Source organism: Camarhynchus parvulus, chromosome 1A (genome assembly GCF_901933205.1).
Source record: "Camarhynchus parvulus chromosome 1A, STF_HiC, whole genome shotgun sequence".
NCBI lineage: Eukaryota > Metazoa > Chordata > Aves > Passeriformes > Thraupidae > Camarhynchus > Camarhynchus parvulus.
This window is the reverse complement of record NC_044586.1, coordinates 43,565,772-44,032,368: the sequence shown is the minus strand read 5'-3', so window position 1 is coordinate 44,032,368 and position 466,597 is coordinate 43,565,772. Positions and strand designations below refer to the sequence as shown.

At 35.4% G+C, this 466,597-nt stretch overlaps 2 protein-coding genes across 2 annotated transcripts; one reads left to right on the top strand and one right to left on the bottom strand.

Annotated features, from left to right (window-relative positions):
* Positions 1-18,030: 18,030 nt before the first annotated feature.
* IMMP2L (inner mitochondrial membrane peptidase subunit 2) lies at positions 18,031-426,428 on the top strand. Its single transcript, XM_030960426.1, has 6 exons — positions 18,031-18,061; positions 27,159-27,296; positions 34,232-34,335; positions 286,094-286,159; positions 332,053-332,155; positions 424,930-426,428. The coding sequence occupies exons 2-6, from the start codon at positions 27,162-27,164 to the stop codon at positions 425,047-425,049; spliced, it is 528 nt and encodes a 175-aa protein (XP_030816286.1). The 5' UTR covers positions 18,031-18,061; positions 27,159-27,161; the 3' UTR covers positions 425,050-426,428.
* Positions 180,511-212,986, bottom strand: LRRN3 (leucine rich repeat neuronal 3). The gene is made up of 2 exons (XM_030960425.1): positions 212,400-212,986; positions 180,511-183,478 (listed from the first exon to the last, which is right to left on the bottom strand). The coding sequence occupies exon 2, from the start codon at positions 183,127-183,129 to the stop codon at positions 181,003-181,005; it is 2,127 nt and encodes a 708-aa protein (XP_030816285.1). The 5' UTR covers positions 183,130-183,478; positions 212,400-212,986; the 3' UTR covers positions 180,511-181,002.
* Positions 426,429-466,597: the final 40,169 nt, after the last annotated feature.

Below are 466,597 nucleotides of genomic sequence, written 5' to 3'. Positions count from 1 at the left end.
GGGCAAACTTACCTAGGTTAGAACTTGTGTTATGGACACAGTTCAGATCTCCTCTTTAATTGACTGATATTCATGCCAGGAAGACTGTTAGAAGAAGGGAAAAGAAGGTCAACAGTTGGGGAGCGGGGGGGAAGTGCAAATAAAACTTGGGCAAAACCTTTGATGGCCTGACAATTATCCAAATGTGTTTTGACTCAGCCAGGAGATGTGGTGGGAGAAACTGAAATGTTACCTGAAACTGAGGCACCGAGTACATTTGTTTAGGCTATTTTGTAGTGTGATGCTATACCAGCTTAACTACTGGTTGAGCTGAAGGGAGTGGAAGGGAAGCTGGAAGTCCTGACAAAACAGAGGGTGTTTCTATTTTACAAAGGCCTTTCAGTGGGGGTTTTTCTCTTTTGATGTGGGTAACCAGAGGATAGAGAAGACTAACTGTCATGAGTTGCAAAGGCAGAGTTTCTAAATAGCAAAGACCTACAAAATATTCAAATATTTCTCTGCTAAAGAGTTACTTTCTTAACTCATGGTGCATAACTGATGCAGTGCATTTTGCATTTAACATCTCAGTACTTTAGCAAGCAAATTAATGTCAAAATTTCATAGTAAATCACTTCTTTGATAGCTCATAAGCTGCTGAAATTTTGGTTAAATATTTAAATGTTTTACATCATTGATTTGCTATGGGAACTACATCCACTTCTGTATTCCAATTTTACTTCTGGAAAATTCTGCAGAAGAACTCTCTGCATTACATTCTTGCTTATTTGTGAGAGACTACTATCGCTGCTGGTTTTTGTTGACCTCACTGACTTCCCTTGAAGTGTTTCCTCTTGCTTTTCAAAAGAAAGACCATCAGCAAGGAGCTACTTCTGACTTTCCTGTGGGGAGTATTTCAAAAGCACAGCCTGAATGGGATGCAGCACAGCAACTGTTCCCAGGGGGGACTTATAAGCAAGGGCTTTGGGAACAAAAGCTGAGGGGGAAGTTTACCCATAAAGCTATTCTCGAAGGAGTTTGTGTTCACAGGTAGAGCAATAGCTCAAGGACAGGGACTAAACTAATTTACTAAAATCAGGAGGTGGGATTTAGGTAATGTCTGACAGGCTCTGCTAAAGGGGGAGGCTCAGTCCCAGCATGTCATATAAATGGGAATCCTTTGCCTTGTTTCCTGATCTTTTCATGGAGAAAGTAATGCCAGGTAGACAGGCAAGGTGGGGGGAAGGTGTAAGTTTTATTTTAGGTTGCTGAGCATGGGGAAGGGCAGGGAACAAATACTGAATCTACACTTTAAGCCCAAGTTGATTTGAGAGACCATTCCTCTGGGTCTTTGGGCCACATTACATTCAAGGGATGTAACATGCAATGATTTGCCCTTATACTCTCAATATACCTTGGAGAGGCAGCTGTCCATCTGAACTCCCATGCCAGTCTCTTTTTGCCTTGTATTGTAAGAAGAGGGCTTGCTGCAGGTGTGCTGGAGCAGAGTCTGATGTGGCCTGATCTCTGTGCTTCTTTTTGAGATATTCAGTTCACCTTTGTGGAGTACCACAAGTGCTGTGGTAAATCCAAGGATATGATACAACACCCAGTAGAATTAATCTGAAGATTCATTCCAAGGTTTTAGAAATGGCATGTGTCCAAGAAGAGTTGGGTGAAAGCAGCTGGAATCTAATGAATTTGGTCTCATCTGAAAAAAAAAACTTTCTAACATGAGCACAAAACACTTTACAAGGAACAAAACATATCAATAGACTCAACTTTTTTTGAGCTAGTGTATTAGGAGTTGAAGCAACAAAATATTACTGTGGTGTGCTCTTCTCAGGCCATTAAGTTCAGCAAGGGAAGGTTGTGCACACTGGACAGAGGCTTTTTATGTTGCCAAGGAGAGTTTTCCTCCATCTACAGTTCCCCCTCCAAGCTCTGTCTCAGAACTAAAGCACATCTTGTCAATCCCCCTGAAGCTATAATTCAGTGGACTTTTTATAGCTGGAAAACCTGAGCTGCATGATGATAAGCAAGCAAAATCAAAGCGAGTCATAACCTGCTACTTTGAACATGCAGACAGGGGCTACAGGGGAGCAAGCAGGGAGAAAAAAAGAGAGAAAATTGGTTTTCAGGCCTTAAAGATCAATTTTGACTTCTGGAATCTTTGCTGCATTTTGAGAAGTACTGTATTTTCACCGCATGCTTTACTGGGTTTTTCCCTCTGTGTGAGATAATGCTGGGAAATGGTTTTCTCTGGTGTTTGTGTAGATTTGAATTATGATATTTGTCTTGTACTCAAAGAAAATGGTTTTCAGGCTTTTGATTGTTTTTCTTCAGTCCTGTGACAGGGTAGGACAGCAGAAAAAGACAAGACTGGTCAGTGCACCCCCATGGGTGGTCATGGACAAGGGGCAATTGCTTCCCTCTGAAAAAGAGTAGGTTTAGATTACATGTCAGGAAGAAATTCTTTACTGTGAGGGTGCTGAGGCACTGGAACAGGTTGCTCTGAGAATTTGTGGATGCCCCATCCTTGAAGTGTTCAAGGCCAGGTTGGATGGGGCTTAGAGAAACGTGATCTAGCGGAAGGTGTCCCTGCCCACAGCATGGGACGGAGATTGTAACAAGGCAATTACAGTCCCTTCCAACCCAGGCCATTCTATGGTTCCATGTTCAGAGAAGAACATCTATATTCTCGAGGTAGTTCTTGAACTCATACCTTCAAAGACTAAAATTCACTGTGGGCCCTTCACACCTATGCACAAGGGCAAAAAATGGGTGCGTTCCATCTTGCTGTGGGAAGTGTGCTTCTGTATGTGCCTCAGGCATGGTGAGGCATGGGCATGGATGGGCACCATGGAATGCCGCCCTCTCTTTGGTGTCCGTATTGCTGCAGCAGTGAAGTACTTGTGGTGCATTGATACCATAACTAGCTGTCACAGTATGGCACACAATTGTCTTACCTGCAACAGCTGCAGCAGTGTAAAGTACACAGAAACAATCAAAATGTCGAATTGAAAGACAAAATTGCTATTTATCATTCTCACCAACTCTACACTTATTTATCTTGATAACTGGGAAACTTGGGGGATTTTGCAAATTCTCTCAGTGAGCCTTTTCTGGTTCAGTGCTATTTTTACTGAAGATAACACCAGCCCATCTTGCAAGTGAAGCTTTCAGCAGTTGTGCTACATGAAACCAGGCACAGCATGAATGACAAATCCTCAACACTGTGTGGGCTCATCAGAAAGATTTGTATTCCATGCTGAGCTGAAGGAGAGGGAGTGACCTGGGAGACTCTGAGCAGGCACTAAACCATGGAAGCAGCAGCAGAAATGACAGCAGATGGCAGGGTCAGCTCATTAACTGCATTTATCTAATGGGAGATTTCCCATATATTGTCAAGCAACAATAAAAAAAAAATTGTCAGAAATTCCACCTGGTCATAATTGATCATCGTTAATAAATCAGTTCCAGAACAGGCTGCCAAAATCTCAGCTGTGATTGCATAACTGAAACTAATCAGCAAATGATAATTGCTGAGGTGAGTTGCTTTGGTTGGGTGACAAAAGGAACCAAAGCTGTGGCTGCTGGCAAAATGGAAAGCTGATCTGTGAAGATATGCTGGGCTGACAAAACATCTGGCGAGTTTGCTGTTTCGGTCGAGCTCTGTGCTGTAAAACACAGGATTGTAACACTTTGTTCTAGAAACACTGATTATACATAAATGAATAAATATTGCAGCTATATTAACACAAATTTACCCTGCAAAGCACAGGTTTATTCCTGATTTCTACCTTGGTCTCTACAAAAAAAAAAAAGTCAAGAGACAGGAGTCTACCTGAACTAGAGAAAAAACTTCATTTAAACCATATTATGAATTTATTGTTGACATAATGCTGACAAGTTCCAAATTATAACTTAACTTCTTATGTAGTTATCCATGAAGCACTCCTAAAGGGAGGCTCAGGGTGGGGCCAGGTCCCAACACGAGCAGGTGGGCGCCACTGGAAGTCTGATGATCGCTCCAAGGATGCTGTGCTGGACTTCCAGGGCAATTCCTCAGCTACTCTGTCTTGTCCCCTTGGAAGACCAGCCCCCTCACCCCCCTATGCCATCGGAACGGTTGACACCTGCTACTGTGCCAGAGGCCAAAATGGACTTTCTGTTCTGCTGCTCCACCAGTCAACCGGCAGCACACAGCGCAGTATGAACATGCTTTAAAACACGTCTCGTCCAGTTTGTCTCAGTACCTTCAGGTACCAGCGCCACCGCCTCAGCCAGGTCAGCGCATCCTGCCTTGGCCCTTCTCACTGAGCTCCGAGGCGCCGGTGGCGGCAGTACAGGGCTGCCCTGAAGGCGCCGGGGGCGGCAGTACAGGGCTGCCCTGAAGGGCTGCTGCCGCCGGGCTGTTGCTTCCTGCTGAAGAGCCACCCCGACTCCCTGCTGCAGCATGTGCCCTGACACGGCCTGCTGGGCGCGGCCCGCAGCAGGAAGCACCCGGCGGGCTGCTGGACCCCGGCTGCGGATGTGCACGAGGGCAAGGACCAGGGCCTCAGGACCAGGGCAAAGGGAAATAATGAGGGCAGGCGGTCGGCACAAGGCAGACAAGGTCGCCTCGCACAGTGGCGGCGGTCTGGATCCTCCGAGAGGGCGGCAGGGACGCGCAGTGCTGCCAGCGTGGGACGCGCTGCGGCTTCCCAGCGGGCTGGGCAGCTCTGAGCGCCGGCTCCGGGCACCCACAGAACCTGCGGCGCCGCAACGGCCGGCGGCACGCGCGGGGAGTCAACGGGGGCGTCACACATGGCACAGCCCGGCACAAGCACAGGCACAGGTACATGTAGGCAGACAGTTTGTGGTGATTGGGAGTGGGGCTGCAGCCAAGCCTCATCCCCAATGGGCTACAGCTGTGCAGGACAGGTGAACAGCGTAAGGTAATGAGACACGCAGTGCCGAGGTGCACTGACCAATCACCAAAGGGAACAGAGGGCACACAGGTGTGAGATATGTAAGATGAAGGGTATAAAAGGTTGGACTGAAGAGCAATAAAGAAGCTTGAAGCCTCCTGGTGTGGTATGGTGTTGTTCTGTATGGGGATGCTTAAAGCTTTCTGATCTTGTATGGCGGTGTTCTGTGTATCGTGGCCGTCTCAACTGCGTTATATGTTGTGGCACATGCTGCAAAGGCACTGGCACGGCGCGGCCCAAGCGCGGGTGCCCGGGAAGGAGGCGGCCCGCGGCTTGTGCGGCTCGCCTCGGGCTGCCCCGGGGCACGGCCCGGGCTGCTCCGGCCGGGCCGGAGGCTGCGACAGGCGCTCGGGCAGCTCCCGCCTCACCGCTCTGGGTTCTTTCCTCAGCGAATGGCCAGGGTGCCTCTGGGCACCGCACTACCCAGCAGGCTAATTTTGCCTGCCTCTCCATCTTTCTTTTGAGGAGCTAGTTTAGAAGTGGTGCCTTGAAATGTGTGTGTGTTTTCAGTCAGGCAGGATCTTATGGGCAAGAAAGCATCATGCAGTGCTGTCATTGTATAATGTGTTTAGCAGCACTAAAAGTAATTTACTTAACAATGGCAGAAAATGACAGTTTTTTAATCCCGCTGCTGAATCCTCAGCCTGGCTCCAAATCAGTCAATAGCACTTAACAAAGGGTATTGCTGCGGGTGTTTTTATGTTTATCTGGAGCAGACAAACTGCTGTGGCTCCTTCTTGGGTGTTCTGTACGTGTCTTGTACTCTCTGGCTGTAGAGCAACTTATTGACGAGGTCATACAGCAGTCAGGGGGAGACTGAGCACTCTGCCTCACCTGCTTTGCCTGCATTTCACTATGTGCTATTAAATGATGCTTCAGGACAGCACAATGCAAGGAAAAGGGCAGGCTCCCACCTTAAGCATATTTCCAGCTGGAAATCATGGCATAGTAGAGTCAGAAAATAGGTAAATAAACAACATTTCAGAAATATTGACTCCACAGCAGAAGCTGCTCTTGGGCAAACAGGTTATTGAGTACATTGTTGTATGAGTTCTTGGCACCAAAACACAAATATTGCAGATAATACTCAGGTCAAAAAGATGTAGAGTTCTTCAAAAGGGATATGATTTTGGACAAATGAATTGTAAAGGGACTCTTTTCTATTTTTTTTTCTAAATATGTTCAGAATAAATAGAAGACTGGTGGTGGATAATGAAGGTATTAAGAGGATATGTCAAAGAATAGATGGTGATGAATTTAATGACCTTGTACAATTATTTAATCAAAAAAAAATTTTAAGTTATGTTTTCCAGGACTTGTGTTCTCACCTTTTGCTTTGGTTTATCTCTTCAGACTAAAGAATGTTTTAAATACAGTGGTTTATTAATAAGAGGAGTTTTGGGTAGGCTTGTGCATTATGCAATTGGGTATACCCACTAAGTTCTGTGTATAATTGGAATTTTTCATAGAATGGGAACAAAATATTTAAACTTCAAGACTAAAATATTTTTGCTTTAGGCAGATTACAACCAACATAATTTTATTTAAGCTCCTTCCTGCAAGATTAATGTATCTAACAAGAGTATGAAAAAAGTGTATGTGATCGGGTAAATACTTGGGGTGAAAGTGAAAGCTCTGTAAACCATCTACAACCAGATAGTTCAGAGGCAATCATCTTCAATAGACTAATCTTGAAATGCAGGGATGTGGTAGAGAATTGAAGCATAAAATTGCAATTACTACATAGCTGTGTTGTACTTCTGTAATGGGTTTTGAAGTCAAGTGATGCTACATATTAGAATTTTAAAAACACGTGCTAATATACAGCATACAATTAGAAAAAAAAGCAAAATAAAGGAATTCACATTCTTTCTAAGCTGTCAAAAATAAACAAGATCAATGTGGCATGTAATAACCTACACACTTCTCACGTGTTTGGAAAAACCCTATCAAATATAAAATCTTAAGTAAATTGAAAAATTTAAAAGCACAATTAGTGTACTAAATTAATCAAATTCAATAATTTACAACTGAATATTACACACAACATTACTGGAAAAACATGTTTTATGACACTGAATGAATATCAGAGTAGCTTTGTGAAAGCAAAAGTTTGGATTCATCTGGATTCTGTTGCACAGATTTCAGAGTACTTATTTCCAGTTTGGAAGAACCAAATAAAAAGTCTTTTACCTTTTCAGTCCCAAATTGAGAAAACTTACATTCCCATGCAATGCAATGGAACACAAAAACACACCCCTAAAGTTTCCAATCTATATATTCTAATGCCTAAAAGACCAACCTTCTAGAATTATTACCTTTAATGTATATTTTGCCCTCATACACAGAATTTTCCCTAGCAGAGCTGCTCCCTTATATTTTAGTCTCCCAATTGCAGTTGTAATGGGGCTCAGTGCATATGATTTACAGTCTTATCCAGAAAATACAGGAATTTTATTCTGATATTCAATCTTAGTTCATGCCATGATCTCTGTGCATCGTATGAAAATGTGTTTCAACCTGACACAAAACAAGTGGATGTATTGTCTCACTTTTCAACCAAGATGTATAAAGATGCTTTACCATCATCATACTAACTGCACAAAATATTCATAGTTCTTTGATAATCTGTAGTGGTATTTATGGAAGATATGTTTTTCTAGGCTTTTGACTTTGTAGTGTTTGCAAATTATTTTAAGCCGCAAGACATGCACTATCCTTTTCAAGAATAAATATTTTACTGTATGTTATAAGCTTGAAAGTTCACATTTAATGTTTCAGAGGTTGGTATTTCCCCCTTCTTAAAATCTAGGTCTCAGGCATCTGTAAAATTACGCATTCCTTATGCAAACTACCTCTTTAGAAGAAATAGTTCATGCTGTGGCTTAGATACAAAACTGGGGTCAGTTATCTCGATCTGATTTTTAAAAAGAGGTTTGACAGGCAGATTCAGTGCAGTTACTTGTATTTACAGCACTGCACTTTAGAACAGAACAGTCTAACCTGGAGAGAGCTATTGAATTTACCTTATTATGCACACTATATTGAATGTAATACATTCGAAGGGATATATGTATTCTACTAGCACCTGGTATATGTAGTCATTGAAAGTTTTCAAATAAGAAATCCAAAAGTACAAGGCCTGACCTCACTCTTCTTTGCTGATACTTAAAAGTCTGTTTGAATGTATACCTTTGCATTTAGCATTCTCTAGGTTTTCAAACTTCTGTGGCCAAGGTGTGTTGCTGTCAGCACTATGCAAGTAGCTTAGCATTTAGCTCAAATTCAGGCCTGCAGTGCTCAACCTAATAGTTCCCATCGCATTCCTCCTAGAAGGGAGATACCAACCAAACATGACCAGGAGAGGCAGTACCTCCTCTTTCACACAGCATTCCCATGATTAAAGCACTCAGCAGGTCAGGGGTACATCCATATGCAGTTTCCAGGAAAATCTTTGAACATTGTTGAGACTGTCATAATGTCGTTAAGGTTGTGGAGACCATATGACAAGTTGGGGAAAACCTGCAGTAATAGTCCCTTCCCAAATTTTATGTTAAATATTATGCACTGTTAATTATGTTGAGGTTAGTAGGCATGAATTAATGTTATATGTAATATACTTTAAATGTAGCAAACATTAGTTGGTGAGCCTGGGACACAGATTTCCAGTTAAACCCATATGAATATCAAACCAAACAGAATGAAGATGTGCATTTGTTCTTCCTTGTCATGTCTTGTTTTGTCTCAGTTGTTCTATGTGTGCTGTGCTAGTTGCTCTCATTGGAAAAAACACTGCTGCACTCTGTCATCTACAGCTTCCCCAGCACATGGAAATGCTCTCCTTAACAGGTTCCCAGCACAGGGTAAAGCACCCCTTGTACAGCTCTCCCTGTTTAGGTGACACAATCAGCAGTTTGCCGTATTGTCAAACACAGCATAATTCAATTCGTGTGTTTCTGGGGGGAACAGAACACTGTGATTACATACCTGCCTGCATTCTGCCTAGATAATTTCATTCTTCATTTAAAAGTTGCCTGCTGAAGCAGAGTCAGAGAGCAGCTCTCACAACTTGTGTATCTCCCTGGGTGAACATTTCAGTGAATTAGACATCGCCTGTATCACCACCAGCAGTAAAGTACCACAGCACACAGCTCATTAAAAGAGCTCATACAAGTGCCTGTCCTCGGTGCAGGATTTGGCACAACACTTGGGACTCTTTCACCTGAGTGCACTGAGGCACACAAGCCTTACTAATGGTGCTGCTCCAACCACAGCTGTCCTGCAGCTTTAGTATTGGCTGAGGAAACCAAGCAGCTCCGAGTGCCCATCCTGAGGACCAGCTGCCCCTGGGTGCATCCATCAGGCCAATGCATTCCTGTGGCTAGGAAGGAGACAAGGCAAAAACATAAAGTAGCTGGTACTACAGCTAGCCCTAGGTATATAAACCCAGAGTATATTACAGTATTTGTTTCCCTGCAAGGGATTTATATCCTTTTATTGACAGGTTTACTGACAATTCACCTGGCCACAGCAGAGCATATTTTCTCAGTTTTCTAGCATGCTAATCAGTAGACACTATATTCAGATGATAATCTTTTAATGTTGAAGTTCCAAATTATTTTTTGCTAAGCCTTAGAAGTTTCAATGTGTATGAACTTTAATGGACATCTGAGATGACTTTTTTGCAAAAGAAAATGGGCCCGGTAAGCTTACTTGTGAATGTACAAATATAAGCAAATTAAAAACATGACTTTTTTAAGGGGATTCTATCACTGAGATCCATTTTAATGAGCGACTCAAACACCTGTGCTGCAATGCCTTCAGGCAAGAGGATATATGCATACATGTAACTGAAGTCAGGGAAAAGCTTTAGAATGATTTCCATTGCTTTCCCTAATTACTACCATTAAATTTCATATTTTTATCTCCTGATGAGGCTGTTTTTTGTGAGTTTCAGCTTTAGTGGTTAATGCAGGAATGCCAAGATTAAGGCCTGAAAAATGAGTCTCTAAAATGTTTTAAAATTATCAAGTATGCAATGAAAAAGGCACCTTTTCTCATTGAAAGAAAAATCTTAGGTCTCAAGTAAGTGGCTCCAAGGTCAACTGATGGGAACTGAAATGCACTACAGTAAAAAATGGCTACATTAGATTTGACTAATTTATGTGCCCCTGAAAACTACAGTGTGTTTTACTGGTGTGACCAGCAGACAAACAGTGACAAGTGAGGCAAAGCCTCTGTCATGTCTTCTTTGCCTGTTGCTGTCCTGTAGCTTAGGTGGGGCTAGCACAAAGGAGTTTGTCCAGGGTACAGAAGTCCAGCAGAATGGACAGACCAAGATGTGTTGTGTGGACAGAAGTGGTCAGACAGATGAATGGCTGGGTAAATTTCACCCAGAAATTTTACTGGTAAAAATATGTGTGTGTGTGTCTGTGTAGAGATACTGAAAGAATAGGTGGTAAGAAGCAACCCAGTCCCACTCAGTCATATAATTGTTGTTATTTCAGGTGTCCTCATACAAACTCATTAACCGTCTGACTGTTTTACAAAGGAGATCCCTAATAACTCAAAATTTCTATCCAAAAAACATGAATATGACTCAGAGGTATGAAATTAAGCTATACAGCAGAGAATTGTCTCCTACAAAGTACCACAGCTAAACTTTATGCCAACTTGATCAGGTTTTGGAAATTACTCATTTTGTCTTCAACCCTTGAGGTCCAGCAGGAAATTTTAGAATAGGCATTGAGCACTCTGAAAGAATAAGGACCTGTTTAAATTACAGTATTAAGTTACCATTTTCTTTTACATCTTAGCAACAGCAGTCAATATCTCTCTTGTACATTGAATCAATCTGGGATGTATGGATTAACCCTAGAAACTCCTGAGCTTCAGAAAGAAACCAAAGATTTGAGCAAGGAAACTAGGATCAAAATCCCTTTCCCTGCAGACTTCACTAACTACATTGGTGTTACACTAAATGCTGCTATTTTCAAGCAAGTTAGATGTTTTGACAATTTTGATTCTTTGGGATAAGTATAAATCATGCTCTGGTAATTCATATCAGATTTAAAAGCCTTGTCCGTTCAGTGCTCTGATTTAGGTATGTGCAAGTGTAGCTTGCAGAAAAGGAGGATTTCACAAAGAACTTGCAGGTCAAATGAGGAATTATCCACAAGGTTATACAACAGCTGAGCAGCAGTATTTGGACAATAGCTCTGGATTTAAGTGTCTCAATTCTGCATCTGATGCCTTAGTCGTTTATTGGCTCTAATTTCATGTTTGGAAGGAATCTTTCCCATGGGAGATTTCAAAAGGACTGCAGCTAGTTGTTCTTTGGAGATTCTGGATTCAGATGGTGCTTATGTAATTTAGAAAACATTTTAACTCAGCCCAGGCTATACTATTAGAAGTAAAAATTGTTTTAGCAAACAAGATGTGCTCAGAACATGGTGGCCTAACAATCTACAGTAAGGTCCTCAAAATACATACTAAATAGAGGGAAATGGAGATGCCAATTGCCCCTAGCAGTGACACCCACTATTCTCCTGTAACATTGTGTCGCATACTTGTTTTAAATATATTAGAAAAGAATGTATTGTACTTTCTAAAGTAACAATAGATGGGGAAAAAAATTGAACAAAATTATGTGTAGCGTTACTACAGAAAACCTTTTGAGAACGATTTGATGGTGCCGCTAGGAATTAATGGTGCTGACTAGGAACTAATTACAGCTGCCCCTCCGGCCTTGGGTTTGCTCGCAGGGAGGTTCTGCTTACCTGGCTCTCGTGCAGAAAACAAAGATACCACACAATCTGCTGCTGACAGGGTGGGGGAAGGGGGTGAGTTGGAAACAAGAGACAGAAAGTGTTGCCATACTCTTCAAAGTGCTGCGCTTGGGGTATGTGTCCATTCAGTAATTGCACAGGAGTTCGGTCACAGCAGGATTTTGTGATTACACGTTTCTGCCGATTATAAAGGACTCTTTGTTTTTGCCATTTGTCTTTCATATTCATCCACACTTTGTATTATGTTTCTGCTTGCTTGTCTCCTACCAATTCCTCCAGAGTATTATTTGCCATTTCAATACACTCCGCCATGCATGCCTCAGTTTAATTTTTTCATGCCTCTGCTCTTTCAGTTGTTTCTGGCTTGGTAGCTCTCAGCCTGCTCCCCTACTTCTAATTCAGCTCCCACTCACTGAAAACCTCTCATGCTGATTGTACTTAATACGCTATAATTAAGTGTGGGGTTTTTCAGAGAGGTTTTCAGAGGTACATGCATAAGGGGATGGACTTTTCATGGTGCAAGCTATTTATTATGCTTGTTAGACACAATGTTAAAATAAAAGTGGCTACAAACACTCCAGGGTAGACACCTTTGACAAAGAGTAGACAATGGGGGGCCTTTGTGAGACCCCAGCAACGAAACTGTCTTAAAATGTCTCTCTCCCTACTGCTTGGTTGAAAGGTGGGTTGCCCCACACAATTATTATTCTCTCTGGTTAAAAGTTAATAGGTAGGGAAGGACTGAGTAATAAACAAGATACAGTTCATGAATTGTCTAGGTCTTCAAAACCAGCATATTATTAAGCAACAAGTTGAGAGTGGTTAGAAAGTTAGAAAAAAAGTACTTCTTTAACCTGGTTGTGTCAGGGACAGCAATGCTGTGTCCATATGGCACTTACTGTGTTTTTGATTTAGTCTTCCCTGGACACTAATGTTTACTGGAATTTGAGGAATTCCAAATGGTTTCACAAATCACTTCTTACTCTGATGAAACAAAGAATAATACAAAGGGTAAAAATGCCTTCACATCCTGCTCTCATCAGAGTATTATGGGAAACATGTAAATAAAGAAAACAAATCAGCACCTCATTCACCCTTCATCAACTGCCTAATGACTTGCAACCAGTTAATTACATACCTTTAAAGTGCACGTACAGGAGAAGAAAAAAATGCTTCTGTAATGAGAAATGACAGCACAGAAATACTCACTCAATACAGACCCAATATAGGTAAATTTAAGCCTTTAAATCTGACAACACTGAAAGAATGTACTGCATGTAATAGCAAGCTAAATGTTGTCTGCTTTATGCTAAGCATTTAATAATCATTAATCTACAATGATTGCTCTACATTTGGATTTTGCTACTGACCTTTGTGAACTCTGCACGTAAAAGCAAGATAAGGATTTACACATTACATAGGAGGATTGAATGCTAAATTGGTTAAATATGTTGAAGAGTATAAAGCAATAAGTAATATTAGGATGAGTTACTTTCACATTTCTAAATACTTAGGACCCGTGTAGACCAGTAGCTCAGGCTCAGTAAATACATTATTGCTATGGCTAGCAGCAGAACATGGACTTTATACTGATTTTGCAAATTTTCTGGACTTGTCAGGCTTTGTTGAGCTTGCTTTAGCATTCCTGCGACAAAGTGTTTTACTTTGCTTACCTATAACAACAATCTTATAATGATCAGGAGGGAGTTCTCTAATGTACTGATTTCTACACTGGTGACCAGTGCTAGGCAGAAGGACGGGAGGAAATGGAATGAATCTGGATAAGGGGAAGTTCAGAATGGACATAAGGAAAAGGTTCTTCACAGAAAGGCTGGTCAGTCACTGGAACAGGCTCTCCAGGGAAGTGGTCACAGCCACAAACCTGCCAATGTTCAAGGGCATCTAAACAACTTAGCCACATGCTTTAGGTAGTCCTATGGGGTCTGGGGAGCTGGACTCAAAGATTTTTATGATTCTCTTTCAAATGGAGATATTCTATGTTTCTGTGTTTTACTTTTTGGTAATTTATGTAATCTTGGGATACAATCATAACACATAGTGGTAATAACCACTATAAGTGGTAATAAGTGGTAATTAGCAGTTGGTAAAATTAAGTGTTTATGCCCTTATCATAATAATGCAATGCAGGGGACTACAGTGTTGGAATGACAGGAGTGAGAGGAGGCGCAAGATGACACTGGAAACTTCAGGGTTGTAAACAAGTCAGTGTTGGTCAGCTAAAAATACACTGACTTGGAAGGTTGGGAAAAGCCAGTTGCAGGGGTAACAAAGCAAACAAACAACTCCCATCACACCGAACCAAACCATCTAAAGACCTGTGGAAAACACCAGGGAGGTGAATGTTAGGAATTGTTACAAGAACTTTGGCTGTCTATAATAGACATGGGGTTTTTTCCTTGTAATAGCATTGTTTTTTTTTTTTTTTTTTTTTGTAATTATTAAATCTGACCTGAAAAATCTTTAATGAGCCTGTCAAGAATTTACCTATGTTGACAACAGACTCTTGACTTTGCAAATCATGTTTGTTTTCTTCTTTCCTAAGCAAAAATATGACTGTAATAACTGTTCCTCAAGGAATACAAGATGATTAGCTTGACTATCGTAAGTTATTGATATAACATTGATATATTTTCTGGCCTTCAAAGATTATGCTATTTTCACTGACCTGTGATAGCATTTCAAAAATAAATTTCTTGTATTTTAATTCTTCTCTTTTTCCCTAATGTAGAGGTCACTAGAGACCTCTTTAGTTCTCTGTCTTGCCTAACTAAGCAAAATCTACTTTATTCTGACCAGACTGTGTTTCAGTGTGTATGAGGCATAACATGAATAATATGTGATGGTCAAAGGTAGCAGGAGTTAGGTTCCCAGTCATGTAATGAAATGGAGATGTGCAATAATACAATACTGAAGATGCTGCAATCATTTTTTTTCCAGTACAATAGCAAGTTTAAGATTTATTGCCCTCTTTTGTGCTACACCATTGATTGCTACCCTCGGGCCATAAGTTCTTCAAGCCGCAGCTGGACTATATGAAGTGTTCGTCTGCAATATCCATTAAGCAATCAGACTGTTTGATCCTGTGCCCTTTTTTCACTGCACCATTCCTGTGCTCTGAGGCAGCTGGATCTGGCCCAGTATTTTCCTCCAAAATGCACTCCCTCAGAGCAGTACACTCAACACCACTCAAACATTCATTCCTTTACTATATGGAGGAAGATAAAAATGCCTTAAATACTCTACACGTAGTTGTATTTGCAAATGTAAGGACTTTAACTCAAAGCAGGTCTTGAATATCTCCGATTGATTTTCTGTACTCTTAAAATGCAAAATGAAATTAACCTGGAGGAAACAGAAGTAAGTGTGCGTTTAGCTTAAAGCTTGCTGTTTGAGAGTCTGTTGAGAGTCTTTTAAAAGTATATTGTAGTGCAAAAGTTTTGTGTATTGCCAAGAATGTTTTAGTGGTACTCTCAACTGAAAAGTAATTAAAGAGGTGGGTAAAAAGGGCTCATTTTTTCTTTATTTCAGTCACAGATTCATCAAAGCATAGAAGCAGCAAAACATTTTCAGTACCTCCTTGTTAAGAGTTGAAAGCAAAAAACCATGCCATTTACTTTTGGGTACCAATGCAGTTGTCGTAGAATACTTATTAAAAAAAAGAAAAATAAAATGGTGCAAACATTGGTAATGCATCATTTGCAGCTCATAGTTTCAGTATCAGCTTTGATAAATTTCACTTTATCCACAACTAAATAAAGAGTAAGAATGGGCATTTCCTGCTAGTTGATTAGCACACACCTGATTTCAAAATGAAGAGAACTTATAAGCCATGATTTGATTTTGAGAGGTTTATAGCAAAAATCTTTAATCTGAAAAGAGTTTCAGCTCAGGAGTTTTAGAGCAAATTATTTCATACTGTCAGCTTCAAGTGCATGGAAACACTGAGGCACATTCCTGTAAGGCGTTTCTCTTACGTTACAATTGAAAAGACAATATTGTGTTTTGCAGCAATATTTGTAAACAATTAGTGAAGGTTTCACAGTAAAATATTTACATGAAATGGAGATGGTCGACAGCAGTGGCCAAATACTCTATTGATTTCTACATAGTGCACTGATAACCTACCTGTAGAATCTTAAAGACAGCAAAATATTCAAATATGTTAAAGAATGCATTAAATAAAAGTTAACCAACAACAAAATTAGTAAGACTTATTTGATTGTAAAGGTAATGCTTATTTAAAAGTGTGTCAAAGGAAAACAAAAAGTGAGATAGGGTAACAATTACTGGTTTTCCCTGCGTAGCATATATGGTGGCATCAAGTGATATATATCAGATCATGTATTTCAAAAACCAAAATCACACCAAAGCTAATTATGTTTCTTGCATAAAAATGTTTTAAGCATGTTCTGGTTTAAAAGACAGGTGTCTGCAAAGGAAGGCGGGAATCTCCCTGGAATGGAAAACATGACCCTCTCCCAGTCCCTGTGGCACTCCACACATTGGCTCTGGACCCTCAAATGGCCGGGAAACAGGGAGAAGGCGAGCAGGCGTGTGGTGTAGAGACAGCGGTGAACAGGAGTCTCGGAGCCTAACGCACAGGGGTCCAGCAGGAGGCACTCCCAGTCCTGGGTTTTGGCACCACACTGCTGGCCCTGAGCTCCCGAGTGGCAGGGAAGCAGGCAAGCAAACCGCAAACCGGCAGGCCCTGGTTGCAGTGCTGAACGAAAAAAAAACCAACAAAAAACCCCACAGGGCAACAGGATCTCAGGTCAAATCCACTCGCTATGCTGTGTGGATGCTGCCCTTATCCCTCATTGGAAGGAAGGACCAGCTCCAGCTCCAACCCCTGCAGGATCCCGGGTCCCCCTTCACCCATCATGACATCCCCCAAGCTGTGGCAGAGAAGGGGGCGAGGAGGAGGTAAGGGGGAAGGCAGTTAGGGCAGTGACAATTCCGGGCACAAAATGACTGTGGGATAACCCCATCACCATGAGCCACCCCCCACCCCAGCCCCACAAAACAAAGCATTAAAAGCAGTAAGCATTGCTGAAAGGTTCGGATTTTATAAGATGCTGGGCATGGCGTGTTCAGAATAGTGTGCAACAAGAAATTTTATAGACTATGTGTACATAATTCATGTACCTTGTACTAAAAGTGGTCTTAAAGTGTGCCTTCCAATTCAATTTACTAATAAGTACTCTACTGCAGTGTCTTCTAAGATAGTCGACTCCTATATCAACAACTGTGGAAATATTTTATCTCTGTAGAAAGACACAATCAGATTACAGGGAATATGCATTCCTACTTTCATAGCTCAGCCTCGAAGTCAAGATAATTCAATTATGGACAATTTTATATTTGAGCTTAAAAATAACATTTTAGCAAGAAATTGCAAATATCTGCCTGCACAGACACAGGCAGAGGTGTCATCTTACATTGGTTTCCAACAATGGCCTGACTAGGAGAAGTATCTCCCAGCATCTAGTTAGGAACGCCCTGAGCCAGAGGTAGTTTCTATGTGTGTGATAATCTGTAATGGATTTTCCCTCCATGAACTTGCCCACTGACTCTTGAAGGTACATGAGCTATGTGAAAAAACCTTCTTCAGACTATACGGGCATCCACACTTGTTACAGCAACTGATAAAAACAACTAATCACTGAATGAAAGCACAAGCCCTAGTGTATCCATCTGCACCAGCCAGGAAAATGCAGCCACCCTCCATGAAGCCAGTACAATGCAACCAGCTCTATATGCACCAGATGTGGCTGACATCGGTGCTGATCACATCTGGTGTGCTCTAGAGGAAGTCATCGGCTGAACAAAAATCCTGCACTTTTGTGTGGGTTACACTGTATGCAAGGTACAGAACAGCTTTGTATTGCAATATTAAGAAATCCCAATACTACTTATGAATATCCAAAGAGATTTATTGTTGTCCGATTGCCAAAAAATGGCCACAAAAGTATATCCTTGTGTATATGAATAGCTATCCTCACTGAAGGAAAACAGCCACTGCAATGCAGCATCCTCCCTCAATTTTTTGGGGACTCAAACTGTAACTACAGGGGCTGAAAAAGGATCAGGCCGAGTACTTTATTCCGTGCAGGGTACTTTATTCCTTGCCCTGTGTGCGGCACAAGGCGAGCCCGTCAGGCCGCCCGGCCGCGCGGCGCAGCGCCGGCAGCCGCGGCCCCTCAGGCGGCCCGGGGCGGCCGTTCCGGGAGCACCGCGGGCCCCGCGTCCGCGCGTCACGTGACGCGGCCGGCTGCGGCCCGCCCCCACGGAACGGAGCAAAGGGTAAGCGGCGGGAGCGGCCGGGAGCCGGGCGGAGCCACGGGAGCCGGGCGGGCTCGGAGAGCTAGGGCGGGGAAGGGGCCGGGGAGCCCGCTGGTGGAGGAGGGAGCGGGGACGGGCGTGAGCAGAGGGGGCTCAGGGTGCGGTGGCGGGGACAGGCAGGCGCCGCGCGGCGGGCCCGGCCGCGAGCTCGCGCCCGCAGCCGGTGCTGCCCCTGCCCCGCCCCTGCTCCTACCCCGCCCCCGGCCGGCGCCTCCTCCGGGGCGGGCCCCGCGGGGCCGGCGGAAGCGCCGCTCGCTGATGGCGGCCGCGGCTGCCTGTCCGCCGCCAGTCGCGTGTGCGATCCCTCCCTTCTTCGCCCCTCAGATTACCGGGATAGCTATTTCCCGTGGGAAGGGGCTGGATTAAACAGAACCGGCCGAGTCAATAGCGAGAAGCACCGCTGCTCTGTGCGCCCTCCGCCTGGCAGAGGCGGTGCGGCAGGCGGCCGTGCCCTGCTGCCGGTGGAAGGCGGTGTGCTTGGGCGGGGGAATGGGCTTGGAAGCGGCTCCGGGGTTCGGCTGCCGTTCCTTGGGATCATGTCTGCAACTGGGACTTGTGCTGTGCACGGCGCTTGGCCCTGGACTAAATGCAGCTCTTTCTTAACGTATTTTTCTGCTTTATTAAACTTCTGTCACATCTTGTATTTGTCCTATGAGGACTACTGTTAATGGCTGTTCTCCGGCAGCCTGGTGGAGTGGCTTTCCCGCTACCCTACAGCCTGGACATCTGAGAAAACTTTTTTTGTTTTGTTTTGGTTTTTTTTTTTGCTTGTTTGCTTATAATGATAAATCTTGTCCTAAAGTGGCTGCTTTCCACGTCTGGTGCTTGTCCTGCAATCTGTTCTTAGTTAAATGCTTCTGTGTATGAAGGCTGCAATGCTTTTTTAAAGGCAAATTTTCTTGGAAATTGGCAAAAACCTTAGATAGAAAAAGTGCAGCTGAACAACAAGTAGACTCTAACCTGGTAAAGTCTTTTAATTAGCCAGTGTTCCATTACAGAAGTTTTACTTTTTTTTTTTTATTACCATTCTGGTTCCATTGAACTGGAATTCATTGAGCACAGCAAGATACCAGAATAGGCAAAGCTGCCTTACATATCCCTCTAAATAACTTTCTTGTACCACTACACTGGGGGTTTTATTTTCTTTTTCTCCCCTAAAAGCAGATGCCACACATACTTGTTCACTGTTCATCTAGGAAGAAAATCAAAATTGTCAACAAAATATACTAGGAAGACAGAACCTCTTGCGGATTTTCAGATTAAATGAAATAATTCCTCTAGAAAACTTCAGAATTAGACTTGCTTTTTCCAATATGCAGCTTTGTAACTGAATACATATGCATTTTGTAAAAAAAACTTAACACTTTTAACTATGTATTTGGAAGATTTTCAGGAGTCTTTCATTTTATTTACTTTAAAAATTACAGGTTCTTTTATTTAACTTGTATGTTGTTACCAAAATAAATTTTCTCCTGGAACTGGTGGTAAATAACTATACACATGGTATAAGTAGTGGGTGATATCTAGATCCCTGAAAATAGTATTTTAAGCATGCTAGCAATAATTTGAAGATTCAAATGGTTTCATGGTCACAGCTGTAATTTTATGGTGAGATCTTTATAAGATGACTAGGGTGCCAGGGATTTCATCTGTTTCTGGAAATCCATATACTTATGCTTGCTAAGCTGTTTTGCTTATTCTTGGGACCTGACAAACTTACAAGGCAGTTGAAGTTATCATGAATCCCAGACTCAGAATCAATGTGGTGGGGAATGTTGGAGTACGCTAGGTCTGCTCTTAACAACTCCCACAGTGACCTCTAGAGTTCAAGGATAAAACATGAGTTGTTAAAATAAAGGCAATTATTTTTGAAGGCATAATTTTCTGTATTAGTTTATACATTTAGTTTGTTGCTATTCCCCAGACAGTAGATGGTAAGTAGTTGGTTCATTAGGTTTTATTGCTGGCTTTCATGGGAATGTTCTGTCGAGGAGTCAGTCCCAATTTCCCTGCTTTGAACAAGGATACACAAAGCTGCTTTTACAGTAGTTGTGGGAGAAGTAGTTATTTTTGTGAAGTATGATGAAAATGGAAAATATCTTTCAAATAGTAAAAGAATTTTCTGTTCTTTCTCTTGGCATCATTTTTTCATACCATAATAAATATTATTTTCAGTCATTATTCTGTCCTCGTATACTCAGTGTATACTGGCATGCTTTAAAGATTCATAGCTGAGACTCTTGTTTCTTCTATTAATTTGTTTTTGTATTCATTTGACTTTCTGTTAGGCTAGAAGAACCTTCCTTGTTCCATATGAAACTTCTTAATCCAAAAGCAAAATCTTTTAGAAGAATTTGCTTCTGATGATATTAATGCTTGAAGCTGAGTGCTGTTATTCTTACTTTTAGGCTGTTTATTGAATGTTATCTGAATACTTGAAGTTATATATTTCGGTGAAAAATGAATATTTCCTCTTTTTTGTTGTCTTTGTTTTTGCCTAAATTTGTTTCTGGATAACCACAACTAACATCACAGTTCAATGGTGCTTGAAAGAATCCAGAGAGTTGACTAGATGAATGCACAAATTCATTGAAATTCAAAGGTTATGCTATTGTTTACTGTAAATATAATTTACAAATTCAGTAAGTTTCAAAGCAACTCCTCATTTATGCGGTCTACTTGAGAGCAAAACATAGCAGCAGCTGGTAGTTATTTGCAAAGGACACTTTAATTTTAACAATTAACTTTGGTTGCAGGCATTGAATCCTTAGGCTGAAAGCAACACAGAACTTCCAGTTGTAAGAAGGTGAACATGTGTTATGTTGCTCTCTTAAGTGAGTTCCAAAAATTAATGTAATTTAGTACTTTCCTTTATCTACAGTATATAGTAATGATCTTTAGTTTCTTTGAAGGTGCAGGAACATGAATAAACCCAAATATTGTAACTTATATGTTAGAGGGACTGGTACTCTGCCAGTCGCCTGTGTGCTAGTACTTGGAAGATATTTCATTACATCTGAAGTTTTAAGTGCTGGGAAAAAATCTGATTTGTAACAATTACTAATGTTTTTAATTGCAATTTCTATCCTTGATGCTTGTGTGTATAAAATGGAATCCTGAATAACTTGTCAGAGCTAAGGGATGGCTGATTACTTGCCATCCTAAGCTAGTTGTTAATTTGATAGCTGAGAGTAACTTTGATCGACAGCTGTGTTTTCTTCTAGTTTTGCTTATATTTGAACAGTAAAATGTTCTGTTTGGAAGTACAAGATTGTCCATTAGAGTAAAATCTGTGTACTTGAAACACAAAATTAATTTCTAAGAATAAGCAATATGAATTTCTTTCCAGTTACAACCAACACATCAACTAAGCCTTTGTGTATGACACAGATCCCAGTGATGGAATATAGTAATATTATATTAAAAGAAAAATCAGTTCCACATTAGACTGATTTTTTTCCCCCAGCAATAATTCTGTGACTGATTATGTTAATGATTGTTGTAGTTTAAGCTTTTCTATTTGGTTTGTGAGCTAAAAGCTCATTATGGTTGATCTGGTTTTGTCTGCTTCTGGGAACTTCGCTGTATGTTACAGCACTGAGAAGACTAGAAAAATGGATTTTTATTATTGTTTTTCTTTACTGTGATGTACTGGAAAAAATTCTAAATATTTCATAGGCTGGGAGCTATTACATGGAAATTGTAATTGCTTGAATTCAATCAAAGGCATAAGAAAATGGTACAGAATGGAGTTGAAACTAACAAAATCTGCTGCTTTGTATTTGCAACAAACAAAACATCTGGGTGTCAGAACAAAAAGACTAACTTAGAGAAAAGAAAAAAGAACAGCAGAGCATACGTGTGCTGCAGATTAGGTTATGATTTTCTTCTTCAGTAACACAACAGTTGTTTCCATGACCTGAGATATTTCCAAACTCAAAATAGAGGGGTGTTCTTTCATGTCTGGGTGCTAGGGGAGAGAGAGTAATATGATGAAGGAATAGGATGAGTAAAACCTGTGCAGAATATAAACACATTAATTGAATAGACATGTTACCATGATAGTGGAATAATACCAGGATAGAGTTGGCTTTATTGAAGGATAAATGAGAGCTTCTTCTGGAACTAGATAGGATTTTTATAGGAAAACTTAAATGCACTGATCTATATTGATTATTCTAACTGAAAACTTATGGGCTAGTCTATTTTGATTCTTCTGTGGCATTCATCACCATCATGTCCAAGCCTGCACTTGATAAATAAATATGAGTTAAATCAGCCTACTAAAAGCTCTGCATATTTGTACCCTTACAGTAATCACTATAGTATAAAAAATTACCGAAATATAAAACTAAAATTGGAAATTAGGCTCAGGCTGCATGGCAGTAATTAGCTCTGGCCTTGTATCATGAAAGATTGTAGAAAAAGAGTGTGTTAAAAAGATCACACAAATTCTTATACTGAGCGGTATCCTGTTAATCATGGTTATTAAGCCAGGTATAACCTCATCTTCAAATTAGACCAGTCTTAAAAGCTTTTGTCCTCAGTTTTATGTTTTATAGGACACAATAAAATTTGGCTTATTCATGTGTAATGGACTTTTTTGTTATGAAAGTCTTCTTTATTTTCAAACCATATATCCTGAATTCTGTGTGGTGCAATTGATTTATTTAAAAATGCATATTTTGATTGACAGAGAAGTTGGTTGTTTCAATGGATTCTTGAACTATATATCATATAGTTACTAATTCCTAAACAAGATCAAATAGGTAATTTCACACTAATGTAGCAGTCTTGGTGGGGTAGTTGTTTTGCATATAGGTTGTAATTCCCTCCTTCCTGTTCCCTCACGTCTTCTTGTAGAAGCACATCAGGGGCCATTCTATTTCCTTTGCGGATGACTGCTAATGCCTTGTTTTTACAGCTATTTTTCCTATTGTACTTCTGTGGGTAATTTTTAAGTACCTAGGTTTGCAAATATATTGTAACCTGGGGCTTTCTGAATTACTTGATGATTTTCTGCAGGCTATTTGATAAACAGTGTCTTCTAATGTGCAGGCAAGTGTAAGAAAAAATAAACATTTTATACATAGAGAGCTATCTAAATAGCATCTCTGCTCCATATGTTGTAGTACCCATGAGGGGCTCATTATAATCCCTGGACCTTTTGTGCACCAAATACTTCAGTCTGGATAATGCTGTGCTCCATCTGCCTTAATCTCTGAGCTGCACAATGTGAAATTCTTAATGCTTTGACCTGCTATATGCTAGCATTTTTGATCTTGGATTTTTCTTGTCCGTGTTTCCATTTCAAACAAGTTTTCAAGATTGTTCGTTTGAAGTTTGTCAGTTCTACTGAGTTATTCTGTGGGGTTTTTTTTCCCTAAACCAAGTGTAACTTAGAGGTGCTGAAAAGTATATGCATCTCTAAAGTATTTTATTCTGGTTTTTTTTGTATTTGGTTATGTTATTTCTTTTTTTCCCCCCACATCTTTTAAGTGTTGTGATTTGTTGATCTTATTCAAGGCGTCAAATTGGTCAGAGGTACAGAAATATGTGTTAGGGAAATTATTTTTTTCAGCAAACAATACTTGGCTTGCCTCACTGACATGCATTTAAACCTGTCATCGTAAACCTGACACTGCACTGTATTTCAGAATTTCACTCCAGAAATATGATGCTTTTAAAATCTATAGATGTTTTAGAAATCTCTAAGAGCAGAATATTATCTTCAGGAATGATGACTATCTTATGTTTTCTTTATAAAAAAAACTCCAACCAGAATTTTTTTCTTTTAAGGGTCGTTTTTGTGTCTACTCTTTACTGCCCTAAATTCTCTCTTGTGAGTGCAGTAAATGCTTATCATTACTTTTCCCCCTTCTTTTCTCCTACGACCATCAAAGTTTAAGAAAAAACAACACTGAACATTTTATCCAGCAGTATTTATCAGTTGAATTTATCCATTCCCATGTCCAGTTACTGGTAGAAGGTAATGCTGCAAAATGCCTTTCTGCTGCCCTTCCCCTGTGGCAGTGCAAGACAATTTGAAGCCCCTTGTGTGGAAAGAGTGAGGGGAAACTTCCCATTTACTGGCAGTTGGGTGGTGAACTATTTTGTCAACAGTTGCACGGGAACTCTGCATGTGCATTTACTTATTTGTGCTTTTTAGAGGGGAAAGTTTATGAAGCAGACCTGGCAAAAATGTGGGCACTGTTAAGTTAGGTACTGATGTGTAGTAACTTAGCTATGTGTTGAAAATGTTTTGCTGTATGAAAGGACTTAAGGTTATAGATGGATTGTTTTTAAATAGTTCTTCTCAAATTGTTTGAAATGTGTGTGCAAGTGTTTGCTGTCTTTTGGGAAGAAAGGCTTCTGCTGAGTGGCTCAGTTTGTGTTATGGGGAAAAACTGTCCTTTGCTGTGGGAGGTGGGGAACCAGGAAAAGTTCAGAATGTAGCTCATCGTTATGAATGAAGGGCTCCTCATTTTGGTTTACAGGGAGGATGAAACGAGTGGTTTGATCTCTTACCAAGAGGAGAGGGGAGGAGAGGAAAAAATTCAGGACAAGTAGAGAAGTCCTTGAGCACATAAGTTGTTGGTTTTGGTGGCTTTGCAAATTGATTGCTTGTAGGGGTGCTGCTGGTGCTTTTCCCCTCATGTTTTTTTATATTGTGCCATGTAATGCTGCATGTGTTCAAACCCACAAAAGTAAGACTTTAATTCCCAGTGTTGTCCACAGCTGCTTAATACTGCTGGTGTTGCCTTGTCCAAGTGGTGTACTGAGAAAGAAGCATTTTGTCTTAGCAGTTTTAACCTGACTGCTAGATTCTCTGTCACTATTAATTAGCTTGTAGTTCTAGGAAGCATATGGTTGGTCTCCTGTGGATTGTCTGACCAATTACTTCTCTTCAGATTCTGAATTTTTCTGTAGATACTAGCATGGGGCTTCTGCAGGAAGTTTATGACAATATCTGTCCATGGATTCAGTAGAAAGGATGAGATGAATATTCATGTTTCATTATTAATGAAAAAGATGTTTGAGGAATTTTAAGAGAAGTAAAGTTGTTTGATTTCTGAATTTTTAAAAACTATTCTTAAATCAGCGATATTGTGATACATGTGTCAGACAATGTTTTCCTGCTCAAGTTACTCTAGAGAACATGGTGAATATATTTGTGTGTAAGGTCTCAAAATGGGGTTTTGTGTCTGGCATTGCTATTAGAGTAGAGGAGGTCTGAGATGCCAGACCTCATAGCAGAGAAGTAGAGTTCCAGCCACAAAACTCAAGATGCAAAATTCAAAGTAAATAGATTGAGAGAAGAGTATTAAGTGTAGGCAATAATGTAGTCAAAAGGTCGACAAAACCCTGATTTTTAGAGATTTTATTTTTAGCTGGCATATTTTCCAAAGGTAAAGCTTTACTGGTTGAGGCAATAGTTTCTTTTGGTGGATTGAGTCTAATAACCAGTTCTTAAATGATAAGCTGAGAGTAATCCTTATAGCTTTTGTCTTGAAATGTTGAGGTTTTTGTTCTGTTTCACAGCTTATTTCAAATTATTTGTAAAAGTGGTTGATGCAAATTGAAAATGTTTTCATGAAATGTTCAGAAAGAAAATGCCTGAATTATAAGCAGTGTGAAAATTTAAACTTTGAGCAAGTCACAGATGATGAAATATTTCCTCTTAAAAAAAATAAAATTAAAACTTTTTGAAGGTGAATGTCAGAAGTAATAGTCTCAGAAGACAGATCTTGTCATTGCAAAGCTGTTAATATCTATAAAGAATTCTAGTGACAAATATGCAGATGGCTTACTTTGTAGAACTGAATTTTCTCTTCTAAGTTTTATGGTTTTTTGGAATGAAGAAGCTCTGTCTGTGACAGAAATACTACCTTCAGTACTATTTCATCAGAGTGATATTAGTTTATATTCTGCATGCAAATAGTTAATCACTTCCATGTTTCTGAAAATGCAACAAAGAAGAAGGATTATAGTGTGAAATTTTAAGTACTTTGTAAGAGGATTGAATGAAACTGCATATATTTACACTTTTCATTATTTTAATTGAAAAATAACTCTATATTCTTGGATATAAACACAAGCTGATCTACCAGGGATTCATTAGGTGGAAGCACCAGTTTAAAAGGGAGTTGCCAATAGGTGAAAGACAGCATTTTTTATACTAAAACTGCAGTTGTGTAAATTGGGCTTGGGTCTATGCAGCAGTGCCTGGATATTCAGCTTGTTTTTCAGAGGTATGACTAATACAAACAAACAGCTGGTGTTTCAGTGCACTTTGTAGGTATTTTCAAAGCATGTTCAGGGCTAAATAAAAGAGATGAGAGATAGTATAATACATGGAGTTGGAGTGGAATCATCCCATGTGTCATTACGTAGCTGCCTAGTCTGCCAGCATGCTTTTAACTTTGTGACGGATGATGAACAAGCAGTCATCATGTTATGGTGTGTCCCTATGATATGTGTGACAATTTGAATTGATTTTATGTTTGCAGTACCACCAGTGTGGAAATAATGCATTTATGCATTTTCATTTGTGAAAATATTTAATACAGAAAAGGTGATGTGTTGCAAATAGCTTTCCTTTGCTTAACACAATCCGCCTTTGGGGGTGAAAAATTAATAAATACCAGTGTGTGCAGAGAAAATTATTTGCAATGCTTCTTTCTTCCAAAATGCATTATTAAATTATGTCTGCTTGCATCACTTTGCTTGTTGCTTACCTGCACCTTCAACAATTTTTATCAAGTACTTCTGCTAGCACAGGATCGCAAGAAATGTTCAAATTAGCTAAAGGGTAAATGTGAAGTATCAAGCTCTGTTCTGTAGAATAGACATTTAAAATCTGATTAAGATTTCTGGTTTGTTGGTTTGGGGTTTTTTCCATTCTCATGTGCACATTCGTTTTTTTTTCACTCTGAATATTGTGAACCTCTAACAGATAATAAATTTATTCTTAATTATTCTGTGTTAAATTGCAACATGTTGATGTTACTTCAATTTTTTTCTATAACGACCTTTTTCTTTCCTTCATGTTTTTCAGACTATGGCACAGGCTCAGGGTTTGGGGAGGAGATACATTAAAGCCTTTTTTAAAGGTTTCTTTGTTGCCGTTCCTGTAACTGTGACTTTTCTGGATAGAGTTGCCTGTGTCGCAAGGGTGGAAGGAGCATCAATGCAGGTATTGGTGGAAATATCTTTTGTATTTCAGGAAATTAAAAGGTTGCTCTCCACTGATAATAGCAAGGTGAAAAAAATCTTCTTCTCAATTGTTATTAAATGACGTTCTGGTATAGAATAGTTTAATTTCTATTTTGTTAAATATTTTATGATGTGAAAGAAAAGATTTTGATAGCAAAACTTCCCAAAATTCTGTGTCAGTAAAAAGAAAATATATGGAGAAATAGTGATAGATTGTTTTGATACCTTCATAGACATTTAGAAATATTTGGAGCAATATATTTTGTCGCTTGGGATTGAATTGATGACTCACAAAGAGACTTTATTAATTTTTAGTAGTGACATTATAGTAACTGTATGGTAAAACTGTTTCTTGCTATTCTTGTTCTTACTATTGAACACATATGGCACAATTGCAGGGAAGAATACTGAAAGTGGCATGAAGCTACTGTCATTGCTTCTGTTTATCAGGAAATAGTCATTAGTTCACTGTTTTTACTTTGGTTATATTGAATGCTTATACAGCATAAGCAAGTAAATATAAATAGAATGTGTAACATTTAGGTGATAAAGAAATACTCATGAATACTATTTTTTTCACCATTTATTTGGTCTTGAAAAAGCTATATTTTAACGTAGATAGAAAATTTCCACGTTGTTACTTTGCATTTTAAATCATATGCACTGCACTTTGGTGTGCATCACCGCTGATAACAATGATGTATTTTGTTCCAATGTTGCAACATTCCAATTAGTAGAGAGTAAGGATTTGATTTTTGGATGTCAAGCTCTCTTTTCTGATTGTCTTAATAAGCTCAGTACCTTGAAGAGAGATTTCACAGCAATCAAGACCAGCTGCTGGCATTTGAATTATGCAGAATTTACACATGGGCTAGAAAACTTAGGCTTGATCCTGCACTTGGCTGATTTATGTTTAATATTCTAAAAAGCATGTGGTGGGGAGGAGAGAATGGCAAGGTGGCATTGTGTCTTTTGTGGCAGTCTGTAATCTGATGTTTAAACTCTGTCCAGAAACCCCAACAGGCAGCTCTCATATCTAGAACAGGGATGAAAATAAAATCGTGTTACTCCAGTAATTCTACAATCCAAGGCCAAAAGCTAGGTGTAGCATAAGTTATTATTGCCCTTTTCACAGATGTTTTTCTGAATATCATTGACGACCAGTGAAAGTGAGGACAATCTGAGGGCTTGCAGTTGCAGAGCCAGACATTTGCACTAAAAAGGAGAGGAAGGGAAAACTGTGAAAAAAACCTGTTTCATTGTCTTTTTGCTATCTTCAGACAGGAGGACTTCAAATATATAGTACAGCATCTGGAGAAGTACAAAATTAGCCAGATGACTACGACTCCTCTGTTTTCCATCTTCCCATTTTTTGCCTCTGTTGCAGGTGTAGAGCCACATGGAATGTTTTAAGATGCAGATTCATGTTGGATTTTCTGGTTTTGGCTTTCTGCCTTTGTTTGTTTCTGTTTTTTGGGTTTTTTTTTTCTATTAGTGGGCGTGACCTGAGCATTTAAATATTTAATTTTTTTTTTAGCACACCACATTGCCATTTATTGTTTGATCTTTTTCTGCCTCTGATGTAGTGTTCTGTTTGATATCCATTATTGTGCAATAGTTTTGCTTCAGTAGCTGGAAAGAAATTTCTTAGATTTCCCTCTCCACAAGTCTGTTGTGCTTCTGGTTAGTACCTCAGTTTTATGTTTTCTTTGAAGTCAGTCCCAAGTGTTTCAGAGTGCTCTGGTATTGTTTTGGAGTGTTGCTTTGCTACTCACTTGAAGAGCACATAGTTGACTATGGTTTATCCATGGAAGATTTGAAGAACACTACAGTCATTTGCTTAGATTTATTCAACCTGACAAAGGGAAAGCAAAATATATTCGCTGGATTATTAAAATTGAAGCTTTTCCCTTGCTGTATCTGTTAACTAAACATTGCCTCTGTTGACTGAAAAATGGATAGCTTGAAAGCTGACATTTATAATTTTACTGACACTTCAGTGTCTGTAAAACTCTCTGGTTGTATTCTGAAACAGAACTGAAATAGAGGTTTGTTTTAAACTTCTATGGATATGGCCATTTTTCAGATTGAAAAAAAATCCTAGTGCTTTTAATAAGATACTAATTTCCTTGCCAAGATTTATTAGGCATCTAAGCAAGTCTGACAGGGACACAATTATAAGGAATATATCTCTCTCTCTAAGAGTAGCTTGAGGGAGTACTGGTCTTGTTGCAATTCTGTCTGTTAACTGTGTTCTTTGGAGAGTGATCTATGTCAAACATATCTTAAAGCCATAGGTATGAGAAAGACTGAGGTTCAGTCAGTTTGAAGTCAGATTGTATCCTTCAATCACATGCTTCCAGTGGTAGCTTATTGTCTCAATTTGATACCATGGTAAGATTCTCAAGAATCTGTTTGTAATAGACCTCTAAAATGTCTAGCTGGCTTTGTATACTCATGATTCTGGCTCCTGATGAGCCTGAAATTAAAAGTTTTGACAAGAAGCAAGAAATAAATTTCTCTGTGTCATGCTTGTTCTCCTACTCTTGTTCTCTGCTGTGTGCTTTCTCTCCCCCTACACTTTCTCCTTTTGTTCAGTACTATGAAGCAGCCTTACTGCTGCTTCATAGTACTGATAATGGGAACACTTTTTGACACCCTGGCAAGCATATGAATACAGCGTCTAATGAAAATTAAAATTTTCTGACCCAACCAATTAAGAAAGACTTCATGCATTCCATTGTCTCCAGCTGATTTTGTATTTTTCAGTGCTTTCAGCCACCTGTCATAATTTCACTTGTGCTGAATTCGGTGTATATGTGTATTAACTCTAACCTATAGGGAATAAGTGTGAGCTATTGCAGTTTATAATTTTAACAGTTTTAATAGTTTCATTACCTTCTCTTTTATTTCCAAATTTACTGGGTTTTTTAATCATCACATGAGGTAGTTTTGTTGCTTAGGATTTTAGATTGATATGCTCATCTAGCATTCTATTAATAGTGTGTTTCTAGTGAGTTTGTAATCTGTTTACAATATTAAATGTAAGTGAAAAAAATAACTGGTAGTAAGATTTCTTAATTGACTGTTGTGAATTTTTTTTGTGTGACTTCTTGTAGTGTCTTTAAAATGTTTGTTGTCATATGGACACCTTGATATTGATTTATGTTATTTTTTATTGAGTTTCATTGCTTGTACAATATTACAGACTCTTCATACATAAAGATGTGGAAAAGGAACCCCTCATGGATATATAAATTTGTAAACTCACTAAATCAAATGGACTGTTTTAAAGTGGGATAGAAAATGACAGCGTATGTGCAGCTTTATATGCAAGTTCTATTGCAAACAGTTCAACACCAAGGATTATATGAAGTGGCCTGAGCAGTGATCTCTGATGAAGCACTCATGTTTCTGCAGCAAACATTATTGAATGTTCTATTCCATTATGCATAATAGCAGTTGTAATTATTCTGTGGCAGGTTCTCCTAACTTTATTATTAGGATTACTGTACCTAAGACTGTAAGCTCATGTGAATATTCTTTGTGTTCCCCAAGCTTCAAGCAAATAAGTTGTGACCTTCACTAGCAGCATAACAACTATCAAGTTAATCATTATTTATAGCAAAAGGGCATGTTTTTACCCTCCTACTAATGGAACCTCATGTCCTATGAGGCTTCATCATATGGCTGGGGATCTCAATTTGCATGCTTTTAGCATTAGATTAGTTAGTAATTGGAAAGAGTAATGTTTGGTGGCTTCTGCACCACAGTTTAAATTAAGATCTGTGTGCCTTATTTGTAGCAGGCTTTTATGCCAAAAGCTTGAGCAAAGAAGTTATAATGCTTCAGACTAGAAGGAAGAAACCTCTGTGTCATTTTGTTTCTTATGAAAAGTCCTTGTGACTCTATTTGTTGACTCCTTTTGCAGAAGCTGTATTTTGATTTTCCTAGACCTGAAACCTCACTAGTAGTTAAAATATCATGAGAAATAAGTTGTATTGTTTCTATACATGTTTGTTGTGGAATCTCAGTTAGTTACAGTAAAGAATATAGAGTGGAGAAATTATTTACAATAGAGGGGCTTGCTGAAGGATTTATCCTTTTATTTTTTTAATAGACAATAGTGATGATGTAAATGAGTAGTTGTCTCCTAGTTTTCCTTCACTTTCTTCTAACAAAATAGTGCTATTGTCTGCACATTTGTCAGGTTTTTTTTTGTGAGAGAGAAGAAAAAGCCTATACTGTCGTATTTTTCTCAAACACCATTCTAATGTATGAGTTGAATATCTACTCTGTATGTTGAAATGAGGTCAGGTATTGTTAAAAATGCATTTAGAGTGCTTTAAGTTAAAAAAAGCTTATGCAATATCCAAATGTATTTGAATTCTAAGGTGTTGTCTTTGTTTAAATGCATAAAAAATAGGAGTCAACTGGGATAGTGCAACTAGGGCAATACTGTAACTACCTGGTGTATTTCTCTGTAAGATGTAGTTGATGTAAGTTTATGTGATACAAAAAGTGTGTGAGCACTTATTTAGATATATTCTAGATATCAGCTGTGAGATACATTATCTTTTGGAACAATGGTTTTAAGGTTTCTATTAAAGGTTTCATCCTCCTCTTTTGGCCTTTTAAGGCAGATACCTTTGAGTACTAAGGAGTTTACTTTGTGAGGATATGTCATATGTATGATTCCTGCTTTGTAAGATTGGGCTCTGCCTTATACTTAGTAGGGTTGAAAGATTCTGGCCCCTATGTACCTGCATTTGGCAAAGTGAGTATGACTGAATTGTTTGTGAGTTTGTATGTAAGTCACTTGTATGTAAATATTTGATCCTTTGGTGGAAAATGCTGTAAAGGTGATAATTCTGGAACTCTTGATTAAAAACTACTAATAAAATAACGGCTAATTAGGTCCTGGTTTTCATTTATCTGGTTCTTGCAGTGCATTGAGTCTAGTAAATAAAACAGCAATGAGTATTAATATATTTATAGCTTAGGCTCAGACCATATCTCTATGGATATTAAAGTGATCTGCTTTGATCCCCTGATTTACCTTACTGGAAATTTTTCTGTAGCCCAAAATGTAACTAGCCTTGTTTGTTGTTTAACTAAACATATGATGTCATATCCCTCCCCCTCTCCCTACCATGCTATTCTTTTGACCTAGCTTATTGCTTACTGTTCGTGTGAATTACACCTACTGAGGTCCCTACCACATGACTTCCTCTTGCACCTTGAAAAACTAATTTTTCACAAATCCCATTTGAAGCATGTCTTTGTGAACCAATCTATTTAGCAATGATAAATGAAGAGACTGTAATAAAGAGAAATTGTGTTTGAAGTTAAAAATAAATACTAAATAACCATTTTATTTGAGAGCAGTTTACGATGGAATGAAATTTGACACTGTGTAATTACTAGGGTTGAGAAGAGTTAATTGCAGTCCTCCTGTTGGTTTGCTCACCAAAGGTACCATCAGTTTGGAGAGGGGAATATAGCAGTAAAAGTCCAGTGGTTTATGTGGTGCTTCAAGTTAAAGTGTAAATGCCTTTTCTACAACAACAGCAACAATAACAAAATTTTTAGCTAATATTGCAATTACCATACAAAGGAGGGGTAGCTTAGTTTCAACACTATGCGCTTTATGGCATATATCACCTAACTCTAATTAGTGATTATCTCTTGGCCAACTTGGGAGATACTGTAATTTTTTTTGAAGACCCTGAAAATGCTTTCTGAGAAATAAATTATTAGAAAACTTCAGTCTGGAATACTCTTAAATAATTTCTGTATAGTAAAAGGAGTCTTTGTTTTAAAGTAAGCCTTGCAAAAATAAAGGGTTTCTTCCTCTGCCCTTTTCCAAGAGTTAACAGAGTATTGTGATGGGCTTCTTCCTCTGCCCTTTCTCAAGAGTTAACTCAGAGGCAGCATTGATTAGGTACCCTGGTTTTGTATCATATCACACAAAATAATTTTGGGGGATTTGATGTGCCTCCTAATTATGCATTAATTACTTGGTTATTTTGATTCATGCCCTTTTGTGTCCTGTTATGGAAGGCCCACATTTGTTGCTAGTGTCCGTGTGTGCTGTAGGTATAGTGCTTGTTTTTCCCCTTTGCAAAGGATGCTGAAATTAGTATTGTTACAAGTCCATATTTCATTTTTAGTGCATTATGCTTTTATAAATAGTAAGATGCCTGCAAAAGGCTTGGGTTTTTTTTTCCCTTGGGAATTAGTGTACTTGGTTCTCCTTTGATTTTAATATTAAATGATAAGGAGTAACAGCAATCCCTTCTTTTCATCAGGTTTGCTGTATGTAGGAGCATAGAATATAAGAAAATAAAGGTAGTATAGAAAGTAATCTTACCCCTAAGGAGTTGCAGCTGGGTTAATTATTAAAGATTAGGAGCAGACCTGGCTATAACAGGCCACAGATGTTGCCAATAAGAAGAAGAGTGTTATAAAAGAGTGGATTGGTTGGTTGAGGGGACCTGGAGGCAGTTGGCTGCTGTAAGAAGAAGGAAGAGTCAGTGCTTAGAGGAGCTACTTATGAGAAACGTCAAGGAGGCGTGAAACTCTTGCAATAAGGAAAACAATAATATGGAACCTTTGCAATATAATGACAAAATAAGTATGTATCCTGTGCAATCTGATTTGCATGCAGTAGTGCGTTGAAAGATGTGAACTAGAGTTTGTCATAAATTAATGATTTTTAACATGTCATTTAATAAAGAAGTGTATTTCAAATGTATTTTCTGTAATACAACAGATTCTTGCCCTCTTACAGTAAGTGGGTATGTTTTTTACCAATTTTAATGGGTTTCACCTATTGATGGAAAGATAATTAGGGGGAAAATTGAAAAAGAAAATGTAAATCTAAATGTAGATGTTTTTCTCCCCTTCTCTCAGCCTTCTTTGAATCCTGGGGGAAGACAAGCATCTGATGTAGTACTCTTGAACCACTGGAGCATTAGAAATTACGATGTACAACGTGGGGACATTGTGTCGCTGGTGTAAGTAATTTTGCATATATTTCAATACATGCTTATGTAGATGTTGAACTATTGGTGTTTTGTCTACAATAATGTAGGTATATACACGAGCAAGGAGCCTAACATTTTAAATAATGCATTATTGTTGTTTCTTTTGTCTGTTTTCAAAACTCAGATGTTCAAAAAATGCATTACCAGGTTTTTACTTGAAAGGAATGCAATGCAAGGTATTGTGTGATACAGTGTGTATGTGTACCAAAACTGCCAAGAGCAAAGAGTTGTGAGACGGAACATAAACATAAAACATTATATGGCCTAAAGGAGTATAGTCTTGAGTTGCTTGGCTATGTACTTATGAGAAAAATTTTCTTTATTGACTAGTACTGTATGGTTTTCTTCCTGGTGAAGTATGTCTACTGAATAAAATTTTAGATAAGACCTCAAGGATTCAACCACCTCCATAAGGACCAATGGAGCAAAATATAGAATTCCAAAATTGGGAGGTCTATGTATCAAGCCGAAAGGTGGCAGTGTTTCACTGTTCAAAATACTCAAGACTAACAGAGGACAGAAACTCCATTTCAGCCTTAATATAATAAAGAAATAGAATGTCAAAGTGCTCATAACTGGTGCAGGGTTATAATGCATACTCATATTATATGCTTGGGGAGTTTAAGCTTAAGGTTTTAGTTTTGTAAGTGAAATGCACAATATGTAAATTGTAACAAAAATGTCTTTGGAAGCCATATTATCTAACTGCCTTTTTGTCATATATCTTTTCTAATTGTCCCTTTTTTTGCTTTCCTCTTCACTGTAGTGGTAATTTGTAAGACAGTTTTCTTTTTGCTAGACACTTAAAATTTGCGCTGTGATCTGTCTCATTTTCTGTCATGTAAAATTTTCTGTAAATAGTCTAGCTACAAATATGAATTTATTCATATTTGCTAGAGATAATATTGCAAAAGGGCTTCAATTTCAGGTGACTTAATGGATGCTGTAAAATGTGATTCTGCCTGCGTGTGCATCCCTCTGCCCAAGTCATGCTGTGGTGATTGTTTAAAAGAATCTGTATAACTGATTAGTAATTAATAGACTGAACAGAAAATGAGCACATTGTCTGATCAGAAAACAAAATTAATAGTTTCATTCTTGTTATACTCCTTGAATATTTGTGATTCTGTCTGAGCCATCTGTATTGGTTATTTTCACTTTGCTGTATGTTTGAGCGGCATAACTAGTAGAGATATATAGTATAACTATATATAACAGTAGAGATATATAGTATAACTATGTATCTCTACTGTGGAGATTTTTGTATGTTTGGAAACTTTTCCCTAATCTTGGTGGAGTTTATGTAGACTCACATAGAAGAAGTTGTATTTATGCACTGTATGGAAGCTTTTCTTAGTCTTTGGGAAGCCCACTGGATAATCAGGTCAGAGTATTCCCAAAGGATTTTAAGATCACTACAAAGGAAGTTAAACAGTGTAAAGATAATTTTGGATAGTTTTAATATAAAATATCATTCAATGTTTACATTTGCAGTAACAACTTTTAAGTACCTCATGATACAGGTTTGTTAGAAGCAGTTTTAGCCTGCTTCCTTATTGTATTGTTAAGTTTTTAATTGTGTGGTAAAGTCTTGCAGGATATAGTATCTGGATGTGATTTTGTACCTGTCAGTTTTTGAGAATTTTGCTGTACAATGCTTCTATTGTGTAAACGGGTTAATACTTTTATCTTTTTCATTTTGATTGTTTACTTATGATTTCTATAACTCACATATATGTGTGAATTTTACTTACTGGTCCTCAGATCCTGATTTAGGTAAGGCATGAACAGGGAAGGTGGATGTCCTATCAGATGCTCCTTTACAGATCCTCTCAGAAATTCAGTTGAGAAAGTATTGTTGTGACTGAGATAGGCAAATGGATATGTAAACCTTTGTTTTGTATCCTTGTTGGCTGCTTTACACTTGTCCACTGTCTCCTCTTTGCCAAGTTGTAGTAGAAGATATTTTAGAGGTTCTGGAAGGGTGGTCATTTGTAGAACAAGAGTGGAGGTAAAATATTATTTCATGGCAGCATGACCAGGGCCATTCAAACTCATCTCTTTGCTCCAAGTTTTGGCTGTTGGCCTTCTACTTACAGTGGACTTTGCTAGCTGGGATCTCAACAATCCCTTTAGGAATGGTGGTAGAAACTGTAGCCATCCAGAATGACATGGTATCTCCGATGCTATGAAGAGAGCAAAGAGGTGAGTCAGTCTTGGTGGTCCTGGATGCCCCGGAAGAGAATCAGTGAGCCTGTGGTCATGATTCTCATACTGCTTGCAGATCCGAAAGCTCTTCCTCTATTGTCCGATCTAGTTCTTGATACACATATATATATATATATACACATATATACATTTGTTTTATGACTTTGATTACAAATGAGCACCCAAGTACTCAAGTACATGGTGATATTTACACCTAGTAAAGGTACTGAATGAAGACTGCATGTGTCTCTGTCATCTTGGTCTCTTTATCTGATGTAGATGAACCATTCATCTCAATCATAGCTGTCAAATTAGCCACTGTATGCACACATGTTCATTTACCTTGCTTTAGACAAAATATTTAAAACAGCATTAATCTTTAAAAATATTAAATTAGAGTCAGGTAAAACCAATGGAAATAATAAGTTGTTAACAAAAAATTATTTCTTTAATTGCAGTATAGTATTTTACAGATAGTTATATCTTACCTCAACCTTTAGAATATTTTTTCCCTTTAGTTTGAACTCATTTTTATTGATACCAGAATTAGGAGAGCTCAATGTTACATGCTGTAACTTTTGAACTCTCAATTTTAAGTTGATTCAGAACTAAGCAAAATGTTATCATCCTTAACTTGATCACTTGCTGGATGCCTAATTTAGGTACTGCTGGATTACTGGGACTTAATACATTGAAAATCAAAACAGGAATAATTTTTAAATAAATGAAGTAATTTCAGTTATTCTGTGTTTCAGAATACTGCCTGTCCATCTCTTAAATGGATTTAGAAAAATAAAAAAAATGTGTATTTTTAGTTTGTAAAATGCATTTATCTGTCTTCAAAGAAGAAAAAGTCATGTAGCACATGATGTCATCATTCAAAGACGAATACTTGTCTTTGCCAGGCAGACCTTGATTTTTTCAGTAACTTTTGTGTTGAAACAGGCATCTACTTTGTAAGAGCTTAGCTGAGGTAGATCTCAACAGTTGTGTAGAACTTTATTAGGTATTGCAGAATGAGTTATAAGTTATGTAGTGTTCTCTCAGCTGGTTTCACTCTGTAAAGTTTGAGTGCCAGCAGCATTGTAGCTGGAGCTGTGTCACAGTGGGGGGTGTACAGCTCGTGCAGTTCCCTGGGAATACATGCTGCAGCTGCACTTCCCAGCACTTATAGAAATAGTGCTCTTCTACTGCAGATTAAGGGATATTTTTGCCAATGTTACCTGTATGTAATTTGTTTTTTACTGTGTGCAAATGCAGGCATTGCTATAAAAAGTTGTTGCCAAAGGGTGATTTCTAGATCTAGATTTCATTTTGGTTGCCTTTACGGAAACCCTCCCATCCTGATTGTACAATCATACCGTCTTTTTATTCCAAAATTCTAGTCTTAATGTAGAAAAAAGTTGGTGCTTAAATTTTCAAATGATGAAAAGTTAAAGTTGTAAATATTCACAGACGCTAATTTTAACCTTGAGGTCAAAAATTAGAGGTTAATTTCAAAGTTGTGCTATGTCTGTAATAGAGAGAACACCTTCTGCAATGTTTGAGAGCAGGAACTTACGTGCTGGATAGGTTGCCAGGTGTCCCTCTATTGCTAATTTAGAGTGTGTTCTTATGTGTCAAATAAAAATAGCTATGCTAAATTAATCTGAGGGAGAAGAAAAGGTAACCATGCTGTTTGTTCTGTACGTCCTGAATGATAACATGCTTTTAAAGGCATGAACTATAATAGCTAAATGGGCAGTATGTTTAAAAACATATTTTTAAAGGTCAGCTATAAAAGTAAGGAAATAGTGTTGTACATTTTGTCAGCTTTTTTTGAGTTCTCATATAGGAGCATAATTGCTTTAAATAAAAACCCAACTTTCTACGTAGAAAATTCCTTGACATTAAATAAAAACCCCAAGTCATACTTGTTGTCTCCTATACTTCTTGTCCTTATGAGGGATATTAAGTGGCTTCCGTCACTTCTTCGTCTGAGTCTAAGATTATACTCAGACCTTTTGGTTAACTCCTTTATTTTGGGTAAACTGCTAAGCATTTATGTGGTCTTGATCTTTGAAAAATCCAGTGCAGATCATCATTCTGGAGGAAGAATCAAAGTACTGCATTTAAGGTTGTTTCTGCCGCTGTGACCCTCACTGGCATCTGTTCAGAAATGAGAACTGGAAAAGATAATTGCAGTGATGATTTTATGTAATGGTTCAACAAGTTTCAGCCTATACATGCAAATCTGAATAATGCAATTTTTGAAGGAATATAATCTTGTTTAGTTGATGAAAACAAAGGAGTTCTTAAATGGTGCAAACTGAATATATGCTGTTCATAGAAGATCACTAATTGGAATTTCATTATTGAGACTAGCTTAGTAAAATAAATATCAGTAAGAAGGTACTTACTGAAGGAAATGCCTTGAATTTGAATTAGTTGTTATTATGAAAATATTTTCTACTAAATTCTGATAGATATAATGTGAATGGATATCTAATGGTTCTTGCATTATGTTTAAGAAAGCTTCTTTCTGGCTAAAATACTGGACAAACTTTTATGAATACCTCTGCTTGGCCTTCTTAAGTCTTCCAATTTCTGTTCTATTTTTGTTTGTACTTAGGTCTCTGTACCAAGTCATCTGTCTTCTGGCAGGTAAGACTGCAAAGGAGGTTGTGCTGACACAGAAGTGAAATAATCACTTTAGTTTCTGTGCCTCAGTGACCTCAGAAAATCTTTTTCTATTCTTTTCTTTTAGCTGGGAAAAAAACAAACAAAACCTCTCGTGTCTTTTCTTGATAAAAATCAAATATACTTTACTTTTATTATCTGTGTTATGATCTATTCTTAGTGTGGGTATCATACTATATATGTGTGTTAATGCTGTTGGTGGAAGAAAGCCTTGTGTCTTCTATTTATAAAGTAAAATCCTTTTTCTAAGGAAACTTTTCAGATACTGTACATGATCCTTGGTTGTATTGAGAAGTGCTCAGGAGGGGTTTAATAGGCAGTGATTGCATTACTGTGCAAAATGAGCAGTTGTGGAGGAAAGAAGCTGTTGCAGTTAAAGTTAGGATTGTTACACTTAAAGCCTATGGATATGACTGGGAAGTTGACGAGACCTGATTGCAAGAATCACTGCTGGAAAGAGCCTGGCTAGACTCTTTAGGCCAAAAAGTCACATAAATGAATTATGTTATAGCTTACAGTGATTAAATTGAAAGTTGGAGATTTAAAAATAGCAATATTTATTTTTAAAAAGGGGAAGTTAAATGGCTTTTGCTGTTTGTGAAAGAGGTGTCAATTGATTGAGAAGACTACTTGTAGTATTGTAAGTGGTGCTGTGCAAACTTCATATTCTGGCTGATTTTGATTTTACTGGCCTTTTTATTGAATTAAGTACTGCGCTGTTGAATTAAGATACAAATTGTGGTTGCTGAATATCTATTAGAGTATGTATTAGAATGCTACATTGGAAGTTTACTAAATCCACTTCATTGATTACCGAGTTGGTTTAGGTTTTGGGCTTGGTTTGTTTGTTTAGTTTGTTTTAGGTTTTCCTGCATATAATATAGTCTTTGTGTTTAATTTAAAATGCAGCATTCAGAGACTTGACAAAAATAATTAAAGTCAGATGCACAGTCTGTGGTATTGTCTTGGTTTGAAAAAGACAGTTGTCTGCTAAGGAAGGCAGGAGCTTCCCCTGAAATGGAAACTGTAAACCCTCTCCCTCCGAATTGTTAGAATTTTGAAATTAAGGGAGCTTTCAGGCAAAGATATGAGAGCAGGAGTAACAGCTTTTTATTAGGGAAGAAAATTAAAAAAAAACCAAAACAGTGCAGTAATACAAAACAACACTATCAAGTTCAGAATATGACCTAACACCCTGTGGGTCAGGGTGTTAGTAACAGTCTGATTAAAATGGGGCTGCAGTCCTCCTGGAGTGGCAGGTGTGGTTCTGTTGAGGCAGTGATCCTGTAGAAGAGTGTAGTCTTCCTCTAAAGATCCAGTGGTGGTGTAGATGGGCCTGGTCTTTCCGTGGGAATCCAGTGGAGAAGATAGCTGCTCCTCTGGGAATCCACTGGAAAAGGCTGGCTGTGGTCTTTCAAATCTCTGTTTATATCCAATTAGGAATGCTTAGCTCCTCCCTCTGGGTGGAGCATCTCACAATGGGATAATGTAATTTTATGAGTCATGCAGCAAGACTTAATGGCCCATTAACAGAAGGTATCTCCCCAGGTGGAGGATTGGTTGTGGAAGAGATAAAGAAAGCGGCCCTCTTAATAGAAGATAACTGACCCGTCAGATAGGAATAGAATACACACACCTATATTCAACCTCAAATATTTTGACAGGTATTTTGTTGAATTTACTTCTGAGGTAAATAGTATAAAATTTTTTTAAGACCCATTGTAGTGAAAGTGAAGGGATATTACAGTCTTGCCCACCTCAGAAGAAAAATACTTAAAAATACGGATCTGTAGATAATCCTGTGTAGAACAGCTTTAATTTTGATGCTCCTGAATTGGTACTGTACATACTGGTAAGTATATTGACTTATCTGTCGATATACTTACCAGTACGTACAGTATCTGTTTACACTGGAAGAACTGTGAGTTGAAGTAAGTGTTGCAACTCAGCTAGATTAGGATATAAATAATAAAAGCAGGTTAGTTTGTAGTTACACACAAATATATGTCTGATTCTTTGGCAAGTGAGAAAGATGTGAGAAAAAATGGTTGTGATCTTCAAATTCTAGGATGATCAGGTGTTAACAGTTAATTGTTACATAAGAAGGCCCTATGTTCTGCTGTTGGAGGAGTGTTAACAATAATTTTCAATCTCAAAATTAACTGATTTATTAATCTAATTTAATTAATTTTACTTCACCTTTTAGTGATCAGGCAAATGAAGAAGAAGAAAAAACCTATTTTACCAAATGGCATAATTTTTACCTTTTCACTAAAAATTTTAAAAAGTGGAACAGTATAGAATAATTTTTTAAACTCTTTTAGATGATGAGCAGTCACAGTATGTTGGAGGTCTTGGGTCTCAGTGGACAGCTGCTTGGAATGTTGCAGAAATTGCAGTGGTGATATGGTTGGCTGGAAATCTGTCTCTGATTCCGTAACTCTGCCTTGCAGTAGGATGTCTGACTCTCCTGTGAAGGTCATGTTGAGCAAAAGGAGCTTGAAGCCTGCCTAGGTTTAGAAAAATGTCACTTTTACCTTTTGAAATAGCTATAATTTAGATGCTAGGAATATGTTTTGCTGCAGCAGAATCTGCTTCCATGTATGTACAGAAAGGTACCAGTATATGTTTCCTAAATGTTTTTTCCTTGAACCTTAAGAAACTTTGACAACTCTTATAGAAAGATATTTGATACCCTTTTTCTCTGTACATTTCCAACTGCTGCAAAGTACTTGGTGGTTATTTATGACTGGCTTTGCTTGTAGGTACTTGGAACTAGGAAAGGTTTTACAAGCCTGTGAAATAAGCTACGCAATCTCATTGTTGGAAGTGGCAGGCAATATGATTGTTCAGCAACTAATCTGAAATTCCAGTGCTCATTCTCTGCAGGGTATTCAGATTAGACACCTCCTTCTTATGTAAATTCAGACTGAAAATCTGTGATGATATAGGATAAAAAATTAATGGATATTCATATGGTTTTTCTAGCACTTTAGATCAAGTGTATTTTTGATTATGATAAATATAGATGGACCGTAATTTTAAAATATATGCTCTGAATACATACTCTGTTTAATCTGATGATCAGATACCTTGACGCTTTAGAGGATTGTTAAACTGAGACTTTGTTGAAAGTAATTTCCTTCCCTTGAAAGTGAAGCCAATGTGCTGACTGATTCCTAGAGAAGAGAACAAATCAAAGTACTTATTGTTAGGTTCCACTGCACTTATGAAATGCTGAGTGCTGAATTCATGAGACGCTAGATTCAGTTTTATATAAACTCACTCTTTTAAGTGTTTACCTTTCATATTTTTTTATGTGAATTGTGAACAGTACACATTTTGGACCTAAAGATGCTGTGTCACCTATTGTGAAGAAGTTGTTGTATACCTATGAGGAGACGGAGTAATGTATTTTATTTTTTTCCCTAGAATAACTCTGGAAATCAGCTTACTCTCTCTTTTCCATACAAAACCATTATCTTTCAAAGAGATCCAGTTCCTTGGCATCGAGGCTTTCATATTCCAATGCTAAGTTCTGCTATCTGCCGTAGTATGAAAGCTATAACGGAGAAATATGTGTAGGATGTTACAGTATGATTCAGCAGTTCTTGAATCCTAGAATACAGTAATTTTTCTTAAGATATAAAACCTGATTATTTATATTATAAGTTCTGGAGGTAAGCAATTAACCAAATGAAATTGGTTCTATATATGCAAAAAGATACCTGAATACATTTTATCCTTTTTTTTTTTTTTTTTTTTGGCAGTTAGCCTATTTTCATTTTGTGTACAGTTTGGGAAATACTGAGGTGATATTTTGTTTTACAGGATATTTCAAACATTGTGTTCTTGGACAAATTATGGCCACATCTGACTTGGAATCTTTCAGTAATAACTTCCCTTAAGCCAATTTAGTCAGTTGTATTATGAGCAACCATAAATATTAACTACAGAATATTTCTTCTAGGAATCTTTCAATTAACTACACATATGCTGACAAAGTGAATTTTGCTTACACATGAAAAATATTTATTTCCTATCTAATTGGTGAAGTTGGAAGAAAAACCATGGGTCTTGACTTGTGCTGAGTATATTATGGACATGAATATTTTTGCATGTAATAAGCAGTCTTGGCCTTGTTTTCTGTTTTTTCAACCTGTTAGCCAAGGTAAAGGCAAGGGAATGGCAAATTATCAGGTTTAAAATGATAATTAACCTTATAATCACTGTATTTTCTAGGGAAATTATATTGATGAAAGTAACATTAGTTTTTTATGTGCAATCAGCTGTTCCTGAAAAGTGGAATTGAACAGCATTTAGCTTTAAAAATAAGCATGTGTATTTGTATTTGGGACTTACCATTATTGCCAACTGTCTATCTGATGATCAGCTACAGAGAAGTCCTTCTCAGAGATGCACGGTAGAAGGACATGACAGGGGCCATAATTGCAGCAAGGGGCATTCTGACTATACATATGGGGGGGGAAAAAAAAGGATTAGGATCACCTTATAGCCAGAGAGGCTATGAAGCCTCCAGCCTTAATTGAAACTGGACTAGCAGAAACCCAAGCATCCTCATCTGCCTTTCCAGTTGCAACTGTTTTGGCCATAAGCTGAAGTAGATAACTTCTAGAGGTCCTTTCCAATCTGAATGATTCTGTTTGTTTACATCAAATGGAATTTCAGCAATGGAACTTTTAAAATGTGAGCCATAATAGCTATACACTATCAAGGTTTACATTACTAATTCATGTTTACAATAAGCATTATGATGTTTAAAATTTGTTTTATAGCATGGAAGTGGAGTTTCTAAAACCCTTTTTTTCTGTGTATGTGGTTGTGATATTTGTCTTAAAACTGCTTCTACAAGATCCAGCCATGCATTGAAAACCTGTTTTGTTAATAGCTGAACCATACAGAGAATGGTCAGATTGCATTTAGGTTTTGTACCTAGATTGTAAATCCTCTGAAGGAGAAACAATGAGTAGGTTCAGGCAGGTGTGTGTGGTGCAGCAATCAGTGGGGTGGGTGGGAGGCTGTAAGAAGACGTCCAAAAACTGGGACATGTTTGACATACTATAGTAAAGGGAAATGGTTTGACAATATATGAGGGCAGTGGTTCCCAGGTGGGAAGTGGAGCCTGCTAAAGTACAGAAGCAGTTGTTTGCTCACTTGTTAAATTTTCAATGAAGTCTTACTGGATTCAATCATAAAGGACTGAAAATCAGAGAAAAATGTGTCAGTAATAAAGTATAAAAGGCACCTAAAATGAAGGCAAAAAAATTCATTTGCTAGAACACTGGAAGCGAAGACAGGGGTTACCTACAAATTTTCATGTCATGTCTGTAATTTAATGACTTTATGTAGGAAGAATTGACAAAAATCTTTTTCATTTATTTCATAAATAGAACTTAAATTGATTTGATCTTGACCTGTGTCTTCTGCCAATATGTAGAAGAACACTCTAGCCAGCCTATTCTCTTGCCACTCAGCTCTGATTTTCCCTGCTATTTTAGGTATCTTTTTTACTGCTACCTTTGTGAAATGTAAATAATTAGTATATAAAGAAAATTTTGGACTAGGGAGGGGAAAAGGTATGAGTAAAAACTTAAAATTATTGCTCTCATAAACTCTTCATCCATAATGTCATTTAGAGTTTCAGTAATTAAAAATGTCTATCTTAAGGCAAAAAAGAGATAGCTAGTGAGCATATTTCTTGTGCTATGTGTTGTTTTATATGTTTGCTTTAAGGTATAAATTAGTGGCATTCTCAGAACAATAACTTTGATGTTTCCAGAACTAGGGCAACTGTAATGACAGAAGTGTGGTCTTGCCATATAAAAAGGAAGTATGTTGTCAGCAAGCAAAGGATAATAGCATCCTGTACACCCAGAAGGCCTGCTGTGATGTTTGCGTCTGCATAAGATCCCCTTCGCCCTCAGAACAGGCTATTTTTAAACTGGTGCTGAGTTTGACCTTAGTAAAGAAATACTGTTGTAAGATTTTTAAATGCGTGTTCATGAACAGTGTGTCCCTCAGTCATATAGGGATGCTGATGATAGTATTTTTTTCACAAAAAACTTGTTTTAGTTTCTACTTTACTTGAGTTCAAAGGCTTACCTGTTTAACATTACCGGGGAAAACCTGATTACAAATTATTTTCTGTATCCTTAATTAATATAGCTTACCTGAATCCATAGACAGAATTAGAGATTTAAATTCATTGTTCCATGCAGCTTATGATGAGGTCGTGTCACATTTCTGATTAAAATAGAAATAGCTTCCATAGACTGTGTTGTTAACTACATTTTCCTCACTGTGAGTGGTGATGTCATTGTAATTCTTGTGAAGAATATTAATTGTTCCAGGTCAATACTACTACTGCTTCATAGAAACAGCATGCGTACCTTGATAACTGAAGGAGAGTGTTGATATAGTTGACGTACATTTATTGCAACATCCTATAAATACATTGAAATGTCAGGAAATTTTGAGAACACTCTTTCGTGGGCCTTCTGAGACCCTTATGTTATTGCATGATATCTAGAGACAGGTTTTAAAACTGACAGTGATAGGAAAGTGCAATATTGGAGTGATTACTTATTGGGAGAAATTTATGATGTGAGGACGTGTTAACTAACATTAAGTTAAACCTGACTTAGCAAAACAAAGGCCTTAACGTGTCTGAACCCAAATTTAGCAGAAGAAAGTAATCTTAATGTCTGAAACTGTTTCTAGATGCTTCTTAGTTTTTATAATTGAAACAGGTAAGCATGTTCATATAGAATATTTTCTCCTCTTTATTTCCCTCTTTGCCTATCCTTTTTGAGAAATTATCTCAATGATTATCGTTGAGAGAGTTTTGAGTAGCTGGCCTTCCAATTTTGCTTTTTTCAGTTCTCTTTTATAATCCTGTGGCCATTTTTGGTGTTGAAAAGACTGCAGAGTTTGTGAGTACATAAAGTAGGTTGGGATTTATAAGTATTTACATTAAGTCTGTAAGACTGAAGCTTTGGAGCCTTTGTCTCCCACTCTTCTAAAGTCTGTCGCTGTTTTTTCAGCTAATTCTAAATGACACTTTTCTCCTTTAAAATACTTTAAAGTGTTTTTGTGCATGTTTGTTATGTATGTTTTAATCAGTTATGTATGTTTTAATCAGCTATAATTACCTGTGGTTTGTGAACAGATATAACATACTATAACTCTAATAGATGTGTGATTGAATTGATACATTTGAAAATACTTTGAAAAGATTGCAAAGACTCTTAGCAGTTGTATTTCACATTTCAATGGTGTAACTATATGTGAGACAGCTCAGCAAGGTTTTCTAGTTCAGGAGATTTGCTAATGCAGCAGCAGTTAACCACCAAGGGAAATTTAGATTTGAAGGGACTCTTCATGTCCTGATTTGTAAAAGCCCTCCTGGGCTATTCTAGAAATTTCTGCTAGCAACTACATTTAGCTCTTCTGTGTGGCTTGTTTCAATTCCTGCGTGCAGCTGTATATACTATTTGCTAAAGCTCATGAGGTGTGACATGGCAGCAACAAGTACATTCTCTAGGTGGCTGCAGCAGGGCTGGCAAATGTGTCGGCTCCTGGTATACAGAGAACATGAACAGAGCATTACTTCAGGCTAGAAGTAATCAATCTTGGTATATCTAATCTACCAGTTATACTCCTGCTTTATAATATATTAATAGTAATATGACTGATACTGGAATGGGCTGAGTAAAGGTTTTATTATTTTGCTGTTTTTTTCTTTGTCTCATACTTGCAGTTGATAACATGAACAAATAAAACACATCAATATTGCTTTTATCGTGAGCTTCATCTACAGGAAGCTAAAAGTTGTACAACATTTAATGATATCTCATGAAGAACCCTTTTGAACACAACAGGGTTATGATGGCTGTATTCATATATTGCTGATTGGTCTCCCATGTGTTTTCTAAGAATAAACTGATTTGGAGATTGTTATGGAAATTTCATCCAAGTACAAAAGGTGAGCTAACAGACTCGTATGACTAGCTGATATTCAAAATGATCTTTGACTTAGGAAGAAAATAAACCACACTCAGAATTTGAGAACTATTATAGCAAAAATTTCAACAAATATGGTGAGATTATATTTTTTAAAAGTATCTCTGATGAACAAACTGGCAAATAAGGGTCTTGTATAATAATTCAGTAATTATTATTATGTGTATGTAATACTTGTAGAACAATTTCATATTACATGATTGATTTGGGAAGTATCCTGACGCACAGAGGTCAGATTATGAACCAGCTGGCATGCAGTAACAGAATGATGGCAGCATATTATTCACACACCCTGCAAGAGTTCTTAAGTGTGTATGTTCTTTATGAAAATCAGTAACTTTTCCTTTCCCCCAGTGACCTGGAACAAAAGAAATGGTTGGTGCTGCTGGGAGCCCAGCATCTGAAAGGATTTGTAATTCCTTAGGGTGAATGCTGTTCATATTGCCTGTGAGAAGAGAGACTGTAATCCCTATTTTGCTCTTGCAAGTCCAGAATATATTGATAACTTTTTCTTCTTAGGATCCAAATCTAATATATATTTTAAAACAGTTCAGAAAATCAGAAGACTTAGAGCAAAAGGGAAAATTTTAAATTGATACGTTTTACACCTTATTAAAAAATCAAATATATAATATTGTATTTACATTCTTCTAATATATTAATTATGGATGTGTTTATGGTCTGTATTAATGTTTTCGATCCTAGAGTGACAACAATTTTGAAAACAAAATCCATGTTCATCAGTTTGTATGGAGTGTATATGCAGCAGCTGAAGGTCCTCTCCCTAGAATGGTATTCCTCTAGTTGGATATGAGAATAATTCACTGTCTTTGTCATGTGTATGATATATCCATGTAGGGATTTGTTCTATTTAGGACCTATTAAAAAAAACCCCAAAAAAATCATTCTGACCTGTTTATTCCTGCCCATGGCAAAATGGATGGTCATGTTGGACTTATGTGACCTTTTAAGGTCTCCTTCAACCCAACCCATTGCATAGGCAATAAGATCCCTTCCTGAAGTTGTTTTCTTGCTCGTTTTGGGTTGTTATATTCAGGTTCATGCTAATAAGGTGAAAGGAATTTTTACCACTTCAGCCAATGTAACTGGGATTTATATGGAAGTTATATGCTAAAGAAACACATGTTGAGGTTTGTCTTCAGGGGTTTTGATGCTTAGATTGTTTTCTGTATCTGAGGTTATGCCCAAGCCATAGATGATGTGCTACTGAAAAATGAACAGTTTTGCATCCTCCACTTAATTTGGGATGTCAGTCATGCCTCTTTCAACCAGTTGTAATAAATACGTTCAGAGACATCAGAGAGCAAACAAGGAAGCTGAGAACAGGCCTGTGATGATGGAAAAGTTATATGATTGACACTGTTCTTTTGTTGATCCTAGCTGCACTTTGGTGGAGTGTCTATTCAGTAGCAATTCTAGAGAGAAGATTGTGACAACTTTATTTTACTTCTTGTTTGTTTTGCTTTATCATTGCAGACTTCCTTAAACAGATTACAACAGACTAGTTCATCTGTTAAGGTTTGGCCAGTGAGCAAGCCTGTTTCCATCCTTCAGAGCATCTTATGTCTTGTTTGTGTTTCAGAAGTTTCTAATGATGGCTTAAGGATGAAGCCTCTAACTTATTATTTTATTCTTATTTATATTCTGTCATGCCTAGGATGCTGATTTTGGACAAAAGCATCATTATTCAAGAAACTCTACATAGGTTTCTTTGTTGCCTCAAGGGGGTTTTCTGCATTAAACCTATTCCAATTATCTCTATTGTTATAATAGTTAGATATCATAAATCAAGCCTACTCACCAGAATTTCTCTCTAGTCAGTGGAGAAAAATGAGCACTTACAGAAATGAGTTTTTATCAATTATCCTTAGACATTTTATGTTAAATGATGGGCCAAATTAGCATAAAAACATATTTCAATGTAATTTTTCCACTTTTGTCCCTAATCTAGGTGATCAAATAGTAATTAAATTATTTTAGTATATTTCGCCATATAGTTTAAGGATTATTTACATGCAATTTACTACTGCCCAGAAAAAGTATTTTTCATGTTATATCTTAAATTCCAGGGTGACATTTTCTACTTTTCACTGTACCTGTTTGGACTCTCCTTTATGGAGACTGTGATAGCTGACCAACAAGGGTCTTCAGTTTTACCGTTAAACTGAACAGTCAACAGTTTTTTGTCCTCTTGAGATTAAGCATCTGTTAAATGAGCTATACGTGCAGGTAACTAAATAATATTGGGGAGCTTCCATACTGTTCTTGTGTTTACAATATTATTTTGTTTTTCTCTTCCTTCCTCTCTGTCTCTTAAACCACACAGAAGAAATAAGGTCCTAATTCAATGAATGACCCCTTGGATCACAGATGCTGACAAAATGAAGCCTGAACATTTTCAATTGGCTGGCTGCTGTTATCCTAACAGAGCCCATTAAAGTCACACAAGAGAGCATAACTTATTATGTAGTGAAACTGTGACTTTTTCATGGTTTCTTTATAAATGTGACAAAATTTATGGATGGCATTAGTGATACTAAGTTGACAGAATTAAAACCACTGTTTGTGGACACAGTTCAGTAACTTGATTTAATTAGATTCTCACAGCATTGATCTAAGAGGATTTTCAGGCAGTATTTTATGATGAGGGTTTGAAAGAGAATTCTGAAGCTCTCACAAAAGTGAAGAATTAAAAGCCATATTTTCATTTAAATACATACATGTTTAGCTAATTTACTTAATTAGACTCTTGCACTTTGAAAAAGTGGACAGTGTTTAGTACAGGGGCTTCAGCCACTGTCCAGCCTGAAAATTCATCTTAAGCTAATGATTTACTGCACTGAGATTGGTTCAGGTGGATAGAGCATGATGCTGACAACACCAAGGTTGTGGATTTGATCCCTGTGTGGGCCACTCACTTGATGATCCTTGTGGATCCCTTCCAACTCAGAACATTCTGTGATTCTGTAAATATAAGGCTACTTACTGTAACTCTCTGATGAAGAAAACATATACTTCACAATCTCTTTTCAAAACTGGCAAAAGAAGGTGTGAATTGTTGGTTGGATTCCCTACCTGTGTGCCCTTCCCTATGTAGTTCAACAGCATTGAGAGACATTGGATATGTTTCTTTCTATTAACTAGTACCTGAATCGCTATAGCATCTTTTTAAACAAATTCAAGGACAGTTGAAACTGCAGTATAAACTGCTAAATATTACTTCCTCTACAACTTCCTGTTGCAACAAACAGCAAAAATTATCAGGTATTTTTTTGTTCTTCATTTGTTCTTCATCCAGGGAATGTCACAAATCCATACATCTGATTACTAATTTCACATACTAATTTCAGATTTAGCTGAAGATTGTGCCAGTATTACAACTCTTAGTTGCTCTTTCTGTAAAATTCAGGATGGGTTGGATGGGAGTCTGAACACAGTCTTCAGAATGTTGTTTATAAATGAAGAATCTCTTTAGATTGTATTTGTCAAAAATAAGAAATACTAATTTATGTGAAAACTGTGTATTTCTTGCTCATATTTCACCTTCCTTTGCATCAATATTGTAAAATAATGAAAAATATTCAAAGATGATCTCTGTTTCAGTACTTTATGTACTGTAGGAAGGTGTCCATAGACCAGGTGTTGAGTCCTGACATTAACTTTGTGTCTTCCATTATTAATATTATTACCTCAAAGCTAGTATTAAATTTGTATGTTAGTGATGTCAAAATGCATATGAAGAAGTATTTCTGGAACAGGAAAATGAATGCCATCACAATTTTTCTGTATATCCATGACTATTTAGTCATGGCAATCTTAAAATGACATATGTTTATTTAACTTTTAGTTACTTTACTTCTGCCATGTTTTTCATAGTGCTAACTTGTATCAATGAAATTCACTTGGATTGTGAAATTTGAGGCAATATAAGAAAGCAGGGAAAGGGTTCACATAACTCCAAAATTAAACTTCACTTCTGTATTATAGTGAGAAATATGCCTGTAGACAAATGCATTGCCTAGATGTAGGTATTTTTCATAATTTCAAATTCTGCTGTGAAACATGAAAGTTTACTATGAAATCTTCACAAAATATTTTTTCCAAAATGACAGAACAAAATCCAAGAAGAACTACACCTGTGCTTTTTAAAAAAAAAATTAAATTTCTCATACGAAGGATTTGTAGGCTAATACTTTTATTTGTTGTTTAGAAAAATGCTGCTTTGATACCTTTCTGATGTCTGTTAAATTTAGTGGAAGCAGTAATGGCTCTGGGAGAAGACCAAGGTCTATTGAAGAAAATGATGGTTTTTAAAGTGAAGTAAATTTGGTTTTGTATTTTTTATTGCACAGTGGATTTCTCTTTTTACAGATACTGGTTTAACTTTAGAAATTCTCAGCCTCTCAAATATTTTCCTTTTACTGAAAAAAGAGTGTCATGACAATAGTTAAGGCTGCTGAACAAGAGGAACAAAGATTTTGTTTTGCTAAATATACCCAACTGGCCAACGCTGATGTACTCACTTCATTGCTTTCTAGTTCAGTTGTAAAAACAACTCAACTTCCTTCTTTGAAAGGATTATTCTAGGGAACATTTGCTTTACAAAGAATAAAATATATTTGGTGTTACTACATTTGACAGAAAACACGCACAATTCTTATCCTGTATTTACTATGAAGGGATGTTCTTTCTTTATTACGAGGATTCAGAGATTATTTTCTTAGTGGTATAAAAACCTATTTCTTAAGGAATGTCATGGTACATTTTAGAAATACTTTCTTTTTATAGTGCTCTTCATACTAAAATAAGTAATAGAATCTCTAAGGCATAATGGAAGGTGTATGGGAAGAACTGCTACAGCAGTGAAAACCAGTGAAGTTTGAGGGGATTATATAGTAAAACAAGGCTAATTTAAGAAAACAGGGCTCTAATATTGCTGAATGTTTTTACTTTCATGCATTTTACAGAACGTTGATGTAGACAATAAAAGGGCACATTCATCAAAATACTTAATTTAATTTAAACATTCCCCCCCACCCCCCCACTCCTCAACTCAGTTTAAGCATACTCAGATTAAGTACTCAGATTTCACATGTTAGTAAGGAAAAGAACCTGTAGGACATGTAAAATTTATGAGGAGTCTTGAGATTTCATTCATTACATTGACAATATGCACAGCTTCTTTTCAAAATGGATTGGACCAAAAGAAGGTGAACAGATGTGGTTGAAAGGCTTCTTCCCGTAGTGTATGCTGAATTATGTGAGTTACTTCTGCTTATATGTTACCCCAGAGGACTGCTTAATGTGCTTGGTTATACAGGGCAGCAAATTTTTAGCTGCGGGCTGGTATCCATATTGAACCATAAATTTATAGTAGATCTATTGCTTTCTGGGCAGACCAGTCATACTCAGATGGAATTAAAGGCAGTAATTGATTTCCTGCTAAATAAGACTCATATCAGGTTAAAATATAAAAAATTAGAACTATCGTCTCTATATGAAGGAAATATATATTGTAAATATTGTTTATAGATATGAAAACCTTTTTATAATTATAAATTTGCATATAGATCTGTAAAGATACCTTCTGAATGGAAAGCAGTACCTATAATTTTTTTACTATTTGAGTTTTGATTGACAAAAATTTTTCTGCCAAGAAATATTTTGCTGCTGTGACTACATCTTTATGCCAACGATATACCATACCAACAGAATGTATTTTAGCTTGTTTTTAGCTTGTGTTAAGTATACCAAGGTGAATATTGCATGAGTTAGGGGTTTCATCTGCTCATATGTACCATAACAAAAACTGCTTTATAGAAAAAAAAAATTAACAGTGATTGCTTATCAGCTGTGTTATCAGCATTATGAAATTTAGAATGAGGCTCATTCACTGAGATGCAGAGCAAAATCTTTTATTAACTGAAGCTGTCTTTTTCTGATCAGCAATTAAGCTGCCAAGTAAGTCTGCTTAATTTCACTTCCATCCTGTGAAAATCAGCTGCTGTTTTCATGATACTGATATAACAAGTAAGGAGGAAAGAAATTACCTCATTGACTTAATAAGTAAAACTTTGTTGTGTTATTTCAACTTAATTTATATTTGGAATTGCATACTGCTTCAGAATGTAAAAAACATCAGTCTCCCTTTCCCCCTTCTCTCTCTCTCTGTGTACTCTTTTTCTCTCTTTTCTTTTTACTTTCTCTGCCTTGTTTTTTCAGCGAAGAATGTGCTGTGTAAAGTTGAATCAAATTGGATTGTTTCTCATCAGAGAGACATTTATCCTGGAGGATTTCAGCCCACATTTTCCCTTTACTGTAAACTTTTCCAATTGACATGAAGTAATCTGTATCCTTTGTGAGGATAAAGGAAAAGTTTTCTTTAAATATTATTTCGCCATTGGAGTATGATTTTGGGTTGAAGCTGCTTTGCTATCTAAAAGAAAAACTTCATCTATCTAGTTTTTCTTTTCCAGGTGAGTTCTTTATTTAATTAATTTGTTGTTGTATACACGTATGGCTGCAATTACATATTAAATATGAAGCAAAAGAAGCAGTGTCCATATTACAGTGCTTTGGCTACTTGGTTAAATGCCCATTGTTTTTCTAGCAAATGCTAAAAAACATGTTCCATAATTTGGGCTTTTTGAGGAAGAATTTCCTTCATTATAGCTTTTAAAATTATTTCAGTTGTCCCATTTTTCCTAGCCAGTGTTTTGTTCCTATGGGCAGATAAATAGTTTTGTCTTTGGCACTTGAAATTTAGGAGGAGGAACCTTCCTCTTGTCTCTACTGGTTTCTTTTCTAAAGCCTTGATCCTGGTACCCTGACTGCTCCTTGTGCTAACTTGAGCTTGATCGGCAAGAAGGAGGGGCTGTGTCTGTGCAGCTTTGACTCATTGCTCGGACCTTTCTCAGCGCTCGTATTTCCCAGAGCAAGACTGTGCATTGGGGATGATGCCTTGAGAAGGCTGACCTAGAGCAGAGGCTAGGCAGAGTTAAAGAATAAAGTAGGTATTTATTAAAAGGCCTCAATGGATACACCTTGGGCAATACAAGAGCCCAGCCAAGGCCACACCCCAGGTGAACCCAAAATGGTCACAAAATGGATGATTGGTCATGGGGTCTCTCACTTTTATAAGTTCTGGGACATTTGCATATTGGAGTTAACTGTCCAATTATAGCTTCAGGTTATGAAGTTCCATCCTCCTTGTCTTTCTCTCTTCAATTCACTCTTGTTTATGCTCTTGGACCTGAAATTTGGATCAGTTGTCCTTGGACCCTAGCTAGAGAAGGAATTGTTTTGTGTAGCTACTCTGTGAAGAGAGCCTACCAACACTTAATCCGACGCTCAGAACTACACACTAAAACACAGCAGAAACTGAAAAATATAAAATCTAAAATTTAAGGCATCAGAGGCAGCCCAGCCTGGATTAAATGGGATGGACAATGGAAGAAGCAGTTGTAATTTCTACTCGTACTCACATTCTATGCATTGATTAAAATACTTACAACATTACTCCTCTGGAAAGAGAAGACAGAATTTTTCTGAAGTGCTTCTCTTAGCATTCAACTCATCTTGATACAATTCATTCCAATTTACCCTTCTTTTCTTGAGCTGGATATAGTAGAGGGTATAATACTATTTTTGAGAAAACATATTTTAGAAATAGTGTCACTATACTGTTGATATTTAAATACAGTTTTCTACTTCTATATTTTTCAGTATTTTTATTAAACAAGATGTAAAACTTTCAGATTTCTAAGAACTTGTATTACTACTGTTGATCCATGACAGTTTAAAAAGAAAAGAAAAAGCTTGTCTAGTTTTGGTTTTGCCACCTTAGTTTGGAGTCATCTAAGACTTAAAATTGTTTACTCTAAGCTCTGAATTTTAGTTGTCTTCTATATCAAGCTTTGAGTCTAGTAATTTTTTAAAGCATTTTCCAGAAATTACATTTGTCTAAGATTGTCTAAATTCAACTCTGAATTCACAAAGCTTTCTCATTTTGAAGAGATACCACTTTCCAGGTTGGATCTTGTAAGTGTGGCCTCTAAACAGGCTTGCAGTGCTATGTCTGCTGCTTTTTAAACGCACCGTACGTCTGTCTGCTTGCTAGATGTGACTTTTTTCATTTTACTCTGAGTTGGCAGGTCTTGGCTGCATTGCCTGCACTTGTATGTTGTTTAGCAAATACTGTGCATGGCCCTACATCCCATATGCTTGTCTTATACTATTTCTAGTAGTATTTATTTTGTGAGAGTTTTCCTAAATTTTTACTTTGGGGACAGAATAAAATAAAAAAATTAAAGAATACAAAGCAAGTATATTTGTTTTTTTGTTTGTTTGGTTTTTCCCCATCCTTTCTTTTGGGCATTTTATTTTTGTCCTAAGGGATTTCTGCAGCCTTCCATATCGCATACAACTCTTCCCCAAGTGTGAAGTCAGAGCTTTTGTTAGTTGTGTCTTGCCCTCCTCGTACCTTCTATAGGTACTTCATTTTAAATAGTTCAGATGTAAACTATTATGCTTTCATAACAAAACTCTGGTTCTTGTCTGCATCATTTAACTTTTGAGAGCAGCTTCATAAGCAGGATTTTTAAGTTAAAAATTGAAACTTTTTCCTTAAGTTTTGAGTAGGGACTACTCTGCTTCTATCTTCATGTGACTATATTTTGTTTTCTTTGTAAAAGTTTAATATATTGAATATTCTATTATTTGAGTGTATGGTTATCTCATTCTTGCTTAGAATATGCTCTGTTTTCATATACAATGATACCTAATTTAACTCTCTGTTATTGATAAACCAAACTCATGTGCACAGTATAACATGCTTCCTGAAACAATGGGAATAAATTAAAAAAAGCTGTTTCTAAAGACAGCTTGTACTTACTACAGCAAACTGTGGAAAATTATATGCAGCCCTGTGCGGGGTTCATTTACACAAGCCATTCAGTGAACTGCTGCTCTGACATTTCACTGACATGTGAAGAAGAGGGGGTGCTGATATAATTAGATATTAAGCCTTTTTAGATGGGGCCTTCTGCCCCAAAGTCCTGCTTATGGTTGCAAATTTTCTTTATAGTGACTAAAAATTATCTGTGCAAGCACATATAAGACCTACCATGATATAGTTTTCAGAAGACTTGCAAAATTTCCACAAGCTCTGAATGTCTCACCAGGTCAATAATGTAGCTGGCTGGGCATATACTGCCAAAAATTTTTATTCCTTTTTCTTTTCTATTTTAAATATTAACCACACTGCGTGCAGATCCCTTTCATATATTCAGTTTTTCCTTTCTCCTTTATTACAAACATTCACCAGAAGACACCAAGTTAGAAGAAGCAATTCAAGAATATTTTTGTTTGCCTTTATAAAGCTTTGGCTCTCTAAATGAATTCAGAACTTCCCACGTTGCCTACTGACAAATATTATACATAAGAAACTCATATTATTGTAGGTCACTGAATTAATTTTTAAAATGCCAATTGACATGATTCCCTTAGGGACTTGTAAGTTGCTGCTATATATTATGTTCCCACACAAATGTGGAAATTCAGAGTTTTAGAAGGGAAAGCATTTGTAGTACAGAAACAGCTTAACATGAATCACGTAGTGCTTTTTCTAACACTTAAGTTCTAATAAATGGAAATAGACAGACTTTCTAGAGATTTTTCCTTTTCATTGTATGTTTAGCTTTCCAGAAAATATTGAGATTGGTGTCCTTTCTTCTGGCACCAAACTTCACAACCTCACTGTATTTTGCATAACCAAAAATGGGAGTTATAATTGCAAATAATGGTTACAGCTGGGTTCCGTCCATAGTGATACCAAATGCTGGAAGTGAAATAACCAAAGAAAGATTAGCTAGCCAGAGCTATTTGACTGATGAGTCATTTTTGATTGAAAAAGATCTTAGAGATGGTACTAGTATTTGTTGTATCTTGCTGATGTATGTGTGTTCTGGTTTTGTCAAATGGTAGAAAATAGAATGCTGTAGAGAGATGGTAATGAACCAATAAAAAGTCTATTCACTTAAATATAACATTGCTCAGTAGCAGTGCTACACTAAATGGCTTGCCAGCTAGTTTGGTGTTTCCCTTGTGCACTGAAATTTATAAACATAGTAATTTTGATTTTGTAGAAGTCTGAAATGTGATATTCAGTATATGCCAGTGAAAGCAGGATTGCTACCTTTGGCCCATCTTCCATTACATAAACTCCCAAACACAATCTTGACAATGTGAAAATTAAAAATTGTTTGGGACTAGTGCAAATTGACCAGAACTTCCAAATCACTTCTATAAAAATGCTATAAGTTTCTACAAGCACAGTTGTATGCTAGCATATATTTCTCATCTTTTCAACATGAAAAATTTTTTCCTTTGTTTGCTTTTCTGTTTACAGTAGGACTTTTTTTCCCTTTGAAATAACAGTAATTGTGAACTTCTGAAATTTGTCAGTGATAATTTTGAACCATGACTCTTGAATTGGGAATCCTCACCTTAATCATAGGAAAAGCACTAAGAAAACATTTCATCTACTTTGAACTGGCTAGAATAAAATGCTGGGTAGTACATGGTATAGAATATATTTTTTGGCAATGGGAAGAAAGGCTTGATGGGTAATTTTCCAGTTTATGTCTCTTGTATAATTGTGTCCTTGAATAAGTAGAATTCTTTTTGGTATTGTCCACTGAGCATGAACAGATATGTTAACAGGTATATTAACAGATGTATTAATGTGCCTTTGATTTGAGTTTTACATTGTGTAAAAGAGATAATTCAATATTTTAAAATAATTTTTTGGCTTCATAGCTTTCATTTTCATGCCAAGATTTAATGGCACCACAGCATGCCAAGATACAATAAACTACTTTATGCTGATCTTTAGAAAATGCTTTGGATTATTTTTTTGGGTTACATGGCTAATAAAGGGTTAAAAAGTAACACCAGTGGAAGGAAGAAGAGGCAGGAGGAAAATGCTTTTTTTGTATTGTTAAGAGAGAACAGTGAATTTACATGAGAATTTTATCAGCATTCTAAGTGATATGCCTACTCTGAGTGAATTCCCCACAGATGCATTTTTTTGGACTGGCTTCTTTATTCTATCTTTCTTCTTTTGAGATACTAGCTTAAAAGGATGTATCTGCCTTTTATGTCCAGAAAATGAAGCCTTGAGACTTACTTGCCATATATTTCAGACAGCCTGTCTAGTTGTTGGAAGTAAAGAGCAATTTTGCAAATAGGTTTGGCTTGTACCAGGGGTGAGGTCAAAGCAAAGAATTAGGGAGGGCAGCCACTTCTTTGGCCATCGTTTTTACTATAGTTAGTGGAAATTACTCAAAATCTTCTGAGCTTGTCTGCCTGTGTATAAGAAATATCTATAAAAAGTGTCCAGTTTTTTACAAGCGCACATGTCTTTATATCTTCACTAAACAGGGAGACACAGATCATAGGATCACATCCCTAATCAATAGGGTAATTGAGGTTGTGACGTCTGGGGGTTCAATCTCTTACTCAAGCAGAGCCAGCTATGATGTCAGACCAGATTCTGCTAGGCTTTATCCAGTTGAGTCTTGAAGGCTTTCAAACACAGAGACTGTATAACCTCTCTGGCAGCTCTGTGCAGTACTCCATTTATTGCTGGCTCCCAGGCAGTGAGCCATCCGTGAGCCGCTATCCTTTCAGCCTGATAATACAGCCTTTTTATTTTTCATGTTTGATTTCCCATCCATGTTCTGCAGTGTCCTGACACAGATACAAGAATATCGTGAGGGACAGTGTTCCTTGTGAGAATCAAGAAAAATTGTGTGATCATGATCAACTTTCATTTTCTTTTTCAAAGTTAGAAAAAAATCAGTTAATATTATTGTAGTAAGATTTGCAGGTATAATACAATAGCTGAACATATTTTGTAGTGTAATTAATTTAGCTCTCCTGTGTATATTACTAAGTTCCAAGTCATTAACCTGAACTCAGTTAAGTCAAATAGAGAAAAACTGCTGCTTTGACTCAGATACTTGTGTTTGTTAATTTTTTTCTTTTCTTTATAGATCTTTGCTTAAATTTTCAACTCTTAGCTGAAGATTTTTATAAGGAATTTTTTACAAAATTGATGCTTGCAGATGATCTGGCAAAAAGCCAAACTGAAAAATATGTTTATTTAAAATGCGATTTAGATCAAGACAGAAGACTTGAAAGACTAGTAATGGGTGCATAATGCAATAGTGTGGTGTCATTTGTTTTTCTAAATTGATAACAGTTATCTATTCTACTTAAAAGCTATTAATCAGTATCTATATGGATCTTTGCTGTTTTTGATGTATGTAGAACACGGGACTCTCTACATAAATTTGACTAATTAGTGGCATGGGGTTTTTTCCCAGCATGTCAGAAAGACAGAATCAAATGATTGCATTAGGATGCAATTGCATGATTCTTCAAAAGCTTTTTTTTTTTAAGTTTTAGTTTTGTGGTTTTCTTCTTTTCTTTTCCCCTTCAGATGGAACTACTGTAGGAGGTAGCATGATTTCATGGCTTGATTCATTTTGTTCTTTTTGGAAGAAATGCTGAGGACTACATTAAGAAGTGTAGAAATCATCTTGTGTAATATTATGAAGTCTGAAGCCTGACATTTTTAAGTATGAGGTTGATCAGCAAAATCTAGAAAAGAGTAATTCTGTTGGATGTAGCCTGGAATTTTATGCATTACCTAGTGCTTCACAAAAAAAAAAAAAAAAATCATGGTTTGCCAATCTAAGTGAAAAATTATTATTACTTGAAGTCAGTGGAGTGTCAGCTCTTACATTATTACATGGTACCAGGAGTTCTCAGGCTAGGGCATGCTAGTGACAAGTATTGGGAAATTACATCCTTATTATGAAAAAGAGCCTGGTGTTTTCTTACTTGAGATTTCAGCATCATGAGGATGACCTAGGGCTTCTCTCTGTTTTGGTAAATTATGGAAGTTGCCACTTGGTACATTTTGTCTCTTTTTTTTGTTATAGAAGTGACACCAGAGGGGTGTCAGAATGACACCAGAATGACTGTTTTGGGCAAGAACATCAAAATGAAAATGCTAAATGATAAATTATTCTAGGGTGTAGTTAGCATGTGTTATCATGGGCCTAGAAGATAACCTGACAATTTGGGTCTTGAAGTAACTTTTGATTGTGTATATCATATACAAAGAGAACTATCTCCCATGGAAGTGTCCCCATGCTGGATCAGGGGAGAAGTGGGAGGAGTCCTCTCCCAGTGGCAGAGACATGTGATGAACTGACCACAACCCCCTTCCCCATCCTCTTGTGCCACTGGGGAGGAGGTGATAGGGAAAATCAGGAGTGAAGTTGAACACAGGAAGAAGGGAGGGGTGGGGTAAAAATGTGTTTTTAAGTTTTGGGTTTATTTCTCATTATCCTGCTCCGATTGTATTAGTAGTAAATTAAATTTATTTTCCCCAAATTCAGTTTATTTTGCTTGTGGCAGCAAGTGGTGAGTGATCTCTCCCTGTCCTTATCCCAGCCCACAAACCTTTCATTCTATTTTCTCTCCCTTTCCAGCCAAGGAGGGGAATGACAGAGTGGCTTTGGTAGGCAGCTGGTGTTCAGCCAGGGTCAACCCACCACAGGTGTATTATAAGGAGTCTCATCAGTACAAAGTTTCGTCCTTTTTTGAAGAATGTCATACCTGACAGATTGGGTTAAAGGCTATTGTGTCTCAGTTTTGCAAACTTGTCAGTGACTGAGTTCACTTTCTTTCCTCCTGTGCTTCCTTCTTCACTTCTAGAAATTATTAAAATAATGTTTTATCACCATTATTTTAATGGCTGAAGGGAGATCTTATTTCCAGATTTGATTATGATCATTAAAACCATAATGCTTCTCTCTTATGCTCCTTAATACTGACATATATATTGTTAAAATATTTAGTAGCTATTGAAGATAAATTGTTACAAAAGATCACCTACTGATGCAATTAATTGGGTATTTTCCATTTTTGCTTTGTAACAAACAGGAAATGTAACATTTTGACATGCCTTTTGAAACACCTGCTTTTGTGTATTAAATTTTATATAAAAGTAATTTCTTTGCTGGGCTTTGCATTTCTGCCTTTGTTCTTTGGATTCTGTCCTCTGACCAAGGCATCCTAAAAGTAGTCACTATTCTGCTCATTATAACAGGCTTAATTCCTTTTATTGTCTTTCCATACTTATGTTTAAAAAATGCAGGCAAACATCTGTTTGCAATGATAATAATGGCAACTCTTCTGTCAATATGTTGAAGAAGAGTTAAAGAAATTACATTTCAGTAAACTCAAATTTAGAAAAGGGGGGAAAAGCTTATTTGAAGAATGTTTCACTCTTATTTTTGTAACAGGATTCTTATTTAATTCTTTGACATCTAATCCTGTCATAGAATCATATAATGCTTTGGGTTGAAGAGACCTTGAAGATAATTTACTCCAACCTCCCTGTCATAAGCTGGGAACCTTCCGCTAAACCAGGTTGCTCAGACCTCCATCCAACCTGACCTTGAGCAGGGATGGAGCAACTGCATCTCTGGACACCCCGTTCAAGTGCTTCATCACCCTCACAGTAAAGAATTTCTTCCTAAAATCCAATCGAAACCTCCCCTCTTTCAGTGTAAAACCACTTTCTCTTGTCCCCTCTAAAAAGTACCTCCCCACTTTTTTTGCAGGTCCCCTTTAGTTACTGGAAGGTTGCTCAAAGGTCTCCCCCAGAGCCTTCTCTTCTCCAGGTAGAACAACCACAACTCTCTCAGCTTGTCTTCATCAGAGAGATGCTTCAGCCTTCTGATTGTTTTCCCAACCCTCTTATGCAGGTCCTTGTCTCTCTTGTGCTGGGAGCCCCAGAGCTGGAAGCAATGCTTCAGGTGGGGTCTCACCAGAGTGGAGTAGAGGGCTAGAGTTACCTCCCCTGTCCTGCTGGCCATGATGCTTTTGATGCAGCCCAGGATACAGTCAGCTTTCTGGGCTGCCAGTGCCAATTCCTAGCTATAATTCAGTATTACATGCACCACCACCTTCAAGTCCTTCTCTGCCTGACTTTTTGCCATCCAGTCATTGCCCAACCTCTATTCACGTTTGGGATTTCCCCAACCCAGCTGCAGGACCTTGCACATGGCTTTGTTGAGTTTCACAAGGCTTGTACATCATTAAGTGGGAGCTCACAAAAATACTTTGGTTGCAGCCTGACACACAGTTACTCCTTGGCTGCAAAGATACATCAGAAAGAAAGGCACTAACTTTTCTAATAATGTCTGTCATTCTTATAATGTATTTATTAAGCATTGTATTCATTGCATGAACAACAAACCCTTTCACAGTTTAAAGCAATTTGAATTAGTATTTTGTATGGCGAGGAAATTTATCTGACTTTTCAGAAGATTTTAATATTTTCTCTGATTTGTCCAAGTCTTTGCTGTTTATACATTTTAGCCTGAAATTACTGTTTGTGATGTGCTATGTAATTTTGTCAGTGGGGAATACGAAGTCTGCATTTTATGTCAATATGCATCCTTAAATCACTTCAATCCCTTGAGTTCTGCATGAAAGATCAAGTGTTAGGCTTGCTGAGTTTTGTTGATACCTGCTTTCATTCAGATTTCTAAGCACATAGGGTTTTGCAGTGTGACTGTTTCAGGTTCTCTATGTGAAACATTTCTTCTGGGTGCTGAACATTTGGAGTGGAATCCTTGGCAGCACATCCAAAATTTGCTCCCATTTTACTTAAAAAGAAACAGAAGAATGGCTAAATATAAATATCTTACATGAGGAGAAAGCAATTTGCTATAACTCTCACTTTCTCCCATTTCTCTCTTCTGTATTCAGCCATGATTAAGGAACCATACCTCATTCTTGATATGGTGTAACCGTGGCTTAGGTTTCTGAGGAGACTTCTATATCAATAAAACTGAGATAATGTCTACAGAGTAGAATGATGCAAGTTAAGGAGGGCAAAATAAGAGATCTGGATTTTGTTGTTGAGATGGAAATAAGCAATAACACCAGTTAGAAAACAGCAACATGAAAAATCATACAAACCTAAAACAAAAAATTGATTGTTTCCACATACCAGTGAAAGATGGCTGTCACCCTGGTTTTTTAAGATTTTCTAAGCCTTCTGATGTTGACATTCTTGTAGTGAACTTTCTCACACACTTCCGGTACATAACTCATTGTTTTGCATTCCTTTCTATTCTTAGCTAGCCTTCTGAGGAAACCTTTCCTTCGATTCTTTAGTATAGTCTTAATGTAACATATATCATAGAATAATAAATCAAACCTTCTGAAGATGGAGTCAACATTCTCGTCTCTTCCCTCATCCAAGAACCCTTGTGACCACTGTCACAGATGGCCCTTTACAATGTGAATGATAACACTTAAGACTCTCTGTGTCTTGACTGGATGGTGACAATACTAATGCTTACTTGCCTAAAAATTGAAGGTCTATTTTGTGGGCATTAGGCAATAAATAGTTATACATATCATATCTATCGTTCAATAAATGCTGTCTGTTAATGGTATTCTAAGTTTTATTCTATTTTCAGTGACATTTTGCATATAGCTAATGATACTTTAAAAAAGTGACTCAAAGGAGGAGGGCTGCAAATCTTGTTAAAGAATTAAAATGAGTTTTTCTTCAAAATCTGAAACTCTTTTGCAGCCAGTATTGTATGCATCTGAGCTGACAGGGGAGTTTGTGTTCATACAAGCTTTCAATAAATCATTCTGTCAGTTTTTAAAATTTAATAAATTAGAGTTGTATCATTTACCATGCTTTTTTTTTTCTCCTAGTGGTAATTTGCTATCTATTACTGTGTAATGTATGTTGTTCTACTTTAGTCCCCATATTGAAAACTGCTTTATTAGCCATTTTGTAAGCAATAGTGTACATTACAGTGAAATTGAGTCATAATATTACTGCATTATCATGGTAATGTGATCATATTCTTTCTACAGTAGGAGATAGACATAAATCTGTCAATAGCAAAACCTAAAAAATAAAAATAAAAATCCACACCATTGTATTGATGTGTTTTTTAAGATCTCAGGTCTATCAACCATCTAGCCTGCATATATTGAACTTATCATTGCTGCAGCAATGAAGAAATCAATTCTGTAGTTTTGCACATAAGTGTCGTAAAAATCAGATCTAGGATGTCATTGTGGTCATTTAGAAAGAATTGATTTATTATTTACATTGACGTTAAAAATATGTGAATGTAAAAACCAGTTGAAGTTATGAAGATAATTTGGAACTCCACAAAGCCTTGTGGACATGGTCCAGGACAACTGGGAGTAGCTTGCCCTGCTTGAGTAAGGTTGTTGTGTCAGATAGCCTTCAGATGTCCCTTACAAACATTCTGATTCTGTGAAAATGAAATGTAGACAAAACCAAGGTGCCTCCTATCATTACAAATGGAGAATTGATTTACTTTTTTGTCATCTTTGTGCATGTTTTAGTAAGGATGTGGTAAACTCATACTATGTAACATTGCTAGACTGAAGAGATTTTGGAGGAACAAAAGGAAAAACCATTTGTTTGTTTTTTAAAAAAAGCATTTTGAAGCAAGACAGAAACCCTGAGTTTAAGTGTCAAGGAAATAAAGAGGATGGGGAAGAAACATAGAATTCTTGATGTAAAGAGTAAATTAGACAAGGTTTTGCCAGGAATAAATCAAATATTATTGATTACACCTCAGTGCAAAAAGACTCAACTGTATCATCTCCCTCTTTTTCAGACTTGATTTCAACTCCTTGCCTTGCTCTTCTATACAAAAGAAGTGCATTATTAAGATCAAAACTGATTTCTGACAATAGAGCCTTAAATGTTGCTCTTGTTAATAATGATAATAGTTCCCCTAAGTCAATGTGGAGATTAGCAGCAGGGCACAAGTGCATGTTGGTCGCTGCATTATAGGTTTCTGTCACTGCTGATATCTAGTATCAGTACATCTGTACTTTGTTTCTATGCTACTGATATGACATGCATTCTTTTACCACTGTCACTACTAATATGGAGCAGGGTGTCTCATAAAAGTCATTGTGGCTGTATTTTCTTACTGAATCCTCCAAAACATTCTACTTCCCAGTCCATCTTTATTTTCCAGACAGAAACATATATTGCTTAAAAAAAGTGATTTAATGATTTAATAAAAGTAGTGATGCTAATTACACAGCAACAGTTTTCTTTCATTACAGTTTTCTTTTGTTTTCCATCTTTAGTCTTAAATTTATTATTGCCAAAAGTTTCTATCTTTTGATCACAGACTTGAGAGGAGGCAAGAAAAAGCAGTACTTGTGAGTTCAGTAGGCATAGCAGAACATAAGTTTATTACTATCTTTTCTTGCTATGTTTGCCTGATAAATATCAGGTTTAAATAAAACTTTTGTATTTGCTATTTTGGTTTGAACAGATTAGTTTCATTTTAAAAGGCCTGAATATACTTATTATGATTTTTATTCTAAGTACATTTGATAAGGAAAAAGCTTCTAATGTATGGAAACACAAACAGGTGGTTAAACCAACGTTGAAATCTGTTTTCCTTGCATTTACTTCAGAATCAAAGTTTTGGGTTTTTACAACCTGAGTTGTTTCAGTTCCCAAGAAAATTTACTGTGCTGGTACTAGCCCGCCACACAATCCAAACCCAAGGGATGATATTTGTGTGCAGGTCTAGAAATGTGGGTTTTTTCCCAGCACATACTGTGCTGTATATATTTCTTAGAATACTCAGTATTTGCTGTGAACTGCACTTCTGATTCTCATTTAAATAAGATTGTAAGCCATGAATGCATAGAATAAGCACTAATATCTAGCAGAATTCTTTTGTATCTCAGCAACCATACTTAGCTATGAAGTTTTTAAATATTCAACTAATATGTTTAATAAATAATTTCTCAGCTTTCTCATAGTTGCATTCTAGGCAAACCTTATAATAGTGGAATTTTGCCAGCGTAGCAGTGCTGGGTCATTGTAGAAGAGCAGCAAACCAGCTAAAGGTGCTGCGCCGACACTTTGAGTCTGAATTCTGCTCTGCTGACAGCAAATACCCTTTTATGGCTTAGTCTTTTGTCATTCTGCAGAGGTGATGTAACTATACTATCAGAAATGATCCTGTGGCCATGTCATGGGTGGATTATGTCTTATTTAAATGTATTGGTCTCAAAATGAGATTTTTAATAGAGCACAGTCGCTTAGACTTCCTTTATAATTAACTGGGCAAGCAGGCACCCCAAGAGAGCTGTATATCCCATTTTAAAGGACATCTGATATAGATGGAATGAATTGTCTTCTTTTCATGCTTGTCTGTTTGGATGAATTGGATAGAGGATCTGGGTGATTAGACTAGACAAACCTATGTTTTCAGATTGGTGAAGTTAAGCATGATGAATTTGACATGTAGAATGCCATACCAGCAGACAAACTTGCAGTGAATAATTGTGAGTCATTCTGATGGATAATAATTCCACCAGGAATAATTTTTTTAAACAAAGTAATAAATTCAGTTATTAGTTAGAAAATAGGAGTGTAGGCAGTTGTATGCAAAGTCCACATAGACAGTTACACAGAAAATAGATTAGGCATTTCAGAAAAAATCATGAAAGTGCAAGAATGACATATTAACTTGAAGGGACTTGTTGATTTATTTCATAATAAGGTACACAAGGAAGGAACATTTGAATTGCTGGTGTGTAGTAAAGAAAAAACAAGCATCTCTCCTGGATCATAGCTTCTAGTCATTATTAGAACAGTAACTTTAAGTAGGCTTGACTGTTTGTAGGAATAATGTAACTATGTAGAATGCAAGTAATTAAATCTAATGAGGGATTATTAGTGGGAGAATAGAATCAGAACTGCTTTAAGCCCTCATTTAATTTTAATGAGAAGGGATGAAAATTTAAGAGTGCAGATGACCTCATCTCGCAATATTACAACATGACCTTTTAGTCTGTTGTGATCAATTTTATTGTGCATTATATTTGAGCATTATATTTGTGCTATATACCAGTTTACAAACAACTGTAATAGTGTACAGTTCATACAGGTTTTGTGTTACCTTTTAATGATTAAGTATTTAGTCTGCTTAGTACAAGATGATTGGGTTAACAGGTTGGCAAAAATTTCTGTTTCAGAACAATCTTCAGTTGGTTTTGTTGATACATTGGTTTGAGTTTCATGCAATGGGTCGGGTCTGTTCAATCTGTGGAACATATATAGGATAGATAAATGAGGTAAAGGAGCAGAGTGAGATGATTTTTTTTCTTGCCTTATTTCAAGCTTATATTATCATCCTAAAATATAGAAATTTTTGGACTGGAGGGGACTTGAAAGATTACCTCGTTCCGACCCCACTGCAATAGGCAAGGCCACCTTCCACTAGATCAGGTTGCTCAATGCTCCATTCAGCGTGACCTTGAATACTCCCAGGGATGTTTTTTTATAGCTATTGATATTTTACTTCCTTATGCAAGAAGATGAAGAAATTATAGAATACATGCATTTCTGTTAAAGTTGATCCATTAATAATTTTGTTACATTAATAGTCAATTCCTTGGTATCTGTAGGCTTTACAAACCAAATAAATCCAAATAATATAATAATAAAAATAGGAAAAATGAAACAAGAGTGCAGAGGTTCACTGTTGTGCTGACTCTAGTTTCTGTCAATATTTCTGTTTTCATTCATATTTGTATTTTAAGCATTCTACTTCTACTGCAGTATTGATTTCTTTTGCCTGCTGGAATGGCTTAATATCTTTGTAGAGGTCTATAAGAAGATAGGTTTCTGCCTTGTGTTACTGCAAATGAGTAAGATGGGAAGTTATGCAAGGGAAAGGAGAAGCAGATGGTCAATAAAAATGGAGGGTGAGAAAGCATGGTAAAAAGGGGAAGAAAGAATAATGAAGCTGTATGAGAATAGAACCTGTATTGATGGTAAAAGGCAATGACTACAGCCTTCCCATTACACATATTGTTTCTTAGTGATAAATTGTGAGTAAGCCACATGCAGATTTCTATTAAGGTTTTCATTGCTTACTGCAATGATTTTTTAAGTTGTATGTAGAGAAGACTTGGTAATAAGTTCATAAGGCTATGCCTTGGCTGTATACAAAGGAATATTAAACAGATAGGAGGAAAGTATACATGAGTCTCTAGATTTGTTATACACGTATACTTTTCAAAAACATTATTTGAATGAGAAATGTGAAAATAGGTTAATAAAATTTTATGCCCTGGAAATTCTTAGCTTACCCTTTCAGGTACCTACTCATTTCTCTATTTTCACCTACTCATCAGGTATAGGACACCTCAAATTATTTCATGGAATAGTAATTTTTTTCTGCAGAGTGTCCCACACTTAGAAAATTTTTCAGTGACACATCTTATGTGGGCTTGAAATTTGAGCAGATGACACCTGTCATGTCTTTCCTTATGTTTTACTAAACGTACTGTCTTCTTTTGTGTTTCACTACTATTTTCTTATGTTGGTCCCACTGTACACAGTGGGGTGAGACACAGATTTAGGGTCAGACATCCTGCATGTTTTGACTGCTTCCTGCTTCATTTTTTCAGACAGTTTCAGAAAAAACAGCATAAAGAACAGAATACTCTGCAGGTGACATTCATTTTCAGTCTTTGACTCTATTTGGAGTCTTAAAACTTGAAAATTGTCTACAGCTATTTTTGTATTTTGTTTTCATGGTCTGTATTCTTGTTTCTTGAGTTTAAATTTATAAAACCTTTTCACTCACCTCTCAATTTCATGTGCTTTGTTGCCTAAGATCTGTATTTCTCTAGCTCATCTATTCATATAGTGTCGGGGGGAGTTTGGTTTAGATATCAGGAAACCCAGAGGGTGGTTGGGCACTGGAACAGACTCCCCAGGGAAGTGGTGGCAGCACCAGCCTGACAGGGTTCAAGAAGCGTTGGGACGATGCCCTCAGGTACATTGGTGTGGTTGTTGTGGCTGTCCTGTGCAGGGCCAGGAGTTAAACTTTGATGATCCTTGGGGGTCCCTTCCAACTCAGGATTATTCTATTAATATCAGGCTGCATCTTCCAAACATTTTGATATTTTCAAAGGTGAGGCTTGCCTTTGTGAGTTTACTCCTCCCTTTCTTTCAAGAATGTATAAATACCTGTACCTATGCCTCATTTAAGAGGGGCTTGGGGATGAGTTCTTGGTCTTGCTCAGATTTTTTTCACTTCCTTATTAGTTAAATAGTTTGCCTGTTGGCTTGTCTGTGTCAGAAGGCTATAAGCATTAATATCTGCATTAATTTTGACCCTAATTGCCAAAGCTGTTTAAATTTTCTGTTGTCTTCTATTAACTTTAAGAGAAATTTCATACAGCCTTCTTGGCAGTTGACCCAGTACTTTGAATATTGTCAATATTAAACTTTCATATTGGGTGAAAAGCCTAAAGATAGTTTCCTCCATCTGGGAGGAAATAAGTCTGAAGTAAGACAGAGTTAGCAAAAATAAGGCTAGGAGTTAGCAAAACAGTTTGCTTATTTTCTTTAAAGTAGTAAATGTATTAATAGAGCAAGATATCTTGGAAGATATTTTTAGCGCATAATTTCTTCATGAGAAAACAAACATGGGCTTAAGCGAAATGATGCAGGAGCTTTCTGAGCTGAATATATGACAAAGATATATTACAAGATACGTTACAGTCATTTCATACCTTTACATTGGCAACATCATTTTAATGTGACACAAGGTTAAGGTGGTAATTGAATTAATGGTACAGGAGTATGCGGAAGAAATGCAGGTAGGTTTTTTGGAAGACTGGGTATAAAAAAGCCTACTTAGGCAAAGTGGAGTACATATAGGTAGAAGTGGCTTACCTTCATGTAAAGCTTTCCTCAAATGTGGGTTGTTTTTTTTTAGTTTTAACATAGTCATCTGCTTCACTATGAGACGAATGTCAGCTTCTATAATTGCATGTGTTTATTTCTTTATATTCAGAATGTTTGTTCCTGCAATATTGTTAATTGTATCTGCTGGTAAAATAAAATTGTTGGGCATGTTGCTTCTGGAACTGGTCTCTAGGCTTCTCTAATTTCCATGGTGAGTTGATTTAATCATTCAGATAAATTCACTGAAGTGGCTGTTATACAATGACAGTGACAATGAGACTCAAGAGAACTAATTAAAGTGAGGAAAATCAGGCTTTTCTGGTAGCAATCCATCTTTTACATCATAGAAAATTCCTAGACTTACTTCAAAGAAACCATCAAGTATCTTTCTATTAAGAATTTTATCTCAGAGTTACTACTGTTGCTGGCAGTCATTTGTAGTTTAAGCAAAACCTGGTTTTGTTCTGTAATTAAAGATTAGAATTCTATTGAGAGCTTGATGGTTACGTTTATGTGCCCACTTGGGGATATCTAGGATATCAGTTGTTTAAAGTCCTGTAATGTACAGCAGAGGTCTAGTTAAAACCATCAGTAGAGGCTAGAAAGCAAATGGATGCTTACATGTTAACAGCTGAAAATGGCTTTCTGAGCTCAGCTGAAGTGTCCTAGTCCTTCTCTCAAAAATGCCCGTGCCAAATATCATTATTCTTTTGTTGAAAAGTCATGTCGTATGTAATTGAATTAGTCTTTGAGAGAGAATGTTGAACCTTCTACTTGTATTAGAGTACTGCCAAAGTAGCTAACTTAAATGTATTCTGACAGCTTTGTTTCAAGAGGGATTGTTTGAGTTTGCTGTAACACTTCCCATTTATGCAGCTGTAATTCAAAATGACCGGACAACAAGTTGAAGGGAGTTACTTAATCAAACAATTTTCATTTATATCAATAATGCTCAAGAGCAACAAAAGGAATATTACTTCAGAATGTGAAGTGCAAAGGAATGGGAATTATATCAAATGTAAGGACTGTTGAGTGATGGGAAAAATATGTATTTCTAATATTTTGTGTATCTTTGTGTACTAAACATGGTTCCAGGGTTGACCAGGATTTTAATTTCAGTGAGAGAGCTCATAGTAAATTCTTGACTTTTTTTATTTTTGCTTTCACATGTTGAGGGTGGAGAAAACTACATAGCCTTCAGTTTTCTCGCTTTATCTGCAAGGCCTCCACGCCATTTTTGAAAGTTATGCATTTACAACATCAATAAAACCAGCTTTCTTACTTTGCAGTGTTCCAAGTATTTTTGTGTATAAATATGGGTATAATGGTTTTTTCAATCCAAAACTATCTACAGCATCTTTTTTTCAGTTAAAATCCCCTAAAATTCATCCACGTGCCTTCAAATAATTTTTATGCAGAATAATTTTTTTTTCTGTTTCAAGAACTTACATTTATGTAGAAAGTGGTGAGTGAAGCAGGAGCTGCTAGCACATGATGCACTGTCATCCCATACCTGTGTAAGTCTACTAACAAAATGTTTTGGTGTAGTTGATTTGATATAGTTGGATTTCTTGCTTGAGATTTTTTGATATTAATTACAAGAAATGCAATGGATTATCTTTAAGAAAACATTGTTCATTCTCTCTCTGTGATTAACTTGGATTAGTAGCTAATCTTTCTTCTGGAGAATACATCCTGCAGTTTAGACATGGTTCACGTGACTCAGTAGCTAAAAATTTCCACCTCGATTTATGTCGCCAGTTGAGTTTTTTGAAAGTTTTTCCTTTAAAAACATCAGCTCACTGTATTTCCCAATTAGAAACTCTTTCCTCTTTGAGTTTTTATAATTTACAGGGTATTAAATAACAAATGATAAGCTGTAAAAATTCATTTTCCCCTACTATTAATAGAGAAGTGAGAAGTACACTAACAAAATACATACAGAATTGTTTATGTTTTTAGTAATGTATTAATTTCAGGAAGGTTAGAAACTCTATCTCTGATATTTTGAACCTTACTATCTTATAGATTTTTTTCCCAGCTGATGTATTTATTTTGCTGTGTTATCATCAATTTATAAGAAAAAAATTGATCTTTTTTAATGTATTTCTTGCAATGTAATGTCAAGGTTTCTGCTCTCACTGTACTTTTTGCTTTAGACTTACTGAATTTCATTTCAACTTTTGTATCATGTTGCATTCAGTTTTTGAAACTTCTCTTGTCAGAAAACCTGCTCTTTTTTTTTTGCAACAGTTTTTTTGTCTTTTTATTGTCTTTTGTGAAGATAAAATTATTTTAATTTTTTTTTTTTACATTCATGAACTCAAGAGCTGATACACTTAGCTCTCTTCCTCTTGGTTCATGACTAATCACTCTGTCTCATGGCCGGTAACAATAACTATAATTTCCTAGTGCCCATGGTGATTCCTTGGGAAGGAGATGATATTTTACGTGGTTTTTACTGTTGTGGGTAGTACTCATTTTCATTATGAATATTTCTGCTCTCTGTGCCACCATTACAGGAAAGGAAAAGGTGAAGTTATTATCTTGCTTAAACACATATGGAAAAATAGGAATTGAAGAATAAAGTTATCTGGTGAAAAAAAGGAGACAGGGTATGTTTTTTGTATAATCTGTGTGTGCAAGAAGGGGCCAAAAATTTCATGAGTTTAATCTCTCTCAAAAAATATTTGGTTAGAGTTCCCTGAATGAAACTGTTGATGATGAGCATAACAATACTAACTTAAGCTTTCATTTCTTTTATTTATTATAAAAACTTATGATAGACTATGTAACTTTATCAGGATATATATTTTTGAGACATATATCAAAACATTTAAACAATCAGCACTGAAATAAAACTAAGAATTTATTAAGTTTCAAAATAGGACCAAGTGATGAAAGCATCTACAGTAATAATCAAATGGGATTCATCTGAGATTTCTCATGCTTTTTTCCTGGAATGCCTGGTACTAATCACCCTGTGAGAAGGGATTAGAGCTAGGCATGGCACAGATACTTAAATGGTGGCTACAAGATTCTCTTCACATGAAAAGTACAAGTCTTTGTACATTTAAGGTACGCATTTACACTAAATTAATTTTAACAGAACTGTTGCTATTCAGAAATGTGACTTTGTAAGCTGTATTTATGGTCATTCCTAATTTAGTGGAATAGTCAGAACTCTAAATTTTATTTAGCACTATGTGTTTGTTTTGCTCCTCACAATAGCTCAAGGGTAAGCTAAAAGAAAAGACATAATTCATCTTGGTGGCAAACACTTGGTGGGACTTGATTATGCAAATTGATTTAAATTATTGTAGTGCCAGTGTACAAATAAGCCTCTGGTACTAAACTGTTTAACTCTCTCACAGATAAAATGTATTTTAAAAACATGTTTTGAGAAAATGGGCTTAAATAGATAAGCTGTTTTTTTGTGTTGTTCTATCTGAAGGGAAGGCATTTTAATGTTCTAATGTTTCAATTAAACATGGTTAGAAGCTACACAAATGATCAAGTTTTTAATGGCTCTTATGGTCACCACAATTCAATGGATGACTGAATTTTACTGTCAATTATGGACAGATAGTTCTGTATTGTTTACTGGGAATTTATGCTTCATGCTGTGTCAGTTTTTGCTGAAATAAATGAAGAATTCCCTAAAAATACTATAAACAAACGGCAGAGCTTCTTTAAAGGAAATTCCCCAAGTAGTCTCTGTGCCAGACAGTTAAAAATCAGTCTGTTTTGCCAGAAATTAGTTTTTCAGAGAGTTTAACCACTTTAGTAATTTTCAGTGAGATATCAAGGTAATATATGCTAAGTCTTAGAATGTATTCATTTTCTAATGTGTTTTTGCATTATTTAAAGAAATTGAGGATGTGCTATACTTTGGTTTGTTTTCTATTTCTGTTATTTTCTAGGTAGACATCTTGCCCTTTAAGGCCTGTTATTTGACCCCTTACTTTAATGCAGAAAACTTGAAAATAGGTTTCTCAAATGTGTATCATATTATCTCAAGGTTCTATGCCAGGATACAGTTAATTTAGCTCTCTTCTTCAAAAGGTATCTCTTCATATTAGTGTGCTTGACAATACATGTTAGCTGAGTTTGCAGTAGCAATTCAAACCTGAACTTTACAGAATACATTATGTTTCTAGTCCTCTCCATTTAAACTTGTCATAGCTCAGTTATAGAATGTCATCAGAATGTACAGAATTATGGATTACTCTCTAAACGTACCTAAGAACAAAAATTTTTTTGCAGTAGTCACAATTACTGTTGTGACAGTTTTTTATTTTGGGGTGGTTGGTTGTTGGCTGGTTGGTGGTGGTTTTTTTGTTTGGTTTTTGTTTGTTTATTTGTTTTGTTTTGTTTCTTATTGCTACAGAATTGTTAATTGATTCTTTATCAAAAAGCTATACTAGGTGTTTGAAAAATAAATCAATAGCAAACGGAAAGAACTAATAGGAACCTTAGGTGAAGCTCAGAGTGCATAGATACTGTATTAGCTCAGGGTAATAGGAGGCAGAACAAAGTCCTTAGAGGCTCTCCCAGGATAATAATCTGCTGCAGATTTTGAAGATTCATTTATACACATGACTGAGGGATAGCTCCAGGAATGGAATATTTATTAAGGGTATGGGAGATTCATTAGGATTAAGAGAAGTAGCTTTTTTCAAAAGAACTTATATGGGATATGCTGACCTGAAAATATAGAAACAAGAAACAGGACAAATGAGTGATAGAACCACTCATTCCGTTATAGAAATTCCATAGAATTACATTCCATTCTAGCATGTGCAATTAATCCTTTTATATAAATTTTGGTCTTCTGTGGTTCTGCTTAATATCCTGAAGTGTTAGCCGTTTTTTGAGTACTCTGGAGATTTGTTAACAAGTCAGAAATTACCCATGATTGGCATTTCTCCTCAGATGAAAGTTAAAGGTCTCATTCGATATGACAATTCTGGTTGAACCAAAATCTCATAAAAGCCTTAGAGGGTTGGCTAAAAGCAGTTCAGAAGGGCAAATTTAACCATCAGCTTGAAGCAATAGCTCACCATTAGTCAGAAAACAAGTAAACAGCATTTTAATGTGTGTTCTTTAGTCTGTAAACAAGCTGCAAATTTTTTGTGGCTCTAAAACACAGTCTTGGGTGACAGAGAGAGTGAGCGGGTGAAATGGTCCATATCTGAATTTCAGTTGTCTTGTTCCATGGAAATAGTTAAAACAATTTTGTACTGAATGCTTAGGAGAGAGCCAGGACATAGCTTTATACAGACTGACATCTACAATTGACAAGAGGAGTAACAAGGAACAGGCACACACCTATCAGAACTGCCATTTTATCTAACAAAACGTTTTGTTATCTACAAACTCAGTTAATACGCCTACAAAAAGAATATTTCCATCCTCAACTACTATGAGTTATCCTTCATCTGTTTACTATAGTCATGCTGATATATTTGTATATGTTTTCAAAAGTTTTCAGTCTGCCACGTTTAAATGAAGTTATCTGGCCTTGACCAAGGCAGGACTCTTCTGTCTCTTGCCAGTGACTCAGGTGGGCTGTGAACATTACTCCAAGACCAGAGATTCATTTACTTTCTTACAAAACGCAGTCTTAGCAGGACTTGTTCTCATCTATTCCTGCTGAAAGACTTAATTTTCTTATTTATGATCCTCTTACCTATATTTAATTGTAACTTTATAGCCATAAAGTGAATTTCATGCTTAATTTACTTTTTTTTTCTCTAAAGAAAATAAAAATTTTAGAATAGTCAACATATATTGTTTTGCTTTATACATAGCTAGTGGTCTACAATGCATACCTGTTAGACACACAGTGTAACACTTCCTTCTTGGTACTGTTTTAGTCTGTAGCTAATATTAAGTATAGTTAAAGATGCATGGATAAAAATACACTTTTGCATTATTTTCTGTGTGTTATCTCACACATTCTGTATCTTGCCACTGTATTAAATTTGCTCATTAAGAACCAATGTCCTGTAAATCCCAGGAGGCAAATTTAATGTTATCCATAGCATGGGGTGTATTCAAACATTTGTTTATTGCAGAGCAGTGGACCACAGAATATGCTTCTGATGTCCAAATATAAAATGATCCTCACTAGGCTGAAACATGCTGCAGTCTGAACTTGACTTTAAATGAACTGCAACCAAAATCGGTCTCATCAGTGCTTTCTTTTTATGCCTGTGTACACAAATTATTTATGTTATGGTTACAATTACTGTCAGCTGTGCCAAGGAGGTGATTAAATTCTGAGTATTCCTTAATTTTTGCATTTATTTTGATCAACTATTGAAAAATAGAACTGCTTCAGATTTTATTTTCCAATGGAAACTGCTAATTTTATGTCAAGTTAATGCTAAATAAAGCTGTTAATTCTTGCAATTAAAATCCTCACTCATTACATGAAACTTGCTGTTGAGAATATACAGAAACACCATCAGTAAATAACTTTTCTTGTTTCACTGGTTGTTAGATTTAAGACAGAGAAAGTATTCCATCCTCTGAGATTGAAGATGAAGTCAAGTGTGACAAAACATCAGTGTGATGAAGCACTAGACTTGGTTTATATTTTACACTAAACGGAATTCTAGGAAAACAACACCAAGCTACAAATTTCATTGAGATAAAAAATAGTTGGAGGCTGGGGAAATATGGGGTCAAGGGAGAAGGAAGCATGATACAGGCTTTTCCTGTCTTAAACACTTCTAAAGGCAGGTCTTTTTCTAACTGGTGTCCGAGATGAGATGCAAAGACAGATGAGATTTTGATCAAGTTCAGCATGACTGTCCTTAGGTTTAAAGTATTTAGGAGAAAAAAGATTGTTTGAAGAATGATACCTTCCTTGTTTTACTTATTTGCAAAAAAAAAAAAAGGTCTTATTTTGTGTATTTTAAAGATTCTGGACAACAGATGCACTAAAACACTTACATTCCAGGCAGGAAAATCTCTTATCTAATCTTGTGTTTAGGCAGTGTGTCCTTGTACAACTTGTCTGTAGAATAGAGTTTTTACTTCTAATCAGGTATTGGGGAGAAGAAAAAAGTATTATTGCCACTATTCAGTTCGTTACAGCATGGCAAGGCAAGGGGTTCAATGGGGTGCCCTTGTTCCAGTGGGTAATTCCTGTCAGAGGAAATGCAAATGAAAAGGGTCAGAAAATGGCTTGTATTCACTTCCTGATTTGAAATGTAAATGTACTGCTGAAAATCTACCGCTGGAGACAGGAATCAAACAGCTTTATGAAGTGCAGGCTAACAACACAAAGTATCTTTTGAGAGACTGATTTGTACACTGGAAATGCTGTTTGAGAACAACAGGCAAATGCAGTTTGTCTTCTCTGGAACTGTATGACATGGTGAGTCAGCTGAAAAGGAATCTACAAACTTGTAAAGAAGTGCAAAATTTAAGGTTAAATATCATCTGTTATCTTAATCTTTTTTTTTTCTGTATTAGAAATATAAAAGTAGTGTTTTAAATCCACACCTGTTCTCTGTCACACCCATTTGAAAGCATTCTCCATCTCCTGGAATGGAGTTGGAGAAGTTGGAAATTAGTTAATTCAGTGAATAGGGATTTTACCACCTGGGAGTTCAGGCTCTCTGCAAAGAGGGATTGAGCAAAATAGTTCCCATGGAAAGCCTGAAAGGAGAACTAAACTAAAATTTTAAATAAAATATAAAATCTTTGGTCTTTTGCTGTAAACATACCTTAACCTTATAGGTTTTAAAATTAATAGCGGAGTTGTCCAGAGATATTCTAATAGCTCTTTAAAATGTAGTCTTATTAATACAATGCAGTAACATAGAAGATGTTCAGCACAACAAAATTCAACCTGAAGGTTTTGTACCAAGTTATATGATTTATATGTAATCTATCCAGCATCATCAATATCTGTGTACTTCTTTGAAAGGAATATACACTATATGCTGTTTTAAAAGGTCAGCCAAAAAGGGACAAGAAAATAAAGATGAATATTGTGAATGTGGATACATGAGCCATTAGTCATTCTGACTGATAGAAACAGTGAAAAGATATTGTAATCTATAAATATAATTTAATTATTTAATATCTTTCAATTTTGTTATGGTACCCCTGTACTGTAGTCATATTTATAATAACACTGACTAAAAGTTCTGACTACAAGTTCTTATCATCCTCACTCCTTCTTCTTAGGTTGGTGAGCATGTATTGATTTGGGATTTGCCTTTCAAGGAGCTGACAGTGATTATGATCTTTTGTCTTTCCATCCTATGCCCCTTCTCTGATTCCTTAGGATGTACTCACTATCTCTTGTCTCCTTACCTGGGTCATTCAACCCTGTTCTTTACTTTTCTGTAGATTTTTGGTTTATCTACAGTACACTGTTCCCCCTTTTAGCTTGTTCTTTTAGCTTGTTTTTCTAATTGGCATGTGCTATGAAGATGTGTGTGGAGGGCCTTTAAGGCTGATTAATGTAATTTTCACTAGTATATCCATTTATATAGCCCTTTTGTAATTCCTTTTTGTGATTTCCTTCCCCTCCCCTGTATTCCCATTTATTCTGCAGTCATATCAGTATTAACATTTCTATTACAAATCTCTGCTGTTCTGTGTTTTCCTAGGTGTGGGTTTAGTTTAACTCTTTTTATACCACTGTACCTGTAGAACAGCAAGGATACTAAAATTTAGGAAATGACATTGCAGTTGGTGGTGAATGGCTCAGCTGTTAATATAAGTGAAATGCTCCCATAGTGGGTCAATCAATGTGATATTTTCTCTAAGGCAAATATTTGGGTCATTGGCACCTGTAAAATCAATGAAATTATGAAGAAAAAAAGATAAGAGAAAATATTCCTATCTCCCAAAAAAGGTGTGTAATATAATGGCGTATCAATTTTGGAATGGTACTAAAACAGTCCTATTTTTTTATCTGTAACAAACTTCCTTTTGATCCTTGATGAAGCTTTGGGTCTTGATTAGGATGGAAAGATATACTGAATCTCTGAATGTTTTTCCTTTTTTGCTTTTTCCCCCATTTCTGCCAGTGTATGAAACTAGTCCTCCACGATACATAAGACTGTTGAAAAGAGAAAATTTGTTTGGTTGTGAATTGCTCCAGGAGCTGATAGGCTCATCCAGGGATTCCTGAATGGAATGGATCTCAAAACTGTGCCCTTCTCTTGGTGGGTGTTGAATGTGTCCTTGCAGGAATAGCTGTGCTTTGAAGCACTGATTCATCATAGTCTCATACAGCTGGCTGCGTTGCTGGCAATACAGAAACAACTGGTTAGGACAGAAAGCAAGGCACGTGTTCTTTACTTGGAGGTCTTTGGCTTTTCTGTTTGAAGGTACAAACACAGGCATGTGCTTAATCAGTGTAAAAGCTTTTCAGCCTGACAGATGGGACGTGGAAAGGAGGAGTATGCCTTTTCAGTTACATTTTCATCTTTTAGACAAAACTAAGTTGGTTTCAATTTGGAACAGCAGTTTGCTGCTAATTTTTTTCTAAGATAATACTCTGATTGATTATTATTTTCTTTTGTAAAAGATACCATAGACTACTGAAAGTATCAAACTTCTCTGCATTAGCAGATCTATTTTAATAGTAAGCGTATTATATACTTGTCATTATATTTCTTAATTTGAAATAGAGGCAAGAAGTAGAAGAAAATTAGAATGGTGTTTTCAACTGGATTGAGCAGACTGCCTGAGGAAAAGTCTGAATGAAAAAGTGCATTCTGTGACTTGAACTTCAGCAGAGGGATGATGTTTTTCTCCAATTTCCACTCCACTAGTTGAATTGTGTCCACAAAGAGCAACATTTTGTTGTTGTTGTTGTTCAGCTTCTAATCTTCAATTGCCTATCATCATATCCTGGATTCTGTTTGCTGACCTACCTACAACCACTTAACACACTGTTAACTGATAACCTTGAAAACAGTTGCATGGGTACAGGGGACATAAGCAATTCTTTGTTACTGAACTGTGACAAAGTAGATCTGTTTAAGGGAAACTCTTGAATTGGTGATTCTGAGTGCAGGAAGTTTTGATTTTGAATTTGAGGACCAATTACTGCATGAGCTGCTACCACTTTTAAACTTCAAAGTATATCCAAGAAAAAAATTACTCAATATCATCCCTATAAAGCACAGAATTGAGAGGCTATGATAGAACCTCTGAATCAGTTTTTTGAAGCAGTAGTGTTATTTTCTTTCATAATTGACCCATGTGTAGCATTACATAAAGCTCAATATGCAATAAGAAGTATTATATATATATTTGTGAATATATAGCACATAATTATTCAGCTGTGAGGAAAAAAGCATTTTAAAATAGTTTTTTGTCTGTTTTTTCATCATGGTCATTGCCTGCTAAGAATGGATAAGGGTGGCAAATCTTCATAACTTCAAAGCTTTTACTTGACCAATCCCAGAAGATGTCTTTCAGCTTGGAAACTATAAGATTCCTTGTATTAATCTCACAAATTTATACCACAGGGTTTTTTTTAATATCTTAGTGTTAATATATCTCAAAAATTCACTGTTATATTTTAGAAAATATTGAATAGATAATATGAAGTGGTTGTGTATATTTCTTGCAATTCATATTTTCCGTAAAAAAAGTAATACAAAACTTTTGCAATTACATCATAGTAATAATTATTTGTTGAATTGTAAAATTCTTCTTTCAATATGCTCAGTTTCCAGAAAATACCAGCAATTCTAGAATTTTTTTTTTTGCATAACTTATCAATTTGTCCTTTCTGGTAATAAAGTGAACTAAAAATATGGCTCTTTAGATGTTTCTGGAGTTAGGTATTTGCTTCATATAATCAATTGGTTCACAATCAAGGATATGCATCAGTGAAGACAAGCACATAATGAAGATAACGAATGGCTTTGAAGGCTTCCCAATCCTAATATGAAATAATTAATTAAATTAACCCAAATATAGGAAGCTCTGGCAGTTATTAAAAGGCTTGTAAATCTGAGCAGACTTCAGTATACTGATGGCCTCAAGGGGCCTGCAATTTTGTATGACATATTACAGATGCTTTCAGATTTTTTACAGAAGGTTTGGATATACAATTCAGCAGTTCAGCTGCTATCAATCAAATATATTGATGCATGTTTGAAGAAAATATTTTTCCTTCAACTTCCAGCCGCAAGGAGGCTTTGTGAAGAAAGTCTACCCCATTGGTGGAATTGTATTAACAGATTTTTAGCAAAATATAACTGGGGAGAGAGAACATGTAATGAAGCTTTACTGAAACTATGAGTCCAAAGGACTCCTTATATATTGAGCTGTGTACACTGATGAGACATTCTTTTTGAAAGAGAGGTAAAATAAAAAATAAGAATCTATGGACATAGATCACTCTAGAAGCTGTGGTGCCTAACACAATATTTGAGAAAGGATCTGGAATGAAGCTGGAGAAGTAGAATTAGGAATTTCTCACTGGACGGTGTAGGGAGCAGCAAATGATATAAGGTCATGATGTGAAGTGATGAGATGGAACTATGCAAGTTGATCTGACCTGACCGGTGTTTATGCTGGTTTGTAAACTACTGTTTTAAATTACTTTGAAAAATTCACTATTTTGATGATTCCTTAGTTACCTAGGCATGCTGTTTCAAACCTTACTTCTTGCTACAAATATGGGCTTTTTTGTTATTTTCTTGTCTATTTTACACTGATGCCATTTCAGCCCATTGCCTTTAATCCTGACTACAGTAGACACAAAGAACTGTTTATTGCCTTCCTCTTTACAGTTCCTTTGTGTTTATTTGAAGACTTCAAGAGTTTAAGTCTTCACTTCAATAATCTTGTTTTATTGTACAAAATCAGCTGACTATATTTTTCCTGTAGACCTTTATATTTTTCCTGTATTTTTAGACTGCTGTTTGTACTTTCTGCTCTTCTTTGTCTTCTGGGTCCTCTGCAGTTTGTAAAATTTTTCCAGAATGTTAGCATCCTAAATAGGACAGAATATTTTACCTTAGAATAGTACTTGCTAGTGCTGAATGCAATACAAAAATTACTTAATGCATTATAGAATTATTGAATGATTTGGCTGTTGGAAGGGACATGAAAGATAAACTACTTTCCAGAGTTTAAATGAGAGTGGTACCTTCATTCTAACAAGCATGACACAATGTCTAACAAGACGGCTACAGCGTAGTATATTCTGGAGAGGTTTCTTCACTTCTTTGTTTGATTGTCAGTATCTTCCTTGACATTTCACATGGTTTACCCCTTTATTTAGGATGTCTGTCACTTCTGTACGCAACTAGATCCCAGGATCTTGTTTTTCCCCAGCGTGTCTCAAAATATCCCTGTTTAGAGATCAAATATACTTCTTTTTAAAAACTATATTGCAGTGCTGACTCATGTTCAGTTCATAGACCTCTTTGCCACGAATACCTTTTACCCATTGCAGAGAGGAAAAATACCTCTTTTCAAATGGAAGGTGGCAGTTCTAATCTCTGATGGTAGGCACCCACTCCTTTATAAATGGAATTTCACATATGTGCAATAACATAATGAAGAAGAGATACAGATATCAAAGTAAGTATGATACTTTCAGAGAGTATGGTCTGAAAGAAACAAAGACGTTAACATATTTCTTACAATGTAAATTCTGTGTTTCCAGACATTATTAGGAGCACAAGTTAAATCATTGTTATCTTATTTAGCAAGTCTTGCCAGAGACAGTCAATATTAAAATAATAAGTTTGTCTTAGTTGATGTATTAGAGGCAATGATATTCTGATCATAAAAGATGAGGTCCATTGTGACTTGCTCTGGACAGGTAGACATGTTATCATGGCTCCTGTAATGCTCAATGGGTAGAAAACACTATCTTCATGGCTTAGTTCACCACCCTGTAAGATTATTAAGTAAAACTTCATTAATAATTTCAAAGGTATTTATCTTTTTCTTCACTGACTGAAGAGAAGATTTAGATCTCTGGCATAAACCATGTGTCAACTTCAAATGCTTAAGGTCAGTTGATGTAAATCCCCATGTGGTTTAGAAATAGTCATCTACAAAATATCCATGAAGCCAGAGTAACTATAGTATAAACATTTATATTGTGATGAAGTTCATATTAATTTTTTTGTAAGAGAGACTATGCATTTTTATATATATAGTAATGTTAAATGCAAAGAGATTTTCTAAATATTTTTGTTTACTGATACCATTAAAATGTGAACTTCCAAAGAATATGCATTTTTATATATGCATGTTTGAGGATAATTTCAGTATCATCTCTGCATATTTGGGAAACATTCTGACCATGAATGTTTTGAGTATTTGTTCACAAAATTCTCCACAACTAAAGAATATTATTATATCCAGTTTTAGACTTGCATTAGCTGATACTAATTTTTTCAGAAATTCATTGTGGTAAACAAGTTATTATGATGGATTTGAAATAAACTGTTCTTCAGATATGTTTCTAACAATTAAAACAGCAGTCAGTTTCATAAAAGAAAATTTCAGATAGGCTAATTCTGCAGCCAATGCATGTTCATTCTAGAGAACTTCTTACACATGATGAGGAAGGAAAGAGAAATAGGAACTTGTACTCAAGGGAACTTATGAGGAGGTGATACTTATTTACTATTGCTCCTACCATGATATCTTTTATCTTCAGCTGCTTTGCTTGCCAGTAAGGAGTGATAATGAAGGCTGTTTTAAGTTCTTACTGCATACCTTGAAAAGTGTGAGGATAAAAGATTGCAGATAGAACTAGTACATTAGTCCTTTTGTAAATGCACTCTGCTTATCATCTTATGAGCATAATGAAATGGAAATCAGAGAAAATTAAATAAGTCATAGCTAAATATTTACTAGACCCAAGATGTGAATCAGTATGTTTTAGAGTTCTATTTCTGGCCAACATACCAAATCCTTCCTGTGGTTCTGTTTAAAATGTCACCTGGGTTATAATTTTGACTAGATTTGTGCTGCCTCATAAGCAGGACATGAAACAAATTGTGCATGTCAAATTAGTAGAAAAAAATATGGGTTTCTTTTATTTAAAAAGGAGGCTGGAAATATAATGTGCCGTATTGCCATAGGTAACTAAGGAATTTTGTACCTTCTGGCTTCCTTTTATAATAATCTCTATTTCAATATTTGTAACACATTGGGTAATTTCTAAACTTCTTTCTGCTATCTAGTTGAGATATAGCCTGCCCTACCACTTGAAACACCTCTGAATCTGTCAGGCAGGATCAGTGGCTATATTTTTGCTCACCATTGTATTTCATTGTGGAGAGTTCATCTTGGATAAATATAGACGTAAAGCAAGTTGGAAAGGTATGTTGAAGTTGCGTATGAGACAGATGTGGGAATTTGTTGCCGTAATTTCTCCACTGTTTAATGATAAGCAGTTACACACATCACTTCCCAAGCTATATATCTTGTTCTGGCCATTCAGTATTGTATACAAGTCAACCCCCCCAGACATTAATTCTGTCCAAAATCGAAATATTACCTGATCCAAGAAGCAATGTACTTCTAATTTATCTGTATCGATTCAAGTCACAGGTCATAGATACATGCAGTATTGCTTGTAGTTTTATTTGGGTTTTTTGTTTGCTTAGCATTTTAGGGATGGCTGGGGGTTGGGAAGATTTTGCCTTGTCCTCGAAGCCTTGAGTTTTGAATTACTTTTGAGACATGTAAATGCTTCAGCAATTTTGCTGCTTGAGAAATGAGGCTCAATCTGGGACTTCAACATGTCAGAAAAACCATGAGGTATTGCTTTCTGATTAGTATTTTAGGTTAATTATCTAGTCAGCAGTGTAAGGCGTAAAAATGTGCATTGTGATTAAACTCCATTTCGGTAGAATATTTCAGATATATTTTTTAAAAGGCCAGGGGAGCCTGTCAACAAAAAACGGAGAATAGAATATATTCCATTATGTTCAAGTCTGTATTGAGACCTTTGCACAACTTAGATTCAGACAATGACTGAAGCATTATAATGTGCATTTAAATTGCAATCTTTAGATACCCTTTGTTAAGTGAAATTAGCTTTGCCTCTTTCATATACGGTGCATGCGAAGAAGGGCCAGGATTGAGATATGAAGTTCTAGCAGGATAGTTAGGGCAGGAATTTAAATGAGTCAGTACTGGCGTAAGCCTTTAATTCCTGGGAATTCAGGTATCTAGTCTAAAACAACAAGGCAGTATCTGTGTCTTCTCAAAATCCTAAAATTCAGCCTCAGATTTTTTTAAGAGTCTATCTTTCCAAAATGGAAGAAGAATGGGTAAAGAGGGAGTGAAGTAGTACATATTTTCTTTTTCAGTAGCGGCCCCTGCCCTGGGGCTCACCTTTTCCCTGCCAGAGGAAATTTGTCACCCAGGACCACACCATGGCTGTGCTAACATAGGGTATGCTGAGGTGAAGGTTTCTTTTCTTCAGCAAACTTTAGCAATGGAATTTTATGCACTGAGTCAACTGAGATGGGCTGCTGGGCTTTGAGAACCTCAGAAATGTTTAAATATTGTATTTTAAATTATTGAGGTGCCTGGTCTTCTGTGTTTGTACTTGAATTTTTTCCCCCTCTAAGTACACAAGGAAACGTGAAATTACAGGCATATAAATTGCTGTTAGTTTAAAAACAATTGCATTTTTATATTGTTCCATTTTTATTTTCTTAGAAGTAATTAGTGTATTACCTTTAATCTGTAGATTTTAGAACCTTAGTACTTGAACTAATTTTTCAGATCTGTATACTTAGAGTGAACATCTACCATTACAAATGCTTTGTTGGAGTCAAGTCCCATGTCTTCTGTTCTGAGAACTGGTAATATGTCAAAAACTAAAGCTTGAAAACCTTAATAGATTTGTGTCAGCTGTCAGGTTATGCAAATCAGCCTATTATCACTGAAATAATGGAGCTGTACTGATTCATACAAGCTGTAGATTTGGTTTATTGCTTCCAGGTGTATCAAGGATATTATAAATTGTGTTCACAAATGCTCACTTCCTCTTGTCCAAATTGTTCAAGCACTAGGTAGTGTTCTTTGAACTATATTCCTGAGTATGAATTTCCTTTTTAATTTGCTGAATGTTTTCTTTAAATTACATTTAGAGTCAGAAAGTCACAGGCAGAATATTTTAAGTTACACTGTTAAGATCACCACTAGCTAGAAAAGGTTAGTGCTGCCACTGATTAGAGCAAAAGAGATCCTTTTGTCATCTTGGTTCAAGAAAACTAAGTTCTGTCTCAAGAACATTTCATGATATGATAGTTTCTTGAAAATTATATTTTCTTAATTTGCTTTCTCTTGCTTTATCCGGGAGTTACCACAAAGAGGTGATAATGTAAAATATTATGAAAAAATTTTCTATTACTAACAATTAAAGAAATTGTCCTGTAGTTTCTTCAAAACTTGTTTTTACTTTTTTCCCTATTAGAAATAAGAATATTTTCCTAATAAATATAACATAGTAGGGAAGAAATAAATATTAAAATATTTTATAATATTTTAAATACAATATTTTCAACAGAAGAAATTTTATTTTAGGTATAGCTCGGTTTAGATACATTTGTGTTGATATAGCTAAAGGAAGTGACTGAGCAATGAGAAATTCCAACAGTTTTTGTCTTTGGGTGTATTGAAACGTAATTGAAATAGCTACTCCTTTCACTTGGTCTATATTCAGATGATGAAGAAAATGCATTTAAGACTGATATATTATCTTGCTTTGATTCTTGTTGAAAACTGCATGGATTTTCTATTTAAATATTTTATTTCCTGAGAAAAATTACTTTTTTAATCTTCATACTTAGAAAGGCATTGTAGAGCTTTGTTTGAAACTACCCATTATCTCTTAATGTGGTAATGCCATATATAATTAATCAAATCCATTAAAATTGTTCTTTAATTTGTAGACCACCTAAAAAAAAACAAGCCACATTCAAATTGTATGGTCCCTGATAGAAATTTAAAAAAACCTGTACTCTTAACTAGTAGTCTTCAATAATGTATAAAATATGGTTAGAAAGTCTTAGGGAAATCAGCCTTTTTTTAAATGGCAACTTTAAATACTGCTGCTGGAAGAATGTTTCTTTTGGAAAAGCAAATTGGTTTTTTTACTCAGTAAGTATATTGTGACTAAGTAATAAATGTTGCTGGATTTCATTATTCAGCATTCCTCTAATGGTTAAAAGCAGAATTTCAGATAAATATTTTTATATTCTGCAAAATATCTGGAACATCAGGATCATTGTTATCACAGTCTTGGATAGATTCTGGTATTGTAATCTCTGTCAAGAAACTTTTTTGACATATGAAAACAGCTACTGATTATTTACAGAGAAGAAAAGGGCTGTGTGAAGGCTGTGTGAGGTACTATGCTGGGTGTAATTTCAAGAGAACGAGTAGGGAATTGTTGGAGAAGGATGGAGCCTTAGCTGCCCTTTTCAGCTGTGAGACTCTGCTGCAGCTCAGGATGATGTGATGCTTCCAGAAGTTACAGTATATAACATATGCCTCCTCTGTGCTGACTTTGGTGGACTCCAGGCTTAAACATAATTAGAAAATTACCTTGCATCTATTCTGTAAATTTGTAATGGGAAGACCCAAACAACTTGGAAATCATGTGGTAGAGATCTCTTACATGAAAACCAGACAGTTTAGTAAGCTTGGTTTTTAATTGGTTCTGTCCTTGTAAACTATCGAATGAAAATTAATAATGTAAAAAACCCTTGCTTGCTTGCATAATGCAATAAATATAGTGTGAGTTTAATACCCCTATGCAAAACTACAAACATTATTAACAAGCTAATCTCAGTAGTTTTTTATCATACTTGCTTACTAAGAGCTTGGCTTGCTGACTTAATGAAAGCAAGTACGGAAACCAGTAACAGATCACATTTCTAAAAAGCAGTTCTCCTTCTAACTGAACCACTATAAGAATTGCTTATATGCCTCTATACTGTGTAATTTACATACATATGTAAATTATAGCTAATAATTGCATAACTCTCAGTATACTTCCTGTGCTTGTTAAATGCTGGTTAACATAATTTTTATACTGCTGTACCCATAAAGTTTCAGCACGTTTAAAATTAAATTTGCAAATGCATAAAAGGACACTGCTTGAATATTTTATAGTGTAAACCGCTGTTAAAACATTATTATGCTTAGTTTGAAAACATTCCAAATCTAATATTTAACTTACCACAAAAGTAATTGCTTTTGTTGCTGCAGTAAGAGGCATGCATGCTTTTCCTTAAATTAAACTAGTAGATAATTATCTTAATTTTATGTGCAGCATAGAATAATTTTTCTGCTGTAGACAAAAGAACATTGTAATCAGGTTTCTTGAAGCTCTACATGGTTTGGTTTATTTATCTCTGTTAACATGAGCACTTGAAAGTCTTTATGTTAGCAACAAATACTTCAATACACTCATAGCATTGTAATTGTGATTTTTTTAAAGAATAAAAGCTTTACAGATTTTATAAGGAGATGGTAATATCCTAGAATTATTGCAATAATTGGAAAAAATGCCTCCTTTTGACCATGTGAGCCTCTTAAAATCTGTAATAGCAGGAGAGGTCTCAAAGAACAACTGGAAATTTTTATGAGTTTAACCTGTTCACTTCCCTGCATCATTTGAAAGAAAAAAAAAAATAGTGGACACCTGTGGAGTGGGGACAGAGGAAGGAGAAAGGATGTTATCCAGAGAAGACACAGTAGAGTCATTAAATCCTTTCAGGCACTGAGTCAGAGATTAATATGGAGCTTTTTGTTAGGGATGAGTAAGAATTATAGAGCATTAGAATCCTAATGTTCTCTGTTGTGTTGCTTAGCATCCTTTGAAGTTTATGTTTTAGCTCTCAGAATCATCTGGGTTTTATGAGTTTCCCTCAGAGTCAGAACTGAGGCGTTTAGAGGACTTGGGGAAGACTTGATGGATTTCTCTAGAGTGTTGGGTTTATTTAGTTAAGGGTCTGAGATTGCTGAGCAGGGCATTGTGAGAGAATGATACACAATGGATGTTAGTGGTGTCTGAGGGCTTTCTGTATAATATAGCTTTCTAGGGGTGTTTCAAGAAGCATTTGCTTTATAATGATGTATGTGATACTTTGCATGCTTTTCATGTATAGTAGTTTGTATGCTTTCTGTTTTATGTTGAGCAGAGTGGCTAATAATAGGATACTGCTGGAGGTGTATTAGAAATGCATTTTGATGTAGAAATAGTGATTATGAAATTTTATCATAGTAATTTAAGGGAGTCCAGAAGATAAGAATGTTATCTGTGTATTTTACATTAATAGTAAAATTGTGCTGCATTTAGTGTTTCATTTGTAACTTGCCATGCTGTAGATCAGTCAGTATTGGCAGATAATGTAGCTGTGAGTGAAAATGGAATCAATTTGTGTTTAGGCAGGAAATCTGAGTATTAGACTTCTTCTTACTGAAGGCAGACAGTGATTTGTGTTTTGAACTGGCCAAGGTGGTGGTGGCTGTGGAAGAAATCTATTGCGTTTCCCAGAAAATTAAACTCCTGAACAGCTGGAGGCTAGATGGTTTTTCTAAATTCCACTGATTCTTCAGAGAGAGTATTCTTTAGCCTGTAGTATGCATGTGGTAGGATTTTCTTCCATTTGTTTTCTTTAATTTGCTTGGTCTGTGAGTGACAGAACAGATTGTACATTATTTTTAGGAGGTGGTGAGGATGGGGTTTGCTGTCATTGAAAATATTTTGAAGCAGGATGCAGAGTGTCTGTTAAGGCCTGGTACCAGCTGGGGTTAATTGATCATTACTGTGACTTGTGGTATAATATCACATATTTCTTTTGACTTTAACAGAAGAATGAATGATGAAGTCATGAGCAAAACCAGCCATCGCTACAACTTTTCTCCCACTGAAAAAAAAATCTATAAAGTCCTCGGCTGTGGTTCTTAAATCATCAGAGAAAATATAAGCTTAGAAGAAGAGGGATCAAATATGAAGATGGACTTGTGTATCTGAAAGATTAGTTGTTCATCTCATAACATTATAAGATTCCAGCTGAGAGGGAAAGAAAGTGTGAGACTGAGCAAACTAAGTAATTTATGAGATGGATTTTATTTTCTTTCCTCATCCCTTTTCTTTCTGAGAAGAAGGATAGCTTCTGAATTACATTTCAGAAAATTATAGAGGGAGCTTTTACAAGCTGCGATACTTTAAATGAAAAGTATGTACTGATTACTGAGAGCAAAATTGGCTGGTGACTACAGAATGAATACTTGTAAGGGTTCTTGAGAAAGAGCTGACATTAAACATACTTTTACTTTCTTGTGAAATAACTCCACTTGGTGAAGCCTGTGCCTAGGTATCCCTGGTAGGTCAATTTTGGAGACATAAGACAGCTAGCTGTGGGAGCAAGTCTTTGGATGCCACTTTCCAGAGGTAAAGCATCTTAGAGTCACAGCAGTCAATACGCATCATGATTGCTCCTCTGTAATGACTTCCGATATCTGCGCTCTTAACTCTGACTGCTATTGACTATCAGTAGTTAGAGTGTAGAGCTAATGAACTGCTTGCCAGTGCTGTGAAAAGTCAAATGCTCAGGCAATGCTTGGGGAAGGTTTAGCAGATTTTTATGTTCGAGTTATCATTTTAGCTGTGTTTTGACTGAGATGGGGATGCATGTGGTTATTTCTTTTTCAATAGAAAAAGAAAGAAGCGAATTTTCAGCCTATGCAGAATCATGCAATGCTTACAGAATTTCAGAGGTGGCAGATTTACAAGAACCACGACGTGTGGGTCTTTACACAGATTTCTGCAGTGACAAATAGAATTTTTCTGAGGGACAGCAATACCATCATTATTCCTTTCAGTATTTGAAGAGTTGAATCATTCCCCTTTTCTGACCTATAAAGTCTGTTGTTCTCTTTGTGGATAGGAGGAAAGGAGTGTTTAACTTGACATAGTAAAAAAGGAAATGTTTCTCTCAAAGGCCTGAATTTAGGATGAGGTGTCCGATATGTAGGTTGAGTGCTGTTGAGGAATGTGTGTCTCCTGACAATTGTTACGATATTTTCCAAGACTTAGGGTAGAAAAATTATAGTTACAGACATGAACAGAAAGTTTCAATCTCAGAACAACTGGAGGATATGATTCTAACATTACAGTTACTCGGGGGAAAAGAACAGAGTTATGTATTACATTCCTTTAATGCCAAGGTTTAGGCAAAACAGAACCTCCTACAGTAGTTTTTACTTTTTATAACTGACTCCTTAATGCAGGTCTGTGGGCATGTAATGGTTGCTTAATTTATGTGTTTATTTAATATTAGGAAAAATACAGCAATTTTTAAAGTCTCTGCATGAAACCTATAGCTTCCTAAATAGCAAGTAGTTGGAAACGTTTTAGGAGGCAAAATAAGAGATGATGTTTTAACTATAAAATGTATCTCTTGAAAAAGAATAAAAAGAAAAAAGATTCCTTTAGTTGGTCAGTGCAAAGAAACCTATGGAAATGCTATCTTCATGTAAGTGATATAAATAAATGAACTGTAGCCATTCCATCTAAGAGACACTTATTTCTGTACATGCTTCTTTGGGTCATATCTTTACTTGCTTCTTTGCTAGTCAGATAAACTAATTTCAAGATTCTGATTTACAAAATCATACCAATTCACAAAGTATAATTACCCAGTACTCAGTTATAAGTAAAATAACAGGGACAACAAAATCTCTTGCAAAATGATACTGAAATCCTAGTGGTGCATGAGCATGTTCACTGCAATGTGACATTGAATCAGTGACCTTGGAGCAGACAGGTGTTCTGGTAGTCAGCAGAGCTGTAGGGGATGCTGACAGGTGGCTCTGACAAGTGTGAAAGATTCGTTGCTGGTTGGGAATATATTCTTCATTGTGTCATGTTTAAACAAATCTGATACCAAATTGTCTCTTTCCCTGCTCCCAGATCCCCATTTCAAAGCAGTTTTCTTCATTCAAATAGTTGATGATACATAAAAACTCATTTTTTTTATAGATACATGTATGTATGAAAAAGACTGAAATGTGTAGGACTAAAACTGCGCCATAGACACTCCTAGATAAATTCTTTGTTTTTATGCCTTTGTAAAAAACATTTAAGCCATAGTAATGAAACAATCCTGTTGCTTAACAAAATTGGATTTTGCAAAATAATGAACCTGGTAGTGCATCCCACAAGCAAATAGGTCATATCAAAACCTTTAGAATCACAGTGGGGCAAACCCCCACTTTACAATGCTGTCAATAATTGAAAATAAAACCTTTTAATCATAATAATATTTTTTAACCTTTGTATTTTTGTCCTTTTAAAATTAATTCTTCACAACTGAGTAAATGTTTTGTTCTATCTTTTCTGTTGTATTTCCTCTATTCTTCAGAAAGCATGTTAACATGTTATTTTCAGTATTTTCTTGAGAAGCATTTTGATAGTATCATGTTATTTGGATACCTTTTTTACATCTAGAAAACTAGAGGATATTAAGGCCAAGGTTATGCAAAGTATTTGCTATCTCTGCATCCAGATATTAGTTAAAGTGCTGAATGGTAAGGAATTTATTATTTCTTTTTTTTGCTGCTATTTTCCAAAACTCAGTATTGAAGCTTTAACCTTCAAGCTGGCCTATGTATTGATAAACCTTCCTGTTCAGAATTGCATGTGATTTATTCTGTGCCTTTTTCTTCAGCTTGAGTTCTATGCATCATTAAGCCCTTATATTAACAAGAAGATTTGCATTTGTTTCAACAAAATAATTATGAGCAATATTTACTTCACTAAGAACTCCAAAAACTTTCTCTGTTCCCTCTTCCAGTAATTTGTTTTCATTGCTGTCCGTAAATGTTTTAAAATGTTTTAAATATCTAAGTGCCTTCTCTTTTTTTTGGCACTATAGGTTATATATCTTCTCACAGGCAAAATGCCTGGTATGTAATATATAAATTAAACTCCAAGCCATTCATGTACATTACTGCTCTGCAAGTATTATTTAATGCACAAAATACTTTTAAAGCAAAATTCAATAAATGTGGAATTTTCCATGGAGTGGCAGTTGAAAACCTCATAAATTTAGATTACACAGTCATGTCAGTGAATTTAAATTAATGAAATGGATTCCCACACAAGTACTACAGTAATTTACATATTAATTTCTGCTAATTTTTTGTGGCTGTAAAAGACTTGTACTAGTCACATTCTATAAAATACAACAGATTGTGAAACAACAAACAGTGAGCAGTTGGGCATGATTTATCTGTTGTTCCATTGGATCTTCATTTTCCCAGGAAAATGCTCTGTCTACATTATTAATGTCTGACAATTTTCTTGTATTCATGCCCTGAAGCAGAATATGCCTGTTAATTTTGTGTAACAGCTGCTTTCCTAACAAATAGTATTTGTTTTTCTTATTATGACAATACTAATAAATAGAAAATAAAGCTAGCTTTCCGGAGTTGGGCACTAAATGTGAAACACAGTTCTGTGTGTACATATGCTTATTTTAGGTTACAGAGATGTTAATATGTTCTTCACTGGATTTTTTGTATGTTTTCATTCTATACCATCATCCCTACTTTGAAGTTGAATGTTTCCTTTTTCTCTTTTTTAATTGTCCTACAAATGTGGGCAAAGTACATGCTGTTGCAGAAAGTCCTAGCAAGGTGCTTCTCTCCAGAAAACTGCCTCTGCCAGGGCAGTTGAAGTAACCTTCTCCAGAACTCAGGTTTTCTTATCACAAGGTTTTCTTGTATTTATTGTCTTAGCCTGTCCTCTGATTAAGTGGAGTGTAGAGCAGGATACATTGGGGTGAAGGGAATACTGGTTTTGGAAGTTCTAGCACTTCACTAACTGTCTGGTGGGTAAAGTCACATACAAGGTCTCTAGAAAATCTCAAAAACTTCTACTAGATCGAAAAGCTAACACTTGACATTAATTTAAATGGTATCTAAATATTAGGTAACTTTGAAATCAATCTGTCATTCCTTATATTATTAACATTACATAACTAGTCAAAGATATAATGAAATGTATTCCTAGATTCTAGAAAATAAATGTCCTGCTTGAATAGAGTTGTGAGCTTTTGTGGGAGAAACATTGCGTGAAATGTCTGAAGTTGACAGGATAAGTAGGGATAGTGAGAATATATTTTGAATCAGTATTTTTAAGGAAGAGCCTACAATGCCTGTATCTCTCTACAATGCCTCTATCTCTGAATACAAACTATCATGCTCTTTTCCTTTCTTTTCTTCCTTTTAATTTTGGCAATAAATGTCTCCCTGTGGAATCTCAGAAGACTTAATTTTTCTTTTTACTACATATAATTTGCATTACTCTGTGCCTTATTTTATCATTGACTTTGACTTTAGAACTTCAAAAAAGAAATATCAGATAATTTTCATATCTAGATCAAAATAAAAGTAAATGAAAAGCTAGACTTTTTGCAAGTTTTTAGGCAAGGGAGTGTGTTAGAAAAACTTAGGTGTAACTACATAATAATGTTGTAATACTGATACAAACAAAAATGGTGTCCTGAAGTTACCTAATGCAATGCTTCAGGACATGTTTTATGGAAAAAGGATATCTAGGTATGGTCTACTCCAGCCACTACCTTTGATAATTATTTACAGGTCTTACCAATTCCTGGCTATGCAGACTCATGGTCTCAGCTTCAGGTAGGTGTTTGCAGTGCCAGTCCATACTTATTTGAGTGGGATGGTTGTTAGCTGATTGTTGTGCCTTTACTAGCTCCAATTGTTTACGTGCCTAAGCATTGTTAGCAGTTTCCAAGCTAAATGAAACCTTGGTTCAGTGCCACCTGTATGTTCAGATGTAAATTAGACAAATTTTAGGTGATAAAGCATTTCCAAGTTACTTTTTTCTTTCTGCGCAGATAAAATTAAACAAGATGGCTTTCCCCAAATTTTTCTGGCTACTTTGATTTAATTATAATGAATTTTTGTCCTAGTTTCATATCTCAGTCTCTGCCTGGCCATGTGTTTTTCACTTAGGCCTGTCCCATGGCAGGTAATATGCATCTCTAAATGCTGCTGCATCCTCTTCAGTACAGCTGTTATGGATTGAGTGAGAGCTTTAGACAAGCCCTGCCTTAGGCTCAGATTTTTGGCAGCAGCTTTATGCAGCTGACATGCACCTAAGTTGGTCTGGCTTGCAGGTTCTCAAGAATAGCAGATCAGGTCTATTTCAAAATGAGTCTATTGAATAGACAGGAAATTAAACAGAGCTACTTGCTACACAGGATAAAACAAAAGAACTACTAGTAGATTGCATAAAACAGTGCATGACATAAAAGCACCTATTTTATAACTAGCAAAGAAATGGTATAGATTAGGAGTCAATCTTACCACCAAATTGATGATGAATTCACAGTCATTTCACTCAACCCTCGAGAGAGTAACTATGAAAGTTGGTGTCCCAGCTTTGGGGAAAAGACCCCACACATTTTCAGGGAATGTGCAGAAGACTTCTGCTTTATGAAAGTTTGGTGTAGCTTTTATAGTTTGTAAAGTGAAGTGTCTGTCAGTCAGAAATTCCAGCTTATCTTCCTACAGCCTCCCTTTTGAGGCAAAGTGTTTATTGTCAGCTGGGAATGTCACCTCCATGGTGCCAAAATAACTCACTGCCAGGCAAGCTGTCCTGATGGAGTTATTTCACCAATTAGCAAATTCATATGAGGGGGAAGATGCCCTGAGCTATTTCACCAGTTATTAGGCAGTACAGATAAGTCGTCCTGTGACAGGGGAACGTCCTGCTACATTAACATGTGGTCATACAACTCTGATCCTGATGCCTACATTTCTTTGGTTTTGGAAATGAAGGAGCAGAAGCTCTTTATATATTCCTATGTATTTTTACCAGAGTGGAAAGTTTCTGGAGTATCTTCTGAATGCTTAGAATGATTCACTGCTAGGAAGAGTGGCAAAGGGAACAGAAAGTGAAATCCTGTGACAATACACCTACAAATGCCTTTCCTTCAGCATGCTTGTTTTCAGGGTGTGCTAGATTTGCAGTGTTCTGATGACTGTAGCATCTTCACATGGCTGTAATCTTATAATAGTATTTGAATTATTGCAGCATTTGTAAAAAGAGATTATTTAAGAATTGTTATATACGGAGCTATTTGAAATGGTCTTTGAAAATAGCCATAATGACTAGGGAAAATAAGATACAATTTGGAGTATGTACTTGTGTATTTTCCTTTGCACTACACGTAGCACATAGCTTGGATTTTAATTTTTTTCTTTCCAAGTATGCTTTTTTACTTTTGTCATTTCAAAATTTTTTCATGTACATACAGAACTGACCTTTTTCCAAAGCGATGTTAACTAAGAGTACAGGAATGATGATGCTGGCTCACAGCAAGGTCTGCTTAGCTCAGCAACCCCTTCTCATAAGTATTATCTAGTCTTTGTGTTGTGCTCTTTCCATTATTACAGACAGATGATATCGTCGTCTGTAAAAGTTATGTTATATGGTGAGACACAAACTATGCCAAAAATATGTATTTACAGCTGTAAAATTGTTTATCTGTACTGGTTGATTCTATATCAGCCACTTGGAAATTTCCCCTCCTTTTCCCACATGATATCAGTATACAAGAAGCTGTGCAAACAGATAAATATATTGAGCAAGATTACTTGTCCATAGAAGTCTATCTGAATTAATCAAACTCGATAGAACCCTGTGCATATACAAGTTTCAAGCATTTGGGGAAAAATGTAAGGGCAAATTCAAGTAAAACAGACTAGATGGAAATAAATAAGTCACAATTGCTTTTGCTAAGAAACAGAACAAGTTTTGAAGGATGTTTTTTCCTACTGCATTAAAAGTGGATTCTGAGGAAAAGATTTTGATAATGAAAGGTCACTTCCAACCCAAATAATTTTGGTTCTGTGAATTGTTGTGCATTTCTCCATGCAAATATATGTTTTTCATCTCTTATGAGATTTAACATTACTCTTGCAGCAAAGAGAAAATGCCTCAGGTGGTATGGATTGTACCTGTTAGCAATATCATAGCAATAAATGAAATAATATTAATTGATAACATTTTACAGACTTCTGGCTAAATGGTGGAGAGAACTGCTAAGTGACCTGTTGTTTCTAAGACATTTCTTAGGAATATAGTTTGAGTTACTATGAAATGGTAAAACTTACTTGCTTATCTTGTCAGTAGTTAAATAACAAATCTGTATTTAGTGATAGATTTTCTTAAAAATCAGGTTTTCAATTTGTACACGAAGCAACTCATTTATGAGATAATATTAAAAATCTTTTGAAAGAATTGTTTTAGTTGTCTCAAAGAACAATTTTCATAATGTTTATTCTTGTGTTCATTCAACCAATGTTGAATAACAAAAGTGGGCAAGAAATTGGACCTTAGGGATCTGTAATGTCGGGCTTCCCTTGGATGTTGTAGTCCATAAACAGGTTATTTTATGGGATGTTTAGAATTCTTTGAACCTTAATACCAGTGAAGCGTGTGGATAGTTGTTTTGACTGTCAAAGTTATGCTGGTGATCCTAATATGAGATATTATAGATTCTCAGAAAAAAATTAAAGGGGTTTTTTAACTATTGGAGGTATTCCTGCAGCTGTGCAAATGATTCACAACATATATTTGTACAAAGATTAGATTAGATTTACAGAATTGTCAGTAAACAGAGAACTTAATTTTTTAAAAAATACATTTGCATAAAATTAATACATCCTTTAAATGAGTGCTTTCTAGTGTAATGTTTTGCTAGCTATTCTAATATGAATTCTAATATTTGCTATTTTTTACTTGCAAGTTTTACCTAATGTCTTTTTCTTTGGGTGGATAAATTAAGCTTTTCAAAGTGGAGATGAACCTGAAAAATTTAAATAGTGCTTGTATCTTTCTGACAACTAAGTGAAGCATTTCATTATCTGTTTTTTTTTTTCCACAAAAATAGACAGAAGGAGGGAGAGAATGGAGGAAGAGGGGAAGGGGCAAAAGAAATAGCGAAAAAGAGAACAGAGGCAAGAGACCAGAAAGCAAGAAGTCCTAGAAACATTTGAAATTCTCAGTTTTAGGGTTTTTTTTTCCCCCTGGACCTTTACAGATTTTTTCTTTGATGATCTGTACAGTGGTTTAATGTGCAATGTACATATTACCCCTTAATCAGTGCCTCTGTACATTTGTTATAATTTTCTGAGGTATTTTTTCCTTTTTTTTTTTTTTTTTTTTCCTCCTGCATAGGAACTGGAATTAGAGTAAAATCTTCCTTTTCTTTCAGTCTACCACTGGTCAGCTGGATTTATAGCCCTTTGCTCACAGAATATTTTCTCATAGGATCCCTCTGTCGCATCAGGCTTGTTATTTGCCAAAAGACTTCCAAAGAGACAAAACTCTTTTCCTTCACTTTCGTGTATTTATGAATTTTTTCCTTTTGCCTGTGGAAAAGGTAGAGGAGAGAAGGTAGAGTAATATCTTCTCCTCTCCCCTTATTCTTTGGATAGAGCCTGAGAGACAGAAGTCTCTGGGGAAGTAAAAGCTAAGTAAGAAGATAAACTATTTCTTCCAAGTTCATTCTTATCTATAATATATATTCTAGGGTGGGTTTGGTACTGCATGAACAATGGAAATGTGGACGAGGACGAATGGGCACGGACATGATCCACTGGACCTCCCTGTAAAGCCAGTGTTGTTGGAAAGTTTAAAGTATGAGCAGGGACATCAGATAAGAGGCAGCATATAAATGTTGCTTTGTATGGATCAAGAAAGATGGAATTATTGGTATGGAAGCTCATGCAAAGGCTTTTCTGCAGCCTGAGGCAAAATTCTATTTGAACCTTTCAAGTTGTATGTACTTTGTAAAGTGTATATTCCTTTTTAATCTTAAGGGAGGAAGATGACTTTTTCCATGGTGCATGGAAAAAGTACATGCATTTGTTTTTGGAAGAGTCAGTACTATTTTGTGCAGTTTCAAATCTGTCCAAAGTGTTCATTTTACAAACTGTTTTTCTGATGCTAAAAATTCTATGTTCTCTTTACTAATTTATTCATATGTTAAATACAAGCACTGATGTGCAATTATGATAGCAAATAATAACCAACTTCTGGACTTTGAACAAGACATGTATCAGTGATGTGACTGCTGAGCTATAGTGAGACAGATGGGGAAAAAAGACTCTCCTGTGTCTATTATGAATTTTGTGGCTTTGAAGCATTAAGTACAGGTTCTAACACACCACATGAGTTAGTAGATTGTGTTTATTTTATGTGTGGTTGGCTAGGGCAGCACAGGACATCCCCTGAATTCAGCACAAAAGCCTGTCTGTGGTCATGAGTTTAATTCTCATTTGGTTATAATTTGCTGTCCCAGATAGCAAGAAAACATTTCTGAAACATTACAAAATATACTGCTCTGAAGTTGCAGTATCTGTAAAAACCTTTTGCAATTAAAATTGCAGCACCCTCTAGTGTGGATTCAGTTATACTGGTTAAAATCCTTCACATAAGTGTAGGTTTTTGAAGGAAAAATAAATCCCTATAGCACAAAGAATTTCATACTACCATAAATATGTTGAAAGTAGAGGTTGTACTGTAGAAATGTGGCTCTGCTGAGAGATGTACATACACCTGCTGGGTAGTCACATCTCAAACATATAAAACTATTTGAAAAGTTGGTCCTTGTCTTTGCCCTTCTAGAGGTGAGAAACTCTAGGTCAGGGAAAAAAAAACCTGATTGATTTGAGTAATTTTAAAGTTAAGCCATTGCATTAAGACAATGTGAAATGACACCATATTATGATAGAATTGAAATGCTCTTTACTTTATTTACCATGATTGTTTCTCATAAAAATGAATTTATTTTTCAAAAGGTTAAGGAAGGATGATAAATTGGCTTGCACTTTCCTGTGTCATTAAGCTGCACTTTTAAGCCAAAGAACATATGGACATTTATGAGAACTGATGGAGATCTGAAAGTAGTGCTGACAATTAGTGCTTCAATAAATGTTCATCCAAATGAATCCAGCAGGAAGGCCTATTCATTAAAAAGTATTTTGTGGTATTTAAAGTTTATTGCAAATCTTTTGAGTAAAAACTTTTATAAATTTTGAATATATTCTTCTCCTACAGTTGTGAGATAGTACTCAAAGCCTATCACCTGGTTGAGGAATTGATCCAATTAGTTATGCATGTCTTGTGTACCATCGTGTTTATTTCCAACTGCTGTAAGCCAAGTCTTCATTCTTTAAATACAATAACAAAACCAACAATTTTTCTACTTCTGACCTCATCTAAACCTCTTTTTTAGCTTCTCAACCTTGTAAGTGATCTCAGCCTTGTCCTTGTAAGTGATCCTCTTGTATTTTTTTTCTTATGAGCTCCTGTGACCTTCACAAGCTTTGCTTTAAATCCTGTGCTGGTCCCCAAAATGTCCATGGAATAATTGGATGTTTCTAGGAATAATTATGCCATTTGAATCTCATCCTTGCTTCCAATTTAACATTTTTGTGGTTTACATTTTTTGAATTTTAAAACGTTAGTTTCTTTTTTTTTCCCTTGAGCTACAGAACACCAGATTTGGACACACAGAGAAAATAATTTTCTGAATTTTATTTTTCCCCCTTTCAAGAGGTTAACTTTTTTCTGTTAACTTTTTTTTGGAAGTTTAATATTTATGCTTTTTGTGATGGAGGTGTTAATTCTGTATTTTGTTAGGTACTGTTCTACTAGACTTATATATATTAGATGTGTATATATACTCAGTGAATGTTACAAATTGGAAACATTTTTTAATATTTTCCTTGAACATTTTGGGGTTCAATTTAAGAGAATCTCATAAATAACCTTAGAATTGCAATCTAGGATGATTTGCAGTAGAACTAGAATCAGCTGTAAAATTAACAATGCACCCATTTATAATCAGTTAACCTCAAGCATAATGATACCAGTTGGGGATTTCTGACTTGCTTTTCAAATGTGTATTTAGAGAAGAGTGAGGGATTTTTAGGTTGGATATTAGGGAGACAAAACAACAACACATGAGACAACCAGTTTTGACAATAAGGTAAAAGTGCTGGTTTATATTGCCTAAAGAAGTTGCAGATCTTCGGACTTTGGTTGGTGCGTAGGAAGAGACCTGATAAGCACCTAGTATGCAGCATAAGGACAAATTTGGAGACCTCTGATTGTGTTTAAGAATTAGGCTTTCTCTGGAATGATGTTCCATAGTCCTTACAAAACAATTTGCTGAAATTAAGGATATATTTCTTAGGACTACTTTGTAGTATTATTGAGGAACTTATATTGACTCTGTAAAGCTATTTTATGAAATGATAATATGATGTATGGTGTTAATGATTTGTTTTTCATGACTACTGAGTAATTTTCTCTCTTTGTGGGATGATATTATAAGAAGATTAGTTGGGAGAAATCAGGAGTAGTTCATTCATTCTCCATGCTGGTGATGCATAATATTGAGTTTTTTGCACAGAGGAGATGATCAAGACAGTGAATATTTCAAACTATTTTCATATGTTCTTTAACAAATTCTTTGCCTTTCTTTACAGTTTAACATAAAGTTTTATCTTTTTTGCCTCTAGTGTTTAATTTTCTATAATGTTTGTTAGACTTCCATGTGTTGGAGTTCGGCTTGGGGAAAAGGAGGTTATAACTGAAGTTTCATTCTCAAAGAATTTATGTTCATGAGTAATGAAATACTAAAAAAAAATTTTTTTTAATTGATTTTTTATCTCAAAGGATCTTATTGTATGAAAAAATATTTGAAACAATTGGCTGCAGAAACCTCAAACTGCTTCCAATGAAAAGTGCACCATTCTGAAATGGTACTTTTGAGCCCCGTTACAATCTTTCATTTCTGGCCAAATAGGAGAAGTAAGCTCAAAGAACATCGGTTATGTAAGAGATGAGAATTTTGATTTTTACTGCTTTTTTTCTTTTGCTTTTTCTACTAAAATTTTATCTGCTATATAGAGATTTTGCCAGGAGTTCTGGTGTTAAAAATCTGCAGAACTCCAGAATGCTCTGGGCCATGTTTCTGCCAAAAGCATAATTAGATTCTGGAAAAACATATCTTCAAATTGAAAGAGAGTATAAATATAGAGAAGTTGACATTTGGATGCTAAAATTCAGATTCAGACATTTGGACTTAAATTCAGATTTACAGAGATTTTGACCTATAAATCATTGGCTTTCCTTTTGTCTAAATTTGGAAGAGTATTCTGATTATTGTTAAAACAGCAGTCCAGAATTTTGGACCTAAAAGTAAGTAATTTTTCTGTCTCCAGAGATGACATTGACCCTCCTATGAGGTACTGAGGTATGTTTCAGTTTGGTTCTTTCTTAATATGAGGTTTTGGAGTGCCAGCAGTGCTACATTAGGTCTTATAAAACATCATACATAAGTGATTCACCTCTGTGTAGATTGATCTTTGTGAGAAGCAATTTTTTTTTTCATGATCCTGTTTAGATGGTGATCTTAGGAAACAGATGTCAAGTCTGCATGCTGCCCTACACCAACTGAATGATTAAGATGCTGTGATAATTAAGGAATTTTTTTGTAGTCAATAGCCAGAATAGGTGTTGTCAGGGTATAGGCACTTGAAGTTGATTTTTGCTATTACTTTACAATTTAAATTTTAAAAGTTATGGAAATATTTTGTTCAGCGATAAGAAGCATTTCAGAATTACATATTTCCTTAATGTTTAAAGCTGTAAGAATTTATATTTACTTCTAAGATTTTAAAACGTTTTATTTTGTCTTTGGTGTGTGAGGATGGATATGGACTCCCCGAGTGAAATAGAGTTTATTTCTACATGCTCTTCTTCTGTAGGCTATTTTTTTTCTGTTTCCTCCAGGAAAGAAATTCTCCCTCTAGTGAATCTGGGTCTCTGATTCCACTTGGAATTTTCTTTGATATTTCTTAAATTAGAGAGTAAGTAATTTTGTAGTCAACATTTCCAATGGCATTTTTAAGCTTTTTTTTTTAAACTTTATTTTACTTTAAAGTTTACTTTGTTGAAAAGTATTTTTAATCTTTTCATTTTTACTCATTCAAAATATGACAGGTTTTTCTTGACTTATCCTGGTGAGATTTAGAATTCAAGGAGCTGTCTCTTAGTTTTCTGCTGGAAAGGATACAGTTAGTAAGAACACTTCAGCCAATGCCTTTTCATTATTGCGAACTGTCACACCATATAATATTTTTTATAAGTTTGTGTACTCAGGCTTTAATTGGAAGATTGTTTCAGCACATCTTATTGCAAGATCAGAAACTAACATTTTTGCCAGAGTTTATTGATGATTGGTTGAATATTATACATACATGCATAGAGTGTGTTTATATTTTTAAATTTATTTGTTCTGCTGTTGCTACTGTCTTTCACCTGAAATACTTCTTAATACATTTTAACATGCTGTGAAATCCTTTCTACTTTGATGAGTGAAAAGGTCTTCATTTGATAAGAACCAAAGGTCTTACCATTAACATATAAGACTAACAATGTGATGCAGTGTTGCACTTTTGTTTTTCTAAATACCATAGAAGTCATAGGACAATGAACAGTTGTTAGCAATATAGAAGCATCATTCCAGTTTCTGGGGATTAATGCCAATCTCAAATTTGGCTGAAGTCTGTAAAAATAAAACATGTCTTTATATCCTCACAAAGAAGAAACTGACTTTATGTTCTTTTTAAAAATAATGGGGAGAAAATTAATGGCTCTTTATAATAACAGGAATTTGTTTTTGACTTCTTAAAAGGAAATAGTTGCAAGGAAAAACTTTCTTGAAGAGTTACTTTCCACTTCTTTGAGCTCAGTCATACACAGATTTCTGACTTAGTGGTAAATCTGCATTTTGCCAGCTGCTTTGTCATATGAACTGTGGGGTTTTTCATTTATTGGAAAACTGAAGAAGCCACAGGAAGGTTCTGTGTCAATCTGGTCCCACTGGATTCAATAACTCATTAGGCTTTTTCTGCAATATGGTATTTAGTTTTAGTCTACATTTCCAAAATAATACTAATACAAAATTTAGTACCTGTTACTTTAAGCATATTCATGAAATTATTCAGACTGAAATATCGGAGCTTGTTGTTGTCAAATATTTCAAATTACTTTTTATATGCAGCATGTGTTTTGCAGAGATATTGAAATACAGAAATGGCCATGCTAATCACGTAGATATCAAAGTAAGAAATGCCCTTGTAAGAGGGGAAACACCTTAAGCCTTGGTGGTAGTTTGGATAAGAACGATACAATTTACAGTAACTACTGCCCAAATTCATTGAAGTTGGTAGAAGAAAGCAATACACTATGAAGACACCTCCAGGGTGGTAGGCAGCCTTTTCCTTTGCTCCTTTTTGATATCTGAAATAAAACTTTGTCCTTTCAAGAATGATAATGAGCAGCAAACTGGAATAGCCTCCCTATATTTACATCCCTCATCTCCATGTAGGTAGATAAAAACATGACACTTTATCTTGTTGGTTTCAAAATACCAAAGTTTTTACACAGATTTAACTTCATGCCTTTCTATTAGGTCAGTATTTGAAGATTATTTAAAACTAGGACTAGATGATTCCTTGTTTATTACTTTTATTTTTGCTTTTGTAATTGGTATAGTGGTTTGAAATAGGGAAGCATTTTGAAATGGAAAACTAACCTGTACATTATTCAGATCTTTATTTTTAATCTAAAATACAATTCTATGAAATAGCTGTGATCATTTCGGTGTTCTATAGCCTAATAAGATAAAGGCTGTATTTCTTCTGCAGTTGCTTTTTCTTCATTTTTGAAATGAAGTACTGTCTCTTAAAGTCAGAAACCATTAGGGAATTTTCTAGGATGGCGTGCAGAGGTTCTGGTTTTGAAACTATATGTCTTTTTCTGGGAGAATTGATTGCCATAATACATTTTTTCTTGAGAGACAATAATTTTTGAGCATAATAAAGAATTACACAGCATATTAGACACACAGTCAAGAACTAAGTTCCTTTACTTGTAATTAAAATGGAAAAGTCCACTCATTGGCTCTCTCTCCTTATTCAGTAAATGCTACTTAAGAAATAACTCCTTTTGCTTTTATAATAATTTATTTTTTCTTGCAAAGGATATCTGCAGATATCTACAGCTGATTTAACAGCTGATGCCACCATTTTCTCTCTGCAAAAGTATTTTATAATGGTGAAATTAAATAATGATTTAAAATACTATAAATATAACTATGACAATGGCAATGTACTTTTAAAAGGTAACACTAAATATGTTGTCTTTAGCAAATTACTTTATCAGCTTAATTTCTCTCATGTACAATCTTAAGTGAGGTCTGTGATCTGAATCAACAAGTTATTTTTAGAAATGCCTGATCATCACACGTCCCTCCATTCACTAGTGAATAGATTCTGCTTTTGCTTTGTGAGCTGTTTCCACTGCATATTTGTCTTGCTATGTATATTTTCAATTTGATTTAAAATGTCACACTGTTACATAACAAAGATGTTACTTGCTCTGTGAGTGCTATATTTGCTCTATATTCATAGACAGGGGATGAGAACATTTCCAAGAATTAGGAAAGATTACAAGACAAGTTGCCAAAAGGCATATTTCTTAGTTCTTAGGGATTTTTTAAAATTTTGATTCTGATTTGATTTTGATAAAAAACCAAACAATAAAACAACAACCAGAACAGAAGTCAAAAAACTGTTACCACTTTGCATCTTGTCCTTTTAGAGCACATGAATAAAAGTTTAAATTTATTGATTTATTGCAGTCTTAAATGTAACAGTGAATTTGGTTCACCAGTGCTGCATTTAATCATTCATGAAAACAGGAGGTGAAACAAAAAAGTTAAAAACCACACACATATAACCAAACCAAATATTTAACTACAAAAAGAAGTTACACAAAAAAACCACTTGAGTCAAACACATTATTTTCAAGAATGAGTTTATTTTCAAAATTATTAAAGGGCAGTCATCTAGGATCATTTGATATTTTAAAACAAGTTACAATAATTTTATACTTATGAAGAAGTGATTTTAGCTTTTGACAATAATATGAAAGAAGATATGTCTGCAGTAAGATAGAGACAATAGAGAAGTAGGGATAGTTGGCAAGTAGTAATGTTCTTCTTACTCTTTTACAACAGAAAACCCTGCAGTATCCTGACTTGCTCAGTGTGGGATTAAATTCTCAAAAGTAGGATGCTTTTGGCCATATATGACAGAAGGTCTCAGTTTAAAAAGTGAAATTACTTTTTAATCTTACCATTTTGTTCACTCTTATCCATAAACCTAGATCCTGCTATGTTCTTGGCAAACCTTCTAATTTGTTAATTTAATTATTACACTTCTGCAGTGCTTCTCAGTAGTAAAAGATATGCACATAGTTCGCAAGCTACAACAATTCAATTCATCTCAGAGGAGCTATTGTATTGTATAATTAATACTGGCATAATCAAAGTCAGAGTTTCTTTTGTATGTCACTAGAGCCCATTCCTACTCTACATGCTATAAAGGGACATGACTGCTTACAGAAACCAGGTCTGCAAAATAGTTCTGTTAGATTTTACTCATCTATTTGCTTGGTGCTAGAGCCAGGCACTCATCATGTTTTTTATAATTAAATACACCCTTTCTTATAATAAATGAGAAAACCTGCAGGGATTCAAAATATATGAAATTATTAAATCATTATATCATAAATGAAGCTTTTGGAACAGTAAATTATACTGAGTGATAAAGTGCCATGAGTATAATGTATCTGAAAAACATACTGCCTCAGACAAATTTTAACTGATTTTCTTTTTTTTTCTTCTCTGTCTGCAAAGTACTTCCTACCAGCTTCTTTATTTCAGTTGCATAGTTTACATTTTGTTTCATAACTTCTTTTTAGCAAAACCAAGCAGCCCTCGATGCTTGCTCTCCTGAATACCATAATTTTCTAGGCATTCATTCTCAAGGTTGGCATTTATTTATTAGTCCTAATGTCCCATATCTTACCTCCTATTCAATTGTACATACCTTACTCAGTCTATCTGCAAAACATTTTTGTTCTGTACTTTCAAATCCTTTCTGTAATTTTCTGACGCGTATAAAAATTTTCTAAATTGTCACATGTGGATATAAATTTTAGGTCCATTTGTGTGTCTGAGTTGACATGCCTTTGTATTCTTTCCTTCACTATGAACACTGTCTGTTATTAGGCTGGCAGGTTTTAGGTGTTTTTCAGCCAGTAAAATACCAGGTATACCAATGATATTTAAAGAAATAACTATTTCATAAGTCTTTGTGGTGAAGTGGTGAAAGATTTTCTACACCCACTATGATTTTTAAAAAAGGCAACAAAGGGATCACTTTTTCCTAATCTTCAATGTTTGTTTAACAAATGCTTTTCATTCCTTCCAAGCAGCAGCCAGGAAATACATTCAGATGTGTGCCACTAGTTTGTAAAAATTTCCAAAACTAAGCTCTTCCTCAGAACTATGCTCACTTGTTTTGATCTTTTTTCCATATCGGTAAGGCAAGATTTACAGAGAATGGTAGTGATTTTTATCAGTTCAAAAATAAAAAAACCCCACATATTTTTGGGAACACAGGCCCAATACAAGATCTTAATTGCAGGCAGTCCAGCTGTATTACTTAATTAAATAAAAGATGGTACTACTTCTTCCAAATCTTATCTCCTTAAATCCTCACAGCTATAACAGCACTGTGGCTTTTGACCTTATTGGCATTAATCTGGCCTACAGAGCAACCCCATATAGGCAGAAGCACATGTGAGGATATTTACTAAATCCCGTTTTCAGCTATGAAAAATTAAGATTCTGTGTGAGAGTGCTAATAAAGAATATGTTAGCAATGAATAATACTGCTTATGTAAATCCATGATGAGATTAGTCCTTGTCCTGGGGATGGTTACATTTACATTTCAATAGTTTATAAAGCATTCATAAAAATATTCACTCTCTCCTTAAATTCTGGAACTGTAGGCAGATTTCAAATCTTCAGGTCTTCTCTTGAACTTTTTCCCCCAGTTTTAAACATGCATGCTCTATCTTAGTATTGCAGGAATCAGTCTAAGCAGGAGAATTTTTTGCTGCGTGCAGGTTCAAGTGGTGAGAAAGACTTAACCCCTATTCCAAGAAAAATCAAGCTGCTCTGTAATAATTAAGCTGTCAATAGTATTTCTTGCATTTACTGCTATAGAAGGTGGAAAAATATCAGAAAGAAAAACATTAAATCTGTTCCAAAATGAACTGGAAAGGAGATGAGGAAATTTACCTGAAGGATATGTGTTACTTTCATTTAGTATTTTTCCAGCTTTTCTGTAGAAAAGCCTAGGAAAAACAAAAGATGTTAAAGGAGAATGAAGGTTTCTCAAATGGAGTGTCTGACAGAAGGAAAGTAGTCAGTTTATTCAAGTAGTCAGTATGTTCAAGTCAGTAGTCAGTATGTTCAAGTTTTACATTAATAGTGCAGTGTACTTCAGTTCTTTGCTAGGACTCGTGTTAGCACTTAATGTGCTATTATTAGCCAGAAAATGGAAGATGAACAGAGAAGTAGCAAATTTTGCAGAAGACACAACACTATTTCAGCAACTTAAATGGGGAAGATTGTGAAGTGCTTTAGCAGACTGACTTAGTGAGTTGAGCTGCGTGGCATGATTGCAACAGAATTTCATCCAGATAGCTGCAGGGCAAGACATCAGTGGCAATTATTAGAAATGTCTCTAAGTCCTAAAGTTACGACCACTCAAACAAAATGTTTGAATCAGACCACACTCAGGAATGAGTACTAATACATGAAACTGGCTAGCTATAATTACACAATGTTGTATAACTGAATTCGTGTTGTTGCAGTTTTTTTCCCTTCTGTGACCCAATCTGCAGTTCTAAAAACAAACAAACAAAAAACCTAAAGAAGATGTAAGATATAACACTCACTGATATTGAACAATGAGGAACACTAGAGGAAATCAAAGTTGGAACCACCATACTGACATTAAATTAAAAATTAACTTGTCATAAGAAAGGCAGAGACTTTGGAAAGAGAGTGGCAGGAAATTACAGAAAGCTGAGGAATTACTGGAAATGTTGAGCAAGTTTACTTCATGTGGAGATCATTATCACTGGATGATATAACTTTATTTTGCAAAGATCATTAAATCCGTGATAATATGTAGCTGGAGGATTAGGTAATTTCTACTTCAGCATAGCAGGGTATTAATTTGTATAGTTGGCCTGGAGGCAAACTACTTTTGCCAAAGTGGCTTTGTGTAGTTCACCCCAGTGCTCTAAGCACCATTTTGAATCAAAGAATCCTTTTTCTGAGCAATGAAACTGTCCATTGGGTGCTCAGTGCAAGATAGCTGCCTGCAGAAGGGAGGACAAGCAATCTGCAGCTTTGTGTCCAGTGTGATGAGCAGAGGAATCAAAACTCCTTGTTCACTGTGTGTTTCTGGACTTCTGTTAGTCATACACACCCACACATGCACATTAATGCATGTGTGCTGGATTTTGGCTTCCTGTCTACAGTGATAACCTCTTGCCCACGTGTCCCCAGATATTTCTCCAAGTAAAATTAACACACTGTCAGGATTGATTTAACTTATCCTTAAAAACTTACAGTGATAGAGACTCTGTAGGCTCCCGGAGCAGTGTGTTTTCTTTTTGGTGACTGTAATATGATATGGTATTTGTAAAAGTAGATAGATTTCAATAATTTGTTCTTGTAACAGTGGAAGCACTGGAATGCTCCAGTTTGATCCCACCATCATAGTATTAGCCAACATAAATTAATTTTCATCACAAATTTCTGGAACACCACCAAATGAACTGCCTCTGATATAAGCAGTGTTTTTTCCTGCTCTGAGATCTGATTACTGTTTTCCTTGTATCAGGAAACAACTTCCTGTCAATCAAAGCTGCAAGCTAGAAAGTGTGATAGTGTGATCTTTGCAAGATAGTAAAATCCTTTACAGGTGATGTGTGTACTTAGTTTTATGGCCATGGATTAATCTTGACATGCTGTCATCCTATACAGATATATCCTTAGAATCTAGTTCCTAAAATAGCCTAGGAACAAATGTAAAGGGAAATGGTTAGAGATGTGGGAAAACTTACTCAAACAAAATGAAACTTCTGGGGCAATGCTTTTTTCAGTAACCAAGGACTGATGGAGAGATACAAGATATTATGAAAAGACATAAGTTTCAAATTGGTCTGGGGAAGAAAGAATGAAATCCTGATCCAGAGACTGACATTTCAGCAAAATTGGGTGCTAAGATTAAAATGAGCTGAATATGGTTAAGTAAGAGACTCAAAATAACAACACTCATTATTTAAGACACACGTAACAATACATTCTTCTAAAAGAATTATGTTAATATGATAGTTGTCTAAACAAGCAGGCCAATCAAATTGACATTAGTGTTTGAAATAATAGGAAGATACTGTGATATTTTTATTTTGTTTCTTTTCAGACCACAGTTAAATATTAGAGAAGAGCAAAATAACCATTGAAATTAAAGAAATTGACTTTTTTCACCAAAAAAAGTTATTGTTTATGAAAGAAATATGAAAAAAACAAGAGGTACATGCAAATACAAGCCTGTGTTTTAGTTGCTGTCTATTATTGTGTTGAAAGAATATTGAGCTACTATTTAGTAGTTGCAAGCTAGTGTTGGGCTATATAAGCAACAGTATGGAAAGATGAGGTATTAACTTTGGTAGTGGCTTTTGCTAGTAATTGCTGCTATAGGACTAGTTTTCATACTTGACAAACCCAAGTTGTGTCCTGAAAAGGAGTATGTGGACTTGTGAAGACAATGTTCTGTGTCTTTCCATCCTGTTTTTCTGTTGTGTCCCCACCTTTGCCTCAGGTTATTATCTGGTTTAGTTCTGTTTCCGGCTCCCAGCAAGACTAGCTACTGTTACTCTGACATTCCTAGGTGCCTTTGGTAGAGCAAGGGTAGGAAACACATTCCCCTTGATTTTGGTTTTCATGGTGAACCTCTGCATCATCAAATGCCAGGCATGGGAAGCAATTACACAAACAAGATTGAATGTTTCATAGCCCTGAAGTGGATCATGATGATACTAATAACCTAGCACGATGCACATAGTCTTCAGTGTATTATTTACAGAAAATATTGAATCAAGGACTGGTTTCTGGCATGATTACTTTAATTAGGAGAGCCAATAAAGCTGGTAAATATGCCCAGTTTTCTTTTGGGAGTAGATGAACCATGCTGGCTTTACATGGGGATTGAATGTGTTCAATATAAACAAGGTTGTCTTAGGCTAAAATAGGTGACCTCAACAGAGTATAACCAAAAAGCAGTCTGTAAAGGTTTTTTGCTACTTTGCAGGATATAAATAGGGTCTTGTGATCTCAGAAGACATTATAAATTTATAGGAATTTAATCTCTGGACAGATTTGAAGATCTGATTCAAAGGAAAAGGTCATTTAAATTTCTCAGTGAAATCATTGTAAGAACATTGTAATATTGGCAGAATAATATATTCTACCTCTACCTGGTTTCCAATAATAGTTGAGCAATTTTAATTGGAAAGTTAAGGAAAAAAAATCAGCTTTTAATAGATGCTCAGCAGGGAAAATTCTAGTCTGAATAGCAAGCACTGTAAAAGCTGACTTACAACTAAGGTGTCACTGTACATGCTGTCTGTAATGATCCCAAGGAAAAAATAATTTAGGTATCAAAATGGAAGAAATATCTTCAAATGACCTGTTTTTTGTAAAGGCTAATCAAACAAATTAAAACAATTTACAAGCTAATTATAGTCCTTTCACAGCAGCAAATTTTATTGTGGTAGTGCTTCAGATAACTCCTCTCATTAGTTTGGAGCAGGATATTTAAAAGAGACAGTGACAATTCTAAGTTGAATTAAACATGGTTAATCACATGCCTGCTGCCTGATGGGCTTGAAGAGTATCAACCACACATACATTTGGACAGAGTTTGGGACACAGTTCAAACAAATATTTGATTCACGTTAGTCTGCTTTATAGAATCACGTGTGAAATACTTTCACTGGCAAGTGCTACATTGCATCAATTTAAGTTCAGCATTTCAGGAAACTAGCACAGGACATTTAAAGCTCCTTTAACTGAGAGTGCTTCTTATCAATCTAAATACTTCCTTTGTTTCTATTATTTTCTATATTTCATTTGCAAAGAATAATATAATTTGCATTGTAAGCTCTCTGGGCAGAGACAGATTTGCCATTGTTTAGAGTTTTGCACAATAACCATTTGGAGCCTGGCCCTACTCATTATCATTAAACGTCTATTCATGCAATTTGATATATTGAGAAAAGCTATCACAAATACTTCAGATCTACTTTACTCCCTTCTCTGGAAATGTAGCATTATAAATCCTATGAAATACTAATTGGTACCTGATGTTTATTTTATTAAATAGATTATTTTCTAAAATGATTTGGAGTGAGTACTATTTCTAAATGAAATATTTTAAGTCATCATCCTTCGGAATTGCACTTGAATTTGCTGGCCAATTGGATAAAGATAGATGATATGGAAGATGATGTTTTACTGTAGCCTTGCTTTTTGACCTATTTGATGTCTCTGAAATAGGTATAGGCCCGGTTTAGAAATATGTTATGCAACATTCATCTCATGAGCGTGGGTTAGAGAGTTTTGTTCAGTACAGTATGGTGCATTTAAAACAGTATGGTGCTTCAAATATGTCGGGAGTGAGATCGTAATTTTTGATATGGCTGTATGGCTATGCAATGAAATATAAGACTTTCTTTTATAAAAAATAAAAATTTTAAACCTATTGATTGTAGTACGAACTAGTATTGCTATTTGAGAAAGAGAAATAGATGAAAGTAAATGTGGTGTTTGTGATTCCCTTACTTTCTATTGTGACTCATATTGTCTTGTAATTAGAATATTAAAGTGATACAAAGTTTTAGAATTCATCAGAACCAAATAAATATCACGATAAATTTTAGTAAACACAGAAACTTGTTTTTTGAACTAAAGTCAGAGATACTGATATGTACTTGTGTTTGTGTGATCTCTAAACGTGTCTTTGGTATTACATTGTCCTGCTTTCTAATCTGCACCTGCTTGTGTTCACCCACCTGGCTAGGTGCAAGGTGCTGAAATTTATGGCTCTACCAAATACAGCTGATGTTCAACACATGTTTGTGCCCTTCTGTGGGTCTCTGCTTAGTCATATTTTTCTACCATATGTCTTAGTGTTCAATGAAAAAGCACTTTACCAGTTTGGTTTTTTTTATTTTTTAACAGCTAATAGATTAAAACTTTGATAACAGTTACATGAAAAATGAACCTACTTTCCCTGAGCTTTTCAGTTCCTGCTTATCTTCCAACTTCTCTATATTAAATTTTCTGTTTCTTCTAATTTTAGCATCTGTAACCACAATTTTTATAACCTTTGCATTTGTATAATTAGAAGTGAGTCAAGACTTTTGAGAGAAAGAAATTTCAGTTTCGTAATCATTACCAAGTGCATTTTGGACAGGAGAGAGAGAGCTAGGAAGGTTACTTTAAGGGGGTTCAGGGTACAGGAGAGGCTGTAGATTCTAAAGGACTGGGAGTAGCCCTATTTTTTTCTGGCTTCCTGTCTTTCCTGCTGCTGAAATTAATTTATCTTGCTCAGTCTCCATTCCTGGTCTGCATCAGAAGAAGCATGACCAGCAGGTTGAGGGAGGTGATTTTGTCCCTCTATTCTGCTCTTGTGAGACCTCACCTGAAGTGCCACATCCATCTCTGGTGCACCCAGTGTAAGATGAACATGTAATTGTTGGAGTGAGTTCTGAGGAGGGCCACATCAGATGGCTGGAGCACCTCTCCTATGAAGACAGTCTGAAAGAGTTGGAGTCAGAGCTTGGAGAAAGCTCCAGGGAGACCTTGTTGCAGCCTTTCAGTGCCTAAAGGGGATCTTTTAAGATGAGAAAAAACTATTTAGCAGGGTATGTTACAATAGGGTAAGATGTAAGTTTTTAACTCAAGGAGGGTTGATTTAGATTACATATAAGAAGGAAGTTTTTTACAATGAGGCTGATGAAACTCTTGCCCAGTTTGTCCAGAGAGGTGATAAAAGCTTAATCCCTGGAAACATTCAAGGTCAGTTTGAGTGGGCCTCTGAGCAACCCGATCTGGCTGAAGATGTCCCTACTCATTGCAGGGCAGTAGGACTAGAAGAGCTTTTGGTCCCTTCCAACTCAAACAACTGTATGATTCTATGATCGTTTTGCTGTTGAGAATCTATGACACTCCCTGTGTTGTTTTCAGCAGTATTCATTAAGTAATAACATTTTATTGCTCTTTCCAAAGACATAGGTTGTTTTGCTAGTCTTCTGTAGTGGGTGACAAGGAGAAAGAAATGGAGTGGCCAACTCATGCTCTTTCCCTGTAGAGTCACTTGGTCATAAAAGCTACAGAGCTAATATAGTAGCCTGATTATCTTGTCCACTTTGTCAAGTGGGTGTTTTCAAAAGAAGAAAACCTGTCAGTTATGGTAGTGCAAGCTTAAAGGTGAACAACTAAAGATGTACACAGAACTTCACTACTTCTACTGACCAAGTGCTCCTTTCTGCCTTTAATTACAAATATTTTTTACCATAAATCTGATTATATTTGGCATGCTTTTGAGTGGATTCATTTGAGAGATTAATGTGAACAGATGGTAAGGTGAGCATCACAGAAAGCACCTAAAATATGGACCATGGCTTCAAGGTCTCTTTTGTGCCAGTAAAGGACAATACTGGAGCTGTATAACTGTGATGCAAAACACAATAGTATGCAGATTTCTTTAGAAAAGGAAAAATCCTCGTTTGTGCAGCTGTTTGAAGTTGAATGGCTGTGGTGGAAATTAGTTTAATTTACGTTATTATTTCATAGGCTAAAATATTAGCAGTCTTATAAATGACTGAAGTGTCTGTTAATTATTGCAGACCATTTATGCAGTTGTTACAAATGTCTAACATAATCTTTAGAAGAAATTGTGTGCAAAAATTAAGCACTTTTTGATATAACTGTGGTGTTTCTGTTATTCAAAGGAAAACATTCAATTGCCTCCATGATTTTGTGTAGTTGATCATTGCAAAACAAAACCTCTTCCTACTACCATCTGAATGCATGTGAAGTCATGATTTTTCCTTTTTATTATTGATTATTGAGTGGATAATAGAATTAATGAATGGATGGGTAAATATCATATGCTTTTGGACAAGCAAATGTGGCTGTTGTAAAAGGAAATTTTTCATTTTGAATATATGGTGCTGCTTAGAGACAACTGGTTGTTATATGCATCCTGTTAACTAATACATTTGGCCAGAATTTATAAAATATAGTAACTCTAGTACTTTACCAGACATTATAAAAGAAAATAAATAGTTATTGTATTTAAGTTTGCAAGGATAAATACTTGATCAAAATGTATGCTGCTTTGATCAGTGGAGAATGGTTTCCCGTGAAGTTTGCAGTATCTTTATTGAATATAGGCTTTTCAATATATTAATAAATAATATGGAAAAAACCCAGTAAGCAGTGATATGTTTCAATTTGGTGTTGACTTACTAACTTACTGTGGGTAGGTAAGGTAGCACCAACAGTGAAAATTTGCCAGGAGACTTTATTCAATTGAGTGTTTGGCAAATAGAATGAAAATCAGTATAGTTAAATTTAAGGTGGTGCACATGGAAGAAAAAAGGAATCCTGGCTCTGTATCTAAAATGATGGCTTTCAGTTGACAATTATCATATGGTAATGAAAACATGACATTATGACGTGCAGTTCTTTGAAAACTAGATTTTAACTAGCAAACAAAAAGAGCAGCTGGTATGAATTCACAAGAAAATAAAAAAGTATAAATCAGAGTATGTGATATTGTATATATCCATATATATATGTCCATATATATATATATCCATATTCCTACAGTTTGATAAATGCCTGTGGCTTTAGGTCCTGTATTCAAAAGGATGTGGTAGAATATCTAAAATGCTCACATTGGGTTAGACTAGTGGCCAAAAGCATATTGGCATGAATTATGTTTCCCTTTTTCTTACAGTTTTGTGTAAGCACCTAGGGAAACTAGATGTATACTTTTTGGTGCTAGTCAAGCAATGTGAAGTGAGTGAGATCTGCCAAGAATACTTCAGGCTTAGGCTGTTAGCAAATTGTACCAATCAGGCAGTCTAAAGGGAGTGAAAGTTTATTGCAAATGCCTGTCACAGGATTTTAGTAGAAATCTGTTAAAAATTAAGGGAAAATTTTGGGAGTTAGACAGTCTTTTTTGACCACAAAAACTACAGGGACTGCATGTTTTATAAAGATTTTTACCTCTCTTGTGCCTAATACAGTTGTATGAAAGATCCAAATGTACATAGACTCATATAATAGTTTGGATTTTAAGGGACCTTAAGGAAACTCTAGTTCCAATCCCCCTGCAATGAGCAGGGACACCATGCTGCTCAAAACTCCATCCAGCCTGGCCTTGAAACTTCCAGGCATTCACAATTTCCCTGGGCAACTTGTTCCAGTGTCTCACCATCCTCACAGTCAAAGACTTCCTCCTCATATCTGCTTTGATCTTTCAGTTTAAAGCCATTAAGCCTTGTCCTCTCTCTACGTGCTGCCAAAAAAAAGTTTCTCTCCGGCTTTCTATAGGCCCCCCTCCAGGTACTGGAAAGCACAAGATCTCCCCCAGGTCTTCTCTTCTCCAAGCTGAACAACCTCTCAGCCTGCCTTCATAGGAGAGCTGCTCCAGACCTCTGGCCATACTTGTAGCCCTGCTCTGGAATTGCTCCAACAGTGACAATGGTACTTTGTGAGACTTGACAGTACTGGCAACACTATTGTAAGTGCAGTAGTATGATTTAGATAACACAGCAGAGAATTTCTTGGCCGCTTTTTATTGTAAACTTAGTTTCTGTCACATGTAAAAGTTTTTCCAAACTTCACAGTCTTGGGCTGTAAATCGTACTGCTTCAAAACAAAGTTTACTAACAGACAAATAGTTTATTCATTAGAATTGCATCTTTTAAGGAAATGACACTATGTGTGAATGCTTCTGTAAGAGGTTCTGAAAAAATGAAACACTTGGAAAATGAAACATTTAGATTTTTGTATCCAAACAATTTAGCTAAAATTACTCTAAGTGTAAAAACAAGTCCAAATTAAACCCATCAGCCAATCTTCACTTTCCTGCACTCTACAAATTACTCAGCTCTGCTAGACGCCAGACATAAACATTCATGCTAATTCCTTCATTACTCTATTTGCTTTCCAAAGAAAAGAAATAATGGGTAGAAATCCTATTTCTAATTGTGAATAGTCTGAGCTCAACATTGCTGCAGATTTTTATCTGTTGATCTTGCTGGGAGGCAATAAAAAGATTCATTCTAACCTTTTCCATCTTGCCAAACAACTTCAAATGAGACCAGAATTTCTTGGTCTCTGATGGCTGTATTCCTGGAATATGCAGTTTGTCAAAAATACATAGTTAACAACACATGCCTAAAATATTTTGCTGTGTCATATCTGATTCTGAAGGATAGGGGATGTGTTCTGTCAGTGTGAGTAATGACTAATTAGGCACACTTATAAGTTAGCGGAGTACAATTATATTTAAAGACTGACAAGGACTTTTAGTACCACATATGTTGGGTTTTAAGAAAATTAAGTTTACACTTCTCATTAGGCACATTGCACTGTAGCCTGGAAATATTCATAATGGTTTTTCCATCTTTTTGAATTTTCCATGGGATAAGAAGCAACTAAATTATGAAGAAATGTAAAGAAATTCTCTAGAAAACTAGAGAGTAGAACATCATATTTTAACTCATGAAGTCTAAATTAAGTATTGAAGATGAACTTAAAATGCATGTCCAAATCATAACCAGCCATCATAACAAGTTATGAGCTATTTTTGAGATCAAGTGGCATCAGTTCATGTAGCACTGCTGGTTCTTCAGATCTTTCAGTGTTAAATTAGAAGAGAGATTGTTCTCCAGCAAAAGTCTTTTACATTTTTTGCTCACAGGACAGTTGCATTATGTAGATAAATGTGAGCTTTACTGCTTTTTGAATGTACTGCCTTCTCAGTGCTGGGACCATAAGTTTACTTTTTCAAAGATACTTAGCAGGACTGTATAGCAACATGCAAGTGTCTGTTCCTTAGAAAATAAAGGATACTTGATACTTTTGTATATATTGTGAGTTTTTGAAAGACTTGTCAGTCTTGGAAGCCAAATCACCTTCATTAGTTTCTCAAGAAGGAATTGCAGAATGGGAAGTGCTGCATACATGCTTTCTCATGACTGCCAGTGGGTAAGTGAGCAGTTACAGCTTCCAACGCCTACTTTATTTTCATGCCTGTAATTTACCAAGGGTTTGGCTAATGGATGCAGTAGGGCTCACATCCTCTTTTTCTGTCTCATCATTTCCATAGTCATCTGCCTGCAAACATGGTTGATTTTGGATGTGCCTCTTTCACCTTGCTTGCCATCTTAATGCACATATAGCCATCTTAAAGCCGATGTCATTAAAGTAAAATGTGTTTAAGTTCACTAAAATTTGTGAATGTTTTCCAAACAACTTTTTCAGGCAGGGAAGCACTGTGATATTGCACAAGCGTTACTGAGATATGGGATTGGAAAAAAATTCCTAGGTTACAAAAGAGACAAGTTTGAGACAGCCCTCAAAGTCCACCTGCAATCCCAGCATACCTAGCACCCTTATTTATGGGCTTTAATTACCTTGTTTCAAAATTATGTATGACAGATGAACTATCATTGTATAAATAATCAAATTCTTTCTAACCTCACGTTGGAATATGCCTGAAAATTTATATATGTAAGTCAATATTATTGATTGAATATCAATTAGAGATTGGTAATGATGGTAGGTAAAGCTGCTGACGTTATACTGGTGTAAATAGGTTATCACAGTCATTCTGTCAGGCTTTTTTCTGCATGCAAGGCTTATGTACCTTCTGGACCTGTACTGTTGAGTGTCTCTACAGGGAAACTGAGCTTTCTTTCCAGAAAATCTGAGTGTTGTCTCTAATAAACTTCATTATAGGAACTTACCCAGGAAGAAAGTAATATAGTCCCTTCATTCCACTTGTTGTCACTTTGTAGTCAAGAAAGGTAGCGGCAGAATTGATGTGGATAAATTGGGCTTGAAATACAAGGCTCTAAGTATGGAAAAAACTATCAGATGATTTGCTCCGTACAACATGACTGAAATCAATGCAGTTTGCTTATTATATCTGTGCAGGTAATGTAATTGTAAATACTAAGTGTCTGATCTTCCAAAGGGGATTTATCAAAGCAGGTAAATGAAAAATATCAATGTCTTTGTTCATGAGCTTTCTTAAAAACTTTTCTTATGCAGCTGGCAATATTTTGTGACCTTGGATAGTGAATTTTGTTGCTAACAGATCATTTGGAGAGATAGCTTTGATTCTTGTGAGAGTTATTGGGAGGCTAAAACCGGAGCGTATTTTCCCTAGTGTGACCCGATTCAAATAAACTGGAAGAATGCCAGTAAATCTGAGGTACATCTGATGTACCTCAAATTTAGAATATCAACGCACAAGAAGAACAATTTTGTCCCTTGGTTTTGGTTTTTGTGTATGAAACTAAATGTCAAGTAAAACTACAAATGATACAGTGCAAGTTGTTTATATATTGATGTAGTCTTTAATGTGTCTCTGAAGAGCTAATACTTTAAACAATAAGTGGCTGTAGTGCTTCTCTTGGGAATCAAGAAAGAAAAACCTTTCTGTTTTGTTCCTAGGCCTTGAATAAAATATTTATTTATTTTAAAACTGTTTTTTGATTCCAGCATTTTTGAAGAGCTATTAAGAAAATGAGAGCTGTGGTGTACTTGAACAACCTCATCTTGGTTTACTGAGATTTAGCTGTATCAGTGACTTATTTCTGTTTGTTAATTGCGACATAACAGCAATTTTAATTAAAAATGCTTGTTAGTAACAGTCTGTCAGTCCTTTGAGGGACAGTAGATAATCTGTGTCCTCCAAAGGGATTAGCAAATGCCATTATGGGAACTAAATAATAGTTTTAGTGTAAATGAGTCCAAAAGAAACCTGTCCAAAATCCAAAATAGGTTAGAAATATGGAAACAAATCCAAAGCTTTTGCTTTTGGCTATTAGCTCTGCTCATCAACTCAATGTTTAAAACTCAGAAGTTCATACATAAAGATTTTTAGCATTTTGTGGAAGAAGCATCATGTGAAGGACTTTTCCAAATAAAGAGCACCTGTGTAAGAGAGAGTAATCTCATCTAGAACCAAACTGTTGACACTTAACATCAAGAAGATTGCAAGAAAATTTTTAAATTGAGAAGCTGTAAGAAAGCTATGAAGTATAGAAGACAATGTGGTTTAGGATGACATCCTTACAGCTGAACGCTAAAATTATCCTAAGCACAGTATAGCTCAGAGAATGAAAGTAATTAAATCGAAATAGAACCTAATGGGTTGCCCTTTAAAAAGGGCGTCAAAAAAACCCCAGACCAAGGCACGGAATCAATGGAACACCAACTTCCATACAAATTTAGGAAACGGAAAAAATGAGGGAAAATAGCTAGCTCTAGATCTGCCCAAATTTTAATGGAACTTAAGCAGCATGATGCTGTAATAGCAGAATCAAAAACATACAGACAAGAGAAAGCATTATTCCAACAGTGCCATGGTTTGCTATCTTTTACAGAGTTTACAAGCAAATTACTAGTGACTGGCTCAGGGAGTAGCACAGTGGAACTTTATCAGGGAACAAGGTTTTATTATACAGGATTTAAAAGCAAAAGGCCCATTGGGCATGTGAAATAGAGATTGTATCTGGAAGGACTATAAGCCTGAGTTTCATCTGGCCAAATTAAGGTGTCTAAATTTAGGTTCATTGTTTAGACTTCTCTTCCTTTCAGTCAGTGGAGATAAATGAGCATTCCCAGGTGAGTAAACCATCTCATTTTGAAAGAGAGATCTAAAATAAGTTACATAAATTGGATACTAAAAGTGACCAGTTGCTCTCTATTCACTATAATACATAAGGGAACTAGCTGAGGTGCAGACACTTCCAAAATGGATGGCATGAATCCTTCCTGAAATGGCAATGAAAGTAGGCCATGCAGATCTCAAAGTCTTCTTAAGTGCCAGGAGAAAAACTAAGGAAAAAAGTTATGCAAATTGACAGGAAACACAAATGGGTTTATTTTGCTTTTCAGGTCTTATTTTATTTTGTGTTGTTGGTTTTAATTTTTTTTTTGCTTGTTTTTGTTTCTTTGTTAATTTTCTTTTAAGTTTAGAAAAAGCTGTATGAGCAAATTAATAATTTTAAAGAAACTGAAAACTGAGAAGTAGTTTCTGTTCCATGTTTTTAAAGGAATATTCTGTTCAGTCTTTTTTGTATTTGATGCATATTACAGCTGAAGCAGTCCATTTATTCACATTATTTTAAATATTTGAAGTTTTTTAATATGTTAGAAAAATTGAGGGAAAGTGCAGTTTCAATAACAGGCAGATGATCTTAAAAACAAGTATTCGTGCTTTTTCCTTTTTTTTTCTCACTGTATTAATTCAGTGTTTTGTGGAAACATTTAATACAGACTTGCATAAAAAGACACAAAGAGGTTTTAATTTAGAATGAAGTTAATCACTGGGCTGAAAAAGAGATACAAAACTTGAAAGAATTTGCCTTATAGAAAAACTTGAGAATTGCTTCAGTAAAATCCCCAAGTGAACAAGCTTTTGTTGGACAAAAGATTGTGATTATATGAAAATTGAGTATTTCTTCACCCTTTGAAATCCATGCTGCTTGAACTATTGTTCAGTAAGGTACTGGCTTATTTAAATTGGCATTATTGCATGTAGTGAAACACTGTGAAAGAGGAATGTATAATTTACACATAACTTAAATCAAAACCTTCCTGTAGTCTCTGGATACTTTTCTGATTACTGCATAGCAATCGAACTGCTTTACAGTTAACAACAACAGTTGATGTGAGAACACTCACATCAGCTTGAGCTTTCTTCACTCATTGATGCCTTCTTTGTGTGTGGGCTACAGTTTTGGCCATAATGAGGCCATTTTCTTACACGATGACTACTTTTGTCAGTTCTTATGAATAAGATGAGCTGTCTAGAGAAGAACTCTTTAAGTAACTGGTAGTAGGAAAGACAGACATAAGGACTAATTTTGAACTCTCATATAAAATTGAAGCATATTTCTTTTACAAAACTGTTGAAAAAATCACATATTATTTTTGCTTTTCATTGAATGGAAGATGTATCTTCTTATTTGAAGAATCCATAACAAATTTAGAAAACACCAGATGAGATGAGAACTCCTCATTGATATAGAACTAGCCAATTTCTAGAGAAGCATAGTGAGTGATTTGCGTGGTTGCAACAAAGTGTCAATATGTGAGACTCATCCCTTATTTAGCCAGTAAGTTACTGTGTATTCTGACAGTCCTCCATAAAGACATAAAGACAGATTTGTTTTACTTTGATACAATAAGTTGTTTCCATAACTGTTACTTCTGAGAAATTTGTCGTGTAGTCATTTTTTCATGTAGTTTTTGCTGTATATTTCCTGATTCAAACTACATAGAAGATACAATTAATAAGACTATTAAAAACAGAATATATACATGAAGCAGAAAATTGAAGTATTTTAAGTTGTGGTTTCCAAAAAGAATATTTTCTATACTGTAGTTAAATGTTCTGAGCCCTTTAACTGTTTTAACCTGAAAAGATGCTAAAAGCAGTCTGTCAGAAAGTTCAGTGAAACACTAATTCTACAATATCCTATTCAATCTGTCCTGCAGTACATTTCATCTGTACGTGCATTTGGTCTGCAGTAATGAATGCAAATATGAACTAAAGAGAAAATATTTAGACTAACCTTTAAATCCCCCCTTCTCCCTGCTTTGTTAAATATTATTTCAGGTTAAAATATTTGTTGTTGATCTGAAATAGCAGTTCTACAAGAAAATATAACCTTATATAACCTCTACCTTAAAGGTAAAGGCAGGACATAAAAACCTGAGAGCCAATATATTTAGTCATATATATGTAAATTACTCCAGATCTGTTAATTACTGCTAATTGTGGGATTTTTGTTAAAGCTATGGGTTTTTATGTGCATTATTTTTTAAGTTAGGGTTGCTGAAAGATGTTACATAGTACAAATTTTTATTTGTGATATAATTTATATTCTTCTGTTGTATTATGTCAGCTGTATGAGTGCTACCAAAGCTAAAATAAATCCTGAGATTAGCAGTCCAGAGACTGGCTCAAATCTGCACAGATTATGGCTAGAAATGAACTTTCTTGGCAAATAGCTCAGAACCAACACATTTCATGCACCAAGAAAAAAAACAACAGTTAATTGGGTGTGTCAAAAATGCTGCTGAAGAGCAAAGAATCCTGGTGAACAGTAAATGAAAAGTGAAGTAAAAATCTTTTCTGTTAGATGAGCATGGATCAAAACCAGAATTGTTTGATTGTAGCTTCTCGCTATTTCCTTGGGTCCTGTCAGTGATCAGGAAAAGTGACCAGTGAAAGGAAAAGAGAGTAAAAAGATTGGTACCTCCCTCCCTCCCACTTACCTTTGAGGAAGATGTAGCCTGCAATGAGTTTCCTCCTCAGTCTCCTCCAGGCTGAACAGACCAAGTGACCTCAGCCACTCCTTAAAAGGCTTCCCCTAAGGCCCTTCACCATCTTCATTACCCTCCTGTGGACACTCTCTCATAGTTTTATATCTTGTATTGTGGCACCCAAACCAGCCCCCAGCATTCGAGGTGAGGCTGCCCCAGCTCAGAGCAGAGCAGGACAATCCCCTCCTTTGACTGGCTGGTGATGCTGTGCCTGATGCACCCCAGGACATGGGTGATCCTCTTGGCTGCCAGGACACTGCTGACTCAAATTAAACTGGCCATCAGCCAGGACCCCAGGTCCCTTTACACAGTGCTGCTCTCCAGCTTCTTGTTCCCCTATCTGTCCAAACATCCAGGGTTGCCCCATCCTAGGAGAAGATTGTGGCACTTCCCCCCGTTGAATTTCATGTGGTTGGTGATTGCCCTGTTCTCTCTTTTCTTGGGGTCTCTGCAGGGCCTCCTTGACTTTCAGAGAGTCAACAGCTCCTTCCAGTTTTGTGTCATCTGCAAACTTGCTCAGTATCCCTTCCTTTCCTGTGTACAAATCTTTCATGAAGATTTGGAAAGAGCACAGGGCCAAGGATGGAGCCCTGTGGAACCCCACTAGTGACAGGTCACCAGCCTTATGTCACCCCATTCACTGTAACCCTTTGTGCCTGACCCACAAGCCAGTTGCTCACCCATCATGTAACACAGTTATTCAGAGGAGTACTGGGCAATTTCTTCAGAAGGAAGCAAGTTCTTCCAAATATTAATCAATTAATCAATATGTATAGTAGGAAGATTCAAAGCAATGTACATTAAGTTTCTACACATTTTAAAACAGAGCTTTTTTGAAAAAGTGTTCTATTATAGCTAAATTTAAACCCTAAACAGGGTTTCATTTCTTCAGTATTCATGTAAATGATATACTGTAGTGTAGTGTATGACAACTTTAAGTTTTATTCTTCTACTGAAATACTCCAGTGAGGCTCACATTACTAATTAGACATGTGTACATAAGCCAAAGGCAAATGTACATTGTTTTGGCAAATATATTCCTCCATTTAAACTGTCCTGACACATCTATTGACATTTTCATTACAGCTAATATATTGCTTATCAGTCTATAGTGTGTCTAGGAAATCCCATTTAATACATAATTTCTTACAATAATCACAGAGTCAAAAAATTTTGCATAATCGGTGAAATAAGAAATTCTTAATTTAAACCATTTTCTGTAGCGTTGCTAAAATTTGTTGTCAAGTTCTTCTTCTTTACCTTTCCTGACATTAGCTGCTCCATTTTACATGCTTTTGTCCTAAGTTAAATTTAGTGGTGTTAGTACTACTGATTTTATTTGCATAGTATATAAAGTAGATATTTTTCAAAGTATCAAAAAAAGATATTAGGTAGCTACTTGCAAACATAGATATATCTTTCTCATATGCAACTTATGCCAGTTAGAGTTAGATGGAACTTAGAGTTCCATCTCTCTACTTTGGCTTCATTTAACTGCGTTCTTTCCACACAATTTTCCGCTTTCATTGTTGTTTCATTAGCATGGAAAATTCCTTCCCTTTTGCAAAGTTTGGTTATCTTTTTATGTCTTTTAAAGTTTTGAAGCTCTCAATTAAAAATACAATGCACCTCTTGTAATTTGCTTATAGAATTTTTTTTAATGCTTGATGGAGGCTCTTCTTTTTATCTTCAGCTTTTGGACAAGCAGTTTGGTTACTCCCTTTTTATGTTTTGTTTATGGTGAGTTTGTTTTGTGAATAATTCTGCACTTCAGGTGCTCATTTATCCTATTTCAAATACACATTCTTTAAATTGTTTTGTTCTCTAGTCTTGGCCTTTTGCCTTCCTTCTCTTTGAAAGTTTGCAATAGCTGTTTTCTCTTCTGCTTGGAAATATTTATTGAATTATATTCTCAGTAGTTTGTTGGTTTTTTTTTTAATTTAAGAATTAATTTTTCAGTACCTGAAAAGCAAATGTCACTTTTCAGAAGCATTGTTACTTTGCCATTTTTGTTAGTATTTAAGAATTGGAATTTCCACCTTTGCTTTTAATTAGTGGACAATAGCTATTTTCTCTCCTCATTTTCTTTGGACCTGTGGAGTTTTTCTGGAACCACTGGCTACTATGCTTGAACAATTTCATATTTTTCCTACTCTAATTCCAAGTCTGAAGCAATGCCTGTCTTGTAATCTTGTCCAGTCTGCCCCTGAATATTTTTGTTCACTATTTGATATGCACTCATTTTTGTTGACTGGGTTCATGCTTGTATGATCTTTGCATAGAGAAATGAAAAGTCCTGCCCTATATACAGACAAGGCAAGGAGCAGAAATTGACCCAAAATTGTAATTAGTGACCAAAATTCCTTTCCAGTTTTTTTTTTTCAGTAAATGTACTTAATGTTAATTTTGAGTAAAATCAAGCCAAGTGAAAAAATATTGATTGATATGTTAGCCAATGTTACATGATTTTAATGTTTTCACAGTAAATCCAATTTAAAATGTAAGCACTTTCAAATAGACTTCTTTAATATAACACACATAATAAAAGTTACATATGAATAATTAGAAAAGGACCTTTCCAGGGAGGTGCCTTGATACAAGGTCTGCCTCAGCTGCCCCCTGGATGCTCCCTGGCCAGAGATAGTGGGAAAAAGCCTGGCTACCACGATGGATACCTGGCTGCCCTGTATAAGCCCCCACTGCTTCTGGTATCCTTGCCCACAGGAAGCTGCTAGGACACACTGTGCTCTGGTACTTTAAAAAATTTAATCTTAGAGTGTGATTTACTTTTATATAAAACAAGAATCATGCTAGTTCTCTGAGTTCAACAAAATTTGCAATTTAAGCATCTGAAGTAAATTGGGAAACAGTAATATAATGAGAGAAAGTATGGATTCTAAGCCAACAAGTATACATTTATAAATCTGAAATAAAAAGTGCTCACTTTACAGATGTGATTCAAAGGCCTTCTCTCTCAGAGAGTTCTCTGCTTTCAAAAATTGCTTTATCAATCATTTCTGTAAGTTAGCCTGTAAATCGGTGTGTAAATGAAGTGTAGTATCTGTTTCTCTCTTTTGTTTTCTTTTATACCCTGAATGAATCCCCTACAAGGCAGATTCATTTGTTGTTTAGTTGCAATGGAATGACTACAATTCCACAAACAAATTGGGCCTTAGTTAGCTGCACTTTGTCATAAATAATCTCTGAGGAGATTGGATTCCTCTCCTTGCCAAGGTACTTCAGCTCTACTTTAAGCTCATAGCTTCTTAAAGGGACTGAGTTATTGCTCTGTTGAACACCCACTGAGGAGCCCACACTTGTCCTTATTCTCCTGTGTTGTAGCTGTCTCTATTTCCCTAAAGCATATTCAGGAAGGTTTATGGTAAAACAAACTACTAGTCCATTTTTTTCTTCTTTGTCCCGTATTTTACTTATTCTACTCCATGATACACAGCTCTTTCAGTGTATATTTCTTCATGATCTGGAGAGAAAAGCCATTTCCTAGATTGGTTGAGGGCATTTTCCATGCTCCGGTCACCTAATACTCATATTTCACATTCAGCACTAGGCCTATTAAAATTTAACATGGTGTCTGTACCAGCTGCAGGAAATGTCCTTTACATTTTCATTTATAAATTTTACAGTTATTTCTTTTGCTTTGTTATAGTAATTCCCTCTTCACTTAAGTATAGGCTTTTCACTGTTTTTTGAAAAACAAATTGAAACTCAGTGGTTCTGTGGTGGAGATTGCTGAGGTGCTGACAGCATGATAATGTAATTTCTGCCTTTTCCCAAGCTACTTCTGCCGGTTGTGTAACGGGTTGAGAAACATCTGCAAAAGTATGGTAGCTCTGTTCTAGAACTACCTACTTCCAGTCTGTGTCATTTCTGTACACAGCAAATTCTACTGAGCAGTCAGAATAAGACTTTGTTTAGATGGGATTATATAACTATCCCAATGATAAACATTGAACTGAATTATTCCCACAGTGTAGCAAACCCTAAATATTTTCATATAAGTAGGAAATGTGCATGTTTGATAGATGGCATGTTTATATTTTGAGTTGCTTTGTATTTGATCTATTTTTCATTGGGAAAAATTCCAAACAATATATAGAAGGATAGCAAACAATAGTATGCAGTCTAATTCTTATATAAAATCCTAGAGTAATGGAATAGCAGAACCCTCTGTTGATGAATGAGCTAATGTTTGATGCATATAATGAGTATAGGGCTCATTTAGAAAACAAATGAGACCCAGTTCTTGTCTCAAATCTGATCAGGTGGACAGATGTAAGTGTGGGGACAATATCGAATCCACTGCAGACAGTATCAATATCAAATTCATTGCAGAACAGCATTTAGGAAAAAATAATCGAGAAAGTCATTAATTTTGTTAAGCTGAGGATGAGTATCAGGTGTGGCAGACAGAGTAGTATGTACTCAGACTATACAGTCCTTTAACCATGTTATCCAGTGATCATAGACATTACTTGTTAGATGTACCTAGTTTATAATACAGTATTTCAGTAGTTCAGAAGCAATGAAATTCTGTCATGCATCATATATGAACATGTTGAACACAGGTACAAGAGTGGACAAGTACTATAATCACTACAAACAGTTATAAATAGACCATAAATGAGCTAAAAAGAGCAGTATCTATATGTTTCTTTTTCTTTCTTCTGCCGTATTGCACTTTGTGTAGCTCAGGTTGCATTCCTGCTATAAAGCACCTCAGTAGCCATGTCAGATTGCTCATGGGTGTGAGTAAGTAGAGCTGGATGTAAATGCATATAATTGTCAGAATGAATCACCTGGCTGGTTTTATGTAGGATGAAGGTAGGTGTTAACAAAAGAGGCCTTTGATGGAGGACCTTAACAAAAGGGATTTGAAGAATATGTGGACAACCTATGGTGGATTGGATGGTGAGAAATTTGGCTCAGGAAAGCAGACTAAACACAGTGTTTTCAAAAATTTTATGACAGTGTTCTTAATCTAAATTTTGGAATGGCAGCAGAGAAAGTCTCACCAAAAAGAGTCAAAGCCATGTGGTTTGACAACAACGTCCTTGCATAGAAATTGTCACCAAGACAGAAAGGATTGGTGAGAGAATAGCTCAAGGCCAGAACAAGGCCCTATTAATAGAAGTGATGAGTTAGTGACTGTCAGTGCTAGCTGAAATGTATATGTGAAATAAAATGATAGGTGCTAGATAGATATTTTTGGATAGCTAATGAGGGGACAGAGAGGGAAAAATATAGTCTATAGTCTTGAAAAATTAAGATAATAATAGTTGTAATAGTAATGGAGAAAAGGGCAGAAAATATGAAAGGTAAGATAGGACACTTGTGTTTAAAGTGACAGTGGCATGCCTAAGGAGAGATATTAACCAGGTATGGGAGATCAGTTGGTGCAACAGGTAGGTTTTTGAGTCATCAGTAGATAACTTTATAAGCTCTGTGTGGAGGAAAATGTTTGCAGTCACTGCAAAGTGAGAAGAGCAAGGTTTAGGGACGAGGCTCTAATTTATCATCATTGTATCAGAAGAAAAAATATTTTTTGTAACAGAGTACCAATAGCTTTTCTGTATTTATGGCTCCCTTACTAAAGCTTGTGTCTTCTGGTTTGAAGCATGAGAAGAAACAGATGGGGATTTCTTTTGTCTAAGTCCACATACACTTCTCTTTCTTCAGTGGTAGTATAAGAAATGTTATAAATTAAGTTTCTTTCTTCTTAATTGCTGGAAGAATGCTTTTTAAAGTTGTTGTTATTAGATGTTTGAATTGATCCAGAGTTCTACAAAATACAAGATGATTGAATTATTCCTTCCTGAAAAGTGGACTTAGAGTAATGATGAGATCCAGTCAGGGTGCTTTAGAGAAATTAGCAAGCACCCGCAGCTTGTCTGGCAGTGAGATGTAAAATTTAAATAAAAAATACACAATCCAATGTAGAGGATTTCAGAGGAATTGTGTCATGGATTTTTCATAGACTCACAGCATGCTCCTTTTTATTAATTAAGCAAATATGTTACATAGAGAAAAATCTATTATTGTGAATGAAGAAACAGGATGGTTTTAAAAAACATACTAGGAACTTTTAAAATGAAATTGCTCTGTTATTTATGTGGTAAAAAGGGGTTTTTCCTATTTAAATTACACATTGCAGATATTATTTTAATTTTATTAGTTTTAATACCTTGCAAAATATTTATATGTGGTTAAGAATAATCATTATGTATATTAAAAAACTAGGAATTCATTCTGAATATTATATACCCTATTTTATCCATGCAGTCTGTGATTTGCATGGTGCTCATTGAAGGTAACGATTATTTACTTTCTACTGAATATCATAGATACTAAATATCCATGATATTTAGGTATCAGACTTCTTATGTGCATAATTTTAAAATGTATTTTAATATACAATAAAGGTATTTGTCTCTTATATGATGAGATGGGCAGAATTATCTGGTGGAGCAGTGTTTGAGATGAGCAAGTTCTGAATGTTGGCTTTCCTTTCTTCCTTAATGTCATTATGAAACTCCATGCACAACTCATATTTTTCTTCAGTTTCTTCACTGTGCAATATGGATAGTGACAGCTGAGTAAGAGCAACCTAATTTTAATAGGCCTTTGAATCTGGTGATGTGAAAAGTTTACTACCTTTTCTCAGGTTTATATTATTATACTTTTTTCAAATTTCCTGATGTTAAAAAGACGGACAGGGGCATACTCATTTCTCTTGCTGTGATATCGGACTTTGATGTGATTACCGCTCTCTTTTATCATACATATCTATTTTAGAAAGTACCTGTCAACAGAAAAAAAAACCCAAAAAAACTACCTGGGATCACTTCTGTCAATTTCTTCAATTTAATTAGTGAGAAGATCGCAAAATTTAGTTTCAAAGTTTTTGACAGTGAATTTTTTAGGATTGTATTTGCTTTGTACTATGGAATATAACTTACATGTTGTCCAGCCACCCTCACTTTCTGTTCTATAGTTCTCTAGCAACTATATGTAAGATAAGTTCAAACATATTTGCAAAATTCTCAGTTCTTTTTCCATTATTTTAATTTTTCTTGGTTTTTTGCTAGGCTCCTATAGGGAGTTAATATAAATTGAAAGATGAAGAAGTCATATTGTGTACATTTTTTTTTAAAGCAGATTTAGTCTTCTAATAATTTTGTAAGAATGTGAATAGTGGAGACCCATGGTTATTTAAGCATTAATGTTATTTTAATGGTAGGATTTTTCTTCTCAGTAGAGTTAAGTAAAGAAATATGGAAATAGTAGCAATATTTCTTTGACTATCTCACACAAAACTTGTGTTAGTGAATAGGTTTATGGTGACACTAATAGTATTCTTATGTTTATTTATTGTCATAAATACATTCTTGAACTGAACCGTAATGTTATATATAATTCCATTATATTTGAGGCATGTTTATGTTCTTTACATGGGGATCTGTATTTGCTTTAGTACAAATTTAAACTCAGATTTTTGAAATTGTCTGGTAACCATAGTGGGGCTACAATTATGGAAACTACATCATCTGTCTAATTTTCTAAGCCCAGTTACAAAACCAGTCAGGCCTGGAAAGTTTGTACTGAGAAGTCACCATTATTAATGCTTCTCACTGCCCTAGTAACTTCTCAGTGCACTGACTGGTGCTCATCAGCTAAATTCAACATCCATGCTGAAAATGTTTCATCTTTTTAGCCATTTGGAGGCTTCCAAAGTGTAAAACACAGACCTGTCATGGTGATATTGAACTTTGGGCATGTCTTAGGCTCTCACTTGGCCATTTATGACTTTTCATGCCTATATATGAATTAGATACATTATGCAAATGTGCTGAATGTTTTAAAGAGCCTTTTCCTTAATTCCCTTAGTTATCGAGAAAATTTATTCAGGGTCATAATTATTAGATTTCTATAATCACAGCAGAAACTGATCCATGAGGCCTCTTAATAGTGTGTTGACTATTTCTTATCTCAGTTGATTCCCATGATACCTTACATTTCCTGGATAATATAATCTCCTGGATAATGTAATTTCCTGGATCCTATATTTATAATATTTGAATATTGCACCAATAATACAGTGATATATGTTGGGAACCTCTCTGTGCAGTGTTCTGTCTGAGCATCCCCATATGGTTCCTCCTTGTGTATAACTTCAATTAGTGCTGATTTCTGTCCTCCATGGGGGATCAGTTTGACTTTTTCTTTTTTTCATCTAGAGCTCTTACAGTTGACCACATGTGGTTTCTGTTTATAATAGAAAGTATTATATCATGTCAATGTCAGACATGCACAATTAGTTGAATTCATCTCTTTTGATGATATTATTAAAGCCATTGTTAAACAGAAAGCAACTTAAAAGAAGAGAATATATTTTACTTGTGCTTGTAGTTGCATGGATTTCTGAATTTAGTTTCATGATTTTCTTTTTATAAGCTTTAGCATTTAAACTAAAATAAATAATAATGTCATATGCTGGAACAGCCTTTGCAAAATAGTACATTCTCAGATAGAAAGATAATGAAATGTCTACATCTTGAAGCATTTTTTATTTATATTATATTATTTTGGAAGAACAGCACTTTTACATAGTATAATCTTTAAGAGTTTCAATTTCAAAGTTTTATCTTGACTTTTCATACACCTTTTCCTATTTAATAATTTAGTTTCCATTTTTGCATTTTAGGAAACATAACATGAATATATTTCAAGATTAAAAAATCCAAGAAACTTCTTTCTTTTCTGTGTTATTATCACTTTTAGTTTTTAAGAACAGGAGTGAACTACTTTCTAGGCTTTACAAGCAAGTTGAATCTTCTCTGGTGTGTGGGTGTTATTGTACTTTAACAGTCTCAACAATTACTAGAGTTGTTTTAATGCCACAGAACAGGACTTGTTAGACTCCTACATTGCTGTGAAATAAGTGGTAAAAATGTCTATATTAGTTAGAAAAGTTACAATTGCATAGACAGAGCTTAACATTTATTTCACTGCAGTCTTTCTGGTTTTGATAGAATTAACAGTATGATTTTTAATGCCTAATGACTGTATTGCTTAAAACAGAAGGAACTGTGCTTCAGTGGCTATATAAGAAGCCTGGGATATTTATGCAAATGAAGCATATAAAGTAGGTGGTGTGAATGATCCCCAATTTGAAGTTTCCAATTTCCAAAGCTCAAACCCTTAGTATGTTGTCACCTTCAATTAAAATACATACTGATGTGTTGGAACAACAGTAACACAGCACGCTATTGTTTTCAAAGATAAAATATAGCAGTTCATGCTTCTTTGAAGTTTTGAGTGAAACCACCAGTCCTTCATGAGTGTTTTCTTTTGCAGTGCACAATAGGAGAATCTGTAGTTGAGCATCTGGAGAGACAAGTGAGATGTATGTCTCTGATTTTCAAGATTCTGTTGGAAATCAATTGCTGCTGATTTTTATCTAGCATCTTGCCCTTGACTCTCTCAAGGAGGTCCCAAATGATCCATCAGGACAATCCCAGATGATCCATCAGGACAATTCATCAGGAGAGTGTTTGTGGTGGTTGTCTGTTTGCATTGGTGACACAAATAGCCCACAACTTGTAGATAACCTCAGTGAGGTAGATAAGGACAGTCTTCATGAGATATAAAGTTTACAGAAGCACAAACAGCGTAGAAAAAAGCTGTCAATTAGTTGTGACTACTTTGACTAATAGGAGGGAGTGGGATAATTGGATATTTCATGTGGATTTAATGGAAATGGAACAAAACACTGAATTACAATGGCAAGTTTTTATGAAAGACTTTATACTGAAAGTGATAAGGGGAGAAAAACTGATAAAAGTATTAAACAACTCCAACCATTTGTTTTGTGCTTTAATGAGTTGTAGGTTATATGGCAACCTCAAACATTGCTGAACTTGGTTGTGGGGGTGGATATCTAGTACAACTCTAAATTGATGCATAAATGTAAACGTGTGATGCATCCCACTGGAAGCAAATACATTCTTTTGGTTAATGGTCAAAGTAGGCCACCTTAGCCATCTAAAGAGAGCCCTGTGGGGCAAGTTGGTAGCATGAATGAGCTGCAGCCAGCACAAGGGCAGACAAGGGAGGACCCCCCACTGCTGCAGGACCCATGGTGATACAGACTCCATCAGAGTTGGCTATGTCCATGGGCATGATCCTGGAAGGTCAAACCCATATGAAGGAGACAGGGGTAGCAGAACTGTGAGTCTGCTTGGGAGGCCTTGTTGCTTGTCTGGTGTTTTAACAAAAATAGCTTGCTTTTCTCAGTAGCCAAATAATTCTGTCATCTCTGTTCCTTTTCTAGTTGAATATGTACTTTGGTCACCAAAGTAATCTAGGAAAATCATTCTGGTTTGCTTTAAAAAGAGGAAGGACTCACTCAAAGGTCAATTTATCTCATCTTAGAATAGATGGTTAGCATAGCTGGTTTTAAAGCCCGTGTGATGTACTGCCTTTCCCAGTTCAATTTGTCAAGAAAACCATGCATAGCTGTAAAAAGAGCTAGCTTTCAGTCACAAGATTCTCATCAGTCCAGGCAAACCCGTGATTAACTGTGGCGTTTGTATTCTCTCCAGATGTTTCAGTTACCTGTAGTTCAGCTTTAGGAACAAAATAAACTCTTCATTAGGCATTACATAGACATCATACAATGAGATTTAGAAAAATAATTCAGGAAATTTTATTTTTGTATTCATATATCTTTTGAATACTTATTTAAAAGTATGAATTAAAAAAGACATTTCTTAATCTTCAGTCTTCTGTCTCTCTCTATGTGAACACAACTTAGAAAGCTAAATTAAAATAAACACATCTAATCTTGCATTCACATCTCATACAGCTAAGAAAGGACTTTTGTTTTCTGTTCCATGCACTGTGGCCAGTGAAACTTGAGAGTTTTCAGGCATTTATGTGTAGAAGATTTTAACTCCAAATGAAATTGTTTAATTATAGGTTTTTGTCCTCATTCATGGGTTGGAATGTGTATTGGAAGTCTAGCTGAATAGAGATATAGTGGTTTATCAATTGTAAGATTTTGAAAAAAAAGCTTTCAATTTTGTTTTCAAAAGGTAGTTACTTTTCAACTTTTAATAATTATTGATGTGTTGATGGAAGAATCACCTCTCATTATTTCTCAGAAAATAGAAAGTTCCTTAGGAAATACAGTAGAGCATATAAGCCTTACAAACACAGTCTCAACAGATCTGCATTCCTCTAATGAGGAATACATTTATTTTCGTGAAGCACATTGACGGGTAGATAGATTGAACGTAAATGGATGTGCATATAAGCTCTTCTGTCTCAGCTGGGTAATTAAAACATAAGACAGAATATTGGATTCTTTAAAATTCTTTATTAAAATAGAGAAGTGACAGAACATTGACAAATGTTTGCTTTTGATTGCTTTTGATTTCAGTAAGAGATGAAACTGTGGAGACCAAAACTTTCAGAATACTTGGTTTGCTCCCTTATCAGGAGTAAATATCACTAAATATTTTTTTTTTGCTAGTGATATTGCCTACAACCAGGGCTCTTTAGAAAATATAGTTTATTATTGATTTTATTTTGTTATTCTGCTTGAAAATTCAGAGACAGAATGTGTCAACAACTTGTTCCTGCTACATCCAAACAACCTCTTTTTGAAGATATTGTCAAATCAAGAAAAGACTTGTATGTTCATGGAATAGGTCCAGATTAGATTTTCAGGTGTTATGATAAATTGGTGAGGAAGTGTTTTTATTGATTGCTCTAATACTTTGAAATGCTCTGCATGTTTGCCCATCTTATTGATTAAACTTAATATAAAAATTGCATAAGTAACATAAAAGAATCATATTTCATAAGTATCCTTTGTCATTTTGACTTGCTTTAATTGGTTCTCAGTTGCAATTTACCAAAATTACAAGAATTTTTTATAAATAACAATGGCAGAAGATTGGACCCTATTAAGGTAAAAATACATATATTTCTATTAAAATAACAAACCAGAAAATCATATTACTTCATGAACTCATACCTATTTTCAGATTTCTTTTTTAAGTATTTTGGTATCAGACGTTTCAGTTAAGCCTTTTGAAGTTGAATTATCTTGTCCTCTGAGTAACTTTTTTCTGATAGACCTTTTTAAAATGTCAGACGTTCTTTGATTACTGTGAAATGTTTGCCTTCCTTTATGCAGAATATATATAATGAGTAAAATTGAATTTGGTAGAAAAGGCATTTTATAGTAAAGATGTGTTTTAGTGGAATTTTAAAATCAGCTACATTATAAGCTGTCCAGAAATCACAATTCTGTCTCTTACTTCTAGTGCTGTTACACATCAGCTAATAAAACGTGGATTATTCTTCTGTCCTCAGAGTTAAATTTCAGAAGTAAAGCAGATAAGACATTATTAGGCATTAATTTTTTGCTTATGGTCTTCCAAACCTGATAGTACTGAGATTTTTACATGTCTTTTGGACCAAGTGTTTCCTGGGGAGGGCCTTCTACTAGAACAGCTGGTAAAGAAAAAGTACCTACCTGGTTTTGATTACCAGCATGTTGGAGTTATAAGGTTTATCTGGTACTCTCTAGTTCTTAAAATAGGCAGTTAGCATCAAGGCTAACAAGAGTGGTGCAGATATAAAATATAAAATGCAGATGAGACAGTTTTATTGAAAAATAATGGGGATTTCAGACTCAAGAATGAAGTCTGTCAAAATTTGAGGAATGGGGAAGTAATGGTCATTAGGAGGATTTTGATGAAAATTAAAGAAATAAGAAAAAAAGACAAATATTTTGTAAGCAAAGTTCAAGTCTGATATAATGAGAGTGATCTGAGAAGAAGAAAAAAGTCTGTCCTAAAATATCTGTTAGGAACATTTGCCTAGTTTTATCTACCAGTAAAGAAGAAAGTACTTTTTAAACCAAAGCTAATTCTCATTTGGATGACACTTCAACAAAAAATAGTTATAGTGAATCTAATTATTAAACTTAAATAATAATATTTAAATTATTCTAGCCACTATTGGTATCTCAGTTCTAGCAGTATTTAAAATTTATGAAAAAAACCCCCAGAAATAGATTTAATATAGAAAAATGATCATGCTGTGTAAAATTATAGGATCATAAAAATATTATTTGATGTACTCTTTAGAAAGAGAAACGGACTACTAAGATACTTATTTGAATATATTTGTTTGTTTTCTTAGTTTGAAACATATGCCAGCTGCATGTTAATCCACAGAAAACTATGGATGTACCTAAAATGTTAAGTCTCCATCAAGCCAAATTAGGCTATTTAAAACTTGCCCTCTTAGGACATGAGGTCCTATGAAGGTCTGATTGCTGCACTGATGAACAGATTTTGTTCAGGGTCTCCTGGATCTGCTGAAAGTAGCAATATTAATAAAAACATGCTGGTACATGTTTTGGTTTTGGCCAGCATCCTTGCTGGGTACTGAGTCTGCAGCAGGCTTGCTGCTAATGTGTTCTGCATTTCACTGCTGATACCCTTTGATGGCTATGCTGTCTCACACTGCAGCCCAGCATTCTTTTGCCTGGAGAGATATACCAACAATTCTAAAAAACTGCTAGAAGTCTTTTAAAGAAGTGGTTTTGCTGAAGGACTGATTTATTAAATATAAGACAAATCTCAAAAGACAAATCCACTCATTAACAGTTTTATAGCTTAATCATTTACTTGAGAGGTGGTGTTATGCTAGGCTCTAAGAGTCAGGTGTAGACAGTAAAAATTGCATAAAGTGAAAAAAGAGCTATTTTTAAAATATCCAATTTAAATGGATAAGCTTTCTTTAAGCCTTATAAAGTCTTGAAAGAAAAACACAGACTTAAAATTGTGGCATTCAGCATTCTGACATTTTCTGTTCACACACGTTCTTCAGTGCGTAAGAGTAACTTTATTTTCTTGCAGAGTGTATAAACTGAGGCATAGCCCCCAGTAATAAGGCAATGAATGTTTACAGCATTTATGAATAAAACGACATCAAAGGGTAATTAGGTAATTATAATGGTACTTTCTTTTAGAGAGCTAATTTTAAAAACTCTAGTGCTCCCAAGCTTAATTATTTTAGTAATGCTAACATGTTAGCAACCTCAAATTTGATGCAGCCAGCTACAGTTTAAAAAAAAAAAAGTAAGTATGAAATTTGAGATTTCTATGTCACATTCAAAAGGAAGCTTTACTAAATTTTGATCTTAATAATTTTCTTTTTTATGTATTTTTTAGCTCATAACCAGGATTGTGAATTTTTTAATGATTATCTGCTCTTGTACCATATGTGAATGCCAGAATATTTTGATGTGTTGTATGGTAGTTGCACAAGCCATTGCTCACTGTTATTTCAGAGGTGACAGGCAGTGATGTATCAGCTTCCATTGACAAACTCTGTTATAACTTGTGTAGTTGTGAGGGCAGTTCTTATTTTTGTCTTTAGCTAGCCGGTCTATTGCCACTTCAGTGCTGCAGAAATAGTGGCATGCATGCAGTTGTTGCAAGTTGATGTTTCTTTGTGACATCACTCCTTTAGTTATAACTAAATTAATAAAATAAGTTTTTGTTTATTTTTTTACAGTTAAAGCTTAAGCTCTTTGTAAACATTTCTTCATCTTATTATAAACACTTCCCTGATCTCAGGTCACTCTGGTAAACAGGAAAGTGCAAGGGAAAAAAGTTTTCATAGTTTCTATACCAGGACAGTTTCATCATCTTCGCCTCATCTAAATTAATAAGTAGAATTTTAGGTTGCCAATCTACTTTGGTCAACTTTTGTTGGTGGTGCCAGAATTTCATTACATGGTTCTACAAACACTTATCTCTTCTCATTTTCCCAGTCACAGATAAAATCAGAGAAGATCAAAACACAGTTTTGTGATATCAGAGTATGTCTTTCCTGTCTGCTCTAAAACTGTAGAAAAAAATATTAGACAGCATTTCAGGAATAATATTTTTAAATTTCTGATGCTTAACTATTTAAGCCATGGTGATAGAAAAAAAACCATAGAACAAAAGATTATTTTTTTTTCTTCCCCTTGAAATCAGTATCAGCGTCAGCTCACCTTATAGGAAAATGTTCATGTCCCATCTTTCCATTCTGTGATTTGATGATAACACTCTCACTGATGTCAGTTAGGGCCATGATATTAACATGTAGAGAACATATTTGAATTCTTTTTCCATGCAAGTTCAAGGAGTGAGAGAAGCACTGAAATCAATATGTATCAGTATGTATTACTTAACTCAATGTGATCACTCATAATCATTTTATAATGCTTACATTCATCCATTCTCAAAAATGCTGTTAACTGTATCGGCCTAGAAAAGTGATTAAGTATGTTTTTTCTTTTCCTGTAGTTTTCACAATCCTAGATTGTATATATCAGTGAAAAGGACTTCATATCTTTATTAAAACCTTAGTATCTATAATGTTAGAAACATAACATTGAAACCTGCAAGTTGTGAAGGATAAAAAGTCATGTTTAAATAGAAAAACTAAATTACTCCTTTGAAGAGCCAATAAAATTGAGAAGCATTCACTGTAAAAGTAATAAAAACTTATGAGTCCCATTTTATTAAAACTACTATCCTCTTTCCTGGTGGAGCTGGATTACTTAAAGGATAGACTAGTGACATTTTATGTCTTGCAAGGGGTTTTATGTCTAAAGTGAGGTCTCCTGAAATTAATATAATCATTAATACTACTAGCTGAATTAATCGATTAAATATTTTTAACTCTTTGAGTTCCCCACATACCTTGACTGAGCTATAATGAAGATGTGTTGACAGACAAGGAAAGAAACAGGACAGTGATGCGTAGGTGGACACTGATTTAGATGGAACAGATAATGGAAAAGAGTCAACCAATGTGTATGAACAGCCCACTATTGGTATAAAAAAAACCAGAATGAGGTCCAGAGGACAAATGTTTCTCTTGGTTTGAAAGAGAGAAAAGCACAGGAAGTTAAGAATAAAAGTATGTGTCATCTGACACCAGTGAGAGTTCTTTTTGACACCAGTGATCAGACACCTACCACTTAACTGAGTTTGCATGACCAGGTTTTGGTAGCAGGGGGGCTACAGGGATAGCTTCTGAGAAAAGGTGCAAGAAGCTCCCCCCATGTCCAACAGGGCCAATGCCAGCTGACTCCAAGATGGGCCTGCTGTTGACCAAGGCTGAGCCCACCCATGATGGTGATAGTGCTTCTGGGATAACAGGTTTAAGGGGAAAAAGACTTCAGCTGGAGAAAGCAGCAAGATTGTGTGAGAGAAACAACTCTGCAGACACCCTGGTAAGTGAAGAAGGAGGAGGAGGAGGTGCTCAGGGTGTCAGAGCAGAGGTTCCCCTGCACCTCATGGTGCAGACCCTGGTGACTCAGGCTGTCCCTCTGCAGCCCACGGAGGGCCATGGTGGAGCAGAGATCCACCTGCAGCCCATGGAGGACCCCCCCACTGGAGCAGCCTGAAGGAGTCTTTGACCCTCTGTGAAGCCTGTGCTGGAGGAGGTTCCTGGTTAGATCCATGGAGAGGAGCCCATGCTGGATCAGGTGTTGTGGGAGGCCTTGTGACCCAGTGGGGGACCCACTGTGTTCCTGAAGGACTGCACTCCATGGAAGGGACACACACTGGTGCAGGGGAAGAGTGTGAGAAGTCATCTCCCTGAAGAGGAAGGAGTGGCAGAGACAATGTCTGATAAACTGACTGCAGCCTCCATTTGTGTTCCCCCTGTACCGCTGGAGAGGAGTTGATAGAGACTATGGGCCCAGGAAGTTGATAGAGAAAGTCTAGGAAGATGGGAGAGGTAGGAGAAAGGTGTTTTAAGATTTGGTCTTCTCATTATTCTACTTTGATTTGATTGGTAACAAACTAATTTCCCCCTGTTGAGTCTGTTTTGTCTGTGATGGTATTTGGTGAGTAATCTCTCCCTATTCTTATCTCAACCCCTGAGCCTTTCGTTGTGTTTTCTCTCCCCTGTTCAGCTGAGGAGGGGAGTGATAGGGTGGCTCTTGTGCCCACGTGGCAATTCGGCCAGGGTAAGCCCAACAAAACTGCTTGAGTAGTCAGAAGTCTTCTCTTTCAGGCATTCAAGTAATGTCATTGAAAACTATACATTATAAAATATTCTGGTGTATATAAAATGACCAAAGGAAAACTGCAAAATTCTTTTTGATCTGCTTGTGTACCACATAACATGAAAAGCAGAAAGGGTTCATTTTTCCTATGAATAGAACTACATCACCAGTTTTTCTTCAATGGGACCTTATTCTTTGGATTTGGTATTTATGATTGTAAAACATACAAGCACCTTCTTTTAAAAACTCTTATTATCTGTAAATAGCAATATAGGAAGACAAACTCAAAGAAAACGGTGTTCTGACTGTGCAGCAATTACCCAGAAATCGGAAGTTTCTGCACTATATTGATTTTTTTTTTGCTGTTCATTATAAAATCTAGTAAATAGCTGTCTATGATATATTGTTTTTGAATAAAATTGCTTTTCTTTTAATACAATAAGAAAGCATACAAAAGAGAGGTATCATTTAAAATCAACTAAGTAATGGCTTGAATTATGTAAAGGTGCTTTTTGATTTGGCTAAAGGTGAAGAAAAATCTCGTAAAAATCTACTGAATTGTTGAGTCTCTTATAATTGATTAGGATTCATTTTGTATTATCAGAAGATCTTAGAAACTGTCTTCTATGTCTTTTAACATGTAAAAACATGATGTCATGAAATTAATCTTTAGAATCAGTTGGTTTTCTGTCAGCCCAGTTTGTACAAGATGAGCAGTAGGAGCTGTCAGATAAAAGACAAGAGTTCCAAAATGCAGCAGATATTCCATATGTAATAATGAGATTTCAGTTCCTCCTGTCTGTATCACTTAAAATCACAGTAAATAAGCTCAAGCAGGCGGTTGTAAAAAAAGCACCTTTGATATACATGTCATAGCAAGTTTAAAATTTTATATTGTTTACTCTGTGTGTTTAAAAATATTTTAACCCATGAAAAATATTAAATACTGTTTTGTTTTAAGAAGTACTGGCTAGGAAACTAGCCTCTTTCTGATAAAAGAAAATTTATATTTAAATTATTTCAGTACTTAAAAAGTCATGGTTCATTAAAGAGGGAGCAAAGATATCTAAAATTTATCATCTGTTTCTATTGAACATCAAAAAATTTGTGGTTAAAGTGTTCTGTCAGATTTCTTTTCCTAGTATGGATCATTAGATATGTCATCATGAAATCTGTGATAATATTTAATGTTATAATGTAAAATTCACAAACATTTTCATTAGCTGATGTTCCAAATTTGAGTTGCTTCTTATTGGAACACACAGCTTTGTGATTGCCACTAAAGTCCTTTAGTAAACTAGGTATAACACTATGAATAGGTCAAAATATAACTTATGACTAGTTAAAAGCAAAGTAAGTATCTCATTAGGTACAGAATGTTATTTATGAAGTGAGAAATTTGGGATAATGTTTTCATGATATGAAGGATTGTGGGCATGCTTCACTATGAAAGCAGCATTTTCTGAAAATTAAGCATCTTTAAGGGGAGTCAGATTATACTCTCAAAATTCTGGCTTTCTTGGCTTTTGGATATATGGTGCTAATGGTGGAAACCCACCACAGTTTGAAGTGATTCACGAAATTAAAAAGAACAGTGCAGTGACTTATGGCTTAATACTTTGTTTATTCTCTTGATGAATTTAAAAGTCAGTACAGGCTGGCATGAAATGAAATAGCAGGCTGAAAACAATGGTCAAAATGTAAAGATCATATGGAACAGTTTGGTCTACAAGGTGTGGAGTCAATTGTTGGCTAAGGAGCTACGACAACAATCGTGACAGGATGATACCTACAGTTGTGCAGCATAATATGAGGAGAAATTTGGACATTAGTAGAGCTGGAAAATATTGTATGTTCTCAGGAATTCTGTTCACATCTAAGGGACGAGACGTCCTATGGTAATGATACCAAAGTTTGATTCTTTGTGTCTTAAGAGACAGGATGAGTATCCTTTCCTCCAAGGTGCTATTTCAAGTAATTGATTGTCTGTTTCTTAGCCTGTTTTTATGAGTACTCTAGAAAAAGCACTGTGACATGCATAACTTTCTGTTTGTCAAAGCAGGAGATCTGTGCTCTCGTTTTTTTTCAGCTGCAAGCCTCTCATGCCTTTGACAGGTAATTCCCATCAAGGAGTTTCTATCCAAACTATTTTTGTGATACAACAAGTGAACAATATTTTTTGCATCCGCTTCAACCTTGGGTTTCCCAGGCTCTCTACAGTACTGAAAGCTGGCAATAAGTATGTTCCGGCATGTTGTGGCAATATGTTGGAGCCACACAGTTTCCAGGAGTGGGAAGAAGAGTCAGTTAGGGCTACAGTTTTGTTTTATGCTGGGGAAGACAGGAAGCTTTGAACAACATAATGTGGGGGAAAATAGTTCTATTAGCTGGTATTTAAGGCTTTTGAGATTTCTTTGGTTATTCTGAAAGTTGTCAGGAAGAAGGGCTAAAACTTGAACTTGAAGAATTTGCCTTTTAAATACTTTTACATCTACTTAAATTTGTGGACTTTTGGTCAAATAGTAGAGAAATGTGTCCTTCAGACTGCCTTACTGTATAGACTTGCCTTCTCCATTTTGCCATTGCTACATTGTATTTTGCTGTCCTTCCCTCCCTCTTTCAACAGCGGTATCTTCTACTTTTCCACTTTGAACTAAATGGAAGATCTTTGGGATTTTTGCACTGAGATGTTGCACAGAGCTGGAAGCAGGTTTCCTGCAAAGTTACAATATACCCCTCTAGGCATCTCAGCTTCCTCCGTTTTCCCACATTATCCTTCTCCTTGGCTATTCTAAATTCTTTTCTCTGCAGTCTCCCACAGCAGTAACTCCATGTCTTTCCCTGGTTGCCACTGCTTTGTAACCACTATAATACTTCTTGTTTCCATCTAGCACATTGCATAATACCCACCACCATGCTGGGAGTTCCAGCCAAAGGGAAGGAGCTATGACATGGCTCCTCTGGCCCCAGCAAAATCCATGTGGAACATAGAATGATTCTAGTTATTCTATAGTCTTCTCCCATGAGGGTGTTTCATTTCAGTGTCTCCCCTGCTGCTAATTTTCCTACATTTGCAAAAGCTTAACACTGTGAAACTTAATACAATGACATTTCATACTCCTGTGCTAAATTAGGTGAAAATTGTTCAACAAATTAAAAGAAAATTTTTAGACAGGTAGATCTGTGAAGGTAGGCAATGCAATCATATAAGAGTTGATTTCTTTTTTACTTAATTAGTCAAATGCTATCTATCTATCTATTGATATGTCATTTTTGGCTTAGGTTTCTTCAGGCTGAAAATTGCCCTAAGGTGCAAAAAATTTCAAGGATAGTTTGACTACACAGCTACCCTGTTATGCTTTTCAATAAACATTTTTGGCTGTTGTTAGGCAGGATACTAGTTTAGCTGAACAATACTTATTTGCTTAAGCTAAACTACAATGGAATTGGTAGGGTGATTTTTTTCCTTACAAATTGGATAGTGGACTGGTGGACAGATAGGAAAAATTATGCGATTGTGTGATAACTTACTCTGTTAGAGCTGGACACCAAATCAGCTGAATTAAACAACTAATAGGAAAATAGAAGCATTAGAGGCATGAAAAAAAAATCAGGACTAGAACCAAAATCTACAGATAAATGCATGAGGCTGACCACTAAACTAGAAGGTCTGGTCATCTGACCAGAGAGCCTTCAAAACAATTTTGTTATTTCAATCTGTTAAAAGCATTTTAATAACTATAAGTGTATAGGCAGCTGTTTTTAAATTTTGAGTATTTTGTGAACAATAAATAGTTCACAAAAATTTGGTGTGATAGGTAAATTGTTCCCTTTTTTAGCACTTTCTACTATTAATGGAAAAGATGGGAAAAAAATTATTTGTCCTAACTTATGGAGTAGAGTATTCTGTTACAGAAGTAATTTTTAGAGCTTTTTTATCATTCTAGTTCTCAGTCATTTCACCTGACAAAAACCATTTATTCTATATGTATGTTCATTCACTTTATTTTTTGACATTGGTCTCTGTTGTGATTCACCTGTGTGTATATTCTTAGATTTCCTTTATGCCTAAATATAGTAATACCACCTGTTCTTAACCTATTTTCTCAGGTTATGCCCTTGAAGATTCACTTTGAAGATTCCTAGGGTAAACTCTTCCTTTAGAGCTAAAAAGTTGACCTGTACTCCTACTTTGCTCTAGTTATCACTAGTATCTAGTGAACACCAGACAGGAATACTTTATAGTAATTTTGAGGTGCTGTCGTTTGCTATTAATTTTTCAGTGGTATGTGTAGGTGACTGTTGCCTCTCTCTTTAGCTTTCAAGTGACATTTGTATTATGTCTTCTCCCTCTGAATGCTCTCTTGTCTGGGAAGAGTAATCATAATCTTACTCATAGTAATAACTTTTTAATAGTACTTCATTTGAATATAATAGGGATTTGGATGAATATATGTTATCTTTCCTTGTCATTCAGCTATGATCCAATCAATCAGATAGAGACATAATCTCTACTGGACAAATTCTGCAAAAAGAGAAAATTTAATACAAACTGAAAATCATGCTCCCTGGTAAGTAGCTGGCACAAATATTAGGTATCAAATAAATTAAAAAGTCTTTTCTCATCTACCTCAGGAGTTTTACAGACCTATAAAATTATCTTTATATATTTTTCTAAATCACTATATAAAGCACATTTCCATAAATTGTGTAAATCTAGTACCTGTAAATCTACAAAAGGTATAAAAGTATAATATTGAAATATTAATGGAATGAGGCTTGATGCACAATTCCAGTGAGCTCTTGTGCTTCCCTGAAGAGGCAAAAGCTTTGAAGAGAATCTACCTTGACCTTCTCTTTATAAGGTGTTCCTGAGAAAGACCAAAAGGTTTTTAAACTCATAAATCCAGCATATACTGGGTAATTATTTTATTGATAGAGGAAAAAATAACCCAAACACACCACATAGTTGGCTTAGGCAAAACAATATAAACAAGGTTTCAGTATTACTCTTTCCACGTACAGCAAGTAGGTCCTTCATTCATGGTTGGTTTCAACACTCCTTGACTTCTGGTATTAAGAAAATTTTGAATCAATGTCTCTGATCCTTACTAATTTTCTTTCTTCTCTGATACCTGGTTGCATGTGCCCTGCTCCCTTGACATGCTGTGCTCTGCCTTGGGACCTTCTGTCCCTTAATGCTCGCTTGGCCACTATGATGGCACACTATTCTCCTAGCTCCATATAATTTTATCTGACTCACTCTGCTTGAAGAGACAAAGTAGATAATTAAGAACACACAATATATTAGGTCATGGCCATCAGAGAAGCCATAATTTAAATGAAAAGTAATTTAAAAATATAAACTTTGTATTATAGATCAGGAGTAAAGTCCTGAGAAATTCATCCCAATATGTTTTCTTGGAACACAAGAAATATAGTTCCATAGACATTAAATAGATATATTGTTTAGCATAAAGTTGCTGATTCTAGGGTAATTATTTATTTTGGCATATTAGCAATAAGTGAATACAAATAAATTCAGGGGTAATTACAAGGAAAAAAAATATCAGCACATACATCACTGAAAGTTGATATTTAGAAATGTCCATTATATGGCCAATGATTCATGTATATAACTTGACATATTGAGATTAATCTACCACAGCAGTTTATATCTCTGCAAAATTTGGGTTGAGAGCAACAGCCTTTGATGTTTGAGTATAATTCTTTTAAACAATGTTACAACAGATGAAGAGCACCAGTGCTTTTGGTGTCACAATATGTGGAATGTTATTTACTGAATCTGTTACGAGGGAAAAAAGTCTACTGCTTGCAGAATGCTCCATGATTTGTACCACATCACTAGCAATCAATGAAAACCCAACATAAAATAACCAGAAAGCATTGCAGATGTTGGATTTTATGGGGTTTACTTTTTTTTTCTCCTCAAGTAAATGAGTTTTAAGAAATAAAGAACTTTTTTAACAGAATAAAGAAATAAACAGTATTTAAGAACAAAAAAAATTCTCATAAATCTGCCCAAACTGCAGCATATGGAAGAAGCATCATGTATTTCTTCCCCTGGAGAATCTCACTTCCAAGAGATAGGCTTCCAGGGACTGAGTCACAAGTTACATTTGTATTGTTTTGTTTAATACCTCCAAATAATTCATTATCCACCCTCCAACAATTCTGGTGACCACTTTACTATCTCTTAAGACTTCTGGTCTATAAAACATCCTGAGGCAATGAGCTTCTCATGGTAATAACAGTTCTGCTACTGATGCTGACAGTAGTTCAAAGTTGTTTTGAAGTGTAAGTTTGCAGCAGACATGTCTAAATTTAAATATTGTGAGATTTTTTTTTCCCTTGACTTTGCTGGTATTTGTATTTTCTGTCCTCCGTATCAGGTGTTTTTACATTTTATTTATTGGTTTAGTCAAATGTCTATGCAGCACAGTGGAAAAGCAATAAGCAAAACTCAGAAAATAGCTATGTTCTTTTTAGTAAGTGTTAGTGCAATTTTCCTTGTCCTTAGTGTTGAGCTAATTTCCTGTCTGGCAGGCACTAGCAGTATTTCACTTTTTCATTAAAAATAGAGAGAAGGAGAGAGATATATATAAAAAAAAGTAAGTGAGGAAGATGTAGTAGATGATATAGATTACAATACTAATTGATGCAGTGTTGTAACATGCCACTGGGATAATGTATAAAGCCTTCTGCCTTTGGAAACTGCAGTTCAGCTACTGCTGTTTGGGCACATGAACAGTGAGAGAATTTACTTTTTTCATAAGTTATTTGATGGAATTAAGATGAGAGGAAATGATCTTTCAGTTATATGAACTGCTCACTGAAACTACCAAATGTCAGTATGTGATTCCTTCCTCATGATTTTCCACTATAAAACTGGAAGCAAAATGAATTCCAATCTTAAATGGAAATCCACGATGCTCCTCCCAGTCCCACTCCCTTCCAGCAAATCACATTTATAAATCATTAATCTCATATAAATTGCCATTCTCAAGTTTTTCCATCATCATATTTTGGTTTTAGGAAGAGCTATTAATGAGGTGCATTTCTTTTTTTTTTATGTTATGTGTTTGCATAAGTATTTCTGAAGTAATTTTATTTAAGAATGAAAATTTCATGTAAAGCTAGGGATTTTTCACTTCTATGAAAATGAAATGTGCTCAGGAAGTGCATTTCATTGTGTAAATAAGTGTTGAAGCAGTCAAACCCCTGTAACTGCTGGCCACTCCCTTCCTTCACCCTATCCACTGCACTTACTACTCCCTTTCAAATGCTTCAGTTCACATCAGATGCTGAATGAGCTCTTACACTAAGGCATCAGGAAACTAACCTGGTCACCGAAATAAAAGTGCCTTTGATAACTTAGCATGCTGAAATTTCTCAGTAATGGGCCTGATGGGCATCAAAGCCAGAAAAAGAGTAGGGGAGGGCCATAGCTAACCTCCAGCAAAGCTGGCTTTGAGGCTTATCTTTGACATGTATTTGCTATGTTCAGTTTAGATCTGCACCCAAAATGCAGATCTTGGCCTCATCCAGGAGGTAGTACTATTAAAAAAATACTTATACCTGGCAATGGATAGCGCTGTTCAAAAAAAAAAATTTCATTGATAAGGGATGACCTGCCTGAATCAGTTGATGGTAATGGGAAACCCAAGAGTTAGTTTGCCTCATCAGAAGAAGAAATGCAACTGAAAATGGATGACCCACAGCAAGCTTGTACCAAAAATCAGTGTTCATTTTGTGGAAGAATTGGGTATTTTTTGAAGAAATTAATTGAATTCCTGCGTATTTATTTAAATTGCATATAAACTTCCCAGTACCTGGAACAGAAAAATCACTTTGAACTGGGATCAGACTGCAAGATAGGTATCAGGTATGCTATTGCTTCGTATTTCTGTCACTAAATTTAGAAAATAGTGCATTTGGCAGAATGAATTAATACTTTTCACTTGAAAATTATCAAGTATTAAGGGCTCACAGATCCAACTCATGTCTTTACCCATGGGTTGGCCATTAAGAAATGAAATAGAGATGAGGGACTTCCTACCTTGAAGACCTTCACCGTTTGGTGAAGTTTTCCAAGCTGAGGTCCAGTGCCTGGCTTGGAAACTTGCTTGTCTGACATACTGGTTAGTGACAATTGCCTCCTGCTGGCAGTTGTTAAGCAGAACTTTACAGGTGTCCATGTTGAAAATTTGAATTTTTGCACAATTTGATTGAAATAAATGTTATCAAAGATAAGTGGCAACTTGGAAATAAGCTGTATAAAATTTGTGTGTTTCCTTCATGCCACATTGCTTTCATTACAGACTTTGGTCAAATACCCATTCTGTTCTAAGTGCCTAAGTATCTTGAATCCAGCCAGTTTTTGCTAATTAATAATTCCTGTAAGTATGTTTTCTTCTATCAGGAAAACCATATGTTTAGGGACAGTTTTGTAGTCTTGAAAACTGTACGTGTTCTGCAAGTGCTTCTGGACTCTGGGCATGATTATCGAAGCATTTATGTCTGATGATAAGTTTTCTGTTGTCAGCCCCTTTCTGGCTAATGGTTGTGTATCAGTAAATGGGGATAGTATTTGCATTATTTTACCTCTTTTGCTTCTAGTTACTGAATTCAAGAAGTATAGATTTGAAAAGGTGAATTATAGGTGATTGCTTTTTTGTATTAATGCTGCCTATGAAGGGTCTCATTAACACTCACAGCATGGAAAATTCCTGCAGCTACCCTACAGAGCACTGGAAAACATGACTGCTGAGCAGGCTTTATTGTTTATGCTTCATTTCTAATTTATTCTCTTAAAGGGTATTTTTGCAACCTCCATATGACAAATGAGATACCATATGGGAAAAAGAAGAACTGGACAAAGGCAGCAGGAATACTATTTTCTTTCATTTATCACAGGGGTGTTTTTATGATTTATTTTGGGAATGAGGGTTTCATTTTAATTGTATTCTTGTGAATATTTAATTTCCAAGCTGGCATTTGGTGTATTATTAGAGCAGCAATCAGTGATAAAACATCTTGTTGCAATACTTGCACTTGGGAAACTGAATTATATATGTGCAATGAATATATATATTTTATTGCAGAATTGTTTTTTAAATTATAGCATGTTTTATACATGTTCTTGTAAAGTTATTAAACCAAATCTAATTCTACTACTTCTTTTGAAGTATTTGAGGGCAATTTTTAAAAATTAAACTATTTTACTTTAATTAAAATTTATTCCTTTTTAGAACAAGAAGGAAAAATATTTTTACACTAAAAAAAAAGGGCTTACTTCCTTCTCCTATCAGTAAAAAGTAGGATATACCCTGCAATTCAGTGGTTCAATGTGTATACATTAAGTGGCAAGGGAGCTACTTTCTTCAGTACATATCATAGTGCCCTGGATTGTTATCTGTGATAGTGTCTACCCTTTTCTGTCTTGCAATTGCACTCCTTGATGTTTAGATGGAAGAGCTAAATGGTTTTCTTGTGCCAGAAGTGAAGCTGTTGTTGCCCTGTGAAATAGGCAGCTCAGTGGTACAGCAGTGTTTGGGCACACATTACCCTGGAGGCATCGGTGTTCTGTGACCGACTCCCAGTGCATCCGTTCCTGAACTGGGGAGCTGTAGCTGGCAGCTGAGCCTGTGGCTGGCACGCCTCTGCATCAGCCACAGCTCTTTAGGCTGCTGAAATGCTCTATGGCACAACATACCCTGACTTCAGCTACAACCTTGTCTTTTATAAAGACTTAGTACTAGAATATATTGGGACTTTTGGGTAGGAGTTTCTTTATTTTTTTGTAAGAGAAGGGGCAGAAAGAAGGGTGGAGACAGCACCTTGGAGATGGTCATATCCCCTCTCAAGAAAACTGGAAAGTCTTGTGTTGACTCTAGCCTAAATCCTTCTTATTTTATTTTCATATTGGAATTTTCTGTTTTAAATTCTAATATTGGCATTTATACTTGTGTCTCTCTCAAATACGTCCTCTTTTCCAGCTTGTGAAATATATCAGTTATTTAACTGATTGCTTTTCCCTCCATGCATTTCATAAAACAATGTAAATAATTGTTTGTGAATATTTCCTTGTGAAGGTTGTGCATTCAGTGTTCAGTATCGTGATTTTGCAGGTATATTGTTACTGGATAAAGTCACAGGACCTTTACTGATTGAATGCATGTGTGCTTCTGTAAATAATTACGTATCTTGATACATTTACAATTAATATTTTTAGCTATGATTTTTGCTTTGATTTTTAAATGTCATGTTATTTTGCTTAAAAAAAAAGTAAAATAACTCCTCAAATTTCATATAAGTAGAATTTGGAAACTAGATGTTGCCATCTGTTGCTGATACCATGAAAATGTATGTGAGGAGCCTTTTGATTCCAGGTATTCCCTTTGCACTAACTCTTAATGTTCCATCTTGTATGTCTTGAATATTTTAAGGGAGAGAGCATATCAGAGAAAGATCTGCCAGAATTTTTAAATTCTGCATCTTGTGATTGTGGTACAATGAAGATGAGTCCATTGACTTAACATCCTCTGGGAAATTAAAACATCTGTCTCTGTCTGTTCAAGAAAAGTACAAAACCAAAGGTTTTCTGTGTCCCAATCATGAAAATAAAAAAAAAAAAAAAGGAAAAAAGAAAAAAAACCAACTCAGACAGGTCTTCTAAGTCCTCCAGTCCTCTTTGTTCTTACTATTTTACAGCTAGCAGCACTCCGAATGGATCATTGTGCTTGTCATAAGGCCTTTTTTCTGCACAGAGCAATTAAAAGATAAGGTTCCATGATCTCTAATGCAGAAGAGACTGGGAAAGATGTGACATTTGCAAATGATCCCTATCATTGATCAGGACCTTCCAGGAACACTTTAAATATTCATTGCTTTAGGAAACAGGCATTTTGGTTCTTCCTATTTAGAAAAGTCAGTGTTTTGTGGTTAGAGAAAAGGTGTAAAGTGGTTCTAAAGAAAAATTCTATCCCCTCCAAAAAGTATATCATATATTCTATGTTTTTTTTTTGTTTGTTTTTGCTTTTGATTTATTTTCTAGTCTGTATTGGTGTCCATAGAGCAATGACTGTAGTTTCTCTCTTTATATCAGATGTAAAACTAGCAAGCATATAAAGCCCAAGGCAATATGCACTAAAATGAAGGTGGGTTGCTGCCCTAAATACCTAAAATACATTTGTTTAATATATTTTTAATTGATTCTGCCATCATTTTTCCTTTATTGGTCTGAGGCAATTAAACACCCTCTTGCTTCGATTCTTGTGGAATTACTACTCTTTTGAAATCTAATTTACTGAATATATTTCTAATATTTGTGATAAATGCTGAGAATACCATCCATCAAAAAGCTTTATTTCCCTCATTTCAAAGAAATGTTTACTGGTGTGAATTTATTGGAGATTTTATAGGTCTGTAATTATGCAGTGATACAAAGTATCACTAACCAAGTGTAGATAATGTGGTTTTTAAAAAATGCAACAGTTTTGTTGACTTCATTAGTTTAGGTGTGCCACATCTGCGAGCTACTCAGCAGTGTTGGAAGAATTGAATTTTACACCCTTGAGAGCAAAGATAAAATGCTGCTTTTTTTTTTTGCATTCATCTAACAAATTGTAAAATTTTGCTGAAGCAGAACAGCTGCTGTTCCCTGTCCTCCCTCCCCTACCCACTGGCACAATGGCCTCTGTCATGTGAACTCACTGCCCCAGCAACAAGCCAGCTGTGCTTGCCAGTATACCAGCCTCTGCAAATGTCAGATGTTTGTACCCCACACCTTTGCACAATATAAGGACATTGATAAGGAAACAATATAAGAAGTGCTTCACTTTGTCCCTGATCACCAGGCAACTCACTGTCCGCTCAGCATCTCTTTCCATGGACTGTGGATAGACTAGAGGAAAACTACAAAAGCCTGTGCCTCATGATATACCAACCCATTTCATTACACAGAGCTCTGCTCTTGTTAGGGAGGGTGATGTTTCCATGCTCTCCTCCTCCACGTTTTGTTGCCTTTACTAGCCTGACAGTCCAAGTAATGGCCTTCTTTGATGATAGCTAAAAATAACTCTGGGGAAATATACAGCTCCACTCTGATTCCCTTAGAATTTATTGACAGCATAGCAACTGTGGATACTTCTTTGGAATGACTTAAATCCCTCAATTTTACATTTGCCAGGACAATGTTTTTTCATGGCTATGTGGATTAATTCACTGCTACCTTAATTTAGACAAATTTCACTCTTAGTAGACAGGTTCCTATTTTACTTCTTTCATACTTGGATTTAGATCAGAATAAATTTTGTGGTTTCTAATGAAGAAATACTCAGTGTGTTTAATTTTTTTTTTCCATGATGTAAGGTTTATGCAAGATCAGTTTTAAAATACAAATTTAAACTTACTTTGTGTGGTGTGGGTTGGCTCTTTTAGGAAGATGCTGCCAGTTAGGGCTTGGAAGAGTGAGGTTGGAGAGTGTGAAGAATCGGTCAGGTTTGGAAATAGAGATACAATTTGTAAGTTTTGGCAAAGTAAGAAAAGTATTTGAGACATTTTTACTGGTGGCTTGGCTAGGAGGCATGTCTAACAGAGAATGGAAGCCAAAGGGGAATTGATCTTCGATAGAACTTGGGCTACCTAACCAGTGACCTATATATTCCTCTAATGTTAGTTTTTCAGGATGAAATGCTGTCCCACTGAAGTCAGTGAAAAATGTTGACCTAGTAGAATTTTTTTCCTTACATATTGTAAAGATCTTTTATGGAAGACTATGATCTAACCTGAGTGTACCTTTGATATTTTACTGTTTCTGTCTAGCAGCTTAGTTTCCAGCTGTGTGTCTTGGACTTCTTGAACCATGCAAGGATTAAATATACTGCTTGAATAGTAAAAGTGCATAGAGAGGACCCTGAATAAAATTGCATGCTATCCTTCTCATCAATAGTGAAAAACATTTCATCTTCTTTGGAATTCATGCTTCAGTCATATGAAAGTAACCCTGATTTTAGTGTAGTGAACCACACACTCACCCATGTAGCTATTTCTACCTGGGAGAGTCATTACTTATTGATGTTTCCCAGCTATAGGTCTGAAAAATGAGTAGGAGAATATTTGGTATCCAGAAATAAAGGCATGTATTCCAAAATGTTAATTAAATTTAGAACTTCATTAAATATTTTTAGCAGTTTACTTGTGGACTACTTTTTTTTTTTTTGTGTGTTTTCATTCTTTATGCAGACAGGTTTAAAGGAACGATATCAATTCTTGGATTTATTAATCATTAATTACTTGGTAATTTTCAGGCAGCGAGTAGGTTTTCTTGATTTTTTTCATATCTGCTAGATAAAAAAAGACAAGAAACTATGGGTGAAATAGCTTTTTAAATAGTTCTAGCATTTGCATTTAACAGGACTTATGAAATGAACTGATTCTTGGAACATTCTGATCTGCAACCATAGCTACTAGTTCCTGGTGTCTCTCCCAGTATTAGTGAACAAAAATAATATGATGCCATAAATACCAAAGGCTCTTGTTTCCTTCAACTAACTATATATATGTTAAAAATACAACTTAAAAAATGAAGAAGTCTGAAGTTTGGATAAGAATAATGAATGCCTGAGAAAACCTTGGAGTACCTTCTTCCTGGAGCTTGAGGTAAATACCCAAGCTCTTCGGGTAGGTGAAATCTGTGGAACCTAGTGGATGTGTATATTAAAAATAAATGTCTGTGCTACACTGACAAGTTAAAAGAGCTTTTAATGACCTAGAAGTTTTACTTACATCTTTATAGACTAAAGTCTTTCAGTGATGCAGAACTGGAAATGAAGTATCCTGTGATGTTGAGGTCTTGAGCGTAGAAACCCAGGAGCATCTGTCAGTGTTTAATGGCTGTACATTCTCTCCGCTACCCCTCTGCTTCCATGTGTTTACTAGAAAGATTAGATGCTTTTTAGGGATTCTTAACTAAGTTAGGAGCCTTTTAGGCTTTTATCTACTCTGTCTCCTCAGTGATGGTGCCGCTCAGTCTGCTGTCATGTAGGCTGAAATCTACATGGTAACAGCTTTCAGAACCACTCAGTCCAAGCCAGCAGTGCTCGGTGAGGGTGGCAACTCTTGTAAAATAGCCTAATGCTTTCAGGCCAAAAGAGTTCTTTACAGCTATGTGATATCATTATTCTTTCATTCCCCCACCCCTTTTTCTGCATTTCCACTAAATATAAATTATCCAACATAGGCTCAGCTATGAGAGGAAAAGGTTACATTTTTTAATTTCAAAAAATGTGAGCAAGAAAATGGCATCCTGTTGTCACATTTCACATCTGTGCCTATTGCATATTACAGTACTGACTGTTATGATATTCAATGGTCCTCTGATCAACAAATTTAGTTACAAATATTCTGTAAAGAGAGCTTGAAATACCACCATTATCTTTGGAATCTGTGGCAGGCATTTTATACCTGCAGGCTGCTTGCTCATGTGAAAGCGAGCACATTTTACATTTAAAAGCACTTCAGCTTTTTGCCTGGAGTCAGTTTCTCTTGCAGCTGGCAAAGTCAGGAAGACCTCAAGGCTTTAGGAATAAATATGTTTGCTATGTTTTCATTTTACTAAGTATGGGAATTGATAAACATAAAAATTGTCTTCTAAAAACTAAAACACCAAATATACCCTGAAATGAAAACAACCACAGATTAAAAATAACTTCTGTCTGATACACCATCTTTATAATATCATGTAGCATATATAATTTTTTAAAAATCTAATTTATGCCTATAAAACATGGTTGCAAGTCTCCAACTGTTAACTCAGCTTAATTTCTCTGTTTTTTAGAGCTGCATCTATAAGCAAAAGCACTCTGGGGTGGGTTTATCCTTTCATGGATGCATGGCCAACATTTGTTAGGTCAAGATTTTGATCTGGCCTGTTATGAAGAAGAGCAAGATAAAATTTAACTGTTCAGTCAGCAGTGAGTGGTGTTTATGTAGTGAAGTTTGCTACTTTGTTGGGTAGACACAGTAATCAAATAATTGTTTTTTCTTTATTTAATTGTGATGGAGGAAATGTCAAAAAATGCAATTAAGGAAGAGAGGCTGTTATATTGTTTAGAACATGAAGCGCAGTGTTAATGTAGTTCATATTTTCCAACAAAAGAAAATGTTGTATAGATTCCTTGTCTTTAATTTCCATTAAATGCCATTGATGTAATTGTGTTGCATAAAACTTGTATTTCATTCAAATATTTTGAGTGTGTTGTTTTTGTTTGAATGCATTTTCAGTCTTCCCATCTATTTTTTTTAATAATAAATTGTGGTTTGATTTAAAGTGTATAATGGTTTTAAACTTTCATAAAGACCATTTTAGGAATCTGAGCTACATAGTAATTCAATTATTCTGATATTGATTAGGTGAGTGTGTTTGACCGTTAGAAAGCTGTTTTTCCTCTAAATTCTACTGATTTAGGCAGCATACCCTAGACAGTAGCAGTGGCCTCCAGTTAGTGCTGCAACATGTAAAGATTCTCGTGTATTATGTTTTTTTAAATTATATTTTACTTACTAACCTTTTTGTCTAGAAAAAATATATATATTTTTTTTAATAGGAGTCCAAATCATATTCCTTCCTGTCTTCTTGGGTTCCAAAATGGGACTGCCTCTTTGAGGCAACCTAGTTTCTTTAGGTTCATTTAGCTTATCAAAAATAATTTCTAAATATACCACTATCTTCAAAAATATTTTACAGCTAGTGGTCTGAAGTACATTTTGCAGTGCCTGTGCTAACATGACTATGCTATCTCAGCAACTGAGCACATTTAGAACTATTTTTGGCACTGTCAGAAGAAAATCACTTGCAGAAAATTAATGTTACAGGTTTCATTTATCCATATTAAAGATGTACCAAAAAAGTAAACTGTATCTACAGAAAGGAGTTAATTACTTATTCATTGCTATTGTTTTCAACAATTCATATATTTCTCAGGCTATTGACGTTCTGATTAAATGGACTGCCTCAGTACAACTTCAAACCTCTGTTCATGAATTCATGTTTATGAATTTTTGTTTTGTTTTTGTTTGTCTGGTTTTCTTAATTCAGGAAAAGTAGAGACAAGAATATTAACGAAACAAGAAAGTATCTCTGCGATCTTAAAAAATTTGTCAAGAAGACAGCCAAATTGATTGTTTAATATAATTTAGATAGTTAAAAATAAGAATTAGCAAAACATTGATGGCCAGGTTTAAGAAGATATTCCTGTGCCTAAATGCATGAATAGGAAAGCACCATCTTGTTCAGTTCTAGACAGGCACCTGTTTGCATATGAACTTTCTCTGTTCCACTGTGTCCAGGGATGACCTACTCCATGTCTAAGCTTAAGAGCAAAGCCTTCATCATTCCTGTAAGACAAAGAACTAACACAAGCATGTTCCTGTATCTGCTGTCAGGGAGAAGCAAGAACAGAGCAGATTTTTGAGGGGGACAAGCTAAGAGCACCCCGTGCCCTCACTGAGAGGTGCAAACTTGGGGGCAGAGCCAAGATCAGGTGTCATGGTCTATTGACAGCAGCAGCACAGCAAGGGATGAGCCAGGGCCCATCATGGAGTCCTGTCAGCAGCAAAAGCTGATGGGTCCAGAGACAGGTCGAGACAGGCTACAGTAGGAGTGTCCACAGTCTGTACTTTGAGAGGGCTTGGGACATGTGTCCCTGGCATGGCTGGGGCAGGGACTGCAGTGAAATGAGGCTGGGACTGAGTAAGGGGAAAACTTGGGAAGTCAAGCAGGGAAACTGAGACTGTTGTGTGCCCTCAGGGCGAGATATTTGTCTACAAAAAAAGGCAATGCACGACTAACAGTCTAATGGTTGTATTTTTTAAGTGTACATTTAGAGCCAAATGGCAGCTTGCTTTTTTATCTCAACATGTAAATTAGGTTTCTTAACAAAATTCCCATAAAACTAGCAAATGTGAGGTACCAGTTTTTGCCCTTCAGTTTAACAACTTGCTAGTCATTCTGAGGCATATATTAAGAACTTAGTAGTATCTGGTACCTAATCTTTGTCTTTTGAACACAAATTATAATGCCAAGTTTTTAAAAGCAGTGGAGAACCAGGTTGTTATTCCCAGCAGGCTTTTTGTAAGCACTCAGGGTTTTGTAAAAGGGGGGTTCTTTAATGAGCCCTTCTGGCATCTTTGTTTATGTACATAGATTAGATGGATTTAAGAATTTGCTTGAGTAGAATCAGAGAGAAGTCATGAGCTATTCTGCTGGTCTTGTTTCCAAAATCGCCCAAATAACACACAGAAATTGTAAAACTAGAAACATACATTACCATTTTACTTGTTCAAGTCAAAGCAGATATACGCCAGAGATTTTAAATAATGCTGATAGCTTTGTCTGATGACATTTTTATTCAGGAGTTGACAAGATAAGTAGATAGATTCTAAACCTTCTTTCAAGATTATAGTCATGTTATAACAATAAATTTATTGTTTCAAATTTTTTACACTTCTGGAGAAGTAAATATATATGAAGAATTGTGTTAAGGCTGAAAAAATTGTACAAGGACCATTAAATTAGGCAGTACAGAAGATTATCTAGGGCTTAATTGGAAAAATGTCACTCTTTTCCTTTCACCTGATAGTGATGAGAAATCTCTGGCATTACTGTCGCTGCTTAGATCTCTGTACCTTTGGCAGTGGTGATCTTTCAGCTTGTGCATTTCCATTTCTTATACCCAAATCCATTTTTCATTTTCTCGTACATGGAAGCAGAAAGGTTGGGGATTATTTATGTAGTTCTATTACCATAAAAGTTAAAATTTTGCTGATAATGAACAAATAAGGGCACAGAAGGTCAAGAACTGATTGATATAATGAGTGTTTTGCTTTCTCAATGACTTTTTTTCATTATTATTCATTCCAATAATATATATTTTAAAACAATCCCTGTTATATAAAATCCACAAAGGAAATGTTTTTATTTTGCTCTGCTTCACTTTCTTTCTTCAGCTCAGAAGTGCACCGATGTCAAACTACTAACGAAAGAAACCCAAACATGTTCATGCCCAAGCTATGCCTTTTTCTTGTGGATCTTCATTCATTTTGCAATTTCATTGTGCTGATTTCACTGCTGTGTTTCCAGCCTGTAAAAACAATGATATGAAAATGTTCTTGTTTCTGGGGTCATATTTATTTCCTACAATCATAGATTCATAGAATGGTTGGGGTTGGAAGGGTCTTTAAAGATCATCAAATTCCAACTGCCCCACCATAGGCAGGGAACCTTCCACTTCCATTTATTTCTGAACTTATTAACTGGAGCAGCAGGTCTTCCACAGGGTAATGCAGTGTGGTCACATCAGCAGGACTGTGCAGTTTGCTATTCTCAGCTAGAGTTCTGTGATTGAATTAATGTAAAGATCACACTGAAGGGCTTATATGCTCATTTTCAAGATAATGCTACATTACAGGAAATGTAGCATTAGTCAAAGAGAAGGAACCTTCCTGAATCAGATGATATGATGGCTGGGTAGTTTTGTGTGAATAGTCTAGTTTTTCTTATAGTTGTTACAACAAAGAAAGGAAAAAAAAAATACTGCTTCCTTAAGGTTAAGTCCTCTTTTATGTATATGTGCTCTTTGAATTTGTAAGATAAAGGTTTGTCCCATGGTAATTGTACATCTCTAACATGGCTATTACTATTATTTCTAAACACAAGGTAAGATAGCATTAAAACATTGAATAAGTGGAGAATTTACCCTTCTAGTATATGGAAAAGTACTATCCGTGTCGATGCCTTTGATTTGGAAATACCCATTATTGAAAAGGTTTAGTATGAATGACTGACTTCTCAGAGAAAAGAAAGAATATCAGTAGTTATGGTTGCAGTTTGCAAGACTAGTTTCCACTCTAATGATGTGAAGGTTTACAGTGTAGTGACCTATAAAACTGGCTCCCATCCAAACCTCCTGTTTCACAGTTGCTACTGGACTGTTTGCCTAGCAACATACTTAATGGACCCACAGGGAATTTGGACTTACAGCTAAATGAGCGTAGAATGCTGAAGAGAAAGACCAATAGTTTAGGTATAGGAAAAAGGAAGAGAAGAAAGCATTTTGTCTGACAGAATCCTGAAACTGAGTCATTTTGTACAGAAACATTTCCTTTCACTTGCTTTCTAGATATATATTAAAAAGTTTTTACTATAAGGGTAGGAAGGTAAGCATCTCTTAATTTTATTATCCTAAAGTCTTTATCTTATTTTTCTTATATTTTATTTTTTATCCCCCCTTTATCCTCTCACATTTAATGAAGTCTTGGTTGAAAAGAACATTTGAAAGTAAAATAAGTGAGACAAAAAAGATTAAAAAAGCCTGGCAGAAATAAGCAAGGGTATTTCTGTTGATAATGGATGTCCTTGATTCTGTTTGTCAGTCTTTCAAGAAAACTGCTATCTAATGAAGTTTTCTATGAGCCTGAGCACTAAATTAAAAAAGAAGAAAAATGTCTTTAAATGTTTTATGTGGTGTCTTAGGTGATGTCTTAGATACAAATCAAAATGGAAAGCAATTATTTATATGGGGAGGTAGTTCTTTTAGACAGTTGAAATCTAAATTAAGGTTTAGTTAATCTTTTTTCTAAATCTCCCTCCTAGATACAAATCTCAGGTTTTTTTTTTCAAAAGGCATGGTCTCTAATTTTTTAGAAAAACTTATTAAATGAGAGGTTTTGCAGAGTTTCAAGTGACAGATAGTAGCAGATGTTGTTTGGAGGTCATTTGCATTGTTGTATTTTTTATAAATTATATTCATCAGTAAAACTGAAAATACAACACTTATTTTATTGTGACCTTTTGACACTGCATTAGAACCTTGAAACAAAAAGTTCTCCATATTTTATTTTTTAATTAAAAAACACTGTACTGTTTGAACTATATGCTATAGTTCAACAGTAATTTGAGCTCAGGGACTGAAGCTGTGTTATTTGTAGGATGTGAAACTAGATTATGGCAGTAACTTAGCATTACTTTGAAAATCTATTAGTACTGTTGTAAGATAATCATCAAGCTCATTCCATGCAGAAACAACTCAGATACAGGGCAATATTATTTTACATGCAGTGCTAAAAAGACATGTATGTAGCACTTCAAAGTTTTTCTTGGATCTGAAAATGGAATGCTTTCATTAGGCATGGAGTCAAAAGGCAAAAATGCCTACCCCTCTTGTATCTTAGTGTCCTCTCTGCAGGTTCTGTTCACTGCCCTTTTTAATACCTAGATTACCTAGATTTTCTTGTGAGGAAGATGGAATGAATAAGTGGGGAATTTGAGCAGATTATGCAGATTAGGTTATGGATTATCCATTTTTTTTAATGGGTAGTTGAGAACTGACTATGATTGAGAAAGGTTTGTCCCTCAACAGTTATTCTTAGCACTTTTGTATCCTGGCTATCATAAATGTGGAAGTTATCCCTTAGATTTGGCTTAGTTTATTTGCCCCCCTGTACCCTCTCCCAAAAGTTTGCCATGTTTGTTTCTATTGATTTGTCTTCACGTGAAGCTAAAGTGGAGCACATAAACATTCTGTTGGTTTTATTATTTTAATTACTATTATCTGAGAGGGGTTACCTAATTTAGTATCAAGAATACACCTACTGTTGAATCTATTTAGCTAAAATATCTTTCTAGACAGAAAACATTCCCTGAAATAGTAGAATCATACAATCATATAAGTAGGAAATGAACTTTCAGATATGGAGTCCAGCCATTAACCCAGCACTGACAAGTTCACCACTAAACCATGACTCTAAGTGCAATATATCTTCTGCATACCCTCAGGGAAGGTGACTCAACCACTATCTTGGGTTCCAATGCTCCGCAATCCTTTCAGTAAAGAAATTTTTTCTTAATACCCAATTTAAACCTTTCCTTGCTACTTGAGACCACTTCTTGCCCTATCACTTGTTGTTTGGTAGAAGAGACCAACACCCACATTGCGGCAACCTCCTCTCAGAGCTGTAAAGTCTGTTCTGAGCCTCCTTTTTTCATGCTAAACAACCCTCAGCTGCTTCTCATAAGAGTTGAGCTCAAGACCCTTCACCACTTTTGCTGCCCTTCTCTGGACATGCTCCTCAATATCCTTCTCGTAGTTAGGGGCCCAGAACTGGACACAGCACTGGAGGTGTGGCCTCACCAGTGCTGAGTATAGGGGACCAATCGCTGCCCTGGTGCTGCTGGCCACACCATTGCTGATCCAGACCGGGTGCCATTGGCCTTCTTGGCCACCTGGGCACACCTGGCTCATGTTCAGCTGCTGGCTTGTGCTGGCTGTCAAACAGTCCTCCCAGATCCTTTTCCACTGGGCAGCTTTCCAGCCATCTGTCCCCAGCCTGTAGGGTTGAATGGGGTTGTTTTGTCTTAGGGGCAGGACCTGGCACTTCTCTTTATTGAACCTCATGCAATTGGCCTTGGCCCATCGATCCAGCCTGTCCAGATCCCTCTGCAGGGCCTTCCTGCCCTCCAGCAGATCAATGCTCCCACCCAGCTTGGTGTCACCTGCAAACACACTGAGGGTGCACTTGATCCCTGTGTCCAGATCATTGATAAAGGTTGTGAGATTCATTATATAAATACCCACATTAGTTTTCAGCACTTGATGACCTAAATAAATAAATTAATAAATATTTCCTCTGCTCTTTTGAAAAGTTTGTCAATGCTTTCTAATATTTTTATATTCTTAGCATCATGGAGAAAAATTCTTTTTTGTTTTCCGTAAACATTGACAACTAGCAATATACTTTGGAAGAATGTACACTGAATTCTGAATTTTCTGGTATTTTCAAACAGAAAGAAGTTTCATATTCATATGCAGAAAAATGTATTATTGTGACCGACTAACAGTTTAGCATGTCTGCAGAGAACAATAGATATTAAAGAATCAATTTTTAGGCTGGTACAATACAGAAAAGTGCCATGATTGATGGTCCAAAGTAGTCTGAAGAATTTAAAAAAGGACATAAAGAATTCAAAGAAGACATATAATACAATGAAATAATATTTTTTTTTGATTTGTTCTAGGGAACGCCAAGAGAAGCAAATCAAAATTATCCTGTGATTAATTTCCAGTAAATTTATATTAAAAATATGATTTTTGTTTCTCTAAGGCAGCATTCATTTTAGTGATTGAATTTATTTGTATTTAGGTTAATTTACCCATATATAATCCTATAAGAAAAATAGGTCATTCATGAAAAATTTGAAGGAAATTAAGCTAGAAAATTTCTACAAGAGTTGAAATTTAGTAGCATACTGAAAGTTTTTTTTGCACATTTTGTCTTAATCAAAATGGGACAGCTGTAAACTGAGGTCACCTTTTCCTTCTGTAGTTGGTCAGTCTGCTTAGTAATAAAATACTTCATGGAAACAGATTGTTTTCTCACAAGAATTTCACCTGTGATTTATTTCCTTCATCAGATGCCTTTTCTCATTTAGCTGTTCTATATAGTACAAGAGATATATAAATAAATTACAGTTCTAAAATTTATTGCTCTAATCATGACACTGGTGTATGACAATACTGCATCTTATTTTGTATTATAAATTGCTATGCCCAGGAGTTACAGAATAGAACAATAGTCATGGCTTTAGTTTATGATCACAGCACCAATTTCATGTTACTGTTGCAGAACAGTTTTTGTCATAATTTCTTGTTTCTTTTTCATAAAATTTTCTTCTTTTGATATTCTAAATCTACTTCCTTGTTAAAAGGACCAAACAGGTTCTTTGAATAACTGCAGTTGTTGTTGGAGCAGAAAAACAAGATTTGGCCTTTTGCTAGATGCAGCTAGGTGACCAGCACAAATTGTATGAATACAAACGTTACAAATATATAAAATTATGAAATTTTGAAGATTATGAGAACAGTTCAAATGATGAAAAAATAAATAATGCAGATTTTATTATCTCAGAAGAGTCAGAGTAGATCTAAAATTTTACATTATTTAAGAAAAAAATCCATACTCATTACTACAGTAAGACTTTCTCAAGATCAAGTGACACTTTAATTATTCCCAAGGAAATGTGACAGGCTCCATTAAAATTGCCATATTGCTATTGGTTTTGTACAGATGTTACTCATATACTGGGATAGTAATTCTAAGATTAGACTGGAGAGATCAGATAAATGAATTAATAAGGTGAGAGATCTTTTACTTAATATAGAAATTCAGTATGTAAATTAATAACTTATTATAATGTTTGGGCTGTGTAGGAATGACACTATTGAGGAAGAGAAAACATTTATATGTAATATAAAATTATTTTAATGAGAAAATGTTATGGAAGATGGAAGAACTCCAGAAAAACAACCAAGCTGAATAGGCAGACTAATGGAATGTAAAAATTCATTAGTAACAGATGAATTAAGAAGTAGTAAGCTGCGTTACTCTAAGACTTCCTAAGTGAATTCATTAAATTTATTATTGCCATATAGTCAGGTAAAATGATGAATACAGAGAGATTTTCCTGAGAATAGAGATTTAAAAACTGCAACTATTTCATTTGGTCAGTAGATGAATAAAAATATTCTCTGGAGAAGTGTTAAAAGTAATGATTGTTATACAGAAGGTAATGGAATTGTGCAGGTTGCTGCTTCTGGAAACACAAGAGGAAAGATAACTTTGAGAAATTCAAAGCCACAAAATTCTAAACTCCATAATTAATTAATTAAGGTTGTCTTTTCACATGTGTTCTTAACTTCTGGAATACAGGGCATCACTGATACTGAGGAGAATTACTCAGATACAAAATACTGTCTTTATTTGCTTATTCTACCTGCCTTCTGTTCCAGGACAAATTCTGTCAAGTGCAGATGCACTGGCAGCTGTAAATAAGTGGCCTTTAGCAGACATGTTGTGCCTATGTGGCTCCCTGGTCAATTTGAAGCTGTATCTATGTGTGCTTAACCATACACTGGAGGAATTGATAAATATACATTTAATGCACCATAAATGCCATTCGTTAGAGGAAAGCAAAACCAAATAAAATGTATACTAGGTGGCAAATATGGGGGTGTTCAGCATGTGCTGTTTATTAATATAACTACTTAGCAATAGCTTTTCTTTGAAAAAAGTGATTTAAAATAAAACATTTTTGTTGGATTGGCTAGAAATTCAATTAATTTTCCTTGTACAAAAGGTAGTAATTTGATTTAATGGTAAGAGTAGTGTTTATGTAGTCATTCTGCACTAAAGTAGTCATTTTGTGAATATAAATAAATTTAACATAGCTAAAGATGCAGAGGGATAATTAAGACCCATTCCCAAGATAAAAAGTATTACCATGTTTTTATGTCATTTTGATAATAGTGGACACCAGGGTTTTTGAAGTTTTCCTAAACCTCTGTTGTCTTATGTAGTATGTCACTTCATCAGAATAAGAGAGAAAAGATTGAGAGAGATTTATAAAACACTGCTCGGCTTGAGTCTCATTCTTTTTGAAGTAATATCTTCCTCTGGATTAGTTAATTTTGATTAATAGTCTGAAAAATTCTTATGAAATTTCTTCTTCATTTTTTAATTTGTCTGTGTTGCTTAGCTTGCATATTGATAGCTAAACTGATACCACTGAATTCATACCTTTGTGGAGTTAAATTTCAGTGAAATAGGTTTCACAGGCTAATTTCATTTTTGTAGTATCCTTGTAAGTGGTATAGAGTGTAAGGCTTTTTGAGACATCAATTTTAGGCTAGTAATTAAAGCAGTTATTACTGAAAGCCATGTTACTAACCTTTTCAGACTCTGTCTAAAAAAAAAAACAACTCTATTCTTCAATGTAATTACAGTTATTTGATTTCTAATATGGCCATTTTTACCTTTTCTGCTCTTTGTCTCTTGCTTGTAGAAAAATCTTCTGACATGCTATGATATTAATATCTTGGGGAAAAAAAAGGTGTTGCATTGCAGCTTAACTGACTGTAAATCTAAGAGCTATTATTTTTTCAGTGTTAATATTGAATGTAGTGATCCATGTGAAATAAATACTTGCATATTGCCCAAAAAGCTTTTCCAAGCTGCATATAGTTCATAAGACGCTTTTAGCCAAAGTACCTCTATTTTTTTGGTGTGTGTGAAATTTACCATTTCCTGATTTTTAGGAATAAGAAATTAATTTAGTAAGGTTTTCCATCGGTAACGCTGCTTGTGCATTTACGTACTCAGAATCTTTTGAACACTAGACTATTTCATGTTGAATACAGTGGTGCTTGATTTCTACTCTGAATAGTAGTTGATGGAGCAAATGATGCAGCCACCACAGCACTCCAGTTCTGAGTTTATAGGAACTTACATGCCTAAGTATGTGCTAAACTTTATTCTAGTATCTAGTCTTAAAGTCAGTGGTTGCTAGATTTAAAAACTGTGAACATGTCCTTACATATATTAACTTAAAAGCATAATTTAAATGCTGATCTTTGTTGATTTTGTTGTTTTAAATGAGGGAATCAAACTTGTAACTTCTATTGTTTGCAGTAGTTGCTGGTTATTGTAAGTAACAATAATGTATGCTACAGGAAATATGCATGTGTAATTTTTCATATGTAATAAGTAGGGAAGAGTCAATAGGAATTACTCATTCTCCTATGAAATGATCAGCAATCAGTCCTTTGGCTTTAAATAAAAGGAAAAAAACAAGTATGAGCTAACTAGTAGCTCATAAAAAATGAGAGAACTGTTCAGTGTAACATCTTGAGGCAATTAAAGAAATGACATATCTAGTACACAAAATCTGAATAAGCAGCAGAAAATATGGATCTCTCTCTCCTGTTTTTAACTAGATACACTATATTGTGTTGCACACAAGGGAAAAATATCCATCTAGTTTATAAAGCAATAATTCATGCTGAGTGGATATGAGCAGTCATTCATTGAACAATTGATTTTACAGAAACTGGGTTGGAAACTTGGGCATTCATTGCACTATACACAATTAAGATTTGTGTGTAAAGTTCAATTTAAAGTGGCTATTTTATTAGGAAAATATTTTCAAAGTGACACTAGACCATCTTAACTGGGGAAGAGGTTCTTTTAACAGTATCTACAAATCAGTTGAAATGTGAAATCAGTGTATGAGTGAAGTATATAGAAAAATAATTTTTAAAATATACCAAATATTTTGACTTCCTGTGTTTAAATAATTTGTTAAGAACTATGAAAAATCTTTAAAAGTGTTGATATTTTCTGGAGTAAAAATGTGAAACATTTAATAAGTGCTCTTTATAGTTATTATTTTGGCATAATATCAAAGTCTCAAGGTTTCATAGAGTTTAAAAAAAAAGAGTTTTAGAAGAGTTTTGGTTTGAAGGGAGATTTAAAGGACATTTAGTTTAACCCCCCTGCAATGAGCAGGGGTATCTTCAACTAGATTAGGGTGCTCAAAGCTATGAAATTACATTAAATAAATTGAACTTACTGGTATGACTAGTATGGACCAGGAAAAGCCTGAATCTGCAAGAGAGTGAAGATTTCCTTGTCACTTATCTATCTGATACTTTATTGTGGAATTAAAAAGTAGATTCTGTGGAGGAGAATACACAAGTCAAAGGTTTTGAATAAACATGGACTTAAATATTACAAGTTAGCAATTTGACAAAAGGAAGGAATTATTGCTGGTGTAGCATGATTCATTTGTTAGTTTGATGAACAAGGATAAATGGAGACCTATATGACTCAAGATTTTAAGAAACAGATGCTTTAAATATAATTAAGTCATTGCCTCTCATATTTTCCATTCAGTTTCTGAGGGAAGCTAAGAAAATACCAGCAATAGAGATGAAGGTAGAGTTTAGACTATCTGTAACTGTTTAAAATTCGGCAAGTGCTTTAGGAAAAGATGTCAAGATTGTGGGCATCAGCTGTATATGTAGGCTACAGAAGTAGTCAAACAAACTTACTAAACTGGCTTTTTGTGAGAGAAGGATGCCAAACTGAAGTTGATGTGTTTAATTAGTTTCAAATGAAAGAGCATATTAATATCAGAAGGTAAAATGAAAAGAGCTGCTGTTTAAAAAAGCTAATTAAGGTGTGGATCTCCTGAATTGGTTCCTCAGGACATTTTGACCCTGGGTGGTGCTGTCAATTTGAATGATTATTAGGATCTCAGAGGTAGAAGCACAGGTTGTTCACTTTAGTAACAGGCAGTTCTTTTGCCTGTGGTCAAAAAGCAAATGATTTCAGTGGTGTAGTTTTTGAAGTCCTAGAGAAAACTAGTCAAAATGTTTGTCAGCATACATCAGATCCAATAAGCCTACCCCTGATCAATTCTTATTGCCTGTGGTGGTGATGTTGTGGTGAGAGTTTATTTTGTGCTGTACAGGGAAAAAAAGGGGAATAAGTTTGGGAAAGTTCTCTAATGAAATATTTTTAACTAGAAGCTATTTTTAAACTAGAAAAGCATTTATTTACACATATAGTGATTGTTGAATTAAACCAGTCATCGCCTCAGATATTGCTACTTATAATGGTTTTATTGATAGGATAACCTTAGAAATTGTGTTAGAGATGCTGGATCCTATGCACTTCATGTTGCTGGCAGATTTTTTTCTTTAGTCTACTAGTACCAACTTTGGTGCATGTTGGACTCATGGAGGCTCCTGTCCTGATGCCATAAATGAGAAGTTGCTGTGGTTCTGTCTGCCAGGGTCCAGCAGTGGTTAAGGCTAAGCATACATCCTGCACAGGCAGCAGGACACACCATGCAGTACATACACTTAACTGACCACACAGATAACACAGAGGGAAAACAGGTTCTGTATCAGCAACAGCATAAGCACAGAAACATGAACAGCATGGATAGCTAGCTGATGAGGGCTAGAGTTTGTTACTGCTCACATTCAGACTAACATATGGGTTTTATACAAATTATTCTACCCAGAATTGTGTCTCGTTGTGTTACAGTTACTGGCAGTAACAGCTATGGGTCCCCCAGACCTGCAGTCCTTTTGGAATTTCTCATCCAACAGAGGCTTCAGTTCAGCCTGGTGTTCTGTGGTAGATTTTGCACACACACACACATTAGACAGCATACTTACACAGAAAATTGTTGAGACTAGAGTTTAGCAAAATAGTTTGCGGTGGTCAGGTAGTCAGGTACAACATTTTGCCAGGCAAGTGTACTGACCAGTCACTGGCTTACATGTGAGTGGCCCCTCTTTTCTTTACTGTTTTCCTTACTTAGAATCATTCAGTGGTTCAAGTCAGAAGGGGTATTTAGGGGTTTCCTAGTTCAATCCCTGTGGTCAGGGTTTCACTTGATTAGGCTGCCTATAGCAGTATCCAACTTCACCTCATTTGCTTCCAAAGATGGACAATACAGAACTTGTCCAGGCAACATGTTCCACATAACTTTTTGAATCAGATAAAAGACAGCCCTAGCAGAGGGAATATGTTCCTGGATCTGATGGTCACCAACATACACAAGCTAAATGGGACATGAAGGTGGGAGGCAGCCTGAGTGGCAGTGATCATGCATTGATGTAGTAGTCAATTTGTAGTCCTGAGGGATATGGATCAGGTATACAGTACTGTTCGGCCCCTGAATTTTAGGGAAGCAAACTTCCATCTCTTTAAAAAGATAGTCAATAGGATCCCCTAGTAGCCTGACCTCTGGGACAAGGGGGCAGATCAGAGCTGGCAGGTCTTTGAGAAAGTCTTCTCTAGAGCACAAGAGGTAGAAATGCCCAGAAGCATGAAATAGAGCAAGGAGGGCAAAACACTGGCATGGCTGAGTAGAGACCTGCTTGTCAAACTAAAGGCAAAGAAGCAAATCCACAGGGAGTGGAAACAAGGACAGGTAACCCAAGAAGAGCACAGAGGTGAAGGTCATTTGTGCAAGGATGGGGGATGAGAAAGGCCAAGGAGAAGCTGGAATTGAGCAAGGTACACAAAGAATAACAGGAAGGGCTCCTACAGGTATGTTAACCCGAAAAGGAAGGTCCAAGAAGATGTAAACCCCTTGATAAAAAGTGCTGATAAACTGGCAATAACAGAGCAAGAGAAGGCTGAGGTACTCAACATCTTTTTTGCCTCAGTCTTCAATAACAACCTCTCTTCCCATGCTTCTGGAGTGGATGGACAGTGGGATGGGGACTGGGGGAGCAAAGTCCCTCTCTGTAAGTAAAGATCCGGTCCACGTCCACCTGAAGAACCTGAATGTGCATAAGTCTATAGGATCTTCTGAGATGCATCACCAGAGGCCTGAAGGAATTGGCTGATGTAGTTGCAAAGCCACAAATGATGTGATGGTATGGAACAAAACCATACTCCAAAGAAATGAAATTTCATAATTGACAGTACATGAGGAAAGATTTTCTGTTTCATGAGTTTGATGCTTTTTTGAAAGAGAGATTAGGTTGGTTGGTTAGAGCATGGTTCTTAGAATGGTAAGGTCATGGGTTCAATTCCTGCACACAACATTCATTTCAGTTGGACTTGGTGATCCTTGTGGGTCCCATCCAACTCTGAATATTTTTTGGCTTTGTGAACTTGAATATTTTTCTCATGTTCATGGATTTATTCAAAATTTTTTACATTTCAGAAAAATATATGCTAGTTATAGCTGGTTACTCATGTCTGTGTTGGTAAAAAAAGAAGGCAAAACTTATATATTCAGTTTCACCGTCTGCTGCTCACCATTTATGCAAAATCATGCCATTTAGATATGTCAAAGAGCATCATTATGAAAATGGTAGAGCATGAGAAAAGGCATGTAAGAAATTCCTAAGGATTTTGCTCAAAAAAGTAGAGTAAATATATTTGAAAAAAAGTATGGCCACATGTTGAAAGAGTATGGAAATAGCTGTCTGCATTAGGAATATATTTTAAAATCTGGACATTTAAGAATCCTAAACACCTACTGAAGTTGTTGCATCTCTTTAAGAACTCTTGGAATAATTTTAAAAAAAGAGTGAGAGGATATTTCTGTGCAAATTTTGGAGTAATTTCAGCTAAGTTTTTTTTTGCTTCTCTGAAGAGGTTATATTGCATGTATAGTCTCTGGGGATAAAGTTACTCTGCGGAATGATTCAGGTTGGAAGATAAGTCATCTATTCAACCTCATGCTCAAAACAGGGTCAATTATGAATCAGATAATTTTGCTTATGATTGTGTACCATATCTCTGCAGCCTATTCCCAGGATTTTTTTTCCTCATAGTTAAATTTTTTTTCTATATCTAGTTAAATCCCATTCCCTCTAACTTCTGTTTTAGGTGGTTGTCACTCATTTTCCTGCTGTGCGCCTCAGTAATGAGCCTGATTCTGTCTTCTCAGTAACCACCTCTTAGATATGGAAAGGTTGCTATTCATTCGTCTTAAACCTTCTTTTTTCCCAGGCTGAACAAGCCCAGCTGCCTCAGAATTTCTTCTTGGGAGTAGAGGTCTGGCTCTTGTCATCTTGAGAACCTCCTGCTAAGCTTGCTACAGTTGATCAGTGCCTCATATGGGGCTGGGCAATTAGGGATCCAAAATTAGACACAGTGTTACAGAGGTAGTCTAACAAGTGCTGAATGAAGGGGCATTCTTTTCCTCAGTCTTCTATTAGTTTCATGTTAATACAGCCCAGTATCCTGTTAGCCAGCTGTGCTTAGGAGCCCCAGGTCATTTTCAGGAGAACTGCTATCCAGTGGGGCAATGACAGGTTGGTGCTCATTCAAGTGTTAGTCCACTCTAGGTGCAGAACTTTACATATTTCTTAGCTGAATTTCACATCAGCCTGTTGGCCTAATTCTCCAGCATTTTAGATTCCTCTAAACAGCAGCCCTAGGCTGCCACCAGTAGTGATTATATGTATTGACTACATTCTCCAAATTAGTAGTGTCAGATTGATAAGGATTTTGTCTCCTCCTTCAGGTCATTATTAAGCAAGTTAAATCCCAGAGTAAAACCCTGAGGAAGACCACTTTCAACTGGTCTCAAACCAGTACAAATCATTGGCCTCTACCCCTTGAGTGTGGAGTGGTGTTGTCCAGACTACCATGGCTAGTACTGTGTATTTCAGCACCTTTGTGTATACAATCTACATGGGAGTGATATCAGTGTGCCTTTCTGTAAAACTAGTAATTCCTAATGCACTTGGAGCTGAGCTAGAAAACCCTTGAAGGGCTTCACAACACTGTAGGGACTTCATAGTTCAGATCTCTCCATATTGCACTGGAGAGGCAGATTTACTTGTAAATATATCATCAGAGATTCAGCAGATCAGCTCTGTTTTAGATACAGACACCTAGTTGGCTTATTCAATCTCTCTTACTTCCAGAATTTCACTGATTTTTCAGTTACTTTGCTATGAGTTTTAAAAGGAGTCTTAAAAATGATTTTTAAAAATCTAGGTTTCTGTAACTGTATTCTGACTGACTCTTTTGCATCAGTCGTTATTTTAGTATGTAACTTAAATATATTTAACTTGACTTTTATAACTTAATTTTAAACAGGATCATTCTTGTCTTCCCTCTTTTCTCTTAATTTAATTGATTTTGTTGTCTTTGTTTCCCCCCTGCTCTTGGTCTTCCCTTTTATTTTTCTTCAAGCTTTTATTCTATGTAACTATGATTGTCTTCTTTTTGCTGGAATACACTCGCTTTCATAATTTAAAACAAACTCAAATACCTCCTAGTATCTTTCATTTTTGCCTTTAAATGGATTTTGTAGTTAATCCTTCAGAATTAATTATTTTTAAAGAACTTTGAGGCTTCTTAAAAGCAATATTTGATATTGTTTTGGCTCTGGTAATATTTAGAGAAATCACAAACCTTAATTGGTTATTAGTGACATTATAATTGATACTGTTAAGCAGCTCCTGGACCTTTAGCTCTCTCTTTAATTAGAGGCAGTAGTGTCTCCTTCCCTCTGAGATTTCCTTATGAAAGTATTTTGCTTAATAATGCAGGGTTATCAGCTTTCAGTTGTTTCTGAATGAAACCTCCCAAAAGAGACTACCTGTCACTGACTTCTGCATATGAGCCAGAATTCCCCAAAACGCTCTTTGTCATTGCTTAAGCACTTTTTTTCACTTTCTAATAAATATTTTTACTCTTGTTTTAGAATTAGTATTGTAAATTTTCCCTTGACACATGATCATAAGGGGTGGAAATTATAGTTGTCTCCTTAGCATTATTTCAGAATATTCTGAAATATATTTGAAAATAAAACAACAATAACAAAGGAATTTTAAAAAAAGGTAAATCTTCTTTGCAGCTTTTTGCTGTACTAAATATATTTTTGGCCAAATCAAAAGCACATAGGGCTGCTGTCTTCTCTTTCTTCACCATTTTGTTAAGTCTTGTCTTAATTTGAAATTTTTATATGCATATATATTTCATGGTATCTTCAAACTCACTTGTTTTCCTTGAGTCTTTCTTTATATCTTTATTATTAAGTAGGTCTTTAAACCTACTTGTAGCACTTCTTTGTTCATTCAACTTATTTTTTCTCTTATTTATTGATTTGATCATGTTGCAGACTTGTTCTTTCAGCAGTTTTGGCCCCTTTGGCCACATTTTTACAGCTCTTTTCTGGTTTATTCTAAAGTATTTTTTCCATCCTATGTTACAGTTGGTTTTAACCATTCACTTATCTCTCTTTGCGTATCTAAAGTTTCTCATTTTTCCTCACTTTTACCTGTAATATTTACATGGTCCGCACTTTATTTTTTTAGCAACATGTGAAGGTTTCTAATTTACGATTTTTTAAAGAATTTTTTCTTTCTTATATTTTGTTAATTTTCTAAACATTTTTGAGAAAGTTTTCACGTGCTTAAGGTAAACACCTACTAACTATAAAGTCATCACATTATACATAAAATTTGTCATATTAATATAAGTGCTCCAGCAAGAAGCATTTAGATCATTTATACACAACCAGGGTGGTGGAATATAAATTTTGGCAAGAGAAAAGTAGAGTTGTTTGCTAGAATGATAAAAAAGAAATGCTGATAGTGGGATTACAATGTTGCATGACATACAAGAACAGACAATTTTCATATGTAAGATAATTGAAGCCAAAAAAAATTTCAAATGAAGGAGACAAAAGGAAGAAGAGGACAAGGTGAAGCCTAAGAAATTCGGTAGGAGTAAAATTTATAGTTAGAGATAAATAGCAGGAGCAGACTCTTGAAAACCTTTTAGGTCAGGAGGAGTAAGAATCTGAGGTAAACCTATATATTGTTTGTGATATCATAAAGTGCAGTCATTTAGAATATATTGTATGGCATATTATTTTGTTTGTAGCGAGATAATATCTGAACATATAGAGAATTTCTTTGCTGGTGTTTAATTTTCTTCACTCTCCAGAATTTCTTTGATGGATATTGAATTATTTAATCCTAAAACAGATGCTCTCCACAAAATATTCTATTCTAAGCATTTTAAATAAATAATATAATATTCTTTTCCCATTTTGTCTTAATTAAAAATATATGTAATGTTTTCAATTAAATGAATGATGTATATTGGATTTATACTGTCTTTAGTAGAGCTGTGCAGATGAAAATTCTTGATGGCTCTCAGTCAGGTGGACAGGTTGATATGGCTAGGCTTTTGGTCATCCAGGGGCATACTTTGTAATGTCCAAACTACCTTAACAGGTTGGAGATCGGTATCTATTAAATTCAGTGGCAATTACACGCCTAAATGCTTTCAATATATATGAGGAAGTACTGGTGGGTAGTTGTCTACCTCTCAGCGTTGTGGAGAAAAGATTTACAACCCTTTGAGAATAGGTTTCTATTTCTTTTGTTCTAAACCTTTAGTTAATTGCAGAGGTGTTTAATCCTTGGTGTATGTGCTTTGGTGTGATGTGTTTATTGGTGTATACTTATAAATTTTTGTATGCTTTTGAAAGGCTGGATGAATAATAAGATTATTCTCTTTCTGTTTTCTCTTTTTAAATAATCCAGATATGGCAAAAGTTACAAATAACTTCAAATTACTCTACCTGTAGTAGACATCCTCCATTTTAGTCAGCTTTCCTAAGACCGAGGGGAAGAAAGGGAGCTTTAGCTAGCATAATACTATTAAAGCAGAGCTGCCTGCTGAAGAAGGTTGGGGAATAGACTGCAGAATTTTCAGGGTTACATTTTTCCTCTAGCTTCACTTGAAATTTGCCTTCAAATCCAGAGAGCAATTCAGCTTTTTTCTTAATGTTGTTTTTTAGGATTTTTTCCTCCCATGTCATTGATAATTACAAAATGATAACAAATGTCATAGAGAAGAATACTCTAGAAGTAGTGTAGGAAGTAGGGTATTCTGGAAGTAGTCTAGTTCATAGGAGGCTGGGAAAAATATGAAGTATTAATGAAGTAGAAAATGGTTGAAAAGGAGGCCTGCTGCTGGTGTAATTTTGTGTAAGCAAACAGTAGAGAATTGCTGAGTGAAGGAATGAAGTGTGAAGGGTACAAGAGAGGTTGAATTTCTTGGAAGGTAGAAAAGGAAGTAATTTTAAATTCGACTTCAGCAGCCTGAAAGGCTGAATTGGACATGATAGATTTATAAGTGTTGTGACATTGGTCTGTACTATTGTGAACTTGTCAAATGAAAAGTCTGGAAGTCCTGGGGATACAGTTCATCCTAGCTTGCATAAAGAAATCCTTTTACATTCCTGCAGAATAAATGGAATTGGGATAGTGGTGTGCACGTGCAGTATATTTTAGTTATTGATAGTTTAAATTTTGCAAGCGCGTGTTTTAGGAGAAAGCATTATTTCATATTTTGAAAAACATGGTATAACACATGAATATTTAGTATAGCACTTAGTTTGCTAAAAATGGGCATACACTTATCATGAATACCTTCAGAGCATTTATGAAATAAATTATGTAACAATTTAACATCCCATTTAATATTAATTGTAACATTTTATATTAATTGTTAAGATAAGATTAATCTAAGATACTAGAATTAATAGTTACAATTTAACTTAATCCTTTTAGTACCTGGTACATAAAGAAAAACATAGCTGATTACTTCTAATTTAATTATGTTTGTTGCTTTACTATAGTGAGGCTAACTCTAAATGGTTCAGGTTTTTTATTTGGCATGGTTATTGGGCACTTGGCATTTAATTGAAAGTGATAATCCTGACTCTATTTTTAGCCTCTTTATATTCCTTTTAAGTGTTGGATATTTAGGAATAGATGATTTTCATAACCGGTTTCTGTGTCCTATGAAATCATTCCACCATTATGCCTAAGGTGTGTTTTAGCTGTCTTTAGCAGACTTCAGACAGTAACTGACTTTCTCTGGTATTGTAAAGTATTCAGCTGTATGTTTTGAAGTTTAGCTGACATTCACATTAGAGACAAAAACAAAAAGAAGTTATAAACATTAACAGCACAAGGTAAAATTTCATAGAAAAAAATAAGAATGTATGACAAGATTCTGCCCTCAAAAGTTATTCTCAACAGCCATCTGATGGACTCTGACTTGTGCTCACATGCTGAATGACAAAGTTGTAAACTTTTTGACCTGTAAAGTGTAGTATATGAATGGTGAAAGGCTTTTTTTGTAGAATCTAGGTCTGGTCTGTAAGAAATGTGTATAGATGAAGACACCAGCACTGATTTTGATGTACTTTTGTGATAAAAGCATTATGGCTGTTTGGAGAACAGTGTGAAATTGTCATTAGCGTGAATAACAAACAATAGCTACGTAAGGGTGAGGCAGATGGAGTTGCTTTCCACTTATCTAAACTGTAATGTTAAAAAGAACATCAGCTATTTTAGGATCAGGAATAGGCCATCTGCCCAAATTGCATGCCCTTCCAGCTTTATCTAGCTCTCATATTATTATTTTCATTGGAATGTTGTTACATTATTTCTGCTTTTTGTTTCCTTGAGAGACGCTTAATCCCATTACCTGATCAGCTTTACAACTAGGTTTTTCTCTAAAAATGCCAGGTCTTTTTTTAATAATTGTATTTCTCTATTCAAATATTTTGCCTCCAGGTATTATGTTTCATTGATAATTTTTTTTTAGTAACTCAGACAACATCTGTCCTTACTGGGAAGTGTTGGAAATGATGTGACAGTCTGGCAACAATAGTAGCAGGAAATAAGCAAAGAACCCACAGGGAGCATGGAAGGGAACAGAGAATTTGCATCAAAGCAAAGAAAAGGGCTTTGGGAAAAAGGGTCTAAAAATAATTGAAGCTGAGAGACAGAAAGATAAGCGAGAGACATTTGTAAAAAGCATTTTTAGCTGAAAGAAGAATTTAATTTGTAGTTTTCAGCTTTTTCTGAAGGAAGGAAGGAATGACAATAAAAGATTAGGTTGCTTTGAAGGTACTTCAATGTATCTGCAGCTTTATATCTCTGTGAGAATATTGTAGTTGAGTAGGTAGATGTTCAACGCGTTTATTTAAAGTTTTTCCAGATTGTTCAAAAGAACAAGTCTTTTAAACATGATATCCAATTGGTTTAGCCTTCTATCTCTTTTTGGTCACCCCAGCTGTAGAAATGAAACACTACTTAATGTAACCAGAAAAATAATATAACCATAGTCAGTCGCACACCATAGGGTCTGTTTTCATTATTCATTACTAGTTTTACTGTATGCCTATGTTATTTACAAAGGCTGCTTGTACATTTTGTCTCAGAATACTGAGGTGCAGCTAAACATGGACAGAATATAGTTTAGTACTTCATTTTTACACTGCCCTGTAATGGAAACATTGAAGACGTAACTCCTTTAGAATATTTATTGAAGGTGAAGTGAATAGCTCAAGTCTCAGTTTCAAAGCACAGTTCTGACTAGACAGGTTATGATTGTGTATTTTAACATTCCAATCATGCCAAGCTAGCCAAGTTTCAGTAATATATTGAATTTATCCATATAAATGAGTAATTGCAATTCTCTTGTTAGATATCTAACTTATATAGTTGTCCTATGTGGAAATGAAGTTTGGTGTTTTTTTCCTTTAATTTTCACAAACTTTGTCGTCTATCTTCATTTTTGTTCTCTGTGTTTCATGTTTATTGAGTGTTTAGATTATCCTTCTCCTGTTTTGATAATCCTTCTCTCTTCTTTTGTTGTTGTTTAGCATTTTCCCTGAGTACCTATGTTGTCTTTTCCTGAGAAAATTGGTTCCAATTATTTCCAATGGTATTAAAGGAAAAGCTATTCAAATTACGCATTTGGAACATCAGTCAACTGACCTACCAAAACACTAGTTTGGAAGGTCAACCTGTATTTCAGAAATATGTGGGGATTTTTTATTCCTACCTAGCAGACAATACCAGATTTTTTTTTTACTCTGGATATATTTCTAGTCATCTTTTTTCTAACTTCTACAAAAGCTGCATGCAATTGTTATTATTTTTTGAAGTATGTTTTCAAATCTTTAGCATGAGATGAACTTTCAGTCTTTTGGCTCTTTTGGATTGTGTTCAATGGCTGTCTCCTCTATTCCATTTAGCTATTTCCGTCAAAATGTCTTCTGAAGTTTTAATAATGAACTTTTCATACTTACTGTATACTTTCTTCCATGTAAAACTTCTTGTTTTGTCAGTGCCACACATCCACCCTATTCAGTTCAATAATAAGAATTATTTTTTCTTTATGTCTGACACAGTGTTGCTTTTCAATTTTTTTTTTCTTGCAACTATTCTAGAATTGTCTGGTATGTGAACTTATTTTCTGTACTATATAGCAACATTTATCAGAAGAGCCTCTTCTGGCTTCAGATGAAAAGGGATATCTTATAAGATTATTGTTGGTCATTATGTCCTACTGGCCAGCACAACATTATGGGAAGAATCCCAATTTCTATTTTAAGTTATCTTGAGGTCATTACTTCAGGATACACAAGCAGAATAAGATTATTACAGAATTTTGGAAGTGGAAATTTCCTTTTAGGATATAAATCAACATATTTTTCTCCAATATCTTATCTTGGTTTTATGGGTACTTTTTGGAGTTATGATTTAACGGCATTTTAGCTAAACTGGAAACTGAAATGGTCCTATGTAAGATAGCATTTGACTTTGTTAGCTGATGAAATATTGCAATTTATTTTTTTAAATGGCAGCAAATTTTTTACCAAAAAGTAAATGCTTCATCTTTTTATTAATAAAATATTATCTTTCAGTCTATTATCTGATAGAAAAAAGTAATATAATTTTTTTTTCAGTGTTGTATTGTGGGTATTTCCTAGCCAGATATTTCAAATACTTATGTTTGCCTTCTCTTTTTTTATTAGTGGCACATTTCAGAATGAGGTTTGCTGTCAAATGTCAAAAAAAATTAATCTATTTCTACTCTTCTGGTTTGAATAACCAGTAAGTACTGCTATTAATGCATTAAAGTATTTTAATGCATTCCTGAGAGAAAACTATGAAATAAATGGAAACACAAGTGTGTAACAATACTTTTCTGTTTCTGAGGAAATTAAATATAATTCCTTATCAATTTCTTCCTCCATTAAAGAGAGTAAACATCCCAATTAATGAAATACATGAAAATTTTAGCCCTATGCCTTGTGTAGAAAAAAACAACCTTTGTATAAATGAGGAGATTATGAAAAAGCATACTTCAACACAACTGAGTTATTTCTATGACTTTTAAGAGATTTTACTTTGCTGAAAAAACTGCTGTTACTTTTTTTTATGTTTGTGCAAAAATGCGAGTTAATACGCATTATGCTATTAAAGCTACAAGGTGGATTTATTACTTCCTAGGGACTTCAGGCCTATGTAGGATATCTGTAGAAGGAAAACCTGTCCATTTTTATATACAGCTGCACAAGAATTCCACTGCTCATCTGTTGCTTGTGTGGGGATTTTGACATAAAGAATGTCTTTGGTCATGGAAAATGGCTAATCCCACGGAGATGTTTCTGTGAAGACATCAAAGATGTTATGTTTGTCTGACAGTGGTTCACAGTACTACCATGGAAAGCATTACCATGTATTCTAGAAGAGACTGCTTTTGTCTAGTAATAAAATTATGTAATACAGGTATAATGAAATAAAGATCTCCAGGCTCACATGTTGCTAAGAGAACAGAGGTATTTCACACAGATACATAAAAGTGTATAAAATAAAAGGATCAAAGAACTATTCATTCACCAATATCCATGCTGAAATCTGATTTAAGTGGGTTTAAGTGGCCTCATCTCCAACACCGCTTTTGCCTTCATAATGCTCTTAGAGTAAATAAAATTTGATAAAAAACTATCACTAAACTTACATTTCCGTTAGAAACATTGTACAGCCTAAAATCAACAAAAATATCGTTTGTGCTCAGATTACCATTTTCAGGAGAGAGGAGAATATGTAAAGAGATATTTTATCAGACTTTGGATTGTGTTTGTTATTGTCAGACAAGAACTCCCAGAAAGGTGAGGTGTTTTCTTTAGAAACAAACAAGACAAAAAGTATTTTGATTTTAATCAAAAATGTATTTTCTCATTAAAAAAAATTCACATACTCACTGTGTCTACTCTACAGAATTTGTCCATTTCATTACACCATATGTCAATCCTAGTATATCTGTTCACTGCAAAAACTCGTGGCTATTTTGTGTAATACAGCACAGGAGGAGGTATTGCTCAGTTCCACTACTTTTATATAATAATTTAAAAAAAAATACAGAAAATGTTCTTGGCTACTTCCACTGTATTCCAGACTTAAAAGTCCCATGAAAGTTCTAGAATATGAAGTTAATTTTATTTGGTTGGTAGAATACCCTTAGAAGCCAGTTAATTAAAATTCTTCTCTCATACTGAATCATATATATTCCATTTGTTGGCAGCAACAAAGTCTGGCCATCTAGTTCCTAAGAGAAATATGTTTTTCTTGTTGCCTTTTTATTCAGCACAAATACAGTCATGTGCTTTTTATTTCAGAAAGTAAGTGATATACTGACATATTTATGACATATTTGTTGGTACACCTATTACAGTTGCTTTTACTTCCATCGCTGTGCTTTTTTCTTTGCCCATGTCCCAAAGAGTGATTAGAGGAGGATAAAGCTCATTGAGTGAAAAGGATTGTTTCTTCAGGTAATTCCTTAGATAGCTGTGTCCAATGCCATAGTTCATATCTTGAGAGATGCAGCTGTAGAGATATATCACAGATATGATTCCCAAAAGAGCACCAAGGCCGGCAAGGAATCCTATTATATTGTTCTTTTCATAGCCTTTCACTTCCAAGTCCAGTCCTTTTGTGGTTACATTGACACACTGTTTCCTATTCTGAGAATAGATAGTGGGAATGTCTATACAAATTTTGTATTCAGTTGATGGATTTAGATGTGTAAGATTATATACCTTTATATCAGATGGTATTCGAGCACTCTGTGCAGCCTGGGAGTCTTCAGCTTTCGGAAAGGCTGTCCATCTTACACTGGACTTCAGAATTTTAGAATTTGCTTTCCATGAAACCAAAACAGAATTAGATTTTATGTCTTTTATTTTAATATTTACAGATCCATTGTGTTCCTGAGGGAAAGAGCCATCCACTTTAATCATGACTGACTTTAGGTCTGCCCCAACTAAATTTGTTGCTATACATGTGTATAAGCCACTTTCTCTTTGTGTTACATCACTTATGTCTAAAGTTCCTTCGGAATGAATGTAGTATTTATCAGAGATAGTATTAGGCAAAAGTTTGTGTCCTGATGGTGTTATCCAGTAGATTTCAGGTTCTGGCTCTGCTGTTGCTCTGCAATGCAAAGAAATATGGCTGCCAGCTTTTAAATCCAATGTAGATGGAAAACTTTCAGGAGCTATCAGAGGAAGACAGATTTCCATCATTTCCCGAAAGTGTACCTGTCTCACATTCTGACCTTGGAATTCAGGAGGGTCTACACAAAACAGGGACTCTGGCTCCATGAACCGAATGTTTGTTTTGTTCATGTTAATCCAGCGGATGACACAGTCACACCTGATGGGATTGCTGTGTATGCTGACTTCTTTGAGGTTAGGCAGGGACTCCACTGTACTGCGGTACAGTGCGCTCAGCGCGTTGCTGTTGAGCATCAGCGATTCCAGCTTGGGAAGTCTGTAGAATGCATTGGGGTGAATGTATGATAATCTGGGGTTATTGGTTGCTTCTATTTTTCTTAAATCTGGCAAATTGTCAACAGCAAGACTATCTATAGAAATCAGTTCAGGCATGTTATTAATTCCTAACTCTTTTAGGTGCAGCATATTGCTAAAATCTCCTCGTCGTATTCTGTTAATGGGATTCTTATTTAAATCCAGAAATTTAAGATTTGTAGCCTTTTGAAGAGCGATGTGGGGCACTCTAACAAATCTGTTGTCATAAAAGGAAATGCTTTCTAAGTTGTCAAGGCCAGCCAAAGCATTATCTGGTATTTCAGTGAGATTTATACCTGCTAAAACTAGGCTGCGCAGATTGCTAAGAGGCTTGAAGTTCATGTCTTCAATTCTGATTATTGGATTTTCTCCAATCATGAGAATTTCAAGATTAGGAGTAGCTTCAAACCACTTTCTGTTGATCACTTGCAGACCATTTGAATTGAGATGAAGTCTGAGAAGATTATTGAGGCCTATGAAAGCTCCTGGTGCAATCACAGAAAGCAGATTATGATTAATATAAAGCTCTTGTAGATTGTTGAGTCCAGAGAGACATTCTTCAGGGAGCTCAGTAAGTTTGTTTTCTTCAAGGTACACTGACAGTAACTGTGGTATCTTTCTAAGATTAATACTGGTCACTGAGGATAAATTGTTCTGAGATAAATCTAGACCAGTTAAATTCACTGGGAAGTCTACTGAGTGTTCAATTTTTGCAATATTATTAGTTTGTAGAAGTAGAACTTGTGTGTCAGCAGGCAGCGTGGCTGGAAAATGAAAAAGGCCTAAATCATTACAGTCTACTGTTGGAGCTTCCATGTAGACAGACCTGGGGGTGAACCATGGTCTGATTTCACATATACATGACTCTGGGCAGTCTGCTTTTCTTCCTACGGCTTGTAGTAGAGCAGTGGTAACTAGACCAAGCAGTAAATTAATTTTGAGTTGCAGGTCCTTCATCTTAGCCCAAAGGTTCAGGAAACTAACAGACCCTTTAGTATTCCACAGTTATAGTCTTAGAATTCAGTATGACCTGGTCAATTAATACAGCACAGTCTTGCATTTATCAAATGACGATCGTGAAGGACTTCCTTCCTGAGGATGTGATAAATTTGTAACCAACTTGTCCAGTAGTAAGAAGCATTTTGTGGAAATGAAGGTCACTTTGTCCTTGATGACATAAAATTGATGAGCTTTGTAAAGATGAAGTATGTATAGATGGTCATAGGAGATTAAACAATTCATTTATTTAGTAGTATTAACTTCAAATCCCATGATTGATTAGTGTTTGCAGGAACGACAAGATGACCTAAAATACAAGAAGAGGAAATAATTAGTATAAGAAGCTATAAAGTTATAAATTAATTTAGCCATCTTTTGCTCTGTACTGTTAATTATTGCAAGTAAGAAAGGAAAATGATTGTGGTGTCTGGAGTATTATAGTGGTATCCAGATAGCATAAATTAAGTTAATATAGTAATATGTCTTTAGACTTTTAGCTTGACATACATCCAGGGGAGTATTGTTATACAGAAAGATGAAGATCCACAGAGTATAAAGTAAAATATATCAGTGAGATTTTTCTACATATTTTATCCCCCTTTAAAATATTTTCTTTTTCAGTTATCTCTAGAAGCAGACTAATTTCTGTTGGCTTTGAAAATGTAAACACTGAGAAAAATCCTACAGAGCATGAATGCTTAACTTTTTTACATAAAGTTTGTAACTATAAAGAATGTAATTTATCTATAATGAAAGGGAAATGGAATGGTTGGATTAATGCACATTCCTAATGACATTCTTAGGCAAGCCTGCGAGATATTTATACAGAAATATATGAAACTGAAAATCCTCAGGTTTTATAATTTTTAATACTTTTTGTAGCTGCTGTCTAGAAAGAAAACTTTTTTTTCTTTTCTTTAAAATGTTATTTAGAAGGAAATATGTACCCTATAATAAATAGCTTGTCATCTTGGCAAATTCAGGCTAATCACTGACTTTCTTATTTTGACTTCAGTAACCTCAATTGCAAGGAGTATTAGCAAAAAAGTGTCTTCAGAGTGATAAGGGAAGAAAAAAATTACACTAGCAATTGCTTCTTTTCCCTGTAGCTCTGCAAGAATCTGAAGTCTGTAGACTGCCTTCAGGTCCCAAATTATAATAAGGACTGAAACCTTGTGGCATCAATGCCACTTGTGGCATCAAATGTGTGCTTTCCGGATTTTTGGTATGTACTTTCTTTTTGTGGAGTAAAACAAATTTGACTTTGAGTGTACATTTTGTTCCAATGCATGTAATACAAAAGCTTCTGTATTTTCTTATATAAAGTAGTACACATTCAAAAGCTTCTGTGTTTTCTTATATAAAGTAGTATACATTCACTGCTTAATTTATTTCAGAATATAGACTTTACACTTCACCTAGACTTTGTTTCTGAAGGCTATTGTGCAATACACATTTATGCCCTTTCTCCCCTGCCTTTAGTGCTAAAATTCACATTGACATTTTTTACAAACCTTAAGATCAATGCTTAATTGACATTGATAAATAACTTTGAAGGGGTTGCTGTTATAGATAGACAGAATTGCAAAAGCTAAGTGTCAAGCATTTGGATTTATGTGTCCTTTCCAGGCCCTGGAGGACTTGGCATAGTGACCACCCAGGCATTCCATAACAGTGTAGAAGAAAGGTGTTGGACTGTGTGAAGTAATATGGGCATTGGGACAATTTAAATTACAATTTGGCAAGTCTTTGAGGTGGTTCTTTGTGTTATGTGCATTTAAGGACATTTAATATTTTATTTCAACATGTAAGTTTATTAGTAGAGTGAACAGACAATGTGTGAGATAAACATACAGAAAACATTCTGCTGTTTTGAGGATCAATAGTATGTTTTTATGCACATGGCCCAGTTTATACTAAAATACTAAGACATACTGACTGAAACAGTAAAAATATAATCTGTTCCTTTGGTCTGGGAAATGAGATGAAATTGAGGCTTGCAGAAAAATAAAAGTTTGTGTTGAAAAGTTAATGCCTACAACTTGCTCTTAATTTTGCCACCAGGAGGCAAGGCGGTACCCCTAAGTGGGGTACTGTCACATTTACTAAAGATCTTAGTAGAAATCCTTGTATGCCAAATGCACAGATGTAATTTCCTGTGTAAGGGGAAAAGAGGATGGCCATGTGACGGAGAAGTTTTTTGGTCGTGTTCTTCATGCATACTCTTGAAGCACATTTTGTGCTGACTATTGTATTTTCAAATGGATTGTACATTAAAAATATATTTCTAGCATGAAAAATACAAAATGTATGTTTCAAATAATTAAAAGATCATTGAAAATGTTACCTGAAATGTAAATTAATTGAGATTCAACAGACTACTACTGCAGATGTCTTATCTCAGCCTTTTGATCCCACTATGATGCTCAGGGACTTCTGCTCAGTAGAGGGGCTTGTGAAAGCATTCTGGGGAAGCATAACAATACAGCTGACCCGATTTTCTGTCCCTCCCTGGAAATTTGCTATTAGTCACTATGAAACATCAAATATGGACCAAGATGAAGTTTTCATGTGTGTCCCAGACACCTGAGAGGCTATACCATTTAAAGTACATAAACTACATTTTCATATACTTTTGAGCCAATATGCTCCTGTATTTGCATTTATACTCCTGATTTTAAGTTCTAGTTTCTTTGGGATTCTCAAACCAAAACTAAGGGCATCAGTGGATATTTCCATGTCATATATATCAGATAGGCTTTCTGCAAAAGGCAGCAGAAAAAAAGAAGAGCTGAGATCTACTTTGTTATGATTTAATCTGATGTCCTTTCTGGTGAATGCTTTAGCTAATAAGTCACCAGCTCAAGCTCATATGGTGTTCTAGCATAAATCTTTCTTATTTCTTTGGTTAAAGTGCTTCTGTCTTGTGTAAAATATTCACTGAGGTTGAGTGGCTTGAATAACAGATTGTAGAATAATTTTGACACTTCCAGCCCGCAGCCATCATTCCAAAATACACTGTTTCAATGGAGAAAGATTTTTTTGTTTAAATAGTGGCATATCTATATTAAAAAATATGTTTTTAACTGTCATTCAAGTTGTGGTATAAAATAATGTTTCTAATAGAATGGACATCCATGGTGGCTTATGACATCATACAATCATAGAATAGGATGTGTCAAGTTGGAAGAGACCCATAAGGATCACCTGCTTCTGGCAGGACAACTAAATCCTATGACAGTAGTAGTCTTCACATGACAGAGTACATGAAAAAGTGATACATTACAACAGCAAAAATTGTATATAATATTTGGAGTGGCAAATTTTTTTTTTTGTCTTTTGTTTATAGCAATATTATAATGTGACTCCAATACACATCTTGACTAAGAATTTAAGAAAAAATGGATTGCTGGTGTAAGTTTTCCTGTCCCACTTGAAGCGCTCAAAGCCCAGATCAAGTTAAGCAGTATAACTGCTTAATTGGTTGCAGTGATTGTGTGAGTGCGTCTGTATGTACGTAACTAATTTCCAACCGAGATGTCTTCAAATAATTTTCAAGTGAAAAATGAGCTGTCATTCACGGTAACAAAATAACCTCATGTAAATTGCACTCAGCAGCATAAATTGTATCTGAAGTTCAGTTTCCTTGAAGAATGTGGTGTCACAGAGATAAGTGTTTGTATTGGAAAAAAAGAATTTAACTTCATGTTACTTTCAACTTCTGGAATGCATTGATTCCTTTTCTTCATTAATGTGCTAGTAATAGTAAATACTGAATAAAATTGAATGTAAGTGCTCTTATTAGCAGTGATTTTCAGAGGTTTTTTAATGTGTTCTGGTGCTTTAAATCTGAATGCTTTGTATCATCTAGAGTTTTATGTGAAATTTTAGTAATTTGAATGTCCAGTTTTAAAGGTTCTATTATAAGAAGGGCATAGAGAACCTGAAAGTTATTTGTTCTGTTTCTTTGAGTAGTGTTTAAAGTAACTGAGGTTTACACATAAAAGTTTCTGTGCCAAGAATTCATTTTCTTTCTTGTTTTAAAAAATAAGTTTTTTCAAATAATGCAAGTATGTCAGCATAACCTCTTTGTTAGTGGATTTTGGTGACCTCTCAAGATTATTGATGTGATGTTCTAAGCAATTCTTAAAACTTGTACTATTCCTAGGACTTTCTCAGAGTAGTGAAGCTTCTACGGGTAAGTCTCCACAGCAGATTACCACCAGTAAGCTGAGGTGCAGGATGGATGTTTCCACACAAGCAGCAAGAAGAACTGTGCATCATAGTTTTGGAGTATTTGATGTAATTCTTTACCCAGCTGCACTTATAAATCTTTGTGGTTACTCTGATTGTACTTGTATTTCCTCATCCAGATGAAATAGTATGGTTTGCTTCCTAATGTCTGCAAATAAAAAGGCTAAATTTTTTATATCTAACAAATTAGTATTCCTTATTAGAGCTTCAGGATTTTTGTTGTTGTTTTGTGCACCAGAACTTATGTACTAGATGCTTGCGCTTAAATCTTTATGATCAGATTATCTGTTTTTTTCTGGAGGTCAATCCCTCTTGCCCCTACTTGGTGTCTTACTAAACATGGTGTGTGTCTTCCTTTTAAGGTATTATCTCTTGCTTTTAGAAAAATGTACTCTGATGGGTGGGACTTTTTGCAGCCTAATTTTTTCTTGTGGAAACAATGATTGTTACGTCTTAATTAGGTTTCTCTGATTTACCACTATTGACAGCTGGAGTCTTGATTTACAAAAGAGGGTATCACCGTTATGTGAGCTGGAAAAGACATTCAGTGAATGAATAAACTGAGCAACATTTGTCATCACTGGAGCAACAGACAGCTAAGAACCAAGTCAGAGTGGGCAGAAAGGAAAAGAAACACGTCAGATTTTGGCAATCATTCTTTTCCACTTCAGCAGTTAGAGAGACAGCGATAAAACCTAAAAATGCAGCAGTTACAGTGCAATATGCCCTGCTGGCAATAAGGCAAACAGTGCACTTCACAAGGACCAATTTAGGGGTGGCAAGCATTTTGAAAACACAGCTGTTCATACAAAGCTACCTTTCAAATACATCAACTCAGAGAGCACTTCTCAGTTCTTGTCATTATAACCACTTTGAGCAGTTCTATGGACAGAAATCTGGAAATGTCACTAACCAAAAATTGGGTGGGAGACATTCCATAACTTGGTTTTAGTTGTGGCACACAGAGGTTTTTTGTGTTTTCTAAATGTGGGTGTGAATATATATAGACTGAAGTTTGAATGTTTAATATCTTTCTGATGATTTTATAAAGCTTTTTTCCCTTGTTTGTTTCATGGCCAAAACAAACGAAAAATGCTTCCTTGGGGATTTTCTTATTACACTACAATTAATAAAAAGATGCAGCATCTTATATATTTGACATGTTTCATTAAGGCACAAAAAGTTAGTATTGTAGGTATAATAGACTTTCATAACAGAATTGGTCTTGAAATAATATTTATAGAAGTAAGCTATACTAGCTGATCTGAGAGGATTCCTGAAAATTATATAGGCAGTGTAAAAATGGAAAGCATTTCTGCTAGCCTATGCAGACTTGCTTTCATTCCACTCTCTGGAGCACTCTCTGGTGTTTCGTTCTGTTTCTCTTTACAGAAGATAATATGCTCACTGTAATATGCTCTTAATATTTTATATTCCTACATGTAGCTAAAATATAGCCTCACATTGAAAGACAAATGAGGATTATCTAGAAATTTTGTGTTTCTGAGGTGTTCTTGAGAGTGTCAAATGTCTTAAGTTGAAAATCTCAAAAGTGAGTACCTGAAATATCTGGACATTTGTGAAAAATTTGGGTAGGGCTGTGCTGGGACCTTGACTAATTTTAGAAATCCTCTTTACTTTTTTTCTAATTTTTGATTTTTAGAACTTCAGACTGGCCCTGAATAGCATTACATGCAAGATGTAAAAGAAATGGTAAAGCTGGTATTCAACCCTAGAAGCCATTGGAACTATCTGAATAACTATTTCAGCATATGTATTTATATTTATTTTGTGAACTTGTTACAACTCCTTTTAATTTTTCTCCTTAAGTGGAATAGATTTGCTTGAGGGAAAGCCACAATCTTGGAATGTTTAATATGCCTGTAAAACAGGACATGTTCTCATACCTTAGACCATTGCAAGAATGACAAGGTTTTATAAATAATGAATTTTTTTATATCAATGGACATTTTGTGATTTGAGGTGACTTTAATCTACAAATACAGATAGGGTCAGAAAAACATGATCAGCTACATTTACATGAGCTTTAACCTTTGTCTCTCACTAACTGGCTTACTATTCTTTTGTTCTTGTTTATAGTCTCTTAGTGGAGTTTAGCAGATATATGAAGAATTATCACCACATACAATTCATTCAGATCTCACTATAGTTCTCATTCCTGTATCAATCAAAAATTACATTCCGGTATTTTGAAAAATATTGCAATATATTGAATCTTACAGCTTAGAAAACACAGTATTCAAAGTAGATGTGATGAAAGCAAAAGGTTAAATGAAATCCAAAGGAATAGGTATATATATTAATTTATTGTATATGCCATTCTAGAATAACTTTTCAATGGATATAAATGAAAATTCACTAAAATATTTTTTAAAAATGGAGGATAGAAAAATATTAGTATGTTTACTAGCTTGTTTTAAATGGGATTATCATCACTGACCATAGGATGGCAGACAACTTTGAGAGTACCTGTGTGTGCAGTAAGATGTTTGTCAATCAAATTCAAAAAGCTTAATAGAAATTGTATTTTTGTTACCATTATCAATATGGTGTCAGCACCATCATTGTGCATTGGAGCTAAAGCAGTGGATCAGGACCATCACCTTGTGAGTTCACTTGCTGCTAAACAAAAGCCTGATCTTTACTCAATGGAGCTTAAAAATGAAGTGCAAGATAAGGAAAAACTGATAATACAGATGGGTAAGAGAAAAAAGTCAGTGTGGCTATTTCTGAATATCCTTGGGTTTATTCTTCTCCTTTAGCAGTAGTCTACTAGTTTACTATCATGATCCTGCATTACTTTACTAGTCTTTAATTTTAGATTTTCCTTCCATTGTTCTGTCTCTCATGTGCTTTTAACTTTTAATCATACACTACCTAGCCATTGAATACATCTCTCGTTTCCACAAATGTCACAGCAAAAGGTGATGAAAAGTTACTTTGATCTCACAAAGGAATTAATCATTTCAGTAATTACAGTTACCACCTATTTTTTTACTTCTCTTAATTTAAAGTGCACAAAATAATTTCTTTTGGTGAGTGGAGGTTTTAGAAAATTATATTTATATGACAAGAGAATGAGTTTCAATGAGAGCCACACATTTCTTTACCATTTGTAATTTAACTTGTCATTTGTGATTTGGGGTGACTTTAATCTACAAATACAGATGGGGTCAGAAAAACATTATGATCAGCTACATTTACATGAGATTTGTAATATGGCTTTACAAATATTCTAATTTGTAATATGGCTTTACAAATCCTCTTGCAATATATTCAACGCTTGTCCATTAAACTATGCATAATTTTATTTACTTGGATCAAGAAAAAACAAATAAAAAGAACCTGAACTGATTTTAATTTTATTTCTTCTTCCTGAATCAGATATTGCATGTATAATTCTGATGTTTTTATATAGAGATGTATCACATTGTGAGTATTACATATATATTTTCTAGTTGTCAGAGAAAACAGACTAAAATGTTACCAATAACTCTTCAAAATAGTTAGATCCTTGGTATCCTTGCTGTAGTTCTTAGCCTTCGACAGATTTCACTGTGTGACCTATTTATCATTGCCATTATTGAGCCATTATGTACAAAAATCATGGCTGTATCTTAGGAAAGTAATATGTTAGTTTAATTTAGATTTATTCGTACATGTTCAGCTTCCTTTTGACAGTTGTCATGTTAGCAGTGGAGAAGCACATATTGGCAGTTACCTAGGCACATAGTTGGCAAGAGAGCAGTCACGTTCTGGATGTGGGTGCATGTACCCAGCTACCAGATGCTTCTAGCAGATGGCCAGAACTAAAGATTTCAGACCAATTTTGGCTTGATTTTCTAGAAAGCTACCATACAGATTCTGCAAGTCTGTAGTACATTTGACTAGTAAAAAAGCCTAGCCAAAATCCAGCAAAGCTACTGGCAAAATCTGCATATGTTTTTCCTCTGGGGCTCTCAAAATGTAAATATTAAAAATGCCTAAACCATAGAAATAGGTGTGTTCAGATATCTGTAATAAAGGCAGAAGCAGATAGTGGCGATGTCACAGACATTTCTTTTATGAAAAATCTTCTCTTAGGATTTTCTTGCTGAAGCTGAGAAGTTCAGCAACCAGACATAAACAATAAGTTATCTGCTGCTGTGGAATGTAACAGGTCTGCCTGGATTGGCCGAGTTTAGATGTTTAGAGTTGGTGACCAATCCAGAACTGAGATCTCTCGGACACAGTCTGAGAGAGCTGGTTTGTTATTCATTCTTTACTTTCTATTCTTAAGTAGTTAGCAGCTTCTAGAAACTCTCCTTTTCTTTTCTTTTTAGTATAGTATAATATATATATATATATCATAACATAATAAATCAAGCCTTCTGATCATGGAGCCCATCTCGTCTCTTCCTTCACCCCGAAAACCTTGTGTCCAACCGACGACATGGCTATACTTAGAACAAGATATTTTCCTTGGGAATCGATTTGTCTTTTTTTTTCTTTTTCTTTTTTTCTTTTTTTCATTTTTTTATCATGGGGAAAAAGGTCACTGTAATAAATTAGCATAATGATAAACATGGTAACTTTAGGAGTTATAATTTCTATTCTATAATTTGTCAATAACAAAAATTTAGGCTTGGAAGACCTAAATTACTTTAAATTGTCAGTCTTTAATGGCAGCCTCTGAATATTTAGTGAATTTACCTTTTAGTTTATTGGTAAATGTATGGTTTGTCTGGGACATAGTCATGTCAAGATAAATGCTCTTATAATAATAATATTAAAAAATGTCCACTGTGCATTGTATTGAATATCAACTGTAATAATCCAAAAATTTAAATGGGTTTAATGAATGCACCTATATCAGAAAAATTCTGCTACAATCACATCCAGTAATTGATGTATATTTAGAACATATTACATGAATTTTGCTTTGAGATACATGACAGAAAAGCATTTATTGCTTATAATTTTAGTAAAAAAACCCTAAAAACCAAAAAATGGTTTATTTTTTAGCAGCCAGTAGTGGATGAGATATCTATTATGAATATTCCTACCAAATTAGGCTGACTTGGTTTTTTATAATTGTGACTACATTTGGTGATTACTTTCATTCAAAGCCACCTGGTGAACCAGGTTCGCAATGTATTGTTCAATAAAAAATGATATTTATTGTAATTTTTTTGGTAATTTTTTGTAGTGCTTTTGTAATTTTTGGTAATTTTTTGTAATTTTTTTGCTTGAGGCAGTGTATAGAAATGGATCGCTAAGAAATAATACTTCAGGATGCAAGAACTGACAATGCATAAACCAGAATCTTATTGTAAAGATCAGGAAATAAAAGTTCTCTTTTTTGCTGTGTTCTAAAACAGTTGGAGTAATTTAGGCATACTCATAACTCACAGAGATACTGTCATGTACTGTTTTGATTGCAGAAAGTATTTAGGTTTTTATTTACTTTTAATTACAGTTTTTGCTCAACTGAGCATGTAATTAATAATATTACATGTTAAGGTTTTTTTCATGTGATTCTCAAAACTAATGTTATATTTAGACCTCAAATTATGGGGGTTTTTGGCTTTTATAACCTATTTGTTTGCTCTAATCCACACTATATGTTTACCACGGTTCACTTTTTATTTCCCCAGAAATACATACATAAAAATAATGATATAATCTTCTCAAGATTTTCTTTTTAAAATAAGACCAGAAGAAAGAGATAAACACCAATACTTACAGTTAAGTATCATATTCCTTCTACGGTGTATGTCACTACAGCAAAATAATCTTATAGTTCCTGGAACATTAACTAAATCCTCTTTCAAGTGTTTTTGTTTCCTTTCAGAATTGGAAGTTTATTTAAACCTTTTCAGCTTGTGTAGATAAAATGTCCACCAATTTCACTCCATTATTTCCCAATGTATAACTCTTCTGGTGTTTTACTCTTATTTTAAAATATTCTTTTAAATTTTGTCTGAAGTGAAAGATTGACTCAATTCCTTAATGTTAGATGATTTGGCTCATTAGCATTGAACAGGATTACTTCAGCTATGAAACTTACATTATCTAGTCACATCTTGATTTTGTATTTCTTTTTTAGCTTTCCAGAATCTATCATCTTTGCATCCCCTTTCTGAATTTTGGATGCCAAATTTGACATCAGCAGAAAATCTGACATTCTGATCTTCCAAAGAATTTTGACCAGTGTTCATTGTTCAAGAATTGATACCAATCAACCAGATTGCAATCGCTGTAATCAAAAGTTTGCATTAGATTTTCCATGCATCCTTTCTCTTGCATTTTTTTTGATTCCTGCTTGTTTTCAAGACTTTTGATAGACATATCTGCTGTATAGAGAATGCTTATATAGAGGCATGTAGGAACACTACCTCACACATTATGATCAGAACAATGGAGATGCACAGATATATTTCTGCAATGAAATGCCTCTTGCTATGGAAATTTGCTCTTCAGGCTAAAGAAAAGGCAAGTTTGAATTAAGATACTGAAAAGATGCTATTAGTGGTGATTATGGAACAGCTTTCTTTATCATACGTATTAAAGTGGGACAGATAAGCCATTTCAAACTATCCTTCCAAAGATTGGATTGGATTCCAAAGAAGGCATAATTTTGTAATGCTGTTATGCCAAATCAATTCGCATCTTTATTCTAAGGCATTTTTTTTAAGCCTGACATCAGCTTTTGTGCTTTCAGATAATGGCATGGTTGTCTTTTTCAGCAGTAAAACAACTTGAATAAGTAAAGATGGATCTTACAATAGTGTGATATTTCAACAATGTAAAATGACAAGTTATGCTTTCAGGGTCTAGTAGTAATTTCTGATTCAAAGGTGGAAGCCATCAGAGTGATTATCAGAAGTAAGGAGAAAGACATGGTATGCTTGATTATGCATAGGAGGACCACTGGCACCAGAATGCCTGTGAAACAAAAATTATGACCCCAGCAAATGCCAAAAATCACGTTAGCTTATTGGCTACAGGTAAGAACCCTCATGAAATGATGTATATGGTGCTGATCACTGAGGTTCAATACAACAAATTGGAATAGTACAGAATCAGTTGGTATGAGGAAAATGATAACAAATATTCTGAAAGAGGATGAAGGTGCTTCCTCTGTAAAACAGTTTTAATTTGTTGACAACAGAGGAGAAAGGGTTGTTAGTTCTTTGTACAAATATTTAGTACAGTGACAAATCATTTACAGCTAGATAAGGAGTAGTTATATTTATTGAATAAACATGGAGTTGTTTTTCTCCCTGTATGTGCATTATAATTCTAGAAAAATATGTCAGCTATGAGGGGCCATATGGAGATTAATTGCTGGTGGTCTTTGTTGAATTAATAAATGGTTCTCCCCAGTTAACTAGGAGTATGTATGGAAACTAACTGGAACTAATTGAAAATACATACTGCCACGTATGGAAAATAATTGGGAGTATATATAGAGGAAACATCGTGGGCAAACATAATGGAAGAGTACTTACTCTTCTATAAGTGTCCTAGGTAAATTGTTTAGAAGCATAGAAAAAACACAGGAAATCTCTAGATGCATGCTGAAGGTGATGACTTAGGTATTGTTTTTGAATCCTACATGCAATATGCAGTATTTAAAACTATATATGCTGCTATAGTTGAGAAGAAAAATACACATATACCATGGAAGAGTTTAAAGGATTGGACACAGATATTTGGAAGGGTGTATTGACTTAAGTTGTTCTTCCTTATCTAGTATGGTAAAAGCAGGCAGACAGCATCCCTATAGCGTTTGATTGACCATCTGAAAAAAGAGATTAAGATGTGGAGGTGTTTCTCTAAAAATATTAATAGGTCTTCTGTGTTGCAGCAGTGCATAACAGGTAGTCCACATACTTTGAAAATAATTCACTTGATGGAGTTAGCTGATGCAGTACAAAAACCAATACCAATAAAAAATAATTGAGGGTTAATATAGTTAATCATAATATAAACAGGTAAATGAGGATAATCCAGCTTTGGTGTGTGACTTTGTCTGCCAGTGCTTATACATGTGAACTAAATATATAGTTTAATTCTCTTGTAGTATAATTATCCTTCCTTCAGGCAATAGTTTTCTCCTTCTTTGATATTATAATGATATAAAAACCACCTGTCTGTCTCCTTGAAAATGACTTTGTGTCCTCTGTTAATGAGCTAGGAAATGTCACCTCAAGTTGCTTTAACATTCTTAATACAAAGAAAATAAAACATGGAAAGGATTTGAAGATCAAAATCCATAGTAGTCCTTAGGTTTGTTTAAGTATGCTTTAAGCTGTCCTTATCATCCTATCCTGTTGCATGTGGGAAATGCAAATTTTGAAAGTAAATCCAGATTTGGAAAATGGAGTGCAGAACACTGACTTTTCTAATTCCTGTATTTTCAAACCTTGACTAATGAGGTTCACTTTCCATTACTGGTTGTGGAGAATGATCCAGATGTATTTCTGAAATTTCAGTTCTGAATCTCTGGTAATCCAGTAATCTGCAGTTGGTTAAAGGTTGAGATTATTCTGTGATTAAATGAATACGCAAAGCATCACATATGAATGGCTGAGAACTTGAAAAGTCCTGAAAACATTCCTTTGAAGGTGAAGAATGCTTTTCTCTGTCTCTTGGTATTCATGAGCAATAATGAGAACAACATCCAGGGAAGATGAAATAGCATTTGAAACTTATAGAAATAATGAGTAGAAAGTCGAGTAGTTATGAGGTGGAATGGCTTTGTTTGGCAGTCCTTCAGGAGCAAGCTTTTAGGACTTGCATTTCAAGCAGTAAGGAAAATACCCTAAAGGCCATAAAAATGGCCTTGAAAATTGGGTTTGGCTTGAAAATTGGGTTTTAGTTTCATTTTAATTCCCAGGTTGTTGTTAAAAATTATAATTGAATGTAAATTGATAAGATACAAAGAATTTTGCTGCTTAGTTGCCTTTTTTCTTCAAATACTTATTTTTCAAGCCTCAATTTTAAAAACATTTTAAATACTTTTTGGTATTACTAGAAGCCTACCTTGGAACAAAAATATTTAAGATTTATTGAGATATGTTCTCTCCAAAGTCAGGATGTCTCAATCCTTTTTAATGTCCTTGTAGTTTATATCATCTGGACGCAGAAAACTGATATTCACTAGCCTAATGTTTTAATGAAAGATGGCATTTCCACTGCAGGTGGAGACATAGATACTTAGTAACAAACCACTATAATTAGCTTGAAAGAAATAAAAATGGAACATTACAATTACATGTTGACAAAGATAAGGCAAGGCTTGATATTCCTTTGAACATTGTTGTGTAGTGATCTGCACCAGTCCAAAAATTTTTAGCAGGTTATGTTCTTAGTTGCTTGATCTATTACCAAACCCTTTTTTATCAAGGGAACTCAATGCTTTGATGTAAATTTTTGTTCTGTTGACAGTTAGCAAAGCATCTGAATGTTTCTCCAGGATTAGATATCCTTTTCCTTATCATGACTGCCCAGGATGATAACCTATTAAGAGGGTACCAAGGTATATTCTGGTTATAGCTAAAGCTCATGTGGTTATAGCTAGTTTGTGAATTAAAGGGCTAACTATTAGCTATGCTTTACTGATAAGCATTCATAGTTGTTTTTTTCTTAGGCTGAATAATCTCATTTTAATCCTTTGTAGCTACCAAACTAACAACTGAGGAAATGGTAAAATGAAGAAGTCTTGATAAGCTTTTTTTTCTTTCTGGTCATTCTGGTTTTCCAAGCTATTTTCAGGGTTTTAATTCTTTCAGGAATTGCTATTAGACTTCCCCTATGTCAGAGAAGTAAGAATTCTATTCTGTTAAAGCAGAAATGCTGCTATTAATGTCCCCAAATACTTCCCTATATATAAACTCAATTTCAAATGTAAAGGGGAAGGAGGCAGCATTTCTCTCCACTGAATTTGTAATAGAATGTAAAAGAAACTTACAGCAAACTATTTTTGATGAATGGGAATGTTTGCTTTGATTTATTTTGTTTTATTCTATAAAGTAGTAGATTATACACAAATGTGATCCTTGAAATCCAATGGAAAGATAAATCAGCACATTCTACTGAAAAAAAATCTTTCTGGTTCATTTGCTTAATTGTGAAATAGCATATTTTTCAAGCTGTTATTAAGGTTTGAAATGATTAGCCTTCATTAGTTTGGTAATTAGTTTAGGCAGATTGTTTTGGAACAGGCTCATTCCTGTCTTACTGCTATTGAGTCTGTAATACTTTTGTTATGAAAGTTGCTCTCGGTGAATTTTTCACCATGGTTTTAATTGCTTTCTCTTTTAAAAATAATAATAGCTAAGCAGCATGAAACAGAATTTGTTTCACTGGAAGAAAAATCCTTAGTTCCAGAGGCTACCCGTGCTAGTTTCATATTTTAATGTTTACAACTGTTAGGCTTCCATTCTGCGTGTCAGAGAAAGAACTTCCCGGGGTTACAAAACCATACCGGACAGGTTCAGGTAATTCTTTGTGCCTATCAGGCAGCATACGTATAATGCAACAGTTCCGATAGTCTTTATTATATATCCTTTTTTATTTAAATATTCAAAATTATTGGCATCAGATTTCAGTGACTTCTGTCTGATGTGACAATATTCATGGGGGCACTGACATTTGCTGCAAAACAGCATCTATTTCTTCATAAAGTAGGCACTGTCAGTAGAGCTAAAAATAAAATTTCAATGTCTGGCTGCAGGAAAGGAGGATACAGACAGAGCATTCTGCAGTATGGGCATGTGTCAGAATCCAGCTGAGGTTAATTGTGGTCTCATTTAATTTTGTGCCTGCAAACTATTCGTAATACTTATTGACTGGAAATCAACTTAAAGTAGTTCCATGCCTTTCACATCCTGATTTGTGGGATGCTGCTATGTACCATTCTTTATATTCATAGTCTTCCTGCCAGCCAGGTTCAGAGTTTAAAAGAAATATATTTGGCTAAAAAAAATTTGTCAAAGTATTCAGAATGACCATGATTTTCTTTAATATATATGTTTTTAATTTGATCATCTCAGTTGCGCCTTATATTTGTAAAATATTGCATTTAATTGTTGATTTATGCTGAAAGGATTAGGTACAAACGGGTTTTGTCTGCTAGAGGCAGATGGGACAGTAAGATGAGGGCAATGAGAAGGGTTGGGGTTTTTTTCCTACTTTCCATTCTCTTAGTCACCATCTTTGGAAGTTAACAGAGTTGGAAGTAAAACCAAATTGATGTTAAGTTAGTTCTAATTCTGCTCCATGCAGTGATTTCTAGCACTTCTCATAAAAAGAAAAAAATTTAAACATTTGTTGCTTTGTCCTTTGAGGGCTTTTTTTCCACTCAGACTAAGGCTCTCTTCCTAATGGCTGTTTGGGGACCCATGTGGTAAGAATTAGACTTCTCAATCCTTTAGGCCTAAAAGAGATGAATGAAACCAGCATGCCATCAACCTGTTACAAGAGCTCAGTGTATACCACACATAATCTGAAAAGTCTCAAATTCTAAGCCAAGCTCCATGTCTCTTTGGGTTATTGATGTTTCCTACTTTCTGCTGTGTGCTGTGATGTGTACTAGATTCTATTTACCACTTCTTGGTTACAGTAATTAACTGTGTTTTTTAATAACACTTTTTCTTTTTTCCATGTAACCAGTCTGAAAAATACACAATAATTCATATTTGTTATTTGATATGCTGAGTTTACTGTTACCTCTGTGTAATACTTTATGTTAGAGGTACTTTCAAATCAAATGACTCACTTTTCATAAACTGTTGCTTATGAACTTTGTTGAATCCAAGCCAGAATATGCTTTACAGCTGAACAATTTCAAGTAATAGACTCAGAATTCATTTTGCACAGCTTTTTGTGTGAACACAGATTTATTCCTGCAAACAAATTCGAAAAGCAGAAAAAAAAAGCAAATATGATTCAGAATGTCTGGATTCTGAATGCAATGTAACTTTTGCAAAAATGCTTAGCAATTTTTTAGACTTTTTATTTCTGTGTTATAGACATAAGTTCTAAATATACGAGGAATACTTCTAGAACTACTTGTAAACTATTTACTGTATTCTTAAGTGCAAGGAATTTGAACAGAATGATCCAGTGCACAGTGTTTTCTTTCTGCTGAGGGATGCTTTTTATGCCACTTAGGAAAGTCCATTAATTCCTGAGGGCTCAATTGTGTCTGGTTAGGCAGAGATTGTAGAATTGTGTGGTGATGAGCTTCATTTTCTAAGATAACCACATGGACATAGAGTGCCTCTGGGGCTTAGGCTTGTACAGTCACAAAAACCTTATCTTTCTGAGATAACCACATTGACCTACAATGCCTCTGGCTGTGGAAATGGTGGATTTGAGGACAGGAACTTCAAAAAGGAGGTCCCAAACCTCATTAATGGTATGGAAAGCAAAAATCATCACAAACCACTCTTTTCCATATATACAATAAATTTCTGACTGCTCTTTCCTCTCTGCCTTCTGTCAGAGATCTAGTCAACAACCCGGTCAAATTTGCATCAGTTTGTTTCTAGTGTTAAAAATAAAAATGAATTTCTATTAAACCAAAGCATATCATAATACAGAACCTACTCTGTGATATTTCATTGATAAGAAAAGTATTGCATAGACAAATCATCAGGAGGGTTCATTATAGACACAAAATTGTTGCTCTCTCGTCTTGAAACAACAAGCCTGTGGCCCTGACATTTAATCAGAGCAAGAATGGCAGTTATTGAATCTCACGTTTACTGAGACTCAAATTAAGGTGACTTACTTATTAAGGCAAATAAACTGCAAAATACTATTTTTTTAAACATATTTTTCTTTTATTAGTTTCTGCGCTTGTGCTTTCACATGAAGGGGTGCTTTGGGACACTCTACAACTGTAGAGTGACTTTTAAAAAAATTCTTTCTGTCCCTTTATCAAGTATATTTAATATACTTATTTTATCTGTTTATCTACCTAGACCAATATAAGACAAACCAAATGCAGGATTTTGTTTAAAAATAAAGACAATTATTTTTAGACTTATACCAATAATAGCTTAGTATTTGTTTCTCTTGAAAGTGTCCTTAGAGCCAGTGTTGTTTATATAAGACCTAAAGTAAGTAACAGATGGAGAGCTAGCAGTGACTCAAATGCTTACATACAGATAGATTTTACAACATGAAACCTCTGTAATGTTGAGTGGCTTTGCAAATCTCTACCCAGTGTGCCTAAATGTAATGAAGTGTTTGTAAATTCTCATAAGTTGATGGAAGATTTGATGCACTCAAATAACTAATCTGAATATTTCTTGGTAGAAATTAAATTTTATGTAGTATTTTGACTCTACTTTTACTTGTAATAGAGGTATAGATTACAGTTTATTGGTATTTACATCCTTGATAATTGTTTTGCATCTCACTATAAAAAACAAGGTTAAATACATGCATAACATATTAGAATTGCCATTAAGCAAATGATTCCAAATTAATGTTTTGCCTCTCTATGCTATGCAAAACAAATTTTCTCCAATTAATTTACAATTGATTACTCTATAGCATGTCCCAAGGGAACGCAAAAAAGCTCTGTTTATATGTTCCCTGCTATTGTGTTTCTGTAGTTTGATTAAACCAAACATCACAAGAATCCAAAAGGAAGCATATGCTCATAGCAGTAATGTCTGAGGCACTTTTAGTTTGAATGCTTCCCAAAGCCTAAATAGAGAATTAGTCTCTATTAGTTTACCCTTCCAATCCAAGATAATGCTGCCAGATCTGTTCAAAACTTCTAACCTGTTCAGGAGTTATGCTTGTGCTCTTGTTTTGCTTGTCAATCGAAGGCTATAATTTGTAGTTTTAGCTACATACCAAAATCCTCATCCCTGATAACCACAGGAAAAATGTATCTGGGCTTATTTTCTTCTGCTAAGATGTTCCTTAGCTTTTGTCTTCTTTTCAGGAATGCGATGATATAGAAGTCAACAGAGATAAGTAAAACAGGCAGAGCAACATTTACTGGTTAGAGCTTGTGAAAATAGCTAGAAGGAAGAATATTCAAACATACAAATGCTTATGTAAATTCAAGCACTTTTTAATTTTTGATTATTCTATTTCAAGTACAAATTTAGAAATATTTTTATTATCTTAATGGGCAAAGTTGTGTATTTGGAATGAGACGTGAGGATGTAACCAAGTGTTTTCCTCTATTCTAGTAAAAAAATATTTTTGTGAGGAAACCAGAAAAAAAAATCACTGGAAGATGGGAAAAAATGCTTAACATTGATTTATAACTATAAATTATGAGTTGTGGCTTGGTTCCTGAGCAGACTGCTTGGATAAAGGCCTGTCTCTAGGACCAGGGGCTGTGGATCTCCCATGGACACAGAGACTCCTTTCCAGGCTTCAAAAGGGAGAGTGACAGAGTTTTCCTTCAGATATGTTTATCAATGGCTAACTTCAGTTGACTCCCTTTTTATTATTTTGGTTATTTTGTACTACATTGAAAGACATCTCCTCATAAATTATATAGGGCCTAGATATGTAACAAAAAGATCTGCATTTTGGGGAGGGAGGACATATAATTAATGAGCAACTGCAAAATCCTTTAATTCTTACTTTGAACTAAGTCTTAATCTTTAAAAGATAATGAGAATTTGAGATCTTCATAATGATTGCCATAGAATTATTACAGAATCATAGAATTATTTGGGTTTAAAGGGACATTAAATGTCATCTTATTTCCAACCCCTCCCACCATGGGCAGAGACACCTTCCACTATTCCAGGTTGCTCAGGTCCGTATTACACTTTGGAAGATGATATCCTATAAATCACTTAAGAACTTTTGAAGTCTTTATTTATTTGTTATAGATGTCTACTAGAACTGTACTAAAAAAAGAATGCAGAAAACAACTATCAGGTTGGACAGAGTATATATTTTTCTCCATATAGCTCCTAATCTTTGTTTTTAATTCACACATAAACCATAAAGAAAATGAGTTTACAAAAAACATACAATACTCTTTCTTTAATATGCTTTCTTAAAACTTTCATAAAATACATGGACATGCTGGCACATGAAGTTCTGAATTCTCTGTTGTTCTGAGAGATCCTAATAGAAGTGCACAATATTATTCTTTTATAGGCTGCTCTGTACCTCAGAAATAAACTGGGTAACATGTGGCAGTTGCTAGGGTAACCAGTTTTTGCATTTTGCAGAAAAAGTCCAAGAATAAAACACATGTAAATTGGCAGTGTGGAGAGCAGTATCATATACAGTCTCATATCCTCAATTTCTTCTTTATGGTTTTTCTCTATACTATTTACATAACAATGAATTAGATCTACTTCATCTTTTATTTTGAATCTCCCATACACTCGTATTTTGCATGGCTATGAAAGGCATTTAAGCTTTCAACTGCTAAGCTTAAACTGGTTTTTGCCCTGTCAAACTATCTAGATTTACTGTCAATGAAATATAGCTGTGGTCGCTGTAAGTGCTGATCATGTTTGCTGTGTGTGATTATCAGGGCATGTAAACAGATATTAAATTGAATTTTAAAAGTTGTCCTTTGCACTTAAATATGATTTCCTGTAATTGTTCAAATTATTCAAATTCCATTAAACATCTATCTTGACTATGAGAGTCTGAGTTAAAAGCCAGCAGGCATTTAGAAAGACAAGATTTTCTTGTTCTCACAAGAGTCCTATTTAGGACTGAACTGGAATTCCTTTTAAAGCAAAGCTTTCTGTGCTTGTTTTGGAAAATGTTTGTTAATAAATTCTGCAAATTACTGCATAATAAGAAATGCATCCTTGTTACAAGAAGAAATTATTTTATAATGAATCATTAACATTTTGATTTGAGTTACATTCAAATACTTAACCCTAGTGAATGCCAACAAGCAGACTTTGCCTGGAAGATGTAACGGTCATAGATAAACATATCCTATATAGACTATTATTTTGTTGAAATTCTTCTTCTAAAACTTTTTTCTTCTTCATACTTTTGAGTTCAGAGTATTCCAGAATATTTACTTAGGGAGTTGCTGCAATACTGGTGATAAATATCAGCAATATAATTTACTTTTTTTCAGAAACATTTTTCTTTAAAAATATTATCAAATTATAGCTTTTACCCAAGCTAAAGAATAGAAATGCAATCTGTCTGCATGGGGTGGTTCTAATATGAGAAAAATGCTTTAAAGGCCTTCCCAACCCTCCCTTTAAACGTAGTACTAAGTAAATCTCATGACAAAGATTTTATGCATATGCTGAACTAAAAGCAGAAAGGACTGTCTTATGTTATCTACTGATAAGATCAGAGCAAAGGCTGGAATTTAGTGCTGCAGCTTAGTTCTGTCCTGCTTTACACTCCATGGCTTCCATGAGATTACAGGTATTAGTATTGTGTGGTTCTAGTTTGTTGTCCTTTCCACATTGCTTTTTTCAAAGTTAGGCCTTACATGGTGTCCATTTAATCGTCTGTAAAAGGGTGCTCTAAATTTTAGGCAAATTTAATTGACCAATTTGTGTTTTTAAATTACTCTGGTAAAGTATCTTGATAATCTTGACATTGGAGTAAGTAACCTTGATATTGGTGATAACTATGGAAACTCAGCATAAATAACGCCTTCAGACTGACAGGTTTTCTCAGCAGAACCACTTCTAATGAAACTCATTGCAGGTTTATAACATGTAAAGAGTGAAAGAGTTTTAAGTATATTCAGTACATGAGGTAAAATACCATGCTAGGAAGTTAAAGCCAAAGTTTAGCACTTAATATGAAGTGGTTATTATGCTAACTCTAATGCATGATTGCTAAAGCTGTATTTTTGAAGCTGCATATAAAACTGTAGTGTATTCAGTCCCAGATCTGTGGAAAACACTGAACACCTGGCTGAGCAGAAATACAGAGATTACAAATTAAGATGGTAATGTTTCAGGGAATCATGCTTCTCTCTTCGTAGAAAATAGTTGCTTTCTGTTAACTGAATAAATATAGTGTGCTATTTTAAAATTTTTAAACAAGCTAGTAGGACATTTAAAGCATTTTTAGTGTTCTGCTGGGATTTCATTGAAGTACTCTTGTAGGTAACAGCAAAGCAAATATTGCCTCATGTCCAAATGGGGTTTTATTTCCTTTAGCAGTCCAGCAGACTGTCTGCCTTTTCAGAACTTTCAGCTCCATACAACTAGCTCAGAGACAGATTGAACAGTGCCCTTCACCTCTAGTAACATCTAAATTGCTCTCATGTGATGCAGTCACACCAAGACATCTGAGTAGGCTCCGATGGCAGTGGTGCTGTGCATTGTTACCCAGGGCAGAGATGGCAGAGAAGCAAGCCTTTATATTGAGAGCATCATCATGGCAGAGTCAAGTGGAAGGGACCTCAGGAGCTCTTTAGTCCATCCTCCCACTCAAAGCAAAGTCTGCTCTTATGCCAGACAAACTCATGGAAGGTAAAAATCAAACTGGAATTTCTTCCTTCTTGCAAATCTTGTTCTTTGACCATTCCATTGCAAACAGATCATGGTGGATTCAATATTGTACTTCAACATCCCCAAAAAAAAAAAAGTATTTCAAAGCAATGCTAATGCAAATTTAATTTTTTTGGAATTGAACATTTTCCTCAGCCCTGAGCATTGATTACTCTTTATTGCAAAAATAAATATCTACCTTGTAATTAATGATGGAGTAGATGGCTTTAACAGAATTTGTTCAGACTTTCTGAAAGTTTGGCTAACCTCTATTGAGAGATTAAATAGTAGTATAGTGGATTTATGCCACAACTTTTAATGTGCTTATAGTAACATTAAATCCATTTACTACAACTAAAGTAGTTGTAAATGGGTAGTCTACACTCTCAACACAACCATTCTAGTTTTCCTGACATATTTGTGTCAGGCACAGATATTGTGTGTTTATTTAAACTTTTTATAATTTTTTCTTAATTTTTAATGTTTTCTATACTTGTTGCTAGGATTAACATAATGACATACCAACACAAGTTGCTTTTTGAAGAACTGATACATAAACCCAACTTAAAACAAAGTAAAGATTACGAATACTTAATTCACATTCACCTAAGATAAATGGAGATGGTTTTGCTCCTTTTTGTGAATTTTTAGTAAACCCCAGAAGCTGTCAGAGTGGTAATGAGAATAACATTTGAAAATCAGCAAGTTTATGGATTTTCCAACCCTTAAAAGAGCAAAGGGTATTTCAGTAGGAGCAGAAGGCCAGGACCTCCAATATGAAAATTCCAGATATGTGAATCTATATACTTTGCTTGAACTGAAATGACCAAAAATCCTAAATGTACTTAACAATTTTGACAATGTATAGGTAATTTAAGATTTTAGCATTTAAATCTTTGAAATTGTATATAATTTTAGTTATCTATTCTAGTTACAGTTTACTGTTAAATGATACCTGCTGAAGACAATATTTAAATGCCTAATGAAGGCACTTGCATCTGCATTGCCTTGAGTAGCCTCATTAAAATGACTCTATTCACTAAATCCCAGGCGATTGCTTCCTATCAGAGGGAGTGTGGGGTTTGTATAATGCCAAACATGCATATTATCCTTGGGAGGAAGCGAGAAATGCAGAAATATTTCTGGGCAGTTCCTCAGATTGACTGGCTCTTCTTTCTGCCCAGGAAAGAGCTCAGCAGTTTGGCTGTTGGTGTTGGAGGACAGGGTACTTTTCCTTATTTTCTGCAGCTTAGAGTTTGGAGTCTAACCCTGGAATAGTATGCTGAATATCCTTTTTGTCTCTTATTTTACAATAAAAATAAAATGAGTGAAAGTGTGTTTGTCTGATAAAATATTGATGACTGGATAATCTATATCAAAGCAACATTCAGAAGAATATGTTATGTGAATTATACATGCTGGGTGAAATTGCTATTCAGACAAACATTTCTAGCTTAACAGATCATTATATTTGCAATTACCTCATTTTGTCTTCTCTCACCTCATAAGGATACCTCTATAAACTGGTATAATCATTATTAATCATTCAATTTCTCTCAAGTACTGTTGAGTTTTAGGCTTGTATTGGGCTTGCCAGCAAGTAACTGGCCAAAATCAAAAAGTAAAATTACTGCATTGTGAGACTGTGATGAAATAGTGGCTCTACAGTCTCAGCTGTCATTTCAGAAAGTTAACATGGTGCATCTTGTGTAAAAAAGAAGTATGTGTTCAAAATGTTGTAATACACACAATATCTAGGATAATCTTATAGTGTTATATTTAGGAGGATAACCTAAGTAACTTTGTGTTGTTATAAAATGATATTAAATAGGAGTTGTGCAGACAATGTCCCTCAAGCTACAGTGGTCATGAAGCACCACTTGGCTGTAATTATAGTTTTCATACTGAAAGGCTTTTATTATTTGTTTAGAATTTGAGAAGAGAAAATACCGTACTTCATAAATTGATTGAATTGTTTCAGAACATCCTTTTGCAGTGCAGAGGGAGGAAGAATTTTTACTGCACTGCTTGATTTCTGTATGGAACACACAAAAGAGAGCAGTTTAGTATTATGTAGTGGGTTTGGAGCTGTTGTTACACAGAAAAGAGATTTTTCTAGAAGACTCAGCTCTCGTGTAAGCCTTGACCAGTGTGGTCTTTCCTGTCTCTCAGCTCCTTCCATGGCATGGAACATGGAGCCAGCTGGGGTGGGGAGCTCAGCAGGTATTTCTGCACTCTGGTGGAAATGCTGCACTGCACTGCACTGCACTGGGGTGAATTAGCTCACTGTTAAGTGTCATCTGCAAAAACTGCTGATGCTTGACATGACCTCTAGAGAAAGCTGCTTTCCAGAAGGGAGAGGAAGTTCAGTGACTTGAGAGAACTTGGCAACAGGAATGAGCTTGGGGTGAAGAAACAAATGTGTCTTTCTAGTCTTTCTATTTATAGCTACTGTGACACTAGCTAAAATCTTTGAGAAAGTTCCTGTCTTCACATAAAAATTATTCCTGTCAAGATGGAAAATTTTATTAGTTCTTTAGGTACTGAATAAATCACATAAATATGATATAACAACACATATATATCTGTTTTCAGCAGAGATATGCTACTATTGTAAAGTAGGAGACATTTGTATTTATCCTTATTCAGGGAATGAGTCCCATAATTGTACTTATTGAAATACCTCCCAAATCTGGTACATATTGCTCATTCTATTTCAAATAAGAATGACTTTTTGTATTAGCACCATGACAAAATGAACCAACCCAGTTTCCTTTAACCTCTCCACACCACACCAGAAGAGCCCTAGTAATGTCTGACCATCAGGTTGCCTTTTTAGAGACAATTTGAGAGTCATCTTTTCTTATCCAGGATGATGGTATAATAGCATAGTACTATGGCACTTTAAAAAAATGTCTCAATGGAGAACGTTGCTCTTCATTGTGTGTTCTATTACACCACAGGTGTTTTTTTTTTTGTTATTCCATAACTTATTAAATAGGTAATTTCTGAAATTGTCTGATCCCTAGACATATAATTGTATAAGAAGTTTTTTTTTCTTGTTTTTTTTTCATACTAGTAGCTGGATGCCCAGGGATTTTTGGTGCAGCTAAACTTATGACTTGTACCTTTTTTATGCCAAATGTTATAGAGAATTTAAAGTATTTCCTGGCAGACGGGTTGCTATTTGCATAACAAGAAATGTCTATTAAAAGACTCTTGGGGTAATACTAATAATCAGCAGACATTTTGAAAAAATATTCTCTGTAGCATTTTATTTTGCTTTGCAGTGTTTACCTCTAAGTACAGATGCTTATTCAGGAAAGAGAAAAGCTAAATTATGTCCTTTGTGCCAGTGTTGTCAAAAAGCATTTCCCAGTTTGACTGAGACTGTGGGAGCTGGGAGCACAAAAGAGGCAAAATTCTTTTCTACTCTAATACAGAGGTCAGTAGAGTTAAACTACCATTAAATTTGGGGCAGATATTTTAATGATTTCCAGAAATACAACAACTGAATAGAAATAATGTGAATACAGGGATCTTATTTCTTATTTCCTTTCAATTAGACCACTGCTGCTTGTGGCCAAGCTGAAAGAGACTTGAGATAAATCTTTTGTGAAAAAGAAGTATTTCTAAATGAAGGATAATGGTTTTGAGGATATGCTGTATGAATTTGTGTTTATAAAATGAAACTTCCCCTTTGTTTTAATGTCTGCATTTGTTTTTGCTTTGAAGAAAAGTAAGCAGTTTGGTAAATGCTAGGGGTGAGAGCATGTCTGTAGCTTGTATTATCGTTGACGTTCCATGCATAAAGAATATGAAATCCTGTTGGCAGAGAATTGGATCAAGCAAAATTTGAATGTAGTTTGTATTTGACCCTCATGAAAATACTCTTTCACAAGGTGCCACATTGAGCTACTCCATGAAGAACCCAATGTAAAATAATCTTATTGACACCCATATTGGATCTTTCTCTGGTGCAGATGAGTATAGCTCCATGTGCTGAGCTAATAAACATTTATCAGTTCAGTTCAGTTGAGGGTATGACTTTATGGAGGAAAAATTGATTAAATCATTTATAGACTTTTTGTATAACACTGAAGGTCATACTGTTGATTTGAATAAGTTCTTTATAAACTACACCATTTCACAATAACGGCTTTTACCAGTTTGTGGACTGGTCAGTTGAATAAGTAAAAGGCACAGTAATTCCTTTTTACAGTTACATTACAGTTTTAATGAGAAGCATTGATTTTTCTCTTAATACTAATGTGTTTAATGACCTTTCTAATGACATCTGTCACTACTGTTTCTTCTCAAATTCTACTGGCATTTTCTTTCAGTGAATCAAAGGATTTCAATTGCTTGTTGTGTTGTTGGAATGAGAATTAGTATTCTTTTAAAGTAGTATGAAGGTTTGTAGAAGTCATATTCTGTTAAAAAATAATTAGAAACTATCTGATTTTTGATCTTCAGAAAAATTTTAGAAACTCTCCATTCCTTTGTCTTCAGAAAATAGTTTCTTGAGTGCTACATGTGAAATTGGTTTTTCATTGTCGGTTTTTGCTTCTTGACATGAAGTTGAGTTTGTGGAATTTGACATGGAAGAGTATGTTAAGGTAGTTTCTGACAATGTCTCTTTCAAGAGTTTTGTTTTCCTTCAGCTTTTAATGGTACTATCTGAAGAAAGGACATACGAATTAACTAAAACAGTAATGTACCATGTAACACTAAAACTATCTATATATAGTTCAAAAAGGTATACTTTTTCTCTCTGTGGTGACTTTTCTTTCAATTGTAGATAGAACTTGTCTTGAAAAAGTCTTTTTGTTTTCTACTGCTTATCTTCTTCTATTGTTTTAATACTCTAAAACTTGGCTATTAAATACCAGTCTAACTTTAATTAAGAGTGATTGTCAGCAAGCTGCAAAGCTTTTGGCTAGCTTTTAATTGTTAATACAATAAAGGTTATGGGTGAGAGTCAAAGAAGGTGGCTCCAACACTCCTAAATGGTTTGCTCTGTCTTGCAAATAGTTTTGTTTTCTAGTGACAAAGGACAAATGATTACAACTGAAAAGCAGGATGTGAATATTTTCATAAGCTGCTCAGTCTTGATCATTTAACAAAGATTATACATTATATTTTTGATCTGCATTCCAGGTAGCAATGTTGCTTAGTTGATGTGGTCTAGTTCAGGTGCAAAAATGAAGTACTCACCCACTTCAGGGTACTCCAAGCAGGCGTGCTCTGATGTCATACTCAGAGCTGCCACCCTAAAAGACGGGACTTTGGGGTTACCATAACAACATCAGCCAGTCGTTGGCTGACACTACAACATTATTGCAGAAGCTCTGAGGGAGTATTAACCAAAATACAGTCACCATACATTTTGCCTGCTTTGCTGGTTAAGAATGTCTGTGCTGTGTAGAGAAGCTTCATCTACAATATGTTTTCTGTACATGTATGATTGAAATGGCCATATTTTTCTAAAGCTCTCTGGCTATCTGTATTATATTTTGAAGTAGCACGTTAGAGTATATGTGGCAAAACCCATGATGCATTTCTGTAAAGTTACTCATATTTAATTATTTTCTACATTAAAAATGAATGAGGATAAACATTCAGAATAGCTGAGAAGATAGTGAAGCATGTAGAAAAAGTTTCCTGAGTAGTCCTTTGCAGATAGCATGAAGAGATCAGAATCAGGTTTTCTCTACTTATTTTATAGCACGTTTTGTAAAAATCCAAACCAGGAGCTGGAAATGCTTGTTGTGCACATGCCGTGTGAATGAAAACAGGATATTTAATTAATTAGACCAGAGATTGTGTTTCATATAATAAAATAAGTCGGCTTGCTTTAAACAGGTTTCACAGACCACCTAAAATAGAGGAAGCAAGCTTGCCAATAGCAGGAGCTAATGCTTCAGTACCTTTCATTTTGTACTCTGAAAAGAAAACCTCTTCTTAAGCTCATTCATTTTCCAGAGGGAATGTCGAATGCCGTGGCATATTGTCAGAGCTGCTTTATTGTCACCATTTACAAAGGTCACCTGAATTAATTGACTTCTTACCATAAGTATTGTTAAGCTACCCATTTCCTGACATTTTTGGAAAGGTGACAGTCTTAAAGCCAGTGGCTATCTGTTGATGGTTCTTTCACAGTTTGTTTCTCAGAACATAGTAGCTCTAAAATTACAAGTAAATAATTACATTGGTGCAAAGGAACAGAATCTTTATGATGTTCTCCAGAGTTCACAGGAGTGAGGGGGCTGAAGGGAGAAAAAGGGGTAGGAAAATAATCAAAATACTGAGATGTTTTTTAATACAGATGTAGTACTCCAAAAAGCAAACAAAAGCATACAGGAAGATGCAGATTGTATTTTTTTCACTTTGAAGCATGCATTAGAGGGCTAACCTGTATTTTTCATGGTTTAAAGTAAAATCTATCTCTGTCTTTCACTGATGCATGAATCACAGATCCATGCTGATGCACTTTACCAAATGTGTTTTCATCTAAAGGATACTGAGGTACTCTGATACTGCATGGAAGAAATGACATACACATGCATAAGCACAAGCACATTAGACAACTGTAGTGCTAGCCTGGAATTTTAAGTTGATTAGATTGGTTAAATAGAAAATCACTGATATTTTTCTAGCCCCCTTCATTTGCTGCCTTCTCCTTCCCCCTGTGTTGGGTTCTCTTTCTCATCAGCAGTGCTGGGCAAAAACTCCAGCTAGACATGTGAAAACAAAGACATGGAAAGCAAAGGCAAACAGTTCTGAGCCTTGCTATACTAAAACAGGCAGAGCTTTTATAGTGATGGATTTAAACACTCTCCTTCCATGTAAATAGAGACACCCTGCTGAGATCCTGTTAATTACCAAAGAAGATTAGAACTCCTCCGCTTAATGTGATCCTTTTTACCTAACGTCAGTTCCAGCTGCATCAGTAATCAGACATTCACAGTGTCCCTTCTGACTGGAAAGGGGATGTTTTTAAGCGAAGTCATTTGCCACAATCCTTAAGATGTAGCCTGGCAGAAATTCAATAACTGTTTGTGATATGCTCATTCAGCCTCATTGCTCAGTGGTTTTAGGTCTTGACATAAACAGCATTTCCCTTAATCCTAGCACTGGAGAGAAGAAAGGAGGCTGTCCTGTATTTTGTTTTATTGGTTTCAAAACGCAGAGCAAGTGTTTAATTTAATATTGCCTCCGAAACACCAGTGGAAACATTCTTCTTTTACATTTTTTTTATCCTTTGATGTTCTTTCAAGCTAACAAATGCACAGATCTAATACTATTGCAAGCATGCTTAGATTATCTCTGGCATAAAAAGCATATTGCGTTTGCATTTCTGTTTAGGAAGTAATATGTGAAAATACACTAATAAAATAACTACAAAAAGAGGAAAGGGGAAAGAGTCTAGAAGTTAGATAAAAGTCAGAATAAAATTGAAAATAAAGAGGAACTTACCCTATAATAAGAGTAGTTTCAGAGCTGGAGGAGTTCTTGCATCTCAGTAATTTTGAATCCTTAGTTCAGGTAGCGATATACTTGTATTAAAGCCAGAGTCGGTATAGACGAGCACACATGTACGTGTGGGTGTGAGTCGGGGTGCATGCGTGTGTCTAACAGTCTATAATACAGAGATGTATCTATTGATATCCTACAACATGAGAGACTCTCCGTGCTGCCAGCTGAGATCCCTTGCGTTTGCCAGGCGCTGTTGCTGCCTGGCTGTCTGAGGCTCGCAATCCAGCGGAGAGAGAAAGGCGGGGGAGAGAGCAGCTCGCTAGCTGCTCTTATTTCTCCTTGTTTCCATGGTGGTTAGCGGTGCACGGCTCAGGCGCTGGGCTGTCACACTGACACGGTGCTGCTGCTGAGCGGTCATTAATAGCGGAGCCGCGCTCCCCGGAGGAGCGGTGCTGGCGCGCCCAGATGCGCGCAGTGCGCGGCTGCGTGGCCGTGGGAAGATGTCTGGTACGTGACACCGCTGCGGCTCGGGGACGGGAGCACCGCACCAGCCCGTGAACGCGCCCAGATAGCTCCTCCGATCTCTGGGAGCTACGGGGCATGCTTTCTGTCTGTACACAACAGATTGGGAGGTCCACATTTTCTACCCCCACCCCCTTTTTTATTTTTTATTTTTTTTCCCTTTAAGGGCTGTTATCTGTACTCAGAACAACTTATTAGAGATCACTGAAGTTCTGCAAAGGCTGCTGTAGTTCAGAGGATACTGTGTGATGAAACCGTTCAGGAAAAATGTGCTGTGCCTTGCCCCCAGTTTTGGTGCCTTTTTTGGTTTTTTTTAAGCTTAAGATAGGAAAATATTTTACATATTCTTCCTCTTCCAAATTTTGTCAAATATTGCATTTTACTACCTGTGCTTATCAGTAGAAAGTAAGAGCATTAATACATCTTCCTGAGAAATAAAATTTTTAAATGAACTCTGAAAGGGGTTGGTTAAATAAGAAGTCAGTTTTTCTCAATCTCTCACTGCTTGAGTCTGTCTTTTGTGGCCATCCAATTATATAAACAATGGATGCCCAGAATTTTCCTTCCCTTTCTTTCTTCTTTCTTTATGCCATCCTCTTTGGTGAATGATTTATTTTTCCCCTGTTTATTCTGTGTCTGTGACCAAAGGGCATACAAGCTATGAAGGTTTTAAAAACTGTAGAATAATTTCTGATTGTCATCACCCCTTCTCCTAAATATATAGAACAATAAATGACACAAATGTTGTTAGGAAAAGGTTTTTTATCATATATACTGTTTATATAAAAGAAATTACTTTATAATAGGATATGATTAATAATGAAGCACAAAGAATTGGTTATCAACAGGTCAAAAAGAAGAAAATGTTGGATCTCTTGCGTGAGTTCAGTCCCACAGCCCTGAGCAAGTCAGGCCACCCTCTAGTGGACTGAAGTGAGATGTGGTTCTCACTTCACACTCATCTGCTTTGAAGAAAGGCTCATGCTCTTGTCTAATAACAGTATGAATATTTTCTGAAGATTAGTAAATGGTGTGAATTAGTGTACTTTTTGCTACAGCAATAGCACCAAAATTTTACAATAAAATAGTTGCTAATTTATGAATACTGAGTCACATCTTAATTCACTTTGGATCAGATCTTGGACTGCATTATTTTTGTTTTTATTTAGTAAGAAAATAATTTTATTCTTCATAAAATCACTTTTTATGAAAATTGAATTAAATGAATGCCACCATTCTGAATAAATTTCAGGTTGTTATAATTGGTTAGGGCAAATTTTACAAAACTACTCCTGTTAGGCTCACTGGTACCTACATTGTGACTATATTTAAGTAGTCTTTTCCTTCTGCCTCAAATTTTTGAATACTGCACTTAAGCTAGCTACAGTGAACAAAGAGTTAAATTTTTTCAAAGATGTGTGCTGTTCATTTTTCGCTCATCCAACTGAGTGGGACTGTTTCATAGATGAAATAATAGCATTTATGTGACTGATTAGCTGCAAATAGGTGAGATACTCTAGGCCAGGGAAAGGCCACGTGGTCTTTTTATTTTCTCTCATTCTTTGTTATGGATATTCAAATTTTTTCTAATGTGACCTAAAGAGTTATTATGAAAAAGTTTGGGCAAATCCATCTTTGGTTACCTTTCAGGTCTTCTTGCCTGAGGTTGGGACAGGGAAAACTCAGATCAGAAAGATGTCACATCATTGTTCTGTAGCCTCAGGGCTCACTGGTGAAACCTTGTTTCTCCTTTGCCCCCACGAGGTGGCTCTTGGAGTCTCTGATGTATGTGATGTTCACCACCATGAGCTGCAAATTCAAGCCATTTTAAACTTCCAAGTCAGCCTACAAGCTTTCCCTGCTGCACAACATAATGTCCTGTGTTGGATGGGATAATGCTCAGGATGTTTTAAGTAAGCACAACCCAAAGCCAGAAGAGTAAGACCTCTTGCCACGGTAACTCCCACAAAAAAATGGAAATCCTTCCTGATCTCAGCCCTCTCCTACCTCGCCCCCGCAAAAGATATTAACCTGTGCTAGAGGGATGGGATTGTGGGGGCAGTAAGAGAAAAGAATATTTCAAAAAATTTGGACAAAGTTGGAAATGTTCTTTTAAAAACAACTAAAGCAACTAAAACTCCTATCTCATCCAGTGGAGAAACAGATGATCTGGAGAAAGGTAAATAGATAGGGACTAGCATTGCCCTGTGTGAAATCCTTCTTGGGTTTTGCCCCTAGCCTCCTCATGAACTTGCTTTCATTCATTCAAAATTTGGCTTTCTAATTAACATGAGAATCATGCAAAAACATATTCAGTGATTTGACATGTGAAATTAAGATTAGAGAAGTGCTTCATTTTGGTTGATTGGTATGGACTGTGTAATTAGAGGGCTAGATAATTAAATCAACTAAAGTATACTTGCATAAAGAAAGTGAGTTCTTATGATAGACTATATATGCAATTAAAGTACTTCCTTGATAGGCATACATTTACATATTAGTTAAAATGTTATTAAATCACACTAAAATTCTGTTTTGTAAAAAAAAGTGAAGTAATTGAATTTTATTATTTAGGTAATGCTAAAGAATATTTTTTAAAACTATCTGCAGGAGAAAAGTATCTTTTATAACCAAAACAATTATCATTATTAAAGTTCATTAAGTTATTTTTCTGCTGATTTCACTGTGATGCTTAATGGTTTTAAAATAGCAATGTAATCAATTTTATGAAAATCATATATATAGCTTAATAGGTTACAGGATAGAAAAAACTTCTCTCAGACTGATAGAGAGACAATGAAATTAATGCAGACTAACTCCAGCAATTTATTTAGCATACATTTTATCTGATTACTGAGTTCACATTAAATAAACTAAGTAATTATTTGTTTTAATGGACAATAAACACAATCCATAAATCCCTTAGTTATTTAAATACAATGATTCTGTGTCTACATTTTTCTCAAAATTGGAAGATGATTTCAAAACTTTTTCCTTTTTTCATTATGTAGAAAGGCAGAGCATCCCTAGGCCTCCATATCCTTTTTTGCTGGTTCAGGATTACCCATGGCCATTTCTAGTGTTTTCAGTCTTTGAGAACACAGCTCTGTTTAGAATGCAGCAAGTGTAGTTAAAAACTGTGATAAATACTGTGCAGTTACAGTAAAAATACCACAACTATTTGATTTAAATTCTAAGATGATACACTTTATATCAGAAATTGGAAATTATTTTTTTAAGTGTGTATTCATACAGATTATGGCCATGAGTAAAAGAGACAACACTTTTGGAACAGCTTTATCACTTATAACTACATGTGCTCCTATCTTGGTTTCTGAGGCACCATGACTACAAGGAGGAGGCTCATTCTTCTTGTAGCCCATTGAGTAAAAAAGAGGTGAGCTGGTGGGGTTTTGTTTGACAGATTAATTCTCACCAGTTCTGTAAAGCACGCCTTTTTATATCTTCCATGTGGGTTGTGGAGTATTTTTTTCTGAGTGAAGGTCAGTTTCAAAGAAATCTGTGCTGTGGTGTCAATTAATAAATTAACTGACTTACAAATTATAGCTGGTTGTCATTGTATGATTTGCCTGGAAGACCACCACTTCATGTAACCCTGTTCTGCCAGCATTTTCAGTCCAATGTTATCAATCTGACATTGTCATGTGCATTTGACAACCTTGCATTATCATGGCAAGAATATTGATGTTTTCCTAAAAGGGCTATGCTCCCATCCAGACTAATTTTTATTGATATGTATCTCTCCAAAATGGAATAATTTTTTTTCAGTGATAAACAGAAGAAACATTTCTGGCTCTTGTTCTTTGTCTTTTTTGAAGATGAAAGGCTTGTTGCCAACAATGAATTCAAATTTCTAGAGTTGCGCTTCATAATGAAAAATGCTGTATCAGATTACTTAACCTGCTATGAAATTTCTTTTATCAGATCTGAGAGTTAGTGTTGATACAATAGAGCAAAAGCAGATGGAAACAAATCTGTAAAGAATTTTCACATAAGGAAAAATTTACTTATGCACAAAGCCCCAGTTACTTCTTTAAATGTTATGTAGGTAGTAGGTGCTATATGACTTGGCAAAATCTGGAACTGCATAGTAAAGAGCCTTATAGTACAGGCAAATTCAGTCATGTGTGATGGGGTTGAATGAAATCAGGGGTGAGGAGATGATCTTGGTGATCAAGGAGATATTTCCTATTCCAGAAAACTTGCCTGTTCATGTAGCAACTGTTTTCTAGGAAACAAAAAGTATGACATCCCAGGCAAAAGCTATAGTCTCTTTCCTCATTATAGGTCCCAGAGCCATAGTCAGCCTTCTGCAGGAGTGGCTTGAGGTCTGAAAATCTTAACAAGTTTTATCCCTACTAGGTCCAACACAGGGGGATATCTGAGTTCTAATTTTCATCCTTGACCCTATTCTAATAGGCAAGAATCCCTGGCATACCAGTATCTGCAGAAGGCTGGAAGTGAGTCACACATAGCAACCACAACCTTGCTGCATCACATGGCATTCTTAATGAAGACACAGTAGTAAAAAGCAGCTAGAGAATCTTTATATGCAGCTGGATAAGGCTGATGAAATATCTGTAAAGCAATTTTCAAGCTCAGTGTATATGTTTAAAAATTGATTTCATCTCACAAAGTTTATGTCTTGTGGTGACATCTCAGGTTTTGTAGCCTTCGTTAATTGGATATAACTAACTGCGATCTTCTCTGTGGTGGATCTTTATGACTGAGATACCCTTGTAGATTTCTGATGGATCTGCTTGTTTGTGATCCTCGTTTGTGGGACCCAGAATGTGCATGGAATATAGCAGTCAGTGTCATAGCTCTTGGAGCTAATCTGTTCTAAGGCTGAGGAAGAAAATAGTGGCAATAATGATTTGAATGTAAGGCCTAGAATTTCCACCCTGCTGTCAGTTTGTTGTAATTGGATGGTGATAGGTCTGGAAATTTCTCTCCTTAGAGAGAAGCCATTTTCCTTTTCTTTGCTCATATCTTTTTGCCTTTCTATGGAACATTAATTGATATTTTATCTGAAACAGGTTTTTACTTTTTCTGTTGACGCTGTGGTTTGGCAAATAGTATGTGATCAGTGAAAAGGAGCCTCCTTCTCTAAGTAAAAAAATTATTTTAAATTTAGCCATCTTCCCTGATAATGCCACATTTGTGGCAATAAATGTGATATATAGTGTGTGTGTTTCTCAAGGACAGATCTTCAGACTTGAATTTTTAAACTTTTTTGATGAAACTAAAAAAATTATTCTTGTTGCATTTTATTGTGGTTTAGTATTAAAATGGGTGGAAAACAATAGAAATTCTAAATTTCTACTTTTCATAAGTATTTGCACAAGAGCTGTACTGGTGATTTAGAAAACTTTAGTCACTAAGCTAAATATTAGAACTAGAATGTCATTTTGCTTTTAGTTACTTTTACTGTGAGACTGAGAGAGGTATCAGTTATTTCCCCATGCCATTAACAGCATGAATTTGTCGTGGTGATGACAAGAAAGAGCACAATGAAGTGCAGTGTGTCCTCAGAATATGGTTACCTAATGTTAATTTGAATAAAGTACACTAAACTATGGGAGTGTAATGGGTACCTAAGTGAAGCCCTTAGAGTTTAGTTATACAATTTCATTTTTTTCAACTTGCAGATCTAGAAAATTAATTAAAAGGTGACTGTAACATAGAACATCCATACTGATTAAAACCCAAACAATGTAACTAGGAATGTAGTAAATGTCTTCCCTCTCATCTCTAGTTTCACTTCCAAAAACTGTACACATTAAATATTTTTATTTAAATGTAAAGCTATCTTTAAATCAATAAGCTGGGAGTAGAAAGGATCATGTACACCGTGACTTACTGGAGGAGGAGTTGTTTCAGAGGCTTTCACATAGTTTCCATTACTAAGGAAACCACTTATTTTGTCTGTGCATGTTTTGAATAGATCTCTCATTTGAAGTCTGGTGCTCAGACACAGGATTGCATTATAGCACTGAGAAAGAGGTAAAGGAAACAAAAGAGGCATAAAACTGCTGCATCTTTAAGGAATATAGTATATTGTATTACATGCTTATGAAAGTGTAGATATCTATATATGCTTATGAAAGTCTCTCTTATCTCTATCTATTTGACAGATCTCTCTATATATGTATGCATTTTGATTATTTTGTTCCTACAAAAAGCAATGTGAAAATATTAATAAATTAGGCAGGGAAAGCAGATCTTTTTACTTCCTGTTCTTTGTATGCCTCTATTGTAAGGGCAGTTGAAAAATCTGGTGCACCATTTTGGCAGCCACAAATATGAGTCCTGATTTTCAATTCCTGAAACAAAACATAGTGTGAGATCAAAGTAGAAAAAAATCCCTATCCATGGTTTTGGATAAAAAAAGGCTGCAAGGATGGCTCTGCATTCAACAGCTGATCAAACCTTTGCTTGGAAAGTGAGTCTGGTTTGGCAAAATTCTTGATGAAATGCAAGACCTGACTGCAAATACACACCAAACCGTATTTATACTTTTATTATAGTTGGGTCAGCATATTTTCCCTACATGAATAGCACATATATTCTGTGCTGACCAAACACTTGTATTAAGCAACAATTGAATTAATTACCCCTCTATAGCCAATTATGTATGCTTAGTTGATATGCTCAGAGTCAAAAACGTTGCCTTAGTGCAGCCAGATGAATCTGGTTTGATATGTTTAAAGTATAAGTATTTAAATAACTTGGAACTGATTTCAAAGTGTCCTTGAAGTTCAGAATTGTTCACAAATAAGTTCAAAGTGTCAGGGAAATGTAGAAATCCAGAAGATTACCAGAAATTAAGTTTCTGGCTAATAAATGTTCTTATTCAGCATGTTCTACTGTATGGATTAGTTTATCATATAGTTATCATATAATCATTAGTGTATCATATAATTTTTTTGCCAAACAGGATAGGAAATTGATGACAAAGGTGAAAATTCCCATTTTCAAGGGCTACAAAGCCCTGGGCTTGGTAGGTTCATGTGACAACAAAACTCGTGCTATAGAAAATTAATTTCCCCTATGTTTTGTGTGTATGTTAATGTCATATTTTGAAATTAAGCAATTAAAGTCATCAGTTATTACTATCTGATATGTCTGATGAATAATTATTTGTAATATATGTTGCATATTTCATGAGCCATTTTGGGTGACAAAAGTTTACTTTTAAAGCTAATATGCCTCAAAGGGATTTATGTGTGTGTTTGTGTGCACAATTAATAATCAGCCTGTCCCTACAGATTTTTTGCAGTAACTCCTTGACTGTTAAAAGCATGGGAAAATGACAGCTGTGGTAAAGCTGACAAGTCCTTGTCTTGACTTAGTTGAATACTTTTGGGTGAAGCAAAATAAATTAGATTACATAGAGATATCGGGACTCATTTGCCTTGGCTAAGAAATATCAATTTTTAAAATTTCAGAATATTTGTGTGATTTCAATACTGTAGAGGCTATGTTTACTTTCTACTATTGAATTGTAAGAATTCACAACACATCTCAAGGAACACTAAAAGCATTGCTATTCATTATCCTTTAGAATATGTCTGCAGCAAGAAATAAAATCTTCAGTGTTTGGTAATACTGATCATTTCCTTTATGGTGTAACTGGTGTGTTTCCAAGGGAGTGCATTCAGCCTCTAACTCTCATCAGTATTATCATAAAATGAATTAAATAAGTAATTTTTAAAATAAAATAACAGGGATAGGTACTTTCGGAGAAAGTTAAGATCTGCTTTCTTACAAGACTATTACCTGGTGTAGACCAGGACCATTTGATACTGAGAAATAATTAAGAGTTAATAATTTAATTGGAAATTCTAATTACCATGGAAGAGGAGCTAAAATGTAGTAGACATTTAACTATTTGATAATTTTGTAAAATTATTATATAAAATGCAGTAGGTCATATAACTTATTGTTAATGCCAAGTAAATCTTTTGATGACATCATGGGACAAGAAGGCAAAGGACAGGTTGAATGGGAGAAGGAGGGTGGTTTTCCCACAATAAGCAGCTCAGAGAGACATAGGAGTATAATTCAGAAAGACTGCTTGGACTTTAATAATAGAAATGGGATTACAGTCTAAGTAGTTGATGATGGAAGGTCAATTGGAACCAATAAAATGGAATTCTGCTTTAAATTGTGAGCTTATTAGAAATAACTGAGAGGGAGAACATATCTCTGTATTGCTGGATGACCAAGAGGTAAGAGCTCACAGCACTGAGCACAGCTGTGAAAAAACACAATTATGTCTGAGGATGCCCCGGGATTGTTGTTCAGAGTAGTTCCAGGAGCAGTAAGTAACTGGCCACTTCACTTAGAATAATTAATGCAGTTTTGATATTTTTGTGCTTGAAAATCATATGAACTCAAAGTGGAGCACATGCAATTAAATACTATTCAGGTGACAGCAGAGCCCACATTACAGAGGGGTTTATAAAACCTTGTCTTCTGTAGTGTAGGAGAGTCAGGGGAAAATAAGATTCCTGCTGATAAATATATCCTGCTGGTACATAATGAAGAAAAGGTAGCAAAAGAACAAAATTTGTGTGTGATTGTGATTAAATTTAAGTCTGGTGGTTTTTTTTTTCCCCTGTGAGTCATCACATCCTGGGATAAATTTCCAATGGAAATAGTTTGGATAGAAAATCAAAACAAGAGCAATCCAAACCAACCACGACTCAGGTGAAATAAATCACTAGCAAAAAAAAAGATAAAAAATTCAGAGATACTGATTGGCATAGTTATAAAAGAGATGTGTTTACAAATAGCTGACTTTATGCCTACAGAAGAAGCAGCTAAATTTAACATTTTCAGAAGATCTTTCCAGTCCTTTTTGCTTATCAAAGATTATACCTACTTATCAGATTTCTATATAAATCCAGAAATCTATTAAACTCTTTGATAATTTTGATTTTTATGACAATGGGAATTTCTGACTCCTCAACTGGTGGGAATACTCATTTTTCAATGTTAAAACAGCTTTTCTTAGTATTTACTCGGGTAAGTATAGATAGAGCAAATATGAATTTAGTATTTTACATTTACTTGCAATTATACAGTAGTGGGTTACCTGTCTCTGAATGAAAACAGTTCAGTGGCACTACAGAAAGTTCAGAAGAAAAAAAGGAAACTAATATCCATATTTGAGTCTTTTATTTCCACTTTTCTAGATAGTTCTGGAAACAATAATCCTTTTGATAGTACTCTCTAAAACAAATTGTCAGGCTTTTAATTATCCAAGTTATCCAAAATTTTGTTCCAATCTGCTGCTTTGATTACTAAATAGAAGCCTCACTCAGCTGGTCCAGTACTCTTGTAAGTTTCTTCCTCTGTTTTTTTGTTTGTTTATTTGGGTTTTTTATTGTGACAGATAATCTTAGTTCAGATACAAAGAAGTAGCAAAAAAGCCTTAAATGCACAAAAAAATTCATATAAGGCTGACCATTTTGTATGCAAAGTCCTATAGCCCAAAAATTGTCTAACTTTTTTAGTGTGATCTTTTAGCACTCCTAATTTTGCTGACATCTACTTTTTCTTTGAGTACTGTAAGAAATATCTGTAATAAATCCACTTTTTAGATACAGCTGTATTTCTTCCTTGGGCCTTAGGTTGAATTTTTCTTTAGCTAATAGGCCATTCATACATTCAGCCATCTCCTGAAGTGGCTTTAATAGGCAGGTGCATTAACTCATTTCATATTTTTCTACAGAGAGAAATTCATCAAGGTAACAAACTTGATGATGGAAGAGCATATTCCTGTCATTACTGCTAATTCAAATGTTATGCCAAATAGGCTTTCAGGAACCAGAAAACAGATAGTTATGGCCTTAATGAAATAGCAATAACATTCAAACTGGAAACCCAAGAAATTAAAATGCATGGGTCGAAGAGGGAGAAATCAAACTGCTGATACATATTTCCTAACTGTACTCACAGGACACATATTTTTGTCGTGGCTTCTGTTATGTCACATGGAGAATATTGAACTAAACATAAAGGAGACTCAATATTGCTATTTAAAAATGTGCCTCAGGAGTAACCTAAATGGGGAATAATTTCGTACATCAGGCAGGAGCACTAACTTTTGACCAGGAGAGGAAATTCTAGTAATTCCATTAATTTCACTAATCTCTCCTGAGACTGTCCTGGTTCTGGGTATGAGTGCAACTACTTTTGGAGAGAAGCCAAATTTCATTGCTTCCTACACTGCATTTAAAAGCCTTTAATTGAATATTCCTAACTGAGCTAATTATAAACTACCTTAGGCTTTGAATCTCACTTTCCACAGATTCATCTTTTCTGTGCCCAGTTTTTTCCTCCTCTTTGTGATTGTGCAAAGAACATGCAATTGCTTTCTCACATCCTGCCCCTAATTTTTAGAAGAAGCAGTTCACCCTTTTCTCCGAAGTCTTCCCTCCTGACTCTTTTGGTCTTTTTCTTTGCTAGCTTCTGTCCAAAGGGATGCAGATTTCAATCCTCTGCTTCCTCTTTCAAGGTGTCTTATGCATCACACACTTTCAAGGATGTCAGAGGCAGATCTGTGTGTAATCTGTTCCTTCCTTTGTGGCAGAAAGATTCCTGTAAGCTTGGCTTAAACACTGGTCTGAGGTGGTCTGGCTTAGTAGGGCTCAACACATGGCCAGTCTGACCCTAAGACATTGCTGTCAGCCTAAGACCTGCTTAATAGGCTCTGTTTCTGCGGATTTCCCTTTGAAATAAAGTATGTGCATGGGACAGGCACAAGAAGCACTTATGAATAGGTGCTGCCTAAGCAACAGCTGCCCCTCACTCTCCTGGAGTCAGCTGCTACACCCCCATTTCTCAGTTTAAATCATGGAAAGGTAAAATCATAGAGGCAGTCCATTCTTCTTTTTGGTGGAAAATAGTTAAAGCAAGGTACAAAAATTTTTCATGGGTGAATGTTTTGGAAGCTTGTAAGGCAAATAAATTGAAATGTCTGTGTTCTGGCTTGGATGAGGGGAATAACTATTACTTGGCATATACCAGTATGGCTTTTTCTTTGCCCATGATAAGCACAATTGTACTCCAAGGGTTCTAGGGTGCTAATGGCCCCAGATATTCATTGCCATTCTAGAGAAGCCTTGACTAAGTCTCTGCCTTGACTAAATTTTTGTTCCGCAGAGCTTGAAGGCCTATGTTCATAATTTACTAAAAACCTTTTAAATATTTATTTTAAATGGTCTGACATCTTCAGTATATTTATTATCATCACCTATTTCTGTGCTTTAAATAAATGTTGTGCAGCTTGCTTCTTTAAAAAAGTGAATCTAAGTTTATCATCTTGTCTAAGGAGGGATATGAATTATTATCTTTATTCTTTAGTTTTATGGTTCTTCTGTGTCAACCTTAGTGGCAAACGATTTTAAAAGCAAATCAAATAACAACAATATTTTTTCCCCCTCTTCATATGCAGGAGAGTTAAGATATGCCAATTAAGTCAGTTCAATACCAGAAATGGGCAGCATCCAAAAACATCCGGAATTTAAAACCAAGTGTCCCAACACATAACCTGTCTCTTGCACAGGTTTGTAACTGAGAATTACTATCTTTGCCTGCATCAGTTTGGGCATAAATGTGTCACAACCTTTAAATAGTATGATTCATCAACCCTTTCAGAAGAGCTCTAGTATTCCAGAGCTCTACAATACATGGAAAAATATTTTTGTTCCGAGAACCATACTTCTATTATTTTACCTGTGTGTAATTCCTGTGAATATTAAAATTGTCATAGCCTTTTAAAAGGGTTTAAAGAAAGAGAGAAACTGGTTTTTAACAGTGAAATACTATAGGTCTTTTTTTTGGAAAGCATTCAATAGGCTCTATAAATACATACCTCACCTTTAATACTATGTAATTCTGTATTTCAGTAGTTCTGTGGGATAATGCACTGGCTCTCTGAAGAGCTTGTGGAAATGAAACACTTAGCATCAGCATCATGGAGCTTAATTGGAAGTTCATTTGCAGTTATTTGTTGATAACATCTCAAGGAATCACAGAATCATTCTCACTTTCATTGACAAAACATTCCCATACTTGTAGGGAATGAGACAGACGTAGTAAAATGTGTTTTACATGATTGGGTTCAGAACTAAAATTGTAAAAACAGAAATTTACTACTGGTTTACTTGAAGCCATGAAAAATCTGAAATGGAGGCTTTCAGGGTACCAATTACTGCATATGCTGTGGTCACTTTTCCAAGGCCTATTGTAAAATCAATTTATATTGCTTGGAAACCAAATTACACATAAGCTTAAAAAAAAAAAAAAAGTGAGGTACATATAAAACTGGGGGGCATATATAAGTAAAAAGCCAGGAAAACCATTGGTTTTGTTGAAGAGAAGTTGTGAATTACTGATTTTAGTGTGATCAGAAATTCACCTATAAGTTTAAGAAATATTTATACAAAGGTGTTTTAGAAAGAGGAATAGGAGAAATAAGCTATTTTGAGATCTACAACTCATTAACACTTAATTTTCTGCATATCATACTGAATGGAATTTACTGTAATCCTGTTTGTGTCCTGCTGTTTTTTGTATGTGTGCATCCATGTGTGTGTGTGATAGGAATTTCAACTGAACTTTGTTTTAGATAACATAAGTGTATCTGCAGATGATGTGATCCCAGTACTTAGCTAGAGTGTTAAATCAGCAAAATCTCTGAAAATTATATTTGAAATTGCAATGGAAGAACAGCAACATTTTGATCAGTAAAACTGCTCTTGATTACTATTTGTACAATTACCTGCAACAGCAATAGTAGGGTGCATGCCATTAAAATAGAAATAAAAATATATTTTTTCATGAGTATATAAGGTGGCTCAGGAAGAGATAAATTTGTTAAGTCTTAATCCTGGCATCCATTTCACACATTCACAACAGTACTTTACATGTAACAGGAGACTTGATTAACAGCACAATAAATTTATCTGCTGGGTACTGTTACCTTGTTATGCTTAGAAGTTGTGTCCTTTGCCTTTCCCTTTATTATGTTTCATTTGTTTGTTTCCTATGTTAGTATTTGGCAGTATTGCCTGTTGTTTTCATTTATTCCAAACAAAGAAAATTGACGTCCAGACTAAGAATATGTTCTGGTACCTCTAATACTTCTTTTGAGAACAGAAGTTAATTGTAACTGCTCCTTGTGTGTTTATCAGTTTTGAAGCAGTGCTGAGTTTGAGTGGGTTTGCGAGTTGTACAAATTTTGGCCTTCAAGAAAACACCACTTAGTCTTTTTAATAACTTTTCTATATTGCCAAAAGGTTAATTGTGTCAGAACCTGTTTTCCATTCGCAAGTCATGTAATAACAGTGGGACGTTTTCTCAGCTGCCACCTTGGAGATGCAGTTTGTTTCACAAGTCTCACTCTACTGCCTTCTGTCCTCATTAAACTTTCATGATTTTTTAATGCAGGAGTTTTTCTTTGTATGAGTAAGTAATTAAGTCATAAATATTTGGACAAGAGACTTCATTGAATGATATATTTCTATATGAGCAAGTATGCTTACACTCTAATGTGACAAGATGGTCAATGCCTATTTCAGTGCTGCAGAGTGATGTTGCAGTATATTTCTTCTCTTCTTCTGAAGAAGAGAAATATTTTTTCCCTGAACTTTCCTAATTGACCCACCGGGCAATCACAATTACCATAAGCTCATATTGTGGAGTCTGGCTGAGTGAATAATTTAGATTTTCCCAACTCCTAAATACCTTTTGGACAATTAAATTGGTATACTGTTTTTAACTCTGAGTAGCAGTAACTTGGTATATGAAAAGCAACTCAAATTTGTTGCTTAGTTGTTCATTATTGATAGTACTTGTTCTTGGTTTGTATGACAACAACAACTGAAAGGAGAAGAGATGGAAAAGAAAAGAGCTGCATGGTTCTGCCTCCGTGTCTCTCGTCTCTCTCCTGCTGAGTGTTCCTGTCAGACTGCATACATGCATGCTGTCACTCCCAGTGTCTCAGGCAGTCCTTGGCTCTGAGGTGGGTGCCAGTGGCAGTTCACAAAGGGACTGAGCAATGCCCAGAGCAGGAGTGCGCTGCTGGAAGTAGGGAGGAAGAGCAGTAATAACACAGAAAGGAAAAAGGTGAAAATGATCCAGTCCTTTGAAAGCAGCAAGCTCTTACCAGTCTGGTACTGAGCTGTGAAAACAACCTTTGCAGATTAACTTCCTGGCTGCAGTTTTTCCAACCTTTTGGCATTGTCAGCTGTGTTCCCACCCCCTCCACAGGCTCTCCTGTCTGACCCTTTGCTTAGCCCTGTCAGGATCATGGCAATAGGTGAATGATGATCTACGTTCTCAGCATCCTGAAGCAGTGCAATGAGTGATGGATTGAACAAGTGCTGCAGCCAGGAGAAGATAAAGGCTAATAGCCAAGAGAAGATTATGGCAGGCAGCTGTTAGACAGGCTGAGGCTAGTGAAGGACTACTGGGTAATGCCTCTGGAGCAGACTGATATGTCTGTGTGTTGAAAGAAGCACATCCTCCCTTCCGGGCTTCCTTTTGCCCTCATGTTCGCTGTTTGCAGAACTTGTATGATAAACTGGATAAAGGAGCCAATATAGAGCCACACTTTTTTCCACTCTTAGATTAGTCTAATTCAGATAAGTGCTACTGAAATTCATATTGAACTGTGGCCTAACTTGGAGGCAATAGGAAATATTTCTCTGAGTGCAAAAATTAAGGCTGGAAAATGGGTTGATAGAAAATGAAGTGTAAGTCAGATTAAAAAGTGAGAGAAGGAAAAAGTGTGTAGTACAAAGTCTAAATAGGAAATAATATGATTTTTCTGTTGTAAGCTGGGAGTTATAATTGAAAGTGTCAGAGGAAGAGAGAAATCTGGTTTTATAAGTCTCAGGGTGACTAAAGCCATAAGTGTGACTTTGCAATGAAAAAATATAAGTGTAAAGACATATCAGGATGTATTACAGCATTTTTAGAAGTGGAAAGAAAATATTAAAGGCAGTGTACATGGTACTGGTGGGATTTCATCTGAAATTCTGCTTGTAGTTTGGGTCACATATGATCAAAATGAATTCTGAAAGCAAGAAGTTCAAGATGGGTAGCTAGAGTTGAGGAAATAGAGATTCTATCTTGGGTATTATTAGGAATTATTATGTCCCCTTGTAGAATGAAAAAATGCACTCTTTTTATTCTACTCAAAGACAAATACACTGGCAAAGCAAGAATGTGTTTAAGCTGCAGAAAAATGTTAGCAGAAGAGCAAATGTGTATTTTCTGGCAATGATGTCTTGTTTCGTAGAAATGAGATACAATAACCATCTGGGAGTAAAATTCTGCATTGATCAGTAAGTGCTGGGTAGCTTCTTTCTCCTAGTACTGTGAAACAGCTTGATATTTTTGTCATGTTGAATTTATAAAATACACAATTCTAAAAAATCTGGAAATTAGAAAATAAAGGCTCTTTCTGACTTAAAAAAATTAATTTCCGTCCACTCTATACTAGAAATGATAGAGGACAGAGGTGATTTGGGAGGAGCTAGGAACATGCCTCTTTCATGGAGGAAAGAAATTGGATATAATTGCTAATATTTAGTGAGGCTGAGGTTTATTTCCTAAGACATAAAGGACAGATGTTCTGAGTGAAAGTTGTGTATAGCAGTAATTCCTGAAGCCTTCAAAGCCCCAAAAGTCAGGCTGACAGGATATCTATAATGAGAAATGCAGTTTGCTTTAAGGGCTGTAAAATAAAAAGATTCAATTTGTTCAGTAGTTCATTGCATTTTTACAACTAATAACACAAACAATACATGTGTTTTCTTTAATAATTAATAACACTAAGTAATTAATTAAACTAAAAATAGATGGAAGAGCATGTTCCTTTGGATATCTTCTGGTTTTTTTATTTGGTTACACCTCTATACACAAAAGTAAGTATTTTCTATAGATATTTTTCTATAATTTTTTTTACCATTGGTGATAGAGATATTGGCATTTTTCTTTTAGAAGAAAGATGACATAGTATTGTTCACTAAATGGCTTCCTCCCATAGACATGTGGACTGTTACTTTCAGAGAAGTTATCAGCTTAAAGAATATATATATATCTGAAATACATAAACTCCTCTAAAAATTTCCTTAAAAAATAAAGATGCTTTGCATGCTTTTCTAAATTTCAAAGTTTCAGCCAAAGCATACATACTTTAATGTTTTCTTTATAATAAAAATATGCTTCTCACACTCATTTTTGTAACCATACACTCATTCCAATAAACCTCATTGTGTCTTTATCACTCCGGCTTTGCAGAGAAAAGTGTATAAAATAGGTTTATAGTCAACTTCAGATATGACTGACAATACACATGAAAATTGTGTATTTCCGTAGTTGATAATCACATCCTGTTTTATTTCTGTCAAATATCAAGGGAGTTGAATGCATCAGTTCTCTGAGCACTCTCTAATTGAATAGTTTTGTGCACAAGAAAGGAATAATGCATGTTTTTATCTGGCTCTAATTCCACAAGGCCCTTAGGCTCAATTCAAGAAGGTTTTCTAGCCAAGAGAGCCCTTTAGCACCATCCTTAAATGCTTTGCTGAAGCATGGCCAGTTAGAGCAGCTTGCTAACATTTCCTGTCATGGGCAATAGCTGGCACCCACACTCATCTGCTTTCTCTGCCGCTGATGGGTTCGCTTAATGCAGTTACTGCTACAAATCTAGATGCATTTAGGAGATTTTGCAAAGCACATCCTTTATCTCATAGCCTTTCATGCTTGAAAGGTTCTTGATTCAGGGGCCCCAGTTTTCATTCTGGACCTCATGGTTACAGAGTAATAACCATCCATTAGTAGGTAGTAATTCAAAGTAAGAATGTGTAGGTATAATGGAGCTGGGTGATCAAGGCTTTTTTAATTTTTTTTCCTCTTGCTAATTTAGTACATTTAACTTTGTAAAACTAGTATTTCAGTAAAGCTGTCTTTCTGTATTCAAAATATATCTTGGCAGCACAGTGAAGTTTGTTTATGATGAGCATTAGTTTATGTTAAGCATTCAAAACCTTTGAGCTAATAGTTTAATTAAACATTAATGCTGGCCAATGTTGTATGTCTAGAGGTTAGACAGGGAGGTGAGTCCATTCCAGAGTGAGGTCTTAACTCTCAATTCCACAGTGAGGATAAAAAATAATATTGATTTGAATGTTTGTGTACAGTATAATAAACCCTTTGTAGGTATTTTAAGGGGTTTTAATAAGCAAAGAAGTGATAATAAACTCTCTATGGACAGAGACTTGAGGTCTGGTCTTGGGAAAAATTTAACCTGAATAATATTTGTGTAGTGTTGAGCCTTTGTTTTGTAAGTGTTGTCAGTACTGTGCCTCTCACTATTGGTTGTTAAAGAAATTTTGGTTCATTAGATTAAAAAGGTAAAACTATGTTATATCACAAATGCAATTAAAAGTTTGATATTAACATTTTGTTTTAATCCTGTTTTTCACTTGTGAACATTCTCTTGCTTGTTTCTCCTGTAAAGAGTATTATGCTGAGATGGGTGAGAAAATGAGTGTTCACAATGGTTTTTTTTAAACTTTCTGTCAGTGGTCACAAATGTTCTATGACGTGTAAGTGGCATTTAATGGTAACTGTAGTATTTTCATTAATGTTAAGCAGGGAATAAAGGCAGTTATATGGATTTCAATACAGTGGAAGAGATATGGGCTTTATTAGAACAAGTAGGTTCAGTCTCTTGACAATGGACTTGCCATGTTCTTTGTCCTTTTCCTTTCTATCCTCATCTGTTGCAACACTGTAGACATAGGTGTATTGACTGTGGCTGTAACAATAAAATAATTAAATTTTGTCATTATTTTCTAATGTAGGATCTTATAATTTTACTATTTTTTCCTCTTCTAGTATTTATATTGCTCTTTAGATGGAGAAATTTTCATTCTCAATCTCTGAAAGGCCCTTTTGGCCATCGCATTGACCCATTTACTTCATTCCATAAAATTCATGTGACGCTTTGAATATGATACTGTTCCATAAACTGTTCCGCTAGTACTGATCATCCCTATCAGAAAAGGTAAAGCCCCTGTGATTTGGCTCATCCTTAAGTGTTACACTGTAAATTATTTTTTTTTATGTGTTTGTGTCACTATAACCCCAGAGGCCAGCTCAGCCCCACACAACTGCTTGCTCTCTTGCCTTGCAGCGGGATGAGGGAGAGAATCAGATGAGTAAAGGTGAGGAAACTCATGAGGTGAGATGAAGGCTGTTTTACAGGTAAAGGGAAAACCGTGCATGCAAGCAAAAAAACCAAGGGATCACATCACCACTACTCATTGGTGGGCAGGTGTTCAGGCATCCACAGGAAAGCAGAGCTCCAACATGCCATGACAGTGACTGGGGAAGACAAACACCATCACTCTGAATGTTCCCACCTTCCTTCTTCTCCCCCCAGCTCTATATGCTGAGCACAACACTGCATGTTCTGGGATATCCCTGTGGTCAGTTGGGGTCAGCTGTCCTGGCTGTGTCCCCTCTATGTGCACCCCCAGCCTCCTCACTGGTGGGGTGGGATGAGAGGCAGAAAAAGCCTTGACTCTCACCAAGAGGCAGGCTCTGCTCAGCAACAGCTGGAGCATCCCCGTGTTATCAGCACTGTTTCCAGCATAAATCCAGAACACAGCTCCATACCAGCTACTGTGGAGAAAGTTAACTCTATCCTGGGCAAAACCAGCAGAGTATTAGAGAAAGCAATATTCTAATAGAAGGACAAGCTCTCAGCTTGTGTCATAATAACTGCTTATTTTATTGGAAGTGAAGTTTGATTTAGCTTCAGGAATGCTGGCCTATATATTTGTGTTCATTGTTATGGGAAAGAGGTCTCAAATGAATAATAATTTTTTTGTAGAACGTCTGCACAACCTCCCCATGTAAAATTTTATAGTGGTGTTTTCATTAGTTGTATTTCCTTTGAAAGTAAAGCTACTGAAAATTGCTTGTGACTGGGGTGACATCATGAATTAGAAAGGACATGAATTTAATCTTTTGTAGAGACAGCTGTGTCTGGTATTTTAATATGGTTTTGAGGAGAAACAAAGGAAGGCTAATTAATGTGTTTATGTAAATTCTACAGATGACAGTGTTTAGCCACAGCCAGTTCTTTACCATGGAAGCAAATGATGGTTGTCCTGTCCATGTCTGTTGCAATGATTTAGGGCCTACCCAAACATATAATTAAAAAACTGAATGCTGTGGTTGTTAAAGACAAAAGCAATTAAACAAGAGACCAATGAGAAGAAGCTTTGGACAAAATAATTTTATACTAAACAAAGAATGAGAGATTTCTGTTCAGATGGTACTAAGTAATTGAATTGCAAAACACAGTGCCACATTATTTATGACCATGAAACAATAAATTTTGTTCTATGGTAACTGAACAAAATTCTTAAGTTTGATAACGCTGATAAATACAAATGTGCCACTGAGAAACATACTTTGCTTTATGGAAGAGGTGAAAAGCCTTGTCTACTTTTTCAAAGGTCTTACCATACTATTTTGATTTCATATTTGCAGCAGAGGTACTAACAGAAGCTGAGCCAGGGGGAATAAGAACTCAGTGACCACCCGCATTATTGGTACCATGCTCGGCAGACTTACAGCATTAGTCAAAGTTCTTTATACTCATTGTGTCATGTGCCAGCTATTGTTCGTGTCTTAATTAATTTTTTACTGTTAAATTTTGAATCTGTAACACAGAAATAATAATTTCTCCCAGTTTGCTCTGCAAATTGGTTCTAAGATGCCTATAATTTTAAGCATTCCTAATTATATTATTACTGGTCTAGCTTTTATAAAAATCAATGCCAAATTCTTTGTCATAAGGAGTTTTACAGTGAAAGAAAAATATTAAATCTGATGTGAAATCTAATATGAAATCTAAAATATGAAATCTGGGTAGGTTCACCTTGTACTAGGATTCAAATAGAAAAAAGGGGTCACAGAAACTCAGTAAAGGCAAGCAAATGCTCAAAAAAATGGAGTTTCACAAAGATAGTAAGAGAAATTATATTATGGATTTCTTGACAGAACATTTATACCATAAAAATAAATATATAAAATATTAAGAGAGAAGCAATAATTTTAATACACATGGCTTGGGGCAAGTATGATAAATTTTTTGTTTTTCTAATGGCTAAATTTCATTGCAAAGCAGCTTGGCTTTGAAGACACCAAAGTGAGATCAGTGACTCTCCATGTCTCTTGCAATAGAGGTAGAGATCACTAGGTCTTATTTTGTTCCTTGACGTACTCTCCACTTAAGAAATCTTTCTGAGAATGATCTCAACTACTTATATTTAGTTGTGGGATGTCTTTCATCTCAAGGCATGAGATGATGTCTGAATTTATTGCAGTTATTTGGTTTCTTTGCAAATACTCCAGACTTAATATCCTATTTTTACTTTCTTATCCTATTTTACATTCCAAAATTCTTCAAAACAGATAGAATAATTCAGTATTGTTTAAGACAAGAACCAGCATTTCCATCTGGATGAGTTAGGATTTCTTCCTTGAAAATTGAAAAACATTGCTATTAAACTGGTGTGGGGAGCCCCTGACTTCAAGATGTTTTACTGGAGGCCAGTGAAGCTATCCACTGTATATAGTTAAATGTGCATTTAGGATGACGTTGTGTTGCTACAAGTAGGAGTATTGATGTAGGGTTTTTCTTGTGACAGTGACGTGGCAGCTGCAATGCAATATTTTTTCTGGACAGAGGGATCAGTGACACTGGGACAGCCTTGGGTGTGAAGCACTTTGGTTGCCAGTTGAAATTAGGCCAAAGAAAGAAACAAATAAGAAAACTTGCAAAGAGATGAAATTTTTTTTTGCAGAGTGTTACATTTTTATGAAGTGAAAAATCAATATGTAGAGGAACATTAATTTTATTGCATGCTAAAACTTTAACGGAGTGAGAGAGCTTGGCTTAATGCAGCCTTTGTTGGAATAAAGGCAGTTGGGATGAGTCTGCTCTAGTCCTCAGAGCTGCTCCTTTCCCAGGTGTGCCATATTTAGGTTTTGCCTATTACTGCAAATTACCACTTCATTGATTCTTGCTGATACTAAAGATCTATAGATGACATCTCATTTCACTCTAAAATTGAAATGCCTTTAGATCACTTTACATCAGAAGCTGTAAAGATAAGTTTTGGATACTAAATGTGACATTATAAAGTAGAATTTAAGGGGTTTAGATGTCTTTAGATTTTTATAATGTAATTATTCACTTTTCTTATTGCTTGAAATCCAAAATTCTTTAACTAGGTATCTGTCATATAGTGAATCAATGTGTCGTAATTGTCATATTTGAGTAAACCATGTGTTTTCTATCTGCTAGACTGTGTTGCTTAGACCTGGCTTTGTAACAGATAATTTGCAATTTATCTGCTGTACAGGGTGTGGCCCATAGGTAATTGCTGTTGTGCAGTTTTTCATTCCTGTGTGCTATGAGACACCTCTAGAATTCCGCACAAGATTAGAAATGTTTCAGTTAATTTTAGCAGCTTGAGCTATTACATAGAACAGTGAAATGGCAATTTTAAGACTTTAGTTGACAAAGAAGATTGATAAAATATTTAAATGAAAAAGATATGCTAATTTGGCCTTATGTGTCAAACAGTATATTCTTTAGAAGGAAAAAGTAGTAGTTAAATTATTAATTGTTATTAATTAATTAATCTAAGAATTATTAATTGTTATTAATTAATTAATCTAAGAATTCTCACCTCCTTATTTTGTATGAATTCACTTAATTTGAGGTTCCTTAGATAAGTAGTAAAAGTATATAGAAACTGCATAAAAGGTTTGTCCTTGTGTTATTTCCAAAGCAAATATTCCTGTGTAATATCAGATGTCCATTTGTATGTATAGATGAGAAAGGTAGATCTTGATTTCTGCAGTTGTATGTCTAATAATTCTATATTTATTCTTTAAATTAGCATGTATATACTTGCTAATAGATAACAAAACTAAGTCATCAACTTTTTAATGATTCAGGATTAATTGCTACAGTTGTTATAATTTCATTAAATGAACCATAGAAAACAGGACTGCCTGACGCCTGAGTTGCTTCTAATATAGCTACCTCTCATCAATGAAGAATCAGCTTTATCTAAATTATATCTGACAGTTTTCTGCCTAACCCAGACTTAATAGCATTCAGTTACTGAGTGGTTTAAGCTAGAACATATTTCCTGAATTAACTTCTGTGATAGCACAGGAGTCAGTAGCAAAAGTCTAATGTCATTAGGTTGTGGAAATTTTTTTTACTTTTTTTTAACCTATCTTATTTCAAGCTATGCTACCGACATTTAGGAGTAAGACTGCACTTTTTTGGCAATAAGACTTAAAGAAAGAAAGAAAAAAAAATTTCTTACAAAATCTGTTATGATTACAGACTACTATTTAAGGGAGATAGTTTATAACTTAGTATTTTTTAGATGCTTCATTGTTATATAGATCTATTAGACACAGATTTTCACTGTTGTGTGGTAGAAAAAAAGACATTCCTTACCAGACTGTAAATGCAATGCCATCCAAATATACATAAATGAATACCCCAAAATGTTGTTGAAGATGATTCTATGATGAGTAAAATTGAGGATAATGGAAGTTTTGCTTTAAGAGAGAAACTTTAAATACATATTTATATTATACATATATGTGCTTCTCTATGTGTGTTTATGTATTGCATATTTATACATATATATAGTTCAAACCTATGTGTTCAAATTATACCTATAGCCCAGTTATAGTTCATTGGATTTTTAAAAAATAAATGTTTACATATAAACTAACAGAGTAGAAGAGGATTAATGGACTATCTGTGAAGTATTTTGTAGGTATTAAGACCAAAGACAGGAAGGAATATGTAGGGTGCCCCCACACAGGATATTGTATGGTAAAATTAAAAGAGAAAATATGGATAGAATCTTGAAGAAAATATCTTTAGAAATATATATTAAGTGGAAATTATCTCCAAGGTGAATGATAAAAGTAATTTTGTTTAGCACATTAAAAAATTCACCAGTGGAATACTAGAAAATGTACCATGGAGAACAATCTTGCTCTAGTGCAGAGAGAGCATAGGTGGCCTACTAGGCAATTTTATCTGTAATACATATGATTCTATTTTTTCTGTTCACATTTTAAGCACCTCTTTTTAAAAGTGGCTTTTCTGTAGGCACTATTCTGAAAGGGTATACTGGGGAAAGCAAGAGGTGTAGAAAAAAGACAGCACTCATTTCATGTGCATTAAACAAATATGCACCCAGTATGCTAGTACTTTCCCAACAATGAAAAACACTGTTGCCTCCCTACACAGAGGCAGAGGTTATAAAATTAGGAATAGGAAGAAAATTATTTATGTACAGAATACATTGTTTTGCTTTAAATGGAGTGAGATGCTTAGGAAGAATTTTCATGTAGGTTTTATACAGCTATTTTAATGTAAGCTAATGGAAGCCACCAGGACTGCAGATAAAAAGAAAAGAGACTAAAGGTGTATAAAAACTAGTATGTTTGAAATTTTGATTTCTTAAGAGATTAAACCAATTTATCTACCCTTAAACACATGACCATTTTAATTTACTTCAGTAGGTCAATAAATTGTTGATGTAAGGCAAGTAATTGGGTATATTGTGGCCCACTGGCTTTTGTTGAGATCAAGATGTTTACCTAACAGCATAACACACTACTGGTACGTTCCTTATATTTGGGAAAGATGCAAAAATGTGTTTGCAGCAGGCATCTCGCCTTTGTCAGACTGTCTTCATAGTTCTTTGTAAGAGGAGTTGTGACAGTGGTCACAAGGGTTCTTGATTGAGGGAAGAGATGAGAATGTTGACTCCATGTTCAGAAGGCTTGATTTATTATTTTATGATATATATATATTACATTATAACTATACTAAAAAGAAAAAGAAGGAAAGGTTTCCAGAAGCTAGCTAGGCTAAGAATAGAAATGAAAGAATGATAACAAAGGCAGCTCTCTTGGACTCTGTCCGACAGAGCTCAGCTCTTGATTTGCCATTAATTATAAACATCCAAGATGGGCCAATCCAGATGGACCTGTTGCATTCCACAGCAGCAGATAACCATTGTTTACATCTCGTTGCTGAAACTTCTCAGCTTCAGCAGGAGAAATCCTAAGAAAGGATTTTTCATAAAAAGGATGTCTGCGACAAGGAGTAGTATTCCTCTTTGTTGCATTTACCCTGACAAATCAATTGAACCTTTGCCTTTTAGTTTTCTTTTTAGATCTTAAGTACCCAGTTGTACTATCTGGTACATTATAAGTGAGAGGAAAAAATGAAGCTTGAAGTCAGAGTACAGGTAGTTTGAAAAAAAAGTATAGTTCACTTATGCTTGCCACATAATTTGATTGAGCCATTTGATCCAATAATTCAATCTCTGTAGAGAATGATTTCATGACGTATTTTAGAATGTCTGGTCAGTGAGAACTGCCTTGAAAAATGGAATAAGAATCACACTGGGAAATTTTAGCTGTCTGTTGCTCCTAATAGAATTCCATGAGGTAACTCTGTTAGGTTCAGCTTCTGAACCTCAGAGGGTGTTTCTTTAAGCTGGTCAATGGAGTTGATTCTGTGTCTACTGCAGAGTTTCAAGTAGAATAACACTTATAAAAATTTGGTTTGTTTGGCAGGTGGTCCACCTTAATTCGACAATAATTAATCAAATATTCATTGAGAAATCACAAAGGTGCTGTCAAAATTGGAACTCTAAGTTCAAGAATTTATCTGTTTTTTAAAATTGTTTTATATTACCCAGAAAACAACTACAGCTGAATTAACATAATTAGTAATCAACGGTAGACTAGGAACTCAAAATAAAGGTTGCCACCTTTCTTCTACATAAATAGAAAGACAGAGGAGATTAGCATATTCTTTTCTGTTTAGTGTCTGTTCTGTCACTGATGAGTTGCTTTTCTTTTTACATTGGGCTTATGTTATTCTTAAGCATAAGTGGTTTAACAAGTGAATGGCACATCTGAGCCCTTGAATGTTAAGAATTGTAAATGCAGCTATCCTGGTTCAAAAATTTATTTGATTAGCATCAATTCTACATTAGCACACATGACTATTCATGCCAGTGCTGTCTTTGAATTGTTCCCTAGGCTTACAGGGAAATCTTGTAGAGAAAACTTTACTAGAAATTGCATGTGTTTTTCTATAGTCAAGTGAAATGACTTACTTAAATTCCAGAGCATAAATCAAGATTAATTTCCAGACATGCATAGCAAGGTGATCTTGAGATCAAAACATTAAAAAATAAGAATGTAGTGCTCCTGATAACAGGGATTTTTTTAAAGATAATGGATGAATTCTATTAAAAGTATAATTTAAACTATGAAAAATTCTTTCTATTATTTAGGTATTTATGATGGAGTGGTTATTTTTACATACAAATTAAAACAGGATTAGAGTAGAAATTTCATTTAAAAATCTGCATGAAAGCATTGGAAAAATATTACAAGACAGCAATATAGTAAATCACCACAAAGAGAACTAAAAAGATTGAAGAGTCTTTAGAGTGGCATTAAAATATACATGGGCTATTTTAGAGGAAGACATAAGCATCTCTGTGGACACATGCAGAAAAGCAGGAAACAGGAATTATTATTTCAAAGTTTGGTATTATGTTTGAAGATAATAAAGATTTCAGACCAATAGTATGCTAATAATGTGATCCAGATTAGCCACAATACTCTTGAAGTGTAGGCAGTGATTATATGTGGAACATAATCAGAGTTGTTTATAAGAATTCTTTCCTTGGGTGAAAAACTGATTATGTATAGTTCTTTATATCTTAAAGAACAATTGTGAAGTTGTATAAATATTATGTGTTTGAAGAAATTTAAATATTGTTAGTCACAGATACTCAAGTCTATGGGAAATTTAATTAAAATCTAGACATATTTACCATTATTGCTAGTCTTGTGATTGAAGCACAATAGTTGATCTACAGACTGCAGTGTTATGCCTACACTGAAAACTTTGAGCTGCCTCTTTGTTCTTCTTTACCATACTAATAGTAATGTATCAACTAAGTTTTGTGTTCTCAGTATTTTATTTTTACTTTTCTCACTTGATAGTAACCGTCTCTCAACTGTAAAATAAAGGTATTCCTTGTTCCATTAGTTGTAAGTACTTACGGTAACAGTAAAATGTATTTAACCTCATTCCTACAATCTGCTATTCTTACAATTGACAAATCTATTCCTTAGTCTGTGGAGGTTTGGCACTGAGGGTGAGGCGTGAACGAATCTATGAGTAAAGATGAGGCGACTTGGATTCAGAATATTCAGTTCAGCCAACTCACATTACTCAAAGTTGCAGTGGGTAAGTTTGAACTGACAGCTGCAACTTTACATTTCATTTCATGTTTATGTATTTTCCTGAGGGTATTTTTGGTAACATGTAAATAAAAGTGTTAGGTTGTTTCTTGCTAAGCACATTCAGAACTGTGAAGGTGCTGGTGTCAAGTGTTGTGTCTCAGCACGTATTCATGCATTAATAGATAATCTTTTGAGAGAGGTGTTGCACATACTTGGCTAAGACCTTAAAATAAAAACAATAGAGTGTGTTTTATGCATTGAGGTTTTCATCAAAGTTTCCATAAAGTGGAATAGCTGTCTGAAATACCTGGGATCAGTATCCTGGGTCAGACTAGTGGGATTGTAGCTGGAGGAGGATGGAGCCTCACTGATTCTAAGCCATTACGGTACACACTGGTTTCTGTCATTATCATGATATAACAAACTTGGGAGATTTTCCAAAAATCTTTGTATTGTCTGCAGGTGAATTGTAAATTTACAGGCAGGAACTTGAGAGTCTTAGCATAAAAGTGACTGTTTAATTTTCCTTTTAGTGTGAGTAAATATCATATCATCTACTCAATTTCATAAAAAGCTCTGAGTGTAATGCACAATCTAGTCAGAATGAGAGTAACATCAACACACACTTCAGATTTTTTCTGAATGAATGCTGGTTTAGTTGAACTTAGTATCTTTGAGTTCTTCAGGATCATTGCATGTTTTAAACACTAAAGCATCTGTGCTTTCCAAAACCCTCTTTGTGAATTACTTAGTGCAAGTTACGTGTTAAGTTGAAGCTACTTGCCTGATTTTTGGAAACACTACTCTTCTGCAGGTACCAGGCTGTTTTTCTATTGACAGTAGATCTTCTGAAGGCTGTAAGAAGTATAAATTCCTTTTCGAGTCATTTGCGCTGTAATAGAAACACCCACCATTTTCCACTTTCTTGCTTTGAATTACAACAGTATTTTGCTCTAGAAAAAGGCTTCCAAAAATAAGAAAAAATGTAATAGGTTTATAGGAAACAATTTCACTTTTGGTCAAGAGTTTGAACCCCTGAAACTATTACAACATCACAGCCCTTAAAAAAGTTCATTTCATAATTAGGGCAAAATTTAGCAGTAGCAGGAGATTTACCAACAGTACAGTCTTCATATAAATATTTTGTAGCTAAGAAAAGGAATTGAAGATTCATCATAATTCCTGCAAGTAAAAATATCTCTGTAATTTCTAAATGCATTAAAGAGAGGACATCAGAATATATTTATGCTGTTAATGCTATTTCACAGTTCAATCAGTTATCTTGCTGTGTAATAAAAGACCCTGAAATTAAAATGACCCCTCTTTTCAGAGTGTAACTGTAGGATTTTACTATAAGGCTGCCTTGATTTGATCTTACTCTTACTGAAACGGAAAATGATATCCAACTAATGCATCTGAAGTGGGTTGTTATACCATCCAAATCTCTCTTGTGAAATTAATGGCTTCTGCTTCTTGCCTCGATTTCATCTTATAATTCTCCAATTTCTTTTTTCTTTTCTTTTCTTCTTTTCTTTTCTTTTCTTTTCTTTTCTTTTCTTTTCTTTTCTTTTCTTTTCTTTTCTTTTCTTTTCTTTTCTTTTCTTTTCTTTTCTTTTCTTTTCTTTTCTTTTCTTTTCTTTTCTTTTCTTTTCTTTTCTTTTCTTTTCTTTTCTTTTCTTTTCTTTTCTTTTCTTTTCTTTTCTTTTCTTTTCTTTTCTTTTCTTTTCTTTTCTTTTCTTTTCTTTTCTTTTTTTTTTTCCTGTTCCTTTCTTCTTTTTTTTTTCCTTTCCCTTCTCTTCAGCACAGATTTACAAAACAAAACAGACACACCCAGATTTGAAAATGTCAGGAATATGATTAATGTTCTGTGGGGATCTTGGTCTTTTAAATCAACTAACAGCTTGATCAAGAGAACCAACAGCAGAACAGCATAATGATTGTAAAATATCAATTATTTTTTCCACTGTTAACTCCCTGCATTTTGAGTCTGATCAACCTGACAACAGTGTTCATATATGGAAGCTTAATATCTTCCTATCTGTAAGTAGTCATTAATGGTACCTCTTACTAGCCTACATGTGTACTTTTTCCTCTGCAAAACACTGTCATACAAACAAGATTTGAAAAAAGGTATTTCTTTCTAGCTGCAAACCCTACACTTGTATTTCTTACTAAAATGTTACTAATGCATAATGCAGATTGTTTGTTTCTACATATTGTAAATTAATAATGAGTTTCTTTTGACCTTTATCCTTTATAAAATTTATGAAAATATGTTCTATTTCTCCTAATGTAAAACTTGCTGCTTTTAATAATTAAAAAAATGAGGGCAATATTTATAGTGTAATTTCATTCACTAAACAAACACAAAGTCTGCAGTTGCCAACATGATAGATTTCTGATTATGATCTTGTAATAGAAAATCCTTTTATATTTAAGAATTCCCTGCAAAACTTGTGTGCGCAATGTTCATATTCACAGCTCCTTCCTAAGGAGACTGAGCTCTTGTCTTGAAGTTAGAGTATTTATGCTTTATTGTTCTGTCAGATTTCAGAGTCAGATCTAACTCTTATGTTTAGTTTGGTATACTTACCTCTAAAGTCTTTTCCCTCATGTCTTCTTGCAGTGAAGAGTAAAGAGAATGGAGATTTAGACCACTGCTACAAGTATTGTTTATTCATTGGATCCCATGATCCTAGGTATCTTCAGATTGATTTCATTTTGTCTAGACTATGTCAGTTGTGTTATAATCTATATAGAGACATCCTGCAATAAAGAACTAGGAAGAAACAAGAAAATGAAATCATTGTAAAAATTGAATAGAGAAACCAAATAATTGTTCCATACAGAGTTTTTCTGCTTACACTATTTGATTTGAAGTAGAGAAATAATATTTTTTCTTACATTGTAGCATCTGCTGGCTTTTAGTGAGAAGAAACATAATAATTTTATTTCAATTATGTGTTAGATGAATCCAGTTTAGCTCAACTGGCAGTTTCTGTAATGGCAAAAAAAAATGTTTCTTGTGAACTGCTGCTTGTCACTGAAGTTTTAGAATAGTTCAAGTCTGCTTCATGCCCTATTTTTGGTTTGGACACTAGTCTGTTATTAATTACTACATAAACCAAAAAATACTTCTCCCCAAGTACTCATCCTTGAATCCCAACTGCAATCCCCATTCAATGCTTTCATTCAAATTTGCTAATGGCTTTTATGTCCGTAACCATCCTTTTTTAGGCAGGTGATTAATTGCAAAGATTGGCATGACAGTCATGATTCCAGCCCATATCTTCAGGTCAGCTTAATCAGAGCTAAGGATTGGGCTCTCCTTGGTAGAAAACAGGTTGGCCATTTGCTTGCAAATGAGTGGTTTAGTGACAATTGGTGGAAAAGATTATTAAATCCTTTGACCCCTTCTCTGCACTCTGTCCATATCCTTGCCTCTCTTTTGAATGGCAGGTAAATATTTTATTTTTTGTTCTTTCACTACCAGTGATTTATAGGGGTTTGTGTTCATATTAACCTTGTTCCTTTCTTATTTATATTCCATAATGTGTGTTGGATTTTCTTATTTTTCACTGTGTGTTTTTGTGCTTGTCATACTTTATGCTTGTTGAAGATCTGTGAAATATCTGATTTTGTGCAATTCTCGCCTTTGTCCTTATTGGAAAAAATTACTCTTTTAACTTTTCACCGATTCATCTGAATTTGTTTGCCTTCTTAAAGTTAGTTGTTTTATTTTGCTGTTTATTTCTTCCCTTTTAAAGGAATACGAACTCTCTAAATTATTTATCAATGTCACCCAAGTTGCCTTCCACCCACTGTGATGTTCTCGACCATTCCTTGGGGTTAATATTCACCTCTAGAGCAGCCATTCCTCCAATTTTCTTTCTAGCTCTTGTTCAACTGTAAATATAAAATATATGTGAAACTGTAAAACCTTTAAAAAATTACAGTGTTTTAAAAAACTGATCAGCATTTTTGAAAACTGCTGGCCATTATACCTTTTCCTGTATTTCTTTTCAAATGTCTTTCTTTTTAGTTAGGATGCCATTTTCCCACCAAAACTTGTGCTTTGCTTGGTTTGGCTAGCTGCTCTCTGGCAAAAATATTCATAAACTTCATCCCACCATTGCTAAGATTCATTTTTTTTTAATGTTTATTATCATGACCTGTCAAAATTGTTCTGCTGTATGGTGAGAGCAGGGCAATACATTTGCCTGTCAAGGATTCTCTTAATGAGGGATATAGTGCCATTGAACATTACAGTAGTTAACAGTCTTAGTAGCAATGGTGGTAACAACAGCTGTCAGGTGGTGCTGGATCATGAATCCTGTTTTATGAAACTCTGGCCAGTATAACTTGTTTAGAAACCACCAGAAATGTTCTTTCAAGAATTTTGATAGCAGTGGAAAAGTTATTTTCTGTGGTATAGGTAACATATTTTATAGAGGTCTTTCTAGTACCTCCCAGGGACATATTTTAGTGTCAAGATCAGTAGACAATTTTGTGAAAAGTCTTATGTATGAAAATGAGTTGCTTTCTCCTGTAATTTGAATGTGAATGTTGTTGTCTGTAATTGCATCCAGTGACTGGCATTGACACAGAGATATCACAACAGTGTTGTCTGGTGACAGTTCATGTGTCTATTCTGTATTCCAGTAACATCTCTCAACTCTTAGGTGCTGTGAGAAAGACAGAACTTTTCATTCTTTTTGGCTCTACTGCCAAGGTCACTGATTTCCTTAGGTGTTGCTGCTTATCGGTCCTCTGGGAACCACGGAAAAGTGAGTCAAGCGCTCATTTCACATGGGGCACCAGACAGCCATCAGATGGCCTGGGAGAATCTCCATTACTCATTTCAGCAGCTGTTTCACACCTGCTCTAACATTTATAGATGGTCCCTGTGCCCTTAGCTAGTGGTTGGTTTTTGAACATGATGGAAACCATTTGGCTTGTGCTGTGATTTCCTGGCCATACTTTGAGAAATGAAAGGAGTGAGTTTTATCACCAACGTCCCTCATGAGCCTTTAACCAGCAACTGATGTCTGGGTATGCAAGCAGTGGATCATTGCATAAAAGAGGAATGATCTGAGCCTGGTGCCAGGCTCTGACCTAAAGCTGAAGAGCACAGTATGCCATTATCTTCCCCTGGGGCTATGTAGTCCTGCTCAAGAATTTACTCTGACATTTGTCCTGTCTCTATAGATTAAGCAGTTTGCAGTTTGCTGCAGTCTCACTATCAGAGAGTAATGTGCTTTGTTTTTTATTTTTTTTCTTCTTTGCTTTCAAACTTTATTGCTATCTAGTAATGTAGCAATAATTTATTTACAATATATTTCCTCATGTGCTTTATATATCTCATAATATAAGCACAATTGAAAATATACTTTAAATGATTGATGTTGCTGTACAAATAGAAAAATAAAATGGTTTTGGTCTCAAAAAGTAATGAAGTAGCTGATTTAATACAGTCTAAGTCTTCAGTGGGATTATATGGTATGGTAAGCCTTGTAATATCAAAGAAAACAATAAAAACCATTATAAATATATAAACTCCACAACTATTGTAGGTGTTCAAGTGTTAAAAATAAAGACACTGCAATTTGGTTTATTTCCTTGATAAATAATGTTTATATGGGTGCAAAATCGTAGCTTCAAAACAGTAGTCTCACCTGTGAATTAAGGTGTTTTCACAGTGTGTTTAACGCTTTTATTTTAGAATTGTAGTGCCCAAGTAGCTGGAGGCATTATAGTTTGAATATTGACGTTTACTATATCAATGTTTTTTAAACCATATAGTCATTGCACATGGACTCTGTCTCACATCTTACTGAATTAAAAAAAAATGGGCTAGACCATGGAATTCTCAGTTGTGATATGGTATCTCCATAACATCATACCCTTTCTATTTTTAGCCGTTTCATTATCACCTGTTGAATATATTTACATATAATTCTTTCATGGTAAAACATATACAGCAGAAGCAGTCTTTAGATCCATAGAGTATATATTGAATGGGGAAAAAAGGGAGACAAGGGTTTCTTCCTTTTGAGCAGGTTGCTATTTCAGTAGAATCTGGGAGTCTTCATGAAGGTCTTCATTATCTATCATAAGATTTTTTTAAGTGTCCCACATGTTCTTTCTCAGGTCAAGAGAAAAAATACATTAAAAGCTTTGATTTTTCTTCCTCTTTCCCCACCTCAACCCAAAATTAGTTTTTACTGAGTCAGGCTATTGTCACTGACATCCCATTTTAGACCATTCTTTGTCTTTCATGTTGGACATTCCTTTTACAACCTTTGTATGCACAGCTTTTGCCACAGCAGTGTGTCATATAATAGGTGCAGTTCAAAACTAAAGAAAAAGAAATATTTCTAACCTGAGAAAAGGAAATAATTATATTACTGATATATATAATTTTGCAATCTTTCCCTTAAAAGGGAAAAAACCTGAAGAAAATTTTCTAAGAGAATGAGATGCATGTGGGAAATTTGAGATAATTATTTAATGCTGTTTTCCTTTTGGAAGAACCTCTGTTCAGTCAGTAGTTACGGCCATGCTTGCAGAACATGCTAGCTTCATATTGCAATGCTCCCTTTCTATGTGGATTTTATGGTTAATTTCTTCTGTTGTGTTGTGTATTCTTTAGAGGATAATTATTAAGCAGATTCAAAGGTGGAGACAGCTGCATTGCCTCTCTGCTGATTGTAACACCTAGTTTGTGAAATTTGCGGACCAAATATGTCCTGAAAATATTGTTTGCTTGCTGCATTATAACTGGATGCTAGTATTTGTTATTGGAACTGTATGCAAAGTAGGGAGTGACTAGAAAGCAGCTATTATAATAGTAGAAATGCCACATGTATTCTAGCTGGCAAAGCATTTTTTCATGTGTATAATCGTACTTCAAGAGTCATATTCAGAAATGTATTACCCAACGATATTCAACATTATTTTTTTTCCTTTTGTATTTGTCCAATCATGAATGAAAGAAGGTTATGGGAGATTAGAGAGTAGCTGAACAGAATACTTTGTCAGGTATTTGCTATGTCATACTAGTAGCTATTTGTTTTTGTCATATGATTTGTCAAAGTTTTCAAATTGCTGAACTTTCAATTTTTTCTCAATTTAAATTTCATTAGCTATTAAAGAAGATGTCTTTAAGCATTCCATTGACTGAAGAACTCTCTGTACTTTATTTGTTACAGGTCTGCTATGTGAACTGACACAATGTAATCTAAATAAGCATTCTCAATGCTTTCAAAAAAGATGATCCATTTAATTCATTTCGTATTGGGACAAAAGAAAAGGCTGATAAAATCAGAAGCTGCATTATAAAATCTTTTTGCAGTTTTGATCTCTGAAATTACCATCTGTATTTGCAGTTTTTTTCATTTGGTAATAGTGCAAGTACTTACCAATCCTTTTATCTGACTAGGTATTTGAAGTTAGGGGAAGGAAAAAAAGCAGAGATGTTCTGTTCTTTGCTATTTCTTTTGAATTTGCTTCTTGTACTTGGTCAGTGAAAGAATGCCTATGACCTTAGTCTTGCTGTAGTAATATAGCTCTGTAAAAGAAGTGCAAAATTGCCTTCTTTGTCTGGGAATTCCTGTTAGGCACTTTTCTTACGCTACCTTTTTGTGATTGAAAGTTTTGTATCTGTGGGACAACCTGGATGAAATTTTCCCTAAAAAGTCTGAGACTCAAGTGGTCTAATTAAAACCAGGATTTATTAAAAGCACAGAAGCTGCTCAAGATTAGAAGAAATGTTTTGCATAGCATATGTAGCCTGACACTCTGTGAAGTTCATCTTGATAGGTCTCCCTAGAGTTTTGTTACAATGAGTAAAAATACTTTACATTTATAGAAAACCATTTTTTCTTTTTCTTCTCAGACTTTTTTAAAGGCAGCTTAGTTGCAGAAATCTTTCTTTTCAAGAGACTCAGCCTTTCTGTTTCTTCCTTATATTCCACTCATTTGCATTTGTGACCTTTTCTGTTATTATTCTTTTTCAAATTGTTGTATCAAGTCACTATGAATGTATTTATGCCTTCCAAAGAGAGGTCACCCTCTTCCTAATGACAGAATTCAGCATCCTTCAGAGACTCTTATTCAAAGTAATTGAACAACAGCTATGAGCTGGCATCTGGTCATGTCTGAAGTTAAGGTTGTCTCTGACAGCTCAGTGGTCTTGATCAGTGAGTGAGAGACTCATGTGGCAGAATCAGCTGTGGATCAAACTCTTGTTGCCAAATGACAGCGTTTTTAATCCCATTATTCACTATTGCCAGTAGGACTACTTTTCTTTGGCAGCAGGAGGTCACTGAAAAGAACATGTCCATAAGAATTATTGCTATTTTATGCATTCTGAAATTGGTTAAAGGAATCCAGATATGGCAGGATGTTTCAAGACCCTTTCCCCCCTCTATTTCAATCACAATGGTTTCAGGTAAACTATGAAGTGAGGCTGTTTGACTAAAAGCTGTGGTGTAATTACCAGCTGTATGAAACTGGAGAACAGGACATGGATTTTTTTTTTAAAATCCAAATTCACTCACTTTCAAAACATTTTTCTTCCTGGCTTTGTGGGGAAATGTTCAATCTGATTGTTCATAGAACATATGCCCAAAATGCTTTTTCCTTGACTCAGGACTATTTTTTTATAGGATAGAAGTATTATTTCTTAAACCACAAATCTCAGAACTCAGTAGACAAAACGAAAACCACAATTTGTAACTTGAAAAATTAGTCCAGTTTTAATAAAATTAAATGAAAATAAACAAACAGCAATACCATAATGGCAGCATTAGTGTTTTATTTCAGATTGAAATGAGTATCTTTGAGTCATTTTTCATATGTAAAGCAAGGTATCATGTCTTAGCCCTTTCTCACATAGCACTGTTAAAAATATTTAGCATTTACATACAGTACCTGTGAACTCAGTAGTTCATAGTTGGTGGCGGATTCGTCTTAATGGCATGGAATAAATCCATAGGACAGTGTGGATTCCACATATATAAATACTGCTGGATCTACCCTGTGCGTGGTACTCCTTGTGCTGGGATCAACAGGAACCAAGGCAGCCGCAGGAACTGTCAACAAAAAGAAAATAGGCTGATCCTGGTGAGGTTCAGATTATTGCCATCTTTCTCAAGAGAATATACAAAAAGTTAGGGACCACTGACTTAACTCATAGGTATCCAACTGACTGAGCCCTGGGCTATAATTAAAGTACTCCTAGGCAGAAGGAGAGATGCAGTGTGTTCAACCTATGTTCTCAGTATTGTTCTCTATATAAGAATGATTGTCTGACATTAGAACTGGACTTTTTTAAAAAAAAACAATTGAATTGAAAGTCAGTTGTTCACGGTAGTAGAGCCCTGATTGTTGTAGGAGTTACTTTTTAAAAAAATCCATGGTTCTTTCTGTTCACTTTATAATGACTTTCTATCTTTTGTTTCTTACATGTATGGCTATGGTAATCACTTTACTAAGCACTGAGCTGCACCTAAGCCTCATTTTACTGAACTTCTAATTTTATGTCTTAAGGTTGATCTTATATTGAAATTTCTTGGCTATTTTTAAACAAATAAGTAACTTTTCTGTAATTGCCACTATAATAGTCTGCTTTCAACCCTGTAATCTAGTCTAGGTTACAACTTTTTTTTTTTTTACATGATACACTCATAATGGCATTTCTGGGTAAACAGTTTGATACATCTGTCAACATAACTTTTTTATATAATTATAGATTAGAAAAAAACTTTGTTTTGAGGACTAGACACAGCTATTTTTTAAAAGCATACAGTGTTAGACATGCCACAACAACTGAATCAGGAGCAGAAAATAATAAGTGCAAAGGTAAAAATGAGGCTTTAAATAGTTTTCTTCAAATAGGCATGGGAAATGGAAAGAAAGATAAGTGGAATTTATTTGAGCTGAGAGGCCAAGAACAGGGGAGAGTACATCAGACAGATAAGTAACTTCAGAATGTAATATTTTTTTATTTAATTCTTAAAAGCGTATCTTCCACCACAGAATTAATTCAGTACTGTTCAGAGTCAGTGGACAGTTTCAACCACTTTGAATGGGTTAAACAAAACCTAGGGTTATCTGTGCTGCTACCAACAGGAAAGTCATATGTTCCATTCAGAGAATTCCTATATTGAATGGAAAGAAATGCCTATTTAAGGCTCTTCCTGAAAAAGAGATACTGATCAAACTCAAATTACATTGATATTGAAGTCAATTTAGTTCGATTGGTGCAAGTTTCTCCATGTATACATTTGAATCTATTGCAACTGTTCTAAAGGAAATAAGTTTACAATGTGGTCACTTGCCTATTTCATGTCATTTATTTATAGACACCACAATGTGGTTTTGTATGTACAGTGAGGAAGTGACAGACAAGTCTATTATATTCCTCTAGGAAGAGGGTGTAGGAGGCATGAAAAATAATTTTTAGAGGGTAGATTCAAGTTGTCTTATTAGTCATGTCTAACAACTCTCACTTAGAAGTGTTACTGGATTTGGATTTTTTCAGTGTCCTAGGAGGAGGGAGTGCTGGATTGAGGGAGCAGCCCTGAGAGCAGTCTGCAAAAATCAGCAGCAAGGAAGAGACTGAGGTGGAGGGAGCAGAAGTCTTATGAAGACTGAGTGAACTGGGATTGTTTAGCCTGGGGTAAAGGAGGAAACCTGATTGCTCTCTACAACTACCTGAAGGGAGGCTGTAGTGAGATGGGGGTCAGTCTCTTCCCCAGGTAGTAAGTGACAGGACAAGAGGAAATGGCCTTAAGTTGCACCAGGGAACTTTAGATTAGATATTGGGAAAAATTTCTTTATTGAAAAGATTTTCAAGCACTGGAACAGGCTGTTTAGAGAAGTGGTAGAGCCGCCATCCCTGGAAGTGTTCAAAAATCATGTGAATAGGCCACTTGAGGACATGGGTTAATGTTGAATGGGGTGGTGATACTACATTGATGGTTGGACTTGATGATTTTAGAGGTCTTTCCCAACCTTAACTATTCTGTGGTTCTATGTATATGCTATAACAGGGTGGGACTAGCATGTAATTCCTAATAGTGGAGCCTTAGTTACATTTTGGAATGTGGGAAAGTTGAATTTTTCACAGAATACTGAGAATGTTGTTCAACAAAAAAGCATGGGAGAGAATGGGAGTTTTTGAAGAATGATTGCCTGAAGGTTAAATAGAAGGATGATACCAAGTACCAGTGCATGTAGATTAATGTGTGTTGAGGTTAACCTATTATGATAACTTTGATATTGCATGTTGACTTTACATCCTGTTAAGACACAATACAGTTTACTGCAGAGGGTAATTCAGAACTTGGAAGGTAGATATTGAAGAATCTGACAGTGAGATAGTATCTCTGAAGGTCTAGATGTCACATATCAAAAAGTGATACACAATGTCTCATCTGATGTTCAGTGTCATTCATGAAATTTTGATGAACTCTTTCATGAACTCTTACATATTTTAGTGAATGTTCATGTAGTGTGGTCAGTGGACAAGTGTGAAGTATTCATGAATATACATGCATATTTAATAACTACTCCCAGAGGTATCTTCCTCTTCTGACAATTTGTACATTGTAGCTCCCATACTTGTGAAACAAATTGTTTAAGATTTGGCAGTCAGAGAGACTTGCACAGGAGACAGTTCTGGAGGCTGGAGAGGATACTTTATGTTTGCAATGCACAAGCATGCATGCTCCACTCTGAATAATGCACAGCCAAAATTTCTTTAGACTCATCCATGGGAAATTTTTCTTTTCTGTCATCAATCTGGTAATTACCTTCTGTTCTTTTTCCCACAGAAGCCTTCTTAGCTAGATCCTGTGGAGTGACTGTTTTGTGCCAAACACCTGTACAGCGGGGCCCTAAAGCTAGTTAATCAGTCCAAAAAGGTCTCTTTTAGGTTAAGTGATCTTCTCGTGGTATAAAGTCAAATCTGTTGCCCTGAAATTGTCACTATTTTTTTGTTTAATAAGAAAGTAATGCCATCAAGAAGAGTAGAAAATGCTCTTTGACACTGTTTTTCAACTTCAGATACTTTTGTTGTATAAAATAAATTAAAGCTGCATGGGCTGATGAAGAGAATGCAAAACTAATTTTCTACATTTCAATTTTCTCACATTTTAGCTTACCCTTTCCATAAAAAATTAAATGAAAACTGAGCTTATATACAGGTTATTGCAGTATTATTATTATTATTATAAGGATCTATCAAAATCACTTGTCTCAAAGATGTTATTATAGCAGCAGTTCACACGCAATTATTTGCCAAAACAAACTTGAAAACATTATTCTGACTAGGAAAATTTGGTTCATTATAGCGACAGTGGGAGGAATTTTCTGTAATTATTTCTCCTCCAATGATGTTTAAGTTCCAAAGGGAGACTTGCAATGCTTGATAAACCTTAAAGAGAAATGACAACATGGTTTCAAATGGTACCTTGAAGAAAAAGCTGCTAGAACATGTCTTAAGAACATGGATCAGAAATCTTTTGTTTTCCTTCACTGTGTTGCTTAAGATGGCTAGAAAGTGGACAAACAAACCTTACAGAATTCTATTGATTGTGTTAAATGTTTGGGACGTTTAGGCATAAATATGTATTTTAAATATCAGAAGCAGGATTCTGCCTTAAATACTTGATATTAAATGACTTTAGTTTTTTCTGTCAAGTCTGTGCATGACAGGGACAGAGAGAAGTGGAACTAATATTTTTCGTTTTGTATGATGTGCTCATTTACTAGGACAGATCCTCTTTTCTCTATAGATGCACATATGGCAGAAGGAAGCAAAATAAATCTGGTTCCTCTTTGTAGAACGGAACAGGATGTGGAAAGCTTATGGTAGAGTGTAAGAGGACTGAGCCTTTCACATTAGGGACATATGCTTGAAGGGGATCCATCTGTACTCCGTGCAGACGTGTTATCAGGGCTCTGTGACTGCACTGGGCAGGAGCCAAGGCTGCTGCTGCTGCTGCTGCTGTCAGGGGCTCCAGCCTCCTCCCATCGGGGGCTTGGAGTGAGTGAGGCTTCTGCAGCCCCTTCAGGGCTCCTTTGTCAGACTGACCTTCTTCAAATTGATGTTTAGTTCACTCTGTGTTTTCAGAAAGTGATTTTTTAAAAATTTGTCCTCAGATGCTTGCTGTGAAAAAAATCAAAATATCCATTCTTGACATGAGATCAAATGCCTCCTAGAATATACTTTCATGGGTGAATTTTGAACCTCTTCATTGTAGAGAATTTTAATGGAAACTAAGAACAGAACTGTTAGTTTAGTGTGCAGTTGTAATGTGTTTTCTGAACTGAATAGCATGCCCAGTGCGGAGCTTTAAACTTAAGTGACAGATAAATGGGAAAACAGGAACATTTCTCACTCTTGAACTGCTCTGTCCTTAAGCCTTTACTTAGGATGATGTTATTAGCACTTTATTTTAATGGAGAATTGTTGGACTCTGGGTGAATAGAAAAGTGATTCAAATTCAAAAATACAAAATTGCATAAAATACCTACCATTCACTGACTGTAAATGTCTTTGGTCAAGGGTCTTTTGAGGTAGTTTGAATCAAATTCAAAGCACACAGTTGCTGATTAAATATAATCTTTTCATTATGGGGGAAAGGAATGTTTCTTGTTACTAGGTCATCTTGCCTTTATTTCATTTCCTTTTGTTTTGCTTGCCCATGTTGTCATTGTCAGACCCAAGCAATTGCTGTAGCAGAGCAGTTATAATAACACAGGCAAAGAAATTCAATCATATTTGTATGTAAACTGCAGAACTGACACGGTTTATTTTGACTAGCTGCTTCCCTGCTGCTTTCTGGGCATTGATAATACACTTCCATGTATTATCAGAACTGCCACAGCTGAGGTCAGTATGGATTAAACTTCACTACAGTATAGTAATAGTATGAGATTGCTCTTTCAGTGCACTGAAATAAATGTTTTCATTACTTCCTTAAAATAAATGCATTTGGTGCCTTGAAGGTAAGCAAACCCATAAAACTATTGTTAGAAGTCTTCACTGCAAGTAAATATTTTCTTCTTCCTAGTGAAATATTTTTACCATTTTATTTGCCACAGTTTCTGTCCTATGCTACTCTTGATGCCCATAAGCACAATTTTTCTCAGGGCCAAAATCATATTTCAAAATCAATTTCTTTCTCTAGACTCAACAGCTCACTATTTGTGTAGTCACTAACTGTCCTACTTTCCATGTGCTGTGCTCCTAGCCCAGCCTTGTTCTTCAACTAGAGTTATGGGGACTGTCTCCCAAAGTGGAACATAGACAGACACACTCCAGCCCCATCCCCATTCTATTCTAGTCCTAATTGCCCCAGAAAGGAGACCTGGGTGCCTGTGCCAGACAAGACATCTGCATGTCACCAACTGTAGATGGTCAGGAGATCAGGACTTCAGGACCATTGCAGAGGCCACCTCTTCTGTTCTAGATGTGGTGGTCAGGTTGTGTCAGTCTTAATCAGAATATAAGAAGGCATAATGAGCACACCAAATATGTCTCTGTGTCTGATAATAAACCAGTTAGTAATAAACTCTCCAAATACTGACTAGAAATAGGATACACATGGATCTACATCTGTAGTGTAGGCTGAGAAGATTGTTTCCCTACCTGATCTGAGGAAAAAAGAAAGCAGATTATTATACTCAGAGATGCCTTCAATTCCTTCTTCCAGCATTGTCTGGAATTCTATATTGTAGTAGGCATAGCTACTCTACTTGAGGCAGAAAGTATTTTTCCCAGTGGTTTCTTTAAGTAAAAAGCATCCTGTCCTTTTTCTGTGTTTCTGGCACAAAAAAAATTGGTTTTGTAGTATTCACAAGAAATGTGTGTGTCTGTGTTGGTGGTGGTGGTGTTGATCATTGTTCAATTTTCTTTTCGTGTCCTGCACAGTCAAGTCACTCTAGTCAGAGACTATAAGCCCTTCAAGCAGGTAAAAGCCTTTTATTTTCTCTGTTGAATGATTTATACAGTGTTGGCAAATATTGCAAATAAGGAATAACTAAGCACATTATAAAAGGAAATGGATTTTTGCGATAATTTAATTTTACATGGGCAATACAGAAGTGGCTAACTGGGTGTAAGTCAGTCTAATCAAGAAAATGTATAAAAGGTATGTTGGAATAAAAATAGTGAAGTTATTTTCTCTTTAGAATAATAATAAAGAAGATAAAATATACATGTAGTATAAAGATTATAAAGTGATAGACCACAGAAGTGATAGAAATTAAATCTTAATAATTTATTTTTACGTTCTTTGGTGAATAATATTTTGTCTATTTTAGTCCTATGAAGTCTTTAATATGTCTTGGGAACCCTGCAATTACAGCTGAACAAAACATTCAGTCACTATCTGACTCTTATTATATATCATTACTAGGAGTTTAATACCTAACTCTTATTCATAGTGATGATGAGAGGAAAAATGCCAACCAGTTTTGGTCTTGTGATTTGAAAGGAATTGTAATTTGTTTGGATGAACAGTTCCATGAGCTGGCCTTCATGAATCATCAGCTTTTTAGTCTGTTTGCATGGCTGCAGCAAATTCCTGATTTTTCTTTTTGCTTTTTTTTTCCTTGTTTCCTTTTTCTCTTCCTTGCCCTTATCCTTTCCTTGTCACATGAGATGACAAAGCATCTTTAAGCTTATTTTCTTTTACATGAAAACTATTCAGTTTAGCCTGAAATTTAATAGGAGCTTTATATGATCCTGAGAAGGTTCTACTTTCCTATACAAGTTTGCCATCTCAAAAGGAATTCAAACAGAAACGGAAATACAATTGTCTTTATATCTGTATCTACATGTTTATTAAACTAATGTAATGTGTACATATATATGTATATGTAATGTGATATGGCATTCACACATTTGCTGAACATTTCTAGGAGTAACGGGGTATATCTCTCAGGTCACCCTGTGGTTTTGCACAGTGCAGCCTATAGCTGCCCAAACGGAACAGCTCAGATTTTGCCTGGGTCAGGATCTTTTCTAGAGAGATGAGGCCAGTATCATTATTCCCTTTCCCTTAGCAAAGGGTGTCTCTTAAGAGCTGACTAGAGAGTACCAACATGCCGGGGTTTTTTTTGCTAATCTAAAGACCCACTTAAAAATCTCTTTGGGTTATAAAAGCAGATTGGTTGACCTCTTGGTGAGGTAGTTAAATCCATGACTTCCTGAATGTTTAGAGAAAAGGAGAATGTGACAGAGAGCCTTTGGTTTAGATACAGATAGCTATTGAGTCTATCGAGTTAAATAAAGTATCCTGCAAGTCATCTACAAGATCTGTTTATAAATGGAGGAATGATTCTGGAAACCACTCAAAAGCTGTCACTACTGGAATATGTTATATTTACCTCAGTACTCCAAGCTATTAAATTGTTGCAGTGCTATAATGATGCAGTGGGATAATATGCTATATCCTTATTTTCCAAAGCTTTGGGAAGAGTAGTTAACATGCAGATAGAAGAGTCAAGTTGTTTATTGCCCTTTATTTAAAATCTAGCAAAAATTAAATAAATTTCGATGAGGTTTTTTTATCTTACACAGACATTCACTTAGAAATACATAACAAGTCATCTCAAGAAAAGCAGTTAATATTCCTTATTGGTATATGAATATAATTGATAGAACTAAGCAAGTGAAAAAATGACATTTCAATAACTGTCTAATGCACCATGGATTTACTAGTCTTTTATTTGCAGCTATTTTGATCAAACTTGGATCTGACAAAGCGTAAAAATAAATTAAGTCTATAAGTAGGAATGGTTGTTATTTTTATATTTGGATGCAAAGTGGTCTTGTAATAATTGCAGTCACTTAGAACTGTAGAAGTGTAGAATATCCTGAACTGGAAGGGACCCACAAGTATCATCAAATCCAACTCCTGGTTCTGCACAAGGCACCTCAAGAGTCACACCATGTGCCTGAGGGCCTTGCCCAAACTCTTCTTGAACTGTGTCAGGCTGCTGCTGTAACCACTTCCCTGGGGAGTCTGTTCTAGTGCCCAAACATCCTCTGGGTGAAAATCATTTTCTTAATATCCAACTTGAGCCTTCCCTGACACAACTTCAGTCCATTCCCTTGGGTCTTGTTATTTGTCACCGCAGAGAAGGGTTCAGTGCCTGCCCCTCCTCTTCTCCTCATGGGGAAGTTGTAACTGCAATGAGGTCTCCCCTCAGTCTCCTCTTCTCCAGGCTGAACAGACCAAGTGACCTCAGGTACTCCTCCTACAGCTTACCCTCAGGGCCCTTCACTATCTTCGTAGCCCTCCTTTGGACTCTCCAATAGCTTAATATCTTATATTGTGGCTCCAAAAACTGCAAACAGCATTCAAGATGGGAGCCACAACACAGCAGAGTACAGTGGGACAACGAAAACCACTTTTGTATGTTGAGGTTGGCTATGCTTTTACTTTGTTGTATTAATCTAGTTGAAAGGTGCAACTCATATTTTACCCTTTAACTATTTATACGTGCTTTTTTTCATCATTTCTGTGTGTATGTAAATGTAATATTTGTAAAGGAATACTGATGTCACTGGAGGCTGCATTTATTTATTCACAGCATCACCAGCGTTAGACCATGTGTATGTTTGCCTTGATCCATTGGGTTCATCCTTGAGGGTGGTTTAATTTTTGCAAGTGCTTTATTAGTAGCCTTTCTGATAGAGCAAAGAGCCCAAATATTGCCTGATCTTGATGAGGAACCATATGCATTAATAACAACTTTATTCCCTTATGCAATCAGTGGGCATCTTTCAGTTAGTAACAACTTGCCAAAGAGAACATAATGGCAGAGGTTATGTTTGTGTGTCCATGTGTCATCCCACTGTTATTGTGAGATTTAAGCTTTTGTAACTTTTGTGTGGTGCTGGCCAAAGAATCAAAAGGTTGTCAGTCTTGCGTGTGACATTAATTTGTGATAGACTGAATTAAAATAGCTGACCCATGGTAGCACATGTGTGACTCCTTACAATATATGCTACATTTTCCTAATCCTGGAAAGAAAATTATGTTAATTGCAGTAAACATTGTAGAAAAAGAACAGGGATGTAATAGGTAGCTGGAGCAGGGTTAAAGATGGTAAAAAATATCTACACTGACAAGTGTGAGCATATATATATGTGATGTTGATTAGAATAAACAATGTGCACTGTGAGATTGATGTCTGCATATATTACATTTGTATAATTCATGTCCATTTCCTTCAGATTGAAAACTGAAACGGCACATGGTGAAATATGGACATTTCAACATTAATATTAAACATTAGAATCTTCAATATCCAGTCAAATCACACTGAAGGTAGTATCAAAAAGGAAACTGTTTAAATCAATGTCATTTAAAAAATTATCTCTGCTAGGTCACTAAAAACATTATTTTAAATAATGTTACTGGTTTCCTTTAGAAAAGTTGTAATCATAAATGCTTACTTGTCAAGAAATAAGCAGAAATCGTGACTTTCCTTGACAAACTCCAAAGGGATGTCCTCACTGATTTAAAAATGACTGATTATGAGAGGAAATGGTCACTAATGAAAGTAGTGGGTTAACATTCTGTTTTCTCAGTAGATATATGACTATATACTATTTTTTTCCTACAAATCTAAGTTCAAAGTCAGGACCAGAAGAGCATCCTTGCTGTCGCACACCATATTATTTTTTCTTCAGTTGATGTTAATTAAAAAAAAAAGGCAAAAACATTAGAGGTTCAGTGAAAGCTATTATTATATTGCTGTGTATTTGTTAGCTTGAAAGCACAGGACAGGTTAGTACTGCTTTTGCCGGACCATGTTCAGATGTACAGTGTTTATGCTACTGGTGAGTGCTCATTCTCAGCAGAGATTGATTTCACTGGGCAGACAAGTATAACTGCTCATCAGTGATGATAAAGGTTTTGCAGTTTGCCAATGTGATTAGATTACAGGAAGATACTACAGCTACCTCTGTGACTTGCAGTATGTAAGTGTCTAAAAATACATGGGAAGTGTACAGTGGTGACTCAGGAGTGACAGTTGTATCTAGTTCATTATTTGTGTGTTTGCTACATGAGATGCCAGCTGTATAAAACTCGCTTCCACTTCTCAAAATGGAGAATATTTCAGCTGATTTTCTCTTATCTGAGAATCTAGCAGATGAACTACTGTTTGATGAAATAACCAGATATTCTTCCTTAAGTTCCTGTCTGAATAGAGCATTTAGAGAAGCTGAAACTGTGCTCATCAAATAACACTATCTGCATTTCTGAGGAAGTGATGAGAATGAACACAATTTGGTACTATCACAAAGCGTGTTGATCAGTAATGTTCTGGCATTTCTAGGGCAATAGTACAAAGTTTGCTCCCCACACATGTAGGAAAAGGAAGATAAATAAACCCTTTGCTGCACAAAAATCTGTCTCTGGCTATGTCTAGGATCAACATCATACACTTCAAAAATTCTCAAGTTTTCTCCTGTAACAGGTTAGGTTTTTTGGGGGTTTTTGTCTTATTGTATATGAGGACTCTTCTTTGGAAATTAATGCAACGTTTATCTAATCCTAGGCTAAATATCTTTTCTGTAATTTCTAACATCTTCTATCCTAACAGTGCTAAAATAAAGCAATAAACACTTTCTACTTTTTGCTTCAATTTCTGCCCCCTAGTGTGTATATGGTCATATAGTCTTCTGGTTTTGCTTTGTCAGACAAACCTAATTCCATTAGCTGTTTTTCATGAAATGAGTGTAACTTTCAGTCTCACTATTACCTTTCCTTGCCATGTGTTCTGAATTGCCTCAGAATGGATAGCTGGATGTGTATGTGGTATCAAAGTGGTTTCTGTTCTTTACTGCAAATAGGTTACACAGGTGTCTTTCACAGCTGCAACATGGTGATGACTTGTAGTCACCTTGACAGACAATTATGCCACATTTTATTCTGCTGCTTTTTTGCCCTTTTGGGATGTGTGTTCATCTTGCATAGGTGTGAAAGGAAGAATTTAATTTTGTGCTGTGTTTTTTAGGACAAGACTGCAAATGTGTAGTTTATAAACTGTTATAAAAAAGCCTGATACATCTTTAAGTGCAAACAAGCTGGTGATTACTGATGAGGTTTTAAACCAAACTATTTTAATAATCTGTATAATATTTTAAAGGACATCTATTTTAGCAATGTGGACTTTTAACAGTAGTAATTTTTCCATTGAAAAATTCTTAAGGGCACACATGTACCATTTTTTTACTGTTGAAAGAAACACTTGTGATAGGCTCTTGTTTTTATATGAATTGTTTTATATTGTACTGGATCTAGCCTTCCTCAAAAAGTACATATAGTTTTTCTCTTTGCCGCTCACATCTGTGGAAAATGTCTTGAATACTCATCTACAGAAGTTAGAGCCATGACAATATGGTTAAATCTATAACTGACCAATTAGAGGTAAATTGCCAGTCAGTCTATGGCTAGTTGGCTTAATAAAGGGCATGATAATACAGAGATTTTATTTCTTAATTTTCTACACAAATAAAAGAATATTTTTAAAAAATAAATATTGTTTTAAAGCAGTAACACAGTACACAAATGTAGTCCAGAATTTATTTTTAATATCTCTTCAGTGCCTGTTGACTTGCACACAAACAACATAATTTTCAGTTTGCACTGAGAGTGCTATATGTATGTAGAACAGAATTTCCTTAAGTTATTTTTGAAATTTGCCTGAATTTGCCTGAACAATGCTATTTTCCTTCAAATGTTCGCTTGGACCCTGTCAACTGCAACCGGAACACTTAGATGTCGCACATGGACTGAAACTCATGACTCATCTTAGAATTGGTTAGCTCAGTAACTTCCTGCTTTTTAAAAATGTGAAAGCCTTTTACAATTTTCTGATGACATGCAGATGCTGGAATAATGCTCTCAGTCTATTGAAAATAGTCTTGCATTTCACCATCACCTTGTGCAGGCTCCTCAAAGTAACCTGCGCTCAAACTCCTCTCCCTCTCAGTTCCTGCACCCCTGTTGCTGCCCCAGCTGAGCCCCAAGGTTTCATAAGTGACTTGCATGTGCCCTCTGTATCTTTAAAATTTTCATTTCTTATTCATATCTGAGGTCTGTGTGTTAGAGAGAGTGGCTGTAGGAAGGACCCCATTCAGGATTCCAGAAGTTTCTCTTCCTGGTATATCAATTGTTTTTGGGGAGGGAAAATCTTTGAGTTTCGGAGAATTCAAACTGAGTCAGCATGTAGCTACCCAGGTCACAAAAATCAGAAGGTTTTCCCCTGCTGTTCAGCCTATACCCCTTTAATACTACAAACATGTTAACCTGATGGTTCTTATATCTATTTTGAGGAGCTATAAAACATAGAGAAGTAGTCTGCTTGCTGCAATATAGCAAGGACAGCATTGACATGATCTAAGTGACAAAGTAGGACAATCATTTTTGGAGCAACATTCTGAGTGGGTATGAGAGGAACAAGATTGCATTTGCTAAGGGCAGAGAAACTGATGCTGCAGCAAATGAGACATGCGATGCTGAGTGTGCAGTTGGGAGTTTTAAATGTGTGAATTTCCAGAGATAACTGAAGTAGAGAACAGAATATCTCAAAAGGAGAAGTTGTTTTGAAGAAAATACCCAAACTTGATCCCACTTGAGGGAGAAGGAGGAAATAGAAAAGGGCTGTACGATCTTGTATTGAAACAAGCAAATAGGGCACAGCAGCATAACTGGAGAAGCAAGGGTGTCTTGAGAAGATCAAGTCTGTTGAACATTCTTGGGAAAGTGGCGGATTTGGAGAGGAGCTGCAGTGTGGGTCAGCAAGGAAATGACAAATATGTGAGGAGGTTAGGAAGATTATTCAATTAACATAGAAATTAAAGCTAAGGCAATAGAAGAAGAGTATATAGAAACAAGAACTGAAAAGGGAGCTGATAGTGAACCCTTGAACATAAGTACATGGGCATAAGTACATGGAAGAGACAGGAAAAAGAAAGGAAGTTACTGCTCTCCCATTCCAGAAGAAGAGATAATGGGTATAAGAAGTGATTTAGAGAAGGAGGAGATCAACAGATCTTCCTCACCATCTGTTCTGACAGTAGTAAGGCAAGTAAAGAACTTAAATCTCACTGTAAGGTCCCTGTCTTTATAATTGGTAAGGATTTGGAAAAAAAATAATGTAAATGGTCTGGATAGCTGTTAGGAAGCATAACTGCAGCAGAGGTGTTATTCAGAGGTATTATGGTATCAGGAATAAGTTGGGTGAAGAAAGGCATGCTTAGAGGAGGTATTACTGGAGCTTGAAGGAGAATGAGAGATCTAGATGTGTTCTGAAGGAAGATTAAGAGAATGGATCACAGTGTCATGGTGGAAAAGTGGTGGAAATCATGGACATGTGAGGGTACTTTAGGGAAATAGAAGGTCAGTGGGTAGAAAGGAGAATATAAAGGACTAGAAAGGAGAATATAGAGTGAGTCTCAGTAAAGGCATGTGATTTGTGCTTTTTGCTGAGTGGTTATATGTTCTGTTTAGCAAGAAACTTGTAGATACTTTGAAGTTTTCAGAAAACAGTGATGTTCCATCATATTTGCATGCATGATTTAAAATAATAATGTAAGGTATAAAACACTATATAAAATGAGCACTATGCACTGATTGGTTTTAATAATGTCAGCCTTGTCTACTGCCCTATGAGAATGTGAAATTTGATATATGCTACCTTTATTTTGTGACCTCGGAGTAGGTTTTTTTGCTAAAAAACCAAAAAGATATTACTTCAAACTTGTTTGGGAACATTGATTAAGAAGTCAGTTCAGTTTTACAAAATTGAAAATAAAACATATTGTTTATTTTAAGCAAACCTAATTACAGTATTTCTGATTGTATAATTGCATTATTACCTTTGGTCAATATATTATGTGTTCATCTTTTGCACTTGTTCATTCATTCATTCATTCATTCATTCATTCATTCATTCATTTATTCATTCATTCATTCATTCATGTTACCTTTGCAAAATCCTGCAAGAACAAGATCTTTAGCACATTTGTGTGTCAAAATATTTATGAATGTTACCAGCTTTCAATTTTCATCCTTTAAAAAAAAACATATCCTGAGAGATATGTAGCAATCAGGGCATGGTAGAAAAAAGGGTGTAACATTTTCCTCCCTGTGTTAGCAAGACAAGCAGAATTTTTTAGTTCTTATCAACAGAAAAATAGGTGTTTCATTAGAATGTGGGGTTCCTGTTGAGCTATATACACAAATGTGGGGGCTTGTGTGTTGTAGCTTAGTGTATTCTAATTTCTAATTCTAAATTTTAATCTCTCTGAGAGAGATTCCAAAGGGTGCTCAGGCTATCTCCTAGCCTGGCAAATGACATAGGAAAGTTGGTTATCTTTATCCACAAAAGATACCTCTTCATTTGCATAAGAAGTCAGAATGAAAAGTGAGACAGAGAGATTTTAGACACCGGAATAAAATGGAGTTCCTATGTAAATAAACAGACTGATGAATCAGTAACACATGAAGCCAAACTGATTGAAGCCAAATTAAATGTGGACAACTGACTTTCCTTGATTAACCATCAGAGAATTTAACAAAAATATATTTAAACCTGTAATCATCTATAAATGACAGAGTTATACTTAGAAAATGTTAAAACCAGGAAATTGTTATAAATAGATACATTTAGTATATTTGGACTCCTCTTATGAAGGCTAGATTTGAAATAGCACTACTAGAATCACTAGATCATAAACTGTATGATCTCCACTTCTGAGTGCCCACTAATTTGGCAGTTCTATTATATGAAATATGTGGTATTAGATGATATCTATCAGAATTGGAACAGGTAAATGCTGCTTGTGAACTGATGTACTTACTAAATGTGATGAGCAGTTCAAGTAATAAATGGCATTGTAATGGCTAATATGGTATTAATGCTGAATATTCCTAAAGCATCACAAGTGGAAGAAAAAGTAGTAAATGAAGCAAATTAGATAAAAATACAATAATACTCCCTTTACAAACCTATAATAATGATAAATGCTGAGTCTCAAGCCAAGTAGTTTTTTGTTTGAAATGTTTATGATAGACTGATTTTTAATGGCATCTTAGAATATCCTGAGTCAGAAGGGGCCCCTAAGAATCATCAAAGGCCAACTCATTTGTTCCCTTAAACATCACAGTATCACAAGTGTGGGTTTTCTCATTAAAATGTTAGTGTTTTGGTATTTAGGACTTAATCCTTTTCTCTTCTTTTACACAGCAAAGAGATCAAGATGCTAAGAAAGGGAAGAATAATACTTACATGTAATTACTCAAGAAAATTAATTTAAATTGTGTAGGAGGTAATCCTTGAGTCATCACTGTGTTGTTTTGATAAAGATGTTGGTTCTGTGCATAGATACCACTTTTAGGTTTTTCACTTATTTTTACTATAATAAATACAAGCCTTTGAAAACATCCAGAAATATTATACACTGTGGTTAAAAAATTAGAATTATTTTTCTTTATTTGCAACCTTTAAGTGTTTATTCCCTTATTACCAGTGTGATTATTAGAAACTTACATTAAATTAATGATCATAAATTAGATGAGTAAACTGAAGAAGCCATATGTTTTCCTCAATCCTTCAGCGATATACACTGTTATTAAAATAATAAAAAAAAATAACCAACACAATGAATGATGCGCGAATACTAGCTATAAACAATACAGGAATATGTGTGGAGTTTTAGTCTGCTAAAGATGATATTTTAAAGTTGGTGAAATGGTGAAAACACCAGTGATGTTTCTTAGTTGTAGCAGTCCTTACATTTCTTGCACCAGAATAGTACTGCATATAAAAGTAACCAGAGATATTCAGGACAAAAATTGTTTTTGAACTCTTTGTTTAAGAAGCTTAAATATAGGAAAAATTGATGGCATTCTCTTTCTTGGGTTGTGTTTTTTAGGAGATGGCCTTAGGCCTGAATCAAAAGCAACTCACATTTAATATGTTGCTGGAATCAAATGTCTTACCAGTAATGGTGATGGTATTCTATCAGACCCTTTAATATGATTTTATCTGAAAGAGACACTGTATTTGGCATTCTTGTATTCAAAATTCTAGCCCCTGCAATGTACCCAATCTCAAGGGTAACCAAAGAACAAATAAGAAGTTACATTTCCTTTACTTCTCTGTCTGAGTGTCACTAATATTTCTTCTTTTTAGTAAATTCACACATTAATACATTTCAAAGATTTGAATTAAGTACAGAGTTGGCTAACAGGGTTTATTGTTGTTTTCCTTGGTCTCTATTATATATTTTATGCATTTAACTGACAAAGTGTTTATTGAAAACCTTTTTGGTTTTCCTCAGAGTTTATGAGAGACTGTTTCTTTGTTCTCACTTTCTTCTTCCTGGTCACAGTGTTTTCACCTTGTTTTTTGATTGTTTTAAAAATTATTTCAATGATTTTTCATTGATTTAATCTTAAAAATTCACTTTCAGCTTTTAGTGGGCATGGCCTGCAATCTATGATTCATTTGTTTTTTTGTCATTTTGTTTATGTATTAATTGCTATTAGTGCAGTCATTATTACCCATGAATAGAAAAAATGAAGTAATTTTTGGATAACACCAAGGTTAGGTTAAAGCTCAAGTAGCAACAAGTGTCTTATATCTATCTTTCATTTTTTATTTTCTTTCTGATCTGTTGAATATTCACCAAGAGAGTGATAATTTATACTATGTAATATGTAGCTGGATGTTAGCCAAGTCAATTTAACTCTGAGTATTGTATGCAAGTGACATACAAGGACAATAACAATATATTCACTGTGAAATTGGTAATCTGATAAATATAAAAAGTAGTAGTAAGCCTGAATGTTTGACTTAATCGTGTCTCTTGATATTGTCTTAGAATTTTGATGCTTTTGAATGAACTTTTCATATAAACAAATGCATGACTGATCTTATTAGAGCTGCCTAATGAATCTGCTGTATACTATGAAATTCTTGCCAAGACATTTAGAAATTCAATTAACTAATAGAAAGGTGTAATGACAGAAGTTATTTTACAGAAGAGGAATATATTTGTTTTATTCAAATTTATTCTTAAAGGCATTGGTGAAAACAGGTTTTCTTTAAGATGATTTGTTTGATATTTTGTTGGATGACAATAAAACATCCACCACACCACACTTACTGTAATAGTGAAGAAATAATTCCTCTACTTATTACTAACATGCAAGTCTGTGGTTTCAAATGCTGTAACATATTGCTGTATTTCAATTATGTTTCAAAAATTATTCAGTTGTCATTTGCTAGTCCATGGATTTTTCTGGTAGATCCCCACGAGGTCTAAAATTCTCTTCTTTGGAATAGACAGCATTTAAAAGTATCTCTATGTCCTTTCATGGAAGTCTGCATCAGGACTGATAATATTTATTTTTCTCAAAATTTGTCTTGAAAGATGCCTTTCAGTTTCTGAATACAAAGGTAAACATCCTAGGAAAAAAAAATCCCTATACCATAATCTTTACCATTCATGAGTTGGCTGGTTAAACTTCAAATCTTGAGCCATGTTTGAAGACAAGGCTATAGGTTATAGTTCAATAGTTATTTACAGTTTTTCTTGTTATAGTCATTAGGATTTCAAATGAGAACTACAGGCTTAGTTTTGGCTTGGCTTAATGAGTGGAAGTTTTTCCAGCATTTGTTTCCATGGGAGCTAAACCAACTACTGTAACTTTTTTTGTATTATCTTGCTCTGTGCAAGAAAAGAATACCATCTTAGTTTGATTTTTTGTAGAAGCAAGCAAATTGTCCTTGATATGTAGCATTAACAGTAAAAACCTGCTTATTTGGAGTTGAGTAGCCAAAGTTCACAATAGATATGGAGTCTATAATTTCGTGCTGTTTGACTTTTGGTTTTTTTAAGAGTAGCTGATTTCTCAGGAATAGAAGCAAAATTCCCATTGTCATTCTTCTTGATCCCTTTATAATTAACAAAACAGAAGACATTAATTTTTCTTTTTATTATTGCTAATTATGTTTTTCTGTGCATTCTGGTAATTTTATATGCTGTTGAAAATATTTTCAAGTTGAAAATTCAGTTTTGAATATTTTCAGTATTACAGAATAATTTTTTGGTATCTGTTAATTTCTAGTGTGTCCTTTTGTTTCCCATTCTGCCTAACAGAATCTCATTGTACCTCAAAATTAGAAAAAAGCTAAATTGAATGTAGGTTCTCAATAAATAGAATCTTTACGAAGAGGAAAAACACAGGTAAATGGCAATATGTAAAAAGAAATAGACCTATTGCAGTGAAACTAGAGAAACAAAAAATTACAGTGAAAAAGAAAAATATTTTGCTAGAAGGATTGCAATAAGCCTCATTGAGAAAAGAGAGGTGATATGACTTCTTTTGAGATATCACTTCACCCTTTTCCTTTAAAAACTTGGTTAGAATTCAATATTTTCCTCATTCCAGAGTAGGAATGGGTTGGTGTGCTGGTGCTCCTAGCTTCATACTTGCTTTGGGGATCACATAGGTAATTCCACAAAGACAATTGGCAGGACAGGGTATAATCTGTTCTTGAATAGGGAGATCATTCTTCAGCCTTAGATGTCAGTGGGCCTATTTACATGATTGTACCTTTTCTGGAAGAGAGACAGAGTTATTGGCACTTGCACAGTTGAACACGTTGTGAAAAGTGTCTATAATACCTTGGTCTGTGATACCTAGCAAGTCACTTTGACAAGTGAGCTCCTGTGTAAACAGTGATTAATTGCTGACATGTCTGACATTTCCATTTCAATGATACATAATTTTTTTAAATGAGGTGATTACTTTCTTTAAGTATTTAAATATAGCTTGATAGCCTGTATTTTACAAGAACTTGAAGACAGTAAATATCTTTATGTGATTTTTCAACTTTCAAAAAATCCATTGTGAAGTTACTTGTGTAAACAACAGGTTTGTGCAATAGGATATTGTATATATGTTATCTGTCAAAACTGTTTGTTCCTGCAGGATTTTATTTCAGCAACTATAATTCAAAGTGAGAAACTGTATTTAGAAGTGTCTCATTGCCTTCTATAATCTGCTGAATCACCTGTGGCCACACTAGCCATTTAGTGGTGCAGTAAATGCTGTAAAAATATTCCCACTCCCACTTAAAAGGGCAGATGGAACCCAATCTGAATGTCTCCTCAAGTTAAAGAAGACATTAATTGCATTCCTCTTAGAAAAAAAATAAATCGAAATGGAACTACTTTGGAAATGTGAGAGTAAGATTCTGCAGACTTGTATTAATTACAGAGGGGAAAAAAAAGAGTGAAACCACTTCCCAATTGTGGCCTGCAATCAGAGTCCTTTTAAGGTTTAATGAAGCAGAGTACTTGAAAATAGCAGGTATGTAGCTGAGGGAGTGAGTAAGTTGGTGTTCTGAGGCAGAGTGTTGTTAAGCTCTACTCATATGACAATGAACTCAAAGGCATTGGTGCAGGAGGCTATCAGGACCCATTCCTTCCCCTGCTGTTACCAAAATTACCATGCCTTGTGATGACCATGTAGGAAATTACACTTGGTGTGTAATTTCAGGCTTGTGGTTCTAGTAAAGTTGTTCACTTTTAACTTTGCTCACCAACTAAAGTAAACCAAACCTGAGAATTGCTTGAACTGATTTAACCAAGGAATGTGTTTGTCTCAGTGTAATCAGAAAGATATGAGGATTTTAGTTCCAGCAATTAAAAAAATGACTATCGCTCTACAGTAGTTGCTGCTCTCAGCATTAATTAAAGACAAAACAAAATACAACCCACCCCTACGCCCCCAAAATCTTTGTTACTAGTTTTGTGAATGCTGTCAGTTACTGATTTCCAGCCTAAGCTTGTAAATTCTCCCAGAAGTTTGGTGACTTCATAAGCCACCCCATGTTGTAATTGTCTAGCCACGCCATTGACAGTTTCTGCAAGATAAAACTATTTCTGCCCTTCAGTCCTGCTCATCATCCATCCATTCCATCCCACAGTTTTGTGAAGCTTAGTGTCCTGCTCACTGACAGTCTAGATTTTAGCATGTGGTTGCTCATTGCCCCGAAGAGATGTCAAAACCTGTGAAACTTCCTCTTTTCTGCTCAAAGTAGCAATTTTCTTTCTTGCCCTGAGCTGCTCATCTAGTTTTTGGAATGATATTACGGAACCAATTGTTTTACTCAACACATGAAAGCTTTCATTTTTTTGCCATCCTCAAGGGATGGCAAAGAAGAAGAAGAATGGAGAACACGCATGGAAATGAACTAGATCTTTGTTAAACTGGTTTAAACTCATCTGCTTTGGGAATTTGCATTTGTTTAATTAAAGTAATTAAAAATTTATTTCAGTTATGTTGCAGCCACTCTGTCATTGCTAATCAGGTCCTTGTAGTGCTTTAGAGATATATGAATTAAGACAAAGGCATTCTGGATTAGTGGGTGGCCTGACAGCATAGAGCTGGAACTGCAAACCCCCAGCGAAATAGGAACAGGCAAGAACAGAAGGGGCACACGGAGCAGTGGACAGCTGGGTGGCAGTGCAGTGCCTCAGACCTTGGGGACAGGCCTGCAGCCCCTGCAAAAAATATTGTATGTTACAGCTGCTCATTTTAAAAGGGTATGTAAGGCCCTTCTCTGTTCCCTCAAACAAATGTATAAATTTCTTGTACAGAAATATGTCGTATTGCAAGCTGGAGGATCTCTCCAGGGGGCTCTCTCTGGGGTGAGGAGGCCTTACAGAGACATCTGGATAGGCAGGGAGCAAGGTGGTAACTCACTGTCAGATTTGCCACCTGGGACAGGGTAATCCTGGTATTTGTACAAACAAGAAGCTGGAGAGAAACACACAGAAAGAGATCTGTGGGTCCTGACAAGTTGGCTATGAGTCAGCAATGCCCTGGCAGCCAGGAGGGCCAACCCTGTCCTAGGGGGCATCAGGAACAGCATCACCAGCCAGGCAAGGGAGGGGATTGTCCTGCTCTGCTCTGCACTGGGGCAGCCTCACCTTGAGTGCTGGGGGCTGGTTTGGGTGCCACAATTTAAGAGAGATATAAAGCTATGAGAGTGTCCAAAGGAGGGCAACCAAGATGGTGAAGGGCCTTGAGGGAAAGCTGTGTGAGGAATGGCTGAGGTCACTTGGACTGTTCAGCCTGGAGAAGGGAACATGGAAGGCAGAGGGGAGTCATTGCAGTCGATAACTTCCTCAAGATGGGCAGCAGAAGGGCTGGTGCTGATCTCTCTGACGACCTGTGATAGGACACAAGGATATGGAATGATGTTATATCAGGAGAAGTTCAGATTGAACTGATTGATTGATTAGGAAAAGGTTTTTCACTCAGAGGGTGCTTGGGCACTGGAACAGGCTCTCTAAGGAAGTGGCCATAGCACCAAGCCTGAGAGAGTTCAAGGAGCATCAGGGTAGGACTCTTAGTCATATAACTTAGTTTTAGATACTCCTGCAAGGAGCAGGGATTTGGACTAGATGATCCTTATGGGTCCCTTCTGACTTGAGATTCTGTGAAAAGCAGTGTGGGACAAGGCCAGAGATGTGATTGGAGAAGCTGGGTGTCCAGCCTGCCAGACAAGTCTTAAGGCATGAAGCCTGAAGGTCCTATAAGGTCAAGCCAGGGAGTCAAATTTGTGGATCAGGCCTAGCAACATCCTATAAGAAAATAATGTATTTGTTTGTTAAGTGTTACAAGAAGGTTCTACCTTTTGTAGGGGCAAAAGTGATGATATCTCTGGGTAATTGGAGGTCTAATAATTATCTCATCCTTGGTTTGATGTTGAATGCGCAAATTCACAGATCATGCCACCAATGCAAGACTGAGTGATATAGGCTCCAACAAGTTATGTATAACTCACCGTTAGTGATCCTTCAGATAGGGATCAGTTGACAAAATAAATTTTTTCTATATATCTTATGATTTTTGGACCCACTTTAAAGTAAGTAAAACGAGCTCTTAACCAAAAAAGTAACAAGGCATCCTCAAGTTGGGCATCTAGTACCACTGCTCATTTTATAACATTTCACTTGAACTATGCTAGTACTTTCTAATTTTTGTATGATTATAGCCTGATCAATTGAGTAGAGCACTGCATTTCCACACATGATAAAAACCATTAAATACACAGTGCACATTAGTGTTTATATGGCTAATTTTCTTTCCAAAATTTATTATGCATTTAAGGGCTTGTTATATTCAAATGGAGAAGGTTTTTCTAATTTGATTCGTACATTTTCTGCTCCACTACATGAGTGATGAAATTGTTATTCAACAGTTGGGGAGAAGACTGCATCTGTTTCATTAAGATACATTTTAAAATTCTTCTGGAATGTATGCAATCTCATTGAACTGCTGCAAGCAATATACAACACATTCACAAATGAACTTTGTGTTAAAAATTCTAGTTTACACAAGTTTTTATTCTCTCTTTTCACCTTATTGCCAAAACCAACGTCTTGATATCATTAATTTTTTAAGAAAAGAAGGAATGCATTTTTGTTCAGAATACAATTAGGAGCTGTTACTGTAGCTTACAAAATTGTTCTTGAAGGAACTGTTGAATGTAATCCATAAACCTTCTGCTTCTTTATATTTAGAGTTTTTTGAAGATAGATTGTGACTTTCCATAAGATTTGAAATGTTTTTTTACCTTTTTGAGTATAGTTAAAATTCTATTGACTTTTGCAAATACTGAACTACAGATCATCCAACCAAAGTTGAGAATGTGTTTAAAAGACTCAATGTGATCTCAGATCTGGCAAACAAGAATGTTGCAGATATTTATTTGTTTGACCAGCTATCTGCTGGATGAACCAGAACTCAGCTGTTAGGGGTCTAAAAACTATTTTTATGTATCTCCTTTCATGTGACTGTTCAAATGAGAGAAATAGTTTTTACTTTATGCTTGTTTATTGTTTTTTGGGTCATATGCTGTTAGTCAGGCTGCCTATTATTCTATCTGACCTTTTAAAATTTTTCTACTTAGATGTCTATGTTCTTAATTCAAACAAGTTAACCATTTCAATGCACCAAAACATTAAAGTTAAGAGAGAAATCTGTTACTTATTCCTCAATTTCCCACTCTCACTAACACAAACAGAAGCTACACCATTCTTTTAGGTTACACTGTGATTTGTTTTTTGCACTTTTTAAAAATTATATTTTTTAAATGAGGTTTTCCTTTGGCTCCATTCCTTCTAGTTCATCCAAAGTTTGCACCAGCTAATGGAAGCCAGTGGAGCAGAAGTGGGGACAATGTTTAAAGAAATGAAGATGAATGACTACAGGAAATAATGTGAGGGGACTGCAAGTCTTATTTTCCCCTGCTTAATTGTTTTCAAACAGGCAGCATTAAATTATTCATAAAGAAGTAATGGCGAAAGCAGAGTAAGTTTATAAAAGAAAAAATATCTTGCATCTGTCTTTGAATTGGCTAACAACTCTCAGGATGTAAAATAGTTTTAGATGTTTCTTATACATGTCTTGAGAGAGAGAAGCTCTTCTAAAGTTGCACAGAATTTGCCATGCATAAAAATGGGCATTGGAAGTTTTTCTGTTTGACCCTATTCTGTACATCAAACTTAATTTTGAGAAAAAATTTAGAGGATGTTGGACAACTTCAAATGTGAAAATATTATTAACACTCAGAGGATAATTGTGATTAAACAGAGAAACAAAAATGCAATAGAAAGTGACCATTTATCAGAATCTTCAAATGAAAGTAGAATGCCAAATTGTGTTTTACCAATCACAAGTTATTAGGCTCGATATCAAGTTATGTGAGTGAAATCTCATGACCTGAGACCTCAGGCCTACATATACATTATCAACATGACTGTTTCATGGCGGCTACCCATGTTTTCCTTTTTAGCTCCTGACAGAGAAAAAATAATTTGATCCTTCTTTTACTGGAAGTTAGAGTGACATTGTCTTATAGTTGGTGCTGATTAGTAGGAATTTGCCATCACCCAGATAACAGACTTTTGTACATATCCCATTTTTGTAAGGATGTAAGAAGAAGCTTCATGTGATGGGGGCATTGCTAGCATGTACATACTAACCCTGCACATGTAAGAAGTCAGGCTCAAGGCTTTTTCCCTTCCTTATTGACCCTAAAGTATACAGAACAAAGAAAGAATGAACTCTGGTGAATTAGCTATGAAGTCCATCCCTTTGAGCCAAGATGATGCCATATATATTATCATAATGCTGAAGTTTAGCCACTAACAGCTTGCTTGCATTACAGAAGTTCAGCCCAGGCTGTGTCAGGTTTCTTTGAGATGCCTCTCCTTAAATATACTTTAGAACTTGCCTTCAGATTCAGGACAGGTATTTGTGCTATATTTTGTATCATTGCGGATACCACATGAAAATCCTGAAATGATGCAGGGTTTTCTTTCTAAAGCATAGGAACTGAAAAAGAGCACAAGTTAGCCACATCATTCTCCATATTTTTTCATCCAACAGTGATTTTGTTACAGTCACAGTTAATCTGTTATCTAATTATCAATGGGTAAAGAGGTCTGTGTAGAATGTTGTGTAATGTAGATTTCTCTCTCAATTAAAGACAACATATAATGATGATGGGGAGGTATTTCAACTATTTCTTTTATCTATAATTCCCCATACTTTCTTTATGAAACAGAAGTGTAGTAAAGTTAGTTCAAACAAGTATTTATTATTTCGTGATTGCATTGACTGGAGTGACCCCTCTGTGAGTGTTGCCCTTTGTGGAAACTCGTGTGCGAGTGTACTAGCGGTAGAGAATCCCCCACCCCCGGGAATGAATTGGCTTGTCTTTGTGGGAGATCAAGGGGTCCTCACTACATTCAAAGAATTAATGCTGCCGAATCCTAGCATAGACACGCTTGTGAACATCTAATGGAAGAACAGATTTCATTGTTTTTCCTCCTCCAAGCTGATAAACAATCAGGAATTTGAGAGATTTCCGTTATGTTTTATATGACAGATTTGTACCACAAACATCCTTGCCTGCTGAGAGCTCCTTGCCTGTCACTAGTTGTTTTACTGCTGGTGACTCATCTTGACAACTTGAACTGATCACAAAGCATAGAAACATCTAGTGTTTCAAATGTGACAACTATTTTTAATAACATTTTGATTATGTTCCAATTAATCATTTGTAAAGCTTAGTTCCATTGCATACTGTCTGCACAGCAAACTTGAATAGCATAGATGAGTACCCTGGTAGCTTTTTATCAAACACCATAAATCATGAATGTCAGTCACTGCTTTGAATGTACAGAGAGTTACATAAGTAGGAAGCTTTCGTATTGCTATTCAGTTAAAAAGAAACTTAACCTAATCTAACTGTTTTTGAATTATATAAATCCTTCAAACAAATCTCACAGATGCTTTTTATACTCTTGCACAGCTTCTTTCAGAGAAGTAAGGTTATACTTCTACCATTATGGCTCTGACAGCCTTACCATTACCCTACTTTCTAAACGTATTGCCAGCTTGAATTTTAAGCAACTGTGTTAGTAACCATTTCTGTAGAGATGCGTCATTTGAAGCACATATGCAAAAGCTATCTTTAGATTTTGAGCCAGAAGTATACAGCTAGTGCCTCAAAACACTACATCATATAGCTTAAATACATTCCAGTATATATTTTATGCTTTTTGACTGCAGTAAATACTGATCAGGAATGTGTAGTAGAATAACATTTGGAGAATCAAAATTATAAGATTAGGCTGTTCTAAATAATTAATTTTATGATGCAGTAGTCACCAGTGTTGAAAAGAACTACGATTTCCCAATTTTTACTCTTACTTTTTGGCTGTTTGTAACCCAAATAATTTGTATTGTTCTTGCTTTCTTACAATAAGAAAGCAACGCCAGATACATGAAAGTCTGTGTTCCAAACTTGTTGCAGATATTCATCTTTAATGAAAAGGTAAAGGCTTAAAATTAAAATCAAAAAGGCAACAATGCCAAGTTTGAATTGGCTGAATTAACCTTTTTGTGTTTCTAATTGATGTTCTCTGTCAACAGAGACAGTTAACACATTTAAGAATTTGTCAAGATTGTCTGAAATATACAGAATAATATGTAAACTACATGAGTAAAATATTCTGCAGTAGAGCCAGTAGAATTTCTGAAAAGTTTTGTTAATCCCAGGCCATATCTTGCGTTTTTTCCTCCCAACTGCTAATACTGCTAATACTTCCAGTCACTAAAAAGTAAATAATTATTCTTCCACACTAATGTCTCACACAAGCTTGTGTCATTGGTCCTTCTGGCTTGCATTTTACTTTGCTATCTTTCTGACTGTTTTCTGTGAGAAGACTTTCTCCTTTTTTTTCTTCTATAAAACTTTCAGAAATAAGAATTTTTCTTTGAAAAAACCCAAACCCACGGATCAATGGGTTAAAAGAAACTTAAGACTGGCCCAAAATTTTCAAATTTTAGTAATACTGGAATTCACCTTGTTCTTAATGGATCCAGTTAAAAAAGGTTAAGAGAAAAAAATATAAACTATTTGTTTGAAATATGGATATATTTCTATCCACCCATGGATAGAGGGTGAAGAGGAATTAGTCCTCAGAATGTGAAAAAAGTTTCTAAAAAATTAAGTCTATTCTTTCCCTCTCCCTTCTTATCTCTTTAGCCAGTCTCTCCCTTATCTAGCAATATTCTGAACAGCATGTCACTTCCTTAGAGAAAATGGTGACTGGGACCTTGTGTGGGAAACTGTCACCTAGGTTTGGGTTTGACATGTTGGATGGGGCTAGGATGGGGTTTGCTCCTGCCTGAGACTGAAGAATTTGTTTTGGGTGGAATAACCAGAGCAGACTGAAGCATGGGAAGAGCTGGGAAGCAAGTGTGCAGACCAAACCCTGGGGCTGTGTGCACAGTTGGGGCAGAGAGAGAGCAGACTGGCCTTCCCAGCAAAGGGGAGCACTGTCTAAAAAGCTTGTAAACTCCTATGGATGAAAGGGAAAAAGCATCTGTAGATACAAATATTTTACTCATTTATGCTGTTCACCGTTGATGATAGTTCTTATCTCTTTAATCTTCCTTTCTAAATATTAAAAAAAATACATTTGCCATCATACAAGAGAAGAAATGTCTTACAGCTCAGAATCTTAAAAATCTCATGGTGAAAGCCAACATGGGGCACTGTTTTATTCTTGACAAATGCCTCAAAGATCTTTATGCATGCTCAAGTAATCAAAGTCTCTTAAAACAATACTCTTAGTTATTGTGAAGGGTCCCTTCTTCTTTCTGTGGAAGCACATATGTAGAGGATAATGCAATTATTACCAAATGGAGAAAAATGCTTGATGACCTGATGACACAGAAGATCATGTTTTGGGACAGAATATAATGTGGAAAAACACTCCCTATTCAATTTGCCATTGCCTCTTTTTGCTAAATCCTCATAAGCAGGTCATAAATTCTAGTAATACAAGGATTTCTGTCGCAGCAGCCAATCTAAGGTTAATTCAGCTTGACGTCATCTGCAGCATGGCCATCTGCAGTTAATTCTGTATGTAACATAAAAGTGGAAACTGTGAAAAAAAAATCCAACTTTAGGTTGGTTTCTTTTTATTGTCAGAGGTTTTACCTGTGTCCAGTAATCTTATGACTGTTCCTTTTTTAAAGCATGTCTTGTAACTTCTGCAAATGACATTTTGTAACTGTGGCTGTGTTTTGCTAATGCTGGTTCTCACTTTTTTTCTTTATTCTATTACAAAAAAAAATACTAAATTTTCAGCTATATAAATAATTTATTCTTTAGCAGCACTCTCTATTTCTGAAATGTTATTTTATGATATAATTGTATACAAGTTCTGGTGAAGTTAACATTGTACACTCTGAAAATAATTTATATATTCATGTGAGAACAGAGATATTTAGTATTCTGTCTTATGGACAGTTTTTTTTAATGACCATGAATAGAGATACAAATTTTTTTCTTAGTTAAACTTCCATCTTTATGCTTTACTACTTGAAGATAATTGGTTTTCATTTTATTTGTCATAAATATGCAAAAAAGTATTAGTATTGCATGCAGCACTATTTAAATGAAGTAAAAAAGATAAATGATCCTGAAGGTAGGACTTCTATTGACCTCTGTAGGGAACTTTAAATTGGTGGTTTTTTCGGTTTTCTGTGAATTGACATTGACATGTCTCTACTCTTAAACTTTTTTTTACTAAGAAGGTATATTAAGACTATATAAAAAGTATACATTATATTGTTATTAGTCTTTACCTCTGTGTTAATACTTGCTTTCTTGTGTTATTTGAAAAACAAAATCTTCTATAGATATTTATAAAGTAGATGAAACAATATTTTTAAGCGGTTTATCTTTAATCATTTACTGTCAAGATGGCTAGACTGAGCTGATGTCTGTCTTCTTCTGTAGTCATTGAGGAGAGAGATACTCCTCCAAAGACTGATTCATCCCACTTTAATTGTTACACTCTTTGTACTGACTATAACAGACTTAACTCATCTGAAAGGCTTAGTTTCTTGACTGTAGCTGAGGTTACATTTGAGAAAATATATCCAGCTACTTAGAATTATCAAGAAAGAGATTTTCACAGCAGGTGCTTGAAACAGCATTAGAAAAATTTAAAAAGCAGTGTGCTGATGGAGTTTAGGTGATTTCAAAATAGATAAAAACTTTGGCTTCTTTAGAGTAATATTTCTTTTTAACTAAATATAATGTTAATCTTATCTGACATGGTAAAATTAGTCTCCAGGAGAGACAATATAAGAACCAGATTTCTTAATGTTTATTATCTCAAAATAAATATTGTTTTGATTCCTAGGTCACTGATGTTTGTAACACCTAAATGTGCATCTAGTACTTTTATTAATAGTTGTGGTGGTGTTCTATAACTAGAAAAGTTTTCTGGCACCCCATTAGAGAGGAATAATGATTGAAAATTGCTGCACAATGTGTGGTGTGTAGATACAATTGCCATTTTAGGGTGAGCAACTGATTACTTGATTTTGTATGCATGGAAGAGGTCTAAAGCCAGAATGGAAGAAGGTATAGAAATGCATATTACAGCATAATTTTTTTGATAATTTTAATAGGTAATGTGTAGATTATTTAGGTTATTTCTATCTAATATCCCATATGGCAATGAAAGAATTATTTACAAGCAATTGATTATATTTTGCAGTGTTCTGTGCATTTCCCTCTGTTGTCTATTGCAATGGAAGTAAGTAATATTTTATTTCGATTACAGAGTAGAATGTTTGGGCAGCTGTAGTAAAGATGAAATGTGGCTCCTACATTACAGCATAGTGGTTAATGAAACAGTGCATATATTACTGTTTTTTCTTAAGCATAGAAATCCAGGTATTCTCCTTCCTAGATCAGGCTAACTTCCTATTTGGCAGATAAATATTTCTATGTATGCGTCCAAAGTCAAAGGTTAAGTTAGAGTTACTCAACCCTTTTGAAAAAGGTGAAGATAAGGTGAAATGGCCAGTTAAAACAGCAAGTAATTAATTGAGTCTCTCTGTTAACAGGAAGAAGGTCAAGTGCACATAACTATTGTGATTACACAGCCTGCATTACAAGCAGCTGAGTCATTTAACCTGAAAGTGGTTAGATTGGAAGGCTGAGAAACAATTAAATGCGATTTTACTTCAAATTAGTAGCTATACTTCCAAGTTACTGTAGTATTTTGAGGTTTTTTTCAGACTCCCTTGTCATGTTGTTTTGCGGTACCAATTAGTTTTATTGCTGTGAAGCATTTTATTTAGTTTTTAATTGTCCTTCTTTTTTTCCCTTGCCTTACTATAGCTAAATAGATGTAATTTAAAAATGATAATTTCTAATGGAGATGTATTGTATTTTTTATTATTAGTTTTTTACTTTCTCTTTTAAATAGTTCTGAAAGTTTTTCAGACATACAATTTTAATTGCCTGATCCAAAGTGTGGAAAAGATTGCTTAATTTTGTCATGTAGGAATCATACATCTAGTTAATACTGGGGAGAATCCATAGTTATCTGCTACTGAAGACTAAATTATTTGCAATATCCTTCCAACACCTTTGAAAAACACTGAAAAGCTGATGATGCTGATGTCTCATCATGCAGCGAGGCTGCAATTCTATAGCATGCTGTAGATTTACCAGGGATAACTCAGTTGTTTTGAAATTATGCAGATCTTTATTAATTTCCCTCCAACTCCATCCTTAGTGTAGGAGATCTGTGCTAAATAATGTCTGGTACCGGGAGATAACATTTTGGATGTCTATTTCCATGGAAGCTACTTTTTCACTTTAGAGAGTTACTCCCTTCTCTGCTTGAAAGCCCAAGATTAAATCAGAATGCAGAGAGAATGAAAGGAATGGAAGCCCATTAGAAAGGGAAAGGAGCAACAAGCATGCAAGAAACAGAGAAACATCAAGATTGGAAAAGACCTCCAAGATGATTGAGTCCAATCCTTGACTGAACACCACTTTGCTGACTAGGCCATAGCACTAAGTGCCACATCCACTTGTTTCTTGAACTCCTTTAAGTGCAGAGCTTGAAAGAATTGTTTACTTGCTCTAACTATGGCAACAAAGTGTATCATTCCTTTTCTGAGGCTTCATGCAGGTGTTCTATTCAGATTGTTATTTTTGTTTAGAGGTTACTCAGAATTCACCAAGAAATTTCAAGTAAGCATTGTTCTAGGTTATACATAAATAGTTTGAAATGTAAGAAAAATAAAACACTACTTTTCCCCCAGTGCATGCTTGGAATCTATAATTATTATAAGTAACTACTTTCAGTAAAAGCAAAATGGTTTTTTTGGCAGTGAATGATTTTGCTTTAACAGAGGTTTGACTAAGAAGTGTTAATATAGTATGGAGTTAGGAATTACAGAATGTTCCTAGAAGCAGTTTTTCTCATATTTTAAATGATGTTTTTATACATGTTTTTCATTGGAGATGCTGAGCAAATCAAGCATTACCAGAACTTATGCCTAACCAGTTGGTGCGACTGCTGTCTTTGAAGTACTTGTAAATTATGAGTGAAAAATTGTGAATATTCAAAATGTTTCACTAAACTAGTGTTTATTAAGTCTGGGCCTGCTTCCTCAAATTTAGCTGAAAGGAAGTCTAGGAGAATCTGAGGAACTGTTTTTGATGCTCCTGTTATCTGCTAACATTCTCAAAATTTCATATAAGTTCTGCATAATATTTCTGTTTGAAAAAATCACTAATCTAATCTATTTCACTTCCTCTAAAAGTATAACAGAGTTTTAGACCAGAAAGGGGTTCAAACATTGATACTGACAGGCAAGAATGGTCTCAAACAGTTTTTGTGGTATGGAATACCATTTGAAAAATGAAGTGGCTGAAAGACAAAGGAGAAAATGCAAATGACTTCATGACCTGCAATAAATTTCCAGCATTTAAACAAAGAGAAGGCCCTTAGGAATGTCTTATCTGAGAAAAATAATCACATGGTTTATTTCTTATTCTATTTGTAGAAGCTAAAATACACTTAAAGGCATTAATTCAGGAATAGGTTTTGTCAAGCAAACCTGGTGTGTTTTAAACACAAAATTATGAAACAGCTAAGTAAATATAATTTTGATACAGTCTATAATATAGTTATTTATTTTCTTCAAACGTTCTTTTAGTTCCACATTATATTTTGATCAAGAAATTTTCCTTTTGTGGAGTTAATGGGGGACATTAGACAGATAACAAACAGGCTCTGTTCAGCTGTAGATATGGTTGGAGGCACATTTGTGAACAGTAATATTTCCAGCAGATTGCTGTGTCATCCAAAGTCAGGTGCTGGTTTTGTCAATTGTCTTCATAAATCGTTGGCCAAGTGGGCAAGCAATGCCGGGAAAGACAGGGTAGGATGATGTGAATCACATGGTTGGTGTTCACAAACATGCTCTATTGAATATGAAGTGCAAGTAGTGATCTAAAATTTATTGTTTAATTGTTTTAGCAAGCAGTTTACTCAGAGAAGGCTTAGTTGCCACTTTTGGTGTCTTTTCAACACCAACTCCTAGGATGAAAAGGATGAGCTTTATGCCTGACTATACAAAAATAAATGGAATATTAAGAAACAGGAAATAAATTTTTTGATTGAGCCAGCAAATAAGGGCATGTTGCTCTGCTTAGTTGAATACTAAACATACTAATAATCCAAGATGAATAATGCGAGATTCCTATATATGCTAAGAAGAAAATTAAAACCTTGGAGGATTTTGAAAAATAGTAACAAAAAGGGGTCCCAGAATTGGAAAATTATGTGCTAAGAATTTTAGGCAATTCTGGCTGATGAATCCAAGAGAAATTTAAGAAGTAATGTACCCAAATCTTTCTTCATGAAGAAGAAATAAGATGTTGAGGGGTTTTCTGCCTTGGAGGAGAAGGCATGAAATTGAAATTGAACTAGGATAAATTCAAATTTGAATGCAGATGCAATTTCCTAATAGCAAGGATAATTAAACTGTGGAGTAATTTCTCTGGATGTTAGTCTCATTGCAACTTAGAATGTTGAAACATGATATCATAACGTTCTTTAAAAATGCTTTCTAATAGAATTAGATACTGTAAGAAAAACACAAAAAACTTATCTGTGGGCTACAGCAGATAAATACAGTGATTAGTGTGGTCTCTTCTAGCATTAGAGCTTGCATCTGTGAGAAAATATTTTGTAATTTAAGATATTACATCCTGATTCTTCATACACTTGAATAAGACTAAAGGCTGTAGAAGTGAAAAGTAATTTATGTCTTAAGGCACCTCTAGTGACTATCTAATCTTACCAACCACTCAAGGCAGGTTAGACTCTGAATTTGGGTCAGACTGCCCAGACGTGTGTCCCATTGAGCTCTAAGTACGTCTGTGGTCCTCAGCCTCTCAGGTCAAACTGCACCACTGGAATTTCCCTTGCTGCAGCTCATGTTGTTTGCTAATCTCTCTTTCTGCATACTTTTCCAAAATTTCTGGATTCTTAATCAACAATTAAAGAGATGACAATAGTAATTGAACCCTTTGCCTAATCTCTAATCTGCACAAACCCAATTTCCTTAGCCACTGCTGTTATATTGCTTTTCTGTTACTATTATTTTGGTGCCACTTTTTCCAGTTGTGAATGCCTTTCTTGTACTGGTGGGTCCAAACTGAACACAAATACTAAACCTGGTACTGGATACATTTATTGCAGTAATTCTGTGCAAGAGAAATTGATAACAAGAATGAAAAAAAACAAGAATAAAATGTATAAGTTTTTTTCCTTCACTGTTAAATTGCATGTTATTTGCCACTATATAGAAATTATGTCATAACCTATGATGTAATTAGATATTACATTTATTATGAGATTCTATATCTGCATAAAGAAGTGTGGAATTTAGATGAAAGTTAGGGACTGAGAACAAAGTTAAGCAGATTAAAAATATTTTGGTTTAGAAAATATGTGCATATATTAAGTAAATCTCCATTCTTATACAGTATTTAGAATTGTCTATGTTGGATCTGTTCTATCATGGGGCTATGGGGCTAGAAGGAATGAAAGAGTGGATGTTGCTACATATTTACTTCTGTACAGAGTTTGAGTATCAGCTACTATACTGGCAACAGGAAGCAAGGATAAACAGAAAATAAGAATGAGGTAGCTCAACTGCTTCTCTTTCCTCTTCCTTCAAGCATGTTTTTTAGGTAAAGCCGCCAAAACCATACTGTGAGGTTCTCAGTTCTTTAGATATATTAATGCCGCTTATTCTGGACTCCATCTACATTTTAGTTACTCCTCTAGCTATTTATTGGATCCCCAAATGGGTTGAGAAAGAGACAAACAGCATATTTTCCCTCCGGCATTAATCCTGGAAATTCCCAGAAGTGTAGACTCCAGCTATGCAAGAATTTTTTATGAGAGAGGAATTAGTTTTGAGAAATGAAGAGCTCACTGAGTGAATGGCTTTGGATCACAATGTTGGGCTGAGATCTCAAAAATTCTCTCTTATCCTATTTTATGGAGTTAAATCCATTTATGTATCTGGCATTAAAAGTATAAATAGAAGCAGAAATTTTAATTTTGAAGAAGATGGTCTTCATTATTTCAGTCTGTTTATACTACAACAACACAGTCTTAATTTCTTCCATTGCCACCATGTAAATGATGATCAAGTCACATGAAACTCAATCTGAAGTAAACTGAGAATAATCTGAAGACAAACTTTGAGGCTGCTGCCTAAACGTCTTGCTTCTATCTCATAAAAAGTTAAACAAATTTCTAACAGTAATATACCTACTTATGCATATACATAAATAGATATATTAATATAAAAATTTAAAACTTTAGGCACTTTTCTCTGCAACTTTTTAATAAATGCCTGCTATTAGTTCTGTTCTAGAAGATCCTAAATTGGTATAAAAATTCCAACAATTTTCAAAGAGTGAGCACAGAATTTTTCCAGGTTGTCTGTGATAATGGATGGGTAACATTAAACACATGTAGATCATTAAAGTACCTAATTGAAACTATCCCTTTGAAATATATTGTCTGGTTTTTCAATGAGTTCACAGAATCAGGTCTCTTTCTAATGCAGGTACCAAAAAAACCTGAGTGTTTATTCAAGGAAAAAAGTATTATTGTGTGTTGTAGTATTTATTTATTTAGACAGTGCTTCTGTTATTTTGCTAGGATCTTAGGACATTTTCTAAAAAGTTTCTCTCTAGAAAAGCCAGTATAAATGGAAGTTTAGGGTGATTTGCTGTGGAGGTTCTTGAGAAGAATGTACTTAGAAAATTCAAAGAATGAAAGAAGACTCAAATGACACATACAAAACCAAGAAATGTTATGAAAATTTTTTGTTTGATCAAATGTTAATTAGCTCATGGAGCAATTATTTAAAATTGGGCAGTATCCACTAGAATAAATAAATAATCCAAGTGGTTGAAAGGGAGAGGTTTAGGAGTAATATTGGCTGAAATACTCAGTTGCTAAATATGTAAAGGGAAATCTTTCAGGGAATTGTCACCATTTCTATCTGACAATCATTTGCTAAAAAGTGGATTTTTCTGCTGGCTATATAATTTCCTGTTTTTCCTGGGGAATGTGCTTTGTGGCAGTGTGATCCCGCACTGTTCTCTGCAGGATTGAATGTAAAAGACAGAAATGGCCTGTATGTTTTTTTGATTTCAATAATCAGTGAAATCCCAGGGTTATGCTATACACCATCCAGGAAGGCATCGATATCCATCACTTCAGAACCAGTCTCTCTTACCTCCTGGCTGCACACTGACTCTTGGAAAAAAACCGTTCTGTTCAGCTCCTGAAAATCCTTGGTCTAAAAGTGCCTGTATTATTGGCCACTTTGAGCCTGCTCATCTGTCTTTTACCAGTCCTTTGCCATTTTAATGAATTATAATCAGAATGTTAGCATGAAATGTATTTTAAAAATATTTTGGTTCTAGTATTAAAAATATTACTCTTTCATAATAATATCTGCAAGAAATTCCTTGAAGTTTTTCTGATGAATTATATTTGATTTAAATATGTCATTGCTAGCCATGTAACCAAATAACTACTCTTAGAATAATTACCCATAACTCAAATTTAGAGAGATGTTTTTCCAAGGTCAGTAGAAATTTTTCCATGAGGACAGAAAATTAAGGGAGATCAATAATTGCATTACAATATATATATTCTAATCAAGTGGAGATGCCTTCTGGAAAGTTGCTGAGAACCTTTTTTCGAAAGTGGGGTGTCAAAACAGAACAGAATTTTGAAAGAGAAAACATAAAATCTGTTTTCATTCAATCTTTAAGAAATGCACATTTCATCACATACATTATGTATTATCATTTCGATTTCTTAAATTTTACATGGGAAATATTGCAGCTTAAATAGATTGAAGTTTAAATCAGTTAGCAGTAAAGTAATTAAAAAATATTTTAAGTTTATAACAGCTTAAAATAAAGGTGTGTTGTCTTTTCATAGACTGTACTTTGGTTGAGAATAGGACATGGTCAATGCTCAAATGAGTGCTCAACAAAGTAGGTGTTGCTTGCAAGGAGCAGCATCAGAAAGTGCTGTGGGTATTCCATATATTTAAATCATACAAACATCTAAAACTTGATTAATTCCTCCCAAGACTGACATATAAAATATGATGAAACTGTGTGCTCCTGCCTTAAGAAAGAACATGAAATGCAAGGCTGAACTGGAATATGCAACTATTCATGTAAAATTGATGCTAAATAAAATATTACAGTAGTATTACATAATGATTTGAAAATTTGAGTGATGACTAGGGAATAAATATATGGCCTTTATTATGTTCAGTGTTTCTCTTTGCTTGTTGAAAATAGGTTTCCAGGCTTGGCAAAATGTAAAGGGAAGCTATTTGACATTTTGAAATTCAAAATTAGGCTTCTTGAATTTTATTTCATTACTTTGAAGGGGAAATTTATTTCAAATGTATTGACATGCACACACGAGAAAAAATATTAAAACCTCAAACTAAATTAAAATATTTGGATTTTTTTTTAGAATAATATTAAAAAAAAATTAAACAAATCTGAACCAATTTTTTGTTCTAACTATTGGAACTGGAAGTGAACCTCAAATGCCTTTAGTCATGCAGCAGTGTGGGCAAGCTTTTCATCCAGACATAGCTCAGCTTTGCTTTTTAAAGAAGTGTAATCTTACCATTTGACCAGAGATGAGCTCAAAGATGGTTTTAGCCATGAAAACTGCAATATACACCCCTGTAAGTGGTATGTCTAGCAGATTGTACTTGAAACCTTAATAGGGAGAACCCAAGCATCAACAGAAAAGAAAAAAGTTTGTTCCTTCCCTGACTTTTCTGTGTACAAGCAGCAAATAAAAAGAATTCGTTTTTAATAGCATGAAGATATTCTTCCAAGTTTGCATAGTTAGATAATTGAAAGTGAAAAGTAAAAGAAGAAAGGTAAAGTATAAAGAAAATGAAAATTTATGGTGAATATATATCTACATTAACCTGTCAAAACTACAGTAGAATAACTCTTTTAATAGTCTATCTAATAATATGCATCCAGGAAGTTGGGATATTCAGGCTGTACATGCAAGTTCATCTTTGCTTTCTCATATTATTATGTAATGTATGATCAGAATCTACTCAATTAAATATGCTATGGGAAAATAACTTCAAGTGAAAAACAATGCATTCAGAAGCTGCAACTTTCAGAAAATTTTGCAACTTTTATTTTTAAACTTCCACCATTCCCTAGGCAAGGCTTACCTAAATTAGTGATAGATATTAATATAACATAGGAAGATTTTTTTCTCCCAGATTGATTGAAAGACATAAATGTTTAACACGTTTTCCCAACAAATGGTGGGGGATTCAAGTTTTAATACATTAATCTATTTGCAAAGGTACCTTCCTCATTGATTCATGGGATACTTTACTTTTAGTGTTGTGGAGTGTATTTTTCATTATCAAAGGTGTGTTGATTATTGTGCTGTTTGTAAGGAGGTCATCAACTGCTTTCAGTGGTGGTTTGCAGTGACAAGGATTGCAGTAGCTTCACTTCCCCATGGAACATTGTGATGATGCTAACTGAAGGAGAACATGGAATCTTCTAATGACTTCCATAGTGTCTATTTCTTTCATCTTCTTAAAACAATGGGAATGGTACTGATTGTGTAACCTTATCTCCTGTCTCAGGTCTCCTAGAAATCCTGAACAGAAGATCATTAAACGAGTGATTGCTCTTGAAGGAGACATTATTAAGTAAGTATTTGAAGCCTTAGTCTCAGAGTCTTTATAGCAATTGTGTAGTTTTTTAATGTATTTTAAATCAGTATCCTAGACAACAAGTCATTTCTAGCAGTAATTTTCTGTCTGTTATTAACAAGGATGTCAACATTGTACCTGTCTGTTTTTTAATGAGAGGAGAAATGTTACACAAAACTACTCACTCTCTTGTGAAATGTGCATGGATACAGATAATGCTTGTTTCTGAGAATATCTCTGCCACAAATCAAGGCAGGTAATTGTACAGCAGTTTTCAATGAGATTATAGGGCTATGATTTTTCATTTAGAAACCCCAGCTGCTGTTTTGCACTGGGGTGGGCAAGTAGGTTGTTTTTAGGCTCTTGTTTATTTATTTGTTTGTTTGTGGATCTCATCTTTGATATTTTATTTTATTTTATTTTATTTTATTTTATTTTATTTTATTTTATTTTATTTTATTTTATTTTATTTTATTTTACTGAAAAAAGAGCCCTCACAGATTACTGTCTTCATTGCAGTTTGTAGGCATGTTTAGGGAATATAGTGCAACTGATTTTGAGTAAATTATTCTATCAGAAAAAAACCCCATTGTAGCAAGAGTAGACTCTAGAGTACTTCAAGACTTGGTTTACTCTGGCAGATAGAGCTTTCTACTGGGTCTGGGTGGAAATAAATTACCACTAGGTGTAAATAAAAAGTTTTTGTGGGAACAGTATTACTTTGAAGAAAATGCATGCTTGAAAAGGTTTCTTTTTCCCAGGTATAGAGTGGAATAGTCATACAGGTGGGAGGGTAAATCCCTGTTTTCCCATTCTAAGATGTGAATGACCCTGGAAGATCTCAGACAATATGGCAGACTGTGACTCAATTCATTTAGATAATGATCCTTGCTCTGGTGTAGTGACTGCTTGAGAAGTACTTGACAGCTGCAATTCAAATCAAGGGTTTGAATTTGATCTCAGTGAGCCCTAGTTAATAGCATGGGCACTGTGAAATATGTCTATGTAGTTTTTTTTTTTCTCTTGTAGTCAATATAGTTCCTGTTTTATTGAAAAAAAAATCTGAATTATGTCAGTTTGAGAAACCAAAATAAATTGTTGTGTCTCTGTTGAAGCAAAATATCTAGAACAGGGGAGACAACTTGATGTCCAAAAACTATAGACATCTACAGCTAAAACCAGCTATCACTTTCAAATGCTAAAGAGAGAGGAGTAATGTGTGTACTGTCTTTTATTGACCTGTGTCCTTAAGAAGGTACTTATATTGCTGATATTTGTGCTGTAATTCATATAGTGATATAAGTGATAAGAATGTTTCAGTATTCCTCATTCATTTCTGTGGCAATATCAGAAAGAGATTGCAATGTAAGATAACTTCAAGAGTTACTTTACATTGTTCTATGTTATTAACGTATTTGCCTTAATTTTTGAAACTGAGTGTAAGTTTTGATTAAAAAAGGACATTTAAGAGCATAAACTCTAGCTTTAAGAAATTAACTCTGCTATACATTCAAACTCTTTAAGACTTGGAACTTTTCATTAACATTAGTGGGTGTTCCTGGCCAAATGTGTGCAAAGGGACAAAGGTGTGTGGCTCAAGTGCATTCAGAATACTGATGAGCCTGCAGGTTAGTGAATCACTCATGGACACAGAAGACTGTACAATGATCCTCAGCTGTCTGTGGTAAAGCTGATTAGTTTACTTTATTGATAGCAATACTGCTAAAAATCTCCGCAATTCAGATGTGCTTTTTTTTTTTTTTATTCGAAGATGTGACAGTTGTCCCAGAGCTTTTTGCTGTGTGTTTTGGTCTTGGCTGGGATAGAGTTAATTTACTTCCTGTAGCTGGTACAGTGCTGTGTTTTTTGGCTTTAGAATGGCAATTATGTTGATAACAAAGTGAAGCTTTAGTTTTTGCTGAGTACTGCTTACCCTGTGTCAAGGACTTTCCCATTTCCCATGCTTTGCCAGTGAGAAGGAGCGCAACAATCCAGGAAGGAGCATGGCCAGGACAGCTGACCCAATGGCCAAAGGGATATTCCATACCACAGAATGTCATAGTCAGTGTGTAAATTGCAGGGAGCTGGCTGGAGGGCACTGATCACTGCTTGGGGATGGGCGGTGAGCAATTTTATTGTGCATCACTTGCCGTTCTGGAGTTTTATTCCTCTCTTTCTCTTTTCAGTAATAACAACAACAATAACAATAACAAAGATAGTAGAATGAATATTATTGTATTAATTTCTGTTCTTGTTATTAGCATTATATTTTATTTCCTCTCCATTATTAAACTGCTCTTTCTCAACCCATGAAGTTTACCTTTTCTTTCCAATTCCCCTCCCTGCCCCTGGCAGGGAAGGCTGGAGTGAGCAAGTGGCTGTGTGGTATTTCCTTTCCAGCTGCAATTAGATCAGACAAGCAGTATTGCCATGGGCTGAGATAAGAAGAGTGATAGGCAATATGTTCTGTGATTCTGTAGTTGTGCTTTCATAGCTGAATGAATTATCTTTATTTGATCTATTTGGAGCATGATTAGGGATAATACTAGAAAGCTGTGTTTTCTCATGTTATCAATTAAAGTAAGTTAATTAGCATTTTACTGTTTCTTAATTACTGAAAGTGATGAAAGATCAAACAGTAAGAGCCATTAGTGCCATAGGAAAGGTCCCTTATATTTTGACTTGACTTCAGGAGTTGACTCCATGGCAGAATAATCCTGTTTTTCAAATCCTAATTCTAAAAGTATTTAATGAAATTAAAATTGTGACATTTTAAAAGTAACAATGACTGACTTAGAGTTTTTGAAAATGTGCGTAGGTGAAAAATCTATAATAGGTCCAATTTCACCTTTTATTTTCTATTTTTCAGGTAGTCAGACATTATACTACATAATAATTTACCTTTTGAAATATAATTTGAGGCATTGAAAAATGCTACAAATGCACTGAAGTAAAAACACTGTCATTACAGTTTTCTATTCTTGTTTCCAGTCTAGTTGCTAGTGCAGGTGAAGTGAGTTTGGTCGTGTCTTGTAAATCACTAGAAGCATACAGTACATGCCACAAACCTGTAAAAGATAATTTAATTTAGATAAGCTGGTACAACTTCCTCTTCAAAAGAATTCAAAGAATGGACAAAAAAAATATCCCCAGTTAGTCCTTGCAAATGAGTCTATAGGTCAGCTTGTATACAGACAATATTACAAAGTGTAGCTCCCATAGATCAGAATTTGTTTTGTTTTCCATGGACTCACAAGAGAATTAACTTTAAGTAGAAAATCGGTTCCTGAAAATTGTTTAAATGATAAGTCTTCCAAAGGAGGCCTTATTTTAAAAGTCAATACAATCTAATTTGTTAAAAATTAATGTTGGTATTATAAAACACTTGGAATAACTTGAAATTAAACTTATTTATCTTAAATGCATTACTGGTAATTCAAAAATCTATAGTAATCTTTCACAGATGAGTTATTGTATGTTTTCAGTAACAAAAATAACTGATGATTAATGCGAAGGAAATCAAAATTGGTATTAAGCTAGTAAAATTTGAAATTAAGTCTATGCAGTACCTTGCTGAACTAATTTGTTTTCCTCCTGTCTGTCACAGTTCCACAGGTCTGCAGGAGCTTGGTGTGCTTGTTATGTTCTTTTCATCTATTTGTTTGCTTCTTAATACTGTACCTGTGTTAAGAATGATTAGTGAGCCTCTAGGAAGAGTAATTTAAAAAAAAAAAGGTTATGTCTGGCAATATTGTTAGGCTCTTCAGGAGTTAATGTTCTGAGCTGAATGCTTCAGCAAAATGTTGTGTGTGTTTACATGTTGCATCTTGCAAAATTGCTCTGAAGATGCGAAAAAGGAAATACTCCTTGTTTTTCAAAGCATGACAATGCAGACATAGATCATTGCATTATTCAACTGTAGGTCTAAACCAACTTTTCAACAATAACTTTTCAACTTTTATTACAAGGTTTATCATTAAGTTGTAGAAACTATTGCCACAGAAAGTTAGGAAGGAAAGAGGTATAATGGGATTTGAAAAAGGGTAGAAAATTAATAGAAATCAAGCACATCCATCAGTAGCTATTAAATGCAGCAATCATTTTATTAACTTTATGTACTCCTGTTGTCAAGTTCATGCAGGCTGTTATATTTTTTTCCAATCAAAGATCCCATACTTCCTTAAATTATAAGCAAAATTTGGTCATTCTGTCCACTTATTGGAGAAATCTTTCAGCTTCAAACTGTCATTACTCCATGCAGGTGTTTGGTTGTTTTTTTTTATTCTCAGACAGTTGGTTTCAGTAGTATCCAGTATCCCTTCAGTGTGAAAAAGACAATCATTAAGGGGTTTTTTATTGTTTTGGGGCTTTTTTGTTTTACTGAATCAACTCAATTTTGTCAGATATTTGGCTGCCATTTTTTTTCCACTGAGGTCCAGGGATGATTTTCCCACAAAATAGCTGTCTTCATGCAGAGACCATACTGATGGATAACAGCTTGTATTAGATGATACCAAAAAAACTGTGCCTGCCTCTAGAAAGCACAGCAGCCTTCAGAAAAACTCAGACTTTGCCAGTGTTGGAGCCCAAGAATGTCTCCGTACATAACATCTTCAGGGCAATCATCTGGCAGGAATTGCATACAAACCTTTGCTATTTAATCATACAAAAGCAATTTATGTTCAATAGTGCTGTAGCAAGACTCTATTTGTTCCCTCTTTGTTTGCTGCCCCCAGCACCTAAGGCCCCTGGTAACTATTCAGGTGTACTGCTTATGTGGTAAGGTACTGCTTGCAATGGCTCATAGTTAGAATGGGAAAATGGATTATCAGTAAAACACATTAAAATCTAGAAATCACAGTAGATGATGACACACAGGGTATGTTTAGGGCTGTGTTCTATTCTCTTTGTCAAAGTCTGCTTTGTCTGTCTGGGTTGTGAATATAAATCTGTGAGTGGTCAGATCCACATTGACAAGAGTGGTAGATCTGCAGAAGTGAGAACAGGTTGTACTCTACAGAGACACAGCAACGTCCTCATAGATTACAAATTTTGCAATATCTTTTATACTGACTGTATTCTTCATATTGTTCTGTCTTGGTTCTTTATGTATCTAAAGGACATAGTAGCAGTTAAATTACCTTAGATAAAGTCTCTCTATCCTCAAAAATATTCTTATTCTGTGTCTGTGTGCACAGAATATATATGTCACCATTTTATATATCTCTGCAATTTATTTGGTAGTACTTACTGTTAGGTACTGATGGGATTTTTTTTTTTAGCCAATGAAAGGTTTCTTTTAGGTTCAGCTGTACTGCTCTGTTATGACTCTTTATCATTGATTGTATTCTTGCAAGTCTCCTAAATAGAGTTTCCATTGATTTTTATTCTATTTCCATACACAGAGTCCTTGCATGACTGGACTCCATTTCTGTAAATGCAAATGATGGGAATGTATATTGGTGCAGCATCTTTAACCCAGAAAAACAAATTGAGAAATGCACAATGAAGATTTTCTGTATCCATAATGAATTTTTAAGGTTCAGCCAATCTGTAGGCCCAGTAGTAATGGTACAAAAAGCTGGATTTCTGAAATTTGGCATTATGACCAGGGCTGTGATACCCACAAGTGTTTTAGGAAAATAAAAATACCATTGTGTCCTAGACCACACATAGATTTCCATGTGCATTTGGGGCAGAAAGACAAAAGTAATACATAACAAGCACAGCAGAGGACCCCATGCCCTCAAACTCAGCATGGGCAGCAGCAGTTGCCCTGCCAGGAGATGTTGGCCCAATGGGGCTTGTTCAGCCTGGAGAAGAGATAGCTTCGGGGTGACCTAACAGAAAGCCCCCAGTATCCATGGGGAAGTTGGCAAGAAGGTAGAGCTAGGCCTAGTGGTGCACTGGCCATAGAAGTTCAGACCAGATTAAAAAACCCTTCTCTTTGAGGATGGTCAGGCAATGGGGCTATTGCCACAAGAGCTGTGGCCTCCATCCTTGGAGGTCTCCAAGGCCTGAGTGAATAAAACCCTCAATAATGGACCTTGTAGCTCACCCTGGTTTTGGCAGGGGTTTGGATTGTGACCTCCTGATGAGCCTTGCAACCTGAACTCTCCTATGATTCTATGACAGCAAACGCTAATTTTCAAATGTATGACTTCACATTTAGATGAATGTTTTCTCTGTTGGAAGCTTAAAAAAATGCAGTGTAGTCATCTCATTTAAGACAGCATGTCTTTCATAGATATTTTTCTTTAAAGAAACACATTTGGTTTCTGTTTCACTGAAAGTTGATTTGCTGCCAAGGCATCAGATGGTTAGAAAAGACATTCATACGACTAGAATCATCCCAATGGGAAGCTCAATAGGTTGTCTTTATAAAGATTTTTAAAAACTGAGCAGTGAGAGACTAAAATGCATTAACACTTTTTAAAATCCAGTAGTTAATAAAATGCCATCATGTATTTCAACTTTAAAAAATTACTTTTTTTTGCAACCTATGGGTACAAATGTCATTGGTCATCTGAAATTCGGCCTTGAAATCCGTACTTAGACATCAGAATAAAGGGTGTGTTTAGTAAAAATGTTCTTTGTTCTGAACAGCTTAGAAGTGAATCTTCTTAGTGTTTAGATGTCTGGTTAAGCAGTTTGTGGATATAAGCTTAGCTTCGTTTCAACTCTGGTGCTCATCTACGTGTATTGCATTAAAAGCTCACTGTGACAAGAACAAAGATGAGGGTAGGAGGAAGGAAAGAGTATTAAACCCATTTTATAGATGAGAAAGTCAGGATGAAAGATGTTGTTGTAGGCTTATGCTTATATAAGAAGCTTGTGGAACAGATATTAACTGAGCTCCCTGGGCTCCTCATCTCAGAAAATGAACAATAAGTTCATGTATTTGTCAGCACAGATTTTTCTAGGTGTACTGGAAGGCAAACAGGTTCAAAACCTGGAAATTCATGCGCTTTCCTCCTGTAAATTGAAGCTACAATTTTTATTAACTCAAGCAGTATTAGAACCAGACATATTCTTATGTTTGCAATTTGAGGAAAAACATGCTGAAACAGAATACTCTGCTCTGAATAACGTAAATAAATCTTACTGGTTATTTCATTTTAAAGCAGTGCAAAAGTCCTCTTTCCGTTTTACTTGAATATATTTTGTGTGCTGAACTCAGCCAGTGACACCATCTTGCAAGATAGTCTCAGTATGAGGTTGTTTTATTATCTGCCCCCTTATTCTGGCTTCAGAGTCCCAAATGATGACTTGTTTGGTGTGTGGGCAGGGGGTGTGGTGTGTGCAAGTTTCCATCTGAATTTTTTTGTCTCCTTTGAAGAAAGATTTAAGCAGACTTTCTGTTCATTTAGAATTGAGTAACGGTCAGGTAACTGCAAATGACTGAGGTGGTGTTTTTTAAAAGGTTTTCTTGATCCCATTACATTTCTACACATAGACACACAAGCCCACTCTTCCCTCCTGCCTTCCATTTCCCAGAACTGGAGATACTACTTGCTCATGTGATTGATTTAAGCTGATCATATGCATGATACTACTCCAGTCTAATGATAAAGCTAATTTCCATCTCCACACATGTGCAAGAAAACAACAGCAGCAGCTGCATCACTTTTGATGCCGTATATAGAAAAAGAGCAAAGCTTGCCTCCAGTGTTCTTCCTAAATGCTCATATTTCCAATGCTTTCACCTGGGCTCCCTTTTGGAACTGCTGAAAGCAGCTTAAGTGAACACCATGTACTTGTCATTGCAATGAGCTGACAGGGACCACATGTCCGCTTACCAACTCCAGCTGAAGCACAGTAACTTCTTAAAATGCACCGACACTGCCGTGTGGGATCATCTGAGCAGACTCAGAGGATCAGAGCCTCAGCTGCTATGAAGGCTCTCTGCTCTGCTAATGTTGAGAGAAATAGGCCAATTTAATCTAAATGAAAATCTGGTTAAAAGATTTTTTTAAGGATAAGAGCATATGTAAAGAAAACATTTTTTGGGGGATTAGACTATATGTAAAGAATACAAAAAAATGTCATCTCTTCAAATTTGATTTTATGCATTTAATATTTTTCCATGGAGTAATGAATACACAATCCTACACAGAATGAACTGATGATGCTTTAGCTATTATTTTTTAACTTAGAAAAAGAGTGTGAATTTTCTCCTTTGTTTGTTTCACTTCTTCATGAGATTTATAGCCCGACAATTTTTTATTGCTCCTGCCTATTTTACTGCACTGTTTGTCAGCCATATGAAATAATTTGCCATATTTTAATTTGAAAATTTTGACATAGTGTTTTATATTATGGAAAATTTATAAATATATGCTGGCAGAAATATTAATTGTAAATTGTTAATTTAAAAAGATTGCCTCTATAGTTTTGTACTGCAAACTGATCTGATGTCCTGAATAGCTCACAACAGCAGAAAAAATAAGGTTTTGAAATTGATCACCAAAGTGGTTATGAGATTCAAATGAGAACAGGAGAGAAAATGGCTATTATCTTTTTAAATTATTGTAGAACTGACTGTTGACATTCTGCTTCTGTGGAGTAAATTGTGTGATGAAACTGTAGTGTATTTTGGGTATAATGGGTGACAAGTCATTAACTAGAGTCTCCAGCATCCGTGCAGAGGGAGAAAAAAATATTTTTTGCTCTGCTGTAGTCTGTAGGCAGTGATTGCACAAATAATTGTTCATTGACCATTATGCCGTGAGGTTTTTAATGTGCAGGCAAAAAAAGGTTACGATCAACTGTATGTCATGCATTTCTAGAACTTCAGATAGATCCCAGCTAGCATGTAATGACTATGTTTCAATTTTATATGTATAACAATATTAAATTAATATTTAATAATTTATAATAGCATCAGTGGAAGGAAGTGATAAATGCTGAAAAAGACTGTGGTAGGCTTTGCTGTAGTTGAAAACCAAAATAGAGTCACCTGCAAGTAGAAGTGGGAGTCTAATAAGTGATGGACCTATGAAAGAGATAAAATAAAATAATGGATGAGGAAATCAATGAAATAGGCTAGAAATGGGTATATGCCAAAAAGAGGAAGGTGAGTTTTAATGGGTTTAGGAGAACTGACTTGTTGATTGGCTAAATTAATCACAATCCAACCTCTTATGCAAAACCCCCAAAATTGCCTATGTGCAGCATAATGGAAATAGAGGGCACATATAATGAAAAGGACCAGTATTGTGCGTTTACACAGAAGTATTATGGAACATGTCTTATCTTATTCTGACATAATATGATATGATCATATTTAAAAGAAGATTTAGGCTTATAGTAATAAAAGTCATTGTACTGTTTCTAAAACTTATGCTGTAGTTAAAACTTTAATTAAACAGGTTTTCAAGAATGGGGAGTAGAGACTGAGTTCATAAACCAGACAGATATGCTTTGTAAATGAAGAAGAGAGCTAATTAAGCCAAGCATAGCAGCATAATATTAATTTTTAAAAACACTTCAAGTATATTTGTAGTAAATCTTGCCACAGCTACTGCATATTTCCAATGAATTATTCTACAGTTTAGATTCATTATCTATGCTGCCAATACTCCATGGCCAGGTAAAAAATTGTATCCTTAGGCAGTATGTTAATGTTTATTTCAGCACAATTAACTCTTTGAGTTGAATTTATGGACAGGTCAAAAATGACATAAGGACTCTTTGAGCACCACAATATTTTTAATCGGTGTAAGTTTTATTCAACTGATGTTAATTCTAGTTTCTTTGCTGGGATGCAGATGTGAATATGGAGTTCTTGCTGATCTCTATCAAGAGCTCTAACATGTAGGACAGAAGAGGCCTCAGTTTGTTATATGTATGGCAGGCAATTAAAGGAGTTAGTGAACTGCTACATTTCCTTCCATATGAAAAAAGTGTTCAACTCTGTGTTTATACATTGTCAGATAGTTGAAAGCACTTGCTGATGTTAGGCTGCAGTTTTTCTTTGTGTTTCTGTGTTTCCTCAAACTATTTGTCTAAAAACCTTGAACATTTTAAATTATTTTATAGATGTAATAAACCTGTTATGATGTTAATTCTTTGGTTTAGTTTCTGTATTTCTTTAAAGAAAGCTTTAGTTTCCTGGTAGATTGCAGTGAGGTCCTTAATTTTTTCTTCTTCTGCTGGGAAATATTGATGTTTTAACAGGTGCAGTTAGATCAGCTTTAAATATGTTTTTTTGAGATCTCCAGTACATAGAATATGAAAATTTGGGTTAGTTTCTGAAGCAGTAACAAATACCTGAGGACTTTTTAACAAAATTATTTCCCTCTGTCAATTCAAATACTCTTCTCTTTCTTCTATTTTTTATTGGTTTTTTTTTGTTTGTTTGTTTGTTTGTTTTCGGTTTGTGTTTTTTTTTTTTGTTCTAGAGAGTATTGGAGATATAGTTAATATTATTTTTCATAATTACTTTCCATCTTTCTAGGCCACATGGACTTAAACTGTTTCACCATTTTAATTAGTAACATCCTTATCCCTTTTACCACTATTCGTGCTTGAGAATACCCAAACATGGGCAAAAAATAGCAGACATACCAGGAATACTACATATATGTCTACTGAGTTTGGTAGAAAGTTTCTTAAAATCTGGAGTATTCTCTGTGTTTCTGAGTATTCACTGGCTGCTGGTAGATAGGTTTTCCTGGGAGCTCCCTAAGCGATGGCATGTACAGTCTTAGTGAAGAAAACCCGAACTTTTATTGAAAATAAAATTTTAAAATATTTTTTAAAAGAACATGTGACAGAAAGAAAAGAGGAAAGCTATACCCACAGCCGACTGGAAAGGAAGAGGCTGGAATATCACCAGGCAAGATTCTCTTTCCCATCATTTCTCTAGCAAGACAGATATTCCATTGAACACTTCCCACCATGATTATTTGGTTAAAGCAGGATCAGCTTGATGTCCCAGCTGGCTTCCTTTACATACTAGTGCTGAAATTTCTGGCTGCAGCAACTGGTCAGGTACAGATGTTACACTCATGTAACTGTGAAGTTCTGAGCATGTATATTTCTGGAAATTTTTAATAGGTGATTTATTGTGATAAATAACCCATAAAAAAACCCCCAAAAACATAATTGTCTGCTAATGTTGTCTCCTGAGCTCTACATATTCCTGACCATAAAGTTATAGACCTCAAGCTAGAAAATAAAAGGTGAAAGAAGGGTGGGAGGTGAAAGGATGAGTTGAAATCAGTCATACTATTCCTGTGAGAAACCCCGCATCAGAAACCTCTCCAAATCTTGCAGTTCAGTGACACAACACCATGAGGGCAAGAGCATTTGGGAGTAAGAGGTAAAAATATTGCCACTGCAAGACAACAAAATCAAAAGCAGACTTCAGTTCTACAAGAGAAATGTTACAGGGAAAGCCTCTAGTGTTACAAACCACAAAGCACAGGGCAACTTCCTCCCCTTTCATTTCTCTGTGGAAAATGTGATTTTTCTGTGATTCTGAAGAACAAGAGAAGTCAGGCCTTTTTGTAGCTAATTTGACACTTGTTATTTTATGTAGAGATTTAAAAATTCTGCCTGGACAGAAATAACCATTTACTGTAGACATATTTGCATCAACAGTTAATCAGCTGATGCAGTGCAGTGTAGTTTAACTCATCCTATAACCGCCCTACTTTTCTTTTAATTTTTAGGGAATGTGTAGGAAATTATGTTTCTGTTCTGCCTGCCCTGTCCTCAACATCATGCTCATGTATTCCCCATGTATCTCCATACCAGTGCTTAAGTCAGTCTGTAAAACCCTTTGCAGAGGTAATTGAGTTCTGTTTCTTTCTATCTTTTGATGTCCATAACAGAGTTTAGAAGTGTTGGAAATGTGATGCATGATACAGATGCATGTAAAAATAGTTTTCAATACGCCAAGATGTGTTGAAGAGCTACTTTTTGACCCAGAGTTGTCTTTTACAAGAGTTTAAGATTTTATGGCAAGTTTCACCTTTTACCTGCTCAATTTTTTTCTGCTGTACTTTACTGTTAGATGCTGACTTGCTGCCAGAAGAAGGACAAGAGAATAGCATATGTTGATGAAGAATTTTTTTTCCTTAGTCTCAGCGAATACTTCCTTAGGTGTCTTTTCTGCTATGAGCACTTTCCATGTTGTATATTCAGTGCTGAAAGATCATCCACTTCATATTTGAAATTGTTGCATCAAAGGTCTTCTATAATTGAATGTTGAAAATTGAGTGATGAATTTAAAAATTCTTTTGGTACAACTGTTAATTTCCAAAAGAAAACTCTTGAGTTTCACAGGCTTAATGGGTGGGATTTGGTTGCTTTAAACATACCTGTCCAGTGCCATTTGAAATGTCCTAGTTATCCTGTCTGGTTTTATAAGCTACAGTTTCAGAAAGGCACAATTCTCTTGAACATTGTGTTATCACTGCCCTTGTCATGAGGATGTCTCAGCAGACTACCTAAAATAGCACCAGTCATTTATGTGTAGGCATACAAGTCACTCTTCATAACAAATTAGATGGTTCATGAAAAGCAATTAAAAATATCATGCTGAAGTTTTGACAAATACTCAGCAACCTTTTGGGCTTAAATCCTTGACTCATTTACTGTATGAAAATTGTTCTTTGAAATGTCTTACATGTACATAAAGTTAGCTTGGGGATGGTGGGCCCCTTTGTGGTGTAAGTAGACACCTTTTACAGCAGTGAATGAAAACTATTCAACTTTGGCCCATTGTTAATCTCCCAAGTATACGCACAGGTTGATATTTGAAGGATGATCAATAATAGAAGAGTATCCCTGATGTTAAGGTGTGTGACAAGCTTCCAGTGTGATTGTTTTTTAGTCATTATGGGGTGTGTGATTACTGGGGCAGCTGCTTTATTCTGGAGAAGAAATTCTGACTATGTTGTATTACTGTGACAGCCTACAGTAATTTATATTTATAATACAGTAATTTATAGTCCAAAATTTATAAGCAAGCCTTTCTAAATATTTCCAATAATGTACTTGGATTTTCAAACTGAATATATATAAATGCATTTTATAAGTATGTATATGTGATGTATACATGAATGAGAAATAGACCTGCCAATTTTTTAGGAATTAAAAGGTATATGATAGGTCTGCTAAAAAAAGAACTGAAAAATAGATTGAAATGAATCATGATTCAGCTTTTCAAACCTTGTTTCTGTGTTGTCTGACTGAAACTTTCAGTCTAAATAGAATTTAAATGGGTAATATATGCTTAAACACCCTGTCTTTAATTACGAGAAATTCAAAACATCCTTACTCACTGGAGACAAATTCTGCTTAGAATAAATAGAAGCAGATTGGAGGAATAAACCTCATGTCTCTTATAGCAAGGAAAGATTGCTAAGCTGGTGTTCTCAAGCACCTGAAATGCTCCGACAGTGACTGTGGTTGGCAATAAGCATAAATTTGAAAACAAATGAAATTGCTTCTCCTCTTGTTGGGCTTTGCTTACTAAAATATGCCTTGAACAGGACATCTCTGAACACAGGGCTTGTGTCCCTGTAGATCTGCAGAGAGAATAAAATGTTTCATTATTCTGAAAATGAGAAATTTACCAAAAATTGCCCCTTAAATTCAGATTAAATTGAACATAGTTGTTTTATTTTTAACTTTTACTTCAGTTTTAAAGTACTGCAGAGATACAAGTGTGATTTGCTACAATAGTTATTTCTAATGTCAGACATGTAAACATCATCAATTGTGATCACCCTGCAAGGCTCTGTGCAGAGAGATTGCTGGATAGGTAGCAGTTGAGAGAAAATCAGAATCATTAGTCATGTTTATTCCCTGTCAGCTTTTCAGATACTGTAATTAAGTTAGGGCTAAAGATCTTATTACTGAATGGAGTTTGTAGTCCCCAGTGGAAGATGCATTACAGGGTGAATCTCAAATTCCAAAGTAAAACCTGTGATTGAAATTAGAGCTTCACAAAAGAAATCTTGTTTACAAAAGAATGGAGTTCCAGCTTCATACAGATGTGTCACCGCTCCATCTCAGCCATGTTCTGATTATACCTCTCTGGTGATATTTAAAGTGCAATGAGTCTCAATTTCTGACCAAATCACCATCAGGTACTTTTAATGTTGTTTTAAAAGTTTCTGTAGATCTTGACTACATAAGTCTCCAAGCCATATTTACATCAGCATAATATCAAAATCCCATTAGTTTCGCATTATTTGCTACAGCAGATCAAGTCCCTGGGTAAATTTAAAACCAGATGAGTTCATACACACAAAATCCAGTTACAAACTGCTTTATCGTGAAACTGGGTCTGGCTGAGCTGCAGCACAGACCTTCAGACTGTCAAAAGGAAGAAGGAAAGCCATTAACAAAAAATTAAAGAAAGACAAATGTATATAGCAGGAAAATATTTTTAAGTTACAGTATTTAATGAGCATTAAAGCTAATGAGAATTCATGAGAACGCTGGGTGATAGAAAATTAATAATCTTGCGTTTTGTAATTTTCTCCAAGCTTGTTTAGTAGTTGAGTCATGGCGATTTTTAATGAAAACATAATGTTGATTATTTATTTATTTAAAAACCTTCAGTGAATTTCTGATCATCCGATCAGAACTGGTTATAACAAGTACTCTGACCTAGAAAGTTATGAAAGCAAATAAGCTGTCTAGTTTAGCAAGAGATAGTTTCTCCTCATTTCAGCCGTGAAATAATTAATTCCTTCTTTACTACATCCAGTCACTATGGCCTAAGTGAAAAAACTGTGTGGTTGTTGTCTGAGTCCCGTGGCAATCACAGATTCATCTCTGCTCCCAGGAACAGTGCTTGTCATTTTGTCCTTGTGAAAATGGAAAAGCTCAACAACGATGACAGTATGAGGAACTGAAAACCTGACACATTTCCTCAACTCGCTAAAAATGATAGGAGCAGATGTCTTTTTTTCTTTGCACATCTCTGGAAGTGACTCTGGAGGTCTGTCACAGTGTGGAACATCTCCACAACCACTGTGTTACAACTTTTGGGCAGTGCCTGTAGCAGAAGCAATAGCAAATTTTCTCATGAGTGTTGGCAACATACTTTGATTTATATAGATATTAGGAAACATTAGTTTCAGGATTTTGATATGTTATTGGATACATGATTGTATAATATACAGCTAATATGGCTGTGAATCTAATAAATCCATGTCTAACCCTAACCCTAATCCTAATCTTTCTGGTTTTTGTGGCCATCGTTTCAAAAAAACCTGGAGCATTAATCTTGAAAAAATAAAATCTGTAAAAAATGAAAATCTTCAAGTATCTAATAGATTTTTTTCCTAGTATAGTATTCAAGTTATTTTTACATGACTTGTCTACTTTATTACAGTGAAACTTCACAAAAAAAATTAAAGCAGAGAGTTCTATAATTTCTAGCCCAGGAAAAGTCTATGTTAAGTATCTAATTTATGTTTGTTTTAGTCCATTTAGAGCTATTGTCTAAAAGAAATATCCAGATGCAAGACTTTGCTCTGGTAGATTTGATTCCCAAACTAGAGGACTTGTCAGTTAGATGATGAATATATGGCACTTTATCAGTATAAAGTAGAACTTGCTTTCCCTTGCAATGCATATCTGTTAGCAGTAATCCTCTTAGAATTGGAGGTGCTAAATTCAATGTAATACCTATGTGTTGGTATTCAAAGCACATCAAAATATAATAGTATCTGCCAATACAAAAAGTAGGAATATAATTTTTTCCCCCAGTCAGTAGCATGCAATACAGCAAACTTTTTTGTCCATGGGACTTCTATTACAAAAAATATCAGTCAAAGAATTCATCTCCTCTTAAAGCAAATAAATAAATAAATTAAAATTAATACTAGACCATGTCTTTCCTGTACTGATGCATCAGTATAGGCAGCCTGATGGAGGTGATAAAGTAGTTTGTCATGTGCTTTTTACTTAAAAAGCAGTATCATTCTTGTCATCACATTTATCATGAAAATTGCAAGGTGTGAGATATTTGCTGTGAGATGTTATAAATGAGATTAGAGGTGGGGGGGGCGGAATTTCTGCACCATAAAGTGAATGAAAAGCAAGAATATGCTAGTTCTACAGAAGCTAAATTTAATTACTTAACAGAAACATCATTTTAGGACATAGTAGATAATTATTCAGTATGGAAATGGAGAAGCTTTAACAGCAACTGCAGGTTGATTTTTGAGTGCACCTACAAGTTGCACACAGTGTGAGAAGATGAGGGAATGCTGAAGGAATAGGAAGATTCAGAAATATAAGATTGATAGAGGAGATCTAATAAAAAATTTCAATATGTAAGGGCTTCCTACATGATTGATATGATTAACCACTCCCTATAGCTTTAGAAATCATACAAAATTAGAATTGCTGTTTGGCTTAAAGTATTAAGAGCTGCGCATTAAATATTATGAATAATTTTATAACTAAAGGATTTTTATGTATTAGATATTGTTTTATATAGAAATTTGTAGCCTTTCTGCCTCTAGAAAGTTTTAATTCCAGGTTAAACCAACTTTTGAAGAGATGATTTAATTTCCTTAGACCTTTTTTTGTTGAATTAAGTGTGAATGTCCATAGCATGGTTACTCAGTGTGAAGGGTTTGGTCCCACCCTGTAATTTTGGGGTGAGAAAGAAAAGGTGAATGAGAAAGTTCATGACAGTCTTTTTAATTTTTTCACTAGAAGGAAACCCATGACTGCATTAGAATCATCAGAGCTCTGGAAATTATATGAATAGAGCTAGAAAAGCAATGGTGTCTAATCTATATAGCATTTATTTACCAAAATACACCCATTGTTTTTGCTTCTGTGCAGCTCATGCTGTGTCCCTTTTCCAGCCTCTATATTTGTTTTTCCTTTCCAAGGGAAGAAGGGAAGGAGAAAATAGGATGTGCGTGTGGGTGTCATACAAACAGAGGACCAGGGATGATCTGGACATCCAGGAAGCAGCCCTGAGCCCTACAGTTTAGTGGTAGGGTAGGCTGAGTATCTTAATTTTAATAGACTAAAGGGCTGCTTAGAAGCCAAGAACTTAAAATATTTTGCACCACAGGGGAAACAGAGCTGAATCAGTTATAGGCTCCCATAGTAAGGCAATAAAATGAAAATAGAATGTATAAGGTAATTTCCTTCCACAATCACAGGTTCTCAGAGTGGAATGGTTTTAAAGAAATTTTCATCCATTTTCAGTGATTGCAGCTGGCAATGCAGGGAGAGCCAGTTGAAGAGGGTCTTGATCTCAACTTGGGAAGTATGCTACTAACTTAAGCTCCAGTTTCCCCTATTTGTTTTGTCCTCAAAACATATGGAGATTTTGTTGTATAAAAGAATATATGTGTACCCAGAAATATATCTTCAGTGTAAAGATAAAATTATAATATGCAATATTATAAGATGTGCTTTTATATGTATATTATATGTATATATATATATATATATATATATATAATTATATTTATATTGTGTTCTCAGTTATCTGGTGGTACCTGTGGCTAGAAGAGCAGGGTTCTCTACTGTCATCACTGCCATTTTAATGAGTTCAGAAGGAGTCCAGTATCACTGCAGACAAAGATGCAGCAACTACTGCAGTCAAAATTATGAGAGAGAATGAAATTAAAGTCTGTTGCAGACATTAAGTTTTATCTTACTACCTGGGAGGAGGAGGGAGCACAGCTATTTAGAAGACTTTGGTAGTTTTACATGCATATATGAAAAGCACTTCTCCAGGGAAGACAGAGAAGAGAAAAAATTGAGCTATTTGTATATTTTCTGAACACTCTTCCCTCTTACCTTCCCTGTTTCCCTAGAGATTTTGTGTACCATTTGTTTCTTTTGGCACTGCCCTTCTTCTTTTGTCCTGGGTGCTATTGGAGGAGGTCTAATTCCTTTTGGACAAAAAATATTGTAATAAGTAATAGTGTTAATGGGAAAGGACACATTGTGCATTGAAAGGAAGGTCTGGCTAAGCATGCTTTTGCATCATGTAGCATATTTTTTTTATTGTGCTGCTAGTAACTTCTAGCACTCTATCCTCTCATTTTTTACACCACTTTTAAAAGAGATGGTGATAAACCATTGGAAGACAACTGTATTTCGAGTTTTTGCCATCATTAAAGCTTTCACCAAATAAGACATAAAGATTTCCAAAATTCTATAAATGTGCATGAATCTTCTCTCTATAAGTTTGTATGCAAATACAGTGATTTCCATTGGATAAAGGTAATTCCTTGTTTCTTCCTTCTCCCTCATATTATTCCTCACTCTTTTTCTAGAACTTTCTCTCCTTTCTTCTATCACAGATGCAATAGATTTTATCGACTTTATTTTTCTGTTCTTTGTGCTCTTTAGTGACTTTTTACACTTCATCCTATTTTACTTAGTCTTTTGAATTTTTAATAGTTCCTTTATATGCTCCTACAGCTTATATTTTTACTTGCTTTCAAAGCTTATATCTGGTATTAAATCCAAAATTGTTTGTTTGTTTGTTTGTTCAATTTTTTTTCCATCACTGAATCAGATTTATGTTGTGACCATATACTTTACAAAAATTATTTTCTTGAATGTATGTCCAGGGTTTTGACTATATATTGTGCTGATTTCCTCCTCAAATCTGCTTCCAACTGTCCAAAGGTAAATCTTGTACTGCCACTCTGACTGTTTCTTGTAAATCTGCAATCAACAACTCCTGTTTGTCTATTCCAGGACTCTTCTTTTCTCTACATCCAGGCTGGTCTTGCTGATTCTTTCCTCAGTGTGTGTCACACTGTCTGTGCTTGTGTTTCAGCTCACTTGAGGAACTGTGCCAAAATCCACTGTATGGTTTTGTCAGTCCTAGTATCAGGCTCCAATTGCACCTCCTATGTTCTCATCATAAAGAATATTTCATAGTTCTAAAATGTGTGTGGGTTCCTGTTTCTCTTCAGAAGTAAATGCGAAAGACTGAGTATGTTTAGACTTGAGTATTGTAAGTGACTTCTCTGGTCTAGTGAATATTGGGGGACTTTGGGACTCTTCTTCCTCATAGATTTGTCTTTATCTTACCCCCTGGTTTTGTGGGTTCATCCATAAAGCATTGTGTAAATTATCTTTCTTGACCCTCAGCTTTTCCTTTGTTTTCCACCCTTTGTCATTTGAACTTGACTCCTGCCTCTTCTCAGCCTGAAGAACGGCATTGCAAACACCACCTATTTTGTAGTTCTGTATTTCTTTTTTAGGATGATCTTGTTGTTTCCCTGTATGCCTGTATATATACCCTGACTTGTGTCCAATGCAACTTCTATACCTCTTGGGGCGCAATGATAAAAAACTGTCATATTAATTCCTAATCAGTATGGCACAGATTAGAGTCACCAATAAATAAATGCTTTATTAGGTCACAATTCCCTGTTTGCATGGGGTTTACAATGTGAATCTGACCTGTGTAATTGATATTCTGTTCATATAAAAAGCTTAAAGGGTCTTTTAACACATAGCTGTTAGGATGTAGATATATTGAAGATGTATATTGAAATAGTTAAAATAGCTTCAGACCAAAAAAAGAAGTGAGTCTCTGAAATTCTAGATAGCACTAGTGATCTATTGCCCTATAGTGCTTTCTTTTACTAATGCCCTTCTTAATTTTATGTGTCTCTTTTTGTTTTTGAAAATCAAATCTATGCTGTGGTAATGTGACAAAGGAAGGAAATGAAGAATAAAGTACTACAAATGAAGTGCTTTTAAACAAACTAATTAATTACATGTACAAATGCATTGACTAAGTTTGGGTTTTCAATTAGGTAACTAATTATGTTGAAAATGGCATAGCATATTTAAATAATGCCAGTGCCTCTGGCTCATCCAGTTCTCTCTAGGCTGTTTTTTAAGAACACAGCTAATTCACTTGCTTTTTGGTATTACCTGTTATAATTTGAAAGCTCAGTTGCATGCCTAATTAGACATATAATCTTGATGTTTACGTAAGCAAAGTATAATTTCTTTGTATTCATTCAAGGTGCATTTTTCTACTTCACAGAAAAGCTGTGCATCAAATGCTGTGCAAAATACCTGTTCATTACTGCAGCATCCTTTAGAAAACCCTCAAAATTTCTAACTATAAAGTACAGAACTCAAACTGGGTTTGCTTGTATCATGTCTTGCACTATCTCATAATTACTTTGTAATTAATCTTTGTTAGCTGCTTAAATCTGGTTCCAGCGTCATGTGATCTTTCGATGTATTTGTTTATACAAAAAATTTTGACCTTACCATATTAACAAAAATTAGAGGTTTTTTAAGGAGACAGAAAATTGGGAAATTTAGTGACTACAAGCAAATGGTCTGGGATGGAATGAGGTGCAGTGCAAAGGACCAAAACATGGTTGTGGTTTTTGAAGGTTTTTTTAAGCAAAGACAGTGATCTCTGAGAAATAAATCCAGCCTAATTGCCAAAGGTAAAATGAGATGATTCATGTCACCAGCATATGTTTATGAATCATGCCACCAGTTTCTTAGACCTTTTTCAAATGACTAGATACATTTTGCATGGGATCATAAAATTACTGGGTTTTTTTTTCATTTGATTGTTGACTTCTAAGACAAGAGAACCATATTTCTGGTAAAGAATATCAGAGTTGTCAGATCAGAATTAAAGGTAGATTCAGGGAATTTTTTAGCAGAGTTTTTGTTATATTAGTGTCCAGATGAACTGGATTCTAAATAACAAATATCCCTTTTCATAGCTATTTATTTGAGAGGTCTTCCAAAAGAAAATTCAGCTTGCTTACATTCACACTAGCAGGAGATACTTGTAGCATTCATAAAGGAACCCATTTATGATAGTGCACATGTGGGAATTATTTTATCAAAATACACAGTATGGATTGCTTGTACAGTAGATAGAATTTTTATTGTTTTAAAATGAAGACAGGTACTCATTTAACATTGGGGTTTTTTAGCATTATATATAGGAGAGAGGCTGAGGATAATATTTGGATTTTAAAGCGGTTCTATAATTAAATTGGAACACCTATATGAATTGCATAAGGATGTTTAAAAAGCTATCATTACCTTTATCAATTCACAGATGGTGCTGAAAGAGTAGGCATCTGGTGCAGATTCCTGTCTGTAAAACCCAGCCTTTTTTTGGTGAAATCTCTTTGCTTTCACATTTACCAATCTGGGGAACATCAAAAATTAGTGAAGATAACTTTGGGCAGAACACACACCCTTCAGTAAAAATGAATTGCATCATAGTATTTAAAAAAAAGATGCACTTAAAATTTACTAATATTTAATATGGTTTTGATAAATGCAGCCTTGGAGTTTAAATGGAGTGCTCATTTTGTTTACAGTTTTGTCCCTAGAGAATAGTTCCAGAGCAGCTCCTTTGTTTTTTGGTGAACAGCACAAAGCAAACAAAGATCATAAATCATACTGACTGAAAACATCAGTCCTGGTTGCTGCTTAATGAGGCTTTAATCCGTTTTGAACAGTTGAGGTTTTTTTGCTTTTTGGATTTCTTTTGTTTAATGTAATTTCCTTTTTCTAAATTCCTAGGGCAGGGAAAGAGGCAGAACACTAGCATGTCTTTTATCTAGTTGTTAGAGGAAGTAGAGATCAAAAAGATCTCTTTTTTTTCCAAAAGATTTTTCAAATACTGATTTATTTTTAATAAACCTTTTCTGAGCTCATTCATGATCTCATAGAGCTGGACAATCAGAGAATCACAATTATGGTTGAGGTCAGAAGTGACCTCTAGAAATCATCTAGTCCAGCTTCGCTGCCCAAACAGGGAAGTAGTGCCAGCTACAGCAGGTTGCCCATCTCCGTAAGCAAAGAAATATTTGTGGAGCAGCCATGGTATCCTGCGAGAATGAAGAATTCTATGGGGTCTCTGTAAAAGTTAACAGGAACAAGGAATTGGCACAGTCCAACTCCACAGGGTTATGAAATAAGAATAGAAATCCTGTGGTGGGGTGTGTTGGGGGGGATGGGAGCCCTGGAAAATGCTCGGGTGTCTGGCTTTGAGTAATTGCTGTCCAGAAAAATGCTAACTTTTTATCAGGTATTGCACTTGTTGAATATTTATTGTGTTACATAAGGCACTAGTACAGAAAAGACAAGTAATCCTCTTCCTATGTCCTTTTCAGACAAATTTCATGAGATGGTTATGACTGAACTGTGCAAACCAGAGATTATAAGGACAGCTCTCCTTCCACAACAAGTTCAATGTTTAGTACTACATTTTACTTTATTATTTTGTGGGTTTTTACACATACATACATACAGGCATGCATATATATTCCCCAGAAAATATTCATAGGATAAAACCACCATGATGATGATGTATTGAATTCAAAAAATGGTTAACTAAAACTTTTTTTTTGATTACTGTTTTCTGCAGGAAATCTTTCTCAGTGGGATTTTCAGAAAAATTTTCTTTAACTCTCTCAATTTACTGTAATTCTTCTCTCAACTCCTCTTCAGAGCGAAAGCAATTACCTTCCTTTCCTTCCTCCTTTCCCCATCTTTTGGTAACAATCTGCACAGAAAATAGTACCTACCATAGGCCTTCTTGATAGATTATTTTGGTATGTAAAATTATTGCTGCTTGAGATCCACTGTCAATTATCTGTGGTGAGTTTTCTAGAAATGCTACAATTACATTTGTACAGGGAAAAAAAATCACATAAACATCAGTATTTTATAATGAATTTTCCTCTAAAAAACCTAGATTGGTTTGGCTTTATGAATGCATCTCTCATGGTTGACTGGCTTAATATTCATTGTGTCAGCTGCAATTTGAAGGTTATTAAGCCTGACCTAGATTTCATTGCTGTGTAGGTTAATCTACTCCATTATCTTTTTGTGTATTTATGTGTTTAACTCACACCAATTTCTACTTTCAAGTTAGTGATTTGGAAATTCTAAGACCAACACAGTCATGATAAGGAAGACAATTACTCTTTCTAAAATTTAATTTCATACCTTTTTGTCCTTTGTGCTGTATCCTACTTGAAAACAAGTATCCAAGGATAAACAGGGTGAAAATAGTGATGTAACATATCCTGGCATCATGCTTCACTAGTTTGCTACAGAAGCAGTCACCAGAGGAAGTCAGATCTTTATCTCTCATCCCACCCCATGCAGAGAAGACAAACTGAGATGAAAAGGGTAAATAAAGAGAGTTAATAGAAAAAAATTGAGATAACAGTCAGATGACAGAAGGACGTTGTTGAAAATGCATCTTTTCCCACACAGATTGTAAACAATCCTTTTTCTGGAGGGAACACACCCTGCCTTCTGTTTTGAAGCTTTATTCTAAATAAAATTGAAGATTTTTATCTTAATATCTTTATGAACAAAACTAGTATTTATTTTCTCTCATTGAAAGTTTAGATTTTATTAATTAAAAAAAATGCTTTCGCATTTAATTTTTTGGTGTTTTGAGTAATTTTCAACTGAAAAGCACTGCCTGTGTAGCCCTAGAGTCTGAACTATACTATATTTATCCAAAAAACTGAGTTTGTGCATGATTATACTGGAATTTATGTATGGGCTAATTCTCCCTTTATTCAAGAGATGACCCTTCTGCCAAAATCCATCCACTGAGGCTCAGTTCCATGCTCACATCTAATTTTCAATCGCGCAGGATTTCTTCCTCTTTGTATCTAGTAGATTTTAAATGATAAAAAAATGCGAGAACATTTTTATTCTGAAACATTCAGTTTTGTTCACCACATCCTTTGAAAGAATTAAGTAATGGATGTGTTGTCTCAAACCTTTATTTAATTAATTTATTTAACTTTGTAACTTTTTAAGGGTGCACTTTTTATTGAAGTACATTTTCATTTTTCATCTCTTCTTTTGGAAATTGTAGCCATAAAATGCAAATGAAGCTGGAAGAATGGGCTAGTCAGTTCTCTGGCAAAGAAGAAAGATCAAGTATATTCTAACAAATGTTTGTCTGTCTTATTCTTTAAAATCTTGCAGAAAGTTATTCTACAACCTCCACAGAAATACAAATCTAGTGCTTTGCTATCTATGTAGCCAGAATATTTTTCATAGTAATTCATAATAGTAAATTATGTTAGTGTAAATTAAGCAATTATTTTCTTTTGTGTCCAAAGTTATTGAAAAAATTTATCATTGTTCCTTGTAAAGAATTTCATACAGCACTATAGTTTATATGAGCTGTTTCTTGCACTTAGTCTAATTTTTCCAGGAGTAAGAAAATGTAAAGGCTTTCTATTTTTCCTGACAGATCTTATTTTTCACAGAATAACCCTGCTTCTTCAGAGGGGAATTTGAAGAGAAGGCAGGTGCATAGGGACGCTTTTCCATGATATCATCCCAGCTTTGAGCAGTGTCCTAACTTGGGGCTGAAGATATCTTTGAGCAAACTTTTCACTAGACTCTTCCTCCATGGGCTTGATCATGTTTCAAGCCTTTTGAAATCTACATCATCTAAAACTTTGGGTGCGCTGTGTCACATCTTTGTCAGTGACACAGACAGTGGCATCCAGTGCACCTCAGGAGGTTTGCTGGTGACACCAAGCTGTGTGGTGTGGCCAACATTCTGGAGGGAAGGGCTGACACCCAGAGGGACCTGCACAGGATTGAAGGGGGAGTCTGTGCACACCTCATGGAAGTTCCACAAGGCCAAGTGCAAGGTCCTGTAGCTCAGTCATAGTAATCCAATTAACAGTATTCAAGATGACACACATCACAGTTTTTTACAAAAACAAAAGGGTGGTTTCTGGAAATTTTTTTTCTGACATTCTTTACTATAAATTACAACAGATTTGGCTGCTAATAGACATCAAGCTAACCTTTGTTCAAACCTGGCAATAATTTTCCCAATTATACCTTTACTGTGTGGTAACAATTAGATCAGAGCTCATCCCTGTGTGCATAAAATTAGGACATGTCTTTATTTAACTTTTCCCAGAAGCATTGTTTTACCTGCACTGAGATCTACATCTTTTTTAGAATATCCCTTCTTTGCTCTAACCTGGATTGTCTCCATTAGATTTCACTTATTCTTAAGTTGTGGTACTCTAGCTGGGTCTCAGCAACTGATAGAAGATCAAATGAATTGTCCCTTTCCTTTATGTTTTATATAAAACACATCTCTTAATACATCTCTGTATTACATCTCTCATGTGTGCTTGTCTTTCTTTTTCATAAGCATTCTCTTATATTTTGTTTTTGATTAGGTGTAATGCTGAAATCTTTACTGCAAAATGATTGCAGAAATGTTGTTCAGTTTCTTACTATTTAACATTCTTGCATACAATCAGAGTCTATAATATATAGCACATTCCCTCTTTATTCTGGTTTGTGATCCTAGCCCATCATTAAAATTCTTTTACTTAAGTGTTTGATCATGAATTTTTTTTGTGAATGGTGAGGCTAATAAAGTATTAAGATCATCAGCATTCTGTCTGCCCTGTGAACAAAAAAACATAGCTAGCTTACTGTGCAGTGTAAATACAATGACTATTCAGTAACTGGAGTACACTTTTTACTGTGTTACTGTCACAGCCATGGATTGAGGACTTCGAATTTCTTGTTCCAATTGCCTTTCCCGCTGAGTGTTTCTTCTAAAAATCACTAGTCTACCTCCTACTTTAGATATGTAAAATTATATTGCATAAAATAGATTGCTAAGATAGATGCAATGAATGATAATGCATCTGAATGTGTTTCCTTTGATAGTAATGAATTTAAAATAGATTTGTAACTTTTAAATTTAGCTAAGTGGAATCCAAATTAATGGGTTTTATGCAGTATCTAACAATGGCACTCAAATCTTGATTGCTGCTTTTAACATCTTGGAGGACAAGAATCACAGTGGAATCAAATTATTTTGAGTGTGATGACCCTTCTTCTAAGACGTCACCTAAAATGATATTTTCAATAATTAAAGGGTTTTTTTGAGAATATTTACATAAATGTTAAAAAAAATATATATAAGGCTATGATCTTTATCAAACACACAGCATTGGAAAAAGATTCTGTTGGTGTTTGATCTACTGGTTAGCAATTGATGCTGCTACTAATACAATGAACAAAATGAAGGAACTAACACTGAAAAAATACTGAACAAATTAAAAAATATTTATTAGAGATTTTGATTAAATAAAATGCTCATCAAACACCATGGTGCAATGAAAATAAATCTGTTAATATATATTTTGTGTATGCCTAATATATAATATTAACATTTTAGTGATTTGTAACCGAAATATGAATTGTGATAATGTTTAATGAAGAGTCAGGCATGTGCTGAAAATATATGTGTATATATAGGTGCAATGTGACAAGATGAGTTGGGCTGTAATAGATTAAATTGTATCAGCAGAGACATATATCTGCAGCCAGACTTCACCACTTATCTACCAGTTTCCAAGACTAGGTATAAATTCTGAGGAGGTCATTATTTTGAAAAATCTTGAATGCAGACAGATATCACCAGTGCACTTTCTCATAGCAAACTGCAGAAAACACTAGTCTGAATACATGCAGAATTTCTAAGGGTTGTATAAACAATATTACACAATTAAACATTGACTTTCTAATTGTGAAAAAACTTATTCAAAACAAACATATATTTTTATTAAAGGCAGTACTATGGCCTTCAACCAATTGGTTCATATGCTAGTTTAGGAAGCCAGATCTTCCTGCTGTAGAGTCCAGTCTCCCTTCCAATAAAGGCAAGAGAAGATGAGATCTGTGCGTGACCACGTTATTGAGTGTACGGTAGAAAACTACAGACCCTGAGATTTTAAAATACCCTCATGACATATGTTAAATAATGTAGTCTTGTCAGCTTTTTTGAACCATTGCTGTTTTTCCCTGCTCTCTTCAAGCAGCCTTAATAGTAGTGAGTTATGTATGAAAGGGGTGGATATTTGAAGCTGGAGAGATTTTTATTGTTAGGAGCAACAAAGTTTAAAAAGAGTTGGCTTTCATTATAGATTGTATAGCTGGGTTCATTTTTAGCATTTCAGTATTTCTAATCTATGTTTTGTTTTTTAAAGACTCTATGCATTATAAACATTATGGAAGAATAAAATCAATTTCATATATAAAGTTATTTCTTTAAAACCACTTTAGTTTACTTTTATTTCTGTACTGTGTGCATTTCACTCATTGTTCCAAAAACAAAAAAATATATCATTTTTGCAAGATGCTACTCAATTGTTTGTTGAAGATTTCACCAAACAGTTTACCACCCAAGGTGAGCTGAGGTGTTTTACTATGTATTTTGCAGGCACACTGGTATTCTAGTAGGGTGTTTACTGAAATACTATCTCTTATGAATGTCAGATAAGTCTGAGGGAGTAGGAGTTTTATCATTCACATTTATCCATTTATTTAACCCCATCACTCATCTTCCTCCTTTTAAAAGATATATAAATACCAAATAAATGGAAAAGAAACCTGACATTTGGAGATTGACATAGTCTTCAGCTTTCAAAGATGATGAATATCTGGAGCTTCTGCTGACTGTGAAGTGAGCAGAGTCCAGTTTTCTAAGAGTCAGTCAAAAGAATTTACAAAATCATTTTATAAATTCATGGTAAAAGTCACTGTTTTTAAAAAACGTGTACCAAAATCTGAAACCTCTGTCTTATTACTTACTGTGTTGGGAACTTTCTGTTAGCTGGGGACTGGGCTAGCCAAGGAATACATGGTTCCTGTGCATCACACAGGAGTTCCTGTATAGAAGTATACACAGACACACACATACATTTGTAGGGCTGGATAATTTCTGAGCTGAGTGGGTCTTCAGGAAGCTACAGTGCATCTCCATTTGTACAGCTCTAACAGGTAACTGGAAGATGACCAAGCCCCTTAAAATGCTCAACTCAAGTACAGAAATGCCATGTTAGAGTTTGTAAATGACACAGTAAAGCAGAGAGGCCCATAAATTTTGATGTCAAAATATTGCCATAAATGCTTCCTCTTTGGACACTGTTTCCTCTAGATAGGCCCAGCTATACCAGCATATCTGAATTAAGGATTAGAGCTGTAATAAATGTCTGACTTCATTTTTAAAAAGAACTGACAAGAGGTCATTGACAGAAACCACACTGGTTAGTTCTTGAGACATCAGAACTCTTCTGATTATATTACATTTGGATTTATACTGTTAAGCTGAATGATGAGAAAATTGCCAAAGAAATCATATAAAGCATATAAATCTGACATGGAACAGAAGACTTGCTTGGTTTCTTGATTTCTTGCTTTGTGACTTTGTCTTGCTTTCTGTTTTTGTCTTGCTTTCTTGCATTCATGCTTTTTCTGTTTCTCTCTCTCTCTCCTGTTTTGTTCTGCATAAGTGAAACCAGAATCATATCTTCAGGGCATATTCTTAAACAAATGCATTTGGAGCAGAGGCCTGGAATGAAATGTTGCCCCCCTACTGAAGCTGACAGTAGAACTGCTTACTTTAAAAAGGGCAAAAATTCAACTGGGAGGGCAGTTTACCTCTTGTAAGAATGAAGACTGGTGGGGAAAGAGAAAATTTATTACTAAACAGTACATGAAAGCAGCATTACATCTGAGAACATGTGTGCAAAACTCACAAAATTTAATATTATTATTCCCATAGCAACAATAACTGTGCCACATTGCATAATTCTAAGGTGTAATTTCTACAAAAGCATATAGTATAATAAAAAAAGTATTTGATATGCAATGTATGAGAAGAAGGAACTATATGGTCTATAAAATTGAGTTTCTTTATGTTGGTGTATTTAAGTCCTTAGGTATTTTTTCAATAGATTGAGTAATTGCTATCTTGTTTAAGTTTTATATTCCGTATCGCATGACCATTAGTGCCCTGAAGATAAGACAATAATCTGAACAATGTTTTAGACTTTGTGCTTGCTCTGATTTTGGTAGCTGATAAGACATTTGATTGAGTACATACCATGGCAGTAGCTTTGTTGGGGAGAAAAAAATATCCAAAAATATTTTCTGATCTATAGGTGAGATTTAAAATTTAAAACTCAGGAGAAATTTGAACCAGTGATCCCATGGCAGGGGGATTGGAACTAGATGATCTTTAAAGTTCCTTCCAACTCAATCCATTATATGATTTTTAAATTAGAACGTTCTCCATTCTGAGATATCTAGCTTTTCAAGGAAGGCATATTATTGTACAAGATTCAAGCCCTGTGAGGTAATAGCACCATGGTTCACAGGAATGCCCCTGCTGGGACTCCCACCTGTAAAAGCAGTATATCAGAAAATAGCTTGCTTGTTTGCTTGCTGTCTTATAAGGAGTGGGGGTAAACAGTTCCCAAGTACTTCCTGGTTGTTATGAAACAAATTATTTTCCTGTTCTTTTAATTCCACATTTTTTTGAAAGATAAGGTAATGTTTAGTATTCATTCCATATGTTGTATTTTCTGAATAGGGACTGAAATCTTTTATGTGATTCATCTTTCAAACATGCAGCAGTCAAATTCTCAGGTTCTCTCAGACTGAGCACTGAGTTTCATAATTGCCATAAATGCTTTAAATTGAAATATGAGACTGAAGTGATTCATTACATTAAGAAAACTTGGTGTCACGGAAAGCTACAGAAAACTAAGAATTGTAATTGTACCTCTTGTATCAGCTGCATATCAACTGAATACAAATGGTCTGTACATCAGAACATTACGTACTTGTCCACTCTTATTACTGACCCGTCTATAAAATATCCTGTCTCTTACAATTAAGCTGGAGATAGGTTTCACTCTAAAGTATTTCATTTTCTTTCCTGCTGTCTATCTTCCTTAGCTTTTGTGCATTCTTTTTTTTTGGTGTGATATAGTAGTGGCAATAAATGCTAATGTTAATGTTATGGAGGCAGGAAGTGCTCCTTTACTGGCTGCTATTACTTTAATTTACCCATTCCAGATGTTTAATAGTGTTTTCATTATTTTTTCAGTGCATTCAAAAGTTGTTATCCATGTTTTTGTATTTGAAGTCTATTTATGGTGTATGTATTATTCACACATACATATTATTTCCTAATTATCTCTAACCACAGGATTATCAAGTAAGTCTGGAGTTGTAGTTTCCTGCATAGAAAAAAAAAATAATTTTCCTTATATCTTCAGCCTGAAAAATCTGATACTTTCACCAATTAAGTGCCTTATCACCTGCCTTTTACTGGATTGGTGCTTGTATTAATGTGCTCTCAGAGGATATTTTTTATCACAAAGGTTGTCATTCTTGAAAAGCAAGTATGGACCACAACAGAGCTGTGTTGACAGAGGAATTTGCAGATAAAGGATATGCTTTAATGTGCTTTTCACAAAACTACACTTTGTAACCCAATTTATGAAATGGCTGCATCTCAGAGGTGTGTAGGAATCTTGCTGGCTGTTGTGAGTAAATGAGATCCTATGAAGAGAGTAGAGATCACAGAATCACAGAATTAACTAGGCTGGAAAGACATTTGAGATCATCAAGTCCAACCTATGACCTTAGACCACTTTATCAACTAAACCATGGCATTAAGTGCCACATCCAATTTTTCTTTAAACACCTGAAGGGACAGTGACTTCACCACCCCCCTGGGAAGCTTAAGAGTCCAGCTCTACAGAAGGGCTGCATCACAGGGAAACAGCGCTGAAGGTTTCCTGGTGTGTTCAATCGGAAAGGACACTAAGAATTTATTGGACAGACCAGTCAACCCTTGCTAGGTGCATCTGTCAGGTGTTGCTTGGGTTCTTAGGGTTGTTTCTTGTTCTTAGAGTTGTTGAGAAAAGTTGTGGAACTGGTCTAATATATATCAGCCTTTCCCTTGAGGAAGCATGAGGGGAGGGGGAAGTGTATAAAAGACAGTATAAAGGCCTGTAGAATTCTAAGAAGAAAAAGAAAAACAAAAAAGAAAAACTAAAACTACAAAAATCTGAAATAGAAATTACTGGTTTGACTGCTGTGAATCTAGTCCTTTTTATTTTCAGTTTTTCTCATAGCTGTCTTTAAGCTGTTATTGGTATAACTGGGAAGTCGCTTAGCACTGGCAGTGTGAAAGACTGGGTTAGAAATCCTGCTTTCTACTTCCTTCTCAGTGTCTCTGCTGGTTGGTAGTTTTGATGCTGCTAATACTTAGTGCAGCAAACACTGTAGTATTTCCACAGGCAGATTTTTAGATATGAGGATTATTTCAGATCTGCCAACTCTTTTGCTGGTTATTGCTTTCTACTCACTTTCTATACTGAGGTACTCGTTGTAACTCATCAGCTCAGAAGCTGAAAAATGAACCGGTTGTGCACTGGAGAAAAGCACATATTGTACTTTTATGTCTTAGGATTTTGCCAATAGGACATAACAAAGTATGATTGTCCCTCTTCTAAACGAGATGTTAACTAATTCATTGAATGGGAAAGAGCTGGGAATTGCCTAGCAATGACTTTTGCTTTCCTATGCAACGTTTCCCTACTTGCTCTCTCTCAAGGCCTGGTGAAATATAATAGAGCTCTAAAGGCATCCCCTCAAGAAATTCATGTGTGAGTTTTTTGCTTTGAATCAAATGTTTGAAGGGTCTTTTGAGCTGTCACATGTCTGTCAGATTACTCCTCTTTCTGTTGTAAAGATTCTCTGCTATGACAGAGAGAACGACTTGCTGAGGATTATGCAGTACCGCTTCCTTGCATAGCTGGGCATGAGGAATTAATTACAATCTTAAAGCTCAGCAGAAGTGACAGATTATGACTGATGGGGAATTGTGCTGGAACAGCTCATCTGTAAGAAAGGCAGGGAAAGTTGGCTCCCTTGGCTCCCCTTGCACAGTTGGGAAGTATGTGTATTTTAAAGCATGGCAATTGCAGTAGGAGTCTCTTCAGCCCAGCTCTACACCCCAGTGAAATATGCAGACCTTTGATTGCTTCTCTGCTATATGCCAGTACTTTATCCCTCACACAGACACACTCCCAGTGGCCACAATGCATCTCTGTCTGGCCACTGAAGAGGTGAGCAAGGTCCAACATCTGAGCTAGCAGCTCTTGCTCCTGGTAGTTGTGACTGACTTGGCATGTGTGGCACAAAAACCATGTTATTTTATTCCTACCCTTTTTTCTGTCATGATGTACCTTTATTCCTGTGGGGAAAACCCTTGCAAATCCACTCATCTGTGGACTTGAAGGCAGAAGCCAGCAGAAACACGCTAATATCAGTATTTTTGCATTTCTCTTTGTGGCCCATTGCCCCTGGTTCAGAAAAAAATGTTGGTTTTTTCTGGTGCTGAAGAACAAACATGAGGAGATGTGACTGGGTTGTGTATGCCTAAGTTATTAGTACAATGCACACAAATTGTTTTCTCTTAATATACTAGAGTAGCCATGATTGCTGGGAAAAAATCAAGACAAAAATTGCAGTTAAACCAATCCTTACAAATAAAGCCACACAAGCGGTCAAATAACAAAGATGAGGTCCCGTCTGTCACTTAGGAAATCTGAGTTTTGTTGAACAGCCTTTCACAAACCTATTGTTCTTCATTAGAAATTATTCTAATAAATGTGGATAGTCATGCTAAATCTTCTCTGCCTTTTACTGACTTCTCTATATGGGTAGTAAAGTCTTGTATGAGGAAGTTATATATAGCTAGACTATATTCTTCCAAGAACAAAATGACAAGCATGTGAGGAGCTTTGTTTTGGTTAGGACAACATTGCAAGTTCTGTGAAAACATGCAAACAATTTCTGCTGGTTTGAGTCACCAGCCTTTGAAAACTGATTTAATAGTCTGGAATTGAAGTTTTAATCTTTAAGTAGTTTAATTCTATAAGGCATTAGACTGAAGTCTTATTCTTGATCCTTTTGCTTTTCATGATACCTGTAAAATTTCAGCCTTAAAATGTATACTGATAAAAGGCAATGAAAATTTCCAGAGTAATATTCAAGTAGTGATACATTTCATGTTTATAATTTTTTTCTTCTTTCTCACACCTCAGATTCAGCTTTTGGCTGAATTACTGAGTCTTACACTTTGCTAAAGCAGGTGGAGCCTGATATTCGTTATTTCAAAACACATTTAGCAACATATACTTTGTTGTGTTTCAATCCTAAATTTATAATTTTTTTCTGGCCATTTATGTAAAATTAGTAGAAATATTTTTGACTTTTATTGATATTTTTCTTCTTTTCTGTTGTTTATAAATAAGAATTTGGAGTTTGTGTCTGTCTCAGACTATTTTGACTAGGAGTCTTCCTATCATTGTACTCTCACTTATTTAACACCATCTGATCATGCTGATAACACTTTTCTTTCTAGAAATACCACCATGCTGGGATTTTCTGTTGCTATACAAAAATATCTATTTTTTCCCAGTCTCATGATGTAAGATTGTAAAGCAAAGTCAGAAATGCTTCCTTTCTAGCACTTTGTGTCTTAAAAGAAGAAATACAAAAATTCTCTTCTTGACAAGTATTTCTTAACACTATAAGACTCAGTAGACTGTTCAGTGTACTTGTGTTCCTGCTAACACAAGAGAATGACAAGGAATTTACTGTTATTGCCAGATGCAGAATTAGATTTTCTCTTGATATTTAAAATGATCAAAGAATAATTCTGAGGGCTTTTTCAAGAATTACTATTGAATGAACATTTTCTTGGTTCAGTAACATTAAATGGGAAAATGTATTTGAGAAGGAGAATGTGAGAAATACAGCAATTTAATGAAATATCAATTGACTCAGGGATGTGAGGTTATTGCATGCAGTGGAAGTATTAATGAGGGCAGTGCCCTTTTCTTTTGCAGGTAATTCAGATTATCTTTTTGATGATCTTTGGTTTGAAAAGTTTACTGCTTTGCCGGCTTTTCACTTTTACAAAACAATATGAAAATTAATTGGTTTGAGAAAAAAGAAAACTGGTATTAACATCTACTCCTAAGAGCAAAGATCACCTATAAAATCTTTTTAGGCTCCATAAAGCATTTCTTTACTATTTCCCAGCACTGGGCTGGATGTAACTGAGCTCTTCCAGAAAAAAATGTTTATACATGAGCTCATGTGGCAAACAGCAGGCTGCTCTGAAAAGTATTAGACTTTTCCTAAATTAAGGGTTTCTCTTTATTAGATATCCACTGACCTAAATGTGTAATTCCAAAACTGAAAAACTAAGCAAATATTCAAAATGTAGAACTGCCTAACCGTGTAGGAGTGTAATACCCCTAAATGATGCAGTCAGTTCTTGCTTGTTGAGATATAATTTTAAAGATGGACATAGAAAGAGGTTAAAAACAACAAAAACAGTGCTAGGGGACCAGCTGAACTATTCATCAAATCCCACAGTACAGAAGATGAGGCATTTTACGTGGGAGATTGGTCTATAAAAGACAGAAGAAAGACTTTGTGCAGCAGATAGTTAACTTCTGGAATTTGTTGCCCCAGGATGCTTTGAAGGCAGACAATGTAACAGATCAGTAAGCAGATACTGAAACAAATGGACAACAATGTACAATCAAACATCTGTGATAGATTAAATCTCGATGTTGATGGAGAGTAGTCAAGCTAATATGTTTTACCTGGGCACTGTCTGCTTTTCCAGTTGTCTGGAGACAGACTGTTGGCCTATATGGACTGCTGCTCAGACACAGAAATAAGGCATTTCTTGTAATCTTCATAAAAGACTAATGATGAGTTATGATTTTTGAATATACCATAACATTCTCTTATACACCAAGAAAAAATAGCATCTATGATGCTATTAGATTTGCATCTAATAACGCAAAAAAGATATTTGTTGCTGCTTACTTCAAATTGCAATTGTTTATTTCTGTAATTTGAAAGTTCAGTCTGAAAGATCACCACCGGTTCAAAAGTAGGTATCTGCAGTCTTTTACATATATCTGCTCATATCTTGTAGGAGAAGACATATGAAACCTATTACTTTTTAGGATTCTTTATTGAATTGAAATATTTTTGAGTTTTTAAACTCATAATCATAACTTGTATCATAAAAATAGTAATTCACTTATCCATACATGGTTAATATTTTTTGTTACTTACTTGTAAGCTTCTCAATTATCTTTTTGATAGTAGTGTTCTTTAAAAAAGAAAGTACACTTCTAAAGTAAAGGAATAAAAGGCATTTTTGAATATTATTCCCTAACAAACATAAATAGAAGGAGATGTGAAGTTTCAGACTTCCATTGTAAAAAGAATAACAACTCTCCCACTACCATAAAGTAAAAAAAAAACCAAAAAACCAAAAACAACAACAACAACAAAAAAAACAAACCAAAAAAAACCCCACCTTGAAAACACTTATTACACTACAGTTCTGTCATTTTGCACAGGCTGCCTAAAGCACATTAGAAAATTTTAATATCTTTGATTTGTCCTAGGCAATAAAAAAAGCATAGCAATCAGCTCCTTTGAGACTGGCGTGTGGCTGGGGAATTATTTCTAACCATTGGACCTAGGCAGAGGTATTGCCAGACTCTTTTAGCTGTCACAGGTCTTCAAGAATTTAGCCCAGTAAGCTGTAACAGTGATGAGGAGGCAATGCTGCTGTGACCATCTCTGTCACCACTTTTTGAAAATAAGAGCATTATTTCTCATTCAGAATTTCCTTAGGAGAGGAACAGGCCAACAGGGTTGTCCAAGGTGGTAGATGCTGTGACTTCCCCCTCTGGGATACAAAGAATTTTAAAACCTTTTTTTTTCTCCTCTGCTCCTGTGCACCTCTTCCTCCTCTCACAGAGCCTGTTTGTTGGAAGACTGGCCTGGCCAGCAAAGGCTGAGTAAATACACAGAGTAGGTAACCAAAGGTCAGCCTGCAGCCTCTCCCATGATAGTTTCTGTCACAAAAGTAATGGCAGAAGAACTGCTAAGGGAGAGGATTTGGGTGAGTAGAAAAAGTGAGTTCAAAGAGGAAGAATTTTGTAGAGAGCTGTGTCTAATAATTGCAGATTCTGCAGGCTAGAATTTTGCTGCTGAGTCAAATTTTAAAATCCACAACTTAAAATCTGGAAAACAGTTTGATCATCGCTTTTCTTAGGCTGGCAAAGGCATTACTGAGAGGAGCATTTCTACATGTGTTGCAGAAAGAGAGAAAATAGAAACCATTATATATCAGGCAAAATTTTCATCTTAGTAGTACCATAAATCTTAACATTTGAAATTCACTTCAAAACCATTGTCTTTGACTCCTTAAAATATGCCTAAAACTAAAATGGTCTCAATTAATACAATATTAATAAAAAGAGTGTGTGGGGTGCAGGAATGAATATTTTTGATTGCAATACCTCTTTGGGCTGTATGTGTCCTCCCATTACGACAGGTATAATTTCCAATTTGACAATGATGTCAGGGTTTGGTAATTCACTTAGATTACCTAGAATAGCTAGTGAGTTTTTACCTTGGTAAAATTATGAAGCTAATGATAATGAATCTAACAAATTATTCCCATCTAATATGTGATTTAATATGATACTGTTAATATCTATTAATGATATTAGCAAAAACCTGTCATGTTAATTATCAATATAATCTAGAAGAGAAATGTGAGAAGGTAATGAAATTATACATTTGTGGTTAATGGGATTTTCATCAAAAGAACCAAAGGGAATAATTTTCATTATCTTAACTTGAAAGGACATAGTGTTGAAATGAGACAGATTCACAAGTGAAAGATTTGTAGAGAAAAATGAGATATTTTATGTTTTCTTTCTCCTGAATCAATAAGCTGGTTAACCATCTAAATTAAAGTTATGCAACTGATAAGGATTGCTCTGTTTTTCAACACAAAATTACTGTTTTGTATTTGTTGCAAATTTTATCCTGAAAATAATTATAGTTCTTCTGATTAAGAGAATATGGTAAGCAAAAGAATGAAGTAGTTTCAGTATTCCAAATGGGAGTGACAGATTTGTGTAAAAGTGTGTAGTAATTTCTATTGACATACATCTAGTATATACAGTTATCTTTAGATAGTATCCACTGTTGAATAAATTGAGAAATACATATTGATTTTAAATATAGATTTTTCTAATACTTATTTTAAATAATAATGCTCTCAATATTGTTGGAGATAGTAATGTAAGTTATAAATGGACCTTGTAAAGAATATGGTCCTTGAACAGATTTTCCACAGTACCACCTTTGCAGTATTTTGCTTTAGATTTAATCAATCTGGGAAAAAAGCCCAAACAAAACAAAACAAAAATCAAAACCAACCAACCAACCAACAACAACCCTCCTTCCACAAAAAAAAAAAAAAAAAAAAACAAAACACCCCAAACCCAACCCTGATTCTGAACCTACCTCTATTATTTCAAAAACAGGTTTGCAGAAGTCATCCATAGTTTCATTAAAATTCAACAAAATTTTATGTTCCTGAATTGAGGAAGATCTGGTTGAGAAGATCTGCTGTGGAAAGGATCATAAAATAAGAATGTTGCTAGAGCTAGAACAGATGAAAGGGAAAAGAAAGGGGCACACAATATAAGGGATATGGAGTGGAAGGCCCAAGTACAAAACTCTTCAGGGATGTTACAGGAGAAATGATAAAGTCGTCTCTGTGAGGGAAGCTGCTGTTAGTTGATCTTTCTTAGCAGTGGGAGCAAATTAGTTCTGCTTTGCTGGGACAAACAATATTAAATGCTTCATGCCTCCTGACTAGGTAAGCAAAACTCTCAAGAACAGAGGGAAATTCCTGTGCTGCTGTGTGTTATGTGTATGGGGATGTGCCTTTTACAGTTCCTGAAGGGAGGTAGTATGAATTGAAAAAACATACAGAAAAACAATGTGAGGCTGGAAATGGGAATCATAAAAAGTGACTGCAAATGAATGAAATTTTACCCAAGGAGAAATTATTTCCTTACAATCCAGATCCCCTGGCATTGCTGGTAAGTACTACCTCTAGAACTCTACAGTTCACAAGACAGAAAAGAGCTTCTGTCAGCTGTAGTTTTTTTGAATTGGCCTACAGAATGCTTGCCAGCACCAGGGTAACAGACCTTTGTGATACAAACACCTACATATTGGTAAAAGTATTAAGAGGGGCAAAACCTAGGCCCTAGATATATACTATATCTTTAAAGGACAGGAAAATAAATTCTAAAAATGCTATCAACTCATATCATTATCCAAGATCAAATTAAATTATAGCTTTGGGAAACATTCTTAGTGAATGGCAGGAGTCATGAGAATCTTCTCCAGAAGGAGATATATGAAGGTAAAGAGCATTGAGATAAAGAATTTATTTTACCATGTATTGGTCATACAGAACAGCAGCAGCTCCACAGCTGCTTCCTCATTAAAAAGCACAAGAGTATTTTGAGGATATTTTGAAAATTCAGGAAAGAAGGAAGAAAGAAACAACAGAAAAATTAATTGCATTGACATATGCCTTGAACATAAACTGGAGCAATTATCTAAGAAATTATGTGATATCAAGGGAATTAATAGACATTAATTTCTCCTTCTAAGTCTTTGGTATATTTTGGTCAAACATATCTGGATTCAGAAGTATGATTAGTGTCCTTTTCTGGTGAATTGATCTATGAAAGATATTTTTGCTCATAGCAATGATGCCATAAATTTTGTGAATCTCACTATCAATGATCTCATATCTTTTCACTCTTATAAATATTTCTAGTCTTTTCCTTGTTACATTGTCCTCTCATACAAATGGGGTGTTAACAAGCCTTGAAATGAGTCTAATCTCTCTAGTAGATGAGCTGGCTTATTATTTGTCCTTTCAATCATATTATCAGTTTTGATAAATATGCACAAATCCAGTAATTTTCCTGAATACCATGTGTTTTAAAAGTTGTTAACTGCATTATGCTGATGCTGGTGAAGCAAGTAATGGGTAAGTCGTTATTTTTTTAAGAATTACATGCTTTGTGAGAAATTATCTAATTAATGAAGCAGAACTACAAACATCTCCTGTGCTTTCCGTATCAGATTTCTACTTATTTGTAGCACTGTTGAGACACAGGAACCTGCACTGGTGCACTTTGGTGGGAATGCTTTAGCTGGGAAAAAAGAGATAGCATTTGTAGTTCAGCTTGCTTTTACTGCTTTGTGTAAAGGGGTGTTTTTGTAATCGTAATTCTGTTCCAAATGAGGGAACCAGTAAATTAGTGTTCATTTTTCCTGAGACTTCAAAATATTTAATGGCAAAAAGTATAACAGACTTTATATAATCAAAAATTTGCCCAAATGTAGGCAGAGGGAATCACTACCTGCATAATGGCTATTCCTAATATCACTCAGATTGTGTATTCTCTGTCATCTACACGTCTTCCTTTGTGGGTTCCCTTCTCAATATAGCAGGTCTGGCAATGCTTATGAAGCAATACTTGAAGCATTAAGAATCCTCCAGCACTTTCCAGGTTCTGAGTTTGGATGCATTTTTTATAGTCAGTCCTGTCAAAAGCTGGTGGATCTGTAGGTTGTATGGAAAACATTTCAGCTCTGAGGCAAAAGTTAATAGCTGCACGCAACTGAAGAATATTCCCTAATCTATTTGCTTACTCTCCTGCATAGTCTGTAGGTGTCCTTCAGAAAAAAAAAATAAATTAGCTGCTTCACATATATAACACTGCCTTTATATCTTTATGTATGTGTAAGGGAAGAGTTAAAGTAGGAAGGCACAGATGGCTGTATGTGTGTGTTGGAAGTGAAAAAGGAGATTTCTTAGGAGCTGGAAGGTGTTTAGTGTCATGTGTAAGATTCCCTGCAGTGATACTAATATAACTTACATGTTATATTGCAGTAAGGTTCATGTTTTGGGATCTGGGTGTCACTTGAAATTGAATATCTTAGCATTTGTTCATTCTGTGGATTTGATTAAGATGGATGTATGTGGAAAAAGTTCCACATTATGAACCTGGCTGAATGCCAGGTGCCCACAAAAGCTGCTTATCACTCTCCTCCTCAGACATGGGAGAAAAAGTGGAACAGAAGTCCTGGGGGTGGGGATAAGGGCAAACAGAGATCACTCACCAGTTACCATCTTGGGCAAAATGGACTCAGCATACACTGATTTCAGGGGAAATTAGTGTATTTTATTACCAAGCAAATCAGGGTAGGATAATGAGAAATAAACCCAAATCTTTAAAACACCTTCTTCCATAATTCCCTTCTTCCTTGGCTCAACTTTACTTTCAAGTTTTTCTCCCTCTTCCCTTGCAGTGGTGCAGGGGAACATGGAATGAGTGTTGTGATCATTTCATCACATCTGTGCTGCTCCTTTCCCCTCAGGGAGAGGATTCCTCACACGCTTCTTCTGCTTGATCTTGGTGTTCCTCTGATGGGACAATCCCCAACATGAACTTTTCCAATGTGACTCCTTCTCACACTTTGCAGTTCATGAACTCCAGCGTGGGTCCCTTCCATCCAGTGCAGTCCTTCAGGAGCAGGCTGCTCTAGTGTGGGTCCTCTGTGGGGTAACAAGTTCTGCAGGGAAACCTACTCCAGCATGGGCTCCTCTCTCCATGGGGCCACATGACTGCCAGGAGCCTGCTCCAGAGTGGGCTTCCCTTGGGGCCACAGTGTCCTTCAAGCATCTACTTGATCCATTCTGGGGTCCTCTGTGGGCTGCAAGTGGAACTCTGCTGCACCATTGACCTCCATGGGCTGCAGAGGGACAGCCTGACTCACCATGGTCTGCACCAGGATCTGAAAGGGAATTTCTGCTCTGGTACCTGGACCACCTCCTCCTCCTTTGTCACTGATCCTGGTGTGTGCAGAGCTAAAATATAATATGACTCTCTTGGTGAAATTACCATTGTACAGCAACTTTTCCCCCTTTACTTCGTTATCCCACAGCCCTATCACTATTGCAGAGGGGCTTGGCCATGGCCAGCAGTGGGTCCATCTTGGAGCTGGCCAGCATTGGCCTTTTTGGACATGGAAGGAGCTTGTGACAGCTTCTCACAGAGCCACCCTTGTAGACCTCATGCTACCAAAACCTGGCCACGCAAACCCAATAAACATGTACAGCAATTCATGTTGCTTGGAGAAAGTTCTTCTTGAGTGTGATAGAGACTACCTATTTTACAAAAGAGTTTGTATTTTTGTTTTATCTCCTCTGCCAACACGACATTATCTACAGTGTTTGTTCCCTGTTGACACCCAAAGATATGCAGATTGCTGGGACCTTTGGATTTCTCAAGGTCAAATCAAACTGAAGGGAATCATTCCTCATCCAGCTTAACCGAGCCAAGTTGCTTGCTTTGGCACTGCTGCCGCATCCTAAAAAAGCAGATTTTTCTTGCTTGTGGGCAGGTGGTTAGAATACCATATAGAGCTCATTTTTGACTGTCAAGATTGAAATTATTTCTCAGCCAAGGATAGCTATAAGTACATCTGTTAGCTATTAAATTGTGGAGAAAAAAAAAAAAACTTTGCAAAGGTTCAAAATGTACCTCATATGTAAGAAAAAAGTAAATCAGAATTTCAGACCAACTTCTGTAAAAATGTCTAAAAAGATAAATGCAATTCCATTATGCTCTGAACAAGAAAATAACTGCAGCTCTGGTAGACCCTGTTCTTAAGCCAATGAGACTTCAACTACAGTTTGAGCAACAGCAGCACCAGTGATTATTACTAATGTGTCGAAGACTTCCGTAAAACCTGAAATTTTTTTTTTTTGCTCACACCAGTATGGTTTTTGACATATGTTTGTATTCTATATATCAAAATCTGGGTAGTTTGATGTCTTTGCCTGTAGTATTGCTAAAGCAAACCATTTAAATGAGAAGAATAAGAGGTGTGAAATATTTTTTATTTTTTATTATAAGATAGTAAATTTAAGAAAGTGAAAGACTACTCTTCATTAGTAGAGGCTTTATGAAGTTCAAGAGATTGTTCAGTAATTATAACTCATTCTAATGAACTAGATATGAAATTAACAAATACTAAGTTAATTATTACTTACAGCAAATTTTCTCTTAAGAATTCATCCAGATATCTTCTAAATTTAATTAAAAACTTCATGTGTGAGAGCTAACAGAGGTCATGGTTACAGTCAGTCAGAGAAATGAGTCTAAGGATGCTCAACTAAAAAAGAAAAATAGAAGTCTGTAATGCTTTCAAAATATATTATTAACTGCAGTTCCTTTGTAGCAAAGACCTCTCACAAGGAATTTATGTAAAATTCCTGATGAACCAGTAGTGTTTTTAAATTGATATTTGCTTTGAGGATTTTTCAGTTTTGCAGCCATTGTTAAAGAGTTCTAGAAGCATTCTAAAGTATTTTTTCACTTTGAATTGTATTTATTTTCACTGAACTATTGATCATTACAACTGTTATTCATTTACACAGATCTAAACCCCCAAATGTGATAGCAGTCTGCAAGGCTCTCCTAAGAAAAAGGGTGGAATCAACACTTTTCAAAAATGCTTGTGTTAGTAAATTGGCCTTGTACGATTGCATAAAGTGATGGACAATAGTTTTATTTCAGCATGCCCAGCTAAAATGTTTAACTAGTGAAACAAATAGATGGTAGTTTGTACATTTGGACCAGGGGCCATATTGCCACTGCAGCACACACACGTGCTCTTTTCCTTGCAATTTTGGTCAGAGATTTCTGCAGGATTCATGGAAGAGAGGGACAATGACTAATTCTGACTATGAATCAATTTGGATTCTCTTCTCAGGAAAGAAAACCAAGTTTGTGTTTTTTTATTTTAAAAATTTTAACATAGTGTCTGCAAGAGTAGTTAAAAATAACCTACCATTATGAACCAAACATGGCTTTCTAAAGCCTGTAGCCTGGTTTGTTTGCAGCAATGCTTTATTGCTCTATTCTGGAGTAACTCAAAAATGAAATTTTAAAAAGTAAAACCAATATCAGGAAACTGATGGTCCAGCTCACTGTAACATGAGCCTTTGCTGTAGTTTGTTATTAATGCATGCAGTAAAAATCTCGAATAGAAGTTTGTTTTCAAATTCCAGTGTGTTCCACAGGACAGTGTGTGCAATAGTATTGCTAGAAAGAATATAGAGTGCCCAGATAACTGTCCTATGCAAATACTGCGGTAACATTTTGAAGCAATTGCTCTAGGAAAATAGATTCCCTTGCCTCTCTACTGTTCACAGGTACTTATTTTTTACAATCTATCTTTTTTTTTTTTGAGCTTACATGTGGGCAAAATTTGATTATTTATATAACCCATACATGAAATGGCAGACATTTAACTGCTGAGTTTAAGGGATATTCTCATGAAGTATCACTCCTATCTACTAAAGTCGACAATTAGAACTGCAGCTTTTGTTTCTTTCCCATTTCTTTTTTTCTTCCCTATTCCCTTAATATGTTTATTAACATTGTAAATTTTAATTCCATTTCCTCTAAGTAAAAACTACTTGTATACAATAATCCACTTTTTTCAGTATGAGAATTTGTATATAATTCCTCTTTAATCACTACAAGAGACTTTATTTTTGCATAGTTGTAGAAAAATATTTTGGTTTATGATGCTTATCTCAAGAGTAGAAAAGAAATACATATTTACCATGTTTTAGAAATAATAAAAAAACCAATTATAGTTATTGCACTCTGCAATCTTTCTCTTTTTTGCCTTAGGCCTTAAAGAACACACCTAACACCTGTGTTAGACCCTTAGATTTTCACAGGATCTCTGAAAACCTTTGCAAGACCTATCCATGCAGACCATTTTTTTCCTCCAATTTTATTTTTTAAGTACTTATTACAAAACCTTTTTTTCCCTCCTCTTAGTGATTTCCCAATCATAATAAAGGAGGAGATTATTTAGGGATAAGAGATTGTGTCAGGTCTGAAATTGAGTCACTGACTGGCCTTTGCCATATTATTTTCCTGACATTTGTGAGGTAAACATGCCAGCAGAATTAACTTTCAAATCCTTTCCCCTTCTGAGTGAAATTTAGTCTTGTGCATGAAGTTTTTAAAGGTACAAAACTTTATCACAAAATACTCTTGTGCATTCAGGAGGACAAATGGAAGAGAAAATGAAATATTTTTTTAGCTATTGTTTGCCTTTATCACTGATGGAAGAGACCCATTTAATAATCTTCAGAAGTGTCTAATCAAACAGCTGAATTAATGAACTCTCAACCAATACTTTAAAACATTTTACTAGTGAAGTATATGATACTTTGTAAAAGAAACTATCAATGAGATGGAGCATTATGAAATCTGAAAACGTAAATAATTTTATTGTCCAAACTGTATGCCATATCTCTTGAAAAAAGAAAAAGGATTTGCATAGTAATAAATGGCTTTCTTTAGCATAATTGAATTATTATAGTGTACTCATTGTATTTAGGAAATCATATATTTACCAACCAGGACAGTTTTGCGTTTTTGTTTTGAATGGTTTAGGAATTCAGTCTTGAATAATGTGTAATATGGAACTGTTCTAGAAAAAATGAAGCTTGGTCTTTTTCTTTTCTGCAAATAGGCTATTATTTTTTCAGCTTTCAATGAAAGTACATGCGGAATTCCATTAGAATATAGTACTGGAATGCTCATCCTTTTAGCTGCCAAAAATTAGCCATTTGAAAAAGGATTAGTCAGATTTTGTGACTTACAAATAAAGTAATTATTATTTTTATTTGATTAATATAGTCAAAGTTAATAGAATGCATTTTTGAGGATTCCTTATTCATCTAATATTTCATGGCCTCTAGGTTATTGATTAGCTCATCCTTTTAACATACTCACCCTCCCCCCCCAGCCAAAACAAGCCTCCCCAAACCCAATATTTTTTATTTTGACTTGTGAATATCCCTGATTAGTGCTGTTGCCCAGTTCAGCTCAATCTCCTGGTGAAGATGCTTTTCTGCCTCCAGTTGAATTTTTTTTAGTTTTAGAGTGTGCTCCTTCTGCCTTCTGCTCTGAGGGCATATCTTCCAGACAGTGAAAAGTAATGAGCAGCTGGAGGCAACAAGCTAGATCAAAAGTCTGTTTCTGTAGATGGACAGATTTGTTTATTCAAAACTAAATAAGAGGTATCACTATTCATAGTCCCATCTGTAAATGCTTCATCCTGGTAATAATTCTGTGTGCATGACAGTTGCTGTCTGGGGTTAAAGCACAACAACATCACTGCGTGAATGATTGCAGAATAACAGGTCCCATCTGAAAGAAAGCAGAAGTGTGTGGTAGAATGCAGACTGGCATTGTGAAAATGACAGCTACTTGGGGAACTAAATACAGGAATTTTGCATCCTCTGCACCTCAGCTTTAGTACTAATCTGTAGTTTGTCATTTTGTAATACTGGGACATGCTGCAGCAGTATGATTTTCTGTAGAGGATGGCATCAATGTAATTTTTCTTCATCACTTGGTCTTCTCTTAAAGGTTTTTTCTAAGTTTATCCTGTTTAGCTTGTGGCAGCTGAACAAATCCTACCCCCAGGACAGAATAATTGCAGGAATCTGAGGCCAGTTCAGATACAACAGTATATTTTTGATGAAGAAAAACAGTCTTAAACTTTTTCCTTACATGACTGTTCACTGATATGAATGTTCACTGATATTTACCTGAGATAAAATCTGATGGTTCAAAATTTTGTTGCTACAGAGGTAAAGTTAATAACCTGTTATTTATATTTAACTGGAAAGTCTCTTCCTTTCTTGTGTTGTGATTTCTGACAAAACAATGTAGTAAGCAGTTGATAGTGCAACCAGCTCATACAAAATTTTTATATATTTTGACTTGAGTGACACTCTTGAAGTCCAAAGGACTTCAGTGCAGGCAGTTTAAACTAATGCTGAGTTGTATGCAAGGTCAAATTCCATACCCGGAAATATGTGGATTTTTCCTACCAAAACATTGTTGGGTTTGGGTGGGGTTGTTTATGTTTTGGTTTTTTGTTTCTGGGGAGTTGTTTGTTTGTTTTTAAAATCTTTTAAACTAACCATTTTTTCCATTTCTGCTTAGAACCATTGGATACAAAAAGAAGTATGTGAAAGTTCCACACGGTCATATTTGGGTGGAAGGGGATCACCATGGGCACAGCTTTGACAGCAACGCTTTTGGTCCTGTAAGTCAATTCTCTGTATGTCACGCTTTGCAACTGAAAAACTGTGCATATGTGAAACACAGTGAGTATGAATTGATTGTGAGTGTAGTTTTGTTATTTTTGTGAGAATTATTAAAATTTATAAAATATCTTGGTCAGCCAATATTGAGTTTTTTTCTTAGCTGTTATAAAAAGAATAAGGACTTCTTTCAATTCCCCACATGGAAGGGGATGTGGTAGAGATTTTAAATTTGGAGGAATATGCTGGAGTTGTAGCCAGAGGGTGAGCCAGCTCCCTGTAGCTGACAGATGCTCCCTGAGGACATTTTGCCAGCTGATACAATTTGGAATGATTCCCTCCTGGGAACTTTGTCCTGCTTTAGTGCCAGTGCTGGGATAAAGAATTGGGGAACTGCAACCATGCTTAACAAGTGTTAACTGGTAAATTGGTCAGTGGACAATAGTAGAGATATTTAAAACTTTTCCCAAAGTAAATATTTAAATTTTCTTTGCATATTGAAGGAAAAGAAAATGTAATCCATAAAATCTGTATTTTGATGGGTAAAAGTGTGCATCTTTTTGTCAGGAGGACAGTCAATTCTTTCTCTGAACTCTAGTTTGGGTTTGGTTTTGGCTTTGTTACGCTTTGTGTAGATTCTTGTTCTTGTTTTAACTTAATCTAGCATGCAGGAAATAGTTGTATAAACTGTGTATCCTGCTGTGGAAATACAAACTCTTTTAGCCCTATTCCACATGCAGGATTTTTCTCTCTTTTTAAGAGAGAATATTCTTCTAATGTTGTTTAAAAACCCACTGTTTGTTACAGGGAAGGTGTCAAGACTGGATTTTTCTACCCTTATGCATTTCACGTCTATTTCATACAGAAGTCATCCCACTAACTGATTGAATTAATGACAAGAAGGACCTTATGAGTTTATCTGGCTTCTTGAAGTTTAGCCCAATTATTAAACTGAAATAATTTGTTCTCAGGAAATAATACAAAATAGGCCCACTGTCTGATTTGGACTATGTAATGGTGATGCCTTCTTTTAGTTTGTCTCACTTTTTGTGTGCTTGTATTTCCTGCTGTTTTTCATTATTATTTTCCTTCTACTATCTTCCAAGATTTCTAACGTCTAGTTTTAGAGGTTCTTTCTGACAGAATTAAGTCAGTCTATCCTGTGCAGGTATCTCTTTCCTCCCTTAGTAAGCTTTTCTCTGTCACTCTGTGTTCCCAACATAAATCTTAGTCATAAAGCCACTAATCTTCTTTTCACTTACAAATATATTGCCAATGTAGGCTCAGAGCATAAAGAATCCTTAGCAGTTGGACATTGGTTTCAGATTTACAGCAGCTCACACAGAAATTCACACAAGGTAAAATCCTCAAGGTAGGCACAATGCAGCTTTCATGAAAGATAGAATATTGGGGTAAATCTAAATACCCTCAGATTTTTGCTCAATTCACTGATGTTTATAAATATTAGTAAATCCCCTTCACTAGTCTTTAGCCTCACATTAATCATCAATTGTTAGCTAACATCAGATAGTATATCACTTTTCTTACAGCAATGGCACCTTTGAGAGCTAGCAGGACAGGTTTTGACAGTGAATTCTTCATCTTTCTGCTGGAAGAATGACCTTTGTATTGCTTTGATGAATACATTATGGGCAAGTCAGCTGTAAATAGGTATTTTCCTCTCAAATTAAATTAGAACAGCAATCGCTGAATGCAAGCAGAAGGCACAGAAGAGATCGCAGGGTTTGAAACTAGCTCCAGAATACTAAAATATAGAATTTTTCTGTCTGTAGAAGAAAGTGGAAAGTGCATTTAGAAGGACACACTGTTCTCTAGGTTCTTTTCATCCTACACATGTAAGATTTTAGGTTACTGGGACATTTTCTACTGCTCTCCTGTACTCTGGAGATTATTTGCACAAGTGAATTAAAATATTAAAATCACTCTTTCTAGCCATTCAGAAGGTATGTACTTTTTGGGAAAAAAAAAATCTCTCCTAAGACTGCAGTAGTGTTAAGGAACAGACATAGTAAGACATGGAGAAGTTTTCCTCTCTTTGTTAGTATATAGGTTGCTTAAGATATTAGGTTAAATGTGTGTCACATTAGGATGTGTGCCCCAATTCTGACTTTCAAAATTATGGTTTTTTTGATCAGAAGATGCAGTAGAAATAATCGGGGACTTAAGTGGACTGTGTTTACCATTTCTTCTTCAGTGGCTACCATTTCTTCTACATTCATGTGATTGTATAGAAAAAAGGCATTTATAGTGCAGCTAAACTCAGTAATGTTTTGTAGATGAACTTAATGAGTTACATGGGGCATAAAAGGAAATTATAGAAAAACAAATTGAGAACAGATGTTAGAATATTTTTTTCTCTTGGAGAATAACTCTGTGTAATGGCCTAATGGGTTAGGTTGATAAAGCATAAACCCTGATACCAATCAAGTTCTAAATTAGATGCACCTTTGGAGAGATGGGAATTTCTAAACTGCAAAACTTGGCCTGATTAAATTGTCTTTATTTAGTTCATAAAAATGTTATAAAATAAATAATATCTTGTTATTGCATGGATTTACAAGACTAAAATAGGATTTTTAAAGAATAGACACATATTTTCCTGAAGTATGTAAATAAAATGAAAATGTTTAAACTAAGATTTTAAAGGTTTACTATTTCCTTTCTGCTTAATTTTGTCTTTGAATAAAATTAATACCTTAACTGATACTAGAAAAATAACAGGATATCTATGATTTGTGCTGAATTAGAAATGCTATTAGCTTTGTATATGATCAAAACTTAGATATTAATTACCTTTTTTAATACGAGACTAAATTAATTAATTCATGGCTATTGTACATTGTCTTTTAAAAAATGCTTTGTGTAATGCTGAATAGCAGGGGTTACATAATACTATTGCTTTAATACTGATGTGTTTCAGTGTAGGGGGATAGAGTATGGGTAAATGAAGGTGGTATAGAATGTAATCTGATTCCCTAAAGAGTTGCTGCTGGAGCAATTACTAAAGATTAGGAGCAGGCCTGATGTTAACAGGCCACACCTGTAGCCAATCAGAAGAGTGCTATAAAAGAGTGAATTGGTTGGGTGGGGGGAGTTGGCTGCTGTGAGGATACGGAAGAGTCAGTGCCTAGAGGAGTGCCCTACAAGAGCCATCAAGGAGGTACGAACCTCTGGCAATATGGAAGCCTTGCAATGTGATGACACTAGAACTCTTGCACAGTAATGACAACATTTCAGGTTTGGAAGTCTGCAAGCCATTCATAACAGCGAAAATATCTGTTTTGAATAGAAGCCAATAAACATCTAGAGAACTTGCATATTTTTACTATTATTTAAGGGGTAAAAAATTACATATTATTGGATTTTTTTTCAGTTATCTGGACTGGGATAGAGATTTCTGTTAAATTGACTGTTGCTGTTTCTAAATTCTGAGTAAAGTTTCATAATATTAGGTTAGCATTCCTTATTTGGCATACTACAGAGATGTGATAATGGATACCTAATGTAATTAAGATACCACTTTTTGAAGTTTTTTGGTTTTGTTTTCAATTCTGATAATTTTCCTATTTGATGGACCTTTTTACTATGGGTTGCAGTTCAACAGCATAGGAAATATAAAAGTAATGTTCCTGGCAAAGGTTTTGCTTTCTTAGATCAGAAATGTGGGAGGTATTATAAAGAACTGATGAAGTATTAGACTCCTCTGCTGCTTCAAATTCCTTAACAATTTTAAAGGGTTAACTTTATGCCAGATCAGGTATTGTCTTTGCTTCCATAGTCAGGATAATATCAGCATAAAAGCAAAGTGATAATTTATATTCTGTGTTCAATATTCTGGCTAACTCAAGGGAAAAGTCATTATAAACTGTACTGTGTGTAGATTAAATGCTTAGAGCTGGCAGCCAGCAGTGCAGAGATGGTTAGCCAAACAATATTGTGAGGGTATCTAAGAAACAGTTATGAATAAATGCATGGAATAACTGATGTATTCCTGGATGTACACATGTGCAATGAGAAGCTCTCTCATAATTTTTAAAGTAAAACAGGCAAATTTTATCCTATAATGCTCTTATTTATACATTTACATATTTCCAAATGCCTCTGACCTGGGGATATGAAGGACCTTTATAAAATTAGGGCTTGCAATTAATGGCGGTCTTTCAGCTGTCATGTATAAGACCTGAACAAAAGCGCAGTAAAGTCAATGAGAGCTTTGTATTGTCTTTAATGGCTCTGGAGAAAGTTCTTTCTGAATAAACCTGTACAATCCAGTGTAAGGGCAAAAAAAAGCTATTATCCTCCTTATCTTCCTTGGAAACTTGTGACACAGGTAGGTTCGGTACTCTGTCAAAAATATCTCTTTTTGCCTATCCAGATTCCTATCTCAGCTCTTTTCCTAAAAATACATCTTTAATGTGTTTATTTTCAAAACTAAATTTTGTTGAACCTGAGCCTAAATTTTTTGACAGAAGTTTTGCATTTATAAGCTTCAAATAAGTAAATTGCTTTTAGTTAGCATTACTGTAGAGGCCAATTTTTATGATTGCCTATTCTGTACTGTACGTTCATGGAATAAAATATCTGAAAAACCTTTCTATCTGTTTGACCACATTTTCATTTAAAAGCACAAACCTGTAGACTGTGGCTAGGAAACTATAAACTAGGATAACACTGAACAGAATATGATGGATTTATTAGGTGTTTTGATTTGATTTTCAAAGGCAATCATCATCCCTTTCAGCTATAAGATGGCTGAATTAAATTACTTACAGTAGTAGAATGTGGCCTCTTATGATTTTTTTAGGCTGATCTAGTCTTTCTCTCTGTAATTACTGTTAGTGAATACAAGTAGTCAAAAGCACAAAATAAGGAAATTACATTAGAGAGTAAGTTGAATGGAAATATGACACTTCTAGTGGAGTGCAGAGGTTACTGCTGGGAAAGGAAATATTTAAACCAAGATGTCTGCAGCCAGTGAGAGTACCTCTGCTTCATTTGTTCTGTTATCTTCCGAGGAAGGTTCAGTGGACAATTGAAGGAGGAAGCAGATCTCTGTCTGCAGTTTTGAATTACTTACATAACAGCAAACAAAGAATGCCACATGTCCTAAGAGGGCACATCATCTTGGTGATGATCTTGCTGTCTGGGGAAACTTTCATATATGAGCTGTAAACTAGTGCAGGGATTACATATCTCCCTGAAATGGAGCAGCCTCTAAGACAAGAGGTGGGAAGAGTTTAACAGCTCCCAGCAGTGCACTGAGCATCACTGCATTAAATTGCACAATAAGGCTCATAGCTAGGGCACACTTCCCACAGAGAGCTCTGCCAGGACTTGAAATACCTGCTGACTCCAAAATGCCATTCAAAGAGGCTTAAGACAAATATGTCAATGGCAGAGTACCAAACACTGTTTTTCTTAGTTTAGAAAAGTCAAGAAGAGATAGCCAAAGGTGACAATACGAAAGTGTGATTTTAACAAGAAACAGTTATCTGTGCTTACTCTCCTAAAGTTTATGGAGGTGAGGAGAAGAGTGATGACAAAGGAGTCAGTGGAGGCTGGGAATGACCTACTGGGGACTTGTCTGCATTAACTTGCTAACAGATGTTGCAGATTCTTCTGTTAACTTTTTGCTACCACTGCCACCAGTGCACCTTCACTGTGCTATATAGATGTGCCTTGGAGAGTGGTGTGTGACTCTTGTGGGGCCAGAGACATTTCTAGTTCTCTCTTGGGTATTAAAGAAGAAATAAAGCCTGTGTTTAAACAGGATGTGTAATGTACATATGCAATCAATGCCATTCCGTATTATTTATCTCTGGCTACTGGCAAAAATGAAACAGGTAGAACTGTTTACAATCAGAGAAAAGACTTTGCATGTGGAGCATGAAGTTACCAGTAGTAAATGGCATGGATGCACAGCTTGAACTTGTGAAAATCTATGGTGAATAAAAAAGATAGGACGTTATGTGTTATGACTGATGACAAATAAAGCTCGAAGGGTAAATATGCTTGTCCCTTTGAGAGAATACTGTATGTGAGATGCAAGTTGGGATGGTGGCTTTTCTGTGAAGAATGACAATTCACTCCAGGAGCTGCTGAAGGGGAGCCTTGCTAATAAGATTGTGTGGCTTGACTGTCCATTAAATTATCATGGCTAACTGAATTTGCACTATAGGGAATAAAAAGTCCCCTATAGCTGTCCTAATTATTTTGAAAAGTAAAATATTTAGCTTGACTATTTTAAACCAATGCATATGGCTATTATCATGTGACTAAAAGCTCTCAGTTAAGGCTACTCTATTTCTTAGCAATAGAAAGTTTTCTTTTTGTCTTAGTTATGTCCAGTCTTATTTTATGCATTCTAGCTAATTTTCTCTATTACTTGTAAATGTAATTTATTTAGCATTGATAAAGCTTCAGTCATTCTGCTTATGGAGCAGGATTTATGTAACAAATTCAAGCACAATGAATTATTAATGCAAATGTTTAGTATTTCTGAATGCAAAAACCTTTAAAGAATTTTTCAGCCACATTGGAAGGAATGGTAGTCTGAGCTGCATTTGGCATCACTTATATTGAAATAAACTAGGAAAAATGTTGAAACAGTATTGGATCTATTTGATGAAATATTAGAAGTGATCAGAGTGCTGTCAGAATCATGCAATCATTTTAAATTATCTAATTTGAACAGCTCTGCATTCAAATATAGTCATTTGTGAAACCCTGTGTACTCCTTCATCAGTTTCCTTACAATTCTATTTCTCTCAAGCTGCTGCTTGAAATACCCTTATATTTCATAATCTTGCTTTAGGATTTGTAACATTATAATGTCTATATTGAATTAACAAATTTGCTTGTTTTAATGCATATGGAGCACAAAGGAATCTTTGCTGACTTCTGTATAGTTTAACCATGTAGGGAATTTTGATTCATGCTGGTGTTCATATTAAGATTTGCCAGGACATAATTGAAAAAAAACCACAATGTATTTATTTCTTTATAATTTTACCTTCTTGGACGTGGGTTATTGTCAAAGCTCAGACAGTGAGTACTAAAAAAAATTGTAAATTTTAGTTTGCAGCGTTGTAGGAAATTTTATTTACCTGATTCCATTTTTGGGTATGATAGATGCTTTGGTGTAGTAAGTACTCAAGTCATTAAAGGTCCCAATTCTAAAATAAGACTATTTTACTCCTGCACCTTGTTTACATGATTGCACATCATATTGGAAGGTTAAAAATGTGTATTTGTATGGCAGTGAATATGCAAACCAATATGTATTTATTTACAAGTGTATGTTTTTTTCATTTAGAAGCAAAACGTTATTGAACCATGATGAATACTATACCAGTACTTCTATGAATTATTAGAGGGAAGTGATGTTTTCCATGCACTTGGTGCAGTCAGGACAGTGTGCTTTGGGGACTCCCTGCAGAAGAGCTGGTAAATAAGCCCTGAGAAAGGCCCCTGTGACAGACGTGTAGCTCACCATGCAGAGGTTCAAGAGCAGGCTTTGCTCAGCCCTGGGTGGGTAGGCTGCAAGGAGAGATCAGAGCTGTCCCCAGCTGCTGCACAGCGAACGGGGGAGGCAGGGCCAGACTCCTGAGACACGGAGTCGTGGGACAGAGACAGCAGCCACAGCACCCAAAGTTCTGAGCAGACATTAAGTTATTTAAGTTTGGGGTTTTTTCGTTATGGCAAAGTCATGCATTGGTTGCTAAAAAAGTTAGGAAAATTTCCATTTTCAGAGATAGCAAAAAGGTCTGCCTGGAGAGCCCCGAGCAACCGGAGCTGGCTGAGTCCTCCCATGTAGGAGGCTGGACAAGGTAATCTCCAGGTGTCCCTTCCTACCTATATGTCTGTGCATGTAGGAAAATGATTTTTATTTTGTCAGTACTCTTTTATTTAGCATTTAGACAGTAAACTGACAAAAGTTACGTGTTAACACGGATGGAATCACATTTATCAAGAGAGAAAATAGTAAATTTGATTTTCTATTGCTGCAGTCTCTCAGAGGATTATCAAGGCCATCAAACTGCATTTTAGATTGTCAAAACAGTTCTTTGCAAACCTTTATTTGTATTCCCTCTATTCTAAAATGAATAGTTTAGAAAATATACTAGATGTCATGAATTTTCCTAACCTGGCCATGTTCAAAATTCTCCTCAAATATTAACAGCAAACACTTTTTTTTAACACTTTTTTTTGGACTTTATAGTTATGTTATGGAGTAAATAACAATATTTAATTTTAGCTAAATCTGATTTGGACTAGGATCCTGATCTCTCAAACATCTGTTTTTATATATTTTATGTCTATAGGATCTTTTTAATACAGTCCAGGGCCTGCATGTTTCAGACTGCTTCTCTTGTTTATGTTGTGTCTTTTCTCTATCTCTTTTTTTGAAAGACTTAATAAATTAAGCACCTTAGTTCAAACTGAATCATTTATGCTGGTTCTGGTGTTGACAGATGATTCAGTAAAAACTTAAATTTTTAATTAAGCAGAACTTTTGCTGTTAAGCAATTTAATTCCTGATTGTTATCCAAGCAATCAAAGCATTTTCCAAACTGTGTGGGCTTTTTTTGAAAAATACAATTGTAATGGACATGTTTATTTTTTTATTTATTTCAGACTATAAAAGTACAGAAATAATTTTTTTGATTACACATAATCATGATCTTGTCAGAGAAATGTTCAGATTGATAGCAGAATTTTCAAGTTATTATTTATCTCTTTCACTGCAGAAGAGACAAATAAGAATAATTCTTCAGAGGTAATTTCCATAGAATCTTACATTTGGTGAGAGGGATAATGCCTACTAACAGAGTAGCAAATAGGTTTGCAAAACAAATAATAAAATATATTCCTCTTCCCTTGATTGTTATTTGAGATAATATTACTTAATTAAAGTTGGGTATAGTTCTTTTCATTTACTTGTTCTGAGGATTTGGGCACTGCAGATTAGCATCTATTAAGGTTTGAAATTTTATGTAGATTTTAATTAAGAGCTCCTGCAACTCAGTGTCAGACTCAGGAACCAGCACAGTTTTTGTTTTTCTCTTGTCAGTCTGGAGATTTAGAAAAGAGTTGTGTATAATAGGAAAACTGGTATTTCCTCTTTCACTTACGCACCATTTATGTAGCTGTAATTTATGTCCTGATGGAATTATTGAAAATGTGTTTCATTGCATTTGATGCAAACCAGAAATCTCTTATCATGTGATCATCAGCCCTCTGTGCTCATGAGGATAAGTCCCATGCAAACTTTTGATTGTGAGCTTTGATAACAATGCCTGCAAGCTGCAAGATCTGTTGCTCAATATCACATTTTCTAATTGCAAAATTTTATTTTTACCCCAGGTGATCTGTCCCAATATAATTTTAAGGAATGCTATTCTGAAATATGTATTTATTAGAGCTTGTACCAATGCTGTCTCTTCTTCCATGCAATATATCTTCCTGAAGCTGGGAGACCAGATGACAAGCTTTGGGGGTTGTTAACTTGTACACCTCATATTTGAGAGATATCACTTTTTGCAATGGGAGCAGAAGGAAACCACAGTAGTAGTTACCATGATGTGATGACAAGATCTGATATTTCTTTCCTAGCAAAGGTATAAATCTGAAGATGATGAACAATTTCCACTCTAAATCATGGCTCATGGATCAATAATTGATCAATTATTTGAAAGAATGAGGAAGAAAGAAAGAAGAGACAAATTTTCAACTCTGCAAAATAACACTTCCACTTCTGGTGGAAGTCATGCAATTTTAGTAACAAAAATCTGTGCAGCATCAGTTAAACTAATAATAAATAAAAAAGCCTCTCAGTATTCTATGATGGTAAAATGAATGATCAGTTATTTTCTGGATGGGTCACTTCATGATCTTTCTTGAGAGCATAGTAAATGGTCCCCACAATGACTGCTTTACAGCCATGGGATTAATGTATGTGAAGGGGTACTTAAACAAAGGGGGTAACTTATTAAAACCTTTAGTCAACACTGCCGGAGTTATTATTTGTAGAATACAGCTTTGACTTTGTAGACAACCAAGGTAGGAAAGCAAAGAGCTACAAACCTTCCCAATTTTTCTTTTGGATCACCTTAGCAGGACTCAGGTTTTTTGTAGTTTAGCCAGTCAGAAATTTTAAAGCCAAAATCTCATCTTCCTTCCACTAAAAATGCACAAAAGAAATAACAGAAAGTTTAAATGTACTATCATCTTAGCAGTTTAGTATTTTCAGTTCTGTATTATGCCCAATCATATTCACATATTTTCACATTATGAAAATTAAAATTCAGGTTTAATTTGCAACTTATTAAAAACCAGGATTTGTATCATTTAGATGCCAAAATCACAGACTCTGGACTACTCTGTAACAGATGTGAAACTGGTATCCAACACTGAATTTTGGCCATGTACACACTACCTCTAATGAAAGCCAGGGGAAGCCTATGACCAAAACAAGATGTAATACACTGAAAAAGGAGAGGGATCAGAAGAAGTGACTACCTACAAAATTCTCCATGACTGCTCCTTGGCAGGTTATAGCTCCACCTAATATAATGCTCACCTTCACATTTCAGAGGCTTTGGCAAGTGGAAAGAGCTCACCAGATGATGTTTTTTACAGTTTTAGAGATTAGACACAGGCATTCCAGGATCCATTTTTTTTCAAGACTCTTTTAATTCTGTCACAACCATGAGACACTAATTGAAATTTGTTCTTCAAAATGCTACAAATGCAGGTTTCCACACATAGGATAAGTCAAAAATACCTGTGTTACTCTTCCAGACTGAAGAGTAAAAAAATGAACATGCACTTGGGAGTGAAATTTGGCATGACCACCCCAAAAGTTCTGCTTTTGCTGCAACTGCCGTGTTCTCTGTATCCTCAAGCTGTGAAGAGATGTAACACTCCCCTTTGACAAGCTCAATATACTGTTTTCTCTGAGGTGTGTATTGTTTTCTGGTAAATCCTGTACTATAGGACTTAAGAACTACTACTACTACAGGACTTTAGAAACTATTTCATATTCATAATATCTGTACTCAAATATGCTGTTAAGTGTTATGTATTATCAGAGGAATTTTAGAGGCCCTCAGAGTTCTTCATGCATCAATGAAAGCACAAGGTCTCAATTCAAAACATTCATTCTGATTATACTTAGTGAGTGGAACCATGTAAAGAATAAATCTAATTTTCATAGTTATTAAAATGTTTGTGAACTTTTGTTCATATAAATTTTCAAAGAAACCATTGTAATTTCAATTAAAGAATTTGATAGTGTTACAAAGCAATTAGCTTTTAAATGAGAAATATTTAGATTGAACGAGACAAAAATACTAACAGAGAATAAAGTCTTCATGTTTACGCTTAATAATATTGAGTTAGGAAGAAATGTCCTTTATTCACTTTGGATCCCATTCAGAACTCTCTTACATCTTCCTACTGTTAGGTTCTCTGAGAGACTTTTCCTGTATATCTTTCATAAGTACTTTTCTGTTGTCACAGTATCTAAGTTTCAAGAAGCAGAACAGTAAAGGCATTTGTTAAAAATCTACAGTTCATTGTTTCCTTATATTGCTGAGTGGTCTACTAGCCCCACTAGTTATACACATACCAGTGCAAAACAGGTATGTTTGTACAATGGAAACTTGTTCAAGAAATGGATTTTAGTACATAAATTAGAAATGAAGTTCATATCACAAAGCTCATATCTCTTCCCTTCTCTAATATTCATTCTTCCCTTCCAAATTTGTTCAAAACTCTGTACTTTGCATTGTGCATAGAAAAAGATGCAACTCACATAACAGTAGGAGAAAATCTTGTATTTCTGTTGTAGCATTCATCTCATGTTTGAACTATATTCTTAAAAAAGAAAATAGTAAAGATACTGTCTTGATCATTTATATTTGCATTTACATGCAGTGTGGTTTGTATGGAAGGCTTATTTTACATCTATGTTTTAGTTTGAATTTTCAGGATGTACTGCAGCCTGAAGTAAGTCATGGACTAAAATAGAAGATTATAATGGGATATCTTTCTTCCCTGGTTTGCTTTTAGAGTTCTCTCCTGGCACATTTTACACAAATTAATTTGACAGTAACAAAAACTAAAAAGGTATTTGGATTACTTCAACAGTAAACTAGCAACAGAGCCATGTCATTTCAATTTATCACTTGTCTTTAAGTGTGTGAAACCTTAGTGCTTCATCACATTCAAATAGATTGCTTATATATAGAAAAAAGCTGCAGACTTCACAGAGAGGAAAAAAAAAACTATCAACTGCCAGCTGAGCTTTCACATTCTCCCTGACTTGCAAATTTTTTTAGTGAATCTCACACTACCTGAAGTAGAACAGCATAGTAACCTTAGTTTTACCCTTGTTACTATGTCTCAGGCTATTAGGGGTTTATCCATCAAAAAGAGCTCTGGCCCTAACAACACACTGGGCCTTTGAAATTATAACCTGGGAGGCAAATCCTGTGAAGCCAAACTTAACCTCTACGGTTAGCTTTTATCCTGCTAGCATAAATCTGTGTTTCTTGGTATACTGAAGGCATCTACTATATTCCCAGGGTTATGCAGGAAGAGAACATGCACTTAATCAATGATGCTTGCACAAACATATTGAGAACAAAAGGAAAAAAATTAAAATACAAAAAAAATAATTAGAAGTTGAAGTCTTTTCCTATGATAAATTCTACAGAGTCTGAAAAGTGAAGATAGGCTAGACAGATGATGCATGATGAGGTAATTGTTAAAAATGAAAATATTCTCTGAGTAATCTTACCTCCAGGTATCTCATGTTTGTATGCTCAGAAAGGAAGAAATGCAATTTCTTCTAGTATTTCAAATCTGAAGTTTTTCCTTTTTTTGGTCAAAAAAAATGAGGTCAGAGCAGACATACTATTTTTACAGAATCCAGGATTTAAAGTGAATGATTAATTTATTGAAAATCCAATATGATTTATTGTGCGTTATTAAAAAACTAGCACACCTGTAATCTAAAAAGCCTCAGAGAACAAATTCTTCCAACTCAATGATAAATATCTATGTAAAATGAACTTAGTAAACAACATCAGTATAATCTCTATTTCAAACTATATTCTTTTTTTCAATGGGGCTTAATATGCTGCTACATGTGCTAGTTTTATTATGGATCATTATGGTCTTGTGCTCTTGATAGTGTCTTGCTGCAGAAACCAAGACTAGTGAAATAAAAACTAATAATAGTACAACACCTTTAGTTTCAACAAAGTATTGATAAAGTGGATAAAAATAAGGTTTGATTATTCTTCAGAGGCTTTTTTCTTGTCAGAATACATGGGTGCTTTCTCTGAAAAGTAAACAGTATAATGTAAGGAGGAATAGCTCTGTTTACCAGAAGTAGTCAAAGTAGCAGATACCAGTATTACCTGGAAAAGATTCAGTTACCTTGGGAATGAAAACATTAACTTTATTCTTCTTTCTGAATTCCACTTTAAAACCTTTATTCTTAGCTCTCTAGAGAAAGTCCCAATTGGCATTTAAATGCATTTATTTTTAAATGAGATTCATAAGGGACTAAATCTATCAGAGTTTCCTATGAAAAAAAAATTAATAGAGATGCTTCTTATAGGTTTTGAAGTAAAGAATTAAATTTTATCTTGAAAATGGAATGGTGCCAGCTTTCTTGGAGACTAATTTAAACATTTCATAGAATAAGCATTACGTAGCATTAAGACAGGTAGCTTTAGATTTCATGCCTTCTCTGCAACAAAGGGTAACAAATTTTTTCATTGCATTTGGAACAGGACAAAAAATACATCATCTTTTCATCATGTTGAAATTTCAGTAAAGTGCAAATTAGGTTCCAGTATTAACAGGCCTTTCAGTGACAGCATGGCAATCTCTTAGAGAGTATTGCATTCATTTTTCTGTTCTATATAGATATAAAGATACATTCCACTTCCAATAATGACATGCCTCCTTGAGGTCTAGGGCATCTGCAATAGCTTTATTACCTAAGTCGGGTAAAAAAATCCCCAAACCTTTTGTAAGGTAAAATAGGTTTATCTTGTATCTGGTTTGTACAGTATGTTAAAGTATTTAAAAGTTGGGAAAAATATTGTCTCTGGGAGTTTTGCCAGGGTCAGTGATGTCAGGACTTCATCCCCCAGCAGGATTTTCCTGCTGCTGCTGTGCTGCAGACGTATGGCCACAGACTGTCCCCAGCAAGGGACAGCACATGGCTCTTCCAGCAATGCCTTGCTCCAGCCCCTGCCATGCTCCATCTGTCCAGGGCTGGCAATGTTTGCAGAGAAAAGGATCATATCTTTGTCATACAGCCATGCACCAGGAGATTCTTATTCCTGTATCATATTTAGAGATTTCCTCTGTTATTCTGATGTTTTGTGGCATGTAAATGCTAAATACAGGTAACAGAGCTAATATTTCTATTTGTATAGTAAGAACCAACCTGTCCTTCAAACCACCGTAGTCAGAGGAAGCACTTTGCCAGTGGGGAACATCTCCCAGTATCTGGGGCTAATCCTAAAATTCATAATTGACCTCATGTTTTAACACTAACAAAAGGGTTGCATACCATAAATGGAATACCTTTTTCTTAGCTGTGTATGTGAAAAATGCTTGTAGTTTCTGAACTGTTTATTATAATTCACAGCTTCTGTGTATTGCAAGCTAAAATTGAAAATAGCCAGCAAATTGCAAATACATTTGCTAGATAGGTACAATTTGAAGTATGAAACAATAAACTGGAAAGCCTCTTGGGGTTCTGGGTAATTCACCAGAAATACACTTAGTGTGGCATTGCTAATCCAGTTATATAAAGAAGAAAAGTAATTGCTAAAAGTAACAAATTTTATTAGGCTACCTGAATAAAATGCACAGAGATCCTCTTATGAAAAATGCTTTTTTTTTAATTTAAAAATTTTAATTGTCATAAAACAAATCGTTTTTGTTTTTGTAATATTTTCATTCTTAATTTGTCCTATCAGTAGACACTTTTTCACACTTAGTCACAGACTGGGGTGAGGTTTGAAGAATTGCTTGGTATTAAGTGCAAAAATCTCTTTCAGGTATGTAGAATCTCATCTAGTTTAATATTTTACTCATCCTAACTTTTTTTTTAATAATGTATGAATACTCATGGCCACATATTTTCTTGATTATCTGAACAATCCTAGATGCATTTGAAAGGATTACTCTCATGGTGGGTCTCCTGAATTGCATTTCATCTGTCATGCAGCAGCCTTTGTTAGTTCACAGCAGAAGACAGCATAGATTTCTGTTTACATGGATAAAATAGAAAAGAGTTTGCTTTTCTATAATACCTTCTCTATCTCAAGGTATTTCAAAGCACTTGAAAGAACATCCTGGCTGAGTTCAATGCTACTGCAGTGTATGAGTAGGCAGCTGCAGCAGCCCTTCAGGACTGTGTATTTAGCAGCCAGACATTTCAGATAGGAGAATGAAAGAAGCTATGTTGAAAGGACGGTGAGAATGAGTGCAAGGGATTTCACTGCAGGAAAACAAGCAAACTGACAAAACCATCAAAAAACTATGTGAGAGGCATAGCATGTTTTCAAACATTTTCCTCATATATAAAAGATGTAAAAGATTATGTGATTGCAAGATGTTTCATGCTGAAGATATTTTCTTGTTTAATAATCTCTGTTCATTGAACTGAATTCATATGAAACTTTCAAAATAATCAAAAATATAAAACTAGCATCATGTTGTGCTTTAAGCCTTCTCTGCAGAAAAGACAAAGAAGCAAAGCACTGCAAATATTGAATTATATTTCATTACTGAATGTAGCAATTCCTGTGTGCTCTAGAAAGTGTAAACTTCATGTAGATTTGGCATCGCTAGTGTGTGTTCTCTACCATTTTATGGAGCTGAGATGTGGCAACTCTCAAATTAGCACTTTCCTCCACATTAATCTTGCAGTAAATATATGGGTACCTATATTTGTAATGATTTCAGTCTTGGTTGTTTTGACACATATGTCAAATTCCCAGTGTTTGCTTTCAAGTGCAGGCTAAGAGAGTGTCCCAAGACAAGCATCTGAAATGTGTATGTGCTATTTTTGTAGTAGGGAAGAAAATATTGATAAACTAAAAATGCTTGAAAAGGCCTAACCAAAAGATAAAAATATTCTGTTTCAAAAAATATTGCGCAAATTAATTTTCTTTAATAAAGAATTAAAGTATAAAGTAAGATGTGCATTTAAGTATGTAATTTTTCAAAATGTCACTTAATGAGAGGCTAGCATTCAGTAATATGCTGCATATATGATTCTGTCAGTTCATGAATCTTTCAAAGAAGATCATGATATTTATTGAAGTCAGGTGAACTTTGAATGTAAACCCACCTCAAGACCTGCATTTATGAAAAAATATCTAACCCACTCTTTACTTTCTTCATCTGTGTTTCCATTTCCTTCTCTTTCCTATTTTTGTCTGTCCTTTTTTTCCCCAAAACAAAAGAAGATACCTTTTTTTTTTTTTTTTTTTTACCGTGAACTTCATGCATTGCTGAAACAGAAGCACAGGCACTTTTGAGTCTCATATCTTTAAGCACAGAAATTCTCAACCTCAGTTGTCTAACTGTGTCTTGAGGAACAGTTCTTATTCTTCCTAATGGAAGTTGCAGTTCTCAGACCTCAAGATTAGGAATTCACTATGGGCTTTTATAAGTTTGGGAGGCCTGTGGGCTAACTTTCAAATACTGCCTATGGTTCTCAGTTCATTCCACTAAATTCTGTCTGAATAATCACTTTTTGTCGGTACATCATGACTTCACATTACAGATGTTTATGCTACTTTCAAATTTCCTCTTTATTGTATCATTTACATTTGATTCCCTGAGTGTGAGTCAGTCTGTGAGATGTTATGAACAGAGAGTGTATGTCATACATCTGCTAAAGCTTCAAACACCTTGGGCACTCTGTAGGAATTAAGAAAATAAGTCTTCTAAAATGATGAAACATGACATTAATATAGAAAATGTCAGTCACTTGTTATATTTTGTCAGATAAATATTATTTGCTGTGCCAGAGTTCACTGCTTAATAATACATTGTTCTTGTCAGTACTGTTTAAAGTGCACATGATTCATACTAAACCTTTATCTTAGCTGATAGTGAAAGTAGGCATTTAGCATTTTCCAAAACCAAATCTCAGTTCAGAAGTTTAATACACTTCCATATTTCCTGCAGTAGGAAAGAATTTTCTGCCTTCTCCATAGATTTATTTATCTCAGTAGTATAGAAGAGGTTTATGGTGGCAGTGCTGTGGTTTTACAAGATCTACTGAAACAGTACTTAACAATGCACAATTTGATAATGCAGGCTTTCCATATATTGGAAAATGTTTCTTACTTAAATTTCGTTTAAAATTAAAAAGTTTACTTCCTAGTGGAATGAAAATGAGAGGTAATATTGCTTGGTAAAAAAAAATTAAGAAGCTTTGCAAAAAAACCTGTTATTGGAAGATAAGTAGTCAGCATTTAAGAAAAAAATAAAATGCTGTACTTCCAGTTTTTTTATGTTCTAAAAATTTTAAAATAAAGATAACAGTTTTTAAATTTTATTGCAATATTGGTAATTTTCATTTATTTATCTCTAAACATAAGAGTGAGAATGTTCTGGTAGAAAAGACATTTCATCTATAACTGTGTGAAGACCTGGATATGTTTTTCAGATTTGACCAAACTCAATTAAGTTTGCAAATGTTTGCAGATAACCAGTTTTTCCCAGATTTGCTTTCACCTTTCAGTAATATGAAGTTACAATGGAGACCATCTTCTCCGTCCTATTTAGCAAACTTCTAAACATTGTTATTCTTACACAAATAATAGATGTGAAGGAATGGCTTAAAGTTGCACCAGGTGAAGGTTACACTTGGTATTAGGAAATGACTCCTCATTGACAGGGTGGTCAATTGCTGGAACCTGCAACCAACAAAAAGGGGCCGTGGCCACAAGCCTTTAGGTGTTCAGCCATCTGGACAATGCTCTTGGTTTATATGGTTTAACTTTGAGGTGGTCCTGTGTGGAGTCAGGAAAGATATACTTGTGGGTACCTTCCAAATGGAAATGTTCTATGGTTCTATGGTTAATTTTGTCATAGAATGAAATTTTGTGCAGTGATCTAATCTAGCTGCTGCATAAAAATTATAAACGTAAGGTAGGTCTCATATCTTAGACCATGAGTTTTAAGGGTTTTTGAATACTTAAAGTTATATATTGATATTAAAAAATATCAAATCTTTTAATAAGGTAAGCTTGCAGCAGTTTTGCTATCAAGAACTGCTGCGAGTTAATATGTGTCCCCATTAAAATACAGGTATGTATGTTGATATTTTCCAGGGAATTGGTGATTGTTGTATTTTAAAGACTGACACATCAGGATAGTTTCTAACTTTAAACAAAAATGTTACTAGCACACTTCATGCTAATGAAGTTCATTTTATATGTTATTAACCATCAGCAATGAGTATACAAAACAGTTAGTGTTTATACTTATTTAATGGGCTTTTCTTCCTTCTTCTCCATATTTCCCCCTTCTGCTTGATGCTTTTATGCTATTTGAGAGTTATATCTGTCAGTATTTAAGAGATATTTGTAGAACTTTCTCAATAATATTTGGTCAGCCATGAAGTGGTCAGTCAATATTGACTAGATTGTTGTTGTAGGTCCCTTCCAACTGAAATATTCTTTCTATTCTATTCTAATATTGATTTTAATTCAGATAATGTTGCACAATACTCTATTATTCCCAGTAAATATTAGGACTAGTTTTAATCATATTTCTCAATCTGATTGTCTTTGGTATCTCTGATTTCTGATGTCCACTGTTTGCACCTTTGGTAGCCACGTTGCTGAGATACTTATGTGAAATGCATGGACACTGTGTCTGGCTACACATTCTTAGAACCACCAAAGACATACTCTTTCTGTTTACACTTTTTAGTTGAATTACTCTTGGTTTGCAGGCAAAGCAGAATAATTATATCTTGGTTTATATTTTATAATTTATGGGTGTCACATGCTTCTGCTTTGGCTACTCAATGTTGATTTGCCTGCCATGCTGCGTTCAGCTAATCATCTACAATCATTTCTTTACCTATGACACCTCTAGAAGGTGATTTATCCCTTTGAGAAACAGGGATTTTAGATGGCTGGATGAGTAATCCTCCAAAAGTGCCTAGAATAATTCAGGACACCCAGTGACTAATATAGGTTAGACAGGGCCCATCAGATGAGAGGAATTACACCTCTATGGCACTGTCAGCCTTTCCACTGACAAGCTGTTCATACATGCAGGAAGTTTTCCAGCATTACTCATACTGGTGCTAAGTAGGGAAGATCTATCCCTGTTAAGTGTTGCAAAGGTAGACATTTATGGACACATACAATTGCAAAATTGTATTGCCATTGTTGCATTTCAAGCAACTCAGTATAAATTACTGCCAGAAGTGAATTCTAGATTATTTTCTAGATTAGCACTTTTGTAGTTATTCTCAGGAAGTATTTTTATCTGTTTTTCAGAGGAAATGTGATGCACTTTTAAGGTTAGAGTCACTCTTTTTCTGTGCTAGACCTATTTTCCGAGGTTAGTCAGGGCTTTGAACTTGCAAAACTTAGCTGAACTAATTCAGGTAATATTGTTTGCAGTCTAAGTCATGGTTAACCTTTTTTGTAATACCAAATGTCAAAGGTCAGGAAAAAATATCCTATGCTGAGTCCAGTTAAAACACTGCTTTGGTTTGACAAATATTACAAAAAAAATGACAAAAGCCTACATCATACAGAATGAATACTCCTGATGTCCACCTGTCTGTATTTTTCCCTTTGTCAAGTCAGAGCTCCTTAACTTTCAGTGCAAAACTCTCTGTAGCATCTCTGCTCTTGCTGCATGTCACTGAGCTGTAACTCCTTCTGCTTTTCACAGCTGTGCAGCTCCATTTTTTGATTTTGCTCCTCCCCCTTTACTGCTATGCCTTTGTTTCTGCCTTGAGAGCTCTTGTTTCTCTGAAAAAATCTTTGACTTGTCTGTTCAGATGCCTCATCAAAGCATGTTACTTTGTGCTTAGCCTTAAAAAAATGACATCCTTTATTTATTTAGGAAACAATAAAATACAAAACAGAAATAAGTTGATGCCTTCTTTTTTAAGTTCTACACATCTTCTATGCATTATAAAACTTATAATAACTGATATTAGGCATAAATTCTAATACTGGTGTGTAGTTTGGAACCCAGAATTTTAATTCATGGCTTCTGCCGTGTTTTATAAGCAGCGACCACACTTGAATTCTTTATAATCAATAAACTACAAAGCAGTTTGAGAGTTGATTTTAATCATGACTCTTCAGGCTTTTAGCTGTGCTGTAACCTGAGGTTGTAGCTGGAATTTAAAGACTCCCAGTCTCCGAATTGTTCACTTGTGGAAGCCTTGCAGTTTCCTCAAGGTCTGTGTACCCATGGCCGTAAGAACGGGCTTTTGCATATCTTACACTTGCCTTGAAAAAGCAGGCTGGAAGGTGCCCAGATCTCCCTGCTGAGACACAGACTCAAAATTAACTTTCATTCCTCTAGGTTTTCCTTGTCATTTGGGATGGGATTGATATTAGTGTTGGGATACAGAAGCAGCTACTTCTTAACTAACTAGGATTCATTAGTAACAATTTCTCAGTTTTTCCTGTTAGTGCTACAGCAGCCAAAGTGCTTGGGATTTCTCAGTAATTTTTAAGTGTTCTTCATATCTCTACTGTACACAGATGCTTTTTTCAGCCTGTGCTTGTCAGTTGTAGCTGACAGATTCCCCTTTTCTCTTTGAAGGGCAGACCTTTTAAAAGATCAGATGTCCTTTGATCTTGGGTTTGATAATTTTCCATATTCTCAGCAGTCAGTTGAGAGACTTCTCCTTGATTAGAGTCTTAGCTGCTATTTTGAAGAAAAGTTCTAATCTGGGATGTGGTTCATTTTTGCCAAGTAATTATTGTTATTGTTTTTAAAGGAATTATTATCAAAGTGCATAAATGATATCTGAACAAGCAATTAAAGATGACTTTATAACTAGTGAAGGATTGTAAATGTAAATACAATGGCAATCAGTGTTTGTACAGTGAACTTCCCAGCAGCAGAAGCCAGAGAAGCATCCCACAGAAACCCCCTTCGTTCCTTTAGCAACATTTCCCACTGGGGTATGCTGACATCTAATAAAGCAGTTTGTCTGTGATTTTTAGACAGCTTTCAAATCATGTTTTCAAGAAAATCTGAAATAGTTTTAGTGTGATGCTTTGCAAACATCTTACAGCTCTGTCTATCCACCCACTTTTAATTCTGTGAGATGTCATTGCTGTACTATGTCCTGTGAAAAGATAAAGAAAATCATGGTCCCCTTAAAGAAACTTTCAGTTTAATCAATCATAAAAGAAGTAAATTTGTGTATATAGGGATCAATCTATTGAAATCTCCATAAATAACTATCCATAATTTCAGAAAACTTACTCTCATTGCTACCTTTTATTCTGATTACAGTTCCTTGCAAATTGCTAAAAGAAGCTGACCTCCCTGCTTAGAAGGAGAAATACTGTGACAGTCCCATTAGTTCTCATGAGAAAAATCAACAACGTATTAGCAACAACTATTTAACAGGAAATGGGACTTCAATATTTTCTATATAATGCATTTTGAAAAATTAGTTTTGGGGAAGACGGGTAGATGGGTGGTTGGATGGATAGTTGTAGCCTTTTTATAAACAGCCAATCTCCAAAAAACAAAAATTTCTGCAAGATTGTCTTGAAAAAGCAATAAGTATATACTGAGTAGAATGCTTTAAAAATAATGAAAAGGGGATTTGTATTCAGGAGCAGAATTTTGGAACCCTTGCTGGTGTAGGACTGAGAACATTTTGTCACACTTTCCCTTAGTGGTTTCTGAAGTGTAGCTGGGAATAAAGGCGTATGGGTTGGAAGACTACATGTGTGTTGAATAGCCATCTGTTATGGTATCCCTTGGGGATAATACATCAAAGGAGGTTTCAGAATGGAAATGCTATATGACCATTGCAGTGATGTCTTAGTTCCCAGAAAGACTTAAATCATGACATGAGAAAGTGTGAATTGCTTCTACTCTTCTTTTAGGTGTTAGTTTTGTAACCCAGCATTCACAGATTAAATGTCAACGCTGTAAGCTATCATCCTGCTTATCAAAGTACCAATATTTCCAAAATGTGTGTATCCCCAAATCCCAAGCAGTCTCCTTTGCCAGATCTCTAATGCTCTCTGCTCAGCTCCAAAGCCATTTCTCTTACAGAGTCCTACTGTGTCTTTGATATGAAAACCTTACCACCCTGGAAACTGAGCTACAGTCAAATTAATTTAATAAAATAAATAATGTAAATAGTACAGAACTGATTGCATTAGCCAGTTTCATATTTAATTCATAAAACCTTCCATGTTTTAATTTACTTGCTGCTGCTACTGCAAAATTTACATTCTTCTTCACCACAGGTTTGCTGGAGAAAAAAACATTTTCAGTGACAGAATACAAAATAGTCAAACTAGATAAAGGATTAAATGTGGAAGTGAGTTAAATTGTATGAATGTGTGAAAAACAGATGAAGTACTGCTGCTTGTTAGCAAAACTTAATTCTCTAGTAAGGTTTTTGTAGTTTTTGTGATAGTTTTTGTAATGATATGAAGATTTGCCTTATCTGTATTTTTATTAGTAGTATTGTTGCTATTCTTCTTCTGATGATTACACCACTGATGTAATAAACCCTTCACAGACAGACAGACAGAGCAAGGCCACAGTTTGGCCCAGGCTTGGGACAGGTGCCCCTCCATTCTAGTGGTGTACAGTGCACCTGTAGGCCAGGACTCAAAGGTGCAAACTTCATCAGCTCTGAGGGAAAACCACAATTAAGCCTGGGCAAGGAGCTTTGCTGACTTTCTATTCAGAATTTTTGCAGCTTATTGCACTGCATGTTTTTCAAACTAATATTTTTGGATATTGATAAGAAGCCCTTTGAGATCTCTTTTCCTATTTGTTTTAAAGGACTTGCAGTGACTTGGAACAATAAGTTTGCTTGTTTCCATCTGTGATTAAAATTATATTTAAGTGAAGAGGCATATATAGATCTTATGCTGGTCTTTGTACTTCTGGGTTTTCTGCTCCCTCTGCACTTTCTGGCCCAGGGCATCCTCTCCATGATAGCCCAGCCAGGTGCTGCCTTCCTCAGCTTCCAGCTCTCTTGCCCTTTAGAGGCAGCTGGCCTCTCTGTTCCCTCATGGAGCTTTTTAACGTTTTTTTAAAGAAGCAGTTTTATTCCTACCTGCCTTAAAAAGTAACATGCAACTTACAGAAATATAAAAATGATAGAAGGATTTTCAGAGAAATTTTCAATCTGACTCAGCCCTCCTGATTTAGATCTTATAATTTCTGGCTGCAGAATAAAGTTAAGACATCTTAAGCTCAATGTCCTGCTTAGGCCAGGAATTTTAATTTGCAGGACAAGTACATTGATTTTTGATTATGGTTTCTTCCCTCATCCACCTCGGCTAGAGCTGCCGTCCCTTAAGCACTGCACAGAACCTCAGCTACAAGGATGCATAATGAAATGGCTCACAGAGTTTCTCCTTTTGTTTTGAAAGGCATAACACAAAGTTTCTAATGAACAAATATGCAGAGCAATCTATTCTCTTCTGTTGAGCTCTGCTAGGTTACAGAAATTTTGCATCTTTCATTTTTTTGTGTGTGTGTGTTTTGTTTGGTTTTCTGTACATCTAGGTGAACACTTCTTCATGCAGCTTTCTCTTTGCTGTCCACAGTAGTAGCAGAGAGGCTAACCAGGCAGAGGATGGGGGGAAGCAAAGGGAGGAAAGCAAGAGTGGAGAAAAGAACTGCACCATGTGAGCGGGGTGCAGTTAGGCTGATCTCTTCTTTTACTGCAGCCTTTGCTTTTGTCTCCTACTCCACTGCCTTCCTTATGTCAAAAATCTTGCTATGAGAGAGGCAAGAATCATATCTTCTTGTTCAGGAATAGCCTGGCAGTCTTCCCTCTCTACCCTTGGGGGCTCCCTGTATCCTTTTATCATTGTTGTTTCATGGCCTGTGAATCTCAACTCAGATTTCCCAGTTGGTGAGATAGCATGATGTTCCTTACCATCTGGCAGGTCAGTATTTTCATACAAGAAAGTTTTGGATTAGTAGTACAAAGGAGCTAATTATGTTCAGTGAGTCTTTCATGGCATGCAATTATGCCCAAACAAACACGAGATTAATTGTGGAAATGTTTTCTCCAGCAAGTCCCTCCTCAACTGATCCAACGATAAAACAATGTGCATAAAGAAATAGTGGTTGGAAAAGCAATGAAAATGCTATTTAGCACCTACAGCATAATTTATTTTTCTATATGTCCTGAATTGCAATTTGTTTGAGATTATAGACTGGCAAGTATACCTTGGGTATAGTTCATTTACAGAGAATTCCACAGCAAGTCCTTTAGCATAGTCCTGTGGCAGTAGGGTTTTACTTTTTGCTCTGAGGTTTCATAGTGAGTTTCCCAGGCAAAAGAGTTCATTTGCTATTGTTATAAAACCCTATATAAATGCTTGTTTACTATCTAAATTTTATTTTTCATTCATTTAAAACTGTACTACACAAGGTGATAATGTATATTTTTAGAAAATATGCAGGTAAAATTGAATAGTACAAAATAGAATTTGTCATGAGTTGAAATTGAGTAATTCCTCAAGCTGAAGTTATTTTTTGTGTTACCATTTATGGTATTTTGTTTCTGGTAAGTTCCTATTTCTTTTTCTTCTCAATAAATATGTAGTTCTCTTCTAAAAAGTTGAAACGTAGGTATATATTTCTGCTTCAAATCTGTGATATCAAAGAATTACTTAAGAAATTATCATTTGTGGTAATCTATATTTCTTTCACAAATGTTTTGCATCTTTCTTAGTATCACAAGTAACCATAGCACTTCTGTGGGGAAAGCCTCATGAATGCTGCAGAGAGGAAAATTACTGGCTTCTGTGTGTCATGCACAATTCCATTTTTAAAACAGACAAGAACAAGATTTGCTGTTTTGCAAGTGTTACAGTGTAGACTTGTCATTGACTGCCACCCTCAGACATCCCCTTTCCTGGAAATTTTAATGATTTTCTCTTTCATGACAAACTTTAATGTATATGCCTTATGTACATTAAAGACTTGTTTTTAAGTTTAGACTATGCAGGAAAGTTCAGACTATGAAGGAAAGATTCCTGATGGTTATGAAGGAAATACTTGTAAGGCAGATGAATAGACAGGGTTTTCCTATTTTCACTGATATTGTCATGTGCTACATCTGAAATGTGCATGAGACGAATCTACTATTTATTCTAAATTATCAAAGTGCAAGAGAAGCTGAAATATTCTGTAACTTTGTATTTAATTTTAAACAAATTTTCACTACTTATTTAAGATAAACCTGATAACCTGGTGTTAAACCTTGTTCTTTTCAATTTTTTTGGTCAAATTTTTCTTGTCAAATGTTCTTGTCAAATTGTTTCCACTGTCAGAGCCTTGCAAGTGCTGTTATTCCTCCTCTGTTTTCAAATGACTGTGGGAAAAGCTAATGCACCCCGTTTGCTTGAATATGAGAAATATTTGTAAACGAGAAGCAAACAATATTATTTTTAATAATTAAGATTGTTGAAATATATAGATAACAGCTGTAACCTACTGATATTTAAGCCAAGCCTATTCTCCTTTTTTTGACATCTAAGCAATGCTCTCATAGTGATTCCACATTGAAGGAAGTAGGAGAGTCCTTTGTGTTGGGCTCTTGATGGGGGGAGAAGACAGGGCTAGCAGGAGCCTGATCATGACTGCCTGAGACCCAGCCCAACTCAGCATAAGCTGAAGTGGCTGAACAACTGCCTCAATGTACAATACTAATTCTAAATGACCTTTCAGTGTATAGTAGCAAAGTAAATATCTGATTACTGCAGGAAGATCTGTGCAGAATGGGGAGCTATGAGAGCATAACTATATTTTTTACAGTCTGACCTTTGTACAATAGTTGAGGATCAAGATACAATACAAGTGGTAGGCTGGAACTGTTCACACACACTGTACTCTGTGAACAGTCCAGTGGCAAGGTATTCCACACAAATAGCAGATATTAATTTGCAAGTTTTTATGTGAAAAGATGACACTGGAATTTGCAATAAATTTGAATAAACTCTAATGGAAGAAAGTACTACTTCTACTTGAAATTGCAGCAAAACACAAAGAGACTCTTAAAGTCTTCCTGATTTCTGCAGCCAGCTGTGAGATGCGTACGTTTTCTCCGGGCATGGGATCTACCTGTAGTTTTCACCAGAGGACAACTCCAGAGGAGAAAGAGGGCAGCAACAATGCACTGAAACTGGGGAGTTTGTCCTGTGCTGGCACATTCCCTGCCAGGCTCCAGTGCCCTAAACCCTCTCCTGCCATACACTCTGGCATAATTGGGACATATTGCTGTGGAGGCGATGTGCGGGCGTGTCTGTTGTGGGCCCATAGATGCAAGGCATCTTCTTCTGCGAGTCTGATGCCTTGTGAGGCCTGAGCAGGACAAAAATATGACAGAAGAAACTATAAGCAAATGTGACCCACCTTGCTGTGCTAATTTGTAAGAAGTAACAAGTCTTAGTGTTCAATTTCTCAGACTGCAAAACCACAGTGGTGTCTTAAATGGAAGTTTTTATGCTCTGTGGAACAGAAAACTCAAAATTAGCGAGCCCAGAACATCTATGAGTTTCTGTTGATATGCTAAGAAGTATGAAAAGGCAAAGGATTCATGAATCAATTATAATTTATGTTTCTAGGTGTGTACAGGTATATATGACTGTTTGGAAACCTGCCATTGTGAGATAAAATAGATCATCTCTTTTTTCTCTTTTTCTTTATTCTAAAAATACTCTTTTGCTGCAGGAATGTCTTGTATTCACTGTTGCAAACAAGAAGTCAGTGCTATATGTTCTTTAATACAGGAGGATTTATGTATCAAATTAGCTTGGAGATATATTTTAAGAAATCGCAAAAGTAGAATCTCTTGCACAGACTTCACAGTTAAAAATGGCTGAGGAAGAGATGAAATGTAATGTAGTGATAGTATAATACTTAGTCTCAAAAGTAAAATCAGAAATTTTCTTTGTTTAAAAATCTCTGCAGCCCTGCTGAAGTCTGTGCTGCTTCACATTTAGCTCATATTTACCTCTACCTAAATTAAGAATTTCTGTTTAAATATGCAAAAATATCCAGATTTTTTAGAATGTTGCATCGTTTTAAAAAAAGAAGAAAATATTTGATGTGAAGGAGAAAAACATCTTGGAATTTGCTAGCTTCATTGGTGTGTTTCTAGAGGGGGCATGAGGTTGTACAGGGAGACTGTGGTGTTGCCATTCCTGGATATATTAAAAACTCCTTTGGATGTGGTTCTTTGCAGCTGGGTCTAGGTGGCCCTGCTTCAGGAGGGTGATTGAACCTCTAGGTGACCTCCAGAGGGCCCTTCCAACCCCAGCCATTCTCTGATTCTGTGATCTTCAAAGGAAAAATCGTTGGAACATTACAGTCAAGAGATGCAATATTTAGCATATCAACTTCAGGTATCCTGCCGCAAGAGTAACCCTGAATACTGCAAGAACTTTCTTATAAACCCATTATGGTTTCAGCTTCAAAGATAGGTCAAAATTTGGAATGGAGTTTGTTGTCAGCTGAACTATTTTGCTATGCCGAACATTTCTAGCTATATCCAGCAAGGCCTCATTTCCCCCATAGCTCTCATTAGCATGAGACAGTAAGTATTTCATATTGCAAGAATAATGTGTTTTTTAAAACAGAATAAAAGTTTCTCCAGGCTGAACAGTTCCAGAGCTCTCACCCTTTCCACTTAGGAGAGATTCTTCAATCTCTTAATTATCCTCATAGCATTCCCTTGGACTCCAGTATCTCCATGCGACTTTTACTGAGGAGGAGCCCATCATTGCAGGTGTCTCTCCAGGTGCTGAGCACAGGGAAAGGATCGCCTCCTGCCACCTCCTGTGACATGCTGGCTTTGTCTAATGCAGCCCAGGTTACCAACTAATGAATTGAGTGAACTGAATCCACTATGATGTAATGAAGTAAACACAACAAAATCTGAAATAGCTACTAAGTTAAAAAGAGCACGAGACATTCTCTGAAGGATATTATCAGAAATATTAACTTTGTGTGATAGAAATGCAAAATTCATGCTTCTGTAGTTCAATTTTCCTTTCTTAGTTTAAGAAATTTTAGCTTTGTGTCCAAATTGATTTGAAGGGCAAAGTCTTTGTTGGCAGATAGCCTAATCAACTTGTTTTGGCTTTATATGTTGACATGCCTGCACTTTATTATCAATGAATTCCTGAAAATAAATGTGATCATGTCACAAAAGAAGGCAAGTGAATTGCTCAGTTCAGTTAAAGTCTAGTCCTGTGAACACTCCCAGTAGCATGCACTGGCCACACTGCTGTAATTCAGCTGTCACCTAGAAAAGAGCCTCAAAAAGTATTTATTCACATTTTTGCAGGGGTAAATACTGTACAATGCTCTGAATCTGTCTTTTAAAGTAAAGAAAGTTTTGGCACAAAAATTTAAAATAGGCAAACATAAAAGGAATTCTTTTTTGGTTTAGATTGAAAATTTATCAGAGGAGTAAGCTGGATATAACTGTAGTTTCATTCTCTGCTTTTGACATGCCATTGGTTAGGTCCATAAACATTCTAGTGTTTAGAAAAACACTTAAATAATGAAAAAGGAGGCAAAGTATAGAATATGAAAGCCTTGCTTCTTTACACAGAATTTATTATGTTCAAAGTTACAACTTGATAAAAGGCAAGCATAACTTGAATTAAAATATTAATCCATCCATGCCATTTAGTTCTTTGAAATATTCATAGCTTTTTTTTTAGTGGTCATGGTTTGTGTTGAGGGGGCAGTAAAGTGGGAGAGGCTTTGATGAAAAAAGCTTTCATTGAAACCAACACAGTCAAACTGACAGGAATGTGAATGAATTTAGAAAATTGGTCCAGTTGGATGTCATGTTATTGTAGAAAATCCTCTTTAAACTTCATAGTCCATTTTCATAAAACGCTTAGAACACCATCAATATCTTCCTGCAAAATCCATTTCCTTCTCTCTGTTTCTAATGCAGACTTCCAGCTTGGACTTATTTACTCCCCCATTTGTTCTCTTTTCCAAGTACTATCAGTACTATTCAGCTGCCAAAAAAAAATGTCTCGTATTTTCCCTCTGTGTTTAATTCTTATTTTGCCTGCTCTTTCCCCTCATCCTACTTTCCTTTTTTTTTTCTTTTCTATTTCTCACTGTATGATCTTCAAGGCAGAAATTCTGTATTTTAAAATTTTTGCATTTATAAAGCACTACATTGACTGTTCTCAGATGTAGAAGGGACAGCTGACAGTCTGATTTTATTTGTGACAGTGTAAGTTCATGCAGGATGGATAGGAGAATGAAATATGCAGCAGTACTGCTTTGTAATTACATGGTTTGATTATATCTTCTTTTATAACAATTCTAATTTTTTAAGTCTGTCTGTAAAACAAACCTTGCATCCTATTTCAAGGTCCTTTGTTTTTATTATACACCCACATTTTAAAAATGGAAATTCAAAGATAGAAAAAAAGAAATGTGAGCAAAAGATGTCTGAGGAAGGTAACTGAGAGAAGGTGCTGAGTATCCTGAGCTGGGCATGTGAAAAGCAAGTCACGGTCAAGAAGTCAAAATAGGTGAATAGAGGAGGGAAAGAAAAGTAATGGAGGGTGACATGAGGTTAATTGTACAGATGAATTAATCTGGTGGCCGAAGAGAAACAGTCAGTAGTTGTAGTGACTGGAAGCACAAGTGGAGTGCCTCCAGATTCTGCTTGCCCTTTTACACTATATCCTAATTATTATATTCCCTCACTGAGTCATTCATACTCTTTTCTAATAAGCAAAGGTAATACAAGAGGCAAAGGAATGATCTGTAAGATATGTTATGGAAGAGAATGCACTGAGCCTTTGTTCTCTTAAAATAGAAGGCTTGATTTTTTTTTTTTAAGCAACAAATGTGTTGAAAACAGTTGATTTAGAGGCATTTGTGAAATTCACGCAAATGTATGGTTTTATCTTTGTGTGACTATTGCTGAATGAAGAACAAAGTATGCTTTTTCTACCTCTTCTTGTGTTTGGTGGGATGAGGGTGTGACAAATTCATAGCAGTATAGGTAAAATGCAATGATCTTTTATTGTCAGCTAAAATAACTGTAAGGAAACCCAACAATAAAAACAAAAATGATAATTAAAAGAAATTAAATACTGTTCTTGTAGGCATACTAAAAACCCCTTTAGATAAGTGTCAATTTAGTTCAAGGTGATAAGAGTATCAGGCTTATCTTTTGTAAAGCCTGTTTTGTTGAGCTTTGTTCCTTGTGTATGAAAATAAAGCCATATTTTTCTCTCAGTGGTTTCCCTTTTTGAACTGTAAAAGGAAATATTTTCCACAGTTCACACAGTAATTAGATACTACAGACATTTTCACTAACATTTGAGCTGGAGTTCTTTAAGTGACCTTTTCCAGTTGTAGAAACAGCCCTCAATTTATCTTACTAAAATTCCAGAGAATATGGAGCTTCTTATGTGGACATTTTATAAAGTAACCTCCCGGAAAGAAAGAAAGAAATTGGAAAGAAAAAGAATTGATTATATTTTTAATAATTTGTTGTAAACACTCATAGGGCATTATATTCGTTACCATTACCTTTCAAACAATGTGGTATGTTTGCAGTATTGTTTTGAAAAAGGAACATTTCCTTACCTTCATTTTATTTTGAAACTGATTTGTTGTGACATCATATGAATTTTGTCTAACTGCTACTTAAATTTTAGGAAATCCAACCTATAATTAACCAGAAAACTGTCTTGTAGAAGGAATTCACAAGAAATATTCTTATATTGAATTTTAATTGGTTGTGATCAAAATTGAAAGGAAACAGAATACTCTAATTGCTGACATTCCCATATAATCATAATGTCTGGACTTCATGTTTATCCTATAAATCCTCTTCTTTTATAATTATATAAGGGAATTAACTTCTGGGCATTCTTCCCTAGCAATATATGCAAACGTGACAGTCTGTAAAAGTACCTATATATAGAGTTCAAGATGAGCTATTTCAAAACAAACAGGACTTCCCTTCACTAGTGCTTTTTATGAGGAACAAAGACACCTGCAAATGTATTCAGCACTGATATTCTGAAAGACTTCAGAGTTTGAGGTTTTATACAAGGTGATAATGCCATTGTTGTAGCCTTTTCACATTGTTTGAAAACAGATGGTATAAAGTCCTGAAAAATTCTTGCAGTCACAGTTAAGGATGGAGTCATGGACTATCCTGTGCACAGGTCAAGGACTACATATTGCCTGTACCTTGGCACTCTATTAAGGTGAGATCAGGATTCTTTCCCTCATGTCTACTATAGAAAAATCCCAAAGCATGCACAAAAAGCAGGATATGTGCTGCTCCTCAAGAATGAATTTCATGATCTGAACAATTGGGGTACCAAATCAGGCTACAGCTTTTCTGTACAGGTAGTTGTGTGAATTGTAATGTGATGCTTACTAAAAATACAGGAGCAAATAGGGAACTACACACATTGCAGTTATATACAAGTAGACAACACAAACAAGGTCAAGTGTTGCAGTAAACAGTAAAAATTCTGCTATAAAATTGCTATGTAATCCAGGACAGTTGAAAAGACAAAATGCTGTTTTTTACAATTTACTACTTCTTATTTAAATTTATTAATAAATTACCCTCTATCACATTTCTTACAAAAAAAAATTGCTTTGCAATTTAACCCTGTAGATTCAAGTTCCAGGTTTTTCTGGAACACCCTCTATTAGCCATAAAAGCCATGCAAATATTTGCAAATCGACAAGTGGTGTTTATACAGCCTTCTTGCACTTGAAGAGAGTCCAGGAAGAATTTCTAGTACTTTCCTCTGTATTTTGAAAAGACCATAATTCATATAGCTGAAATGGGTAATTTTAGTTATTATGTCATGCTGTGGAGTTCATTTCTCCCTGTTCCTAGTTGTTAATATGATATAAAGATGTTCCATGTTCAAGAAAAGAAGAATATTGTTTGAATGGAAATGTGAAAGGGAAACATGTAGATAGACTATAAAGGTCTTGGTAATTTAAAATAATGTAGGGATTGGAAGAAAAAGACCTGCAAAATTCTTTATTTTTTTATTATGGTTTTTTTTCCTAGACCACACTTCCTAGGTATTTATACAATGTGAAGTAATAGAAGCAAAAGGGCTACATGCATTGATATCAGATGTAATATATATTATGAACACAGCAGAAATCTACCAAAGCCCTGCCTTTGGGGAGATATTTCAGATAAAAGGAACTCTTCAATATCACCCCTGACCCTGACTATGTTTGAAGGCCATTTTCTGCCTGTACAGGAAAGTCGGTATTGGGCCTTTTAACTTTACTTTACAGAATGATTCATTCATAGTCTGTGGTACTTCAGGAGTCCCTCTGGTGTCAGGTAATCTTCTTGTGCAGATGTGTAGAGTGTGTGAACCTGGTTTAGCCTTGTTCAGGCAACTGAAAGTATAACCACGGTAGAACAGAGAGGAAAATAAATTCTCTTTAGTATAGGGCTCAGGTAGGTTACATCTGCATTTATGCTGGGAGTAAGGAGGCCTTGAAGAGTTTGCCTTTTTTTGATCTCGTCCAAGACAGGATGGCTTCAAGGTCCCTTTTATTCAAGGCTTTTTCAATTCTACTGGCTCTTGTTCTTACTTTCTTTGGATTTTATCAATATGTCTCAAATTAAACATTTTTTTCACAAGTTTATCTGGCAAATTTCATGTTTTTCTTTTTCTGTAAATTTATAGGGAAAAACCTTCCACCATGCTTTATGAGCTCAAAGCTGTATTTTTAAGACAGGAAATGCACTGTGAATTTTCTAGCATTGTTTACATAATATGGAACATAATGTGTAAACAAATGCTATCATAATTATCACATATTATGGTAATATGCATAATATGTATATTATCATAATGTGTGATAATAATCTTCAGATTTTCCTGTGCTCCAAGCACTGGCTGCAAGCAAAAGGCAGAAAGCCTTTTGTGCAAAGCCTTAAGAAAATTGAGCAGCAAAATCCAGTCTGTTGTCTATCAAAGCACCAGCAAGTGCTAGCACTGTTCAAGAAGTGAATGATCATTAATTCCCCTGAAAGAAATCATCCCCATTCAACTTGTTCTGGATTTGTAACTCCTTGTGAGCGACAGAATCCCAAAAGAAATTAAAGCTTCCCTATTTCAGTGGCTAAAAGACTAAATATTTTGAGATCATTCATGTGCACAAGATGTATCCTTTCACTGGTGAAAGAAGGAAGAATACATCAGAAGACTGTACAAAAGTATAGTACTTACAAGAACTACTTGAGGAAATTATACTGAGGAAGTCTTAAGGAAAACCAAAACTAACTAAAAATCCTTTAATTTATTAAGAGAGAGTGGAATTTTTTACTTCAAGAGAAATAATTTACATTTGGTATAACACCATGATTTGATATCTTCTGAACACTGAAAAAGTGAAGGTCAAGGAAGAGTTAAATTTGAAATGTTGAAAAGCATTGCAAGATAACTAATGGCCATGGCTGTGTAATGTTTTAGATGCTCACTTGCCAGAAGCATGGAACTGCATTTGCTTGCTGATTCTGTCACATCATATATGTATGGTTTGAATGACAAATTTTGAGTAAATTGTGGTTCTGTAGTCCATTCTTTCTGACAGCCAGAGTGAGCTGAGTGAACTTTGGATCAGGTTTTTCTTATAAGTGAATGCTTATGACTGGATGTACTTTAAAAGCTTTAAAGGGTTATGAGAAGTCAGATGTGGGATCCCATTGCACCCTCCAGTGCCTCCATGTGCTGTTTTGTGTCACAGTATCATACCGAGTTAAATGTCTGGAACTGATTGAGTTTCACTTTGTTCTGCATAACCTAGGAAACCCTTTCACTAGTATGCAGAAGTGTGTGTTCCTTGCATTCCCCATCCTGCAGAGGCTTCCATCACTCTTGCCTTTTTTATTAATCATGGTAAGAATGTAAATATGTAATTATGTGTAATTTCAAAATAATTATTTTCAGTGTTTTCCTGAGTATAGCTTTGTCGTTTCTTCATCTTTTAAAATCTCATAGGCATCCAGTTATTTTGAATGTGTCTGTTTGATAAGTGTAGAGGGCTTTTAGACTCAGTTGTTTGTTTATTATGCTTTCAAACATTTTGAGTATCTGTTTAGTATTCAGTGAAATAGTGTAGGAAAAAAGCATCAGTACTGCAGCTGTGATGACACCACCTTTATGTTTGATCTTCAGGGAATCCAATGTATTGGAGTATTTATATTTTTCTAAGGTTTTAGTGGTTTAGGGCTTTAGAAATAATAAAAAAGTGCAGAAATTGTAAACTTTTAATCATATTTAAGTGAAGCAGCTCAATAATGTAAGTGCTGTACTCAGTTTAGTCTCCTCATCTGCCCTCTTGAGTGCACCTCAAAAGTTCGAGTTGTAAGAAAACACTTAAAAATTTATTATTCTTTTATTTTCTTTTTTTTTTCTTCCTCACAAGTACTAATCCACAGGAAAAGTACTCATTATCTCAGGTGTTTCCAGTGTCTTTAATGAGGATTCTTAACATAGAAAATACCTTTAGTAATGATCTGTTAATTAAGAATTGCCACTTCACAGAGGCTCTTCACCATGTTAGGTGATTAAAATACACAGAACATTGTAGGACCTTCTTAAACCTGTTTTAAGAAAGTATTTATTTTTATGTATTATATTTATATACATATATATTTATTTTTATGTATTATATTTACCATATAAATAATAATGACATCTTTCCCACAAGGCTTCAATCTCTCATTTATGTTTAGATTGGAGAAGCGTTCTAGTTCATCAAAATATTTTCTAAGGAGTATATAGAGAAATGCAAACCCAAATATTATCCATCTAAAAATTGTTCCTGTTAAAAGTTTCATCATAATCACTGAAGTTAGGTCAGGAACAAATGTAGTCTCTTGACCTTAAATTCTAAAAATGAGTTTATTCATAATGCTTCAGAAGAAAATAAAAGTTTACTTTAATTTATGTAAGAAAACTAAACCACATTGGAGCTGCCATTTTAGTATTTTGAAATTTATTTTTTCAAACTTGTTTTTTCTTGAATGAGATTTCTTATAAAACATTTTTTATCTGGTCTTGTTCTTAGAAGACATTAATTAGCATTCAAATGGGTTTTTTTTTTTGTTTTTTCCTTAACACAAAGTACATCTTTTTTTATGTAGTTAAAGTCTGAGGGCAGAACCTGAATATTAATATTTTCATGCACAAACTCTGGTATCGAATTTGTTGAAGCTATTCTTAGCAAGAGCGGTTAGTAGATTCACAGTGTTCTGTAACTATCTGAAATAATTATGAGACATCTACCCCATAAGAGCTGTATATCTAGAGCAAGCCTTGAAGAGCAAAGGCAAGGGAGGTTTTCCAGTAGAATGATGCATTTTAAAATGTTCTTATTCTCAATTCTGGTCTTGATACAAAAATAAAAATATTCTACCCAAAGGGCAACCATACCCATTTTAGTTTAGAAGGTTCCCAGTGAAATTCAGGATCTTTGAAAGGAAACTTAGAGGAAAATTCTTATTTCTCTCAATTTAGAACAGTTTAGAAGTGCAGGAGACCGAAAGAGAAGGAAAATGCTATTTGTTGTGGATATAGCTATGTCAATTCTATATCCCGTAGTTAGAAAGGAGACATTTTGAAAGAGGAGGTCTGATCATGAAGCCAAAGCATGAGCTGTCCTTGGTAGGAAGAGTATCTTGAGAAAGCTGAGGTTGCTGAAACCTCACTTTCTTATAAGCATACTAAGAAGTAGAATTGAGTTTGGATGCTTTCATATATAATTCCCATCACATATGAATTTTCCATTTCCTGTTCTCTGTGCTCCTCACTGACTGAACAGTAAATAAAATCTCAGTTGGCATTTCTGCACTGATCTCTTTCTTGAGACTGTATTTTAATATAAGCACCTCATCCATCTGCTTGCTCTCAAATTTCCTCTTGGGCTTAGAACACAGGTGCTGCTGAAAGAGAATTTGTTGAATATTTGATAAAGTTTGCCTTATGTTTACAAGTAACGAAAGGTCACCACCCTTGTTTATTGGGATTTCAGCTATCCTGTGCTGACTGCATGAAACTATTGATGTAAAAGGTATCAAGCGAATAGGTGAGAACAACCTTTCTTTAAGGTAAAAGCCAATAGTTTTAAAAGACAATTTACTACAGTACAACTTTAATAATATAAAACCACAAGCATTTATTGGTTGCAAGAGAATCAAGAACTGTACCGCAGTGAATGGTATCTTGAAGACTAAGAGTATTCCTGGAGTGAACCCAGTCTGATGTGTCTGAATAGGCTCTATGTCACAAAACATTTTAGAATATAATTTCACATTATTTGCTTTCTATTCCAATAAAGAGATTGTTGTGTGTATTCAATATTGCAACTAGTTAGCCCTTTTAAGACAGACACAACTGAGTAGTACAAAGCAGAATTTCCTTTCCATCAGCCCCTTTATGTGACATGCCCAGTTTCACCTGAATTTATGAAGATCCATTGAATCTATGTTATTGCAATGAAGGATATTGAAGATGCAGACAAAAAGCACACTCTGCTGTAAATCATACTAAATTGATGAGCATAGAATTACTTGGTATTTAACTAAATCAGAATATTTGATACTGCCTTTGGCTTAACCTCTAAAGGTTTGTAAATTGTTAAAGTGAAAATGTACAGCTGCATCTGATCAAATGACAAATTGAAAATTAAACTTTTAGACAGCTATGGTTAGCACAGGGAGGATTCTTTTCATTTTAGAAAACAAATCTTATTTGTGGAATAGGTAGTTCTCTTAAAATAGTCAGTGGGAATATTGTCAAAGACCAAGTAGCTGTGATTTTTGGGTATTTAAAAATTTGTCATGTGTTTCTTCCAGGATTTATTGCAGTGTAATTTTAGGATCAGTTCCTTCAATTTTTCTTTAAAAGTAAAATCTTCAAAGCAAGTCACATTAAATCTATTTTGATTTCAAGAAAACTGAAATTTTATCTTGGTCTGAGAGCTGGTATTAAGATCTCTGAAAGTGGATCCATTTACCATTACAGTAATGGAGAGATAAGCTCATAATTTGTGTGTTTGGCATTATAGAGTTAATTACCTTACACACACTGAAATGTTCCTTCAACCTTAGACTTAATGAACTCAAAAAGAAAACATAGCTTCTTTTTTGTATGTCAGTCACAACTGAACATGAAGTTAATGCTTTTAGTTAAAAGCCTGCTTTCAGTATGAATCTTACTGCTGTGTTCTGCATGTTTTATGCTCTTCCTATCCAGCAACAGGCCAGTTTTCCAGATCATCATTGAATTGAAGCTTATAATGCCTTTTCCTGACCAAAGTAGAGTTTAAGAGGCTTTACTGAGAAAATGGAATAGGGGTCAAAAGAGATGAGTACATTTCAATCAGCACTTTAGGTGAAATAGCCAAAGTTATGTATGGTAGCAAGCCCGATATGCTTTTTATCTCACAACATCATCTTTGTTTCCATGAAAGGCTTTTAAAGGTGTGAATGTTTTTATTTTAGGTTTGATAGAAGAGATTTTATTAGATTTCAAGGGAAGATGGTTTTCTATTCTCTGCAATTTCTTTATTCTAAGAAAAAGGGGACCCTTGAAAGAGTCTTAATAAAGATCTCTTTCAGATACAAAATGATGGCAATTTTCTTCCATGCTGCAACTGGCAATAATCTTCTCAAGAGTTTTACATCTGCTGAGTTGCAGGACTAGCATTCTATCCTAAAGTTTTTCAGCCAACTTATGGAAGAAGACAGCTGATGGATACTTATGGATTGTGATATGGCAGCTTTATTACCACTTTTGATGAATGAAGGAATCATGTCTGCCTGAATCAGATGTAGGACTTGAAAGAAGATTTAGATGGCTTTACATTACATTTTTCTATTATCTCGGTGACAATTGCAAGGATATATATGAACTATATAAAATAGTTCCCTCAGCATGGCAGACACTTAACTAGAAGTATGATCACTCTCCTGCTGGCAGGAACCTGCCAGCTAAAAAACAGCTCCTCTTTAGTTTTTTGCAATTGACCTAAGATCAGATGCCACCAGAGTGAGGTAACTGCATCTGGGACTATTTGCTTTATCTGAGGTAAGAAGAAAGTGTTTAAAATCTGTATGTCTTCTTACAGTGTGTCTTCTGTATGGGGACTTGATCCCAATAAATGACCCAGTTAGGGCGCTGAAAGAGTCTGTCTTCTCAACCACTGCATCAGTGGTGATATTTCTGAAACAAGCCAAGAATACCTAAATTAGCTGTAGATGCCAGGAGGACAGGCTAATTCAATATGCCTTGCAGCTCTATGCACACACATCTTGAAAGTGTCAGGTGTCTAACCTGGGTTGTAATCCTCGTGCTTTTTCTGAAGTCTTCATTGTAGGTCCTGCAAATGCATCTCATAAACTTGCAAAGGTTACAATTAATCATCTACTCCTTGTAGGTTCATTAACTAATGAAACGGACTTAGGAACTAATATATCATATCCAAGAAAAGTATTACCCAGTCTTCTTTTCACTCAGTGTTACTGAAGAGTACATAGCACACCAGATCTTTTCTATTCAAATATTGACAACAACCTGTGCTCTATTATTGGCAAAATAGTTTCATATGGACCAAATGGAGTCTATGTCAGTAGATGATAAAACTCATCACAAAATACTGAGGCTGAAATTTTATATCCCAAAGAGGGTCAGGAACAATTTCCTAGATATGCTCCATGTTTTGTTTTAAGAGTTTTTTTCTTAGTCCTATTGATAAGAAGGATATTCTTTAATCTAATGTACCCTTATTAATCCACTGGGGATCAACACTGGCACATTTCTGAAAGATAGAATGGTATATTAATTTGGCTAACAGTAATTCTTTCTGATGGTGAGCTCTAGATTATTGTCCTCTCTTTTTTACTGGTGGTATTCTCTCAGGACTGTCAGGTTCATAACATGTAGCAACCTCACCTCCTATATCTTTCTAGGGGATGATGACAGCTGCACAAAGCCCATATTTACCATTCATGTTCTTAAGATTTTCTTATCCTCATTGTCTTGTTTTCACTTTTTTATTGCTATTAAGCTACCAGAAATTAAAGGAATTTTAGAACAGAAAATATGTACTTATTCTCATTTTTAATTAGGAAATTAAAAATCCAGGTTTTTTTACACATATCATTTCATGAAACTGTTCTGCATCCCACCTGACCTGGTCATGACTATTTTAACCTGACTGAGTACATATATTTCAAAGCAGTCTGTCCCAGGTTAGGAATATAAGTTTCTCAAGATTGAAATAGTCCAAAATATTCTCAATTTTAAAAAAGTGGATATTTTTAACCAAAATTTAGATCACTTTGTTGGCTACTTAGCATATTGCTTATTAATTGTTGTCTTGACATAAAAATTTGCTAATGGTTCTGAGTTAAGGCTTTAAATCCGCCAGTGTTATTTAGGGTCTTGTTAGAATTGGTTTTTGCAATCATGTGATTTGTGAAATTCCATCTTCTCCACCCCTAGCACAGATCAAAGAATTTTCTATTATTTTCCCTGTGCCTGCCAAAAAAAAAAAAAAAAAAAAGGTTCTAACATCCTTTATCCTTTATTGAGTCATTTTCTGCACATAGTTTTTCACCCTCTGGGATGCTATCTGCTTCTGTGCTGTTCTTATTTCTTTTGTCTGCAAACTGAGCTGTTCAAAGTACCTGTATGTGAGGGTGACAGCAGCAGACTAAGATAGAGGGGTAATGCTGTGCTGTAAAATCATCCAAATGTCAGGCTTGGATCTACTGGACACATGACTTCATTCCTTGTAACTCAATTTTTATAATAAATGGAATAATTTCTTATTTTTGAGTAAATTCTTCAGCTTTCCTGCCAACCATTCCTATGAGACAAGGCTTAGTTTCTGACTTGTCATGATCCTGCATTTCATCTTTCAGTTGTGCTCTGAATCAGAGTATGGACCATTCACAGGTTTCTAACTTTAGGCAAGTTAATTTTGAAGTAAATATCTAGGAAGATTGGAGTTTAAAAATGTAGAGCAGCTATTAAGAATACTGTGATCCCATTCTCTTATGAGCTTCATTGCTGAGTCAATAAATCCTACTGTGATGCAGATTTTAATGTTCCAGATATTTTATGCCCGTCAATTTTTTATAGTTACTAAAATTCAAAGTATTGTCTAACAGAAAATAGTGAATTGAAGAAACAAATGGAAAAAAAATATGAGGGTCATAAGGGGAAATTTCTTAAAGAAACATGAATCACAGATAATAAATTTCAAAAGGCACAGTCAATATAGCAATTCTGATTTTTAACAGTTGGCTTGCACATTTAAAATAATATGTATTAATTATTCTTAATGTTGCAATTTAATTTGTTTCCATGGGCATGAGAATTGTCCTTTGAAGCACTTGCTAAAGAGACTTGTACTTGAATATAAGAACGTTCTGAGACTACATTGGAATTTAAAATTGGAAACAGTCCATAGTTACAGGGCATTTAGAAAGATTTATTGAAAGGATTTGCTAATACCATTTTACTGTGTAGAATACACATAAACTTATGAAGTAAATGGTAAATTACATAGAAATTGAAAAGGAAAGATAAGCTTTCATTAATTTGGTTTCATTTTCAAATAAATGAAATGTGCTTACGTAGAGATAATGCTAATGTGAGGTCCCAATTACAAGTGTGATGCTTCTGTTATCTGCAAGAAATGCAACTTGGTAAATGTTCGCTGTGGACAAGTGTTTTGGTAAGTCTTGGGTATGACTGAGATTGATTCATGTTCAGATTCACTTAAGAAGGAAAGAAATACTTCTAAATCTTTATTTAGTTTAGTTAGAAATCTAGTTCTGTAGGTATTTACCAATATAGTGAGAACTGGAACCAAATGAAACTTCATCCAGATGAGATATGAAATTTTAAGGAGTCTTTTGTGTATTCCAAAAGCATTTGGCAACATTCATGTTAAGTTTTTTTTACATTTTTTGATTCACAGACTCAGTTTTGACTAGTACCAAAAGTTCTAGAGTCCTGCATGAGGCTGTTCTCAGTTTTTATTGCTGTACTGCAACAAGCCAACTCATACAGCTTTCACAAGCTGTGTATCCCTGTGAGATTTCCACTCCAGAATTAGGTTCCATAGACTCATTTGCTGTTAAGTTTCAGGGAGGCAGTGAAGTTGTATATACATCCAATTCCATCTAAATCTCTAAAATTGGAAATTTGCTTATCTCAAATTCTTTCTTATATTACACCCTGCTGAACAAAGTGAAATATATTTTTTATGCCATAATTAGGTTGTCCAGGCACAACTGAGGATCCTTTGCTTACATTTATATGTCTGCAGGAGAACAGTGCATACAAATGCTCCTGCAATATTGACTGATAAATTGTGTTTAAATTAATAATCTGTAAAATCTTTGTTATTATTGTTGTTGTCACTGTTCTCTATTAGAATACACTCTACTTGACAGGTAACTAAAACAGGCTTTATGTTTTAATAGCAATTAAAGAAGTCTGGCATCTTACACTCCTGTAATAGCTCATGGTAAGTATATAAAGGACAGATTTTTTTCTTGAAAGGGAGCTAGTTAGCTAGATGGAAGGGTATGAGATAATTCAGTATTTTCCCAATCAAAGAGATTAAAAGGAAAACAAAGTTTTAAAAATGCCTAAACAGGAGTCACAAGAATTGTGATTAATCTTGAAAAAAATTAGGCAATTTAAATCTAGCCCATATTACTGCACAGAAACTCTGCAAGTCTTCAACTTTTATAACTGCATATTTGGCAAGCTTGCATTTGTTAGATGAAAGATCTGCCTTACTCTACAATCCACAGAAGCCATGTATTATCCCTGGGGTTTTGCCAGGGTAGGAACTTTTGCAAGTGAACTGTGGACATTATAATATCCTTTGCTCTATTAGAAAACAATACCAAGAAAAAAACAAACAAAAAACCAAACAAACAAACAAACAAAACCACATAAAACCCTCCCAAACACAGAAACAAACAAACAAAACTACACCAAGAAAACCACCCAAAAAAGGTAAATTAAAAACACTAAATGAGAAGAATGTTCTTTAATATTTATTTCAAACATAGCCCAGAGACAGAAAAGTTTTTTAGGCAAGATTTGATAAAAAGTATGTCTAAAACATGTAATCTGTATTCAGAATGTTTTGCTTAGACATGCAGATTTTTTTAAATGTCAGAAGTAGCTGTGAGACAAAAAAAATTATATGCTACTATTTTCCTGTCTTCTTATTTTTTTGTTTGCTTGTTTGTTTTTTCTAATTTCTTTACAATTGATAGGACATTTTGTTAATCTTGTCAGAATTTTTTCATCTCTGCAAGAATGTCATTATGTATCTATCTTCATTTTAACCTGAATTTCTGAATAAAACTACAGATCTCCCAGTAGATTATCACTGTGCTATTATTTTTTTAAACCTAAAGGCACTTTAGAAGCCTTTTAGAGCATCAGTGCAATGAAATGGAAATGGTGGTACTTGGTAAGGAGACCAGACAGGAGATGACACCATTCTGTGAGATTCAACCTTTTATTATGCAATTACTTTAACACCTATAACATTTTGGCACCGATTAGGTAATACTTGAACTAAGAACAGATTTTTTGGCGTAGATATGGATGTGTAAAATTGTGTCTTCCATGCTTGGTACTGTATAGTGATTTTGAAATCAAATAAATTCACCCATAATATTAAAAACATAGTTTATTTTTAAGTACAGTGACTGAAATTATTCTCTGAGGACATACAGGCTTGTTTGCTTCTACTTTCTTGTCAGTACTTAAGAGTTCAACAGATCAATATTTTTACTTTTTATTGCATTACAATTGTGTTGTCTTTTCTGTGACTAATTACAGTTGCTAGATCTAGGCACTATATGTAAGTAATTTGCATTGTTCCTTCGAATAGACAATATTATACCTCTGTCAAAATTGAATTTTATCTGTTGTCATGTTTCCTGATCACCTCCCTTTATTAGATTCCTCTGTTTCTTCCCCTCATTATCAGTTTCCATAGTTGTGAAGCAGCTCAGTAGAATTAGCACCAGCATGACATCACTCCTGTTGCCACTGGCATCATAAGCACCACATGAGAGAGATATAATGTGCACAGGTTTGGACAACAGAAGGGCTGAATTCTGGCAGCCACTTAGTGTGTGTGCATGCCAGCTATTTCCAGATCACAGGGCTGGGAACATGCCCAGCTGCATCGCAGCAGGATGTTTGGATGAGACTTGCATGTCCACCATCGTCAGCCCTCCTGCCCCATCTTCCATTGACAAAAAGTGTGGCAATTGGGCTAGAAAGAACCCCTGTTCTTCTCAAAGTCCTGATATGCTCTGCCACTGTGAAACATGGGATTTCCAAATGTCCACAGTGCCCATATTCTGAAATGTCTTTAGTGTCTTCTTAGCACCAGTGCTTGCACTATGGTTACTAGGAAAGCAGCAACAAAGCTGCCAGTGGGGACCAACAGTATTTGGGGAAAAATCTCTCACTTTGAGTGCAGTCTAGAGATGTATATTTCAAAAAGAGTTTTACTTCATAGTCAAATACTTAATTAAAGTTGTGTGTGTGAAATACATGCATATGGATTGCACATCCTTGAAGAAAACAAAAGATTTCTTCATATATGAGAAACTGACTGCATGAAACAGGAAGGTAGAAATTTGTATTGTAGAACTAGAAGGCCCAACACAAAATAGAAGGCTTTAGGTTATTACAAGTTGTGATACATTTCATATTCCCTGGTACCATGTTACTTTAAGGTCCTTGATGTAATAACATACAGGGAAGACCTGTCTCAGTTATGATGTCTCTCCTACCTGCTTGTCTTATTGCAGCTCTAGTGACATATGTCCTTTCACTCTCAGCTCCATGATCTGTTTGAGGGATATTTTGCCTCCTTCTCTTGGCTGTATAAATTTCTCCTTTAGAACAGGCACTTTAAGTACTTTAAACTTACGTAGATTGCTTAAATGAAGGTAAGTGCTGACTCCTTATTTGTATGAATATTTTAAATTAAGCCTTTAGTTCTGAAAAATCAATAATTTCTGTTTAAACTCTAACCCCTCAATTTTCAAGCACAGCTTTCTCCTAGAGGCTACTAATCATTAATTAATGAACTTAGTATATTCACAACAATGCCGTTACTTTAGATGTTGATGTTTCATTTAGGCTCATGAATTGATACATATTTTAAAAAAACCTGACCATTTGTGTTAATAGGTCTGTATCTATGAACAGGGAAATAAGTGTTAATGAAATGAACTGTTCTACTTAGAAAAAAATAAGCCCTAACAGGATATCTAAATGTGTACTTTAGCTATAATTATCTCTGTGGTTTTCAGTAGTTCAAATGTTTTTAGTGCACTAGTGTATTTAGGCCTAATCTTATATAGAATACATAAGACAGAAAATATGTAAACTGTGGTGTATAGAAATATTAGTTATCAAAGCTTCTAGTTTATCCGAAATTATATTTTTTTTTCTGTGAAGTCTGAAAATATTCTACCCTATTTATTTGCAGTTTCTGGATGTTCCTTAGGAAAACTCAGGCTATAAACCTTAGGTATAAGAAAGATAGGAAATCTGACTATACATGCCAGCGGAAAACTCCCTCACAGATTTTCCAATGCTTTATCAGCCCACATGTTTGAAACTGCAATAAACTATGAAACCGATAACCAGGAATGATAGCATATAATAATATATTAGTTTTAAAACCTCTACTGGAATACAATGGATCAGAATATAGCTCATCATTGTCCAGACAGCTGTAGAGATTTTCCATTTCCTGCCCTGAAGTGAAAAATTCAGAATGTACTCTGGCTTCAGTACAGCTGATAAAATTGAATTTGACAGTGACTGCAGAACATTTCATACAAAGAATGATTAATTGCATGTATTTTCTTAATATCAACATGAAATTCTTTTAATGAAATATTATTTTGCACAAAGAATGACATATGATGTTGATGAAGAATGAAATTAGGTGAGACATTGAAGTTTGGTTGCTGTTTTTATGGTCATTAAAAAAAAAAGAGCTTATAGGCCCTAAATATTTCACCTTTTTTAAACAGTTTTAGTCTAAAGTGTTGAAGGTACCTCTTAATGTGTGAAATCCAGAGGGAGAACAGCCTCAACATCTGAATTTCTAAGTTGTGAAGCTGGTTGCAATAATTTCATATAATTTCATTTTTTTATAAGTGCTTTCAAAGAAATGTAGATCCTAAGATGAAACGTGAGAAGTGGGAAAATGAGACAAGTAACAAACAGTTAAGTTAGGTGAAAGAAAGCGCCAAAATACACTTTGGAAGAGCTGCACTCAATGTCCTGATTTGTTTTAGATTTTCCATTTGACCTTTGGAAGGTAAGTTAATGGATATACATGTCCATTTTTCATATGTCTTCTGTACAAGTATGTTTAAAATATTGAAATGCTTTAAAGTCTAGTGAAAGGTCCATTTAAATACCTTCTACTATTAGAAATAGCAGTTACTGAGAAGGCCTTCATATATTATTGACAAGTGCATGCAGGACTAAACAGAATAGACTGGAACTTTCTGAAATGTAAAATACCACTAATATATCTTTTATTTGTTGTTGTCATCATTTATCCTTTATGTGGCATGTATCATGTTTTCTTTGAAGCAAGCACTATAAAATTGCTGCAAAGCAATAATTCTAAACTGCTAGGTAATATATTATGTGCTGTGAGTATTAACTGTGGCAAAGTGATGAGAACAGTAAACAATTTTAGGTACCCCCTGAAGGAGCTGTTCATTTTTCCTAACACGTAAAGTAGAATTTCAGCCCGTAGGTTAAAAATAAGAAGTACCTGACCCTGAATTATGATTTATCAGTTTTCAACTCTCTCACCTCTTCAAACCTAATACCATCTTTTTTGTAATTTCAGTATTTGACTTCCCTCAGCTTTGTGCCTCTTGCTACTGTAGATCAGCTCTGTTCAATGCACCAGCATTCTAATGCTTTGTCAGAGGTTGTTAAGGAGGAATGTAGTCAGTTCATATGCAACCTCTCAAAAGAGCATGCAAGTTCTGCTTAATGATAACATGTCTTTACTGGTACAAGATCATAAATTATTCCTAATCACAAATGTTCTACAAGTTTAGTAGTACTTTGGTGTGGTGGTGTTTGCGGGTCCCCAGGATGAGGGAAGAGATGAAAATCTTGACTCCATGTTTCAGAAGGCTGATTTATTATTTTATGATATGTATTAAAAGAAAATTATATACTAAAACTATACTAAAGAATAGAGAGAAAAGGATTTAGTCAGAAAGCTAGCAAGGAAAATAATGGCATGATAATAAAATCGTTACTGCTTACAGCCTCGACAGAGGTGGCTGTCATTGGTCATCAAGTAAAAACAATTTCACATGGACCAATCAAAGATGCACCTGTTGCATTCCACAGCAGCAGATAATTATTGTTTTTCTTTTCCTCTGAGGCTTCTCAGCTTCCCAGGAGAAAAAATCCTGGCAAAAGGATTTTTCAAAAAATATGTCTGTGACAATTTGGTGCTTATTATTTTATCTCTGGCAGCATCTGTCCCCTTGACAAACTAAATGCTAAAACCATTTACAACAGCGAGCATTAGGCTTTTTCTGAGGGTATTTAACAGACACCATCAATACTTAATGTGTTCAGATGCTGGAAGAATGGAGGGGGAACTGCTTGGGTGCCTAAGACACTACTGGCGCCTGTTTTTTCATGCAAAATCTTCCTTGGATACATATAGATGTGCTCCTTCTGTCTAGGTCTCTAAGTATTTTAAGTTTTCTGATTTTTGAAATGTTCAAGCATGTGTAGGAGAAACATTTATCAATGGTTTCAAGGCTTTCTTCAGCCTGAAGAGATTGGAATACTTCACTTCCACATCTTATGAGTATCTTCATTGCTGTGCTATGTACTAATCTGGTCTGTCCCTCTTGTTAGAACTGGGTCTCTGCCCAGTCAGAAAAATAGTAGTTGGCATTAAAGTTAGCTAAAACTGAGCTTTAAAACACAGGAACTCAGGTATGGAGTCTTAGATGTGTGACATGGCATGCCTGCCACCCTTCAGAGCTTCCGTCAATCCTTTTCTTTTTCCTGCATGTGATTTAGACTGTCAGTGCTCAACACACTGAGCTTTGGGATCTACAGTCCAGGAACCCAACTCTCTTCCGTACCTTCAAGAGGAACTTAGGTTGAGTGACTACTGTGAAGTTTGCTAGGAGAACCCTTTGTATTTAAGTCACTTCTATGAATGACTGCACAAACATAAATAGTAATTCTTATGCTTTTAGAGTGGGATTGCTAAGTAAATTTGTTTGACCCACTCTTACTTTTGCTTTTGTTTTATTACAAATAAGATTTTATGAGGAAGCTCTGACATATGCAGAATCTGGTCTTTTATTACTTTTTGGTTGCATAGCAGTGAAATAAATGATCACTCCTATTTGCCTATCTGAGCAGTATGTCTAACTATGGAAATATTCAGATAGGGTAATCTTCCAGGACATCTAAATGATCTTTTTTAAGATTCTCTGACTCTGTCTGGTACAAATTGTCTTGGGGAAGACAGTCATTGACTTCAGCAAGTATTTTATCAGGAGACTATGCCAAGGTAAAAAATGACACTTTTACTGCAGGAAGTTGAAAACAGTATGCGTAGGGAATGAACTCAGCATTCACAGAGGAAATTGTGTTTTAATTCAGGAAAAGAGGAAGGTTGTGTTCCCATTCAAATTCCTCAGCAGTGTGATGTTTATGACAAATAAGGCTGTGGTTTTATCAGAAACAAATACTGTATACGTGAGCAAATACGAGGCATAAAACCTGGGCTGTGTGCTCTTGAAACATACAGCAGCATTCCTGTTAAACTTGAAAGGTTGTTTGGATGAGGAACTTTAGCAGTGAAAATGACTTTGTTGTAGCTGTTAAAGTATTTGTAGCCACTTCAGCAAGGAGAGCCAGATATAAACAGGCTTTGACGGGTTGCTGCAAAACATCACTATGGCTTTTCTTGCCAGTAATCATAACCTGAAAGGGTTGTTATCTTGCTATTTTTTATCATGCAAAGTGCTTGTAGGATGATTTTTCTTTTGCTAAGGCATTTCTATATATGATGATAAACAGTTTGACAAACTATCAAATGTGACACTAAGGACATAGAAGAAAATGTATGACAGTGTACTGGATCTTACTTTTTATTAGCAGTTTATTAGGGGAAAAGGGAACCCTCAAGCACAAAGATAACAAAAGTATCCCTCAAAACCTGCCTTATGCACTGTTGCCCAAAGCTACATTTCCTCTGCACTTCTATGGACAAGTTCATATCTGCTTCTCAAACTGTATGGTTTTTTAGCTCTTAAAATGTCTTTCCTCTTTCACTGACGTCCTTACAGTCTCACATTTTAGAAAGGGAAAGTTTGAGCATAGGCCTTGAACTTAAATCCAGCAAAAATCAGAGAAGCCTTCATTTATAAATGCTTGTTTATCTTCACTGTCCTTGTCAGAATGAGGTGTGGGGATTTATCTGGTATGTCTGCTTGAAGTAATTTTCCTGCAACTACAGGAAAATAGTAAGGAAAAAAAATGTATGAAGTCAGACATCACAATGAGGGTTTGAATTGAATTGCAGACATATACTATGGTGTTTTTCATCCCATGAGATTGTTGGCTTCTAATGTTATGGAGGAATGCCTGATTAAAGAAAAGTTTGAAAGTTAATACCCAACGTGCTATTTGACAGGTTTTTCATTTCACTTATAAGTAAGAGCAGGTGGTGTCATTTAAAATTAAGTACTTCATGTCTACGTTGGCAGGAAAGCAGCATTTAGAGATGAAATACCCCTGAAACTAATATCATTAATTGTTCTCCAATTTTATTAATATTTGCATACAAATGCATACAAGTACAATGAAGCACGATCTATTTAAATTGCACGAAGCATGGAGTTTAATTATAGGCAATAAAAGGACCATAATAATTTCAGAAACAAAGATCTTATACAGATCCTGTGTCCTTACACTGAAATGAGAAAGCAATATTTACTGTTTCTTTAAGATGAGATTTAAAGGAAAGATCTTTAAACTTCATAATTTGTTGTATTATTATTCATAATTTGTCATATATTTACAACCAGTTTGCTTGTGTTGTAGTGTTTATCTGAAAATGTGTATACCTACAATGTAGCTGGTTTCCATTATATTGGATAAAAAGGTAATTATGTTAGATTTATATGCTGAAAGTTGATTTCAGTATTGCACTGTAGGTATGGATACTGGATGTTCATGTGTGAAAAAAAAAAAACAAAACAAACGAAAACACCAAAAAACCCCAACCATCCCCCACCCAAACCCCTTAAAAATCATTAAATAAAATTGACCCATTAAAAGCTATTTAAGAAAAGAAATAATACCAAGAACAGGCAGAAGGTACTTTGTCTTAAAAGATATAGCAAGTTATCTGATCTCTTCTCTATATCCTGTTCTAGACATTCAAGTGGTGTTGCAATATTTCCATTTGGAGTAGTTTAGACCAATCTTATCACTTCAACCAGTTGTCTTCAACATCTCTGGTAACTAGATTTTTTTCATCTTTTGCTGTCTCAGCCGGATTTACCTCATAAAGCTTCATTATGTTACTCAAAGAAAATTTCAGTGTTCTATAAAAACAATTAGCTTAAAGAGCACCTTAGTACCCTTATTTCCTAAACAAATATGTTGCATAATGAGATTTAAATTAGGCTGAGCTCAGAGTCTCTGGACATGACAACTACAGCTTGGAAAAGTTTCTCTCTTGCATTTTCTTTTTCAGGATAACTAACTAAGTTACAAAATGCTCAGGAAATACCTACCATTTACTGTTCACCTCCAGCTACCTGCTAATTGAAAACCATTTTATGTGCATAAGAAATGCTCTTTCACTGTTGCTTTCCACAGCTTTAAATTTCATGTTACAAAGACTTCAGCAAGAGAATAAAGCTGACCTCAATCTGGTAACATTTTAATGCCATTGCATGATTTTAATACTGACAGACACAATGATTATAATAATTAATGTTATCATAATGACTTTCCTGTTATTATTATTGTGATCCATTTTTCATTATCAGCCAATATTAAGATCTAATTTAACTTACAAGATACATATCAAGCAATTAATGTTGAACTAAAAACAGCCCTACAATTTCATTAAAACTTATCAGCGTTTTAGTTAAATAAACTGAACAACTTGGCAAATTTAAGAAAAATTGATTACATATTTTATTTATTTAATAGCTGGTTTTGGAAGAGAAATATTGGCACATGAGAGCACTGATGTATTTTTTTTAAAGAAAAGGTCATATATATATATATATATATATATATATATATATTTCTTATATTTTTACATAATCTTCAGACTACATTCCAGGAAGTAATTGAGTTTTGGTATTTCTGGTTTTGATAACCCAGCTGAATAATATAAAAGAATTATAGCTCAAAGGTGTGTGTTTACTTGAATGCAGTTCCCCATATATAGTTATATTGGCACATTGTTCAGCAGTTCAGAAATGAAGCACCTAAAATCATTGTTGTGTTTATGAATGTAGGCTGATGTCAACACACTTTTCTTTGATACTTGAGATATATACTTTGAAAATTATTTGCCAAATTTCTTTTCAAGCAATAAAGCTGTGAAATAATTTGAGTCATCTAGAATTTCTTTCTGAAGCGGTTTCAAATCCAGCCCTTTCAGTCTCATAAAGATTTTTCCATTATCATGCCCCATTTTTTCCTTTATATGTGCCATAATTTTAGCACTACATTAAAAAAAGGCAGTAATGCCTAAGCTTTCCAGAATTTTGCTCAGAGCTACCTATTTTGTAGTCTTAATCTGTGTGAGAAAATGTCAGCTTTAGATGGACAGAATGGCAGAGAGACACCTGCTGTTGACAGGTATAAACTGACAGAGAGATGGAACAGTGGCTCCTACTGTCTGGCCGGAATGAAGTAAGTGCAATTTAGAACTAAAACTGTCTGCGAGTGGAAGGGCAGGAATGGCTAGCCTAGAATAAAGAACATAATAAAAAGTTGAAAAGAAAAATAATTAAAATGGTGGTCAAAGATGTATAAAACAAAAGGGACTTCGTGAACTATTTTATGTCATGAATTTAAATAATAAATTTACAAAAAATTGCCATCGAGTTGTACCATTTACTTTTGTTCTAATCAAACTGTGGGATTGAGAGATATCACTCTGTTCTCCAGAGAACCAGTATCAATTGTATCAATGCCTGAAACGCCTGCAATGACTGCTTCACCAGTCTGAATCCAGCATGCCTCACACACAACAGGCTTTCAATTTCCAAATCCCCTTTATTCTATTCTCCAAAAAGATTGTCTCCCTAAGCTCTGTGCTGGCTGTACTCATGCTTCACATATCCATTTACTTGCTTGGTCTTAATCCTTAATTCCTTACTGTTTCATGTGTGCAAACTCACACAGTGTTAATTCTCATCTCAACCTGCTAGTTCTATGAACTGAATCTGCTAGTTTAAACTGAACCACTCTCTTATAAATTAATCTTTCCAGCTTCATTAAGAATTTTGTTGATTCCTTTGGTCTTCTGTTCTGTGTGTTTTAGATAAAAGAGGCAGAAGCAGGGGCCAGATGAAAGGAAGGTGTAATACAGAAACAGAATAATTTTGGGAGAATATGCCACGAGGAGAAAAGCAAAGGAGGAAGAAGCAAAGAAAGAAAAAAATTGGGAAGCATGAAAGCAGCATTTGAATGAAATGTAAAAGAATAATTCTTATGAAAACTGGATTATAGATGCATCTTGACCGGCTTTTACTTGCTCCAGAGAGAGGTGTGTTTACTGTCAGCATTCAGCATTGCCTCCACAGATCATTGTTGTGAGATTGCAATTACGCACCTATGAACTTCCTGTTATTACTTGCCATTAATGTGAAAATGAGCCTCCAAGGATGCTGATTGCACACACCTCTCTGCCCATTTAAAGGGTTCAATGAACTTCTGAGTGGTGTGAGGAGTGTTGTTACTCCCTCCCATTCTCATTATTTGATTGAGCAATACATAAAATGGTACACTTCTTGAAGTAAAAGCCTCTGTAGATCTTCTCCTTTTTCTTTTAAGCATACATTATTGAGAAAAAAAATAGTTTTATATTCAAGCAAATCAGTTTTGAATCCTGATTTCCAATATAGCAAGAAAATCTACTCTACCAAATTTTTCATTTTTCCATTTAAAAAGCCAGAGTTATCATTAAATTAATATGTATAAGTAGGATGTTTGCAAGAAGTTCCTTTTGAAAGAGCAGTATTAAATGTAAACAACCTTTAATACACATAGCCTCACTGAATTAGTTTTGCATTTCTCATCTTATTTTCAAACCTGTCTCAAAGGTAAAAATCAATATGAATATGTTCAGAATTTGTAGTGTGGTGTAGAGTGTAATCTTTTATATTCTCTGAAAGACCTGATAAGGAACATATTTTACATCTGCAATTTAAGAATACTTAAACATTGAAGAAATCTATACAAGAAAATGGAGAGAATTTTCACCCACTTTGAAACTCCAAATGAGTATAGAAGTTGTATGCTCTTAGAAAAAGGTATCCTTAAACGTTTTCTACAACTGTCAAGTTAATAAATGTATTACTTGAATTCATTAGGAATATAAAATCAAATACATTAATGAGGAAAAACCCAACCTTTATGGTTTATTCTTATAATTGTTACAGATACTACAGTGTATACAGTTTTCTATAAAGAGATGCAAACCTGCAAACAATAACTAAAAGCAGGTATTTGAAATGTGTTTTAAAAATTTTTGCATAAATAAATACATAAATATATGTAAGCTGATAAATTTTTAGACACTGTCATCATGCATGGCTACTGTAGGGATGGTGTTCAGAATGTACTTCTTTTTCTTTAGACCTAAATAATTAGAATTATAAATTAGTGTAAGGAAAGAAGAAAAAAAAATGTAAGCTCTTATGTTAGGTGTCATCTTATCTAAAAATTAGACATGTATATCTGAGCTGTGACTCAAGGTTGTCTGTTCAGACAGTGAGGAAGAGAAGCATCACAGATGAAAATTCATAATTAATGAAATGACACAACTCAGGATAAAGTAACTTTTGGTTGGGCTATAACAGAAGCCAGGATTATGTGTCTCCATCCATTAAGCCTAGCTTTTAATAACTTAAACATAGGTTGGATGTATAGAACCATTAAGCAAAACTCTAAGCTTCCTACTCAGTTTGATGAAGTCCTCAGAATTTCCTAAGTTCTACCAAATTCCCAATGTTGGGCTAACAAATCTTGCATAGAAATTCTGTCCCTTTTCTTCCCAATACTTATCTATAGTCTGTGATTTTACTCTTGGTTTCACTGGAAAACTATATAAATCTATTTTTATTTATTTTAGCATCAAAGGAAATAAGTAAAATAAAAAAGCTAATTAAAAAAAGAAAAAGCAGCACTACTCACTATACCTTGCTACTTCCATTAAACCTAGTCCCGTCAGCTTAACTTTGGAAAAATAATGGAATAGCTGTTCAGAACTTGGTAAATAAAACTTAACCTAGTCTGCCTGAACCAATGTAAATCAGTTAGGAATTATACAAAATATAGTAGATTTTACAGAATCAAAAAATTCTAAAGAACTTGCAAGTGCAACTGTAAAAATAATTGATATTTAGTTCAGATGATGAACTAAAAAGCATAGAGGAAAAGGGAATAGAATTTATTTTTTTATATTTGTTTTATTGTACCAAAATACTGAAATGTACTTTAGAACAACATGAAACTTTAAATTTGATAGGAAACTAAAGTTTTCATTTGGGACATACAAAGCCCCCAAGCATTTATTTTAATGAAGTCTTGCAGTGCTGCAGGTTGGCTCCCCCTGCTCGGAATGCCCTGTGTCATTCTGTGCTCCCAAACAACCTTTTCAAGGCTGAGGCCACAGAGGTGTTCTGAACCACTCTTATGCTGCTCTCCAGCAGCTTAAGTCCTGGGTCTTTTCTATTCCCATTGATCAATGAAGAAATCTCAATCCATTGTGCTTAAAATTATTTTTCAGGAAAAAGTAGAATAGAAACCGTTGGAATATTTTAATTACAAAGATGTTAACAATGGAGCTGAGTATATTCTAAAATGATGCATATACACAACCAGAAACTTTCAGAACTATTTTCTGCTGTACCAAGATTTCCATGGCAAGGTCTCCCAGGTCTGAGAAACGATTGATGCTTGGCCAGATCTTATCTTACAAAGGAATCAGGAGGCAATCAAGTGCACAGCTTTCATCTCAAAAGAAACCAGGATGCATCTTTGGGTTTAGAAATAGACATGGTCTAAATCTTCTTACTTAATTTTTTTTTTTCAAGGTAGCAGTGATTTCACTTGAGAAAATAAGGTTTTACTGATCTTTTAAATTGATCTAAACAGCTGCCCTAGTTGGATGCAGCTGGATTTTTCAAAATATTATGTAATTTGTTTATGACTATGTACCATAACATAGTAGGTAGCGCCATTTTTTAGACCAGACTGAACAGTAAATTTTCTTCCTCCTTTTTAAAGCAGTACGTCATTCAGAATTTTGATTATCTCTATTGTGTAAGAAGTATTAAGAAGTATTTTGATAATAAAATAATACTTTTGAAAAAAATATTAACTCACTTGTTAAATATTTTATCAACATTGTTTTCAGTTACAGGAAAAACCCAAACAACCCAATTATCTTCAATGGTATTAACATTGATAGGATTTTTTTAATATGCAGTAATAAGTGACACTACTTTGAGGCACATATTGCACTTGGAAGAATGTGTTTGTGCAGTCATGAATTTACATAAATTCAGGTGCCCTCCCATGAAGCATTTGGCAAATCAGAAAACACTGGTTTTCATCATTGTGTCTATAAATATGTGTATGACAACGGTATTTTTTACATTTTTGTGGAATAGGGGTACACATACCCTTACACATACCTTTGGAATAGGTTCTAGGCAATATGCACCTGTTAATAATTACTAGAATTCTGAAAAATAAGAATTTTTCAGGTTTAGAAGGTAAATATTTTGACCTGCCATCTTTTTAGGAGAGATTATGCAGTCCTGCAGAGAAACTGGGTGGGTGAATAATGTCAGTCAGGCTCTGCATAGTCCTCGAGGCATGGTTATGGGGTCTTGTGAGCTCTTCCCTGTTCCCTGGTGATTTGGATGCTTCTGCAGGGTCATGAAGTTTCCCTCCCAGAAGCCTTTACGGAAACTGTAGACAAACTGCAACATTCCCCAACTAAGTGTCCTCAGTTATAGGATTGGGTAGAAAAAAACTTGTTGATGGCTAGTCTGTTCAAAATACGATTTTTTTCTTATTTGCTGGCATTTCTGGCCGTGCTCACAGTTTGAACTTTTCATTCATGCTTTTGTAATTCTTCATGGTCAGCAAATTTGTTGGCATAGTTTGTCTCTGTGCTTAATTGAGCACACAAAACCTATTTAAGATGCAGGCTGTTATTTGGGACAGGTGATTGATCACATTTTGTCTGTTTTTATTTATACAAAACATTTCCTAAACCCCGCTACTTTTTTTGGCACATGAGCTGGCTTTAGCTCACGTGGTTATGCTGACAGCTATGCTAACCAGGCACAACTCATGCTAACTGCTGTGCTCAGACATGCTGGAAAAATACTATGGCAACGCCAACTCTTCTCTTCATTGTTGGACTCTTTGTCTCCTTTTTTTCTTTTTCTCCAAAGTGGGTGCACCATCTATTTCTTGTATGGTTGCAGATGGTGACAGTACAGTGGGGTGTCACAGTGATGTGATCCTCTGCATAAAGGTTTTTGCTTAAAAATTTTTATCACTCAGCTTTGAAACCTTCTATTCTATTAAGCCTTTTACTTAAAAAAAAAAAGGCAAAAAAAGGTAAACAAGCAATGTCAGATTCTTTTCATAGTACATTATTCAGTCCAGATGAGTGTTTGAATTTCAGGAGAGACAGTAAGTTTCCTTCAGTGTGGCAGCTGTGATATAATGTAAAGGTGGGAAAAAAGTGGATGAAAAATAAGATGAAAGCTAAAATAAAGCTTCCTTACAAGTAAGCCTTCATTTAAACTGCTGTGACTTCAGACTCAAAAACCTAGTAGAGAAACAACAGTTACGGCTTCTCCCTGATAAGAGATGTGGTGACCTTTCCACATTTTGCACTGCTGATTCACATATTTGAGGCTTTTGGTGGTAATTGACATAACATTTCAAACAAGTGGGATAGCTTTCTGTTTGGAATAATAAAATACCGAAGTCAATGCCTTTGAAGTATTCAAACTAACAAATAGTCTCCAGGAAAAATACTCTTTTATGTACTCAGCTGTACAAAACCTGAAAGAACTTTGTGTTACAACTTCAAAATCTTACATAGTACAAGAACCATGCTGAGCTGCTGAAGTCTTTCTGCTCTGTCTTCCTGTCACTCCATCAGTGAAAGTGTAATCCTGGTGATGGGTCAAAGGACAAAAAGATGTATATAAGTCTGGAAACAAAACAAAAATTTGAGTAGAATTTTTAGAGGTTTACATACAATGTCAATTACAGTGGAATTCAGAAAGTGACTTCAGAAAGTTGCATGTACCAACAGAAGTGGATCTGAACAATGATAAAGAAAGCCCTAATGAGCTGTCAATCATGTGATGCACAGTACAGTGCTTTTTTTCTTGGAATTAACACTAGAGTGATCCCAAAGACCATCTGCAAGTGTAGAACTTCACGTACATATTACATTTCAGTTTCATTACTTCTGGAAATAATTGTATGGCCATTTTCTGAATTTATTTATTTGCACATCCTTAAATGTGTGCAAGGAGATCCTGCAAGCAGAATATAGACAAATATATATGTGTGTAAAGCACATACACATATATGCCTGTATACAGGTTCATAGTGTATAAAACAAAGTAAAAGGAAAAACATCTATATAAATGAATGAGCTATTTCAAACAGAATCACCAGAGAACTAGTGGGTGAACACTGACTTGAATTTATGACTTTATTTTTAAGAAGGATATGTTAGCTTGCAATTTTCAGAAAAACACCAGGTATGACTAATGTTTCCTTTGTAGGAGGAGTTTGAGGAATTGCTGTCCAATAACAAAATATTAGTATATGATCTCATTGAACAGCATGAATATGGTAGGCGCTCATTTAGAATAGATATTTATTCACAGATTTTTGACAAAAGGAAGGGTTTAAGAAACATGGCTTAATTGGACAAAGTGATTGGAATCTTTGTTTGGGATAATTAAAATAATAAGTAAATAAAATTAATAATGATGAAGGGTAGTAACCTCCAGGACAGTTTGCCTGAGAGTACTGGATTTTGTATCACTTGCAGTCTTAAAATCTATATTTTCCTCTTAGTAAGATACTGTTTTATACCTCATTCAGTTAAAGTTTTGACAAGTGCTTACTCTGGAAGTTCATAGCAAATTAACATAATGATCTTTAAAATATGTGGCATTGTTAAAGAGTATTTAATGTATACACTTGCACTCATGAAGGTCTTGTAGTTTCTGTAAGTCTCATGGAGGCTAGAAGGAATGCTTGGATGATTTAGATTGATCTCTGGAATAATGAAGTTCATAGAATTTTGCCCAAGGACCTTTTGCTTCCAGACAGATTATTTCCTAGCTCAGAAATGCTTTTTAGAGAGAAGAAAAAATATGTAAATATATTGAAAATTTCACCTGTGCACAATGCAGTCCATGGTAATATTTCTACTGTTTTTTGAACTGAACACAATTTCTCTAACGTTACCACTGATAATATAACTATAATTTTAGAAGAAATTGCTTTTTTTGGTAATTAGAGATTTTAAATCAATGCAGTGTTGCCCCTCAACCTTTGATGCATGTTTAGGATGATATGAAAATGGCTAAAAGGATCACTCACTAAGGGAGCTCAAAACAAGCTAAGATGGAAATCTAGTTACACACAGTACAGGAAGCTCTCGCTGTTTGTTACTTTCACTATTTGTCTCAATAAGCTTAAAAGCTCCACAGACACACTTGCATGGACATAATGAGCATGCTGTGTGGAAATTTAGCTGAAGGACTTTCACAAGTAATGCAAATAAACTACTACTTGCAACTGTGCATCTTTCAAGCTGCTTCTATTCCTAGCAGGCTACAGCAAGAAAAATGCCATGTAGGTGTGCTCTCTGCACTTGGGTCAATGATTATATACTTCTGGGTCTGTGTGGAAATAGATAGAGCAGGAACAAAATAGCAGATATTTAGACACAAACCCGATCAGTGACAAAGTGCCCAGAGAGAAATGCATCTTCTGCAAGCCAGTCCCTTTTATTTGTAAATAAATAAAACACTGAACTGCAGCTGGGGTTGGAATTTATGACACGTAACTTTAAGCTTTGTAAAATTAGCTGGTTATGCTGGCTCCCTCTGCCACCATTGCAGAGAAATATTCACTCCTGAAGGTAAATAATCTTTGCCTTGGACACATCCTGGCTTGGTATGAGGGGTTAGGTATTTAGGCTCAACTTCTCACTTAACCTGTATAAAATATAATAATGTAATAATGATATATTTAAATATTTTTTCCTAAAAGTCAACGAAACTGACAAAATGCTTAGGTTCTTGCTGCAAGTTCATCTTGCAGCAAACACGTCTAAATAATTATTTTTGGAATTCTTGTAATCTGTGTTCCACAAAAGCAAGGGCACTAGATATCACTGCTCAAACCAGCAGATTTATAGCTAGGAAAAGATGATAGGTTCTTTCCACACAGGACAAGATGAAATGAAACAAATTGAACAGAAAGCTTTGACACCTTTCTTTCTTCCTAATTAAATATGCTCCAAATATATGTAATTTATCCTTAAAGGCAATTTTCCTAAAAGTCTGCTGAAATCATATTGTGCTCATTCTCTTCCAATTAACAGTCCATAACTATAACAAAGAAAATGTCTGATTAGATCCTTTCCTTTGCTCAGGCATTCTCACAAAGCTAAGTGGATTGAGGTACCTCTACTGCTTTCTTTTGTATGACTATGCTTTAGATCAAAAAAACGATATGCAGAACATTTTAAAGGCATGCATGCTGTAAAGTAAGTGCTGCTCATTAAGAGTATAAATAGTCCCGCAGACAATCTGACTTCAATGGAAATATTATTTGCAAGACTTTACTCATGGTGAGCCATAAATAAGGTTACCTTAAAAAATAATATGATGAAAAATATCTATCTATCTATCTATCTATCTATCTATCTATCTATCTATCTATCTATCTATCTATCTAATCTTTTTTCCTAGTATAAATATATAAACTCTCTAATTAATATATTATTATTTGAAACTTGGAGATTGCAGCATGGGTCATTTCAGTCCTTTAATGTAATTGCTGAAATCCTAAGGAAATGGAAGTATTTGAGATTGGAATTTCCTCATGTACAATTGCCTCCTTTTCTAAATAGTGATCATAATACTGTGCTTATGTTTTATAATTGGTTACCATGAAGGTATTACCATATACACAGGATGGTTGCTCCATTGTATACAATCAAGTAGGATAAGAGAGTTGATTAAAATGGTTCCAAAAATCTTCCTAATTGTCATAAAATATTCCTTGCTTTGGCCTGTTTCTCACTATAAAAGGCAGTCAAGATAAACAAAAAATCTTGAAAGAACTGAGTTGAGCTTCCTCCATAAATTATTATTTAATGCTTTTGAATATTTCCAGTAGTTTCTTATAATTTTTTTCACCTTTCATCTAATGTTGGCATGTATTAAACTTCTCAGGACTGTGGGTCAGATGTTGTGAGACCTTGTAAAGAATGCAGTCAGGAAATGATCAATGCCCATATTGCAGGAGCTCAGATAGAGTAGAATTATCAGTGAGAGAAGGACACGTGACTGTCCTTGATAGAAACCAAAAGAAAAACAAAATTGCTAGAATGATGATGTGTGTATGTAGAAAGTCCTTATAATTGTATCTGTTGTTGATAAAATACTTATTGCTTGAATCCTTCATATGTCCTGAAAAAAAAAACCAAAAACCCTTTTACCAGGAATTCTCCATCTTTATTTTAGGTATTTGCAGTAAGAATGTTTGAGTAACTGTTGTGAGTCTTAGGTCTCAAATAATGGCAACAGTATATATGAATGCCCTTCATTTACTCCTTAGAGGAAATCCAGTTTGTGGAGGCATATGTTGTGCAAACTGAGCCCACATCCTTTGGTAGCAATATATACAGCCCAAATCTGTCAGCAAATCACAACAAAACTGTGTGTATCTAACTAACATGCTGACAAGAATACCAATAGACACAAACGGGAGGCCAGAATTCTCACTTTGTTTAAGCTCCATTAATTACATTATGGACAGCTTTTCAGCCTTTTGTTTGGATGGAGTAAAATACTACAACTGTGATGCATTTGTTTGTGTTCTATCTGTAAATCAAATTTCCTTCCTTAATGGTAGTTTGTTTTCTATTACTACTGAAAAATGAGAAGTTTACATCTTCTGTAATGTTTAAAATTTTCATTCTTATTTGTAAATGCATACTGTCTGTACTGAAAATGGAAGTGTACCCACTGGAGTCTGCAAAAATGTAGGATGCTGTTAAATTAACTGATTGATTTTCTTTGTTACTATAAAGAGTTTTAGAGGAAAAAGGTCTGTATAGCCTATTTGAATAAAATTAATTTTTTTAATTACATATCTTAACCTACTCAATACATATAGCATTCATAAACTACCTTTATAGGTACAATTTGATCATAGACAGTTATTGTGATATTCACTAAAGAATAGAAATTATTAGTGTTCTACTAGTATTACTAGTATTTAAATATTATAGAAATATTTCACATAGATATTTCTATTCACTATCTGGGCCTGCAAAGCACACTGATGGTTGTCTCAGCATTTTCAGAAGCATTTATTTCCTTTATCTAATTGAACTTTAAAGTAGCTTTTCTGAAGACTGGTGTGAGAATCTGGAAGTGGTTGTTGCTATGGCAGATTCAGAAAGCAGATGATAACCTTGATGTTTGCGCCAGCATTACTTTTTACAGGAAAATAGGTTTGGATGTAAAAAACTGGAAATGTTTGAAATTTTATTGTGTATGTTTCAGTTTAGAATTTTCTGTTTGCATGCTTCTGTCTACTGATACTAATGGGATTACTCTGCTCTTCATAGTGACATGTTCTGGAGAAAGTAATATAGAATATTAAACTATCTTTAACATTGATTATGAATCAGTGCTGAACACACTGAAAAAAGGCACCTGGAAGCTAAATATTTAGGTAAATAAATGACTGGTTTTGACCTACTAGTTTGTCTATCTTTATCTTTTTCTTTACAGACTACCCCAAATTCTGATAGCCTTAAAATAAATGTCTGAAAAGCCCCCAGATGACCTTCTTTATCATATTCACAAGATGTTTCCTTGATATAAAACTCAAGTTGACAGCGTTGTGAATAGAAAAGTTAGCTGTAGATTCTGTGTGATTCACATGTTACCTTGCAAATGTGCTCACATTAGATTCCAGAAATAGACATTACTATATAATGAGATAGACCCTAGTGGGCAACAAATCAGATGAGTTTACCAAGTGTTTGAAAAGAAGAGCTTACACTTTAAAATGTAACAAACTTTGTGATGAGCAAGGGAAAATCTCCAGATTGTCTCAAAATTGAGCATTTTGTTGCCACTTGGCTGAGTGGGCGTTTGAAAGGTGTTGGAAAAATTCAAACACTATAGGGTGCAAAAAAGCAGAAATCTCTAGCTAAAAGCCAGAGTGGTTTGAAGGGTGTTTTTGGTTTCTAATACCCTTCTGGTCTGAAGGGTATTGGATGGGTTTAGGTAGACCATGTTCCCCAAAATTGTTAGAATGGTTGTGGGTTATTAAGCCCGTTTTGTATACCAGTTTGGGAGTGGATAGACAGAAAGAGAGAAAGAGAAGAAGAAGGAAAGAGAGGGAGGGAGAAAGGACTCTTCTAGCTCTTGTTAAGTGCAATAAAAGGTTCAGGAAAACCCTGTGGAGGGAAGGGCTGCTTTTATCTGAGATCTGTAAATTAGTTATAAGTTCATTGCTTAATGCTGAGATATTTTTTATGAAACTTATCCTTATCCTTGAAAGTACTTTGTATTCCCTTGAAATCAAACATGTTTTCACTGGTTTATGGTTTGGTTTTTCTCCATAATTTCCAACTTGAAGTTTTAGTCACACATATTGCTGCTAAACTTGGGGTCAAAGAGGAAAGGATGGGTGGAATCTGTTTGTAACTGCACTCTCAGTATACCATGTGTTTCAAAACTAAAGGTAGAAATATATTTTAAATGTAAACTGCATTTATGCCTATAACACTGCTGGAAGTAATTTCCACACCATGGAGACCTCTTCTGAAGGAAGCAGGGTGCAGCTGCAGCAGGGTTTTCTTGCAGCTGTGTACTCAGTAAGAATTTTCCTTCTAGGGAATGTGCAATTTCTAATTATGAGAGAATCCTTATTTGGAATAGGAATGGCAAACTCATCTGCTTGTAAATAAAAGCATTTATTGTCCACATTATGATATGGTGTGTATTGGAGAAGAGCTGTCTAAAATAATTATGCAAACTTCATTAATAGCTCTCTATAGTCTGGAAATTAAATATCTTCCTTAAAATGCTAGTCTTAGTCTGTATTTAAGATTAGCAGAAAAAAAAATAGCTTGTTTTCTTCCACTTTTTTTGTTTGTGCTTATGTTTGCAATTTGTAAGTAATTCGTTAATCTGTTTTGATGGTTAGATCTTGGCCTGTAATTTACTCTAAGTGAAAGGATAACTGCCACTATGGGAAGCCCTACTGAAATTGATGGGGATCTGCACAAATCACACTTTTGTTCCCTGGTTTTAGATAATAAAATAAATTTTCCCCCCTGCTGATAATTTTATTGGGAAAATTAAATTACTGTGTATTTATCAGATTCATAACAAGCACAAAATGTATTTACTCATTGCGATCCTAGGAAAGATTCCTAAGGTGGAAATTCAATGACCTTCAGGCATCTAAACTTGAGATTTTAATATAAACCCCACTGACTAGTCCTTACCTAACTCTCAAAATCCTAAGCTTTCAAGATGTCTTCCCATCTCACACCAAAATTCCCTGGTTTCCTGTAGTGTGCCATATATGTGATTCTGTGAGTACTACGTGTTGTGTTGTGTCTGTATAAGTTGAACTGTTCTGTTCTTCCCTATCATGTAATGGTTCTGCCCTGGTTCCGCCCTCCCTCCCTTGTGCTTCCAGTTATCCCAACTCCTCCCCAGCTGCCTTGGAGATTAATGTACCCTTTCTCAAATCCCTCCCTGGTGCCCTGTCTGTCACTCGGCACTCCCACCCTTCTCTCTAGAACTCTCTAGAAACTTCCAGCTAGAGCGTCAAGTGATTGGTTCAGGCGCCAGGGCTCCACCCTCAAGTTATCCCCATTGGTGTTCTCCCTAAGTCAATCTTTTGTATCCCACTCCCCTCTGAAAGCCTATTCGTCCAAGGACTGACTCCACCCCTGTTTCCCTCCCTCCTTATAAGCTGTTGCAACCCCTCCCTCACTCTCTTCGGTTGTCGGTTTCCCCTGGGACCCAATAAATCTGCATTTACCAGAGCTGGAGAGCGCGCTCTTATTTCTGCTCACATAAGCCAAGCCACGTCCTACCACAAGGTAGCGCTGCTGTCACAGCACAGAGCATTTGCCTTAGGTGCTGTCCCGAACCACGGAAATTGGGATAGTGCTCCCTACTGCTAGCAGTGCTGGATAGCTAGCCAGGGCGTCTGAGAAGGACAATTTTTCTCCAGCTTGACCGCTTCAACTACGCTTTAGGAAGTGCCTCCATCCACCCTGTCTTCTTGGCATCCAGAAGACAGAATAAGATGTTCTGCAGGGCAAGACTCCCAAAACCTTTTGTGGAGAGGCATGTGGATGTTTGCATCTGTGTGCCTGGATATAACCTGCAAACTCAGAGTTCCCATGCATGTGCTGCATAATCCTGGCTGCTGCTCCCTGCTTTCTGTGTCATTTCTGCTTTGTGTAGCCAGTTTTTGGTTTACTGTCTCTTCTTCAGACGTTCATGAGGCTGCCTTCCTATGGGCATGGGAATTTTGTGTCTTTGTAGAGTGCAGTTTCAGTGGGTTACCGCAGTGCATAGCAGCCCATTGAAGAAATGCCTTGAGAAGTGCTTGATACAGCTTGAATCTCCTCTAACTGTATGAAGGCATCTTCCCAGGCTTGTATTCTCAACACATCCAAAGCATGTCTACTTGGCTCTTTTAATCTCTTTCCAGATATCTTTATGACACCACGTATGAAAGTTTTTCCCCATATATGAAAGTCTCTAATAAACATGGGGTACAAGGTCTTCTGGGCTTAGCATTTCTTTTAGGCTATCGTTATTTGCTGCCTATTCTGAGAAGGGAGTCTGGCCCTTTGAAATATTAATGAGATTATTTTCTTAATAACATTCACTATGCAATCCTTCAATTCTACTTTGTGTTATATATGTATGCAGTAGTCAAATGCATTGCTTATGTATGTAAAAACCCTTCAGGTGTTCATGGCAGTGCTGGAATTTTAATATTCAAGTGAGTGGGAGGTCAGTAAGAAGGCACTGAGCAATCAATTTTTCTGGTCTCTCATATCAGAAGAGACTAATTTGGAGTCAATCTTTTCTATATGGCAGTACAACAGTTAGAGTAATTTGTGCTAAGTAAAGGTCAGTCAGAGCCACAGCTGAGGGGCTGCAAATACTTAACAAAGCACAGAAGCTTTTGCTGAGATACTTTTTGATCAGAATAACTTGGCAATCATGGAAAAAGGTGAACTCTTATGGGTCCTTGTCCTCACTTTTCATGTTCCTTAAATGGGTAGTGTCAATTGCTTTACCCCTTCTAAAACTGGCTGATGCCATACAAGTTAACAAGATTCTTTACATTGTCACAGTCCAGTCAAAATGATTGCTTCCTTTGAACCTTAACAAAACCCTGGCCTTACTGAAATTGCTCAGCTTTTCTATAGATACCACTGGAAAAAGGATTGACACTTTTGTGCTTTTAATTCTGGGAAGCTTTCTCTAAATGGTTTTCTTTCTTCTAAATGATAAAGATCTGATTATATATTACTTGTACATATTTATATATAAAGGCAAATATAATACATTGTATACAAATACATTTATAAAGCATTGTAATGTGTTAGGAATATTTTAGTAACATCAAATAGGATACAGAGTGTACAGAGATGAGTTTTGTAATCATATAATTGCTAAGAGTGCTAGATGTTCTGCTTCCAAGGCTGTACTTTTAATTTTCTGAATACCTTGCCTTCTGTCCTCAGGGTCTCCTAATCTTTTGTGACTATGGAATTTGAGGAGTTGGTCTGTTAGAGAGCTTTGTCAGAAAGAACAAGACAGGCCAAATATGTATTAAAAAAATAAATCATAGATATGCCCTTTTTCCTGCCCTTGTGAGGACAGACAATGAGAATGCCATAAGTTCTTTTAACAATAAATAGTAAAAAGTGAAAATACCAGTCTATTTTTTTTTGTCCATGCTTATGTGACATTTCAAAGCAATTTAGGAAAAGCTATCTTTTCCTTAGGCAAGTATAGCCCTCAGCACACAGAATTTTAGGTTCAGGCATCAAAGGTCTAAAAGGTTAACCAACATAGAGATATCATTGTAATAATTAATTTGTTCTCCGGCTGCCCTTAAGCTGAAAGTCATAAATGAAGAGACAATTTTTTCTGAAACCAAACTAGTGTGACAAATTAACAGACATGGTCTCTATGTAATAGTCAGTGTTTTCTGATCATTAGTTGTATTTGCTTAAAGCTCAGGAGAGTCCTGTTCTGCTTATTTCCACACCTCTGATGTGAGCCTAATGGTACCATATTATGAATTTTGCTGTGACTCACTGAGGAGTAGCTCTATAAAAATGTTGGAATAATAAGTATATTTAATATATTCTGCATCAGAATGCCCATTTGTTGTTTGAGATATGACCTGTACTTTGGAAAAAGGCCAATATTAAAGCTTATAATTTTCTTCCTGCTGTTGTATTCAGAGTAGCTCTAGATTTTATTTGCATGTTGACCCTCAAGCCTGAAACAATTTTAGATTTCAAAGTGATGAGGTTTCTGAGTTGCTTAACAGTCTGTGAGAATTTTTTCGTTTTGTTTGCATACTCTCAGATAAAATAACCCTTCTATGCAGTTATAGAAGAGTTAGTGAAATAATCCAACTGAGATATCAGTTCTCTCGTGGTCTGAGATAGTTTTGCTTGACGAACATGCTCTTGCAATGGTTGTGATAAGCTGAATATGTTGATGTTCTTCTCAGTGCACACAGATCAGTAGGCAGCAGCTGTAACTGCGTCTCCTTTTTTTCAAAGTGTGAAGAATGTACGTGTTATAGAGCGAAATATGCCTGAAAATCATAACTGTCATTTCAGATTTGATATCCCCCTCAGAGTCCTAAATGAAGTGGTCCCTGAAAAGTTTGAATACTGAACACTTTTATTTTAGAGGTGTACATGTGCCTCTGCAATTAAAAGCATGCGAGACTTACTCAGAATGTCCATTCATCAAAAGGTGGGACTTGGATGTTATGAAATTTTTCTGAGCTGCAATATGGCATAAAATGTTATTTCAGGAGCAATTAATTATAAAATTGAGTTTAATGTATTTTTGTCATTTTCATGTAGGAATTTAGATTACGTTTCTGTGTTGACAGAACCAGATCACTTTAAAAAGGTATAGATATTTTTCACAAAGCATTATTCCTCTTTTTTTTTTTTCACACTCTATCACTCTTGCCCATCGTGAGGCACTAGAATGCATAAAAATTTATTTAAGTTTTAATGTCCAGTGTTACACTGAAAATTTGCACAAAAGGAGTTGTAAGAGAAAAGAAACTCTTAGGGATCTTTGCAGCTTAGCATGTTCCTTTGGTTTCTTTTCTGATTATATTTGCCTGACTTAAAGCATGACTATCATGTTTTCGATAATAGAGATATTGCATTGCCCAAATCTTGTCTGCAACAAATAGGAATAAGAATGTAATGGCAAGGGTTCATTTAATTTAACAGACCTTCCCAGCTTGTCTTTGAGATGTCTCAATGACATGTACCAACAAGTCAGGCAGTTCATTTGATGCAACCTCAACACAATCCAGGAGGTATTTTGTATTAATTTGCACTGCCATGACAAAGCCTAGATGAGGCCATTCTGGTGACAAGCCCGTTCTAGTCTCACAATTCTTAACACAGGTAGAACTGCAAAAGTGCTGGGAAGTTTTAAGCTTGTATTTACAGATCTAGAGGTGCCTTTGCATGTAATAATGGAGTTGCCTGTCTGGCTTTTATGTATTTAAACCGAGTATTTTAGCTTTTGAGTCTGATGGTAAAATCATCAATGAATTGCAACAGTTGTGAGAAGCACAGGAAGAGGCAGCAGCTAAAATTGCTGCATCCTAAGATTGTTTCTAGGTTTATGAGTTCTAACCCACACTTAACTACAAACAGGTCTGATTTACTTACAACTGGTTATCTTGTTCTTTGTGATCACAGTCATTGTTCAGGAATATTTCAGGTAGTTTTCAGTCTTATCTTTCAACATTATATATTTCTGTCTTCCTACATTTGCATAGCAATGTACAGAAACATCTGAACCTCTGACTGTGGTCAACTGCTTGGGAAATAGGCTAAAATTGGCATTGGTTTGTATTCCCAAAAGCTGGCTTTAGGATGAGCTCTTTAAGATGCATCTGTGGTCAATGCAAAACCAGAAAGATAAATTAATTCTGTAGAAAGTGGTTCAGCAGGGTCTTAATGTCTGTCATCATTAAGAGTGAAGACTAAGTAGTTAGTGCCTAGATTTAAATACAACACAGATGTGCTTTCTTACATGTATTTTTGTCAGATTATGAAACTATATTACTGAATGCTTTATTGGAATTAGCCTGTTGTTCCAGATTGCACAGTTTACGATTTTTGTGATGCTGCTAATATAAAACACCAAGTATTCAACCTTGTTAATTAAATGCAGTATGTCATTGTGGAAAAGGCTCTAAATTTGGGTTCTGATGATTAACCTTGTATAATTTTAATCCCATACAAGTTGCAAATTATTTATATTTTAAATAACTTTTAAGATTTTTTTAGTATTTTGAATTGAATCTGCTCTCTAGGATATACAAGATTTATTTCCAAATTGAACAGGACAGGAAAGTATCTTCCCAAATAATAATTGACTTGCCTTGCTGATGCCCTAGCTTTAAAGAATCTTGAAAACCTAAGTCTGTGTCACACTAAACCTCTTAATGTTGCTTTTCTTTGGAGCACAAAAAAATTGTGGAATTTATTATGAAGAATGAGAAAAGGGAGGAATGTCTGACAGTAAGTGGGTTTGTTCATAAGCTTAAAGATATTAAGATCCTTTTCCTCAAGGCGCAAATGATAACAGCAGAAAATGTCTCCTTAGAAGTAATATTATTTATTCACTGTATGCTATGGGGAATAAAACAAATAAATTAAGGAAGGAATGTGCTTGCCCCTTCACAGCCATAAATTACTCATTGTTCAAAATAATTTGAGTTGTCAAGTGTACAGGATTGCATACTGTTACTTGAGAAATTATCTTCTTTCATACGTTACTGTATTCTCCTTTGTTCATGCCCTTTTTCTGGTTGATTAGTTTATTATTTTCACTGGTTCATGCAGAGAAAAATATGTTCTTTCTATTTTAATACAGCATAGATACTTCAGCACACATATTAGAGGCCACTAAATGGGGACTATATAAATTTCTCGTAGTCTTGTTTACATGTATTATCTGGTGTTGATTTATCATAGAATCATAGAACCATAGAATGGCCTGGGTTGGAAGAGTCCCGGTTGGAACTGCCCATCCAGTTCCATGGGCAGAGACGCATTCTACTGGTTGTTGGCCATCCAGCCTGGCCTTGAACACCTCCAGGGATGGGGCATACACAACATCTCTAGGCAACCTCTTCTTTTCTCTCAGCACCCTCACACGAAATAATTTGTTCAAGATATTTAATTTAAATCGACCTTTTTTTAATTTAAGGTCATTACTCTTTGTTCTATCACTACATACCCTTGTAAACAGTCTCTCACCAGCTTTCTTCTCTAGGCCCCTTTAAGTGCTGGGTGACTGCTCTGAGGTCTCCTCAGAGCCTTCTCTTCTCCAGTCTGAACAACCACAACTCTCTCAGCCTCCCTTTCATAGGACAGGTGCTCCAGCCCTGTGATCAATTTAGTGGCTCTCTTTGAACTCGCTCTAGCCAGGTCCATGGCCTTTTCATGCTGAGAGTCTACTGCATGGCTTTCTGTTTGTTTTTCTTTTTCCTGAAACATGTTATTAGTGTAAATAACATGTAAATTTATCCAAATTACTTTTTTTTCTCCCCACTGTGGTTTCTATAAAAATAATTCAGGAAACCGTAGAAGTTTTCAGTCCTTATTAGGTATATTGCAGCTGGCTTCATAGAAGCAGTCAGATGGCCACCAGTTGTGTGTAAACCAGCAACACCAGAATTAGGATTTCAGTATTGCATTGCTATTTAAAAGAGCTTTGCTTTAAGCAGAGAAAGGATTCTCTCTTGCAGTTTAAGAAAAAAAGGAGCTTTTTAACTTTGCATGATATTAAAAAAAATAATTAAAATATTAATTGTTTCTATATTTCTTAATACAATGCATTTCATAATACTTTATGATTTACCCAGTATAAAAGCTACTTTTTCCTGCCTCAGGTAAAGTCATGAGAGATGTCATATTCTAGGTATTTTAAGCACATATTTCTAATGGAGCATCTTTTTACACATAGAACATCCTTATCATTTTATCATAAAGATGTTGCATTTAAATTTAGCAAATCTATTGAAACAGTGCTTTATTTATAAAATTTAAAATTGCTTTGGAAAGGTACGTAGTACAATGACTCAGATAAATGCAAAATATTAGATAAATGGAGAATCCATCTTTTTTTTTCATATCCTAGCTTCAGTTTATATCTTAAGGAATGACATCACTAATGCCTTGTCATTGTTTACTAGAAAGTAATGATTTTACTAGTGTTTCTGGGACATTCAGAATTTCCATGAAACTGAAAGTTTGTTTAATCCAGTCACACAAACTTTTCAAGGGTTCTTCTTGGAGAAGTGATATGTAAAGGTGTTTAACCACATTTTTGCCTCAACAGCAGATTATGTCCACTTTCATTTTTAATATTCATGCAATGATTTATGCATTCATGTGCTCTGTAATTTGTTGTTAAATTTTCCTGCCTATAAGAGCAAAGCTGTGTTGCCAGTGAAGATACAAGCTGGGACAATATGAAAATGGGAGATATGGATTTACACAGAAAATTATAGAGTTCAAAGTCATACATTTTGTTAAGTTGGGGTTTGTTGAGTCTAAAGATGTCAGTCATTTTTACCCTGAGTAATTGGACTTTATAGACTGATTATTACAGTGTATTAAAAAGGATCAAAAATTTAAATGGCCAGGCACAACAAGAAAGCTGTGGATTACATGCCTCTTGCAGCAAAATTAACATTAAATAGAAAGAGAAAAAGTGAAGGTGACTTCTACTTAGTTCTTGGTGTTTGTGAGATATGAAGTGCAATTTAATTCACAGATGGAACAGCATTTCTAAAGTATCCTAAAATTAGTGTCTCCTTGAAGAGATGAATAACACTGTTAAGCACAGTACTCCCTGATGCATGAGCAGTGAGAGATGCCTTGCTGTGCAGTCTAATCTAAGTCTAATCTTTGCAAAAAGCTGCAGCTTCTCCAGCTGAGAAGCTCTGAGGACCTGCACTGGATCCTCTGAACAGGGCCAGCAGTGCCAGCCTGTCTACAAGCTTTAATGTTTTAGTTCTCAATACTTTTCAAAAAATGCTACAATTTCTGTAGATATCAAGGTTTGTGATTTATTAGATGTATTTTTTTTTTAATTTTAGTTTTGGGAAGTGGGGTGTGAATTTTAAGGTATGTTATTGACTTCGGACAAAAATAAACTCATGACATTCCTTGATCTTCAGTTGGAAAGGCTACATTATTCTAGGAACTTAATAATTTGTTCCAGTTATCTGTAAAAGTCTCAACTGTTGATCTGCTTGATCATTGTTATTTTCATAGAAATAGTGAACTCATTCTTTTTAACCTGCTTTATCTCTCAAAATAATTTTCGTGTTGACTTTCCTTTTTACTTTGGGCAAGTCTATGATGGCACCAAGTGACTGTTTGGATGATTCAATTTTTCTTACTTCAGTCTGCTTCTAAAAAGAATAGTAACTCTTGCAAAATAACATAGGCAGCCAGTGTGGATTCTTCTATAATTCATAGAACAGTATAAAATGCAAGAAAATTATCTCAGAGATACTGCTTCTCAGAGAAAATATTAATCAACTACCTGCAGAAACAAAGCTCCAGCACAAATCCTTCAGTATAACTTATTTTTTTCTTTCTTTTTATTTTTTTCCTATTTCAGACTAAAATTATAAACCTCAAGTTTATTTAAACATGAAAAAAAATGGGACAAATTAAAGCTATGATCCCTATTATCTTAATAGAAACATATAATATTTATAACCATAAATGACTATAAGAATTGCATGTTAATTAGACGGGGTAAAACTAGGCTCAATTGTCATCTAGGAACTGGACAGTGACTTTATCTTGAATGTAAAAATGTAATAAAAATAGATCATTATTAGCCCTATCTTTTTTGTTAAAACTCAGCTATTTTTATGTTGGAACAGTTCTTGATTAATTTTGTATATGATACTTCTTTTACTATCCATGCACTCTGGACAGTAAAGTATGTAGGCTGGATACACAGAATATTCTAAAAGCAGACAAAACTCAAATTTTCACCAGCACACCGTCTTCTGATATTTTCCAGCAATTATTTCTGCATCTCACGATTGCATCTCTGGCAGTGAGTCCTCAATATATTTTTATTCTTCACTGGCTGCAGATTGCTCAGGCTTCACACAAAAGATTCAATCTGAAGGTACTTTTAGATGAAGTTCTTTCAACTGTGAGTAGTATAGAGTGACTGACTCATTTCAGATGTAGTTCCCATAGAAAAAACATGGCATATCTACTGCACTGGAAGTGGAATCTAAAAAAGAAAACCTGGGAGCTGAGGTTAAATTGAGAGTTTTTAAAAAGAAAAAATGTGTGATTAAATGCTAGCCAAGAAATCTTTGGGTTATGCTTTAATTCTAAAATGAATATTTTTAATCTACTTTTGCATCACTGATTTTTAATTATTTTTAATTTTTTTTTTGGTAGCAGTGTGTTGCCATGGTTAGAACAGAGGCAGTATACAACAATGCCTCTGTGATGGCTGAGATGAGGCGATTTCTTCCTCTGAGCTCAGCAGCTTCCTGAGCAAGCCATTTTAAAGCAACAAAACTAGATATAACAAATGTGTTTTTTATACAGGTATTGCTACATTTTGTCAGGCTGCCCCAAAGGACTTTGGCTCTACTATTCTCTCATTCCCTGACTCCCAGAGTTGTCATGTAACATAATGGTATTTAACAAATTTCATTTGAAACCTGATTCCACTCAAGGTCACTAAGATTTCAAACCCTGTAACCTATGCTCCGTAATTGCCCTGCACTTATTACTGCTCTCTTTAGCATTGCAGTATAAAAAGAAGGACTTCTGAGAATTTTCTAAAGAAGGAAAGACCTCAAAAATTATTTGTTAAACTGGGAAATGCAGTATCAGTGTATGCAGGTTCTGGGCCAGTGAAGGGAGCTTTGCTGTTGTCCTCTTTAAATTTAGTACCAAGTAATTTAGAAAGCTAATTAAACATCAGATGATGTCATGCATTTATTCCAAAGATACCTTTTGAACAGATAGATTTTAATGGAGAACATTACATGATTTTTTAAGTCAATATAGAAGCCCAGATTCTTTTAATCTAATCATAAACCCTGAGCAGAGACACCCAAATTAATAGCATAGTTGCCTAGCTTCCCTCTAAAGCCAAGGGAGAGAAATGGGGAAAACTAACACAATTTACTACTGATCTACATCACAATGTCAAGGTCTTCTCTTTCCATTGGTTGTTTACAGAACTTAGCATGATTTTCATTTTAGACTGTTGATTTAGATGAGAGAATCCAAGTTTGGTGAATATCTCATGGGATTTCAGGAGAACATTGAGAGAAGGTCTAATAAACAAACAATTCAATCAGTCTTCATTTAACCTCAGTTCTTAGATCTAAATGTTTTCTCAAACTCAATTTTATAACTTTAAATTTCTAACTTTAATATGCATTTTAATCTTTTCCAAATAAGGTTAATACCTCAACAGTAATCACTGCTTTCTCTGTTTGGGAATCAGAGCACTTCAGCAAAAAGTATTAATTCCCAGCTTGAATGAATCTTTTTCTGATATCTCATTCTAGTACACGTAGTTAATTTAGGGCTATCGAAACATCTAAGGTATTTCATTTATTATTCCTCCTGTATGCAATAACCTCTTTTTGGGCCAGAGAGATGTTTGTGTAGGAAATCTCTAAAGAAAGCAAGATTGCAACAGGTATTCCAAATACAGAGGAATTACTTGAGATCATTCTCTGGTGATGGCTAGGAAACTTTTCTTATGTAAAGTATCCTTGAATTAGGAAAAATTGCAACAGTGTAAACCAAGGATGATAGGGCTAAAAATCTTTGAATCTATAACTTCATCCACAAAAAGAACTCTGAATAAGGGTCTGCATATAATTCCTTTTGTGGGTATTTGTCCATATGCTTCAGTAGACATTGGAACATACCAGTGAGGTTAAGTGCAATGTCTGTTGAATCAAATGCAATTAAATCCCTTAAATCTAATCAGCTGTGTGTCAGTCTTGTAAATTTTACAGTAGTCTGCATTATATTCTAATAGCTGTCTGACTGTAATGCCTGTGAGACAATTCACTGCTCACTCTTTGTATCTTGTCTTCATAAATGGACAGGAGATTCAGAAATTTTGGAGGGAGCAAGCATTCCTTCTTGTTTTCATAAGGCTTTGTTCTGTTAGATAAACAAGTTCTCTAAACAAGTTTTTTAGGTCAGTGGCACTTTTTAATGCTGAAAATAATTTTTTTTAGTAGCATTCACACTTCTGTAATAGAAAACAAAGTATTTGAGGTTTGGTTTGGGGTTTTTTTCCCCTTGGAAAACATAGAATTTCTCTAAATATTTTTCTCATTTTTTCCCCATATGAATAGAAGCAGGTTTATAAAAGCACTTCAGTAAGTACCATGAAAAACAGTGCCTGTGTAATAATGACATTCATAACTCCTTGTATTTCTTGCATGCTTTCATGTTTTTCAGATAAGTCATGACAAGCTGTGGCATTGTTACTTATTATGACTATTGGAAATAATAGTCCTCATCAAAAGCAAAATGAAGTGCAATTGACTAGACTGTCATCTACTTATATGAGAATAATAATACTTTTAAGCCTTTTTGCTCACACTGTTCTATAAATTAATATTTGAAACCTGTAAGATTCCAGAGGTGAAGTTTGACATACATGTTTTACAATCTTTTATAAATCTGTTGTTGCTTTCTTTCCTTTTTTTTTAATCTCTCATTTTGCAGAGGAAATTAAATAAATCTTAGGGTCAGAGTCAGGTGTCCTTAAACATGAGCAATAGCCCTGGTTTACAGGAATAGTCCTCTAAAATTATGGCAACAAGCTTTCAAGTATGTTACTAATCAGTTTGAGGACAGGTTCCAGGCTCCAGTCAATGTTCAAATTATACCTGAAAATAAGACATTAAGAAATTCACAGTTGACTGTATCATTACTTGTGAAGATGTATCATTACTTAAAAAGAAAATAAATACACACACGCATACACACACATAGATATACATAATTAATCCTGGGCAGCTTTGCTTTCTGGAGGATACACCAATGAACTGAGAACTAATCTCTTAAAAAGCCTTAAACATTACTATCATAATCAAGAAATTACAAAAAAAAAATCTAGGTTTTACTTCTACCACTGACCCTGGTTGGTTGAATGAAGATACTCTTATTTTTAATTTGACTTTTAATTTATTTTATTGTCGTCTAATTGGCTTTTTGTAGAATAGCAAAGAAATACTGTTAGCAAAAATGATTTATATGTTTTTGTTGGCCAGCACATTTTCAAACACTCTGCACTTCAAGGGGCTTATTTATGAAAAATAAAGGGCACTTCATATTGAAGAATATCTTTTTTAAGACAGTTTTTGTACTCCACTTTGAAGGCTGAGAAGTTTTCAGAATCTTTGCTATAATCCTTGCCAAACTCTTAAAGTAGCGAAAGAAAAGAAAATCTCACACCCAAGCTTTCCCTATGGGTGCAATGTCATGAGCAAAATGTTGACTCCTGAGTGATAGAATGTGACACACTCCAAATCCAAAAAGGATTTTACACAAAAATGCCATAGCTCTTCATGTTAGTGTCTTTGTCAAACAGAAAAATTACATTTTCATGAGCAGTTGGTTACTTTTTCTGTTCAATTTATGTCTCTCATACATTATAACATTGGCATTTGATTGCAGAAAAATTGGAGGACACAGACTAAACAATTAATGATTTTCTAGTGTTCAGCAAGATAATGTCAATGACCTAAGTGCCATGAAGTAGGAGGGAAAAGGAAGGAAAAAGTAACTGTGAAATTTTAACTTCATTTTTTTTCAAGAGAATAATAAAATCTTTACTATTTAGTGATCAACGGGGCTCATGTATCAAGGATAAATTTATGTGACAGGCTGTCATCTGAGCACATTTCTGACATGGCTTTAGGATCCAATCACAAGTTATTTAAAAGCTATCATTTTTAATTACTTACAAATAGTTCTAATGAGCAGGTTTCAGAAGTTTGCTATTTTAAACACTTTTCAAAAAACTCATTAAATAAGAATTAATTTTGACATATTTCTAAGTAAGAAATCTAAAATTATAATCATCAAATAGGCTCAACTTTGTTTCTGTAGGAGCAATAAATTTTGTTAAAGTAAGATGCAATCTGAATTAATAAAGGTTCTGACATATTTTTCTTAGTAGCTTCATGTCTATGGTTCTCAAGAAAAGGAGTATTTTTCATGTGTTTTTTCATTATGTAAATGAGTACTAAAGAATAGTAAGTAGAGACTCAACTTTGATTGTCACACCTTTGAGAAAGTTGTTGATTTGAAAGAGAATGTCTCAATTTCTGTGTATGTAAATTTTGAAGAACAACCTGTCTAGCATTTTCATTAGCTTGAGGGCTTGGTTTAGCATTTTCAGAAATGAATATTAGGGATTAAAAATTGTTAATAGCAGTGTCATGATACATGCTAGCAAAAACTTTAAATAAGCATAGAGTTGTAGGGAATGGGTTTTACTTAACAGATCTTTGAATGTCGTATAACCGCAGCATTTCAAAGCCAAAAAGGTATAGAAATTTTTTTAATAGCTAAACCTAAAAACTGAGGCCAGCTGAAATATTATCTCTGTGAATATACTGCTTTTATTATTTTCTATTTCTGCTATGTTTTCTGAATAGCAGCTATAGCATAAAAAAAATGCATTGTACAAATTTCGTGTTTATTTTACCTTTCTTTAGAGGAGAATCTCAAGTTCTCTTTAAAAAGACTAACTCTTTGTGATTTAAAAGATGACCATAACAATTTGCTTTCGTTGCAATCAGACAGGTGAGATGGCTTCCCTGATTCTAGATGAGGTTTAAAAAACAGGAGATAGGCTATGCCCCATTAATCTCAATTAAGGCCTAATCTAAGGTGATGTTCTGTGGTCAGAGAATTAAGTATTTGCTCAGATGCCCTGGGATTTAGCATTTCTATTGACGAATTTACCTTTTGGCTGAACTTGGAAATTAATTTGTCTTAGAAATTATTTCTTTATTCCTTGTCATCCACGTTCTGCTTGTGATTACGCCTTGCTCTCCAGCACTCCTCATAAAACAGCATTTAGAGATTTCTGGTGGATTCCCTTGCTATTGTGTAACGGACTGAGGCAGCAGAGGGTCGGGGAACTGGAGCTGGGTCCTGCTCTGCACAGCAGTGGATGGAGGTTGCTGGTTTCTCGTGCCTGGGGAATGCTGCCAGCCAGCAACCAGGAGGCCTTGCAGATAAATAATTGAGTCAGGCTGGCACACACATGGGAAAGATAACAAGCTGCCAGAATGACATCGTAGGAGAGGTCACTCAGGAGTTGTGGCCAGACTTAGGAGGGAGGAAAATATCAGGATTCTATCCAGATACAATCCGTACATAAAAATTCCCTTACGTAAATGTGTACTAAAGGGCTTCGGACTATCTGGGAATTAATTTCAGCTGAGTTCTTGCAGAGACTATGAAGAAAAATAGATATAAGGTAGTATTTTGAGACTGAAGAGAAAGCTGCAGAACATGGCAGGTGCTGCACTGGACTCTGCTGTTGCCATGGATGCTCAAGGTTAATCTTGTTCAGTATACGTTTGAAGCTCTTGTTTTCTTATTTAATGTGTTAGTATTAACTGGGAATGTTTTCCTGTTGCAGCTAATATTGATTTTATTTCTCATGTTTGGGAAGGAAGTATTCTAATTTCAGGAGGTAGGTGTAGGTTGTTCAAGTATCTCTAAACTCCTACTAACAGGCTCTAGAGGCTCTAGATGCTATTTACATACTCCTTTGTTTTGTTTTTTTTTTCAATCCAGCTCTCTTAAGAATCTGGCCCTGCATTTATTTGTCCACATTTTATATGAACTACACTTTACCTTATTATTAGCTACTAATTTTCATCTTCTTACTTTCTGCATTTAGAGAATCATGATTTTGACGAAGGTATTTCACTCATGCTTAGAATCACATCCTCCAGTCTACAAGAACACAGTGTGGCTGACTCCAGTTGAAGAGTGATTCTCTCTTCAAATGTGCTAATCATGCATACCACGAGGCTCCTGAGGTCAAGGCAGCTTCTGATTCACTTCTGCCTTTGTGTGGCTCCAGACAGCATAAAAACTTAGGTCACTGTGAGAAAGTTGGAGTAAAGCAAACATGGGAGCCTTTTTTTTGGTTCTTTTTGCAGGTTTGGTGGTTTGCCTGTTCAAGAAAAACATGCATTAGATTCACTGAACAAGAAAATACACAAAATGTTTTGGAAATGAGAATGTAGAGTCCTTACCAAGCTCAGAGTGGGTTGCTAAAGCTGTGCAGTCATGGGAGAACAAAGATGCTGAGGGGAGGTTGCCAGAATCCGTTGCAAAGCAATTGTAATAGTCATCTTCCCATTGCCTTTGCCCAGAGCTGACGGAAATTTAGTACTCTAGCAAGCAAGAAGATGAACTATTAATAATGATCTCATTAAAATATGGAACATTTTTTAATCTGCTTTGAATGCTAAGATCCTGAAGCAGAAAAAACAGCTCAGTAAATATACAGGAATATATTTTCTCTGCAGCAGACTGATGAAAATGTATCAGATTGTGCTGTCTGCAATTTCACTGCTGCTGTCTCCTCAGCTAATTTGAGAGACTTGGATCTTCAGGCATTATAGCAATGGTGATGGCTACACAGTCTGTTGCTGGCAAAAATGTAATTTTTGCCCCCCAAAACACTGAGAAAAAAATAAGCATTGGATTTATAGCATATTTTGTATGTGATTTTGTTATAAAGGTAAGCACTTAAAAGGAATTTTAATCACATTGATTTTCTTACTGGAAGTGAAAGAGCTCCATGTAAAAAATTAGTTTTAATGGTGTTAAGTTTTAACATGTATATCTTTGAAATCCTAAATGTTCTAATCCTTTTCCTGTACTGATGACCTGGCAGTTCTGTGTGGTTATATCTTGCTAAAATAGCTTAATAGCTATAATCTGAAAAATTGAGTCATTTAAAGAGTTAATAAATCTAGATCATCGGGTCCCTAGAAATTTATTCATTTTATTTTATTTTACTTAATTTTAATAATGTGCTCAAGTGTATTATTTGAATATTTAAAGTTCAGCACATGCTTTGCTGAACTATGGCTTGATTATGACTAGGAGAGAATTTTTTATTACATATGCAGAGATCTGAATTCATTAGTCTTCAGTACGTTCTTGCTTATCATGTAGAGCTTAGGAAAAGTTTTAGTTTCTCCTTGAGATAAGTATAAATCTTGATGGTAAAGCTGTGGATCAAACCTTCTCTATTGGGTTTGTGTGGCCAGGTTTTGCTGTGACTGGGGGCAGAGATAGGGCACTGGCTTCTGTGGGAAGCTGTGTGTGCTAGAAGCTTTCCCTATGTCCAGCAGAGCCAGTGCCTCTCCAACATGGACCTGTCTCACATTGGAGAAGTTCATGGAGGATTGTCTTCCATGGGAGGGACTGCACACTGGAGTGAGAGTGTGAGCAGTTTTCCCCTTGAGCAGGAAGGAGCAGCAGAGACAATGTGTGATAAACTGACCATGGCCCCATTCCCAGTCATGTGTGTGCTGCTGGGGGAGGAGAGGGAGAATTTGGGAGTGAAGTTAAACCAGGGAAAAAGGGAGGGGTGGGGGAAAGGCGCTTTTAAGTTTTGCTTTGATTTCTCAATTCCCTGCCCTTATTTGATTGGAAATAAATTGAATTAATTCCCTCAAGTCAAGTCTGTTTTGCTCATGATGGTAACTGCTGAGTGGTATCTCCTTGTCCTTATTCTCAGCCATGAGCCTCTTGTTACATTTTCTTTCCTCTGTCCAGCTAAGGAAGGGAGTGATAGAGGGAGCAGCTTTGGTGGGCTCCTGGCCTCCAGCCACAACTGGTTACTGTATTTGTCTAAAGATGAAGGTACTTTGTCTTAATTTTGAAATGATGCAGCCTGTTACTAAGTTATTTGGTTTAGTATCCTGTCTTGTAATGCAAGGACACATCAAAGAAGGCTAGAGAGCAAGGGTAAACCAGAAAAAAGTAATTGATATGTGCCACGAAGAATACCAAAGGTCTTGAAGAGAGCTGTTGGAGAACTCTAGCTATCTACAAAGCTGTTTTCCCTATGTCGTAGTGAATCTTACACAAATTTTACATGCCTTTTGAAGGTGTAGGACAGGACTGAAGAAGTCTCTGTGCTTCTGAATGAGGAGGCATCGTGGCCAGTAGAGGTTTCCTGGTGCATCTCAAACAGCAGAAGGCAGTACTTCTCCTTAGGCCAATTAACTGAACCTCAAGAAACTCATATGTGGGCTTCTCCCATTCTTCCCTGTTTTCCTGATATCCCAATAACTAAAGGGAGCTGGCTGCTGGTCCCCTGCCCCTCCTCTTGTTGAGTCTGCTGGGGCTGCTGGTGCACAAGCGAGGCCTGGGGACTTGATCTGTCACGTCACTGCCCTATAAAACTGGCTTCTCCATAAGGACTGTTGTTCCCTCACTGAGGGACTTTTCTGTGGAGAACTAAACAGTCATCTCACATCTAAGATGTGCAGTCCTTGTAGACTCAGGACTGTAAGAAACAACTGCAACAGTATTTGATAATGGTTATATCTTGATAAGGATGTGTGTCTTATATTTCTGCTATATTTTTGTGAAACTTCTTTTTTCTCTGCAAAACCTCATGTCATTATTCTAAGCTAATCAGAAATGAACAAAAGAAAAAAAATTTCAAGAGGATTACTTAGGTAGGCTGGAGAAATTATATTCATAAGTATATAGTGTTAACTATTTAATAATAAATTCCATTATGAAGTGAAAGGATAGCTATATGATTGAAATTATACAAAGAAGCCTTCTGTTTTGACAAATGTCACAGTATTATATAAACACAGAATGCCAAATAATAGTAAGATTGAATAAGAAAAATATTAATGTTTTGGAGATTTTTTTTCCAAGTAAAGACTGGATTTAGTAAATTTAATCTTCTTCTCCACAGTTTTAGCAAAAATACAGAATAAATCAGATAAAGAAAAGAGAGAAAGTATTTAGTATTCTTAAATTCATAGCTATTATTATAGCTTTAAGGAAGAGAAAAATATTTGTATATATTTGAAGTATTTCTGTGGGGTCTTTTTTTCCCAGGAAATCAACTTGGGGAGATTACATATACAGAACTCTCTTGATGAAATTTACCAATTTAGATGAGCTCTAGCTGTCCTCACACAAAGAGGTCTATTAAAAAGTCTTTTGTATTTTTAATAACATATCATGCAGCTATTTAATGACATTTTGATATCCTAACTGCTCATTGAATATTTACTCCCCGTTGCTTTTCATGGCTCGTATTACCAAAAGCATGTTTTCTGTAAGTCAAACTGTTTCTGTCACCATTTTAAAAGAAAATATAGGCAAGTCTCACAGTAGGACATTTTGAAATATTTAGTTAAGTGGAATAGTCTATTGAACAGTCATTTTTTTAAGGTAAGAGAAAGTAAAAATTATTTTATGAAGAGTATTGCAACAAATTAATTTCTATCAGACTAAATCTAAAAGATGTAATAAAAACCACAGAAACTCTGAGCCAGTTGACAGATGTGTTTGCTGTACATAGAAGGTATTGTTGCTGAAAATCTCTGACAAATTTAGCTTTAGAAAAGGCTTGCTTTGCCCAGTAACAGTTGTAATATCATAAGGTCTTGTACCATTTTGTTTTAATTAAGAAGTAATTTTTCACTGATTCCCTTAAATTAACTTTCCTGGCTACTGCTGGCCTTTCTTTTTTTTTCTTTCTTCCCTCAGCATTTGATAATTACTGTAATACATCTGCCAAGGAAAATTTAAAATTACGAACTTTCCCAAATACTCACAACGCTGTCCCATCACAGCAATGGGTCTGTTCAGGCTGGAGCTATTCCCACAGACAGAAAAGACATCAGTGGGTTGAGATGTTCTCCATGGCATTCTTTAATTTTGGTACTTCTCTAAGTTCAGAAATTGCCCTGATTTTTGACCCATGAGATCAGGTACTTTTCTGAGCTTTTAGAAAATATATGAAGAATAGAAATTAGCTGCAACTAGCATGTGGGGGATTTTCACATCACTTGTCTTGAAGAAGAATTTGAGTGTATCTAGAGATTAAAGCCTACTGCTTTCTTCTACAGTAGGACTCCTTCCTTTCTTTTTAGTTCTCCTGAATGAGTCTGAAATGTCATCTCTCCCAGCTTGCAGACATATGATCCCTGGCACAGCTGTGCATTTCCACAGATATTTGATGGAATTTCACCTGTCATCTTAGCTTGTTTGCTCAGCTTTGAATACTAGTCTCTCATCATTAGGGTCTGATTTATCTGTGAGTGTGCAGTTGCAGCGGAGCAGGAGCCCACCAGGGCTCTCACCCATATTGCACATCATAGTAAATCTCTGTGGCAAGAGCAGTGCCAGGATGCAGAATTTGGTTCTCCTGGATGCAGAGAAGGGGCCATAGAGCAGAGGGCATGGTCCTCTGCTTGAAGGGCCAGCCTGTGGGGATGAGTTGTGTCTGTGGAGGAGCAGCATAGTAAGAGCTCCTGGGTAGTGTGTGAGCTCTTGGGGCCACTCGGTCCCTCCCGTGCTCGACTGCCTTGCACTGTGCCACTGTGTTTGCCAAAGCTTCAGGCTAAAACTGAATTAATGACATGCAATGGCACCAAACTGGAAATCAACTCAATTTGTAATGTACAGCAGTTTTAAGTTGTAATGTATCAGTGTTGTAAGCTGAAAAATATCACTAAGCCTGACATTGTTCTGACTGGTGGCACTGATACAATACGTTCCTGAGCAGGAATTCACATTGAAGTCTTTTATGTATTACTAAATAATTAATATGCAGAGATTTTGGAATTAGCTAATACTTTCTAGGTGAAGATAATAAATGTGTTTTAGTAATTCCTTTCTTCCTGCCACTTGATTTATCAATTCTTAAAATATTGAATTGCAAATTGTCATGGCTTTTTTATATGTGTCTCTTTCATGAGAGCTGCTAGTACATTTTGTTTTTCTGTTGAGTTACATGACTTAGTGACAATCCTATTTAGTCAGGAACTTTGTGCATCATCCAGTGAAATATTAAAAGGTTTTAACTATTAAATGATTTTTATGTATATGCAGCATGCAAAGCACATCATACTGTGCACTAAGCAAATTCCTTTACCAGTTTTATTACTAGAAATCTAAAATAAATAATGGATTGGTTTATAAATCCTTTTGTAGACCTATTTATCATAACGGCTCTGTTAATCATAAACAAGAAAGAGTATTTACTAAGACTTCTATGCTTACTGAAGAAAAAAGAAAAGTAGCGCTCTGTTATATGCTAACCTCTATTTAAAAAATATGTGTTTAGAGAACAGAAAACACAGAAAAAATTGTGAAGGAGTGAAGTTATTTAGTTATAGTAGCCTTTTCAATAATATATCCATGACAATTTGAATAAAAGGCATTGAAATGGAATTCAGTTCATGGAATTCTTGTACTAAGCCTGTTACTATATTTAATGTAGGCAATGGCATTGACAGTTGATTTCTTCAAGAGAGGGATAAGTGATGCATTGCTTTATACTGAATTCCTTTAAATCTGCACTACTTTGAATTTCAGTTATGGTTCAGTGTTAGCTAGTTTTTTTCTGCACATTTAACTGTAAAGAAATCTCATATGTGAAATACATTCTGTTTTCAGTGGCCTTTTCTTTCCTTTTTCTCTTTTGTAACTTTAGGTTTATATAAGCATGTAGACATGATAGAAAAATGAGAGTGCAATCCAGTTATTTTGATATTTAGTACATTTTTTCAATTCAATCAATAACCTGAGTTATCATTACAATGCAGTGCTCACCTCTTCTCTTGTGAATAGCTTAAATTGCAAAACTGTGTTGGATGGGTGCAATCACAATTGTTATACAGCTATTCCATGCTAAAATGTTATTTATTCTGGGAATTTTATTAATTCTGGGAAGGGAATCAACCATAGCATTTGAAATACATCTCTCTCTTCTACATGATTTTTTGTGGTTTTTTCTGTGCATATATGTGATATGTGTATTATTTTTAAGTGTAGATTTTCACTATTTAAGATTTTCTTAAAATAAAATAGTTGTCATTTATATTTTTTCATATTTTAAAAATATATTTTCTATCTAAATGAGCACTTATCAATTTGATAACTAATACAGACCTTGACTGATTATATACTAGCTCTGTGAAAGAAAACACATATGGGATGTTTTATCTATATCTGGAGCTGCTGTTTCAGCTATCAAACTAATGGAACTGTAATGGAACACTTAGTAACAAAATTAATGGGCTGCATTCTTTTCTTTGTCACTAGATCTGTGTGGCTCCATTAGGTCTGATTTCTCCAGTTACTAGAAGAACAATGAATATGCTGGCACTTTGCTATGCATTAGAAAGGAATCTGTCACTTTTTGTATTCATGAGCTAATTGGCACCTTGTTACCTCAAACTTTGGTGAGCTGATAGAAGAAAAAGAACATCTCTTCTGGTGTCGATTTATTTACAAAATAATTTATTGATTCTAATATTTGTGTTGTTCTTGGACTCATAAAAGAAGGAGGTGAAGGATATTTGTTTCTTCTGTCACTGTTCATTATCGCAGATATTTCTACTAGAGAAAGTGGTTTCTCTGGGATTTTACTGTAATCCACAGGATTTTATTTTTATTGTGCTCTTTTCCTACTACTGCACTTGATAGTACTTGTTTCAAGGTTCAACCATGTACAAAAGATGAAAAGTAATAGCAATCATGTTTTCTTTCTATTAAAGTATGGATTTTTTTGAAAGATTAATTTACTGGGACAATTCTCTGTGAGACCATTTTACAGCTACCATCTAATATCAAAGCCCAGTGCCACAACCTTTCTTAAAGACATGCAATCTAATTTGACACAGATAGCTGTTCCAGATTTCATATTTTTCTTAGGGTTATTTTTCTTAGCTGAAATGTTAGGTAGTTGCATAGGTGTTTCTGTCTTAAGGATTTCTTTGGATTTTGAGGGCTGAAATATTTTTTAACTTCTTCTCACCTTTTTCATTAGCCTGGTCCCTTTACACAGTTTTCAATATTGATGCAAATTTGCCAGTCTTAAAAGATACCTGTATCATCAAACTACAGTTGTTTGGCTGATGGAATGTGGGTAGGAGGGCAATGAACTAGTAGATCTGGAAAAATTTATTGAAACTCTATGCCTGCTCTAATGGAGCCATCTCTAAATCACTCTGGGTTTTGCCATATTAGAGGAATTTTCACATTATGTGTATTGGCACATTTCAGAACCTCTCTCTGAACTGGCAAGTATCCAGCCAGCAAAATATAGTCTGACCAGACCTCTGCTGCTCCAGAATTACTCCTAATCACCCCCAATGAGTGTGTCATGAAACAGAAAATTTGAGAAGAAAATTTTGTATATAGCTGGTGTTCCATATTGCCATCAGAAAGTCTATTATAAAGCTTCTTAGCTAACCTGCATGTGAAGGAAAAAAATATGAGGCTATATTGCATCAGAGAATAGAAAACACAATTTGAAACACTGTGATTGTTTCTATTGCTTTATCTTTGTTTGATTTGAGAAAATGTTAGGTTTGTTGTGTTTGAATGTTTATAATTGGACATGACATTTGAGAGGCCTGTACAATATTGCTAGAATATAAAAGACTAAAGCACAAGTGACTACAAAACCAGAGACTGGCCTTTTAAATTGTAGTTTTGTCACTGTTGATGAAATTTCTCAAGTACATAGATAGAGTGGCGCTTGTAGTTTAGTTCTATTTCTAGTTTGTTGGATAGCTATTACTGTTCTCTTTCAGTGAACAGTTTTAGGGGATTTGCACGATTTAGACATTTATTAATGAGACTGGAAGACAGGAGTGTTGACTGCTAGGCTGAAATGTGATGAAACAAGACCATCTTTCTTCTACAGAAGTGTATTCATACACAAGTTCTTTTCCAAGTACACCCTCTGAGAGGATTGTGTGGATGCAATGTTAAATGCTGTGCTTTATTATTTTCTTCATATTACCTTTGCTTATTCTGCGACTGATCTAGATATTCCAAGATTTCTAATTTTGCACTTTGTAATGTGATTATTGCATCATCTATTACAAAACATAAGTGCTTTGTGTATATTTAATGTTTTTATTGAAATAACTAAAATTTCAGTCATTATTCCCCTAAGTCAAAATACATTGTGGGGAAATCATGAAACAGTCCATCTAATTTTCTAATTTTGATTGTTTTGGAGGTTTTTTTAATGAAAGAAATAATGAAATGTGTTTATAAACATTTCATCAAAATCACCATTTTAGTTTCAGAAAAGCATGAAAAGAAATAACAAGTGAAGAAAAGATAGCTTCTCTTTAATGTGCAACACTTAATGAGAATTTATGTAGAATTAAAAGTAACATAATGTTACAGTCAAAACTTTGTTGTGAACAAACCAGGAAAACTCCATGATAGGAGAAGCCACTGAGTCACAGCTGCAGTAAAATCACACTTTACAGCATTTAACTCTAATTAATAGAGTTCATTCAGAGAGTGATAGTACCCTTTGCACCACAAGTTATCAAATTAATACACAAGTCTCATCAAAACAGTTTAAAAATCTCACACAACCACTTTCAAGTATCTATTTTTACCTCAGTGGTTATGCTGCCCCTTTGGGTCCCAAGGTTGGCAGTATCCATCCTCCTCAAAAAGACATGAAAAGGGTGCTTTCATGAGTTGCTGGCACCCTGAATTCTTCACTAGGAGAATTGTGATGTCAATGATTTCCTCTTTCTCAATTTCCACTAATTTAGCACTTTTAAAAAATTTTCCCTTATACTTTATTGATTTTCAATTTGTGTCTCTATTTATTATATATTTTATTTTGTGCTAGTATATTCCTTGTTATTCTCCACTGTTTTTTTCTCTTTGTGCACGTTAAAACCTTTTTGACAGTCAGCTGTTTTAATGACCATTGCTAGGTTTTTTCAGTCTGTTTTAATTATCCTATGCGTACGGTCCTGTATACCTCATTATTATTTGCAAATCACAAATATCTCATCCTATACAGAATATTTACTTTTTAATGTATATGCAAAAACTCTGATTATACCACAAAGCTATGCAAATATAAGCAAATATAAATGGTATAAGCAAAACTGTAACAAATGAGTCAATAGTCACCTGATGATTAGAAAATTTGTTGCAGCTAAATAAGCTGAATCAAAACTGCAGGCAGGAGTGGTAACTTCAGACAAATCCTGAGAAATTAATCGTGAGGCCTTGCAGAGCCAATACAAGGTTTACAGCTTGTTCCTGGCAGTGGCTATACTGAATCTGAGTTGCAGGGCTATGATACAGTGGTAGTCACATCCTTGCATTTTTGTTTTGTCTCTTTGTCTTATTACATATCTAGAATTGTTCAAAATGCATGTGAATGTGACATGTGGGGATATGGTTTAGTGATGAACAGTGACTTAATGGTTGGAGTAAATGGTCTTAGAGGTCTTTGTCAGTCTAAGTGGTCTTCAGTTCTATGATTCTATGGCTATTACTTCCAAATGGAAAACTGAAAAATTAGTAAGTCTAATTTTTTCAAAAGTTTTAGAGGTTTGGATTTTTTTGATTCTGCAGTGCTGTTTCTCAGGGTATATTTAGAGGTGTTCTTCATTGTTTCAGAGTTGTTACAGAATTTGAAATCTTGGCTCTTTAAGGTGCAACAAAATAAAGAAGGCTTAAGTAAAAAAGAAGCAAGGGAAAATCTGTGGGGAATGTTCCTAAACCAAAGTGAACTCATGGCTAGGAGCTACAGTAATTGAATTTAGCTGTTTGGGTAGACTTCACATTCTCTGGGGAAGTTGAGAATACCCTTGTTAGGGTGTGGTGGTTTCACACCAGCCAGCAGCCCAGCTCCATACAACTGTTTGTCCACTCCCCCACCAGGAGAATCTCGAGAAACTTGGAAGGGTAAAAGACAGAAAAGTTGTAGATTGAGATAAGACAGTTTAATAGTAGAAGCAAAAGCCATGCACACAAGTAAAGCCAAACAAGAAATTAATTCACTGCTTCCCTCCACCATCTCAGGGAGAGCAGGGCCCCATCACATGTTGTAGGGGGATACAGTATGGGTAAATGAAGATGGTATAGAACGTAATCTTATCCCCCCAAAGAGTTGCAGCTGGAGCAATTACTAAAGATTAGGAGCAGGCCTGATTTTAACAGGCCACACCTGTAGCCAATAAAATCATTGTTATAAAAGAGTGGATTGGTGGGATCCAGAATCAGATGGTTACTGCAAGGACTAGGAAGAGTCAGTGCTTAGAGGAGCTGCCTATGAGAAACATTGAGGTGTAATAAAGCTCTGGCGATATGGAATCCTTGCACTATAATGATAGTAGAACTCTTGATATATAAGACAACAACATGTAATGGTGACTTGGAAACTCAAACATCATCATTCCAAACCTTCTCTTCTTCCCACTTTTCCCAACTTTACACGCTGAGCATAATGTCATATGGTCTGGAATATACCTTTGGTCATTCGGGGGACCTGTCCTGGCTGCATCTCCTTCCAACATCTCAGGCATCCCCAGTGTCCTTGCAGTGGCAGTGCAAAAAACAGAAAAAGCCTTGAGTCTCTGTAAACACTGCTCAGCAGTAACAAAAACATCTCTATTTTATCAGTGCTGGGTTCAGCACAAGTCCAAAACACAGTCTAGTACCAGCCAAGGTGAAGAGAATTAACTCTACCCCAGCCAAAACTGGCGCATAGGATCACACCATTCTTTGGACTTCCCTTTCCTTGAGATCCAAATGAGTACCTGTCATTACCACAGAAATTTTGATGTGCTCCACTGTATGCTGCATATATACAAACTCAATACAATCTGAATACTACTTTTCCCATTTTCATGATGTATTTTAAAACCAGAAGATGTGATATTCTTGTAAGACTTCATACTAATAAAGGTGGTTTATCCAAGCCTATTAAGACAAAATGAGCAAGATTGTTGTAAGTACCACTGCAGATAGCACTATCAGTCTAAGGCTTATCTTTTCCTTATGCAGTGCCAAAACTAATCAGTTTCCACACAACTGACATACTCACAACAAGCAGACACTGAGGAAATATGCTTTTAGCACAGTAACACTGTCAAAACAGTATTATTAATTCAAAATTTACTTTGCAGATAAAATTGCTGTGTTAATGAAGTGACTTTTTAGTTGTTCAACTTAATATTCAAAGATTTAAAAATAATTTAAACAGCTCAGCTTAGGCACAATAAAATGGATTCTATTCAATATAGTGGCTGTTTTTGCCGCAGCAAGAACAACAAATAGGTCATAATGTTGACATAGCCCCCAACTATTTAATTGCTGGAATCTCTGTGATGGAAAGGGAACACATTCCTCAAAGAATTTATATCTGTAAAGTACTGATTTTTTATAGTTAAGACAGTGTTTCAAAGGAATAAACTTATTTTCTTATGTAAAGGGAGAAAATAATATCTATAAGTGAAGTGATTAATTAATAGAGTATCTCAGTATTTCACTGTTACAACAGAAAGTGTAGACTTTTAGTTCACTCTTCTGAGTTCATTCATATCTAACCTTGATGAGGGTAAATCCATTAGAAGGGCAGGTTATTCTCTGCGAACAATTCTGTTCTTCCTCAGTGAAATTCATGGCTGCTGTGGTAAGTACAGAATAATAATAGGCAATGGAAAAAAGTTATTATGGTTGTTTGCAGAAGTCAAACATCAAGGTGCTTTTAAAGTGAACCTTTAAGTTATTATAAAAGAAGTCCTATAGCATCAGTGTAATTTGTTATTTAGCAAGGGCTTCCATCACCCAACAATATCTGTTTTTCCTTTTTAAATCTAGTCATGTTGTAAATCATGTTTATAGGAAGGAGACTTCTTTATTAGTTTCAAGGCAGATGATGGTCAGTAGAAATAATCCTCTGGGTAAAATTATTCCCAACCTCAGCTTAAAACATGTTTTGATCCATTTATTATATTCTCAGTCTGTTTGCAGACCTCCTGCTGACATCAGTAACAAGCAATGCACTGAGAAAAACACAAAGCTTTGAAAATGAGATGTTATTTGTGTTTGGAAAGAGTATTCTAACATTTTTTTCTCTGTACTAATGCTGTCACATTTTATATGCAGCTGTGGGATTTGCTGTGGTTTTATATTTTGGCACCAGCCTGTAATGTGTGTGCTATCATGCTGTATGCTCGGGGAAAAAACCCAACATGGTAATATTACATTTGCAGCCCACTTTATGGGCTAATTAAGATACAGGATGTTGTGAATGCCATAAATATCAACCAAACTGCACAAAAGTGTGTCAAGACATTAAAAAATGTTGCTCCATGCTATTTAAAAAGAGTTGTCACTTTGCAGCCTGTCCTTTGCTTAAATGTAAGGAAAAGAGCTGCTACGGATCTGGGAAAAAAGTGGTCTCTGCAAGGGATCAAGCAAGTGAAACATAATACTAGACTTCAATTCAGTGATCCACTTCAAATTCTTTTAGATATCATGGTTTATTAAGTAACCAAATTATATTCAAGTAATTCAGCACCTGCTTCATCAAGCTACAGAATATGGAATTAGATATATACCACTTCAGCTTCACTGATTTGATTATGTAGTAGAGAGAGACTGGTGAATATATATTATTCCCATGAAATTAAATCAAGAAAATTAGCCGAAGATATTCCTAGGGGCCTATTTGGTGTCTGTTTGCATGAAATGCTGAATTACCTGCTTACTAAAATCACTTTTTTCTTTTTTTTTTTAATGAGAAATGGAATGGAACAGAGTTTACATAGGAATTTAAGCAGCAAAGTACAAGTTCAAACCAGAAATCCATTTAATTCCTGGCTCTTAAAACAGCCAATACCAGATCATTGAAATATAAGAATAAAGCACATATACACTTTTTCCCTCGGTGGTTCCTAATATGGAGTATAGAGACTTTGTTTATGTTCAATTACCTGTGCTGAACTTTGCTTCCATCATTATTTTTTAAACCAGTTTTCTATTTTTTTTCTGGTCACTTCTGTATCCTGCAAAATGTATGCAAGTATGATGTAATGCTGTACATACTGAAAAGCATTTCCTTTTTATTGGCTTAAAAATTATTTAGGATAATATTATAGATGTTTCCTTGTTCTTATGAGAAATAATGACATGAATCAAATAAAGCCTATGCATTTTTTAATCCATGCCATTGCTAATTCTGTAGCCATTATAATCACTGTTGTCTGTTTAGGAGTCTGAATTATTCAATCTTTTCACAGACACTGACATTCCAGTATTTCTAACCATGATTCTGTCCTATTTAAAACTTCTGTTGGTGCTGGATGCCTACTACCTGCTATTTTCTCAACAAGTCTAAACAAATAATTTAAAATGCAGAAGTTTATGCTGCAGGCTTTTCAAATTAACTGAGATTAACTCCATACAAAACTACTTAATTTCAGTGTTAAGTATGGACCGTCTTATCTCAGTCTGAAATTGTGACTGTTCTATTCTTACTTAGTCTAGCTATTTTCATACCATATATGAAAAGGATCTTGTTTATAATTTACTTAAGATTTTCTAAGTAATTGTGTTTTCTATACTATGTTATCTCTGATTCATTTATAAACAATATCAGAATTGAATTTTATTTTGATATATTGAAGTAAAACATGAGTGAAGTGAAATTGCTGAAGTAAACATTAATAAATAATAAGATGCTAAAACATGTTTGCAAAACATATTAATGAGGTTTAAGTAGTTCTAGGGCTTCAAAAGTTTTTGATCTGTAGAGAAATACATTTTTGATCTGTAGAAAAATACATAGAGATTTCTACAATTCACAGTAATTTTCATTTTTGGTTGAAGACAAAATGGAGTTTTGAAGGAGAGTGATAAATACTAAACACAACATGTTTAGAAAAGCCACTATCCTGGTGTGGTTAGTACACAGAGATCAAATCCAAGACACAGATTCTGTTGAACTTATTCAAAATAGATACTTAAAATTTGTTCTCTGGACCTAGAATAATGAATAACCAAAAAGCTTTATGTGGATTATAGAATACCTCACCTATTTTGAGCAGCATTTTTTTTCTTGAAAATGAAAAAAAAAAACCATTCCTAGTTCTGTATTACAGACAGTGCATTTCAGCAAGCTGTTTTGAGTTCCAAAAAATGTTTTATCAAAAAAAGAAAATGAAATTGTTACTAAAGATGTTTTCTTCTCCCCTCATTACATGCACGAGAGAGTACTCACTCTTCTGCTTTGTATTCTCCCACTACTCTAACAATCATCACATGTTTTGTATTTTTCACATACTGATTTATTTGCATTACCTAACAACACCTCTGGTTTATATTTTGGTTGCAGGTTTCTCTTGGACTTCTCCATGCCCGAGCCACTCATATTCTCTGGCCCCCACAACGTTGGCAGAAGCTACAGCCGATGCTTCCTCCGGAGCGCAAACCCCTCCACAGAGAGCAGGAGTGATCTGAACCTTCAGGCAGGAAAACACTGACATGAAGTTCAACCAGAAAGAGTTCCAGTGGTCATACCATCACCTGTAAGAGCTCTGCCATGTGCTCTGACATCAGTGTCAACAAATACATGTGACATCTAAATGTTACAATGCCACCAGAAAGTCTTTGTGTTTCTTTTGTTTGTTTTTTCTATTGTTTGGTGGGTTTTAAAAATTTCCAACATTAGGACATTGTATATTAATTCAGTTTGAAATAATTGGTTGTAAGAACTGAACATTCATTTTTTTTCTGGAAGCAGTAACATGCTTGGCTTATGTCTGTACCTGTGCTTCTCTGGACAAGAAACTATTAAAACCTTCGATAAACTATTTTGATCTTTTACATCCACCTTGTTTCTTTTGTAACTGCATGGAAATTATTAATATTGATTGCATGTGAAAAAAGAAAAAAACACCCAAAACTTATATACTTTGGATTGGCCTATCGTTACTAGTAATGAGGTATCAGTACTTCTGTCGGTGAAAAGTTTTTAATGCAGTTTATTTCTATTATTAAATTGAGTGCATATTACTTATTTGTATTTTCTTTTTCAGGATAAAAATAGTTTGTTTTATATAAATATTCCCTGTTTATCTTTCTGAATTAGATATTCAGTCAAATTGTACAAATGTTGTTACATTATCTGAAGGCAATGTTGAATAATTTTTTCTAGTAGAGTAAATCTTTGTTAGTACTGATTGCCACATTTCTTTGAAACTTTGTAATTAGATAAGAAATATGTGATTAATATTCTAGTATATAGTTGATATTATAAATATACTCTGTGAATAAGCAATAAAGCTGCACACATTATAAGTGAAAAGAACTTGGAAAATTACACATTTTCAATGACAAATCAATATGACCCAGCCTTTGTTCATATTCATTGAGTTTTACTTCACATAGGCTAGTACTATAAAAAATTTAACAAACCACACAAAAGATCTTTAAACATTTTCAGCTAAAAACATGCAATTATCAGAACTTCAGGCAAGATTAATATCAGTCTACAGTTCTTTGAAGGTCTGCCTTGTGAGTTAGATGATAGCTTCAGCTGCTAAGAAAATTATCTATTACTATCTAACTTTCTTCTTAAATGCTCCAGCTCTGTAGACTCTCTGAATACTTTGTTTGTCAGGATCTTTCTTTATTCCAGAAAGGTGTTCTACAGGTCTCTGAAATCTCTTAGTTAAACTAATGCAGTTTGTTTGGGTGTTATTGCAGTAAATTCAGAATTATTCTGGGACAGAAGGAGAATCCAGGGAAATACATGCCTGTGAGCCAGCTCTCATGCTGGGGAACATTATGGAACAGATTACCTTGAATGTGATCACATGGCCAACCAGGGCGTCAGGCTCAGCCAGCATGGGTTTAGGAACAGCAGGTCCTGTTTGACCAACCTGATCTCATTTTATGACCAAGTGATCTTCCTAGTGGATGACAGAAAAATTGTGGATATTTACATGGGCTTCAGTAAAATCTTTGACACTGTCTCCCACATCATGGGCAAGCTGTCAGCCCACAGCTTGGACAAGTGCTCTCTTCACTGGGTGTTCTTCTTTGTGTTCTTTTGTCTATATTTTTCCATACTCGATCTTCCCCGAATCATCCCCATTTCACTGACTTTGATCCCCTAAACACCTCAGAAGTCTTGTGCAGTACTGAAATGCTCTGCCCTGCACTCCACAGCAAAACCTGTACCCATGGGCCAGTCTGCCAGGCAACCCAGCCAGCCTCCCCTCTGTTCCCTGGTGTTGTACCCAGTGGGGTGGATCCAGGGGCCTCAGTGCTCCTTCATAGCTGTAAGGTGGGACTTTCACAGTTTTATGACTCCTGAAACAGACACAAAGGAGTTAAATCGTGGTCTAATTTGGGTTCCCACAGCTTTCATTATTTTGGGCTCCTTTGTCTGTGAGAAGACCAGCTCATTATCATGTAACTTATACAGGCAATGAAATTTTCAATGTCCCAAGTATTCAATTGTGACAGGCCTCAAGGAATATTTATTAATCTATATTTGCATATATTTGTTAATATCCGTGCATTTATATGGAGATGTATGTAGGATATACACGATGAAATTATGGAATAGAGAATATGCCTATTAAGAGTGGAGATGGTTGTAAAGACTGATATTTGGAGAATGGTATTAAAGCACAGTGATCTGAATTTGATAATAATGAGCAGAGAGTCTGATGAAATAATTACCCATATACATGCTGGATTATGTTAAAAGAAAATTTGGATATTATAGTGGATTGTAATTGAGCACGAGGTAACAATATGCTGAACAAGGAAAATGCACACTTTGTAAACAGCAGTACAGGCTGTAAACACAGCAAACAATATTCTTTCTACATTCATGTAGGGTATAATTTTTGGTGCCAGATACAAAAAAAAAAGAGGACAACTGGAAAATTTAGAAAAACAGGGGAAAAAAAAGAACCAAAAAAACCACTTATGAGAAATGTTGGAAGGACTTGGGTTTATCATTTAGTCTTCAGAGTCTGAGACAGTCTTCAAAATGATGAAAGATTGCTGTGAAATGCAAGACAATCATTGGTTTTCTAAGTTCATCATGTGTGGGAGCAGAACTAATAAACTTATAATGCAACATCTGAACTGTTAGATTCGACATAAAGAAATATTTTAATTATAAAAAATAATGAAACACCTGAATAGATTATTTTTTTATTGCAAGACTTTAATTTTTTTTTTTATCAGGCCTGTTGGAGACAGAGGGATGGATGAGCTAGACCTGAGGTCCACATCAGATATTTTATACATTCTCTGATTAGGTCTCCTGTGCTTGGTAAACTTGGTGGTGCCTTTGATGCTGGGCAGGCAGTTGCATCAGTATCTAATTCCTTTAGACTGATAACTGTGATTCCTTAGATTAGATTCTTTAGCCTAACAGTATTACAGTAGTCTTACATACCATTTTCCTCTAATAAGCATCTAAGGAACCAGTTTCCTGTAAAAGAAGCTATTTTCTTCATACTGTCTTCATATTAATGTGCATGACATTTTACATTATCATGTAGGTTGGTGAATAGAAATAGCCTAATGAAATCGTAACAGATAATTCACCATCCAGAGCATGAAGGGCAAAACCTTCCTTTCAAAGCAGTAAGGACGAAGATTGGCACACATGAGCACATATTTAAAGGTGTTATTTAATTGATACATTTGGGTTTCAACCTTCAAATGTGAAACACATAATGAGAAGTCTGTTCTGGAAGTAATGAAATCAGTAACAAAATTCTCATGGCTATCATGATTAGCATTCTAAGGCCTCTTCACAGGCCTTCTGGATTTTGGCGCTGGCTTATATCTGTAATGCAATAAGGTATGATTTGATTGGAGTGAAATAAGAATGAGCACAAGTAGGAGTAGGAACTAAGAAATAAAAGGATGGCAGGATATTTTAAAGCTTGATTTTTTAAATGTTTTAGGTATCCCATAAATACCTTCCTATGGCCAAAGGGAGGGAGACTAGACTGCCAGACTTCACTTGTAGAGCAAGGAGAGACATTGCAAAGAAATCAGGAATTGGCACTCTTAGCAGACATGCACAACTACCCCTGAAAGAGTGACAGAGCAAAGCTGTGTATCTCAGCAGCACAGCCTCATACATATAACCAAAACACTGACTGAGAAAGTGGAAAGCTGGTGTAGATAAAGAATGATCATCTCATGAATCTAAGGATCTTCAATTAGGTTGTCAGGATTTCCCATGACAAGGGAGCATCATAGCATAGAAGATGTGCTGAGCTTCACTTCTTCCATCTATTCATCCTTAAGGATAACATACCTAGATGATACAACATGAATACTGGCAATCTGTCATTGCGTGCACAAAGCACTAGCTGTTCAGTTCTGAAGCAATTGCAAAATGGATAATTTAGTGCAGAACTATCCAAGGAGAAAAAAGTAAAGCCAAGAAAATAGATTGTGCTTTAGTAAACAGTTTACACTGCCTGGATCCTCAAGTATTAACACTAATGAAACAAAACACCAGACATTACAAGCACAACTAAGACATATGAACTCAAAGTAGCACAGTATAGTCAAGTGATGACAGATATAAGCTCTTCCTATGCAGAATTTCATTTTCACATATCTTTTTCATTCCTTTAGATTTGTTTACCATGCAAATCAGACAGAGTTCTGAACAATTCCAGCATATTACAAGTAAGCCAGCTGTCAGCAGTGTCTTTCTGTAGTTGTATTGCTCATGTGTCCAGCAGCTGATGAACCTGTATGCTCTCGTGTGACTTTGGTTATCCTTTGGTATTTTACTATAATGTGGAATAATTCTCTCACTTTGGAATATTTTAATACCACTACCATTATGATCAAGAGAATTATTACTTTCTTCCTTTTCATGTCCACACGGTCTATTTTTACCATGGTCTATTTAGCATCTTGTCCAAGATCATAAGATACATAGGATAGATTTGGAAAAAAATCCCAGAATTTCCTAGATCACAATCTACCTTTTTAATGTCTGTCATTTACTGTTAGTCATTGCCTTGCACAGTTAATGAAAAAATGTGGAATTTGTGATATAAAGTACAAATCTTAATGAATTTAAAAGATCAGCAAAAACCAAAATTCTAAGTAGGCAGCTTAGCCTTCCACAATCGTGTGGTGAAAGGAAAAGATGGGTCTTCAGTTTCCTGCAGCATTATAGGCTCATAGAATATATAATGTGGCCATAATAGTGGCGAATATGATACGTCCTTCAAAAAATACCCAGTTTTGTCCCAAACCACTGGATTTGGATAAAGAGCATGCAGCAGCCCTTTCTCACCATCCCATAGAAGCTACACTTTTGTGCAAAAATAAATTGAAGTTATTGAAAGAAACTAGAGGACAAAGGGTGCAAGAAACTCCATGGCAGTGGCTTAAGAGATAGGCTGGGAATCCAGAGGTAGCAGAGCTGAAGTTCTCATCACTACATCTGTTCTCCTTTTCAGTAACTCCTTTGTGAATTAAATGCTCAGACTATTAAACCTGGTACCACAACTACAAATTTAATTTCAGCTAGTGTTTTCCAGTGTTTTTTAATTAAAAAAATGTTGTGTATCCTATTGTGGAAGTTTTAGCAGAACACCTTATGACCCTGAATGCTGTGGGATTATTTGTTTGGTTTTTGGTTTGTGAAATAAAAGATAAACCAGAAGCTGATTTATGCAACTGCACCTCAAGAGACTTTTAAACAGAACATTACATAGAAAAGATTATCAATGCTTAAAGTATGTCATCATCCAAATATTTTCTTGATTGAAATTCATTAATTGTGTTATTGGACAAGAGGTTTACCTTTGGAAGATTTAGTAGTTAACACCCCAAAGGTGTAGACTGTTTTAAAAATGCAGCAGCTGTATCTGAATAGCAGGTTACCCCAAACATACAGTGAGGAAAGGTTTAATTTAAAAAATATTTAATTTGTGATAACTTATTGCAACTATATTAACCCACTATTATATACTATCTTCCTCTTCCATCCCACTCACAAATGTCTCAGCATTTTATTTAACATCTAACCTTTTCTCATATCCTCCTATTAAATGTCAAAATTGAATTTTACATCCTTTGGGAGCTAAACATACCATACCCATATCTTTTTCTTATACGCATTTCAATTAATAAATGAAACATAGAACAGCAATTTTTTTTAGCAATCCCCACCATTTCATCCATTTGATTACAAGTATTAATCACACAAATGGTCCTGTTTTCTGTAGGACTTGATTGCCTCAGGATCTAAGATCAGGCTATAGTGCTTAACTTTCTAACCTGTTTTTGATGAGCCTGTAATTAAAGAAATGCATTTCCTTTATTCTCCTTTGTTCCCTCATTATGAATGGATGGTTTCTAAATCTGACATGAAATATCTTAAGGGTTTAGATAAGTAGTCCATTTGTCCAGTAACCTGCTCCTGACAGAGGTTAGTAAGTTGTACTTCCTATAATGAAGAGCTTGGAATAACCTGCCAAAAGGGAAATTATGTTTCAGCCCCAGGCAGTTAGTGTTATGCTCTGGGGCATGAAAGTTTAAATTTCTTACTTATCTTATACCCCTTCTAATGTAACTGAACTTTCCACTATCTATATAAATGTTTAGTGCTCTCTTTAACAGCAACATCTGAAAAGTCTCTTTGTAAACAGAAAACAGCTGAGTAAAGTCTGAAATTTTTTTCTTTAGCTTCTGTTTACTTGTACTATCCCCTATGTTAAATTGGGAGCAATTATTGTTCTTAGTATTGTAACCATATGACAATGGGCGCAACTAAATTTAAAATCAATTGCAAGTGAAGTCTTTTTATAACATGGGCTAAATACAGTAGAACCTAGCAAGTTCAACAAAAATAGGGGTTAGGGGTTTTTGTTCTCTCTCTACAGCTGATTAAATTTATTTGGGTCACCAGCTGGCACAATTCCAAATTTTACACTGAGTCTTCAATAACAAGGCGCCAAAAGTGAAAGTGCCTGTTCTTCAGTGGTTTACTTTTTAAATAATTTTGAAAATCAGTTGGTTTTCATTTTAAGTCATCTGAAATGAAGTGCCTGACTTACAAAATCAGCAGTCACTATTGAAAATCAGTGCAAGGTCATAACAGTAAGTTTGAATATATTTGCTCTTTTGATAACTGACTAAAAAAAAAGAAAACTATTTCCTCCACCTTTTTTCTATTACTAATCTGTATTTTAAACAGACCCTTCTCAGTAACAAGACAGAACAAAATTTCTGAAGACGCAGGAAACCTCTGATGGGATTTTCTAAAAATACTTAAAATACTTTATGGCACAAGTAGATACATCGCCTTGACTGAAAGGTAATGGAACTTTTTATGCTAAATAATTTTGTGATAAATTCATAGATTTATTTAGTCTTCTAACAGTCAACACAAGTTCTTTTAGCCTATTATGTAGGTGTGGTGAGTCTAATCTCTGTGGTGCATTTGTTTCTCTCTCTTTGTCTCTCTTTTACACACACACAACACACATACCCATGATACTTAATCTTGCAGGAGTCTAAGCAATGAAAAGCTACGTTCACAAAAAGTTTCAAGTGCTACAATACTTTTAACTAATTAGCATCTTCAATATAAATACCCAGTGTCCCTATTTAGCATAAGAAGAATTAGCTATGGAAAAATGAGATTTTCAAAGTGCACTTAACAGGGTAATGTCCAAATTGTCCAAAGGTTAGTTAGAGTCTAAGATTGCATTGGTCCTAGTTAATTAAAACTGCCTGGGAAGAGTCTCAGGAAAATTAGCACTTTTTCAAAAAGCAATGAAGGGTTGGAAGTAGTTCTCAATTCAGGTGGCACTTAATTTTTCTTCTGATGACACAAATTATATCATGAAAACTGGCAGAGAAAGAGTTTGTAGAAGTGTGCCAGGAAGCATAAGCGTCATGAGGGTAGCTGCTGTTATGAGTGATTCATCTCTGTTTGTTTGGAATACATTGTTCCAATAATTCAATTACCTATTTGGAAAGAATGCAATAAGGCAATTTGATCAGCAAATGCTTTTCAATAACTTAAAGCTTTTGAACTTCTTACACTCATATTTAGCTTCTACTTGTTTTATTTTAGTAATCTTTCTGTTAGTTTTTTCTTTTTTCTAGTCACGGTCCAAAATTCTTATTTTCATGCTACTGATCAGTTTGATCATCATAATCTTTCCCTCTCACTGGCAATGGTGAAAAATTCTCTATTTTAAAAAAATTTATTCTCACTTTTCCTAGTTTTCACTCTGTTGCTTAGCTACTCACCTAGAGTATATCCTTTTTCATATGTGCTCCTTTTCTTCATAATCTTCAAAACATTTCTTTTGATATTTCCAAGAACTCTATTATGCAATTCAACTTTGTAGAAATAATAATTACCCCTATATATAATATAATAGAAATAAATAATAATCCTTAATTAAATAAAAATATAAACCATTGTTTCAGGATTTTCTTTTCACAATATCTTTAAATACTGCATTATGAAATTTAATTCTTGTGTATCCATGTAAGCAAACAGAATTATCTAGCTACATGATGGACCTAAACTGACATTCTTCATCTTTTATGATACATGGATGTATCATAAAAGAAAATGCTGCAAAGTTGAAATCCATGTGGTGCATGCAGCAAATCAAGCTGAGATTTAAAAGTGCAGTTGGAACATAATGGGGGATAAAAAGGCCATTGGTGAATAGCTTGCTTAAACAAGGTGGTCCTTGTCTTCAAGTGTATCTACTATTTCAGCTCAAGATTCCTTGTCTTATTTTTTTATATGTCACTATTTCTTGCCTTTACCTATACAAAATGATTCAGAAAAGCGCAACAGGTTTGGTTGGTTTTTCTAAAAGCAAGTTATCTTGTTTGACAGATTTTGCTTTTCATGGTTGGAATTAGATAGTTGCCAGATGGAATGTCATAAGGTCATTTAAATTCTGAGAGAAAGAGAGCAGGGTGGTCAGAAATGCAGAGTTTGTAACAGTGGCTAGGTCAAAAGCAAAACGTTCTCTGAATGTGGTTAAATAGGACATTGACCTGGAAGCCAGTCTATAAACATATTGTTGATATATAGAACATGCCAAGGATTTGAACTCTAACAAGAAGTTTGAATTAACTGAAGAGTCATCTGGGTACATTTTTGAGGAAGGAATTAATTGGAGGGCAGACTGAGACAAGGGTTAAGAGAGGTCTTGTATGGATTGGTTTGATTTTTTCTAGATGAAAATAAATTAAGTTAAAAACCCCAACCTGAACGCTAAAAAGATTTAAGACTGAGTGTATAACAGTGTTTCATGCCTTATGTATTCCTATGCTGTGGTCCTAATCAATCTCAGTTTTACTGACAGAGTTGTAAGTGCCTCTAAAGCAAATCAGATACTGAAGGTAGAATGGAAATTATTCAATGTGACCAAGTAGTTTCTTTGAAAAATATGTATCCCTGGGCTACAAGTGCTCAAAATCAATGTTCAATGCTCTATTATGGATGGCAGACAATATTGAGTGGCATATAAAAATATTCATGATGTTAACTTCCTTTGTCACTGGAATGTCACTGGGTTGTCAAAATGAATAAATGAAAATGTATGTATTTAGTTTAAAAATCTCTCTATGGAGAAATGATATCTGGTATATTAAACAATGACATTCCTGTATGAATTAATGCAGTTTAAGAAAAAATAATAAATTAAATATTCATATATGGAATAAATATTGTATGAGTTAAGAATTCTAATGAAAAATAATATTTGAAATTTATAAAAAAATATTCACTGTGATTGTGTTCATGAAATAAACTTACAGGGAAAAAAACCCCAAAACATTACTAAATTAGTGATATGCAACTATTTGTAGATAAAAAACTCATGAGAAGAGTTATGTTCAAGAGGCCACTCTCTGTGGGCCTTTCTGACAAACATAATGATGAGAAAGATTTCTTATATAGCAACCCAGAGAAGTGGAATTGGAGATTAATGAACAAGCAATATGCCTTGCTCTGGAGGATATTGTTGTCTGAATTCCTATTTGTAGGTGTGTAATCACTGGTCTCTTTACAAGAAAATTCTCTTCTTGTAAGTAGCATTACACAAATTTCTGGATAGAAGAAATTGTATGATCAGTAGAAGACTTTGCACCATACTTTGATTGCTGGCTAAATTCTGTTCCCAAGTCATAATTTACCCACTGAGGCTAAATCAGATAGAAATGTTTTGCTTTGATTTCTGAAAGAGGATTACTTGAGTGCTGTTTCTTTCCCTTTCTGTTCTAAGACTTGTATAAAAGTGTTACACATGAAAAAACACCAAAACCCTGTCAGTATTTTTTCTTTATTGAGAATTTGACCTGCAAGATGTTGAACATCTGTTACTAGTGTTTATCTGGGATTTAGAGTTGGTTGGTGAGTTAATATAAGAATAGACAAGTGCAATTAAATACAAAATGTGGGGAAGATTAAGAAACATAAGAAAATTACTTGTGTATTACTGCTTTTACTTACCTGCATCTCTCTGCTTTATAGCACTTTGACTATAATTGGTGAGATAAAACTGAAATTATATATATATAATTTATATATTATATATTATTTATATATATATATATATATAAATTTTTCTTGACAAGTATGTGTGCCTGAGCTCCTTTTTCCTCCTACAGTGTGCCACTTTACCTGTCTCCTTATACTGACAAGACTGTCCTATGGTACTGCTTTTAGAAACAGAATTATAAACTTGTAACTTTTAATATTTTTGCATTAATTATGTTGAACTCTTTGCTCCACTGTGAGATTAAAATGAAAAACAAAAACCTGGTTATTAATAACATATTTATTTTAAAGTGAAATGTATTTTTGAATAGCTTTCTGAAAGCACTCCATTATACAATTAAGTTTTATTTAGAGCACAAAAATATAAGTCCACACTCTCACTGACATTCATGCACGGGAAGAAAAAAAAATTATGTTGAGAATGGGATTAAGGCATTAAGGTGATTTCACTCTGAACATTTTTTCATCCTAATTCAGCAGGACAGGAAATTATGCTTTTATTTCTAGTGCTTGAATTCCATAGGATAAAGCTCAATCAGAAACATATAATCATCTGAGACAGAAGGCTTGCAAACAATATCTTTTGCAAATATCCCGTTGCTGTAGGGGAAATATGAAGACTGACCTTGTAGTTTTTATTTTTTTTTTTTTTTGCCTAATGCAAATATGGTAGATTAATGGCCCTGCACACTATAGGATAGATGACTCAAGTCTGAGGGCTGTGTGACTCTGAACAAAGGATCTAGACCCTGTATGCACACCAGGTCATTACACATTGTGAAACACTGGTAGCAAAATAAAGTCACTGTTTTGACAAAAAATTAAACTGGACTAGTTTGGAATGACTAAGCAGATATCCTGTCTGTCCCTTCCTTGGCCTTTCCAAAAAAACGGCCAATCTGACTGGTTAGCTCATGAAAGAGGGAGATTGTTAGTTTCAGATGAATGATAGAATTCAGCAGCTGTTGGAATGGTGCATGCCAACTCTGTTAAATTGTTTTCTTAGTGAAATCGCAGAGGTGAAAAACATGTAGAAGTTAGCATGGATTCCATTCTGACTATGCCATGACTGTCTGGTTTTCCTACCTGGATCTTGAGGAAAGCCAAATTTTTGACCTGATCTTTCATAAGGCGGATTCTATTAACTGCTCTGCTTTGTGAACAGTTTTTTTATCTACCCTGATTAGTTAATTAGCAATATCCAGTGCCATTATACGAGAACGAAGGTTTTTTCTCATCAAAGATGTTTGCTGAAATATTTTATGCTTTTTCAAATAAGTTAAACTAAGTTCATAATGGCCCTAGCAGTGTGAGTGATGCCATGTTGATGGACAGATATAAGTTATCAGCGAGTGTTATTCCATACACTTGAAACCTGTAAATGCAAAAAAATCTGCAGAAATCCCATTGACCGCTGATTGCCTTTCTACGGAGCACAGTGACCTCACACTCTACGGAAAAATCCCAAGGCCCAGAAATTGTGCATCCCACAGGTCAGACTAACTTTGCAAAAATCCCTCATAGTGTCCACTGATAATATGTGATACAGGCTGCCAACAAGTTTTGTTATCTTGGTAATGAAATGTGGTGATTGCTGATGATATCATAAAGTGTATCAACTTGGCTAGTAACATTTTGGTACATTATGGTTCCAGCCACTGAGTTCAAAATTGGTTTTTGAATGGGAATATTATGCTGCTGTTGTCATAGTTTTATGGCTTCAAGATTTGGACAAATTGCTATGTAAATGCCTCATTCATTTTCACCTATGCTGTTTTCAGCAAATTCCCGATGTCAAGTGGCAAAATAAATAGAACTGAAGCTGTGCAGTTTTCAAAAGCTTTGACATTGACACTCTAATCATAGATGAGAAAGCAATGTCAGGGAGTTCATGTGCCTGAGGGAAGCATCCCATTGTTTTGATAGAAAGACAAAGATGCAGAACTGGGTGGCTGAAGCATTGGGAAGATTATCTCAAGGATAATCTTAAAATATGTGAAGTAAACATATCTAAAGACAAACTTTGATGGCATCAAGTTCTGTAATTCTAATGACCTTGAGGAACATACTGCTGCTCATACGCTGAACTAAAAAGTCTTCAGTGTGGAGCAGCAGAAGAAAATAAGAACACAATTTAAAAAATAAGATCAGAAAACCCACAATTCAGAGATGCCTTCAGGCTGTCCCAGGTTTTGCCTGTGACACATCCACAGGGTACTAAGCCTTCCAGCTGGTCTCACTATCATCCCAAAATTCACGAGTGAACTTTGGAACAGAGATGCAGTTTCATGTGTTGATGACAAGGGAAAGTTTGTTTCCCCTGTAATAGTATGAAATGGGATGTTCACAGGTCCCTCTTGGATGACTCTTATCTGCTCCAGAGGGTTTATTGCCTGCTGTTTCTCTGTTGCCTGCTTGCTTTGAGTATGAAAGTTGGAAAGGTCAGATTTACTCTGAAGCAGAATTCACATGAGTGAATTTTAATGAGAGGGTGTTAGTATCTAAAGAAATTTTACTTGAGTATTGTGATATTTGGGAGCCTTTAATATTCAAAGGCAAGAACAAAACTAGAAATTTAAACTCTATAAGACTAATTATAAAACGCAGAACTACAGCACACTTTAATGCAAACTTTCTATAATTAAAAAGATGAGTTGCTGTCTTTTCATGTAATAGAAATGTTCAAGTGCCTTACAATATAATTGCAATTTGAAGTGTTCCCTAATCTTGAACCAATGAGGAAAAAAAAATCAAAAGACATAAAGATTTTACCTTTCCTTGGATTTTTATCTCATATTAAAGAAATTATAATTGCAGTTTAAATTATAAAACTACATTCTCAATGCAGTGCTGTGCCACTGAAACTATTAAACTTGTTCATGTTAAAACAGAGAACAATTTATTCAGCATAATCTGGTGCAATGATAAGCATCCTGTGACTTAAAGGGGTCATAAGAGTTTCCCCTCTGTCCACAAGAAGCCTATTGTAGGACCTTAGAGATAGCTGAAAAATTTAGATATATTAATCTACCCATTTGAAGGTTAAATTAAGAGAATGAAACTTGTTCAGGTTAAGTGATGCTATTAATGCTATGGCTTCAAATACAGTCTTCCTAAAGCATTAATGCATGATCACGTAGTTACACATGCTTTCCTATCCCTTTAACTGCTTCCTCTGTTATATGCAGCAAAATTTGTAGAAAATGGAACATATACCTTTGAAACAATGCATAAATATAATAAACAGATATCTTTTCTCCTATGTCTAATCCTGGAGGCTAGAGGTGTGATATTTTGAGTTGCTCTCTTCATTCTCTCCCTCCATCCCCCAGCACTTCAGGAGGACAGGGAGTAAGGACTGCGGTCAGTTCACCACACACTGTTTCTGTCATTCCTTCCTCCTCAGGGGGAGCACTCCTTATTCCCCTGCTCCAGGGGTCCCTTTCATGCAGTGCAGCCCTTCAGAAACAGACCCTTCCAGCGTGGGCCCTCTGTGAGGTCACAAGTCCTGACAGCAAAGCTGCCCAGCCCGAGCTCCTCTCTCCATGGGGCCACAGGTCCTACCAAGAGGCTCCTCCAGTGAGGGGTTCCCATGGGATCACAGCTTGCTTGAGGCATCCGCCTGCTCTGGCACAGAGTCCTTCTCAGGCTGCAGGTGGATCTATGCTGCCCCATGGATTTCCATGCGCTGAAGAGGGACACCCTTCCTCACCAGGGTCTTCACCAGGGGCTGAAGGGGAGTTTCAGCTCTGGCTCCTCCTCACTCTCCTTTTTCACTGACCCTGGGGTCTTCAGGGCTGCTCCTCTCGCATATTTTCACCCCTTTCTCCTGACTGCTGCTGTCTAGTGGCTTTTTTCCCTTCTCAAATCTATCATCTCAGAGCCCCTTTCACTTTTGCTGATGGGCTCAGCTTTGGACAGTAGTGAGTCTTTCTTGAAGGTGGCTGGAACATATGGTAGCTTCTCACAGATGCCACCTTTGTAGGCCCCCTAATGTACCAAAACATTACCAAGAAAACCCAATACACATTCTTGTATTCAAAATAGAGGAGGGTGAGGTTAAGTGGGCTAAAAGTCTGTGCCTCTGAGTAGAGTTCAGAAAGCCTTTCATTTGCTTTGAGTGATGATGCTCTGATTTTTATAGGCAGGGATATCGCACAGCTGGTTTTTTTTCCATTCTGTTCTTTGTAGATAGAAGAGGTCTTTAAAGATTCAGAAGTTGACACTGACATAGAAGATAACACAACTCGTTGTCTTTTGCTTATATCTGAAAATAGACCTTCTTTAATCCACCAACACACTAATATTTTCTTTTTTTATTTCCCTTTTTTTAAAATTTTGGGGAGTGAGCATGACAGCTGTTTAATCTTCAGCAGAGTAACATTCAGCAGATGGATTAGAATTCTTATCTTGCTAAACCAGCAACATCAGAAATCAATATATGAGTGACTTTCTGAAGTAATATTTCAAAGCAAAGCACAGTTTTCATAAGTTTATAGAAATAATCCTAACTCTTGAAGATGTATCTGTGAGGTGATACAGAAAAAATTAATACAGTTCCGGCTTACATTAAGTCAGGAGGGGTGAAAATTTCAGCCCAGGCACCTCTGCAAATAGCCTTTTGTTTACAAACTTTGACTTGCCATAACTAGATTTCATTTTGACAAATGGGCTGCTATCTTTTTTCCTTTCTTTTATTCTACATCAGGCACAATGAATTAAATGCAATTAACACCTCCTTCAATAATCAGAATGTTCCAGATGGAAGTGATACATTTACATGGGTAAACAAAAACATCTCTTCTATACCAAATTTCCGTAAAAATCCTTAAATGCCTTTTGTAGACAAACTTAAGCCCCTTGCATGTAGGAAGCCCAGCTCCTGGAAGTACTTAATGGAATGAGAGTGCATATGTAGGGAAGCTGAGACACAAAAGCTCAGCAAGCCCTCAGTGAATGTTCTTGGGTATAGCTGAGCCTGACCTTTGTCTGTTGTAGTTCCAATGATATAAAGGCAACTTTAACAATTTATACAGGGTGAGAATGCAATCCATGTGTTTATTGAGCCTTCTACTGTGGAAACAAATAGGCACCCAACAGAGGTAAATCAATATAGTTTCACTGAAATCTATGGAGACATGATGATTTTAAGAAGCAAAGACCTCTCACAAATGAATGCTCTCTTTTTATTGCTATTGTCTTCATCTATTTATGAAAAAAAAAAAATAGCTTTTCTCTCTTTGTCTTTCTGCAGTAACAGTTTCAAAATGTGTGCATCTCCACCGTTTCTGTGTCACCACTATAGCACTGCTAGGGCTGCCACCTTCCAGGCTAGAGGCTTCTTCCATTGCTTCCTGTGGACGCTTTCTACCATTGCCACAGAGCTGCTGGAGCACTGCTGGCAGTTCTGAGAATGTGGTGTAAACACAACATCAGATCTGGCATGAGCTGCCTGGTGAGGCCTATCTTTGTCAGGTGTAGCAGAGGACTCAGTCAAGGGAGTACATGGCAAAAAAGCCTTTGAAGACTTATTAGAAGGCTACTACTACAAAGCCCTGCACTGAAACACTAAAGATGTGTTAATCACCACGGGCCTCCTAAGGCACTGATAGTTAGCCTGCAAGATTGTACTGAAAACAGTCTCAGTATCTTTAGGCTGGTTTGTGAAATGCCTCATCTTTAAGGGGCTGTTTGCATCCATTTTCTTAACAATCTGCACTGCTCCATCTTTGGGACATGGAGTGGATGCAGAATATGCCAAAAGGCTAAAGAGTTTCTGCCTTTTGACTTTGCAACCAAAGGATCTCTTTACGTTCTCTTGCAGGTGCTCTTCACTCCAGTGTCTAAGCTCTAGAGGAAAGGGATGGAAAAGTGATGGCTCTTCCCAGGGTTTCTGCTGAGCTTCTCACTCATGTTCTTACTCCCTTGTGAAGGCACAGGCACAGATCCTGACCGTGCATGTGCTGATGTGCCAGAATTAGGTGTCTCTGGGGTGAACTGCTGCCGCTTAGAGCAGAGACTTACAGTCAGTTATGGGGTGAGAGAGAGCAGCACACTTGAAAAGCTGGACCCTAGCTACTGATCCCTTCCAGGCTCTGTTGGCAGTGGTAAAGTCATGGGTGAAGAAGTAGCCATGTTGGACCTGGAAGGAGAAAAAACTGGATCACGAGACATTTGAGACAGTCTCTGTGTTCTCTTTCTTGGACCTCAATGATAGAGATGATTCCATCATACCAAAGACCTCAGTCCTGATTTTGCTCTGATGATATTCCTGCTCTGTGTTTGTGTCTGAAGAAAACTCACATTCTCCTTTGTAACAGGGTTCCCATGCTCTGAAGTTGCTGAAGGGGATACTCTACTGAAACTAATATTTATTTTGCTTCTGTCTCAAAACCCATTGTGCTGAAGAGGGTGCCGCTGCATAGAGAATTGAACTGAAAAGCTGTGTGCCATGGCTTGAAAAGTCCACTGCACTGGTTAGAGATCAACAAACAATTTTTACATTTCCCTCTGCCTCTTATCAATTTGCATATGATTGAAAGTAAGCAAGCTCAAAGGTATTAAATTTTAAAGGTGCAGAATGAGCAAAGAAAAATATTGACCAATAGGACTGCTAGCTTTATTCTTTTTTCACCTTCTCTTTCTATGAATCTATTCTCTGTGAACAGAAAATGAAGAATAAGTATTGCCATAAAAAGTACCTTTAAAGCAACTGCCACAGCAGCATACAACTCAAGATCTTCCTGACTTTGCAAGTTTGTACAAGGTGTTGGGAATTGAGTTGTTTTATCTCATCTTGGAATATGAAGCTTGAGAGAGTGCTTCTGGCTCCATCTCCTAAGAGTGCCTGTGGCATGAAAACAATATATACACAGCAACTTTATATGTATCAGAAATAGAAATATCAGGAAGGTCTGCAAACACAGACCATTTGGAACACTCTCCTCCTACCAGCTGCTGAGCATTGCATAGGGATGGAGTCTGTTTTGCTTTTATTAAATCCTACGCAAAGCTCTCAGCAGATATTATGCAGTACATTATTCTCCTTAAAGAGCGAGGAAATTCTTGTTTACTATAAGAAACCCCAATGTTGAAAGGTTTGTTTACAGTTAGACCAGATATTTGGAGGTCTCTCTTATGTTATGCTATCTCTTTATTTCACACATCTTCAGGAAATATCTATATCCCAGACATGTTAATCCTCAGCTAAAGCCTTATCTACTGGAAAGCTCTGAAGCAATCTAATTTATCATAATTGCAGCGTGAAGTGAGGTAGGTGGGAGTGTCCTCTCAGTATAAGGCAGAATTAAGCAGTAAACTGTTTACAAACCAGCAGCTCTTCAGAGAGGGAAATCTTTTGTAAAGAAGAATAAATCTTTTTTTTTCCCCTACAGGTATTTCAACAATTTCACATGCAAAATGCCAAAATCCCAGTTTTTTTGTCACAAGTTAAGGATTTTAGATGTCTACCAGACAAATATAAATGGCATAGGAATTTGAGAGTCCTGTACAGCAAGATGACTCTGCTAATAAAATCCAAAATAATGATTACATATGTACATGTGCCTAAAGCTAACAGGAATAAAAGGATTCCATGGAAACTGGGCTGTAGTGGCTAAGCTGAAAGTGATGTTGGCTTATACACAGGCTCAAAAGGGCTCAGATGGAAGATTCAATCATCCATTTGATAGCTGTGAGTGAGCATTGTACTTTGAGGTCAGTACTGGACCTCATACGGTACCTCATACATCTTCATTGATGACCAGATTGATGAAGAGGAGTGCAACATCAGCAAATTTGTAGGTGGTTCTAAATGAGAGAAGATTTATTGACATAGAAAATAGCTCCAGTTTGAAGGTGTCTCCGTAAGCCTGAGGACCCCTGACAGCACTGCCAGGAAAGACAGCATGGAGAAATGCAGAACTGAGCACCTGGAGCAGAAAGTCTGCACTTTGTGGTACTGTAGATGGGGAGCAAGTGACTGAACATCATTTACAACTCCCATCACCTGGATATGCTGCCATCATGGGACAGCTGAACAGCCAGGTGCTCTGTCCTCATGAACCCTGCTTAGTCACACATTTTGCCTGTTGAACGCCTGGTGCAACTAGCCTAAATCATGTAGACAGAGTACAGGGTTGATTCAACCAGCATTGTGGGGAGAAAAAGTTATGCTTTTAATCCTTTTTTTCAGTAGTAGAACATATTTTGTTTTGTTTAGACATCTAGTGAATGTTCTGCATAAAAATTCCTGCCCTGTCTGGCTTCCTCAATATGTCCAGTTTATATCCATGGCTTCTAGACCCCAATATATGCCAGCGAGGCTCATGATATTGGTCTTGAAGTGGAATAAGTTGGTAAGTGGAAATTCTAGACTTATCTGTTGTCTGTGGCACAGGAAAACAGCCACAGAAAACACTGAGTTGGCATACTGGTGTGAATAGAAAATTCTAAGGTGTCCAAAACTGCGTCTGGTTCAAGTTCAGCATTCAGGATTTTATCCTAGAATCAAAGATCACTGCTAGAAAGCTCAGTTGCTCAGTACTTTTTTTCCCAATGCATTTTAATTTTTTTTAGTAAGGGTCTGTGCTAAGGTTAGAACTAAGTGTTGTGTCATATGAAATCAAATTTGCATTAGGAATTATTTTCAGCAATCTCACTGAAGAAATAACCTCCTTTGGTTATGTAGCTACATATTTGCTGTCAATTGTTTTCCATAATGTATATTTTGAATGACTCATATTAGCAATAAATAGCTCCAGGTGAACACAATAATATTCTCATTCCTACCTACTTTTTTTTTATTCTCTCATGATTCCTGGAATATTATTTCTAAATGTTTACATGTTATGCTAATAAATCTAAAGTTTTCTAGTATTGTCACATGCTCCTTGCAACACTTTTATTTCTTGAAATGTTTCAAAAATGGGGAAAATTTAAATACATTTCTGTAGTGATATACATATACTCTTACACTTATTACAAAATATGTTTTTCGTTAGAAGACATATTAGAAATACAATAAAAAACCAAAACAGATGGAATCTTATACACTTTAAAGTACAAGAAGAATTTTCCGGTCTCTCTTTGATAACTGCAGCTATAATGTAAAACAGCAGCAGAAAAATAAATTACACACAAAAAATCCATTTCCATGCTAATGGAGTGTGTTCTATAAGACTGTTAGCATGCTTTCAGAGAGCAAATAGATGTTATTTAAGAAACTCACTTTTTAGAATAAAGGTATACATTAAAATTGCTGTATGAAAGATTCTGGTCAGCAAAAAAAAATCTATTTCTTCTTAATGAAAGCATTTATTTCTAAGTAGAAAATGCCGATGAGAGTAATGACTGGATAAAAAGCAGTGAAGAACTGTAAAGCCTGGGATTTTCCATTTCAAAGTCCTTTAACTGGTTTCACAATAATGGTTTAAAAATGAATAATGTAAGACCAGAAAATTCTGTGGTTGTCAACTGACAAAGGTTTCTTCCAGTTTTCAGCCTGTAGAAATGAAATTCCTCCTGAAAAGCCTTTAACTGAAAAAAAAAAAAAACCAAAACTGCAGAGAATGTAGCTGATAACTGTCATAATCAAAGCTGAACAAAGAAAGAAATGCTCTGTGTCTCTGCGTGTGCATTTGCATGTGTATTTGACTGATTGAGACTGAGAAAGAGAAGGAAATTGTGTGTATACACTACCAGTTCTTTGCGTACATTTTTTCACGTTACATAAAAAGATTAGCAGACTTCAAAGCAGACAGGTGAATGACACAGTCGCATCTGCCTGTTCATAAGTTCTGCCCTCCAGTAGTTCTACTCAATCAGCCCTCCTGCACTATGGTATACAGTCTATAATATTTTTTTTGTTAGAAGAGAGAGAACTCTGATGTCTGTAAAAGCCAAAGTGGAAGAGGGCTGGAAAATGCAACAGCAGAGTGATTTCTTCCACATGCAAACTGGTATTTTGCTTTGCTGGAGGTGTTGTCCACCACCATTTTTATTGCAATCATTTAGGAAGATAAATGCATGCTCCAATGAATGTTCAAAGAGAGCAAAGCTCTAAAAACATTAAGAGTGTTTCCATTTGAAGTGCTTACAAAACTATTTTAAAAATCTATGTTTTATCTTTCCTACAGAGTACTAGCAGCTGCATATATTTGTTGAGCATATTTTTTTTCCTTGTAGCTTGAGTGTTATGAAATCCAGAAGATCCAGTGCAATTTCTTGCTCTTTTTGATTTTTAGCAATGGTTAGGACTCAAATTTTCCATCTAAATAGTGAGTAGATGGAACATATTTGTATGCATCTTTGTTGTAGCTCTGCTTCACATGTGTATATTAAATACTGTTTGGAGAAGGTGGGAAGCCTTTCTTTTTCAGCCAAATCCCCTAACAGTGTTTACCTTGTGTATGAATGAGTTTCCTTCACCCCATAACATATTCTTATAGTTACCAGATAAGGCCCTACAGACTTAAAAGTGGAAGAAATTAAAAAATCTAGGCCCATGGAAGGACATATCAAGTAAGCTAGATATCTAGCCTGTAAAAGATAAATAGGTGAATGGGCAACAGCAGAAATTACATATAGTCAACAGAGGAATGTAGGCAACCATCAAGTCATTATATGCAGAAGATATTTTGCCAAGGCCTTGAATATTGTTCTTTGAGAAGACAAGTGTTTAGGCTTGTGAGTTTTCTCTGTGTGTGCATCTAACTTGCTTGTGAGTTAGGAAGCAGCTGTTTGTCACTATAGGACACGAAAAAACACAAGCACACACCGCTGTTCTCAAGGTGAAGAAAAAAGGGAAGTTTATTTTCTGACTGTAACATTTATAGTTTTCTAAAAGTGACAGCGGATTGGAGGGTGACAGTGCCACCTCTCCAATGACACTGGTCAAACTAACAGTTCATCAACTTTCTCCTCCTCCATAAAGGAATGCAAAACAATGAGTTATTTATAGAAAATATGTGAGAAAGTTCACTACAAGAATGTCAACATCAGAAGGCTTAGAAAATCTTAAAAACCAGGGTGACAGCTGTTCATGTTTGTTTCCCTTAGTTCCCATTCCAATCTCATGGGTGGACCTGTGGGGGGTTTTTTCCAGTTGCCGCAAAGCAGGATATATTCTAGTCTGTAACCCTCTTACTGGATACTCTTGACAGTCACTCAAAAGTCTGACTATCCCATGGAAGAGAAAAAAATATAGACAGTGTGGTGTCTCCCTGGGAGATGTTCAATATACCAGCACTTCTCACCTAGACAGCATTGGTTAGTTTCTCCTTGTCTTGGCTGCAACAGCTGCAGTAGACCATGATGAGTATGTCTATACTTGGCAGAAGAATGGATTTGTGTCAGATTACAGTGACTGTGCATAGACATTGAGTTTAGTGAAGGAATTGACTGTCCCTAAAAGCAATGTTCTATTTTTACATTGCTCAGACACCCACAAAATGGTGTGGCAACAAGTGGCAGGAGAACAGATGCATCAGGAAAAAGAGTTAAGCGTGTATTTTTAGGGTGGGACACTCTTTCAACAGTCAGATTTCAAGCTGGTTAGGGAGACCTGATGTACTATTAGAAGACCTCAAAACCAGATTGGAGCGACTGCTTTTTTTTTTTCCTGAGCTGAAAACTTAGGAAAGACTCCAACCCTATTGTCAATTTTAACCTAGCATTTAGGACTTGCAAAAATGTTGTGGGATCAAATTCTAATTCCAAATCCCTTAAATCAGAAGTTTTGAGCTTGAGCTTTTCTCAAATTATTTCTCCAAGCATTAGGTAAATGGTTATCTAAAAGGATTTGTCTTTTTTTTGCCTTGTTTTGTTTAAGAAAAAAAGGAATAAGAATAATTGGCTTGGGATATTTTTATACCAAAGGGTAGCAAATGTGCAAAGCTAGTGCCAATGGAACTAGCTGCTGAAGTTGAAGCAATATATGCATATGAAGACAATGCAGCACCTGAGCCACTTAATTGTAGGGTTTTCAAGCTTTTGTTGTCTGCTGCTTAAATTGTTCATGAAGCTCTTGAGATAAAGCTGTTATCTCTGCATAGCATTGCTCTCCACCATATATTCATGCCAGCTTGACTTGAACTAGCTCAAGGGTCTTTACAACATATTTTACTTCATGGAATAAACACCCTATTTGATTCCTTTCTCAAAATGGTGGAGTGTTACTAGAGGGGATATTTAAATCTTTGCCTTGGAGTTAGAAATCCTAGACCTAACTTTCCTCTTGGCATCTCCTGCTATCACATAGCAGCATACAAGAAGTGGAGGTAGGGTGAGATAACTCAGTTATGTAGAGATACTGTGCAAAGGGATGGAGTTAAGAAAGACAAAGCTCATCTAGAATTTAATATGTTAAGGGTCATAAAGAGAAATAAGAAGTGCTTCTCCAGGCATATAAGAAGAAAATTAAGGCGAGGAGAAATGAGACCACAGTAGTGATAGGATTAGATGACAAAGGACATGGAAAAGCCTGAGGTACCCAGTGCTTTTTTCTACTCTTACTAGTATGATTTGTTTACAGGAACCACAGACCCCTAAGACTAGATGGAAGGCCCGGAGAAAGGAAGCCTTACCTATGGTATGGGAAGGCCCAGGCTGTGGAATGTTTAAAGAACCTGCACGTGCACAAGTCCATGGAACCTTATTCTTATGAAAATATAGTTTGGCCAGTCCTTTCTGAATTCACAGGTGCTACTAAGTATGATATAATAAGATACACATTTTCCTTTTCTTGCAATAGTTACCTAATTTGAAGAGAACTCCTAGCCTTGTTTTTATAATTCTGTACACATTTGCACAGTCTGACCTGGTAGTCAATTGACATCCAGTAAGCAAAGAATAAAGATAATTGCATTTACCATTATTTATAATCTTTAAAATTTGGTGTACATTAGATTTCTTCCCTCTTTTTATCTTCACATCTTTCTGGCCAACCTTTGAAATTGGTAACAGTTCCTGAGTATTAAATCTGTCTCTAAAAACACATTGTCTGAGGTTGTTAGTGTTTATGCTAGTGGAAAAAATTCTGATAAATGATTTTTCACTGTTTCTTGTTTATAAAATGCTAACAATGTTAATTATTCTACTCCTAGAAATCTTACATATGAATTATGTCAGCAATAGAGTGAACTTTTTGTTATTACTTGATATCTTGTTTGCTGATGTGAAAATGATTATTATCTAAATTAGATATCCTGAGGTATTTTCCTGATCCAGTGGGAAACTGTTTTATAGAAATAACATACACACTGTCTACTCTCTCCCTCGAATCAAATGGACTTGTATTTTGGTTGTGTTTTCTCCCTTGCTAAGGTATGGCATTGCATGCTAGAATGACAAGGATATAAACAAAACACACTGAGAACATAATAATCTGTCCCAAATTTTTTTGTCACATTCTTTTTGAAAGTCAAAGTGACATTAATATTGTTAACAGTCATCTAATTCACGCTGATTTCTTTCAGCTTTCACTGAGATCTATCCTCTCAAATTAGACTTTATTCTCTTCTTGCACTTTGTTGATTTTCACCTAGCTTTCCGTGAAAAACCCCAAACTTTCGATAGATTGTTTAGTCATTTCCATATTGCTGAATGAATCTGTCAATATCCCCAGAAACTTCTTGTGCTCTATCCCAAAATTCTCATGAAAATGCCCTTCCTAGTTCATTTACTCCAATGGAGTGTATCATAGAAATGCATTGAAATAACTCATAAGTGTAATAAAACATAAAATTCAAATTGCAAAAGTCAGAAAATATTTTTATCTTTATAAGGTCCTTTCAGAGCTGCTTTGGGGAAAAATATTATATTTCATCACTGCCATTTGTCAATCCTAAAGCAGTACACCTATCTTGAGTGAAGTCGATGTCCTCTGCAGTTTAATTTATGGTAGACTTACAGAAATTTATATCAGGTGTACAACAAATTTATTTCTTTTTTTGTTTGTTTGGTTGGTTTTTTGGAGCTTCCCCTCTTTAATTTTAATATATTTATGCATTAAATGATCTGCTGAACAATGTATATTCATTCAGACACATATGGAAAATCCTTCTCATTTGTGATGGATAGAAAGTTTTGGAAGGTCATCACACATATTTTACAAGCATAAAACATGAAAAAATTACATCCATTTTGTTGAGGAGCAGGTAGAAATTCCTGGATGAATGGTGAAGATACATTTTCTATACTTGTAAGAGAATTGTCTGCATCTATGTTTAAAACTAGTCAGTAAAAATGATGGCTTTATTTTCTCCTTATTGTTATCTATTCAATTCTGATAGTTATAAAATTTCTTCAAAAAATACTGTTACTTCCATTTTGTTTTGGAATTACCATACTTCTGAGATTTTTCCTGAAGTGATTCAGTATTACACAATGGCACCCTTAATACTTTTATTTGAAACACTGCTGAAAAGCAAAGGCCTCCCATACCACAAAAAAATCATTGTGTGTGTTTTTTTTAACTTAAGAAAGAAAGAGCAACAATATTTGCTTGTGTTTTTAGCATAATGTCTATCTATCCCTCTTACTGTCTTTTCAAAAACTCACTCAATTTTAAACCTCTATTGAAGGTAATAGGCTCACAGTATTATAGACAAGCCTGGGTTGGAAGAGACCATAAAACACCATCTGGTCCAACATTTTGTTAGGAAAAAGAACCTAGATAAGATTACATGCCACCCTGTTCAGTCACATCCTGAAAACCTCCAGTGATGGGGAATCTACCATGTGCCAAGGGAGGCTGTTCCAGGAAACAGTTGTTCTAACAGTAAAACCATGTCTTTCTTATTGAGATGAAAGCTCTCCTGGTACCCATCACCTCTTGTCTTCTCCTTGTAGGTCTTGTGAAGGGAGAGTCTCTGTCCTCCTTCTAACTGTCCTTTAATGACTGGAATACAGTGATGAGGTTCCCCAAGCCTTCCCTTCTCCTGGCAAAACAGATCTTACTTTTTCAGTTTTTCTTCATTTCAGTCTTTCTTTGCATAGTAGGTTCTCCAGCCCTTCAATCTTCTATTACATTTAGAAATTGCAGCATATGCTTATGGATTAAAAATAGTTAATGAATGGGAAATTTGAATTAATGCCCTGCAGTTAGAGTGAGGGCTGTTGAACATGAGCATGGCCTTGACAGAGGTCTCAGTGGAAACTGAAGGGGTGTAGGAGGGGCAGTAAGATCACTTTACATGATTAGCCTTTTCACATGATAATCATGGATAATTTGAATAAAGTAAATGTATGAAATGGAAAAGACTAGGACAACATCAACAGAGAGCACTTCAGATAGACACAGATAAGAGAATAATTTAAAGGAAAATTATTCTTGATACTACTTCTGCTGTAATAATTGTGATCTAATGGAAATAGGTCCTGTATATAGCGTCTTTTTCCTTTACCCAGTATAGTGTTTGCAGTCACCCTAAGGATGCTGAAAACTCATCCTGCATGGAATTAAAACAGTTAAGCTGGCCATGGAATGTTATCTGTGAATTCTTGGGATCTTTTCCCATCTTTTACTGATGTTTCTTTCTGATGGAATTATTATATGCAGCATGAAGAGATACATAGGTAGGTGAGTAAGTAAAGCTGTCTTTCAGGAATTTTATCCTATCTGCAAGTACTGAACACACAAGGTACTCAGGACTTGTTTCCTCACCTGCTGTCTTTTTCTTTCTTTACTGTAGCATTCTATGCAGTGTCCCCTTTGAATGCAAATAGAGATTGTCACCAGAAAAAAAATTTACTCCTACATACTTTATTTATCTATTATAAGTCTTTAGTAAGACCTCTGAAGTAGATTTATTTTCTCTGCTACCTGGATGCTGTTGTCAAAGACGTGTTATGACTGTCTTCATCTTGCCAAGCTCTATTATGTTGTTTTGTTGTCGCTAACACATCTGAAATCTAATGCATTTTAGTCTACCATAAATGATGTTTTCATGGCATGTTTAATGCTTTCACGCTTCTCCTAGATAGAGGTAGAGTTTTGAAATAATTCAGTATCTAAAATATTGAGAAAAAGGAATTTATTCTTGTGGACCAAAGAAAACTTGAATTTCATAAATCTGACTAAATCTTAACATGACTGATGTGTTAACTTCAAAATGTCATTTCAGGTTGATCAAGATGTTGAAGCATTTTTGCTTTCCAAGGCTTTATATTGCTATTTCCTTGTATTAATATTCTCCCATATCAGTTCAGATCACTTAGATGCTCTTATTTAAATGGAAAGAACATTTCAAAGATCACCTCAGTCAAGCACTATCCTGCTCCTTAACAGAATGGGAAACTGCAAATATCAATGCTGCCAATGGAAGAAAATTATTGTTCTGAGTTCACTCAAAATAATGAAGCAATAAATAAGTATTCTACAGGTCATTCCCTTAAGGATCCCCAAAGGTTTAATTATCATTGGTATTGCAAGCATGTCAGGGCAGTCTGGGTAGCAGCTAAGCGCACAGACTTTTCTGCCACTTTCACCTACATAACATAGTCTAGGGTAAGATCCATGATTGCCAAGCCTATTTGAGGGCTTCAGAGAGCTGAATGCTCCTCAGCTTGGAAGCTCAGTAGGCAGAAATCATCATGGTATGTATGCGTGTGACATTCAAACTACTGAATGCCTTTTGTGCTTATTTAATCGAACTCTGTATCTTTTGAATCACAGGACATGACAATTTCAATTCAGTGGTGATATGCAAAACTAGGAAAATACAAGAGAGATCTGGTTTTGCCTTTTTTTAAATACATCCTCCCTCTGGCAAGATTAGAAAGACAGACCTTACACACAGCCTTTCTCATAGTGTTTTCCCATCCTAGGCTCCATTCCCAGAGAGGAAAAGGCTCTGCGAAAGCAATTTGAGTAACTTGTGTATGAGATTAAGTTCTTCTGTAGATTTACATGACTCACAGAAGAATGGCTTGATTCAATCCAGAGACTAGGCAAAAATATTTGTTATGCCCTTCATTAGTCAAAGTGATTAAAACTGTAATTGAAAATGGCTTTGGACAGGCTTAACAGGGAGAATCAACTAACCTCCCTTCCAACGAGCTCATCTCTTTCTGCTGGTGTATCTGGCTTCTGCAGTGTCACAGCTTCCCCTCAACACAAGCTGGGAGAGCCAGATCTGCTTGCCTCAGGTTACTCTTCTGCCTAATGTAGTTAGAAAGGTTCAAGTTGTACCAATTTGCAATGACACTTACTGGCTTAGACAAGGGCAGGCTTTGATTATTCATCTTCTCCTTGTTCTTGCCAAGGCAAAGGAGGAGCAGATGTCAATGTTCCAAAAATCTCTCTTTTTCATGGATGTACAATTTTTTTAAGAAGGAAACAGCCCCAAGGAAAGTTAAACTGCCTGTTATTTTGCACTTTATACATTTAATTTAAAACTATCCTATGTCTTCTGAAAATGCAGGACATGATTTGATGCTCCCTCATACAATTCTTTAGGAATTAATTCTTCTTTAAAAGAGACAAAACCAGAAAGAGTAGCTTCTTTCCCAGCTTTTAGACAGCTTCCATGTCTTCAAATCACCTTTGTTAACCATAGAAAACATTGTGAACTGGCAGGCAAAACACAAAATTGGACTTTTAGTCTTGGGATGTTTCCTCTGGGTTGTCATTTCTAGACTCCTTCAATTTTAAACTAGCAGGCAACATTATTTTTTAAGCTACAAGTACTCCATTTCAGAAGCATTCTTTACAATAGAAACTGCATATTTTACAACTTCATAAACATTTTTCTTGTCAAAGAAACAGATCAAAACTGGTAAGTGACCTATTTAACGTGGTAATATACAAAACAAACCACCTTCTTCAAAAATAAGAGATTTTTTACTGTGCAATTTTACAGATCCATAGGAAATTCATTAGGACCTTACACAAGACAAGGCTTTAACCAAGGCTTGCTAAATCCTTATGAACTTTTTGTGGTCATCCTCTCCACATCCTGAGACATCGCTTCTAGAAACCCTGAACTGGCTTTTCCTTCACTTCAATTTCCCATCCCCAGCATTAAGCATGTTTTATTGATGGTGGCCCTTTTTATAGAGCTCAATTTTGTGATGAAAAGGCAGCAATGACCATTTGAACTTTTCAGTGGGGAGATTGCAGTCGATGAACCAACCAAATTTTTGAAAGCCTTTGACCATTTCTTCTACTTAATTCACCAAATCCATCTTGAAAAAGTACATTAAAAACTACAGAGGATTTTCTCTGTTTTGGAGTTCACTGTACCTTTCATGTCTGCAGTGTGGGGTTTAGTTGACAGGTTTAATTGTTCCCAGATTCAGCAATTCTCATTAGTTTGCATTTAGTACTGTGTCTTTTATGGATGGTAGATTATTTGACATGACTTGTTATTGCAGAAATAGTTATTTCCAAGCTGCTGCCAAGAGACTGTAAATTATTTTCATCTAACACTCACAAGTTTATACTTTCACATTCTTGTGCCCAATCCTAATGAACCTGACTTAAAAAGCAAAATTTAGGCAATGACTATCTCCTCATTGTAATTTCACACAGATTATCTTAAACAAATGGGAGTGTCTTGAGACTTGCACAGTGCAGATGCCAGGGAGTGCCCAAATGCTCATTGATTACATTAACAGTTTTGGTCACGGATGGTGTAATTCTCCCTGAGACAGTTCCTAACATAGAAATATAAAAGGCTTGGTTGCTGGATTGCTTGAATTGGATGTTAAAATACTTTGTTGTTAGACCAGGTGAATTTCAGCATTCTGGGAATGATGTTTTTCCTTTCTCTGATAGCCGCAGGAACCAGTAAGTATCTTTGTGGTATAATTATAAATAGCAACAATTATTTGGCTTCAACAATATCTTACCTATAAACTGAGTTAAGCTTGCTTCATGTCATGTTTATGTTCATATCATTCATAGTAATACATTCAAAATCCCTTTAAGGTTTAGGATTAATTTTAATTTATTTATTTATTTATTTTTTACAGACATCCAGTACTAACCTGTGTCCTGCCTCATGTTTCTATACTATTTCTAGAATTGTATATTCTCTCTATGAAAGAACCTTCTTTAGAGAGGTTAAAATTGCAGCTAACACTTAGGCTGTGTGGATACAAAGCTGGTTTCTTGGCTGCCTTTCTTTCAAAATTCTTTCTTCTGAGTGATATTCAGGTACCTACTCCTTCCTTGAGCAATGTCTGTAGTTGAATTTTTTGGGACTAATGCCTGAACTGATGGGGCAAGAACTGATTAGTAAAAATGGTGTCACAGAAATATGGTCTTTATTAGAGCTCATTTAGTTTTGTCCACCAGATCTTCATATTTACTGAACAACTTACTGTTAATTCCTATAACTTAGTGTTTGAGTTAAAGCCCCTGATTTCACTGAGTTAAAGTCCCTGATTTCACTCTGGCTTTTGACATGCCTTTGCTCTGCAGGTGTCCTTGATTTCATTTTTACTGGCCTGATTTCTAGTTATATTATACACCCAGGATTAATCTTTCATCATTTGCTTTGTGTGAGTGGTTTGGTTGCATATCTATCTTGCAGCTTATAAATTTCCATTTTCTTCTGTACTTGATGTCTAAACCAAATTCTTGAAAAATATGCCTGAAGTTTTCCAGTTGGTTCTCAACTTAAAATCCATGAAGATTTTTCAGGAATCACCAAATGGAGATCAGAAATGTAGTCCTGCCTGTAAAAATTATATCTGCCTTAGTTGTTTCAACACCAAGTTGTGATTTAAGGATGTTGGAGAGTTTTATAATGCCTGAACAGTTGTGCATTTCATGCTGTTCAAAGTACATGTTCAACAAATTCATGGCCTGTAGTTATGACTTTTGGCTTGCTCTGTGCATATTGGTTTACATTAAGTATGAAATGTTTGCTCAGCTAAGTGTCAGCTCCTACAACACTGATTAAGTCTATCTTGCATTCCCAGCTCATCCACAAATAATGTGGCAGTAGGTAGTAACTGCCGTTAGCATTGGATCCTAAATTCTAGGGTATGCACTGTTTTAATGGATGAAGCAGCTCACATCAAAGTCTTTTTGGGTTGTTTGGGGCCTTCTGGAGAGATGTACAGCTACTGTATCACATGGATTAAGCTTGTCTCCTGTGCTACAGAACGGCTGTCTGGAAAGTGTCTGGATTTTGGTCTGCAGTGTGCTCTGTGCTCAAAAGCACTTTTCTCCGCTTTACCTTCTCTTTGTATCACTGTAGGCTGAGCTAGAGAATTCAGATCTGGCCTTTTTGTTTTTTATATGATGGATGTGTAGACTATGGAAAAGTAGTTTACCATTCCCATAAATTGTTAAATCTTATTTATTTATTATGATGTGTCTCAGCTTTCAGCCTTTCTGTTTCCCTAGGTGTCAATATAACCAAAACAGAATAACTCGAGTGTATTCAGTTTCAGCTCGCCAGCATGCAGCCATTACTAAAACCTGCTAGGTTTTCAGTTTAAATTGGTGCTGTGGATCTGGATTGTTTTTTCCTTGACCTCTATTTCTATCACAAAAAAATGACATCAGAAATTTTATTCCTGGGAGATCCCCACTGCCTGGTTATAACAGCCACGTTTTTGACCACAAATTTATCTGACTGTACCATTCAACAAGACCTTGGAATTTGTTGTCAATGCCTTTGCTCTGAGTAAATGTCTGATTTTCTAGGCTACTGTTAGTGCATAGTGAAAATGCATCATGTCTAGACTCCCATTCGTCTTTGGTCTTGTATTACAGTTATAGTTGGGCAGCTTGCAGTCTTCTTCAATGTATCTCATAGGAAATCTTGGATTTTCTTACCTCACTCTTGACATTCACTTCACTGCATCTCCAGTGATGACAGACACTTCTGCTTTTAAATCTTTCATCATAACATAGCACAAGAATTGTTTTCAGACTGTATTTGGTGGTGAATTAATACAGCTGCACACCATGTTGGCAAACCTTGAGTGTTGGTCTGCAGATGAATTTACTGGTAATACTAGAGGAGAGAAGACACAATTTCTGGCATGACATGTTATCTGCGCTTGAATATTGCATCAACCCTTTAACTGCTCTAGTTGCTTCTGTGAACTTCAGTTAACCACAGGGCCAAGTCAAAGTCAGGTGGAAAAAATAACTGTAACACTCTTCAGAGGATTCCAAACTTTTTAGGCTACTTCACAAAAATGTCCTGACATTAGTTTTTATATGTCACCTTCAGGCAGCCTGAACTCAGTGTGAGCTCAGATTGCTGACAAGAGCTTGTGACTGTATAGATTCATGTTTATTGTGAAGGGATGGCCAAAGTTTTGTAGTGTACCTTCTCCAAGATGTCATTCATACACCATTGGTGTATGGATTTGCTCTTTCCACTGAATGCTATAACCAAATATCTGTCTATGGCTAAACCAATTTTTTTTCAAAAATTTATCTAAAAAATTGTGGTTAGTCTATAACATGGAAACATGCATGTTTCTGGAGTTAAACAGAAGCTCGCACTCGCAGTTCACACTCCCCCTGCACCCAAGGAGCACCCAGCCCCCTGTCAGCTCTAGCTCAAATCTTGGTGACCTTGGCATTACCATGGCAGGATGGATGTATGGCAGGCTAGCCTTTCCAGACATCTGAGCGGGACAGTCAGATTTATTGACTTGTATGCATACAATAAGTATTGTAGTATATCTTCAAGTTTCTGTAACTATCCCATAAATATGGTTGATATATGCTACAGGAATAAATGAATGTTTGTAATGAGCAACTAAACCTCTACCATATTAGTGATGTCAGACATAAAAGGTAGCAGTTAAGGTCTTTTAAAAAATCTAAATGTATCAGAAACATCTATTGTTGTAATATAAAGGGAACACTTCAGCATTTTATTAAGAAACTTTGCTGGGTAAAATTAATTGCATTTAGCATAGTGTATTTAATCAACATAAAAATTTATGGATTTTTTTCTCATTCAAGTTTTATTTTAAATATTCTTTACTAAAATGTTGCATTTTAAAATTATTATATTCGAAGTACCAAACCAAATAAGTGTTTTATTAAACTGTAACATTTTGGATATTGACAGGTTTTTGTTTTTTTTAAAGAAGATTAATTTTGGAAGAGAAAATTTGCTCTACATAAAAGATGTCTTTGAAAAAAAATTTCTGTTGTACAATTTTAAAATAACAGGATAAGTCTTTAGTTCCTGGTTTTATTTGATTCCTGGAGTGTCAAGAAGATTGTCAGTGAAAATTTTCTAAAACTTCATTTTATTGTACTATGAACTTTGAAGTATTGTATGTAATATTTGTTTTCAATGTATTCTAAATAAAAAATCATATTGCAAGCCTTTTAATGTTTCTGGACCTCTGGAACATTTAACCTTAAATAATTTCATGAGGCCAAATAAGGCCTGAAAAAGAGGAAAAGGACAGGAACATTGCTTGTATGCTGGTAGCTTGTCCATGACAACTGTTGAGAAAGGATCATAAGGCAGGTTCTAGGATCACACCAGTTTCACTGTAAAACTGGCACGGAGAAGGAAAAGCAGTAGAGAGATGAAATAGGTGTTTCCTTGGATGAAATGGGTACTTGGGATAGGCAAAGAACAACGGCCACTATTTCCACTCAGCTAAACAGAGGGATGAATTTGATGATTTTATTTACTACAGTTTGGGCTCTTTTGCCTTTTGAGATTTCTAACATTGCCCTCCCCAAATCTGCAGTTTTTCACCACTCTTATCTCCAGGGCCGTTACCAAAGATGTAAAGAGACAGTGTCTTGTGGGTCTGCTGTGGTGTGTCTTGGCCTGGTTTTTGTCTCACTAATCTCTTCAGGATTGGCTAAGTGGAGGTTGAGTCCTTCATAAGTCATTCATAATGCTAAATATGGTAGCTAGGCCTCCTTCCAAAATATGGGTGTTAAGAATTTGGTCTCCTTTACAGTGAGGATAGAAAAATTAGGTCTTTAGGTCTATAGTGAGCATAGAGAATCCTCAACAACTGTCATGTTGAGAGGTGTTAACAGGTTGGAAGTGACAAGGAAAATTATGACTTTTAGCACATAGGGATATGCAGCCAGCTGGCATTTTGGAGTTACATACAGCATATTCAGCAAAGCAAAGACTTTAACTTAGGTTTTCTCTTCATAGCAAGGCTATTACTACCCGGATATGAAATAACTTTCTCATGAGATCTTGTATTTTGATGTATGCTTCTTGTAAGGTGAATCACCCCACAGCAATAATGAGAGAGTCCCACTTGTTCAGGTCACCCAGTTGCTGATGAGGCAATTTCTTGGAGTGGGAGTTCAAATTCCTTTTGACAGGGGTGATTTGGACACATGCATGATGAATGTTATAACCCTTAAATTCATGGATTAAATGAGGCTGGAACATCATAAGCACCACTGCCAACTCCACCTTTCCAGCTATATTTTCTAGTGATTTCTGCCAGGAGGTAAGGTGAATAAATGAAGCACTCTTGCATACTGCATAAGGTTAGACAGAAGATAAGTGTTAACAGGTAAGTGCAGTAGAGATAATGATGTAAAGTTCACCTCTGAGCCTAAAAGTTTTGTGCGAATTTTCAGTTGAAAGACTAAGTATCTACAAAATTGGGCAGGGAGTTTGAGACTATCACTGATGCCAAAAATAGCTGATGTGATTATAATTTTCCATAGCATGATTTCATCATTAATGAAATAAATAACAAATGCAAGGTTGTTATCTGAGTTACCTCTAGGTTTTTTGCACAGCTTTCTGCTTATGTACTTTGAGTATAGGTTAAAAATAAAGACTTTGGTAGATTTTTGAACTTAACAAATGGAGAACTTCCATTTTTAGGAACCTGCTAGTCATTGCATCTGAAAAAATTCTATGAAATATGATTAAACCTAGCTTCAACATACACTCTAAAAGAGATATCTCAGTATTTGTATGTACTATCCAATCCAATGCCTGACATTTTACCAGTTCTTGATATAAAAAAAAAGAAGCCTTAAGTGAAAACCAAAAGGATATACAAAACAAATCATGTCTCGGAATGCAAAAGAATTGCAATTAGCTTTGAACGCTGTTTCACAGTGCTAACATATTCCTAGAATTGTTGAAAATTTAGAACTTTTTATTCTGTAGAGAGATAATCATCCTTGTAGACTGCCAATCAGTCAATGTAGTGATGGTTTATGTTTTAATTTAGATTGCTTTTGTGGCACTGTACCATAACTCATATAGATTAAGCTTAAAAAGCTCATGTACTGAAGGTGGATCTCTGGCAATCTTCAGCTTAAATGCTGCATCTGTACCCTTGGTTAAAAATACCCAACACGGTATAATGAAACTTCCTTACTTCAGAGGAGAGCATTTTAGTATCTTTCAGCTGTGTGTCTTTGAATATATGTTGTGTACATGTATAGTGTTAAAAAGTAACCCCTCTACATTTCCCTGGTAAGCCAGGGCCTGATTAATTTACAGACTCACCATTTCTGGCCTTCTAATTAACCCTCTTACCTTTAGTCAATTAAGAGAGTTGTTTCTTTGTTTACTTTTAAATTATATAAAACTGAGCACATAATGCTGTGAAACTTAATGCTTTAAATTTAATATACTGCAGCTGGATATTGAATAAGTAATCAACTAGTTGAGTAGCTGAAAAAGATTTCTTTTTTTCTAAGTCTCCCAAGGCACCCACTTCTCTTCACAAGTGCTGTAGATGTTTTTTTGCATATGTGTTTTATTTTCTATTTATATCTTATGGCAGGGGAGGCAAAAGCCTAATTAAACTCCAGCTATGGTTTGCCAAAGCTGGAACAATTTTTAGTGCTATAAACAAAGATGATAGCGTAATGAGAAATAAAGAATGGTGTGATAGTGCACCTTTATTTTGGAGGGTATAATAAGAGTATGTTCCCAAAACCAAGTCTTAGGTGAGCCAACTTCTGACGCCTGCTTCCTTGAAATGTATCTGGACTTCAGAGGTCTAAAAAACTTCTTCAGAATTAAGCTGCTTAGTAATGAAAACCATGAACAGAAAATATGTAGCATCACAGCACCATTCCCACCACCCTAAAAAAAACCAAACAACAAACCAAAAAAAAGGATGGAAATATTTAGATTGTTTTCTTTTGTATGAACTAAAGAGAAGAATCTTCTAACCGACCAACAAATTCTTGATTATTGACTGAGACTGCTAGTAATTTTAAAAATATATAAATTAGGCTTTATGAGGATATGACTCTGTATTCGGAAGTTTAGTGTAATCTTCCCTATTAGCAAGAATTTCATATCACAGGTGCTTTAAAGCAACAAAAAAGAAAAAGAAAAAGAAAAAGCCAAAAAAACCCCCAAAAAACCCACCAAAAAATAAACCTATCAAAACCAAAACATACAAAACACTCCAACCCCAAACAAATCACCAAAAAACCAAGACAAAGCCACAAAACCCCAACTTCCTAGATTTACATATTAAAAGAAAAATGGTTCAGGTAGTTCAATGTTTGAAGTTAAATGTTAGAAACTTAAAAAAAAAAAACAAACCAGTTTTGAAACAATTTCAACTATCCTATGGAATCACTGAATTTGTTTTCATATGCATTTCAATAATATGTGAAATTATTAACTGCATGACCTCACACAGCTATATTTATCTGCTAAATAGCAGTTGAATGTTAGTCTTCCTTTTTTTTTCTCTTTGATAGCTTTTTGGTAATGTACTGAATTAAGAGGTTTTGTTATCAATGGGAACCTCTTCTACTCTGCAGTAGAGCATGTCACAATAACACACTGGAACCATGAAATTTGATAGCATTTTAAAGTTTGCCTCCTTCACTATCTCTTATTGCATACAAAACCCCACAAAATAAACTTCTGTGGCTGTAAACTAGAGATATATTTTTTTAATTGTCCTGCTGGAAAAAGTCTACTTTGGAAATGCCTGCATTTTTCAACATAGATTATAGGATTCAGATTTAATTCTTTCTAATTATAGCTAAAGTGTAATGTTTGTTAATCTGTTACTGAATTTGTAAGAGGATAAGATTTTTATACATGTGTGAAAATCTTAATTCTTAAACTGACATAAGAATATGTTTTCACTTAGAGCTGATTTTAGAGAAAAATCCTGAAGGAAAAGATGGTGTGAGAAAAACTATGTCAAAGCTAATTTTTTTTTTTTTTTAGAATAATGACCTGAATTTTAATGGACAGATGAATATTCAACTATGTTCAATAGTGATAATGCAAAATTACAAGGGAAGGAGAAATTGTCCAATATTTCTATGTAGGTGTTAATTTGTATTCTGGCAGCTGGCCAGTATTAGATGACTAGTATATGACAAGTTTACAGAAAACAAAGCACTGGTGTTAAAGCCTAGCAAAGTATCAAAATAAATTAATAACACTAAAAGTCTAAGGGATAATTTTCCCATTCATGGAGATCAAAAATCTGAGCCTTACCATTAACTTATACCAGTTTATATTAATGAATATTCTATGTAACATCAATCTTTAAGTTCATATTTGTCTTGTTACTATTATGGGGAATTGTCTAATATTTCTTTGTAGGTGTTAATTTACATTTTGGCATCTGGCCTTCAGTAAAAGTTCTAGTGTTCTTCCATTTGATATGACTTTGACATTTATTCTTAGAAAGGTAAATAGTGTTCTAATGTCTTTCATTTTTTAGAGTATACTTACAGAAAGAAAGATGAAGCAGACACAGAAGTGATTTGACCTTTCAAAAAATATTTTCAGCAATTTGTTGCTCTGTTAAACTGCTTTGCATAATTCAAAACATGGATTCCAAGAGCTAATTATCACCTCTATATTTAAATCAGTGTTCACTGAAAACTTACAAAATCTCGTCACAAATATTTTTGAACAATTTCAAGATGAGGCAGGGTACATGTGGCTGTGAAAGGAGACTGCCAATATAGCATAGCATAGAAATTTATGATATAGCGGAGAAATTTACTGAAGTGAACAATACTACACATTTAATTACGTACTTTACTTGTATCATAGGTGGATGTAGAAATGAGGCTGTTTTACAGATAATTTCAGTAAATAACATGTATTTTTCCTTTACAAAAGTATATTGGCAGCTAACTCAGAGCACTGTTTCCATGACCATGAGAATTTCATAGTTTCAGTTCAGTGACTTTAATTTATTTGAGTATTACAATATTTTCATAAAACTATAGAGATCTTCAGTCTCATGAAGGTTATACAGTCCAACTCCTTACTCCTTCCAGGATGACCTAAAGCTGAACAATATGAGTAAAAGCATCATCCGGATGCTCCTTTAACTCTGGCAAGCTTCTTGCCATTACTATTCCCTTGGGGAGCCTGTCCTGTGCCCAAACACCCTCTCAGTTAAGAGAGGACATTTGCCTAATGTCCAGCCTGAAACTCACCTGATGCAGCTTCACTCCATTTCCTTGAGTCCTGTCACTGGCCACCAGAGAGGAGAGATCTGTGCCTGCCCCTCTGCTGCACACTTTGAGGAACTTGTGGACAGCAATGAGGCCTTCCCTCTGGGTCTGAACAAATCAAGTGACCTCACATGATCCTGGTTTGTCTTGCCCTCAAGGCCTTTCACAGTCTTGATAGTCCGCCTCTGGATAGATTTACAATTTTACGTCCTCCTTATATTGAAGTGCCCAAAATTGCACACTGTATTCATGGTAAGGTTGCACTGCTTAGATTTGAGAGGGACAACCACGTCTCTCAACCAGCCAGTGATATTATGCCTGATGGCTTCTGGTGCCAGGGCACACTGCAGACTCATGTCCAACCAGAATCTCCAGATATCCTTCCATAGAGCCCTTCTCCAACTTCTCATTCCTCAATTTGTATGTATAACGAGAATGTTTTATTTCAATTACAGTTACTTCATCTTACTGAACCAGACTGTGGATATTTTGACTGGTTTTTTTTTTCTAAGTTTGTTTGTTTGTTTTTTTGCTTATTTGTTTGGATTCTTTTTTTTGGGGGGGGTGAATTTGGGGCAGTTTTTTAGTGATTTTTGTTTGTTTCATTTTTTAAATTAATTTTTAATTAATTCATTTTTAATTCATTTTTTAAATTATTTTTTTAATGGTTGATCCAAAAGAAGGAGTGACACACAGAAGTCAACCTCTGCCCAAACTTAATTGAGTAAAAAAGCTGAAACAACAAAAACACCAACACATTTTCTCACAAGAACACGTTACAGTCATTTGCAGTAGTCAGACCAAGGAAGTCTGACCATACACTGTCATCAGATGCAGAGTAATATTTAGAGGTTTTGCTAAATTCAAGTTTTTAATAAATTATCTCTTCTACAAAGAAAGAAAACATTACTTATTTGATTAGTACCTGGTACTTGAAGGATGAGGAAGGCCTGTGAAAATTAGAGTTTATGTATGTCTCATTTTCTTTTAATGAAAATAAAATGTCTTTATTCATGCCTATAATTTAAGAAGCAATAGGCATTTCTACTGTCTAGAAATTTGCAGTTTAAGGAAGGAAAGCTTAGAAAATTAATCGTATTGTGACACAAAGAATTCAAACAGGAACAGTTTTCTCCTTTGGAAATAATAGAATGGAGCTCTTGCACACCAGAGGTTAAAAAAACTTGCAAGAGGTATGTACAATATCTAATCTTTGTGCAGCACAGGTCAAATTAATGTAAAATCCATCTCTGTAGGGTTTTATTAACCCCAATATTAGCCTCTATTGTTGCTGTGATATGTATTTTAAAAAATGACACCAATGAGGTACTCTCCACATAGCTAAGAGTTAAGAATAATCTTTTTTAAAATATTTAGTTGATGTACTTAATGTATAATGTGTACTGCACTTTGTGGGGGTTATTCAGAGATACAAGAAGTGTTATTCATAATGCCTCTTTTTACTGGAAAATGTATGCTCACTAACTTAGTTTCAAATGCTGCTAAAAGAAAATGTGCAGACAGAGCAAAAGGGCAAAAGGGTGACATCTGGCATAGCAGACTTTCTAAGATCGTTTTGGCATGCAGCCTGCATTAAACAGCAGACACTGAGGAAAAAAATGGAATCAAAAGAAAAGAGAATACAATAAAAAATTTATTTCTAATCTTTAGCTATTTCAAACCACTCAAAACTAGTCAAAGCACTTTAGTTTATTGTCTACATACTTTGCACTGGGCCATTCTGTGATCTCTAAATTGCTCAAAACCAGGTCTGAGGTGTGACATTTTATCAGCCTGATTACAGCTACTCTCTCAAGTGTTTTCTAATCACTATACACTTGATTTCACCTTTCCAATTTTCACCTGAATGAGTGATACACAAAAACATCCCCACCATTACCAGACCCTCATGCACCTCATTTTTCAGAATGGCTGAAAGGTGATACACATGCCATGCTGTTTGTAGTGTGGCAATATGCATTGTATATTTTAAACAAACATCGCTGTGGAAACTATGAGATGTATGTCCTTGGAGAAAAGCAGTCCATGCATTTCATCTACGCCGGGAAAGAACATAAAAAGAAATGGTAGGTGCTATAACTATTAAACCTACCTTGAGGCAGGGACATTTTTTAGACACCATGTCTGACTGTGCAAAAAAAATAGAATTAGTGATGTCATTGGCCCTTTTTATTTCTCTTAGCTCCTTACTGGACTTCTTTGTTTCAGATGTAACTAAGAAGGAGTGGAAAGGAGGGCATTAATTTAAAATGATCAATAACTCATTGCTTTACAATTCAAAGAGTTAATTCTGCCAAATCTCTGAGTTACTGATTCTTTCTGTGTAGAGTCTTCTGTGTGTCTGAGAGTCTTTGTTGCCTTTCAGTGCAATAAGCGCACATACATGTCAGGGAGGTGCTCCTCTGTTTTCTGTGGTGTTGTTGAGAAGCCACACTGCAAATTAGCTTTCAGAAATGTGTTTGCATTTATGTATGTGCTAACCTGAAACCATAGTGCCTCCCTGATTTTTGATCTGTCTGTTCCTATCACCTTAAAGGAATCTGGAAATGCAACACTACACAAAGTGTCATATAATAATAATTATATGATAGCTAATATACATAATAGCTAAAACAACAACAACAACAACAACAACAACAACAACAACAACAACAACAACAACAACAACAACTAATAATAATAATAATAATAATAATAATAATAATAATAACAATAATAATAATAATAATTGCATGGCCTTGGGCTTTTTTAGCTATTTTTCTCTGGTGTTTTACTTGAACCCTTGCCTCACCATCTCCATTCCTCTACTTTGGCAGGCAAAAAAAATTAACGTTTTTTAACCTCTATATTTGGAATCAGCTTGGACTGATTGGGCAATTGGGGAGTGAATATTTGTTTTATGGTGCCTAGCATACTGTGAATTTAACTAGATGCTATGGAAGTAGTATTCATAGGTCAGGGGATTTTATATTTTTGCTAACAGAAAATAAAGTTTGATTCTGAGCTCCTCAAGTAGATTTAAAACAGTTTCCTAAAATGCAGCAAAAGGCATGGAGTAACACAAGCAGTGCATTTGGATAAAACTAGACAACCAAACAAGCAATCAACAAATGTGGTACATTCCCTTTTCACAGAGGCTGTAAAGAAATCTGGAAAAGCAAGTTCATTTCTACAGCTCTATGATAAGCTGTCAGAAAAACATGCATACATGCTAGATATTTATCTTAGTCTAAATTTCTTTACTCAGCTCTTGATGACATGAGTCATCGCCGAGATAAATTTTGCACTCCTATATTAAAGCATCAACATGAAGATTCATATTTTATAAAATGGATAGGGAAACATTATAGATTGGACTGTTGCAGTGAACCATTGTTTTGGGGAAAAAATGAGAATGAAATTAGTTCTCCATTGAAATAAAGCTTGAAGTCTCAACTTATTTTCCCAAGGACATCTGCCTTTCATCTGATATAAACATAAGATTTGGCAGAGTTTACTCATCCTTGCTCAGATGAAGCCAAGGACCAAAATAAACATGAAGAATAATTCAGTGTTGAATGCTGATGGCAGAGATTTGGGCATAAATTTTACAGTGATTTTAGCTAGTGCTATTAATTCTTCATGTTTAACAGAATAGCATGAGCTGAAGAAAAACTAATGCAAAATAACATTTGAAAAATACATTCTTTTTTGGAATCCACCCTTGTAGTTCAGAAAGTATATAAAAAACTTCTTCCTTCCCCTAAATAGAATACAGGTATCTAAATGAATTTTCAATTTTTTTTCCACAGATATTATTTTCACCTATATTTATCTTGTAAGAATACTAGTTGCTAAATTGGCTCCTAGACCTTCTGGAAAGGAGTCACAGCTACATAGAAATATAAAAAGTGGCTGAAAGTTAATAAAGTTTCTTCCTTTTTTTCCTTCAGTGAATTATAACTGCATAAAAGTAATTCCAATAAGGTATGTCTAGGAAAGTTACAAATAAGAGGATTTTTGAAATTGTTTCAAATTGCTTTATATCTGGCTAGG

Coding starts and splice junctions, on each gene's coding strand:
- LRRN3 (XM_030960425.1), bottom strand. CDS start 183,129: ATGAAGGACCTGCAACTCAAAATTAATTTACTGCTTGGTCTAGTTACC.
- IMMP2L (XM_030960426.1), top strand. CDS start 27,162: ATGGCACAGGCTCAGGGTTTGGGGAGGAGATACATTAAAGCCTTTTTT. Junction 34,336..286,093: donor GGGGACATTGTGTCGCTGGT/GTAAGTAATTTT, acceptor CTCCTGTCTCAG/GTCTCCTAGAAATCCTGAAC. Junction 332,156..424,929: donor ACAGCAACGCTTTTGGTCCT/GTAAGTCAATTC, acceptor TTTTGGTTGCAG/GTTTCTCTTGGACTTCTCCA.